Here is a 576716-nt window from a genome sequence, read left to right as displayed (position 1 = left end):
CAAGTTAGAAAATATAAACCTTTATTTTGGATTTATATAGTAAACCAAATGCAAATTTTTACTTTTCCTCATTTTCAGTTACCTCTGGCTATTTAATAAATTCTCCACTAATTCTCCTCTGGTTATTGGTCTGCAATTTAGTCTACATCATGAAAATCATTTAGTTAATAGCACTTTAAACTTATCTATAAACAGCTTTTGATGGCTAATATACATTTTTCTGTTCCTGCAGTAAATTTGTTTCAAGCAAAAGGAGACTGTTTGGAAACAACGCATTAAATTTTCTGATAAATCAACTACTTAATATTTAATTTCAAATCATACTGGCAAGTCAAATTAATTTTTTCTCAGGCTAACATCTGGAGGGATAGAAGTAAGATAGCTGCAGAAATATAGAATTGGCATTATTCTTCTATGGAATATGTCTTCTTATGCCATAAGGAGAATAATTTTGTACATGTTGTTTATATTTTTCTATATTGAAAGATAGCCACTTTAGATTAATTTAATTTGAATTCCTACATGGCCTCTGCAAATAAAAAGACTGAATAACCAAATGGAAAATGCTTTTGCTTATTCCCTACTCTGAAAGTGATTCATTATTTAAAATATTACCATTAAAAATGAACCATTTCCACATATATGATGAAACAGATAATTTTTTTACAGGCATCCTTGCAACTCTGGAAAATGTGAATATCTGTTTACTGCAAGGTTTTGAGAGGTATCTTTAGTAGTATACACACCAAGAGACATCACAGTTGTCTTCTGTCCTACATTTTTTATGCCACTGTCACATTAAATGGCATTAGACCTTATCATACCTTTTTTTTAAGATTCTTCTTTTTGTGCTATATCCAGTGCCAACTTGCATCTGCAGTTAAAACCAAACTAGCTCCCAGGTTTCACCATTGCTTCTCCTATTCTGTGTTATAAGACAGTGCTGCTACCAATGATTGCAACAAATGTGGGTAGAGCCCTTCCCAAATCTTCATTCTCGAAGCCTAACCATGATGACTACCAATGATACTGGATTTACACTGCTGCCCAGCCCTGCCCAAGGACAAAGTTTATAAGTGCCCTATTCAGCCTCATAAAAAGCAATCCAGCCCACAGAGCTGTTTTTTGTTACTGTCAGTGGCTCTGTCATTGGTATAATCTTATGTGACTGCCTGCATTGGACCTGAGGAAAACATTTTCAAGGAGTAACAAACATGATCTTGGGCAGAAGCTCAAGGATAAGAAGTTCTGTCAAACCAAAATATTATTTCCTCACCTGTCCACAAGCGTAAAGCCTGTGATTAGAGAGGATTCCTGATGCAGGTGAAAAGATGCAAGTATGATTGGCATCCAGGAGAAGCAGCACTCCCAAACACCACTGTTTAGGTAGTTTGGCTGATCATTTGCCTCTCCAAGTTTTCTCATAATTCTTGAGATCTCTGTTTTAGCTAAAACACACAGCAGAGAACCGTATTAGCTAAAATAGTTCTTGAAGGATGCAAGAAACTAAAGTGAAATGAGGACTGAGAGATTAACATGAATATTTTCAAGAGGTAATGATTCAGCTCAGTCTTGCCACAATTCTGTTGCAAACTCAAACTTTCACAGTTGTTTCTGCTAACTCCACAAAAAAGATTTTGCTACTAAAATTGAATTGTATTTTCTGATGCAGGTCCTTACTTGGTGCTAGTTAGGCTTCTATGCCAGTGGAATTACAGGGTTGTCTATGCTGCTGTGAGTATATTAGGAAAGGTACAAGAAATTTATTCCTCAAAAAGTTAACAGATCAGCTCAAAATGAAGTTATCTATTAACCCCACTGGATTCAACCCCAACATTAGTACCATATATGGTGGCATGTGCTTTGTGCCATTTGATGGGGCTGGTTTTATTGCTTTATAATGCTTTCCTAGCACAGATCTTCTACCTCTACCTCTGCCAACTAACAGTTGATAATCCTTGCAGCATTTTTTCATTTATATATGCAAGACTACCATACACAGAAGCCTAAAACATTCTGTTGATAATTTTAAAGAAAAAACCCTTTCCTTGAAAGTCAGTCAGTACTCCGAGCTGTTTTGGCACTCTAGTTAAATGTTGAGATACATGTAGTATTTTTAGCTTTCAGGCCAACTCATTCTAAGTCTTATTCATTCTAAGAGGCAGTCCGTGCTCTTCACTATGAAGTACATGTGATTCATGGCTTTAGTCCACTTGGGCTCCTTTATAATAATATCTAATGCAGAGGAGCATAGTTTCTTGGTGTAATGAATTTCACCCCTTTCGGTAGTCTGATTTGACTGGCATAGCTGCTGGGCTTTCTGTTTAGCCAAATACAAGTATGGAACATGAATTTTAGTAATTTGGAACATTTTTAACTTAGATATGGACTCTTTTGAGAAGCGCAAACCAAGTTATTATTGAGGTAAATAGTACATGGGGGAAAAATGTAATATTTTTAGTTTACAAGCTGAAATTGATGAGAAGGTGAAGTTTTCCAGCTTATTTGCAGAGCTGCACTGACTGGTTTGTCAGAGTTCAATCAGTAAAGTCACCCACATCCCAACAACAATGTTCCTATTCTCATTCATAGTTTTACCCCATCCTCTCCTGATAAATTAAAAGACGGTTCTAAAGGGCCCTGTTTATCAGCAGGACTTGTTTTAACTAAGAAAGGGGCATTTTTACTAGCCCAAGCAATAATGTTCCTTCTTGCAGTCTACAGTTATATGTAGACTTCCTTATCAGTCAATAAGAAAAAGAAGTGTCAACATTATTTCTTTCTGCAACTTTGAAAAATTTGTTTCTTTGTGCAAAATAGGTGATGCTGTCATAGTCTGTCACATTCTGGGCAATATCCAAAACATCTGACAGGTTAACTCTGGTCAATAGTCTGCCCTCTCATAGTATTTTCCTTTAGCTTTTGTCAAAGTAACTCAAGACCATCCCCTTAAGCATTTTTTTTTTAAAGTGAATAAAACTGCATGATAGTCAGGGACTACAGAGTATGTAACTTCGAATATTTCTTAATAGTCCCGTTCTTCTTCAGTAGCTCCTATTAAGGCATGAAGTTATTTGACAACAGGAAATAATCTGTGAAAACATCATTCTTGATTATTGCTACACTTCAGTGATACAGTTGTTAAGATTGCTTCAGAAAGAAAACCACCTCTGGGGAGTTCAGAGTCAATCAGCTGCCAATCACATCTTACAGTAATTTAGGCCATAGAGTTAGTTCCTCTTAAAGGCATATTTCATACTGGTGTTTCTTTCAATTAAATGTATCCATTCAAAATGAATACTTGTCAGTTATTCAGTTGCTGAAAAGTAAGTGTAATGCAGATCATATTTCTTTTCAAATTAACATGGTTCAATACTTGCAGTATTTTGTGATCAGATTATAGAGAGAGCTGGAGGAGCTTATACCAGAATGCTTTCAGCTTTAGTTCTTTGGTATAGTTTCTTCAATGACATAATTTTAATTTACTTTAGTTAGTAATAATATTACCATATGATGCTGTGTTAAATGTTGGGCTTGATCTCCTTTATCATTACAAATGCATAAACGTAAAGCACAGAAAATGTAAGAAAGGTGTAAAAGGACGTAATAGTTCACAAATTATCAAGGTTTTAAGACTGGTTAGCTGTTTTACTGTGCAGCCTACTCATCCCCAGTGCAAAGCTCCTAAGTAGCATCTGCTTTTTGACACAAAGACATTGGTCTAAGTTATGCAAAGACTTCAGCCTATGTATGGGTATTCTGCAAGCATGAAATGACTTCTGAAACACTGTTACTATTAAGTTGCACATTTTCTGTATTGCGCTTTGTATGTTGATAGTGGAGACTTTTTGCATCACCACCTCACCTTTACTGTGAGAAGCCAGTCAGTAGTGCAACTCTCTTGTGCCAAGACTTCTCCTGATCTTATGCATTTCCACTAGACCACGTACCCAGAAAGCTCTGAAGAATTGCAACCTTATCTGGTATTCAGAGGGCAAGTCTTAAGTATCATTACTTTAATCAGTTAGAATAAAATTTTTGTGTCTTATGTTCCTCCATCCTATTTTCTGTCTCTGTGGAGAAGGAAATAGCAGCAGCAGGAGGCTGGCAGCCTGACTCTGCCGCTGGGGCAGAGCTGTTCCTTTCCGCACCCACCATAGATGCTGCAATCTGCTCCTCACAAGAGAACACATTTTATAGCCTGTGTTTCTCCATGCCTTGTCTCAGGCAAAATTGTATGAGGATTTCTTTTCACAAAAAAAAAAAATGTTTGCTTACGTTCAAAAGGACTGAAAAAATTCTTCCATGATTCTTGGTTCTGCCATGGAATTCAGCCTTGTTTCACAGTGGTGCCTATACAATGACAGTATTACATATAACCCCATGAACTCATTTAGGGAACATCTTGTTGAATGTGCTGGGATGTTTCTTTCATTCTCTGCTCCAAGCCACTCAGAATAAATCCTATTAAAAGCAATACACATTGTGGTCATTAAGAAGATAATCTTGTTTGGTCTACATAGAGTTCACATTTTTCTCCAGCAAAATATTAGAGATTCTTGGCTTGTTCATCACGCAGCATATAGACTATACCACTGGTGCTGAAAAATAACACAGTATCTTCTTTTTTTTTTGTACCCATTGTATCATGCAAACCAACTGTAAACCCTGGAGCTAACCTAGCAGAATGCATAGGTGAGAGTTACCTAAAGCAGGAATCACTGGTATTCTGTGCATGTGATCTAACACTGACCTGGTTAAATTGTACCTTTCATTATACCTCACAGTACCCGACACTAATAATATGTTAATTCTAGTAATATGTCATACTGCATATCATACTGTCATTCATACTGAGATCTTGTTCATGGGGAAATGACAGAAGATCCCATGACAAAAGAGATTTAGCTTCTAAAACAATGATTATGTGGAAGACAGCACAGTCTGTCTAAATGAAATCTGAAAGAATGGCATCCCATAAACTCAATTCACAGTCCTAAAAATATTGTACTGTCCTTTCTGGAAGTAACATAAACCATCACATTACCTCACTTTGAAAATTCTAATGAAGGGTTTCGCCTGGAGATGGAAGAGATTGAGCAGGTAGATTGACTGCAAGTTCTTCAAACATCAGTTTTATTCAGAAACAGGATTTCAGCTGATGCTCAACGCACACTATTAAATGAAAAGTTGAAAGATTACTTTAAATGACATGCATGTGATTCAGGAGAGTTTCGTACACATTCTTCCTTCAGAGTACCCAGACTCGAGTACCTCGAAATTCAACTTATATGGCATTAGCTAAAAATTTTATGTCAAAAGAACAACTTGAATTCAACATAATATATAGTATTTCTATGTATGAATGGAAGTATAATGCCTTTTCAATTGTTTATTAATATCTTAAAGTCTGTCTAATTACAGCAATGCTAATAGTAACTGTCAAACTTGTTTACTAATTCTTTCATTCTCTTCAGGCTAAAACAAGTCTCTTCTTAGGAAAATATCTGAGCTACTGGCCCCAGGCATTTTTAGAACAAAGGGACTATTAAAATTCCCTGTCATAACAGTGAAGGAAGGACTGCAAGAGAGAGCACATCAACAAAGTCAAACATAGATTCACAAACAGGAGGTCAAGCTTGACTAACATGATGTCCTTCTAAGATGAAATGACTGGCTTGGTAGATAAGGGGACAGCAGTCAATATTTTCCACCTGGACTTCAGTAAGGCTGTCTTCCATGGGTTCGATGAGCAGTCAGTCAGATGGATTTAAAACCATCCATACAGCTGGGACCAGGGGGTGGAGATCTGCACTACAAAGTCTTGGGGGCCAGTAACTATCACTGTACCCAAGGGGGTAATACTGTGTGCAGTTCTGTTCAATGTGATCAGGATGATGGAGCACAGTGTACCCTCAGCAAGTTTGCTGATTATACAAAACTGGAGGGAGTGGCTGATACAACAAGGGGTCATGCTGCCATCCAGAGGGATCTTGACAGACTGGAGAAATTGGCTAACAGGGACCTCCTGAAGTTCAACAAGGGGAAGTACAAAGTCCTACACCTGGGGTAGAACAAGGCACCACTACTTGATGGGAACTGACAAGCTGGAAAGCAGAATAGGACATGAGTGTCCTGCTGGAGACCACGTTGACCATGAGGCAATAATGGGCCATTGTGCCAAAGACTAATGGTATCCTAGGCTGCATTAGGAGGAGTGTAGCCAGCAGATTAAAGGAGGTAGTCTTCCCCTCTACTCAGCACTGGTAGGGCCACACCTGAAGTACTGTGTCCAGTTCGGGTCTCCTTGGTATGAGAGAGACATAGACATAATGGAGAGAGTCCAATGAAGGACCACGAAGAGGATTAAGGAACTGCATCATGTCTCCTATAAGAAAAGGCTGAGAGAGCTGGAACTGTTAAGCCTGGAGAAGTGATGGCTTGGGGGGACCTCATCAACATATATAAAATAGCTGAAGGGAGGATTCAAAACCAGAGCCAGGCTCTTCTTAGTGGTATCCAGCAACAGAACCAGAGTCGATGGGTGCAAACTAAAACACGGGAGATGCAGGCTGACCATCACCTCGTGTGAAGGTGACTGAGGCTCAGCAGAGGTTGTGCAGGAAAGCTGAGCAGTTTCCGTATTCAAAAACCATCTGGACACAATACTTTGCAATATGCTCTGTATAGCCCTGCTTAAGGAGGGAGTTTGGACACGATGAACTGCAGAGGTCTCTTTGAACATCAACCATTCTGTCATCTGGTGATTCTGTGTATTATTATGGTCAAAGATAGCCAAGGGAAGAGTTGTAACATCTTCTGCAAAGACTAAGTATTTTCCCTAGTGACTGTGATGCTGACAATGTTGCACTTCTTACTAGCTGTACTGAAGCAGTACCAGAAGCAGCAGGAAGCTCAGATTCATGTGTACAGCCTCCTAATAAAGCCTACACTGTCCAGACACTAGTACATACCTCAGCCAAAAGGCCAAGTAAAAATTTTTACTTGAGAGTCATTTATTTATAAAAGTGTGATAAAAATTTGAGGATAATAGACACAGATTCATTAGCTTTCCATGCCATAATGTGTATTTCTTTAATGATGTCAGTTGTTAGAAATATCAGTTTTCTTGTTTTCCTCACATTTATTTATTTAACGGATGGTCACATCTTAAAGATCTGATCTTAAATGTTCCCTCCTATAGATGTAACTTCCATCATCATAGTCTTTCAGTTGGTTTTCAGACTTGAGATCTGTTCTTATGAGGTATTGCATATTTTTTTGTTATATTTTAGAAAGACAGAAAAAAATAAGGTTTTTTTCACAGCTGGTAATAATCTGTCATTATGGCAGATTTCAATGCATCTTGCCAGTGTTTCCTACTTATTTCAAGTGTCTAAAGGGATAACTCACCATTAAAAGATCTTTGACATTATTCCATATCTACACCATTAAAGTAGTATTTATTTTCATCAAAGAATATTTCTACTTCCATTTTCCTTTTCAGTTACCTCAGAGATATAAGAGAAAGTACGAAGTCCCATTTCCATTCAAGATTGCAGTAATATCATTTCCTATAGCAAGGTTCTTTGTCATTTCATTACTTAAAAAAAGCCATTTAAAACAAATAAACAGTAATGAAGAAGTCTCTATAAAAATTAATAACTCACAACAAATTTATTTCTGGATATACTACATCAGAATATTAATTTGCATATTTTCTGTGAACTGCCCTTTGCAAATCCCTAGGATGGTTTTAATCCAACTGTGATCATAACAAACCTTTCCATCTGTGTATTTTTCTGTGAGAAATCTTCATCAGAATTGTCCCCCAAAGGCCAATGGGCTCAAAAATCTCAACATAGTTCCATCATTCTCATAGGAAAAGTCATAAGGAATTTAAGAAAAAGTTATCATTTTCTTAGGTTTCTCAGCCATTCCAGTGAGTAGATTAACTATATTTTTCCTTTGAAAACACTATTGTTATCAATACTATTTTATTAAGTCCTAGGTTCTAAAATATGTTTTCTAACACACAGTTTATGTGGAATATTTGTCACTTCAAATCTACTAAATTCCATGCAACTTTTTAAACAGGGACAATTATTCTGAAAAAATAATAATTCTGCATTTCTATATGATTTCTGTAATATTTTCTGGAGACTCCAAAAGTTCTCCCCAGAGAGTGGCAAATTAAACATATCAGTGTTCCAGAAATACTGGAATACTGATGTGGGTAAAATGAGGCCATAAGAAAGCCTGCTGTTTCCTAAGGTATTTCTTGCTCCTGGAAATAGTGGCCAGTGGTGCTGGATATGAACATACTTGACAAATGATTTATAACAAAGTCCCGGAGAAAATTCTTGTTAGAATGAGAAAAAGATCTAGATATACTAAATCTCAATTCTGTTTTAACCTTAAAATGATCATTTTACTTTTATTGGTGGAATGGGAGCAGCTATAGTATATCACAACAAATTTTTTGTATAAAGGAAAGATGTTACAGTTTCTTGAAACCAAATTCTTAGTTAAATAAAATTCAAGAAAGCACTTCAGTGCACATCTCAACCCATCCTTTTCTACAGAAGTGATTCACAAAAGTGAGGTTTTGGGGTTTTGCACTTCAATACACAATTCTCCTCTATTCCAGAAACTTGTGAGTAAAGAGGTAAACGGAACTTAAGGAATGAGAATCTTTCCAAGAAACAGGAGGAGTGAGGAAGGGAGTAAGGATTATCTGAAAAATGCGTCATGGCTTCTTTTAAAATAAACCATCTTTTAAAGTAGGCCATCTAATAAAAATGTGCATTTTCCTACTTTCAGACTGAAATAAACACATCAAAAGAAAAACATTTAAGAAAGTTTTAAACTTTAAGAGTGTGCCTAAGTGACGTACTGAATAAAAAAATTGCAGAATCAAAGCATGATAGAGGTAGGGGATTGCTTTTTCAGGAAGTAGGGCTTTGTTGGAAGATTGCAAGGACAGGCCATGTGCCCTGAACAAGCCAGAGATCAGACTTAATACTTTATTTTCTATTAAGTCAGCCAAGCAAAGGTTTTCATATCAGATGTACCTTGCAAACCCAGTAAGACACATTTCTCGTGTGAGGCACTTTGCTAGCAATGGAGCATGAAGTACTCTGTCCTATATCTAAGAGGTAAAGGAGATGCTATACCAGCTGACATCGACAGGCACCAGTATCACAGGAGAAGGACATCAAGGAATTAGTCACTGTAGAAGAAAAACTTTTCAGACACCATAGCACACAAGCAGCATCTAGCCACGTTGGCCAATGCTCTCCTAGGACCAGAAACACACCCTTAATTTAATGGGAGATGCTGTCATTTTTGCCATGTGATAGAGGCCCATCTATCTAGTCATGTGTTGATGAAGGGGCTGTGGAAAGAGGGAATGAAGGAAGCAAGGAACACATCACTGATTTGCAAAACCGCAAATTCAGCCATCATCCCGCTCCTTGCTCATGCCTGTGAGTGCTTAGAAAAGAGACAGCAGGAAGAGGTTGGGGGCTAGGAAAACTGTTAGACAGGCTGTATCCATATGATGGGTCATACTTTGGGCTAACTTATCAAACAGTTTTAAAGAAACCAATTGAGAAGCCTGCAGGTGTTGCAGAGAAGTTATACTTTTTTACATTGCAGCTCATGGGAGAGAATACAGAAGCACCTCCTTGTTCTAATAGGATAGACTGTATTAAAGTTGTGTGTTCAAGACAGCACTAAAATAAATCAATAAATTAGAGGGAAACTAATCACATGGGACAGAATGAATTTGCAGTGAAACTCAAAAGGATATTAAGATAGATGGTCTTACCCCTGTACTGGGACACGGAAATCTGAGTTCTCAGCCCTCGCACTGATCTCCTGGCTGATTTTGAGACAGTCATTTCCCATCCTTCTGTTTCTCCAGCTCAAAACTCTGATAAAAATAATTGTCTCACTTGTTAAGTGCTTTTGAGATCTGATTTTATAGATAAAAATCAAGGTGAATTCTTAACAGGAGATGTAAGCAGAGGTATCTAATCTGTTGCTAAAATCTTTATTGAAGGATTAGATAAAACAAGTGTTTTATTGCACTTTTAAGTAGATATTCAAAGGATGAACCCAAAAAACACAGATTAATAAAATTTAATCCAATTCAAGGTCATTCTAAATGCAAGAAATAATTAAAACCAAAACAACCCAACTACAGTTGTGAAAGCACAGCTGCGTCCTTAAAAAAATCCACCAAAACACAAATAAACAAAATCACATCTCTTAAATCTATTAGAATTATTTAATTTACAGATAAAATAAAGGAGAGATTGTTTAAATTTATGTATTTACTAGTTTTCTTGTAGTTTTGGACTATTGAACCTGTGAGAAAGAGTTGGATTTTGAAAGTTCAAGGCACTTTCAGCTGAATACTCTGTAACACAAAAGCACAACGATGGATTCTAGATTATCTGGAACCATACAAAAGAAATCTCTAGGCATTCTGTTAAAACTATGAGGTTTGGAGAGCTGAAAAAAAAACCAAAAACCAAGGTAGATTTCATTTTAAAAGGTTTAGCAAATAACCAACAATATTCCTAATCCACATCCTTGGCTAACCCTCACAAAATAGTTAGTGAGATTAGGAGGATCAGAAACACAAGGACTATTGGGAGAGAGGGGATGACGGGTCCTGTCCAGAGGGTCTTACAGAGAGAAAGGGTCTGGGACAAACTTCACCTCTGCATGCATAAAAACACCTTGCATGCTGCTAAATTATAGTCCTTCAATTTAGATAGCCTGAAGACCATATTGATGAACAACAACACTGAGAGTGCTGTAATGTCATCACAGGCATTATTGTCACAATTTCGCCTTGAACATTGTTATAGACCTCATCAGTAAAGCAGTTTAATTTCCAATTTATTTTATTTTATTTTTATTTTTATTTAGGAATTTTTGTGATCAGTCTGTAGGAAGAAGTACCTTTTAACACTCAAATTTTCATATTGCCGCAATAAATAGGCTACAATTTTCTTTCAAAAGCTCATTTAATTATTTGTAGAATTACAAACGGTGCTATGACAATGAAATTTGGTAAGGTACAGGTTTTATTCCTGGAAGAAATGTTTTAGGAGATTTTGCAAATACATTTCTAAGAACTGTGATTTGATTTAAAAGATATTTTACAGAGAGTGGGATGGGGGAGTGTGTTGAATGTGATGAAAAATATGGAGAAAAAATCATATCACTGCACCAAAATGCAGTGGATTCCAAAGTGGAAGGTGATCCTCTATAATCTATTTTATAGAAATCCTGTAGTTAACTAAAACTTTTTCTGATGCCTGGGGTAGTGCAGCAAGTAAACAAGACTGTAAATTTGAAATTTACTCAAAAATTATATGAGGGTTTGTGCACTGTGATACAAAGCAAGGAAAGATTTGATTTGTGATTTTATATTGATAGATCACAAATTCACAGAGCACCTATGAGCAAGAAACCATGATGATTACCAGCTCCTAATGAATGCCTGAACTTTCTTTAATGTACAGGTTTTTGTTTCCTTGATAGAAATGTTGTCAGACTAGGTTTCATTAACCATGTTTGCTTTTTAGATATTTTTGCTCATTAAAAGAGGAGTTAATTAAATGAGTCCCAAATAATAAAAAAATATTTTATCTAAAACAACAAAAAAATTTTTGGTTGGAAGTCTCCTAATTAGACAAGATATTGGCAATGGAAAAGAAAATCCTGTTCCTGTGCAAGACTTTAAAAAGCATTTTTAAGGATAGCTTAATATTGCATTAAATAAAACAAAGAGAGCAGCAGGCAAGCTCTTTGCTATGGTATTTTTTTAATAGCAGAATTTACCATAATTTTGAGACAGTCAGGTTTCTCAAATTTCCCAAATTCAGAAAAGGGCATGAATGTTTTCGGCCTTATCTTTGTGAGGTTCAGTACTCTGCCACAAAGCACTGGTCTGTATCATTAAGATAGTTCTCAGCAAGTGACAGAAATATTTCTATAAATACATCAGCAACAAAAGGTGGGCCAAGGAGAATCTCCAGCCTTTATTGGATATTGGGGGGAAAGATAACATCATGACAAAGAATGAGGACAACAATAAGGTACTTAATGCTCTCTTTGCCTCAGTCTTTAATGGTTAGACCATTAAAGTACCCAGCCCTCTGAGCTGGAAGACAGGGACAGGGAACATAATGAAGGCCCCATGATGCAAGGGAAAATGGTCATCAACCTGCTACACCACTTATACACACACAGATCTATGAGGCCGGATGGGATCCATCCAAGTGTACTGAGGGACCTGGCAGAATAGCTCACCAAACCACTTCACCAACAGCCCTGGTTAACTGGGAAGGTCACAGTTGACTGGAGGCTGGACAGTGTGACACCCACCTACAAGAAGAGCTAAAAGAAGTATCCAGGGAACTATATGTCTGTCAGCCTGACCTTGGTGTCAGGGAAGATCATGTTGCAGATCATCTTGAGTGCCATCACATGGCACATGCAGGACAACCAGCGGATCAGGCCCAGCCAGCATGGGTTTAGAAAAGGCAGGTCCTGCTTGACCTGCTTGACCAACCTTCTGTAACAAGGTGACCCACTTAATGGATGAGGAAAAGGTTGTGGATATGTCTACCTGGACTTTAGCAAAGCCTTTGACACTGTGTCCCACAGCATTATCCTGGCGTAGCTGCCCATGGCTTGGACAGGTGCACTCTTCACTGGGTAAAATCTGTCTGGACAGCCAGGTCCAGAGAGTGGAGTTGAGTGGTGCTACATCCAGCTGGAAGCTGATCACTAGTGGGGTTCCCCAAGTATTGGGGCCAGGCCTGTTTAATGTCTTTATCAATGATCTGGATGAGGGGTTTGAGTGCACTCTCAATCAGTTTGCAGGCAATACTAAGTTGGGCAGGAGTGTTTATCTGCTGGGGGGGCAGGAAGGCTCTACAGAGGGATCTGGAGGGCTGAATCAATGCTTCAAGACCAGTTGTATGAGGTTCAATAAGGAGAAATGCCAGGTTCTGCACTTGGGTCACAACTCCATGCAGTGCTACAGGCTTAGGAAGAGTGGCTGGAAAGCTGACTAGTGGAAAAAGACCTGGGGGTGCTGGTTGACAGACAGTTGAATGTGAGCCATCAGTGTGCCCAATCCTGTCTTGTATCATCAACAGTGTGGCCAACAGGACCAGGGCAATGATCATCCCCCTGTACTTGGCACTGCTGAGGCTGTACCTCAAATCCTGTGTCCAGTTCTGGGCCCCTCACTACAGGAAAGACATTGAGGTGCCAGAGAAGGGCAAAGAAACTGTTGAATTGTCTGGAGTACGAGTCTTATGAGGAGCAGCTGAGGCAGCTGGAGTTGTTCAACCTGGAAAAAAGGAGACTGAAGAGCGACCTCTACAACCACCTGAAAGGAGGTTGTAGCCAGGTGGGGATCAGTCCTTTCTCCCAAGTAATAAGCAACAGGATGAGAGGAAATGGCCTCAAATTGCACCAGGAGATGTTTAGATTGGATATTAGGAACAATTTATTCACTGAAAGGGTTGTCAAGCGTTGGAACATGCTGCCTAGGGAAGTGGTTGAGTCACCATTCCTGGAGGTATTTAAAAATCATGTGGATGGGGCACTTGGGGACAGGGTTTAATAGTGAACTTGTCAGTGCTGGGTTAGCAGTTGGACTCAAGGATCTTAAAGGTCTTTTCCAACCTAAACAGTTCTATAGTTCCATGATTCTGTGAAATAACAGCTGTCTTTCTCACAGTAAAAGTTCCTGAAGTACAGCCATAATTTCCTAAACTCTTCTAAAATGCCTTTAAAATAAATATATATGCTTATTTACTTCCAATGTACCAAAAAAAATTATGGCCATTTTCTCTTATGTTTTTAGAAGTAGTAGCATTCCAGGATGCCATGGCTAAAGCACACTGATGCTGTCAGAAATTATAACATCAGTAACTTAAAGATGTCAAAAAGTATCTCTTAACTGAAGAGAAAGGAATTTAGTGTGAGACATTTTCAAGACAGCAAAGGACCACCTTTTTCTTAAATGAAAAAATGCCGTTAACTTAGGAATCCTCAATTAAATTAGAAGCTTATGGTAACATAGCAGAAAGATGGGCTACAGACAGATCCCTTTGTCAAATAGATTTTATTCATACACATTGTGCCATGTAGGAGAATGACACAAGGGAGGACCTTGTTAAGATTTATTTTACATAATGGCAATTTACCCATGGGATCAGTGCTTATATGCAAATTGCATCCCCATGCCAGCCAGTCTCCTTTGTGGGGCATCAGTTCTCCCACTGATGGCAGGCAGTGGTTGTGTCACTATCCTCTGTGGGCCACCACTGTGGGGCAAAAGCTGTATTTTATTCAGGTTGTGTAGGAACCCTGCCAATAACACAGAGCATCTCCCAACCTCAGTTCCTCCTAAAATGGATAGTTCCCAGTAGAGAAGAAGATAGAAAATGCAGACAGTGCTCTTAGTGGCCAAGATTTGTAACTCTCATTAGTGCTTTCATCCACAGCAGACCTTTTTGTCTTTCTCTAGACTAATTCAGATTCATATTATTTATTCTGTCATCCTCATTTGAGAAAAATAATAGAAGCTAATCTTTTCCAAAAATTCACATCAGTCTCACATGCAAGTGGTGTCTTATATTTCTTTCATTAAAACTGAGGCCTCTATTAAAAGTGTGTTGGTATTAAATTATAACAGTGCTCCTATGGAGGTACATACATTCATTTGAGCATGGAACTACATGATTAATGTGATTTCAACCAATGACAAGGTAATGTAAAATGAATATCACACTCTCATATGTTATTTTTAGAGTATCTACAGCAGTAGCAAAAACAGCATGGAGAACTGGGCACAACTTTTACAAACACAGTATAAGATGTGAAATCTAAAAAGAATAAATTAAGTTACTGGCATCTGTTTTTCAAGAAATAGAATCATCTTACAGTATACTCTGTATAGAGAAGGAAAACACACACGGTTGAAAATGAGTCAACATTTTCAGAAAAAGACACTAATTCTGAGTGTGTCATATTCTGGTTGCTCAGTGCAGATACATGAGGGCTGGTTTGTTCCTTGAACCTCTTTCCACATTTTCAGTCCTCTGTCCATATGTTTTCTCTCACATTTAAAGTGGAAAGCGTGGTCTCACATACTTGGAGGTCCCAGACACCAGATCCCATCTATTTCCTTCCCTGCTTACTATCTGCCCACTACTGAAAGAAAGTAACCATTTTCAAATATGTTGATTTTAACCATTAATTTCTCTTAAATTTTAAGGGGAGGGACCAACCTTCATTTCACTCAATAAGACTCCTATGAAGTGATACTTAAGACCTGTAAAATTGCCTAGGTTGTTGAAAGTCAAGTTACCTTAGAGATCATAGAAAAAATACTAGCATGATCTCCAGAAATTGCAACTACAGTGACAAAATAAGTATATGTTAGTATTCACTGTATTTTTCTCTTAATGTTCACTAAAATTTTCAGATAAAAAACTCTTGTATCATAGGGTAGAATACAGCTGGCAAAATCTCAGGAAAATCCTGTTCTCTTTTTTCATTTTCAAAGTAAATTAACTTTCTACAGAAAAGTACTTTGTCAAGATGTTAATGCCAACAATTTACCAACCTCCACATTACATGACAGTATGAAGTTATAAAATATATGAAAAAGAGTAAAGGGCGTATTTCATGATATTTTCAAAGGGCATATTTCTTTAGTTCATGTTCCTGAAACTCTTTTTAAAAGCTCTGTGTGCGTGCACTACTGCTGCTATTAACAATATTAATTTATTTGCATTTAAGCTGAAAAAGAAGAAATTATGCATAACATTGGTTATGTAGAATAAGTATTACAGGTGTATACTTGTCTTATTTGCTTGATAATATTTGTCATGAAAATTTAGCTAAAATTCTGATAGCAGCACATTCCTGTAGCTTGGCTTGCATCTTCCCTCACACACTTCTTGTCAGTTCCTGCCCAGGAAAGCATCAATGTGATAAATTCTGTTGGACTCAACAGGATGCAAACTCAAGCTGAAATTAAAGCACATGTATGAGTGTTTGCTTAAAAAGAGATGGATTTGTGCATCTTTTTATATAGTTTTTCAAGAAAAAGTTGCATCTATTGCATTAGTCTTACACCTTGTACTGCTACCTGCTGTAGAAATAACTGTGTAGGGTCATGATACCTGTGCTTGGTGGGACTCTGGAAAAGCGTGAAGATAAGTTGGTAAGCTGAAGTTCAATTGTAAGTATATTGTGATGAAAGCTGTAAGTAAAATCACAATTTTGCCAAAGATAAGATGAATTTTACTGTTTGTCTTTGCACCATATTATGTTTCATCCTTTCACTCTGAATGAAATTCATTCCTGACTAAGGACAGCATGTGGATACTGTTCTGGAGCAAACATTAATGAGAGCATGTTATTTCATAAAGACTGTCCCATTTTCAGTGTCAGTGGGGATGGTTTTTGTCATTGATAAGGGCTATCAAACCCGTAAGACTGTGTAAATAAGGGACCAAGAGAAACAAGTGATAATACAGCCAACTGAAGTGATTCTGAAAACTTTAGGAATGTAATGGACTATGATAAATCATTCAAAATTCCACACAGTTGGTTAAAAAAAAGTCTGTAGGTATGCTCCAAATTAAAGTCTGTAGAACTTGACCATTAGGAGTGGAGCTTGTTGTATCTGCAGAATGTTTTAACTGCTGTCTGTTAACTTCAACAGAATATCGAAAAAAGCAAGGTAACCCTGTTATTTTGAGGCAATTTTTTGTGTATCTCTTCTCTATATGATTATATATAACTGTTAACCTATTTTCTGGGCAGAGTTATACCTGTGAAACTTATTCTAGCAATTTTCTCCAGCTTCAAGTAAGTACCTCATGTTTGAGACCAAATCATGTTGCATGGTTTTTTCAGTTTGGTTTTCCTGATTGTTCCAGATCATTGTTGATTGGTTCCTAGGACACAACCAGAAGTACTGGAACATAATTTCAAAATACTCATTTCTGCTCCTCAATGAGAAATACTTGTGAGAGGTGGCTCAGAAGGACACCCGTGCAGGTGCATATGGAGTGCAGAGTCTTCTCAGAAGCCCAAAAAACCAAAATGGAATAGGTTTTCATTCAATCCTCCATAAGGTAAAAGACGTGTTAATGAAGAACTTTACCTCAGTTTTCCTCTGAGATGGTTCCTGGAAGAGTTTTTGATGATGCAAGGTAAGACAGCAAACTTCAGTCATGCTCAAATTACGGAAGAGTCAAACTGGTCCCAGAATTTGGTTTCTGTTATAATTTATTATTATTAATGCTCTTCCATTAAGTGTAATTGAACAAGTAAAAACTGCAGATTAATTCACAAATTGATTCCCAAACCGCAACCAGTTAAAACTTGCTACAGATTTTTTGCTTATATTACGCTCACATGCAAATCCTTAGATTCATATCAAGTAATTAAAACTATGTGAACAATGAAAGACTGTGTCTCACAATGCCTTTAGACCTCCATTTTACTAATCAAACATGTCATCTGTAAGATTCATTTGTGACCCACAATTTTTCCATATGAAATGTCAGCCTTATTGTTAAACTAGGAAATGGATGGATGGATGGATGGATGGATGGACAGACATAGTTTTATTTCTACAAATCCTTATTCCAAAAATATCAGAGTTTCATCATGTAAAATGTCTGGCATCAGCTATAAAGTTGGGGGCTCATCCTTGAATAAGTCTAATCCTTTCTGGAAGGTGCTCTGCCAAGTCAGTCTCTTTCAATTACATGTAGAAAGGAGTGCCACAGATTTTGCACGATCGAAAACTCTTCAAACAGCAGTTTGAGCAATTGAAATGGCCAAGGGAACGAGGAAGGGGAGGGAAGCTGACTTGTGCACGTTCATCTGCTCCTCAACAAGGCAAAGAGGCAGTGATTACAGATTTGCTCTAGGAAAATACTTTCTTTTCCCTTATCTCAAAACTAAGGAATACATTTCTCTCCAGCTGGTAAGAGACAAGCACCTTCATGTTAAGTATTCTTTCAAGAACAATGTTAGAATGAGATCTCCAATCACTCATTGTGAATTGCATCATAATAAACTCAGTTTTGCTGTCCTTTCTCAGGCCTTAGTAAGATAAATTCTCATGTTTTCTTTTTTGAGTAATCATATTTTAAACATATTTTAAACTTCTAATATATTTTTTAAAACCACGGTCATCACTTTTCTCATGTCAGAGAAAGTAAAGTGTGAAATTGATTGTCAGGTTCGTCTGACCTACTAACCCTGGGAATGTTTGTGTTAAAAGCTTTGAAACATTTTATACCCTTATGAAAATAACCTTCAGAAACTGTAACCTCAAACTCTAAGTCCATTTTTATGGTCACTGCTAAAAGTAAATGAAAACCTAATGCATTTTCCATGTCTGCTACACTTCCATTCATGTTGTGAATGAAATTTGAGACAATAGATGATTTGTCATTGATTCACTTAGATCACAAATTCTTTGGACTTTTTGCAGCTCCAGTGGCTGTTTATTAGTTGCCTGGTTATAATGGTAAATTCATATTAAGTCCACACATATATTAAAAATAAGAGTTTTCTTACAATAAAATTTTGACCAAACTTCTGCAATTATTCACTATTTGTTTGTGTTTTTACATAGCCATGTACTCAGGTGTCTTATGAATTCTATTGCCACTGACATAGCATTTCTGAAAATTGGAAAAATTGAACACTTCCTGTCTTCCATAGCAAATACTAAATATTTTAAAAGATTTTGTTGTTCTTGTATCAGATTTTTAACCAAACACTTTTTTAGCTATTGTAATTTAATGACCAAGCTACTGATATCTCAGTAAACTTTACAACTATGAGTAAGGAAATAGTGTCATTCCTGTTTCACAGATAGGTAAAACCTTTACATTCTAACCTCCCATATTTTCAGGCCATTTAGTTCCATTTAGTGACTCCCAGACTGAGCAGAACAACTCATGGTCTGAAAAGAAAACTAGAAAGTTTTTCAGCTTTGTTTCAAAAGTAATAAAAAGGATGATCTGAAGCAGAAATGATGAGCTGTCATATGGGAAGATTATGGTGGAGCTGAAAATTGAGCTTGGTTCTCCTGGGTCTCACACTAACCATGCTAACATCTTACCCTCTGATCCACTCTGCCCAGGGCAGCTTATAACAAAAGAAGGGTGAAACTTCTCTGAGATTTTAAGCCATATTAGAGCTCATTAAATGTTGCTAACTAAATGCCACCTTGGCAAGCTTAGAAATTTGCAAAAGAATTATTCAAGCTGAACTCCTGCCAAAACTCACCTAAATGCAAGTGGTCTAATGGGCTTTTCCCATGGATTATTTACTGGATGATACACCAGAGGCAGTCAGAGGTGTAGGTTCCTGGTGACTGTAAAAACTGGGTCATTTGTAAAATTTTTACTCAGGGGTCCTGTTTTTTGACATCTGACTTTGCAAATATAGCCTTGTGCCTCTCTTCATTTGCAAAATGTGTAGGAAGATTAGGCTTGCAACTAATCTTATGCCAAGACACAATTCTGGCATTCACCAAGTTGTTCCATTCCTGAAAAAATTTTTCTGCAGGGGGGATGTAATCCCAAACACCCATCTACTCTCCAAGCAAACCAGTGCAGAAGCATTATGTGTGGGAGTTAGCAATTTACATCAGATTGCCACAACTACTGCATGTGGTGATCCCCAAAGAGCACAGCATTTGGTGAATATCTGAGAGGGCATGAGAAGTTTACTCATGGTGTAGTCTGTCTTTGTAGATCAAAGAGCAAACTTGTTTGGCTTGCCCTGAAACACACACAGTCTAAAAATCAAAATTTTCTCAGGAAATTAAAAGGATTATATATTTGTATGAGAAAGCTATTTCAGTCTTAACCTTTATATTCCATCAGCGGGATGTCTTCATAATTTTTCTCCATTTTGTTTTGTCTCCATTTTGTTTGTTAAAATATTTCGTGCATCCAGCTGAGGAATGTGGCAGAGCAATGGGGAACTCTGCAAGAGGAAAAGAGAATAAGTTTTTCCTTCAAATACCACTTCGTTTTAACTGCTTCCATGCTCCCTTCCTCCATAACAGCAGGATACTTGGCTGTTCACAACTATGCATAGGGCTCCCCTATCCCATTTTCTGCCCTTTGTGAAGTTTGAACTGTGTTCATAGTAAATGGTATAGTACAGTGTATATTTTATATAAGATAATCCAGCAGCTGTGTGACAGGGGAAAATATCACAGATGGTGAGGTGGAACCAGAGGAAGGGAGGGAAAGATGGAAAGAAACTGCCCTTTCCTCGAATGCAGCTGTGCTTGCTCAGTTGGAAGAAGCATTGGGTTTGCAGGATGGGGCAGGTAGGAGGGAGTCAGCACAATCCAGGAGAAGCTTGAAAGGAGGAGGGTACAGAAACAATGTCAACCTCAAGAGTGTTAAAAGGCAGGAAGCTTCTTAGGGAACTCAGAGAAGCCCCTACAAAGGGAGCTTCCTCTACAAAGGGAGCTTCCCCTACAAAGGGAGAAGTTGCTGGACTGGAAAGAAAAGACTTGTTCTGCAAATTCACTGGGAGATTTGTTTTCAAATCCTGGTATTTAATGACTCTTCCAGTTGGCTTCTTAGACAGTTAATTGGCTGCAACTTATTAGCCTGTGTTATGCCAAAGCTGGGAGCCTTCTGATGTGTTGGTGTGTCCACCTCAAGAAAATGTTTATCAATTCAACTCCCAGATGTTGTTAATTGGGGTTCTGTCATATTCTTTATTCCTAATGTGGTCAACAAGCTCTTTCTGGGTTTCCAGCTCTTGCTATATGACACTATCTATGGAAAGGGTTTTGTTCTTTGCACTTAGAAGTGCACCACTATTTTCTCTTTATTTTTTGTTTGCTTGTTTGTTTCTTGAAACAAATAAAGCCTTGCGAATCTATACTGTAGACTACACTGGAACTCCAGATATTTGGCACTTGCTCTTATTTTTCCATTTATTTTTATATCCCTTCAGTGATGGGTTGACCCTGGCTGGACACCAGGTGCCCACCGAAGGTGCTCTATTGCTCCCTTCCTCAGCTGAACAGGGGAGAGAAAGTAGAAGGAAAGGCTTATGGGTTGGGATAAGGACCGGGAGAGATCACTGACCAGTTACTGTTGCAGGCAAAACAGGCTTGGCTTGGGGAAATTATTTTAATTTATTAATCAAAACAGTGTAAAATAATAAGAAATAAAACCAAATCTTAAAAACACTTTTCCCCCACCCCTCCCTTCTTCCTGGGCTTAACTTTACTCCCACCTCACCCCCAATGGCACAGGGGGACATGGAATGGGGACTGCAGTCAGTTCATCCCATGTTGTCTCTGCTGCTCCTTTGTCCTCAGAGAGAGAGCTCCTCACACAGTTCTCCTGCTCCATCGTGGCATCCCTCCCACAGGAGACAGTCCTCATGAGCTTTTACAATGTGATTCTTCCCACAGGCTGCAGTTCTTCACTGACTGCTTCAGCATGGGTCCCCTTCAGGGTCACAAGGCCAGAAAATCTGCTCCAGTGTGGGTTCCTCTCTCCACAGGTCCACAGGTCCTGCCAGGAGCGTGAACTTCCCACAGGGTCACAGCCTTCTTCAGGCATCCACCTACTCCAGTATGGGGTCCTCCACATCCTGCAGGTGGATCTCTGCTCCATGATGGATCTCCATGGGCTGCAGGGGCATAGCTGCCTCACCAGGGTCTGCACCAGGGGCTGAAGGGGAATCTCTGCTCTGGCACCTGGAGCACCTCCTCTTCCTCCTTATTCTGACCTGGGTGGCTGCAGAGCTGTTCCTCTCGCATTTTCTCACTCTTCTCTCCATCTGGAATTTTACAGGGGTTTTTCCCCCCCCTTTTTAAACACCATGTCCTGGAGGTGCTACCACTGTCACTGATGGGCTTAGACTTGGCCAGTGGCAGGTCTTTCTTGGACACAGCTGCCTTTGGCTTTGCCAGACATGGCAGCTTCTCACAGAGCAACCTCTGTAGCCCCTACTACCAATACCTGGCCATGCAAACCCAATACAGCCTCATAACTCTTGGGACAAAGCTTCTTTCACAGGTAAAGGCAAATTTCTGAATTTCTGCTGCACTGGGACCAAATCACTTGAATTTCATTTTGTAAACAAATGCAGTTTCACGGCTCATTGCTCAGACAATACACAGCAGAGAGGACACAAAACAAACAAAGGTAAGAAATGTAGCCCTTGGTAAAACTGGTGGTACCTAACCAGAAAAGGATTTTCATTCCGAGTAGGGATAGCAATTTCCCTCATATGAAGCCCTCAAGTTGTGCAAAGTGATGTTGCCACTTCAATTTGGCAAATAGACACATGGTCCTTTTACTTCCTTAAGCCACCAAGAATAGATTTAGGTTTGTAAAACTCTGTCCTGTAATTTTTGCACGTAAACAGATGCAAGGCAAATTAAAACAGCTGAGACTATCTAGACTCACTTCAGGCTTTCCACAAGGTGATTACATAGCAACTGAATAAGGTAATTTATAAAGAGCATGAGGTGATCTGCATTTATCTACATTCAGGAAATAACTACACAAAATGAACCGAATTGTTTTCGCAGTTCTGTCCCATTTGCAGTATGATTTCTCCTTTGAGCACCCTGAACAAGAATCAAATGCATGATTTCACACAGCAGCGATGAATCCAAATAAGCTGGTCTGCCTTTCAACAGTGATGAAAATGGGCACACTATTTTGGAGCATCCTATGCAGCTGCCATATATGTATTATATGTCCATATGGCTTCAGTCAGAATAAGGGAAGGTATTACAGCAGATGGTGCTTGAGAGATACATAAATTGTACCAGGTATGCAAGCCCATTTCCCGCTCCCTCGCCAGGCCAGAAATTACACAGGGATGCCTGAGCAGGTCCAACCTGCCCTTCTATTAGCTACTTCTCACAGGATGTGGGATCCAGGTGAGCTTTTCTCAGGGGTGACAGCAGCATTTCAGTGCAGCAGCTTAGAGTCTTGAGGAAGTCACCAGCATTCTATGGGTGTCTGCATACCCCAAAAGACCTGCTAGAATTGGGAGTGGTTCCTGTGGATGTTCGGAGCTGCACAAAATCCAGTTCCTATAGGAAACACCAACAGCGAATGCCTTAAAAGCATCTTTATGGAGATTTTTTTTCAGGTAGTCTTTTGGGTAGAAATGCTTCTGAAATACAGCAGAGGCTTTTCTTGCAAAAAATATTCAACATACTGGTATTCGCCTCATTGCCTGCAGGAACTGCTCTTTAGTATCCAAGAGCTGTGCATGCATGGATCTGTGACTGTGTTCCTATCTTCTCCTGTAAGCATTCATATCTTTTCTCAGCTGTTAACATCTTGGTTAATTTTCCAAGGAGATTAGAAGCAAGGCCTTAAGAATGATAAATGCTACTGCAAATAAAAGGGGAGAATTAAGAAGACAGGCCCAACAGACAATATCTATTTTGCTGGGATTTGGTTCTGCTGAGGAATACTTTCTTGTGGATAAGAATAACAAGTCATTGCCTTTTCCAGATGATAGGAACACATAATAGCTGCACTCTTCCTAGTCTCTTCTGAGTATCTGCTCTTTACTTTTTTCCAAATGAGTTCCTTGTAAAAATGTCACATTGCAGTGCTTCTCAAAGGCTACTTAATATTCTTCTTTTCTTGAAAGAGCTGTGTATTCCCTGATATCTGTTTTTTTCAATCAGCTCTGAAAATGGCTTGTCTTCCACATTGTTTGTCTTACTGAATTAGAGGAAACACACAAAAAAACCCCTAATCTGTGTATTTCTTATTTGACTTGGGAAAATAACTAGCTTTGGGAGCAACACTTTAATTTCTGAGTTTCTTCTATTACCTAAAATATTAATAAAGATAAAGGATTTCTCCTAGTCATTATTAAGAAGTCCTTAAAAAATGAAGCATTTTACAGAATCTGACTCACTATCTGCAAGCTTAGAAGGCACCAAGCATGTCATTATGAACTTCTTGGTCATGATATGGAACATTATCAGGTTTGAACTGGTGGCATTTTTCAAGCAAATAAAATAGAACCTCTTAGAAAACAGAATGTGTAGTTCAGTGGAAAATGTAATATTTCACAGTGTTTCACTCCAAAGAGGGATGTAAAACCAGAATTGTATTTATTCTGAAGTAGTATAATTTTTTAATATTGGAACACTTACTATTTCGTATAAAGACATTAGAAAATATTGATATGAAAAATATCATATTAAAATAGATACCCTGGCATTAAAGTTTACAGTGATTCAAAATTGTAGTTGAACTAAGAATTTTATTTCATAAAGATGAGCCATTTTCCTTCACTTATACTTAATTAAACTTAATTTAAATAAATTATCTGTTAAAAATGTTGAAACATTTTACTAACACTTAAAAATTAATAAAACAATAGTCAGAGGTTGTTTAACTAAAAATATTTCTGATCAATTTTAAAGTAAAATAATCCTCTAAATACCTGCTCAGCTGCAACTTTCAACATGTGTTTTGAACCTGTAAAATTGAAACTGGACACAGTTTTGTATGTGGACAATTTAAAATGGTATGAACCTACTTCATTTCCAAAGGTGCAGGTAAGGACAATAACTGTATTTAACACTGTTTTATGGAGCTACATAAGCACTGTTGATTGTGTTGAATTAATTCTAAGTGTTTGAAAAAAAAAGTTATTTTCCTTCCCTCCACAAGTGTATCTATCTTCTAGAGCTCTGGAAGGCACAACACTGCAGTTCATTACATATGTCCTATAAAAGCCCACAAAAACTCTAAGCAGAGGAGCTGTGATGTATAGATACGTCCCATGACAGTTTGTTGGAGCAAAGCACAAAAAGCTATAGGATAAAGAAGAATGTACCAGAGGATCACGAATCTTTGCAGATTCTGCTATTCTCCAGTACAAAATGCAAAAAAAGCAACACCTATGAAATTTGCTTGAGTTATATGATCAACAGCAAACTAGAATCACTACTACTACTGCAAACTGTGATGAAATTCCCTCCATGGGTCCTTACAAGAAATTCTATGTTCCCTCCCCAGAAAAATTAATGAGGATGGTATCAATAGTCTCAAATATTAACAATAACTTAGTTAAGCCAAATTATAAATTCCATTTTAATTTTTATTCTTATCTTTAATTATTTTTAAACTTTTCTGCAAGTGTGAAAGTTGTAAAAATAAAAATCTTAAAAATAATTTTTCCTTAATTGCTATATCTGTGTTTATGAACAGGCAGCATTCTGTATGTGCCATAACTTAAGGAGTTACTTGATTGCTACCAGAACAGCTCCATTCTGCTAGGTATGAAAGGGAAAACAGAAAGCAAGATACTCATGCTTTATTTTAGTCTTTACAAGTTCTAGATCTCAAATTTCTTGTAAGTTTAAGGGAAAAGGATGATGGAAATTGCAAAGATCATAAGATGTTTGGCCTGTAGAATGAAAATGTCAGAATTCCCAAAAGGCAGGAAATCTTAAGCTTATAAAGAATTCACCCACAGTGGAAAAGAGGAATACTTAAAGACTCAGCAGCACCTCTTCTGTGACATACTCTAGCCTTAAAATTAACTTTGGCAGAGAGCTGCAGAAAAACTGTGTAAGTGCTACAGAGGAGGAGCAGTGAGTAGAAGGGGGAATAGGCAGCAAGTTGGGAAAATCAGAGGTATTTATACATATCATATTTGTTATGTATATCTAAGATAACCTAATTCCACCCTACACCTGCCCCAAAGAACGGTGGGGGATCTGTGGGCACCCTCTGGGTTTGAAATTGCTGTTTTCCTTTTATTTGAGTTCTCTTTAATTTAAGTTCTTTTTCAGTCTGCTGTTTCTTCAATTTCTGATACACAATGCTTAACCCTGTGCAGCGATTGGAACCTGGGTTTTAATGAGTGATGAATAGTTTCCTAAAATTTTATTAGTTTTGTTACTTCAGGGAGGGGTGTACACACATTTCCAAGTTAAAGCATGTATCAAAAGTATCAAGAATTAAAGTGTAGCACATAAGACCAAAGAAGGAACTAAATGGACAAACTTCTTTAAAGGACTTCTTTTTCTTCTGCTAAGCATCAGATCGTATCAGCTTCTGTTGCCTGTTGTAAACCATATTGGCAGTGTAAAGGACTTCAGTATTATTTGAATAGATTCCTTACCTCTTTAAACATTGGATTTAGTCAAAAGAATAATTGTACACAACAATGATGTATTTCTTCTGCCCTCTACTCATCTCCAGAGCCAAGTGTTTGTTGCATGATGCTCTGTAGCTGTCTGCTTTCAGCAATGCAGAGCCATTTCAGCAATCAGATGTAATCTGCTTTATCACCAGGAAAGCTGTTGCCAGAAAAATTTCAGATTACCACGTTTAGCCAAAAGCCAAACTTTCAAGCTGATTTTCATTGCATGTTGAATTGGTAGAAAATTAGCTGTGGCCAGAGAAAACTTTGATCGTTGAGCCTTATGGCTGAAATTTCTAATGACCTTTCCTGTGCCAAACAACCCCTTTTACTGTATTCCCATGACTCCCTCTGGTGGCAAACCACTCCATACCAGCTGTGGGAGAGCATTTTCCCTTGGCTTTTTACTGATGTTTCACATGGATTAAAGGCATCCTAGTGGATTCTCAGCACATTCAGGCAGTGGAAGTCCAGTTAAAAAATAATATTTCTTGTTTGCAGACTTCCCTTTCACATATCCCACCACTACATATACATATCAGAAATGGTGTTGATTTGTCTCAGGCCAGGCTGCTAAGGCCGAGAGCAGCACCACAAACGTGGAAATAGGGAGTTGCAGTTCCCAGTCATGCCAGGAAAATTGAACCTGGATTCTCTTCTTACCTGGGGAAACTTACAGCACTCAGTTATATAAAGGAACTTTAATGCCTAGTTATATAAAGGAATTTTAATGCCTACTAACTCACTTTTACTTCCAAGGTTTTTCTTTTCCCAACATTGGAGACAGCACTTTCTACCTGCTGCGGCCCTTGCAGACCATCCCTCCCTATCTGCTGCACAGACACATACCAGTGGAGCCTGATGGTCTCTGCGTATAAGAAATCCTAGCAAACATAGTAGGAACTTGATGACAGAAGACCCATTGTGGCCTAGTCACCCAAGTTCATGAAAACTGATTTGGTTCCAAAATTATCTTATGTAATTAAGTCACTTTAATGATGGCTAAATTCATTTGTAAACACTGCTCTTTTTTTCACTTACGACTTGCCCTTTCTTGTGTCCAGCTGACCTCACTTTCATCAAGCAATGCCAATGGCCAAAATATTAAGAGAAATTACAGATTTTAAAGAAAAAGTGATCATCCTCAAACTCACAAGCTGAAAAGGAGATGAAAATACTTCTGTTTATGCTGCTGTCAAATCAACTGTGTTTAATTTGTTACATTACAGAGATCAGTAACGGGTTTTTACAAGGGCACTGTGTTGGCAAGTCACACTCCATATCCACAATGAACATGTAATTCCTCCTCTCACCATGAATAAATCGTCTTAGCTGAGTACATAAGGATGATGTGCAAAAACATCATGACTGGCCTAAAAGGCAGAATGATATGGTGTTATGTCTGAGGAGTGAAAGGAGAATGAGATATGAAGCACTGTAATGCAGGATGATGATGTACTGGTGATCAAAATAGAGCAGTCTGCCATTAAACAATAGTGTGCATTACTGGGAGACAAAGGAGGTCTCTTTATGTCGCCTCTGCTAAACAGGAGCCTACTACTTTTAACATTTTAATTCAGGTTATAATTCAGATCTCTCTTTTAGACACACATGCGTCCCTGCCAATTTATACATACACAACATATGTGACATAATTTTCCATTGCCTAAAATGGAAATTTTTATTCAGTAATTTCTTATTCCAAGGCTGTTCCTCTGAAGAAAGGTAGTTCCAGTTATGTGATCCTAGGGAATTCATTATGACTAAGACTCTGGTTTTTATCCTATAAGTATCTATGCATGAGATTTTTATGTTTGAATTTTATTTTTCTAGATGAATCATACCTATTGCAGCTCCCATGAAGCAGAGGTATGCCCACCCCAATGATGTGGAGTCAGAATAATTGTGCAAATGGAACCTGAACACATCAGTCCTGTCCCTTTCGGACAGAATAAAGTAAACCCTTGCGACATATTTTGTCCTCTTAAGTTTGCCCTGTATTATAACTTCCTAAAATAGATTGACAATGATAATACAAAAGCATGAGGACTGTGAACTACAAAAATAAATATCAACATCAGAAACCATTCCCAGAGGCCATTCCCATTCCAATGCCATAACCATTTGATTGCATTTTTCCATCCTGTGGTGTTTTTTCACTCTGTCCAAGTGGATCTTTTTTTTCTAGCTGCAGAGTGATTCAACTACAGCTGAATGCAGATCTAGCTAAACCAGCTGAAAAACAGAGCATTCTCTTAGTACAGGGACAGCATGGATCCAACATCTTCAAACTCAGGAATGGGTAGAAATCGTAGTGTCCTGGGTAAGTGCTTCCAAATGTCAGATATGACCATGTCAATTAACTGTTTAAACAGCGATATCGCCTGCAAAGCCTCTGGGTTTTGTCTCCAAGATTCCATGCTGGGGAGCCCTTAAAGGAGCTGCCCTGTGTAGTGTTAAGTTATTGGCATCACACTCTGTGAATGATGTGAACCAAACAGAGAAAACACAGTAACAATGAGAATGATGTAAAGGCTAAAATCCCGAACTTATGAGGAAGGTTGTGAAAGAGGTGGAGGTCATGATCAGAAATTTGGGTATCTCGAAGACTGACTGCTGTTAAGTAAGTAGGATCTGTTATCCATATCTGTGGTGACAAGACAATAGTAGCCTTTAATCAAAGAATGGATGGTTAAGCTGGGTAAAAAGGCAAATTTCCTTACCCAAGAAGTACATGTGTAGAACTCAGGTTTAAACATGGTATGATTAAGACAAAAACTCTTTCCATACCTGAGTAAGGCATAGCATTCATAGCCTATTTGTTCTGCTTTTTCTTCCTGCTCTGCTTCTTCAGTAACGAGTCCAGCATTTACCCTGAGTGCTTCAGAGGCAGCTCCTCTTTTAGATTCCTCCTGAGTTCAATTGTCTGAACAAACAGAAACCATAATTGTCTACTGTTCATATCATGACCTCCTTGAATATCCCCATTTTTAAGTGCACACATTGATGGTGCATCCTTAGATAAAACTACAGTGTCAGGATTACATACACTTAAACAGTCATCAAAGGATAGTGTAAGCATAGATTCATGGTCCAATACATTCAGATTTTTATCTACACAACTCCCTGAGCCATTAGCTGTTGATGCACTCTTGGGTAAAAGTGGATCTTATTAGTGCATCTAATTTTTTATACTGTTGTGGTTTAGGAATGGTATTCCACCATTTAGAGCTCCTACTGAAACCATGCTGCCACTCAGTCCCCCTTCCCGCTTATATTGAAAGCACAAAAGGCAAAGATCCCAAGTCGAGATAAGAACAATTTACTGGAAACAGCAATGAGATAAGAAAACAAACAGTAACTGCAACAATACTAATAACAAACGTGTACAAAGAGAGGGTGATTTACATGCAACATGCTCACTGGGCCCAGGACAATAAAACAATGGCAGATGGCTTCCTTCTGCCCACGATGATGGTTTCGTTCCCCCAGAAAACCCACATCATTCTTTTTTGAAAACCAGAATATCCCATTCCACCACCCTTGGCATGAGGTGAGATAGTACCAAATTACATTTGGGTCTTGGCCACATTCACACTGCTCCAAGATCTGCCCCCTCACAGTTACTGCAAAAAATTACTCTGTACTTGGCCAGAACCAGGACACGTACAAGAACACATATATCAGTGGCACCATACAGCTAACTGTAATGAAGAAACACAGAATATCATTTGGATGATACCCTTGTTCTTCTGTGATTTTATTCATAAAAAAGTCACATGGAATAGACATAATTAACATTGCTCGAGTATTTTATTTCTCCCTGGGATTAAAGCACTAACACCATCACATTACATCCCAGCCACTATTTCTAGGCTCAAGCCTGTCTTTTCACCCCCACATTCCTTCTCCTTCCTGTTCCTTGCTGCTCCCTCAGCCACAAGCTGCAGCCCAGCCAGAGAGAGACAGCAGCAGGCCAGGGGGAAGGGTTTCACTGTAGGTTTGCTGGCAGTGGGTGCAAGGTTACTTAGTAAGGCTCTGGCTTTGTTCAGTTCCTTTTGCCAAGAGCTTGGTCTCTGACCATGGCGCATCATGGTACCAGATGCTGTTTTCCTTTTCACTGATGAGTTTTTAACTTCACAAGTTGCTGCTTGTCCTGCACCCATGGCTGTGGGTTGCAGTCACTGTGCATGAATGCTGAAGTGCTAGGGCAGAACAAATCTCATTAAAATCTGTGGTCATTCCTACTAATGCAACAATGTTACTGAGACACTTGGAGAATGGTGATTTATTAACATATTGCAAAAGCATATACTTTTGCTAACAGGTAGTTAAACTATTAAACAAAGTGTTTGCATTTCTGTAAATGTGCTCGTTGGCTTAGTCTGGGAGAAACAATGAGTATAGGGAGGAAAAGGTTTCAACAATCTTTTTTTTTTTTTTTATAAGGTCCTATAATTAGTTTCCCAAGGGTGAAGGATCATATTTATGTACAGATTGGTTCTGGGAATAGGCTTTGGTTGGTTTTGTGGTCAGATAGGAGCAAAAACTACTTCCCATAGGTATATTTTTCTCTCTACCAGTGTAACTTCTTTCCCTATGTTACTTCTGAATTATCATTCTTTCATCATCTTCTTTTGTCTTATTTTTCTCCAGTAACTGGATATTTTATTTTTCACTTACTGCAACATTTTTCATGTACATTTTGAATCTACTTCTTCTTAAACTCCTCGGTGATTTAATGAAATTCATATATCTTTGATTTCTTTCCAGAATCAGAGTCTAAAACATATTTCCTATCCTCTCTTTGATGTTTTCCTTTAGGGAAATGTTCTTTAGATGGACTGCTCTTAAATGACACCCTCTTTGGAGACTCTATTCCTTTCTGTAAGTATATTTTAAGCTCCTTCTTAATAGTGCACTCTAGTATTCATGTTTAATATCACCCTGCTTATCACATCAAAGTAATGTTTGTCTATAGTGCTTCACTGAGGTGTAATGAACAGTATATCTGACAAATGTCTGATGATGTGCATGTGAGTATGCTTCAGTGTGGTATCTCCCAAAATCACACCCTGTTTGAAACAGAGCTGACTACTCTTCTTAACAAATAAGCAAATCTGTCTCCAAGCTGAAATAACAGGATCACTTACCAAATTTCTATCAAGAGGATTAAAACTCTTCAGAGCACCCTGTGGGGAGCCTGGGGAGAACTGAGCTCCTCTAAGGACTTGTAGACTGTCTCCTGGGTGGGAATGGCAGGGTGGAGCAGCTCTGTTAGTCAACACTGCTTCTCCAAGCACAGGTCATACAGGCCCCTGTGCTGCTACCCATGTGGTTACTGTCCTCTCCACTGGTGTCTCACTATTCCTGAATCATAGGAAGGTCAGATATTTCAGATCAGAATCTCGCTAAAGATGACTAAGTGTTTTCATAACATATGCATCCCTCAGTAGCCTGCTACCACTGTAATTCAGGCTGTTCAAGCCCTAAAGACTGATTCTGAAATAGTCTCTTCCCCAGGCAAACACCTCCCCAGTTGAAGAGTTCAGAGCACCCAGGCAAGGGCAGAGCACCGAGTGCTGCTCCAAAGGCACCTTCAGGGCTAATGTGTTTGACATTGTTTTGCTTATGTTTTCTGCTGCAAATCAAGATGACACTTAGGAAATTAATATATAAAACCCCTTTATTGAACCACTACATCCCGTTAGCAGCTCAGAGACCAGCTGTGAACACTTGCTTGCCAAAGCTTCCTATTGACATCATAAAAGCATGGAGCTCCTTGTCAGATCATACAGAGACAGTTTTTAATCTTTTTTTCCCCACACTTCTGCACTTTTCCCTTCCCAGTGTTGCCGGCCTTGGCTTTTTGTAACCCAGCAGAGATGCAGTCTTAGAAGCAACTGACAAATCCATCAAATTCTAATGCTCTGCCTCATTTGAAACTGTTCAAAAAACAGCACACATGAAATGAGGGTTTGCATTGTGATTTTCAGTGATTAAATATATAGCAGAAGGATATCACAGGGGCACTGCACTAAAAATTTTGTGTTTGGAGGGGGACGTATATATGTATGTTCTTTAACAAAATATTTTCTCTGCACTTTGACCAGAATACACTTATTGGCAAAGATATTTTTTCAAAAATAATTACTATTGGAGCTGTTTATAATATTAGTTTTCATAAATTCATCCAGTTATGATTAATATGTGCTTTTCAAGGACCTAACAGGGAAGGCATTCAATATTTTTTGTCTCTAATTTTAGTATGATCTGATTTTCCTCTGGTTGCCTTTCCAAACACCTGGGGCCAGCCATACGAGTAAATTAGATTGTGCTAAAATGCATATTAATGAAGCTCAAGCAATGATTCCCTAAAGGGACAGTAAAACTATATATAGCTCCTTTTTTCCCCCCTCTCTTGGCTAACGTGCCTTTCAACACATTTAGATCCAAGTAAAACTATGCCATTATGGAATAACCAAAAAACAACAACAACAAAAAAAGAAACTGTTAAAACAAAAACTGAGAAGCACGTTTATATGAAGTGTCTAAACGATCACTCCTTTTAGTACTTGCATTTTAAAATTGTTTCTTATTAAAAATGGATTTTCTATTAATTGATTTATTCTATGAGAAAAAATAATATCAAGATATTTGGGGTAGTAAGAAGTGGCATATTTGTTAATTGCCTATGGCAATCTCTGCATTCTCTTCTCCATAAAAAACCCTTGATGGCTCATTATAGTGAATAGCAGTGGAGGGCAACAACCAATTATCATGTGTGACTCTGAGTATACAGAATCAAAAGGAAGAGTTTTGGAAAAGGAAACTGTAGTAAATTCCAGTTCCTCAGTCATTCCTGTGGTGTTATCAGGGATCGTCTACAACAGCATTTCAGTCTGGACCAGACGGGTGTTTTTTAAGGGGATCACTGCTGACCAAGCCTTGTTCACACCACAGAGTGGTCATAGAACACCTGAACCTGATTCATCCAGGAGAAACTAAACTGGAAGATAATCTCAAGAGGCACATTTAAAGTGCACTAACTGCTAATGGGCATTCAGTTCACAGAAAGAGACTAGACAAACTCCAAAATGGAAACCTCCTAAATGTGTGGGCACTGGATCCTCAGTACCACCCACCACTTTTAAGCCAGGTGGATGCAGAGGAAACTGCTTGGATGACTAGGGCAGCTCAGGTTATCATACCAGAAAAAATTGCTTTGGTAATTAGAACAAAGGCTTAGAGAGGATGTGACTCAGTGATAAACAACAGGAAGGGAATAGAACTACCGAGTCACAAAAAAACCTGACACAAAAACAAGCGAGTATGAGCTGCTTGCATCCCAGAAATTAGAAGGAAGATCTAAACACAGATCAAAGGATTAGAAAGATCTAAACAAAACTGAACTTTTGTAAAAACTTTTCAACTGGAATATCATGATTTAAGAGAGCTCCAAATGTGTTTCAAATGCATGTTATAGAAGGAATTTTATAATATTTTTGTTATTTAAGTGTTTAAGTGTAGGGGTAGAATATGAGACTTTAATCTGTTTGAATGTGATGATTCATTTCTAAGCATTTTCAAAGCACTGATCTAAGTTCTCCATATTGCTGTAATCAAGCCACTTTTTAAACAAGTTCAAGTACTTTTAAATGCCTTCCAATGTAAGAAGAGGGGTAAAATATAGAGATGACTAATCACTGTAAAAAAAATGAGCAGATCTTTAGGATGAAGAATAATGTATCTGTTAAATTGGATGGAAGTATTCATAGTGGCATATTTGTTAATTGCCTACAGTGATCTCTTTATTTAACTCTTTATAAATATTGTTGTGCTCATTATAGTGGATAACAATTTCAAACAGTGTCTTTACAAGCAGTGTTTTTACAAACAGGTCATGCAATTGCAGGTTATGGATCTGCATGTCAGTCAGCTGTCCTGTCCCGTTATGTATTTATTTTTATTGCACTGTGTAAGGCATATCAGAAGAGGCAATCAAGAACAGAGGTACTCAGATTCAGTGGCTATTTCTCCAGGCATTGCCTGTCAGCTAGGGGCTTTGCCATGCATGATTTTCAATTAGAAAGAGGTGATTCAAGAAGAATTCACATAATTCAAGAGATGTGTATTCAAGAAGTTATTCAGGTTTTCATTTTCTTCTGAGCACCTCTTCAGAGTAAACAATTGAAAATACAGGATAAAAGCTCTCTCTGTATTTATTGAAATTTACTTCTTTCATTTTACCCTTTTCTCCTAGTGAAATGAAATTTTTAAGCATGCCAAAGCCTTACTTGTAACTTTAGGAACAGCATTCGATTTTACAACTATAGAATTTTCATTTTGAATGTTTTACTATTCTTATTATTTGCTTTTTTTCCCCGCTGTCTATGCTGTTTCCTTCTCTCCCCTGAAATACCCACACTCTTGTTCTTCTCTTTGAAGACAATCCCAGCTTCCCTTTACCACCATGGGTAACGTTTGGAGCCTATTAGTTTGCATCGTTGAGAACTGCAGGAATCTGCCTCGCCTCTTCTTCCTCACTACTACTCATCTCTAGAAGCAGGCAAAATGTGTCTGACTTCTCCTGAGGCTGAGCAACTATTCTTGAGGTAGGGTATCCTGGTAGGAATTGATCATTTGTTTCCACTGATTGCTCTGGACACCCAGGACATTGGCAAAGTTTGACTCGCTTATGTGCTATCCATCCTTGATGTGAGTAAAACTGAAACTAACACTGTCCCCTTCAAGAAGTAATGATTTTGTGAAGGTCTTGGGATCACTCGTGATGAAATGGGCAGCCAGTTGGGTGGGCGAAGTTCACTCAGATGCAGGTACACCGACAAAGGATTCTCTCATTCAGAAGCAATCCATGGACACTGTGAAGAAAGATCTGCAATTTCAGTATGTTCTCCTAGGAATGAAACATTAAATTAGAGCTCCCACAGAGTTTCCTGAGACCTCTGCTTTTATTCTATAACCATAGGATCATTCAATTAGGCTCTGAGAAATTAAAATGCCAAAAATAAATTAGTGCATATATTAATAAATGCAGAATTAAAAACTGAAGAGAGAATGGTGAGAAAGCTAGATTTGGCTAAGATATTTTGACTACATCTGACAGTGTCTTTCTATAAAAGTAATTCCAGGTCGGTTAAATTGCTCTTGGAAAAATTAAATCTTTTGCATAAAATATGCAAGACCTTTAACTTCTCATCTTCTATGTTTTAATTGTATGGCAAAACATTTTGCTAAAATAATTTTGTGCATTTAACTTTGAAGTAGTTTTAAAAAGTCAATGATATGGTTTTAAAATATAGCGCATGAAACGATATTTCCATCAACATGCAGCAGTTGCCATAAACAGCCTTAATTTCCAGTCTAAATTACTGATCTAAATATATTCAGACAAATTAATGCAATGGAAAATTATAGAACCCAAACTGTATATTTATTTATTGCAACATGTTTCACTTGCATCTTATCTGCCATTCATACAAAGTTACTTCAAATTTAGCAACTTTTCCACTTTTCATGCTCAAATTGAGAGGAAAACATGTCTTCAAATGTTCATAACTGAGTTGAAAAACTTATTTTGGACTTATCTGTTCACTAATCAGGAATATTATTTTCTATATATCATACATTATAGCTTCATTTAAACTATTACAACTATGTTCAGTTGTTTAAGATTTTAAGTAAGTGAACAATAAGTAAAATTGGCCTTTCAGTTTATATCTGGGCTGTTTTTGAAGAAGCCAGCCCTATAAAGTGACCCAAGATTCAGAGAATCACCAGTATATGCACGGGGGTTTTCCGCAGTCTGTCTCCCAATAAGAACTTTGTAATTGCTTTTAGAGTGACACATGGCACAGGCAGTCTGAACTGGGACACTGCTGAGACTGGCTTCATTGAGAAAGGGTTGTATTCCTTGAGGACAGGATTTATAATAGCAAAAAACCTCTTAGATAATGATATTTACTGATCATCTCAGGTTGGGACATTAGAAAGTAGATTACCTCCCCCAGCAAGTGCTAATGCTGAAAATCAAAAGCAGTGAGTGGTGAAATTTATTTCACAGTCCTCAAGAAGAAAAGGTTTCTACTTTACTACAAATTAAGACCTGGTTTCTATGAGGCAGCATACTGCCTGTCCTCTCACTCTCCAGACTATTTTAAAATTGAGTCTTTTTCTCTTCTTTTAGACATTGTAGCTTATTATGAACAAAAAACCTTAATTGTTCAGTGTGCCACCCGTTTAGCAAGAGGAAACAGGGAATAATCCTCCACATGGATTTAACGTGCAGACGGGGAAAGACAATAAGACATTGAGTTTTTTCTATAAGGGGAAATGAAACCATTTATGAGCACCAGAATAAATGACTGTCTTTGATTTTTTTGTTTTGTTTTGTTTTGTTTAATGTCTCACAATTGAATTGCGTTAGCTTCATCTTCTTTCTAGTATTTCTTAAATCTTTCGCTTGTCACACTTTGATATGGTGTGGGGAGCTGGGGGTGGGAAAGGGTACCAACAGACTGAGGATCATCTTTTCCTGCATGTCCCTGTGAGCCAAAGAGAACTGCTCTGCTCATCCCAGGAAGGAGAAGGCTTTTGAGCAACACCTGTTTATGCTGGTCCCTTATAGAAGCTCCTTAAACATCATTAAATTAATTGCATTGCCAGGTGTGGCTAATGCTGGTCCAACAGATCATAAGCGAGTCATGGGGAGCTGAAGTAAACACAAAGCATCATATGAAATTAATTACAAATACAGTTGAGTCAGTGCAAAATCTGCTGGCTCTTCCACATCACCTCTGTCCCTTCTTCCATTCACTTCATGACCCCTCCACCTGATTAAAATACTCACTTTGTGTCATATCTGACATCATGTAGGAAGAATTTGGAAACTCCTACCCAGGACTTTTTAGGACCAGGTGCCTCCAAACATCCAGATTTGCCCCAGACACAAACTGGATTTTGTTGTTTTCAAAAAGACAGAAAGCTTGTGGTGAATGACTTCAAGTTGGGAAATCAAGGGCTGACTTTCTCCAATCTCTTGCAGCAGCGAATTTATAGCAAATAAATAGCTGCTGTCTTGCAACATTGATAATATTATTCAGTCTGGGAAGTCCCTATTGATTGTGCAATTTATCATAAAAACTTGGAAGAGCCACTACTGCCAGTACACAGGTCAACCATGGGCACAGAAAAGCTATTTGTAGGGGCAGCATAGGGTCAGCCAGCTCCAGATGTACAGAAGCTCCTTTTCCAGATGTCTTATACAACTGCAAAAGCACAGAGAAAGCTATATCCCATATGTTTTTCATCAGTGCATGAAATTAAAACATGTAGTAGAGGATCTTACCTTTTCTTTGATATATGACAACTCTAGCAGCAGCTCTGCTGCCTTGCAGGTCCTTCCAAACCAGTGCTTAGAGCCTGGACCTTGCAGCCATGGATATTGAGGTGAAAGACCCACAAGGAGCAACATAGTGTCAAGAAGGTCTGAGCAAGACACACTGAATCACTCCACACACCTCTCCTTAGGGTTACCCTTGGTTTGGCCAGCAGCAGTAGCTGGGGATAGGCAGGATAGGGGTTCATGCCCATGGAGAGGTCTAGTGTTCACCAAATCCAGGATAGGAAAGCCCCTGACAAGAGCTAGAGCAGCACACTTGTTCTGTGCTTCACATGTGCTTTTGGAGGTGGCAGCCTCCTAAAGACAAGCTTTGGAAAATGAACATCCAGGGGACATTTGAACCACCAACCGTGGCAGTGGAGACAGCAATGAATGTGTTTCAGTTGAATTTCCTTGGAAAGTAAAGTTGGCCATGGAGAAAAATGAAACTGGAAAAAACAGTTTAAAAAATGTTTCTCTTCAGGGTTTGCAAAAAGTCATAAAAGTAGGTACAGAAGCAATGTACAGCAGCTTCCAGCAGCATGCCATCCTAGATAAAGTGCTCCAGAATAGTTTTTCCTCTTTGGAAGGTAAAACAAATATACCAGCAACTCTCAAACACAAAAGAGATGTGCTCTAAAGCTTCATAATGAAAAGAAGCTTGAAAATGTTCCTCAGATGGAACTCTGCTGAAGTACAGCACTGTGGTCATGCCCAGGTGCCCAGCAAAGCCAGTTTATCAGTCTCCTCTTCAGCTGGACAGGGGAGAAATAATAGATCAAAAGGCTGATGGGTTGGGATAAGGAGAGGGAGACATTACTCACCAATTACTGTCAGGGGCAAAATGACTCAGCTTGGGGAAATTAGTTTAATTTATTGCCAATCAAATCAAAGTAGGATAATGAGAAATAAAACCTAATCTCAAAAACACCTTTCCCCCATCCCTCCCTTCTTCCTGGGCCTAACTTCACTTCCAATTTTCTCTTCTTCCTCCTCCTCCACAGCAGCACAGGGGGACAGGGCATGGGTATTGTGGTCAGTTGATCACACATTCTTTCTGCTGCTCCTTCCTCCTCAGGGGGAGGACTCTTCACACTCTTCCCTTGCTCCAGGGTGGGGTCTCTCCCATGGGAGACGGTCCTCATGAACTTCTGCAGTGTGGGTCCTTCCCATGGGGTGCAGTCCTTCAGGACAGACTGTTTCAATGTGGGTCCCCAATGGGGTCAGAAGTCCTGCCAATAAACATGCTCCAGTGTGGGTTTCCCATGAGGTCACATCCCTCTGCTCCAACATGGGGTGCTCCATGGGCTGCAGGTGAATCTCTGCTCCATCTTGGATTTCCATGGGCTGCAGGGGGACAGGTGCCTCACCATGGTCTTCCCCATGGGCTAGAGGAGAATCTCTGCTCTGGTGCAATTGCTGTTTGGGCAGCCTTTTTCCCCCTTAAATATGTTACCACATAGGCGCTATGACCATCACTGATGGGCTCAGCCTTGGCCAACAACAGGTCTGTCTTGGAGCCAGCTGGCTCTGTTAGACACAGGTGAAGCTTCTGGCAGCTTCTCTCAGAAGCCACACCTGTAGGCCCCTGCTACTGAAACCTTACCGTCTATACCAAATACAAGCATCATTCCTGCCTCTCTCCTCCCTGTCTCCCTACCTTGCCCAAAAACAATGTCCTGGGAAAATGAATAGTTCCTATAGTTCCTCTTGAAGACTGTTCAAGTTCTGATAAAGTAAGGCAGAAGACATTAGAACCACTGCATATTTGAATTAATCTCAGCAGGTCAACTACTACAAAGATTTTCTGCTCTAGTTGCTTGCAGAGAAATGTGCACTTCTTAAAATCCTAGCTATTTTCTGTTTAATTTATTTGCAAAGCAAGACATAAGAGCGTAAAAAAATCAATTGAACACAACGATTTTATTGGAGTTCACATGCTACAACAAAGTGTACGAGCACAAGGCTTCTAACAAGACAAGCAAGCAATCCTGTAGCTGCTTTCAAAGTTATCTGCTGATTGCAGCAATGTAGGGTAAGCACACCATCAGTTTAACAGGTTTCCACCTTGATCAAGCTTTTCCTTTTATTATAATTCCTTGATTTAGCTTTTCCTTTTATTTTCCTGAAAGTTTGGGGTTTGGTTTTTGGGTTTTTTCTGTTTAGTACAATCGTTACCTTTAACAAAGGGTGCATCCCTGTACTTCTGCACATTTGAGTTTAGAGCACTATAAATCCCTACTTTCATATCTCTGTTTCAGTAGTTCTTCTCTATGTCTAGTAGTCTGGGGAAGGATGGCAGGGGAAGAACAAGAAGTCAATAGAAGTTCCAGCAGATCAAGGAATAGGCTATGTTAGGTCTCCACTGCCTCCACATCCAATATTGTGTTACAGTCCCCAGGGGCCAAAGCAAAATCTACCATAAGAGAATTTGTACCAAAGAAGTTCCAGAATACAAATAAATGGATGAAAGCCAAATAAAGTCTGTAGGCTTTGGGTTCACAGGAATAAAGGGAGAATTAACATCATTATATGCAACCACAGTTGCTGTATTAAAAAAAGTATGTAGAAAAGAAGATATCTGAGGAAAATTAGCTAAAACTGCACTGTAATCTTTACTAGAAAAATAGATCCTTTAAAAAAATTCCTTCCAGAAATCTTGTACTTTTATTCAAACACTTTAAATATACTTTAGATGCAATTGATATTTAATGTTGTTCAGTCCTGACAAGGCTCAGTGGACAGAAGCAATTCAATCAGGAATAAAGAATGATGTGAAAAGCAGATAGGGAGTGTGTCTTCATTCAGTGGACAGAAAAATTAATATCCACAGGACAGCTGCTAAATAGAGCAGATTTTTTTTCATTGCTACAGTAGTAAAGCCACACTGATTTTGTACCAAGCAAGCGTTATATGCGCGAGAAAGATGGGTGACAGAACTGAAATTTGCTAGGAAGAGGCAGGGGAGAAACTGCTCTATTTATTTGTAATGGTGAATACCACAGTAAACCACTAACCAGCTGTTACTTTACTCACATTAATGATTTCTACTTTCTTAACAAAAAAAACAAACAAACAAAAAACCAACCAATCAAACAAACAAACAAAAAAAACCACCCAAACGGATTTTGGCAGTAAATCAAAACTCCTCGTGTCACACTTGAAAAGTAGACAGCATTGAGTAAGACGTAATAATTAGTCAAACTTATCAGTTTATATCCCTGGTTAGAAGGAAATTAGCTTATCATTAATGATCAACTATTACATAAATAGCCCAGAAATCACCTTCCTTAAAGACCTCAGGGCCAACAATAGTGGAGGGAATCCGGATGAGCACAGTAACAGAAGAGGCATGTGCACCCTGTAGGAGCTGCAAGTCCCCAGGAGCCCCCAGAACCAAACCCGGTGCAGGCAGTGCACAGGTGCCAAGAGGGTGGGGGGAGGACACAAGTCACCTGCCTTGAGTCACTTCCTGGTTCAGGATGGCTCCTCTAAACTCAGCACAGCCAAGTCTGGGATTAAAGTACCAGACAATTACATGACACTCTGCTTTGTGTCAGAGGTATGAAACCAGGCGTTATAACAACTAAAGCTCGAAAGTAGAAACAGGAGAAGCCCCAGGCTGGAAAGGGCCTTTCCAACATGCTGAGGTCTGGTCAAAGCAAATAGCTCCTTTACAACCCTGAATGGTGAGAAATATCTGAAACCTAAAGCTATTCAAATAGTTACATCTTCTGATACATTGCCATAACATACCTCATTCTCAACAGGAAGGTTCTGCATAATGACACCAGCTTTAGCTCCTTAATACAACTGTCTGAAAAGGTAATTTAAAAGTACAGGCTAGGAAAAATCCTCTCCACAGCTCCAAGGCAGACTGGAGATAAATCCACCTTTTTCCCCATGGGTCCTGAAGCTTCTTGTAACATCGAGGTCACATAACAACCTATGCAACACCACATCTAATCTCTCCTCCCTCAAAGGGAAGACCACATTTTTAGTATGTTATAACAAGAAGTTTTATAATTAGTTTGAACTGGGAGGAGAAAGATGGCCTATGGTTTCTCATTATTTAATCAATGCTTCTGCTAGTTCAGGGCATTAAAATTGTAATGTATTTGCCTAGTACTTGCATCAAAATATGAGGAAGACATCAGCAGAAAAAAAACTTATATTCTTCAAAATTCTCCGTACAACACTAGAGCAAATTTCCTGTAGTATAGAAGAAGAATCCATATTTACACAAAATTCACAGTAATGCAATAAATAAGTTAAAAAATGGATGCTCCTCCCAAACCTAGAATGAAAAAATGGAAAAGAGGGCAGGTGGAGGAAGCTGGAAAGGAACATTTACATCAAGTACTTTTTCTCAGAACAGTGACAGAAATTTAAAATTATATTTGAAATTCTACTCTTAGAGTTGCACTTCAGTTTCTCACAGATTTTGACATTCTAATTATAGAAAGACAAGGTATTTTAATTTAAGCTTGCATATGAAGAGTCCTATAAAATATACAGATGTAACACTGATGAGTTACACTGGTTTATAGGATGGCTGGCTTTGTGTACAGTGATGTCATCATATATGGCATTAATATTCTATTAAAGTGGTTGGTAGTAATAATAAAGCCTATATATATCCTCAGTTTTAAGATTGTTTGATAACATAAGTTGTTTTAAAAACTTTATAATGAATCTACATAGAGATAGTATGCTGCCAAAGAAAAATGGATATGAGTTTCTTCTGTATCAGCACTATGAAATTAGGTCACCTTTTAAATCCTATTTCTGGACCACGTAAGTTTAACCTTTTTACTTGCTTACTGGTCCTTGAAAATGACAGTTTCTGCTTTTCATTTTGTTACTGTGGGGATATAAAAACAGGAAAAAAACTTTTCTTAAGTGCATTGTGCACACCATTTTAAGGATGTATGTATTCTTAGTTATGAATATACAGTGCTGATATTAATTCTAATAAGTTCTGTGTATCTTTCTTAGTCTTCTACTAGACATTTGTTTCCAAGAACAAGTAATTACTGTAAAATTTTCATTTATTTCATGTTTCCTAACCAGGTTGTGGAAGAATGCAGCCATACAACCACCTATTAATTTGCAGTGGAAGTAGAAAAACATACGTGTTGCAATTTTTAACAGTTAAGAAAAAAAACAAACAAACAAATCCACAAAACCATGTTCACATAAAATCCCAAATGCACCTTCAACACCATGAAAGCACTAGCCTTTTCTGACAGTTTAATGCCTGAAACACAAGTGAGGAAAGAGAATATGACACCTACAAGTAAGCAAGGGAAGATAATGTAAGGAAAGATAGCTGATCATTACCTTGTAATCATGGCTGGCAAAAAAGATACAGATTTCATATGCAGATTTCTGTGGACTAAAAGACTCAGGGAAGGCTCATTTAACTTTAATTTGTGAGATAAACTTATAGTTTTACTTAATTTGCAAAAAAACCCTCCAAGCCCTTTCACAAGATTTCTGGAATGAGTATCTAAAAAAAAAACCCAATAATTCTACTGTTCTAATATCATGTCTCTTATGTGTTACACACACAGGTTATCTGTGGATAATTTTTATGTAAGTTAAATGGAACCAGCTATATTCATATAGCAAAACTTTGATGTATCCCTTTTGAGTTTCACATTACCGTTTCTTATAAACTGGGAGAAGTTAGAAACAAGGTTGTGTCCTTTTTAGAACAAGGATCAGGAGATTTATTATCACTGAAAAGGAGTATTCAAAGGGCCTATTACCCACAATATAACACTTAATTTCTATAAAAATACACATGGTTACTTAAGTGCATTAAAAAACAGACACAGGTGTGGGAGAGGTCTGAGGCAAAGATGTGCATGAGTATTTGTTTAATAACTTCTGAGAAAACAGAACTATGAAACTCCAGTTACCTCAGATTTCTATGCCAACAAAACCAACCCAGACTGTAAACCAGACAAGTTCAGTTCAAGCTTGAGAATAGTAAAGTACTGAAATTCCAAAAACTGATTTCAGAAAAGTTTACTATTAGATGGATGATGGCTAAAAAAAAAATAAATAAACTTTCGAAGGAAAGTCTGAATGAGCAGTCTTCTCCTGGTTACTTTCAGCTAGCAAGACACTCAGGCAAACTGGTGGCCACTAGAATCAGATGCAAAATATGTTAATTCTAAAATTATTTTTCTATGCAAGCTGAGGGGAATCTAAGGTGTAAAATAAATGTTATACCTTTTATCAACAGGTCAATCTTATTAGGGCACAAAGCAATTTAAGTGATAGGCTGAAAATTGGCCAGGGAAGAATGCAGACAAGACCCAATTAATACAAAAACCAATTTGAGTTTACTGAATAATCTATAAGAGCAAATAACAAATTATAAGAGCTAGAGAAAATTACAAGTAGGTTTGGCTTTCAGTGCACAATTAGAAGTACTGAAAAAAAAACACAAAAAAACCAAAACATTACCAAATAATCAGAATAGGGTTACTTCACATTCAGTCTTCAGTAGTGAAGGATAGAAAAGGTATTAGGAATTTGAATAGATTTCTGCATTAAACCAGCTAATTTTTGTTAAACAGAGGAGAGCTAGGGTTCTGGGGTACTGAATCCACAAAAAGACACAGAAGATAACACCTGTTTTTTAGATTCTGGGTCACAAGTTGGATTTCTTGCTCTGTTAATGTCCCTACAGTTGGTGCCCAGATGCTCTGCAGGTGGGCAAAGTTAGGCTGCAGTTTACTAGTCAAGCTGCCTTAAGGATTTTAATGCCAAGTCAAAATGCATGAAATGACTTAAACCCAGGACGTCAGCCAAAAGAACTTACAGAGTTTGTGCCAGCAGGCCTCCTGACTGAGGAGACAATAAATTTATCAATGTGAAGACAGGAATTCACTACTGTGTTTCACCAATATTTTGCGATATTCAGTTAATCTCCATTTTGGCAATCGCTTCTACTAGCTAACTTCATTGCTAGCCCTGCAGAATGCAACCACCAAAACACTATCAAAATAGGCTACCTGAGTTTCTTTAACAAATGGGATAGCTGAAGTGTCAACCAATCCTTATTCACTGTAGAGTAGAATTAACTTTTTTTGTTGATTTTTTCTCACATTCATTTACGTGAAATTCATGGAGGTACCAGTGAAGGTATCACTTTCTGTTTGTACAAGTTACTACACAGTGACTGCATTGGTAGAGAAGGCAATACAAGGTTTCTCCACTTGCAGACCAGAGAAGTGTTATCAAAAGCAGAGTGGGGCTTTACAACTAAAGCTTCAGTGACAAATAATGTAACTCAACAGAAACAGGAACTCCCCAAGAGCAGCATATTCCATAAAATCATGTTTAGTTTCTTTACTTTTATACACGTAACTTCTAGAGAGCTGAGCTGTGCTGTGCTGTCCTGGCTTTTCTTCAGAAGGAAGGAGGGAGCTGCAGTACTTCACCTTCTCTGCTACCATGGCTTCCAAGAACCCATTAAGGACACAGAGTTCTGCTTTGATGCCATTGTCTCATTCTTGAAGCTGAGTAGACAATGGTCTGCCCTCTAGGTCATACAAGCAGAGTCCCTCTGGATCACAAAGACAGACCTGCCCTATGCCAAACTCTGGGAAATTGAACTCTGCAGCTTCTATTATAAATTGCAATTTTGCTCCATATAAAGTCACTGCTACCTCACTGAAACAAGTGTCAGCATCTCAAAAGTCACTTCAGATACCAAAAGACTTACCAGGCTAAGTGGATGCACTGCCCACACAGGAGCTGTTTACAGGGCTGACAAACACAAATCCAAAATGTACCACGAGATTAATTTTTGGCTGCAGTTTTTATAACTTCAGAGTTACCAGTTTCCATGCTCCAGCAGTCATTCAAAACACTTTTATCTCTCTTATTTAAGAAGTTTAGGAAAAAAGAAATTAAAAAAAACGTAATAGGAACTTGATTAATATTTAATTGATTTGGGGTTTTTTTTGCATTATCACAAACGTCTGGGGCCAGCCGTTCAGTCCTGAAGATCTAATAATCTTCATGTGCGAAAGGAGGGTTGACACATTTTAGTAGTCCTCCTTGTAACTATGTAATACTCTGTACTTCAGGTCGATTGTGAGCTGAAGTTCACAAAGATGAACTGGATGGGGTGTTGTAACAAAAATTCTGTGTAACATTTCTGTTATGGTTGCTAGAAGAGGGTTCATCTCTGCTCAATAGAGAGCTATGAAGCAAAAAACAATCTTTCTGTCCTTACTGTTTCTTTCTGGTGAGTTGTTTTCTTTTTCTGTTACTCTTTGTACCAGAAAACAGCAGCTAGGTTTTGAAAGATCTGAACACTGATGTCACACCATGCTGTAACACAAATTACAGCTGTTCTTCTGCAGAAGAGGGTGTCTCCCATTCATCACCCAGCACCTCATTGTGAAAAAGCAGAGCTGCAGCTTGGATTTCAGCTTCTCATGACATGGCTATGCCAGTCCTTCCGCAGGCTGCAAAGACCTGACTTTTCAAAAGTAAAAATAGTAAACTAAATTCCCTGGACAGAGAACACAGCTAGAATTTGAGGCAGGAGGATATTTACCTTGTTTTTCTATCAATTAAATAGATTCCTTAGACTACATATGCCCTTCAAACTCTCTTAAATTAATAACATTAAAATCTTAATTGGTAACCAGCCCTTTCTACTTCCCCCAGGCAATTACAACAACAGAATTAGATTCAGGTAACTCAATTAGACATCAGCCTAACCCAGCGCTCTCCAAGAGGTCTCTAAGCAAAACTCTCCACTAGCTTGATGAAAACAGCATTAGGATTGCTTTGCTGAGGTCAAATAGCATACGCTTACAATAATCAAGAGTTAAACATTCTCCTCAAGGGCAACACAGTGCCTCCTTGTTTATTCCATAAACCTCTCCACTCTGCACTTGAACGCCTCATCCATTCTGACCCAGAAATTCTGCCGATCTGCTTGGTGCAGTATGAAGTTGACTTTGTTCTTGGTTTTTTTCCCTTCAGTCCTGCCTTTTCCCCAGACACTGTGCTTCAGACACATACGTGAAGCACAAGAGGTCAGGTAGCAGCAGTCCCAAGCTGTGTTTCAGCAATCTGCACTGTTTCTTCTTCTGCACATCCCCTCTTTGCTGCTTGAAAGCAGAAGCAGGGCTTTACCTTACATATGAAAACACAGCATCAACACAGAGGAGGTGTAAAAAAAAGGGCAGCTCCAAAAATCTGCATAGACAAGGCCTTGGACCTCAGTCTAAGTACACTTGGTGATGTGTTAAAATGAATCCTTAGCCATTGCCTCTAACAGGAGCCCAGGATAAGGCACAGAGGCATCAGTGCAGTACACGGGGAGAGGCAGGTGTCTCCAGAAAGCCATCCTGTTGCCTGAAAACTTGATATGTTGCATTTTGGTTTACATTTTGGTTGCATTTTGTTACATTCACTAGCTGAAACCCTGTGACTTTGCTATGGACAAACATGAATTTCCTTGCTCTGGGGAAACACCCTATCTCTAACTTACCACCCTAGACTCTCACCTATGTGCTCTACAAACATGTCATGACTGTGGGCCTTGCTCCCTGGTATCCTACATCTGCAGAAGGGGCAAGAGGTGCCTCCTCTGGTGAAACAGGCAGTTACCAGTGCAATTTTCCAGGCTAAGGAAGCTGATGGCCTGGGCTTGCTCCCCTGCACTGGGCAACTGTTTCATCTGCTCATCTGTAGCTGCAGAAAGTGGAAGGCACAACCAGAAGGCAAGGCTTCTAAAGTTATGTGGGTTTGCAGACATTCAAAAATGGGTTGGAGCTCTTGACACAGATTCACAACCTGTTTTTTTCAGTCTAGACATTAAAACTCCATAAAGGAGCAAATGATCAGATATGACCCTCTACTCAACATTCCCCATCACTAACTCAGAGGAGATTCCTTTTGCACAAGGGCTGGTTCAGGGTCCCTGTCAGGCACTTAATTCTTTCCATTGTCTGTACAGGGAGCCTGTATGCTTTACTGTATGATTGTAATTTACTCCAAGCTTAGAATTACTTACTCCCCACTTACTCCATTACTTAGAATTCAGGCACTGGAACACCTAATTCATGGGTTCTAAGCCCTTTATTATATCTGCTCTCCAACAGTAGCTTACTGACACAAGCAAAATTGATATACACAAGTGTTAAAAGGATTAACGGAAATGAACATTAGAGATTCGCACCAGATGAACCAGACTGATTTTTAAATCCACTTGATTAAATGGGTGTACTTTTCCAAGACTGATTCATTTAGCAATTTCTTCCTTAAAGGTTTCACTGATATTTCGCATATAGTGACTAATTACTTTTCAGAACACTGTGTACTTGTTCTCTGCTTCTATGGACTTTAGTGACTTCTGTACAGTCTCTACATCTGGGTAAAGTGGATATAAAGTGATATTCTGCTTGACAGTATTTCATAGCACTCTGCAGGGATGTATGAGGGATCAAAAAAGGGGCACAGCATTCAAGCACACACAAGAGAAGGCTGGTGTCCCTAAGCCTCCCCAAGCCAGACTGCTCATTTCAGAGCTGACCTTTGGGGTCCAGCTACTCTCCTGCTTTGGAGCTGCTAGAAATGACAACACTCACTTCAAGCATGTTCACGGATATTCTCATAATGTTCTGGACTTAACAGACACGAAGTTCTCTAGAAAATTCATTTTAGTTTTCTTCCATGTACCCATGCAGGGCTGGAAGGCCAGTTTATGGCTACAACTCCCCTGCTTCTTAGAGGCAGCTTGAAACCTATTTTGAAATTTCCAGGGCTGTTAGTACCATCACATGCTTCCTGCTAAAGCTGCAGGAGTGACTTGCAAATGTACGTGACCTCTGTGACCAGTACACGGCTCAGTCTAAAGGAATAAACACTAATAGTTCAATGAGGGAGAGTGCATGCCAAGCCCAGCTTCAACTGGACTCTGCTGCTGATTGAAGGAATGGAAGTCCTGTCCCAGGGTCCTCAGCTACAGAGCAAGATATCTGCCCACACTGGGCTGATGTAATACTTACAGCACAGTGTAAGAATGTAAACCCCTGTCCTACCCTAATAACTGACTTTAACATTAATGGATAAGGTGTGAATCATAATGGAAAATAGTTAAGCATTTCTAAATTGTTACACTGTGCAGTGGAAATAAAGGCAAGAAAGGTCATGCCTGACCTCAAAGGGGCGATGCTACAGAGACAAGGGCCTTTCAAGGTAGTGTAGCTTACAGTGGATAGGAAAGACAAAACCACAAAGGGGACAAGGAAAGAGAAAGTATGAAAATTCAACTAAGAAAGGGGAAAAAAGCCAAGAAAAGTAAAGCCTTTTTAGAGGCGAAATGACACATTTTAAAAAAAGACAACAGGTTGAAGAAAAACAACACACTTGAATTAAAAACAAACAAACAAACAAAACAAAACAAAAACCCAAACCAAACAAAAACCCAAAAATAAACCCAAACCAACACAAGTAAAACTAACAGAAATCAAAAGCTCCCCGAACACTTGCAAGAAGTTTTACCACAACATTACTCTTGATTCTTCCTGTTAACACTTTTTGTGCATTCCTAATGTAATTTTAAAATCACAATACATGTTTAATCAAATATGGGTATATCTTCCTTGCTAAAAAGCCCAGGAAAAATACAATGTAAGTTCTAGAATAGGACTGATATCTGCTTTTCCCATTAGTCCTACAAATTTGAAGACTAAATAAATATGATTTCAATACAAAATGATTTTATTCTCTTATTCCCAACTAATCATCCATTAGAATCCCTTTTGTCAGACACCATTCTTTATGAGTTGACAACATCTGATAAAAGAAGACAGTCGTAACATTTCAATAATCAGAGTGACATTAATCTCAATTTGAGGTTATTCTCCTTTACAACTGACAAGGTTAGCACTTCCACGGTCCCTCCTCTTTGTTCGTAGTCTGATTGGGCTAAATACTTTGACAAGACGTAGATTTTTTTTGTCCTACTTTCTTCTTTAGATAGTAATTTACCTCTTCCTCTAACAATTAAGATATATCTTGGAAAATTACTAAACTATACACTACACTGAACATAAGTCAAAACAATTTTCAGTTCAGTTTGCAGGCCCCAGATGAAACAGCTAGCATGTGCATATTGCACCCTCTATAAATGAGTCCATGAATTATACATCAACATTATACATCTCAATTCTTTTTACATTATGACTTGTTTATAGAGTACATTAAGATTATGCAGGATTTAGCATGCAAAGTCACCCAAAGCCTGTCTTGCTGAGTGCATAATAAAGGTACCAGATCACATATCGTTATACCATTTACAAAAATAGAAACAATGTAAAGCTTCAAAAAGCAAAATACAAGGAGTTCACATTCATATCAGAAAAGCTTCAAGGCTCCACTGACAGACAATCAACAGAAACCAGTAAACATAACTGTACCATCATAGGCCTTAAGTGCATGAGTGACTATCCAGTCTAGTCTACTAAAACATCTAAACCTCACATCTTTCCCTGGAAATCTGTGAAAGTTAGCAGTAGATGTGGATTCTCCAACTGTATGTTTTTTCTGATCATGAGTTGAAGCTAGCATAAAGCTTCAAGGGACTAAATCACACAGGTTTCAATTTTATGATCCTGAAATCAAAAATTTGAAGCATGGGAGAATCCACCTTTCTGAAGAACTAATCCCAATGATCACAGTTTTCTTGGCATAACATGAAAAGATCTGTTTTCAGAATGTAAACAGCTATTTTCCAAGGAATGAATTTCTGGGACTTCAGAAAGAGCAAGAACATCAAAGAAAGGAATCCATGTTAGCAATGCTGGGCAAATGTGTAAGAGGATTATGAAGAACTTTATCAAATACATATATGAAAAAACACTAGGTCAAGGACTGGGGTAGAAATGAACAATGATTCAAAAATTACTACAATACTGAACACAGTCTGGAAGCCTAAGCATGTGTTAAGAGAAGATGAGCCACTAATGTAAGTAGACAAATGCAAGTAAAGGAATACTTTCACATTTAAATAAAGTGCTGGGAAAAGAGCATTAGACCACTTTCTGCACTGGTCTGTATTTGGGGAGAGCAAACACGGAAAGGAGGAATCAGAAAATAAATCCCCCTCAAAAAAAAAGGTTTTGAAAATTAATATCAGATGGAAAAAGACACTTTCAAGCTATCCCCTAAAGTCTATTTTTAGTATTCATAAGAAAGGCTGCCACTAATTTACCAACACCATTAAAGTAAATGAATATACTAAACACTAGACATAAAAGACATTTTTAGAGATCAGGAATTATGTGAGGAAAGGCAAAACTTGAAAGAATTACAACTGGGTTGAATTAAGTGAAAAGTTTTAATGATTTTTTAATTAAAAGAAGTGTCATTCCAAAATTACAGTTTCCTTCCCAATCGGAATGATACATTTAACATGGAGTAAATCCAAACAATTTTAAAACTGCTATGTATTCTTGCCCCACAACAATATCCATTACTCTGGAAAGTACCTTTTATTCAAGGGCAGGAGTAGTTAAATATTCCCATGTGTGATGACACCTGAAACAGAAACTCCTACCCAAGGTTAAAGTCAGTATGGTAAGCAGTTAAGCCAGTTCAGTCAAAAGGCTTCTCTGATTTCTCAGTTGATTGCAAGGTAATGGGTAGAGGCATAGATGTTTTGAGCTCTGCATTATTAAGTGCTGAAAGAAACCAAAGCACTTAGAGGAACCTAGCAGACAGCACAAGTTGTGTTCATTGGGAGCAAATGCAGGGCTTGGTGTTTTACAGAACCAGTTGGAAAGTCCAACTTGGCTAACGTAGGTTAAAAAGTTGGTTGTGGAGGTCTATTTATATACTGTGTTAGAGGAATTAAGCTAACAAAGTTGCAATGAATAAATACCAAGGATTATCAAATTCTGCTAGTGACAGAAAGAAGCCAGAAGAGCCTCCAAATATCGGCATATTATTTGTGTCAAAGGACAAGGAATTACTATGAGGCAATGTTCAGAAAAAAATCCATATGAAAAGGCATAAACCCAAAGAAACAGATCCTTGTGGTCCTCATCCAAACTTGCCTCCCAAGACACAAGGACCTCAGGAAAATGAATAGTGAAGGAGGAGAAAGATACGTCCACGTACGTAGATGATATTTATACATACGTATGTAAGAATAAAAACCTTACTTCTGCCTTGGACCAGGCCTCTGGAAAAAGACAATTTGCATTAACAGCAGCCCTGGCTATGCAGCACCATTCAGGTTTCCATGCCATTTTTCGTGCCATGCTTTCAAATCTTAACAGAGCAAGGAAGAGAAAAAAACCACAACCCGCAGCATCTGTCATGAAGTTCTATATGCATTCCTTCATCATCAAGTCCATGAGCTTTTATACATGAAGGCAGGCCTCAAGTTCCTCATCTATCTGGTACGCAGAGTAATGAGATCGGAAGTGATCCTGAATCAGTCTCCAGGAAAGTGCTGCCTCATCCCCTGACTTTTCTGTTGTGATAGTCAGATTCATTGTACCTGAGCTGACAGCTGCTGTCTTAACCCAGATGCATATCATAAAATGTCTTTAAGGGCCTTATAAAAGAGGAAGGTGATCTTGAACTTAATGTATTTATTTGGGGGAGAGAAGTAAAACTGTGAAGGCAAGACCAGTCACGTGCTCATGGAAATTTCTGTACTTTATGAGATGTACTTGTGACAGCACTGAAGAAGTCAGGAGAACAACCCCCCTATCTGGGATTCAGCCATCAGCAGGTATGCATAGGCAACTCAAGGGCACGAAAACATCAAGGAGCAACAACACTTACTTTCTGCAAGCTCCCACTCATAACATCAGAAACAGATCTTTCACAGTATTATCCCTGGCTTTCCTGTAGCTTGTGTGTAATAGAGGAAATGCTGGAAAAAGGATGGCAGCAGAGCTTGAATGCATCTGACATAAATGTTACTTCTCTCTCTAAATAAAATTAAAGAAAGCTTATGATTGATTATGTTCATAAATATTTTTTCCCTAGGGAAAAATATCCTCCTCAAAAGGAGCAGTTAGTAACTGAAACTTTGTTCAGCTTTTCAACTTTGTCCTTTTCTTATGTAGAGACTACTTATAAAAATAGTGTCTTTTATTTCTCTCATTTGATATGATATGATGGATATTTAATAAGAGATGATTTTTTACTAACTATTTAGGCCTAGAAGAAAAGATTTTTCACTTCCAGTTATCAATTTTTTTCAGGTTCTCCTAGTTTGGAGCAAAACTGGGTTACAACAGCATGCAATTTAAAGACTATATGCTTTTCTTGGAATTAGCCATGCCGACTCTACTCGTACATTAAAGCAGCATCAAAATGTACCAGGCATCCTGTTGGTATTTGACACCCATGATGTTTCTATCTCCAGAAGATGCATTAGAGATGTGATCCATGGATGGAGATCGCACTAGGTAAGGCTCTGCTTTTCCCAAATGACTTGTAAAGCAGTTGGGCAGCTATAGAGCTTGGACTTTTTTTTTTTTTTGGCCTTATGTTATAGACACATCCAGTATTTTTATGCATTAGATACTAAAACTACAGTAAACAAACAGCCTATGGAAACTTTGAAGCTGTTTGGAGTTGGTAGATGCATTCAGTCTGGCAACTCCTAGTTACATCATCAGCTGTTTGCCTGTTTTTAATTGAGGATGTTAACATCTTCCTATCCTAAGCCAATGGTTACATACCTCGAGCTAGCAAACATTGGTCTTTAGAAATCTGCCAATCTACTAATACTCATTTCTAGACCCATGTTTTTAGATAAAGCACATTTCATGATTGAAATATACTGATATCTCTGTGCATGGCTATACATGGAAAGAAATCTGCATTCTTCATTTATGTTTGCTCAGAAGTAGTAACTCACATGTAAAATTATGGAAAAGAATAACTTGTATTTTAAGACATGCTGGCAGACAAGCTGATACGGGGGAGTTTAGTGCCTACCACTATCCTCGTTCTGATGCATCTGACAATTTTCAGTGATGCAGGAAATGCTTCACTGGCCTAAAAATGTATATGAAGCCACTCTTGAAAGAGGGCAAATCACCAAAGCTCATTTCGAATTGAATAGTGGGACAGTTATTTTGATTTCAGGACATTCCCTTTGTTTTACATCAGCAATTGTCTTACATGACTGAAATATCATAGGTTATTCCAGGACAAGGAACAGAGTGTAGCCTCAGCTTTTTCTTTTTAGACTTAAATTCCCTTTTAATTCCATGGGAATGATTCCCCAAAACCTTAGGATTACTGTCAGCTGTCCAGGATTCCATCACATTTCCAAAATATTTTTAAGCCTGAACATAGCATTTGCAAGTGTAAGCAAAGCTGCATGAAGCAGAATTATTTTCCAGTCCTTAAAAGTCATATCCTATTTATGTATCTGGTACAATACTAATTTTTTGCAACTTCATCACATTGTGAACTCCTGTCTCATTTGCTCTCCATCACCCTCAGGTCTTCCTCTGCATTTCTGCAACATGATTAGGGAACTAGCCTTAAGTAAAAATAACCAACTCAATCAACCCTTACTCAGAATTTTGTGAATTCAGACAATCCAATGGAATATTCCCCTACTCTCCCAACTCCATCTTCTCTAGTCACACTGCAAATAAGCACATTTACTGCCACCACACAGTAATCCTGTTATAATTACTTCTCAGAAAACCTTTGCTGTGCGTTGAGAGGAAATGGAGAAGAACATAAAATAACTGTGCCAGAGGCTCCAGTCCTATCAGGGAGAGGTAAGCATTCCTTCAAGTACCTGCTGCAAGCCTACCACTATTTACAACTTAGGGTAGAAATAAGAACTGCTGCTTTATGATCCTTTGCTCCTATTCATTAACAACACCTGTTGAAGCATTTCACTACCATCTCTGGATTCCCTCAAAGCCCCACACAGCTGGAAAATTCCTGCTTGGTCACAGGTGAGCATTTTCTTCTGCTTTGTGAAAGGGCAGTATTAAATTTGAAATATGCTGAAGCTACATTTTACACTACATTTCTGCAATCAATACCATTACAAACTTACACATAAAGCAGAGTAAGATGACATTCTTAGTTGATATGATTCTAAAAGTTGATGCTTCATGAGAATCAAGACGTAACAACATAAACCACTTTACAGCATGATTTACTTTGTATCAACAAGGTTAACTGTTGCAAATTTAGTTTCCTGATTTGAAAAACAAGTTACTCCTCTGCTGATTGTATTCCTACTAAGCAGAAAACTTGTGGAAAAGGAAAGACTATGTTCAGCTTCTGTTTCTACTCATGTTACACTGCACATGCTGAGAAAGGCAAAGGGACCCTCATCCCTGGAATTTTTCCAGACTTGGCTAGGCAAGGTCACGGCTGATCTGATACAGTTCCAGGACAAGTTCTGCTTCAAGCAGGAGATGGGGTAGATGGCATCCACAGGTTCCTTCCAAACACTTCTGGGGATCTAGTCTATCTGTGAAAGCAGTAAAAAAGTCAGTTTTATCCCAGTGCTTTATAGATGTCAAATACTGAATAAAGCAAGAGGAGGAAATGCATCTAAAAATAAAAACAGAGTCAAAGGATGCCTTGTTTTTCCTGTCTCACAACAGCAACAAGAACCAGGAGCAGGCAGAAAATACAAAGGATCTTTTTCTCTCTGGCAGCTTGGGTGGGTGACTCACAGCAAGTAATGAACTCTCTGCATACTGCTCCTGTCAGCGCTGAGCAAATTCGCCTTTGAGCCCTGACCCGGGACATGCAACTGCGGACAGAAGGAGGGAGCTTGGCTGCTTCCTAGCAGTTTTGTCAATAAGACATAATGCCAAGGACAGCTGAGGACAGCAATCACCAAAACTTAGACTTTGCAAAGCAGCTAAAAAACAAGTGACAGGAAAGCAGGTTGAGAAAATCCCAGCATTCTCACATCCCACAGCTGCTCTGAATTGCAGTATTTTGAGCCTTTCCCAAGACTTTTCTTCCCAGAACTCAGAGTACCTTCCGATCCCTTTACACCTACATACTGCCAGCCAGAAAAATGTGTGTCCTTGTACTTCTGTTCCCCACCAAAATTTGTAGCTTTCCTTGTGACTTCTAACTTACAAACCAAACCTAAAGATTAAACAAAGGCAGCTTTTGCTTGTGGGGAGCAGGAAACAGGATTTGAGTATGATTTTATAATTAACTAATTTTTGTCCTATACATTGTAATTGCACACAATTCCTGAGGCATTGATGGCACATTTCACCATGCATTTTCACAGCTTATATACCCAGAGAAGGCTATTCACAATCATGCCCTTCCAGACTAATAGGAAGACAAAGCCTTGCAGTAAAGATTTGGGTTTAAATTTTCACTTCTGTTTTGCAAAATTGATACATTTGTGTATCAGCTTAACTTACTATTATATTTACTAGACCCAAACAGTTGAATTGTATTTCATTTGACCTTCATCAATGAATGCTAGCTTTTAGTTTCCATAGCTCAGACACCATCATATTAGTGTCTTGCTTCTCCATGTAAATAGGATTTTTCATATACACCTAAAGGCAATGAGTAGTATGGCTTTGACATCTGCTGCAAATGCAGCTGTGGCTCCAGCTGGTTTTCTTCCCTGGGGTAAATGAACAGCACAATATTTAGATTCTGAGGGGTTTAGTTTACTGTAGACAATATCGTCATAATCACCAGTAATATCAGTTATTCTTTTTGAAATAAGTTGTTTTACAAGAATTATGATTTAAGAAGCATTCCCCAAATTTCTCAAGTGTAAGAATGACAAATCTGGCTTTTCTTGTCTTTACTGTACACAATGTGTTACTGCTTGCACACCAGGCAGAATAAGGGCATCTTATGCCTGCTTTGTACAGCTCGAGGCTAAAAAGAACCATCTCCACGTTGCACGAGCTTTATGACTGGAAGTTTTCCCTGTTGAATTCACCAACACGAGGGCCAAAGTGACCATTAACATTCAATGCAGGGCTGGTGGAATCTTTCAGGTTCATACCTTGGAATGGATCCTTCTTTCCCACATTCTGAAAATAGCTTGGAAAGTGGCAGTGCACTTTCCTCTTTCCTGAGGACTTGCTTCTTTATTTTAAAGAATAAAATCCTTTGATACTGCAAGACACACTTTTATTCCATGCTGAAACAGTCTTTCCTAAGAAGTCTCTTCCTCCTTTATGCTTTCTGACCTTCTACTTCAAGTTCAGTTCAGTTTTAAGAGCAGCAAACTTTGAGTTGCACACAAAGTAAGATGATCTATAGATTCTGAGAAGAACACACATATCACAGGATCTCCTGAGACTGTGGTGGATCAGTCCTAGTAAATGCGGTGACTCCTTTCACCACTCCTAAAACAACCCGCAGATGCCACTGGTGATCCAGCTGCCACACAGGTATTTGCCCATTAGGAACCGCCCCTGACAGATAAGAAGCTACTGAAAAGCAGTCATAAGAAATTAATTATTTTTAATTCCAATTAAGATAGATCTGAATCTGTGACTTCAGGGTGAAGGAGAATGAGTTCTATGAACCAGTCTCCTACTATGGGAAGTTCTAAGGAAAACTATGTGATATCAGCAGTCGACTCCTTTCTGAAAGCCAGTCTCTTCTCAAGGTCAGGTAAGGACAAAATAGGTGAATGCAAAAGTAATTATTTAGGGAAAAAAGGAGGCAAAACCAACAAGATTTGGAATTTCAACTGATGTGAAAGGAGGTTATGCTTACCTTAAAGATGCAAATGTTGTTTTCATTTGAAGATAGAACCATTGATCTGTTCGCCCTTGCTATGTTGTCTAATTGATCATCTAACTGGTTGACTGAATTTAATTGTGTTCCTGGCATGTGATCTTTCCTCCTCTTAGTTTCTATTTCTCAAATTTTTAAAGCATATAGAAAATCAGTTTGCAATTATTTTTCTGATTGCAGACTACCCTTACTGTATGTTTTCTTATTTTAAACAATACAGAAAAATGTTGTATTACTCTGTTATGTTCTCTGTATCTAAGTGTTGTATTTATGCAATCACTTTCCATCTACAGGTAAGAAATGTACACTTTTTACTTACAGAAAATCTGCAAGTACTATAATTCAGCTTCACCAGTAAAAGTCAAAAAAATCTTTGTGAAACTGCAGTCTCATAAGTATTATATTCACTCAGTCTATAAACTTAAAATCCATCTAGTGAAACCTAGAAAGACAAATATTTATTTTAAGCTTTAATTTTTGCTTTTCTTCTGTGGTCCATTATGTCACCTCCAATCATGTACAACAAATATTGCAAATTTTTTTAAAAATAAATAATATTTGGCTCTGTTATGATCAGGTTCTTTAAATTATTAGAGAGAGATGCCTCTACCTGAATTAAGGTTCAAACAAGACCCTATGCCAAAGTCAATAGTACAAATTTTTATTTAACAGTAAATGTGAGGTAGAAAGAAATAGGGAAAAGAAACATGGTGAGGGAGAGAAAGAGAGTGACAGAGAGACAGATTAAATAGGAAAAAGGTCACCATTCTATGGATTCCAATGGCATCCCGTTGATCCTCCTCTTGTGGTCTACTTGGTGGTGAGAGTCCCAGTCTCATCAAAGTGATGGTTGCAGTCTGGAACTGTTGAGGGAAACCAGGGCAATGAGGGAAGAAGTCTGTGGTGGTAAGGGAAGTCCTGAGTGGTAAGGGAAGAAACCTGTGTAGGGAGGGAAGAAGCCGGGTGGTGAGAGAATGAGTCTGTAGGTGAGGGAAGGAGTCTGTATCTTTTACTGGGCTTAGGCTAGGTGGGAACACCCCCAATAACTCCCCTGGGACAGAGAGTTTTACAATGGATAATGTAGTACTGGTTCACGGGACATTTCGTGAGTCTGTGACACCTTCTAAGATGTTACAGCTGCCTGTTACATCAGGACAGTTGAGTTCATTGCAGCCCATTATGACCCGTCAGCAGAGATGAATACCTTGAACATGTGAATGTTCCCTACTTCCCCGGAAGGGAGTAATCACAGCTGAGTAATTTGTGTAAGGCCAGAGAAAAACTACCTACCTTGTAGGATTTGTCTCTTTCCTTTTCTTGTTCAACACCCAGCTTGTAGCCCGGGGTGATGGGTGTGCATGCCCTGTGCACTTGGGCGATTACTCTGTTCATCATCAGCTTGCACCTTGATTGTCTGAGCCATTGGCATTCCAGTCTTTCACACTTGTGGGTACATTCTTCTGGGATAATTAGACAATAGTACCACCTTTATCTTATCTCAGGTTCCCACCCCAGTCCAAATTAGCAGGCATATTCAGAGAGGAATGGGCTTTGGTGGAAATCTGCTTCTTCGCAGTTTTCTACAGTGGACAAAAGTCTTTCAGTGATTTTAACAATGTTTAAGCCATTAATTAATTTCAGCCTCTCACAGTTACCATTTCAAAGTATGTACCCTTCAATAATGAAGTACTATTTTGCAATTAAAATACTGAATTGGGAGTCAGAAATCATACCAAAAACCTGACTTATGGCTCAGTTCTTCATTTTGAATTCATCTTGTCCATCACTTTGGGATCCATCTGTTATGGTGGTCACTTGAGACAGGAGAAGTGGTGTATTGCTTGGAGTTACCGGAAACCAAAGCCAGCTCAGGTCAGGTCACTGCTGCACTGCAACTGCTTCCTGTAAGGCTTCTCTTCCATTGGTTTGGGTGGTAGTAATTCCTGAAACATACAACTCAAATCATGGCTTACAACAATTGAAAGGCACATCCATTATGATCCCCATCCCTGGTCCTTTTGTGCAGATTATCTGTTTCAACATTTTGATGTACTCTCTCCTTGTTCCCAGCTTGCCTAGTAACAAGGAGTTCCTGTTAGAGGCTACCATTAGTATAATCCACATCATAGTTCTCCACGGGCTGCAGAGGGACAGTCTGCTTCACCATGGTCTTCACCATGGGCTGCAAGGGAATCTTTGTTTCCCCTGCTCTAGCATGGGGTCCCATCCACAGGAGACTGTTGTCCTTGAACTTCTCTAGTGTGGGTCCTTCCCACAGGCTGCAGTTCTTCACAAACTGCTCCAGCATGGGTCCCCCACGGGGTAACAAGTCCTGCCAGCAAACCTGCTCCAGAGTAGGCATCTCATAGGGTCACATGTCACATCCTCCTTCAGCAATCCTGCTCCAGCTTGAGGTCCTCCATGGGCTGCATGTGGATCTCTCCTCCATCACGGACTCAGTATGTCACAGTCCCTTCAACTTAATTTCACAGTGGAGTTCCAGCCTGTCCAGTACAGCAGCACAAAAAACAGCAGCAATACCCTGGCCATCTGCCAGCCCGAGTCCATTACCATGGCTGTTATCAAAATGTTCCCAGGCACAATACAGTAAGGTGATAAACAGTATAGTACTAGAGCAAACAGGGAAAGTGAAAAGCAGCCACTAATGAGAACTAGACTCCAATATGCAGTCGGGGAAAAAGAGCCCCATGGCAAGCAGAGAAGCCTGCTCATTACTAGCTAAACACCACTAAGAGATTTATATTCAGTCTAGCAAATCCAAATCAAATCTGTCATTATTTCAAACTCTTCGTGCCCCACAGGGGGTGACAAAAAGGACTGTCATGGTTTAACCCCAGCCAGCAAACAAGCCCCATGGAGCCGCTTGCTCACTCTCGCACCAGCAGGATCAGAAAGAGAATTAGAAGGATAAAAGCTGGAAAACTCATGGCTTGAGATAAAGACAGTTTAATAGGGAAAGCAAAAGCCACACACACAAGCAAAGAAAAACAAATAATTAATTCACTGCTTCCCATGGGCAGGCAGGTGTTCAACCACCTCCTGGAGAGCAGGGCTCCATCACACAACGGTGACTTAGAAAGACGAACACCCATCACTCCAAACCGTTCCTTCCTCCTTCTTCCCCCAGCTTTCTATATTGAGCATGATGTCATATGGTCTAGAATATGCCTTTGGTCAGCTTGGGTCACCTGTCCTGGCTGTGTCTCCTCTCAACCCCCCATGCACCCCCAACCCCCTCGCCAGCTTGACAGGACAAAAAGAAAAGGCCTTGGCCCTGTGGAAGCACTGCTCAGCAATAGCAAAAACATTTCTTTATTATCAACCCTGTGTTCAGCATAAATCAAAAACATAGCCCCTTACCAGCCACTGTGAAGGCAATTAATTCTACCCCAGCCAAAACCAGCACACCTTGCTTTGACTTAAGAGTCAATTGGCAGGTAGCAACTTCTTTCTCAGCTATTCAAAGAGGGATGGCTCAAAACTTGCAGTGTAGGTTAGGCCCCTTTGTTAATTCTGGAGAGTGTCCTGGAAATTACAAGATTTCTGTGGCACTCTAGCAGAGGTGACCCTGTGCCAAAACAGCTGACAAACGAGTGTCTTTACATCATCTCCACATTGAAACCAGGTGGCATAAACAACTTGAGAACTTAATAAATAATTGTCTGAGATAGTAGGTCTAACACCCTATATAATGCAAAGGGTCATTTTTTTCTTAGCATGTAATCTGTACACAAGTGATTACAAAAAGTGTGTGATTTGATAAGAAACAGATTACTTCTCTTGATTTATAAAACATGATGGAACTGGACTCAGTTCCCCCCTTATTACTGTTAAAGAAATCTCCTTTCTTAAAAGTAATATTCTGATCTGCACTACCTTGAGGCATAGGTTCTACAGGGATAATTTACCTATGGCTTGTGAGATGATGCATTTGCATCAACATCTCTTAATTTTTTTAGAATATATAATCTGAAATACAGTCCTACTCCTTGTTAGGAAATTCCTCAAAGTCTGGACCAGATGGAATTAATGATCTCCTTTTTGCCTGGAAATAATCTCAGTACTGAAGTGGAGAACTGCACTTGATCTAGGGCTGAAGTGTATCTAGAGCCCAGTTTGTTCTAATCCTGCTACAGTTGTAAATCTCAATTTATTCATGGACCTGTCAGATTTTCTAGATTGTGCGTGACCTTCACTTAATAGGTCTTTGCCTCATGCTTCCTTGCATTGGTGTCTAAATGTCATTAATCTACAGTACAATGCTTTCCTTCTGTGCTGGTAAACTCCATACTAGACAGAGCTGTGATTGCTGTGCCAGCATTAAGAGGTGGTGGTGCCAGAGAGGACCCATAGTGCGGTGACAGTCATCCTTCAGTGAGGCCAAAACCAGAGAATACTTCCTACACACCAGGAATTCTCCACACCATATGATCGTGAATATGGTGGGGTCTTGCACATTGGATAAGATGCCCATTTTGAGACTTGCAAGTAGCTCTTATGGCATTCATGACGACATTCAACACAGGGATGGTAAAAACAGCACAATGTGCCAATTAATTTTTATATAAGATTGTAGACCTGTTTATTTGGGTTTTTTTGTTTACAAATCTCTTTGGTTGCAATCTCTTCTGGTCTTCTTATTTAAGGTCTCAAGTCTACAAGTATGTTTATAAAGAAATTTACATCAGACTTCTATTTACATAAAATTATAAAACCACACAAGAAACAGCAAAGGCCTGAAGTGAAAACACACGTCCTCTGAGTACACTGACTAGTATTCCTGCAGTCAGAATTACAGGCTGTTCCAAAACTGTGCAGCTATTTTGCCTATTTACCAATCAAGATTTGTAAGTTTACACACCAGATGCCTACATGTGATCCAATGGCCATTACCATTTTTGTGTTAGAGAAAAGACAGATTACACTAGCCTAGAGCCAACTGCTTGTAAAACTATTGTAAAAAGAGTATATGCAAAGGAATAGTGATCACAAATCACTTACTAAACATATTGATGCAAGTCTTGCCACTAAGTTTAAGAGATTAAAATTTAGACCTGATAAGCACCTGCTGTCAGAAGTGGTAGCTGCTTATGTCAGTCATTTCCAAGACCCAGCAAGCACATGTGAATTCAGCAATCTCCAGTAGCAAAAGTAGACTTCAGACTATAGCCATTTGCTTGTCACCTTCATTTAAGTGCCAGGTTCTTCAGGAAAAGTAGTCTCAAAAACATCCACAGATGACCTGGTAACTTGATATATCAGAACAACAAGTATTGTAGTCACTGAGCATATACTCCAGAGAGGAGAGAATTTAGAAGATGATTTGTTTAAAATGAAATTCCAGTAAAAGCATGACTCACAGAGGATTAGGTAAGTCTTTTGGAAGTCTCTTATGCCATAGCAATAACACAGGCATTTTGGAAAGCCCCTCTCTTCACAGTTTCAAAAATCTCACCAAGTTGCTCAGATTGCAAAACGAAATCCTAGCACTTCTATAGACATCTCAGAAATGGAGAGCTTTAAAAGTTCACCTTTGTGTTGGCATTTCTCTTATTCAGGATAAAAGAGGCAATTATGCTGGAGTACAATTCAAAATAACAGGATCAACCTCTGTATTCTTTCTCAACATCCCAAAGATTACGCGTTCCCATTACGTTTGAGGTGTGTTAGAAAAATCTCTAGTGTGTAATTTCCAGCTAACCTTCTTCAGAAAGAAGTCTAGTTCCTGTCCTCCAAAGGCCTTAAGTGATGTAACTTAAAGAACATCAAGTGTAGGAGATTCACAGGCAAGGGCGATTCGCATCACAGAAACATATATGTAGTACTCTTAACTGCTAAGGTAGGAAGACCCATTCAATCCCCAGGAGCACAAATTTCTTCCAGCAAAAGAAAATTGTCTAGGGTCCCATTTGTGTCCACGTGCATCTAGAAGCTATTGCAAAACAAACAAGTCAAGTGTGAATTTAAAGTACAATAGCCATTTGTCTTGTTTCTCTTACCACTCTGGCTCCAGCAGGTTACACTGGGGTGGCTACAGAAGCTGCTGTTCCCAGCTGGACATATTGCCCCTCATTCAGAGGTTTCTGCCTCCATTATTCATAATGCAACTGCTGGGCCACAACAAATTGCATGCTCAAATTAAGGAAAAACATCAGGCACAAATCATGACTAAGAACGCATACTTGTCCTAGGTAATCCTAGGCATCCTAAGCATTGTCAAGGCCATAGAATACAAAATATTTGTATGTAGCCTGAAAAAAATAAGTCAACAAGGATTCATAGAATGTCTTGTGCTGTATCTGTGAACAGGGTGAAAATCCATGTGCCCTCAGGAGCTCTCGATCTAAATATAACCAATGTCCATACCAAAAACAATGTCTTTCATACCATCTAATTTGAGATACTTCTTTCATAAATTAGCCTTCACAGGCCAATGGGATTCTATTTGTCCGACACGGGCAACTTCTTTTGAAATAGCTAATTACGTAAAAATAACTACACACATGGACAACTCTCCAACGACTGTAAGGACAGACAGAACTTTTGATATATCTATGAGTCTTTAGACTTTAGTCTGAATGGTAAAAAAAATGGAGGTGGCCTCTTACCAAAGGGAAGTACAACCTGAAATACTTTTAAACCAAAAACATCTTCCCACCTTCTCATACAGGTTTCAGTACCAGTAAATAATAAGTAAATAAAAAAATAAAAATAAGTTGTTTATGCATTTAGTTCTGGTTTGGGGACCTTTAAGTAATGATGGATAAGATTCACCTTTATTGAGTACAAATACAGATAGAAAGGTCACACATTATTTCAGGTAATTGGCCAGAATTACTTTTTTTGATGCTTCAGAATTATTTCTATGTCTCCTAAGAAAATACTGTTTCTATTTATGTAGAAAAGCCTTCAGGAGACCATTCTAACTTCTGAAAAGGCAAGGACAGCAATACTTCTCATACCTGTCAGGCTGTGTGACAAGCCTCATGCTGACCACATTGGGCTCCAAAAGAGGCAAATATTATAACTTTATAATATGAAGTTGTGTTCCTGTTGAGCATATGACCTGACAGCTGAAAGCCATTTCCCCTGGATTTAAAGGAGCCATTCAGCAAAAATCCACCTGTCATGTTTCAGCAAGCAGGAGCTCTGTCTCTGGTTCTTACAATCTTATACATAACCTCCTACGTTATAATTTTACCTTTTTTTTAGTATGTTGTCATTATGGCTTCCAAAACAATGTCTTCTCCTGGATGACCAGTGCAGAGAAGGGAATAGCCTAAAGAGACATTTTTATTAGTCAAGCATTCTTAATATCGTCTCTCTGTAATGAAGTCATCGGCATTATAAGGAGCGTTTGGACCGGTTTGAAAATGTTTCTGACACATCACATGCAATGTGTGTCAAGGAACATGTTGAAATGGCAAATGTGAGGACTTCAATACTGGATCCCCAGCAAAATTTAGCCTCTTTTGAAAAACAGAACACATTGTCTGTAAAGATAAAGGGGTTCACTTGACAACCACAAATTTGAAGGAATTAAGTTACTGCCCGGGAAGAGTTGAAAAAAATGTGTAGATATGGTGCTTAGAGACATCTTTAAGTGGTGGACTTGGCAGTGCTGGGTTAATAGTTGAACTTGATGATATTATAGGTATTTTCCAATGCTAATGATTCTATGATTTTAAGTATTTGCAGTTAGCTCTTCCTTTTTTTTTTTTTTTTTTTTAATTAATGAAAAAGACATGGCATTTGTAGGGGTTCAAAAATATGTTGTGATTGTAATTACAGAGTCATTCAGGTCATACAGTTGGGATTCTGCGAAAGCCAGATGAAGGTGCAGGCTGCTATGTGGTTTGGAGGTGCTTCTTCCTGCTCCTGTTAAGATGCCAGTGAGATCACAGTCATACTCCAAAATGCTTTGAAGCTGCCCAGGGAGAAAGCACAGAAGTGCTGTACGTCTCAGACTCCCACGGTCCATGCTTTGTAGTGGCAACCTTGTCTTTGTGTACGTCTTCACACATATCTCCTGCATGGTTTGCTGGACATGTCTCTCAGCCTGCATTTCCCCATCACCCCAACCTCCCTGGATAAATTGTCAGCACTGTCAGCTCTCCCGATAGCAGTAGTTCAAACCTTGCTATGAGACAGATGTCACCTCTTCCTCACGTGTTTCCTCCTTCATCAACCACCTTCCATTTTGGACAAATGAGTTTACAGCCATTTCACCTCCAAGTTTCTCTGCATGGCTGCAAGGCCAGGCTGCAGCAGCAATGCTGCCCTCCATTGCTTTTAGTGAGACTGAAGTTGTGCCCAGTGACAAAGTGATGGGAATTGTGGAAATCCTAGACACAAGCAAGAAAACGAGATGGTAGTGAGTGCCTGAGGGGGGATTTGGCATGGGAAGGATGGAGTCCTGGCACAGCATTGCCATCACATAGGCTCAGGTGGAGAAGATGGTAGGAGCCATGCACAATCTTCTAGGAGAGGGAAAACATGGCAGAACAGCAAAAAACTCTGCATGACAGCCCCTGGTCTCACAGAGGACTGGGGCAGAGGTGCTGCTATGGCCACTGTGTGTGAAAAGTCACATAGAACTGAATGAAGGATGTTGGAAGATAGATATTTACTTCCTTGTAGTTCAACTATTTTATTTTTTAACCTGCATTTAATTTAATAGGTGTAGCTCAAATAATTACTCAAAAATTATTTTAAAAAATTAATTAAAAAATTTACTTAAATTATTACTGAAATGTTTTCAGCATGTGAAAATTCATTAGTTTAACAAGACTTAATACTCCAACCAGAATTATAGCCCTCAATAAAGGAAGCTTTCCAGACTAAAGTTTTTCTAGGAGTTAACAAGATGGTTAATGTTCAAGAACACCTTTACACATAAAGAGAGGTTACAGATAATTTTATTAGCCAGAAATATGAAAGACTTAAAGCCTTAACTGAAAGCCGTACGTCAGTATGAAATGTATCTCCATTAACTGCTACAGTATCTTTCTGTTCTATTTCCTACCATTTTTAACACAATGGGCTATCAGCATATCCTCAACAAATTGAAATGGTTATTTAATTTTATCACAACTCTACCTATCTTCAAATAAGCATTTCAGAACTGCCTTATTCTTCTGCAGTCTGTAGTCTCATTCATACCTCAGGGCAGCTGCTATCAGATCATTCTTAATCCATAGTAATAGGAGACAAAATTTTAACAAAATCTAGTATGGAGAATGCTCACTTCATGGTATTTGTGTTACAGTTGTTTTATTAGATTTTCTGGAGAAGTAAAGAGAAACCATTCTTCTAGCAGTAGAAAATATTTATCTGTGGTGCTTGTATGGGAAAACTATTGTGAACATTTTTGTACTTACTGTCAAAATTTCTGAAACAACATTAATATTCATGGTTTCATTTTTCCTTCGACCATTCTTTAGGCTCCTAAATTCTGATCCTTAAAAAGGATTAAGAGAATACCAACCCTTTAAATTTTATTGATAACATCTTAGGCATTAGCGTCACTGAGGCCAGACTTAACCAAACCTAAAACACGATCTGTGAATAAGCGGAATACCACATGTGTAAGGTAAGCTTTGGCACTCCTTGGTCTTCTTGAAGTATATTACACCACCTGCAATGTGTTGTCCTGAAGACAGAGCTCTGTTTGATGTTGTATGAATAGACTTTTTTGCTGTTCTTAGCTGGAAGTTTGACTTGAATTTTGGTAGAGTCCCAAATAAACCACATGACAGTATTCAAGAGGCAGAAAAGATTAAAAGGAGTTGGCCAATCTTTGGAACAGACAAGAATACTTTGTGCATTCTAGAGATGTATTTCCTGTATGGGTTATATCTAATGATACCAAAAATATCTTCACCCACACCCTCCCAGGACTTAGGAGAAGAAAGAAAGAGAAAAGTGAAATGACACAGCATACCCTGATCTATCCATGGCATCACAGAAAAATCCCTGTAAAATTATTTTGTATCCTGTCTTAAAAATTCACATGTAGCTTAGTCGTTCTCTGGGTACTTTTTAGCACATGCCAACTCCAATCAGACTGTCAGGTCATCTTTGTTTATGAGTCAGGTTATCATACCTGCGATACAAGATTACAGGATACTGCACTATTTCCCAAGTTGAAAATGACCTACTATATAGCTACATTGCTATTGAGCTGTACTGGAATTATATACACCTGACCCATACAGGAAGACTGGAATTTGCATCCCAGGAATTGAGAACATCTTTCGGACTATCAGGTTCCACACATGCATAAATAATCAAACCCAAAACTTTTCCTACTAGCACTAAACTTTCTTAAAGTTACTGTGTCTGAATTGATTACTCAGCAAGTTTATGCACAGCTGCTGACAGAAACATGAATCAGTGTTAAAACCACACACTATTTTGACTGACATTGGAAGAAAACCAGTTAGACCTGCTGGATGTTTTGACATCTCTTGCTAAATCAAAGTGATTTTATGAGATAATCTTTTATGGCAGCAAGAAATCAGCTGAGAAGAAACTCAATCTAGAAAGAGTAGCTAGTAGTCTTTGTTAAAGCAATCACAACATTCACTCTGTTCATTTAGTAATTCCAAATAACAGGGGAACGAGCTCAGACTAAAATCTATTTTAAAAAACAACCAGATTTTTAAGGGAATTCAGGATTACTTTTCATTAAGTTACGTTTATATTTAATGATCTCTGTTAACAGAGTATTAAGTATGTTTGCAATGCTCATGTTGCAAAGAAGTTGTACAATGAATATAGAAGTTATTAAAAAATGCACTGTCTGTTCTCAGCATTAAAGGTTTGCTTTACTTCCTACAGATGTACATAATATCTTGAAGAACTTACGTATAAAGTACTCTGCTGGTTTTTCAGTAAATATTTCAGTAGTTTCATGAAGTTTAATTCCCACTTTACTATTACACAAGTGATAGTCTGAAAGTGTTAACAAATTCTTAACTTTTTTTCCTGTGTCAAAAGAAACAGCTCCTTTCCATGGACAGACATAGGTGGTATATGCTGGCCACAATGGAGGCAGAGAATTTATTGCTTATCAGAAATGCCATTAAAATTATTCCTGCCATTTTGCAACACAAGCTAGCAATTAAAAGACACGATTTCAATAAATAAAATCTCTTATCAGTATCTAATTCTCATGGTCTTGAGGATACTTAATTAGACTCTACAATGAGCCCCTATTTTAAGCCTTCTCGAAGCTGTGTGCCTCTACCTACTTGAGGAGCAACTTTAACTGGTCCTTCAGTAGAAAAATCTGCTTTCCAGAAGCAAAATGTTTATTTATGTAAATATTGTGACTTCAGATGCAAACCAAAGTCAATAGAAAACCTATTTTTTTCCTCTAAAATACACAGGGGACTAAGTAAAGGGACTGCTGGTGTAAACATACTTTTAGAGGTGTCAGTCTCCAGATATGGAATCCAGGATCTGTAGTTATACAATTATCGTTATGGGGTAGCAGTTTTAACTACTATGTAATTTTAATTACTAAATTACTGAAGTGTGTTTGGAGAATGTAATAATGGACCAGCTCTCCTACTTTTTAAGTCACATTATCTTATTTCCATGGCTTATAAGACTCCACAGTTACTGAAGAAGAAAAATCTTCAGTAATTTCATTTAATATTCCATTGCTGCCTGTTTTTCTGCCCATTGGATACATGTAGCAAAAACATTTCCACATCTAACAAAGAATGTTTTATTCCTTTTAAATTACCGCAGTGTTTCAGTATTCCATTAAAATCAAAACATGCTTTCAGTAATATTTTTGCAGATTACATTACATTAGAGAATCTTATGATGATGTCTTCACACTGGAGAGATTGTTGTCTAGAAAGGTTTATTCTCTTTGACATCAATTTTTTTGGACACTTTTCAAACAAGCATCTGTAAGATAGAAGGGATGAAGAGGCTGAGGAGACTTGATTGTCAAAACTACCAGTGAAAGAGATGGAAGCAAAGCACTGCTGATTTGTACAACTCAGAAAATTTTTATGTTGCTTTTCTTCCACAGTTTCCATGGGGAGAAAGACTGAAAATACAGGCTGCTGTCACCCTACCTTGAGGAAGGAAGAGCACTTCCACTTTATATAATCTCATAGTAAAGATGTGGGTTCAGATGCCCTCGGGCAGAGCAGGGATGTGAACTGGTTTTCCCACATCTTCAGTGAATGTTCCAGCCACCCGAGTACTGGAAAGTGCTGGGATTATTCTTCCTTCCAGCCTGTGAAATGAGACTTTTGATTCTAATGCTACTCACAAAAAGTGATGGGCACTAAAATATTGCAGAAATGTCAAAAGAAGCTGTTCTAGTCTGCCCTAAATTGGCCTTTTTAGTTTATTTATTTATTTATTTAGAAAGTAACTAATACACAGAGAATCATTCATCCATTCATCCATTTTCTACATTCAAGGTAGTAAGACCAGCTGCTACAAACTATTCTTTTTCAGATAGTCAAACTCCATCATCCCTATCAGGATGCAGGCATTGTTTTATATTTATATTTATATATTGTCTTTATCACCTTGGATATCCTTATTGATCATTCTACTCTCGTGCCTTAGGGACAAACACAAGATTTATGTTCATCTTCATTTTCCTGTACCATGTTCAAGAAATGTATAGATCACGCATGTTTTTTCTCCAGCTTGACAGAGCACTGGAACATCAGTTCCATCTGGCCTGACAGAACTGGTCCTGCTTTAATGGCCCATTCCATCACCCACTGATATCTCCATACAGCACTTAGGCAAAGCACCTCCTTCAGTCACTTTGCATTTTGGGACCCAACTTCCACCACGTATTCTGAGGAAAGTATCTGTGTATCCTGTGAGCATAAAGCCTCTTCCTCAGGTATTCTTTCATTTTCATTCTCGTAAAGAGAATGAAAATGCTTATTGAAACTAAACTTGCTTATTGAAAGTAAACTTCTAAGTTAGTTTTTTAAGAAGGGAGAATAAATTTTTATCTTGGTCTATTTTCATATAAAACCACTTATGCTAAAAATTAGATACTTCTCTACTTCCTATTTTTTAATAATAGCTTGTATCCCTACATATGAAAGCGGTCTGTGCAGGCACAGAGTTGAATTCTTTCATTTGTTGACATATTTCTAAAATATCAGAAAATAATCAAAATATTGAAACTATAAAATAACATATTAAAAAGGGATAGTCACACAAAATTGTACACTGAAAAATCACAGTAACAAAGTATGCCTAATATTAATACTATAAATTTTGAAATAATTGTGATTCATTAAAGCTACTTTGTATTTAAAACCACTTTGTTAGTTTTAGAAAGAACTCCTGAGAACTGAAAAACCACAATGATAACCTCATTCAAATAGTAACTTATTATTCTGAGAGAGAATAATTCACATAAGTACAATTTGCCCCCCAACTCTTCAGTTCTACAATTAGATTTCTGATTTTCCAAACCACAGACACACTCATATTTTGACTGGATAACCTACATTTCCAAGTCTGGAGGCTCATGACTGGGGGTGTAAATGCCACAGCAGTATCTGTCAGGCATCCTCCAAATGCCTCCATCTCTTTTCTGTCGCTCTGGTACCCCTACTCTTCTGAGAAGCCTCCCTCAGTGCTCTCCCAAGTATCATGCCACATGCAGAAGACTGGCTCATGCATTTCCTCTTCATTCTCTGCTTTCTCAAATCCTACATAACGTAAAAATGTAAAGAACATTAACCATCGTGTAGGCTCCCCAATAACTGAAATGTTCCTAGTGACTATCATTGTAATCTCTTTTTACACCATCTTAATCCTTCTTATGTGGGCTCACATATAAAACTAGAAATAAAAATATTTCAGAAAGCTATCATTAACCCCAGCACCAAGCTTTATTTCCAATTCAGATTTAACTTCCTGAACTAGTTTGGTGAATACGGAATACAATGATCCATATCAGAAGATGACTTTTGGATGTTTTCCATGTCAAAGTAGAATCAATATATACTGATATTTTTTTCATTACCATCAGTTATTTCATCATCAGTTATTTCTGTTTCAAAACTAAAAGAAAAATGTAGCTAAAGAATAACTCAAACAGTACACTGAACTTTTCTTTCTTAATGCTGATGTCAGTAGCAAAAATTTAAATTCTCCTTCCATCATTGCCCTGTATTTTGAGTAAACAAACAAACAAACAAACAAAACAACAAAAACCCAAACCAAACCAAATGGAAATACTCTGACAATAAAATACATAATAACATGTATACATAAGGATGGAAGATTCAAACTACGCTGAAGTTTTTTAAGCACTTTCTGAGAAATATAAGCACTGAAAATGTTGGATCTTCGAGCATTACATGGGCACTTCAGGGTGATGGATGAGATGCAGTATCTGCCTACCTAGCTCAGAGTCAGGTGACAAGGGGATGGTTTTGCAGTCAATAACAATGAAAAACTTTTCTTTGGACATTAGTGTTTTGCCTTGACAATTCCACCTTGAACAGAATTTCATCAGAAAAGCAGAAAACCACCATGCTCTGTGATTAGCTGTAAAATCTTTTGGGCAGGACTATCTGATGCGGACCTGATATACACCCCATTGCATAAAATTGTACGTGCCACTGACTTCTCATCAGGGTGAAATCTTAACCCGACTCACGTCAGATTTGTGACAGATTTCATTGTAGCCGCAATTACCTCCTTCATATTTTTTAACATCTTCAGAAAAGACAATTAGCTGCTTCTGGCCAAAGCAAACAAGGAAGCACCTTCATGGCAGATTTCACTGCCATGAGTTGTGACGAATGATTTTGTCTATCCTATTTCCAATAATGACAGAGAGAACTGAAGTACTTCGGGTTTGGGGAAAGGTTGAAGCTGGGCACAGAGATCTGTAGACAAAGGTTTTCCCCTGTAAGGTGCAGTTTTGCTGGTTGCAGGTGTTGGTCCTGCTCCAGCAGCGTATTTCCACCAAAATAAATGTCACAAACTGTGCTCTGCTGAAAAACGGGCCCAGCAGCTCCATGAAGACATAAAAAAGCCTGTACAAAACTGCGCTCTTCAAGTGCCCGCACCCACACCACGAACATCAACCTGCTCAGGTTTGCGTGAGGGTATTTTGAATTCAGTTTTTTTCCACAAAGTCTTTTGTAAGTGGGGAATAGGTTTTGCCCCCCTGTGTCAGAGGAACCCACAGACGGATCTGCTACGGGGGCCTCTTGGGAAGGATGCGAACTGGGGTAATGCACGGAGGGGAGGGGGGGAAGTTGCATTGCCCCTGGCCCCTTAGGGTATTTTCTCCCTCATTTCTCCCGCTGGTTTGCCGATCACCGCAGTGACTCGCTCCAGATGTGGAGCGTGGGAAGTTTCGCTGGCAATAACCCAGCCCACACCTGGGGGTCTGGCCAGCCCCGTGCCTTCCAGGACGAGGGACCGCAAGCAGCCCGAGGATGCGGCCGGCGGCTGCGGCGGGAGCATCACCCGTCGGACTCGCTGTCCCGGCAGGCCGAGCGGCGGGCGGCGCGCATGCCCGGCCGGCACAGCCCGGCACAGCTCACGCCCCCTCGGCCGGGCCGTGCGCGGCGGAGCAGCGGGAACACCATGGAGGCCGTTCCGCAGCCCCGGCCCCGGCCCGGCGGGGCCGCCGCCGCTCCGCCGCCGCCCCCGGAGCAGGAGCGGAAGCTGGAGCAGGAGAAGCTGTCCGGGGTGGTGAAGAGCGTCCACCGGCGGCTGCGCAAGAAGTACCGAGAAGGTAACGCGGGGGAGGGGCCGCCCCGGCCGGGCCCCCGCTGCCCCCGCCGGCGGCAGATCCGGGCGTCCCCCCGCGGGCGGGGGCCGGCGGGCCGGCCCGGTACCCCTGGCGCTGCCGAGAGGGTGTGTCGGGGGAGGGTGGCCGGAGCAGCGGCCGGGAGCAGCTCCGCGCTCGCTTCCTGCTCCTCACCGGCAGAGCGGGGTCGCCGCTGCCATTGGCTGCCCGCAGCCCCGCCGAGGGCACCTGGCTGGGGCTGCCGGGGCTGTGCCGCTCTCCTGGAGCTGCTGGCAGCGGAGCCTCCTTCCTGGCTGGGGTGGGAGCGTCCCAGTCGAATAGCAGTTTTCCAAACTGAGGATCTGCAAGAGAGAGGACAGTAGGTCATGAATGCCAAGAGAGATTGAACGGTGATCTGGAAAGGCACAGGTCTTTGTGAATTGTTTGTGCCTCCTGTCCTTCAGTCGTAGAGCAGTAGTTCGGTATGGAGCACTAAGCGAAAGGGTTGGGGTAAAGCTGTTGTGAAATAAATTACTCGGAGTCCTTGAAAAGTCTACTTTGTCATCAGTATTAATGCCCTTGTGCAAGGTTCCTGTGGGGGTATTGGAATGCTTTAAAACCTCTCTGAAATGCTAGCACAGATTGCAGAACATTCATCTATTCATTCTTGCAGTGTCCACAGCTCTTTGGTGCATACCTCTAGAAGAACACACATAAAATGGGAGCTCTTCCTGTTGTAGGCAGCAGTTCTTGCCTCTTTCTATATCTGCATATGACACTTAGTTGAAGAAACAAGATCATACTGCCTTCTGGACTTCCAAAGTCTCCCCTGGAGCCAGTTCATGGGATTTGGGCACAAATACCTACCTATCTAGACACTGATTGAATGTTGCTGTTTGTTTTGGCCTTGGTGAGTCAAAACTGAAGGATCTCCCTTCTTTGCTCGGATGTTGGGAGAATGAACCTAATATATATAAATATTGAAATTCTGGGAAAGGAGTCCAGCTTTTAGCAGTACACATTTCTCTGTCATTCCAGAGTGCCTGCAGATTAAGACAGAAAAATGTTGGCACTACTAACTTTTTTTTTAAGTGAGCAGTCTTTGTAACAACTGAATTTTTTTACATGAGAGCCTAAATTACATGGAAGTCATTGTAAGCCTACTTCTCAACAAAGAACAAGTTTGTGTGCAAGAGTAGGTTGTGTGTAACTGGTTAAGCAAAAGACAGAATAGCACCCTCATTTACTTCGTATGTCCTGTAAATCATGCATTAGTGAAAACTTTAGAGTGATTTTTCTAGTCCCTCTAAATTAGCAACGTGACATGTCATTTCACTGAGAGTTCAAACCAACCGTTCATCACATCTGTACAACAAGGAGAGCTCCACCTACTCATCCAATAACAGGTGATCCTTACAAGTTAATAGTGGTTAGTGGTCAGTTGTACTTCATATGTTAGGTTCTTTTAACTTAAGAATTTTATTTTTGGTGTCTTTTCTCCCTACATCTCTATGCTTCTAAAAGCAGATCTGAGAATCTCCTTCTTAAAAGCCCTTAGTGCCATTCTGAAATTGTAATACTAGGACATGCTTGACCTCTGAAGGATCTTTTCTTGGATTTTTTTTTTCTGTAATACTCGGTGACACTGACTGGCAAGTAACTGAGCTTGAAAAAATCAAAGATGGCAGTTTGCTAAAGCAAAGTAAAAAATCAACAAATAATCTGTAATTTCTCAGTACAGTTTGAATTATAACTTGGATATGAAAAAGCAAAGAGAAAACACCCACATCCTTGCTTATGTGCTTACAGCTCATTACACAAGGAAAGTGTCTTGACTCCACAGTGCAGTGCACTCACCTCTATATGAAGCAAAAGCATTTTTATGTATTATTCCAGAATCTTGTATTGTCTTCTTTTTTCCTTTTTTTTTTTTAACTCTCTCTGCCTCTTCTTACATTTACTAGAGTTCTGTGAGCTAGTTTCCATTTTGTCTAGATAAGCAAACATGCAAAATTGCTGTTGCATGGACTTCAGTTGTTTGTAGGAACTAAAGTAGAATCGCGTATTAATTTTGTTGGTAGATGAAAAAGCATGTTGAGTATCCTTCTGAAAGCTACATTATTATTTTGCACAGGATAGATATGTCTAAGAAAGCCCTTGATATTGTAATATGATCTTAAGTTATTGTCTTCTCTTAGAAGTGTTGCATTAGATGCGTCCTTGAGACACTGAGATGTGTGTTAATAGAAGTTATACAGGCTTGATTTTAATAAGCTGATTTCTTTGAGAATTCATTTGCCTTGCTGATGTTAGCAAGGTTTGTGTTTTAATGGACAATTGTAAAAGGTAAGCTAGTGTATTATCTGAGTTGCTTATAACTCACCATTGCTATAATTTTGTTTCATTTCTGCATTGGTTCACCTCTTTTTTGAAGATGAGCCAGTGGAAAAGCAACAATGTGGTCCAAAACTGCAAGCTAACATGTTTTTGAAGAAGTTGCATACTTGTCAAAGTGCAAGAGCAATATTTCTTAACTAGGGATGCATCACAGCAATTTTTTTGCTGTTACTAAGGGATTGCTACAGTTTAGTCAGCATCATGTCATCTAAAGGGTTTGATTTTTTTTTTTAAAATTTGTTTTTTCTGGTTAAAAACTAACTCTTGAGATTGATCAAAACTGAACCTTGGCTTGTTTTTTAATTTCTGCACTTGTTGAATTGCTTCTACTAGTAAGTATCGTGTGTTTTTTATGTACTTCTGTACTGTGACTCATGTCACATAGTCCCAGAGCATGCCAGTGTATTTGGGACAAGCATTTACCATCTTTGGAATGGTGAAGCTGAAATGCTTTTAAGTTTGCATTGAAGTGCATGTTTTTGTTTTCTTAAACAATTTTAGTTTTTCTACTGTGTGACTAGTACTTTAGTCTCTTGAACTTGGTTCTGTTGCTTTGTATCACTGACCCCAAATTTTACAGTTTTCCTCTATGCATCTTTTGGGCACCTGTAGCCATGGGCTGGAGCATGTTGTGTTGGTTGCACAAATGCATGGATGTTTCATGTATTGCCTGTAGGCTGATGTCTGTCGAGCCTGACAGATAGACAGTAAAAGCAGATTTAATGGTTCATAAGGAACTACACGAGATCTACTGAACATCTGCTGTGTGATGTATGTTTGTTTCCAATTGCTTGCAGTAGCCAAGTAGGTTTAATTTTTACTGGGATAAAAATCCCTTCTCCTGATATAGAGGCATCCTGTTTTTCTCTTAGTTGTTTATTACCTTAGTCATGCAGAGCTGTATTTATCAAGTAACATTTTCTCTGCAACATGACCCTCAGTTATAGATGGTTTTGTGTGTAGTCTGAAAGATGATTTCTTCAGTACTGTACTGTACTGTACTTCTCCCTCAAAATCCCATGTTGAGTCCAAGTGGAAAAAATTGCGGAGGTGTCTGTAAAGGTATTTTATGACATATTTTCCTGTATGTTCACCAAAACAGTTCATTTCTCCTTACATGCACCTGTTAAGGCTGTTAAGGCTTAAAGAATCACACAGAATTGGTGTTTGTCGTTTTACTAGTTACGATATCACAGAAACTAGCAGAAGCATTTCTAGATAGTAGTTTGATTTCTTAAAAGAAAGATTTGTTGAAACTCATCGAAGTGGATAACAACTTTCTTAAAGGTTTTTCAAATTCAGAAAATAAGGAAGAATTTAAGGACCCTGCCTGATGATAATATGTAGCCTGAATAGATGTGGTTTAGACATTTAGACAGAAGAGTTGGTCTGAAGTCAGTTGCTTCATGGAGCCTTCGTCTCTTGTATTTTTCATGAAAAACCTTGAGAGAGCTTAAGTTCTTCTCTATGTGAAAGATTCTGAAATGGTGTCATTTTTGACAGGACAGGAAAACTTTATCACTGAACTCTACAGGATAAGTTTACAGTTGTTAGTCCTTTTTGCTAAATATAACTGCATTACAGTAGAAATAAACCTATGTTTTCAAGATCTCAAGTTGTGTTTCCTCATTTGCATTAATTTCTTGGAAGAAGAAGAAGACATTTTGTAATACTAACTGTTCCATTTTCAACTAATAGAAACTAAATTTTATTTAATTAAAATGAAAATTGATATAATTTTATGACATGAGGTTCGATTGCCTTTAAAGTTTGCACACCACAGTTTTGCATGGAAGCTTTCATTAGAAATCCCATAATATTTTACTTTTTGCAGGATTTAATTATTGCTATCATTTAGTTAGCCCATAAATTTGAAAAAGCACTGGCTGCAACACAAGCTTGCACCCATTGAACAAATAGGTATATGTCACCTTCTTCCCTGCTCCTTTATTGCCCTAGTAGGGAAGTTTGTGTTCCTGTTGCAGCATCAGCATAATGAAATCTGTACCTATGCATCAACTGCTTCCAGTTTTTGCTCCTGCATTTGTACAAATTACCAAATTCAGTAGTTTCTGTTAAAAGTGTTCATCTCCACGTTGGTGGTGTTATGGTGAGCTCATATTCCATCCCACAAAGTCAGGCCTGGGGAAGAGGAGAGTGAAGTTTCCAGCAGAGCAGATCCAACACCTGGGGGCAGTAATTGCTTAAAATATAACAAACAAGCTCCTCAGCGTTTGTGTGACAGCCATCAGAGACTTGTAGCAGATCAGAGACACAGATCAGTCTTCAAGGTGATCTGAGCTGACCCCCGTAGATGCTGAAATATCAGATGAATTGCGCCCTCTGAGTCTGTTCGACGTAAACAGATGGATAGGAGGTTTATCTAACAGGTCAAATGTAAAAATCCACGTTTGGTCAAATGAATCCTTTCTATGTAAGTAGAAGGAAGGACCATTGATACTGAGACAGAGAAAATTAGATTCTTACACTTCAGGTTTTTTAAATATTTTATTCTGAAGTATTTCAGGTAAATCCTGAGAAATACGAAACAAATACTACTCAGACAAGAGAAGGAAAATATTAGCTCTGATTGCTTGAACTTTGTCCAAGTTGAAGTTCATATTCTGTACATAGATGTGTAAAACTGGAAAACACTGAAGCCAAAAATGCCTAATGTCTTTCACAAGGAATGCTGGATATGCTTTTAGTTTATCTTGTATATACTGAAAATTATGAAGGTATAATTGCTGATACTCTTCATATAATTAATTTTTCTTATCATTGCCACTGCATCCATACATTAGTAGTACAGCTAAATTTCAACTGACAAGGTTAATGAGGAAGTTTTATCAGATATTCATAGAAAGTTAATTTCAGCTTTAGCCTAATGAACAGTGTAAGATTGCTTTTCCCATTTACTGTTTAATATGTTGTAGAAGCTAGTTTACTGTTTCCAGCAAGTGAGAGGTGGTCTTAAGAGACTGAAAATGAGATGGATTTTTTCGTTCTGCAGTGCATTGCCATCAACAACTAAAAAGAAAACTCAGATATTTTGCTAGGCATTGCTATGGCCAGCAGCCTGTCATCCAGTTATCTAGAAGGTATCCAGTATTGTCGTGGACACGTGTTAGTTTTGTGATAGGTTTGCTTTTTTACAATGAGCAAGATATATTTTTATTAATTTATTATTAACATTAATAACTATTATACAGATATTAACATGTCAGTTTTGCTTCTGTCTTTCATTGGTAGTCAATGTATTGACCTTATTTTCTCTTCTACCAGAGCCTTCAAAGCTCTGGTAGAGAAGAAAATAGGATGGCAATTTGCTGTAAATGGAAGTATTGAAAAAGGAATGGATTGAATCTGGTTTTTTACATTATTTGTATTTGCCAAGGCTTCAGACCCTTAAACCCTTGTTTGGTCTCTTTTTTTTTTTTTTTTTTGACTCAATTACAGCTACCTTGAATTCAGAACATTTTAGTTTTCCAAAAGGAAATAGTGGCAGTTCTAATCCCATTTTTTCTCAAGTGCTAAAGTAATGTTTCTTTTGGAGGAAGTTGTTGCTTAATATCTAAACCTGCACTGTGTGTACATGAAGGCTTAAATGCACAGTGTCAGTTAAATTTTGGGATGCGAAGTTTATTTGGTGATGAATGAACTATTTTGTGCTTAGTTTTGAGATTTTCAGAGATGGCAGCACTGTTTTTTGAAGAGTACCAATGAAATTAAGGAAAATAGTAGTTATACATCTCTTCTTGTGGGTGCAGATAATACTTTTATAACTGTATATGACAACTATTTTATTGCTCGATAAAACAGAATTATTCAGATTAGTTGTTTGGGGTTTTATCCCATTCCAAAATGAAAAATACTGACTTTAACAAAACTGAACTCTATGTCCTTTACGTTACAGAGGGTTGTGTTTTGTTAAAAATGCCAACTGATATGATTTGTTCTGTCAGAAGTTGGAGAATAATGGACTAATTAATTTTTCTGTTAACTTCATAAGCATACCTTAAATGACAGTTCAGTTTAACACTCTACAAATAAGTGTCTTTTAAAAATAATTTTTTTAAAAAATGGGATGGAAGAAAAATGTATTTTTTGTTCTTGATAATAGACTTCCTGGAGGGAAGAATTATGGTGTAGGATTATCCCATCAAGAATGGTCTTCTCACATTGTTCTAGGGAGCTTTGATGAGACCTTGTAAATAAATGTGGAATGAGGCGAGTTCTTACCAATCTTGTATGATTCTTCTCTATTAGAAATGTTTTCAGTTGCTGAAGCTTACAGCTAACGTTAGGTCTCTGTTGCTGTTACCCACAATTAAAATTATCTCATAATTGAAAAATAACTTCTATGTGCCTGACCTGTTCTCTTTGTGACAGTATTCAACAACTGCTGATTACTCTGTGGGAGAGTTCAGGGTTATGACTTGGCTATTCTGCAGGCAATATTAATGTGGGTGGAAATTACTTAGATGGATTCATCTGTTCTAGGTAAATAGTATTAGATTTTTGTTACTGCCTTAGAAAAGGGTGTGCTAGAGAGAACAAGTTGGTCAGTCAGTTGTTCACTGACAGAATTCTTGGAAGCGGTGGGCTTTGGCCTTTCTTGTTTTTAAAGGAATAGTTCATCTTCAAGGTGAAAAGTAGGTAATTTATTTATTTTCTAGGTAATTCTGGATAAAGTTGAGCAAATATTAAATAACTTTAGAATAACGTCACTGTAGTGATTTGAGTTTGTGAAACTCCTGTTATGAGCTAGGTTTGCCAAACAAACTTTTCAGTTGAACACTGGCATATGTGGTTCCTTGATGGAGATCTGAGCTGTATGAAGATCTCTGAAAATTCAGTGCTCAAAAGAGGTTTTAAATTACCTAAAAGGTGATCTCTAGGTGCACAATAAGAGTGTTGAGTTGCCTTTATATTATGATATGGTCATGAGTATGTGAGATGAAAAAATTAATACACAAAATCAAGTATTAACTTTAAGATGTGATCAGCGATGCAAGACTTTTTATTCCATTACAGTAGCCTACCACAAATTGCTGTTTTATTTGCAGTGTTACTGATTGCTTAACAGAAGATTTTATTTATCTTATTTTTCTAGTAACTGTTAGTTTTGTAGTGAAACCTTCCTGTTTATTTTACTGCCTTTTTGGTTATACAAGCAAGAATTTATTGATTCATAAATAACTGTTTAACTCTAGTAGAGTTAATGCAGTATTTGCACATGGATTATAATGTATTGCTGTAAAAATTAATACACAGTGCATTATAATGTATTGATTAAAAAAGTCAATACATAGCTTTTATGTGTTCTAGGTATCAGTTTGAAATTGGATGCTGCAAGACCTATTGTAGTCACTTAAAATCTCAAGAGATAGGAAGGATTATTTGCATTTTCAACTCAGTAATGGAGCATGATTCTGGATTTAAGGCTTCTGTGAATCTTATATGCCCGTTTGTGTCTTCTCAAAGCTCACTCTGGAAAATAATGGGGACAAAAAACCCAAACCAAACAATCCACTGCCATTCTGCTTGCTCAAGGGAAGCTTGACTTCAGACTCTTTTTGAAAGTCCCTGCACAATGGTGCCAGTGTTTTAAGATAACCCTTTTATCTGCAGTTGTTTTGGAGCTTCTCTTCATGAAAGGGCAGAGAAATGGGCATTATATAAGTCAGTATTGACAGTGGGTCGGCAGCAGATGCTTAGGCAAGAGTAAGTGAGAAGTGCTGCTGGATTATCACTGCGTGCTTGCTTACCATTCTATCTTTGAGTGATTTCATGGTCTAGGAGGTCCTGAGGTAGAAATTGCATCTTCAATATGGAGTTTGTCATGGATTTTCTTCTCATAGTTTGCACAGCTGCATGGACTTTAAACTCAATTATACATTTTATGAGGAAATAAATTTTTTTTTTTTTTGCTTTTAAGCTGCTCTTTCTGAATGTCTCCTACTCTTAGAACAACCAGACAGTTGCTCCATATTTACATTTCCTGTCAGCTGTGATCTTGTGGAGGTCTGTCCTCTCCTGCTTTCACCTATATTCTTCTTTCTTCTATTTAAGTGTTCCTTATACAAAAGTTGTGCCGTATCTGTCTCACGTAGCCATTTTCTGTATCTCTGTGTTGGTAAATGAAGACAAACCAGAAGTGCACACAGAATTGACTTGATATAGGATGTGTGATGAGATTACTTCGTGATGAATTTTTCAATTTTGTTCTGCATCTCTCTCCTAAATCATTCTACTCTATATCCTATGTCATTCATATAATTCAGTTTTATTTTCTTGTCAGCCCAGAGCCAAGAAGCTGTTACTGTCGTAGGCAGCTCTATTGTAACCCAAAGATCATGTCCCAGCCTGCTGTCTGTCAGCTTTGGGTCTGTTGCTGTATATCTAAATTTAAGATCTTTTATCTGTGGATGCTTTTGACCCTTGTCTGACTTTGAGGGAGAGGTGCAAATCTATGCCTTGTTCAGAAGGAAGTAAGAGCTGCTATGAGAGCAGGATTCAGTGTTACAAGACATCACTACTTTGCTGTAAGTAAGGACTGGCTAGTTAAGAACATCTGGTTTTTGCATATTTCTTCTTTCCCATCTGTCTTATTTTTTAATGTTAAGGAAAAGGGGTATTTGGCAATAGAATAATCGCTTAAGAATAGACTAGATGACGTACTGAACAGTATTAAACTTTGGATTCTGTATTTGTGGTATTTTCCTTCAATAAGTCTTCATTCATTTACATTTTACTTTCTAATTAGCCATGTATTCTTCAAACAAATCTTTAGCAGGTGCAGATCATTCAAGCATTTCACAATTATCTGGAGCATTCAATAAGATTCAGAGTATTGTGTCAAAGAAACTATGACACTATCTAACTTGCACCAGAATTAATTGGCTATGGAGAATTACTTTGAACTTGGCTAGTGCTTTCTGGCTTGGTGCTGTATAGATTCTGCACTTCGATGACACGAGAAATACAGATTAATACAGATTCCTCAGAGTTGTGCTTGTTTTGCCTCCTTTGCTGGTAGGCCATTGTCTCTGCTATTTTCTGCTCTCTTTTCTCAGTACAGTATGTTCTGTTCTGCATGATTGTTTGTACATAAGACTCTCCTGAAAGCTCTGGAAAAGCGGCCCTCAGGTTTTAGCAGAAACTGCTGTGGGGGCCTGCCTGTGACGTGAGCGTTTTCTCTGCTCTGGTGGTCAGCTTGCTGGTGCCTTTTCGTATAAAGCATATCTCTCTGAACTTGGATCATTTGGGAAATAATGAGGGATGCTATTCAGTATTATACCTTTTTTTTTTTTTGTCCATTGCAATAACTGTCTTGTATATGCTTGTGAATAGAAGGCAGAGTACGTGATTTCTTGCATAGCTTCCCTGTTTTGATAAAACTAAATCGTAACCACTCCCTTCCATCTCAACTGCCATCTCACACAAGGGAATATAAACACATAATTTTAAACTTGACTCATTTTGATTATACAAGTGTGCTGTATGATTATTTTTTAAGAGAAAATTGCTATGACATCCCTAAATCAAACTTAAATAGGGAGTAACCTAGATGATTGGTTTTAATCTTTTAAGTAATACGTCTATACTTGTCCATCATAGCCAGTCTTTCTGTAAGTGGAGGACAGATGAGGTGAGGTTTGTTACTGCTTTGGATGGGGGGGGGGGAAATAAAAGGGTTGTCACTGGAAGAAATTCATTAGTTACTGCTAATTGAAACAAAGCACATCAAAGAAACTACCATAAGTGGGTTAGAAACAGAAATCTCTTGCTGATATGAGGACAGGTCCTACCGTAAGCTACTTTCAGGCTTTAACAGACATGAATTGTTAGTTTATGGCTGATACACTTTCAAAGTATTACCTTCTAATATAAAGGTGCTACAAAAACTGGTTCCGGAACCGTGTTGTGAAAAGTGTGTTGGTTGTCCACATCAAAGCTTAACGTACAGTTGTACTCTTGAAGACTTATTTTCAACTGTATTAGCTTGTAGGTGCAAAATCGATACATAATTCTTATTCTACAGATTGACATAAATTCTAGATGTGTGCACACGTTTATGATTAAGAAACACAAAACAAATTAGTGAACATCATACTAGCGAACATGTATTTTTCTTTCTTAGAGCAGGAACATGCTTTTAGTAAGGTACACCAAGAGTTTACATGCTGTAGAAAGCACAATAAGAATTGTGGCTAGCCACTACCAGCATTTGTCTTGTTTTTGTTTAGCAGTACATTATGTAGAGCAGGCTAGAAGTGGATACTTAGCAGCAAAAGAAGGAAAATCATCATGTTTGATTACTTTAAAGTGCCAGAACTTATTCTGCAAGACTTCTTTTCAACATGTGAACGAGCATGGAAATAAATCTGTCCCTAGAGATCTGCAGATGAGTTTGTCTGTGATTTCCTGGTCATAGTTTTTGGTTCTTCAGTATTGTCCCCTAGAAGCTATTTCACTGGGCCTGGCTTGATTAGACAGAAATCAATGAAGGCTTGAATTTCTTTTCCAGTGTATCCAAAGAAATATGTACTCTGGGTTAAACTTTATTTTTTGTGACTTTTTCATGTAATATCATCCACAGTATTTGCCATGGGCATGAATGTTAGTAAAAAACCTTTCAGTCGTTTATTTCTAAAATGTTTGTCATGTTAATGCTCATGCACAGAAACCTGAAAGCGAAACTTCCCAGGGACTTTAATTTCAGAGAACAAGCTGAACAAAATCTGTGTACTGATAATATTTCTAGTTTCCCAAGTACCCGATAGCCCCTTCCTGCTCCAAAACTTGGAATTTTGTATTTGACTAGAGAAAGAGGACCTTGTTTTTTGTTATGAGCAGGTAAACTAATCTCTTGGTGCATTATGTAAGTTTTTAACTGGAAGATGGGGATTTTGCCAAGGAGATAATGAGAGACTTTGTATCTGATGTGCATTTTTTTTTGTTTTGTTTTGTTTAGTGGGAGACTTTGATAAGATCTGGCGTGAACACTGTGAGGATGAGGAAACTCTGTGTGAATATGCTGTGGCAATGAAAAACCTTGCAGATAATCACTGGGCAAAAACTTGTGAAGGGGAAGGCCGAATTGAATGGTGTTGCAGGTAAATCTTAATGTATTTGAAACACACAATTGCACTCTTCTACTTGCAATTATTTATAATACAAAACTTAAGTGTTTTTTACTTTTTTGCCAGTATTTTAGATTTGTTCTATAACATGTTCATTATTTATTTCTTCCTAAAACAAATACCTTCTCAGTGTTCCAACTTGCTAAGGAAATAGCTTATGAAGTGTTCTGTTATGAGGTGATCTTTTTTGCAATATTTTCAACAAACAGTTTTTTTTTCCTGACGTACTGAAGCTGTTTGCAAGTAATCCTGTGAGTTAATTTTCCATGCTTTTCAACCTAAACTGAGTAAATGCGTTGAGTGTAGCTCAAGTTTAATTTTCAGGGTTTTGGTTTGATATAATAGGTGCATATAATAGTGCTTGATCTCTAGATGTAAATCTCTGGTACTTAGTTTTCGATTCTTAATCTCCTGCAACAGACTTTAACCACCATGAAACTTGTTTCAAATGTATTTAAAACTTCAAAATTCCTATTAGTCACAAGCATCTAATTTTTGTTGGGCTATCCGAATTGTGAAGTAATGAAATGAGAAGGTAAACTATTTCAATCCTTGAGGAAAATAAATTCTTAAAAGAGGAGAAATGTTAGTCATTCAGAATTGCTGGCATCCAAGATGTCATATAGAATCTGTACAGCAGAATAAAACAAAATGCTGTTGAAATTTTAATAGGAAGAGAATTTATCAGTGGTCCCGCCTTTGCAAATGACTTCAGAAAAGGGAAAAGTAATCTTGCGTGCCAGTCTGTAGGTCCTGCAGGTGAGTGTTTCAAAGTGCTGAGTAAAAGGCAGCAAAGAATAGCAAATGTGATATCATTAAATTTAAATTCCCTTGAGCCCATAAAACAGAAAGGAGAGGTGATTGACTGTGAAACAGTTGATCTAGAGTACACCTTGGTGGCAACTTGAGCTGTTCTGTGGCTTCTGGAAATGGAGCAAGTAATAACAAGCTAGGGGATTTTTTTCCTGCCATAGACTCTTACATGTTTGAAAACCATTCCTGTACTTACTTTCATCCTTTAGCTTGGATATAACCCACCACAGATAAGTGTTTCTTTATAGAGCCCTTTCTGGACATGCTTTATGTATCTTTATCCCAATTACAAGAGAGGTGATTCGGTTATAAAGAACTATACCTAAAAATGGACAGAGCATTTCAATGGCCTTGTCAGGGATAAATAAAATAAACAGATTTTACTGATGATGTAATAAACTCTTGTTTATGCTGTTGATCTTGTTTGGTGGGATTTTGGTATTTTTGTTGGTGGTGTTTTGGGTTCTGTTTGCTTGTTTTGTTTGGGTTTTTTTTAGTTGGCAGGGCATTGATTTATGATCACTTGTGATCCCCAACTGCCTGTTTCTGTTGCAGGCTTCCTCAGTTGCTAGTTGTTTTTTTGTATTTGTGCTATTCATTACTTCTGTGGAAATGCTGATACTTGTATTTCTCTTTTTTACATTACACTTTCTTGAATCATACTGAATTCTAGTACTGTAATTTGTTGCAGTGTTTTCCCCACACCCTGCCCTGGTTTAGCGTCATTCTCAGATCCCTTAAGGAACTGGAACTGACCCGCAGTTCAGGTTATCTGTGAAAAAACTAGTTGTACTGGACCCAGGGCAGATTCTGTGGAATATTGCTTGATATTTTCTTGCAATTTGGTTGTCATGTAATGTGTGAAACTTTTTTCAATAGGGCTGCGTGCACTTAAATTTCAGCTAAGCAGTGTTCCCTCAGCATGTGGCAAACTTGTCAGTTACCCTGTAGGACAGGATAATGTTCTTTGTGGACAGAGGAGGACAGCTGATGGCCTGTGTATTGCAGGTTTTGGGCTCTCACTTGGTTTCTGTTATAGATCATTTACAAAGTAAACATTTAAATAAGTGTCCAGTTTGGGCCTTGCAGCCTGAGCTTGTATAAAGAAGAGAATTCACCCATTAAGAGACACTAAAATGCTCTGTTTTAGTATAAAACTTCAGATAAAGCGTGTAACTTCAGTTTGCGAAGTCAAGGGGTCAGTAGTTTTTACATCAGCAGAAAGAGAGGGGTATTTTTCATTTCTGTCTCAGGATAAACCGAGGCCTGGGTTGCTAAATACCAGAACATACCAGATTGACTTAGTGTTCTGCAATATTTTGTTCCTTCTCACAGGGCCAAGAGGTGTGCCAGACAGGTGGCAGGTCCCCTTGTTGTTACTCTTCCTTGTGCCTGATTGCATAATTGCACGCAAAAGAACTTACATGAGACTTCAGTGAAAGCTTTTGCTCAATGCTTATTACTGTGTCACCATGACAGCATGACAGCAGGAAGATAGCTGTTTTATATTAGATGAATTTTAATTTGGGACTGAAATGCTGAAAATAATTTGGAACCACCAGTGTATCTGTGCTGAAGAAAGGAGAGACTTGAGTTTTGTTTTAATTTGAAGGAATATCTTTTCAGAGATCTGAAACTGAGAAGTGGGAAAAAAAAAAAAGAAAGAGCACAAAAGACTGTGGTTTTTTTTCTTTCCTTCATTTTCCTTATATTCTCTTAGCATCTGATAAAATAAATCAGAGAGGACAGAATAACAACTAGAGAAGCTATGTGTACTTCTCAGGATCAAGAATAACAGTTTTGTTGCCGAGTTCTCCTTTCAAAAGTCTTTCTAGCTATTTAGTTGAAGATACTAGAAAAATTATGACATTACTTCTTTAACCAGATGACATAAAACTTATTATTTTACCTCTTTAGTTTTGGTTTAAAGAAGCACATATCCAGGCTCTAGGAACTGTAAAAGATGGAAAGCAGTACATTATAGACTGTGCTGGTGGCCATATGCTGAGTGGTATGGGGCCAGTTTTATTTGTTTCAAGGCAACATTATAGAACTGTGAACTGGGGAGGGAGACAGCAGAAGAGCGATTAAAACTTCATCCACTTCCAGATCCAGGTTAATGATCCCCTCAGCAGTGGTGTAAAAAGCCTGAGCAACACTCAACTGTTCTTTCCTTTCTTTCTTTTTATATATTTAGAAAATTGCAAATAGCAAATGGTATTTGCAAATTAACACTTCTGATGCTCTTTCATTTGTATTACAACACAAAATGAAGAAAAGGGTAAGATGGTGCTTACCCTAACTAATTGTCCTAACTCTTAATTTTTGCTGGCATAGGTAGGCTGATGAACATTTGTGTGGACAGTGAATGCCAGCCTATTCTGGTTCTAGTTAGAACAAAATGAGCTAGACCAGCAGGTTTGTTTCTTTCTGTTGCTTTTGCATCAGTGTGAAGACTTGTGTTGACTTGACTGTTTTTTTAAATAGTTAGAAGTGCAGATTTTATTTTTTGCTATCATGACAAAACATTGTCTAGACCTATATTTTTTCAAAAAACTCTTTTGACTGTTTTGTGAGCAAAGAAATATGGTTCTGTTGAAATTAGTGTCAGGTGAATGCAGAACTGTTAGGAAGAATTTGCAGAGAACAGATATGAGGAGCTTATTTTAAAATGTGATTTACTGAGAAGGAGTCTGCTAGTGTCTGCTCTGTATCCATAACTAATCAATACTTTTATTAGAAGTCTACTAGAATAAAGTTTATTTATTAAATTTGTAAATTTGCAAAGAGAAAGGAATTGTCACTCTAAGAGCAGAATTAAAATTCACACTGTTGTTTAGTATACTAAATGTTATCAACTATATTAAACATTATCAACTGTAGAAATACAGGCCAGGGAATAATTGGTTGTGTCAGTCTTTTGAAAAGCTATTTGGATTCTGTAACAGGCCACAAACTGAATATGAAGCACTCATGGGATGCTTTTGCAATAAAGGCAAATATCATACTGGAGGGTATGGATGAGATTGTCAACAGGATATGTAAAGTATTGCTCTGACTTTATTTAGCTTTGCTCTTAGACAAAATATCACCTTGGCTACTGCATTTAAAAAACAACAAACAGCAGCTCAACTCCAAGAATGATAAAGAAATTATGAAAAATCTTCTAATTTTTTCCACAAAAGCCTTAGGTTCTTTTCTAGAAACTGGACCTGTCTAGTCAAAAGAAGGGGGGAAGGCTAAGTAATCTCAGAAGGGGGGAAGACTACGTAATCTCATACAGGATCTTTGAGAATAACAGGTCTCTGCTAGGAAAGCTGATCATCTTTGGTTTGGAAGATTGAATGAATGAATGTTTGCCTGCCCCTTAAACGCTGTTTTGCAGGTTTTTTGATGAATGCAGTTATTCAAGCAATTCACTTTTAGGAGAATAGAATTAAGAGGGAGGTGGCATAAACAGGAGGAGGGAAACCATTTAAAATAGGAAAAGACAGCATTCAGTGTTCACATTTGTATGACAATCTTAATTTTTGCTGTGAAACACATTGTTTGCCAGTGACACTGTAGTGTACAGATACAGTGTACAGATACTAAATTGGGAGGAGGTGTTGACTCCCTTGAAGGAAGAGAGGCCCTTCAGAGAGACTACGACAATTAGAGGGCTGGGAAATCACCAACTCTATGAGGTTTAACAAAGACAAGTGCTGGATTCTGCACCTGGGGTGGGGCAATCCTAGATGTTTGTACAGACTGGGGAACGAGAGACTGGAGAGCAGCACTGCAGAAAGGGATCTGGGGGTCCTGGTCAGTGTCAAGTTGAAGATGAGTCAGCAGTGCCCTGGCAGTCAGGAGGGCCAACCGTGTCCTGGGCGACATCAGGCAAAGCATCACCAGCCAGTCAAGGGAAGAGATTGTCCTGCTCTGCTCTGCACTGGTGCGGCCTCACCTTGAATATTGTGTGCATTTTTGGGAGCCACAATACAGGAAAGATATAAAGCTATTGGAGAGCATCCAAAGGAGGTCAATGAAGATGGTGAAAGGCCCTGAGGGAAGTGGATGAGGAGCAGCTGAGGTCACTTGGTCTGTTCAGCCTGGAGGAGAAGAGACTGAAGGGAGACTTCATGGCAGTCTACAACTTCTTTGTGAAGGGAAGAGGAGAGACAGGCACTGATCTCTGTGATGACCAGTGACAGGACCTGAGGGAATGTCATGAAGCTGTGTCAGGGGAGATTTAGGTTGGATATTAGGAAAAGATTTTTCACACAGAGGGTGGTTGGGCACTAGAACAGGCTCCCTAGGAAGTGGTCACAACCCCAAGCCTGCCATAGTTCAAGAGGCTTTTGGACGATACTCTCAGGCACATGGTGTAGTTCTTGGGGCTGTCCTGTGCTGGGCCAAGAGTTGGACTTAAGTGATCCTTATGGATGCCTTCCAAGTTAGGATATTCTATGACTGCTTTGTTCTGACAAAACCGTATCTATTTGTTGAACACTAGATCTAATTAGAGCAATGATCATATGATAACTGCTGGCTATTTTCAAATGCTTTGAATCCTCTCATAATAAAAGATACTTCCTCCAGAAACTGGCTTGGGGTGGACACATCACCAGAGAAACATCTGATTACAGATGTAGTTGCATTTCTCAAAAAGAAAATGTCTCAAAACCCTAGAACTGAGACCAAATATCAAAAACAAAATGGAAAAATGTATTGTATACAAGTTTCTCAACTTGAAGTTTAAAAAAATATAATTATACTGATAAAAAATTATAACACTTTACATTGAGAAACCTACTGCTCTCACCTGTGCTGAATACTGAATTTCCTTAGCCTGAAGCTGGGTGTGCATGACAATCGCAAAATATTTTCCAGTCCAAAGGAAACTTCTGCTCTTATAGGTATGATTAATGTGTACAAGGGCAATTGACACTCCCTTCTTTCACTTTGGATGTTGGGAGGTGGATGGGTTAAACCTGTAGAAGCATTTACAATTTTATTTTTTTCGTGCTAGCAGCTCTGACAGTTGACATTTATAAATTTGTTCCTCAGCATGTGGGAGGAGGGGAGAAATGTTTTGCTGGCAGAAACCATGATGGGAAGTCCAGACTTCCCTTCAGCTCTGAAGGGAAGTTTGTTATTTCTCTGTGTCCTCACTGAAAGTCATCTTCAGTGTTAGGTTTTGGTTAGTAAATATTGTAAGGAACATGAGTCAAGCTCTCCTTTTCCTCATTATAAAGCAGAAGGAAAGAGATGGACTGTGTCAGTCAGCCAGTAAAACTGAGTGCTTGAAATCTTCAAGCATTGATTACAGCTATCAGAAACTGCCTTTTGCCATGATAAAAGTTGACCACGCCATTTAATTTAGTTTAATTTAATTCACCAATTCTGTCACGGCTTTTAAATTTCATATAGTGTTTTTTGGAAATGGCACCCTCATTTTTTTCTTTACATATTCTATTGAAATGCTTAGGTTTGGTCATCACTCTTTTTGAAAACTAAGCTTCTCTTTTCTTGCTGGAGAGTATTAACACAATATTAAGTATTTATATTGGCTTTTACTGAGACCTCCTTTACGTGTCCAACCCACATGGCAGAGCAGGGGGCTCAGCTTGAACAGGTTATTTACCATTTGAGATTTGAACTACTGAAAACAAGTTTCATTGAGGAAATACACAGGTTTGGGTTTTTTGTTTCTTTTTTAAAGCAACAACATGAACTGCACACTTCACCCAGAAACCCGACCTGAATCTCTGCCAGCAAATTTAAAACAGTTTAGACCTGAAATACTTTTTTCACATTTTGTGTGAACTGTAGCAAGTGTCAGCTCAGGTAGCATTTACATTGCACAATTCTTCACAAGCAGGTATGTTAATTGTAGACCTAATATTGTGTCATTAAAGACCGAATGTTTAAATGTCAGTTAAAAATGGAGCCACATCAGTTCTCAGAATTATAAAATAGATTCCTTAATTTTCTCTTTGTGGATAATTGAGATGCTGTGTTCATTACTTGAGACAGTTGTTAAATGCAGAATCTTATATAACTGCATACTCAAAACCAGTGACCAATGACAGCTTTTAAAGGCCATGAAGTTAAACATGTGACTACATCAACAAGTTACTGTGGGGTAACTACAGAGTGCATTACTTCTGGTTAGCTACTAGCACAGTGCCTGCCCACATGCTCACTGTTACCCCACAGTGGGTGTGTGGTTCAGTTCCACAGGGGGAGTACATAGGCAGCTCCTCTGAAGGCTCAGGAGCCAAAAGGGCAACATGCAGTAATTGTGCCAGAATCACTGTGCCTTCAGAAAAACATAAAAGGGAGTTAACCCTCAGTGGTTATGAAGTGCATTATGACCTGGGTTTTTTTTTGTTTGGATAGGTGGATTTGGCTGGAGGTTTTTTTGTACTTCATGGTACTGCACTGGTATGCAGACTAGGATCTGAACATGAAGAATTTTATCCATTCTTGGGCCTTCCTGTGGCTCTTACCCTCTGTCCACCAGGGAAAACCAAGGAGTAGAAGATGCTTCTCCTTGTGGTTGATTCTGGTAGTGTCTTATGTGCAGATGAGGAAGATCAGTTGAGAAGAATACAGAATTATGAGAACTCAGTTGACATGATGGACAGGGATAGAAGGATGGAAAAAGTACTGATTTGCATCAGTACCAAAAATGAGGAAACAATGCCTTGTCAGTGACAAGAGGAATTTATACTGTACTTTATGAGTAGGTGGTTCTCCTGTGCAACAGCTCACTAAGAGTTAAGCTGGGCAGTTTACCAGCTTCTAGGGAATTAATTGATAACATGAATAGTGGAGGAAAAAAACAATACACTCTCCCAAGGTTGTGAACTGTGTTGTGGCTTATATGTCAGCGTCAATGGCAGTATAACACTATTTAAACTGCCATTGATTCTGGATGTTTTAAGAGATGTAATAAGGAAAAGACTTAGAATAAAAATAAAGAGACTAGAAGGTGCTAACGAAGTGGTACCAATAGCTGACAAATTGAGGAAAAAAATTTTTCTTTCCAAGTTTCATTTTTTTTACTAAATGACACATAGAACTAAATAGTTCTAAATTGATCACATGCTTATAAATAAATAATCCAATATAGTGTAAAATACACTTTAATTAGCATACCAACAGTAATTCAAGTGTTTTTCTTTGGTTCTCTTTTGCTTATTGATTTTTTTTTAACTCTCTTTCCTGCCAAGTTAAGTGACTGACTCCTTCTGCTTTAACTTTGTTGATTTTAGAATTGTTGTCTTTCCATATGTGCAATCTGTAATGGATGGAGTTGGTATGGTTTTACAGTCTATATGTCTGGTAGTATTGCAACCTGAACTGGAGCATCTCTCTTTTGAGGAAAGGCTGAGGGAGCTGGGCCTGTTCAGCCTTGAGAAGAGACGACTGAGATGGGACCTCATCAGTGTGTTTATCTGAAGGGAGGGATGGAGCCAGGCTCTTGTCGGTGGGGCTGAGCAATAGGACAAGAGGCAATGGACAGAAACTGACACACAGGAAGTTCCACCTGAATATGAGGAAGAACTTCTTTCCTGTGGGAGTGACTGTGCTGCCCAGAGAGGTCATGGAGTCTCCCTCACTGGAGATATTCAGGAACTGTCTGGACACAATCCTGTGCAATGTGCTCTAGGATGATCCTACTTGAGCAGGGATGTAGGACTACATGACTCACTGCGGTCCCTTCCAACCTTACTGATTCTGTGGTTATACATTTCTGATTCAAGGTGCTTCTTTCCTACCTGTCTTGGAGTAACGTGACTTCTGTCTGTACCTGTCTGACTGTGTATGTTTCCATAAGAAACGTAACGCAACTCCACTCCAATGACTTTTTTTTTTTATCCTTCACATCTTATATGGTGTATATTTGGTGCCTAAAATACCATAAAAAGTTTGGATAAGGCACGTGTATTCCAAGTCCTTGTTGCAATTTGTGATTTAAATGCAGCATTATACCAACATGTCCATTCCTGAATTTATTATCTGAAATACCATTATCTTGAATCTGCTTTGTATAAGATATTACTATACTACGCTTGAATTTATGTTTTCTGGAATGTTTCCTTCAAACCTCTACAGCTTTGTTAGAGGAAAATGGAATGAATTTCAAGAAAGCATCACAAAAGTGGGTTGTTCAGAAAACATTATTCAAACAAGTACTATTTCTGTTAAACTTTCCATGCAAATACTTGGCTGGTACATCTAATTAAAAATACTGCATAACTGGTGAATGTAAGTCAGCCCATAACCCTGGATTGTGTTTCTTTTCTCTCATATTATGTGCCTGACAAGACACAGATGTTTCAAAATCCTCTGTGTTTACGGGGAGCTACTTAATAACTCTTCGCACCATAGTGGAGAACTGTGGTGCTCAGGTGACAGCTGCAGTTTACCCTCTGGTGATGTTCTGACAAGACTTCTGCTGTCTTGCTTAAAGGTCTATCCAGATAAAACTGTCTTGAATCTGTTTACTCAACTGTGACTTACGGCCTAATTTGAGGGGAAAAAAAAATACAAAACCCCACCACTGGACTTCAAATGTGTTGTTGGGCGTATCACATCCTTTCTAAAGCTGGTTTACCAAAGTTGCAGTAAAACCGAGATTTGTTTAAAAGCTGACAGCACTCGTATCTCTCAAACCTTTGGTTTGTGTCTTACTTATAATAATGACCAAAAAGAGCATTCAGTTTTCCTGGGGAATTTTTCTTTCTGTTTTTTCAGTGTATGCCGAGAATATTTTCAGAATGGTGGAAAAAGAAAAGCACTTGAGAAAGATGAAAAAAGAGCCCTTCTTGCTTCTAAGACCACTCCAGTTTTAAATGTTCCTCAGACTCCCAAGATTGAAGATCCTTTGCCAAACTTTGGCTTGACGAATCATGAAACTATGACGGAAGAGTAAGTTTTATTTGTTTTCCTGACTTTTTCCCCCTTTGTGAGTTTTAGAATTTACGCTGACATTTTTCCCCATAACTCATTAGATCAGTCTGATGTGTTTTTAATAGTTAAGAAAGGGCATTTTCATATGAATATATACATTTCAAGAACTACTTATGTTGTAGTATATTTTGGTGGATGCCATAAAAAAATTGCTTGAGAATGACAACTTAGTCATCTTCATTTAAGTGCTAGAGCAGTTTCACTTTAGTATGTCATTGGTATGCAATGCAATTTATATTAAACCTTGAGGTGAAATAAGGGAGATGTTAATTAAGTTAGAATCTAATGGCTGTTCAGCACTGTTGAAAAGTCAATTGCTTATGTAAGTATTAAGTGCCAAATGTAAATATCAGAGTACTTAAAACTTTCTCTTCATAAATAATTGCAGAGAAACTCTTGATTCCAATTATATACTTCAAAAGCAATTTTGAATTACAACCGTTAACTTTTAATGTGCTAGCTTTCCGATGACTGGCTCTGCAAAAGTTGTAGTATCCTTGAGGTATTTTCCTAACAACAGTTTTAATTTTGTTTATGACCTTCACTCAAGTAAGAATTTTATTTTTGGTGTTCAGGACTAACTATATTATTTCAGTGAAGTCTCACCCTCTGTTTCTTTTTCCTAAATAATATGGGTCATGTTTTTGGCTATTCTGTGTGTGATGGGAAAAAAAAATCATATTTTGCAAATACAATGAAATAATGAAAGCATAAGCATAGAGTCTGTATATGCTACACTTATGACTTGTTTTATATTCTTTATAGACCAGTTCTTAGAACTGCCCACAGTACTGGGTTTTTGTTCTGTTGTGTAAAGAGATTTTTTTTTTCTCATTATTGTAGCACGTCTTCTGTGATCAGCACTTACTTGAAGTTAGATGTAGTATCAGCTAGGAAAAGAATGAACAAGTTGCTGATGTTATTATAAGCACATGTTTGTCCTTAGGAACTGGTATTTTTTGTGTCTCTCATGTTTGTTTAAATCAATAGGTTCGATGATCATACACTACTTAAAGCTCGTTTGTCTTCCAGTGGGAGGCATTGTCAAAAAGCATTAACGCTGTCTTTGCATGCACTCTGTCTTCATACTTTGTACAGTTAATAGTGGCTGTTGCAGAGCTAACTTCACCGGAATTACTTCTTGCTTCAAGTAGTCTGTAGCCTTCCCTTTTGTTCTGACTAGCGTGTATAGAAAGTAGTTATTGAGAAATTTTATAACTTATTTTAAAAGTATTTGTTAATATAGTGAGTGATGATTATTTTTATTTTCATTCTCAAAACTTTAAAAATGTATACACCCATAAAGACATTCTTGGCAAAGGCAAGTTTTATAATACTTACCTGAGTAAGCTACAAATGATAGTAAGGTTTTTAGTAGCTGTACAGACCTTAAATCAACAAGGTATAAGTGGTCTAATCTACATTCCAATCATGTAGTATTACAATTAGGAGTTGTGAGTTTGTCTATAGTTATGACTAAGTCTGTGACTCTTCTGTTTTACTCTGGTAAGTGTAAAGACAATAATTTTTTTCTTTCCATATATAATCCTCTCTCAAGTAGTATTAAAACCAGGTAAGAACTCTTCCTGAACTTACCTGTACTGGCAAATTATTATAGAGAGACTGTCCTGTGCTTGGTAAGGAGCAAAGGTAGTTTGGTAATAAATGGTAATGAAATTTCACCATCTAGTAAAAAAGATGCTGGGAGAAGTGGAGAGAAGTAGGCACTCGGGCACTCAGCTCTTAAAGGTGATGGTGGGAAATATTGTAGGAACCAGAAGCGCAAAGTTTGCTGCAGATCAGAAAGTCAGCTACTTTGATGAACCCAGTTCCAGTTGCTCATGTTGCTCACCTCTTTGCCAGAATAAAATTGATGAGTTCTCTCAGAAATAACTAATGTGGCAGTCTTTTTTTGACTTTCGTCTATATGAAAAGTAAGGTATTGTCCACAGTACTTCCTTCCATCCCAGAATGAGTTCTCTACATGTGATTAGAGACATTTTAATGTCTCTAACATTACAACTGCATCTGTTGTGAAGCTGAGCATCAAAGTGACTCAATCTTGCAAGATAAAAGTGACTGTTATTTGCTGGTTAACAGCTCCTCCCTTCAATAAATCAGGCCCTCCTTTGTTTTCTTTCTGAGTATTGTTTCTCTTCTTTTTCTGTCAAATTGAGCAGTCTTACTTTTTAGTATGGATTCTTCTCAGATGCTGATTTGATCTCTGACAGTACATTCCTTCTTTCATGTGTGTCTCAGCAAGACAGACCTTCCCATTGGATATCTTTATATGTGGATGTTATGAAAGATTTGAGGCCTCCCAGTGTTACCACTCAGAACCCTATGTATATCTTGGTTCTGCTCTTCTGGCAGCGGCATAGGGCTTCTGAACTGTTTCCCCATCCCATCCTTGATAAATAGTAGAGTAACTTAAAACTGTAAACTGGGACATCAGCACTTGAAGTGAATTATGTCAGAGATTAGGTGACTTTTCTTATGGTCATGCCATTGTTCTCTTTTTATCTACTTCCAAGAGAAAATGTTACTTACCTGTACATAGCACTTAGTTGAATAATAGATGTATTTTTAAGTGGGCTAATAATCAAGAGCTGCTGTCCATTCAATCAAGTTAGAATATAGATCTGTTTGATTTGGAAGGGACCTTAAAGATCATCTAGTTCCCATCACCCTGCCATGGGCAGGGACAAGTTTTTAAACTGAACAAGTGTGGGATGTTTTTAAAATGCACTGATTTTCCAGGTTGTGTTTCCTTCTTTACCAGTTTCTGATGTTTAACTGTTTGCATTTTGGTTTTCTACCTGCACATTACTACCTACATTAAAGAACTTAGGATTCAAGATATGCTTGGAGATTGCTTGTAGTGGCAAAGTACTTCCCATGTTTTTAATGTTACCTTGACTGAAAATCATTAGGAAACAGGACATTGAAGGGTGATTAACAATTAATTCAGCAAGAGTACATTTCTAACAAAATCAGTGACTTATGGGGTCAGTGATCGTCACATAGATTACAGTTACAGTTTCACTGAGGAATCTGACTTAAGAGTTAAAGTTCTGAAAAGTAGGTATCTGAACTGGTGATCTTCAGACCACCGGAATCAGTGGTCCTTGCTCTTTGTGTATGTTTGGTAACAGAATCTAAGTGCTTCTTAACAGTTTCAAAATTATTTTAAGCACCTAATTAGTATCCTGCTCCTACTGATAACTGGCAATCTGAGGATTGCTACTAAGTGATTCATTGTACCAGGATTCCAAAAGGCAGCAAAACCTGACAAGCAACAGGAAGTCAAGACACAAGTGAGCATCTGAATCTGCTACTTTTGTGGTTTCAAAGTATATTTATATATTGAACATAGACTACAGGACTCCTTAGATGTGACACACTTATCAGAGTGAATTTGCCCTGTGTCAAATCTCTTAGTTGTGCATTAGTGTAGATGGGAGGTTCTTGCTTCTGCTTAGTTCAGAATACAGAGTTGTAGGTTTCCAGAAATGTGCTCCAATGCTGTAGCAGTGTGAAGTAGTGTCCCCCTTTAAGCAGTCAAAAATAACGCTGCAGCAAAGAATACAGGTTTTGTAAATAGGAAGACAGAATAAATACATCATCGTGATTTTCTTCACTCTACCATAGGTGAAGTGGGCTCTTCTGGAAATTAGGTGATTCTGGGTTGTGCGGCTTAATTTTGTTCTATTTCATTGAACACTTTAAAGGAAAATGTTTAGATCTCTAGAGTCTGTCTCTCTTTTTTATGGGAAGTTTTCTCTGCACGGTAGAGCCATGTTCCCTCTCGTTATGTTTGCTGTGGTCTCATGTGTCTGTTGATTTGTTGTTACCGTATTGGACTCTCATATGGAGCACAAGCATATAAAGACATACATTTTTGTGTTTGAATGGGTGAGAATCTGCCATTAGTGTCTCCATCTGATAGACAAGGAGATATGCTGGTCTGAGAAATCTCATACTACCCTTATATGGGAAAAGACACTACTTGACCTCAGTCCACATTTGTGATTTATGGCCACCAGGATCTGCCTCAACACTATGCAAATTCCTGTTGCACAGATTATAGTGTTATTGTTATCGAAGCTTGGAAACATTGTTGCTGTCATCTTCATTCTGAAATCGCACTGGGTACTGACTTACGGAGTAGTTTGGTAATATTTTCAGTTTTAACTAAAAGATAATTTTTGCATTGTTTGCCTTGGTCGTGGTGGTATTTTGAGAGAAGTAAGTCCTGGATGTCTTCTCTTCCATATAGAAGCAAAATACTTAAACTTGGCATTATTATTCTGCCAAATGCAACAAGATGTTTTCTCTTGCTTCTCCAACATCCTCTCTCTGGGAGGTGACTGGGAGTCTGGAAAGAGCCCAGAGAGCCTAGGTCTCTTTATTGTTGCCTAAAGGCTTTTTTTTTCTGCAGTATTCCTTACTGCTTTGTTGTTGCTATGAGTACCGCCATGGCTTGGTTGGACTCCACTGGCCCTGCAGATCTGTTTCTGAAAGTTTTTTGAAGTTATCTATCTCTCTAGGGCTGACTCTTTCCCAGAAACATGACAAGTGATATTTTGGAGATCACAATTGGTTTTGGCTATAGAAACTTGAAGCAAAAAACAAAATTTGCTTACTGGAAGGTTTATTACCGTTCTCTTCTCCGCGAAGTCCCTGTGAAAGCTGTGACTTTGTTTGCCTCTATTAATGGAGTTTGGATGTTCTAATATGTTACAAATCATCATGGAAATATTTTAGATGCAGCCCTGTAAATGATCTAATAGAAAGAGCTCAAACTGTTGGGTGGTGGTAGTAGTGCTGTATATATTCTTCTTTTTTTTCTTTTTTTTTTTTTAATTATGTGGATGCAGTCATCAAGTTATGCTTTATAGAACAGGTGAGTGTAGAGTCTGTACACGTGGGCTGCAACAGAATTGTTTAACTCCAGCATTTACTGGTTTTTTGCAATTGCAAAGAAAGAATAAGCAGCAGGGGTCTCTAAATTCAGAATGCAAGGAAAATAAAAAATGTGTCTTTGATTGTAGGATATGTAACAGCTGAGTCCTTAATATTCATGATAACTGAGTGCAACATTCTAATTGTAATTCTTTCAAGAGTGCAGCATATCAGGTTAGATAAGTATCAGGACAAGGCAAAACCTTTAAACAATGACAAGACAGCTGATTGCCAGTACTTCTGTACAGGTGCATTGGTGTTACCTGATGCTACATTATATATGGTAGTAACTGCCTTAGTCATGAAAAAAATGCCTGTTGTTGCAAACTTGAAGACCACGAATGTTACTCTGGGCCTTGGTAAAGGAGGCTATCCTTTAGAAGGTAAGAATGCTTTCAGAGGTAAGTCAGCAGTCACTGTCCTCAAAAGTTGCCACACATCTTTTTTTTTTTCCTTAAACTATGTATTTAGCTTCAAGAAAAGAACAATGGTGTCTTTTATCTTCATAAAGGCATTTCAGATTGGTTTTCCATTTGGTCATAGGTGACATCAGAGCTTCCAAAGAAAAGGCAAATCTCATTTGCCAGCCTGTAGCATATCTTCTGCTGTGCTGTAATGGAGACTTCTACCAGACAGTACAAGAATGTCCTCTTTTTCTTTCTTCAGTCTGCTGTTTTCTTTCTGATCACCTTTCTGTTTTTTTAACTCAGTAAGTTTTGGAATCTGTTTGAGAAGATGATGGGCCAGTTATTCAGTGTGGGGTTTTTGTTTGTTGTTTCTCATTTCCCATGAAGTTTTGAAAGGGTATGTGTGCATCTCTGTAGCATTCTGGAACACCATTGTCTATTAAAGTGTCTTCTTTCTATCAGTCTAAGGAGTAAGTAATGAAGTCATGATTTCTCAAGTTAATCCCTCCTCCCCTTTTTTTTTACCTTTGTTGTTTGATAGCATATTTAAGTGTTTAGCATTACAGACATTGGCCTTCTTATTTATAATTTCACCTTGAATAGGGTTATCACACAGTGGCAGATGTTCCCCAGAATTCTTACAGGATAAATCTTCATTTTAGAGTAGTTCAGAAATACTCTGATTTAGGACCCTCTTTCCTAAACTAGATGGCTGGTTTTGACTGTTTCTCATTAAAAACCTTTTGGATTCTCAAAAAGAAAATTGAATGCATGGCATGGAATAGACTTTTTTCCCCCCTAGTAGTTTTGAGGAGATACTTCATTTCATTTAAATGTTTAGAATAACTTCCCTACAACTTGAACAGCTAGTTTTTATGTTTGTGGCTCTGCATGGACTGATTTAGCTCTTTCACAGCATCCATTGGGAACAGAATTGGAGTGAACCTCCAGCAGTCATCTGTTAAAAATTAGCTAACATAAAGCAAATAAAATATTGTTTTAAATTTGCAAGGAATAACTAAATGCTTTCATTTATAGTTGCTGGGGTTTTTACCTTGGAATGTGTTTTCTTGTCTTCATTAAACCAATTATGCCACTTGACTTCAGATGTCCTTTAAAATGAAATTGTCAACTACACAGTTCATAGTGTTGCCAGTTTCCCTTTTCAACTCCTGCAGTTTTAACTCTGATGTCTAGTATGACTTCAACACCAATAAATACCACAAAAAAGGTAAGTGAGAAACACAAAGCAATAAGAGAAAACCTGTCTAGTGGACACGCAATTTGCCTTTTTATTTACTTACTACAAGTACACAAGTTAATAATATTACAGCTGCTCTGAACAAGACTCTTCTGATTGAGCACCAACTGCTTTTACCGAAGGAGCTTGGTTCTTTAGGTATCTCAGCAACTGAAGTAAGACATTCATTTCTATTAGTCACTACTATGGTGTTCTGTGAGAATTTTTTGCATTAGCTATCTGAAATTGTAATTGAGAATATAGTTTTAAAAATAACATTTGATAAAACTGAATTCTTGCTGCTTCTTAGGTTCCTTCACTCCTTGGGAAAGATCAGATTACTTGATGTTGGTAGCTGCTTTAATCCATTTCTGAAGTTTGAAGAATTTCTGACAGTTGGCATAGACATTGTTCCAGCTGTTGAGGTATGTAATGTTTGCTGAATTTAATATAAAGTTGATTCTCAGATTTTTAGAATGTCTCAAAATTACTATGAAAAAAGTATATTTAATACTTAAGTATGTTTTCAAAATATCTGTGCTATAATAGGAATTGTGGCACTCCTACTACTTCCTTTCCCATGAACAGGCTCTAAACCCTAGTTGTATTTTCTTTTAAAAATATATTTTTCAAGAACTATGCCTTTATAATGGCGTTATTAATCTTAAAATTGGAAAATTTTAGTAGCCGTCTTTTTTTTTAATGGTATTTCAGATAAATCCTTGCATTTTAAAAGGCATAAATAAAACTTAAGTAGGCTTATGCTTAGGCAAGAACCTCTCAGAAGCTGCATTCGCTGACGGAAGGAAATGATCAGTGACTGCAGTTGGTGAGTTTTTCTGGGGAGCTTTAGTAATCAGAAGTGCATTATAAGGGAGCATTTCTATTTATTGCTAGTAATATTATTGAACTTTCACAATCCAGAGGACAAATTTATCAGCACATATGGAGTAAGTTGCTTCATTTTCTCTAGGCAGTAAGGTTCTCAAATGCATTAATTCTACTGTAATCATATGTTCTTTCTGTCTTCTGCTCTTGACCCAACTTTTGTCAGCGCTAATCACATTTATCAACCAAGCAAAATGATGAAGTGGAATAAAAATGAAAAAGACACAGATATACATTTCTGACAGAAACCAGAAAAGCCTTTGACTATACACACCTTGACCACTTACAGTTTAAAATCAGACTCTATTAAAATCTGTGGCCTAAGGTAATCCTCCTTAGAAGTGGAGAGGTGAGAAGAAGTGTACAAGTAAAATAACACAGTTACTTTGAAAGCCGTGTTCTCTTATTTGCTGCAGTGTGGTTTACATGTGTAATGTGTGGTATTTTGTTGTGGCTACCACGTTTAGTCCACTAACACCTAATTTGTATTTTGTGTATATGCTTAAAGATACTGAAAGATGTTATTTAAAAATCTGAGTCTGATTAATTGCTTTTAAAAGCAGTTCAATATTAATTTCATGTAAAACACAAACTTCAAGTGGACACCATCTTGCCTAATTTGAAAAATAGGCATCAGTTGCCCAAATGTTCTTGCCTTCCACCACTTCAGAGGCTGTAGGACATCTGCATAGGGCTGTTGGGCATGGCACAGCATGTACAAGAGACACAGGCCACTGAAATGGCCACCACTAGCATCCAAAATGGTAATACATGGCAAGTGAATTTCCAGCTAAGATACATAGATCCTCAGTGTCTACATCTCAAGTTCTAAGTTCTTATTACAGTTAGTGGAGATCTATTAAAAATAGTGAAAGCTAAATGTCTGCTGTTTGATGGTGAGATTAATTGGATTTTGTATTGACTAGTTCTCCAGTGACTGTAATGGGAGCCTCAGCACCTAAAGTTATATCGTTTGAACCTAACCATTAATTTTTGGGTATGCATAGTTAATATTTTTCTATCTAGTCTATCATTCTGTTTTCATAAGAAAGCTGGATTGTTGGAAAAGCCTCAGGAAGGTAACTTCTGTAGAGTTAGTGGAGGAACATACACAATTTCTGTTCACTAACCAGTTCTTTAGACTCTCTCTCAGTACAAGGGAGTGATAATTGATTTCTTGTCATCTGACATAGTACCATAGCTTCATGATAGGAGCTTCCCAGAGTGTGACTGTACATGTAGCTACACACATATTTACTGTGAGGCCTCTCTCTGGCTGACTTAACTTACTCCATTCTTTTGGGTACTTTGGCATGTTCAGGGCACCTTGAAACCTAGTAGAAAGTGTTCTTGGAGTGACATGGAGTACAGTTTGCACAGTCAAATGCATGTGCTAGAATAAGCTTAGGCCTACCTCCAAAACAGAATTAATAAGGCCTGATGTTTTGAAGATGACTCTGCTATGAGCTGTATCGGCACCATAACCTCCTGAATAAATTTATCTTTAGGCCAGCAGTTGCGTGGACTGATTTAAGATTTTTTAAATAATAGCTAGAGGTTTGCTACGGTAGTTAATATCATCTTCTGACCTGAAAAATTGATCTGATAACTTGTGGTAGAAGCTTAGAACTGGTAACATTTTCTGATTTTGCAGATCTCTTAGGCAAGATGCCAAAGTACTCTTTGAAACATAAGTTTAAGTACAGAGTCTTCTTACAGAGTCAGTGTCTTGAATAAAGTTTTGTAGAGGGTTAAATAATTCCTTTAATAAAAGTAGATTAATCCACTTTCTGCATATAGAAATGCTTTGGATATAGACTAAGTAATTGAGTAAAATAATTCAGTTATTTTGAGGAATAAGAAGGATATAATTGTGGAAATACTAGGAGAGGAACTGGAATGTTAGTTATGTAACAAATGGATTAATGTCTTCAAAATGTTAGCATCTCTTTTGTGTACAAAGAATGTAAACTGTAGGTATATGAATATGGAAATGTATTTCCATTAAAAGGTTTTGAGTTTTGAGAGAGAGCAGGGAACAGCACCAAGAAAAGATTAATATTTCCTTTAGCTAGGCAGTGTGTACCCATTTCCAGTGTCTTGGTGTAAGGTACACTGAGGGAAACATGCAGTATTAGAAACTAGGAGGAGGGAAACTAAGGCTGGGGTAATCTGACACAACCTAGAGTCTTTCTTGGCTATTCCTTCAAACATTTTGCCTAAAGCACAGATAGTCCAGAATCAGTGGTTGTTTTCTTAGAGGAGTTTAATTTGTCTACAAAAAAAAAAAAAGAAAAGATTGAAATGAAGGGAGAATCTTCACTTTGGGAAAATCCAAGTAAAATTTCATACTGCTGCAAAACATGCTGAATATGCAGCAGATGTTGTATTGGAGTAAATACAGTCAGACCAAAAAAAAGAGTTTGGAAGCGTACTGGAATTAAAAATTAGAATATGTATCTCAATGATCCTTGAGGGTCCCTTCCAACTCAGAATATTTTGTGAAATATCTGTGAAAATTATTCACATAAGTAGGATTGTGTTCCTAAATGTCAGCAGATGCACTGAGATATGACTGGTGTTTCAGTATCTGTGAGGACTTTAACATCAGTTCAAGACTTCCCTATCTAGAGTTTAGTAGCAAACTCCAGTTTAGCAGCATTTTTGTCCTAAAACTGCCTACAGAATTCCGAGTCCACTCGAAACATACTTTAGTCCTGAAACTGTCTAACATTATTTCTGCATAACTGCTTTGTATTTTTCCACTACTCAGAAATACTTGCAGTCTAAATTGTTTTTTCAACTGTATTTGTGTAACCACTAACTTTTTAAGTCTTTTAAGTTTTGAAGTTCTAAGTAAAGTTGGTATGTCACTCTGAACAATTAGTTTTCAAATGCTTCTTTTAAAACTTAAAAGAGGATATCATGAAATTGCTACTGTTAATTTCCTATTCTAAGTATTACAAGAAAACATAATACAGCCCTGCAAGTATAATGATTGCAATTAAAATTTCTTGGCTGTAGCCACATAATGCAAATATTTTTCTTGATTTTTACATATTGAAGGCCAAGATTAAAGCTAATGAAAAATAAATCTCAGATTTTTTTTAACATTGATTACTTTTTCTAATTTTCTGCTGACTCTCAGGAGAGATTGTGATTTTATATAACCAAATTACATTTTTTCTTTACGTATATAAAGAAATTACATTATCTTGTACTTGGAAACAATTGTGCATATCAGTTCCTTAATGAACACCTCTGCAATAGTGTTCTAGTAATCTTTTTTTAATATTGTTTCATAAAACACATTACAAATATTTTCATGGTATTAAAATGCAGCAGGTGTAACTTTTCAGATGTGCTCCACAGAGTGTTTTGTGTCTGCTTTGACATTCACTTACCTGTTTAGTGTCATTCACTGCACGTTCTCTAGGCATTAATTAAATTTTTTTTTGCTATCAGATCAAAACTTTATATCTTAATACATTTTAATACATATTTATGAAAAGTCAGTCCCAGGTTTTGATGATATAAAGTAAGTCAAAACTTAAATTCATTAAATAGCATGCTTTGTGATTAAGGATGCTAAGAATTTTCTCTTCTGTATGTTGTATTGTGCTGTCATTTCCTGTCTTTGACAGCTTGAGTGTACAATGATTTGTAGTCCTTACCTTATTTTGATAATTGCCCAAATGTTGACCACTACATTTTGCATTTACAGCAAAGTTAAAACATGTACCTATATCACTGCTGCAAAGCAGTCAGTGTTCTGTAACTTTATAATGGATATTGCCTCACCATTCTTTATTCCTGTACTAGTAAAGAATGACACTTTTTTCCCAAGTGACCAAACTACTAAGTTCCTTGGATTCTTTTTAAAGAACTGGTAGAAAATACTGAGGTCTCAAATTTAGTTTCTAATTACTCATTTCCTGCAAAAGGCTTTCAGCACCTGGAAAAAAAAAAGCAGTGTAGGCTTATCTGAGTTCTTAAATCATTTTTGAGATAGCTGAATTTATACTTTTTCTATTTGAGCTAAATATTTTTTTTATATTAACAGTTCTCAGCTATCGGATCTCTAGTAAAATACTGCACATCTAAAATTTTGCATGTGTGCTAAATTTATCTTTTAGATTGCTTGATTTAATAGTAAGAGGAATGTTCAGCAGGCTTGACATTTCCTCAAGGGAACTGAGAGGTCATTGATTTTAATGTGGGTCTTGGTTGTATTTGCTCTTTAAACTAACCTTGGTGCTTGGTTTTCTGTTTTTGTTATTCCACCAGAGCGTATACAAATGTGACTTCCTAAATCTTCAAATTCAGCAACCTCTCCAACTGGCACAAGATGCTATAGATGCCTTTCTTAAACAACTGAAAAATCCCATTGATTCTCTACCTGGAGAACTGTTCCATGTCGTCGTTTTCTCACTCCTCCTTTCTTACTTTCCATCACCCTACCAACGATGGATATGCTGCAAGAAGGCACATGAACTTCTCGTATTAAATGGCTTATTGCTTGTAATAACTCCTGATTCATCTCACCAGAATCGCCGGGCTATGATGATGAAAAGCTGGAAAATTGCCATAGAGTCCTTGGGTTTTAAACGCTTCAAGTATTCTAAGTTTTCTCACATGCACCTGATGGCATTTAGAAAAACTTCCCTGCAAACAACCAGTGACTTAGTTAGCAGGAACTACCCAGGAATGTTGTATATCCCACAGGATTTCAACAGTATAGAGGATGAGGAGTATTCCAACACTTCCTGCTATGTTCGATCAGATACAGAAGACGAACAGCTAGCTTACGGTTTTATGGAGCTGCCTGATGCTCCTTATGACTCAGACTCTGGAGAAAGCCAGTCTAGTTCAATTCCTTTCTATGAGCTAGAAGATCCTATATTGCTTCTAAGTTAATGTAGTTGTTGAAATGCCCTTTCAAACCTCTTGCTTAACTAATTTTGCTATACTAACATGGGCTCAACACACAAAAATGGTTTGCATAAAGAAAATGCAAAGGTTTACAGAGTTTGCTATTTTTTTCTACTTTTGAATTTTAAAATTTATTCTTGTATGAAAGTGAAAAAAATACAAGTTTTATGCAAATGACTCATGTCATAGCATAAATTGCTGTTACTTTCTTTAGATTTGTGTCACTAATTTTTTTCCAGAAAGGTACCATTCTTTTCTTTAGTGCTGTGAAGTGTGAATTCTATTTAATTTGTTAAATGTTGTTTCAGTATTTTAACTCAGTGTGGTTGAGCTTAAGGCACTGGAGTTGGTGGGCTTTGAGAAGTATATGTAGGAAGAAATAATTTGCACTTTAATTAAATGTGCAGATAGGTTAAGACACTTGGTTACAAATGTCCCTTCTCTAATCATGGAACAAAACTTTTTTTCCAAAATTTGTTTCACTCTGGTTAAGCCTGGGCTGGAGAAACTATAATGCTTGCACATTTGATTTTATGTTTATTGCAGCCCTCTTGAGATAACACCAAAATACTGGAATATATTCATTCCGTAATTATACATGTGTAATTTCACTGCATAAATAGCAGTTAGACATGAGATTTCTGAAGAGGCTTTTCCCCCCAGAGAAGTATGGTACGTCTAGACAATTATGTTTCACTTCAGAGCTGGAATACGTTTTTGCAATTTTATGAGTGTACAAGCACTAACATATATCAGTATTTCCCCAATTACGGTGTTCTGTATTCACTTCCAACTGTGTTTTTTGGGGAGACGGGGTGGGTTTTGTCATGTTTTAAAGTAAATTATTTATGCATTTAAAAACAAACAACTTTTTCTTGAATTGTACTTGTTTGTAGACCTCCTCTAAGTTTTCTGGTAACTACAGACTGATTTTGTAAAAAGGAACATAATCATACAAGTTTTTCAAGGATATACATATTTACATAAAGCAAAATACATTTAAGACCACACATGTGAAGTTAACATACACCATTTGTTTGCTTATTAGGACCCAAAAATCTTCTGTTCAGTTAAATAAAAACTCCATAGCTGACTGAGAACTGGTCTGCACTGGAAGGAGATGGAACATCTATTTTTACATCTGTTACATCTATTTTTACATCTGTTTTAACTTGTGTAATGAATCTCTGGGTTTTTGCAAGAAAAACCAGTTCTGTTCAGTGGTTAAAATAAAGGAGGATTCATTATGAGTTTAGCTTAGATTTCCCTCCATTTAAAAATAGTGGCCAGAATGTTCAGATTTGAATGTTAGGCTGTTAAATTTATATGTAAGTGCCTAATAAATGAATTGAACTAGGTGCCATGTCATGGTTTTAAGTCCAACTTCAGCAAATTGGTAAAAAATACTAATATAGTTTCACAGGTGGTTGTGAGGAAATACACCATATTAACCTGACATTTTGTAGTTATAATACAGAAGTTACCAGATAAACTGAAGTTGTAGTGTGGATTTTACAGTGGTTGCTATGAAAATGAAACTTACTCCTTCCACTGAATTTTGCACTGAAACTTTCACACTTTAACCTACCTGTTTTTCTTTTATACTATTTCCTGCATAGAGTAATCAGCAGTGGTCTAGCTTACACTCAAATGTGGTCTGGACTATGGTGCTGTATTTTCTAACATAAGCTTTTTGTGTCTCTTCTTGAATTTAAAGCATTCCCAAATACCTGATTCAAATTTGTCATTCAATCTAAATGATATGGTAATACAAACCAAACAATTATATTTTGATGAGAAAAAGAATTATGTTTAGACATACAAGAGTCCCGATTCACAAAACATATATGTTGGCATTGATTAATGTAAATTGGTTTGTGATTAATACAAAAAAAAAAAGGCAATTCAGATTAAGATTTATCCCCCCCAAAATGGTTTAAAATACTAACATTCAAACTTCAAACCTTTTTGACAGGTTTGTGACAACATTGTGGGTTAAGGACCTGAGATTCATAACAGCTTAGTTTTCTTGACTATCATTCTAAATACCCAAAGTGAGTTCATTGGTGGTTTGGTTTTGTGGTTTGTTTGTTTGGGGTTTTTTCCTTTTTTGTTTTGGTTTGTATTATTTTTTTTCACAAGGGACAGTAGATTGTGGTGGAGGAAGAAAGTGGGATTTACATAAATACTTATACCTCCCTGAACAATAAAGTGGAGGTATCAGGAGTTATTGTATATTTGGCTTTGGTTCAAGAAGAATATTTCTAGGTTATGAAATATTTGAAAATTATGCATGTGCAAGAGATCTCTCATTCTTAAGGTGCTGGAGAGGAAAATGAAGAAAATGTGTATTTGCATTTCTGTTGTCTTTTATGTCACTACTTTTTCAGAACAAAGCACATTTATTAAAAAACATCTGAAAAACTGAAAACATTTTAAAAAATTCTTTGGGGTGGAGATATTGTCTTTTCTTTCTGGAAAATCTGCTTATGCTGAAATCCAGTGAAATCAATGCAGAGTTATTTTCCTTATCATCAAGAAAATAGTTGTCGTGTAGAGATGTTAAATTTGGTACTTCAGTTTCAGCTTCTACATCTCAGTTGAAGTTTTTGCTTTTTAGAAGGGCTTTTGGAGTTCCTCCAGTTGATCCTGTATCATGTTTCTTTGCTTACCCACTTAGGATGTGACTGATCTCTTTCTATTTCAGTTACTTTCATCTCTCACTACATGTTCTTAATTTCTTCTCTATCTCTCTGAAATATTTTTGTAGCACCTGTTGTAGGTTGCCCCTTTGAGGTCATTGCTGTACTTTTCTACATCTCGATTCTGAGTACTGGAGGTGTTGAGAAAAGGATGGCAATGGCAAAAGAAAGCCACTGAAAATTCAAGGCTCCTTCTCAGATCCAGACTGTGGGAAGATTCAATTTCAGCAGATCTGAAGTGTGTCCCCAGCACGGCAGAGCCTCACTAGTATATTCTGGTCTTCTACTTGACAGTGAATCAGTAAATAGTATCTCACAGCTGTGCTCAGTACTGCTTCCTGCAGAACCTTTCTGTCCTTTTCTGCTTCAGGGAGTCTTGCTGACATGCTTTAAAAGTGTGATCATTCTAAGGCTTTTAATCATATCTCCATGAATCAGCAGCAGGTTTTCTGCTTGTTTTTCTTTGTTTCCTCATTTTTTCTCAATTGTTTTGGACCTGTAGAATAGCAAGAAGATTTTTTAGAAAGGTTTGATTTCACAGAAACTTTGCTGAGTTTTTTTACTTTCTAAGTAAAATATTCACCAAGAAGTGTCAATAGTTGCCTGAAGAGTATTCCTAAATCACAGTTGGATAGATACAGTACTAATGAAATACTGTCTATGAATGATGGTAAAGCATCTGAAGCATGTGACCTTCCCTAAGCAACTGAGAGTTCCACTGTTCTGTTTGTTAAAGGGAAACAGCTTGTGGATTTTTTGTTTTGTTGGGTTGGTTGGTTGGGAAGGTTAGAGTTTTTATGGCTGTTATTGTTTTTGTCATTTTTTAACCCATATAACTTTTAGGCCTGTTGGCCTATTCTATTTAAAATTTGAAGAGTAGTAATGATTCTGGAGACAGCTGACATTCCTGTGAATCAGTTGTCTGAATGATTGAGGCAGGAAAGACAGGCGGTCACATTCAGATGTTTAAGGGTGTCAGCCCTAGTACTCTTTGACTAGAGGCAGAAGAGGCTAGTTGTGATGAATCACAGAATGGTTAAGGTTGGAAGGGACCATAGTGGGTCATCTATTCCAACCTCCCTGCTCAAGCAGGGTCATCCTTGAGCATGTTGCACAGGACTATGTCCAGACAGTTCTTGAGTATCGCCAGTGAGGGAGACTCCACAACCTTGCTGGGCAACCTGTTCCAGTGTGCATTAACATGCACAGTGAAGAAGTTCTTCCTCATATTCAGGTGGAACTTCCTGTTCATCAGTGGTTGGTACCTCCACAGGGAGCCCCTTGGAGGTCCCTCCTCTTGGCACCCTCCCCTTTAGATATTTATACACGTTGATGAGGTCACTTCTCAGTCATCTCTTTTTGAGGCTGAACCGGCCCAGCTCCCACAGCCTGTCCTTGTAAGGGAGGTACTCCATCCCGTAGTCATTCATTGTTGTCCTCTGCTGGACCCACTCCAGGAGCTCCATGTCACTTCCTCTGAGGAGCCCAGAACTGGGCACAGTAAGGGATGAAGCAATTACAGCAACACAGAATGTATCTCCCCAGCAGCCCAGCCCACTTGCAGTTCACAGAGCCACTGTACAGCATTTGTCTGAGCTGCTTTCAGACTCCCCTTGGTTTGCCTCGCTAAGCCGTGGAGCTATTAAGATCCAGAACTTCCCGCTATTTGCCCGCCTGCCTGCAAGGGCCAATTCAAAACGTGCATTTCCGCCGTACAGTGTAAGGAAACACAGGTGGTCGAGTCACCCGCGTGCCAGAGGATGGAGAGGGCTCACTTGGCCTTGCAGTCGTAATTCAAACACAGTTTTCCCGCTTCCGTACCTAAGCACTACTTGACGGTGTTATAGGTTTGGTTGGGGGTTTTGGTGGTTTGTTGCTTGGGTTTTTTTCAAATACTTCTGTCCGGCCGCGCCCGGGCGCCGCGGCGGCATTTGAGCCTCGGCGCGGCCCGTAGCGGGAGCGCCGCGCTCGGCTCGACATGGCGGCGTCCGGCGCGGGGGGCGGGAAGGCCCCGGGCCGCCTGTGGAGGTGAGAGCGGAGCGGGCCGGGCCGGGAGCTGGGCGGGACCGGCACCGAGCGCGGCTCGGCCCGGCAGACACCTGCCGGCACACAGCGGCGTCCCGGGGCGGCCCCCTGCGGGACCCGCGGCGCGGAGCCCGGTGCCGGCACTGACCTGCTCCGGCCGAGCCGGCCCCGCAGATGGAGCACTGCCGGGAGCGCTCCCCGCGCCCGGCACCGGCGATCCCGCTGTGGGCGCGGTGTGAACCTCTGTAAACTAACGGAGTTATTCATCGGGGGGTTAAGGCTGCTGTGTTGATATATTAGCTAAATACGGCTTTTTGTTTAAAAAAAAAAGTCTTACAGAATTGCGTTAAAAAAAAAAAGTGCTAAAATGGAAGAATAAAGCTGTAGGTAACTGGGTTTAGTACTTCAGGTGGGCCTCACCTGGACCTAAAGTCAGCCGAAGATAAACTATTAAACCAACTTTGGGTTTTGGTACTTTTTTCAACTTTCTTAGACAAATTAGGGTAAAAACTTTACATATTGGAAAGGGTTTAGATAATTTAATCTCTAAATCTGTACTGAGACTCCAGGTTTTGCTTAAAATTGCAAAAGTTGATAAATACTTAAAAGTGGGCGTCCACATTTTGTTTGGAATTTAAATGTGATTTGCTGAGATATGTAGCTCGTGTTCAACCCAAAACTTTAAGGCCATTAGTTTAAAACGAAACAAACACCACCACTCCTCATGTCTTTGTGTAAACAGCCAAAGTATTAATTGAAATTACTAACAAGTAGCTGTGTTTGAGAGAATAAATCAGTTACTGAAACATCTCTTTAAAATTGAATTGCTGTCTTCTGTGTGTTTGGTAATAGCTGCGTGATGGGATGCGTTAATCATGAAAATGCACCTTTTCCTCTTCACCAAAAAGTTGACCGTGTATTTTGGTTAGAAAAATGCTAATGATTAATAGCATGGTTTAGGTCTGGACATTTTTGCTAATTGTTTAGAAGGTGGAGCCAGGAAGAGGAGATTGCATTCACAGTCCAAGCTGTCATTTTGCAAATACGTTATGCTCAAGCAGCATTTGTGTCTTTCCTCAAGGAACAGATGTGTTGCCCAGCCCCGGCACCGAACGCAGCAGGGGAGCTTCTCTGTCGTATTTCTCATGGTGTGATGGCAGCAAAAATCCGCCTGGCAGTTTTCTGTCACAGTAGCTGCTTGCCTGCAAGGGAGTTTGCTCGTGTTACCTATCCCACCAGAAAATAATTTATTGATCACAGCAAAATTTTAAGTCAGGTGTTAGATGGGATCTTCCGCCCTTTGCATATGAGAAAGGGCTCATTTCTGCTTGCTTCTGTGGGGCTGTTGTCCAAATGAATGCATATAGTGTGAGCCCCTTGACTTGGAGGGGTTCCAGAAAGGCTCAGGAATCAAGATAAACAGGATGGCATGGCAGATGTTCTTCAGCATAGCAATAATCACGTCAGTGCTGTGGGTTGGAAGGAGATGGGACATTGTTCCTCTATGTTCGTAGTTTGAACAAGAGAGAATTGGAGGCAGGGCATGTGTAGCAGTTGAAGTAAATGGTTTGAGTTGTCCATAAAACAAATGTTGATTGTAGTGCAAGAGACAGTGAGGCTGCAGACAGGGCTGCGAAACCTAAAGTATCATGACCTGGAATATGATAGCTAACAGGTCTGTGTTACCTATATAATGTAAAAACAGATTAAAGGTTGAGAGGAACAGTAGGTAAAAGTAAGGGGAGAAACACTGTGAGATCTTGAAACCAGACAAGTCAGAATTAAGTTAATATTGATAAAATGCTAATAATAATGAAAACTGTAAAAATACACAGTTGAGATCCAAAGAACTTTTAATTTGCAATAACTTCAGGTAATAACCATTTGCTTTAAGTATATGGTATGTATTTTGTTTCAAGTAAACAGATTTTTAATGTATAGTTCTTCCAAGTAGTATCTTTAGTGTTGTTTAATGTTGTTTAATTAGATGTTTAATGTAATTTGAAAATATGCGTTACCAAATAAATAATTTAAGCAATAGAATGCCTTAGGCCTAGTCTGTCTTTATACCAATTATTTAAGCTGGATTTACACTAAGTGCCAGTCTTCCAATATGCCAAAACTTACAAGCAAATCAGTCAATTCACTTCATCATTTGTTGTTTGCTGGTTTAAAAAATGAGAATTTAAAAATGAAGAGAGAATAAAGTCTAAGTTTTGAATTTCAGTTCCCCCAGATTTATAGATACAGATAGTGAGCACTGAGTGTTCTTGGCCCGTTGGTTGCTCTGTCATGCCAGTAACTTCAGAAGTATCTGTAAAATGGAGAATTAGTTAATTACTTAAAATTGATAGAGGCTCCATTTTAAGTCTTCTTATGTGTTGAAGACTGTGACCATAACATTACATAATTCCCATTAAAAATACTACTGTCTGTTCCTATACTATATTAATAAGAAAATCATGTCAGTTAAATGGATCTGAGTAGGAGGTGCTTCTGTTGTAAATGTAATATTGATCCTGATAATTTTTTTTTGCTTGCTTTTGGGGGAGGGGAAGAAGTGGCTTGAATAGGTGAAAATTAATGCTTTGATTTTACATTAGGAAAAATCTGAAAATCATGCCAGATCAGTTAATACATCTGTGTGTCCAGTTCCTTTTTGTGAAACAGAGATAAATGCTAATAACCTTTTCGTTATTTACTGTGGGTTAAGCTCATTAACTGAGCATGAAGTTCTTTTTGTAAATCCTGTAGTTATTTGACTGTTAAGAGGAAGTCTTGCAAAGCATACTGAAAATATTTAGTATAAAGCGAGAACTTACTGAATGTAACGGTGAAAGAAAACAGTGTTTTAGAACAATACTGAACTATTCTAGAAGGTAATGGCTATCATAGCAATATTTTGGATATCCACGGATATCTCATATAGGTACCTAATGGATGAGTTTTGTGGAAAACTGCACAGGTGAGGTTTGTTTTCTACTCATTCAACTTATGAAGCAAGATTTATGCAGAACCCATTTTATATTGGTTTTAATAATGACCCCAGTTTGCATGACCTTTAACAACACACTTGCTTGATCATTTTATGTGTTAATTTAGATGTTTAACTCCTTGGTGAGAAAGGGCGTGTCATGTTTATGCTCTATGTTTTAATTATATTAAAAGGGATTATTTACCACTAAAACTTTTTTTAATTCTCTTCCAGGACTTTGAGGATTCTGGACCACTGTTACTGAAATGATACTACAGAAGGCAGCAATTGCATTGTATTTGTTGAATGAAACCCGAATATTTACTTTCAGTCAAGTGGGTGAAACCCCCTAACTGCAGTTTACATGTGTAGGTCACTGCGTTACTGTGTTAGTCATTGTCTCTATGCAGCAATGACAAGGCTAGAAGAAGCAAACAGGGAAGTGAACATGCACTCATCAGTCAGATACCTTGGCTATCTTGCCAGAATCAACCTGCTGGTTGCCATTTGCATGGGCCTTTATGTCAGATGGGAAAAAACTGCGGATGCACTGATTTTGGTAATCTTTATTCTGGGGCTCTTTGTTCTTGGAATTGCCAGCATACTGTACTACTATTTTTCAATGGAAACAGCAAGTTTGAGTCTCTCCAATCTTTGGTTTGGTTTTTTGCTTGGCCTTCTCTGTTTTCTTAATAATTCTGCCTTCAAAACGGATGTGAAAGAAGAAGCTACTAAATATCTGCTCCTCTCTGCCATTGTTTTAAGGATATTATGTGCTTTGGTTGAGAGGATTTGTGGCTGTGTCCATCATCGACCGACTCTACTGACAACAGTTGAATTTTTAGAGCTAGTTGGATTTGCCATTGCCAGCACAACTATGCTGGTAGAAAAATCTATGAGTATTATTCTGTTGGTCATGGCTTTGGCCATGTTGATTATCGACTTACGTATGAAGTCTTTTTTGGCAATTCCAAATTTGGCAATTTTTGGAGCCATTGCATCCCTACTCTTTTTTCCATCACTGCAAATTCCCACAAACCCTTTTGCCTTGGCGTGTTTCTTCAGCTGCCTGATTTCTGATCCCCTTCTCGACGTTTACTTCAGCGGACTTTCAGTTACTGAACGGTGGAAGCCCTACCTGTACCGTGGCAAAATTTGCAGAAGGCTTTCTGTCCTCTCAGTTGGAGTTATTGAACTCACCTTTTTCATTCTTGCAGCCTTTAAACTACGTGATTTGGATCTCTGGTATTTTGTGATACCTGGTTTTTCTATTTTTGGAATTTTCTGGATGATCTGTCATGTGATTTTTTTTATAACTCTTTGGGGATTTCACACGAAACTAAATGACTGTCACAAGGTATACTACACCCACCGTGCAGAAAACAACAGCTTGGACAGAGTTATGGCATCTAAAGGAATGCGTCACTTCTGTTTGATTTCGGAACAGCTGGTGTTCTTCAGCCTGGTTGCGACTGCTGTTTTGGGGGCCGTCTCTTGGCAGGTAAGTAATTATCTTGATCTTCCTCTTGAGAATATTCCTGAGAATTGTCGGCTCCCTAAAATTTCTAAAATTTGATGGTGTGCCATGGCTCAGCAATTCAAAATTTGAACTCTTGGTTTCACCAGCGTGCACTTCAAATTTAACACTGTGTGCTGCCTTGACTGTGACCTGTTAAGGCAAGTGGAAGAGTTAATGCTTCCAGGGGAGAAGAAGTGTGCAAAGTATCTTGCATTTAACTACTTATGAAATTATTTTGCTTTTGAATACGTTGTGCCATAAAATTTGTTTTCAGAGTAAAAACAAATGTGTTAAACCCTAATAATGCTCACTACATCAAGAGCTTTTGTTGCAGACTATTTTAATTAGATTGAGTTGTATTAAATAATGTCTTTTTCAATACTTTTGCTTTTTGTTTAACCAATTATGTGGAGTCAGAGATCACCTGATAAACTGGTACATTGTTGGTGTAAGTGTGCTGTAATTGTCTCACTTTCAAGTCTGATTATATACCACAGGATATGTCATCTGAAATACCAGTTCTTAAAATCACAGGGTCCTTTGACTTTTCTTTCCATGTATGAATTAAGGATGTTATCTTTTCTTTAGCAGAAAACATATGTTTTGTTAAAAATATTTGTTCAGTACCCAAGTTGAGACACATTGTGTGTTGTCATAGTTGCAGCAGGGTGTTTGGAGTCTGTTTAAACCAAGACAACAATGATTTTTGTACCTATGTGTCTCTTATATGCATTACAAACATATAATAATGTATAAAAATATCATTTACAGTAGATCCAATTTACAGAAATGTCTCTACAGTGTTTCCAAAACAATTTCCTGCCCATTCCTGCAGAATTTCTAGTCCTGCAGATTTTCTTAGATTAAATAACTTTGTGGATGAAAGGTGTTAAAGAAATTGGTGGAAGATGAAATTGACAGTTATTTTGTGAGGTTTTTTGTGTTGGTTTTTGGTTTGCTTTGGGGTTTAGTTTTTGCATGAAGAGCATTAGAGGTTAACAGACAAACCTGCAAGGAACGCTGGGTAGTTTTGCTTTTTCTTTAGAAAAGTATCAGCACTCATAGCTGTGGTGTGTGGACTTGCAGAAAGGACAGAAGGAAATAGAACCAAAAAAGAAGAGAAAAAAAATCCCCAAAATGTACTTACAGAAAGTAAAGGTGCTGATGCACCTAAAGAAATGGGAAAGCGGTTTGGGAGACAGAAACAAAGATGGACTACTAGCATGCTGATGTTGCTAACTTCCATACTTTTTCTTCTGACAATTATGTGATTTTATCAAAATGCTAGACTTTAATTTTTATATGCTAGTTGACTACTTTTCAGTAAAAATATTTTTTGCCATATTTATCAGATAGTCTTATTAATTTTTCTATTCTTGCCCTTGGATGGAGTCACTCCACCTAGTTACACCTAACAAAGCAGTCAGAATAAATCAAGGGCTTAAGTTGTCCAGATAGTCTCTGGAAAGAGGCAGTTTCTCTTGGTGGTGCCCGGAGCCTGACTGCAGGGAGTTAGGTTTGGGCAGGATCTCCAGCTGTAACCCTTCGTGGGAAGGGCCCCCTCTCCCCCTGCCATCTGTTTAAAGCACACAGGTGCTTCCTTTAGAACTGCCTCATTGCTGCAAGCTGTTGGGGTAACCCAGGAGGATTGGATTCATACCCATCTTGTTAGTTTTTTCTTTTTTGGAGTGGTTGATAATTTATCGTAATTTTTTTTCTGCCTCTGTTCTCTGACCCAGAATAACTGCAACTGTTATTACTGTCTGATAATTTTTAGTTCTCTCTAATTCTGAAGAAGCGCAGTTGTGCTGTGGAATTACTTGTGCATTACTTGTACAGTACCCAAGAAACAAACTGGTAATCCACCTAAAAATGTAGTGTTTGTTATTGGCTAATTTCAGTTTATAGCATCCTGTGTGTAAGTAAGATAAGCTCATCACCCTTGTTGAGAGGTTATGCATTTGCCTATTCAGTAAGAGAAGGAGTAATTGTAGCGGTGAAAGTGCAAATACTTTCATTTGTCAGGAAATCCAGTTTTTTATTATAATAGCTTAATTTTAGTAGATAATTGCATTTATCTTACTGTATTTGTATTTCTTTCACTGCGTATTTTTAGTAATGAATTAGCCTAAGATTATGAATGCAGTTGCCCCAACTAAAAGCATTTCTACTTTAAAAGATGTTGTGATGTTCACCTTGCGGTGAACACCTTGTGTCTATTTCATCTGTTACTGGAAAATGAAATATTTTGTCAGATCTGCGCAGAACATAATTTAATAAATAGGTGTATCATTTTCTGTATTTTGCTGGACAGTGTCAGATTGCAAAATAATTAGAAATAAGAAAGCAATGATACATAAGCACACAATTTATCCTCTTACAGGGCATTTCCTTTTTTTTCTAGAGGTTTAACAAAACTAGGGTTTTTTTTCCTCTTTCTAGGGGGAATTCAAGGCCTTAAAACTCCAGAATCCTTTGCTGGATTTTTGAGTCTCCTATTTTAGGAGGTCTAACAGGCTCAACAGTAATGCAGCAAACAAGCTTCTCCGGTGAATATATACTTTTCTAATGGTGATTTATATGTATTGTAATAATTAAGAGACAAATCAGACTGTTAGAGATAAATCTCTGCCTTTTCTATTGAAAAAATTAATAGTTATTGCTGAATTCCTAATGGATTGGGATTTCAGGGTTTTGTTTGGTTTTGTTCTGTTTTTAAGAAAAATTGGCCGCAAGAAAAAACCTGCTAGCATCACTATGTGGTAGAAAGAGATCTTAGATTCATTTCCATGAAAACATCAGCCTAATGTTTATTAGTGATCAAAAAAGCAAATTAAATATTGAGAATTATTAGGAAAGGACTGGAGGTATCATTATGCCACTGTATAAATCCGTAGCTTTCATATTTTGAATGAGTGTGCAGTTCTTACTTGCTTTCCTATAGATAAGAAAACAAGCAAAGGTTGTTGAAGGGTGATGAAATTCATTATAGACATGAAAGAGTTTACATGAGAGAAATGGATAAATAAGGATGCTTCTGTCAGAAGAAAGCAGAACTAAGTGAGAATATGATGAACATATAAAACAGGTTTGATGTTGTAGAAGGTAAATAGTAAGAGACAATAAATTATCAATTTCAGTGCAAATGTTGAGGGGAGTCAGGTTGGCAAGAGGCAGGTTGGGGGAAATAGTTCCTCGTTCCGTGCTGAGTGAGCTCTGCCTCTGTGTATCTGTGTGTGGCCAGTGGCTACAGAGGCTCAGGAGAAAGCTGGACAAGCTCATGGAAGTAAATTAACTGAGGTTTGTGTACTATTTGAAAACCACATCTGGCTCAGGAAGTCCTTGAGCCACCAGTGGTTAGAGTGCTTGGGAAACATGCTTGGTCTGTTCTTACAGTCTTTTCTAGGGGTCCATTTGACCTCCTTGGAGACCAGAGATTCTTGTAGCTGAACCTTTGGTGCAGACTAATACAGCCACTCTTGCATTCTTGTATTAAGGAAATTCTTCTAACTTACATTTTCATCGTATTTTTTCCTTAGAGTTTCTTAGGAATGCCAGTGATTCCTCAAGTTACCAGTTTTTGAAAATGTGTTTGTTCTTTTAAAAATTGTTTAAAGCATTTTTTTGTATAAGTAAGATTAACGATTTTCAGTCTTTGCAACATCAGTTTGGGATTTATGTATTATATTTGGAATCTGTTAAATATTACCTGGAAGGTGAAGCATTTTTTATTTATACCTTTCCTCACTCTGAAGATGTACTGAATAGTTGTTTTATGATACTGCATTTGATAAGAGAGATGGCTTGAAATCACTTCATGGTCTGCCGTTTGACCTCCTATATAATTAATAGAATTGGCTGAAAACCTGAGCCTTGGAAAGGTGCTTCCTAGCAGTCAGCTTTAAATAATTAGCAAAAGCATATTAAAAAAAAAAAAAATCTAAGTGAACCGTGTGTGTTAGGTTACAGCCGGAAATGAAGTGGTGGAGAGGAGGGGTTCTCTTTCATGGAAAACTTTGTTACAAGCACATTATATATGCCCTCTTAACATTTCTAATAACTGTAATATCTGTGCTTCATATAACTCTCAAGTATATGAAAGGTCAAGACCTAAAGAGCCAGTTGTCTGCTAATTGGTGCCTAGAAGTATTCTATTTGATTAAAATTGCCAGAAAAATATCAAATCTGCTTTCGTGGAAAGGTTTTTAAAGTGAGGTCAATTAACTCACTGTAGCACAGACTGGTTTTCTGACTGATGCAGAGCTGTTAAGGCTGAAAGTCCTGTTAACCAAGGATCTTTCTTTAAGGGGAACATAGCTCTTGTAATGAGACAAGGGTTGAAAGTGTCTGTTCCTGGTGCTTTGGCATGAGCTTGGGAAGAACTCTAAAAGTAATTTGTCAAAGTTGGTTGCAATAAAAAGTGGAGTAACAGCTTATCTTTCAGTGGGATGTGTTTCAGGTGGGGCATGATCTGCTTCTGATAATAATCCCTGCTCTAGCTGCAGAGGAAAGAGACCTTGCAATCTTGGTAGAAATACATGGACACTTTCCTTGCAAAATCTGCAGGAAGCGTTCAGCACCTGCCTTTACATTTGTGTGAGTAATTGCAGTCAAATCAATAGACTCTAGAGCGCCAACTTATTACAGCAATTAGTCATGTGCCTGTTCATAATTAGGCCCTTGGATGGGACAAGATCCAGCAGAAGTCATGCAAATGACTCAGACATTAGTTCTTTCAGAAGCCAGTAAAATGATGAAAAATTTGTAATGAAGATCTCGAAATTTGCAGGCAAAGGTCTTGGAAAGATTTGGGGCACTCTTTTTCTCAGAAACTTATAATCAGATTTTGTTAAGTGCTCTAACTACAGGTTTTCTGAATTACTGACCAAAGAAAATTATTATCCCTGGAAGACTTGTATTTAATATCATCAAGAGAAAAATGAACTATGACAGGTAATGTAATGTAATGAAGTACTTTCAGTACATTACTCTTGGTTTTAGTGAATTTTATGAGTTAAATGACTAATTATTTTATGAGTAAAATAATAGTATTCATTATATGCTTGAATACTTAAATGGACAGTACCATTTAACTCTTAATTATTTATGGGAGATAAATTAGTTTATTGTATGTAGGAGTACTCTCATGTTTTGGGGAGAGTTAGTGATTTTGTATTCTTTATTCTGGTGTGGTTGCCTGGTGTTTCTTAAAAGCTAAATTTACAGTGCCTTAATAAAATTTGAAGATGGGGATTTTTTGGAACTTCTCTAAAAACAAGATTATTTTCTGAATAGTAAGAAGTTTTCTCAGAGACATCTATATTTACTTGTACATATTTTTGTTAACATCACAGGTTAAATAACTTTTTAAATGCAAATCATACCCAGTCTTTCTTCTTCTTCTTTTTATCCCTGCTTTTCTTCCTTGTATTTTTAATCCAGTCCTCCTCAGACTTTGCTTATTTGGGGGGGGAGGTTGTTGGTTTGTTTGGTTTTTTTACCTACAGAGGTCCTGCTGCATCCTCTGACCTCTTTCCAGATTTTCTCAAATAGCCATGCCACTCCTGTTTTTTTTTCCTCTCTGTCTGTCTGGTCATCTTTAGTTCCCCTCTTTCTTTTCATCACTGACAGTTTCTCCCCTCCTTGCCGATTTGACTGTGCTTTGCTGTTTCTTTATAGACTCATCTTTTCAGTTTCTTTTATAGTACCTTTATTCCCTCTTTCCCTACTGTTCGTAGGGATCCTAGCTGGATCCTAAGTTCCCCTTGCTCACTGCTTATCACTTCTTCTCAAACTCACCCTCTATCCTGTTAATTTTTGCTGCCTGTCTTCCACTCTGCGATTTGGGCTCAGCCCTCTTTATGTCTCTCTCTCTCTCCAGTCCTGTCCCGAGGGCTCCCTCAGGTTACCTGCTCACATCTACAGTGACAGCACACTTTGGGGCAGTCACCACCACTTCCAGAGGCCCTCTGTGCTGAAGGGGGTCTCTGGTGACAAGAGAAAGAATGTATTAATTGTTAGTCTAAAGAGTCTGATCTATATATTAAGCTTGCTGTAAAAATCTCATTAATTTCAGGATCCACATTTTTGTATTTAAAAAAGCAGAAGTGCATTTAGTATGTTTTTAAACTGACAACCACTTGAGGTTTTGCTGGGACAAATGCACATAGATTAAAGCACAGGCTTCCCCATGTTAGAACAGGAGTCAGAGATGGAAAACAACACATTAAATCCATCTGCCAGTGAATGTGACAACTATTTTCTGCAAGCTGTTTTCTAGATTTTCCCACTGCTGTTTTAACAGTCAGAAGTAATTGTTTATTTATTGCTCTCCAGAGACTGTTCTCCCATTCAGTAACTTGTTATAAGACTGTTTCATCTGGTAGCTGATCTACTTTGTAGCTTTACAAATTTTGTCTTTGCACTTCTTTTTACCTGTAATATACACATCTTGTCCTCATTTGAAATAAGCTATCCATCAAATATTTGTAGATTAGTTACCACGTTACTCTTTTTTCTCCTGAGCCTCCTCTGTCATAGAGTGTGTACTTCTTCAGTTTGTTTGGAAGGGTTTTTCTGTGTGTGTATAAAAACAGGTAAATATTATTCAGCTTGGATAATGGAAAGCAGAGCAGTATTTTTGCTTGGAAATGCACAAGGACATTTTTGTAAGCCTTCTCAGTTGTTGGTCTGTCAGACATAATCCCAGGCAGCCTGCTGTAGGTCACCCTGCTTGAGTACCGTGTCGCACCAGACAATTTCCAGAGGCCCCTTCTAACCTCATCCATTCGGTGATTCTGTGATCATCTTAGTTGACATATGTTTACTGATTTATTTCTATTTTAAACAGAAGGGCTCTTCTATAGGTCTTGGTAACTGACTTCCAATTTAAATTAATGTGTTTTTTGGTTTTATTTGCTTTTTTCTTACCTATTTTTTTACACGTCCAGAATTACATACAGTTCCAGAGTTGTACTTCAAACAGTGGTTACTCTTTGGCATGGGAGTTGTTGTATCCATGAATGTAAAATTAATATCATAGCTGTAAAATACCTCTAAATTCTTGTGGTGTTTTAACAGTTACACTTAGCATTAAGCATTGCTCAAAAAACTAGAGAAAGTGGAAAGATAATACTACTAGTGAATCTCACCAATCTTTTATTCTTTGTCATTTCAGTCGTTAGAGGCAAGAAGTAGATTTTTTTCTTTTACCTTTTCTACATTATTTGAAATGAGACTACACTGTGTATTTATTTCTCTCAGAAGACAGACAAGAAAACCCCTAAGACTAAGAGAAGAAATGATTTCTCATGTTTTTCTAGTGGGATTGCCTAGATGGTCCCTATCTTCTGTTTGCTTTTTGAGCTGTCTGTCTTGAATCAATGGGCACTTAGAGTACAGGGATGTACTGCAGGCTCAGATTGCCAGTGCAATCAAAAACGGAATGAAAATGCGTTGAATAGATGAAAGAACAAAATCCCTTTTTGGCTCCATTTATGCATCCGTGGCCATCTGCTCCATTAAGGACCAGTCTTCAAATCTTTGGGATTTAATAAAGCATTGAGAGTCTCCACCTGGCATTTTAGCTCTTTGTCTTAAAGGAGTAACCTATCTTCAGTTTTACTGTAATTACTAAATTAGATATTATTTTTGTATTTGAAGTTCTTATAGTTCAGGTATTTTAAAATGCCACCAGTCATTTTTTTTGCAGCACTGAATTAAAATATTTTATTATCCTATTATAGAGATGTTCTATTCATCATTAGTCATTTTTATACTTGTTAGTGACGTATTTTTTCAAAATCAAACTGTTGAAAAAGTGCTGACAGCAAGTGCCAGCATCTTTACATTAGATAGATGTCTATAAATGTAAAATATCTATACTAACAACATCTTCCTACTCCGTAGCATAAGATGGCCACTGAAAAACTACAAAGCTGAAACCTCAAATGGAGCCGAGTTGATTCATAACACTATAGAGCTTATTTCCCATTCCTGTTTAATATTTGGTACAAAGTCAAAGCAGGACACAGAGAAAGATGGATCACTGAGATGATCCATAGAGTTTCTGTGTGAGATCCTTATCCCATAAGTCCTCGGGAACTCTCTTGCCAGTATCTTTGTATTAGTAGGAGTACTTTCGATGATTAACTGTAAATATTTTTTAGTAGTCAGACACAGAGTGAGTTTTTGTGATAATTTCAAGTTATGTTATGGTAGAACACTGTAAGTTTAATAACTTGCATGTGTTGAGGGAATTGGGGAAATACAGAGAGTGTTTAAAACAACATACCATGCTGTAAGAGAACTTCTACAATCAAATTCATATAAAGTAATAATATAATAGTATTATTTAGGATATTATGATTGCTCTAGTTTTTATCAGCAGTTGCGTTGTTTTGTAATATGTTCACCATGATCAAAACAATAATGCAATGTAAGAGCAGTTTGCTGTAGCAAGATCCAAGAAAAGATATGTTTATATATGCTAGAAAAGCTGAATTTGTCATAAAAATGTATTATAATACTTCCTGGTCCAAAGCTTAGAAAATTCTCTAACTAACTGATCATGAATAGGAAGGTTTTCCAGAGAAACCCTTCAATTTCTGGAGCACCCAAGCCTTCCCTTTTTTTTGGTAACTTCCAGAAAATTACCCTTTTAGTATCTACAAGTAGAAAAGTAAGTCTCCAAGTCTTGAAACTAATTTAGCTACTGAGCTCCCCTGTTTCATCAGTGTTATTTCTTACAAGGTTTCTGCAGTATAAAATCTAACCAAATCTTTCTAAGTTTTTATTGCTGCTGCTCCTAGTCTTTTTCTTTTTCGAAGTGCATTTGGGAGATAGCAATGAAAAAGAGCGCTCGCTGCTGAAAAATTTGAAACAAAAAATACATTCTCTTAGTTAGAGGGTTTTTTTTTTCTCCTTATTGACAAGAAAACGTTGAGGTTGCACCCTAATTATTACAGCGATTTGAGCTTTTCTGTCTTCTGGTTATTTCAGATAATTGTGTGCATTGGGAGGAAGTCAGTGCTATCCGTTAATAATGCTATCAATTATCATTTAGTATAAGACTAAATTTGTGGTTAGAAGTATTGCTGTCACCATTTCAAGGACACATAGGGGAGGTCCTTTCATCCGAAATATGATGGGACACTTTTTAAAACCAGGACAGGTAGCAAATGGTATTCTTCCTTAGCCAGGAAGCACATTAGATGGGTAGTGCTGTTCTTTCAGGCTGAGACGTTGTGTGTTTAAAAACTGAATGTAGTTGAATTAGTGCCATGTGCCAACAAGAACTGAGTTGGTTTAGGTGTCATTTTTTTCAGTATTATTCACTTTCCAAATTATTAATAGCTTTGACTATGTATTGAGTTGAACTACCAGTCCCTGTCTAATCACTGAGTGTTAAACAATAAGGCAATATCCAGATTTTTTAAAAACATTAATATTGTAAATTTATGCAAAGAGGGTGAATAAAACATAGAGAGGGTCAGAGACCACAGGACTCTTCTCAAGACAGAAATCCGTAGCTATGAATTTATTTCCTTTGCTGCATAACAAACATTAATATTTAACAAATGCATCATGAATATTTAAGTTCTTAGTTAATTATATATTATAATACTGTTTCTACCTTTCCTAAAATATTTAATGCTTCATTAACCCATTCACATCATACTAAAATAATTAAAATTAATCTGTATCTGCTCTGCCTCTCAGTGACATCTGGCATTTTTTTGTACACAAGTCAGCTACGTATCAGTAAGAGTAATCTTTTCCAAAACTGCTTTTTCCCTACAAAACAGGAAAACTCCATGTAGGTTATTAGCTCTATGAATGCTATGAAGTCCTGTAGTGGATGTTCCTTCTCCTCTGGTATTTATGTAACTGATAATGGTCTTTTTAATTGAAATAATGTTCATGAATGTTCTCAGAAGTCATCTTTTGTGTGATACATAGTGTTCCAGAAAGAATATTTTGAAAACTCATTGGTGTTAAAAAGCAAGAATATTTGAATGTATATTTTCAATGAACACAGAATCATAGAATGGTTTAGGTTGGAGAAGCCCTCTAAGATCATCGAGGCCAGCTGTTAACCCAGACTGCCGAGTCCACCACTAAACCATGTCCTTAAGTGCCACATCTACATGTCTTTTGAATACCTCTAGGGATGGATGCAATATAGTGTGCTGTAATCTGATTCTAGGTACATAATATTGTGTGTTGTACCTTACTGATTAAGGCCTGACTCTGCAGATGTCTACAGATATACTTATTTTATGCATATAAATAGTTTTGTGGCATTTGATTTTCTTGCCTGAATGGGTAAAACTAAGCTGTGATCACAGCTTTTACAGCTAAGTCTTGTGCTGTCAGTGTTTTCAAATGCATTCCTTTCAGAAGAGTGATCCCTGCTTACCAACCACTTTTTCCCCAAGTCTTTTGTTTGTCTTTAGCGTACTTCACCATGTAATATGTGGAAAAATAAGTATACATTACAAATAATATTTTGCATGTTTCAGGACCCAATTATGTGTGATCAAACACAGGGAACTATGGTTCATAAAACCATAACCAACAGACAGGAAGGATTTTTTGTAAAGTGCCTAAATCTCTTTATTTTCTTTTTAGCCAGCCAATGGGATCTTCATGAGTGCGTTTCTCATTGTTTTACCTCTGGAGTCCATGGCTCATGGGCTTTTCCATGAGCTGGGAAACTGCTTAGGAGGAACGTGTGTTGGGTATGCTGTTGTGATTCCCACCAACTTTTGCAGGTATAGTTACCATGTATTTCAACTGCAGAGTATTGTAAGTGTACTGTTAAGTTGTGGAGGCAATGCAGTAATGTGGCTTGTATTTTTCAATAATTAAAAACAAATTTAAATAATAGGGAGATTTTCTGTTTTTCTCATCTTCTGGAATGAGTAACTCCAACTCCCAAGTTTTTATATCTAATTAATTTGTTTTTAGAAAGCCTGTGAATGCTCTTCAGACCAGTTGTGCATGGGCAGATTCCATAGCCCATGTCTCATGCAAAGGAGAATCAGGGCATCTGAGTGAGTGCAGATATTTTACATGAGGAGATTTAATAAACCAAACAGATTAGTTCAAAACAATTTTGAATTCTGTTAAATGTGATGCCATCTACATTTAAAGGGCAATGAAATTAGATTTGTGAGTGAACTACATGTCAGGTCTTGGTATTGAGAATTTACAGCTGATTTTTATTCCAACGTAAATGTTACTGTGTGAGAAATGCTTGGGGGTGGAGGGATTGTACCATTATTATTTGCCATTTTGTGTGTTTTTCTTATAAGCTTTAAACTTGCAAATGCTTCTTTAGCCATATAATTAAAATTGGTGTGGGCCCATTTGTTTTGTAAATGATAAAGAAGAGCTATGCAAATCATCTGTTTAAGTTACAAGAGAAACAGAGTAGTCAGTTGAAACAAGAGGCTTAAAAATAGAACTGCCCAATTTATGAAAACTGCCCAGTTTGAGTATGTAGTGGATTGGGAAAAAAATTACAGGCAGAGAAACCGAAGCTACTGTGCTAATCTTAGATCACTGTATCTTAAATAGTGTAAAAACCAAATTTTCTGAGCTTCTGATCTACAGCTGTGCACCCTTAAAAGAATCCATGAAGTCAGTTATTGTTAGGGATTAAAAAAATAAATGTTCAAAATTTGCATTACAATAAAAATAAAGTATTTTTGTTTCCATGGCAACAATATAATTATCTCATTGTATTATATTGTTCTGGCTCTGGCAGTTACCTCTAATTTTGCATGAATGAGATACTCTTGAGCAACTGTTTAGGACTTGACAGAACTAAACTTCCTTATTAATAAAGCTTGCCTCTTTCAGTGATGGGCTCAGTCTTCACTTGCTGAGACAAACAGTAATGATGAGGTATTCAATGTAGCTGTAGTAGTGGAACATTAACTGTCATAAAAGCACTAGGCAGGTAGGAGGTGCAAAATTGAATTAGCTAGACTAATGAAGAAACCAGGTGGCTTTACAAACTGGATTGCAAACAGAATGCGTGAAGAATACATACATACATACATACATACATACATACATACATATATAGAAAAAAAACCCCCATAAGTCATGTTTTGTATTATTAGAGTAAGATCGTATTTTCAGCCACAAAACCTCTTGTCTAACTGAGCATAAATCAGGCCACTTTGGCACAGCTGTCAGTCATGCTCCTTATCAATACCCTTATTACATTGGCTGAAGAGCGATGAATGCATTTCTTTTTATGAAAATACATTCCAAAAAGCGCTCCCATAATTGGGTGTCTTGGAAGGCCAAATCTCTTATTGTAACGATTAATGAATAACTGTGTAGACCTAAAAAAAGTGTGTGTATTTTCACTATATATTTTATTCTATATTTTACGTACTATAAGTATTTGATTTTATATTTTATATATTTATCTATATTTTATATAGAATATACATATATTAATAGAAATAAAATGCATTTTGGAACCAAGGACTCTTTCTTCTCTTCTTATATATGCATATTCATAGGTATAGAGACACACACGCACATACATGGTTTGTTCCAGGTCTAATTTTTAACTGTCTTAAAACTTTGATTTTCTAATCTGTGAACACTGTTATCTGAAACGCATTTCTTATGGTAAAAGAGCAGCATCTGAACAGCACACACAAGGAATAATTACTGTATATGTGCAAGTTCCATATTTCAAAATGTCTGAGCAAAATGTGTATTTGGATTTCTCTTTAGTCTGTTATTGGAAACTAGTTTGCATTTGATGTTTTGTGCAGATTAGCACTCATTCTCCCTGTGCTTTTTTCCAGATGTAAGTGCTTTCGCATAGACAGTGCTTCTCAGTGGGGCTTTATGAAATTGCTGGAACTTCCCCAGCATGTTCACATTGCAGCTCCTCTCTCTCCCTCTGTCTCTCAGCTGCAGGAATAGCACAGGGCTTAGTAAGGACTATGCTTTGAAGTGAAGTGTGACAGAAGGGAGATAGTGGTCCCTTACACAAATACAGTAATTTAGGTTGTTTATAAACTGTGCATTTAAAGTCAGTTTAAATTTAGAACAGTGCTACTTCATAGCAGAGAAAATATGCACAGGGGAGAAAAATCACCAATTGCTAAAAGCCCACTAAGCATGAAATAATTATAAACCATAATCACAGCTGTTTTCTTTCTCTTTAGTCCTGATGGCCAACCAACTCTTCTTCCACCTGAGCACGTACAAGAGTTAAATCTGAGGTCTACTGGCATGCTTAATGCCATCCAAAGATTTTTTGCATATCACATGATTGAGACATATGGTTGTGACTACTCTACAAGCGGACTGACCTTTGATACTCTTCACTCCAAGATCAAGTCTTTTCTTGAACTTCGGACAGCAGATGGACCCAGACACGATACCTACATTCTGTATTACAGTGGTCACTCACATGGCACTGGCGAATGGGCACTGGCAGGTAACTGGTTTGGGGATTTTTTAATTAATAGTTTTGGTATTGATAGACTTTCCAAATCCATTCATTCTGTAAAAAATCATACTTTATTGCAAAACTTTGATGTTTTGGTCATACTTATTATTGCATTGTCATTATTGCATTGTCCAGAATGGCAAAGAACCATTAGTGTTCAGAGAACAGGTTTATATACAAGCTCCTGGCAGGGAAGGAAGAAAGAAAGGGGTAATACTACAGAGCATGACTGTTAAGAGACTAAGGGGCAAAAAGGAGTTGAAAAAACTGGACAGGTTGTGGGCTGACTGATAGTGGAGAGAATGGAGAGATGCAGGCACCCCTTTTGTATGCAGTTGTTGAAAAGAAGCAGTTCTTTCCTTGCCTTGCTTTGTATGACAGCCAGGTATGTTACTTCATGAACTTTGTCATTTTAGTATTCTTTCACTTTAATAAAAATCCTTTTGCAGCTAACTAATCTTTCACTTGTTCTCAAAATTGTCTAAATATTGTTGACCCCAAAGGTATTCTTACAGATTTAAACATGGTTTCATATTCTCCTGATTTTCATCCACATGATTTTCATATTCAACAAGTTAACTTTAAAGATCTGTTCCCCCCCCCATAAAATTTAAAGTGGAAATAACCTCCTGCTCCAAGGGCAGATTTTTCCCTGTATTTCAAGAATATTTATTCACTGTAATGAAAAGCACGATCTTTTCTCATTCCTTGGACATGGCAGAATGTATTATGTAGTGTTCTGTGTCACTGTGTTAGTTAGTCATGAAGTCCTTAAGATGTGCTTTGGGTTTTTTTGTAAAAGATAGAATCAGTAACAGAAATAGGAGGCAGTTATACAGTCCACACCAGAAAAACAGGTCTTCAAACATATTTGCAAACCTTGTATTGTAAAAACAGCTATGATTTGCTGGTGTTCTAGACCTTGGGAGTGACTGTGGGCACAGGCCTTAAGACTATAAACCCTTATATAAAGGGCCAGTTCAATGCCCCATCATATGCTTGGCATAGACTTCACCATTTTCCATTTTCTTGGCCCATTTTTTATCTCTTTTTAATGGCCAGTTTTGTCTCAGCTCTGTTCTTTGGTAAGCATACTGAAGTTCTTGAATCATTGCAAGGTTTAGCCTTGCTCTGCTGCTGTAGGGAACTGAGCTTCTGAGGTCACTGTGTGCAAAAAGTGAATCTCATAGTAAATCCAGTGAAAATTTGCAACTGGGATAGAATTAATGCTCCTGGATAGCACTCTGCCTGTGAGCTCGTGGCTGTCAGCAGTGTCTCTCCAGGTGCATGTGCTCTTCAACAGGTTAGACAGATATTAGTTTTGTGTGTGGTCATGCTGAGGTAGGTGTCCAGGCACAGGTCACTTTCCATCTGGAGGCTCTGTACCTGTTTTGGTAAAGCTCCACAGCTGAACCATTTGTTCTGCTGAACAGCAATGTCTACTTTTTTCTCAAAGGCTTCATCCGTATCAGATATTTTAAAAAGCCACGGTTGTACTGTGAGCCTAGCATGAGTGGTGAAGTGCAGTGTATGCTAGGTGGCTGAATTACTTCTCTGGGAATAGGGTAGTTTGTCCATAAGAGCAGCTGCCACCCGGTGCAATTGCTGAGCGTGGAGCAGGATAAGCAGCAAAACTCCAACTCCCACCTATGCTCCAGCCAGCAGCTTTCTAGCATATATAGAGCCAAACATTTCTGCAAAATTTGGCAAGCTTCCAACCCAGTCCTGGGTTATGTCTTGCCAGCCTGGAGTATGACAAGGTTGCTCAGGTGTCTCTGTACCTGTGTAGGTAGCTGTAACCTATATTGAAATCTGTCTTCACTTTTAGGATGAGGGCCAAGGGGGCTGTTAAAAAGAAAGTTTCAGTACTAAAAGATAGAGTGTAAATGCAGCGATGTTCAGGTTTCTTACAAAGCTCCTTTTCAGTTCTCTGTCCAAGCACATCTTCAGCTTCTACATAAAGGAGAGAACAGGCAGCTGTCACAGGTCTTGCATGCCTTTTTTGTGATTAATTTTAGTTAAATTGTGGAGTATAACGTGATCTTCCTCAGATAGCACTACTCCTGCGCATAATTTGGAATATAAACTGAAAAGATGAAGACTGCTTGACTCTGTAATTGTGCCCCATGTATTGGACAGTAACATTTTGTGACAGATGGAACATTGGTCATCAGCTCCAGTACTGTGTACTATCCTCTGACCTGTGAAGAGGAGGAGTAGAGATGGCAACAATTAAATAAAACATTCATATTTAAATGAAAAAGTAGTTTCTCACTGCCGCCCTATACCATGATACTGCACAGCAGTAGCAGTGTACTCTTTGCTTTGTAATGACATCTTTCAAAGGAGGCTTACTGAATTTATTAATTCACTAATTATGTTTCTCTGTTGTTGAAAGCTGAGATGCAACATAGTGGTGTATAAAAGAAACTGTTAACTAGTCATGCATAAAGTATGAGCAGTAAAACGACCTGGGAGGTCATGTTCTCTGAGTGAAGGCAAAGGCATGAGCTGGGCTAATGAAGCTTTGTCTCTGTTGCTGGACCTGTCAGCTTAACTGTCAGCCAGCAGAACCTGCCAGAGAGCCAGAAGTGGCCAGAAGCCTGGATTCCTTACACAGCTTGCTGCTTAAATCTTGCCCTGGCTGATAGGTCCATGTGTCTGAGGTCAGTAGGGTTAGAAGCTGAGCATGTGTTTGCCTCTGTCTGTGAAGGATGAGATGGTTTTCTTTGGGTGATTCTATCCAGTGCTGTATTGAAATCACCTGCACTCCTGCATAGTTACACTAAAATAAAGTTTATTTATAAGCCTTTGAAATGTGAACAAATAAAGAAACTTTTACAGATAATTGATACAGAAGGTGGACCTAGAAAAGGGGAACTGCTTCTGTAAGTCTCTGCTGTAAGTAATTACAGCAATTTGGGGATCATGTGCCAAGACAAACTGTAGGTTTGTATATTAGAGATTTTCTTTGGTACTAAGTTTTCCAGGTTTGCACTTGTTTGGAGACAATTGCAGCCCTGTAATTTTGCTTTTGCTTTAACTGAAATATCATGCACAATGCTTTAATTCTGAGCTATTAATTTGAAGCACGTTTTTTCACCCTTTACAGGTAGAAATGTAAGTGCTGAAATATGCAGTTAACAATGTTTAAACATTGCTTAATTATATTCCACAGTGAAAATCACTCTGGAATTAAAATACAGTTATTCTAGATCACGGTTTTATATCTTTCTTCTTTTTCATTGTTTTTAAGTTGACATTTTCAAACTAGAGTATTTTTGTTGTAAATCTCCCACTGACCAAAACCTAGGCATACCAGTTCTTCACATTTAATATCACTGTGGAGCTAATGGAGATTTATTCATTTGTTTGCAAGATATTGTCCTTAGACACTTCAATAAATAGTCTGCTTTTCAAAGCTACATAGATCCTACAACGTCCATTACACTTTAGCAGAAGGACTCCCACTATAGGTTACTTGTTTTAATTACAATCTCCTCTGTCAAAGCACTGTTGGAGCAACAGCTGAGATGGAACATGAGAAGTTGGACACTTTAGTTGCAAGGATCTTCTGGGCTGATAGGAAATAAATATTGTGGGAAAATTTCTGTGAGGTTTGTTTCACCGAGTTGTAAATCCATACCAATTTTCTTGAAGCTCTGAAAACAACTGTGTCTATAGAGAGAATCTCTTCATTTCTGGTCATGTGAATTTTTGGTCATGTGAATTTTTGTGCCTGTAGGTGACTTTCTCATTGACATTCTTTCTTGAAACTGTTAGCCTGTGTTTTGTTCTAAAGTTATCTCTTAGAGGAGCCTTTTTTTAGTTTCATAAAGACATCTTAAAAGAGTCCTTGTTCCTAAAATTATAAAGATTTAATACAAAATAAACTTCATTTCAGGTTTTCTTTCTTTGTTTATCTATTTCCAGATTTCTTCAGTAGACTGTGTTTTTTTTCACACTATGAGGGAGTTGCTTCCCCCCCCCCCCCCCCCCCCCCCCGGTGTTTGTTTTTTTTCTAATCAAGGGTGAGCTCATGGTTTTATCTACCATGGCAAGTCAGATGGAAGCAGTTCACACTTCTCTAGAGATCTGCAACATTTACAACCAGAGAGGATCACTTGAAAGCGTGTTCTTATCTGTCCAAGTTGTTAAAGTAAGGAATTCGTAGAACCAGTCGAACAGTAAAAATTCTTCAGAGGTTTCTGTTTCTTTATCCTAATATTAAAGCTTTTTGTCCTTTTGCCAGGGGGTGATGCTTTACGACTTGACACGCTCTTGGAGTGGTGGAGAGAAAAGAACGGCACTTTTTGTTCTCGGCTGATCATCGTTTTAGACTGTGAGAACTCTCAGCCTTGGGTTAAAGAAGTAAGAAAAGTAAATGACCAGTATGTTGCCGTGCAAGGAGCAGAAATGGCCAGAGTTGTAGACATTGAGGAAGCAGACCCTCCACAGCTTGGTGACTTCACCAGGCAATGGGTTGAGTACAACTGTAACCCCGACAGCAACATCAGCTGGTCTGAAAAGGGACGTACTGTGAAAGCAGTGTACGGTGTGTCAAAGCACTGGAGCGACTACACTTTGCATTTGCCAACGGGAAGTGATGTTGCCAAACACTGGATGATATACTTCCCACGCATTACCTATCCACTAGTACATTTGGCAAACTGGTTTTGTGGTCTCAATCTGTTCTGGGTCTGTAAAGCGTGCTTTAGGTGCTTGAAAAGACTGAAAATGAGTTGGTTTCTTCCCACGGTGCTGGACACAGGACAGGGTTTCAAACTTGTCAAATCCTAATTAACAACCAAAGAGGAAATGAAGTGAGAGCTCTGGGAACTTTCTCACTGTACCATACTTAAAATTTTTTATCTTACTCTTTTTCTCTGAAAAAGTCTGCTACATTCACCTAATTCAGCTCTTTGAGCAGCTATACTATATGCAAGTTAGAAACTGCAATCTTAAACAGAAGATTATGATATTTTGAGTTTTGTTACAGGTCTGTATGTACATATATGAGACTTATTTAATATGACCATGCATTCTGGAGACAGATCGCATGTTCCTATGGGTTTCTTAGAGTAGGCTTTGTTCAGAGACACAGTTTGATGGACAAGAGCTCCTGGGAATGTTACAGCACACTCATCTGTCATTCTGTCCACTATATAGTTCAAATATAGGAAAGGAGCCAAGCTAGTACTCCAGTCAATTTACATATCCTTGAAATTATGTGGGGGTATCAAGAGTATTACAAAACAGCACTGAGCCAAAAAGAAAAAAAAATAGCTACCATAGAAGAATAGCTTAGTGTAGGTAAGTAGCTACCAAGAATGTTTAGTTTTACTTGCTTTTATATCTTCAGCCCAGCCTCAGTTCTCTACTGCCATCAGTGGAAATTTGCCATAGAAAACAGGGAAATCAGACAACCCTCTGATGTTCTGGTGCTGCTCATTGTTTGCTGAAGTGAGTTTTAAAAACATTCAGTGTTACTTCCAATATTCAATATCTTTGCTGCTGATCTTTGGATATATATTTGCAGTAGTTAATTCATATATGGAATAAAAACTGCACTGAGCATTTTTCCCTCACCTGTTAGGGTGGTTTGATCTTTTCCAGGCTCTTACTAGTCTGTACTTTGAAAAGCTACCCTGAGGAAAACAAAACAAAATAAAATCCAAGGAATTTAACAAAGAAAATAATCCATAGATAAAAAATGGAAATACAAGTGTTGCCTTGCTTCTGTGTTTATCTGAAGTCTTTGCTGTGCCTAAGACCATGATAATGTAAAATACTGAGTACAGGGTTGGACCAATGAGTTCATTAACTATTAAAACCACAAGCAAAGTTTGTTGGAAGGAATGCATTATTCCCTTAGGACAGAAGGGAATCCTGAGTATTCCTTAAGTCTGTTCTCTGACCCATAAGGTCATAGTTTTAATCCTTCCACTTACAGAGCTGGATGGGACTCCAGAAATCCTGTCCTGGCCTTTCCTTCAGTTAGAGAAGCTGCATAGCTTTCTGATCTCATCTCTCAAGTACAGAACATAAGAAGTGAAACAACTAAGTGGCTGAAACAGTAATATTTGTGGGTTTTTATTTGCATATGTGTGTGCAATTTACTAGACCTAGAGTTTACTTTTTTCTGTTTTCATTGGTATTTTAATAAAAATGTTAGGTACTAGCTGATACTTGTCTTAAATGTAACTTTTTTTAAATTTAAATACATGCAAATAGTATAATAGCTCTTTAAGTCTTTGCCATCATGACTTTTTCTAATGCCATGTGAACGTTTTACCTAGCTAAGCTAGAGAATCTGGTAACACTGATACCCATCGTTAACTCCCAAAATAAATAATGAGATCTACAATAGCCAAAGCAATTTGCACCCACCAACTTCAAAATGGTGATTTTTTCAGAGTTACAAATGACAGCCACTAAGTTTCTTCATTACTCCATATTGCACGATGTTCTTTAGCAAGACACCACCCCACCATCCCTTTCCCTTTTTCCATCCCCTTCCATAATGTAAAAAGGGGATCTAGAAATGAGAGAGAAGAGATATCCTGTGAAGACTTAATGCCTTTGTGTCTTGTCTAATTAAGTGCTGTGATTGCAGTTCATAAGAGGTGGCTGTTCTCAGTAAGGACAGAGGGTACTTACACCATCTAACTTCAGGTATCCAACTTAAGTTCCTAATGTGGGAGTCTGAGGTAGGAGTCATCGCATTTAATTTCAGGTGTCCAAAAGCCAGACATCTGAATCCATGCTAGTGACCTGAAATGCTGCACTGCTCATTAACAAAGAGAAGTAAATATTTCCAGAGGACCGATCTGATCTCTGTTTTAGGATGAATTTTCCTGTGATTATGCACATTACATTTGTTTTGGTTTCATGCACAGACAAATCCCATATGTCTGTTGAATAACTTTAGGGCACCTCTGTTCTAAGCTGTCCTGTGGAGCCTGGGCTGGGTACATAAGCTCCTAATTCAAGCGCGTGAGTTGGATACAAGAATCTGTTGGGTTGCAGAAAAGCAGCACTGCCTCTTCCATTTTTGCTCAACAACCCTTGAGTACAGATGCATAAAGGCAGTCATTTGGTTTGTAAAATCTCCATTATTTTGACTGCTCTTTCAGTAAAAGTTCATCTGATTGCATTATAAACCATTACAACTTGAACCTTAGAAATTTTTAATTAAGTCCCCATAAAGCAACATCCAATAGTCACCTTTTGAACATTTGAAGTCAAGAAGTTAGTCCTTTCTGTTTTGGACAAGCTTTGAATATCAACCATAACTCTCCCTACTAATTATAATGGACAGATCTTAATGGGTAAATCTCTACTTGCTACTGTTACATTTTCATGGACATCATCTGTATCTTTCTTCTGTACAACTAGGAGAACAGGAATGGTGTGGGACTGAGACTGTGAGTAGGATCCACTATGCAGTGTAGTGATGGGCTTAGCTTTGGGCAGAATAAACACAACAATTGGTGTTGCTCTTTTGCCTCTGGTTATTAAATGGTTTCCATCTTACTTATCAAACTGTTAGATTTTTTTCTAGGATAAACTGGGTGATCTTCATCTGTTTGCTGAAAGTTAGATAAAGAGCCAGCTAAAAATGTGGCAAACATATTATTTGCAAAACTAATCATGTCTTTGCAGACTTGTTGCAGGTTTTGCAGTTAAAGACCTCTGATTTTCTGAATATGAAATAGTTGTAACATGAGCTAATGTATTTCTACTTTTGATTTTGTTATTTTTTTAAACAACAAAGGCATGGTGAAAATGCTGATTTAAACTAAAAGAAATGTTTACAGCTATTTGAATTATGACACCGTTTTGTACAAAGAGACTGTCATGTATTTCAAAACACAGTAAAACCAGGGCTGTGGATGATGAGGAATTCAACCACATTAGTTCTTCACTTCTGCGCTGACTTACATCAAGGAATCCTACCATGACCAACATTCCCAGATGGAGCTTTTCTCCAGCTCCTCGTTCTTGTGCCTCTGCAGGTCTCTGCCCAGCCTGGGTGTGTGCCTGTAGGACAAACACCAGGAGCTCCTGTAATCTATGTGAGGAGTTATCCCTCTTCTCTTCCTTGTATAAAAGACAGGGGCAATGCCTGAAAGAGAAATTTAAATTTAATTCCAAAGAATGTTCCATATTCTCTCAGTTACGTACAAGTTGTTTAGCGGTAGCGTGTACAAATTTCTGGGTAGAGAAAAATCTGAACCTTTTTTCAAGAGGTTTGTCTCTCTATTGTATATTCAGACATTTTGTTATAAAGCTTGTTATAAATTTGTGTCACATTAGTAATTTTATGTTGACTTTGTTTCATTTACCTCCTCTGTATCAGCCTTGCCGAAACATGCAAATGTACTGAGTCCCATAGATTTAAGTCTTTTACAGGAACTCAAATTGCATATTCACAGTAATATTTTTCTCTGAACAAGTATTGGGGGGAAAAAAGCCATTGTTCTTTGTTTTTGCACTACTAGAGTTATGTATTTGCAGTTCCTTATGCTTTGTATGCCTTGTAGTTGTTGTCATCTAGTCTCCAGTTGAAGTTTTTCCCAGAAATAATGTTGTTTATTTTGTAAAGGCATAGTTAACACTATGCTGGCTGTAAAGCACCTTTGTTGCAAGCAGTAGACAATGAAACTGTGTTAATTTTCTTGTTTATAAATACTTTTTTGTGGGACGATTTTTACTGGATATACAGTTTTTAGATCTGTAAATAGATTTTTGAGTGTATTTGTGATATTACTTAAATATATTTTGCTGGTTTGGATGCTCATTTCCATTTCATGTTTTTGTTTATGTCTTGATCACTTCCCAAATTTCTGTGCACCCTCCTGAATTCCATGAGGTTTTTCTATACAGCTTGTTTTAGGGGCAGGATATTTTTAGCTAGAAATTGCAACAGAGTTTATTGAAAATACTCTAAGGATTATTTGTAGTTTACTGATTTAATAGAAATGAGAAATACTACTTGCAGTTATTAATACGTTTCACCTTGTCATTTTTTTAATCACTTATTCAACAAGCTAGTAAAAATACTGTTTATACTTTGACATTATTTTATAGAGTCATAATTGAAGTCTACATTTTACATGAGTATTTGTATTTAGTCAAAGTCGTCTCCAGTAAGATCAAGGTTAGATCAAGGAGGGTTCCTGTGTGAGTGGGATCAAACCTGGGAGATAAAGCAGAAGGAAGGTGTTGCTGCAGAATGGTGAGGAGGACAAATCTGCACATCTGCTCCTCACAGAAATTGCTGAGGAGGTTCTTGCACTCCATCCTCACGAAACAGTTCCAGCATTACTCTTAACAAGCCGGGACTTGTTAAGTGAAGGCTTTGGTGGGAAGTGGACAAGCATTTACTGTGATGAGAGGTTGCAGGTGTGTCGGTGGCAATCCAGTGTCCAGAGCTGCAGAGAAGGGCAGTGACCACGGGCAGAGCTTTTAGCACAATGACTAGCAAAGTACAATGATGATTTAGTGGCACTTTTTTGTTGTTGTTTTTTTAAACGGAAGGAATTTAATTTTGACTCTTTCTAATTCATGATTGAATCCATTAATTTTGCAGCTTAACAATCAGTGTTCTTTTCTTATTAAACTTCTTTAGGTCCTTTTCTGCTCAATTTCAAATTCAGAGGTAGCCCTGTACAGCAGCACAGCTCACCCTCAGTGCTGCCCTGCAGCTATTCTAAGTCTCTGTAGAGTCAGACAACCCAAAAAAGCATTTCTCCATCTGTGGCACTAAGTTTGGGATTTGGGGTAAACTTTTTTGGTTACCTAGAAAATAAAAGTCAGTTAAAATAGCCCTGTGAATGTTGAGAGAATGTTTCAGCTTGGATGCTATTACACATACATTATTGTTGGAAAACAAGTGTAGCAAAAATTTCAAGCACGTTGATTTGGAGCAAGAAGGGCATTGATCAATGTTCAGCTGGTTCCCATCGACTCTTGGACACATTGCCCACTACCAGTGTGGAGTGAAAAAACAAATACACTGTTACTGCTGGATTATACTGGAGACTGAAAAGCTGGATCCAATAGCAGTCCTCAGTATTACAGAGCTCACCTTTAGAGACTCAGACCCAGAGTGAGTACAACTTCCTTGCACAACCAGATGTGCACACCTTAGGTGTTTGTGAAGGGCTGGTCACCCTGCAGGCAGCAGTTGAACTATTTGGGATACTGAGTAGGAAGCTATTTCCTACAGGTCCCTGCAGCATCCAGCTGCTTACAACTGGTGACATGGAAATGTAAAATTTTACTCCTCAGCAGCACTAAATTATTTTCTTTATGTAGTAATTATATAGTCACTTCAAGGTGTCGTGAAACATTCTGGGCTCTGAACTCTGATACCGCTCTGCATGGAGCTAAGGAACTGCCAGTGCTGGTGTTGATGGAGAAATACAGCCAGCTCTGCTCAGTACAGACAATTCTATAGTTAATAGATGCTAAAATCACAGTGAACCTGACTTTGCTATCCCACAAATGCAAAGCCAGGCTACTCTAAGACAGTCTGTGTTGGGAATATAAAACAGAGAACTTGGCTTCCTTTGCAAATCGAAGAGAACAGCCTGATTTGGAGATTGGCAAGAGCCAGAAGAGAAGTAGAAACTTTTTGCAAAAAAAGTTTGCTTTATAAATAGTGTATAACGTCCCTAGATACCATAGTACTGACTACATTATAAATGCATAAGAGATCCATTAAGAGAGATGGGGAGGGGGAAAAAAACCTGACAAATTAGGTTTTTATAGCTGAAAGCCCTAAAGATTCCTTCTGCATTGCAAAAGAGTAAAAAGATTTTTATCCTTAGACAAAGGTTACTTCTTTTCTCAGGAAAGAAAGGGCAGAAAAAAAGGAAGAAAACAATGAAGGAAAAAAATGCCAAGAGGAAAAGTAATATTATGAGATATGTCAGATGCAGCACTGTGGCCAGGGGAATGGGAATCGCAGACCGAGAACTAGAGAGAGGCTTCAGAACTGGTCAGTTTTGTTTCTTATGGAGGCAACCTGTGTGTAACCTCAGGCCAGAAGTGTGCTGTGGCCCATCCTAACAAAGGATGGCCTGACAAGGTAGGCAAGTTTCCATTCTGGGCATATGACCTGGCACCATCTAACGTTCTAAAGACGGCTTCTAAAAGTATATGATTATATTTTGAATACAGTGCCTGAAACCAGGTGATGCTGCACAGCTACAACTGGCTGAGTAGTGGGGCTTTATTAGTAGGAAGACAATAGTGTATGTTACCTCCCCTCAGGCACATTCTCACCATGGTGTTTGTGCATGCAATGCGTGCTGCAGCACTGAAGAAGGTTCCCTGTCTGCTGCCATTGCTGGTGAGGAAGATGGCTGTTTCATTTTTACTCTTGGGTGAGTCTTCACATGCTTCTCTGGATGAGGAAACATGGTACCTTCCAGGCTGAATTTGAAGCAGGTTTCTGATATCTAAAATAGCTCAGTGAAATAAATTGTTTAAAGATCGAATATAAGAGGTTTGATGAATAAAGACAGAATACAGTCCTGACATACACAAAGGAGGTATGTGAACTAGAGAAGAACAGAAAGGGAGACTGGAAAGGGAGCAAGAAGCCCTATAAAGGAACCACATCCTGAATGTCTTGCAACCAGATGTACCACAAGATTGCTTGATTTAGGGCAGGAAGTCAAATATTTTGTAATTCCTGCTTGTTTGGCTTAGGTGTATAAAAATAGTAAAACTAAGATAAGTACCAGGAAGGATTCAGATGATGGACCTGCAGCCTACCTCAAGTACAAATACAGAAAGGGCACAATGGGCCAGAGCCAGCATTCAGGAGTTTGCCTTTATCTTAACAAGCCAGAACAGACTGGTTCTACCCACAGACAAGAGGAAGTAAGCTTCTGGATCAGCCTGCTCTCAATGCACAAAAATGTCTACATAAACATCAGAATTAGCCTGTTGGAGACTGGTGATAGATGTCTACGTCCTTCAAGCATTTCAAGTTCTGGGGCAAGCAGTTTGTCCTGCTGAGGACACCAGGCTTAAACTCAGTAAGTGTGGGGCTCCTGGAAATCTACTCCAAGGCTTCTATGGCATATTACAAAATTGTATTACTTAGAGAAATTTCTCTGAAGGGGTCAAAAAATACCAGAACCCAACCATCTGAAAAACTAGTACTTTTCTAAAATTCACTACTATGCGTCAGGTGCCCTGTGGCTCTTTTGTGGGCACTGGAGAGAAGGTTTGTTGGTCATTGCATGATGCTGGAGTACTGTTACTATAGTGCCTTTTCCAATTTTCTCTCCAGTTCTTCACTAAATTATCTTAATAGAGAGTTAAGCTACAAGTCCTGCCAAAAGGTATTGCAGATGCTTCTATGGATTCAAGAGATCTAGGACCAGTTTACTGGAGACAGCTGCACCATGGGCTCTGAGACACAAAGCTAGTAGCCTAAGTTCGGGTCTGTTTGACCCCTTCTTAAGGCTCATCCCATTTTTGGCCACTCTAAGAAACATGGTGTCAGACTGGATGGGGATCTGACCAGATCCAATGCAGCTGCTCTCATTTTACATCCTGCTTCCCCAGAAAGCCTGCAGCCCTCGTGTCTATGCAGCAAGCAAAGTGTGGAACGACCCCCAAGACCAGCACATTTGCTTGGTGGCTGCAAATGGTGTCTGCTGTGTGTCACCTCATGGCTGACAGGGCATGAGACAACTGGCAGGGATCTGTTTGAAGATTCCAGGGTCTTAAGGATCAGTCAGTAAAATACCCCAGAACCATAAACTGTGAAACTATTTTCATCTCTAGGTCAATATTAGATTGTAAGACAATCACTGTGTGACCCTACATACCCAAAATTTGTCAATGCTGATTGGATCTGTAATGTCAAAACTGAAGTAAGTACCCAAAAATAGCACTTGAAGAAGAGAACTCATTCCCTTCTCAGTGTCTCTTTTCTTCTAGTTAGTGACTGCTCTTTATATTTCCAGCAATCCAAGGATGGTTTCAGTTGTGTTAGTTACAGTTTTGACGTCTTCAGAATTTATTAAGCAGTCAGCTGTAGACCACAAAAAGAAAATAAGTCAAAACCAGTCACAAAGCTGTCAGTTCACAGCTCATTCCGGTTCATCTGTCTTTCACTTTTCGTTTATGTGGTAGTATTTCCCACAGCAGAAATCCGCAGTCTGAGTGTAAAGCTCAAATACATCTATTCATCAGATTTACCCCAAACCCCACTCAGACTAAACCATTGTGAGAACAGCACCACCAGAGTAACTACTGAGCTTGCAGGCAGCAGAGTGAAAACATCCCAGTGTTCTCATGGGAGCATCCTGTATATGTACAGCTCTGGACACCCACATCAATGCTTCTGCCAATGTGTATATCCTGCAGTTTAAGAAACATTGGTTTATCTACTGACGAGTCAAAAGGAGATGTAACATACCTCAAACACTCCTGCTTTTGTGAGATACATAGTTGGACCCAGCTGGCACTTTTCAACCCAACATTATCCTGCCACCCAAAGAAATTCAGCTTGGCTTTTAGCCCTCTGTTCAGCTTTCCTTGACATACAGCAACATCTCTGTCCCTCACCTGAGCTGTGTTCAGCCTCGCATGCATTGCACAGCAGACCTGCACCTTCAGATGTGTGCAGGGCTAGAGAAGAGCTGCCCTCCTGAGAAATCATGTTGGCCATTTTCCTCCCTCCAGGAGAATGGGGGACCTGCCTCAGAGACTCCACCTACTATTGGTGCGTGGTGTGAGGGTGCAGTGCTGCCCCACACCCAGGGTTTCAAGCCCTCATCTACTGAAGGCAAGGCATGCAAGAAAGCCTCCCAGGCCACCAGTACGGCAGGACGAGATCAATGAACTCTGAATAACACCAGCTGAAAGTCCAGATGGGGATGAGTATGCAACTTGGGACTAGGAACTGTGAAGTAGTCAGTTCTGGAGTTAAACTTTCAAGTTGATTTCTGGAGTCCTATTTGTCCATTAAAATGGTTTTTAAAACCATACTGAGGGAAAGAGAAGGCAGGGGCAGCAAGAAGCCCAGCTGGCACTACCGGCAGTAGGGCTGTTGGTTGGCACAAGGGTCATGGTCAGAGCAGTTTGCAGTGAATGGGTGCAAGGTTTAGATCACTGAGATGATTTCAGAGCTTGTACCTCATCTTCCCAGAGCTCCATCTGAACTCTGCAGAAGAAGGGTGGGGTGAGGGGAAGGTATTTTTAAGTTTTGAGTTTATTTCTCATTATCCTACTCTGATTTGATTGGTAATAATTTTTCCTGAGTCTGTTTTACCCATGGTGGTAATGGGTGAGTGACCTCTCCCTGTCCTTAACCCAACCCTTGAGCCTTTTGTTCTGTTTTCTCTCCCTCATCCAGCCAAGGAGGGGAGTGATAGAGTGACTTCTGGTGGGCATCTGGCCTCCAGCTAGTCAGCCAACCACGATCTCCATGTAGAGCTTGACCACGTGGGTATGATCAGACAAGACCTCCAAACACGTGCCCTAAACAAGAGCTGGTAAGAGAGGAAAGAGATTTTCCTGTTTAACTTAATGATGGGTTCCAGTACTCACTGAGGACATCGGAAACTGGCCTTGATGGCCAACACTTAAGCTACTTTAAACAGTATTTAAAGATACTTGGGATTAGGTTTCCCCACTCAGGAGAGTGTGATACTCCTGAGTACAGCACATCATCACCTCTGAAGCAGCCCAACACACTATGTGAAGTGAAACACTTCTGCAATGAGGACTGCTCCCCCAAAGACTACTCTAACACTGGGTGGGAGGTGCTGTTCTCAGTGAGCAGCCACAGGAAGTGAACTGTGACCACCCACGCCATGGGGGAATAGCTGAAAATACCAAGTTTTGGGTAAATAAGAAAATTCCTGACTCCTTGCCAAACAGCTGTGATTTACTAGGGCAAGGGGGTGTAGGGTTCCAGAAGCAGCTTGTCCCTGAGTACAGCAAAATCCAATTCTGTGCAATTGTGGTGTTTGCAGGAAAACCAGCAGTGAGTATTTATTTACCACCCTTCATCTCAGGAAACCACGCATGAATGCAAGCACAGGAGCTGCATTTTAAATGCCAAAATATGCTTTAAAAGATTCTATCAGCTATGCTTTTCCAAGCTAGAAAAATAGCAACAGCTTCAGGAATAATACAATGCAAGAAGAAGTTCAATTATATTTTTTTTTCTTCCCTTCATAAACCACACTCTCCTGAAGTCAAGCACTATTATATTAAAATATTTTTCACCAGTGGCATTTTGCACATCAGAAAGAGCTCATAATTTTATTTTGAATTAGCATTTGCATATTCAGTTAGTCAAATCCATTTCCTCTCATGATTAAGCATGCTGTATAATTGATATTCTTCTTCCCTGTAGTGTGACACAGCATGTGACTCAAAACTTGCCTTCATAAAGATGCTCATGAATGCTAAAGCACCACACATGCAGAAAAGCGTGTTGCATTCCTGTGTGCTTGGGCTGGAGGAAAATAGATGTAGTGCTCCACAACCTAGCTTGCTTCAGAGGACTGGGTGGTGTTTTTGATCTGAGAGAGAAGTACTTGCCAGGAAATACCAAAAAAGCTCTGTCCACTTGTAATTTTGTGAGTTTGAGGTATATTGAAGGAAATGAGCTGATCATACTGAGAATGTATCCATTTCTTATAAAGAGGACACCTACTCCAAAGACTGGTTTAGGGGTTTTTTTCACTTTTTTTGTTTTTATGTTTTTTTATTGGTGGTGGTTTTTAAATATTGAATTTGCTTTAGGAAGTGAGCCAAATTTATACTTAGTGAGTTACTCTGAAAATGCAAAACAATCCCCATGGGGGTTTTGCCCCATACAGAGTATGGGCAGCCAGAACAGAGCCCTCTGCTTCATCAAACATTTAGAGAGGCATCACATGGCCAACCACCATCTCCCTGTATTTAAAACTTTCTTCCACTCTACCCTAGACTTTTCAAACTTGTCCTAATTGAAAAGTAAGCCCCTGGCAAGTATAAAATTTTAATGTTAAGCCACCTGAGACGTCCAGTGAAGAAGAAAAGTTTTTAAAGGAATTGAACCTGAGGAAAAGATAATCATCAAAGCAGCCACTGGAGTAGCTGAAAACTTTTGCAGACCAAGGCCCAGGTGCTGAGCTCAGGCTTGGAAGCAGTGCAGTGCTGCCATGCCGGGACAGCGTGCAATCCATCCTTCATAGGTTTGTGTGTACCAGCCCTCAACGTCAGCTCTACATGTTTCTCCACTTCTTAAAAGGCCTTAATTTCTTATTCAGATCAATGTTTCTAATACTAAAATGATTCATAATACCAGGTAATGTCATTATATTAGAAGACAGCCTGATTTGCAAGTTCATTCCATGCCAAGAGCAGAGCAGCAGAATTGCTAATTGTAAATAAGATCTACTTTATGCCAAATATCCTTGCCAGAGCCCTCTAATGGGCTGGCACCAAATGGCTTTCACAGGAACATCCTACTGTCAGCAGTGTTTTCCAGGCATTACTGGCACCTTACGCTCACCCTTTTTTCTTTCCCCATGTCAGTTTTTTCTACTCTTCACCAAGTAGTAAGCATGAAAATTTCCTCTCTCAGCCACAACACACTAAAAAAGCAGGTCACTTCAGTATATTGTACTTCAACTCTGTCATGTCTGGAAATATTAAACATTACTATTAAATATTTATGTACTGAAGCAGTTCTGTCACTGATAGAGAAAGCAGTCAGTGTTGGAGTCTGAATCACAAGTGCCAACAGTACACCTCTTACTCGTACATAGGCAGGAGAAAAACTTTGTGTGAGATTCGATTGCTTCAAGTGCTTACATGAATTATCCTGAAGAATTTTTTCAAATGTTCTTTTTCAGTGAAAAAGCTGAAGGTTTCATTTACTGGCCTACTGGGAACAGAGGAGAATACTTAAAGGCCTCTCTTGACAAATAAGTATGTTCTTCTAAGGAGGAACCAAGAAAATTAGATCAAACCACTGCTTTCTCCCTAATAATTTAATCATCACGAGCCAAATTCTAAGCTAGTTTCTTACAAACTGCCATTAGAAGAAACTTTCCCTTAGAAGTAACTGAATAAACTCCAGAAGAAATCCCAATGTCTCTCCCCATTGCCCAGCACATACAACACATCCCTGCAGTAGCAAAATGTACTGTCCCAGTGTTTTAGTGTTACAGGTAGAGTATTTGTTACTCATGAGTAGTTGCACGCATTAATTGATATGTTTTGTACTGTATTGCTATCCATAGGCATTAACAGCTGAGTATAGCAAAACATTTAAAAAATAAAAATAAAAAGTAAAAAAAAAGGATAACACCTTCTTACCTGAGAGCTTACCTACGTAAAGGTCTAGTTAGCATCAAAGTGTGGTTTCCAAAAGCTGCTAACACATTTCCATTACCTCTCTCCATCTGAGGTAGCCCATCATCTCCAGGTCATTAGCAGATTGTGTGTCAGACACAGGGATCCACTCCACAGCCCTGTAGACACCCACACAGTTTTGTAGAGCTACACTTGGCAACCAGTTCCTTATAGCCTCCACTCCTCTTGTCAACATGAAGCAGCTTTGCTAACAGCTCCAGCAGATCATAGATGAGGAGCCATGGACCTGTGTGCAGTAGCAAGTTTTCCTGAATGCCCTTGATGCAGCATAAAAAGGTTTCAGGGCTCAAGAAGGCAGAAATCGTTTCTTTGGATGGGGGGGGAGATGTTTCCTCACACTTCCTCACATTGAAGAACCTCCTCATGAGGCAGATCATGTCTCTAGAGACACAACAGAGAACCAGCAAAGCTAGAGAAGCAGCACACTAATACCAGATTCCTAATCTCTGCAAAAGCCAGTCACCAGCCCCACCCAGAAACCTACTACCTCTGCTCATCTGCCAGCAGTTAGGCCTAAGCAGGTTACCTCTGGCTGGGGATGGGATTGTGCTCTGCTGATGTAAAGAAGGTGCAGCTGGTGCAGATAGGACGTGATATGTTTTCAACAGGGTGGAAGTTGTTAAAGAACCTTAGCTACTCCTCCTTGCTGTTACATTATGTATCTGTCTTTATTAGTGGAGTCCCTTACTCCAAAGCGTTGTTTTGCACAGTGACACATTTATCAGCATTAATGCTCCATGCTGTAAAGCATCTACTTCTTCCCACAGCTACTGTAATTGGTGTAATTGATGATCTTCCCTCTGAAGGCGCACCTTATCCTCTGCTTCCCTGATCAACAAAGCTTTGTCCCCAATGGCTGCTGAACTAATCATAGAATCATAGAATTATAGAATCGGACGGGTTGGAAAGGACCTCCAAGATCATCAAGTCCAACCCTCGATCCACTACCACTGTGGTTACTAGACCATGGCACTAAGTGCCACATCCAGTCTCATCTTAAAAACCTCCAGGTATGGAGAATCCACCACTTCCCTGGGCAGCCCATTCCAATGCCTGATTACCCTCTCTGTAAAGAATTTCTTCCTAATATCCAGCCTAAACCTCCCCTGACACAGCTTAAGACCATGCCCTCTTGTCTTACTGATACCTGCCTGGGAAAAGAGACCAATCCCCACCTGGCTACAACCTCCTTTCAGGGAGTTGTAGAGAGTGATGAGGTCTCCCCTGAGCCTCCTCTTCTCCAGGCTGAACAACTCCAGCTCCTTCAGCCTCTCCTCATAGGACTTGTGCTCCAGTCCCTTCACCAGCCTCATTGTTCTTCTCTGGACCTGCTCCAGCACCTCAATGTCCTTCCTGAACTGAGGGGCCCCAGAACTGGACACAGTACTCCAGGTGTGGCCTCACCAGCGCTGAGTACAGGGGAAGAATCACTTCCCTGGACGTGTTGGCCACACTCTTCCTGATCCAGGCCAGGATGCCATTGGCCTTCTTGGCTACCTGGGCACACTGCTGGCTCATGTTCAGCTTCCTGTCAATCCACACTCCCAGGTCCCTTTCTGCCTGGCTGCTCTCCAGCCACTCTGTCCCCAGCCTGTAGCGCTGCCTGGGGTTGTTGTGGCCAAAGTGCAGGACCCGGCACTTGGCCTTGTTGAACCTCATCCCATTGGAATCAGCCCAACTCTCCAGTCTGCCCAGGTCCCTCTGCAGAGCCCTCCTGCCTTCCAGCTGATCGACACTCCCCCCAGCTTGGTGTCATCTGCAAATTTGCTTATGGTACACTCAATCCCCTCATCCAGATCATCAGTAAAGATATTAAACAGGACTGGGCCCAACACTGATCCCTGGGGGACACCACCAGTGACCGGCTGCCAACTGGATGCAGCCCCATTCCCCACCACTCTCCGGGCCCAGCCCTCCAACCAGTTCCTAACCCAGCACAGAGTACCCCTGTCCAAGCCGTGGGCTGCCAGCTTTTCCAGCAGTATGCTATGGGAAATGGTGTCAAAGGCTTTGCTGAAGTCCAGATAGACCACAGCCTTCCCCTCAGCTGCAAGGTAAGGATGAAGTATGAATTTGGAAAACTGAAAGGCACATTGCAAGGCTGGAGACTTCCATTTAACAGACGTTAGTGTTAAGATTATGGACTTGAAGGCACAGAGGCAGAAATTATGAGCAATTGGAGAGCCACTCTCTCCAAAGAACACTATGCTATCTCTGATGGAGGCTGTCAGAGCAGCATTCCTGCTACAACAGGAGGGGGCTACTTTTTATTATTAATAATTTAAAGTGAATTTCAGTGAAGCTGCAGCAGTGCTGTCTTCATACTTTGTGTAATTCTGAATGGCCAGCCTATGAACGGCTGGTGAGAATTTAAGACCTATTTTGTGAGTCTACTATGAAACATTGCTTGACTTGCTTTAATGAAATATAAGAAAAATGAAGGAAGATGTCTGTTCTCTTACAAGGTGGAAGAGAGTTTATATTCCTGTGATTTATTAAGCTTGTGGCTGTGATGGGGTTTTTTATGCTTTGTTTAATATTGTATGCACATTGCTATTAAATGTCATGAATATTGCTATGAAACTTAATGAATATTGTAAAATATGAGGTCTGAACAATTCATGAAATACAATGTACAATTTCATGAAAACTGGGCCTGTGTTGTCTTGGAGTATGCCCAACTTACAATTTCAATGAAATCATAATTATTTTCTTTATACACTTACATCTATATTTCATGAAAATATCAGGGAGTCTTTTTAAAATACTTTAGATATTTCATGAAAATTGCTGAATATGAGAGCAGAACCTCTTTGGCTGAAAGTTATGCTTTTATAGAACTTTTTTCAATTATACAGATGGAAAATAATTCTTCATTTAAGAAAATGAAGAAATGCTACTCATCCTTGTTTTCCCAAGTTGTCTTGTTTATGGTGAGATTTTCTTCAGTTATAACATTGCTAAGCTCTCATCTTTCTCTTTCCAACCTTGTGAGATACTGAAAACAGCCTTGAAAACACTTGCTGTCGGCATCTTAGAATCATAGAGTGGTTTGGGTTGGAAGGGATCTTAAAGATCATCTAGTTCCAACCCCTCTACCATGGACAGGGACACCTCTCACTAGACCAGCTTGCTCAATGATCCATCTAGCCTGGCCTTGAACACTGCCAGGGTTGGGGCATCCACAACTTCTCTGGCAACCTCTTCCAGTGTCTCACCACCCTCACAGCAAAGAATTTGTTATGTATAGCTAACCTAAATTTCCCCTCTTTCAGTTTGTATCCATTACTCTTTGTCCTGTCACTACAGTTCTGGATGAAGAGTCCCTCTCCACCTTCCCTGTAGGCCCCCTTCAGATACTGGAAGGTTGCTATGAGGACTCCACACAACCTTCTCTTCTCCAGACTAAACAACCCCAAATCTCCCAACCTGCCTTCATAGGAGAGTTGTCCTAGTCCCTTTGTCAACTTTGTGGCCCTCCTCTGGTCTTGAACTACTACATGTTGTTCAAGCACTTCCTCCTTTGACTCTTCTCTCCTTCTTGTTCAGAATTGCAAAGGAGGAAATTGTCCTTGACAGCACTAATGGCTCATGTTGCATTACTGTGAAAAGCAGGCAGACTAACATGTTCTTACTTGGATGACTAAAAAGGTGCAGTGTCCCACACCCTTCAGTTAAGAGATGCTTGCATCTTCCCTAGACTGGAGACAAAATTTGTTTCCCCACCTTGTTTTCCTCAAGTATGATGTCGTGTGGTCAAGACTCCTCCCTCTATCCTCCCGTGACATGTGGCCAGTGGGGGCACGTGGGTGACTTTTTTGTTGTGGACCATTGATCGAGAAGAGCTGACTGTCAGCAGCAACAGTTCCCATCAGTGTAGCGGGAAAGGGAAGGAATGCTTTCAGAGGATGTTGGCAGGGAAATGCTTGGGAAAGCCATGGAAGAAATGTCATGCTTTGAATGCCTGCAGGAAGTAAACTAACAATTGTTCCACTTCCAAACTCTATGGAGTATTAAAATGCACAGATGTACTTGTTTAAGAAGGTAAGCGGAAACTCAGCAAGACACAGGCAGATTGATTCCCTCACAAAATGCTGCTGGCATGTAAGGGTATATCGTGATGTAGTGGAGCAGATGAGAAGGGAGTGCTGCCTGGCAGTGTTACAGCTGTACTTTCAGTGTATCCTGCAGATAGGTACGAAGTTCAATCACCGGGTATAATAACCCCTGTAGGATTCCCTTGTAGAATTGCCTTGTTAGGCAATTAAATGCTCTATCACCATGACATAATTCTGAGTCATCTGTCATAAGTGTCATCTCAACAACCTAATGATAAAACTGAAACAAACTGCTTTAAATGATGCTTTGCTTCTAGGTGGATCCATAAAATTACTTCACTGTAAGGTTTTATAACCCTAACTTTAGTAAGTGGCACACTAAAAACACTGCCAATGTAGACAGGTTGGCTGCTGATGCCAGAGAGATGCTCTTGTACCTCTCCCTTGTCAGCCCTGTGAAAAGGAAGTTGTTCTCAACTCTAACGGCCTGGCTTTATCAGCAGCCAAGAGAGGCCCACTGTGGGCTGCTCTCTGATGAAGTGCCACCCAGCTTTTCCAAACAAATACAATAAAAGTACTGCTAGATGTCTGAGGTTTGGCAAGTTTCCTATGGAGATGACACTTACTAACTTTGTATGCATGAGTATGTTCTTGGTAATCAATATAAAACTTGTTTAATGTCATGTTATAGATGTTAGGTTCCTACAGATTTTGCAAAAGCATGCAGAGGAGATGGAGAGGGACATTCCATAGGCATCCCTCTTGAATGAATGGCTGAACCCACTTCAGGTGCTAGTTACCACATAGAGGAGTGAGTACATCCTGAATGTCCTTATTGCCGTAGCATAAAACATGGGTAGTGTCATTAAATACCACAGCACCCAGCTATGAGATTTAAATCCACAGGTAACTCATTTCTTTTGTTTTTTGCTACTCATGAAACCTGCTGTTTTTTCTTTGGATCTTCTAGAATTTGCTTTTACCTCACTGTGTTAATAAAATGGGCTAGCCCAGATGCCTCCTGGTTCAGGTACCCCTTCAGGGGATACTTCACAAGCCCATCCTGAACTTTTACTTCTTCCCCAAAGGCACAGAGATCTGTCCTGTGCTGGCTGACACAGCACTGGAGTACCACTGCCGTGTTCTGCTGCTGCTGAAGCCGGGGATGTGCAGGTAAAAATGCCCACAGTTTTCTCCACAGCTGGATAAGGCCTGAAGGCAAAAGGACTACTTGGTCCTGGTGTGAAACACAACAGAAGGGCTGCCATACATTAAAAGCTTCCCTTTTGTCTGTACTACATCAATAAGCAGTGAACTGAGAGAACCTTCAAAACAAACCAAAGAACAAACACTGTCTTGGCAGTCAGTACACTCTAATTGGTTTGCATTGTTAGTTTGCTGCAGCTTCTTTTATGAACAGTAGCTAAACTTAATGTGAAATAAATACCCTTGTGAAGATACATCTTTAGGTTTGGATTTGTCATCTTATCTATTTCAGTGTCACAGGAAAATAGCTATTTTTAAGCATTCATTCTCTATACCACTTTCTTGAAGTCGTTTGTAAAGTAATCTTCAAGACATGTTTGTAGGGCAGGTAATGGTATCCAGTGAAATGACATAGCCAAAACAAAATCAGTAGCCTCAGATGAGGACTTTTCACAAAGTGGGTATTGCAGTATCACAGTCCAAACTGAGGAGAGTCCAGAACAGCCCCGGTAACTCAGCAGCAGCCACCTGCCCTCTGCCCTCCCAGCTGGCTGTCTGCTTTTGTGCTGAGCACCTGCAAAGGAAGCAGGAAGCCAGAGCCTGCCAGCATTATTCTTCACTGACAAAACAAAAAGTGGCTGGCAAAAGTTGAAGGTTGCTTTGCATTGTCTAATGCCCTTCTCAGCTTGCTGGAGATGGAACTTGGGACCTGGAGATCGAGATGATCACCCAGGGTAAGTGGCTCTCCCAGCTTCTAAGATAAAAGGCCTAATTTCAGGTCTTGCAGAAGGACCCCACGTTCACAGGCTTGTGATAGATGGGTTTCTCCAAGATCTTGGTATGTGGTAAGAAGCAACAGACCTCTATCAAACAAACCTATTTCCTCCTATTTCTTCAGTTTTACACACTTGGCCATTCTCCCCAGAGTTGTCCCAACACTTCGCTTTTTCATAATTTGCTTTTGTCTTCATTGCAACCCCAAATTTTTTCCTCCTCAACTTTTCATCCTGTAGTCTCTGCCCCCGCAAACATTCACATGTAGTTTTTTTCCAAACTATCTGACTTGTAACTCATGTAAATCAGATCATTTCATATTTCCTTTAAATAATGATAAACACTTCTCAAATAAAAAAGAAGTTTCCTCGAACAGTCCTTTCTAAATTCAACGCTTTCAATTGACATTTCTGTCGATGGCAAGTATGAATGTTACATAAACTAGATGGTGTTGCAGTTCAGTGACTGCAGTATGTCCCCACCAAAATAATTGTCAAATGGCAACTTCACACAGCCACAGTTTATTGACCCATGTGGCCCCCCACAGCCTCCCTAAAGAGAGAATTAAGCTCTCCACGCAGGTCCCTTAGAAGTGCAAAAGGTGCTTTGCTCTGGCTAGGATAAGTGTTGAGTAACTAACATTTGATATATAAATAGATTCTTGATTTGCAAGTTCCATCTTCCCAAAAGATGGGACCTTCTCTTGCTAGCACTTAAAAAGCCATTTTATGAAGTGGAAAATGAATCTCCAGACCACTGCCTGACTGTAAGTCACAAGTGCTATTCCACATCAGCACAGGACATGCTAGATTTCAAGGTAATCTTGAGTACATGTATGTAATTTAGACTTCCAAAACAGCCACTCTTTACATTTGAAGGGCATATCAACTTCACTCTAGCAGTCAGCACTGTAATGTGATTCCCACATCAAGTTGAAGGCTATAATTCATGAATGCACAGAGATTACCTAGGAACTGTGATGACCTTAACCTCTTGGAAAGTCCTACCTCTGCTTTAGGTGTGCCTCTACTCTTCATGCAACAGCTGCTAAAATGTCAAAATTTAAAAAGATTACTCACAAAATCCAATTGCTCAGTTGCTGGAACAAACACATCTAAGACCACAATAAAAATGGAAGAAGCAAGGCAGAAAGCGGGAGCATGACAGTTCCTCTGCATTACAGCAACAAACTGGATTATACTGGGGAAAGGGATGCATGCATTTCTAAGAGATCTGCTTGGGTCTACGGAATCTCTGAAAACGAGGCCACATGTTTCAGTGAGTAAATCTAATACCATCAGTTTAACTTAAATTAGGCATGAAATTTTACTTTCCTGTACTTAACAAACCTAGCAGAGACCTGTTGTGTTAAGACCTTCTCTGGCTGCATTTTCTGAGTTCAGACACTCAGAATTCTGTTCAAAATTGCTACAATGTAGTTTAAAGTTTCCCATCTGTATTTCTGAGGTCCTCTCTGGAACAGGTAATTCTGAGTAGGAGGTTGTGCTTGCACCTTCAGAATATATAATAGTAGAACCCTTAAGCATTAACCAACACATGCAGGAAGGCAGCTAGACTTACTTCATATTGTGATACCCAAGACCTCTCATAGAGTTAGGCCTTTGTCCTCCTGATCTCACCAAATTAGACTATAATGTGCAAAACAGAAAAAAAAATACTTCACGCCTACCATTTTGTTTTATTGATTGAAATGAAAATTAATCTGCTGGTTTGATTTTCTCCATCCAGTACTGAATAGAGTAGTTCTATCTGCAGCAAAATTCAGATGTGCTGCTTCCATATGTTAAAAGCTACAAAACCTGTGTGTTATGAACTCTCTGTTGTGTGTGCAATCCTAATAGTATCAATTTTACTTTCTGGAGTTGTTTTTTAAAATCAGAACTGGCATGCTTCAGGACAGGAAATTGGAAACCAGATCTTCTCCTTATGAGAAAATCAATAACAGAAAAAGTTATGCAGGGAGTTAGGTTAGAAAATTACTTCTCCTTATGTTGGCTGCAGAGATATAAAAGAGGAAAATTAAAGACTTGAGGGAGTGAAAATAAATGCCAGAGCTGGATTCTAAACCTTCAGATGAGAGGTTTAAAGGACATGCTTTCTCAAGGAGAAAAACCATCTTGATTGTCAAAAGAGTCCGGGTCTACGTCAAATCCCCCCAAAACACTCAAAAGGAAATCAAGTGCTTAAATTTTACTGTTTTGCATAAGTCTGGGTGTTCTTTCTTGCTTAAGTAAGAATACAGAGTAACTTTTAGAAAACTCAGCATAAAGTCCCTCTTATTTCTCTTGCCTGAAGGGCTTCAAAATTTCTGCATCAAGCTCCAGTACCCAGTGTAGCTGTTGCCCAGATACCTCACTGTCCAAGACACTGTAAAACCTGAGTTGAAGTAGGGAAACACTAAAGGGAAGGACAGCAACCCTGCAGAACCACGAGGACTTCCTGGATTTGTTGGCTAGATCTGGGTAACGTGTACATTGTCTGGGAAGCCAAGGCTTGTGGCAGGTCCGAACAGGTCCAATGCCATGTGATTTGTACCAGAAGCCAGTGATCCAGGGAACCAAGGCAGCAAAGCTGCCAGGAAAGGGGGCAGAGTGAAGCCGTGTAATCAGATGCTGTGCCAAGACCTGCAGAAGTAGTGCAATGTCTCAGTCTGAAGCAATTAGCTTTTCTGAGAAGGCTCAGTAATGTACTGCTATGCAATTGCTCAAAGCCGTGCATCTGGTCAAATGCTTCTTCCTACTTCTACTGCTATTTATATACTCCCAGACTGAAAGCTGGCATACAGACACTAGTTGGCCCGAGAGGTGACTCTGCTTTGTTTTCATTTAGAATGAGCTTATGTTCACCTCAAGAACTGTGAAAACTTCCTAGACTAATAGATCTGAAAAAAACTGTAATTTTGGGCTTTCTGGGCACTACAACTATCAAGCAATGTTGAGAATCAGGCCATATATTCAGTATCCTTCTTTTAAATAAACATAGTTTAAAAATAATCCCCAGAACCTTGGCATTAGTATGTCAGACCATTAAAAGATTAAAAGGAACTTCAATGCAAACTAAAAATATATTTTGAGAAAGTTTTTAAAATACAATATTATGATGTTACAAGTTAGATTAAAGCCTGAAACCTAAAAATAATACTAAGATAAAATCCTTTTACTATAAAGTTTTACTATGTACTATTGCTTTAAAAGAAGCTAAATACTTGAAATGGCTCAAAGTGATACAATAGGTCTGCTATTTTTTTAAGTATTCACAAGAGCATGGAAAAGATAACTATACAAATATTCAATGTAACCTTTGTTTCTTTTTTTCATTTGCTACAGGTTTGCCACATAAACAAACCTGGTTTCTAATCTGTGCAAAAAAGACAGCAGGAGCTTTATAATATATAGGTGAAAGCCATGTAAGCACAGCTGCAGAAACTATTCCACCTGGAGAAGAGACAGTAAGAGAGCTCTCCAGAGCAAGAGCAGGGAGAGTATAGAAAGCAGTCACTGTGTAGTCACCGTAGTTATCTGAGTTATTTACACTGCGAAAGTGAAAATCAAATGCTCCAGTGCTACAATAATGTCTCTTTTTAGCAAGCTTAAATAGCCACTAAGAATGTGATAGATTGACAAGAAAATACAAAAAGAACTTACTTTATGGATATAGCCTTGCTAAATTTGTTTTCTTTACATTATTTGTTCTCTGAATGAACTGAGGATCACCTCCAGATTTTGCTGCAGGATCATAATGATGCCAGTTAAAAACAAAGTATGTGCAAGTAGGCTTGGATAAAAATAAGTGACTGAGATGGTTTTCTTGATTAGTATCATCAGAGATGGACATGCTGTCACAGGAACTGTTAAATGTAGTTAAACGTTCTGGGGGGTTTTGTTAAAAATCTTCCATTTTCTACCAAAAAAGGAAATTTGTAAAGATTCTATTTTTTTTTTTTTAAATTAGCAGCAATTCTAAATACTGTAACAGTGCCACACAGAGAACTGATATAAAAGGACAAAATTATAATGTTTTAATGCTTTGAATTAAATGAGTATAATGCTTTTAAGAGACCTGTTTTTCAGGTCTTCTCATCCTCATCTTCCCCAAGTTCTCTATGAATCAATAGCCTCCTTAGGAAGATAGGCCCCACAAATACAGTCTGGGAATACTGTAAAGCACTAGCACCTCCCAGAGGATGCTGACTGCTACCAGCTCTGTAGCACCCCAAATAGTCTTCTCCCAGTTAGTATTCTCATTTTAGGGGTGCAAATTCTGATACAGGTGTGAGTTAAGATGTTAAGTATCTTGCAAGTACTACACAGGAAGACCTCAGGGGAAGCCCTCACACAAGATACAGTCACACTGCCTTCAATTGCAGCCAGTGAATAATTTTCTGGTGAAACGGAGATCTTCCTTCTCCCTGAAGGAACAAGGTTTAAGAGCAGTAGAAAGAGGGAATTCGGCTCATGTTGAATCAAAGCAAACAGCTTCACTTTCTAAATGGAAAATGTTTTAAAGCAAATTTCACTAGAACTCTAGAAATACAGATTTTGTATTTAATGGGAACAAAGACTTGTTGAAATCTCAGCATTCTCAGAAATTCTCAGATTTTATAGACCACTTAATTGTAGTAGTATTGGCTCTGCAGACCGAGACTGCAGTACTGGACAATAATACATCACAACAGGACTCTCTGCGCAAGGAGCAGACAGAAAAGTATGCTGAGATACATCTGCATCACACAGCAACATACTTGTGCTTTTGACCTGAAAGCTATCATCCATTCTTGTGAAACCTGATTCATTCTCCATTGAAATTAGAAGAGAAAGACTTTTTAGTAGCAGCTGGAGGGGCTCTCTTGTCTACAGAGCCATCACTGGCACAGAGAAAGTAAAAGAAGTACCAATGGAATTATTACGCTTTCCTCTTTTGTAAGAGAGAATGTAATAAAAGATTTCCAGTCATACAAAAATCAAAGGGAGGAACAAATTCCAACTTCCTGGACAGAAGTGTTTCCTGAATAAACACAAGGAATGTCATTGGTAAAAAAATTCTATACAGAGAATAAAAAATTAGAGAATATTTTAAAAATATTCAGAGAATCAGAGAATATTTTAAAAAATAGGAATACTTTAGTATGGTCCTTAGTCAAACATATTGTATTAGATCAAACAGAAAAGTATAATTTAGGCTTCAATGACTTAAAAGTAAATTAAAGAAAAATAATGTAAAAGAATGCATTCCTCCATCCTACTATGTTTATGATAAAATTATGCAAGAAGTATAGGAAAATATTATTTTGAAAATCCATTACACTAAACCTCTTGTCAATTATTTCAAAGTGACTTGAGACAAACACAATCTTTTTGACACCTTAGTGAAAAAAACCTGTATTTAGAGAAACTTACCATGATGATAAATTTTCACTGAAGTGGTTTTGGCTTCCTCAAAAATTAAAAAACACTGACACTGATGCTCTGATGGTTGACACCAAGCCTTAACACCAAGAGCTGTGAGTACAAGTTCATCTTTAGCAAGGATAAATCCTATCTTAAGTCAGGAAGCCTGGTCCCTCAGTGCAAGAGCACATGCTAGTAATTCCAATTCTGCATTCCAATTCCATACTGAGAAATTTCAGAGGAATTTTTGACATTCCACCTCACTTCAGTTATAGTTCAGACCATTACTTTTGCAAGAGTATGAATGTGTCTGAAGCTAAATCTTCAAATTCTGAAGGAACAAGTTTAATTAAATTGCTTTTCAAACTGATATGTGACTAAGCATAAAATAATCTCAAGTCCAGAACTAAAATTGATACATATTACTGTAGGAAACTTATTTTATTTTCCTAGTAATGACTAGGCTAAAAATAGCAAAGTGTAATTATTTGTAATCCTGCAATTCCACAATATTAAAAAATCATCATCAGATTATCCATGCCAATAATTCAGAAACTGGTTCTTTTAAAAAGCTGTGTGACCATCTTACTTTAGCTGACTTCTGTCACTGTTCCACACCCATGTCAACATATGGACCTAAATGAAAACGTAGACTTGATGAGGTTAATGGAGTATTACCTAACCCTGAACCACAGGAAGCATATTCCATAGTTAGATAACAAGGACTTCCTGTCAGAGGATGATAGTTCCTATGAGTTAAATCTACTCACCTTTGAACAAATACTCTGATAATAGCTTTGAAAGCCAGCAAACCCCAAACAATTCAAAGGAGTTCAAGGAACTCCTCCTTTAATGTTAGAGAAACAAATTTCTCTTAATTCAAACAAAACATGCAAACATTCCTATTCCTACAACCACTGATTTAAATAGAAATAAGAGTGCAAACCTGAAATACGAGATGTTCATATGCTGAAAGGATGTGAGTTCACAAGAGCTTTCTCAAACCTGAAGTAAGAGAATCAAAATATCTAATGCTAATTAATCAAATCACACGCTTGAGCTAAATGGAAAAACAATATAAGTTTATAAATAGCCCCAAAGATCATACATGTGTGCAATTGCAGAATTTAGGTACCTTCACTATGTGTCTTCAGTGTCAAGGCCCAAAATTTGTTCAACTTGTTCCCTGTGTCAGGAGGCATTTAACTCCAGTTTCATAGAAGGATGTAGGTGTCTAAAGTGGAATTTAAACACATGCACTTAAATCCAGCAGTGCCAGTCAAAACAACAGACCCCCCACATTTCTACCAGTACAGGAGATACACACAGTTCTTCTTGATGGAAAATACTGAAACAAAGAAATCCAAAGTCTTGCTTTATAATACACATTCCCTCTTTATGGCCCAAAGAATGTTTAAGTATTCCATTTTAAAGTGGAGCAATTTCTAGTGGAGTTTGAGGGCACTCTCTCACTAAGCAAAAATTGTCTGTTTCAGGAGTTAAATCCTGTGAGCTCACATCCTCTTTGGGGAAAGGGAGGAACTGAAACAGTTCTCCAACATCCAAAGTGAGCAGCCTAAGTCATGAAATAAAATATTTGACATTTTCAAAAAGTATGATTGTCTCGATGTATTTCTAAGAGTATTCTCAAATGTATCAGTTTCTTACTTTCACAGAAAAATACCTTGTTAAGTAAATGTAAAGTTACAAGCATTTATCAGTGCCCAAAATGTATATTGTCTTGGAAAAAACAGTTTTTCAACTGAGCCAATTAAGCATAAGCGTGCTTCCTACAGAAACATTAAACCTACTTTAAAGTAAGAGCCACAGCCTTCATTTCATCTAAACAGAAAAAGGCTGAATGAAATCTCATGCTAGTGCAGGTCAACGGCAGGAGGCCCAGAGGTCTTGAGAGTCTAAGTCTGTATGTCAAACAGATGTCACTGAGCATTGGCAAACACAAGGTAATGTGTGTAGAAAGGAACAGTGTGTTGAGTTCTATACTAACTTTACATCTCATCAGAGAAAAGGTCTTGAAATTAAAACCACAGTTCAATGTGCTGTGACAGATAACAATGCAAACAGTGTTAGAAACAATAAAGATTCTGAGAGAAAATAAGAGTGTGTTTCAACATTTTTTGTCTATCACTGACATATTCTCCTACAGTACTATTCTCACTAAGAGAAATGAATCACTAAGTGAAAAACACATAAAGGACAAACATATGCAAAGGCAGTCAGGAGAACAGTTGGAAAACAAGGTTGGGAAAGACATCCATATGGGAAGACAACGAAAGGACTGTAACACTTTCAATCAGAGAAGAATAAAAATACTACTGAGGGACAAGAAATAATGATACAAAAGAGAAAATTGAATGCTTCTACTCATTTGTCCTTAAATATACAAGAAATAAGATATAATATTTTTTAACAAATATCATCTACAAGGTTTTTCATTCAAGTGTAATATACCCCAAATGCTTGTCATATTTTCTTTGGTTTGCAGCAGTCATGAGGAACCTCAGCTGCATTGTGAATGCCCTTATGCCTCATGTCCTGGAAAGCTGTTCTGACTGCGGAATCCATATTCACAACACAATTGGAATCATAATCATTTCTCTAAAGTGAATACTTATTCCTCCCTTTTCAAGTGAGTTCCTTCACGGATAATAAGATCAGCAGACAGCAGCTACAAGACTGCTATTCAGGTTAGAGATTTGTGGAAAAAAATCTAAAGTTTTGCTTATATTAGTGAAGATACAGAAGCAGCTCAAGTTATAATGGAATGGGGTTGTCTCAAAATAGTATCTACCACAGTGAGATATACATTTAAATAGTATTAAATATAAAAATCTTGACCTCTAAGCCATTTATAACAGGTCACAAAAGCAAAGTGAGCTCCAAAGGGTTCTGTCCTGTCCCTGTTGTCTTAAAGATCCCTCATCATGTCACTGGTTAGAAACTCAGCGTTTTTTTGGTCAAACTGAACTTGGTCAAAGAAAAATTAGAAAGTTAATGAACAGTGAAAGTAAAGCTTAAAGAGTGTCTTTGGTGACATGTGAAAATGTGAAATTGGTGAGGAAGAGTCTGTTTTGCAACTAGCAATGTCATTTTCCCATAAAGTTATATTAATTACCATTATATTTTCCTCCTTTAACTATATATTAATAAATACTTAATAAACAACATCTCTCATTTTGTCTCAGACTAATGTCAGAGAAGTCTTCATTGCTCTATAGAATATTCCAACTAATAAAATAATTAACAAATGTTACCTATACCTATACCTATAAACCTTCATTTTCTTTCAACCTCAGACTACCACTACCAGCTACATGTCACTATTACTAGATAACTCACTGCCTACAAAATATGTCATTATGTTTAAAGAATATAAAGTTATACAGTCAGAAATACAAAGGATCTTGGTCAAGCAACCAGCAACCAGGCAGTGTTTGTCAACGCAGCTTCTGAACTCTGCAGTACCTCTGCTGAAAAAGATGTGTTGAAGTAATAAGAGAGAACATGTTTTTACTTTTAGATGTTTTGTAACTACAAAAAATAATAATTGGATTACATAGTAAAGATTTACAGGACTTATTTCATACAAAAGATACTTGAATTAGCTGCCAGCTCTTTCACTAGTGCTGGAAAGTTGCAGGCCCATTGTTACTTGGTTCTATTAAAAGTGGTACACAAGCAGGTAAACCCAGATGACCAAGTAACAGCTAAGGTATTAAGGAAAAGTTTATTCTGAAGTCAGAAACACTGGATACACAGCTAAGATCATGCAGCAGGCAAAAGAGCAGCCCCAGTTGTTGTGTTCCAATGCTTTTATAACAACACCTTTTGCATACACATAACTTCATAGTGATAATCTCCTCTGTGCTTTATGGTTTCTTTCTCTCCCAAGAGGCCTCTGACACGTGTGAGAACTTTTATCTCTTATTGCAACAGCAGAGTTAACTTTTCAAAACACACAGGCAAAAACAGGTAGTACTGCTCATGTGAAAGGATTTTCTCCCATGTTGGGTTTTTCCTAGCCCTAGTTTTCCCAGCAGCAAAAACCTCCTTGAGCAAAACTGTTTTTTCCTCCTCAAATAGTGTTTGTACCTGGACAACAGTTTAGAAAGAAAATTCAGTTTGAGCTTCTGGTGTACATTTTTTCATATAAATCTGTCCCAGTGATGTACTAAACTGGAATGCTTCTTACTCAGTTTTCCAAAACACTAACTTCATAGTCATAGAATCACAGAATGGTTTGGGTTGGAAGGGACCTTAAAGATTATCTAGTTTTAAGCCCTCTGCCAAGGGCAGAGGCACCTTCCACTAGACCAGGTTACTCAAAGCCCCATTCAATCTGGCCTTGAACACTTCCAGGGCTGTGGCACCCACAGCTTCTCTGGGCAACCTGTAACAGTGCCTCACCATCCTCACATTAAAGAATTTCTTCCTAACATATTATCTAAACCTGTCCTTCTTCAGCTTAAGGCCATCCCCCCTCGTCCTATCACTACATGCACCTGCAAAAAGTCCCTCTCCATCTCTGTTTTTGACTCCCTTTTTATACTAAGTTCTCTCTGGAGCCTTCTCTTCTACAGGCTGAACAACTCAACTTTCTCAGATGGTCTTCGTAGGAGAGGTAAAGTGCTCCAGCCCTCTAATCATCTTTGTGGTCCTCCTCTGGACTTGCTCCAACAGGTGCACATCCTTTTTATGTTGAGGGCCCCAGAGCTGAAATCAGTATTCCAGGTGGGGTCTTACCATGGTGGAGTAGAGGGGTAGGACACCCTCCCTCGACCTGTTGGCCACGCTGCTTTTGATGCAGCTCAGGAGATATTTGGCTTTCTGAGCTGCAAGTGCACATTGCTGGCTCATGTCCAGCCTCTCACCCACCAACACCCCAAGTCCTTCTTGCAAGGCTGCTCCATCCATTCTCTACCCAGCCTGCATTTACGCTTGGGATTGCCTTGACCTCTGTGCATGCTGATTGAACTTCATGAGCTTCTCGCAGGCCCACCTTTCAAGCATGTCAAGGATGGCATCACTCCTCTTAACACCTGTGTTTTAAGCAAATCTCATCTGTATTTATAGTCTTAGTCTAAAGCATAGTGAGCTCTAAGTACAGTGCCTCTGGACATGTTAGGATTGCATCAACAGCTCTGAAAGTCACTTGCCTTTACCACTAGCCTAGGTATGGTCTGACAGCTCTGAATCAGTGCCAACACAGGTACATTAAAGCTATTTTGAATTTTGTCTGGGTTTCCAGAAATGATCCCAATTATCTACAGAGCTGTCTGTTGGTCTGAAAATACTGACATGGATTAGTATGGCCCAAATCTTCACTTTCTTTCATATTTCATGATGGCAAAATGCGGAGGAAACATTGAGAATGGAATTGTATAGAACTGCTTATGTCAACACTGCTATTTTATCTTTTGCAATAACAAATTTGGATGAAGCTATTTTAGCCTCATGAAAACATAAATCTCATCTTACCTCCACATTAGTGCTTAGACAAACAAATAATCTAAAACAAATTACAGAGAAACAACATCCAGAAATGAGTTTACATTAGCACTTCAATTAGTTTAAACTTTTTTTCTGTTATTTCACCTTTTGACCTACACATGCAAATATAATCCATATTTGAAAAAAAAAGTCTGCTTTCAACCTTCTCTGAGGTTATAATACTTCTTTCTCCTGTCTTTAGCTAAAAGGTGTTACTATTTTTTAACTCTCTTTATTCAGTTTAATCAATTTGACACATTCAAGGAAAAAAAATCCTTCTCTGCAATTCTCTGCTTCTTGAACTTAAGAAGAAAAAACTCCACCCCTCCTAATTAGCAACTCAGTATTACTGGCAAGTGTCACTGAAAAGCATTAAGGCCATCCCCCCTCGTCCAGAAACTAAAACTGGAAGTCTAAAACTTCCAGATTTTAGAAGTCATAATTTGGTAATTTGCCTGCAGTTATTTTAGTTGCAAAGTTGTACATATATTATATTTTAGAGATTAATCAGCAAATGTCATCTACCTGTCTTCAAACTCACATTTCTTACCTGTCCATTCTTTCTCTATTTTCAATTAAAAAAAAAAAATAAATAAAAAAATCCCAGCCCACAGTTCGTTTAGGGACAAAGTAGAACTCTGCTTTATGTTCCATAAAAACATTATATACTTCTCTATTTCCATAGAAATGCCTCTCAATAAAAACAAGAAAACAGGACTTTCTAGAGGAAGAGAAATAGGCCTTTGGCATAGATTTCAAGTCAATAAGATATAATATTACCTTCTGATGTTGCATCCGGTTCCTTCATTGTCTCCACACCTGATAGCCTCCTTAAAACGGCAGTGTTGTCTGGATATCTAGTCAGAGTACCATACTTAAAAGACTGCACTTTTTAATATGGAAGTAATTAAATTGTATGCTTTTACCTTAGTGTTGCACTGAAAAAAAACAGGCTTTCTCTCAAAAAAAAAATAAATTAGAAGAGCAAGTTTGATGTGTCAGAAACATGTTTCTTGAAAAAGTATGTAATAAAATCTTTAATGTATTCAGAACAATGGTGTTGTTGCACAAATGGAGCAACTTGTTTTGTAAGCTGTGCATCCCTAAGCCTAGGATGGGGGCATAGAAACTAGCTCTGCTACATCAATGGAATAAAAGCAAATGACAGAATTACTTATATAAGTCAAAGTTATTAATCAGTAAGGAGCATTTCAATTTTAACAATAGTTGAGAACATAAACACACTGATACATATGGAAAATGTTAATTACTATAAAAATACTGGTATTTTATAATAGCATACGTCTACCTCTCTCTAAGCACTCCTGAAGGCTGCCCAACCACCAGAGCTGCCTGTGACCCAGCTTTGATATAGCCAGTTGTGTAACCTTAGCTCTAACCACTACACAAATTGCAATGTGAGAAAGAGCAGTGAGAGGATCTGCAGAGTGAAGCCAGGCAAGATGAGAAAGGTAGAACTGCAAATAGAGGATTACTGACACAAGAAGGAGTTTAAAGGAGAAAGAAAAACAACATATAAAGGTATAAAAACTTTCAGGAAAAAAACAGAATCAGAAGATGACAATTCAGCATCGAGGATCTGTTCTAAGGAGGAACAGAAGTCAACCTTTTCCTTCCCTGTCTGGCCAGCAAATAATCTTGAGGGGTCTTATTGGGGTGGGGAGCATACCAATGCTTAGCTGAGTAGCTCATTAATCCTAGTGATCTTATGTATGTTTTAGCCAATAAGAAACTGATTTCTGCATTTGACTTGGATGTGTTCTGTTAGCAGTATTCTTAGTGCATGGTGAAAGGTTCCCTAACAAATTGACCCCTCTGCAGTCACGGGGTGGAGATAACTTACACAATAAGGGGCGTACAAGTTCAGTGCACAGCCTAGTTGCAATAGAAATAAAGGGGTCTTGCTAGACACAGTAGAAATATCTGAATTTAAAATAGTGAAGGGGTATTCTCTAGAGAAAAAATGGAGTTTTACCCTCAAGGAAAAGAATATAGTCTTCTTCAAAATAAAAATAATAAAAATTTGTATTTTGAGGCCTGTAAAAATATTTAGACAACCCAAAATTTACATGACATGGATATTTGGAATTGCAAGGATCCTGATTCAATGACCCAAGATGTCCCCTTCTAGTCTGAAGTTCTTTTTTTTAGTTATTTTATATGGGTCTGTTGCATGGTCAAACACGAAAAAAACCCAAGCTTTGTAAAATCAGTGCAACTTACTCCTCTAAACTTTATAGTATCAGATGTTAAGAATTGTAAGGCATGCATAGAAATTTTTGTCTTGGGATTGAAATTTGTCTGCACAAAAAGGACCTAAAAAGGCAAGTCAAGAAAGGGTTATTAATAACTGTTGCTTTTTTTGAAAGGAATACTTTGATGCTTTAAGCCCCTAGTGGTTTTTTTATTTTTCTAATACTTGTAAGTTTTATAAATAGTGGAAGTAGACTCTAAAAGCAGCATCCCTCACTCCCTCCCTTGTCCCTTTCCCTCTAACACCCTTAGTTTACACATTCCTTAACCCTCTTACCCCATTCTATGCTCCCTATATCACTCCTACCCCCAAATACAGCAGAAATGTTTAGTCTTTTGTCAAGGCAAGGCCCAGATTGTTTGGCAGAACAGCATATCAGGGCCTAAACCACAGAATACACTCAAGAATTAGGTAACTATGTACCCTTTGTGCTCTGAAGATGGTGAAGATGATGAAGTAAAAGCCCCCAGACCCATTTCTCAAGGGGTGGACCTGGGGCGGTCCAGAGTAAAGGTCACAGGGTGGACACATCTGGGATTGGATGGATGGTATTATAAAATGTAACATCTCAGGCACAGCCGGTGTGTCTTGTAACATCTTTGCCTTGGCATAATAAACCCTTTCTTATCTCACCCCTAATTAACTGCTCCTGGAGATTTTTTCAGCACCTAACTCCCACAGCAACACTTGCACAACTTCTGCAACTTTTTTTGTAAGCTGTGCATCCCTAAGCCTAGGATGGGGGCATAGAAACTAGCTCTGTTACATCAATGGAATAAAAGCAAATGACAGAATGACTTATATAACTCAAAGTTATTAATCAGTAAGGAGCATTTCATTATTTTAAGTAATAACAGCACTGAAAGAATTAGGAAAAAAAGGGTCTGATCCAGTCCATCTTTGTGTTATTCATAATCAGTATCTTATAGTGAGGTCTGAGTGCAGACATAAACTTAATTCTCAGGCAGCACCCTCCAACTAACAGAAAACCTCAAAAGCTGTGTCTTCTATGCTAAAGACTTACACAGAACAGTCTCAAGCTCCATCTTGCAGTTTTTATGCTGTTTAACATATATATTTAACTTTTAGCATGCTCTTTTAATGTGGCTTTGCTGTGTAAGTCACCACTCCCTCAAGTTATGCCATATTGCTGGGACAGTGTGGGCCAGGCACTTACTCCTGAGTGCACACAGAGAGTGTGATATGGCCACAGTGTTTGATGTAGATAAGGATGAGACAGGTTGGTAATATGAATGTAAGTTGTAATGTGACACTTGCTTTAAGAGTCAGAGAACAGGTTCAGAGACAGCTTGTTGAGAATTGTGTAAGTATCGTGTTTCCCCAGAGCCGACTGTAGAACTTTAGAGATTAATATCCTCCAGAATTCCTAAGTTTCAGTCAGGGTAATAGAAAGGTAGGCTTTCCATAGGGAAAGGAATTTTTAACTCTCCTTACAGACATAGTGTTTGTAGGAGAAAACAATTTTATTGCATTATTGGCCATAAGTCATTATAATGATCTATATTAAAAGAAATATTGCTGATGAAAATATGGTTCCTGTTGAAGGTTTTATCTAAACAACGACCAAAAAAAGTATCATTGTAAATACATTGTTAAATTAATAAATCTCCACTACAGTGTAAGTAAAGAAAATTCACATCACGTGCCAGTGTTGACACAGTCTTTTTCCTCCAGAAGAAATTTTATAATGTCTATGGAACCTATAATCCAGGATTATAACCTGCTGTAAACATGGAATTAAACTGAATTCAGTATATTTGGAGATACTTTGGGGCAAGGAAATTAGTATTTGAGTTGCCTAAAAATATACAACATTTCATATTATGCTAAGCATTTCATTTATTCTAGGCAGACAAGGGCAAAATACAGAAGGTAGTGAACTGAAATAAAGCCTTTAAGAATTCTTGTGAAAGAATGATGACTCTGGTATGAATGACTGTCCAGTTAAAAATAAAAAACAATAAATACTGTCCAGCCAAGAAACTGATTTCCACAGTTGTGTGATGTACACTTACCAGGCACAGAGAAAAAGAAAAGCCATTGAAACATTTCTTGTTATTATGAGGATTCTTTAGACAAGTTTTCCTAAACAAAATGATTCTTTTTACTACAGCCCAATCCATTCTTTAAAAATAATTTGATCTTTCTTCTTCAAAGAAGTATTACTGTAAGAAAATAAAAATTAATCTTATTTGGTATTAACAAATATTTTTATTTTATTTTCATTCGATAAATGGTTTCCTTTTGAAAGCCATCAGGACTAATGAGGTTTGCACTGATGTCAATGCACACTAAGCAAGAAGTGGTCTGGGCTGGATAAGAATATTTCTAGTTTTCATGAGCCTTTCATAGAATCATAGAATCAGCTGGGTTGGAAGGGACCTCCGAGATAATCAAGTCCAACCCTTGATCCACTACCGCTGCAGTTACTAGACCATGGCCATGTATGAACATGCTGTATCACTGTTTGGATCCGTACAACAGTGTATCCAACAACTGTAAATTTTTAAATGCCTTAAATGACAGCATTATGATCCAGACATTAAAATTTCAATGCCAATATTTTTAAATGTTTCAATACTGATAACTTTTAGCAACTGTCTAATTATTGTTGGGAATTGCACAAACAGTTTCTTACTGCCACCTACCCAGGAAGCAAAAACTATTCCCAGCCTACCTGACAAGCCTTCAGCTATGGCTGATAACAACATTACTACAGCTACTCATTTTCAATATAAAGTCTACAGTATGTCAGAAACCTCAAGACACATAGACCCTGATAAACTGATTCAAACTAAGTGTGAAAACAGAAGATGAGGCCCATGTGGATATGTTTCCATGCTTAATTCAATAGCTAAATTGTTCAGAATGACCTATTGCTGAGTATTTCTCCAGCAGCAACTAAAAATGCATCTGAAGCACCTATAACATAAGTACTAAAGTGATGCCATGAAGATCATGAAGAACATGTCTGACAACATGCATTGGCCCTGAAGATAAATGTTAATGAAAACACCCTTGACGTGCTATTTCCTTAATGCGGCACTGCATATTTTCTGCTGTTGCGTGTATCTTAACCTGGTACTTGCAAAAATCAGGCAGTTGAAGCCAATGGGTAAATTAATTTTTATTATAGCTGAGAATCTCAGGGTTTCCATGGCTATTAAATGGAAAAGTGCATTAGCGTGGCCTTTAGAAAACACAGAGAAAATGCTCCCTTAGAGATACCCCCTCTCAGTATGAATAACATTATTACAAGGACGCAGAATCAAATTTCCTTTTGAAAGCCATCAGGACTGATGAGGTTTGCACTGATGTCGATGCATGCTAAGCAAGAAGTGGTCTGGGCTGACTAATGGATTTCAATTGAATTAGGCATTTCGGTGGAATTCCTATGAGATCCTACAGAGGACCTACATAACTGCTTCCTGGGTCAGAATGCCTCTAGCCTTACTCTAGAAGCCATCTTGAGACACTGACCAAGGTAGAGGAATGAAAATACTTGATTTCATCTGCATCTACAGCTAGGCAATGCCAGAGAACAGTCAATAAATCTGGCTGAGACTTGATCTTCTAACGGTAAGATCTGGGCAATCTAAATCTGCCCCCAAACTTTGAATTCAAAGAAACTAGGAGATTCTTCTCTAAGTGTGTAAAGACCCATAATTTACTGGAGATGTCACCAAGTAAAGATGTGTTACCTACAAGTTCAAATTCAAGAATAATGACAGAGCTATCTGAGGTACTATGCCAAGAAATAATGACCACACCATCCAGGAATAATGAGCAACCCTTTATTTCCAAGTTGCAGAATACATTTTATTAATGGAAAAAACAAATTTGTACCATAACTAATAAAATAATTCGATGATAAACCACAGGATCGACACCCAGCTACTAGAGATTTTTCACATATTGGTATAGCTAAATTGTAAAAGAGGAATATTTTAGTTTCTGATATTTACCATAAGATATTTTGCAAAATCCTCTATGAACTGTATGTTGATGACAGTTTTATTTAGCCCAAAAGTGGTACTCATGTTGCGCTCTTTTTTTTTCCCCAGAAGACCATTGTTGGTGGTGACTCGCTACACATCATTTATAAGATCTTCTCGAGTATGGGGAGAGAAACAAGCATACTTATTTAGGTCAACACTAGAGCCACAGAATACTTATTCCTCTTTTAGCTGTATTGTAATTGTTCACAATCTTGCCATAGTTTCCAAAAAAATGGTAGCCATAGCAACTACATATCATGTATCAGGTACAAATCAGTATCAAATCTACCCACAATATACAAAAATTTTAGGACAGAGACAGAAATAAGAGAATATTCATGCATCGAATCTGTCATAGTGAGAAAATAAATTCATGTACATTACCTCAGCAGATCATCGGTCCTTAAACCATGTCCCAAAGTGCTACATCCACACATCCTTTAAATGCCTCCGGGGGTGGTGACTCAACCACTTCCCTGGGCAGCCTGTTTCAATGCTTGACAACCATTTTGGTGAAGAAACTTTCTCTAATGTCCAATCTAATTCCCCCCGGCACAATTTAGGGCCATTTTCTCTTGTCCTATCATTTGTTATTTTGGAGAATAGACTGATCTCCACCTCACTAGAACATCCTTTCATGTTTTATATATAAGGAACGATTGGAATATGTTGCTCTGATGATCAAACTTCAGACCTGAGAACAATTCTGAACAATTAACAGGTAACAGCTCAGCTACAGAGCTTTCCTTCAGGACAAAACAGTATCTGCCTCCAACAAGTGAAAATATTACTAAAAAATAATCTTACTTATGTAAAAGTACTGTCAAATATACATGAAGCAAGACATACTAGTTCAACCTCACCGCAGCTATATATATTAAAAAAAATTGGTTTACCTTCTTCTATTCTCAATAAATAAGAGCTACAAGACTGTTCTGAGGGCACAAAAGGACAGTATTTTTACCTAGCTTTATAAAATTACTTTTTATTAGTTTCTGTCATAAGTTTAATTGATTTCTGTCAAAAGTTTAATTGATTCTTAAACTTTGCTAGTGTAACAGCCTGGTCTGTCTTTCTTTCATAATACTTTTCCATGGGACATCCCTTCCAACTTAGCATATTCCATGATTCTGTGATCAGAACTATTCACAGTTTATTTTTGCAGCCTCACTTACGGCCTTTTAACACAGCAGAGAGATTACAGGAGTTTTAATAATCAATCCCTTACTAAACTTTCAATTAAAGGTACTGATTAAGCAGCTTTTAAGCTGCTTGTTCTCAAAGAAATACTGCACTTTACCCAGTTAACCAGTTATAAAAATCCCATCTCTAAATCAGGAGGGACTCTGAAAAACTGAAAGACTGCAATAACTTAAGATTTCTCACAGTCTTATTTTGCCACTCACTACATTTGTTTATCTAATGGTCAGACAGGAACTAGTGAAATGCACAGTGCAGGTACACTGAAAAAGCAGCAGGCTATTATCAGACCAGCAATTTAGTTTTTCTCATCATTCTTTTTTGTGTTCATTTCTCATCACAATGAACGTATGTGATGGGTCAAATTCTGTAAAAATCAAACTAAAATATCAAGTCAACGTACATCTCAATCTGGCAACATTAATGTTTGAAAAGTTAATCACATCAGATCTCAACTGGTAAGTTCAAATGAAAGCTTTTATAATTTAATACATTAGTTTCTTATCATGACATCAAAGACAGGGGGGTTTAATTCAGTTACTGATTATAGCATGTATTTTCACATCTTTGGAGTCAAATCAGATTGCGACTAGTACTTTTCAGAAAGCTTTGGAAAAATATGCTGACATAAAGCCAAACTTATTTTAGTATACTACTAATTTCAGAGGTGACATTAATCTTTTTCAGGGATAGAAGAAATTTTGTGTGTCAGCTCAGCAGTAATTAATAAAATACCCATTTCCACTCGAGTTGATGATGGTCATATAGAACAAAGTTTCTACTCCTTGGATTCACTACTTCATCATTAGTATCTACCTGTTCTCAGAAGGAATTTTAGACAACCTGTTTTGCTAAAATTTCAAAAGGTAAACTTCCTCTGTGTCAACTTTCCCAATATTTTTGCTGTATCAGTGCAATTTTATTACTTTATTCCTCTCATCTAATTCAAAAGACACTATCACAAGAGGACTGACATACAGATCATTCTTTTTTGAGGGGAAATGTTTACCCAAAAAAAGCAATATGGCCCACGAGTCTGCATATTCTTTGGGTTTTGTTAGGGGCCTGCTCAGTTAGTATTATCCCTTCTCCTGCATTCAGTAAAAGGCCATAATTTTTCCTCATTATTCCTTCCTTCTTAGCTCTTTTTATAGGGGAACTTCCATGATAAAGGAAGATATATAAATAAGCAAAGGGCAAATTGTCTTCTTTTGAAAAAAGAAAGACATTTCTTCATTTGAAAACAGCATGTAGTACCCAAGTCACATTCTTTGTCTCCCCTCCATTATATTCTTAGTCCTTGATTATCCACTGCAGGATCTGCATTGGAGAACAGTGGTGCTATAAATTCCTGCACTGGAAAGAGTTATCTACATGTAGAGCCTGGGGTAACCCATAGGTGATTCTACTATTACAATCCCATCCTGTGGCTACTGGGAGAAAAAACAAAACAAAACAAAAAAAAGTCCCCAAATGCCAAAACTGGAATAACCAGGGCTCTTACTGCCAAAAAGCAAAACCATAATAGATCAAAGCTTGCTCTAACTGTTCATTTCAAATAAGCTCTTCACTGAACAATCAAATGAGTTCTCACTTATCACAGAAATATGCCATTTTAAGACTACAGGACTTGTCCTCATCAAAAAAAATGGTAAATATTCTTGGACAGTTGAAAGGTTTGTTAAGGAAAAGAATTGAAATTTTTTCTAGGTTATCAACAGTATAGTATTAAAGGTATAAAAACATAGTGATGACTCCTTGAGTAAGCTTGAGCATGTGGAGAAGCTATAGATACCAGATTCCAAAAAGGGATCCCGATTCCTTGAGGGATTAATGACAAGAAAAAGGTGTCCACCTGGCCAAAATTAGTACACATGATGTCACTGGTGATTAAGAATCACTTAACGTGTGAAGACTAGCCAGTTGCCTGAGCAAATCTTACAATCTCAGTCAAGGAGTCCTCATACTACACTGGCACTATGAGTCTCAACTGTCCAACTAAAAAGCTACTTATGGGTGGACCTTACATTTCCACATCTTTTGTCTCCAGAGCAAGGACAAAGCATATTGGAAAGGTATTTTGTAGAAGGCAGAATACATGCTCACTATGCTACATCTATTCTGTGAAATAACGGAGGATTTTCTATAAAATTTCTCTGCTTTCATAGAGCACTAGAAGTAAAGTGTCTATTTACTAACTGCACATTAATTACCAGAGTACTTGCAACACAATCTTATACTGCAATCAGCAGCATATTAAAATTGCAAGCTATCTAGCAAATGAACTTGAAATACTCCAGATGTATGTGTTAAAGTCTGACTCCAAAGATCGGAGTTAAAACATTGGTTCCAGGAGCCATATAATTAATTTTAAGTCAAACAGAATTTTACAGAATTTGTTTTGTATTTAAAATTAAGCGTATTCTTTATACTACTCCTTCACAGCTTTATATCTAATCATCCACTTTGCTTGGTGAGATCCTGAAATCATAGCTTCAATACCCAACCAGCAAAGTGATTTCATTCCTTCAGCTTTAAAGAGTGATTAATTAAATTTCAGATACTTTGTCATCACTGACCATGTCGGTAACAGAGAAACTAATGTTTTGTCTGTGCAGTGTAGATGTTAACAACCTCTCAAAAATGAATGGAATTGAAAAGGTTTATCTTGCTGGTGGAATGCCATGATCTATCTTCTAAGATCTGCTTGTAAGGACTATTCCAAAAATCACTTATTCATGTAGTGAAAGAAGTGTATTCTTCTGTAAAGTAGCTTGTAGTTTTCCCGAGGGACTTTCCAAATTTTCATTTAGTGTGTTTCACATAGATGCAACTTGAATTCCTCAACAGCAAAAATCTTTCTGACATTATAATATTGTCCCATGCCAAGTAATTTGCAAATAATACAGAGTTGAAAATACCTACAGGTTTTTCTTAAAACACAAAAGAAGGGGAGAAAAAAAAAACAATAAAGACTGATCCTAGTTTACTTCAAAATGTACTTTCTTTACTGAGCCTCAGTTGTGTCAGGAGGTTGATGAACCTAACCTGAGTTTGATAGTTTTTGGATCAAGCCTTTAACTCTGAACTAAAGCGTTGTCTAAAATTGCTCCAGTGAAGCTGTGTTATTCTGTGTGCATATGCACTACTCAGTAACCATAAATCTTCATGTTTCTTAATAGTGTTAATTTTTACCTTAATGATAGTGTTCCATCTACCCGTAATTCCTTGTTCTCCTTAAAATCAAAATAATGTAGCTAGTCATGCTGCCAAAACAGAAGACACTCCCAATTCTTTGGCAGTTTCAATTTCTTTCCATCCTACTTTTGCCAGTATTCTTTCAGTCAAGTCTAAATTTCAGCTTTAGAAAATACTGTGTGCCACAGAATGACAATTCTTTAATCACTGTTATTATCTCAACTTTCCAGAGGTTAATCAGCTCAAATTTGAATGCCTGATCACATCAGTACATCCTGGGAAATCACTCTAAGCTTTCTGTTGGCTTGAAACTATAATGATGGTTGCCTTGATCCCTGTAAAGGGCCACATCTACTGCAAAGTCTCCACTAGTATCTCACCTCTGAAGGACAACTGTTTTCAGAGGATGCCTGTGGTAACAGAAAAACATCTATGAAACAGGCATGTTACAGCAAACAAAATGGAGTTCAGAAAGCAGATATTGATGGTCAAGTCAGCTAATTCAGTACAGCCCTTCATCAGATGTTATATATTGCCTTTTTGTTGTTCTTGTATTCCATGTGTATTTTTATACCACATTTATCACGGTAGTATCTGAATGCCTTCCAGTAGTACGTGTAGCAATGTGACTAGTATCTATCACACATCGGTTTTTCCCTTATCTTCTCCCTAGAGAAAACTGTATGGGTTGAGGAGCATTCTGCTTTGGTAAGGTTTGATGTTTTTTAACCAAGCATTACTAGTTACTGCAGAAAGGATGTGAAATTGTAACTGAAAGGCGATCCAGAAGCAAAGCTTTTAGTTAAACACTACACAATATGAGAAGATTAGATCAAATCAGATCAAAACTCAAGAACCAAAAATATTTGAGGTCCATTTCAGCTTTGCAGGTGCTTAAACTAAAGCCTAATTTGACCTCTTTTTTTTTTTAAACAGAGCATGAGAAGCAAAACAAACTAAAATTTCTATACATTTTCATGGTCTTCATAAACATAGTTTTTACCATGATTACTTAGAGGGTTTGCAGGATCCAATTAGTCTTATTAGCATCACCTATTGCTTCTTTCCAATCTTCTACTATCAATGCAGTATAAGTGACAGAAAGCAACAAATAAAACTGTGGACATTTTTCTTACGAATAGGTGTTTTTCATGCTTCATCAGAGCATTTAATATATACAGTATAAGCATACAATATTGGGATTTTTAAAACATTTCCTTGATAGTTTCTAAAGGTCACCTTCTAAAAACCAGAAGTTTGCTTTACTTTGATGAAAACTACTAGTCTTTTTCCTGTGCAGCCATTATATCTCAGCATCTGTCTATTCCAAGTGCCTCCTCTGAGACACTCCCAGGTAACGTCTAACACAACCCTTTCACGTGACATTTCCTCACTCAAACAAGAAATTGTACAATACATTCCAAAGGACTTAACAGCTTGCTGCTGCCAAGAAGCAAGGTTCCATTTTTGTTATGTTCTCCCACTACCATGCCTGGTCTCCAGTTAACCCGTCTCTTGTAACATGCTGATTTTTTAACTAAAGCATACTAAGTCCACTGAATGAGTTTAATCCATATAAGAGATGACAGGCAGATATCAGGAAGACATTCTTTACTGTGAGGGTGATAGAGGTACTGACACAGGTTGATGCCCAATCCCTGGAAGTGTTCAAGGACACTTCCACATTGGATGGGGCTCTGAACAACCTGGTCTAGTGGAAGGTGTCCCTGTCCATGGAAGGGAAGCTGGAGCTAGACGATCTTTAAGGTCCCTTCCAACCCAAACCAGTTGGATCAGAAGTCCCAGACCGAGAAGTGATATTAAAAATGCAGGAAATACAACGTATCTCATCTTTCATCTTCTCATTTACCTGGCTTTAACAGGTACTATTGTCATTATTGGTTGTAGATTTTAAAAATACTGCACTGAAGTCCCTGATGTCAGAAGTATTTCCCCCAGAAACTTTTACACCTTGTACTGATAGCACTTGGATCACTGAAAAGTAATGTGTATCTATACGTGCAGCACATAAATCTGTGTAATAGACTGCACAAGTCTAATCTTGTTCCAAAATTGGTTCAGAAATTAATAAAAGAGGTAATATAATTTTTAAAAAAAATCTCTTCTAAAGGTTTGGCTGTGCTTATGCAATGAAAATTTTGCATTTATTTTTGCATAAATAGAGAGTGCTTTCAATTGCACAAGTTGCTTTACATGTAAGTCCCCTAGCATCTATGGTCAGAAACAGAAACAAGGAGAAAAATTATTCCTATTAGCATATTTTGCACCTGGAGTTTCAACATTTTTTGACTAAATATAACCAATATTCTAGAGAATCTCACATTTCACATGTGCATATGCTTTTCAATGAAGCGAGGGTGTTTGGAGGACAGATGTGGAAACACAGCCAACCTTAAATAGTCTCTGAAGAGATGAGACAGGATCATGAACTATAAAGTTATGATTTAAGCAGCAGTATTTCACTATATGGAGTATCATTACACCAAGTAAACAATGACATTACAAACTTAATGATATTCTTGAGACATCCACATTAGCACTATTGGTCTTTTATTTATTTCAAATTACTGTTCTTATTTACCTCAGCAGGGGTCTATATAATTACTCCCCAGACTGCTCAGATTCCTATGGGGATGATTCATATTGTCATTCCAATATAATGTTTCCCATAATTGTATTGTGTTTAAAAAACATTAGAACCCAAGGGGCCAGATGAGAAATTATGATATTAACAGCATGATCATATAAATCGATTTACTCCCTTGGAGGGAAAAAAATGAAAAAAAGAAGTTAATAAGATTACAGAAGTACAAAGGCAATGCAAACCTACCACTTGAAGTGTGTTTAATCAATAACTGTAAATGCATCACAGATAACTTCTGGAAATGAAAACATAAGCAGGAAGCTGTTTCCACATTTGTAGTATTATGTTATTGACATCAGTAAACAGATTACAAAAAGTAGGGAAAACATCATTTAACGGAAAAGATTCAATCCCAGAAAGTAGTGAGCAACCCCAGTGCTGTAAATGTACAATATTTTTAGGAGCTCTCAGATTCTTGTAAGATCAGCCTGACATTAGAGACAGAAATGGTTTCATAACTGCATAATTTAAAAAATTATGAGTATACTGAGGGTATCAAGAGGTAACTCGTGATTTCAAAAACACTGACCATTAAGATTAAAATCTAATGATAAGCCTTACATGGGTAAAAAAACAGGGGACTTTGGCCTCTCTTTTCCATTACTCACTAAAATATTTCATTTTAAAAAATCTCACAGGTCAATTTTTAATATACTTAATGCAATGAGCAAGCATAGGATAACTTAATATGTTCAGAAGATGGATTACTTGCAGCTCAGTCTGATCGGAGCCTCTAGATGCAGTATTGTTTATTATATTTACTGATCTAATTTTGCTGTACTGTAGCTATATTTTAAGATGCAGCTGCCAATCCCTTTATAGCAAATTGAGTGTAATAAAAAACTACAAGACTGAAACAAGACAACAAATATTAAAAAACACTTTTCTGATATACTCCGTGATTGAAAATGTAGCAGCTCACTAAACCCAGGATATTCTTCACACAAAAGAAGAGGTTATTATGCAAGAAACATACCGTAAATCCTACTGTAGATATAGATGTACCTTTAAGACAGAGGAAAGTTCTACTGCTTTAGTGAGTTCATCCAAAGTCTCTTTATGGTGATTCCATTTTTGCGAGGCTACAGCTAAATGATCGGAATCACAAATATTTTTGCAGGTTTAATCTTGCTTAAGTTTGCTTTACCCTAACAAAAACTACGTTTTAATCTTTTTCCTGTGCAGCCATTATGTAAGTATCTGTCTACTTCAAACACCTCCTCTAAGATACTTCCAGGTAGTGTCTGTCTTAGGATAGATTCCTAGTTTCTGTGAAGAACTCTGCTTTACAGGATTAAATGGAAATATGCTGCTTCACAGCAGCTGAAAATCTAACCCTTCACTTATTAACCAGAACAATGAAACTTGCTGCTGGTGCAGGAACTATATCACATTAAAAAGCCTTAATTAAAAAGGAGATGACTCATAAATCTGACAAATTAATTTTAAATGCTGTAAACTTATCATAGCACTAAGTCACAAAAAAAAAATAATTATTTATTTCAGGTTTGTAAAAAAACCCCAGAAACATTAAACAACAAATTAGCATTGAACAGCACTAGAAGTGACCACTGAAGGGGTAATCCTGCACCTAATGCAAGAGATAAATGGAGGCAACACTAGAGCAGCATCAGGCAGAAGGGAGCAAATTCATGACTTGTCCACTGGGTGTCAGTTGGTATCAGCCAGTACTGCGGGAAACTGGAGTTTCTTCCTTCTGCACAACTGCCACTCTGAAGTCAGGTTAAATATCTAGCTTGAATAAGGGTGTCCTTCTGAACAGCACTGAGATCTGTGCCTATTTCAGATGGGCATTGTCCCATCTTGAGAAAAATGAAACCACAGCACATGACTAATAATGGTCATCCAAAGAGAATCATGCACACATTGATCGGTTGACTACATTACATTTGTTAGGAAGAAACCAGGTAAATCAGATGAATTGAATAGATATGATGTTTATCCCACTCTTATCATATCAGGATTTCAATTTTTTCCCAAACCAGTTTTAAAAGTCAAATCCATTTAAAAGCATAGCCCCATTCCTTGGAAAACAGAGTTGCTCAGTGTTATCCGTGCATTTTTCTGATTTCTGGCTTCTGGTTTTCATTAAAAAAAGTAAAGAGCACATTTTAGTATGAAGACACATAACAGATAATTTAAATGTCTGGATAATTAAAAGGACACAGATTATATTTAATAGTTTTAGATTGCTACAGTGGATTACATTTGGTCATTCATAAACACCTCAGAATTATTCTCTATTTTATTTTTAAAATATTTCTCTAAAAGTATTTCTCTACAATCAGGATGCCAAGAGGTTAGAAGGATATAAAGAAATACCATTTTTTCCATCTTTTTTTGTAACTTATTTTGTCCTTCATTACAGGAGTGTTATATGGTTAAGCATCAGGCTGCCATGGATTTCCCAAGTGCAGCTGCACACTCCTACAACAAAGAGCTGCCACATTAAAAAAACAACAAAACAAGTCATACTAGAGAAATGATTGCTATTCATTCATTGCTCACATATTCATTAGTTTTAAGTCATGAATGTATTGGGTCTCTTGCCCTTGTACATATTTAAGCTCTCTCAATGTGCTGTATCCGAAGTGCATCAGAGCTGCTCCAGAGACTATGACACAACTAGGTGTGTCAGTGGTTTTCAAAACTAACCAGCTTGTGTAAGTTATCTGGATAACGCAAGAGGTTCTGCACTTTCTCATTAAATATATGACTGGTGCATTTGTCTCTAGCCTGGATAGTTAAAATTAGAGTTTGGCATGTCAGAAATGTAATTCAGCATCCCATATGCACAAAAGAGCAGTTTGGGATACATTGAAGGTATCTAATGTCTACTTGATGCCAAAAGAGGTAGTCCCACTGCCTTTCCCAGACTGAGCAGTCAAGCCTCTCATTTGACCCAAAGCTGTCACTTAGCTGACGCCATGCTAAAGAAGTTCATGGACCCAACTTGCCAAAAAGTTGGAACCATTTCTCTGCAGGACCAGATGTCAACACAAGAGAGACAACTGTAGCACATAGATCAGAGAAGGGAGCAGAGGTGGAAAAACAGAGCTGTCTGGGTTTGCAGCATCTGCTTCAGTTTAGCCATGCCACCCTGCAAACAACAGAGGTGTTGACAGGAAAGATCAAATGCAGATTAGGAATTCCAAAATCCTATTACCTCTGCAGAGTTTAAGTTCCTGAACTAGTTTTCATCCACAGAGAAAGCAGAGGCTAAAGCATTCTCCCAGGAACTGGTACTTACAAATGCTATTACCAAGAACAGAGCAAGACTTTTTTTTTAATCACAGTGAGATATATTTATTAGTGAAAGCAGGCTGGTAGTATGTGGGAGACCAATATGGAAACCCCTTTTAAACATGGAGAGGTTCAGACCACATCTTCCATTTTCTAAAATAGTACCCTCTCCATCAGGCCCTATTGAGAGCACAATAGCAGATCAGCATCTACAGCTCACAATTTGCAGTGAATTGCAGGCCCTAATCACAAGTACAAGAAAAATTTCATTTTCTTCAGCTGGCCAGAGCAGTAACCATAACACTCAACAAGCCAGTTTGAAACTATTAGCCCATCTAGGTTCAGAATCATAGCATTGAAATGACAAAATACAAATCCTTTTAAATTCATGCCGTAGTATACGTGAAAGTCTAACTCATAAAAAAATACCATTGTACAAAAAATAACCTTCATCATAGCTGTAATTTTGCTGTCAATAGGTGCTAGAATTACTCACAAAAGAGGTAGTTCAAATAGTGTTAATAAAAAGTGAACAGTTTCTTATAACACCTACCTTTAAAGATTAAAATCCTTTTGCCTTTACCAAAGACAGGATCTGTAGAAGAGTCACCTTTCCCCAAATTACAATGTAGATCTTGGGAGCACAGAAACAGGTTACTGTAAAACATGGAAGCAATTTGCCTTGGAGCAAAAAAGGTAGCCAGTAATGACAGTCCATTTTATGGCCCTGTGACTGAAAAGGTCATTAAGCTAAAAAAAAAAAAAGTTATAGTACAATTAACAGAGGCTCTGAGACCTGGATTATACTTCAGGATACTAAAAAAAAAGCTATTGTTAGGTTATTTGAATTATCCTTTCTGTACTCCATTCATATTGTTCCCACGGAGAACAAAGGGGAAAAAGCAAGTCAACATTCTATGTTTTCTGCTATATTCTGTGGTCAATGCTTGCAGTACCTAAGTAAAGATGTGGCTTGAACTCTCATTTCTAAGCAAAGAGAAGCAACATTAGACATATATTTTACTCCAAGAACAGAAGTTTGGCTGGGGGGGAATCAGTTACTTTATATAAACAAGGAGAAAATTTTGATTGTTCCAGTTCTGAATTATGGACAGTTGATGAATCTATAAGTATATTTTTAATAGAAATTATCTGGTGAGATTTCAGGTAAATACAGAAAAATAATATGGGCACTGAAGCCCATGTGACAAGGGCAGTGGCAGAAGTGCTGTTTTCACCATCCATTATTCCTCTTGAACCAGTGTAAACATGCAACAAATTCGCGAAACCAACACTGGAGGAGATGGGATGAGCATAAGTCTGCAACTGATGATTAGCAAAGTCATTTTGGAAGGAGAGCGCACTGCAACTAAAGCTCCTATGTATTTTATATCACATAATTTGATATAAGCAAAGAACCCTAGGTGCAGAGACAAAGAATCTGAGCATCATCTGTCTGGAGAAGGTCTCTTAACTTTGGAGCTTTTCCTACATTTGCACCTATGTGATTACTCAGGGACTTTGAATTTTTGTCCAGAGGATTGCAGTTTTGATGAACAAAACAGAGCCACATGCAGTGGCCTGCAAGCAACTGCACTTGTTTTTGGAGATGGGAGATAAATTTTTAACATCTTTCATGCCTCAGTTTGGAGGGAGACACGGAATGGGTCTCTACTGCTAAACGCACAATACCTGTGCTTCAAAATACAGTCACGCTCAGCTTCTTGTGCACTAAGTGCTGTATTACAGAACCTTCTGGAATCAGACTGTCTTGACAACAGAGGCAGATGAGACAGTTTCTGGCTTCTGTTTAGGCTAAGGCTAAAGTCATTCAAGGAACTACAATACCTGCATGGGTCTGACCACCTCTGCAGGCATGCAACAGTTCCAGGTGCAGGAATCCTCTTTCAGAAACACAAATGTGCTTAAGTGCCTAAACTCTTCCTGAGACTTAGTTCCAGCCCCTAATTCCTCTCTCTGATCTAGCAGCCTGTGCTACAAAGATATACAGTTATTAACACAGTTATCACAAAAACAAGCATATTTTTATTAAACCAAGAGTTATTACATAAGTTGTTTTTTAAAACTAAAAAATCATTCCAAAAATTATAGAATGCTTTTATTTACAAATTCAAGTATTTAGAGTCCTACAGTTGATCCTACAATTCAGCTAAAGTTTGAGCATCTCTGATTGGTTGTATGCAGTATTCTCTCTCTTCCCCTCCAAGAAGAATTAAGAAAATTGGTCCTTGGACACTGAGTCCAGAGAACACACAATCTACCAGAAAAAAATAAGATCATTCATATTTTACCTGAAAACCAGCCTAATAAGGTCTTTTGTTCCTCTCTATGGATCAGCATGTTCTCCTTTTAAATCTTAATAAATTGAATATTGCTTCTGTCATATAAAATGTACTAAAAAATTACAACTCATAGTGGGGAGAGTAGACAGGTAATTTAAAAAACTGAAAAATAGTACTTACATCATTTTGAGATATGTGGTTCTATACAATCCAATATTAAGCATTACATGCTTTTTCTTTAGAAAATATAAACACCTTCCACCTCTGCATGATGTGATTTGGTATGCTTCCTTGTCAGCATTCAAAATAGATTTACATCGCATGTTGCATTGATTTATAGAAGTCTGGTCTGAGTCTGGAGTGTGGTGAACATGATATTTAGCCTATTTTTAGTATGAATTATAAATGCAAGTGGAGGGAAAATGCTATCACAGCTCTCATCAAAAAATGCAGAATAAAAGTTTAATTCATTCACTTTCTATGTTGAAATAAACAAATAAATAAAATTACAGGAGAGTTTTTGGATTGCCATTAGCCACATAGACCTTGGAAATGCTGCCAGGGACCTTGTGTTCCCACACAGCTGCTCTGAACATACTTTCTTAATCAGAATTACAGGACACTGGAGGTGCTGTTGTAGGTTCTAGGCTTCCTTGCCTTATAAAAAAGGAATTGCATAAAAGGATAGGGAAAACATTTATACCTCATCCCATCCCAAGTAGCAAAAGCCTAGTGCTGAACTAATAAACCTTTTTCACCACCATTAATTATCACTGGATGCTCTTATTTTGCTGTCCTAAGTGGAATGGACATCTATTAATGAGGGAAAGCGTCAGGTTGCAAATTTGAGAGCCCATTGCAGAAAATTTTCAGCTGGCAGCTTTTTGTGGTTTTAAACAGCTAGTTTTAAACACTGTTAGTGCTCTCACTGTCCCAGCCATTCCTGGAGTTGCATCAGAAAAAATCCCAAGCTGACTCAGGAGTTTTTCAGGTCAAAGCCGATGTCTCAAACTGCATGGTGAAATAATTGTTGTATGCTCCTGGAAAAAATTACACTGCTCCTTTCTCCACAGCATCACTTTCTTTTTCAAGACAGCACAGTAAACAGTGTATCACAAACCAGTATCTAATATAGGAGTTACGCACCTACATCCTCCTCCAAAACAAATATTCATGGCTTACTGGGCAGCAGAAACAGAAAAATCCTGTGTAAAACCTGCCATGTTTAGCTAAGAGCAGTAAGCAATATGCACTTTCCATAAATTAGAACTTTAATCACAGTTGTCAATCACACATCTTTAAAACAAGAGGTAACGTTTTCCATGTCTTCCAGCAGGTCTCCTCAACCTCTTACCATCGCCTCAGTCTATAGCACTGAACTGCATCCATCTGTTTTCCAGCTCTGTCCTGGTAAAAAACACATGGCAGGTAAAATGGTGAACAGCACCATTAATATAATGCCTTCCGAAGAAAACATTAACCACCCACTTTCAGTACTGGTTACCTTCTCCAATGAAAAATGGAAAAATAGCTGTTTCAGCCACAAATACTGCAGTGGTTATTAGAGTCTGAAAAGAGTTCAGCACAATTAGCTCATGAAATTTGCAGAAAATGTACAAAACTATTGATTAGACAGTTAGGAAAGAAAATATACTGGTTGGCATTGCTTTCCAGTCAAAAAGTCATTAGGAAACATTAGGATAGCAATTGTCTCCTGCTATGCCTCTTTCCTTTCAGGTCAGTTTTTAGTATTGGAGAATTTTTTTTTTTCTTCTTGAAGCGTGTAAGATGGGTAAACCATAGATCAAATTTTTAACAGATAGAATTTCATAACATTATATTGTAAAAAGCTGTCATCTCTCCAACGCATTGGTATCTAATTAGATGTAGATGAGATCAGATTACTTCTAGATTAGATTCCAAAGCATTAAATACTCAAAATTCAGATCAAGGGTAATGATCCACTTCTCTATTTTTTATGAGAAACCCTATCCTTTCAGACTGCAACCATCTCAATGCACTACAGAGAAATATCAAACTTGGATTGGCCACGAGCTCATGAGTGCACTCATAGTCCTAAATACTTATTCTTCCTTGCTTCCAGGTGCCGTCTGCAGGTAAATATTTAGTTATATACAACATTCTTTCTTCATTACACTTATCTACTATGATTGTCTCAAGGACATTGGATCACAAGATTGTCTCTCGTCAAATCAATCTTCACCTCAACATTTTGAGAACCCCTGCTTGGTCATTTTTGATCATCTGTATTGCAACCTAGATTAACAAGGCTCAAACAGAAAGATGCCTCTCAGAAATTTAAGTACTCAGAAAACTTCTTGAAGATGTAATGTCTTCCTAAGGAAGATTATCTCTAATAGACTTTCTCAGAAAGCATTTAATCTGAGAGGAAATTCTGCAATGATGCACAGCACTTTTCTCTTAGTACCCTGACTGCCCCTTTGTCCCTCCTGTCTCCTGCTTGTTCCATTAAAATTTTGAAGATGGCAGAATTCCATTCCTGAAGACCAGCCTATCCTTTAGTAGGTAAGGGAATCTAAATAAAACACCACAAAAAAATATGTGAGTTAGCCAAGCCATAATTCATTGTTGACAAGCATAAAGAAGCAAAATAATTTCAATTCCAACCTACTGTGTGGAATGTCTGCTTGTTTATAGCACACAGCAATTTTGAAAAAGATCTGTGTAAGTATAAAGATCAATGCACAAGTCTTATGGAGGCAATGCTGTGAAAAGGGTAGAAAGTCAATCACATGCTTCTACAGAAGATCAGTCTGTCCACCTGGGAACTAAAGTGCTATGCAGTTTTAATCCCTGGAGGTATAAATCAGAGGAGAAGATGCATTCTTTAAAGAGAGTTGTGTTCTTGTTCTGGCACACAAAAAGAAAAATAAGCATTCAGCCAACAGCAGCAGTAGCAACAAATATTCAGCATTCTAATATCTAATTCCTAAGTATTTATAATCTAAAACACTGGGTTTACCAACAAGCTGTTTTGGCACAGTCCCAGTTTTCATTACTGACATCCAATTTCAGATGAACCATCAGAAAACCAAATAATATATTTCTTCTGGCATTATGTCTTTGTCATTATCAAAAAATAATTGTTGTCCTTCACCATGTATAAACTAATTTTCTAAATGTTTAAATGTTGGACAGGAATTATCCCAAATTCTCCATGCTAATTCCTTTTTTATTTTTTTCTCCTTAGAAAACACCAGTTTAATTTCTATCTTTGCAATCTTCTGATTTGGAGCAGCTCCCAGGTAGCATGTAAAGTGGTTAAAGCAAATGACCTGAGGGCCTGGGGGCACCACTGCAGAAACACTCATCGTGCAATGCTTGCATGATTCTTCCGAAGGACCATTCTCATGACTGTTTTGCCAGTATGTTTAGATGAACCACAGTGGAATTACTTGGTCTACAAGTACACATAAATTGCTATCTTGCTAAGAGACGTGGTTATCGTGATTCCTGAGTCATTCTCACACCAGTCCATATTTTCCCTAGTGTATGTCATTAGTTCCACTGAAGTCCCGCACAGACCCATGGTGTGAACAGTGTCCTTGAGGACTGAAGGGTAGCCCAAGTCGTAGGCTTCTACCTTTCACAACATACCTCCTGTAAAGCACCCAGTGTTATGGTTAGAGATGTGTAATTCTACTTATACACACAAGTAACATACAGTGCTAGTACATGAGCTGTCACACTCTCACATGCATACATTGTTAATCTACAAGAATTTCAGGACTGGAAAGCTGTAAGAAATCAGCCACAATTTTTTAATAGATATTAAATCAAATAATTGTATCCACAAAAGCATAATTCTACAAAACCACAAAGTAAAGAAGAAATTTCCCCCCTCTAACCTACAGTAGCCTAAGCAACAAGGAAAGCACCAGTGTCTGTGAGGCATTGGACAGAAAAGCCAATGGCAATGGGGGTTTACAATTTATAAATTATTATAAAAGCAGATTACTACCAGATGTCTGTACATTTCATATGAAGCTATCCTTGCAGTAGAAAAATGACTGAGATAATGAAAAAAAAAAGGCTATAAGTGAAAGAAACAAATGGGAGGCTTCACCAAAAATATGAAAACAGAACCAAAATGGAAAAAAAAATGATGGAAACTTAGCTATTTACATTCAGAACTGTATCTTAAACGAAAGCGGGTAGAGAGGAATTAGAATTGAACACAGGAGAAGAAAGATGCAACAGACAATTCACACCACAATAATGTACAAACTGAGGCATTTCAGAAATGTGACCAATCTGAAGCTACATTGCACTGCATAAGGCATTCTGGTCACAAATACTACTTCCTGTCCAATTCCAAGCCCTACTTAACACTGATGCAAAGCCTGGCCAGAGAACAGTTTGCCAAAATTCTTTTTGATTTAGTGGAACAACTCTTCCTTTTGTCTCATTCTCAGAAACAGCTGAGACTTTAAAGAACAGACCACAGGTCTTTCTGTGGACCACAGAAAGAGAAAATCCTGTGTGAATCAGGCAACGAGTATGAAAATTTTTCGCACAGCATCCTTGGGCAAAATTACACCAAAGTTTGGAACTTAACCTTGAAAGTGTCACATAGTTATATCCAGTGGCACACTGCTTAATTTGGCGCATCATATCTTTCCATCAATGTTAATTATAGTATTCCAAAATTATGATTTGTTCAAGCAGATGCCACTTACTACCGAAAAAGGCCACATAAAGGTTTTTTTCTTTCTCTCTCACATAATCTCTCCCTCCTCTCTTCATGTGACATGAGAGGGGTAACACTCAGGCCTAGCTAAAATCTAAACAAGGTAATTTTACACCCGCTATCCCTGTTGTTTTAAGAAACCTATTCTCCCAAGAGAAAAAAGCACTCTATCATTTCAGCATACTCACAATTCCTGCTGCAATTAGCTGATCATTATCATTGTTGTTTTCAGCAGTGGGGTTATGTTTATAGGTCTGCTTTCATTGAATCATTTTCTTCTCATAGATCATTTAACCTCTTGCCAAGATGCAAAATCACACTTGAGCTGTACAACAGAAAAGTAGATGCATGCTTTGCAATCAGCAAACCAGACATTTAGAGCTCTGTATGCTCTTCCATGAGTAGTCAACACATAACCTAATTTCATAATTTAAAAAATGTTAGTTTTCTCCTTTTATACTTCCTGCTTTTAAATGCACAAAGTTTCATATTTTTAGTCCTTCAAAATTATTTAAAATAAAGTCAAACCCACAGATATCATTGTGTATAAGCAAAAGTATCCCAGAAAAACATTTTAAGCAGCATATAGTGTCTCTTTAAATATATGTATTTATGGGACGAGTAAGAAATTATCAAAATGCTGGGTAGGCTGCATGTCTCCTTGCAGATACTGACTGGTATATATACTTATGAAGACTCTCTGGCTATTTCTCATATCTCTTTCCAGGCAGAATTTGAGGTATCTCTCACTGAACAATTTTAATTATTCCAGAACAAGAACCAGCAACACTTTAATGAATTGTATAGTAACCTGCAAAAAGACACCATGCTAAGAACTAAATAGAAATTGTGCTCTCACAAAACCTGTGGCCTTGTACTGAACATAGAAGAACATTTAGATAATAAGTTTTATAGAAGGAATGCAAATAGTAAAGCTACCAAAAAAGGCTCAAAGCACTTCTGTGAATCAGAAAAATGGTAACTTTATTGATTGTATTATTTTCATGTTGTCATTTCTTAATCAGAAAAGAGTAAGCTATAAAGGCTGCTATCCTTGTTGACAGATACATCAAACAGAAATTATTTTTTACTCTAGAAGAGTCAAGTTTAGAATTTGCATTAGACAATTATCAGAATTAGAAGGTCTTTATTAAAATAAGAACAATAATACTTAGCCTTGATAAAAATTAAATCCCAGGAAGTGTCTTAAAATGATCATATACAGTGGAACCTCACTATTCTGACCATTTTGGACTAGTATAATCTGTGTTTTTCTAATTTTTTTAAAATAGAATGTAACAATTTTGACATAAGATAAAACAAGCCATAGCTTTAATATATATGTACTAAGTGCATACAAGCGTGGGGCCAGATTAGCAGCAGAGGCAGCACCAAGCTAATGCTCAGAGAAGATTCAAAATGTAGTTTCTATGATGCATTCTAAAAACTATCAGAAAGAAAACAAAGGGAATTTCTCTCTTGCAGTTATGTAGCATGAATAGGTGTTAGGAAGAAAAAAGAAGTAACATAGTTAAAAGGTAAACATGGCCCGAATCAATGTATTTAACCTTTCTCTGCACTGACCATCTCAGAGTCCACAGCATTATTCATGAATGTTGCCTCATTGACAATTCTGCTACAGACTCAGGAACCTGATTCTGTTCTCATTTGGAGATAAAAGCCGTTTTTTGTTAAATCATGTAGAACTTTCCTGAAGTCAATAGATTTAAAACAGTGTAAAACTGGGATGAGGGAGAGAAGTCTTACATCTTTCAGCTGCATAGGAAAACCATTTCCATGATATATTCTATAAATTTGTAGGAAGCTTACATAAAATTTTCCATTTAGGCAATTTCCTGTAGCATAGCTAATTACTACCATCTAACTAAGGGGAAACATGTAATTGCAATATGACTCACTAAAACATTAAAGTACTCAACAGAAGATATAGTTTGCATAAACAATCTCAGCAGCAAATTAATCTTTGAACAATACTGTTCACTATGTATTTCAATATTTTTCAGAGATGTTTAAAAACAACAAAACTGCTCTATGGGAAAGGTTCAAGATCAGGAGAATGTGTGATGACCTTCTCACAGTGTTGCTGTAAAGTTGCCATAGTAGGCATAAGATCATAAGCACAAAGTTTTCTACAGTAATGTCTCCTGAATACTTCAATGTCTGTTTCTGAGTAGGCTGAGACGTCTTAATTTTGATAGAGCTCAGAAGTTCCCACCTTTTGGGGACCCTGAGATGAACATTTGTTCTATGCTGTTCATAGAACGACTTGGTGAATGTTTTTGACCAAAATTGCCAAGTCAACACAAGGTAGAAGATAGATTACTAATGGGTTAGGCACACTCATAGGATGTGGGACACCTACTTAGTCTTCTCCATATCATGAAGAGAATGTCAGTGCATAGGTCCAGGATTAAGTTCTTCTCTGTGTAGTTTAAAAGTGTAGGAGGGCATTACTCTAAAGCCTGTTAGTGGGTACTTGTTTTTTCTCAAAGGTTAAGTCACCTCTCGCTGTTGAAATTCCCTCAGATCAGCACTCAGACCTTTTTAGATTCAGTTGTGACACTCTCAGCTATATTGACAGTATCTGGTCTTTGATAAAAGATGTCACCTTTCCCTGCAATTTTTGCCTACCTTACATGCCTAGTTTTCCTGGCTGGAACAGTACTACTATTGTGGTGGGGTATGTGGGGACCAGAGGAGCACAAGACTGCAGAGCCTCCTAGGTGGAAAAGCACTTGAAAAGTTTGGTGAAAGTCAGATAGATACAGTCAGAATATTAATGAAGTTCACAGGCAAAAATTCCCCTCAATACTGGAAGGGAATATATTGTCCTTTAGAGTTGTTGGATTCATTTTGATGCAGTGCACAGGCTTTGCGAATTAAAACCGTTAACACGGCTCTGTCACAATATGAAATTCAGTAGTTGCTTATAGTCTGTCAGTGCTGGTACTGAGGCCTGCTTACTGTCGACTACCATTAAAAATCTTTTGTTCTCTTTATCAAAGGCATGGACAGTGAAGGGGAAAAATGAAAGCACTAGCAACTGAAAGTATTAAGCATTAATTATGTACTTTCTTTTCAGTTACCTTTCAGAGGGCAGTGGTTGTCCTATTCAATGGGTAAAAAGGAGAAGTTACAGGGATTGCAGCTGCTGCTATTGCTATAGAACTCTAATTTTGTTTTGTGACGATAAACCAAAACAAGCACGTACAAAACAGGATAGAAAAGCTAAGACAACCTGCAGCTTTTCATTCTGGTATTGACTGGTTTTCAGTGCTTGAGCACTTGGTCTTAAGAACTTTTCTTTAATTCTAGATTGATCTTCTGATAATAGTTTCTGTCTGCAGCCTCTTCCAATATTTGAAGACAAATGCTGCTTCCTAACTCTACTTTCTGAACTTCCCAGGTGTGTATGGATCCTCATCTTCTGGATGAAGAACAGAAGCATCCAACTTTGCCTTATGCTTTATACTGAAGCTCTAACCATAAGGCATCACCCCTGCGCTCTCCTTCCTTAAATCAGCGTCCAGAAGGCCACAAGTAACTCAGACAAAGCCAGATAAAATAAACTCAGAAAGAGTTTCAGTTGGTAGAAGAATGTCCTACAAGTCCTTGGGTTAAAGGGCAATCTGCCAGTGCAAGTGGCCAAACAGACAAATAACTTTTGTCTTAAGCAGGGGAACTAAAATTATATTTGTGAACAACTTGGATCAGTATCCAAAAAGGCCCAGCAAAGGAAGGAACTTCTGAAACTGTTGTGTTGGACCAAGAAGGAGATTCAGCTTTACTTCACCATCCTGGGAAGCTGAGCTGGGACAACTGGACTGTATCTTTTCCAGCATAGTAGATACTTCTTTTGTAGTAGAACTGGTAGAGCAAAACAGAAGAGGTTCTTGAGGCACTACTGTAAAATAATGTTGCCAGAGTCTTCTGGTTTTTTGGGTTCAATGACATGCCAGATACGTGTCATTGGACACTTAAATTTACAGTTGTGGCTAAGAAGGCTAGAATACTCTGCTATCCAACTTGGATGGTCATGAATTTTGATGGATTTCCTAATGTGATTAAACACTGAAGACCTCTAGCAGAAAAATATCAGATTTGTATTTTTTTTCTGAATATCCCTGTCCTTTGAATAGAAGTATATAAAGGACACTGGGAAATGACCAGGGACAAGCTCCTAAGATTACTGGTTAAGTGCCTAATAAAATTCAGAAAACAATATGAAGTGTTGTATTCTATTCTCCTTGCTTACAAAAATGGGATTCAGTCAATGGTTTCCTGGGAAAGAATGACAAAACTGAACCTCAAACACATGTATTGTAATATGAAGATGTTTCCTTTATTATAGGATCTTCCCTTCTCCCTAGCTCATAGGTAGTTTACATTACTCACATTATCCTTTCCACCTCAGCATTTCCCAAGGTGACCTGCATGCTGTGAGCATAAAATAGTAACAACTCCAAGTGGTAATGCTCAACATCCATTTGTACTGGCCAAGTGACTACAGATTATGCAGGGCAGTGAAGAATAGACAACATTTTGTATTATACATAATTATGCCCTTCCCAAATTATCTAGAGTAAAAAGAAACACAACACTTAATAGACAGAGATCTCTTTCGGCTATAGCCTCTCTGTCCAAATCCGGTCTTCCCACAGACACTAAAACTACAATGCCCAGTTCACACCTGTTACTTTTTTTCAGTGCAACTCCAGTAATTCCTCACATAAAAGTGGACACTGATGCTGCAAAGGGAATAGAGCCCATTATTTTATAAGATGCAACAGGTTGTTTCAGCTGCTTTGTGTTGCTGGGATTACACATCATCAGGGAACCCTACTTAATTCATAGCTGATATCTGTTTCATCTTCCCAAAGTGGGAGTTTCCATGGATGTAACATCCTTCATCTGGCAAAATCCCCAGGAACTCCATAGGCATCTCCATGGTTGCTCTGAGCAAACGGTACTCAATGAAACTATTTGAGGAAGAACAATTTTGGTCTGGACATTTGCCACCTAATTGCCACTGAAGTCAGAAAATACATCAAAAAGGAAGCAGCTTTGGTATGTAAGGACAGCTTTTCCTCACAACATTTGTCAGGAAGCGGGAAGTGATACCAAAAATGGAATTTCCATTAAATTGTGACATTTGCATCCAGCCTGAGGTTGCTCAGGATGTTAGATATGCATGACCTTTGCAGATCCTTCAACCTGCCAGATTAGAAGTAATTGGCATGGAGAAATAATAAAAATATAAAACTGAATCAGCTCTTTTCATTTGTTTGTTGTTTAAAATTCAAAAGGCATTCCTAGGCTTACAGTGATTGAACTGTTTAGTTATTTCTACACAAAAAGACATAGATGGAAAAACATTGTAAAGTGATAACCTGCAGCTAAGTTGACCTTAATATACCCATTTTCCCTTTTTTTAGCAGCTCACATACTGTGACTAACTCAACGTCCTATTCTAATATAAATACACTTTATCATTTTTAGGCAATAATGTATAATGCAGTTTTGGATAAAAATCCCATAATACTAAAATAGCTTTTTATTTAAAGTAGATTTGAAAAACTAGAAGCAATCTCAGCCTACCTTGATTTTTTTTTTTTTTTCAGATTTGACTAACAGTACTTTATACAATTTCCAGGACTTTCAATATATAACTCATTCACATTCATATATAAAGCTGGATATTTCAACCTTTTAAAAATCTTTATGAAATAATTTCTGGCAAGATATCAATAAAATGTAAGCCTGAAACTACACTCCCAAGTGAGATTTTAGAATGCTAAAATATTCTCTATAACACTGAACATTTCAATATATTTTTAACAGTCTCTGGATTTCAAAACAGCAGAAAAAGGGGCAAAGGTTCAAGCTTCAGATTGGAAGAATGATTTTCTTTATAAAATCAAAATATTTTTCATTGTTAAAACTTTTCCCAAAATCACATCAAATGTGATTGGAGGTCTTCCAGGACTTGAAGCCTTTGCAAAATGTTTTTAATAGATGAACAGGTGCATCGAGAAAGTACTGTAAAGTTTGGTTTAAGTCTGTTCACATGATGAAACCTCCTGCTTATCCCGGTTTTCTTCTAAAGAGTGAATGATGCTAATATCCCACACGAGAGCTGACAATGCATAAAACAATTTGGGCTACACTGCAATTGCTCTGCTCCTGTTTCTCATGCCTGTCCCAGTGATATTCTTCATATCACCTTTTCTGTTGGACCCATTTTCTTTCTCTCTTTCACTCTAACAATGTTCTTTTTTTATAGTCCTCACGCCATAGGCTGCCTTAAGAAACTGTAAATGTCAGCCAAGGGCAGTGATCCAGAATACTATTCATACTTCCCCTGAGCAGCTCTGAAACCAGAGTTTTATGGGGTGACCCTAGAAACCTTACTCCCTGCTGCTGCTGCAGGTCCCAGGGAAGCTGACACTGGGCAGTCCACTCAACCTGTCTCCAGTCCCCAAGGCAGCAGGACTCTCCCTGCAGCTGCCTCTGCACTCCTCAGGGAGCAAGAAGCGGGGCAGGCAAATCCAAATTAAGCTCTTTGGCTTCATAGTGCCAGAAACCCACACACAACTGAGCGCTGTCTCCACAGGGCTACAAGTAATCTGAGCAAAGGAACATTCTAAGTCCTTTTTGTGAAGCTGGATACTGCACACTAAGAGGGAATATTTTATGACTCAAATACAAGTTCATAATACAAGATGGAAAAGAACATATACAACAAGCAACCTAGAACATTGCTAACAGGATACAGCAGATTCAGCTCCTCTACAAGACTTTTCATGTACCTTTCCTCAACTGACATTTTCATATACCATTTAGGCAGTAAATCAGGAGCAGTAATTAGGCAGTAATTCCCAGGAGCCACAGGGAGATAGATCCAGCTTCAGTCACTGGGCAAGTTTCCAAGAGCCTCCATGGTCTAGAGGTACCTAGATCTAGACATAACTGGTGGAAATTTCTGAAGCCAGTGGCAAAATTCCCATTGTATCCACAAGGGAAAAATATTATCTGAAGGAAGCAATGTGCTCAGATGAGTAGAAGTTTTCACTAACTCAGATGTAAGGAAGAAAAAAATTAGTTCTCACCACCACATAAATCTACAGAAAGCTTGATGTAATCTTGCACTCCCCATTTAAGTAACTGATAGCAGCAGTCATGTCTGTTTTAGCTTTGCATGTTGGTTGGTGGCTATGATCTTATACACGATAGCAATGTATACAAAAAAGTTTCAAATTATTGTTGGTATTTGTTGAGAATTCATAGAACAAGACAGAAAATCCATTGACTTACCAGCAAATAGGCTAAAGTACCCTCACCATCTGTGGGTACCAGTGTGTCTCTTCATTTGCATGGTGAAATTAAGATCAGGAGGATATTAACTTGAAAAAAAAAATTGAAATCAGTTTCATTGTAAAAAGAAAACAGGTAGAAATTGGAAGAGGAGCTATTTTCAGTACAAGAGCAGATGAAACCATTCCTTTTAATTGTAAATTTAGGAAGCTTGATAAGACATTTATGTGATTCTGAACCTTGAAATATAAGAAAATTTTTCCTATAACATATTCAGTCTGCAATTTCCCATCATTTCAGTGTCAGACATAACACTTAACTCTTGGAGTTTGTCTGATGTTTACCAAACAATCTTTCAGACAAATGTAAAATTGCCCCCATTGGATAGAAACATTTTTTAATCAAAAGGAAATACGATCACTTTTCCTAAAAAAGTGCATTAAAATTAAATGTTACATCCATAAGACCCGACACTTCTGGATTATTTAATCTGTTTTTGCAACTGCATCTGTAAAAGCATTTTGGAGGAGCAATAACTTCTTAAAAAATGTTTTATGTGCTTAAATGTGTGTGAATTCAATATAGTTGTCGTGTGTGCATTTGGGCATGTCCATACACATGCATCTGTCTTGTGTGTAATATAAAAAACTTATGGCAAAAGAATATTTGAGTTGCTATTTCAGAAATCAGAAAATGCTAGAAGGGAAGCTGTCAGTGCACCAGCATTGGCTCCCTTATCCAGAAGTAAGAGTACAATAGATACTTTTTCACTGTTTAAATGTTATTTCTGTATCTTCCAAAGCATCACAATGCTCTACACAGATTACTAGTAATTCTACTTAGGCATAAGCCAACTCCTGTCAGCCTATCAGAAAACACAGGCACACACACAAATGATACAATTGTATTTTTACTATTACCATTGATCCATTTCATAGTTTTACCTTCCATTCCATATTCATACTCTTATTTAAACTGGTGTCACTATTTTCTGTTTCACACACGGATAGCCATTTAAAATATAGGAATTGGGAGAGTACAATTATTCCTCCATCAAGTTTCCCTCTCACTTTTTACCTATCCTTTGATTGTCTCCCCACTTCACAGCTTGGAAGTGAAATTCATCTTTTACCATAGTAGCATTTATTAAAAAAATCACAGTTCTGAAGCAGCCAGCCAGAGTGATTGGCTTATAGTACTCTAATATATGAAGTGCTCTGTCCTCCAGGAATCTTACTTACCTTGCTCTCTTTCTCCTTCTTGCACTAAGGGAATTGCAACATCTTCCAGTTACCACTAAAACACAGATGTGTTGTACATCTTCCTGACTTGATCATTTGTTAGGTTTATTATGATACCTAAACCATCTGAATTTGAATTTGCTTTGTTCGAGTCAAAATACAATCACAACAAAAAAACCCCAGCACCTCTCGCAAAGAGCTAACACTAAAAATAGACACAAGAAAAGGGAAGGTATGTACCACCTGGGAGTTACTTGCTTGAGCCACTACTTTACGTAGGGAGCTACCTAATCACATCAAACAAGCAAGAAGGGACAAAAATCCAATTTCTTCAGATTGCTGCTGTGCTTCTTTCTCTTCAGAGTTACAATGCTGTGCTAGAGGAATCCCTAAAAAGACTTTCCAACAAGTCATCTGATATCATGTTGCATTCAATGATGACACTGTGATCCACAATATCCTGGGAATCTTTCATCCTGGCAAACTGACCTTGGACCACCAGAGTTACTGCACCTCTCAGTGGTTCATCAAACCGAAGACTACTTCGCTGAAAACCTATCTTGTGATACATGTAGAATTTAATAATGTCAACAAACGCAAACAAACAAAATCACAGAATAACTAGGATTGGTAGAGGCCTCAGGAGGTCTATAGTCCAAACTTCTGCTCAAAGCAGGATCACCTGTGAGCTCAGACCAAGTTCTTTAAGGATTTAGTGTCAGTTCTTGACAAACTCCAAGGCTGAGACAGTACCTTTCTAAGCAGCCCGTTCTAGTGTCTGACTGTCCTCATGAAAAAAATGTACCTTATATTCAGTCAGAACCTCTCTTGTTTCAGTTTATGCTCTTTATCTTTCATCGTCCTGCCATGCACTGCTTTGTAGAGTCTGGCTCAGTCTCCTTGATACATTCCCCACAGATATTAGCAAGGCACTGTTAGATGCCCCCAAAGCAATCTCTCCTCCAGGCCAAAGAAGCCCCCTTCCTTTTATAAGATCCTTGTATTTGGAGGGCCTAACACTGGATGTGCTATCTAAATGTGGTCTAATAAGTGCTGAGAAGTTATAGGGAGAAGTTATATAATAAAGGTTGCAAATATTTTCACATATGCTCACTGATCTACAAAAGAAACTGTAAGCTGTGGAGGTTTAATTCCATTACCTGGAACTGAGTTTGCCCTGAACCCTGAGATTATAATCACATTGTGGCATATTATTGTCATAGGCTCTGACACTTGTCTCTTCTGCAGACAAATTTCTGCAGCAAAGCTGTGTGAACTCCAACTTAAAAATAACTAGTGTGGCTCCTCAGAGAAACATAGATATTACACTACAACATCCAGCATCAGCTTGCCCCTGTGCTACTTACTGTCTTGGGTGAGCACTACAATCTGAGATAGATGTTGCTGCAAGTGTATCCTAGCCAGCTGAGTTAAGAGAATTTAATATTGATATATTCCATTTTCATGATAGGAAGCATTTGCAAATGAAGCAGTATTTTACCAGGACTGTTAAAAGGCAAATAAAGTTGAAGAAAAGTACTGTTAACTTCTGCATTTTAATAATATTGTCCTGGTTGGAAGTCTCTGCATAGAGAAGAAATGGTTTGGATTGCTAATGTGAGTCTGTCTAATAGAGGCTTCTAAAATAACCTTTTTGTAAGTGATACTACATTTTTGGGGGTGAAGGATAACATTGCAAAATGGGAGACCTAAAATTAAGTGTAGCATTTAATGAATAATGGATTTCTGGAAATTATTAGACAGTATCTGTGGAATGCAGAAATTCTACGCCTTATATTTAGACAGAATAGAAAAAGAGGCCATTTTGAGTTCTTCAAACAAGTTTTTGAATGACACTCCAGAAACATAAAAAAAAGGGAATATCCATCTCCTTTGTTAGCATTTTCAACACAATATTATTTGCTATGGTTATCAGCGGTCTATAAAAAACACTCTGGGAAAAAAAAACCAAAAACTTTTAATTAATAGGAGAAAAGTAATCTAGTTATGACTATACCTATATAAGTAGCTAACTTGAGATTTTCTGTCACTCATCACTATAGCACTACATTTCAGTTTTTACCTGGACTTACCATTGCAGCGTATATGTAACCAGCATACTTGTTTGGTTAGATCTAAGTCAAGCAGCAACAAATATTTATCTCAAAAAAAAAACAAAAACAACAAAAACAAAAACAAAACTCCCAGGAAAAGTATATCAGCTTCAGTAGCCACCTGAGTACGTGAATGATTATTTCACAGAAGAGTATTTTACACTATTTATAGAATAACCACTGTATGCTCCATTAATTTTTGGCAATTCAGTTGAAACTGTAGCCAGGTATCCTGGTATAATCATTTTATCCAGGGAAAGGAGAGGTGATATCAAGGGTTCTTAAAGCAAATAGGATTGAACAAGTCCTTTTCTAGTTACCTCTACCACTACCAATGTTGGAGTTCATGGTCACGCTCTAGAAAGGTGCTACCATGTTTTGTTTTCTACAGTGATGAGGATGAGGGTTCATTCAGTGTGGAGGTGTCACCAGGGTTAAGTCAGCCTATGCTCTGCATCAAAACTGCTTCCATAAGAAAAAAAAAGACAGGTCACTGTCATAGGAAACTCCCTGATGAAGGGAACAGAAGGCTCACTATGCCAACCAGACTCATTTCTTGGGGAAGTCTGATGCCTGGGGCCTGGGTTAAAGGTGTGATGAGAAAGCTTTCTACTCTGGCACAGTCCTCAGTTAATTATCCATTATTGATTTTTCAGGTAGGCACTGATGAAGTTCCAGCCTAAGTCTGTGGGAGATCAATAGAGACTTCACAGCCTTAAGATAACTGGTTAAGGAATAAGGACCACGGGCTTTCCAGCTGCAGGGAATAATCAGAGAAGTAAAAGGAAGAGCCAGCAGATCAATACCTGGCTCTGAGCCCAGAGTCACTGGAAGAATTCAGAAGTTTTGATCATGGATCAGTCATCATAACCCCAGGCCTGCTAGTGACAGATGGGGTACACCTGTCTCAAAGGAGGAAAAGGATCTTTGCACAAGAGTTAGCAGGACTCTGAGACAGCTTTAAACTAGATTTGAAGGGGGAAAGGGATAAAATCAGGCTGACAAGATATAAGCCTGGGGCAGCACATCAGTGTGTGGACAGAAGAGCTGGCAGTCTCTGCCTACAAGGTTAGTGGATATGAAGCCAACCTACTTCTGCACAGCCGCCCTGCTTACAACATTGCTGCATAACCACAGTCAGAAATCACTGCTCGACTGTAGGAGTAAAGGAGAGCAGTAGATAAGAACAGTGCAAAGACTGGTATTTCTGAGGATGGCAGGGAAAACATGGTTGAGCATACTTAGGAGTGCAGGATCTCTTCAGTGGTAAGAGTGAGAATCATAGTTATTGCACAAATCAGTGGGGTACCCATGCAATATGCAAGCTGCTCAGAGATTAGACAGGCAGGCCAAGGAGAGAGATCAAATGGCGAAATCATATTCCCTGACAATGATATGGAGGAGTAGAGTTGGTGTGACCCTCATTGACTGGACCAAAAGAGCACTGATCAGCTGCATCTCAGTAGCTGAAGGTATTTCGTCATCTATTTTTTTCCCCCAAAATGGTGTGTTGATGACTTTACCTCTGGGATATGCTACTGAGGTAAGAGCCATGAATTTCAGTGAAAACAGTAGGTCCTCAATACCTTTGAAAACTGTGTCCATGATAGTTGCTTTCATCTTAAAACATGAATCGTATATCAGGTATGGCTTGGGAGTATCTTTGAAGGATAATAAGTGGAAAAAAGTCAGCAGTGGTTGTTTGTTGGTTCTGTACTAGAAGAATTTGCAAATCCTTGCTCCTTCTGTGATGTTAGCACCAGAGCATGTGCTTTGTCTCTGCTGCTCCACCCAAGAATTATACCAAGAACAAGAGAAAATTGTGTCCTTTTCAAATCTGTTGTTGTTAAATAATTGATCACTTTACTGCCACCATGAGGACACCTTTAGAAACAATGCCTACATGGCAGAGAGTCTTGGGTTGTGGGAGACCTATGAAGCATGTTAATTAAAATGACTAATTTAAAAAATATATTTTGGCAGTTGAAGATAAATAAATGCATGAGAGATTTGTTTCCTGAGTTCCCATGGTCTGAAATTACAGATGACAGTCCTTCTGTAGAGGGTGAGAGAATTCATTTGGATTAAATTATCCTTTCATTTCCTTTTCTAAAACATCAGAAAACCTCCCTAACTGACATTTTTGCCTTTGTGTCAGGGATAGCATTAAGAATAATTTTCTATGATTGTCTCTTCGACAGGCAGAGAACTCATTTTAATCGATACATCATAAGCTGTTATTACAGCTATTTTCTATCTTAATTCAGCCTGCCCTTCATAATTATGTGGTTTTTTCCTGTTTTTTAAAAGCTGTGAATGGTGGCAGATTTCCACCACCTAGTGGAAAAAGTATGTACTGTCTCCTAAAAAGCTTTGCTCAGATTTCTCTTTAGTGTGTGTTTTAAACCTTCCCATCACCAACTCCCTTTTACCAGCACTTATTACCAAAGTATCTTTCTTTTTTTTTTCATGAACTAGTTAATGTGCTCAGGTGTATACAACTCTCTTTGAAGGTGTCAGACATTATATATTCCACAAAAAATATGTCTCAAAATATAGGAATTGTATCTCTATGTTTTCAATTTAATGTGAAAGTTTTCAACTTGTAATGTGAAAGGGAAACTGAAAAGCTTGAAAACTTGAGCAGGATCTGCCAATGAATGGCACTGCTTCCCTTCCTCTCCTTCACCAGGAGCCCTGATCCCCACTAAGGTGCAAACTCAAGTGCAAACTGTGCCAAAACCCACTGTACTTGTTCAAGAAGTGTTCTGTGTCAGGATGCTCTGCATTTTGAGTGCCAAGACCAAAATGTCAAATCAAGTCAGGGAAAATTTCCAGCGAGGAGAAGGTTAAAGAAATGCAAATGCAACTGGTGCCATTATCACCTCTTCCTATTGCTGCCAGGAAAGTCTCTACCCCTTGCACACCTAAGGAGCATCCTATCCCTTCCCACCTATTCAACACTGAGCAAGATGCTTCCTTTGGCCTTAGAAGAAATTAGTTTTCAATCCATCTTTGATCAGCAGTACGAGTAATAGAGTTAAGAATCTTTCCCCCTTTCACATCATACAGGTAGAATAATGACTCAGAAAAATCATGTTCCATTTGAATCAAGCAGGATTTTTCCTATTGTTTTTCATGGGGGGGAAAACAAACAACAACAAAACCCAACAAAAACCCAAATAAAAACAAACAAACAAATAACCAACTAAAAAACCTCACCACAAAACCAAACCAAAAAAAGATACCATTATCTGGTTCTTATCACCAGATCCTTGCAGTATTTAGCTTGCCCTCATAATGACTCTGAATGACAAAAAAGTTACTACCACATAGTTTTTTCCAGCACCTTATTTCCAGCTCACTGTCACTTCATTCATCTGTGCTCGAAACTGAGATCTTCAAAACTCCAGCTAATTTGCCATGTAACTTTGGAAGCATGCAAACACACCTATGCAACAAAATATTTTCCTGAGCATTTAAATACCCTCTCCTGGCAATACTGATCATTTAGCATCTAGTTCACAACTAAGGTCTGCCAGGATTCAGAAATGAGCTGTTTGCACATCTCTCTCTCCTACAGTATGCAATCTGCTCAGTTTTTTAGAGCTCTTATGATGAATCATAGTCTACACAGGACAAGAAAGGCAATGGTAGTGTTATTGTCCCCTCCCCTACTTTGTCTACTAGCTCAAGGAGAGGCTGCTCAGCTATCCTATTGTAGGCATAAGGAGATTTCAGTTATTACTCACTATTTCCTAGGTAAAGGCTACAGCTCTTAAATTAGTGGGTGTTTAAATGTACCTTTCAGTGACACTTTTTAAACTTGTACCATTTACATGTAAAAAAATACATTTGAGAAAGAAAAGGTTTCAAGTAAAAGTGTCTGCACCTGGGGAAGAATAACCCTGTGCACCAGTACAGGCTGGGGGATGACCTACTGGAAAGCAGATCTGTGGAGAAGGATCCGGGGGTCCTGATGGACAACAAAGTGTCCATGAGCCAGCAGTGTGCCCTGGTGGCCAAGGAGGCCAATGGTATCCTGGGGTGCATTAGGAACAGCCTTGCCAGGAGGTTGAGGGAGGTCATCCTGTCCCTCTGCTCAGTCCTAGTGAGGCCACATCTGGAGTGCTGTGTCCAGTTCTGGGCTCCTCAGTACAAGAGAGACATGGAGCTCCTGGAGCAGGTCCAGCAGAGGGCAACAAAGATCCTTTAAGGGACTGGAGCATCTCTCTTATGTGGAAAGGCTGAGGGAGCTGGACCTGTTCATCCACAAGAAGAGTCAACTGAGAAGGGACCTCATCAATGTCTATAAATATCTGAAGGGAGGGTGTCAAGAGAATGGAGCCAGGCTCTTCTTGGTGGTGCCAAGCAATAGGACAAGAGGCAACAGACAGAAACTGATGCACAGAAAGTTCCACCTGAACATGAGGAAGAACTTCTTTGTGCAGGTGACCACACAGTGGAACAAATTGCCCAGAGAGGTTGTGGAGTCTCCCTCAATGGAGATATTCAAGAGCCTTTTGGATGCAATTCTGTGCCATATGCTCTGGGATGACCCTGCTTGAGCAGGGAGGTTGGATTAGATGACCCACTGTGGTCCCTTCCAACCTGACTCATTCTGTGATTCTGTGACTTTCATATGAAGTTGATGCTTTTGTAGGAGGAACAAGAAAATACAGTGCATGACTAGCTGGCAAGAAATTAACAGCAGATGAGAAGTACAGTCTGTGGTACTCATAAAAAGAAATCCCCCAAAGAGGCAACTTAATTAAAAATTAGCAACTCCATTGCTTTTTTAGATATCTAACAAAGAACTAGAACTAAGCTATGCAACACAAATTGTTGGAAATTACCATAAAGACTTTTTCCTTGTCAAGGACACTTGGAGCTGGTGAGGTGAACCTGGATGGAAAGTTTTCCAAATAGTTCATTACATGCCAAGTAATGGTATTTATACTTGTTATTCCTAAGTAAAGTACAGGAGATTATATCAACAGTTTTGGAAGGGTGAGTTTCCCTTCCAATTAGACTGTGTAATACTTTTGTGGTTGCAAAATATGGAGCCTGCTGTCCTTTAAACGGAAACAGAATGTTGCACTGAGGTGCACAGAACTATGATGTATCTGTTACAAATAAGATGCTTCACTTCCCACCAAGATGGATAGCTAAACTGACTATAAATACCAGTCAAAATTCCTTATATACTAGAATGACAAATTATTGCTTGTCACCTTAAAGCTATGTTGAGCTGTTTTAAGCTGCAACAGGTTACGATCGCTCAGGACAGAGAAATCAGATAGCAGCTATCTGATCAGGACTGAGCCCAGGCCAGAGGTCCTCCAGAAGGAAATCTGTATAGAGAGGAAAATGTAGTCTCTCAGTAATGAGGGGACTGACCCATTTTGAGTAGACCCAGCTCTGTCTGTAGTATTTACCTGCAGAAAGAGGTAGTTTGTTGACTACTTTGGGGTGGCAGGTATAACATCATATTGGGACAGCTAGTGTGGCTATTTCAGTAGGATGACAGAAATTCAAACTACAAATCCCAGATTCTTACAGAAAGGGAAATGCTGGTTCATAAAACATAATGGGGGGCATTTATTGAAATAATTGAGTTCATCTTTACTAGCTTTGCAGTGTATTGGGAAGGGTTCTTTAAGTGGCATAAGAATTTCTCCATCTCGAAATGAGTGAATAGATCATGGATATAAAGTTGCCCCTTGCACTACAATCATTTTCCAGAGGGCCTGGAAAAATTAATCTCCCCCAAATTAATGCCAAATCCTTGCCAAAGTGTATGCCTCCATGTCAATGATTGTCTAACAGGCTTAGCAGTAAATTCTCCATCAGTGTGTGAATGGCCATTCTAGTCACTGGCAAAATGTCATTTTATAACAGATCTAAGGAAAGAAAATATGATGCTGAACAGACAAGTGCAGATCCAAGTTAACCACCCCTCAGAAAACAGTACCCCAGCTACCAGGCCTGGATAATGCCACCTGCTGAGCCAAGGACTCTTGCCCATCTGCCCCCAGGCAGAGCTGCATTTCATATATCCACGGAGGCCACCACAGACCTTCTCCCACACAACATGCTTCACTTCCCCCCAAAAGGAAAGCATACAACATGCTTCACTTCCCCCCATAATTACCATCCTCACCTCCAAGATGGGCTGAGGATACTCCTAAGACAGTCCCTACCCCAGGTGTCTCACATATATCAGCAAAGCAGATATTTGAGAGGTCCAGGTTTTCTGAGATTGTCAGACACCATCCCTCTGTTCATCTTCATCTTCCAGTACAGACCTCACCTGCCTGCTCGCTCCTTGCTTTCTGTGAGGGGGAGTGCTGAACAGCTCTCACACGTCTCAAAAGATATTTACATTGCTTAATTCCTTCCTTTTGAGACTTGATTTGATCATGACCCCCTGGTGTACTGTTGTAGTGCACAGCAGAGTAGTTTCACAGACCTCAGGTAGTGGAGTCAGCAGTGACTGGTGTGCAAACACTAAAGGGAAGACTTAAACTAGTACATGTTTATGTTACACATTTACACATATCTCTCTTTTCAAGGTAATGTGTTTGATCAGCTGCATTTTCACCAAGCCTCCTTGCTCTTTCTCTATCTGTAAGCCTGGCAAGTACATGCTCGACAATTTCCATCAAAATAATAGGCACCGAAAAACTCAATAAAAAAGGCATTACTGCTGGGGGAGGAGGAGGGAAGAAAATAAAAAAGCGAAAGCTATTGGAGAAAACCAGGCTCTTCTGACAGCAGACTCAACACCAGCACCCTCCGGGCTGGAGCGCACAGAGGCAACTCATTTACTCTCGCAGCCCCCCCGCGCCACGCCCATCCCTGAGCCACCCCCTCCACACCCCCTCCCCATCCCAGTGGGCCCCGCCACGCTCCTTCCAGCTGCACCGCTTTCCCACGGTAGTGCCTCGGGTCCCCCCGGCTCCTCCCGCATCCCTCCGCTGCCCCGGCGGCAGCCAGGGATGGCCCTTGGCCGCCCAGAGACCCTTCTCAGCCCTCCCTGGGCACTGCTGACACAGGAATGGGACAATGACGTGTTCCCAACACGCCTGCCAGGAAATGCCTGACGTGGCCAGTGGCTGCCGCTCCCCTCTGCCCAGGTGCCTCAATAAAAGGCCCCGAAGCAGCTGCGCCAGCTGTAGGTGGCTCTTCGGGGAAGACACAAAAGCCATGAACAGAGTTAGGGAAGAGCTTTCAAACTCGGGCTGTTTCCTCTTTTATCAGCTTATCTCGATGTCTTGTCAGTACCACCGTTCCTTAAGGAGGAGGCCTTAAGCGAGGCCATCAGTATTTATTTATAGATGCTGAATCAGTTCACTGGATTTCATTCACTCCCTGTGCACTTCAGCAAGCTGACTCACTTGCTGTCCATAGCTGGGGACCCTCCAGCTGCAGATTTTGTACAAAGCTGAATGTAGTTCAAGCCAGAACCTGAACACTATGACCACAGGGAGCTGTAGTATTGACTCATCATATTCATCTCAAGCAAGAAGTGCAATCCAAAAGCTGCTTGGGATCAAAGTAGCAGCTCTGGTACACCAATCTGAACAAAATCTTACTAGTGAGCATCTACGAGATGCATTTCTAAGAAAACTTGGCTTATACTCCATGATAAGCTGAACAGACAAGTTGTTTCTTTGGGGGTTTTTTGGGGGTTTTGTTTGTTTTTAACCAAAAAACTACACCTAAAATTCTATTAAAATTAGTATCATTAGTTTCTGGGTTTGTTATTACTGGTTCACAGGTAGCAAACTTGTCCTCCATTGTCTAGTTTTAAAGCTTGCTCCAGGAGGCAGGCAGGCAGGCAGTCACTGATGATGCACAAAAAGAAACAGAATCCATATACCTTCTGTTAAAAAAAAATCAATAAAAATATTGTTGTTATCACCTACATATAGAATCATGGAATCATAGCATGGTTTGGGTTGGAAGGCACTTTATAGATCATCTAGTTCCAACCCCCTGCCAGGGACACCTTCCACTGGAACAGATGGCTCTATGCCCCATCCAACCTAGCCTTAAACACTGCCAGGGATGGGGCATCCATAATCTCTCTGGCAACCTGTCCCAATGCCTCACCACCCCCACAGTAAAGAATTTTTTCCATATATTTAACCTAAATTTCCCTTTTTTAGTTTGAACCGATTACTCCTTGTTCTATGTCTTGGTCTGAGATAATTTGGAGGGGCAGAGAACTTGGACAAAAGTTTCCTCCCTCGGATTCTCTACCCCTGGTTTCTCCAATGCAGAGAGAGACTAAATATGCCCAGATGAAAGTGAAAAAATAACTCTTTACCAAGAAGAAATGCTAACAACAATATTGATAAAACTGGGTTAAACCTACCAATAAGGAGAAAGTCCCCAAGCCCTGCCCACCAGACCAAATCAGATGGCAGCCGGCCTCCCCCACCTGGAAAAAACACAGAGAGCAGAAGCCACAGAGAGCAGAAGGCCACCCTTCCACATGGTTCCCCTCCCCCACACCTGAAAAACAGGAAGAACGGTGGGAGAGTCAGTGCTGGCAGGAAACAGTGGATAGATGGGATTCAATACCGGCAGACACTTCTGTGGCACTGGAATGAGATTGCAGTGCTGGTACAGGCAGTTGGAGAAGGGCTGCAGACCCCCCAGGTGACTGGAAGGACCTGTAAGACACCTGTTAGATCCAGTGATGAGACTTAGTTGTTGCAATTTCCATGTTTGTTGGTTGAAGTGGTGATCACAATTCAGATCTGAGGTGGTGGTAGAAGTCCAGGGTAGTCTGGGAAACCCTAAAACTCAGGCTCAGATGGGAAGGCCTCTGATACCTCCCCTGCAGTGGGGAGTTTTATGCCTGATGATGTAATACTGTGAGTCACAGGATACTTCAGGAGTCTTTGACACTTTCTAAGATGTTGCAGCTCTCTCTTACGTCCATTATGAGCTCATTATGGTCCATTATGACTCATCATAGAATCATAGAATCGACCGGGTTGGAAAGGACCTCCAAGATCATCAAGTCCAACCCTTGATCCAACACCGTGGTTACCAGACTGTGGCACAAAGTGCCACATCCAGTCTCATCTTAAAAACCTTGAGGGACAGAGAATCCACCACTTCCCTGAGCAGACCATTCCAATGTCTGATTACTCTCTCTATAAATAATTTCTTCCTAATATCCAACCTAAACCTCTCCTGGCAGAGCTTAAGATCATGTCCTCTTGTCCTACTGCTGGTTGCCTGGGAGAAGAGACTGATGCCCACCTGGCTACAACCTCCTTTCAGGGAGTTGTAGAGAGTGATGAGGTCTCCCCTGAGCCTCTTCTTCTCCAGGCCTAACAACCCCAGCTCCCTCAGCCTCTCCTCACAGGACTTGTGCTCCAGTCCCTTCACCAGCCTCGTTGCTCTTCTCTGGACCTGCTCCAGCACCTCAATATCCTTCCTGAACTGAGGGGCCCAAAACTGGACAGAGTACTCCAGGTGTGGCCTCACCAGCACTGAGTACAGGGGAAGAATCACTTCCCTGGACCTGCTGGCCACACTGTTCCTGATCCAGGCCAGGATGCCATTGGCCTTCTTGGCCACCTGGGCACACTGCTGGCTCATGTTCAGCTTCCTGTCAATCCAAACTCCCAGGTCCCTTTCTGCCTGGCTGCTCTCCAGCCACTCTGTCCCCAGCCTGTAGCGCTGCCTGGGGTTGTTGTGGCCAAAGTGCAGGACCCGGCACTTGGCCTTGTTGGACCTCATCTCGTTGGAATCAGCCCAACTCTCCAGTCTGTCCAGGTCCCTCTGCACAGCCCTCCTGCCTTCCAGCTGATCGACACTTCCCCCCAACTTTGTGTCATCTGCAAATTTGCTGATGATGGACTGAATCCCCTCATCTAAATTATTGATAGATATTAAACAGAACATCAATAAGAGATAAACCTTCAGGCTTAGTGTGAATGTCCCAGGGAATTACCACAACTGAATCATCTGTGTAAGAAAAAAGAAACACTACCCCATCTTGCAGGGTTTGCCCCTTTCCTTACCTTGTTTAACACCCAGCTTGTAGCCTGAGGTGTCAAATGTGCACATCTGCAGCCCCTGGCCTGGTGTCCACTCTGCACATTGTTACAAAGCACACTGCTGATTAACCCATCAGCACCAATAGCCCAGTCTCTTACAGCCCCTGGGCTGTCACCGCAGGTGGTCCAAAGTTTGAGTCATTAATCACTAGCATTCAGTCTCTCTAAAGGCGGCAAAGCACCAAAACACCAAAAAGGCATATTTGGGGAAAAGGTGGATACCAGAATTTCTGTGTAACCCAGAACATCCTATCACTACAGCTCCTGGTGAATATCCACCTATGTAATTTTGAGTACTCAGAGAGAAGTCTTCTGAAGAAAATGCTTCAGTGTTGCTTTAAGAAAAAAACGAAAGCTTTTAAAAAAAGAACACCCTAAAAATGGGAAGTTAATGAATTATCCATGAGCTTTTGCATAAGAGCACAGGGTGTCTGTGACTTTAAACGTTTTATATCACCTTGTAGACAAACACTGTTTTCCAAAGTCGGTTATGTGGTGAAGAAGATATTAAGATTAAATGAGCAGTGCAGAGCTCAAAAAGCAAACCCATAATTATTAATAGATATTCAAATTGTCAGGCAATCGATTTTTAAATTGTCCTTTCACCGTTGTGTGTAATGTGGTTTGCCTCAAAGTGATAAATTAGCAGTAGCACTGTGCTGTGACTGTTTCTACTAGAAAGTTCTCATTACCATTCAGAGGTTTTGCTGGCTTGTCAGTGAATCGTGGATAGCATTTTGATTGCTGAAGTGCGGCCCAGAAACCAGAAAAAGGATCGGAAACAGAGTCTGTAAAAGCCTTTTCTTGAATTCTAAGATTGATTGAGTTCTTGAATAGGACTAACTTCTTTGGCCTTAGTGTTACTATTTCTCATGAATCTCAGAGGAATTGATAGAACATTCACCCCCCCTCCACTCCTCTCTTTAAATCGTAGTATTCTTGTTAATCTGTCAGGAAAATAAGAACATTAACATGTAATGGACCAAATGTGCCTTTTTTTCCTTAATTGAAAAGAGTGTTCCTCTTAATCCCACTAGCACAAGGCTGCAATCTAAGGTAACATGACCCCAAGGAAGGCAAGCAAATGTCTGCACCAGCCAACCCTCTATTTAGTACTGTATAGTCTCCCCACATTTAGTTTCACATAGTCAGATACTGTCTGATGGTTTGAGGTTAACAAGAACGTGGACTGTTGTGGATGTCTGGAACAAAGGAATGAATTTCTCAGCAAGCTAACCAGGGGAAGAAAGTATTTTGTCTGTTGATGCTACCCAGCCACCTAAAGATTCAGCCAACACTTCAGGGACTGGCATGATGATGCCTTTGATGGAAGCTGGAGGTATTTTCTTGGTTAAGTCTTCTAAGTGTTTATCTTTGCTTACCAGCATTTCTCTACTACTGTCCAGGTTTATTCAGCAGAAAATTTCCTGAAACCATGTTGTCATTTCAGCAGTGATAGTACTTGCAGCACATGAGTGTCAGTGGCACGTTATTAAATCTATCTGAACCCTCTGTGCACCCTTTTCATTTGCAGTGGACTAAGAGAAATACTAAAAGGCAAATCACTCTGTGTAGATACCTCTACAGGCTGCAAATAAGAGAAAAAGGAAAGAAGCAGTACTATCGAGGACAACAATTGTGACTATTGTAAGATGAAGCTGTTACTGTCAGATCGTCTTCCTCCTGTTCGTGGTTGTAATACCAGACATGGCAAAGGTTCTTGAGATGTGCAGCCATACAAGAACAGAGATCTTACCCATGTCTGCAGGAGACATTGTAACATCCGTATACAGCACAGTGGTTATGCAGTTGGAGCTTGGAGTTCACTAGTCACTTAGCTGTTTATTCAAGATGAATTATGGGGCTCTAGAATGAGCTGAAATTCACTTCAGGGTCAAGTTTGTAAAAGATTTTAAAGGTCCAGTATTGGTTGGTTTGGGACTACTTCACTGCCAGTAGATTAGAAAGAAATGTTCCCCTAAAGGAGCCACTACTTGTTTCCGCTTAGGGGGTACTCCAGAAAGTGTTGATGGAGGGATTGTGGTACCCTGCTGTCAAGGCAGCCATCTGAACCCTGATATAGAAGCAGTTCTGACTGTGAATGGGTATTGGTTACTTGATCTGAGAAGCCATAAGCAGCTGTAAGCTGTGCTGCCCCATGTCTTCCTTGACTGCAAGTGTATCCAACAACTGTGTTTCAGCAGCACGAACAGGATGAGCCTTGGACCTTTGCACTTTTTCAGTCACTGATCTCAGTTGCTGATCACTGCAAGCAAAGAAGCAATTAAATATGAAAAGGTTGATCTGGGGTGTCAGTCCTGTATGATACTGAGCATGCCTGTACATTGTTATGCCCCAGCTGGTCATAGTTGAGGGCACTCAGCATCTTGGAGGATCAAACCATGGAGTGAAAAAAACCCCAACACTTTTAATCAATAACAGAGACAGAAAGAGTGGATTTATTATGAGTACTGATTGAACAACCATGTTAAGAGTAATTGAGGACAAGATCAGAGAGATGAGGAAACTTTCATTTCTTGGGGGCTGTTGCTCTAGGACACGTTTTATTTACAGTCTCCTGCCAGAAAAAGAATCTATTGGCTCTTGGTATGTTTCTGTTTGACCACACAGACTGCTCTGATAGCTGCAGTGGAAATGAGGGTGAAATCCATGTATTTGAGATTGCCACTGAGTGCCAAATACTGGAGTTGTTTCTCCCTGGCTCACAGATATGTGTGCATATCTGTGCCAAAAGGCAGATTTGGTCCATTACATGTTAATGTTCTTATTTTCCTGACAGATTAACAAGAATACTACGATTTAAAGAGAGTGGTGGAGGGGGGTGAATGTTCTATCAATTCCTCTGTACAAGGCAGGAACTTGAGAGCAGTTGCAGTAGCTACAATGTGAGTGGGAGAGATGAGAACTTAGTACTGTCACTAAAAAGCAGGTGACAGCTCAGATAAGAACAGAGAAGCAACACTACAAGTGTCATGTTTTTAGTCTTAAGATAGTGTTTCTTTTGTCATTTAACAGCATTTACAGAAAGATATTCCTTACAACTTTTCTACATCATTTTTATCATTCTCTGGTAGCTATATTTGAGTCATCTTTATAAAAACTATTTGAGGTGCCTAGAGGAGATAATTACAACTACAGCTGTGAATTAAAAGGAGTAATAAACTCTTAAAATGGAACTTCATGGTTTTCATGTGAATAATTTGACAGTAATACATCAGGAAAATGAAAGAAGATGATGTAAAACATAGGTGTAAAGCAAAGCCCTCCTAATAAAAGGAAAAGAATTGCTGGGCAAATCCAAGTAGAGTGATACCACAAAAGTCTCCTGGACTGAGTTCTTCACTCTGTTGTAAACAATGAAATAGTCATCACAGAAAGGACTGTCATTCATTCTGGAAAAGGAGACTGCAGTGCAAGCTGTTGACTTTGGTGAATTATTTTGTAAAATTGTCCAGAAGAGATAAGAAAGAATTGGATGAGAAGAAGAACTCAAACTAAAAGAAAAGATGTTGGACATATTCCATAGTGTCAGCTGCCATCACACCGTCATGATGGGAGTAACCAATTTATTTATTGATATTGGAGGTGCCTTCATAATGTATGTTCCAGTAGCAGGTTCTGAATACTAAAATGACAAAGCACCAGTCTCTTATGGGTTCACACTTTCAGATGTTGGTCTCCACAACTGTGTAAATTCAGAGTGAGAAAGTGTTGGCTCCTTTCACCCTCTGAGGTATTGCTCCACTTTAAAACCATGAAGGTTCCGACCACATTTCACCTGGCCCTTCTCTGATAGTGGCCAACAGCAAGTATAGGGAAGAATACAAGAACATGTAGCATTTTTCCCACATAACTTCATAAAAACACTTGGCCTTCACCCAGAAACTTCCCTCAGATTGCAAGTACAGCATATTAGCATTGCTGTGAGATGGGTTTGCTATGATGATGTTATGAAATTAACAGCCTGAGTCCTCTAAACCCATTTTTCATGTATGACACCCACTCAGTCAATTTTGGGCTGAATATGGCATGTTATGAAAGGGTTTGTTATTATTCCAGTTTAGAGGTTTTCCACAAAAAGAGTAGTAAGTCAGGGTATTTAAATGGTCAGAAAGGAAAACCACGGAGCTCTATGGCAGAAATGAATTTATTTATAAGTTATGAAATCCAAAGTTATCCTTAAATACAAATAACATTAAAGTAAACACAAAACTTGTACCAAAGAAACAGGAGAATGATTAAATGAACAAGGTCATGCTGGAATCATGTGAATAGAAATCATGATTTTCTGTAATTATTCACTTACATTTAAAGTAAAACTAGGCCCTTACCCCTGCAATTTACAATACACAAGGAATCCAGAACTCTTGCCCCAAATTGTTGACAATCTGTTGTTTATTGTGACTCCTATGGGCTTAGTTTTAAAAATCTACGTCCAAATAAACCAGGATAAAATATTATTTTCTAATATTTTTCATTCAGTTGGCTTTTCCAATGCTCCGGTGACCATATCAGAATGTTTAAGCAACCTGTGTGACATATGTAAAAATATCTGAGTCATGAATATGCTAAATTTCATTCCAAAGAAAATCTATTCTCCAGGGACTTTGAGTTCAGCGTGGGTTAATAGGTAATCATGAAGATCAGAAGACTTATCCTTAATTCCTGATTGATTTAGATGCTTTAATAAAATATTGTTAATTTTCTTCAGCTCTTCTATGTTCTTCTTTTCAGATAGTAGTCTGCTTGATATTTGGTCCATCTTGTTTCTAGTTTGAACTTGAAAAGGAAAATGTACCACATTAAATTGGTAACATTTAAGTCAAGAGCATCACTACCCTCACTTGCATTCCTGTGAGAGTTTGTAGGGAATTATGGTGAACAAAAATATTAACCAGGAAAACAACTGCAGAACCTAATGATAAGAAGTTATATATTTGATAGGTTTACCTGCTCACTACATTCTTTAATTGTTTATTTTCTGTTTTGGGGTTTTTTTCACTTTAGTGCAGTGTAATAAAATAAACTATGGCTCAGATAATTCTGCAGTCTTCAGGAGCATATCTATTCCATTAGTTTCCCCAGGAAAATGTCTTATTTAGGAGCTCCAAGATCCTATTTGTGGTCAGTATGTGCATGCATTTCTCTAAAAGTACAATTACTGCACTAATTGTATCACAGGAGCAAAAAAAAAAAGCAAAGCAAACTACAGCCACATCACTGGATTTCTTAATCTTTTAAATTAAAGGAAAATTCTTGCAAGGACTGGCATTTGGAGGCCAGCCTCCTCAGCAAACAAATGTGCCAGAGCTATTTTTGTTTAGGCCTTCTGAAGTTAACAGAATTTACCCATGGGTTTTGCAGCTTAAGTCTAATAGTGTCAACGCTAAATGAATCTATGTATGTGGATTGCAAACATAATCTCAGATTATACAACATAACATATATAAACTGAAACACCACTGGAAATCAGTTTCAAAAACCACAGGCCTCCACCAACCTGAGCCCAAGCAAAGTGCTTTAATTCCTGTAAGAAGGCTTTTCACTGTTACTTTATCATTCTTTTACTAGAGTAGCACGTTACTCATTTTTCTACACCAGGGCTCTACTTCAGGCAGCTCCCTATTAAATAAATCTGAAATTCAAGTATAAGGTATTTCAGTTAGGATTTTACAATCACGTCACTTAAAATCTACTTTGCGTTCTTTACTTGTCTTATATTCCATTCTTTGAGTGCCTGTAAGAAAATTTAGTTAGCGTTAGAATTTCCCGTTCAAAAAGGAAAATTATGATTTTTGCTGTGTTCCAGTAAATTCCCCACTACAGGATATAAGAAATCTTGGTTTTGCATGGATTCCAATTCATACAAAATAGACTTTTAAATCAAAATAATGCACCTCATATTCTGTTCAATACTATTACTCAGAAAGCCCCATGATGACAAGGGCTCCATAAACCATATTCACTTGCAGCCATGTGTTTCGCTAAGCCCACCCGATCAGTCCTAACGAAGTGGAACAGTAATGATGTCTACAGGCTCAATTCTACATGCAAATCTTCATATACGTTATCTAATTTTTTTTTCCTTATTTTTGAGATTTTCTTAGTTCCAAACAAACTTCCAGTCAGTACTTAGATGACAACCCTCAGGACCTCCTTCAGGTAGCCTGATTTAAGTGTTACTCTGAGTGTAATTCCAGTTTCAGTGGAATGACACCAATACTGAGTTTTATCTGTAAAGGAGTGAAAGGCACATTGTCAAAGTACCTCACTGCCATACAATCACCTTTAAATTTAAATTTCATTTCAAGTCAGCATTTTTAGCAACACAGTATAAGCCCCCTGATCTAAAGTCTTCACAGCTGCTGAAGAATAAAATTGTGCCTTTTAGCTCAGAGAGTGAGTTGTTTGCCTGTGCTTGTGCCCCCAGGACCAGGACCCACTGCCCATAAGCAGCCAAAGCCTTTGACCATGCAAATACAGCAGTAGCATGTCATAAGGTGGCATGACATGTATCATCAAAGTTCTTTTTCCCATTGGCTCTACATTTTTAAGAACCAGTCTTTGGTTTACTTACTTATGAAGAATATTACAAATGAAACAAGTGCCAAACTGATGATCAAAGTAAGAATAAAAGTGATGAAGAACAAACACTGATTTCCTGTGTTGCTCCCTGCCATGTTTTCTCCAGTGCCACCAGCGTTCTCCTCCTCATCTGTTAAGAGATGACAAATCGTTTGGTGATAAAGTTTGCTAAGGTTGGTTAAGATAAACATGACAAAATGCTTCTGGCTTCATGAAATGATGCAGAATACATTATAATTTTGGCCAACAGATTTTATTTCCAGTGATATTGCATGAGAAGGAAAGAAACCAACTTTATGTATTCATCTTGAATTTGGAAATATAAAAACTAATACATCTGTTATAACTGCTAGAACATATTCAAGAAAAATATTTCTGTTGATGAAATACACTGTTTTGTTGAAGTTGACCTGTTTTATGGTTCAGAGTTTTACAGCTGTTTTACATGTACAAAGGCTGCAATGAAGTTTCTATCCAAAGGCTTTCTAAGGGCTTGAATGGACTTAACCTTTTCAGAAGAGATGAGAGAAAAATTCATATTGAAAACCAAGGTATGGATTCATCCTACACATTCATCCTCTAGATTTGCTTCTTTTTCTCTTTGATAATAGAAGTATATCTGGGATGATTAATCTTCCAAACTAAGCACCTCAGTTAAGCTCCTGATGTTGGATAGGATAAATGTAGGTCTTGACTGTCTTTAGGATTTGTTGCTTTCTTTCCAGTAAATAATGAGGTACCTATTCTCCCAGTTGCCAAGAATTGAACAGACTTTCATATGGAATACATATGTCATCCTTTAAGCATGGGAAGAATGAGGGGAAAATAGGAAAAGCAGCTGCAATGGTGCCCTCAAATCAGCTCGACAAGCCAGTTTATTGCTATTTAAAGAACATGTTGTGTATAGGGAAAGTAAGTAGTTTCTCTCATAGAAACAGTTGCAATCAAATGTGAGTTGGCAATAAAGCCCAAAGATAACAAGTGAACACCATGTGGAAATTCATGTGAATATAAAAATTTTATACTTGAGATAGATTCATTTAATGTCAAGTTTACATACTACTGTAACTACTTACTAAGATTTAGTTTTATTTTCTGTTTGGGGGGAGGAGAAAGCTAATGGAATTTCATTTTCATGTCAGTCTCATATATGCTAAAATTACATGCAAAATACTATAATTTATCCTCCTGTAATTGCTGTCTTCTGAAAGGGAGAATAGCATGTGCATCTGTGAAAAATATATTTCTAAATTGTGTACTTGTTTATTTGTGGTGGAAGTCTCTGAGGTCTTTGCAACTGAGCCTGTAGCAATAGAACTGAGGGAAGGTTGCATATGCCATTATGGCACTATAATAATGACCCAACCTGAGGCTGAGCAATCCACTGAGCTAGTAGAAGATCTCTGGGAGTATCTCTAATTTTCTGTATTGTGTTTAACACACTCCTGCCTCTGAGTAAGCTGGAATGTTTTCATATTTGGGTTTTGAGGTTCTATTGTTATTCCCTTAGCATTCATAACAAATGCACCATATAGTAAGTGCCTGCACCAATATTGCTTTCTAATCAGAATAATAAGGAAGGGTGGGGCCTGCTACTGCTGCTTGTCAAGCATATTAAGCTATCAATAGAGGTCTCAAAAATGGTCTAAGCTCCGCCTAATGAGTGCTTCTTACTATTTCATCAGGCTGAACATCCCAGACTGCAGTGTTGTGTGGAATTGGTGAACACACATTCTTGCCAAACAGCAAACAGTGGGAACATTTAATCATCTAAAACATAAAGACATTACTGTTTTGCTCTTACTGATGCAGTCAAAATGTATATACAGTTTAAATAGCTTTTTACATCTCTCTGTTTTTCTGGCAAGAGAACCAGAATTTTATGCTGCTGAATAAGACAGGTAAGGACTGTGAAAAAGTGATTTTATGTATTTAATTGTTGAGATAAGATATCTACAGAATCTCCAAGCTTAAAAAGTATTTTAAAAGAATAATCCTAGAAGGAACCAAAGCACTTTACAAATTTATGAATAAAATACATATTAGGCTACCTTTATTTACTGCTGAAATATAGGGAGGAGCATGCATGCAATTATTCCAGAGAACCATATATGATTCCACAGAACCTTGTATATTTACCTGAAAAGTAAACAATACTGTCCAATAAAAATTGCAAAAGAGAGTGAAACAGTTACACCAAAAGGAGTTTCTTTGACATTAAAACCAAGGTATGCCATTGTCTCATTTTTTACTTACAGAGTGTCAATATCAAGATAATCTGCATATGAGAATTAAGTAGTTTATGTCTAACATAGTTGCATTAAATGCAGAAACCAACACCTAATGCAACCTAGTTGCATTAGGAAAATATAGAGGACTTGGAAACAGATGTAAGGAGAAGGCATTTAAGTCCCATACCAAGAAGCATGATTAAGTTATGGCCATTTGAAACTAATTTCATAGTTGTTGATCTCTAGATTTCTTCAGCCAAATTTGCCATTATAATAAGGGAAATAAAAGCAGATTCAAATATTGTTATGTGGAATGCTGCTGAAGAGCTCCAGGTTTTAAGATATTTTCAGGTCACAAAGAACTGAAATATATTGTAGTTATCACGAGTAAAAATATTCTTGTTAATTAATTTAATAAATAATATTAAACCAGTAGAAGTGTAGGAGCCATACCTGAAACTGTAAGTAAAGAAAGTCTGTGAAGTAAAATGCTTAAAAGTGTCATGGGATATTTCAGATAACTGGTCTGAGTCTCTAGGAGATGTGTCTTAAAGGAATGAACAGAAATTCTCTGGTACTTCTATTGCCATGTGTGAATTTTAGTGCTTGGAAAGAGTTACAATGCTATTTATCTAGTAGGTGTATGTTGAGCATTACTAGAGACATTATCCTGCAAGGGATCACCTCATAAACCCCAGTGGAGATGGAAAATAAGTTCAGGCTTGACAGTGAATCCCTAGCAAAATGCAAGGATTTTCAAGAACCTAATAACTTAAATACTCAGCAGGGAATCATTATCTGATCTGTCTAAATTAGGCCATTTTCAATCTTTTTCTTACATTATTTTCAGTAAAGAGCTTGACATACGTATTGGCCTGTTGTAATCAGTGACACATAATGTGGATTGTGTATATGGAAAACCATAGAGCATAACCTATCATACCTACCTAGTGAATGCTGGGATTCATCTGGACAAACATTTAGCTTGTTTAGGTTGTTTAAGGAATCAACTACATAAAGCTTTCCTTCTTCATGCGTATCAGGCAGGTTAATTTCCAAGGAAGGCCTCTCCATTGTACCTAAGGTAAAATAATTTAAAAGGTAATTTAACACATGGATATGGGAAATAACTGGTAACAGCTGGTGTCCTGTTCTAAGGAAACACTGAGCAGCCTAAACAACCCTTAAAATAAAGGAATTTGAAGGACCAGCACACTTACTTGAAGGCAAGGATAACTCAGTACATAGCACTTGTTTATTCTTGGAGATCTTTGATGAATATAGCATTTAATTTCTACACTGTGCTTGTGCACATGTGTATACTTATGCATACATACACATATGCATGTGTGTGGGGAAAGAGAGAGAAAAATCAGCCTGATTGGCTCCAGCATTGATTTGAATGGTACTCACTCAGTTGTATAACCCTTTGGTTTGGTGAGGTAAGAGGTAGGGTGAGATTCTGACAACAGTGAAAGACAAACCTTCACTGACAGGAAGGATGTCACTCAGGTCCTCTGCTTTCAGCATCAAATAATTTAGAGATAAGACAGAGAAATCAGGTATGGGTATACGAGATAAGCAGCAAGAATATCTGTCTGCTTATACACCTTAGAATAATATTGTGAAGTTATTATTTGTGAAAAATGGAACAGAAAAATTAGTCTTCTAAACTGGACAAATTCTGGACAAAGGTTGATGGCAAAGCCTTTTCTTCAGACTAATACTCCTTGTTTTAAAAAAAGCACTGGATGAGGCCCAAACTGCAAAAACAGTTTCTCTGTAGAGTCTGGGTGCATGAACTCAGTGAATGATTTTTTACACAAATACAGTTTAAAGGAATAATATATATAGAAAAGAAGCAATACCTAAGGAGGCTCCTCTGTGAATTGCACATTATTCCTTATCAGCCTTTTGGTTTTCTTTATGCAACTCTGATTCCAAAAATGCCTCCTAGAAACAAACAACAGTTCTAGCCATAAGGAGATGCAGATGCTCTAAGTAGGCAGGTTTGACTACACTTGTCACTGAAAACTCCCTCTGTAATTATTGAAGAAAAATACATTCCTCCAGGTAATATTCCTCTTATTCTAAGATACATCTTTTTGAACTTAGAATTGCAGCCTAAATGTATCTTTTTCTTGCCAGTGAATGTAAGGGGGGGAGCTCACAGAGACTAGTTTAGATTTGTAGTAGAATACATCTTACCATTTAGTATTTTATCAAAGCTCCCAAGTTCAGTTTTACCTGCCAACATAAATCAGCACTTCACGGGATGCAAACCTCTTATTGATGAAGGCTGTTAAGCACCTAAGGGTGATTTCTGAATCCTAGATGGGTTGAACTGCCCTCCTGATGTGCTTGAGCTTTCTTTCCTTCTCCGAACAGTACAGAACACAGTGTGACCAGATTCCTAATATAGCACTTAAATTAAAAACCTAAATTCTGAGAAATAAAGCCCTGAGTGTTTGCCTCAATAAGTCTGAAGACTAAGCACTTAAAGCACTCTTGACAATGGGGTTTGTTCTTCTGCTAGTGGAGGTTGACAGGACTACATGGATACTTTCATATTTCTGTTTAATAGCATGTAAGAACAGATTACAGTTTATTTTTTTACTCTGTTCAGACCTGTTGCTTCAAAATATAAAGAAAAGGTAGAAAAGCTGGCATAGTAGGGGTTAGCCTTACCTAGCATATGACGTTTAGGTGTGCAGCAGTAACTTCAGGACAGATGGCTGTGTCCACTGTCCTTCCTCTGGAAAATTACGTGGTGCCAGGCAGCACAGTCTGTGAACCACGTTCCCCCCAGCACTGGCTCTGCTCTGCTCTCTCCCCACGTGCACATCCGTAGCCAACTGCAATCACTACGGAGCCCTGCATTTGAACAGCATGCTGGAAGTTACCACCCTGTGCACAAAGGCTTTCGGTTATTTTTAGCTTCTGAAGAGCAGTTGTTTCTCTTGGGTATTTTGATTAGTACCTCCCTGCAACTTCAGGGAAGACTCTTCTTAACAACTTGAGCTGTAATAAGATTCATTAGTGGTACGAATTATATGTTTCTGCATTTACTGTTGATTTTTAAGCATTTGTGCATGTAACCACAGGGAAGATAACCATTATTAATGCAACAAAGTTTATACTAGATTTGTTTGATTCCATTGACATGACAAACAAAGGAGAAAGGATACATACATCAGTGTCACTGGCCAAAAGTATTGATTATTTTCCCAACAAACTAATGTAAACACTGAGGTTTTGAGATTCACTTTATCTTGTACTTAAAGACTTTTTCTCCAATCCAACTTTTAAATTTCTTTTTAAGCTGTTGTGGTAAAATTAGAACGCAGAATGAGAACACACTGAAAATGCTTCACAGAAAAAAAAATAAAATCTAAAAGGTTAAAAACTAGCAGAATGAAACATTACTTACAACATAATTATATTCAGTTAATGTGCCAGTATGGAAGAAATCAGCCAGTGAAAATCACATGAAGAAAACTTGTTCTGCAGTTCTTCTCTCTACTTTTAGACCCATAGGAACCTGTTGAGTCCTGCAGGACCCATAAAGACAGCTATGAAACAGACTGCCCCTTTCAGTCTATATTTAGCATTCAACTTGGCTAAGTGTACTGACTTCACAATATAGAACTGCTAAAAAAGAAATCAGCACATACACAGCTCTTTTTTATTATATTGGAGTCATGATAATATCCTATCATGGAGAATGAGGTTTGTTACTAATGATCAATATTTCACTGACCTTTCGGTTAGTGCCAAACCTTTTAGGTTTAATGCCTGTTTAAAACTCATTTGCTATGCAGAAGAGTCATATCTATGACACTAGCTATGAGCAACCAGTTTGCTATGCAGAAGAGTCATATCTACAGTATTGTAGTCATGAGTATTTTAAAGGCATATACTAGAAAAACCAAGGTCTTTTCCTCCTTCTCCCATATGCCTTACAAATTCAAGTGGGACATTATCACGGAGTGGACTAATTTATATGCCATCCTTAGTTGTTTAGAGATTAAATTCTGAGGAAGTGTTGGTGAGTACTGTAATTGCTCCTTTGCCAACAGTTCTTTTGATCACTTTTTTCCTTGCTGATGTTGCAGAAGGTAATGTTACAGCATGCTGCACTGACAGGCAGCTGATGCTTACACAGAGGGACTGCAGCTCAAAATAATAAATCCTTTCTAAAGCCATTCTATGTCTAAAATTCTGAACTCCTTTAAACTGACAATAAACACATCTGTGGGAGTCTCCAAGAAGTCCTTCCTCTAAATAAGGATCTGCAAGCCAGAAAAAAACCCCCTCACTTCCATTCCCAAAAGAGTCCTGACACCAACATAACTGTAAGACAAGGACCCAGGCCTCTCCAGTTTTAAGCTTGAAAAGGTCTACAAACCCATCCGATCTCTGCAGGGCAGCAAAACAGCCTGTCTTTCCTCCAACATCTCCTGGAAGCCATCCTGGTCGCTATGGTTGGCAGCTACTGTGTAACAGGGGAAAGGGCAAGCACATGCTTGGCCACCTGCCAGGAACTGCTGTAGAAATACTGGACAGGAAACTATCTAAAGTGTTCCTTTACATGGGCAAAGGATGCCAAAGGTGACTACCCAGAAGCCACAGGAGAGGCCAGGGAACAGTTTAACTCAAAGGGGACAGACTTGGTCTGGGCACACACAAGCAGACAGCTGCTTCTAGTTCAAGGATCAGAAGTTTCTTCTTCACTTGTGTGACACTGACAACACTTGTTCATCATACTGCAGATTTCAGTTGAAGACCTTGATTTGGAGTCAGTGATCAGTTTTGTAAGCCAAGCAAGTTGTTACATAATTGATTATTTGAGGGGAAAAAAGGATAACTTAGAAGGTAAAACTCATTTGTCTATATAAATTTTCTGGAATAGGTTCTGCTGTAACCAGAAACTTGAAGGAGGGAGGACAAACAAACAAAAAAAACCAAACCCCCCTGAAGAAAACAAACCCAAAACCAACCAACTAACCAACAAACCACCCCACCCCAAACCAAACTTTCCCTTATCAGAGCAAGCAGCAGTTCTCAGGGGCTGGTGAGGTTTTTTGATGCAAGGTTTACTTCCTCTGCTGATAGCCTGACCTACCATTTTGAGAATGTAGTAGAGGAACAGCTTTCAACATTACAAACACAGGGGAGCTGGAAGGGCCTCCTGTAAGATAAGGGACGAGGTCTTTTGCAACACCAGAACTAGAAAACATTTGGCTATTACAAAAACAGTGACAAATGAGGAGTAGGCTGTTGTGCAAGACCACATGCAAGTAAGATACACCTTTGAAACACAGCAAGAAAGACCGTCATGTAGCATCTACTAAACCTCTGAGACTAACACAACCACGTCTGAATGGGCAAAAAACCAAAGCCATCTGTTTCAGCCTTTAGGTTTTGCTGTTGTTGCAGCTTTTCAATCATGAAATAATCACTTTTACACAGAGCGCAACCAGTGAGAAACATCTTTATTGCAAAAATTAAATATCCAATTTCAGAACACAAAAATCTTGCTTTTGTTTTAAATTGAGGCAAGTATTTGTCATTCACTACTTGTCTGTCAGTAGAGGTTATTAAACTTCATAGTCCCTGTCAGGATAAAATCATAGAAACATAAAAATTTCTTTGTCCATCTGCCATTGAAGAGTTAAAAAGTTACTCAATTTCACACAAATATGGTTATCTTTTCATATTAGCACATTCTTACCAAAACACTTGATCCATAAAGTAATTTACCTTTATATGAAGAATCCAATCTGACTACAGTTATCCACCCCATTTAACATTTCAGTTAAAATATATTCAACCTTTGGAGCAACTGGTGGCTAATGCAAATGATATAATGTATCCCTGCTCCAAATGTTACATCAATATATATACAGTGTATATGCAATGAAGCAACAACATGCATTATTATATTTACAGACTTTACATAACATCCTTGTGCACAAGTGCAAACTATGACTACAGAAGTTAAAAATTCATTTAAATGTTACAAATTTATTTTACTTATGAAAATTGAACCCCATTGAAAATGAGATCTAGAAAAATTCCCCCACATCTGCTCTTTTATCACGACATTTACTTCTAGCCTTTGTCCGAGCCTTGAATGCTGCAGAGTTGTACAAGTGCTACAAAATAAAAAAAGAAAAATTTATTACAGATGTTCATAAGGCTTATGCTCTTCAGAGATTTTTCATGTTACAAAACAGATGAAAATATCTTTTTATTAATTTTTGAAGTAAATTGGTAGACTTTCAGAAATTTATAGCATACTACCCTTGAACCAAAGGCTGATTCATTTTCATACATATATATACACATTTAAAAGAAACTTGGTTTGTATAAGAAAGGCTGAGCTACAAGCAATTCTGGAAGCCTGCCAGTTTTGAACATCATACAGATACAATGTAGGTTAAATTCACCCCTAGATTAAACCTGGTAGCACCATTGCTCAAATTATATGCAGGATGAGTACATTCACAAGCAATAGACCAAAGTCATCCTCCTAGTGCCCATTTTACACCGCAGAGTTTGGGATACTGTCTTTATAAAGACTCTGTTTCCATGGTTTCCTGTAGGTCCCTCCCTGAAAACCTGCAGCTGTCAAAAGAGACCAAGTTTCACATGTGTGGAGTGTGAATCTGGTACCAATCAGCAACCATGTGAACCTTCAGACCCTTGGGAGAAGCAGTAGCAGACACATGCCCAGTGGAAAACCTAACTAAGAGCTCAAAGGCACATACAAACAAGGTTGGGTTTCATTCAGGACAATGAGGCATTGATAGAACTAAAGCAACAAGTTTAACGACAACAGCTTCTGAAGTGCAGCAGAAATGTATCAGTGCATGAAGCAAAGAAAATTCATTAAGGTGCAATAACCTACCCTTTCAAAACGGGATATCTTCATTGTTTTAAGAGTGGCAGCATCTAGCATTACTGGTGGACCGAGCTCAAACACATTCCGAAGGAAGTCATTTGACTAAACAAGAAACACAAACAATCAATTTCTCCTCTAATTATCAAGTCTCCAAAGTTGACTACTGTTAAATATGAAGTATTCCAGTAAGAAATAGTAGGATTTGTGTCAACTTGCTGCTGTTTTTTGCAATTACGTCAAGAGCACTTCCTCTTTCAATCAGAATAAGGTTAAGAACAAAAACTGCCCCCTTGAGAAGGCAGAGAGAACTCCCCCTGCCTCTATTGATTTTTTTGTCCCAGCAAATGAGGCAACTGTTCTGTTCTACACCAGATCAGGCAGCTGAACACTGATCCATATGTTTTTGCAACACAGCAGTTTTAAAATAAAAGTAGTATTTGAAAAAACTGAAAAAGGTGCTACATGCCTGCTGCAAGTCCCATAAAAATGCAAGTGACACTGGACCAAGAACTTTAACCCCATGATTATCAGAGCAATTTGGGAGCATATATTACTAAGGTATATACGTAGCAGAAACAGGAACTGTAAACAGATGACTAGTAAACAAGCAGTTCCCAGAACAGAGATAAGGACTTATCTCTTCTCTTCTGGAATGCTCTCATCATTGGGGTGCAAATTGTGTTCACTATTTTTGACTGAAACTTTGCCTTCCTTCTACAGGCTCAAAAGGGAAGGGTGGAGGCATGCAGCTTTATAGCAGCCAGATGACCACACCACTCTGCTGAAAGAAAGCATAAGGATTCAGCAAAAACTCTGAAGCTAAAAAGATATCCAGCTTAAATCTCTTACTTCTTGGAGAAGTCAACTGCTAACCCAGCTACAACTCCGAAGCAGCTCACCCAGACAGTTCTGGCTCACCACAGTTATTTCTTTAAATGCTATCTTTTAACACTCCAAATGCAAAGCTCATCATTTCACTAAGTTCTACTCAGGATTTTGTAGTTCAGTCTGAATTACATCAAAGAAGCCAGATAGTAAAGAAGAGTCTGAGCATGTGTCCAAGACCAGCTCACCTGCAAATGATATTGCATTCCCGACCCCAGGATCTCCTTGAATGTATCGTAAGTTTGTTTTTTAACCCAGCAATCAATATACATGCGCTCAGGTCCAAACTTAACCATCTCTGTAGGAAAGTCACGCTCCTATCCAAAAATCAAAGGAAACAACACATATAATTTTAATTTAAACATTGTTTTTTACTAGGAATTTTATAGATCTCAGGGAACTTTATTTTCATTGATAAATTGGGCACACTAAAAAACTTTCCACACAACATAATATGCATATACTAAAGATTGTATTTGTTCATAAAAATGGAAGCACACCTGAAGTTAAATCTCATGTAAAACTTGAAGCTGATATTCTTCAAGTTAGAAAGCATTTTTTAAAAGAAAACCCCTTAACTTTCAACTTTAAAATTACTTTAAGAATTAAGACCTATCTCCAGAAAAAACAGTTCTGAGTGCAGCAGTCACCTTTAAGTCAGTCTGTAAGCCTCATTTAGTCCCCATCTTACAAGTATGAGGAGCTACATTTGGGACAACGGAATGTAACAAGTGCTAACAGATGACTCAGATTCCTCTACAGGCAGAATCTTAAATGTGACTTCAAATCCTGCCAAGCATTCTCCTTCGCTATCAAGTTGTCTAACTATTCTGAATATCAACTAATATTTATTTGCTCTTACCCATACAGAAGTGAAATAATTATCTGACAAGCAAAAATAAAAATCAAGTTCCAGAGGTGTAAGATAACAAGATAACTAACCATGACAGCAAGTTTTAGAGTTGTCTTAGAGGCTTACTCAGTTATGTCACTAATTAAGTATTTTTAGCATCTTGCTTTGTGTGTTATTCGCATAATCTGGATATGCAAACACAGAAGATTATGGTACTACACTTAGGACAGCAACTCCCCCTCTCATTCACGAACGCTTCTATGGCCCCTGACAGGTATCACTTGTGATATACCTTACTAAGTTACTTTTTGTCTATTAAGCACAACAGTCAGTAAGATTTTACAATAGATCTTTTCACAGAATTCAGGACACTATTTGGATGTCATACAAAGTTTTCTATGAAAAAAATTCTGCTCGTGGTGTAAAATAAAAGAGAATTTAGTATTTACAGTGCAATGTTTAGCCTTCTTTAAAGAAAAAGAGACCTTCTCTATATGAAAGTCAAGGCTGGAGCAAAACGATTACTTTTTGTTCTAATATTCCTAAAAAAAAGCAGTTCTATTTCACACAAGTGATCAGAATTTGAAATCTCATTTCAAATTTTCCCTCTTGTTTTCTGAAATAGTAATACTGTTTGATAATAAAACTTTTTCCCTAAATTGTATTGCCATACTACATACTGGACTGTAACTAAAACAAAAGAATCACCTCAACGGCCCGTAGAACGTCTCTGAAGACAGATCGCTGCTTTCTTTTATCCACTTTGGCCCGGTGCTTGTTTCCATCAGTAGCCAGAGCTCTTAGTTTCTCTGTTAGAAGGTCCATATCTTCATAAAAGAAATCCTAGTTTAAAAAAAAAAAAAAAAAAAGGTGGTTTTTTTTTGGTTGGTTGGTTTTGATTTTATTTTGGTTTGGTTTAGGGTTTTTTTTTGTGGTTTTTTTTTTTAGTTTCTAGCTTAAACCTCTTCCTCTGCAAATAAGAAAATGGATCTCCAAATTTTGGGCACGTAGATCTCTACAGCCTCTTACTTTGTTATTTCAAGGGACAGAAATGGCACTCCTGTAGTTCCATTTGCAGTGTTTAAGCCAGTAAGAACAAAGTCACAGCACCCAGTTTACCAAGAAGGGCACTAACGAAGTCAACGTTGGTAGTCAGAGCCACATGAAACTGTGCAGCTCCTTCACTGTGCGTATACACCTGTAAATCTGTTCTGCTCCATAATTCCAAGACACTCAAACTGAACCTGCCTGCCACTCCTGACAAGCTGAGGGCACTTCAATATTATTAGCACACAATTCATGCTGCTGGAGACAGATTGTGAAATACCATTAGACTGATGGTAAGGAGTATTTAGCTATAAGTCTTGTATGGAATGGGAAATTAGAAGCAGGTTTTTTTTAGAAAATGCTTAACAAAACATTTGAAGTAAACGGTAATAAATTAGTGTTATTCATTATATTTAGTATTTAATATGTAGTTTACACATATAAAGAAATATTTTCTTTCCCCTATTTACTAATTTAGCAGTAGTTCAAATAGATTAACAAGAATGTATGTAAACTTATTTAAAAACAAGTTTTTGCCTTTTTTTTTTTAAATCTGAGTGTTTTGTCATGTCAACTAAATAGGGCAAGTTTACTGTATGCTTTTTGAAAGGAACTGGTCAAAGGCAAAACACAGTAAGCATTTTTAACCTGCGCTGACTGTTAAGGATCCAATGAGAAAAATTTGTAATGATTAAAGGGGCATTTCCTCAATGGAACAGAAGTAGTTTGTAGTGAATAGGCTCGTTTGTTAGTGCATTTAAAGATTTTAGTTACTTGCAGTCAGCTTGACCAAATAAAGGATCAAGTTGCAATCTCCCTTTAGTTTTCTTTCAGAGTTGACTTCCATAGCCAAGAGACTCAAATCCCCACTGTCTGCAGTTACACAAAAGCCTCAACGTATTGTTTTGGATTATGCAGTGCTAGGTTTGCCATGATTCCTATCTCAATTGGAGTTATCTTTTCACTTTAGACAGTGTTCTGGCAAAGCACAGCAGCCTTGATCAAGTTAGGAGCCATTAGGCAGCTCTCCCAAGCTGTGCCATGACTAAGTGGAAGGAGGCTGTTTCCTTCAGAGCTGTCAAGAAAACAGTTTGGAAATTAATGAGGCATATGGAAGAATGCAAAGGCAAGTTTAGCTGTGTATGAGGAAATATCAAGCAGCTTTCATCTAATCCAACTCAAAAGCAAACCCCAAGAAATCTCAGATGTATTAATATTGGTATCTGTGCAAAATTTGTGCAAATCTTTTTAAAGTCCCCCCTCTTAAAATGACTGCCTAGTCTTTAATTGACTAAAATAGTCACAAACGCTGTGAAACCATCCAGAAATACTAGTTTTCTTCTCAAGTTACCTAAATAAGGATACTGAAAAAACAATACTGAAGTCAACACGTCTTCCACCTAATGACAGAATTTTAGCTGTGAGAACAGAATTGTGCAGGTTGTCAATTACTTGAATGTGTCTGCACAAGCATCTGGTGAGTGTTCCCACTACAGTAAACAATACTGTTTTATTCTGAAATCTCTCTTGGGATTTCTTAATGTTTTAAAAGCTCGTATTGAATTTACATTTTAAATCTTGCACTCCACATTTCTAGTTGCTATTCAGTACTATTTGATGTGTTTTGTTTCACTGGCCCTGTTTTGCAACATAGAAGTTAGTGTAAAAATGACAGCTGAATTGCTGTGAATCAGTGCTATACCCACTTAGATTGGGGCAGACTCACTTAAAAGAACAAACCAGGGAATTGTCTGCCACTTGTGGAGATCCAGGGTGCTATGTAACACAGGTTAAATATTATGTCTCGTCATCATCCCAATGCAAGAACATTTAGCTGCTGACATCTACTTACAGCATCTGTTTCACGTGCCAGTTCAAACAGAAGGGCTAATGTTTCTCCAGCAGCTATTCTCATGTTGAGATCATCACAAGACAGCAGACTTGGAAGTTTATGCAAGTGCCTAAGGAGTAAGTCATATTCCATTAAGGTGTAAATTTTGTTAACACCATTTCATTGCATATAAACAGTATTACAAATTCTGTTTTCCAAGAAAGATACTCACATTTCAATTTTCTTCTTCACTTCATTCATCGGACAGATAGTCAACAACAGTGTCCATGCTAAGAGAGCACTGATGTGAAGCACAGTATTATGGGTACTTGATACACCATTAGTATCTCTATCTCGCTGATAGGCCTTTGTGAAGATGTTTTCTAGGCATTCCATAGTAGAGTACAGTTCCTGAACAAGGGAAAAATATAATGGAAGTGGCTTAAGATTCACACATTTTCATCTTGTCAACTTAATGAATTAAAAAAGTGTATTTATCCTCACCGTTATGTCATCGGTGACAATGAAACAGCAAATCCCTAAGCAGGTTGCACACTAGACACAAAAGAAAAAAGTGTCAGTATTTGACGTAAGTGTTACAATGGACAAAACCTTCAAACTTGGACCTTTGAAATTTAACATCTGGAATAATGTAAACTTGAGATTAAGACTTTAGCAGAGTATAAAAGCCTGCAACTCTGTTTAATTCAGTTGCTTTGTAATACTTATCTCCCAATTCCCATCTACACTCAGGATGATTTTATAGCTGTTACTCTAACAAGCTTTCACTTTTCATGTATTATTATTTAATATAGCTTCCAAAGCCCCTGAAAGAGCTATACATAGCACTGCTTTCACCAAATTATTTTAAATCTCACTAGGATTCATTACTAGAAAGTATGATGATAAACAGTAATGGACATATATTTATTCACAGCTGTGGGAAATATTTTCCCTTCCTGACAACTATTACAATCAAATGGTATGAAAACTCTGAACTGCAAGAGCCTTTCCTTGAACTTTGCAACTTCTACTGCAAGGTCCTACTCATCTCTTCCCTATCCTCAATATTCTACTCCAATTCCTCTTGCAAAGAGTATGGAAAAAAATGTTCGAAGGTCATGTTTACACTAACCACAAAGGACTCAAAATGACATTTAAACAGGACAAGCTTTAATAGCTTTTGTTTGTTTGTAGAACTAATTGCTGTTGAACCAGTTCTACCTCCTCTTGCAGTTGACAGGATCTATTGAAACATAGATTGAGTACAATAGAGTAGCCACCCATTTAATGATAAAGGCAAGTTGGAGAATACTAGTTAAATCTCTGAAGTTTTTAAAAGACTCAGCTCTTGACAGGAGCTTTAGACTGTCTTCACTAAACATTTCAAGCATACCACTGATGTATGGATGAGATGACTGGGCAAAAAACTCAAAATACTTTTGGTAGTACAGTACAAATGTACAAGTGTATTACGTATGTAGTCCCAGCTGTGTTATATGTGATTTTATCAAAAATAAATATAATTGCTTAAGTATTATTCCTGGGCTGTTAAAGAATAAAATTAAACTTTAAGAATAAAATAAAAATAATACAGGAAGGATACATTAATCAGTGGGTAAACTTAAATTTTTTTTTTCCTATAGGACCTCAACATCAGCCCTCAAGAACTGCAGAAAGGAGACTACAATACAGTGAGTTCAGACACTTGTCAAAGTAGTACACTGAACAGCTTTTTAAGAAGGTAACCAAGCTGAAGAAGAGAATCATGTTCAACCTTTAGGTGGGACTTTTTAAGTCAGTGAAAACCGCTACATATCATTCAGAGCATATGTCAACACTGTGAGTACACACTAGTGTGGTAACCTTTAGTTCTGGATTACACAACAGTGAGCTGGTCAAAAGCAGCCCTCTGTCCCTGCCTGGCAAATAAACATTTCATACTTACAGCCTGTCTGGCTTGGATACTGGCTGTTCCGTCACAGACAATCTTCTTCAGAACTGGACCAAGAGTCTTAAAAATCTCCTCACTTTCAATTCCTGACCCCATCTGCACACACAGAAGACAGGCCAGTCCGGCAGCTGCACACTGTTCGTCACTCTTACCTGGAGATTAACACACTATAATGAGCAATCACCTTCTGCGTTGCTTTCTTCCTTTAACATTTAAAGATCGTAGCATGAAAGCTTGCAAGTGGAAATTCAGAGACTAATAGTTACAAGATAATTTCAGTTCATTTTCTAGGACAGTTAAAATATGACACCTAAATTTCAAAAAGGAATGTTAACTAAATTATTAAGCACTCTATAAAGTACTAGAGAAGCCTCACAGTCTAAATTCCTTTTAAGCAATGTGCTATTTCATAAGGATTATTGCTTTCTATAGCAAGCACGTTCATTACCTTTCTTTATGCAGCGCTCAATGCTATCAGTTAGAGTCATTCTCCTTTCCATGATAAATTCATAGAGTATTTTAGAAGAAAAAGCACTTTTCAGACTTTCAAGGGCTGCTTGTCTTGTCTTTGCACTGTTAGAAGAGAAAAGGAAGACTTCCTGAAATCAGCACACATCAGTTAAACCTTGCCTTTGTTTTATGGCAGTTTATATTTGTCTGCTCCAAACAGCAGAGAAACCCACACAAGTACAATGACGTAGGAAATGCTACAAGTTGCCTCCTTACTCAAGGACAGCAAAACTTAGTTTGGAGACAGAGTTCACAGCAGCACACCAGGCTAGAAATAAAGTCACTCTACTTCAAGCTATTAGGAAAGTCTAACTCATCCAAAAACTCCATGGAGGGAAAAAGGTCTTTTCAGATCCAGAAGTCCTCACCAGCATGAAATAATCCTAACCTCAGTAAGCATGTAAAAACATTTGATGTGTATTTCCCTTATTAAATCAGAGGAAGCCAGCAAACAATTTATGAAAGCGTTTCTTCAAAGCAGATTATACCTCTTGTCCAATGTAAGATCAATAAATCCCTTCAATTTATATTCTAAGTCCTCTTGAGTGGCTTCTTCATCAACTTCAGGCCCTAATCCAGAAGAAATAATTTCATTAGCCGGCACAGTAGTTCCAACACAATGTTTTTAACACTGAGAAACCAGTTTAACACAGACAACAGCTACATAATTGCTCAGTATTATGGAAGCTCAATGGTATTAATCCTACTACATCAAACCGCCACCCAAAATACTTTTATAAAGACTGCCTTGTAAGGAGCAGACAGAGAAACAGCACAGATGTATCAACATGTGCCAAGAATGTATGGCAAAAAGAGTCAGATCTTACAAAAATTTGCTCCAGCTCATGACCATCAGTCAATCCTGTCAGCAACATGTTTTCCTCCAGTCCACTACACCTACTCCCGGAGTACAGTGGCGTGCCCACTGCTGATGCAGTGAGTATTGTCAAAGCAGCCTGTCCTATATGGCATCGCTTTAGAAGCCTCTGTGACATGAGCTCAGCTAAGAGTGGCAAGTATTCCCAGGGAAGGCTCCCTGCCTTATCTCTCTGTATCAGGCTTTCAGGTCTCCTCCTCCCAGGAAAAGGACATTAGAGCAGTCCCGGTTGCAGAGGGGGTAAAAGAGACAATGCACAAATCTAGTTCACAACAGGCAAACGTGACTGTTCCCATCCTAAACTCTTCTGCAGTTCCTACTGCCTCGACTTTTATGAAAATCAATGTCTTATAATGCACCTTAAAATTCTTATTGTCTCTATGCCAGAACTGTATAATACTAATAGAAAGGAGCCTCGTGAAACCTGGAGTATATTTTTACAAAACAAAAACAAACTAGACTAACAATCACACAATGTTAATGGAATGTCACTATTTTGCTACTGCTATTTACAGTCTAGTACTTAAACCACTAAGTCAACTCAGGTTTTATATTTTTACAAAGATGGATAAATGAAAGAATTTACCATCCTCAGTGAAGCTAGCAGGATCACTGAAGCCACTGCAGTGACTCATAGTTTCAATTGAAGCATCTTCATCACTAAAAGGCTGCACATTTCTGGGCTGACCACCTTAAGGAAAGATGAATACAATAGTTTGGTCATTTTTCATACGGAAAAGAAAGATCTGAACACCAAATGTAGAACAGAACTCTCCCAGCAGATTCACTCTCCCTGATCCAATCACAGAAACAACACTTCTGTCCTCTGCTGATTCCCTTACTCTCACCTATTCTGAAGGCTAAGTTGGGTGTGTTCTGGAAGACCAGTTGTGAATGGTGGGGAAGGACCCACTTAGTACCGATCCAATTCCAGATATAGGTCCAATTCCCACTCTAGATTTAGCATCTTTCTACAATCAATTTCAAGGTAATGCAATTTACTGTGACAGTGCTTTAAAAATAGGTCTATATTAATTCAACTGTCAGGACAAGCTACTTAAAAAACTGCCACACAATCTTCAGTTTTTAATTTTGAGGAACTTCAAGACAGTAGAAGTTAAACATTTAGGCAATCATACATTACCAGGTTCAATGCAGGATTTATGGGACTAAGTTTAGTATGTGCAGCATCAGCAACGTGCAACTTCTTTAATACTGAATTACAAATACAAGCCAGAACATCAAATGCTTCAACAAGGGATAAAAGTTTTCCCTTTTGGGACCAAGAAGGTCTCGGTGTGGTATCTTCAAACTTTTTGAAGAAAGTAGTATTATTTTTACCAGTAGTCATCCCTACAACTTTTTATATCTGTTATTTGTCCAACAGCTACCAAAAGTCATTTACTCTGAACTCCATTCTTCTAGCTATTTTTCTGTGGCACAACTGATTCTAAATTATTTAAGAAGGCAGCATCACAGAGCTTGCCACCTTCAGGACTACCAAGACCCCAAAAAACTATTTTTATACTTTTTGGTTGGATCAGTGTCCAAGCACTCTCAAATTAAATCACACACCAAATGTTTTGCTGCTTTTAGCCATATCCACCTGTATCACTGACCATAACCCAAGAGAAAAACACCAGTCAATGCATGAACGAAGAAATTTGGAAGCTCACAGTTCCAGCACGGCCACCTTCTTGTTTGATGTCTACTGATATCAACTGATATCTACTGATATCAAACAGGGAAGTTCAGTGGGAGAAGTGGCAAGAATGACAGCAAGCCCATCACAGACTAAAATAAAAGGAGCTGCAGAAACACCCTGTGAATAGCACTGGATACTAGAGATTGATGCTGCTCACGGCTATGGTAGCCCGAAGTAAAATTTCTCACCACTCCATAAAACCTCCATTCTGCCCCGGCAGCAGCACCTCCGCTACGCACATTCCCAATCTGCACGAAGATCGTTTATTTTACAATATCCTATTTTAAGCTAAGAACAAGGAGGGGGGGTTGGAGATACAGCAGCGTTTCGGGGCACAACGGCACGGTCTCCCCGCGCTGCGCCGCGGGCCCTGAGGCCGCTGCTCGGGGCGCTCTCGCCGCCGCCGGCGCCAGGGCGGCCGCGCCCGCTGTCCCCCCGGCGCATGCGCACGGTGGCGTGAGGTGGCGGTTTCGGGGCCGGCTCCTGTCACCCGCCCGGCCCGGCCGCAGCTCCGCGGCGGCCCCCGCCCGTCCTGCTGCTCACCCACCGCCCACAGGGAGCCGGGACGCCACCAGACAGGGCGGAACCGTATAGCCACGGGAAACGCCGGCTGGACCCCGCGCCCCTGCCCGCCCGGCAACGCTCACCGGCTCCGCGCTGGTGGTTGCTCCCTCGCTTCTTAGGCTTGGGCATGGTCGCAGCGGCGCTCGGCTCGGCTTGGCTCCCGCGGCCCCTCTCCGGGTCTCGGACTCTCTGCTCCCCCCCGCCCGGGAATGAGCGACAATCAGCCGATGGAAGAGCAGGAGCGCTTTTTACTCCAACGCCTCTGCGAGGCCGACTTCGCGGTCCGGGGCAGCGGGGGTGATTGGCGAGAGCAGGCGGAGGGAGAACCGGCGGCGAAGGCAGAAATCCCCGTGGAGGCCCGTGAGCGGAGTCGATGCATCTTTCTCCTCTCAGACACCCGGGGCTAAAGGCGCGGAGGAGGCGCCGGAGCCACTTTTATAGCGCCGCCGCCTGCGGGGGCGGTGCCGGGCGCCGCCGCAGCCAATGGCCGGGCGCTGCGACGGCGCGCGGGTGACTCAGCCGCGCGAGCTCGTGACGTGCGCGCGCTGCTGCCCAGTGGCTGGGCCGGGACGTCAGCGGCGCCTCGCGCGCCACGCCGCGGTGCACGCCGGGAGCGGCGGGCCGGGCGCAGCTCGGGCCGGGGGGGTGCGGGGCCGTGTGGGGGCGCGGCGGGCGGGGACAGCGCGGGGCTATCCCGGGGTCGTCGGGATACGCGTCCCGCACGGAGACTTGAGGGCCGCTGGCAACGGGAAGTGTGCTGTGCGGGGCCGTGGCCGGCACTGCTCTTCGTGTAGGGCTGACGGCGAACGCCGGAAGGGTTCACAGAATCACGGAACAGTTCGGGTTGGAAGTAATCTCTAGAGATCATCCGGTCCAAGCCTTCTGCCAAGGCAGGGTCACCTCGAGCAGGTTACACAGGGACGCGTCCAAGTGGGGTTGGAATGTCCCTGGAGAGGGAGACTCCATGACCTCCCTGGGCAGCCTGTTCAGTGCTCTACCACCTTCAGTGTAAAGTTCTCATGTTGAGATGAAACTTAGAAGCTGTGTTTTGAAGCTGTGTTTTAGTTTATTGCCGTTGCTCCTCATGCTGTTGCTGGGCACCACTGAAAAGAGTCTGGCACCCACGTTTGAAATATTTGTGTGCATTAATGAGATCCCCTCTCAGTCTTCTCCAGGCTAAACAAGGCCCAGCTCCTGCAGTCTCCCTATTAAGAGAGATGCTTCAGACCCATATTCATCTTTGTGGCCTCTGCTGGGCTTGCACCAGTAGCTCCTTCTCTTTCTTGTACTGAGGAGCCCAGAACCACTGTGTAATTTTCACTTAAAAACAGATATGCAGGATAGATGCCTTACTTCTTCACAACAGATTTCCTCCCACATACAGAAATGGGTTTTGTCACATAGCTTCCAATTTAGAGACTTGTATTTTATATCATTGTTAATCCAAAATTGATTTTTTTAATGTTCTCTGCTAAACTTCAAATAAATAAATAATAGGATAATAAATAAAGAAAATAGGATAGCATTCCTATCCACCAAAAGGAGGTTGGTTTCCAATGTTTCTGAGCTGTGAATGTTAGTGAATGCTCACTGGTGGGCCGTATCAGAACTGCACTGTTTGAGGGACTGGAGGCATTTTTGCAAAATGTGCTGAAAAGTTACATAAGACACAATAGCAATTACACCGTTTGAATTCCTTTGTGTACAAAATGTATTTACACTGACTTCCAGAAAGGTAAACTTCCATAACAATTCTCCATACATGTTACATGACAAACAAAGGATTTAGTGACCCATTTGTGCATGCTGGGTCAGGAAATGCTGGAAGTGTCTATTTCTAGAAAACGGCAGCTGGCTCTGCCTGAGCCTGATGTTTTGCATTGCTGTGCAGCGTGAGCCTCCTGGTGAGCGATTCCTGAGCATTCCGGTGAACGTTTCCTTGGGCATAGGAAGGTCAAATTTCTGAAAAGGTTTAGGCAGACCTGTTTAAGAAGAGCAGAGAGGAGACAGAAGTCAGTATGTACTGCATGTGTGCAGGACAACATGTGAATGTCTCAGGGGCACTACTTTTGATCCTTCAGGGTGAAATGCTAGAGCAAAGGAAGCTTTCCAGGTAAGTTGACAGAGGAGTTGCAATTAGATGCGGAAGGCATAACTGTACCCTTGGGTACACAAGATTTAATATTAGAACAAGAGAGCAGCGCTGGACATGCTACAACACCCAGCAGCAGCGAAGCAAACTTGTATGGTGGGAATGTTTGAGCTGCAAGGTGCCAATACCGTTTGAGCGAGGCCAGTCATGTCCTGATTTCCTGTGTGTTCACCCTCTTTCTTGATACACAGATGCATCTCGGGGTGCAGTCTGACTGGCCTCGACTGAACTGAAGTCGCTACCTTCCTGCTGGTAGCCCCATCTCACAACAGTGCTGGAATGGATTGGATTTAGTGCTGAGTTCCCTGCAGGTGTGACAATCTGAACAAGGTGCCGAGCTGTGCGTGTCCCTGCGGCAGCCCAGGTGTCCTGCAGTGGGCAGGCACAACACCAGCAGTACCTCATGGTGGAGTTGGGAGAATAAAGTGTCATAGCCCTTTTATCTTTGAAGTCTCCCCAGCACAGATGGAGGTGATACCCTGGAGAGGGAGAGAACAGAATATTGCAGCTGAGGTGGGAAAAGCAACTGCTGAGGTACAAAAAGCTGTTGCCAGATTTGGACAATTAAAATAAATTACAAAAGGTGACAAAAACAAAGAACTCGTGACTACTTTGGGTATGTGACCACTTTGCATTTTACTTGGGCTTCTGAAACACACAGACTCCAGGTTACTGAGATTCCCAGGTTATCTGACCCTGTTCATTGAGGTCACATAAGAGGAGTTGTGTATCACTGCTTAGTTTTGCCATCTGTCTGTGACAAAACAGATTCTTTGTCTCGATTGCTGACTTCTTGCCCACTATCCTGATTTATCCTATTAGCAGAAGCACATGGCGCCAATAGGCTGGCTCAAGAGAGATTTCTAACAAAAATCTTTGGCTAAAAGGAGAGTCACATGCTGTCGGCAATCTGTACACCTATTGTCTGGCTTGTGCAGCAGCTACTGGTGTCAGGGGTGTCACAGTCCCATGGGCAACAATGATACCAGTGGTGGGTGAGAGGTGGCATCTTTTGGAGAAATGCATTTTATGAAGCAGCAAGACAAGCTGGGAGCAGAGGGTGACAATAAGGCAGGCATGGCAGTGGCTTCACTACCAAGCAGAAGCAGCACCCAAACAAGAATAACGAAGCAAATCTGGTGGTGGCTACAAGTTTCAGCTGAGAGTACAGATCCAAGGGAATGTAGTGACAAGGAGGTCTGAGTTCGACCTAGAAAGCCGAGTCAGTGATTCAGGGGCAGAATCAGGTTCAGTGACAGTAGCCAGGGCCAGCCAGCCACTAGTCTTGTCATCATCAGACAAGCCTGCAGTGACAGGAAGGATCCAAGATCAGCCCAGGTGGGTCAGGGTCTGGATCAGTCCATATGTGGCCAGACATAGTCATATCTATAGCAGCTCAGGCAAGGACCAAGGGAGAGTCCTTCCATGTAAGCAAAGCTCCTGAGCAAAAGTGAGTGTCCCTTACTTCTTTCAGCTCTTTCTCATGCAGCAATCTGATCCAAGGTCACTCAGCCACACCATGAAAGAAAAGGTCTAATTAAGAACTGCAGCCCAGCTGAGGGATGTGACTGAGTCAGTACAACTGACTCAGTTTATGTGTCTTAGTAAGTGTTTATGTGCCAGAGTTTATTTTAAAGACATGTAAACCATCATAATTTATGAACAATTGAAGGCATGGTCAGACAAACTCTGTGTACACCATTAAATGCTGTAAAGAAGTCACAAGTGAGGGAAATCACATGGATCCTTAATTCATATGTGTGTTTTCCTCCTCTTTTGACACAATGCTTTTGTTATCTTTGCAGACAAAACCCTTTGGATTTTCTTTTTCCTTTCTGCTGGTCCTTAGGATACAACTATCTTTGGACCCAGAAGAGAATCCCAGGCTTGTACTGGTTGCCCTGTATTGCACAGTCAACTTTCTCACAGTCTTAAAATGTCTCAGAGCCAAGAAAAGAGTCCAGACCTGGAAAATGGACCATGCTGAGACATTCCCTGGGTGAATACTGCAAAATACCTGTGTTTCTAGTGACTTATGAGGACTGACAGGCCTTCAGAGTATGAATCTGTTAGAAGTGCCACAGTCCTCACTCTGGAACACTTAATGCTCCAAATGCTGTCATCACTGACATGTAGCCACACTGCCCAAAATAAATTGCCAATGATAAATTACAGCCACAGCCCCTCTCAACTTTGGCTGCAGTTGCTACAGTGGTATCCTTGCTTGGGGGCTTACTTGACTCTGCAGGAAAAAGCAGCTCATTCATTTCCTTTATATAGGTAGGACACCCAGTCTTGTGTCCTGGGAGAAAGATTAAGACTCAGAAGGGAAAGCTGATGTCAGGTCTTTACTGAGAAGGTGCTCAGATGAATGCATGTACTCCCAGGTATACACACAAGATGATTCTGATCAGTTCTCACAGAACTCCTCTTATTTCTGAGATAGTGATTGCAAGTGACAGGAATTTTTAATGACAGCAGTAAGATACCAACTTCAAATAAAAAGACAGAGAGGGAAAGCCAAGAACTGCAGCTTTTTTTCTGTTTGAATGCTGGAATGTATATTGGAGGGCTAGGCAGTTATAATATTTCAGGGGTATTCCATTGCAGCAAAATATATACAGCATCCAAGTTGGAGGTCCTTTCAGATTTCTTATACCATTTACCTCTCATCTTCTTATTTGTATTTTGGAAGCCTAACCCATTGTGGTCCAAGTACATCCAAGAACCCCAAGTCCAGAATAAAATTAAATGTGATGGCAGGCTCATTACTGGAGTTCCTATTACTAGTTTCTGATGGAGGTTTTGGTCTTAGCTGAAGGAGTGTCTTCAGACACTGAGGGAAGCTCATGATATCTATAGGTGGCTAAAGTCCAGAGCTGTAAGGTGATGCAAGACCAGCCCCTACTTTTTTCCCTAATTTCAGCAGCCCTGCGTATATGGACACATAGAGGACATTTTGAAGGGAAAAGAAAGCAATCAGAAAAGAAGTTCAATTATTTATGGATTTAGCAAGCCTGCCTGCTGATACAGAGGCATGACTTTGCAAATCAGGTAAGTGCTTAGTGGTCACTGATAAGTCCTCTCACAGCGTTGGTGGTGTTTATGTTATATAAACAGTGCTAGAGGCATATATTGCACTCTGTGTATAAAGAGAAAGGTGGCTCATGCCCTTTCAAATTTACAATCCTTTTTAAATTAACAATTTGTGCAGTACATTATATGTGAACTTTATGAAACGCTGTGTATTTATGCAGCTGAGCACATCCTCAGTGGCACACTACCCCGACTTTCCACGGCAGGGGGTTTCAGCTGCATTCATACTCCAGATATTTTGTCTGATTTTATCTAGATTATACTGAGCCTTCCCTCCTTTTCCTGAGGCACATCCTTCACTCCATATTTATGATTTATTCATGCCAAGCTTTCTTGGATCTCAGTACATATGCCATTATTAATTTCATGTCTAAATTTGGCTGCCTGAGCTTCAACTATCACTGCCAATAGCAACTGACCACAAATATTATCCCTAACAGCGTTACAGAGCAACTGTGACCCCACAGAAAAAGAAAGATAAGACTTTGTGAATTGTAAAGCCCTTGCAAACATTTTGCAATAGCTTACAAGATTTTGTTACGATGAGGATTAACACATTCTCTTTAACAAAAAATATACGTGACTCTATATTTGTCTCTAGTTTATTGTTTCTCGTGGGGCAAGCTTTAGCGAACAAATAACTTTGAATAAATAATGTAATTGTTATTGTAAAACTGTGTTGTAAAATCATGTATTTCATGACTCTTAAGGCCTTGTATGTTGTCAGTTTGTGTCTTGCTTCACTTAGTCCTCTGCCTGTTTTGCAAAATTTTGTGTTTCCTAATATCAACCACTAAGTTAATGCTAAGTATTACCCAGGAAAATCAGCAATTTTCTGCTGTTCTGAAATGAAGTATTATATATATATACATATATGTGTATACATTCATATATATATATGTGTATGTATATATGCATGTATATTTAGACATAGGTTCAAGTTGAAACCTAAAATTCATAATGACTTCCATCCTTCCAAATTAATTTCAAAGTATCAGGTTTGCATAGAATGAGGGGACTGACACAGCCTTTCCCCAGCATGCAATACAATAAGCAGGAGTATACATCTTGTTCCTCTTAGCACGTGTTTCTATTGCATTATGTGCTGTTGACCCAACTGGTTAGCCAATACTCAGTGTCATTTATAGGGGAATCAGATATTTTTCTGTTTCTGCCCCATTATTTTTTGGCAATGTGTAATAGAGGCTCATTCCACTGAAAATTATGAAGGATTAAATAGCAGGAGACAATACTCCAAGTGTCATTTCTGCCAGTGCTCCTGCCGAACCCCCTCCATGCTCACATTCCTATATCCTCTTCTAGCTGTTTGCCAGGCACTTGGCTGTGCTCTTCCACCCCATTTGGCAATTCACAGCTGCAATCAATAGTTTGTGTTTGTATTTGCTGGGACAGTTTTAACTGTGTGCCCCAAGCACTTCATGTTTGTATGTGGGGCTGGCCCATGGGCAATGATTTTCTGTTACTGCAACAACCATAAAGTAGAAAGACACTGACTTGGCCTAACTTCCCATCAGTTGTATACCCTACCACTACATGTGCCAGTGACAGCTGGAAGCATGTTGACAGCATTTCTGTTCCTTCTAAACCTTGCCATGCAATTGCCCATCGCTTAAGAGATTTGGCCTCTCTTGCCGTGGGCAGCACAAGCACTTTACTAATTTGCTGGGATATACAACACAAGGGTAGATCAGATGCTCAGCTGTAGTTGTTCTTGGTTTCGTTCTTGAGCAATCCTGCTCTCACGAAATAGAGTTTTCAGTCCTTCCCCTTGATGAAAATGTACAACGACAGGCCAGTGGCACCTTCCAATAGTTCTTTTTCAAAATACAGGTGATTTTACAAGATGTCCCTTTTGATGACAATATAAAGGATCAACCCTGTTTGTATTCAGTAACAAAAAATCTAAATAAAACAGCATAACACCAAGGATCAGAAAGGACTTTTTTGTATCTGTCAGTCCAAATGTTTACTCTTTCAGATGTGTTTATCACATAACCTCTTAAACTAACTCATTTAGTTTCTTATTCCCTCATCTGCATCTGGAAAACTGCTTCCAAAGATCAGCCTTCTGTTTATCAGAACAATTTATTTGTGCCCAGTATGTATCAGTTTGTCCTGCTGACAAACCTCACCTTCACCTCTTCTGTGGTGTTTACACTGCTAGGAGCAGCTGGTTTCTTTCTGACTCTCTGTTTTTTGGGGCACCACGCAAATTCCCTAGAGCAATATGCTTCCTTTGTAGCTTAAAGTATTTAAATAAATCATCTAATTTAGAAGCCAAGTCAGAACTTAGGTAGGCTGAATGACTGGAGGTGCCCATCTCTTTCCATTGACTACAGGAGTTCCTGGTGACTGTGCTCCTAATTTATGTGTCTTTGTGAAGTGCCTGAAGTTGGGCAGCATGAATCTGGGCTTCAGTGGGGTTGGTTTTTGTCTCCTGACAAGTCTTGAACTCTTTCTCTGCACTAGTTCCCATGGCAATTTATCTTTCTTGAACATAGATGACCAGCATTCCAGGTGAAGTTTCATCAGTGTCATTGATAGCTTTCCTGCCTCTGTCAAACTACTTCCTGTCTGAAATAGTTTACCATCACATTTACTTTAAACAGGCCTGAATTCTGTATTGTATTTCCTTTCTCCCTGAGGTGTACAGCTCATTAACTCCCTAGCTGAGACCTGAAATTCATTTTAGTCCTGAAATCCATGATTTTTCAGCATGGATTATTAATTTTTACTTTATTTCTGTCAGCTCTTCCTAGGCAATATTTAAAACCTCCTTTATAAAGGCATCGCCTTCCACTTTGCATGACAATTTTAAGTTCCATTAGCAACCCCTTGTTTCTGGTGTCCTGGTAATTAGTGGGAACATTAGGCTACTTCCTTTCAAGAACAAGAAATTCCTGTCAGAAGTCTGCATTTTTGTGTTGAATACTCATCCACTTGTTCCTTGTACACTTGCCAGGCTGCCCAAATAGTGAATACTGAAACGTGTTGTTTCTTAATAACAATTTTTTCTTGAAATGGACTGAAATATAACAATAAAGCTACTATTGTCTATCATGTAATTGCAGCCCTTTTCCCATTCCATCAGTGGAAACTGCTGCTTATTTGAAAGATTATTATTTAATTGTTGCTTGTATGAAAGGTGATTTCTCACTGCAAGTCATACTGAAGCTGCTGGGGCCTGCAAAAGCTCATGCTCTACAATCAGAATGATATGCAGACTTCATACCTCTCTTTATACTGGAAATCGAAAATACAAAGAGTGGTTGAATGTTGGAGGGGAAAGATTGTTTCAGCTGCTGGCTTACAAGAGCTGGTTAAGCAAGATGGGGAGAGAAGTGGCAGGGGTCATTTGCAAGGAAGGGAGAGTTGGTCTTTTTCTGTGGTATCAAGAGAGCCAATAGGTACATGGCTTTTATTCTACCTAACTCAAAGCATGGAAGTACTAGGCTGTACGCTTTCTGGTACCTTAAGGTCAAAGTCCTGGCACATCTCAGATAATTCTGCATTCCTGCCTTCCTCTTCCCCACAGGATGACTGTGTGAGTCCCTTCCCATCTCTCTATTCATTGTCTCCAAGAGGGCTTCTATGCCACCCATATCTGGGTCTACCTTTCCTCCCCTGAGTGGTTCGGTGTCCTTCATTTCCTTTTCCCTCACCACAGTCACCATGATTCTCCTCTCTCTCATCCTTCTGCCCTTCTCTTTCACAGACTTATTTGAACACTTTAGACTTACATGGAGAATATCTGAGATATTCTCAATGATTTGATCAACTTATTTTCTCAGAGGTGGGCTGTTCCAACTGCTGTCAGAAGTGCTGGACATGCTAACTAGAGGCTCCAACCACTGCTTTCTGGTTGATTGGCCTCCAAATCAGGCAATTTCTGTCCAAGGACGTCTGTAACTTTCTTAAAATGTTATGGAAATCATTGAATGCAAAGTTATACAGTTACCCTATTACAGGCAAATATAAATAAGCAGACAAGTGTATGAAGGCTTTTGTGGGCCCTGGGTTCAGCTCCCAAAGGTTGAAATCATTCCTAGATGCAAAAGCTACATTACCATTTCAAGCACTGATGTATAAAATTAACAGAACCAAATTGCCAGTGCTAAGTAGTCATCATTTGCTCAATAAGAAACTACACAGAAGTGCTTTTGCACCAAGGAGAGGAAAATATGTGTCCGGCAGGAGTCAGAGAGCCCTCTCCAGCAAAAAAAAGAATGCTCTCAGATGCAAATAGAGAAAAGAGGGTATGAACCGGGCAGAAATAGGATGCAACCCATATAAAAACCTCCTGTGCAATCTATGGACAGGGTATGTACGGGGCAATAGTGTTTAGATTTTCCAGTTGCTGTCAATGCTAGCCAAAAATAATTACTCATTCAAATATGCTTAAGAGCTGCCTTTTGAAATTAAGAATCTGGACAGACAGGAACTGGCATGGAAATGTACACAACAGTTTGTTTAAATAGTGTCTTTCACAACCAGCCACCGAATGACACCTGACAAACCACAGTACTTTTGCCACGTCAGTAATCTATGCCACGTGTCCCAGCTTTGTCACCTTTGTCTGTGTCCATGCTTGGCACCCCCATTGCACTGACCTGTCTATCTGCCACACAACTCTTGTCTGCTCTCAATCATGTTTTAGACCTGAGGAGGCAGAATTGCAACTCTTAGTCTTATTTGTCACCTGCTCTCCCCCTCCTTTCAAGGTTTTCCTATGGTGAGCAATTTTTTCAGGATGCTTGAAAAAGCAGAATTTTACCATGAGAAGTGTCATGCAAATATCCATCCCCAAGAGAAACTGTTGGAAAATACACACATGCTTGCTGTCAGAAATACCAAATTTCATTTGAGTTGAGGTCTGGGGGTGAAAACAGGCTGTCTTCCTTTTATTCGAGCATTCCCAGCAAAAGGATCTTAACAAAGAAATAGGGAGAAGAAACTATGTTAAAGAAAAAAAAAGACGAAAAAAGAAGAAGATGTGGAAAATATGTGTCCCTGCATCAGGTTCATATTGAGTACTTGGATGTGTGTGACTCCACATGAGAGATCTCTGCCTCCAGCAGCTTGCTTTCTCATATAAGAGAGAAAAATACTGAAAAAGTGCCTGCTGGACAGTCATCATGCACTGAGGAACACAGATGTGGCATCTCCCAAATGGATGATGTGTCTGCAGATTCAGAGATTCCCCTGTGGCCTCCATGCCATCACCTCTGATGGCTGTCCCTGCAGGCAGCAGCATGGAGGGATTGCACTCCTATCCCTGAGGGGTTCAAAATGACCTATAATGAGAATGTTGTGAATATTGTAGCAGAGACACAGTGGAAATATCCAGAGATGTGGTGCCTCGTGATTTGGCTCATTAAGGTGATAATCACAATGTGTAGCACTGGCAGCATTCCTCTGCCTTGAGGTCAGCATCCTAAACTAGTCAGACTGATGCCAGCTCCTCCACACACCTGCCAGTCATGTCATTAAAACCCAAATCTTCATCTCTATTAAGTCAGCACCTAAGCCTTGTTCAGTCCTTTACTGCCTTTTTGCAGCCCTAGTCCCAGCCATCAGGCACCTCCAGGGGGATGGGGAGGGGCCAAGTCCAGGCTGGGACATCAAACCTGCATGTGTAGCAGGGTCAGGATCAGGCCTGGTGAGGGGTATCCTTGCATTTAGCAGCTCCACTCCATTAGTCTCCCTGATGTTTCTAGCCCAGAGACAGTGGGCTCAGGATAGAAAACAGTATAAGCAAGGCCATAACGGAAAAGATAAGATAATGCAAGATAGAATACAATGCAATGCAGTATTGTATTGTGTAAGATATTACTGCTGTGGTTATGAGAGCTCTAGGTTGATCAAGTGACAGGGCAGAGCAAGGTGATTCTACCAGTTTGTTTTCCATTTGTGTCATTTTTGGTGGGTTTTGTGGGTTTTTTGGTGGCCTATTTTGGTTTGGGGATTTTTTTTTGTTAGATTTCACTACTAAATCTAGAGAAAGCTGCCTTTTGTCTGTTGACACTGGCGAGAGCAAATCATTATTCCAGCCTGTATAATAAATCTGCTTCTAAATTCAGATGTTTCAGAGGGCATTTTGTTTTTAAAGGAGGCTCACAGTAAAGCTCTGTGCTGCAATTTGAAAAGGCAGCCAGCACCCACCCTGCAGCAGGGAGAGGGATGGAGCTCACAAGCCTTCAGTTGCACTTTCCTCCTCCTGCAGGACAAAGCCTATGAAGCAAAAAAGACAGGGCAGGCCTCTCACGGATGCTGCTGCCCAGGACCTCCACACTTCTGTGTGATACCACACCTCTGTGCACCCTTTTTGCCAGCATTAAGAAAATCTGCTCAGAGGGCAGTTAGCCACTCTTTTCCTCTTCTTGCATCACAGAATTTTTCTATTTCTAATTGCACCTAGGTTTATAAAAATATCTTTAAATCTCTCCAGTCTATTTATATGTTACACAAATAGGGCTGGATGAATGAGGCATACCCTATAGATAAACAACACACCTCTGCAGGTACCTTCCCTTCCATTTTTTATTTAAAAACATCTCAGGACCAGTAGGATAACATGCTGAAAATATAAATCATGTTGCCTTTTGATGTACTTGAGGTACTAGAAATAAGGAAAAGAAACAGATTTACGTATTAGAGTATTATAGACCCATGTAGGATGAATACTCAGTGTAGCTTGTAACAAATTTTAACAGAGGTAGTAATAGGACATAATTGCATTTGAGGTGTTTAAGAGAGGGAACGTTTCATACAGACTAACCACAGGAACAATTAGAGGTGCAAAAGTCCATTTTCCTCATGTGCTCTCAGTTACAGGGTATATTAAATTATGAACAAACCCAGAGGTTGCAATCTTTTGTTCTGAAAATTAACTAACCTCATAATCACAGGTTTTTATGTAACTAAAGCAAGCTTCTTTTGATCTGCACTTCTTTTAGATCATGTTGTTTTTACATCAAAATAATCACTGACCTGGTTTGCACAGGAGATATCTCTGAGCAGTATAAGTGAGATTTTTTTGCAATAAACCTCATTACACCCTGAGGGTTGTGGTTCTTTAATTTTCACAAGGCAAAATTGCTTGGAAGTCTCTACTATGATTGAAGTGGCTTGTAGCTACAAAACCCATGTATTCCCCCTGGCAATATCAGCCTTTTTAACTCAGGCAAGCCACGTAAAACCTCAGAACATCATTTGTTTCCAGTAGTCACAACTAATTTCTCACTAATGGAAAGAGTGCGATGCAGGAAAGATTGATTTCCATAAACATGATTTACTTTGTTATCTGTCTCATTAAAATAAGCAATTAGCCAAAGCTTTAAGTGTTAAAGACTTTTCTATGAGGATACATTGATGATGAAAGCAGATGTTCCTCCAGGATGGGAGTTCTTGTTCATTCACAGAGGTAGCAAGACAACTTACAGCCACAAATTCAATAAGAAACATGGCAAGGGGCTCTGTCTTTTCTCACCCACTCTCTTTCAGGAGAGCACATAACCAGCAACGTTTGTCACCTAACCCTTAGTGGGGACATGTGCCCAGGGTTGCCCTAACTGTGCTGAAACACCTGGACCAGTGCAGCACTGGGACTTTACCACAGCCCTCAGCTTCACTGCTTCTTCTGCTCAGTGGCACACAAACATTACCTGACGCTGGGGAAGCTCATTTCCCCCCATGCTCTTAATTTTGGGCAATAAATAAATAATATTCTTGGAGCAAAAGCTTGTAACTGAGACGGTTTTGCATTTATCATGCACGATAAATCCTGGCTGTAACACAAGCATCCATGTCAGTAAATTTAGCAGCTGTATTGCCCTGAAGACTGGTCCATATTTAGAAGGGTAAATAAGATTCTTTTTTACCTCAGCGGTTGCTGACAAAGCTTGTAACAGGTCTAATAATGCTTGTGTCCTGTGGGAAATATGTATGGTAATTTACCTGTGTAAGCACTCATTCCTCCTAAGGAGGTGCTCTGCCTAGCTCTATGTGTTCCTTTACACATTTTGTAAGAACAGTTAAATAAACAGCTTACTCCCTGTGCCTCTTCTCACCAAATCAGTGACATGAGTAGAAGTCCAGCAGCCTCAAAACCCATCTCCAATCTTTAGATTGGAGAGTCTCCCCAATCCTCTTCTGCTCCAGACTCAAATGCTTTTTGTTCTGTGCCTTGAAGATCAAATGAATTAAGGCTACTTTAGAATTTTTTGGTCATGTAGCCTGGGAAAATCTTGCCTTCTGACCGTTTTATATACTGACATCTCTGTCCCTGGTCTTTGCAACTTAGGCATTATAAAAATGACCTCCAGATCCTGGGAAGGGAGCACATAGCTCTTTCCATGTTTCACAGCTTTTTTATTTATTTTTTTTTAATCTTTCAGTGTCTACAGCTGCAAAGACTGCTTATCTTGGATTTTCAAAACAATTTTTACATGTTGATTGCTATCATATAACTGATCGTCACTCAGCGTGAAAGATCATTTATGAATGGAGGGCACAAAGTGGTTTCCATTGCCGCCATCTCCTGGCACAGTTAATGAACTTCACGTGGCAATAACAAAGACACATTAACATGGAAGAGAAATTAAACAAACTAAAGTAGTATATAAATTTTCCTGAAGGCAGCTGGTAGATGCCAGGAAAGCGTCTTAAAAGATAATACACACCAGAAGGACCATTGCCAGCTGAAAATTTCAATGCTCCCTGGAACTGCCTTACTCATTGCTGTAGTACTGATGTAACACCCATGATGATATTAGAAAACATAAGAAAAAATTATATTTCTCTGTGTTTTGGAGAGCATTTGATATAGCAGCTCTGCAGTCAGTTTTATGGCTTTGCTGAAGTCGTTTCCCTTCTGTTTCAATGGCTCTTTCAGAGGGGGAAAATACAGAACATTTTGGCTTTTAAGCAGGTAAATGTGAAACAATGAAAATTTTAGCCATAAAAGTTCAAGGAGAGGTGCAAGGTTACAAATTAATTACAATTTTTTTAACTGATCAGCTGACAATGTCCTATAGTTACTGTTGTTGAGTAACTGTGGTAAATGAAAGAAAAATTAATAGATCTCCTAGAGTTCAATAAAGGCAAAAGAAGACATGCAGTGACCTGAGAAATAAATAAATATCTTTAGGTGCTATTTTTGCTGCACATCACAATGCATTTCAGAGCAAAAAATAGGCTTTGCTGTGCTCTGCACAGAGAGCAACTCTGTAAGGTGCACAGCTGAATCCAGTGGGAATCCATCACACCAATACAAAATATATTGAATTTCTGCCCTCATTTTGTGTAAAAAACCTCACAGTATTCTGTCCGTATTCCTTTCATTCATGCCAAATTTCAGATTCTTTAGGGTTTTGTCATTGTATTGTCTTGCCTATGAGCTCAAATTAATGTTTAATGATTTAAGAATCAAAAAATTGCTCAATATTTCCTGAAATCACATCTATATACTTGAACTGCAAGCTTCACTAATCCTCAGAAATTCATATTGCTGCCATTAGGGGGGATGATGGAACACTCGACAGCTTTTTGATCTCTTCCACAATCGTTACTCCATTCATCAGCCAGCCAGCTGGCTGCATCAGCTCCCTTTGGAGTCCCTTTCCCTGACTAAGCAGTGCTGCCATAAAACTGCATTGTATCCCCGTGCTCTGCCCTTCCTCCACAGATGTTACTGTTTCAATGGGCATACACAGTCCCTCAGCAAAGCTAAAATACTGCTCTGCCAAGTTCCTCTTGGCCAAGACACTTCCTGATGCTGATTTTTTTTTTTTTAAGAGCTTGTGTGAACTGTGTACCTTTCCCACCCCAAGGACAGAATGTCTTTGGTTCACCCTGGCTGGCAGCCTGCCCATATGGCATCCAGGTTTCTGGAGTTCGACATGGTTTCTATATGATCAGATTAAATTATTTTGGGATAATAAATTATTTGGCAGTGCACAGCACTCTCTGGAGCATAACCATTTATGCTTAACAAATATTTTGCATACATAAATGAAAGTAAATCCCAAAAATGTAAAACCTAACCTTTTAGCAGAGCTCTTTCCTTTGCATTGTGGAGTAAAGTAATAGTCTTCAATCAAATGTTCTGCAGGAAGATCTATCCCATGCAATGAACTAATTTTTACCAGCCAATCTCTATTTTTTTAATCCCACTATCAATTGCCATGTGAAATACAACTGGCTATCATGGAATGGCTCAAGAATAACCACGATTAGAATTTGGACTTACTTTGTATATCATAACACTGCTATTCAAAATAAGCTAACAAAAGATGCACTCCTCTTTGCTCTTCTTATGGCTTTCCTAGTTCATGTGTCACATTAAGATAGTGTGCACAAGAAAAAGAATTAGCACTGATTAGAGACAACTGTGACCTAGTGAGGAATTCATAGGCAACAGTAAGATGAGCAGGGACTGCTCATGTCATGGTGACAGCCGTGGTGGGGGGCAGGTGTCTGGTATGATTCAAGGCTGCTCAGAGCAATAAACATCGGACTTATTGCTTCCTCTAAGAATGGGTGAGAATAAAGTTGCAGTGAGAATATAAAATATTTATGATTTATTTGTCATTTCATAACCGCTATATATAGCAGACGTACCTGTGGGAAAGCTCCCCTTACCTTTGGCAGAGGCAGATGCCCTGAAGCATTAACAGGTAGATCATGGCCTGAATGAAGCATATCAGGGAGCTGTGTGTGTGCACGTGGAGCAGGAGGAATGCTGGAAACACACATATTTGTGTGTAGTGCCTCTGCAAGTGAAGCTCAGAGCACTTCACTTACTGCTGCTCTTACACTGCTCAACAGTTTTAGCATTGACTCCAAGAGGAAAATGGGATATAGGCTTGGTGAACGACAACTCACCTCCCCTTGAAGGTATTTCTTACTAAAACGGGAGATGTGGATTTGCTGTTGATTCTGTTATGCCTCTCCTCGACCTAAATAAGGGACCAGGGTTGCCATGTTGTCCAGACCAGCAGTTTTCCCAGGTATGCAGTTACATTACATGCACAAGAGTTAATTCCAAGTGGTTGTTCTGTGGAAAAAGTCTAGTTCCTTACAGATCATTTCAAGTGTCCCCACGCGTCCTCCCACTAATGATCATCCTGGTCACCTCCTCACCATCTCAGCACCTGCTCTCATGTAGCACTGACCAGATTTCCACCGTCTCCCTTACTCTTTCCCTCATTTCTGTACATCATGTTTTCACTAATTCCTCACTGCAGTGCTTCATCTTCCTCTCATGCCTCTCTATTTTTGGCAGCTCAAGAGGCAACATATGCTCTGTCAGGTTCAGAGCTACGCATGTGCTGCCTGGCTTGCCAGTGTGCACATGCTGTTAAAGCAGTGGAGCGATGCCTCCTGCAGTGGAGGAGGGCAGAGCTACCCTTTCCTCTCCTCCTTTGGGGCATTCTCTTGGCCCTCTTACTCAACCAGTCACCTGCATTTTGTGATCTTTGTAGGAGTTAAATATCTTTGAGACTTCTACTTCTTTGACAGATTTGATAAAAATAGCCTGATAGCTTCAGGATACTTTTTGGGATGGGGAGGCAGACAGGAGGACAGGCAGTCACTGCAATTGCACAACTCCAATTCCTTCTAAAATGGAGATAAAAATTAATTATATTGGAAAATGGATCCTAAGGAATTGGACTCAGTACATCCCCTTTTGTCTGTCTACCAGGCTTCATTTTGTCTCTCATTCTGAATTTATATCACAAGGTCCATGAGGCAAGAAAGGTATTTTTGCTTTCTGTTTTCTCCATTAGAGTAAATAAAAAGTAGTAACAGATAGCAATACAAATATTTTGACCAGTTTCCTTCTCCATGGCAATTGCTTCTCACAAAATTGTTTTAAAAGCCCCAGCACATAGAGCCAATGAACTCAAACTGCAATATGATTGAAAGTGCTGCAAGATGCCCCTTGATCTCTTCCCCAGCTGCTCTTTTTCCTCCCCAATTACAATTTTTTTTTTTGCTGCTGTGACCTTCTGGCACTCAGCATGCCAGGTCTCCATCCCAAATATGTTGTCATGGAAATTTGGACCAGCACTCCTGAGGGATGGTGTGCCTCTCTCAGCCATTCCAATGACAAGTCCTGAGCAAACCTGGAGTATGGTCCCCAGTAAGGTCTGCCTGCCACAAGAAGCCTGCCAGCAACAGCAGGGCAGCACCTGGTGAGTGCAATGCAAGAAAACAAACTCTGAATTCTTAAGAACATCAGAGTTTGTCCAGATTTCCCTGCAAATCTGCAAGCTAATCACAGGAGGTCACACTGGTTGGCTGCACTGCTAACAGCATTAAGAGTTATAGCAAAATAATAAAGCAAGAAAGGCTGTGTACATAAAAATAACATCTCTAGGGGGGGTCTGAAGAGGATGAATTGGTTAAAACTTTGCCTTGATATTCAATGTTGAGGGTGCAGGGGTAAAGGACATCATAAAATAATGAGTCAGTGCAACAGAATTAAATATTCAATTTGAACAGTAGGATAAGTGATTGATATTCATACATGTTACCAGGAGGCCAGAAAGATGGAGATTAGCTCACACAGAAAGAAAAGACAATATTAAATATCTGAACAAGGTGAATAAATGGAAAACACTGAAAATGGATAGGAATAAGCCTGTTCTCAGTGGTTTGAAATATGGCAATATTTATGACCACTGTCTTGCAGGACATACATCAAATTTGCCTGTCTCAGGTAGCTTGTCAAATAAAAATTAAGATTTCTCTTTTCCAAAAGTAGTAGGCAAGAGCCGTGATGCTGGATCACCATTTCCAGTCTTCTGTCTCTGTGTTGAAGGTCTTGTCTGCTCTTTGCATGTTAAATCTATTCCTCAAATGCACCAAGCTCATTATGCTCTGCCTGTAATCCAGTCCCCAGGCAACAGAAAATATTGCTGAAATTTCTCACCTGCTAAAGCAGAAGTGAACTGGAACTGGGGAGTTTCCTAGAAGCTTTGTTTCTGTTTTTATGTACTGTGGATACCTGTTGTTACCCTTAGTTTGAACCCCATAAATATGATGTTTGGTGAGGGGACAGAAACAGATACACAAGAAAGGGGCCAAGGGTCAGCCATCTGACTGCACGGTATTAGTTGGTGTTGGGCTTTGTAAAGTTATCTGTCAAGACACTTTGAATACCAAAGCTGCCCCAGGGGTAGCTTGAAGCCCCTGAGCAAAGTCTCATCTCCTACGTGTGAGCCCAGCAGGGTGGCAATGCTCTGCCTCAAGCTAGCTCCTGGTGTGGGAAGATGTAAAGTCGTGTCTGGCTGCTGATTACAGGGGGTGGGGGGAGCTAGTGTGCTCTTTGTTCAGTGCGGATCTTGTCCTTGTCAAGAGACTTTCCAGGTGTGCTTAACTTTCACTGCAGAGGCTGCAGGCAGAGTGCCCCGGCAGTGCCCCGGCAGGCAGCTAAGGGCTGTGAAGGCACAGCAGAGCACGCATGAAAATCGTGCTGGTTGCTGTGGGCTGGGCCTGGCAGCGATGGTTGGTTTTGTTTTCTCCACCCAACTGCGAGGCCAGCTGGTGCCTGCTGGATACAGGCAGGAGGAGAAGGTTCCTGCCATGCCCCTTGGGGTACTGACTGGGAGGAAGACTCTGTGTTTCTGTCACTTTGCAAGTCTAGTGATCCAAGGGACCATTCCCTTGGGGAGATGGAGAGGTGTAGGTTTGTATTAGGATGGTGTGGGTGCTCAGCATCCCCCAGGGCTGCCTAGAGGCACTGGTGTGTTGTGCAGACCCAGCTGCCTGCTCTCCTCCTACACCTGTCCGCCTGTCAGTCCCCACTTCAGCACATGGCCAGCCCTGCAGTATCCAGTGGCTTTAACCCAGTGCTGTTTGTACAGGTGGGCTGTTGAGAGGCTTTATTTCTGGGGCTGCAGGCTGACCTGTGCCTTCCTGCTTTTCTGTGTGGCTGCGGTGCACAAATGAACCTCACCATGGGTTGCTGTTCCTCACACTGATTTTGCTTTCCTCCCTCTGCAGATCAAGGTGGGTTGATTCTGAAGGCTACTCCAACATCTGTGGCCCTCTTGCTACTCTGGCTTTCTTTGTGTATTGCTAGCAATGTTCCCAAGTGAGTTGCTGTCTGTGAAGCCAGGGCTGGTGTGGGTGTTTGGCTCTCACCTCTTTGCCTCTTGTCTGGGGCAGTGGCAGCTTTTTTTCACTGTGTGACAAATGGCTGCTGGGATAAAGCTGTCTCCTGCAGGGAGCTACATGAAAGCTCCAGAGAAAATGAGAGCAAGAAAATGCTGAGGTTTCTCGTAGAAATTAGTAATTAAACATGCAGTAATTAAATAGGCATGGCTCCTGCTCCTATGCATGTGTTAAGCTCTGTCGGCTTTTGGAGAATGGCAGATCACGGCTGCTGACATAAATACTTTCCTGGCTGGTTTAAATTCTGTAAAGCTGCTCAGTCCGAGGGCTGCTTTGCATTCAAAGGTGCAGAGAGAAGCAACTGAGTTGTACCAGTAGGAACCCTACCTGGAATGCAACAGCCAAGGAAAATCTGAGCTCCAGCAAGGTGTGCCTGGGCACCAGTGACAGATGCAGCCACAAAGGTGCAGAGGCAGGCAGACAGGTAGGCATGAAGGCAGGCATGAAGGAAGGAAGGAAGGAAGAAAGGGAGAGAGAGAGGGAGGGAGAGAGGGAGGAAGGAAGGAAGGAAGGAAAGGACCGTGTTATAAATTCAGAAACCAAAAGGTGCTCCTGACTTAATCGATTAACAATCTCCATGCCCCCCAAATGTGTAACCTAAATGGTTTACAATGTTAGCTGTGGGAAAAGCTGCCATAGGATACCTGAAAACCCTGCTTAGGCGTCAATGGCAATGAGTATTGAGTGGTGGATATGCCCTTATACCATCCTACCTCACTCTATCCCATCCCTCTTTTCTTATGTAGCAGTTCATCTTTGATTTAGTCTTATGCATTAATTAAGTCACAGCAGATGCTTGCAAATCGTGTAGTTAAGTGAGAAGCAGGTACTTGGGTGGTCAGGCATGTACAGCTTGTACTGCACCCCAATTTAAATTCCGGGGAAGTAATGAGACAGAGTCACTGAAACTTGTGTCTTAAGGATCAAAAAACCCAAACAATCCTGTCTTCAGGTCATTTTTTTTATTGTTTCAGTGCAGCAGATTTAAAATACCACTGTCAACAACTATTAAAAGACTGTGATTTCCCCAAATGAACATCCTAAAACCCATTTCCTTTAGGTACTAGTCCAGAAGCAACTGTAACCAGCTGCTTGTCTTTGGCCCTTGTTTCTACTCTGTTTAGCCTTCAGGTAAGTCATTCAGGCCAAGACTGATTGAAGAAAAGACCAAGCAAGACCAGGAGCTCTCTGTAGGTGGGAGGGTGGGCAGTAGCATGGGAGCAAGCAAGGATGTAACAACCACTCTCTGATCTCTATAATGACTGTTAAGTCCCCACCAAGCAGGCAGTGGCACAACACAGATAACCAGTAGGACTGGACTGGGAAAGAGCTGTTAAGACCAATGACATACATGGAGTTACAATCTTGTGTGAACGCTGAATCAGTGGCTCAACAGGATGAGTTACTTTGCAAACTGCTTTGTCAAAGACTGCCCAATGAGCACACACTGTTTCCTGATTCAGCTGTGAAACAGTGCTAATGGCATAGGAGCATATGACCAAATGATCAGAATCACAGAATATTCCATGTTGGAAGGGACCCACAATGATCATTGAGCCCAACTCCTGGCCCTGCACAGGACCATTCCCAAGAATCACACCATGTGCTTGAGAGTGTTGTCCAAATGCTTCTTGAACACAGGCTTGGTGCCTTGACCACTTCCCTGGGGAGCCTGTTCCAGTGCCCAATCACCCTCTGGGTGAAGAACATCTTTTTATTATCCAACCTAAACCTCACCTGACACAACTTCAGGCCATTCCCTCAGATCCTGTCACTGGTCACCACAGAGAAGAGATCAGTGTCTGCCCCTCTTCTTCCCTTCATGAGGAAGCTGTGCACTGCAATGAGGTCTCCCTTCAGTCTCCTCTTCTCTAGGCTGAACAGACCAAGTGACCTCAGCCACTCCTCATACAGCTTCACCTCAAGACCCTTCACCGTCTTCATTGCCCTTCTTTTTGCTGTACAATAGCTTAATATCTTTCTTATATTGCAGTGCCCAAAACTGCACACAATATTCAAGGTGAGGCTGCACCAGCGCAGAGCAGGTCTCTCTGCTGAGGTCTCTCTGCAGGGCCTCTCTGCCTTCAAGGGAGTCAACAGCTCCTCCCAGTTTTGTGGCATCTGCAGATTTGCTTAGTATCCCTTCCAGTCCTGCATCCAAGTTATTTATGAAGATGTTAAAGAGCACAGGGCCCAAGATGGAGCCCTGTGGAACCCCACTAGTGACAGGTCACCAGTTTGATGTTACTCCATTTGCTATTATCCTCTGTTCTCTGCCCATGAGCCAATTGCTCACCCGCCACCTGATGTGTTTGTCCAGCTGTGTGCTGGACAGTTTGTCCAGAAGGATCCTGTGAGAGACAGTATTGAAAGCTTTACTGAAATCCAAAAAGATTTCATCAACTGGATTCCCTTGGTCAGCTAGGTGGGTTAACTTGTCGTAAAAGGAAATCGGGTTTGATAAGCAGGGTACAACGGCAAGGCTTCTCTGCAGAGAATCTGAGGATCTGCCTCTGAACCTCTCTACTTGGCTTCTTTTGTAAGAGGTGATGCTCCTAATTCTGCTGTCTACTTCATGATGGTACTCTAACCCTGTTTAGACGTTGCCTCCTACAGCCTGCCAGTCCCTTGACACTTGTGTCCTTTGCCTTGGCCACCACCCAGGATGCCTGCTTTTTCCCCTCTGCTGGAAGGGCACTTTGATGTCATCTTTCTGAGTTAAAATGAGTTCAGTAGCTATGTACTCAGGAAATAGGACTGAATCAGGCACATTCTTCATCACCTTTTCTGGAATCTGAGTTTTGGCACCAGGTTACCAAAATGTCATTCAGGTTATCCTGAACTCACTCCTTTGTAGACATCCAAATCATGTGAGTCAGACTTTTGAGTCACTCTTTTCTAATGATTTAAAACATTCTTCTTGCTTCCATACAAGTAGCATGAAAACCTGCTTCCCTTTTCCTTGCTTGCTCGTTATTTTTTCTGTTACTTCCACCCACTGACTAGTGAGTGAGAACACTTTAATTGCAGCTGCTTTTCTAACACAACTTTTTCTTCTCACCTTTGTAGGTAACACTGTCTCTGCAAGGATATGTGTTTCTTTCTCTTTCTTTCCCACCTGTCTCCATATTGCATTTGGAACCAGCTTGGCTGAAATAAAGGTTTAATAAAAAGGAAATTGCCTCACATTTTACCGAGAATGCAACTGGGCTTTCATAACACCACAGACCAACAGGGTGCAGTACCGCACTGCTCCTCGCGGACACAGCGCACACATTGGCTTGATACATGGGCAAAAAATAATTTTCCAGTTACAAAACATGAAATTCATTTGGTTTTCCACGGCTTAACACCTATTTCTCAAGCACATGCTAGCATTCTTACCTAAATGAATTTGAGTTGTGCACAAATAAGAGAGGGCAGATGCAAAAATGGCTTTTTTTGTAAAGTTACTTAAACATTTTTTACCTGTTCAGCTGAAAACCTCTCAACAATTATGCGCAGTGTATTTCCCTGGTTTTGGAGCCTCAACAAATAGGTGAGAATCTTCAGATGAGATGCACACATGCTGACTGCAAAGGGGATTTGAAGTGATCTCTTATAAATACTTAATATGGTGTAAATGGAGTATAAAGGAAAAGAATTGCTAAGCTGGAGAAAGAGAATGGTGTCTTACTTACGCATGGCACTCAAAGTCAGTCCGAATGCTTTTTCTCTAACACAGTACACTAATTTCACTCATGACTTGCCATTTCAATCTTCCAGCTCAGCTAATATGGCTGCCTGAGAATTAGGGAAGCTGCAAGTCCATGTCTCTCATTTGCATCACAAGGTGCTGGGGAGCAGGGACTTTGGCAACTGTGAAATGGCATGGGTCCACTGAACAGCAAAGAAAACCTGTCCTGTAAAACAAGACACTGCTCTCTGTTTATGGTCACTTTATAACGTGCTTGGATGGCTGGATTCTTTAGTTTTCAATCTGAGGGTATTTCAGATTCCCTTGACAATGAGAGCAAACAGTGCAGAGAGACTCCATGAGAGCTACTAGAATCTAATTCACATGATTTTTTTTCATCTTCCAAACTCTAGGATTTTGGAGGTTTAATTTTTAAGAGGAACACTTGTTATTTCTCGGGCAAGCAGAGAGCCCTGCAATGGTGAGGGCAGCGAGGCTGGCACACACTGCCTGCTGCCTCTCTGAGCAGAACTCCTGGCCACAGAGCCCTTGTGGAAGAGATCTTCCTCCACTGTTTTATCAGCAGCTGGTGCATTTGGGTTGTGTACAGATGCTGAAGTTCAGCCCTCACCTTGCACAACTCACTTCTGTGCCTGCTCACACATGCAGAGGCTAGCCAGCAGTGGGATGCAGCCGTGCAGGTACCACCATAGTCAAAGCAAGCTGCAGGAACCGAGTCCTGAGCAAAATGTCCTAAGTCTATGGCTTTAGGCCTGGTTTCGTCAGAGTCTGAAATGCACTTTGTGTGGAGTCAATCCTAGCTGAGTGACTGCTCTAAGATGAGTACCTGTTGCTACTTTGAAACAACCCCAAGAACCCAACCTTCCTCAAATATGTCCTTAATTTTTAGGTTATGCTGGGGAGATACTGTTAAAAACCTCTTAACAGAGAAGGAAAACAGTGATTGCTACTAGCATTCTCAAATATTTGAAAATAACATTATCTCCCTAAAATTGTTTTGCTCTGTTTCCTTCCTGGCTTCTGAGTGACAACATTGGTAACAAGCAGAAGACAAAGGACAAGGAAGTGAGAGTCCAGTTCTTTAGATATGAGATCATCCCAAAGGAGAAGTGGCCTTTATTTTTTTCATCTGGTTTCCTTTTCTCCTCTAACTTATCTTCAGCTGCCCATTTGCCCAGTCACTGTGTGCTGCCTGAAGCAGAAAGAAGTCTTATAGAAGAGTCAGTGTTGCCTCCTCCCATATCTCCTGTGGTCCCTGACCTTTCCTACTATTTTTTGCTCTACTGTTAACATAGACTACAGTCAGCAAAACTTGCTGTGGGATCAAAAGGGGAAACAAAAGCATTTTTGAAAAAAAGATGTTAGACACTTCTGTGTTGGCAGTATTCAGAAGGTTTTTTATCAAATTTATTGTGGATAGTGCAGGTGCAGATAGCAGTGAACATCGGCCAGACAGATACCAAAAGGGAGAATGAGTGGGGAGGTCAAAATCTACAGGACTTATGGGGAGTTCTGATGACTGAAAAAGCTAAAACAAACAGAAACCAAGCCTGTTGCTCATACCTCTCTCCCCTGCTGAGCAAACCCACAGGATTTGGCAGAGAAATCTGCCCGGAGATATGGGCAAGACTATGGTGGTTTTGGGAAGAAGTGCCACAGAATGCTCCTGAAAGCATCTTTGAGGCTGAGGAAGTATTTAATTGAGGAAGATTGTCCGAACACAAAAGTAGGATTAAAAGGCTTTGAAGACCTTCTGAAAGCCTTTGTGCTGTTTCTGAAACATGTTGTGCCTTTTATCTTCTGTCAAACCAACCCTTCAAAAGATATAGCCATGGAATAGAAATGGATTAAAATGCTACTTAAAATCCATTCTGTTTTCTGTTAATTTGTGCCTCATTTCTGTCTTATTTGGGTGCATCCATGTTATACTTTCTTGCTTTTGCTCCTCAACACTGAGTGTAAAGTTACTCTTGCAAAAAAAAAAGAAGACTGGTTTGGGCTTTTTTTATTGCAAAAAGCTGCAACATTCAGAAATTAGTGGAATATTATGAAACTTGTGTTAAAGCCATGGAAGTTCATGTTGCCTTATCCTTTACCATAATGCATATGTGCCTACACTGGTGTCAGCTCCCTTTTTGCCAGTGACAGGAGGGAAGGCTGGCGGAGCAGGGAGCTGGCACTAAGGTTTGCTGTACCCATGTGAGCAAGTGCTTCCCCTGCCCCCTTGGCTTTTAACCCAGCACACATAACTGTATTCCCCAGAAAGACTATGCCTTGCAGCTTACTCATTTCTCCCTAACAGTGCACTGAATTTCAAGATGAGACACAGATGCTGGCAAATGTCAGTTTTAAAATGCAGTTACATTTTCTTCATTACTTGTGTTGCTTTTTGTGCCTTGCAACCAGACACTGGCTTTTTTAAAGTAGAAGACAGCTCTGACAGTGCTGTACTTCCAGGAAGCCCTGGTAGGTGTTTCCTGCCACTGTGGGCTGCCCTGCAAGCCACTCTGGTTTCCCTCTTTTTTTGCAGGATTCTGCTCAAAAACTATAAAAATGTGAACGGGACTTTCAGGCCATTAACAGCAGAGAGTGACTGTAGAAGACATACAAATGATTAGGGAAGGCAGGACGAAATACAAAATACCACTGAGGTACCAAGTTGAAATATGCTGCCTCCTTTTTTTTTTTTTTAAATATATTTTTCGCTATGGTTACCTGTAAGAAATTCATCCTTTTGTATTGCTTAGCCTTTGACTCCAGTCCAGTAGTTCTTCAAGGAGATGCTTCCTTGATGTAAACTTAACCTGTGTACAAACAGTGCCTGCAGCACTGAATTCTCCAGCCTTAAGGTTTGTAATGCAGGAACCTCTAATTCATGAGACATTATACTGTATTCATTAATTCTTGCCTGTGTCAAGGTATGTTACTCATGCTACATACTGAGTAACCTGGATAAAACATGGAATATTTCTTGTCTTGAAAGCTATTTGCACTGGAAATAAAATGCATGACACTAACATGAGCTTGTCACAGTGATGAATTCTGCAGTATTCTGGATTTCCTGCAAGAATCATTTTGTGTGTCTGCGTGTTTCTCTTTTGATGATGACTCAGCAGAGCAGAAGGAATGAGTTGCACATATTTAAAGCTGCTTTGAATTTTGCTCTGGATTTCCATCAGCTTGTGCAGTGTAGTTATTCAAGTGACAGTGGTTTACATGGAGGATTAGACTTTTTCTTTGATTTTAAGATTTCTCAAACAGCCCATCCAGCATAAGGTAATATTCGTGACAGGAGAGAAATGGAGAGATTATGGTCTCTTGGTTTATTCTAATGGTAATTCTGCGGTGACGGAATGATGTTGCACACATGAAAACTATGATCTGTTGTCTGTGTGACACTGTCTATGACCATGGTTAAAATATCTAATTTTACAAACAAACTGGACCACCTGGAAGGGCAGAACAGACAGGAAGGAACCATATTGTTAAATATATTATAGTAGATTATTAGATCCATCTTGTAATTGCTCACCCAAAGGGAAAATAGTTTGAAACCACCCCTGCAGACATACAGCCATGTTTATAACAGCTAGCACTGTCCTGAAGTTTATACCAAGGAACAGAAATGAGATTGGCCTCTCTCTTGCTGCAGCCTGAGCAGATTGTTGATTTAGTACACCTAAAGCAGAGCTACTGCCTCTGAATCTCTGTAGTTGTGATGTGTTTTTTTTTTTTTTTGATTGTCCATGTATTTTTTCTGCCAGATTTCCAAAGCAATATTTGTTATACAGGGAAGTTCTCAGCAGCCTCAGTCATGGCACCTTGGGCAGGCTGCCTTGTGCACTACCTTGTGTGTGCAGCCTTCTGTCCTGAGATTCATCTCTGAACTGATGAAGCTGCTGGGCCAGTGGTCTCTCCTTGACCATTAAAGAGCATGTTCTCCTCCTCATCTTCACAAAGCTATCCCCCAGACATCAGATCCTGTGATTGCTGCCTCTGTTGGGAGATCTTGGTTTTCCACCCACCACCGCTCATGGCAGTTGTAGTATCTTCTACTTTCCATGCAGTTTTCAATTTCTGAAAATGTGCTACAAAATACATACTAATTCCAAAGAAGTACACTTCTTGGGGTGTAGAGTCTATTAAAGGTGTATAGTCTTATTTTAATATTAGATATCTGAAAACACAAGCAGCTTAGCACACAGCCATGGCTCCAGACAACCAGATTCAGATGATGCATCTTCCACAGTGCTAGCTGGGAAGTGTCAGACTCCACTTCTGGAGAAAACAAAGGAAAACTCAAAGCTAGGCTTGGCTTTGGGACAGCCCTGGGCAAGGATTTTTGTACTCTGCATGGAAAAGCCCCTGACAGGAATTGGGATGGTGCCCAGCCTTTGGTGCTGCAAGGAGGATGACCTGGCTCAGGAAGCTGCTGGTGACAGGTGTTAGCGCCAGGCAGAGCTGTTTGGGCTAGCCAGCAGCACGGTGTGGTGGTGTCCAGAACCGGATTTGGCTAAGGAAAGGTTTCGATTCCCTTTTCTTTTCCTGGTGTGCATGTACAGCCTGAGATACGACATTGCCCTCCAAATGGGCCATGTGGGTTGCAGGACAAAGCTTAATTATAATTACGTCCAAGAAAAAAAACGTGCCTCCTTCTAACACTAATGCAGGCACTTGACTGCTCTGAGCTGTTACCTGAAGCATGCATGGGCAAGGTTAGACTGTATAGCACTGCTATACATTACCATGTTTTTCCAGCAGCTCACCTGATTAATATTCCAGATTCAAGTTTCTGTAACTGCCTGTAGAGGATCTAATTTGGGCTTATCTATTTCAACAAGCTCAGCAAGTGTTTCAGAGGTTTCTCAGGCATTATCAAGCTGGGGTCCTACTTTTTTAAGAAAAAAAGAGTCTCTGTCATTTCAAGGAAATTAGGTCCCAATTGCTACATAAGTTTCCAAGTAATTTCCTTCTCTTGCAGAAGTGGATGATGCCCTAATAATACCTCTTACACTCAAAGAAACTGGGAACTGGCAAACCCACTGCTGCCACCAGGGACTGGCGCTGTAAGGGGTTTGAATGTGTGAGGAGTCTGAAACAAATGAAGTGAGAGGCCAGAACTCTGGATGCTGGAGCTACAAATGCTTTTTTTTTTTGCTGGTGCTCCCATGGCTCTGCTCCCCTGTGAAGGAAGAACACAATGTTCAAAGGAAAAAAAAAGTCTTCAAAAGAGTCAGAGGTAGACAGTGGACCCAAACCTGTAAGGAAAACATCTTGGAAAAGCTGGCATGGAGCCTGTTTCCAACAGAAGTGTTTCACAAGCAGTCATTCAGGCTGCCCCTCTTGTTTTCCTGACTTGCTTCTAGCTTTGCAGAACCTGATTTGCAAAACAGCAGTCTGCAAAAGGCTGTGTCTGATAGCTGGAAATGCCAGATTTTCAGGGTATTCATAGTCATTGAGGATTTAACTGAGCCCTGCTTTTGCATATGAACTTTTAAGTGCAGCTCTGGGCAGATGTCAGGGCTTTTTCTCATGTCTGTGGATTATTTTGTGTCTCCAACCATAGCAGGCTGCTCAATGGGATTAATATATGAATGATTCTTTCAAAGGACTTGACGAGTTAAGCTTTAACCTCTGCCACCCTGTCTGTAGGCAGAGATCTGAGGTGGTATTTTTGGACTGGCCCTAGCACACCCTCTTACTGTGAAGGAGGATTTAAAGCAAGGATGCTTAGTTGGCACAAATGTATAGCAGACCGTACCTTATCCCCTCCCTAACATGGAAAGCTTTTTAATGGACAACCCAGTTTTAACAATCTTTATAACATACAGGGACCATGGAAAAATTGGCACAGTATGGGGAATGTCTGCAAGACAATAGCATACCCCATAGGCCTTATGTGGAGGTGACCCAGTGTTTCTTTACAGAATTGCCTCATGCCAGAAATGTGTAGTCTTGTGAGTTTTGAGTTGGAAAGGTTTCCAAATTAAACTCAAAGCAGACCTGGGTCAAGTCAGAAAAAATGTTTCTCTAAAGACCCCAAAAATACAGCCACGGTTGCACAGCTCTCCTAGCAGAATAACACAATTATGGGAGAGTAGCAAAGATTTTCCCTGCACAGATAATAGAAGCTTCATATAAGATCTCGTGCGTTTCAATGAAATAGAAATTCTGGAGAGAAGATAAGAAATAATTCCTCACTCCCACTGGGTAACCATGGGTTTGCATTCAAATTCCTTTGCTCCTACTGAGCAATACCTCTATTTGGAAAAGGAAGAGGCTATTCAGCATCCAGTTTGAAATAATGGCAGAGCATTGTCCCATCTGAATGCAAATGAATGTGTATTGGAAACAGAAATTGGTTTTCAGTATAATATCCTAAAAACAATCACTGCAGGCAGACACATATTGAGCAAAAATGGCATGCAGGTGTTGCCTGATCCTGAAGGTCCACCTGGGATTCTCTCAATTCCCTTTGCCCAAAGCTGATTACCATATACCTATGGTATATATTACTTTGCTGGCACTATATTTGAGTATTTTAGCTTATTTAATTCAAAGATCTCAAAAAATGCAATGTAATAATTAGAAAAATGCCTTTCATCCTCACAACTAGCACAGTTGTCTCACCTGTTTCAGAGCCAACAGGAATACCACAGACATGGTATTAGTTCTCAGGCAACTGCAAGAGAAGTGTAGGGAACAGAATAAAGGTCTCTATGTAACCTTTGTTGACCTCACCAAGGCTTTCAATACTGTGAGCAGAAAAGGTCTATGTCAGATTTTGGAATGTTTAGGATGTCTCCGCAAGTTCCTTAAAATGATCATCTCACTTCATGAGGATCAGTGCAGCCAAGTCAGATATGACAATGCACTTTCTGAGCCCTTTCTAATTACCAATGGTGTGAAACAAGGTTGCGTTCTTGCTCCTACCCTATTCACCGTCTTCTTTAGCATGATGCTCCAAAGGGCCACAGCAGACCTCGATGATCAGGACGGTATCTACATTCGATATCGTACTGATGGAAGCCTTTTCAACCTAAGGCGACTGAAGGCCCACACCAAGACCTTAAACCATTTTGTCCAGGAGCTGCTTTATGCTGATGATGTCGCCCTTGTCGCCCACACAGAAGCAGCTCTGCAATGTTTAACATCCTGCTTTGCAGATGCTGCTGAGCTCTTTGGGCTGGAAGTCAGCTTAAAGAAGACAGAAGTTCTCTATCAACCTGCACCTCAGGAAGTCTTCCATCATCCCCACATCACCATTGGCCAATCAGAGCTCAAATCAGTCCAGCAGTTTAATTACCTAGGTAGCCTCATCTCCTCGGATGGTAAGATTGACAGGGAGATAGACAACAGGTTAGCAAAGGCATATAGTGCTTTCGGAAGACTCCATAAAAGAGTATGGCATAATAAACACTTGAAGAAAAGTACAAAGATCAGTGTTTACAAAGCCATTGTGCTGTCTACTCTTTTATATGGTTCCAAATCATGGGTCATCTACCGCCACCACCTGCATCTCCTAGAACGCTTCCATCAACGCTGTCTCCGTACAATCCTAAACATCCACTGGTCAGATTATGTGACCAATACATCTGTTCTAGAACAAGCAGCAGTCACAAGTATTGAGGCCATGTTGCTGAGAACACAGCTGTGCTGGGCAGGACACGCCTCAAGGATGAAGGACCACTGCCTCCCTAAGATCCTGCTCTATGGTGAACTTGCCACCGGCTGCCGCATGAGAGGAGCCCCGAAGAAAAGATACAAGGACTCCCCGAAACAACATCTCAGCCTTGGCCATATTGATCACCGTAACTGGTCTACTCTGGCCTCCAATCGGGAGGTCTGGAGACACACCATCTATAACGCTGCTGCTTCCTTTGAGAACGCACACAGGGTCACTCTCGAGGAGAAAAGACAATGCAGAAAGAACCATGTTTTGCAGAATATACCACCTAAGGAGTCTTTCTGCTGTGCCTTTTGCAATTGGATATGTCTATCTCGTGTGCTTGTAACAAATATGGATAGAGCCTTTCCCAAATCTTTGTTCGTGAAGCCTAGCCATGAAATGAAATGAAAAGTATTTTCCCCAATACCTGTTTCTTCATAAACAAATAGTCCTATAAATAAATTCATCTTTTTTGCCTTCAAGTGTAGAAAAAAGGCTATCATTAATCTTCTTTTCCAACACTTGAAATACAATCAGTGAGCTCTCTAGAGAAGAGAACTTATTATTTGTTCTTTATGTTTGTTGGCTAATTTATCCCTTAATATAAAATACTGGTGAAGTTGGACATATGGAAAACCTGGTTAGAACAGGATAAGCTTCTTTGTATTAAAAGAGACCGCTGAACACCATTTATACAAAAAGGCATTTTTGTAAGATGTCACTAGATTAGACTGATGAGTAGATTTTGTACTTCTGAAACTCTCAAAATTTGCTATGCAAGAAAATTTGCTTGGCAAATTGTTGCAATGCATGAAGAACAGTCATAATGATACATACAGACACTAAGTTGGACGAGGGACTTAATTTCAGCATTTTCCTGTAAACTGGCCAGCAAAGACAAGTGTTACTCTATAACATTGTGTTAGGCTGCTTTTGCCCTTCTTTTTGCAGTTTGGTCTAATGCAACTGCATTTCTGTCTTCCTTCGCCCCTCCCCAGTCCTTTCACTACAAACCCCCAGATGCTAAAACAGAAGTTGTAGGTGGCAAGCTTCTGAGGCTGGAATAGACTGCCTTTCTGATGCAAAGGCACAAAGATCATCAGAAATTGTCAATTCCCTTCAATTTCCCAGAGCAGCAAATGCAGCTGCTCAGCCTTGTATGCTCTTCTTAGATTGCCTGACCTGGGTTAAATTGCATTATGCTCAAGCAAGTTGGAGAGAGACTGTCTGATGAATGTCCTCACAAAAATGAGATGAGTGGTCCATAAGGCTGTTGAAGGAAAAAGAATTACCAGCTGATAACATATGTGCTTGATTTACTAGTCAGAAGAAAAATACAAATATTCAAAAAAAGCATTCTTAAACCTTCAAATCAACTGACTGCTTTTAAGAAAAGATTTTGGACAGAGTCAGAGAGACTAGAATTTATTATCAGGAAATTAATTAATTACAAAACATAGAAGTGCTTGATACTAAAAGGAGCTTGGCTGATGGCACAAGCTCCAAACACCTCCCCCCGCTAAACCTACACTTGTGGTGAACCCCTATATGCTTTCTCTGCACTCATTGCCTGCAGAAACCACCAGAGTAGGGGGCAGTTCAGATTCCAATCTTACCTTTAGGATGTTGGTAGATCATTGAAAACCAGCGAATGTGCACAGTGATTAAGGTTCTGAAATTAATCTCCTGGAAGCCAGGGGATGCCTCCAGACCAACTGTCAGATGTTACAAACTTTTAGCTCCTGAATGCAATTGAACTCCCTTCAAGAAAATGAGCAAAATATACAATCAATAAGGCACAAAAAATAATGAAGATCATCAGATGCATCAGTGATTAAAAAATCACTTGAGCTCTTCTTCAATATTACTGGACAGAACTGCTTGCAGAATGATTTAAGTTCAGTGACCCAGATTCATATTTCTATGAACATTTACTTTATTAAAAAAAAAAAAAGGCAATGTAGCAGGGATGGTGAGATGAAGCACTGCACAGCTGGGTACAGGGGCTTTCAGCCCCACAGCCCTTCCTGTCCTTTCAGCTCAACCATCAATCTATTGTAGTCTATACATAACTTTTATGTGGCAGAACATTTCCTTTCATAAAACCTGGTAACTCCTACTAACCAGAAATTGGTACACAGCCCCTTCCTTTCTTCTGGAAGTCCTAAATCTATGGTTTCCAACCAGGTGCTCCAGTGGCTGCCTCCAAAGTGACTTCCAAAAAAAAGCAGATGTGTATCTGGCATGTGTGACTCTGTGTGTGCCACAAGTTTCTGAGATGTCTGTGCCTCCTGAGAAAACCAGGGTTGAATATTCCTCCTCTGTGCTCTTCCTGAAATCCCAGAAGTTGCCACATTTCAGTCTTTCTACTTCAGTGATAGTGGTTTTGCCCATCTCAGGTAGAACTTGCCCAGCATGCTAAACAATGACTGCTGTCAAAATGTCACATCTGATTTCTTCATAGGAAGTTTGTAGCATGTTGTATGGAACCAGTAGTTGTTTCTACATTTCTTGCAATGTATTAAGTGACAGTAATGGATGCAGAGCCTAAAGCGGTCAACTTTCTAAAGGTGAGGTAGTTTGCAATCTGTCACTAGTGACAAAACCAATTTCGAGTAGGAACATAAATGCTGCACAGAAAAGGACAGAAGGCACCTCAGCAGTTTGTTAATCTAATAATGGCAAACTTGTGGCAGTTGTGTGCTTTTTACTTCTGTAGCAATTACCTGCAGGACTTGAGGAACTTAAACAGTATAGACACCAAAAAGCTGTCCCAAGACCCAGACTGAGGCTTATTATCTCACCGTAGTAGTGACGTGCCATAACCAAGCTAGTGCTAAAGACAGCCCTGGGCACTTCTCTGTGCTGCAGCTTCTCCGCACTGACGTACCTTTCTTCCAGCCTATGCATGTGTAGAGACTGCAGGGGTCTTCAAGCTCAGACACTGTGTAGCAACTCTTAGGTATCTGCCCTTGCCATGAAATACACAGAACACGAGCTTCTATCTGCATTCCATGCCTAGTCCATAGGGACAAGCACACAAAAACAATGCCCAAAGCAGTCAGCATAGGAATCAAGGAGCCAGGAGAAAAAGTGTTTGCATATATACTGCATATAATTGCCTGAACGAAAGCTGCAGAAATTCCATCTAGATGAGATATGGCGCTCACAGTCTCCCTTCGAGGTTGTTTTCATCTGGTTTTAAATTAATGAAAGGTGTTCATTAATTAAAGGTGTTCATTGCTTGCTTTCGTGCTGTGGGAGGAATTGCTGTGTTAGTACAAATGCCCAAGGAGTGGGGATTTGGTCTGGCACCTTCCTCTGCCTAAAACTGTTTTAAGTATCTATTGTACATGCAGCCTCGTCTTAAACATTTTTAAGTCTCATGGATGTTTTGCCACAGAAGAGAAAGGCCAGTGCGAGAACGTGACACCAAAACAGGCACAGGTCTAAAGCCCCATGCTAAGGGCAGTCAGCCTGGAGAGGCAATCCCTGCTTCGGAGAATAGCATAAAATTCACAGACAAACAGTCACTGGAGCAAAACCTGATCGTTTGAACTGGGACCATTCTGCTTAACTCAGTTTTAAATCACCCAAGTCCTTAATTGGATATAACCATAAAATTCAGAGAATTCACTGAAAATTAATCTGTAGACTTGTATGAACTACCATATCATCAGTCATTGGCAAAGAAAATTCAGTAAGTAGTGCTCTGGTTGTGTTTTTAGTGGGCACATTAGCTATTGCCCTCAAGGGAAAGGAAGGATTAAAGAAATCTGCGGCCTGACAGTGAACCATCTGCCTGCAACCTCCTATGTGACCTGATGAGGCAGGGATAAAAGTGTGTGTTCTGCCTCAAAGCAGAGTAGGGTGAATATAAAGTGTTCTTTTGGAAGAAGAACTCCAGAGGGTTTTTCATTGCTGTGGTTCTCCTTGGATGATGGGGAAGTCATAACCTTCTACCAGCACATGAAAAGGAGAATTTTGGATCAGGCAAGTTGCCAGTTGGCTGCAGAGCAGGAGGACAGAAGCGGCGTCACCCACCTGCTGGAGACGGGAGGGGAGGAAATGGCGTCTTTCCCTTCCTTGGTGACTTTGAAAGCACTTATCTTGCTCTTTGTCATAAAAACGGGCACTGCTAACTAGAAAAATATATTATAGTGTGACTTATTTGCAGTTCCTGGTTGCAGCAGTGAGCAACAGGAGTGAATATATCGGGTGACTGAATCTCAAAGATACACCTGGGAACTCCCATTGAAGTCAGGGGGAACCAAGGGTCCTCAATATCTTTCAGGAGGTTTGAGACAGCAGGACTCATTGGAGGGCAGGAGGTGAAGGAAAATCTCTAGGAAGGATTCAGCAGAGCTGGGTAGTTTTTTATGTTGATCCTTGGTATTTGAGTGTAAACAAGTTACACCTACTTTGTAAATATGCCTTCTAATAATTTCTGTGTGACAAGTATTCTTAGTGTATCCCATTCCTGAAAACTAAATTTTAATTTCAGAAAACAAATAAAAAATTAAATTCAGATTTTTGCAAGATTTCTGATTATTCTGGAAAAAATGCATTTATTGGTATGCCTTTGACATTTTCAGAAATCCTGCATCTCAAACTGTACCACCATTTCATGGCTTTTGCCTTTTCTTAATTTCAGTTTCCAGGTTTTACGCCTCCTATCTTCCACACAATGTGAGACAAAAATAAAGTAAATGAAAAATAATTAATAAAACAAATGAATAGAATGAAAGGAGCTAAGAGGTATTTTAATTCAGTCGCTGAAAATGAGACTTACTGGATCCCTTTTTAAACAGATGGCTGCCTTATCACCATGTGTCTCAATTAAGACCAATTGGTATCTAAATTCAGAGGGGCAAGCAGTGATCACTCTAAACACGTTGGCAAAAAGATCAAATTTCTTGAATGGCTATAGTCTTCTCACAGGCAGACATAAAAATTCTGTAAATAAAAGGAAGAAAATACTAATTGGTTCTTTGAAATTAGAAAAAAATTTCCAGCTTTCCTTTACTATTTATAGCCACCAGAACATTAGTTCACAGCCTGCACAACAGATGACACCAGTCATCTGTTTATATTATGCTCAAATATTGCTATGTCCAGTAGATTAGTACAGATTTTATCATTATTGATTTAATAAAAGCCCTTTTGCAAGACAAGTAGTGTTAACTACTGCTTTTTATAGATTTTCCCATATACATGCAGAAAACATGTTCTTGCCTTTTACTTCATGACTAGAGAACACCAACAACATTTAACAGGCTCATTTAACATTTAACTAGCTTCCCATAACTCTGCAAAGCCCTTAGTCTGGCTAGGAGGTGTTCTGCACATGTAGTATACTCTACTAAATCCTTAGCTTAAATAATATTGGAATAATATTTAGTCTAGCTTTCAGATGATGTACTGGTATCTCATTCAGTTACATGGCTTCATCTGCAACTGTCCTGTCCACTTGGATGGCAGTTCGGTGCTTTGGTTTTCTCAGCTCTAATTTTGGCCAACGTTGCCCTGATATGTTGAGCTTATTATCTTTATTAGAATAGAAAATTCTTGGTAGCATTCTTCTCATCTTTCCTAATTTTTCCTTTCCAGCCTTTGCTGTCACTCTGGAAGTCAGTGCAACTTTCCACTTAATGATCTGGGAGAGTTCCCCGCCCCTCTTGTGATTTCTCCACAGCTTATTATCCAATTTTATTTTTCCTTTTAGTCTTATTTTTAAGGTAGTACTTGGGGCATAATTTTTACAGCTTCCCTTCTCTTAGTCCCAAAGCCTTTTACTTCTTTTCAGGTTGCCTTTCAGCTGCTGACTTTGTCATCCCATAGGAGGAGAACCGAGTCTGAGCTTACTCTGCAGATGGCTCTTTTAAGTCTCCAATATAAATCTGACTGAAGAGTGGCAGGTGGCCAGGGGTGATGGGAAGGATGGTGGTGGAGGAAGAGATGAGGAATAAAACAGTGGGAATAAGAGAGGGCAGAGTCTAGGACTGGACTATTTTTAACCAGCACCAAGCCCAAAAGAAATTTAGTGGATAAACACTGTCATAAATGTTAAGGAATTATTTTTTTCAGGCAGAAACAAAACTAAATAGCAGAAAATCTTTGCCTGACAGGATGGTAACATTCATTTTAGATATTGATTGGAATCCTATATAACTGGTTTCAAACCAGTCATTAGGGGCATTTAGACAACTTTCCCAGTGTCACCAGAGTCTACTTGGAGGCAGCAGGAACTCCATCTCCTTGATCTTTAAAGATCCCTAGGGACAATCCAACATGATTGGAGAAATGGTCCACACTGTTCCATTGAAGCATGGATCCCAGCATCATGCTGCAGGTTGTAAGTGCTGCTTTCAGCTGTCTCTCTACCACACTTAGAGGGTGAAGGGGCACTGAGAGCACTCTGGGACTGCTGCAGATGTAAACTGCCACCTGATGAAAAACCAAATATAACAGGTCATACAGAAGATATCAGGGTTTCTTTTATTAAAGATTCTTCAATGGATCCCCAATACTCTGTGCAAGAAAAAGAGAAATAAATTAAGGATCAGGCTCCAACTTGGGTGTTGTTTTTTTTTTTTTCCCATATTTTATGTCTACAGAAACAATATCAACCTTACTAAGTGATCAGTCCTTTCACAGATTTCTTACCTAAAATGTAGGCTGTTTGTCAGAGTGCCTCAATACAAATTAAAAAAACCTCAGGCCTCTGATTAAGATGAGAATATGAACAAAAGTACCATGGCAGTAATTTTTGAGAAGAAAAATCTCACCCAAGTATCAGCTCTAAGAGCAAAAAAAAGTCCTGTCTTAAAAAGAAACTTTCCTCCAGTGAAGGAAAGGCAAGGTACATGCAATACCACAATCTTAGGGAATACTGAGAAATCTTATCTACCTCACGTGTATACTGCATGAGGAAAATATTAAACCTTCACTTGAAAAGTCCTTAGAGAGCTAGGATTTTAACTAGAGACCATTTATAAAGCAATGGAACAACTAAATGAATTAAGGGATGCACAGTATTTTGCAATATATTTTTTTCATCTCAGCAAACTCATGGGTTTATATGTTTCAAGGCTAGAACAGACTAGCATGAACTTCTCTAATCTGTGTGAACCATGGCTACTCTATGCTACGCAGAGGTTTTTTTTACAGAAAAACAATTTTCCTTAGTATGCAACTGAACACTTGGAAGATCTGTAATGTGACCGAAAGCAGAAGATCTTTTACAATTAATTTCCTACTTGAAAACCTCAGGTTAGGGCAAATCAGATGTATTCTGAAAACCTGATTCAGAAGTTAATTCTTCTTTTTAAAAAATGTAAATTTCAAAATATTTAACTTTTGTTTCCTTATGGGAATGTAACACCAAAATTAAGTTTCTTCTTGCATGAGTAACTCTTTTGACTGTGATTGATCCAGTCACCTTTTGAACTAAGTATTTTAAATATGAAAGCCTGACTAATGCAGATAAGCTGTATGCATACATTGGAATCCTATCTTCTATGCAACTTTTTTTTCTGGCAGTTGTTATTATATAATCACAGTCTTGCTGTTTAGGAAACTGAGGCAGAAGGAAGTAGCAATATTTGCCAAAGGATACATGGCAAGTCAGTGTCTGTAAAACTATAGAAGGCTGACATTGTCACACATTCATGATCCTTCTTCACAAACGCTCTATCCTTGCTTATTTTCTCTTTATTTCACCTAGATTCAAACAAAAATATCAGTTTATTAAAACAGGTCAAATATTTATGAAGATTTATAGCAATATTTCCATAAGTGAAGACAGATATGCAAAAGAAAATAATGAAACTACCTCAATACAATTGGAAGTTTAAAGCTAAAACCCCCTAAAGGTTAAAGCAGTGCTCACCTCTGCCAAGCTGTGCAGGCAGTTTACAAAGACAGACTCTAATGAGCAATTAGAGCAATTCCTGCATTATTTATTCCTATATTGTTCTGGTATTTCCAGAGACCATCGAAATAAAAAGTCTCCTACCACTCAATGAAGCTGTGGCTGATGGCTGTGCCAGAAGTCTGCCTGTAATTATTCTGAGGGAGTTCACTACATTCTCATGTGATGTGATGTGACATACAAATGGATTGCACGACCCCCTCAGAATTTGAAATTTTGAGACATTTGTTCATAGTAAAGAATCACATTTGCAGCTTTCCACTGTTCAGGTGCTCAGCAGTAATACTAATGGTCTGGCACGGGCAATTCTTTAGGGTGAGCTGAACGACTCGAGGATCCATAGACTAGGAAGGTTAGACATTAGATTCATATGTAATCTACACATAGTCAGCTTTTTGGTCTCAGGATGGTAAAACAGATGGAGAGAACTTTGTTCCACGTAATATTTGTGGAAGAAAAATACTTTTATTTCTATCTAAATTTGTTAAAACACAACTGATGTATTTTTAGTTGTAAATATCCTAAATTCCCCTGCTCTTCTTATGGACAGAGTGAATTTATCAGGGATGTAAAATATAAAATGTGACTTCAACTAAGAGATTATGTAGTAATCTTTAAAACAGGTACCTTGTCTGTATCTTCATGAGCAAGAATTTTGGCAAAAGATGCAAAATCAAATTCAAGAAGCAACTAAAAATTTTACTGGAGAAAGAAGTCAAATTGAGCATGGCTTAGTAGCAGAAAATTTCCAAAAGAAAGGAAAAAAACCCACTAGGAAGAACAGCACATTCAGTGCTCATGGAGAAAAGGAATTAATTTTACATGCAACCACTGCTGCATGTAGTATTTCTATAGCAGCCGATTTTAATGAATATCACATGGAAGCAGTAATTCATTCTAGGGTTACAAATGACCTGTTCCATGTGACAGTTGTTATCTAACCAAATTTGACACACCTGGCAGAGATAGACAAGGGCATAATTTGACCAGTAGACACTGCAGTTGTTGTATTGTAGCTAAGTCTCAGAAAGCACTGTGACTTAACAAACTCTCTTTGTGAAAACAAAGTATTATTCATGTTGCCTCTGTGAAATACAGCTTTTTGCTAGGGATATTTGATTCTCTCTGGTCCCTATATAGGTGTAAGTAAAATGCAAATAATGCAAGAACATTTAATACAGTATCAAGTCCGGAGCAGAGCTGTGAAATTTGCTGCTGTTCATTGGCAGTGGACAATAGATGCTGCCAAGGCATATGTCCAACGTCTTCTCCGCTTGAATTTGAGCGTGGATACTGGTAACCTTGTGTACTTTTGCTTACAGTTCAGTTTCTTGTGTCAGATTTAGGTCAACCACTCTGTAAAATGGAAGAAAGACAGGGAGGCTGTACCAAACACCTCACTCACTAGTAGAGATCTGACTGGAATTCAGACACAGTGATGGCACTGAGAAATGACAACAGCAGAGAGACTCTTCAGAGACTTAATTTGGTGTTTGGCACATCAGTTACCATTTAACCAGCTGAAAGCAGCCACTGACAGCTCTCACAGCATGCCAGGCAAATGTATACAGAAACTGAAAACAGTAAGAGTCTTAAATAAAAGTTATCAACCATTAACTCCTTAAGTCAGATTCTGCACAGAATTGCCAGACTAAATTGAGTGTGGAGAAATACTAAAGACATTATTAAGAAATTTATAAAAGTCACCGGGACACAAGCGTTTTTCCTTCTTTAACCCAGGTCCTTCTAAACATGGGGATGGCTTTAGATACAGCAAAGTGAGTGTGTATAAGGAGTCAAGGTCTAGGCTAGGAGGAAATATTATTTTAAGAAATGTGCATTGGACTTAAAACAGTGTAGATTTTTTCATACCAATTAGCAGCACCCGTTCTTCTGATCTGATTCTCCCAAGAGCCTTTGCCAACCCCAACTCTGTCCACTCCATGACTTATGGTATTATTATATTATTTTTGTTGTAATGCTACCAAAAATGCTCTTTTGTTAGAAGACCATATTTGCTCACATAACAGCTGAACCTATACACTGTATGAAGTCATTACCAGGTCCCCTACTTGTGATAAAAAGATAATTTCAGTTTTAAAACAGATAAGAGGACAAGAATGCCTAGGAAAAATTGTGGGTATTACATAAACAAATAAGTATGCTCCAGCAAAATGTCAATTAGAAGCATCATTGTGCTAAATGAAAATGCTTCATTTTGCTGTAGAAACCATACCCAATCTTCTCTGTGAACCCACAAAGACTTAAATCTACTTTGTTGCCTGCTGTTCATATCTGAAGTAACAAGCTCTACCCTAATCTGATTCCTCATGTTCCTTATATTTTCAATGAACAGTTATACACTGCTGATAAATTTTTCCTAAGTCTCTTTTTCTGTTAACTCAAAACAGACAACCATTCCATGTTATTCATACAATTTCTCTTTAGATATTCTCTTAATTCTATATGGAAAAAATGCTATTTCAAATTTCTCTTAGTACCAGGAACAGCAATTGTTTCATATTGCTGATATTGTTTTCATTTTGTAGAGATGTGACTCAGCATCACATTCTTTACCATTAGGAAATGTTTTGTAATTTCACTTTATGATATATCAGTAAAATTTTATCTTTCCCTTATTCTGCCCCTCTGAGATTGGCTTGCCATAAAACTCATTCGTGCGCTGCTGCCATAGTGTTGCGCTGACTTTTCCACTGCCCAACACACTTATCATTAATATAAACCCCATTAACTCTTACTCCCATCTCAGCTAAGAATCTGACTGAAAAGCAAAGACTGAAATCAATTTCTAAGTTAAGGAGAAAATAAATGCTTGGGCAAAAATTACCTTGGAGGGGGAAAAAAAAGCAGCAACAGCTGTTGCAATTATTGTATGAAATTAAGAGTATTACAAATGCAAGAAGTACAGACTACAGCTTCTTTAAGATGGTCAGACATTCTAGTTCAAAAATATTGGGGTTGTTCCTCCTAAATTTTTGTACCAATGCGAATGTATGACTACACGTGTCACCTTTCTTTTTGTCTGTATTCTCAGCAGCTGCTGAACTACTTCTATCCCATTCCCTAATGACAGAGTCAGATATTGCTTCTGTTTCTCTTTCACTGTATAGTTATGTGGCTGATCTGTATTAGTACATTTGCAGCATCTTGTTGTTCTTATCTCCAGAGCACCTGGGCCCAAGAGAAAATAAGAAAGAGGAAGCAAAGAGTGGTGCTAGAGGGTGACGTGTAATGGCAGGAGAAAACTAGTTCAGCGCGACTGAGAAGAAACTGATGCACACAGATTGCAGGGTGAATTAGGCTGGATATGGAAGCTTAGCAGAACACGGGTAAAGATTTTCACTTTAGCCCCTCTCCCAGGGACTGCTTTATAATTCTCAATCACCATATAAAGACAACAACAACTCTTATTGACAGCAATGCATTTCAGGTAAAGAGAGCTGTGCAAAGGCAAAGCTACGGCTTTGAATCTTCTCCGTCAGGGAAGGGCACTGAGCTGAGACTCCCATATTTTCAGCAAGTGCTCTAACACTGACCTACAGAAGAAAAAAGAATGTACTCCAGTTTTGAAAGCGGTTATATATATTATGGAAAACTAAACCTGAATTCTGCAACTACTTAAGATTTCAGAGGCAAGAGGCAGGAATGCTTAGTTTGGATTATCCTAGCAGGATCTATGCTCTGAGCAGCTTTGCCCTGTCAAGTCTGAGGTGCTTTCTGGACATGCTGAAGATCTTCTGTTACTTTGGAAACTTTAAAGTTCAGTATTAAGGGAAATATGGTAACTTTTCTGGACTTGAAATTTTGAGGATTTAATTTGGATTTATGTGTCTGCTATCCCCCAAGTCATCCTTTTACATCTCAGTTCACAACCATACACAAGAGGTAAACTTAAAATTGTTTGGATTTTTGATGCAAACGATATTGCAACTGTTCCTATGCTTTTTTAGGCTTCAGACTGGCAGCTTTCCATGCAATCAGATATCCATGGGTCAGGCAGAGCTTTAGTGGTGTTTCTGAGCTAGTTTTCAGAACAGGCACCATATATCTTATATATTGATGATAAATAATTGAGATATACAGATCTGCTTTCACTTTGCAGGAGGTCTAGGGTTAAAATAGCAAAATTTGCTTATGTAATAAACCAAGAAATTTTCCATTTGCTCTCTAACAGCAATAACACATAGAAGATTCACTCATTGGCACATGTATCAAGATACATAGAACTCCAATTTTGATTTATTCAGAAAAAAATAAAAAAAGATGAAAAATTTGTAAATAATACTAACAGTATTTGAAAAGCCAGCATTCAATTTTAAAGCTAAAATTTAAAGGAAGACAAACCAATAAAGTTAACACTTAAATTTTATTTAGCATTCACTTTCTATATTTGTCCTGTAATAATAGCTATGAGTTAAACTGTATTTCGATATTAGTGAAAGAATAGATTTTTTTTTTGTCTTGCAGAAGAAGCACTGAAGGTCAGCAACTGTACTTCAAAATTTCTCCCAACTCTTGTTCTCTTTACACAGGAGCTGGTTTAAGACACTGCTCTGTTTGAGAGCTTTTAGACTGGATATATCTTCGCTTACAACAGGGACTTCTTCACTTTGATCCTCAGTTATCACATCTTCACTGACAGCGTGCACAGGAGTGTATCATTTTCATAGGTAGGAAAATAATACCTGAAAGTAACAAGACGTAATTACTAGATAGTCACATATTTTGTTCGAGAGGCTGAGATGACATTTTTTAATGAGATTAGATTTTTAAAAAAGGAAAAATGAGCTAGTCTGGTTGTCTGGAATGACAGTACGCAGAACACCCAAAAAATCAACTGGTAAGGAGTCCTTCTGCTGTGCCTTTTGCAACTGGACTTGTCTATCTCGTACTGGCCTTTTTAGCCACCAGTGCGCTTGTAACAAATGTGGGTACAGCCCTTCCCAAATCTTCATCCGCGAAGCCCAGCCATGATGATGTACGATGTATCAGTCATAGAGAAGAGCTGACAACTGACAAGCCTTTCCCCTCTTTCTTCACCCATATGTTGTCATAACTGAGACAGCAGATACAGATTTGTCCCACAACAAATGCTGAACTGAGGTGTTTGAGTTAGAACACTCCCTGTGCTCTACTATCCAGTACAGCATCATCCCCTGGACCTATATAGCCTACTTAGAGCCTGAACCAGTGTTTTGTTACATGCTATCTCTATTTTCTGTGGAAAAAATTATGGGTAAACAATCAACTTGTTTTGATGCCTAAAGTTAGGTAGACATCATGAATACATCTACACTAGACACGCAAAAGAAGTGGTTTGATGTGGTTCTAGAACAATTTTGCAACAACAGACTTCTCTAGTATACTGACTTTAAAATGCAGATCCCATATATGGCGACAGCGCATCCTGAATGCAACTAGAAGAGCATTATCTCACATTCATTTTAGCTTCAGACTGTAGAGATTTCTAATTCCGAGTAGTTTTGAGAATACTTATTATTTTATCTGGACCAGTAGAGCTGGGGACCTCAGGGCACTGTTGTATTGGCAACACTCAGAACTTTTGACTTACTGTTTCACAGATATTATCAAGTAAAAGTATAAATGCCGAAAGAAATATGTTTGCCCTTACTGTGGTTGATCCCATGTAGATCTGGCTGGCAGGAATGCAATGTGTTTGGTCTCTTCCATATGACTTATCAATACCTCTTTGGACTGAAATTTCTCCTGGCAGTTGTAACAACGACAGTGATGGATTTCTCTTCTGATGAAATTCACTAGCTTTACTTGCTGATAAAAGTTCAGACCTGGGAGAGATGGTAGCAAACAAACACTTAGAAAATGTAAAACTTAATCTAAAAATGCTTTCTTGGATTAAGCATAAAGATTGATAAGAGTTTATTGAAGACCAGCACTGCCTGAATGCTGTAACTTAGCAAATTAACTGAACAAATGCTTTTTTCTACTGCAGGGAAACTAACTCTTCTTTCAATGTAAAATCTGCAAACACTTTGCTTCTTCTCAGTCTAAGTCTCTAAGTCTAGTGACAGAGCTCCAGGGGGAGGCAAGTAGGTTGAGGAATATCAGGGAATGAGAAAGAGACTGACTACTGGAATTGCATCCTGCCTGTCCCCTGGGACAGGCCCAAGGGGCAGACAGGATACATGATATGGAGGATTTCCTGTCTCCCTCCGCCTGCCTGAGCACAGCGACTTAAGGGACAGAGGATAATGGCAACAAGTCCCTGCCCTGTGAGGCAGGCATGTCTTCTCTGTGAGTGCCCCACCTGCCCAGGTTCCCCAGAGTAACAGGTATGAGCCTCTGCAAGTGGAACCCAACAGTGATGAGGACAACAGTTCATCCAGCATGAAACTGTCACTGGGGTTAAGTCAGCCTATGCCCTGGATGAAAATCACTTCCATAAAGAAAAAAAGACACAGCATTGTCATACGAGACTCCCTTTTGGAGGGAACAGAAGGCCCAATATGCCAACCAGACTCACTTCCTGGGGAAGTCTGCTGCCTCCTTAGTGCCCGGGTTAAAGGTGTGATGAGAAAGCTTACTACCCTCATGGGTAATTATCCATTATTGATTTTTCAGGTGAGCAGTGATGAAGTTGCAATAAGAAGTCCGAAGGCAATCAAGAGAGACTTCAGGAGCACAGACACTATTCTCCTCTGTGCTTCCAGTTCCAGGAAATAACGAGGGAAGAAACAGGAAGAGCCAGCAGATTATTATCTGGCTCTGAGCCCACTGTCACTGGAAGAATTTGGGAGTTTTGATCATGGATCGGTCAACATGATCCCACGCCTGCTGGCAACAGACAGGGTACACCTGTCTCAAAGGGGGAAAAGGATCTTTGCACAGGAGTTAGCAGGACTCATTGAGACAGCTTTAAACTAGATTTGAAGGGGGAAAGGGATAAAACCAGACTCGCTAGAGACGAGCCTGGGGCAGGATGCCAGTGTGTGACATTCAACAATGAGAAGTGCCGAGTCCTGCACTTGAGACACACAACCCCATGCAGTGTCACAGGCTTGGGGAAGCTTCCTGATGGAAAAAGAGATGGAGGCATTGGTTGACAGCCAGCTGAACATGAGCCAGCAGTGTGTCAAGGTGGCCAAGAAGACCAATGGCATCCTGGCTTGTATCAGAAATAGCGTGGCCAGCAAGACCAGGGCAATGACTGACCCCCTGCTTCACCTGAAGAAAAGGAGACTCAGGGGTGACCTTATCACTCTCTAGGTCTACTTGAAAGAAGGTTGTAGCCAGGTGGGGGTTGTCTCTTCTGCCAGGTAACAAGCAATAAGGGGGAGGTTAAAGTTCGATATTAGGACAAATTTCTTCACTGAAAGGCTTGTCAAGCATTGGAACAGGCTGCTCAGAGAAGTGGTTGAGTCACCATCCCTGGATATATTGGAAAGACATGTGGATGTGGCACTTATAGGGACATAGTTTAGTGGTGAACTTGGCAGTGCTGCTTCAACGGTTGGACTAGATGATCTTAAAGGTCTTTCCCAACCTAAATGATTCTGTTCTACAGCAGAAAGCAACACTGGTCAAACAAAGCTTAGAGTACAGCCTTCTAAGTTGCAAGCAAGTATTAATAGGCATAATAACAGTACTACTTCCAGGGCTCCAGCAGCCAGACCTGGGACTCAGAGAGCAGGTATCTGTAGAAGCCACTCTGTGAAAGAATCCAATGGTTCTAAAGAAAACAGCACACATCCTTGGCACTAACAACAGTTCCATAAAAATAAAGTGTCCTTGGCTTGCTTTAGTAAGCTGGCAGAAACAGTTTCCATAATGGAAAAGTTAAATGTTCATGCAAAAATAAAACTGATAAAGTTGTTTTCCTCTATTCTTATGATGTGGTTTTCTCCACACTAGTGGCAAACGCTGACAATTACAACACCTCTTACTCACCATGCTCTGACTTTATTTTAGGAAAGTCAAATCCATGTGATTTCTGGAGGAAAAAAAAAAAAAGAAAAAATCTATTTCCACTACTTCTACTATTTCAAGTTAAAAACAGCTTAGCTTTTCATAGACTGACACAGACATACTCATATAGAGATACAAACATTAATACATGAAACAAAACCCCAAAGTTTTGTTTCATCAGAAACTTTCACATTTTGTTAAACTGTAATGCTCCTGTTAACCAGTTTATTAAAACTGAAACACAGATGCTAACCATTAAATACATTTAATCATCAAACCACTATGATATTAAAGATGCTACTTCTTTAGTGTCTGTAACAGTCTGTACACTCATAAATAACAGCTAATCATACTCTTAATGTAAAACTTGACTCCTCTGCATATTTTAGAGAACAGATGCTGGAGACACATGCAGTACTTTAGTTCTGTACTGAAGAGGGCATTGTAATGCAGCAGCTGATTTGATCTTAACAAAGACATTACAAACTCAATTTTTAATTCCAAAGTGATGAAAAAACTGTTATTTAAAACAAGTCTTACCTGCATGTGAAGATACAGTTTTTCTGTGGTGTCTGCTTGTTGTTCACAGAACAGGCAAACTGCACATACAGGATGCTCTTCCCAGTCAGACCAGTCTCTTATGAATAAAAGTCAAAAAGATTCATTTAATTGTGGAGAAGAGAAGACACATTTTGTGAAAGGGCCCTTCAGACTCTGCAGTTACAGGACTAGAAATAAATACAGGGAAACTGAGTACTTTAAAGGGGGCAAGAGACAGTGTGGATTTATAGCTGGATATATGATTACAAGTCTAAAAAATATTACAAATTCGAGAATAACTGAGCAGTTACTGCTGGGTAATTCCTGTGTAGACAGGCATTAAGTCCTACTTGAAACTGTTTGCACTAACAAACAGGATATTAACTTCAATTTCTATCCAGTTTGACAAGTCATCAAATATTGCTTTCACTATATATTTTTATAAAGTCTTTTAAAATTATATTATACCTTTCTAATATTTCAATACCCCAGCCAAAGTCATAATCAGGCAGAGCTTACTCTGTTATTTACTTATTAAATATTAATTATTTCTAAAACACTAATTAATGCTACATTTAGACATGCACACAGAGAATACTTTACCAACAAATCCATTTAAAACCCTAGTACTGCTGAGAAATAGAAATATTCCTGCAACCAGGTATAACTAAGTAAAATAAAGTTTAAGTCACAGAGAGAACCAGGAAGATCAGGGATCCTGATACCCATTTACTTCCTGCTTATTCCATTTCCTACAGCCAAGGAAATCACCTCTGCAGTGATCTGAGGGCCTGGACCACAAAAGAACACAGATGAGATGGATGTTACCCTCAATCAGCACTGCTGAGAAGCTTCATTTGAAATCCTGCTTTAATCTCTAGTTATTACCTTTTTATCAGATTTTTTCCTACAATTTCTTTCTCATGCTGACATTTTTGATGCTTACTCCTGATACTTATATTTGAGCAAAAGCTGTTCAGCTGGTTTTTGGTACAAAAGTAAAAAAAAAAAAAAAATCCATTTTGTCTACATCATTACAAACCCAGAAGGCACTTGTTTGAGCCCAAGCCAAATGAAAAATAGGCTTGTGGTTGAAATATGAAGCTTACAGCCCTCATTGCTGAGATGTGGTTTTAATGAGAACAATTTGGAATTGATTTGATTGGCTTAGATGAATTTTAACTGCGTCCTAACTATGCACAGCATTTTCCCTGTAACTACTTTCAAAAATAATGGTCTTGCAAGCCTTTGTAATGGGCACATAAGTAACTCTTACTCTTCTAGGTTATCTAGTAATTCCCGGTCGTCCTCTGACTGCACTTCCTCCCAGGACTTTCCAAATTCCTGGGGAAAAAAAGGAAAGAAAACAATAAAACATTTCCTGATTCACATCACAATTTGTCAATCAACTGAATGAGCATCTCAGAAATCACAATAACTTATTTTGGATCACTTCAGTATTTCTGTGAGTTAAAGGCAGTCATACAACACTGCTTTAGCAATAATTTTAAAAATAATAATTATTTTTGTCTTTTAATAGGGCATTCCCCACCCTATGTCTTCGAAGAAGATGATTTGGCACAGAGTTCTCAAGAACAGTAGAGTATTGCAAGACTACGAGATGTTCCTCAGGTGGGTAAGTTATCCCTGTCTCAAGTTTGCCCTCACACTTCCTCAATCCAATCTGTCTACCTTGCTCTTCATGCAGCATATGCTGCTTAATGCAGCTGTCACACCTGAGACTTTTGTTGGCATAGCTACACCAGCCAGTGCTTGTTCCTTGTTCAAGGCTATGTCAGTAAAAACACATGGTAAACTTAGCTTCAGAGTACTCCAAAAAGACAGTGTGAGCCAGGACATAGACCTCTCAGCTAGATTCCAGTCTGTCTTCCATCCTCTCCTTGTGAATGTGAGCACATCTATTCATGGTGTTCTGTTCTTCCTTTTACTTTTTGTGTTGTTTATTTATATCTTCAAGACCTTCAGCACAAAGTATATCACAATACCTTTGTGCAGCATTCAGCACAATAGCAAGGACTCTCAGCATGACTGAGATATAAATAACAGGCAATAAAGAGCTGAAGCGCTCTACTGAAATACCAGCAATGATCTTCAGCTAGTGTTTTTCTTTTCTTGGATTTTTCTTGTCTTTAAAAATAAACCCAAGCAAACTAACCAGTAATCAGAATAGTATTTTTGAACTCATATTTATGATGACTGTGAAGGACTCACAAAGATCATCATAGTTGAGGATCTTTTCCCCATTAAAAAAAAAGGTAGCTAATAAAAATATAATACTTTAATTAATTTTATTCAAATATTCTTTGTAATAAATATATTTAATAACATCCCAGGTAACAAGTATTATTATTGCCTTTATGGTTGTTTGAAAAAAGAAGGAAAAGATTTAATCATCTAACAATTTTATGAGAATTTTTAAGGTTGTTAGTGTCTATCAGGAAAATGATAAACAATTGTCTCTAGACAGCTCTAAACCTAATGTCATCAAATATTACAAAATGAAAATTCAGTAATTAATTCAGTGATGCTACATGGTAGTGTGTAAACTGTCTGAGTTAGAGAGGAGACTCATTAATGTCACCATTACTGTGAGATAACATGAAGCCATTAACACCTCTCACCACATGTTCTCCCAGCTGCACACCAGTTTCCTGTGTCTGCTAATGTTAACACCTTAATGAGCGGATAGTGGCTCACAACCACTGCAAAATGAAGACAAATGCTCACAATTTTTCCCCTTACCAGCTTGAAGTATATGAGCACAAAAGACTATGTTCAAAACAACGGCCAATATTAAGTTTCACCTTTTAATTAAAGGTGAAAGGGAAAAACCATGCACAAACTTTATTATTGCTGCTGTTTCTTTATGGTGTTTCTGTGAAGAAGGCAAAGAGGAATCTTGTAAGAGATCTGTTTCCCTCCTTTATTTATATTCAGAGGAGAAAAAAAAAGAGGAAAAAGGAAAAAGCTAACCAGGTCTTGTATCACTGGAAAATTGCACGGTGAATGGATAACTAGGGACACTGTGCAAAGAGACTGAAGCTGAGCAATTGGGTGGAAAAAAGTTCTTTGAAACATTCTTAAAACTCTTTCAGTGGTTTTTTTTTGGTTGGTTGGTTGGTTTTTTTGTTTGTTTGGTTTTGGTTTTTTTTGTTGTTTTTGGTTTTTTTAATTTTTCATAGTTTTTTTTTAAAAACCCTTTTTCAGTTGCTTGATGGGATCAAGGATGCTTTTGTTAAGCATTCAACTTTCTTTGCTCATTCAACTTTCTTTGCTCTTTCATCCAAGATGCAGGAGTTCCCAGCAATCATCTCTTGAGATTCCCAAGAAATTCTTAACAAAACCAGAGAAAAAATGAGACTTGACTATTGTTAATAGTTCAAACAGTAGAAAATGCATAATTAAAAAACTGAAGGCCTTGCAATATATCCAAGAAAAAACAATTTTTTACTGTGTATCTCACAGAGAAGATGGTCCTATAGGAAAGTAAGGAGAACATGCAAATGTATGCATGCATTGATTATTTTCTGTTTCAAAATGAAGTCTAAATGCACAGAGATGAAATGCCTCACTGACAATTTACCTTCTCAACTTGTGTGCAATTTTAAAGGTTCTACAGGGAGAAAGTCTGTGTGCCTCACTGAGGCAACAACACACCTCAGCTTGAAAAGAAGTGCTGAGATGGGAGAATCCAGAAACAGCAGCTGGTATCTCAAGCAGTTTTCCCTAAAGACCAGTTGCTGAACTACATGCAAATAGAGTTCCAGGCCTGTGGACCTCAGAAACTCCAAACAGATGCTGCTTTACTACATGTAATTTATCCTACTGCTAACCTGCAAGCAACAGAATATGTCAATGATATGGAGGTAAACAAATAAACGATATGGAAATAGATCATGATAGAAGTCATAGGAAGTTACAGAATATCAAAATATTTACAAAGGAATATGCACTTATGTTACTCACTGCTATGCGAAATCAGAAATTTAGGGGAGAAAACTGCCAACAAATAGACAGAAAAGGTAACTTATGTTATGAAAACAGATCCTCACATCTGCACTACAAAAACAAATGAAGTCAAAAGCAGAATGGACGGAAAGGTAGAAGGCAGGCAAGACTACTGCTCTAAATGAAATCAATGGGAGCTCTGCCACCAGTTTAAAAGACAAGTAAGAACTGGCCAAAAGATCATGAGGCAATTCAGCAGACATTCTCGGGCCATCTGAACAAAAAGTCCTTAAAACTTCTTGGTACAAAAGCCACAAAATAAAGGAAACTGCCAGTTCCAGCTTAATAAGACTATTTTATGCAGTGCTTGGTGAAGACAATATGTCATGGAAAATTATAAAAAAAGGACAATAATGTCTGTAAGATGGTTGCAATAAAGAACTATCAATTTAAATAACTTAAGATCAATTGCTGATGGAAAAGCTCTATGGTGCACAGCCTAAAGGTAAAGTGTATAAGACTGTGACAATATTGATTTTTATCACTGGAGACCTACCTAGTTTTACAGTCTCTTTCTGATGAAAAAAAACCTTGATCAAACTGGAATATAGAAAGATCAAAATTAAAACTTCTGTGAAAAACATACAAAAAAATAGCTAAATTGTATGCCTACATCTTTAGGTTAAGGTGAATTCAGTAGCAAATTTTGAAACACTATATCTATCATTGCAGATAAGTTATGTAAACCATGTCTGTGTCTGTGAAATCGTATAATTCCCCTGGACATTAGGAGCAATGGGAAACACAGATCTTTAAAACTCATTGGTAAGTCAGTAAAGCTTCACAGCACACATTAAAAAAAAATATCCTCTAGTGAGCTGTGAGGTGCTAAGGGAGAGGAAGCAAAATCACTCTATCAAGTAATTACAGAAAGCAGACCCTGTGTAACATCTAGAATTTAATGAATATAGATTCAGCTTCAAAAAAACATCCTATCACATTTAATATAATCTACTCTAGACCATATATGTGCAGTATGGAATGTTTTCTCCTTACTATGTAAAGGCCAATCTACTGAACTCTTATGAACAAACTGAGGTTTTTCCTTTTAATCTTCTTCAATTAAAGAAGGGGGTTATCAAAAGCTATTTGGAAAGCAAACACTTTCCACTACATAAGAACATTCCTAAAAATCTGCTGTGTGCAAATACACATTTTATAGTGAACTACCTTGTAAGTGTTTAAGACCAAGCTTTTAGACTGTTTTCAATCCTTATTTTTAAATAAAATCCTTTCTTTAAAAGATGTCAGCACTTCTGAAGTGGGTACAGTTCAAAGGATTACAAAGACTGAGTGGAAACAGTCCACTGAGTAGATTGTAGTGAACGACAACTGAAAATGTGTGGAAAGAAAATACTGCTGTAGCAAAGCATATAGAGCCAGACGTAGAATTGTGATTATCCGAAGCATCTCCCAGAAGATGCTCTGGAAGCACACTGGTACAAATCTTGCGCATGAAGACCTCCTTGCCCAAATATGCGTCTCTGAGTGACTAAGACACCCCGCAAAGTCCTGGCCAGAATACCAGGCAAAGAGGATCAAGGCCCTGACTGTTAAACTGTTTACATGTTCTGTGGCCATGTTAGCAGCATGACCCAGACCATGCTTAGATGTGGTTCAGGAAGCATACAGGCCCTTGAGATCATTGTCAGCAAACAGGATGGACAAGGCCACCAGTTTTGGAGCAACTGGAGAGAGTGGGAAAAGAGGTTAGGTATATGAATATTAGCCTTGCTGTTTTATTTACTTTGGCATATCTGCTTATTAACATGACACAGCCACTGTGTCTGTACTAATGTTATGACCTCCCTGTATGTCTCTCAAATTTTTCACATAGTACTTCATGGTTCTCTGTGCTTCTGGGCAGTCATCTCAATCCTAATTTCCTAATCTAAAATGGGAGAGATTAAAATCTGAGTAACGCCTATTTATAACCTGGATGTTAGCACATGTAGAAGGCACAAAGACTACTTCAGGTGAACTACAGTTATTTCTGGGACAGAACATAGCAGCTTTTGAAGCAGTTCCTATATTCACAAGTTGAAGGCAGCAAGTGAAAATCTGCTACACACACATGTACACACTCTCAGAGGTCTGAGATACAAAACTATTTAGCAACATACACCTACCTGGAGGCTAAAAACTAACAGTTTTTCTTTCATCTATGTATCTTTCATTTTCTTCCTCTTTGCATTATTTTATACTCTGAAGAGCACTTCCAGCTTAAGGTTTGTAGAAAACAAGCTCAAAGCAAATAGCATTCAAGCTACACCTCCATCTACTTCATTGCTCGATCTCATTTTCCCTTCTAGTTATTAAGGTAGAGATTGAGCACTAATGACATGATGATTAGTGTCTCTTCAAGCTACATTCTTGCATTTCTCAAAATCAATTCTCAACAACAAACGTTTACTAATGCTTACTTTGAAATTATCCAGAATATCATACCATAAATGAGCATATTTCTTAAGAGTACTTCACTTGATTTTTGACCTTTATACTAATTGCTAGTTTGGAATTACTCACTTTTAACTAGATATTGTCTGTATCTTTTTAGTCAATTTACTAATTATTCCTAGAACTACTTACCAAGTAATTAATGATATAAAATTTGTCATATTCTTTGTTTTTGGCATTGATTCTGCGATGCTGCTTCTTTCTCATGTGATCTTTAAGTGTGTTTTTGTCTCTGAAGACTTTTTCACAATATAAACACTGCAAACTAAAATAAAAAGGTAAACAGGTCAGCATATTAAAAGGAAAACAGTACAACATAATAACCTTTAATAAGCTGGAGTTACGTATAGTAAGATTAATCCTAAGCATGTGAAAGTAAGCTAAATAAAAAAGTTATTTGAAAAAAACACCAAAACAAGGTAAGCTTAGATCACAGTAGAATCAAACACAGAAATAACAACGACATAAAATGAAATTATAGATAATAAAATGTTACCTGTTGGCCCTCTATGCAAAGTGGGAGAAAAGTCTGAATACCCAAAATTGGCCTGGGAAGGCCATTGATTGGTCAACATGTGAACTCTTTAACTCAGCATACACTTACACTGGCATCCAACCCATCTGTAACTGTTTCTTTGTAATTCAGAGTGAAAAAAACACAATCTCCTGAACACACTACTTCTCTTTTGAAACAATTTAACTTAGCTAAAGAGAAAGTTTTTATGATTCTATCTCAAAAGAGAGGTTAAATGAAAGTTTGCCAGGGTGATCAAGGGGTTTTGAAATCCTGAGAAATAAAATTCAGTAAGTAAATTCATATACACATGCATACATACATAAATATATATATAAACTTCATATATATGGGTATACATACATACACATAAGTATATGCATATATGTACATACATATGTACATAGACATGAAGTATTATATATATGTGTGCATAAACACATTACTTGACAAGGCGAAAACATTCATTAACAAATGAGAATTTTACCACAGTATGTCTTCCAGATCAATTCAAACAAAACAGAAGTATATGCACTGCCTTACATTGTCTCTTACAGTCAGCATAATAGAACTGTTCTGGTTCCAGATTCCCTTCAGCTCTTCTGTGTGGAGCGGCAATTCAGGATTCTCAGTATCTTTTTGCCTTCCAAGACATTTAAGAAGTTTTGATTTGTCCTTGTGCTTTCAGGCTTCAAATCAGTATTGCCTTGTTGGTGAATCATAGGTCCAATGGCAGAATACATCTGTGAATTTTAATATCTGCTTTGCTTTAACTGCTAACAGCAAAGCGTTTGCTCTACTTGAGAAAGGCATTCCCAGGAAGAGCGTGTAATGCTTTTCCTCAGCATACATAATGTCATCATATTTGCCTGAAACAAGATTTTTCTCCTCTTAATGATTTATTTTCAGGTACTATTCTACTAGCACAGCTACTAAGTCTATTCTTACAGGTAGGAGGAGTGGCCTTTCACTACTCTGACACAATTTCAGCATGTATGTAATAACTGTAGGGAGGATTAGCTTTGAGGAAACTCTATTTAACTGAAAGCCTCAGGTCCTACTGATAAATAGGAAAGATGCAAATTATCAGTGAGTGTGGTAATTCAGTGCATTAGGTAAGACCAATGATAAAAGAAAAGGCATTGTTAATACATCTTCATTCCTAGAAAAAGTTGACAAGTATCTATCCCTCTGGGATGTACTCTGTAAGCAGTACAGAAGGGAGAAACCACATATCCCACATTCATGATACATAGAGGCAAATGAACATTGGCACAAGAACTCTGTATTCAGTGATTAAAGAGACATTTAGTAAAAAGATTGTTATGATGAGAAGGAACATTAACAGTTATGATAAAAAGGCATGTGCTGTTATTGATGGAAATTGTGCAATGCATAACAACTGAAGAACCGCACATGACTTTTTCCAGCAAACACATAGTATGAATTGTTATGAATTAATTTTCAATAAGTCAAAAAAAAGACTAAGAGGACTCACAATAAACTTACATGCTGTCTTTGTTTCTTCTTAACTAACCATGAACGTTGAATTCATTTTAACCTAACCTATTTCCAAGGTTAAAATAAATATGACCCATGTTTATTGAAAAAATAAACAAACAAAACACTACTTACTTGTCAAGCTTCCCCTGTAATACAGCCAAAAACTCATAGCAATTCACAATATTATCTGGCAGTCCAATGTTAAAAGCATGCTCTCTTGCCATATGATTGAGAAGGACAGATCTAGAAACGATATTCAAATAGAACATTACATATTTTTGGATAAATATGAGACTTATTCAATTAGTGATTTCAAATACACCAATTGCTCTAAAAATGCATAAAAGCCAACATTAAATAAACAATAATAGTCTTGCTGCCACTCCTAGGAAAAAAGAATGCAACTTTATTGAAACAGGAAGTTATCATTTTCAGCTCCGCTGCATTCAGTAACATTTCAGCCGCTCAGTCTGCATACACGAAGTATACTACTTTAAATGAAAATTATAGTACAGTTTATTTTGACTCTCGCTGTTAGGAAAGCTCATTTATTAACTTGTACAAGCAAATCACATTTCAAACAACCCTCTTGAGAAACATTTTAAAAAGCCATTTGTCAGTTTTCTCTATGCTGGTTAGAAGAGCAGAAATTCTTGGATGTGATATGCTTTTACACCAATATTGCTTCATACAGCACTCAAAAGTACACACAACAGCACTCAAAAGTACACACAAACAAACATAATGGATGTTCAAATAAGCTATTTTTCTAATAAAGATATACTGGTTAACTCCTTAGGTGCTCAACCTCTCTATATGCCTCAGCTTCTGCTTTTGGAGACTAAAGAAACATGTGAGTGTTGATATTTACTTTTACCACAGTCCAGCACTTTTTTAAATCCATGCATTCTATGTGTCAGACCCAAGAGTAATCAGAGGATGAAGTTCCTGTGGGATGAATGATGTGAACTTCACCAAACAGCGAAGAGAAGAGGACATTCACACAACACTGGGACAACCTGCAGGCATATGACCCCAGGTTCTCCTACCCTTCCAGAGTACCAGACCTAACCATGCAGACTCAGTTTCTCCAGCTGAAACTGATTTACTGTGTACAAACAAAGTATATTGGGTCTGGCTGCGATGGAGTTCATTTCCCCATAGCAGCCCTCACAGTGCTCTGCTTTGCATTGGTAGCTAGAAAGGTGTTGATAACACACCAGTGTTCTGGCTACTGCTGGGCAGTGATGGCACAGCATCAGCGCTGTCCCTCAACCTTCCCCCTGCAACAAGGGACTGGAGGTGGGCAAGATCCTGGGAGGGGACACAACCAGGACAGCTGACCGAAATTAACCAAAGAGATATTCCATAGCATATGACATCAGCTCAGATACAGAAGCTAAGGAAAGGAGGAGGAAGGAGTGGGGCATTCATTATATTTCCTTCTGGAGCAGGTGCTACATGTGTTGAAGCACTGCTACCCGGGAAGTGGCTGAACATTGCTTGCTGATGGGAAGTAGAGAGTAAACCTAATTTTTTTTTCTCTTTGCTTGTGTGTGAGCAAACTTTTGCTTCTGCTTTAATAAGCTGCCTTATCTTGGTCTATGAGTTTTTCTCCATCTTATTTTCTCTCCCTTGTCTGGCTGGGGAGTGATAGAGTGGCTAGGTGAGTACCTGGAGTCCAGACAAGGTAAACCCACCACACAAAGTTTCCTTAGAGCAAGCATCTCAATGCAATCCTTGCTCCTCCTTGACTGATGCTGCAAAGTGCTCCATTCTCACTCTAATTTTTCTCTCCTCTTTTTCATTTGATATTCAAATTCACACTGGTTTGGCGAGGTTTAAATAGGAAAATGTACAACTGCATAGAAATATTTTTTAACAGTTATACTGGCTTAAGCAGGTCCCCTTGCCACTAAAACAACTGCCAAAAAACCTGTCTCTCTTTAAAACAGCTGGTTCCCAACTCCAGCTTACTGTGTAGTACAAAAAGTTGTTTTGGAATGACAGGGTCTATTTAAAGTGGCACTGCAGTTGAAAAAAATACTCAAACTATACCTTAAAATTAATTCTATCTTCTGAGTCCTACCATTACGCAGTAACTGGTTTGATGACACTAAAACCATAAAGAAAGGTGCTGAGTAGATATGAAAAAAATACACCAAAAGTAAATAGGGCAATAAACAAACCTGTTTCCTGTGAATTCTTGATCGCAGAACATACACATACTATGAAAACTTGTGTCACATCTCTCTTGTTGTTGCTGTTCTAGAATTTCTCTCTATGAAAAGAAACAGATACAGTTATTCAGATAAAACCATAATCATAAAATCATTGCATCACATAAGCTTATTATACGTCTTTACCTTTACTGGTAAAAATGAACATATAAAATTCAAATGTGCTGCTGACACAAACCAGATGTTAGTATTTTTTGAGTGTAGGTTCTCACAAAAAGTTTTTTCAAAAGCAGTTTGTGCTCCAGTCAAGTTCTAGTAAAATTGTCCTAACATTATATGCGTGGTGCCTGGAAAGCAATACAATCCACAGTAATGCAGCAGTTTTAAATAATTCTGTATAAAATATAACAGTTTATGATTCATATTTACCTCTGGTATCAGTGAGCAAGTTTATGGATAGTCACCTAACACCCAGTGGAATGACAGACTCAGTTCTATGTGGCTAATTGCTGGCAACCTAGAGGGCTTTTTCATAATATGGGACCATGACAACAGCCCTGGCAGTTTCTGTAAGAAGTCATGGCACATATCAAACCCCAGGAAAAGGAGAAGGTGATTGCCTTCACCCTGGTTCTGTTTAAAGCAGTGCAACAGGCTAGGCTGGACACTTTACAAAACTTGATGCACTTTTCCTAACAACAATAAAACCAAGCAGCAGATGATTTTTCTCTGGTGCTGTAACAGGAACAATGTTTTTATACTTGGAATTATTATGCACTTCAGATAGAAAGGTCATAATCAGCTGGGATATGGGAGAATTTGGATTAAAACTTAGCGTATTTTCAGCCTAGAAGCATACTAATCCGTAGCTGTGTTTTAAGTACAGAGAACCGGGAAAGGATTTAATTTCTGTGCAACTTAGAGGTGCTTCTGCCTGCTTTCTGACATTCAGGATCCTGACTGAATTTCTTAAGGGATTTTCTCAAACTCTTTATCTCCTTAGAGCCTGCAGTGGAACTTTGTGTTTCTCACCTGCCTCTTCAGTAACTCTTTTATGTGGATTAAGACCCAAATTTGTCTGTAGTCTACATCTAAGTTATATTCAACTACACCTGTTGGATAAGCTCCATAGATGTCAAAAAAGAAGGAAAAGAAACAAGAAAGGAAAGACACACCCCCTCAGCCCTAAAAGAGGAAGGCTTTAGCTATTGTCAATAAGGGCCCAAATGTGTCCTGCAGTGTGGATGGGTTGGTGTGGGATGTACCATGCCACATCCCATTGCCCACTGAGGGATGGCAGGAGGCTGACATTAAGCAAATAAATGTGCTGTTTCTCTTCCACAAGAGCAGCATGCTGCACCCAGCGAGGGGCAGTGGGGCGATAAGGATGCCTGTCAAGAGCACAGGAGTGTGTGGCACCCGACATACACCTGGCCTGGGGCCTGTGGCTGCCAGGGCAAATGGGGCACCATGCCACAGACCCTTCCAGGGCCCGTATTCAACCACACTACTTGGGAGTTGTAGCTGTTGCACATCAGCTAAGAGTCTGTTACCCTGAAAATACAGATGCTGGGGCTTGGTTTTTGTACTACATGGTGTACATTTTATGTTGGAATCATGCCCACCAGCACCTACTCACATTTTAGGCCATATCCACTCATGTCCTGCTATGTTATGCTAAACATCAAATAAAAGAAATATGTATTCCTATTTTTCAGGGCTGACTCTGGAAGGTGATAAACAGAGCGTAACACACCTTGTCAGAGCCCTTCAGCAGAGATGCAATTAAGCAAGACTATCTGTTTGCTCCATGCGGGCAGCAAACATCCCACAGCATGTCAGTGCTTTCTCTGGTACATGTAGCTGCCACTCTCACCACTCAACAGCATGCTTGACCCTGTTGGGCTAACCTTGGATTTGAAAGCATCTTCGTGTTTCTATGCTTTGTAGAACACATTGGAAACAATCTAAGCAGATGTGTACAATTCAAATATAAAGATAGCAAGGGTTTAAACACTCCCAACCTTTCATTAATGACATTACAGTGTAGCTTCCTGATTTTAATTTACTAGGAGGGAAAAAAAGTGTTCTGCAATATTTGGCTGCCTAACTCCAGATTACCGAAGCCCTCATGAGCAGCTGCTCTCAGGTATGTTTGAGGAGGAAGGAGAAGTGTACTGTGTTCTCCACACAGACAAAGCTACTGCTCCACTCCCTCATCCTTCCCATTTCCCTCTCCACCAGCATGCTTGGCAGCTGGGAAGCTTTGACTAACCCTGCAGTATTTTCCAGAGTAGACATTACTTTTACCTAATATTGGCATTTTTTATTGCTAGCGGAAACTTTCCAAGCCAGAAAGGAATTCTGATACTTGCACAGGTGAGGAATTAAAAGCACTGGTTTGAGTCAAATACAGCAAAAGCAACAGGGCTGCTCTTCTTCCCTACAGACATTTCCAACCCTCTACTTCATTGCTGGGAGCAGCAATTACAATAACTTACATAAAACTTCTGAGATTTTTTCTGAGCAGAGACATTCAGCCCATAATGAAAGTCAAGCAAAAACTGAAGTTATGAGGCAGGAAACTAGTAATTTACTTAAATTCTTGCACCAGCTTCCAACTCCTTCAAATTTTTGGGGAGGTCAGCAGTAATGCATTGCTGATACTAAGACAAAATACCCAAAACATTTCAGCCATGAAAATTTCCCAAAACTTTTTTAGGATTCTGAGTCATATCAAAGTGTCAGAGAATGAGAAGATGAAGTCATTTGAGGAAAAAGCACATATATGATTTTCCATAACGAATAAAAGAATTAAGCAGGATAATCATCTTTAAATATACCAGCACACTAAACTGCTATTTTAAAAGCAATTTGATAATTTGCTTCACAATTTGTAACTTGGATTTCAGAAAAATGTCCCACACATTCATAATGCTTAGTTTGAGGTTGTGAGGAGGAGCTGACTTTCTCCTAGGAGGGGGGAATTTTAAAAGTGCCTGTTCCTCTCCTGGGAAGCAATATTTTGGAAGAAATTATCTGCTTTTTATCCAGAAACACTTAAGTACTATGCATCAGTAAGAATTCACACTGATAATCCGTAGAAGATGAAAAAGGCACACTTGCAGCTAGTAAGAACTTTTCCCTAAACGATTACTTCATCTCTGGTCTATAGCTCAAGAGATATTCAAGACATACAAAATGCCTTCAAAAGGTAAGACTAACAATTCCACTGAATGCCAAAAGCTATGGACTTAGGACAGCTGGTTTTATGGCACATAAGACTCTTCTGATATTGTAATTGCTATTACCCTTCTTTCCAACAGACGCTATATCCCAGGTGCTAAATTATCTTTATTTCTGTTAGATCACTGGTTCTTTTGTGTGCCATAAGCTTCTTTACTAACAAGGCCCTCTTAAATAATTTATGTAGCTATTTAAATGCATGGCTTGAATCATTGACATAGAACAACCATTCACAGCTAGTAATCAGCACAAGTTTTGCTGCTTTTGATTCCAAACAGAAGAATTTGTTGTCAAAATTTTGCCTGTTTTTTTCCAGCTACATCAGTTGTCTGACAAAAAAAGGTATTTCTTTTCCCAAAATCTGTCTCTTTTATAATCATAGCACTTATGAGAGAAAAGAAATTAAGGCAGAAAGTAGTTCTCTAGTTCTAAAAAAGCAGCAGATTGCACTATGCAATTTGGGACAAGATTGCACAGCGAATTTCTGACTACAGTAAGATCTGAGCTTATTCCTCAGTACAGGAACCTGCTTGTGCAGTGGAGAATGGATTCTGGAGGTTAGTCTGTAAAACAGAGCTAACAGCAGTATGTGTCTTCTTCTTTTTTAAAGATTTCTGCCATAAGCACTAAATTTGTGCCATATGCCCTAACAAGGCAAAGTGCAAAATTTCTATTCCAAAGGCATAAGCATACAAGTAGTCTCAATTTTAAGTACTGTGTTTCAGCACTGCTGGCTTGTGGCAAGAACATTTTGTAGTTTGGGGTTCTTTTTGGCATCCATCTTGTTAGCTCTGGTCCTTTGCTCTCTCCCCTCTCTAGTCAAACAACTACAAAGACAGCCTGTTATACAAATGATCACTTGTGAGAAGGTCCATTGAAAACTTTTTATAAATGGTGCTATACCCTCTGAGGAGGTATTTTGCCTGAAGATGTTCTTTTGACAAGGAAACTTCACAACTGTTACAGTGTGAAGGACTCAAACATCTGAGCACTCAGTCACACTGTTGTGAAGAGTGCACAATCACAGGTCACATTACTTCTGTTATGATAGCAGACTCATTAATACTACTAAAATTGGAGTGTCTGTCTGGGAAATAACCTACTACCAGAGATAGCAATATTGGTGAGAATTTGGATCTAAATAATATAAGACAGAGACTTCACAATATGACCATGTATTTCTATCAAGCTCTCCTAGGTGATCTCTCAAACACACAGTGTGTATCTACAGTTTCTTCCAATTTAAATAAGAGATACATTTCCCTGCTAAATGCTCACAGAAACTAGCTAATGTTGTACGCAAAGAAAGCAAGTGAAATAGATTCTGGTTTAAGAACAAAACAGAACAAAAAATCATGCTGACAGATCACAAGAATAAGCTGTTTATACACTGGCAATAAAACAAACCAGCACAGTACACTCAGACAAAGATTAGGATTGGTGACACCTGAGATGCACTACTGTCTCTAAAACCTTGCCAACCAAATTATTCAACAAATATATACACAATTATATATATATTTATTAAGATGAAGTACTTTTGGAGTAAGACAATTTGGTTTTGTGTCTACAGTTTTCTCAAAGATTGACTGATAAACTTTAGATAGTGCTTGTAGCTGCTAAATAGGAAAAATAGTCATGAACAGTCATGGTATCAGAAACTTCATGTCCTTGTAAAGACCTGCAATCTTATCTGTATATCAATAACTTTCTCCTAATGTCTTATTCAGCTTCTCTTCTTACTGATCACTATATTCAGCTCTCTCACTTCAAACAGTATTCTCCTGCCTCTTGTGTACAGAAAAAACCCCAACTTTAATTCTGTAATCATTATCATGTCCTCTCATATGTTATTTCAAGAAGAATGCCTTTTCTTTAATATTATCAAAATGTCTGCTGGAGAAGTCCTTCATGAAAGAAGCTAAGCTGTAAGGTGCAGGGAAATACTAAGAATTCATCAGAATAAGACATCCAGTCTGGAGGACACTCAGCACTTTTGAAGCCAGATGTCACACCATGCAATGTACATGTGTCTCCTGACTACTTTGTGCACATTTTCCTCTCCTCCGGCGAATATGAAAAGCCATACATAGTTTAGGAATATTATAAATGAAGACCTGATGGCTACACAGACAGATCACCAGCATGCCCAAGATTAGTCATTAAGCAATGAAGGATGATGGCATTAGAGGCCCACTTCTAGGACAAAGAAGAGCGGAAAGCAGTGGGGCAGTAACCTGCTGCCATCCAAGTGATATTGCCTAGCTGGTGATGAAACTGAGTACATGCTGATCACCCAAAAGGGCATTCCTGGATTTTTACTAATTATTTAGGCAAGATGTAACCATAAAACTTTGTCAACAAGAATGAAGTAGGAAAAGGAATGAGTAGCATCTTCCCCATTCTTTCTGGTTGGGTTCAAAGCACAGGCATAGATCAGCATGTTCTGGAGAGGAATATATTGCTATGGAAACAATGCCAACACAGAGAGTATTTAAGAATAACATCATATGGCTGGCAAAGAAAAGGCTACCTAAATGAGCCCCCTGACAAAGATAAGAAAGAGCATCTTAAGACATCAGCTTGTCAGCTAAGAGGGGATACTTTAAACTAGGTTTCAAAGGACAGCAACAAAAAACCTATAGAGAAATAGGAGTTGTGGCTGACTGGAAAAAAAGGAAGTTGTGAAGAAAAGGGCTGGGAGCAGTTAGAGGATGTAAGAAGGAAACCAAGATGAACCACAGATCCTAGACAGACTGAATAAGTAAAAAGACCAAACTATAACTTAACTGGCATTATAATAAATTAGCAAAAATCTCAGAATTGTAATACAAGTGTTATAAATTTACTGTGAAACATTTGAAGTCCATTTTCCCAACTCTTGTTTTGTATGGCAAGTTGCCTCTTAGGAATATGGAAAATGTGTTGTTTTTTTTTTTCTTCTTTTTTTTTCTGTACCTTATCCTTGATTCTAACCTATTCCACAGAGTGTGGGTTCAAAATGAATGTGGGAATTACTAACTGGGATGGCTATAAGGGATTGTTCCCCCCTTAGTGGTATGTCCCACTTGCTCTTCTTCTCGTCCCTACTGCTCCTCTTCTTGAGCTGACTCAGCTACTGAAGTGATACAGGCTAGAAACTGCACCTGAAAAGGTTGTAATCAATGACAGGTCAGATGACTGCACTCTGAAGGATACTGTGACACTGATGTAGAAGACATTCTTACAGCTTGTTCAGGAAGATGAGTCATTTAAAAAAAGGGAGAAAGTGTTTCATGATATGATTGAAAACTAACTGTGTGAAGATGTATGAAAAGAAAAAGAGGGCTGAAATTACAGTAGACACGTACCACAGGCTGCCAAGCTGAAGCAGAAAGGCGAAGTTTGTTTGAACTAAGACAATGAAAAGAAGATGGAGAGGCTAACACAGTAAAATAAAATAGCAAAAAAATACCTCTCCCCACCCCCAAATACATTAGAAATGAACAGTAAAGAAAAGCAAAGGTCCAATGTAGGAAGAAACCAAACACAGACAAAGAAGAATGTTTGCAATATTCAGGGCTTCAGTCTTTGTAGGAAGGTTAATTACATCACAACTGTTCATAAAATGCATTTAAAACAAAAGAAACAGAGAACCAAGATCAGCAAAGGGTAAGAAGGAATTAAAAGCTAGATGTTATACATATTCAGATCTGACAGAATTTACCCAACAGTCATTATGGAATTAGATAAAACTATTTCTGACCTTCAGCGTGACAAGTCTTCATAAATCCATAAAGGATGGGCCAGATTCCACAGTGTTAGAGAAAAGCAATTAGATACCAAACAGAGGCAAAGAAGGACCTATAGAATGTCAGAAGGAGGTATTAACACTCTGACATTACTAGCTACTTCTGATGTAAGCACTTCTGATGTTGCATTAAACTAAATCAGGCTAACATCTCCATCCCATCCAGTGCACAGCCTCAAACTCAACCTTGTCTCAGCTTAAGATGGTGACAAACTTGGGACCATATGAACAGGCCTTCCCAAGAAGACTGTATAGCTTGCAGTCTTGGTGAAGACTCCTCTTCAGGGTCTTTATTTACTGGGAGGAGGAGTAGCCTCTTCACCTAAAACTACCAGTCAGATGACAGGTAAATGTGACAGAAAGACATGGTCAGTGCTGTTGTAGGAAGTGTTATTTTCAAAAAAATGGGTTTGGGGGTTTTACCTTTTTAAGACAAATCTTAACAAAAAGCCCAAGTGGCTTATACTGACACTGCCCCTCCAAGTATCTCAAGTTTTGCTGCCAGGACTTCCTTGCCTGGTACTGCTTCACAACTATGAATTCTTTGTCAAGACTGTGTTTTTTTTCGAAAAGACTGTGTCTGTTTTGTACTACATAGCCTTGTCAGCTATTTCAGCAAGCTGCGCTCTCTAACCTAGTTCAGGCTCATTCCTTGGACTCTCTCAATACATCACAGTCACCATAATGTCTCTGCATGACATCCACCTTGGCTAGCTCCCCTGCTGCAATACAGCCTGAAATATTCCTAAAGTGGAGTTTCAAAACTGCAAAATGAAATGCTTCAGCCAGCACATTTTAAAGACAACATTTGTCCTTGTTTGGGCTTACTGTTGGAGACAGCAGTAAGGATTCAAAGGCTGCAGAAAAATCACCAAAAGTAGTTCTGGTCTTTATTCTATGAAACACACAAGCCCATTTGCCAGCTCACTCTTAATTGCTGGACTTGTCTGGAGGTAAAAGGCTTTGCAAAGCAAAATAACTATTTAACTTGCAAGTCAACGCTCAGATTGCAGCAAAAGGAAATGAAAAAATAGACTTTATTGCTGTAACTAAAGTAATGACTCCATTAGCCCCAACTACAGCTGCAGCTTGATTTCACAAAATCCTTCTGTAAAAACAGAATTCCGATATTGAAAACAGTGATAACTGCAAACTATTTCACACCATAATAAGAATGCATATCTCTTTCTTTTCTAACTTAATTACTCTGTAAACAAAACCAGCACTTGCTTTGGGCTAAATCCTCCACTCTTTCCTGAGTTTGAGGAGAGTCAAAGTTTATTTGCAGAGGAGATGAGATTGCTCACCAGCCAACAGACTCCACACACCCATGACAATAGCAGTGGAGAGAAGGCCTAGTCGAAACAGGCCTTCATAAATCAAAGTGGTGCATTAGAACTGCAGAGCACAAAACACCACAAAATCAGAAACAAATGCCTTTTTTTTAAAAAAAAAAGTACAGTCCAATTTGTAGCAGCCAGGAGCTATTATTATAATAGACAGTTTTATGAAAACATCAGCTGCATGCTCAATCACAACCCTTTTTCCTTCCTCAAAGCCACAAACAACACGATATATGCTTGGGAAATGAACATCATTATGACACTGCATGCCCACATACAATATTCAAGATGTCTCTCATAAACCCAAAGTTTCCTGTGGGAAACTGGAAAAGATACAGAGAAGTGCAACAATGAGGCATAATGAAGAACCACCAAATAGACAGCATCCTCAACCTCAAATCACCAAATCACTGAGATTGCAAAGGACCTCATGAGAGCAACAAGTGCAAGCCCCATGTCCAAACAAGGTCAACTTCAGCTTTTAACCCAGGAATGTGTTTTGACTCTCTCCACAGATGAAGAGTCTACAACCTCTCAGGGCATTTTGTTCTAGTATTTGACCACCCTGACAGTAAAAAAGTGGGTTTTTTTTGTTTTCAGAGGGAATTTCCTGATTTTTAATTCATGCTCATTGCCTCTTGTCCTGTTGGTGGGCATTACTGAGAAGAATCTGACTCTCTCTTCTTTGTTCCCATCAAGTATTTATATACATCACTAAGTTCCCCCCTGAGCTTTGTCTTGCAGACTTAACAGTTCAAGTTCTCTCAGACTCTCCTTGTATGAAGGATGTGGCAGTCCCTTAAGAGTCTTTGTGACCCTACACTGGAGTTGCTCAACTAAGTCCATATCTTTCCTGTGCTGGGGAGCCCTGCACTGGACCCAGCACTCCAGTTGTGGTCTCAGTAGTGCTGAGTAAAAGGGAAGGATCATCTCCCTTGACTGGATGGCTACACTCATCGTATTAGAGCCCAGGTTGTTGTTGTCCTTCTTTGCCATAAGTGTGCACTCCAGCACAGGATTAATTAAAGACATTATGTGAGGTAAGTAGATCAGGAGACAAATCAGGAATGGTTTGGATGAGACTAAGGACAAACTGTTCACTACCTCTTCTCATACAAAAACCAGCCAGGTGTGACATGACAGGTTCAAAAGGACTGAACAGACGGTTCTCTCCCACTGTGTAGTTAAGCCATGCAACTCACTACTGCAGGTAGCTGGGAATCCTGGAAGTTCGTGTGGGTTCAGAGTTCGTTCATGTTGCTGAATTAGGAAATTCTTGAGCTGTCAATTGCAGGAGCCTAGGTGAATATTTTGGGAAAGAATCACCACTAGATCAGAAGAGGGCAAATACTACAGACACTTAGCTGTTGTCATGGATAAGATACTGATAAACCTTTTTTACTGATCCTGGATGGCACCTCTCAGGATAAACTGGAAGAGAAGCATGGTAGGCATGACTGCCTCAGCTGTTTTCCACGCCAATACAACAAACCTACACAGGAATGCAAATTTCAGCTAAGGCAACTCCAACTCCATGGGAAATCCCTGGTGGCAGAACTACCACATTTCTTCTTTGCAGGAGCTGGGATCCTATGGAAAGCTGTGTAAGACTTATACATATTCCTCCAGTTCTGGGGATTCACTAGTCATGTGTAGTGAGCTGAAGAATATTACTTTAGCCAGCAAACTGAAGTAACACTCTCAGAATAGTTGAACTGACTGGATTTTTGCCTGCCAATCTCAACTTTCCTGAGGACTAGAATTCGGGTTTTGTAAGCTTCTCCTTCATTCTCAATGCTTATCATTTAAGGTGTCTTTAGTTGCATGCTGCGTATATAAAAAATTGTAATATACCAGAAGAAACAGCATAATGAAGGGTTAAAAGGCCTGTGTTACCAATTCTCAGGACATAGCTGCCAGTAGTAAACTGAGGAATTTATTTATGTAAAGACTATAAGGCCTGCACTCTAACACCTCACAGTACACATGACTTGCCAGCAGAAGACCCTGCATCCTAACACAGGGAGACTGTCAACAAGGCTGCTATGTATCACATAACATTGATTTTTAAATTAGCCCAACAGCAAAATCAGACTCCAGATGTGTATTTCAAACAAACAAACAAACAAACAAACAAACAAACAAAAAACCCACTGGTCAACAACCTGGACTAAGATTCCTGGAAGCTGGTTGGCAAGAGCTTAACTTGAAGGACCATCTATTCAGAACTGACAACGCCTAAAAGTTAAGGAACGTCTGTCCAAAGTACTGGGTTTCCATCACTGGGCAAGAAGGACCAGAGTGGTTCATGTGGGCTCAACAGCTGGCATTTCTTGTCCTTTGCATCTTACAGAAACAATACTGCCAGGCTTCCTCCACTCATCCACTATGGTGCTTGTGAGTATGAGAGTGTGAATTAATGAACTCTGGGAAAGAGAATGTGAATGCACATGAAAAACTTGCTTGAAGATTTTGTAAATATGTATCACTTTCCTTTTTCACAGTATTGCACACTGAGTTTTATTTTGCTAATTTCCCCAGATGTATACTATTATACGACAGATAGTGTCGATTGCAGATCCTTGCAAGAAGAAAAATGTTCAGCACACTCAGACTTTTTCAGCACTGGGCTTATTTTCCAGTTGTGTGAAATACTGATACACAACCTGTAAATTTATTCCAAGGAAAAATCTATAAACGGGGGTTTCTGTATATTTGCGCAACAGCTGGGGAAATGAGCTTAAAAAAAATCAGAATTTTGTAGTCTAGTAAAAAATGATTTCACTTTAAAATGCCTACTAAGTTACCATATATTACTCTATTGGACCGTTTACCTTAAAAAATGAAACAACAGTAATTTCTTACCAGTCTTTTTTGCTGAAGTTGTTCTCTAAGTAGCCTGTCTTCTGGTAAAACATCACATAAAAGAAAATAATTGTCCTGTTCTTCTGTTAAGAGATTAGAAAGTCTAAGTAAGGAATGGGAAGTTGCAGCTGCTTTGAATATTTCTGACACATAATTTGCTAAACCTCTGGAGGGGTTTGCTAAACCTCTGGAATGTGTTAAGCATGTAAGACTATGATTTTTAATCTAGAAAAGTCAGTTATTTTGATTTCATAATTTAATGAAACATGCTTAAATATTTCTATATACATATTTATATTGCAGTATAAAGATAAAAGTCTTGTATAGCTTTTCTCCACTAACAGCTTTATTAATTTTTATGTTGGTTCTTCTGGAGATATAAAACAATTATCATTTATATTGATTACAGATTAAAGTCAGCATGAAAGAAACACCTCTTGAAATGACCTTTAATTTTATCTTGCATGTGAGATTTTCAGTTATTTCCCTAAGTAATTGCCAGTTTTCAGTAGCTATCATTATTTGGTTTATCCTCCCCTTGCTCTGACCTATTACATTACTTTTTACCATCGGATCTTTCTACACCTACAGATACGCACTACAACTGTTTAGTAACATGCATTGAGACTTGCCTAATTTACCTTTCTACTTATATGTTTTATACATATTTTATGTTTACTGATCTTTTTACTATTTATGGTCATATCCAATTTAATAAGACAACAAGTCTGATTCAAATGAATTACATTAAAGTGACTCAGTATGTAAGAAAATACAAAAAAGTACAAAACCAATTTGCATTTGAAAGTTACTCATTTATTAATCAAAGGGTGTCATAGCCACACTAAAAGAAAACCATGCCACCACTCTCTTCTTTCCCCTTCCAGCTGGAGGCACAAAAGGCAAAGATCATGGGTTGAGATAAGAACAACCTACTGGAAACAGCAACTAGATAAGAAAACCAACAGTAACAACAACAATATTAGTAGCAAAAGGTATAAGACAAAGAAACAATTCTAGATGGAAAGCCCCTGACACAGTACCAAACAGCTCTTCCCACTACCCCACACTTTCCCCCGACCGAAAAGGAACACCCTTCTTCTTAGAAGTGAGAGAGCGAGTCCCTTTTTCCCAGTCCCTGGCAATGACATAAGGTGGTATTGAATAACATAATGTCTTGGACACGCCCCTTCCCACTGATCTGGGCCAGAACCAGGACAAAGAGTTAAGTGGTTGGTGAACTGAAGCCTCCATTATTTAGTCTTTTATAATTTTAAGCTTGACAGAATTTTATCCTTTCCCATCTTTTCATACAGAAAGCCTGTTTGAAGTAAGACAAACACCCTGATTTCTAAGCTATCAAATTTGAAGGAGGTGTCCACTAAAATTAACAAATCTGTTAACAAACAAATAACGAAGTATTCTCATTGTTCTCTGGAAGGGTCACGGATATTTTATAGTTCTGGTGTTCAGGTGCTTGATTTGCAATTTTCAAACTGAGTGGTAATTATTAAAATTTCAGAAGCAAAAACATACATACTTAAGAGAAACAGAATTATGATTTTTTGAGTGATTTTCATGTTTTGTAGGACTACTTCTCTTAAAATTATTTTGACTAATTAAAAAAAAAAATTACTTTCAGCCATTTTGTACTCAGTTTTCACCTCCCACGCATCTTGGACACCAGTTGCATGCCTTGCTTCCTCTCTTTTGAGGTCACCATGGAGAATGAAAGAAGCAGAAAAGCCCTGATATTCTCGTTTGCTTTTAGGTAAACTATATTAATCTGTTAGAAAAGGGAAGACAAAGTAATGCATCAACTACTTCTGAGAGAAACACTTCCTTCATACAGTCAACACTGTCTTCATGATGGAATGTTCCACCATGCCAACAGAGCAGAATGATGAAGTATGGTCTTTGGTCTTGTATTGGAGCCCAGAGAATTGCAGTTTTTGTACCCCTTCCATGAAGATATTGTCTCCTAATACCCTCAGGGCAGTAAGCACCATGGCAGGGGAAGGGAAGGGTGACTGTGGCCCCGATGTCCAGGAAGAGTTAGCAGCATCAGTGGGGATGGTGGACAGGGCAAAGTCAGAAAAGGCACTGGGAATGTTTCTCATAATTTCTGGAAGGACTGTCACCAATTATTTATGCAGTGGGTACTGACACTTCCCCAGTCATGATGTAAGTGGCACTACTTCTATGCCTTGACATGCAGTGGGCCCCAAGGCACAGTGCTCTTAGGCATGTATTGAGCTCATCCTCACTTAGCATAGTGCTGAAGCACATGCTATAATCCTTGGTAAAGGTAAGTTTAGATACGTGGTTAAGAGTTAAACATTACTTCTGTGGTTTTCTGACCTAGTGTCAGACACACTTGGCTCATCAAAGCAGCAGTATATGCCAGAAATTATCACATGATCTGGCCATCAGAAAGCAAGCAAGCAGTACACTTACCTAATGGTGCTTTTGAATTTGTTCTTATCACACTACAAAAGTCTGTGACGGGCTGTTCTGCAAACCTTCTCTTCCAGTACAAGATGTAGCTTTAAAAATAAGAGGGAGATGATCAGTGAAAAAGGAAACACCAAAATGTTCAATAAACAGTTGATGAGCTCTTGTTTTTTCCATTCTCTAAATTCCTAAGGGTTTTGTGATTATTTTTTTAACCTTGCCTCTGTTTTTGCTTCCTTTATATTAGTTTTCAATTTTATGAAATTAATTCGGTTTCCCTTAAACCACGCTGTCAGAGTGAAGAACTCAATAAGCAGATTTGCACCAAGCTTTGCATAAACACTGTGACCTAGTCACATCTTTAGACACAAGTGCAACTCAGATGCATCTTTACTGAAAAGATATACTACAGAGTACTGTCAAATTCCCAAAATATTGTGCTCTGCGTTATGCAAGATACAGTCAGGAATCTGAAACTCAGTAAAAACACCAACTTGACAAAAGTGAGGTTTTGGCAGGTCTCCTGTGGAGTTACACTGAAAGCTGTAGCTTGGCAGACAACTAGAAAGACAGAAAAATGAAGTCCCTGAACACCTGGGGGTGGGATGGCAGACAGAATAAGAAAAGCCCTAAACACATCTTGAAGGTTTAACCCATCAACTACAGTTGTTTAAAAACATTCTGTACTACCATTGTTTGTATGACAGCTGCACCAACAGACCCCAACTGAGATTAGATTTCCACTGAACTAGGAAGCTACTGTATAACCAAGAAGAAATCATTGCTTCACTCACATGAGATGAAGGGAACGAAGCAATCCTTGTGCTAATTATTTGGAATTTTACTATTAAAAATAATCTGAAAATGCTTCAGTACTTGCTTATATTTATACTTATGACTCATGTATGATATAAATCATGGGAGAGCTGGTAAGGTAAAGGCTAATTATTCTATGATAGCTTCTTATTATGTGCCATCAAATTACAAAAAGAATAATTCAAAAATCAGATATTATTATTATGAGGGCATTTCTAAATAGTTGCAGCTTCTAATACTTGTACAATCTATAAGTTCACTTGCCACAGCTATCACATTCCATGATGGCTCACATTACCTCTATTTATCATCTATTTTAATATATGAGGACTTCAACCGCAGCAGCCAAGGAATCAGCACATACTTGTTTCTGCTAATTGTGCCACTGAGAGGACTAACCTCTGGTACAGCAGACAGCTAAGCACACTGAAGCCAGAATGCGTGGCTGAAGCTCATTCAGCAGCATCATTAAATGTCAGTAACTGAGAGGTGAGTGTTTTGTTGTTCCCCTGCCCACTCCACTGTTTATAATGCACATTGAAACAGTCTTGCTGCTACACAGAACAGTAAGTCTTCCAGAATAAGTCATCCTCGAGCTTTTAGGACTTAAATGTGCAAATGAAGAGATTTCAAGAGCTCATTTACTAAATGTCTGTCCCCTGCACTGAGAGAAATGAACACTGGTACAAACTCACCTAACCATAACTGCCTGTGCCAAGAAAATTACTGTTAAGGGATTTCACATCATAAGACTTAATCCAAATAATCAATGACCAAATAAAACCAATGCCTTGTCATACTTCCAGGGAGACAGAATGAGTGATCATGTTTAGTCATGCAGCAGAAGCTTATTCCCCTTATCTCTTCCCCTTGCCCTTGTGCCAACTTCTCTTTATTCTTCAAGTCAAAAAAAAAAAAAAGAAAGAAGTTTTCCATTAGTACTGGTCTTTTCTGGATCATCCACTTCTTGCAGTTGTGTCAAGAAATGTGTTCCTAAGACTGGCTGTAACTCATTGCTAGGTATAAAAATAATATTATGTTTTACGAGTTGATTCCCTGTATTTTCCACACCTCAGTTCAACACTTCAGAATATACTCGCTTTTTGTGCATAGTATTAGACTATTTTACTGACACAGCAAATCAGAGAAAGCACAGTTCAGAGTAACAACACATCCTGGGGCCCCTTACTATAAGATCTGGCTACCTTCCAATTGCGTTAGCAGAAAAAGAATCTAAATGGGCATTTTCTTGAAGATGATTTTAAAATACATTTCTATTAATGCAAAATAATTCCCTCAAGCACACTTAGACTGACTGTGCATGACTGAGCTACTCTGATTCCTTTATTTACCTGAAGATATTACTATTATCTCCAAAGAACAGTACATTCTTCTTCTGTCTGCTTTCAGCACAAAAGCGAACAAAAACAACTATCAGTTTTCAATTTTAAGCAATGTTAAGCTCAAACATGTGATTACAGATTTATAAGGCTTACATTTCTCTTCCTAAATTACATTGTATTGTTTCTTTTTTCTGCGTCTTGATAGACACAAGTTACTGGCTTTGACTGAGTAACTAATGACAGACAACCTACTAGAAAACTCATTTTAGTTGAGAAATTATCCAGCTAGCATTTAAACACTGCAACAGAACTAGCTACAGACTGGTAGGTACTGTCTAGCCTTCCTTACTGTGGGTGAAAGCAAAATGTCAAGCAAGTGTCTGGTCTCTGAAGTTACAAGCCAGCTGGGGCCATGCCAGCTACTGGAGGAAGTTAAGAGAGAGAAAGCCAAATGTGACCCTGCTGAGATGATCAATGACACAGCTGTAGAAGGAGTCACAGTTGTATGTAGATCACAGTACTGTAAAGTTAAGGATTAAATGTGATTTCAATGGCAAAATACTGGCAACCTTAAAATACCACAAATTAATTTCACCCCAGAATGTGAAAGATCCTGTACCGAGCAGCTTCTGTGTACAACACACAGCTTTAAGACATTAAACAGTGGTAGAAATAGTCTTGTCCTGTACAAATAAAACTCCAAATCAGAAGAACTGATTGTCTGGATTGAGTTTTACTAAAAAGACAGCTTTCTAGTTTGCACACAACTTGTTGATTAGTGATAGGACCTGAGAAGTCTGTAGGATACATCAAAGAATGTCTAACAAAGGAATTGCCATGCATTCTAAAATTGAGTCTTCTAGTTCCAGAAACATCTAAGGGCTGGGGACTGGGAAGGTAATGGGAAAACAACCTTACAGCCCAGTAGCAAAGAGCTTATAAAAAAAGGTAACAGATATCTTCTCACAATGTCTTTTAAAAAAGATGATCTCTACTTTTCCAAAGCTTTCCATAACATCTGCACACATACACACTCATTTTAAATGATATAACACTTACCTTCTAAAATCTGCAACCAGTTTCACGTCTGCTATGACGAGCTTGTGTTCAATAATCATGTGCTTCAGGAGCTGGTTTTGTTCTGCTAAAAGATAGCACTCTTTGCAGAAAATGCAAGGCACGCAGGGAGAACTTTCTACAGCATCAACACCACCTGGACTTTCTGGCAGAGACAGAGGCTCCAAAATACACTCAGTATCTAAAATAAATGAAAGGAATAATTAGTTTTGACTAAGTGAATAAAGCTACATCACTTAAAGTACTTTCAGGCAGTACTTTTTTTGAGTCTCAATTCTGTTGCATGGATCACTCCACCAAAGAGAAGCTTGGAAGCCACTTGGCAGGTTGACTGCATTGTTTCCAAGAAGGACAGTGGGAGGCTAGCACAGGACAGTTCTCAAGTACCTGCCCCAACTGAAACTCCCAGCTGACACCAAGTCACAAGTACTCTGCTTACTATCAAAGGAAGTTTCTTCCTCTCCCTACCTAGTTTACCTGTTGATATGACTCAAGCTACTCCCTTTGCAACACTGCTCAGAGTATCAGGAAGGCTTTAGACTATATAGCACAAACTGTTTTGCATGTTAATTTTCCTAATTATAGTTTTATTTACTGCACAATGCTTCTATAATTTTCTGACTGACTCTTGAATGTCTGTATGTGTTTGTCTTGCCTTTTTTCCCCCCATTTGCATCTCACTTCCTGGTCTATGACAAAAGAAAAGACTATTCTTGATAAAGATTACTACCACACAGAAGCTTAGGCCATTGAAACACTTTCTAACTGTACAGATGTTGAGAAGGGGTCAGCCATGCCCCATGTGGAAAGTTCAATGGCCCATGTTTGTACTATACTGTACCAGTCAGACATAGGTTGCTCAATTGACAGCACACAGAGATGAGTCACCGCTGTATGTTCTCCAAGTTTGCTGTTGTTGTAGTTCAGGCATTGCACATGACTGCGAGAATGATCAACTCCCAGTTGACATTGAAATTGTGCGGGATCTGCTGTTCTAGCTGAATCCCTACAAATCTATGGGGCCTGAAGGGATTCATCCCAGAATCCTCAAAGAGCTGGCTGATGTCATCACAAAACATCTCTCAATGATTTTTGAGCAGTCCTGGGAATCCTAAGAGGTCCCAGCTGACTGGAAGCTGGTGAACGTTGTCCTGATTTTCAAGAAGGGCAAGAAGGACCATGGAAACCACAGGCCTGTCAGTCTCACTTCAGTGCATGTAAAGTTATAGAGAAGATTATCCTGGGAAGTACTGAAAAACACCTGAAAGACCATGCAGTCATTGGTCACAGCCAAAACAGCTTCATGAGAGGAAAACTCAGCTTATCAAACCTGATTTCATTTTATGACAACACAACCCACCTAGCTGATCAAGGAAAGCCAGCTGATGTAATCTTTTTGGATTTCAGTAAAGCTTTCGATACTGTTTCTCACAGGATCATTCTGGACAAAATGTCCAGCACACAGCTGGATAAACACATCATGTGATGGGTGAGCAATTGGCTCATGGGTCGAGCACAGAGGGTAATAGTGAATGGGGGAATATCAGACTGGTGACCTGTCACTAGTGAGGTTCCACAGGGCTCCATCTTGGGCCCTGTGCTCTTCAACATCTTCATAAATGACTTGGATGCAGGACTGGAAGGGATACTGAGCAAGTCTGCAGATGCCACAAAACCGGGAGGAGCTGTTGACTCCCTCAAAGGCAGGGAGGCCCTGCAGAGAGACCTCAACAAATTAGAGGACTGGGCAATCACCAACCATATGAAATTCAACAAGGGAAAGTGCCGGATTCTGCACCTGGGATGGGGCAACCCTGGATGTTCATACAGACTGGGGAATGAGATGCTGGAAAGCAGTGCCATGGAAAGGGACCTGAGGGTCCTGGTGGATGGCAAGTTTAATATGAGTCAGCAGTGCCCTGGCAGCCAGGAGGGCCAACTGTGTCCTGGGAGGCATCAGGCAAAGCATCACCAGCCAGTTGAGGGAGGGGATTGTCCTGTCCTGCTCTGCACTAGTGTGCAGTTTTGGGAAAGATATTTAAGCTATTAGAGAACATCCAAAGAAGGGCAATGAAGATGGTGAAGGGCCCTGAGAAGAAGCCATATGAGGAGCAGCTGAGGCCACTTGGTCTGTTCAGCCTGGAGGAGACTGAGGGGAGACGACATTGCAGTCTAAAACTTCCTCATGAGAGGAAGAGGAGGGGCAGGTACTGATCTCTTCTCTGTGGTGACCAGTGGCAGGATGCCAGGGAATGGCCTGAAGTTGTGTCAGGGGAGTTTTAGGTTGGGTATTAGAAAAAAGTTCTTCACCCAGAGGGTGATTGGGCACTGGAACAGGCTCCCCAGGGAAGTGGTCACAGCACCAAGCCTGACGGAGTTCAAGAAGCAGTATTGGAAACAAGCAGACTGACCCAGAGTATATGTGTATGTTCCCCATTTAAATAACAGTGGTGTAAATTCATAAGCTCTTCCACTGGCATAAATTAGTGGAGTTCATTAAGAAACATGGTGTGACCAACAGATTTCAACAACTGGCCCCATTAACCTAACCAAATTCTAGCTGTCCAGAAATAAACTGTGGTATTCATTTTCCAAACTAATCATACCTCAGTCTCTGGTAAGAGTTTATCTTGGAAGCAAATGACAATTTCAATTTGTATCTTCAATTTTAGCTACATCAATTTTGCACAGCAAAAGGAGACTAAAAGCAAACAGAAAAAAGCTCCCCAATGTTCCTGCACTCTTGAGGATGAAAACTGAAAACATCATTGGTGTCCTTGACTCTTGTGATGTGAAGTTAGCTTGTGCAGCAGGAGAATAAACTATCTCTGAATTCCTGCAATGACATGAACATCTCTGTAGAAAAATGAAATTTCACAGAACCACAGAACGGATGAGATCCGCAGGGACCTCTGGAAGTCATCTGGTCAAGCAGGGCCCTCAAGCAGGCCCACTTAGAGCTGGTTGCCTGGGACCATGTCCAGATGGCTTTTCAGTATCTCCACAACCTCCCTAGGCAACCTATGCCAGTATTCACAGTGAAAAAGCATTTCCTGATATTTAGAGGGAACCTCCTGGGTTTCAGTTTCTAAAGATACCTAAAGAATTAAGCAAAAGGCCTTCTCTCAAGTCTATTATTGTGTCACACACAAATTTTTAAATGTGTATGGTTAAATGAAGCTTAATTAAAAATATTCACCAGATAGAACAGAAGAAGCAATGTCAACTTTCACCCCATGAAAATCACATATATATGTTATACATTGGCAAGTACAATAAACCTGATAATCTGATAACTTGCCCACGTGGAAAACATGGAAAATAATTGAAAAAATCATAGTAATTTATCTTTTTTCCTAGGAAAATATGCTAATGGAGCAGTGCTGTATCCCACCCTCTACCAAGACTCTGAAATAACCAAAGAAGGGCTGGAGTTTCAGAGATGGGCCTGGGAACTTCCTAATAGTTCTGTGACAAATCTCTGTTCAAGTAAAAGAGGCATGGAGAGGGGAACGAGGCTCTGATCCATCAGTGGCTGGCCTGCCAGTGTGGACATGCAGTGCTCCAAAGCAGCCACAGCACGAACTGATGGCTCCTGATGAGGGTACTCATCTGGGAAACTGGGGGTAAGATGGGGCTACTGGAGCCACATGTGGGAAAGGGTACAAAACCAAAGGAAACGCAGCTTCATCAATTCTATGCTGCTCCTGAAACAACATATATCCCCTCCACAACTGTAGAGGCTTCTCTTTAGGACTTTTGAAAAACATAACTGCCTGGAAAGGCAGTGACTTGACTGAAGACTGATGGCTGGGTTACACTGAATTCAGTTTATCCCATAAAACTAAACAGTGTGGAAAGATGGCAGCACACAGAGCATGGCATTACCTGTAGCAATACAACTGCTGTGCACAATCTGACACTCCTCTCGCAATTTTACTTGCATTTCTGCCCATTCCTTTCCCACAGACACTTCTTTATTAAAACTGGCATTGCAGAAATTGTTCCATTTGTCCTATTTTAAGAACAGCAGGTCCTATACTATGTGCTAGAGCAATCCTCGTGAAAGGGTTAGCTGTCCCACGCAAAACTGATGTCACCTGCAAGAGTCTGGGTTTGTCCATTCTTACAGTCAGTATTAGTTTGTAGCCTGCAGAATCATTAAAACTTACTGAGAAAAGTAGAACAACTTAATTTCCTCTGCAATTGCTGATGCCAAGTGAACTAAGAAGATACTCTGTCAGCCAGTTCAGCTGTGACCAGTAAGCAGCTACATTGCTTTTTGTTCATTTATAGTTTAGGTCTCTTGCAATGACCTATTTAGAAGTCCATTAGTCCAAACATTTAGAAGTTCAAATAAACAAGTGCCTATCTGCCTCAATAAACCAACTTTCAACAGATAGGTGTGTAGGGTAGGAACTGCTACTCAGAATAGACAAGAAGTTAATACAGTTATTCAAAATGAGTACTTGTGAATAGCAATTACTTGGGCTGGAAGAACAGAGCTGTTAGCCTTCAACTGTAGTGGGGAGTTGCTGAAAGGAATAAACTGCGGTGAAGATTTTTTTTGCTGCCCAAAGAAAGTAGTTAAAAGAGAATAACTTTAGACTTACTGTGCCAGTGTGGCAACTGCAGAAGCTTATGCAATTTCTTTCAAAGACACTTGGAGGAGGGGAGGGAAAAAAGAATCCATGGAAATATCTTTGTACTCATCTGCTACAAAAAACACTGAACAAGAAAATAAATTAACAGAGCTGAACAAAGATGCACAGCCTTTAGCATAGCACTTACTGGACTAACGTAGCACAAACATCAAAACAGTACAAATAAAGCTAAGTGTGTATTGAAAGCTCTGCAAAACCAGCTAACTTTGTTCCTATATTTGGAGCAGAGTGGCCACAGGTACTGAAGAAGAGCTGTTAACTGAACCACAGCTCAGGGCTAAGAGAGAAATAAAAACACTCAGATCCAGTTCTCAAACTCCAAGACTCCCACATGCAGAGACTCTTGAAAACGAGGAAAAAGTAGGAAGCTTTTCTCTTAGAATTTACTGCAACAAAAATTACTTCACAGGGACAGAACTAAACATCCCTTTAGTGCACGTGCCCTAGCTGACAAGGGCAAGAAGTAATTCCCTAGAAGTGTATAAAAATAAGGCAAACAAACAGTAATCACAGAAATAGCACAGTCTTCCAGAAATCTGAGGGTGGAGAGTTTAAGTCAAAGGCTATATGAGTCTTTGTTAAACCAGTTAAACAACTTTTTTTTTTTTTTCTCCATGGATTTGTTTTTGCACTGTTTACAATTGTTGGTCTTTCAACACCTACTATAAAACCTCCAGCAACATTTCATGTTCTCCTAATGGTCCTTCATTCCTTGTTGTCCTGGTTCAACTCTTGGCTGGTTCTAGTCCACTCTTCTTCAGGTGCTGTGGTAAGAGGTGGCTTGAAAATGACCAAGAGTGGAAAAAAAAAAAAAGATTTCTAAATCAGGACAGTTTTTTCTCAATCTCTTCTCTATTTACTTTTTATTTATGGTATTTTGCTTGCTTTTAGGATCACTGAATTAACCACTGAATTGTCTTCAGTGATTCAAAGTCTCGTAAGTTGTGAATCAGTTTTTAATGTACAAGACAGTGGACATATTCTTTGTGTTCACTCCTGTGTGTTACTCTGCATTTGCTAATATCAAATAGCACTTTTTTGGTCCAGTTCACTCAAAGAACATGTGATTCCCTGTAACACTTCAGTTGGCCCTCCTGCTTATCACTTGGGAGAACAAATGTGTATTAACAGCTAACAGTGATAAAATTTATCACCTAACCCCCTTCCTATTCGTGTCTGTGATGAACAGCATAGTACTTAGCTACCTATAAGAAGAAAGTTACCCCAAAGGCTTCACAGAAAGCCTACAAAACGCAGGAACTATGAAAATCCCTCCCTCATTCACAGAACTGACAGTTGACACCATGTTGTTCAACCTTTAATAGAACAGATAAAATTATGGTCTTTTATAGCCAATTCAGAGATAAAAAATGTAGATTAGTAGAAAGAAGAGAATAAAGGAATATATTCTTTGAAAACAAAGACAAAGTTGTATACCCACACACTTATAACACAGACCATAGCAGAACAGGCAATGTACTCTACCTGCACAATCACATATGTAATTATCACAAAACAATATTCCATATGATTTTATGGCCAATACAACAGACATATCAGAAAGAAAAGGAAGGAAAGATTCGGCATTTGAATGGGAGTTGTGAAAGGCAAAGTCCTCAGAGATGCTTTTAACAGTGTAAGAGGTTGCTGCTACCACGAAGTACAATGATGTCATCTTATCCTGTCTTTCTCCACCTTATCCTACCACTCCTAACTGTTTTACTACTGCCCTTCTGCTTGTGCTGGCTCCTTGGCTTGCCAAATGCTTTGATGAGTCAATTCAACTCTTTACCAGACAGAACCATTTACTCCTTTCTTTCTGCTCAATAACATTGAAAATGGTGACAGAGGAGTCCACCAAGTGCAAGACCAAACTAAGGAGCACATGGTGAGAAACAGCAAGGTGAAACAGCATCTTCCTCTTCTCATCTCAGCTTCCTCCTCTCTTCTCAGCTTTACAGCCTCAGCTGTTTCATACAATTTAAACAAGCATGCCTTATAAAGTGTGAAAGGTTTCTTCAAAGGCACTACACACAAAGGAAAAGAAATCACTAAGATTTTACCACCGTGCTTTTTAACAGGGACACCCAGCACTGGCTTCAGTTCATAAAACCCACTGTTGTCAGCGTAGGCACATGCAGCTCACTAAATGCAGTATGAGCTCTTGTGCTCAATTCTTCTTGGTTGCATATCTGAACTATGTGCTCTGACTACATCTGGGGACAAATTGAACACTGCTGTATAAATTACATTCTCTCAACTAGAAAGTGGAGGTTCTGGGGTTCAGATAAAGGAATTAACTTCACTGTTAGAACTCCTACCTCACATGGCTTGGCCCTGGGGAGTAACCTCCAATGCCAGAGCTCAGGGAGTGGTAGACCCTTCCAATAGGCAACCAGTAAGCTGAGGGAGGAAGTCCCTACACTAGTCTGCAGGGAACACTGAGGAGAGGGGCACACATAGCCTTCTTTTTGAAGCTTTGCTACTAGATAAAAAGGAATGACAGTCACAAGACCAGAAGGAAAGGAGATAAGTCCAAAGACAAGGGTTTTTAACTAGGGAAGAAGAAATCTATCTCATTTAAAACAGATTAATCAATTTATTATTAGATGAAGAATACTCTGGCAATTGAAGACTTCACATAGTCTGAGAACTGAAATGATGAAAAAGGAATTAATACAAATTTGCTTAAGACATTTACAGGTTTCATGTCATTTTTTGTAGTCTATGGCATAACAACAAGGCTCTAGGTTGAAGAGTTTATAATGTAAATATAGACAGGATATAAGCCCACTGTTGGTAACACAAGGATAATAAAATAAAATAAAAACATCTGCTGGAATGTTAAGTGTCTTTCTAATTAAATTCAGTAGTTGAATGAATCAATTCATTACCAGCAAGTCTGGTTTATTATCTCATTAATACAGCTGGTTAATATTATGAGGAGATCAGCATAAGAACTTGACATGATCCTAAAACAAAAATGAACACAACAAAGACAAACAGGTGAATAAAGGAGTCCAAATAATGAGCAAAAGAGGGGGTTTCAGACATGCAAAGAAAAGGGGGGAAAGAATGACAGGAATACAAGGGACACCTAGCAAACCTGGCACTCCACACTAAAAGCACAACAGATGCCAGCTGGAAAACAGAAAGGCTGAGCACCCTCCCCCAAGTTCACAATGATTACCCGGCAAAACCATTTAGTTATCAAAATGACCAAACCCCCAGATACGGTACATTGAAGAAATCAACCTGGATTCCTATAGACAATTCTGCAGAAAATGATGCTGCATTTAAAACTCTTTAGGAAATGAGTAGTTTTAAACCTTTGTCTCGTAATCCATTTTTTTTGAGCTACAATGGAAGACTATCATGAAGGATCAGCTTGACACTCAAAATACACACATGACAGCCTCCTTGTTTTGCAGCCTTGGCACTGCAGCATCTATTTGTTGGCACAGCAGCATTCCCTAATTTGTGGTCATATTCTTGGAAGTGATTTTATACTGATTACAGGATTTTTCCTTTGTTTTCTAGAGTATAAAAGATGGATGACTAATGACTTGCTAGATAAACAGTATTCAAAACAAAAACTCAGAATAATGGAAATAAAACACCCTGTTATTGTCCTCACAAATACTACATGCTGTGGTGGGTCTGGCTGAGCCCGAATTTATTTCCCCATAGTAGCCCTCACAGTGCCGTGCTCCGCATTGGTAGCTAGAGAAGTGTTGATAACACACCCACGTTTTGGCTACTGCTGAGGATAGCACTGTAACATTCCTTCTTCAATCCAGGACAAGATCCTGGGAGGGGACACAAGTCGGCCAGCTGACCCACACTGACCAAGGGGATATTCCAGACCATATGACATCAACCCAGATATAAAAGCTGAGGCATGGAGCAGGACTGGAGGCACTCATTGTCTCTGATGGCTGCCTGCTGACAACCATACATGTGCTGGAGCCCTGCTTCTCAGAGAAGTGGCTGCCCATCGCTGCTTATGGGAAGTAGAGATTAACTGCTGGCTTTTGCTTTGTGCGTGTGCACACTGCTCTTGCTTTCTTTTTTTGCATAAATATAAACTGCCTTATCGCAACCCACTATTTGTGTTGTTTTCTTTTCCCGCCTTACTCTCTCCCCTGTCCGGCTGGGAAGGGGAGGGATAGAGTGGCTGCGTGGGCACCTGGCGTTCAGCCAAGGTGAACCCACCACACATGCAAATATATTTCTTAGTGAAAGAAGAATCAATGTACATAATCATCTCCCTACCTTGATATATACTAAAATGCTCAAATACTTTTATAAAGTTGAATTGAGTCTGAGTTCACGAGGAATTATTTAGCTATTACTTCTGCTTGTTAACACAGTATGAATGATATTTAGTTAAAATGTCCATGTGCTCTAGGAGACAACACATCCTGTAGCTTCTTCAAAGATCAATCAGTCTCAACCCTGCCTGTTTTTTCATTGAATGCAAATGAGCACTTCAAAAGAATACTTAATACCACAGCTAAACCTTGTCAGTTTTACAGAAACCGTACCATCCGCTGTCTGGGAATACGTGAATTTTATTCCAGTCAAATGACAGCTTTAAGAAAAGCTGTGAGTTACCAAACCCTAATAACTCAGGACACAGTTTCTATAGAGCAGGTGTCTGCTGGGAGCTGGAACTAACAGAAATACAACTGTGCTTAATAGCCATATTTAACAGGGCTGCTCTGTTGGGGAGCTTAGGATGTTGCAGTTTCATTAGCATTAACAAGTGTTGCTATGGGTACCAGAGCACAGGCATCAGAACACAAGTGAATAGAAGGAGTGGGAAAGTGATTAATAAGAACGAGAAGTGTTAGAATTTTAATAAAACAAAACCAATGTGCTTGCCAATAAGATCATGTTTAAATAATAGACTACATTATTGCCCAGTTCACCAACAGATTCATGCCACTGCTTGTCATCTTGCTGCTCGAGCGCAGACAAACCTCTACACCGATAAAGACCAGAACAAACCCACTGTTCTCACATAGAGATGGACACACATGCCCACACACACAAATGAAAGTGACTCTAATAAGTATTCATAATAATATTTAAGTGCTGAGGTTAATATGCAATTTATAAATACTTAACACACTACGCAGGTTTTATTGCAAGCTCAGAGCCACATAATGCTTATTCCTGGGTAAATGGCACAGACTTACATTAGTGTAACTAAATGCAGGGTTTGATATCTTGGTTACAAATATGAAACAATATTTATCTACTTCAGAATTATATTCTGAATAATTTTATTAGACTTTTTAGAGCTTCTCTGATTTCTTACAACTGCTGTTAAGCAAAATTTCTGTTTACATTTCCCTGTTTAGTTTGATCACATGACATGGTAGACATGGAGAGCTGAGATCCACATTATGTACTAAAATCAGGGACAGAAGCAACGATTGAACCTTACCCTATTATCTGGAAAGATTAACAATGCAATTATGTAGCCTGAAACTCAAAATGTTTAGTTACAAAGAAGAGGAAGAAAGCATTCAACACAAGAACTTGAAATGGAAGGACAAAAGTAACCATCTAGGTTCTTCTTTTGTACTTATCACCTAAATCTAATTAATAAAAATCAGTTTAACTTGCTCTTTAGTACAAAGGCATATCAAAGACACCATAATAAAGCATAAGCAATGCTGGTTTAAATTTGAGGAATAAATATTAAATTACTGCTATTTTCACATGAAAACTAACTACTTAAAAAAAAAAAAGCGTATAATTTTGCGCCAAGCTGATCCAGACTGCAATTTTAAAACTTTAAAAAATACATACTGGAAGTAAAGATGTGTATGCAAATGTAGTACTTGGGTGTGTTACCACTGCCACTGAATCCTCTGCAAACACTAGCAAGCTGGAAATAGGCATGCCTTAGTTTCTACTTACTGCGACTGTGACCTCAGCTCCCTCAGAAAGAAGGGGTCTTAACAACATCTGTAATAAGGGTAGTAATACTTCATTGTTACAAGTTATCTTTTTGATGTCTTTAGCATCTACCATACTAAGCCTAGTAACTTTTATGCCAACATTGCTATGCAAAACAGGTTAATGAGTTTACTCTCTACTTCTTGTCATTGTGATTTAGTAGCAATCAATAACTCTTTATTACAAAGATTTTCCTTGTCACCTGTCCTTTTCCTCTAACAGGATTTAATTCTCAAGCACGTTTATCCTCTTGATGTTAAAAGAATTGCCTCTTGGTCTTTTTAAACAATTGCTTTACACTCTGTAGCTAAAGAAACCTACAGCCCTCTTTAGCAGTTCCTGTAGGAACCCCGTGTCATTATGATGGGAATTTTTATCATGCTCTTAACTAAAATATTTGCATCATAGGGTTTATAACTTTTCCACTGGTAGACTTTCCTTGGAAAAGGCAACTATTTGAGAATAACAACTAAAAATAGCATGGAATTTTTACTTTAAATGTCACTTTAATTTTTTTCAGACTCATATAAACTAGAACTAACCTCGAAGTGCATGCTGAGAGGTGTCATTTCTGGGATCCTGGTGTATGTGGGTTTCAAACTGACAGAAGAGGCTGAAATTTCTCTCAGGTACTCTGACTAGTTTCCTGATCCTCAGAACACCTTCAAGACTGAATTAAGAGAATTTTGTACTTGAAGAATCAGTACAAGGAAGAGCTCCTGTGATGCTAGAAGCTCTGTGGTCTGTTGCTGCTATCTCAGTGAACTGGAGCTTTTCCAGATGGAGAGTAGCAAAATAAGTTGTTTCTACTTTTAGAATCAAACCTCCATAAACAAGTAGTCAAACTGAAAAAACCAGCGGCTCAAAAGGAAAGTTCATTATAGCGTGCAGTGATGTCCATCAACATAGCTCAGCCTAATTGATAGCTTGGTTCAGGAAACAAAGCTTTGACTGTATTTCAAATAATCCACTATTTGTACCCTTTATACATAAATCTTTCAAAATTATTTTCAGAGGAAAGTATTTTTAAGTCAGAGCTCAAATACTTATGTCTTACAGATCCCTGGGACATCTCACAGCAGGCCATATAAAATTTCTGTGAGCATATTCTGAATGTGTACCGGAGTTTGAAATAAATATTTCTATGATACTGGATTTATTTCTCATCCTCCATGCATTTATTAAACATATGACATAGATCTTGACTCTTAAGTATGATATATGCTTACTGATACTGCTAATGTAGCTCATTGACATGGATGATAAAATAATTGAAGTTAATTTCCTCAAGAAACAGAATTAGAATGTTAGAATTAGTAATACAAGTTGCTTATGTTTTTCAGGCATTATTTTGCTAACTCTGTAAATACATGCAGGCTCCTGAATATTAAATTAGTACAGTAATAACACGGGCTGCATGTTTTCATCCCATATAAGAGAAAATCAATTAAAACCTCCAGCAGGATGTTTTCTGTTACAGAAAACATTCTCTGTTTTCAGAGAAAAAGCTCTATCTCATTTATTCATGCATTACTGAGTCATAATAACATTCAGTGCTGGCACACTGGTCAAGACTAGCAAAATGCTCTGCAGTATCACTTATAACTGCATGGACTTGTTCCCTAGCCATTGCTGTTTTCATATTGTGAGCCTTGGGCACTCCCACTGTGGGACTGCTGGGCCTGACCTGGGGCACGCACTGTGAACTTTGGCAGTGGTCCTGAGTGGCAGGGTGCTGCGCCATGCTCCCCTACACTGCCCACCAGCTCTGTCCCCCTTTTCCTATCTCAGCACAGCTTTGACCCACACAGGAGTCTTGCAGTCCCTGATCATCCTCCAGCTGCTTTGTGCATTGGTTTAGAGATCAGTCTGGGGGCACGTGAACTAGATTCCTCTGGAGTCCAGATACATACAAAACACATCCCAACCCTTAGCAGAGACACCTGGGTTTAAACCAAGGCTACATGGTGTGGGAAGACTGACTACATGTAATTCTAAGCAAAAATATCAAACCATGCAATATAGTTGTAGGGAATGTGGTACCAACTGCCTTTATCTACTGTGCCTTATTATTTGTTCAGGTGGACAGAGCCAGACCATACCACACCAACTTGTGAGGGTGAAACAGATGGCATATCCAGTTATAAAGCTTCTATACCAGGGGGATAAAGAGAAGGCTTTTAACCTGCTACAACTACACAGGGCAAGTAGCTACTCCTCTGGGACAGAAACATCCTTGACAAATGGGAGGATGACATATCAATGAGCAAGAATCAAACAGAAGCAGCTGGGCCATTTCACACTGGTCTGTGAGTCATAAAAATCAGAGAAAAATACACAAAAGTAAAGAAAAAAAAAGAAGATCATTTGGAAGACACTGTCCAATGAAAACATGAGGCAAAAAATCAAAAGGAAAGTTTCAAGAAACCCAGTTGAAACACACTACAAAGGACAGGTGGGATACTGAAGCCACTGGCAAAACACCTACTACAATTTCTCTTTTACAGGTCTACTATAGCAAAATATTAGGACAGAATGGCAAACAAGCAGTGATCATGGGAATACCTGGTGGGACACCAGGCCTTGAGATCAATCATCAGACATCAGACTTGCAACTAAACCATTTCCTATAGCGCTGAAACATTACAAGTTAACACATACTATTGTATACTGATGATCTAAAATACTTTATGATCATAGAAAAAACTCAAGTCAAACACAATACCCTTTAAATTTATTTCATATTTTTGTTGGCAGTCATTTGACTCTCATAATATGTAAGATGTTTTGAAAAATCAACAGACTCCAGGTGAGTACTTCTGACTCCATACCATAATGAAGGCATCGAATATGGGTACTCTTTCCGCATGAAGTAGTTCGAGCACTCCACATCTGTATAGCAAAAAAAGAGTTATTGCTTATACTACAGGGCACCAAGTGGGGCAGAAAAACTCCTTAACATGAAACTGTATTGCATAAATAGCTACACACACTACATTTGTACTCTTATGTAGTATCTGGCATCTTCTTTTTGAGGAAAACTGCTTGCACACCCCCAAATTACCTAACCCTACTGTGTAGCAGCTTGGTATCTTTCAAAAACTTGCACATTACATTGCAATCTAAGCAGAATCACAGAATGGTTTGAATTGGAAGGGACCTAAAAGATCATCTAATTCCAATTCCCCTGCCATGGACAGGGATTCCACAGCACAGTTTCAGTCTGGTTATATGGTTTTAATGGTCCTGACCAATACATAATTTAATAGAACAATTATCGTGTCATCGAACACTGGACTTTTTCCACTCAAATGACCATAATTAACTACTGATTGAGTCGAGACAACAACTCACCAAGCAAAGAACCTGCACTTTCATGAACATATTTCCCTTACTTCAAAGAGACACTGGTCAGGATTACATGCCCAGCTCTTCACAGGCACAGGCCTGCTTCAAGGTTGCACAAAACCTAGCTCATTTTCTCCCTCCCCGTTATTCAATGCCATGTTCTTTCCCGCATTGTGTGAGGCTTTTAAAGATGCAATATTTAAAGCTAGTTTAAAAGGCCCATAGAAAGACATTCAAATGCTTTCAGGCTTTTCTCCCGGTTTCAGCCTGCTGGGAGTTTGTGGATGAGAATGTGAAGCAAAAACCTCACAGTCTGGGAACAACTGCAGTTTTAGGATGCAGATGTTCACAGAAAGATGCAGAGCTCTTGCAGAGGTTTCAAGACAGAACACAGTGGAAGAAAGCACATAGGGTGCTTTATAAGGTTATGAAGGCTGTTTGTACAGAAAAGAATTTAACCTATACTGAAGTTAAAATACTTAATGCTTGTAATTTCATAATATCTAAGTTCTTTTCTTCCTTTCCTACTGTTCACTTTTCTCATAACCTATGCTAGTTTAAATCCCACACCCCTTCATCAAGAAAGCTGGCTAGTCTTCAAGGGTGAGAAACTATCACCTGTTTATATGACAGGCACACCTTGTGGCAGGCATCACTGTAGGCAAGAATCTACAATTCAGTGCTCTTACAGAAAACAAGTACTCCCCAGGAAAAACACAGCAGTGAACAAGCTATAGCAAACTATCCTGGCATGTGTGTTACACTCAGAACATTCAAAAAATTTACAACACCCCCCTAGTCCACACCTCTACATCTAAATAAAGCATGTCCACATTTATTATTTGTTCCAGCAATGAGAAAGCCTTTTTGGGTAAGAATCAGGTATTTGCCAATACAGAAACAGTTTAAAGGTCTGAGGACTGATGAACCACCACTCACTGTTGCTCCACGTCAGCTAACAGAAGGCATGAGCAGAGGCTTCAAACAAAGTCTTTAACACGCGAACGAGTTATCATGTTTAAGCTGTGTATGTGTTCAGGAGGTAGCCTGAAGCATCTTACTTCTAAATGAGTTTCTGTTAGTATATAGAGCAGCTGATACTTGGTAGTTCGTTCATGTATCAAAGCCTTTAACTGCTACTGAGCAGGCAAGAATTGGCCTAGACTGCTGGAATGAAATACCAAGATAAAGGCCATCCATCTTTGCTTTTAAGCTATGAAAGTTTTCTGGATTCAGAGAAAACCAAACAGCAAGTTTTTATTGCATAATTTTGGAGAATACAACATATCCTATGGCTTGTGCTAACAGGAGTTATTGTATTCATGCCGAGGTGCGGGGACATCCCTTTGTCTTCAGAAAAATACAGTGCATATTTGCAACAAAGTTATTTGTAAAATTATGGCAGGATCACAGGCAGCTCAGATCTGTATTACCAAGCAATACAATCTCTCACTTACTTTATTAATCCATTACTACTCATTTATTGAAATATTTAGTTTCACTTGTATTTTGTCCCATCACCAGTTTTTAAAGAAATGTGCTGTTAAGGCTAAAAACACTAAAATATTATTGCAACAATTACATGAAAGAATTTTGCCCTTTTACTTTTCAAACAGAGAAGCACATAAAAGGTGATTTTACCGACAATAACTTATTAATTTCCAGTCCTCCGCAAGACACATTTGCTTATCAGGTAAAAGCTGAGATTGCATTTTTAATTAAAAATCACAAGAAAGGCTCTTAAAACACTTTAAAATAATACTACTTTAGGAGATCCATTCTTGTAATCATATTAAAATAAACTGCATTGCACTTCCAGAATTAATTAGTGAACCTGTCCTCCAGGTGTAATTGCTAATTGTTCAGTTCACAAAGACTAATCTGCATCAAACCAAGACCCTCTACAGAGTTTATAATGCCTACTGGTAAAAGGAATCTCTTCTCTCTCTCTCTTTCCAAAATCTGTGGTATAGTAGAAGCTTCAGGTCTTGAAATCCTCTATTGCACACAAAGATTTAACCTGAGAAACAGATCACCAGTGGTACTCTAGATGCTTGAATGTGCCCTGTGGGGTAACAACTGAGGATGCAACTATGTGTGTGATCATTTGGAACTGGCGGGGGGGTTAAGGGAGGTATTAAGCAGAATACCAGCCTCTAAAACCATGAAACAGAAACAGGCAGAACTAACATGTGAACAAACAGATGAGAAGAGGCAGCTGTATGCTGGGGGCAATGGCTGCTGTATCACCTTGCTGGGGTTTTCAATGAGCAGCTAGCAGCTCTCTGTTCACAACCATGCCTGCTGTGGTTACTTGGAGAGGAAGCAGGTAATGCACTCAGTAATATCTGAGTAGGAGGAGTAGTATAAGGAAGGGTGGGATGGGAAGGCAGCTAGTTCACTACTTTATTTGGTTAAAGACTATTCAGTATAAAATAAACAACAAAACCCAAGGAAAGTGGTAGATTACACAAAAATAAACATTAATGAGCAGGTGATAACAGGGAGAAAAAGTCGTCTTTGGTCACTACAGGAATTAATGCCATTAAAGGAACTACACACAGCCTTGAACAGGTTCAATATGAATTTTGTCATTGATAAGAAAGGGGAAATGTGTGATTATCATATGTATAATGGTATTTCTGAGGGTGTTTGTAGATGGGATATCAAAAGGCATTTGTGGGATTTTGTATCATTTATAGGAAATTTAGAAGAGGGGACAAAGGCAGAGAAAGGGAAGGATGGGGGAAACAAACATCAGATAATGGAGGCAGGGAGTGGGGGGAATCAAAAATGGGTAAGTTGCATTTAAACAGACTACTGGTGGGTATGCTTCTCTGATCACACCCTGCACTTGGATCACATAATTTCCTTCTTACTAAATCCTTTTCTTAACTACTTTTTTGTATAATTCACCCTCTGTCCTATGTGTGATACTGCTGCAAGGTCTAAGTGCCAGCAACTGCAAAAATACTGCAACTCCCGAGACCTGCAGGTCCAGGAACTAGCAACTGGAGGAATCATGGTGTATCTATTGTTTTCCTAGTGAACTTAACGCTGTATGCATGTGTGCACATGTGTAATTTGCTAGCAAGGTACAAACTTGAGTAGCCAGTGAGTAGAAGGAGACCTGTATCCATAAAGACGCAAGGTCTGAGTCAGGGGATAGGCAAGGGGCCTGGGGTCTAGCCATGGACAGAGTCGATGCCCAGCAAGGAAGTCCAGCTAATGAACTAGGAGATTCTGCTAGTATTTGAGGGATCTATGACTGTGGGATATGTGAGACAAGCTCTCATAGCATCCTTAACAGAACTTCAGAGTTGAGCAAAAGAAGTGGTGGTTCTACTATCAAGAACGAAACAATTCTCACTAAAGTATCCTCTAGGTAGCAATGAAATAAGGTAGACATGTACAAGACCAACCAAACTTTAGTTTTCCACACTAAATGGAATATTCTTAATAATGGGACACAAGACATGGCAGGAATAAGAATAACATGCTGTGCTCTGGCATGGTACACCCCAGTAGCATGCATTCAAAAGCACATAAAGACCTTGAGTAGAAAACTGTAACTGTCAGACTGATGATGAAACAATGAAAGACACAATTCCAGAAAAAAACTAATTTTAAAATCCATTGGCAGATGCTGTAGGAAGTGTTGATATGTAGCATAATTAATGTAGTCTGAACAAATTGTACTGTGGACAGTGATATGTTTATTAAAAGCCACTTGGTGAAGGCTGCTGGAGGGAACCAACTAGAAAGCCACACAGTCCTGGATTAGAACATAAAAGCACAGGCTCTCCTGTAAATAGATAACAGCAAGACAGGAAAAAATATGTTATTTAATTTTCCTATATTCTGCCTCCACCCTTTCAGGTGTACCTAGAAGTACAAGATGTTGCCAGAAGGAACAGCTTTGTAGAACCGAAACCTCTGAATGAATAAGGATTTTGTTCAGAGCAGGGAAACGATAAATATTATGGGTAAGGTACTTCTTTGCCCACAGATAATGTGATTTATACTCTAAGATCTGTTGACCTGAAGAGGCTCTGCTCCAAATCAATAATTCTGAAAAGGCTATTTCAGCTATAGCGTCGTCTTGTCTTTGTCCAAGGGAAGACTGTTTATGCTGAAGTCTGTCATGGTTAACATGACAGACAGCAGTTACAAGGCTGGGGCAGAATTTTATGACTCCCAGCCAGCATGTTGGCAGATCTGTCTTCCGGAGACAGGGAGAGCCTGGATGTAAATGGAAGTTTATAGGCTGATTTGAAAGTTAATTTAGCCTGGCACCTATTATTTTGATTTTCAATAGTGACTTTCAGTCATTTCATCACCTAGAGACTCCAAACAATTTGTCACGGGATGTAAAGTGAGCTGTGGAGCAAAACCACTTAAAGTTCACTAATCCCTTCAATAAGTGTTCGTGCTCAGTAACAGGAAAACAGCATAGGCGTATGAATTCCCATGGAACAAACTTTTTTTTTGGACTGGTACCAATACCTTTACAAGAGTTACCTGGAAAAACCTCAGGGTAATCTCATCACCTCTAATAGTCCACAGACCTGTACATGGTTTCACACAGAAGACTTGCACAGACAAAAGCTCGTGTCCTTTTCAACAGTTAAAACAGCATAGCTTTGCCTTGGGGTACAATTACACCAGTCTAGAAGGGCTCTAGAAAAGTCTGGCTTTTCATGGTACGAGAGGCTCATGCCAAATCACTGCAACACAGAAATAAAGTAAGAATACTGCTTTAACTATTAGCATAAATATAGAGATACTACTTTCACGTACAGAAGAAGGGCAGATGCTAGAGAAACAATACAAATGTAACTTAAAAGACCACTTATTATCAAAGTTTGACAACTAGAAGAGCCAAGCATGAAATAAATGCACACTAAAGGTTTGAAACTGCCTGCGTGCACATGACTTCTTTTTGTTGTGTCCTTCACACTATTAGTGACTTAAAAATGCAACATAACTTGACAGTAGAGGTTAAAAGCCAACCTGAACTGAAAAAAAACCCACAAAACCAAGCCATTTTCTTTTCTTAAATATACAAACATTAAACTCTATTTTTTTGTTCAGATCAAACCAAATCATCCCATAAGATCTCTATCTACCACTTCAGAGTCACGATTTGATTGGAGAACACTTTTTAAAAATCAGACATAGTCATCTTAGAGACAACTTGTACCTGGTAAAGCCTGCAGAGCAGCATCCTATCACTGTAGTTTTCCCCCTTTTTTCTGCCTGTGCCTTCCCACAGGACCAGAAGATGTAACCCAGGCTCTTCCTCCTGCCTCGTAACACCCGGGTTTCTCTCACAAGGACCAGTTCAGCCTGAGGATTTGTTGCAATTTCTGTATTATGAGCTCTAGCTAAGCTGCTTCTAGAAGGCCACAGACATACAGGCTTCTCAACTGGGATGCAAACCCTGCTGTTCTTGCTGCTTACGATGCCTGGCTTATCCCTGCAGCCATCCCCCACAGTCCATTTGTGCTCCTCGCTGTGCACCACCTGCTTTGCTTTATCCCTGTGTATGTTTGTGCTGACAAACGGATTTATGTGAGAAGTCAAAAAGCCCCCCAGAGCATCAGCTCCACGTCCCACCGCCCTGGCACACTGCCGGCACCAACTCCATCTCCAGTTCGACTCTCTGTTGGAAACTCTCCCTGTCCACACAGCTCCGCGTGCCAAACGCGGGGCTGTGCTACGGGAAGGACTGGCACTAGCAGGACGAGAAGAAGGAGTCACGTCCCTGCAACCAGCGGGCGCACCCCGGAATCCCGCTCCGACGGGCGACCAGGCGAGCCCGCACCGCGCCGGGCCCGGCGCTCCCGGCTGCCCCACACGTGTCCGCCGCTCCCTGTCCCCGGGCGCGGCGTCAGCCCCCTCCCACCCTCCGAGCCGGGACCGCGGAGCCGCGGAGAGGTCGGGGGAGCGGAGCGGGCCGCCCCACGTCTCCCGCAGCGCACTCACCTCCCCGCGCCGGCCCCGCGCCCCCCCGGCACGCTGCCATTCCGCCGCCGCGCCGCCCCGCCCGTCCGGGCGTGAGGCGGCCCCGGGAGCCGCGCTCCGCCCCGCTCCGCCCCGCCGGGGAGCGCGGGGCCAGACGGGGCTCGTAGTCTCTCCTTCGGCCGCGGGCGGCGAGGGGCGCGGCCGTGCCGAGGCACTACGTTCCCCGGCGTGCAGCGGGACGGGGAATATAAGTGGCTGGCGGCGAGCGCGCCTCAGTCGGTCCGCCCGCCCGAACAATGCTTTCGCCGCTGGGGCCGGGTAGCCGCGGCTGAGCGCGGCGGGAGCAGCGGACGCGCTTGCCGGCCACCGCCGCTCCCAGCGAAGGGGCTGGCGGGGGGACGGTCGCTCGCACGCCGCGAGCATGTGGATACCCACGGAGCACGAGAAGTACGGCGTGGGTGAGTGAGAGAGAGGGCGAGCGGGGCAGCGCGGGGGCGAGGAGCAGCGCTGCCGGCGGGGAGCGCATCCCGGGCGGAGCGGGCTCGCCCCGCGGGGGGCTGCTGCCGTCCCCCGCGGGAGCGAGGGCAGCGCCCCGTGCCTGTGAGTGGCTGCGATGGGGGTCGGAGGTCCCGTCGCTGGGCGGGGGCAGCGGCCCCTTCCCCGGGGGCGCAACAAAGGACGGCCAATGCCCGAGTCGCGGCTCCGGCGTCTCCCGCCGCTGCCAGGGGATGGGGCAGGGGCCGGTTCCTCGTCTCCGAGGCGGGCGCTCGGCTGTCTCCGCCGGTGCTGGGTGGAAAGGCTGGCGTTCCACAGGAAACAAAGCAGCCTTAAAACATATCGCTGGGAGCGGCGACCCGACTGGAGACGGTGTCCGGTGGCGGCCCGGGGAGGAACAGGAGCGGGGCCGCGGGCATTGTTCGCGCGTCGGGGGTTTTGTCGCTGCTTCGGTGGAAATCAGACAAAGTGTCGCTTATGGGAGTCGCGCTTCCTCGCCTGGTTGTTCCCCTCTGCCCGGTGCAGGGCTCTGAAACCCGCGGGTTTGACTTGGGAAGTGATCGGAGAGACTTACGGTGATTTTATTTTTCTTGGCACCTCCTATTACAGCCGGCAACACCCGATGAGTGCTGGCGGCTCGTCCCGGACAATAGCCCCCTCTGACACGGGTGTAGCTGAACTGTTGTACAGACCTGCCAGCCTAGTAGGCAGCTCTCCGTGTGTTTACGTCGCGTTTGAACGCGGAGTTGTTCATATTGGAGAAAAGCGGGAGGAGCGCGGAGCCCTCCTTTGTGTGTGTGTGTGTTTGTAGCAGCGCTGCGTCCAGCCTTCAGCGCGGGGCCGCTTCGTCCCATCTGGAGCTGAGACCAGATGTTGCTGTCCTCCGAACGCTAAATTATAGGGACCATCGATGTATGATGATCCTTCTTTTCTTGAATTCTTTATTTGCCAGGTCACAGATGGGTTGCAAGATATTGATTAGTCCTGCCACCCGCCTTTCTTTACGAGGATGGGCAAGAGGCTTAAAAACCACTCCGGGACTCCCTGAGAATGGCATGCTGGATCTTAGCAGTCAAGTATTTCAAGCTGCAGCCCTCCTCTCCATCTATTTGTTGTTCATTTTTATTTTTGAGCATAGTATGCTATTTCACAGCTGAAGCATTTCCCCCTTTGATTTATTAGCTAAAAATCAGTATGGAGCATCTTTCCTAATACTGAAAACAAGGAGCCAAAAACTGTTCCCCCTATTTGAATAACTACTTCCTCCTTGCTAAATAATTAAGTGATGTCCCCTAAAGAAGCTTTTCTATGTTTAGTAACTGTTTTCAGGTAATTACAGGTGAATCACTCTCCAGCTCTGCCTTATCTTACCAGGGCTGGTGTCATTGAAATCTTGCTCCTGATAAAGAGACACAGTTGCAATTTCTCAATAGTGAGGTTCCTCTGCCTCAACCAGAAAATGTAGTCCACCACAAAGATCCTCTTTGTGTAAATATAATATAGTCACAAAAAATATGCTTATTCTTATTTAAATTCATTCCATGATTTTCTGTGATTTGGCTTCCAAAGGCTATTCAAGATGGTAACAAAAAGCCTCTATTCAGTTTGGGTCCTCTGTACTCCTAGGATGGGAGTGATATTTTAGTTCATATGATCACTGCAAAATATTGAAATACTAACCTCAAGTAATTTAATTTTTTTATTGGACAGCTTTTTATGCTGTGTTTTTATGCTCACTCACCTGCATGATGAGTGCTGTCTGCAAAATCTTCACACCCAATTACTGTATAAGCTATTGTACTGTATAGCGGTGATCAGGGAGGCAGGAGAAAAGGTCGTATCTTGCTATATAACTATTTAAACTTTACGTGAAGTGACTCATAAATCAAACTTGCGTTTTGCACCACAGACCAGCTTATGGATATTCTTTTTTAGTGATGGGATTATTATGTTTCTAAACAACTATTTTAATTCTGATGTGTAAAATGGTTGCATTAGAGAACCCCTTTGAGAGTCCTGATTAGTTGTACTGAGCATACGTATCCTTTGTATAAAGAGCTCAGGGCTTGCATCAAAATCAGATCTCATCTGCATTTTTAGTCTGAATTTTGCAGCACATGCTGTGTACCACACATTTCTCCTGTGACATGCCAAAGTGGATGAATAACCAGTCAACAGCCACCTGGTTACACTGAAGGGTTACTGGTAACCAGGTGGCTGTTGCTGACTTGGAATAAGTCAGTCTGTGCCACTTCGAGGGATAATGAGTTACAATCTTGTCTTCTTCAAATTTTTAAACTTCTGCCTGCTAGTCACTGGTAATATCTAACTGATTTTTACTGAGCAGGTTGCTTAACTCTGAGGTCATTTACTAGTGGGCAGACACACTGCTAGTTTATTTCGTGGTAGACATTCATGCTACTATAAGGAGAACATTATTACAGTTACATGACACCTTTTATACTACAGTAGTATGTGTTATGTAGTACAGTTATGTGTTTTTGTTTCTAAGGCTATAGCTGTTGTCAGTTATGTTGTATTATCCCTCAGGATGCTAAAAGTGAAATAAGCACTGGAATATTTTTGGTTATGAGAAAATTTGCTTTGTCTGGGTTTTGAGATTTGTATTTTCAGAACAGAAGGTTAAACTTCTATGTTTCACTTTGAAATTCCACGTTTTGAATCATACCTTCAGCTGTTGTATCTAACTAGTGATGGCATTGTGTAAAGGATCTAATGGTCAGTTATGTGGAGTACTTAGCATGAAGTATGCTGATGAAAGGGTAGGAGACGTAAGATTATTTTTTGCTGTTAATGGTATTTAAATCTGGTAGATGTCAAATGGAGTTGACTTACATAAATGCTGTATGCTGATCTATGTGATTAAGAACCTAAGAGAATCACAGATTCATTCAGGTTGGAAAAAACCTCCAAAATTAGTCATTTAAGACTACATAGCTTGGGATGCTCTGCAGGCAGCAAACTGATAAGTGTAGAAGTGACTATTACTGGTTGGTGCAAAGTGGTAACTTTTATCTGTAATAAATAAATCACAGGACTACATAATACTGCTTTGACTCTACATTCAGGCAATCTCTTTTTCTTTTTGTCTCACCAGTTCTTCATACTACCATATAATCTGATTTCTTTGATTTACCTGAATCTGTATGGATGCAGTTATGTTTTCTGGAATGTGGGTGATTCACCCTTTTTTCCTGAGCACAAAGCATTTCTCTGGAAGGCATTTTTTGGATTAGGGTGCAAAGATAAATTAAGGAGATGAATTAAAAAGCAGTTGCTGAATGCATCATCTAATTGATAAGCAGAACGGTATTCCAGATGCTGAAGTCATTCTGTACAGCAAAATACACTGGTTTAACTCAGACAAGTTTAAATAGTGCTTGATATTTTTAGTGTGGTTAACACACATAAATGTGCCTAAGGGGGGCATGAAGTTTGGCTGTCTCCTAGTTTATAGATGGAGAAATGTGAGGATCAAATGAATTTGTGCTGTAAGCTGAGGTTTATAGGAAGAAAAAGACGAGGGTGTATTAGTTGATCACAAGAGCAGTATTGACTTGCACATAGACAGAAGCTGAATCAATTGGGGGTTGTGTCCTGTTCTGAGTTGCAGCCAGACTAGTCTTTCTAGCAGTCCTGTTGAAAGATAGCTAACATATCCTTATCTTCATGCTGCAATACTTTTTTTCATTGCAAACTAATTTTACTGTAAATGAACTTGGTTTGTTTAGCTCAACAGTATCTCTCTGTCAATAACACGCTAGACTTCTAATATAATGTGTTTTGTTTAACACAAACACTTCGTCAGCCTTTCTTGTGTGCCTCTCCAAACAGTAAAAATGAAGCCTTCAATCAAGCCTTATTTCCTCTATTCTCCTACATTAATCTTGCTGCACATTTCTATGTGGAATTCACTTTGTATTTTTGTCTTAGACTAAATGTCAGTACTAATGAGCTATACCAGAACTTCTGTCAAGCTATCTAAATAACTGTTTAGAGGTGAGACAAGACAAAACATAAGGTATTTGTGCATTCCTTTGGATAAAGGACAGTTGGAGGGGAATGTTTGCTTTCTATTTGTAGCTTGTAACTGTTTGTGGGGCTGGTCACCTGGAAGCAGGTGAAGGTGAAGTACCATGGGGCACGAGAGTGAGGTTGGCAGTATACCAATGCTCCCTTTGCCTCACTGGGGCAATGGGAGTCCATTCTCATGGTATGAAATACTCCCTGAGTTTTAGCTATCTGAGGTAGCAAAGACCCACACACTTTCTATAGGAGCATTTTTGACACATGATGTGTTTGTCATGGAGGCTTTTATATCGATTTAGGATGTCAGTCAATTAAAGATGATATTTTTCTAGTCTGTTATATAAGCAGTAAGTTTCAATATCTTTCAAAAATGGAATTATCTCAACTCACAGCTTTTGGACAAAAAAAAAATCACTGACTATCGTCTGTTGGAAAACAGAATATTAAGTTTGAGATTTTTAAGTAATTTTTGGTTGTAAGACTAGTCTTAAGATAAACAAGTGTTGTTAAAATGGTGAAATTTTCTTAAAAGAAGACTAAATCAAGATTTTAAAGTGTTTTTTAAACAACTACCTCCAAAAATCTGAAGTTTTCAGTACAGATATGTGATATTTCGAGTGTCTTGATCTCCTAAGGACAGCTCAGAGTTGCCTGGCTCATTAACACCTTATACAATGCCCTTCAGAGATCTCATTTTCCCCATTCACTACCTGCCTGGGGAAGATTTCGAAGGCTGATGTTATTTCATGGTTAGCAGTATACTGATGACACTGTTTTTTCTTCCTCTTACACTGTATTGAGGGTTTTTTACCACCATTCTCAGTATTGGCTTGTGAGACTACTAGCTGGTCTGAATTTATCCAAAAGGTGATGGAGCAATGGTGAATCAAATGACATAAGGTGTGAAGGTGAGAAAGCATTCTTCCTTTCTGCAGTGAGAACACATTTTCTGTTGTCTAACATAGGCTAATGTAATCTGTGGTTGCTTCTGGGAGCTCAGGCAGCATGTGATGGAGTCACTAACTTCTCTGTCAAGGAAGCTATAATTGGTTATTTGACTACTACCATGCAGATGTCAGCAACTTTTTACACTGCTGCAAGAGTGTCTGCCATTGACTCATCTCTTTCCTTCCCTAACCTGCACCCCAGAAAGGAAACTACAGAATAAAATATAGTTTCATGTTTACAGGCTGGTTCAATGTTGTCTGTGATGTTCCATAGTTTCCAGTTCATTTCTGAGTGTAATTCACTGTGTAGGTTTTGGTCTATAAAGTTCTCTGTAATTTGAGTCTTGGGATCTGGGAAAATCCGGAGGAGAGCATTTTGACTGCTTGGATCATTTGTGACAGTTGAATGTATTCAGCAACTGAGACAAGGCACTTTCAGCACAAAGTTCGCACCCTTGGGAGACGTGTTACTTCATTTCTTCAGTTTTGAGAGACTTTTAGTGTTGTGCGTGGATGTTGTGTGGTTTTTTGGTTTTGTTTTGGTTTTTTTTTCCCGCTACTGGATTTCTAGTTGGTTCTTTGAAGGTATAGAGGAACAAACTAGATAACCCCTCAAAGTCCCTTCAAGCCTGTCTTTGTGGTTCTGCACAGAAGGGTTGAAATGGGAAGGTTTTGCTTCATTCTCAGTCTGGAATTTTGTTACTGTGAGATTTTTTTTTTTTTTGCATGTAACTATATAGATCATTGAGTAACCTTTTGTTTTGCTTCTCTTAATTTTCTTGCTATCTGTCTGTTTGTGAGGAGCTGGGCAGAATGCCTTTGAGGTGACTATTGTCCCCTTCCCAGTGATTTGGAAGCCAGGTGACTAAAAAGGAACATCACCCTCCAGGTTATTTATTAGTCACATGCATTTAATGTGTCTAAAATGTCTCTAACATTATATAATATCAAGGGTTGATTTTTTTTCCCCCTGAAGATGATCAGTAGAAATATAGAAAAATGTTTAGAAAGGGTTTTGAGAGATTTAATCTGTACTGGTTTCTCAAGGCCAAGTCAACTTTAGCTCTTATTTCAGAAGGATATTTGCCAACATGTTTTTAAAATGCTGATAACAGAATATCTGCAACTTCTGTAGTCAGTGCTTAGCAATCTCACTACTATAAGTGTTTAGCACTGGAGTAGTTTTCCTCTTGAATATATCATTATGTGTATATGAAGACTTGCCAAGATTGTCTCCTTTTCCTTGTATGAAATAGCTCCAGTTATTTCATCCTTTCCTTGTAGATGTTATGTTCTTGTTTTTGATCAGTTGGTCTATGTTCAAAACTGGACAGGAAAGCTTTATCACGTAAAGCAGGAGAATCTTACCATGTGGTTTAGGCAATGTGTCTTGTCTACTTGACATTCTTCGTGTGATGTTTGTTCCTTTTGCAATAGCATTGCATTGACTCGTGCTAAGTTGGGAACTGCTAATCAATCCTTCAGATCATTTTCTAGAATAGGGTTGTCTAGACAGTCGTTCTTCCATCCTGTATTTGTCAGCTGAAGATTTCTGCTTATGTGACCTTAGTGAATGGCACCTCTCTTGGATATTATTTATTCCTGTTTGTCAGCCACACTGACTCCCAAATTTCCTTTCTCACATACGCCTGTTGGAAACACCTTGTCTGACAGCTTTGAGAGATGCAGTTTAGAAACTGTACTTGCCAGCAGAAGCAGAGCTTGTTAAGAAAAACAGCACATGATCAGCAACCAAAGACACTTGGATGCCACAATGATTTGCCATTAGTTTGCATGTTTAAAGGAATGTATTTTTCAGATCTTTACAATGACAAGAGACTGAAGTGATAGCTACTTGCAGTTTCTCTTCATAATGCATGCTTCTAGTTACTAGAATTTATGTTCCCAGTTATGTAGTTTAAAGATGATATGATAACTTGTCAACTTTGCATTTTTGGACACCTGAAATGTTTAGTTATAAAATAATGCTGATCACAGTTCCAGATGCTCAGGGGTGAATAGGAGAGCTGCAAACAGTGCAGCTCTGAAAGTCACCTGTGCCATAGGGACAAAGAAAGAAGCTTGGACTTTGCAATCTGTCACACATTGTGCTTGCTGGTTTTTGTTGGTTTGAGTAAGAAAATAGGATAAAATCTAATCAGTTTTGCAGTATTAAAAACACAACAGTCTTATTGTGGGATGAAGCAAAAAAAAAAAGTGCTTGTGTGATCTGGTGCTAATATAAGGAAAAAAATCCTTGCTGATATTGACTGCACCCTTCATCTTCCTCCAGTTAAGGAGCCAAATAAATTTATTTTTTCAGATTCGTATGCAGTTATTTGTCTACTTTAATAGTAACAGCTGACGTTATTAACACTGAAAGTGAACAAAATCTGTTTACTCAGGTCTCTAGTACACAGAGTTTTGTTTTGATAGTTTGTGTGTAGAAAAACACAAATCACAGTAAGGTCTTTGAGGAATAACTTAAATTTGTTTCAGTTTTTCTTTCTATGTTACTGGATTTCAAATGTGTGTTTTTGTCCTTTCAGGGTTCTGGAAGAAGGGGGTGGCTGGTCTTACACAGTTGGTAGCTAAATGATGTGCTTGTTCAATTCTTTCTGCAGCAGAGAAGAAATTCAGTGCCCTTTTGAAATCCATTGCTTGGGGTTTCTTGATAATTGTTTGCACTGAACTTAGGATTTCTGAGTTTTATTTAGAAGTGAAAAATGTGTTCTTGACTAAAAAGGTGTATACTGGTACATTTTCATGAATCATTGTTATAATGAGTGGAAATCTATATATGCTATGGATAAGAGGTGAGCACTAACTGCACAATAGGGGCTGTTCTGTAATGGAAATTACAGAATTCTGTTTAGAATTACTTTTAGAACAAGGCATTTTCTTTTACTATCATAAATCATTTACCACATAATAGGACTATGTTTTATTTTTTTGAAACTCTTTGAAATTACAGATTACAGTGCAGAAAGGAAATGATTATGCCATAAAGCCTTATTTTAACTTTTCTCCAGTATAGTGTAGTGAGGTAAATACGTATGAGATGTTGGGTGAGTTGGGACAGGACACACCAGTACTTCTGATGCTTCATTTTGTTGAGCTAAATGCAAGGTGACTGCAGAATTTGTATTATTTCATTATTGTATTATAGAAACAGCAATGGGTAACAGCTTGATCCTTAATCAAGCAAGAGATATGTTATAGACTATATAAGTCTGCAATAGTTGTATTTATATGAAGAAGCATTCATGCTTCCATAGATAATGTTGCCCATAAAATAAAGAACATTTTTTTTTCTAAGGAAGAGCCTTGTATAAAAATGGCTATTGGGTTTTAAGTATACTGTTTTATCTTTTGGAGAAAAATAGAGCGTTGGGTAACTTAAATGTCATCAGAGGTAACATTATGAACCACTGAACCCATAGGTACAACTACAAGAAACACTCCGTCTTTAGGTACAACTGTGAGGTACACTGCCTGAAACTAAGTGGTAGAGAGATGGCCACAGGTTGTAAATAATTTTTTTTTTTTGCTAAGTGATAGTGGTAGTTTTGATAAGAAATAAAGTTGGGTAATATTTTGTACCTTGAAGGAATATGCCTCTTTTGCTAGACTGCATGGTTCCTGTCTTCACATTTGTACTAGGCTTGTTTGTGCAGAGAGGATACAGAGCTTGATACACAGTTTGTCTTTGCATGGGATTTAGAAGCGCTCCTTCTGCTGTTAAGATTGTTTCCCCTCTTACTTATGATAAAGAAGAAATCTGAGCACATATTTTTGAAACAATTTCATGGACAACAGTTGGCAGAGCTGCTCTATTATTCATGGTTAATAGTGGAAACTTCTTAAACCTTCTTCACTTAGATCTGTCTCTTCCCTATTCATCTGCATTCTCCCCCTGCCCCCAGCTTCCTTCCTTTTTTTTCCGTCTGTAAAACAGGACAAAAAAAGAGGAAATCCTAAGGTGGAAAACAGAAGATCCCTGTTCTGTTTCAGTGTAAGAGAGCACGTGTTAGTTCTGTACAGGGTTCATTACCTCTCTTCCTCCATCCACCCCTAGCAGAAAAGAAAAAAGACTGACTAATTATAACTCAAGCCAAAATGATATTAGTTCATTCCATTTGGAATAACAAGACCTAACAGCTTTTTTTGATTGGACCAGATGTAGTTCTGAGTGCTCAGCTGTGTTGAACAAATGGGATTATTCCTATTGCTTGCCAGGTTAAGTAGGTAAAGTAAGGATAGAGGTATCTGCCTGCACATATTTTGCCATTATATTAGTCTTGGTAAAATATGTCAGTGATAATAGCAAGCATCTCAAGTTTCAGATTCTTTAGTTGCTTCTATTACTGGAAAGCTAAATTTAATCACTTAAAAAGTGTTTTTGTTCTTTCTTTTTGCAAATTGGATTGGAAGACTAAAGATTTGTATGTGGAAAAGACAACAGACAAGTTATGCTTTTTACAATGATTTAATTATTCTAAGACTTTAAACATTTTCTTTCCACTGATTAATTGAAAAAGCATAGTAAGATGCTGAAATAAGTAAAATATCAGAATAATGTGTTTTTCCAGGAAAGTGTGTGGTGTTCTTGTATGTGGGACAGCTTTTGGTTTTACAGTTTAATCATCTTTGGAGATAGTGTTTGGAGATGTAAATATGGTAAGCAATATTCAGAGGAATCTGACATAATGGAATCTCCAGTTTCACAGACAGGGTGATGTGGAAATCACTTATTCCGTAGTGATCTGCAGCGTTATTTCTTTTAAGCTGCTGTCAGTGGTGGCTTCTGGAAAATACAATTTATTTTTTTTCAATATATGAATAGTAGCTTTATCTTAACCTGAGCAATTACAAGAAGTAATGTTTAAAACTTGTTCCCTTGATGAAAAGCATTGGCTTCCTGATGGCATGAAGGATGAGTGGTGTCAGTCTTGCTGCTGCTACCTGTCTGTTGTTCAGTCTTGAACTGCATCAGCTGCTTTTGTGTCTAAGCTTAAGTGTGGTCTTGCTTGTTTACATTCAGAAAATTCCCAAGGAAGCCTTTAAGACTGAAAATCTTTGGCTTTAATGTATTTGCATGCAAAGGAAAGTTTCTTTGTTTCATTTCTGCAAAGACTCCATTCTACCAAATTGAATAACAATGCCTCTAAAAATTTATGTTTAATAGGCATATTAAATAAAAACAGTTTTAAAGATGACTGAGATAAAGTGCAGAGGTTAGGTGTCTATTAAGCAGGCACAAATTATGTGGTTCCCTCTTTTCCCAATCTAATCTGAAAAATGTAACCTAGTAAATAGGAAAAGTGCAGCTGTGATATTACAGAAATTGCACTGGTTTTCATCATGATTCTTACAAGGATATGTTTGGATTTATATTGATAAATATTGCTTCTGGATCTCTTTTTGAGCAGCCTGTTAACAGCATCATAATTGAGATGTAAATGTGGTTTTATAGCTGGTAGACATCTGAGGTCTTTATCAGGGTGCTTTGCCTCTTTTTGAGTTTCTCAGCAAAATAATGACCAAGTAGAAAGGGACAGGACTGATGCAGAGGTGCCTGCTTTTATAGAAGCAAAGTCCGGAATAAGCTTATTTAGCTGATTGGTGTTGAATGGACTCTTAAACCGGCAAGTTAAGATCTTTTGGTTAGTATATGAAGTGGATTTATTGTTTGCAGAACTGCCATAAGTTTGGCTTTTCAATGACCCCTGCAAAATGCTATTTATGTGTTTACATGCCTTATGCAAAACCTCAAAAGCACTCTGCAGACTACAAATAGCAGCTTTTATGGGGTTTTGTGTAGGATAGGAATATGCACAGCTACAGTACCATATGTTAAAGTAATCCAGGAAACTCAGAATAGCATATTGTCTTCAGTGTATGTGTGTGGGAAAACTTGGGTGAGCAGAGTATAATTGTCTGGGGACCAGCATGACCATGTTCGGGCCAGGCCCGCTCTGGTGCTTGCCCCATGTGCTTCCCTCTACTCCATTTTAACAGCTTCTGTGATGAACAGTTGAGAAGAGCTGATATGGCTCTTAACTAATCACTTTTTTGGCAGGGAGGGATTTCTACTGGATCAGCACCTCTAGCTGGGTTTGGGTTGTCTGCCAAAGTACGTGTACCAGCATGGGGGAGGTGAGGGAGAGTGCAGCTGGGAGTACATGGGAGCTGGGAGAACATGGCAGGACCCCAGGGCTCTGCTGAGCCTGCAGGCACCTTAGATGAGGTGTAATAGAAAGCTACAGCCTGATGAGAAATTTAGTTGGCCTGTCAAGAATATGACTGTTTTCACGGGGCAGGAACAAATAACAAACTGAAATAGATAGTTTAATTGTATATCTTCTTATCCAGCTGTTAGGTCTGGATTCATGTGTGTTTTGTTTTCTGAACCCACTGCTAGTTTTAAATTACAAAACTCTTACAAGTGCTCAAATTAGGATTGTATCTAAATAGCACTAGCAAGTAGGAGTAAGTGCTTTGCTGTTCCAGAGGCTGCTTAGTAAACAATTACCTGTCTTTGCAATGTCAAACTTTTGTCTTCATATGCAACAAGCAGAACTGCCCAAGCACACATTTTTGGACATTAAGTTGGGGTTGATTTTTGTCAACTCTTAGCAGGCTACTAAAATAGTGTCACAAAACTAGAAACTAAAAACTTTAAAGGTGTAATTTCAGTTCTGTGGATGTAAAATTTGTCAAATTTTGCCATGGAGCAAAACTTTTGGGAAAAAAAGTAGAACAGTGATAGAACCAAGAGTTGGTAAATGTAGAGCAGGAATCTAGTGATATGTAAATAACAAAATAAAATGGGCACAGATGCCATACCTCAAACATCCTTATGAGAGGTCTGTGTTATAGTGCTACATCCAGAACTTAAACAATTAAATTTGTCTTTTCAATATCTTAATATAGGAAAGAAAAAAACCCACTTCTCCCTGATATAATCAAAATACATATTTGATAATGATGACATATAATAATGTAGTTGATATGAGAACCTGAATACCCTCAGATTGAGAACTGTTGCTTCTAATAAAATGATGGCTCTTAAACATTACCATTACCTCTTCAGACAGGATAATTCTGGGGATAAATCTGAGGAAAAAACCTTGACAGTTTTGCCTTCCAACTATCTCTACTAGTCTTCTCCCATTTCTTCTTTGTTGTGGATGTGTCTGTGGATGGCTTCCAGCTCTTCTGGAAGACATCAGTGGAATGTGTGGGCATTCTGCACCGCCACAGTCATGTTCTCTTTTGGCTCTTGTGCGTTGTCACCCAACTCCTTTATCTCACTTCTGTCTGTCAATTTTTAAGGTCTGAAAACTTCAAACTTACAGAAAGTACTCTTTTGTTAATCATGCACTGTTTGTTTTGTACCAAAATAAATGTTGGATACATAACATGCACCTTCAGCATAGGAAGAATTGTTTGATTTGCTTGTGATCTGTGGAGATACCAGACTTCTTAATATCTGTTAAATGTGAAACAGCATCCTTACTACTTCTCTGATATGATAGCTATAAAGATAGAGCATCACATAAATAATGTCATATTGGAGGCATTTTCTTGGATGTCTTCTCCCCTTCTAAATTAGACTGACTTCTAAATTATGAACTGTTACTGTGTTCAGAGCATTTTTTAAATCTAAAACACTCCCTGGGAGAGTGTGGTGGGTGTGCTTGATGTACAGAAATGTATGAGAATAGGAACTGGAATGCAATACATAATCTGTGCATGTATTTTTTCCCAAATTTCCTCAAGTTGGCAGTTGCCTTGCTTGTGATGCTGCAATTACTAAGTATCTTTTCAACCAGTTTTCACACAAGTTTGTGAATTTGTGTGTCCCTGTATTTCAGGTTTGTGTGGCCAGGTTTTGGCAGTGGGGGGGTTACAGGGGTGACTTTTGTGAGAAGCTACCAGAAGCTCCCCCCATGTCCTGCAGAGCCAGTGCCAGCTGGCTCCAGGATGGACCTGCTGCTGGCCAAGCTGAAATCAGTCAGGAATGATAGCAGTGCCTCTGTGATAACATATTTAAGAAGGAAAAAGAGAAGGTTATTGCGCAGATGTAATTGCAGCCAGAGAAGAGTAGAGTGACAATATGTGAGAGGAGCAACTCTACAGGCACCAAGGTCAGCAGAGAAGGAGGGTGCTCCAGGTGCCAGAGCTGAGGTTCCCTTGCAGCCTGTGGTGAAGACCATGGTGGAGCAGCTGTGCCCTTGCAGCCCATGTAGGATCACGGTGGTGCAGAGATCGACCTGCAGCACAGGGAGGAGCCCATGCTGGAGCAGATGGATGCCTGAGTGAGGGCTGTGAACCTGTGGGAAACTCATGTTGGAGCAGGCTCCTGGCAGGACCTGTGGACCCATGGAAAGAGGAACCCATGCTGGAGCAGGTTTTCCTGGTAGGACTTGTGGCCCCGTGGGGGACCCATGTTGGAGTAGCCTGTGCCTGAAGGACTGCACCCTGTGGAAGAGTGACCCACATTGCAGCAGCTCAGGGAGAACTGCTGCCCATGGGATGGACTCATGTTGGAGAAGTTTGTGAAGAACTGTCTCCCATGGGAGGGACCTCATGCTGGAGTAGCTGCAGAAACACCATGTGATGAACTGACCGTAACCCCCATTCCCTGCTTCCCTGTGCTGCTGAGGGGAAGGAGGTAGAGACTTGAAAGGAGGGAGGGGTGGGGAGAGGATGTTTTTAAGATTTATTTAACTTCTCATTATCCTGCTCTGATTTTGTTAGTAATAAATTCAGTTAATATCCTCGATTCGAGTCTGTTTTGCATGTGATGGTATTTGCTGAGTGACCTCTTCCAGTCCTTATCTCAATCCATGAGCCCTTTGTTATATTTTCTCTTCCCTGTCCAGTTGCAGAGGGGAGTGATAGAGTGGCTTTGGTGGGTACCTGGCATCCAGCCAGGGTCAACCCACTACACCCTTCTGTTCTGGCCTACCACAATGACCTGGGAGTTGAAGGGGAGGAAAAAGAGCTATTGTGTCTGCTAATCGTTGGGATGGCTCAGTCTAAGATTCTGTTTATAAAGAGTTCTCAAAACTGATCTTAAAATATATAACTTGTCTGAAAATGTCAGTATTTACTTTTCCCCTGAAATCTTGATTCATTGAAGTACCTTTAAAATTTAAGGGGCAAATAATTATCAGGCATCAGTATTCCTGTTGCTTTGGCAAAGATAGTTTAGATAACCCTTAGCCTTCACATCTGTATACATGCTAATTGGGATTTTGATGTGTGTGGTTTTTGTTTTTTTTTAAACAAATCTGCAATATCAGTTTGCAAAAGGAGGTGTTTGAGTGATATCTGATATGAAAGGCTAGATAGGAAGTCAATTTAATGATAAAATACAAAAGTGATTTGAAAAAGAATAGTTTAGTCTCCTCAGATCTAATATTTAATGGAAAGCTGTTTAGGCATGTCTGGCCTTTTAGTTCCAAAGATTGGATACTAGGTAATTCCATCATGCAATTCTTCCTCTGTAGAGGACTTCAGCTCCAGAAATTCATCAGTTCAGCCATAAAATACTTTAACTTTTTCCTGGTTATAGTTATTATGTACTAAGTACAAAGAAATTTGTGTTCTCTATGGATGCTGACTTAATGAGTGAAGGCGTGCCTGCAGCCTGTGGCATGTTGTGCGGGCCCTAGGGAGGCCAGTGGAATGCTGCGGCTTCAGGTATTGCACTGAAACCCTGACACTGCTGGTGTAAAATGTTGCAGCACGCAAACAGTGTAGCATACCTGATTTAAATACCTCAAATTCCCCAAGCTAGAGATGGAGCAGGAGTTCATAGAATTTGCTTTGTAATCTCGTGTCAAGCTCTCTTCAAGGCAGCATTATACACTCGTGTGTGAGTGGGTGAATAGCACTTGGCAGGCTTTTCTGGCACTTGGCTCTTTTAGCATCTCCTGCAATAATGACTTAGAACCAGAGCTTCTGCCCTACCCCCTGCTTAAATTACCCATGTGCTTCTCCCAAATAACACGGTGCCTTCTGTACTTTCTGTACAACATTAGTTTCAGGCTAAATTAGCTTATTTTTCTGATAATATGAAAGAAATTTATCTGTACAGCTGTGTGAAGATACATATGAAGGTCTTATGCTAGTTGTTTTGTGGTCCTTACAAATTGTTTTTTACCTAGAAACTATTTGCATATTAATCTTGCAAAGATGAACTGTTGTAACTCATGTAGTGTGTGAACTGAAAATACTTGCATTAAGCATGTACTTTATTTGTATTTTTCAGAGGAGCTTTTTTTGAAAATATGGAAGCTTGTATGTTGTTGCAGCAGTTTCAGTTGGATATTGAGACTTGGACAAAATTAGGCTTGGGAGACCCAGTAAAGAACAGTTGGTACTGGGTTTGGGAAAAGACTGGATGAAGGATTATGGAGGCAGGGGTAGAGGGGTCAGAACTGTCATGAGGTTTTATCAGGGTTTACTGATGAACTTATAGAGGAAAAGCTGGTAGTCAGGCATGGAGAGCGAGGAGCAGTTATGACTGTAGTGAAAGGCAGGGAAATATATAGAAGTATGGGAAACTTTGAAAGAAACTTTCTTTAAACTCTACTGATGTCCTCTTTTGTGGCATCTGCTGCCTGCCTTTCCAGTAGGGAAGTTGTAATTAAGGTTCGCTGCAAAACTTGAAGAATAAAGACAGCAGGGGAAGCAGATCTAGGCAGGTTTTCTGAATTATATGCTGTTAGAGTTTATGGTTTGGAAAGCATACATAAAATTACTTCTGGTGCTAACTGGATCTTATTAAAGCACACTTCAGAAACAAGACCATGTCAAGATTTTGCAATGTTTGATTCAGCTTAAATTTTCATGTTATCTTGTTTAGTTGTGTGGTTTTACGTAAGGACCTCAGATTTGAGCTTTCTATAATCAGTTGTATTTATCTTAGTTTGTAGGTCATGCAGGTTTTAGTTCGCTAGATAACGACTCTGAGAGATTCTTGAATGTTGCTAATGAGCTTTGGGCTAATCAAAAGTCCTTGTCCTCTGGCTTGGGGCTTGCTGCTGTCTGAATGATCTGTTCCTGGAAATATGATTTCTCACTTCCAGAAGGCTTCTTGGAAACTTTTGCCTCAATACTTAATTGTGACCAAAGAAGTGTTCTTGAATTAATAGCTCATGGGGTAATGCTGTTTCCTGTATTATGTGCCCTAGCCACTGAGGTCCTAGTGAATTTGCTAGGAATAGGCAAGATTTAGCTGCAACTTCAGGACTTTGCCACTTACGTGGCCTACAGATGACAGATGGTGGTCAGTGTTGAGAGAATTAGACGCTACAGATCTTACCTGTAAGATATTATTGTTAATGATGTTTCATCAAGGTAGTAGATTCTGCTAGTGTCCTGTAGCTGCTGGGAATCAAGTTTGAATTAATTTGTAAGTAAACTTTCAAGTGGTAAAACCAGTCTTGATTAAATGACGTGTTCACTTGGCTTTAAAAGAAATGTGTTGTTTACTGTACAATACATTAACATTCCCTGTATTGTCTGTGTCACCTCATTTCACCTTGGTGAAAGACAGACTAGTAGAATTGTGTACCAAAACCCACTATTTATTAAATAAAATGAGGAGTATGTATTTGTTCAGAAGTGTGGAAAGTAATGAGCGACTGTGAGTTTTGTTGAACTAAGGTTGATTGCACACTGCAGAACTCCTTTTTTTTTATTTTCAGGGTTTTTTTATTTTAATAGGCTTCTGCTTAGAGTGAGCCTTCAGGCTGGTGGCAGGCACTCTTAGAAATCAGGGGGTGTGTGTGAGTATGTGTGTACTAGTACTGCTCAAAATGCCATCACAAAGGGCTGTTGCAGTGAGTGATAGCAGTTGAACCTGTATTGTCATGAACTGTGCAGCAGAAGTATGATGAATGCACATAATGTTTGTGTGGCGGCCTTTTTATAGATGATAATAAATGTTTTATAACAAAATAGTAATTATATTTAAAAGTTTTAAATGCCTATACTCTTACATAGTTCACTTCTGAAATCTAAAATATGTGTTTGAAAGTGCTTTCTGTTTTCTTATCACAAATATGATTTAAGTTTTCAAGTAATGCAGCTGTGTGTGTTGTGGAAGACACTGGTGACCTTACTAAAGACTGAATTCAGGCCATTCGGCTACCATCCAAATGCTCTGCCAGCTTAGCTACTTGACCACCTGCTTCTGTTTTTCCATTCCCTTTGCAAATGTAGGTTTTGTTCATTTTCTGGCATCCAAGCATTGCTTTTCATAAAAAGAAATTAAATCGTGTGGGTAAGGTCTGTACTGTAGACTGCTTGGGTGTCTTTGTGATTCTTGTAGTCATTTGAATTTTCATCAGCCATTCAAGCATGGCCTTGTTGGAAAAGAACAGGGGATGATGGCTTCTGCACTTCCACGCTTGCTTTTCCCAACCAGGCTCATACACTTGGGATTGCAAGACACAAAGGCAGCCGTGTGGTTCTGTTCAGTCACACCGTAGCTTTCCTGCTCTACCTAAGCTTGGTGATTATCCTCAGTGGGAAACATCCAGGTAGTACTGATGTTCTGTTGGAATGTGACAGTATTCCTTAAACTGTCAAAATATGCAGCTTAAGTTCTTTGTCTTTGTTCATATCTTTTCAACATGAAATATTTAAGAAGAAACACAGATCATAAATAGGACTTGGAGACTTAATGGTAAATGATTTTGAGTATGAATCCCTTAATAGCCCAATGTGGCTGGAGTGTGGAACGGCGAGTCTTCATAATGAGTTACATTTTCACATCTACTACTGATCTGCTCATTGACTCTGTCAAGATTGCATGACCTCAATGCCTGGTTTGTAAAGCAGCATGCTGAAAAGCAAGCTATCGCTGCTGACTGAAAGCTTGTGTACTTGTATCCTCTGACATAGCTGAGATAGTTCAGGAGTTACGTCTGTGGTTGGTGGATGGAAACTAAAGGAAAAATGTATGTCTGTTCTGCCACTTCTCACTGTGTTAAATGCTGCTGTTAGTTTCTAAGGTTTGTCCCATTTTTGTCAACAGATATAACCATGATGCAGTGATTTGGGTGCACATGGATATTAAGGCACTAAATTTTAAACTAGAAAAATCATAAATTACTTCTAGTTTCAGTATGAATGCCAATGGATTGTTTTTATTTTGTACTTGAAAAAAAGTATCAGTTGTGGAAAAAGTTGTCTTCTGCTTTTTTCCATTGCATCTGAAGACTGCCCTGGAGAAGTAGCTGGACTACTGGACCCATGAGACCATGGCACACTTCCAGGCCGTTCTGACAGTACCCATGTTGCACTGAGTGCTGATAGCATCAGTTTTGTGAAGCTACTTTGCACCTCTGCAAATGCACAGTGGTATCATGCTGCTCAACATGCATCTCTACATGGCAATGCCATCTATATACACAAGTGGAGTGTAGAGGTAACTCACCACCTCATAGCAAAAGAGAGTCTCAGCTTTTACCACTTGGCAGTCTCTGAACACTACTGTATGCATTTGGTGTTCCCACAGGCTATCTGAGAGGATAAGATGGAATAGGGAGATACTGCAGAAGCTGTGCAAATGCTTGAAGAATTCTCACTTTTATTTTGGTGTTTGCATTGCATTCTATAATATCTGCAATAAATAGCACTTTTCTAAAGGCAGCTTTACTACCTGGACTGTCTTCTGCTGGTAATCTAGGCAAGAGAAGAAAGTGGACCAAGCAGGCACTAGCTATGCATCTGATCTAAATATAGTCAGCTGTGCGCATACTTGCAGCATTGACTGGATGAGTGTGATGTTGTGATCTGACTGTATTTCTTTTTAGACAGATTAGTGGCTTGGCAGTGCTGAAGTGGGAACTTCAGCCTGTCAAGCACATAGTCTATTAAGAGGGTTGAAAACCTACATGTTCAAGCATTTGAAGAAGTATCTGTTGTGTTAAGACGATGGGATCTGGCATCAAGATGTGGTTGTTGTGCAGTCACCACTGTGAGATGCTGGGGGGCCTGCATGAGATCTGTGTAGGCGCGGGGTTCAGAATTTTGCTGCGTTGCCACCATGGTGTCTGGAGGTCCCTCTGATATCCTAGAGAGTTGTCATGAGGCTCCCAGTTAAAGGTGAGTCAGTGTTAAGTTGTCAAGAAACAACTTCCTCTAAGCTATCATGCTATGGAGGCTTCAACAGAAATATTATGAATTCTTTAAGTGTAGCTTACTGGTTTTGATAATTTATTTAAGAGAATTGGAATAGTTGAGCTCCCACTCTTAAGCTTTCTACAGTAAATATTTATGTTCTCTTTTGATTTTCATTGTTTGGGTACCAAAGATGATCTTTAGAGACAGTGTTTCTTCACTCACTTCTTTGTTTTCCTCCCCTGCTTTGTAAAAGAATCTACCACAGAACAAGCCCACAAAGCAAGATGATAAAACTTTGTTAAGAAAACCAAAGGAAAACCAAACCAAAACTCCACAAAAGATTTCTAAAACAAAATACAAACCAGTCCAACTTCTACCAATTAGTATCTCATATTCTGCTTTCAGCATGTTAGAAAGACAGTGCAATTAAACAATACACATGAGAACAATTTCTTTAGTTACTTATGAACATTCAGAGTTAGGTGTGGAGATAAATGTCGGGCTTCTTGTCATCTGATATAGGGGAAGATTTCTGCTGTTGTGTCCTTTTTATAGAGTTTGCTTCCCAAGTGGTAAGATAGTGTATATTATAAAGATCAGTTAAGGAAAACATTACTTCTTTGAACCACTTGCTGTTATTGCCTTGTGTAAATCATATGCTGTCAACTGGTATTTTTTTGTGTGTCAAATGGATATTATTTTTTTTTGTTTACAATGCTGTTCAGAGAAATAGTGGATTGCTATATGCCAGCAGTGTGCCACTGCAAGTTTGAAGTAGTAGTATCTGGATTAAGATAACAACTAACAGCTTCTCTTGAAATGTCCTAAAGAGAGCATTGTTAGAGCATCCAAGCTCTCTAGAGATTTACTTACTTTCTTTTTTAACTGACTGTGTACTCAGCATACCCAGGCTTTAGCCTGGACAGATTTTGACACATATCTGCTGGGGAGAGTTTAAAAAGGTGATGAGGAGAGCTAGTGTTTTGTTTTCAATTTGTAAGTGATCAGCATAAAGCCCACTTATGTTTTGTGGCTAAATTTAAGGCCTTATTTCTCAAAATAAATGCATAAAACTGGAAGTTCTGTGATGCCATGTACAATTTTCTTTTAACCTTTTCAGTCTTAGGCATTTGGACAAGAGATGCTATCAATGTCAAAAGCATTTAGGGGTAGTAACAGTTGGGTTGAGAATTGACCATTTGCATGCCCTACCTTGTTAGGGTATTGAAAGAAGAAACAGAGTCAATATTCGCTTTGCTATTCTCCAGACACTGACACTGGAGAAAGACTGAAACTTATCCTGGCCTAAAGGTTTGACAGCTGACTTTGTTATGCCACATTAAACATGATGTGAACACACTATACATGAGCTATTGATTATTTTTGTGTAGTCTGGAGTGAGAGTGGTCTTGGTTCTCAAGCTGTTGTCCCTGGTAAAGTCTTAAGTGCATGAATTAATTTTGCTGTGACAAACTGTATTCGGTGTGAATGTTGTGAGGAGGGGGGTGTGGTGGATTGGGTTTGTGTGGTCAGGTTCTCATAGCAAGGGGGCTTGCTGAGAAACTGCCAGGAGCTTCCCCTGTGTCTGACAGATCCAATGCCAGCCAGCTCCAAGACAGACCCATCACTGGCCAAGGCTGTGCCAGAGCAGATTCCCCTGCAGCCTGTGGTGCAGACCATGGTGAGGCAGCTGTGCCTCTGCAGCCCATGGAGCTCCACGAAGGAGCAGAGACCCACCTGCAGCCTGTGAAGGACCCCACACCGAAGCAGGGGGTTGCCCAAAGAAGGCTGTGACCCCATGAAAAGCCTGTGCTGGACCAGGCTCCTGGGAGGACCTGTGACCACAACAAGAGAGGAGTCTATGGTGGAGCAGGTTTTCTGGCAGGACCTGTGACCCTGTGGGGGGACCCATGGTGGAGGAGTCTATTCCTGAAGGACTGCACCCTGTGGACCCAAGCTGGAGCAGTTTGTGAAGAGCTGCAGCCCGTGGGAAGGACTCAGAGAAGTTTGTGAAGGACTGTCTCCCATGGGAGGGACCCCATTCTGGAACAGGGGAAGTGTGTGAGGAGTCCTCCCACTGAGGAGGACGGAGCAGCAGAGACAATGCTTGATAACTGATTGCAGCCCTCATTCCCAGTCCCCTGAGCTGCTAGGGAGGCTGGATAGAGAATATCAGGAGTGAAATTGAGCATGGGAAGATTGGGGGGAAGGTGTTATTAAGGTTTGTGTTTGTTTTTCATTATCCTACTCTGATTTGATTGGTAATTAAATTAGTTTTTCCCCTTGTCAAGTCTGTTTTGCCCATGACAGTAAGCAGTGAGTGATCTCTTCCTGTCCTTATCCTGACCCCCAAGTCATTTGTTCTATTTTCTTTCCCCTGTCCAGAGGAGAAGGGGAGCAATAGAGCAGTTTTGGTGGGTGCTTGGCCTTCAGCCAGGGTCAACCCATCACAGAGGGGAGTGGGGGCTGATGAGAGGTGTTTAGATATACTTGCTGCAAGAAAAAGGAAATGATGCCGTCAGATCATTTAATTTGGGTCAGTATTTAAGCTTCTTTATAGTGTGGACCTAGAAAGGCCTTGTTAACAAAAGCAGGCTTCATGACAAACGGATCTGTAGTACCTAAAAGAAAGCAAACTTTGATTACCCATTTCTGCCAATCAGACTAGAATCTTGTCAGCTGCTGGGAGAGGAGCAAACAGAAGGTAAGGGGAAATGGCCAAGGTAAAATTGGAATTTCTTCAAAAATGTCCTGTTATCCTGAGGTATTTATTGAAATGCTTTTATTTCCTGTTTATATTTTTGCTAGATATGACAATTTTGGTGGTATCAATAATGCAGGATTGGGATTAACATTTTCAGGAAGAGCAGAATATTTTTTCTGACAACAATACTTGATATATTTCTAGATTTGTTACAATAAGCCTAGAAAACTTGCTTTATAGACTCAAGCATGTATATATCTTCTGTAGAAACAGCTGCTTTTATAAGAGTAATAGTTTGTCTGAAATATTTATTTTTAAATTGCTTATTTTCCTCATGTTTTGATGTGCTAACACTATCTGATGTTTCAGAAACCATTGGGATTCCCTGTGTCCTTAAGAGTTTATATGAATAACGTGTTAGCTCTCCCATTTGACTTGAAAATTAGAAGGTTTTCTCTGTAGTTATAGGAACACAAAAGGCCTGTTGGTATTGAGCAACACTTGACAATTATTTCTAACATTAAACAGTTATTTCTGATGGTGATGTATCAGATAAAAGGAGACCTTGAAAGCCTCCACTGTTCAAGTTCAGGTGTTGCACATCCATTGAAACTTCTTTATTAGCTACATCTGTGACTTATTTGTACTCTGCACATAGTTTGGAGATACAAAACAGGAACAGACTAGAAGAGGAATGTGGTGGAAAAAAACCCTGAATTTGATAAGATGAAACCAGAGAGAAGACTTGTAGGAGTGGGAGCTTTAAATTGTCAGGGGAAGTATTTGAGAGAGAAGACTTGGGGGGCAACAGAAGCAGGATTTGTGAGGAAGGACTATAGGGGAGTGTGGCAGTTTGGAGCTGGCTCCCTGCCAAGTCCCCAACACCACAGCAAAAGCTTCCCCCCAAAAAACCAAGGGAAAAGAGAAAAAAACCCAAGAGAACAGAAATAAGAGAGCCAAAACAATATATAAATATATTTACACTTATATTACATTTATATACAATTACAAAGACTATATACACATAAGAAAGAAACTGCAACACCTGAAAACAGAAAAAAAACCCCAAAACACAGATATACCCAACTAATAAAGGACTATCAAGCGAAATCTCAATACTTTCCTTGAGAGAACAGAAACGTCTCAGTCCACTCTACAATCACTGCATCTCCCTCTGAACTCGGAAGGAAGGCAGCGGCCTTTCGACAAACCACAGGCCTCACACCCCCACGGCTGGAGGAGCCGCAGGGAGCTGCTTCCTTCAAGTCCACCGGAGGACAAGAAGAAAAGACCCGCCTCTCTCTTTCTTATTTATACTCTTGCTTACGTAAAAAACCAGGATGGAACACTGGGAATGGCCACTTCCCTGGTTCTGACCTGGTTACCAGGAAGGCCTAAAAAACCAAACCACTACAGGAAGCTTTCAGTCTTTGGCTGTTGTCAAAGTCTGCTTAAGCCCTTGAGTGTGGGAAGATAATTGAATCAGGAATGTCATCTTCTATCTGTAGTTTATCAGCTGCCTCATTATTAGCTAGTATAAAGTACTGGACAGTAGGTATGAGATTATTTCCCCCTTTTCACAGGGGGAATTAACATTCAGTCTTTCCAGCTGGCACTGCGTGACTGAGAATGCAGGTGCTCTGGTTTGTGCTCTGTGCAGGCACTTGGTGTATTGCTGATGTCCTGGGCTACCACTGCCTCTTGCAGCCTGAGCTAAGCAGGTGTGCTCAGCCCTTTTGTGACATCTTCCTCAGTTAATCCCCAGGTTATGTCCTTCTTTCTGACAATCCTCTTCAAGTCCTTTCTGTGTGCCTTGCAGCAGGTCACTATGGAGAGTATTGGTGACAAGAAGTCAGTGAGACCAATTTGAGGAAGTCAAAGCTTGGAGTTGTAAAAGTGGAAGCATCTTGAGCAGAAGCTGCAGGAGGGGAAGTGAGAACAGACTGATGATTAACAGGCAGATGCCTGTCCAGAACTCCTTGTGCTAACTTGTTTGGGTTTCTTTTGTTCATGTACTCTCATCCCTCTGGTGCATGTACGAGAGCTCAGGTCTAATGCAGAAAGACTCCTGTTGCTCCTGTTAAGTCTTTGGTTGCCTGGCAAGTGCTGAGGTATTCATGTGCTTGTCTTCTCTCAGACCCCTCTTGGTACCAGCTTGGAAGATGATGGAAAGGAGCTGCAAAGACAGTTTTTCCTAATACCTGCTTGTACCAAGAAAAGCATTTGCAATATTCTTTGATTCAAAAATGGGGAAACATTCAAATTATTAACTCAAGTATAGCATATTATTTTCATGTAATAGTTTTTAGAGTTCCTAGAGGACATAGATAGTGGTGGCTTAAAAGCTATCATTAAATTTATTTAGTACCCAGCATGCTTGAGTCCTGAGGTCTTCAGGTTCTGTTGTAATAGAAATAATGGTCTCTATTGCGGTCTAGAGATCTCCACCCTTCTCCGTACCCAATATATGTGTCTTAAACTGATAACATGTCTTAAGTTCTTTGTACCTGCAGTCACAAAACATTAGTGGATTGTTGTAAAGTATACTTTGAGAGCTCTGTCAGTTTTTTCCATCCACAAATGGCAGTGTGAATAGTCTGACCTGAGGCTGTATCAGGTAATTCCTGAGATTGTTTAGAAATATAAACCATCCAAGTCATGATATGAGAGAACTCTGGACTTGAACTTGAGAATACTTGGATATGTCATCGAAGCACTTGTATAAACTCCATGTAATTAATTCTAAACTAACATTCACTGCATACTTGACTAGACAATCTAATACATGTGTATATGGACTAAGGTTTGTGTGTCATGCAGTGTAAAGGCTGGGAAACTGCTATACTGGGCTAGGTGGGAATTCAGTAGGTTGCCCTGGTCAAACCGCAAGGCTGTCCTGACACATGAGAAAACAAGATTTACAGGAGCTATCTCACCCTGGTGAGAAGTGGTCATTCTTCCAGGTTTCATAATGCAAAAGACTGTTAGAATTTTCAGCTAGTCTAAATGAATTTGGAGCGGACACAATGGAGTGAATATTGTTCTTTAATGTCAGTCTGAAGTAATATAACTGAAGATACTTGACTTTACCTAAACCAGAGAAAAAGGGGGAAGAACTTGTCTTTTTACCATAGAAACAAACCCATGTAACTCTATTTTCATAAATGGTTGATATTTATTTTTAATAATTCATAGAAATAAATGTATGATCTTTGGAAAAAAATTTACTGGTGTTACTTCAAGTAGATTTATTATTTTAACAAGTAATTTTAATGAAGTGTTATAATTTAATTGGCAGCTTCTTTGGTAATTAGCAGACAATTTCTTTCCTGCTTAAATAGATTTTTTTTTTTTTTTATATTAATGAATGTAATGTTAATCAAAAACACTTTAACTCATAAAAGCAAGCTAGTGAAAAGAAATAATTACTGAGAGCTACAAAGATTCAGGAAAATACTGTGGCTTCTCAGTTAATTTTAATGACTGCTTCTAAAACTCCTAGAAAAAGAGCTTTGAGACTTGTTTTTAAAATTAAACTGTGTCTGCATTTCTCTCCGTACAGAGAATAAACTGCTATGTGATAGTTTTCAGAACCAGTTGCAGTGAATTTTTTTCCAATGGATCTAACATTCCTTGTGTGTCAATGTACATAAAGTACTGTCATTTCTCTTGTACTGGACTTGTTTGTGCCTATGATGATTCAAATGATTGACAAAATGAAGTAGAGTCTGTGTTTTAGAAAGAATAATTGTGATAGAGATGAGCCCTGTTAGAGATCTTTCTTTTCTGGGTTTATTAGTCCGTGCCAATATTTCTGTAACTTGTGAGAGAGCCTTTATCTTATGGAGGAATAAATACCAGTCGCTTTTTTACACATTCTTTGCAGAGAAAAATTGTTTTGTTACAGTAGACAGTGCTCAATGTAATAATCTAAAACACTTCTTATGAAACATGGAAGCTGTCTCAAATTTTTGAGCTACTTCAGAAGCAAAGTGATGTGTGCTTGCTTTCTTTCCAGAACCATAGTAGAACTTAAATGTTTAAAGTATCCATTTACTCCAGCAAATACATAGGATATCCTTTAAGAAACATTACGGCCCTGTATAGACCAAGAGAAGAAGTCATTCAGAGCAACCTTACAGAGAAGGACTTGGGTTCTTGTGGCTGAAAAGCTGGAGATGGGCCAACAATGTGTGCTTGCATTCTAGAAGGCCAAGTGCATCCTGGGCTGCATCAAAAACAGCATGGATAGCAGGTTGAGGGAGGTGATTCTGATACTCTACTCTGCTCAGGTGAGACCCCTCCTGAAATACTGCATTCATCTCTGGGATCCTCAACACAAGACTGATACGCACCTGTTAGAGTGGGTCCAGAGGAGGACCATGAATACAGTTGGAGGGATGGAGCACCTCTCTTATGAAGACAGGCAGAAAGAGCTGGGGTTGTTCAGCGTGGAGAAGAGAGGACTGCCTAAAGGGAGCTTATAAAAAAGAGGGAGAGTGACTTTTGACACAGGCAGACAGTGATAGGACAAGGGGGAATGGCTAAAAGTGGTGAAAGATGGAGATTACATGTTTAAATAAATTCTTTACTTGGAGGGTGGTGAGGCACTGGAACAGGTTGCCCAGAAAAATTGAGGATTCTCCATCCCTAGAAGTGTTCAAGGCCAGGTTGGATGGGGCTTTGAGGAACCTGGTCTAGTGGGTGGCATCCCTGCCTATGGTGGAGGGGTTGGAACTAAATGATATTGAAGGTCCCTTTCAACTCGAGTAAGTTGATGATTCTACTTGTATTGTCCTAATTTTTCCCTCCTACCACTTTCTGCAAAGAATTGCCAGCATAAGTTAGACTTCAATGGACTTTTCATTTTCTTTCCTTTACTGCATGTCATATAAAGCTTTATGCTCAGTGAATGTTGACAAGCATTTAATTATGTAAGGCTGTTAAAACATGAACTTAGTACACCTTTTTTGCCAACATTTTTGCAGCAAGTTTTCTTCAACTCTTCATTGCAGCCACTTCATCATCTTCGTGACCCTTTGTTGGACTTTCTCCAATATGTTCATGTCTCTTACCCTGTACAGTTCCATCTGTTTTATTCCCCCAGTGCCGAATAGAGGATCACCACTCTTGCTGGCAATACTTTGCAGCCCAGGGTACCATTGGCCTTCCTGGCCACAAGGGCACATGGCTGGCTCATGTTCAACTTGGTGTCCACTGAGACCCACAGGTACTTTTCTGCCAAACAGCTTTTCAGATAGTTGTGACCCCCCCCTCCTTGCATATACTGGTGTCTGGGGTTGTTCTTCCCCAGGTGCAGGACTTTGCAATTCCCCTTGCTGGATTTCAGGATGTTCCTGTCAGCCTATTTCTTCAACCTGTCCAAGTTCCCCCCAGATGGCTGCAAGACTGCTGATGAGTACAGCAAATTGCTGAGAGTACACTCTGCCCATGTTGAACAGGATTGTATGTAGTGTTGACTCCTGGGATACAGTGCTACTGGCATCCAGCAGGACTTTTTGCCAGTAGTCACCACTGTCTGATCCTCACCCTCTGGGCCTGGCCTTTCAGCCTCCTTGCTACCTGCTCATCCTGGCTGTACTTCTTCTCTGGGACAATCTTACAAGAGACAGTATCAAAGACCTTACTGAAGTCCAGGTAGACACCACCCACTACTCTCCCCTTGTCTACCAGGTGGGTACTGTACTGCATTGTAGAATGATATTGTGTACATGTTTGTACAGATGTGTGTTTGTTTTACTTGAAACTCTTGGGGCATTGCTCTGACTAGGTTTATTTCAGACTCTGTATTATTTAGACCATAAATCTCTTCCTAGGCTTCCACACTTGAAGCTATTAACTCTTCTGGGTAAGAAAAATGACTAATGCTATGCTGAATGAAAATAAATATATTTTATTAATTGTGGAATGTCTTAATGATAGATTTCAAGCTTTGGAATGTCTTTATTTCAAATTATTTTTTAAAAGATATTTCATGAAAAGTAACTAAGGAGTGATCTGCCATAGCTAGCCCTGCTTAGTCTCATATGTCATTAAGCTTATTTTAACAAGCTTTATACTATTCAATTAAAAGGTAAAATTACAAGAAATCCTACTGCAGTTTTCTGCCTTAAGGCTTAATATAAACGACTCTGAAATGAAGCTTAAGCTTGAGAATGATATTGTAATTTTTTCCCCTTCTGTTAAAAAAAAATAACCTCCCCCCCAAAGCATCTCACAATTGCTAGGTTGCCATGGAAACAAACTTCCTACTGTAGTGTTTCAGAAATGGATGCATTTAATGTACACACTTCAAGTGATTCAACTGCAGCAAAAGTAATGATAAATATACCATGTGAATGTAACCTTAAACCTCTTGCTTAAGCACTTTTTGTGTAAATCTTTACAAAAAGAGAGTTTGTGTAATGACAGTTTACATTGCATTTCTGTTGTCAAATAGGACAAGAGTTTCTGCTCTGGTGACTGGCTACCTGCTTTTCCTGAAGTTATAGAAATGAATGACAAAAAAAAAAAAGTCCAAAGTCCTTTTGGGTGAGATTGTACCACATTCAGTAGTGCTATCACTGAATTTTCTTCTGTCACTTCATGTTATGGGCTTTATTTGAGAGGGTTTGTGTGTCTCTTAACTGAATTTGTAGAAATAAAACTAAGGAGAACTTGGTAAACTAGGTACTTTTAGCTTAAAATGTTCCAGGTCAGGTATCTTCACTTAGCCACAGCAGTGAGCTACTGAATTTATAAATAAGTTGAAGGACATGTGAGGCATGACTGAGAGATATAGGTAATCTGGAATATTTACATTACTATATAGAAATAAATGCCTTTTACAATTGTAGGTGAATTTGCCAAACTGTAGATAATGGTCTGTGACACAGTTATATTGCCACAGCAGAGATAAAGAACCTCTCTGAAGTTACACCTATCTGAGCTTGGACCTAAGAGGTGGTAATCAGGCACATGGGGGTATCCAGTTTACCTCTCACCACAGTGTCTTATCCTTAGGCTTTGAGCATGTCCTTGGAAGATCATGTATGCATCACTGAACATTTAGTATTCCTGATTACATAGATGGAAATAAAGACCAAATTTTTACTCAAGTCACTGACTAATTTCAATGCCCTTGTCTCTGACACTCAGAAATAATATAATCTTAATACAGAAAAGAAGCTGTCCTTTGTAGCATCAAATGCAGAAGGGAACAAACACTTTTCATAACTATAAACAATGATTTAAATTTTTTTTTCATGCTGAAGGGGATATCATAATGTCTTCAGTATGTGCTGCAACCCAGGAATCACAGTGCAGAAGAGGCACTGGGTCAATGCTTTCTTCAGTTCTGCTTTAGCTGATGTTACTTGGCTCTCAGGAGTGCCCTGGCCAGCTTGCTCCTTCCAGAGTCCTTATATCTAGTCTTTACATGCTAAGAGCATGACTTCATTTTATATCCATTCGCAAAACTCCTAAAGAACAGATCTGAGGAACAGATTTGAGCAGGATCATGTAAGACATCATTATGGTGAAACAAAGGTACAGGAAGGATGGGTGTTGGTATGCCTGTATCAAAGTATCTGTACATTATTTAATATGCAGGTTTTGGAGGGGTTTGAAGTATTTCTGCTTTACAAACGGAAAATATTTGTACAGGATTGATGTGGGGGAAATATTTATAGTTGCTTTGGGACTCCTGATAACTGTAGATCAAGTACAGAATCAGATAATTTATGATTAATATTTAAACCTTAAAGCCCTTATCACAGGCTTCTTGTTTCAATATTTAATGGAGGCAAAAACTCTAGTTACCTTTTCAATTTTGACGAAACCTAAATAAATTTCTTTAGGGATTGAAAAAGGTATTTTAGGGACTTCAGCTGTGGGATTTGCATTGTTCATTTTTGTCCTTTAATTACTGTCTGGCTGCTGTCAGCCACAAATTGCTTGCAGTATAGTTTTAACCATAGTAATTATGCAATTAATGTACAGGACCTGGGCTGAGAATAAGGAAACTGTGTTCTAATTCTCTGTTCCTCAGTTTTGTTTTATGACATACAGCAAATTGCCAGATCTCTTTGTATGTTAACTTGTAAACCTAGGAAAAAAATTCTATTCTTACGTTTGTGAAATATTTGAAGATGCTCCAGACAATTAATTGACATGTACTGTGTGTACTTTTTACTATTTCAAAATATCTTTGTTTATAATAAAGTTCAGAGGAAAGTAATAAATTAAACTCTAAATTTGTATACTTTTATGTAAAAGAGAGTTTCTGAGTTACAGGATACAGTGGTTGAGATAAAGTGCAAATAACATATAGAATGAAGATTTGGAATCTAATTGTGTGGGAAAGTATCTGTGCTTGCTAAATAATCAAAATAGTAAAGAGTGTTTGGTACCTATTAATTCTGTTCTTCTCTTCCCTTTTTACCATATAGAAGTAAAAAAAGTTTATCCCGGTATTAAGTTTAACTCTATGTGCTCACATCCATGTGCTCTGGTTGTTTTTGGAATAGCTGGAAACAGTATGCCTCTAAAAAAAATGAAATGTGAAAACTTGTTATCATAATTAAAAAAATATATTTGACAAAATATGTTGTATTCCCAAGGTTAGTTATAATTCTTTGGAGATAAACTGCTAAGTCTAGGGCTTTCTCTATATTTTAAATTAATTTTAGATTCTAAGATACTTGGGAAAAATGGAAGGAGAAAAAAGAGTGAATAACTTTGTTATTTGGACCTGCTTTAAGTGTAGTTAGTCACTTCAGTGCAAGGCTTTAATTTGACTTTTGCTCAGACGAAATTGAATTATTTTGGTCAGAACAAGAGGAGAAGATTTCTTGTGATGCCATGGAACCTGACTCACAGGGAAGAGCTGTCTTCTGCCAAAAGTACTTGATCACTGCTAAGAATACACCATATTAATGTTTACCTAGGGAGTCTATAATTTTGAGATGATTGCCACGAGTAGACCCCAGCTGTATGTTGATAGCAAGAAGTAATTGTATTTACATGTATTTACATGCCTGCTATATGCAGGCATAGTTCCATTAACTTGAGCTTTTCCTGTGGTAAACTTTCCTTTTATGATAAAAATTTATGACTGTAAGGCTTTCTGTTTTCTTAAAAGGATTAAGCATGGACATTGAAGCTTCTTAGCACAGAACTGGGAATTTTCTTTCTTATTTGAATGTATTTGATCAATGTTTAAATGGAGTGGTGGGGAAAATTCTTAATGTGGTCACTTATGTCACAGGTAAAACTCTTTTAAATTTATTAGTTGAATACATTTTGCCTGACCTAGTCAGTCTTCACTGCCAGCCTCCATTTTAATGTGGTACCCTTAAATGTGAGGAAGAATTAGACCATTTTCTCAGTACTCAGTAGCTTTTTTGTCTTTTCTGAGTCCTCCACAAGAAGTAGAATTGAGGGGAACATGCATCTCTGAATTGGAACTAATAGTATATGTGACTTGACTGAGTGACAAATCCGTATCTCCTCAAATGGTGGGTGAAGGCTGGACAATACTTCCCCTGGCTCCACAAAGGTGAAACAGCTGTTTCAGCAAAAGAGTTGAGGGTTGGTGGCTAAATTCTGAACAGTGACTTAATGTTTATTCGTGTTAAAACAAAGGCATTTTAGTAGACTATGAAACCAGGCACTTATACCTGAAGAAAGCAGGGAGGGAAAGAAGAATAAATAGTTCATTTTTGTTGAATTATGTGCTATTAAATGTTTAAAAACTTCACTAGATCTGATGAATCAGCATGTAGAACTTATAATGTACAGTTTAAAAGTATATCTCCACTCTCTATACCTGCTTCTGCTAGGAGAGCAGAATGAGACACAGGACAGATGATGGATTTTTTTAAAAGACTTTATAACTTCAGATGATGATACTTAAACTTTTCAACAAACTTCCCTTTTTTTTGTTTGTTTGTTTGTTCTTGGGTTTTTTTGGGTTTTTTTTGTTGTGCCTGGTTTTATTCTTTGAGCAAAGCAGTTCTTGAATCATTATTTCATAATACTTTGGGGAAAAAAAAGTCAAGGGTTTGACTAAATTTGAATAGACTTATACTGGGACTATTCCTGTCTGGAAAAAAAGAGCAGTAGTAATTGTCAAGTGATAAGAACAACACAGGAAATCTCACAATTAAATTTCCCCTTAGTTAGATGTGTTGGGAGCAATTTTCTTATTTCTGTAATGAATCAATGATATTCAGCAGAATTTTAGTTTTTCAAGTGAGTTACATAGATCAGGATGTCAGTAGGTTGATATCAGTTGAATTGCTTAATATAACTTCCACAACTGAATTTTTAATTAGATTAGGAAGAAACGCATTGTGTTATTTTCCTGTGGTTTGTACTTTAAAGAATCTTTATGTGCTACTTGGGCACAAATAAATGGTGTTTTACCTAGCCATTTAGGTTTCTTTTGTCCTTTGACAATGAGAAATGTCTTTTTTCAAAGAAGGAGTTGGTTTCAAATGTTGAACTTACCAAACTTACCATTTAGGTTAAAATTTACTGGGGTTTGTAACATATACCAAATTGTTGTAGAACATTAAGACTTCCCTTTGAATTATAGAAATCGTGTGTGTGTTTTTTATGGTATGGTCTTAGAGATGTGTTGTCCTCTTTGTAACATTAAGTGATGTCTGATGGTGATAATGAGTTGAGCATGTATGTGAATGGAAGTATTATCCCTTGGTGATTTTTCTTTTTTTTTTTAAATTACTGTGGCAGACTTTGTTCTTGGAAGGAAGATATTTTCAGGTTTTGTCACTGAGCAGTTTCTAGGATGTTGAGTAAGAGTAGAAGAAAACATTGGATCTTTTGCCATGTCATAATGCAAAGAAAAAGGATACCAAAATGGAAGGAAAGACTAAAAGTAGACTTAAATACCCAATTTCATGCCAAGTATGTGAATTAGAATGCACTTTTTCAAAAGCTGCCAAACCTAATTAAAAGAAGTGACTTAGCAGACTAAGGCTCTCTGAAAGTAATGCATCATCTTATTCACTGGTTTTTCTTTTATGACTGTCCTGGGTGAAACTTTACTCGATTGCCCTCTCATTAAGCTTATGTATCCATGATTAAGCAATCACTTAATATGCAACTACTTTAATTTACGTTGGCTTTTGCATTCATACACACTAGTCACGAGGAGAAAAACCCGAATACCAAAGTTTATAAACAGTAGCAGGAAGTTGAGAAGGGATATACAACTGCAAAGTTGAATTAATTAAAGGTTGTTGCTATCTGGAATACTGGTTCTCAAATAAACAAGTATTTCCCCTTTTTCCAGCTCAGGAAAGAAAAAAAAAAAAGAAACACAAAATAAGCACACTTGCAGGTTGGAACTACTATTCCAGCAAGGGAATAGCTAAATGACTTTAACTGCTTACAAAAATTCACAAAGGTTGGGCAGTTGAATGTCCTAACTCTACCCCATTACTATGATGTCTGCTTTCAGTTCCCTGGAGGAACTGAGCTTATTTCTGTCTTGTATGAGCTGTGGCAGAGCTTGGTAGGAAGTGTGTGGCCACTCAAGTTTTGGTTTCACGCACAGCTTAAGGAAATAAACGTCAAATAAACGTCTAAAGGCTTTGATGCATGAACAAACTACCTTGAGAAACATTCCTAAGGACAAGTGCAGGTGAGATATTAAGACATTTACTTGGAGATGAACCAGACTGCTTTACAGAAGGACCTGTTTGTTTTCATGGATTAGAAAGGAAATCTGACGTATAAGTGGTAAGATAGAATCTATTCCATGCATTTTTGGCAAAGTATAACATGTAAAACCTCAGTTTATAACCATACAAGTGACATCCTTTTGTGCTTTTCTTTGCATATGGTTCTAGCAGTATAGGCCTGCTGCTTCTGTGTTTTGCTAGAGTCAGATGGAATAGGCTGAATGAGGAGTTGGAGGGTGGTAGTGTGTGCTCTGAGGGACTGCTTTCAGGAGCGCTTTTCATGTGACTTAAGTTTAGAAGCCCTACTATCCTGTTGAGTGAGACATTTCCAGGATCTCTATGCAGAATTATCAAAATACTCACTCTCTCAAAAACAAATAAAAAAAAACCCCCACAAAACAGAAATTCTTCCTTCCTGCCAACAAGCTAGAGAGTTTCAAGTCCCCCAAACAGCAGTGGTTGGATGTTTTAGAGGCCTTGCTGTTCTAGTTCTCTATCAAATTGCACAGTCCCCATGGCAAACTGAGCAAATTCAAACTCTGAATTCTGCAGTAATGAGAGATATTCTCAATGGCACTTCTCAAGATAGAAAATTCTCTGAATTATTAGGTAACCTGGGAACTATGGGGCTATTTATACTATTTATGATGTAGAAGCTACAGAGCTAGTGTCCATGAGGATGAAACTTTTGAGTGAGGGCAGAATTTTCTTTTTACTTTCTCTGCAGTTTTTCCTGAGTGTCTGTTTTTGAATTTAGCTCTTCTAGTATTCATTATTTCTCATGACATTGGGTGTGTTTAAGGTATAAAAACAAACATTAAAAAAACACTTTTCAAGGTGATGAAGACCAAACCAGAAAATAAAAATATAAGGACTGAACACTGTGGAATAGATTGCTGGTATTATTCTTGGTGTGTGGGGTATAGGAAGTGAGAAATTCATGTTATGAATTTGGATGGGACTGATAACCATGACAACAGTGGCTAATACAGACTGGACTGCAATATAATATATGGTAAAATGTACTGAGGAGGTGGTTTTCTGGAGGTTTATTTCAAATTTTACCAGTATACAGTTGGAATTGTGTCACATGAGATATGTAATTCTGGGGTTTATGAAAATGATAACTTAGTATAAGGCATAATAAATGAATCTCAGCACATGACTCTCCCAAAGTAATTTATCTTTTTTTTTTTTAACAACATTTCTGCTGCTCAGTTGAATATCTTTCAACTGTTTTTCAGTTTTTCTGTTTGATAAATGACTTAACTTGACCTTTTGCAACAATCCCTTTCCATTACCTTCCTGCAGGTAAGTAAAGTGTTTAAACTGTTCCCCGTAACATCTTTGTGTGCTGTTCTTGGGATAAAGGTTTGGCTATTGGAACAGTAGTAAATTGCCTTAAATCATCCAAAATCAGGAATGATCAAGCGGGGTTTAGCAGGAGTTCAGGAAAATAATTATGCATCCATGTTTTATGGACAGATTGCTTCACTTCTAAATGGTAACGTTTACTGTTTTCTAAACAGTAAATGCTTACATTTGTGACCAAAACTCCAAGTGTATAAGGCTGAAAGTTTAGAAGGATTGACTTGTTCAACTATATTTATTCTTTTTTTTTTTATTCTTATATTTATTCTTTATTCTCATCCTCCCTGAAAGTTTGATTAATAAAATACACAGGTATGGCAATGTTCACTTTCTATTAAATGAAGATAAATGGAATAGCCAGCAACTATTTTTTTTGTAGTGACCCCAAAAACCCCACCCCCAATTTAATAATCTGTAATTTGATAATTATTAGATTTTTTCTCAGTAGCCATAAAATAATTTCTTATGAGGTGCTGATAAGAAATGAAAATCGAGAAGTTGATGTCGAATGTGTATGTAACAATATTCTGCATTACTGATAATACTGTTATTGACTATAAATAAATTGGGCTGGAATAGAACTACCTGTATTTCAGAAATGCTTAAAAACAAATGAACTTTTTTCTTTTTTCATGCAACAGAATTTTAAAATGGAAAATTATTTCTTACAGATGGATCATGTAGCCTTTCTTGTAAGAATATGGAAACTGCATTTTTAATTGAAAGAATGATTAATTTCCAAGAGGCCAGTCTGTTTCAGTGGGAGGTGTGAAGAGAGCTCCTTGGGAGACAGAGAACCTGCCATGGGGAAAGGCTCTTCTCTGCTGCAGGTTAATGGTTATCACTTAAAGCCTGCGGGTTTGTCTCCTTTCAAAATACTTCTTCTTTTAAATATTATATTTTATTGTGTTGAGTACTCTTGCTCCTTTTTTTTCTTGTTAGTTTTACTAAGCACTTGCCTTCTGTTTCTTTTAATTAGACAGAGTAATTACTGTATAAACAAGTATTTCTACATAAAAAGTTTTTTCTGTTACCAATTTTAATTTAGGTGCATTGTCTACTTGTAATTTAATGAGAAATGTTGAATAAATGCTCCTGACCTACTTTCTCTGTGCTGTTCATTATACTGTATATCTCTACCGTGTTACCTCTTTAGGGACTTTATTTTTCAAGGGGAACAACTCCTTCTGTTATCCCTTCATTAGGATGCATTTCTACTGCTCTAATCTAAAATTTGCTTTGGCAAAACTAAGAAGCTGTGGTCTTCATATTGTCAGTCCTCAAAGAGAACAATTTTTTTCCCTTTTCAGATATTAGTAAGAAAGCTTTTGCAAGGAGCTATTTGCCCCAGGGAAATATTCTCTTCTGCCTTTTTCATAATTCACTGACAGAACATGCTGCTGTTATGAGAGGGGAGTACCATGCTGTAGGTGGATTCTCTTACTTCCAGATACTTTACCACTGTTTCTCTCACCCTCTGGCGAGATAAAGATTTTTCCAGGACAGAGGAATGAGCTTTCCTGTATTTAGATACTAAATTACATGTGTGCAATTGTCTTTCTGCCCTCAAGGTAAGATCAGTCATAGCTAAAAAAATCACAGCATGCTCTGACTTTATAACTGTTTTCCTTATTTCATGAGTTTACTGCAGTAGAAGCCCTAAGGAAGTGTGAACTTTTTTCTGCTTCTTCAGAGAGCTGAAGGAAAATGGGCATTTAGATTAGTCCTAAGCAATGTCTAATGTTGAATTTGGGGGTTCATCCAGAGCAACTACTTACTAGGCTATTTCAACTGCTACTTCAGTTCTCTAGAGAAACTATTTTTTGATAACGGCTGTCTGAGCTGTGGACCTACAAAGCTGGTTGAAAAATGACTTTCTCTTTCCTGCAGGTGGGTTAGCATATATCAATTATTTTCATTTATTGACTAATTCTAATTTAAGGCACTGTTTCAGTGGATGTTTATTAGGTATCTCAAATTCTCGTGATTATTTCTGTTACTTCTTTGTGGTAGACAGTAGTTACTCTTTGCCACACATAACTTAGTGGGGACTTGTTGGAGGAGAAAAGCTTTGACAAGTGTGGGATTTCTTTGGCTTTTGTGCAAATTCACTGTTCAAGATAAAATTTACTTATGTTCATAGGAATAGGCAGGGATAAAGTTAGGAAAAGGGACTTCTCCGTTTGTTTCCACAGGTATGGGAAACTGTAAGCTAATCTTTGCCTAATAATGGATTGGACCTGCTATTCTCTTATCTCGAATTTTTAAGAAGTAGGTATGAGAGAGTATAGATCTTTAAAATGTGTTAAAAATTCAAAAATGGAATTTATGTATGAAATCAAGCTTCTTGCTTTCCAAAAGGCAGTTCATAAACAGGGAAAAATGGGGTTTACTTGCATATTCAGAAAACATTTAGAGAAGTTTACCTTTGTTTAACTCCTTATTTATATTCTGCCTGGCTGCGTGTGTGAAATAAAATCAAGAGACGCACAAGGAAATAGACAAAGAAATATTTCAAAAATACCATCTCCCTAGAGTGCTTTCCAGGAAACTCTGGGTAAGCTATTAATGGGGAAATGGCTTCTAGTCATAAGGTAGTTTTATTTTCCCAAAACCAAAGTCTGGGATCGAGAAGAATATTAAGCTGTTTAGAATTGCTGCCTGGAAGAGGTATTCTGAGATGGCAACATGTGTGTAAATAAAGGAACTGCAGCCACTGCACTGCTTGGAAGTCAGCAAAGCATGAGACAGTACAACAAGGGCAGGGACTCAGCAAGATGTGTCTGCATGTCTGCCTGTGTTCGTGTTAGCTACTGCCTTGGGCTCCTCTAGCCTGTAGTTACAGCCATACCTATGGAGAGAGGCAGAGAGAACGTAGGTCCCTTCAAGACCTTTCCTGTCTGCTGGTGCTGCACTTGTGTCAATGTATGGCAAAATTGATCTGGAAGCAACTGTTTGGAGTTGCTTTAGGAACACAGTAATTATGAGCCCTGGAAAAAGTACCTTGCTAACAACTTCTGAGTAGCAGATGTGTTCTTTGCGCCAGTTCATACATGAGCCTGTATATTAATAGGTCTAGTAAGTAGTTTTGGGGTATTGGGCCTTTGCTGAAAGGTAATGGTAAGCAACTCACCTCAGGAGGAGAGAAGTAGACATAGTAGAAACCTCTTATGATATGTGAGATTGCAAAGCAATATAAGTTGTTTGCCATGTAATCATGATGGGATGCTCAGAAATGGGATGTCATATTGCAAAGATCTAGTCTGAAATCAGGTGAAATGTGAATTTCATGATGTAGAAAACACAACTATATGGCTGTCATTTCAATGTAGTTCCACAGGAGAGCAGAGAAGTTGGGGATGCAGCTTAATCCCCAGCTGTAATGAGCTTCTGTAATGGTTATGAAATAATTCTTCTGTCTTCCTACTCCCTCACAGGGAGTGATACTGACAGTGCTGGTTCCTTTCTTTCCATCATGCCACATTTTGAAACCAAGGTATTTTTAGAAACCATTTTTCTGTTGCATTCTTTGTGAATATAGCCTATCCCTTTTGAAACATATAACTGCATTTTTATGCAGTGGAGTCCTTTGGTTTTTTTTAAAGGGCTGTGGAAAATAAACTTATAACGGGTGGAAGTAGAAAGCAAATGGGTCATTTTAAATTGTAAAAAAAATTAAAACTGTCTTCATTTTGTTTCCTGCAGAAGACAGCCTCTGAAATCTGAAAAAGCTACTGTCTGTTGGGACAGAACTCATTCTACCACTACCAGGGTTGCTTTTTACAATAAGGTTTTCATGAATATACGAATTCAGAATAATTGTGCTTATAAAGAAGAAACAAGGCAAATGTAAAGAGTGTGTAGATAAGCACAAAATCACTCAACTGACTTGGAAGTCAGTCCACAACTTCAGTCAGTGATTAGTCTGAAGAAAACCTCTGAAAAATGCTGTTACTCACTCCTTCCATGTAGAGTCAGCCTGGAAGCACAGGAAATAACAAGGTTCTCCAAGTTCATTATGCCTATGATACAACCTCTCTGTCCTCCTTAGTGCGAATTTTCTCATTTAATATGGAGTTCCCAAAGTAGTCCTAGTATTCACCAAATGAATGCTAGTAAGACTTAAAATACAGAATGTCTGTTCACTTTCTGTCTGTTTAGAATGTACCAGTCTCATTTGTGAAACAGGTTTTCTGTGTCTTCTGAGATGTGTTGGTGATGAGCTGTGTATTTGAGTGTCAGTGGCCTTGTTGATGTGCCAATTGCTGAGCATTCGAAACTGTGTGCAGTTCAAAGCAGTTCTGAACATTGTGCAAGGGTCAACACTGACACAGTCTGAGAAATCTGTTTGAATGTTCTCTGACATACTTGGTTTCAGCCTCTGACTTTTTGTTTTTTTTTTTTCTCCTTGGGTAGTAATTGCATCTCAAGTATTTCAGAAGTTACAGTCCTTTTGGACCAAACAGTTTCTGCAAATTCAGAAAGGGGGGAAAGGCAAAACTAGTTATTGGCAAATGCAAATTGAATTAAGATTGCTAATGTGGCTAACTCGAGACATGAGACTTAGACATGAAAATATTTATAAAAATTACTCCTGAGAAGAATTAAGAAATTTGATTCAAAGAATTGATGAGATACAGACAGAACTTTGACATGAAGTCAAGTGTTTCTTACAGCACTTGAGCTAAATAAAAATGCAAAGAAAGGACACTTCATCTGATGTGGGAAGAGAATAAGGGTTTTGGAAAGGAAAAACCCACAAACTATTGGAGTTATTTACAAACATTGAAGTGCTGAATGAGATCTATGAGGAACTTCTACTTTTTTTACAAAGAAATGTCAAAGTTATCAGTTATGTTCTAAAAATAAAAAGAAGACTACCTAAGGTTGACAAATACCAGAATGATTTTCCCCAGAGCTTAAGGTTTCATTTGAAAAAGAAAATTAGGATACAAGTCGCACACTACTGCATACTTGATGACGTCAACTATAATTAAGTGGAAGATGATCTAAACAGAAACTGCTGTTGTAGAAAAGGAGGAACAGAAAAAGAGCAACCATGCAACAGCACTCCCTATGACGAATGCTTATTGCAATTCACTGTTTTTCAGAGTTTTCCCCAATGTTTCTAGAATTTTGTTTTGAAATAGACTGCAGGATCTTATGCTGATCTTTGTTTTTTGCCTGCCTGAGGAAGATTATGTGTGTGCATCAAGAACATCATATCTACACAGCTACTTCTAAAAGGTTAAGGAATTGCCTCAATGTTATTGCTTTGAATCAATTTCTTCAGTAAGCAATGATTTTGATCCCCACTTGAAGTTCTTACTACACCAAAAATAGTTGTTTTGGAAATGCAAACAGCCATTGGTGGAAAATATCTACTCTGTTGTAAATGTGAACTAAATGTTGTTACAAGCTTGATACCTGGCTATCCAAAAGCACCTCCTCCATTTTCTGTCACAGTATAAATATTATGAAAAAATTACATACTTCTTAGATTGATTAATTATAAAGAAATTTGTTTCAATGAAGATTGAAAAGATCTTCCTGCTGTCCAGCTAGATTAAGGAATGAAATATTAGAGGTGCATTGGAAGGAAACTTGGCAGAAATTTAATAAATAAAGGAAACATTAAGCCACTCCCTTTTCCTTCTGCAAATGCTACACCTTATATAGAGGAAAATTCATTCCCTTTCTGCAGTTTGCCTTTCTAACTGAAACAACCTTCTCTACAAGTATTTTCTGTGGCTTGATGATGTATGAATGCACATGTACCTAGAATCCTTGTTTCCCTGTCTCTTCTGCCTTTGACTAGAAATATGGTTGTCTAGGTAAACCCAGAGGAAAATGCTGGCCAGATTATAGCAGAGTAAAGGCCAAAAAGCACTTGGTGTAAAGGATTACTGAGACATTGAAAACGATCATTACAGAGATGAAATGAGTCTCTGACTGTACTGGTGGGTGTGTGTGAAAGAAAAGATTTGGTCTTTGAGAAAGTTCTGTACCAGTTTGAGCTAAAAGGAGTTAAATGAATATTTAGCCATGGTTAACTTTTCTAGACTGACTGTTCAACATAATTTCCATAATGGAGAAAGAATTCAAGAAAAAATAAAGTAAGTGACTCCTCCAAGTATATTAGGCATACACTAAGTTCTGTAAAAAAGTTGAATGGTGGATGCTTTGAGACATTTACATGAAGTACCAATGTAACCTGTAACCCTGAATAGTGCTTTCTATCACATTATTTAAGTCAGATGTCCATTACAATTAAAAAATTATTCTCTGCAGTGGGAAAATATTAGCGAAATTTTAGTTGTTCCATGTATATAGCAGATGGAAGCAGCTAATAACTGGTTCAGGTAGATCATACAGAGGAATTAGGATTTCAAGAATACTGGTATTTATGACCTTTTGGTGTGATGGATTGACCTTGGATGGCTGCTAGATGCCCACCCAGCTGCTCTCTCACCCTCCTTGCCTCAAGCGGGCTCTGGTGAATGTAAGACACAAAAGCTTGTGGATGGAGGCAAAGACAGAGATCACAACTCCTGCCTGCTGCTCCTTCCAAATTTCCTCTGCTCCAATGTGGGTCCCTCCCAGTATACAGTCCTTCAAGAACTGCTCCAACGTGGATCCTTGCCCCAGACTACAGAAAACCTGCTCCTGTCTGGGCTCTCTATGGGTAGAAGCTTCCTTCAGGACTTGTCTGCCTGCTCCAGTGTGGGAGTTCTCCATGGGCTGCAGGGGTACAGCCTGCCTCACCATGGTCTTCTGCACAGTCTGCAGAGGAATATCTGCTCTGGTGTCTGAAGCACCTCCTTCCATTCCTTCACTGACTGGGGTGCTTCTTTCACTGCTTTTTGTTCCCCTCTCCTCTTTGTGTCAGGCATTTTGCCCCCTTTTTTAGATCTGTTTCTCTGAAGCACCACCACCATTGTACCCAAGGGGCTTGGCTGTACCTACCCTGTGGAGGTTGGAAATGACCATGTCCATCCTGGGCAGCCAAGGCCTTTCCTCACAGAGGCTACCCTACAGCCAGTGCGTCACCACAGACACCCTGGCAACTGGATGTGTCAGATGTCTCAAAAGTTACTGTCAAATTATTGAAAAAAGCAAAAAATAAACGGCTATCTTTGGTATATTAAACCAGTGTTTGACAAATCCTACAGGTTTCCTGCTGGGGGGTTTTAAGACACCTTGCTGGGCAGACAGGGCAGCTCCAGATTAAGGAACAGTGAAATCTGGGTATGGAACCTGTCGGTGCATATATGGATTCGAAACTCAGTGTGCTTAATGTTCCTCATCTAGCTTTTTCAACTTTTATGAAAAAACTTGCTTAATAAATAATAATTTCAGAGAGACCTTGCACAAGCGTGAAATATTTATGACCATATCCTTGATTTCTTGTGGATATAAACATCTCCAGGCTCTTACTCAGCCTTTCCCAAGCAGACTGCAGTTATATGTCTCGCCCTAATGAAATGTACATAAGACATTAAACACCAAGAGAAGGAATTAACCGACCCTCTGCCTCCACCTTAAAAACCTGTTAAATTCTGTACTCTTACCTTCACCCAAAATAGGATTTGGACTTTAGAGTTTGCTTAGAGAGTCATTAAATTTGGCATCTTGATCAAAAATGACATTAATTCAGGGTCAGATTTTCTGTGGAAAAAGGCCTGTGAACAGCCTATGTGCACACGCTTCTGAGCGAGTACTTCAGCTTGAGCAGCTCCGCTGAGCGTGTCTTTTGCAGAGGCAGATGGAGAAAGTCCTAGATTTCGTTTTGAATGCCAACATTTTATGCTTTTTATGTTAGTCATATTTGGGAATAGAAATGGAGAGCCAGAAAGTGGTATGTGCTTCACATGTACACTTTCAGTCTCATTAGTGAAATTATAAATTGTTAAAGCGTGCTTGCTGAGAGCAAACCCTTGGGAGGGGAAACTTTCTCTTTTCCCTAGTACCTGAATGCCAGTCAGGTTTAGGTCTAGAAATATGCAGAGGTTTCAGCAGTTTGGACAACATACAGCTATACAATGTAGGAACCTGGAGAAATATTTTTAAAAAAATAAAAAATGTTAAGGGCTTCTGTAGATTTCACCTTATTTAGAAACTTGATGAAATGCATTGTGTACAGTTACAATGATATCTGAGTGAGACACATAAAAATATATACTGTAATACTAAATGGCTAATCAAAAACAGAATGAATTTTGGAAACAGCCAGTATAGGATAAATGCAACGTGCTTCCATGAAAACCTGCAGGCTTTAGCAGAAACTTTCTTGTGAGATAATGAGCATGTAAGCCAGTTCACTTGATGGACCGTAAAGAGCATATTTTTCTTTTATCCTAAGATAGATGCCTGGATGCAGATGGGGAATTGTGCACCCCATGTTTATTGCAAGCATTCAGTGCCTGAATTCTTTTGCAGAACTCTCTCTGATTTGAGGCTGAAGAAATTGAGCTAACACACACAAAAAAAAAGTAGGATTTTTTTTCCATTTTAAAGTAAAATATAGATTCATGGCAGGTACTTTAAAATGCCGGGTCCTCCAAGAAAGACCATGTAACTGCAACTACTTAAATTTCTGTCTGAATTAGCTTTCCAGCAATCCGTGTACATGATATCCCTTTCCCCTCTTAAATATTAGTGCATGTGCTGGTTTAAAGGTAAACCGGCAGGGGAAACGAACCCAACTCAAAAGAGATTATAAATCAGAATAACAATTTAATAATAATAATAATACAATAAATACAATTACACAGACAAACAATTGGTTTTAACCCACAAAACCCAGATGTATAACCCAGCACCCTGGGGAATGAACAGAGTGGTGTTCTTTGGGCCCCCCTCCCTGTGCTGAGCCCTACGTGGTCCCCCTGAGTCCAAAAGTAAAAGGAGAGGGAAAATCTGTTGGTGAGAGTGCTGGTTGCAGTCTGGTTGAGGGTGGTGATTGTAGTCCGGTTGAGAGTGGTGGTCTCAGTCTAGTCCAAGTTCCAGTCCTCTGGGTCCCAGGAATGGTACAGAGGTCCCAAGATTATATATCCTCAGGTTCAGGCAGGAATGCCAAGTACCTCTCTCAGGGTGGGGAGTTCCACAATGGGTATGAGGACAGGAGCATCCTCCTATCTCGCAGGTCTCTTAACACCCAGCTTATAGCCTGAGGGGTCAGGTGTGCTCTGGGCAGTTGCTGTAAATGGTCTATTGATGACAGTTTCTGGGAACTGGCATGGAACGGTATAGAATACACAGTTTTGGGCTACACCTACACAGTGATGAGCTGATCCCAGCTGTTCTAACTAGGACAGCGCAAGACTTGGTGGATGTGTTAGTTTAAAATATTCTAGAGTGCTCTATGTTGGAAGCTACCTCAAATAATTATTGCTATTTATCATTCCTCATATAAATATTTTGAACTATGGAAGAAGTAGAAACTTATGGTGGAAAACCCACTTTTTTTTTTTTTTCCCAAAGCCGAGTCTCTCTATGCTTTCAGACATCCAGATTGTTGTTTCTGTATGGTTAACTGTTGAGTTTCTTATATACATCCTGTGTTAAATCAATGCTTCAACTTGTGGCTTTATTGTTGCATAGTAGTATATTCCTACAGTAGACTGCTTTAATGGGAGCGCAAAAGCTATTGGAGAAATATTTCCCTGAATGCTTATGTATTACTTACATTCTCATTATTTGCATAATCATCTTTGTTGATGTGTAAATCTGGAGCAGATGTTACAGTATGCTTATATAGATATAGACTAATGGAGCCTAATTCTGCCTAGGCCTTTTGGACATTAATTCCTTTGGTGTTCACATCTACAGCTGATAGGAAAAGCTTGAAAAGGAAAGTTCTTATACTTTTAATATATTGGCTTTGAAAAATAAAATCATATTAAGTTTCTCTTTATAGCTGAAACTTCTAATATGAATCTCAGACATGTCTTGATGAAGACACATTTTCTTAATGTCAGATGAAGTTTTTGACTGCGTTTGTAAATAATAATTAAAAGAAACCCCAAACCCAATTTGTTAATATGTTAAAGTTTGCTCTTTAAACTTCTTCCTTCACTTAATCTTTCAGCAGGCAGTGTGTTGTAGCCTGTGGCCATGTGAACAAGGAATAAGGAGTTTGCTGAACAGCAGTAATTGTTACACCTTGAGGGCAGGCTGTGAAATGTCTTGAGCTAATTAGGTGTGACTTCAGATGAAGGATGCCACTTTCAGGAGACTAACCCTGGATCTTGCATTGAAATAGCATTGTTCCCTCTTAAGTAAAGACTGAAAAAAATGTTTCTGGACCTGTTTATTTTAAGTAGAGTCAGTAAAATGAGTATACCCCAAAGAAGGTAAGAACCTAGGGAATGCTAGGAACATGGTACAGGAACACTTAAATGCCTCTGCCATGTTTGCCTTGTGTTTAGCAGGATTTATTCGTCTCATCTAAGTATTAACCATGTGGGACCTGAAATGACTCTCAAATCAGACAAGTGTTGTTGCAGTGCTCAAGGTTCTGCATGGGAGCAGCAGGGACCTGGTGAACAAAGGTGTACTGAAACTTATGCGCTTCGGAGTTCACAATCCTTGGGTAGATCATGAGAACTGGGGGATTCTGAGGCATGTAGTCCATAGGGGTTACAATTCAAGGATTGTGTTCTTAATACATCTGAGCTGGTACTGGAAGTGATACAGCTGTTAAGCTAGATCTGTGATCATTCTTCTCTCTGCCTCCCTCACCATTATTGCTTTGTAACAGGGAAACTTCACTTGGATGCTTGAAAGCTGACTTTGTCTTTGGAAACATTCCTTAGCCTTTTCCTTGACTTTCTTCTAAAATTTAAGAAGAAAAAGTTGAAATCATAAATGACTCAGCTTGCTATTTAGTTCTACACAATGAATCTTAAATTGCTTAGCCTTATTTTTTCTGATTTGCTTACTAATTTTCTTCTTTAAAAGAATTGTTTGCACTTGTCTTAAAATCTGAGAAAATTAGAATTGCTTTCTGTATGTTCTGTAAATGGCTGTTCTGCCATGAGAACCTGTTATAGCTTCCCTCTATATCCGTGGAATTTCAACTTGACTTTAAAACAGGAAGCTTCCCCTGTCCTGAATTCAGAGTAAAATATAAATTAAAGCTTTAAACTAACACTTTTGTTGTGCCATTCTCCATGTGTTGAAATCTCAATTATTAAATAACCATACTAATAAACAGCAAAGGCAATAAATTTCAAGTATTAAAAAAAAATAAATCTTTCCTTCATACTTAGTGTTTAAATAAAAACCAAAACAACCCAAACAAATGCAAAAGCAGACCAGTAAGAAGTTGTCAGTGGTTCTACTGCCTGTTTTTTTCTTTTCCTTGCCTCTTCTCTCCCTGTTTTCCAATCACACCTTGTTGGTTCACAAAGTATTTCATTCTGTAGACCATCAGACTATCACAAGCACTCATGTAGACCAAATTCTACTTCCCTACAGCCTGATCATATTCTATCAGATCTCAACATTTAAGGGTGTCTGTTTTTTATAATTAGTTATGCAAGTTGTGTGGATTGTACCCCTTTCATCCCTAATTGAAGCTTTTAGAGATGTGATTTGGAACAATATTTAAATAGTACTTGTACTCTTAAGGGCTTTGCTGAATTTTGACATGGAACAGAAACCACAAATGCAAGTGAATGGGAGAGAAAAGCAGCAATCTAACCCTTGAAACATAGGTAGATAACAAGGAAAATTACTAGTCTGTTTTATGTTCCCTGCAAAAAGCCCTTTTTTTGGTGAGAGATGACTTTGCAGGGATTTAAGCACATAGGATACAACTGTACTAGATGTGGTGGTCTTTTTTTTTTCACTTACCAGCTGCCTCTGTTTATTTTGAAGGTACACTTTTGACACTAAAAGATTCTTTTTAGACATGTAAGAAGCTTCATGAGTGCAATCTGCCTCTTTAAAACCACTTCTTCCATTATAGTAATCTGTTCAAAAGCTATCTAGTCTTCAGCTACAGTTCTAAATAAACAGGCTTTTCAGTTTCTTCTAAGACAAATTGCAGTCTCATCAATATGTATTTGCATGTTTTCCCTTTCTCAATTATGTGAGAGCCGGAGGACTAGCCTCTGCCATCATCAATTCTTTGTTAGAAATGAATAAGCAGTTGTTGTAGTATCTTGGGTGTAATTCCAACTTTTTTATGGTAACACTTGTGCTACTGTCTCATTGGCAGTAAAATATGTGACTCTATTGCCATTATTTATATATTGGAGAAAGGAGTAAAAAAAATACCAACATGTAAAGTATGTTAATTCTTTTAAGAATTGGTCTTGTTTTCTATGATCACAACTGTAGCTGGGGTGTTTTCCCTGCTTGCAATGATGCAGATAAAAACAAATCTTGTGGCATATTATAAACCACTATGAAACATTTTGAGAAAGTCATCTGGATCTCATTTCCTTGTGGAATCATTCTAGTCTGCAGTCCCTACTGTGAACTTCACTACTGTGAAGATGAATAAGAAGCTGAATAGTAAACTGTATGTCATCTAGAAGGAACACGAAAAACCATCAGACCAAATGCTTTAACTATCTTTCACATTCTGCTGATATAAAAACCCTGAGGAATTTGCTATAAGTTACAGTTAGGAGTCTCAATATAGTGATTTGTTGTATTTCTGTGAAGACATGCTGTGGTATCTGCATTAGCTGATGTACTTAGCATGTGTTTCATGTTCAGAAGACTCATGTTAAATTATTTTACTGTTTTCTTGGGTAAATAGGAACTTAATATTTGATTCATCTCCTTTTTATTGCATTTCTTATATATGAATTTATACTTGATGCAGCTTAGAAATGTTTGAAGACTGAAAGATTTCAGTAAAAACACTAGATATTAAAATTTCCTAATTCCTTAATAGCACGTTCAGGACATGCGGGTTATGTTTTTTATTCTTTGGGAAGTTTTAGCAAGTCTGACAGCATAAGCTGAATTGAAGGGTTAAGGTTAAATTGGTTGTAAAAGGTAGAAATGTTAATCAACATGGACGTCTGATTTGGTAGTTCATGCTTTCCTAGAATTAGATGGGTTTTATTAAATAGCTGTACTGCTTTAATTCAGTCTAGAGGAGCTTTAATAACGTTAACAAAATTATTTAGAATAAATACAGTTTCAGAAGCTACTGCTATAAAGCATTGTATTTTTTCTGGTTGTGTTTTTGTGTGCTGAAGACTTTTGAACCACTACTGCAGTCTCTTATTTTGAGATCTGGCCAGGTTGGTTTAAAATATGACAAATCTGCTTTTAGCTGTCTCTTGAAAGCACTTGAGCCTAATTTTACAATTATGCTTACGAGAGTTCATAGGAAACAGAATTATTTGTGTTCCATCTAAAGCTTATGTAAATGTCTTGATGTCACATATTATTTTTGGGTGACTGGTGGTTAAACAGCATGGCTGGGACTAGTATATTTTATATAATAAATATCATATGTTGATATAATTTCTGCGAAGTTAAAACTTTTAAGATGTTGAGCTAGCAGTAGAGGACAAGTTTCTGAGTTATTAAAACAAAAATTTCACAGGAATTAAATCCCTGTTTTTATTTCAGTATTTTGAATTTTATCATAGAATGCTTTTGATACCTGGCCACACCTTCGCTTGGAATTGTTATTAGAATTGCAATCAGAAATTTTCAGCACTGCTCTCTCTGGCTCTTCAACTGTTCAAAGCCTGCTGGCGTTAATGAGATTGAGACTATTGTTTCCTCTCTAGTAATTTCAACTTCAGTTTCACCAGTCTAAGGGAAAATGATCAGTTCTCCTTAAATAACATCAGAGCCTGCATTTGTGATAACATTTGGTTCAAAGCACTTTTAAAAAATTCTAAGTTGGTTATGTGTACCAGTCTCTATTAGTTATGCTCTGCCCTGGGCTTTTACTGTTTTCATCTTCTGAGTTGTCCTTTTCTATTATACCTCCAGAAATCCTTCAAGTTCAATTCTCATGAAGTATGCAGAATTTACTTTCTCTTCTCCAACTCCCTGCTCACCCTGCCCTTACGAATTCCATTAATGCTTGATATAACACTTCAGGATTTATAAACTGAATAAAATGCTTCCCATTTTAGTACAAAATGAACTTGGTAAAATTACCATTGAGGAACATTGGCTTTAAACTTGCTAGTGGCTGCACTGCTGTTGTAGAGATTTTGTGTGGACGACTTCAAGTCAGCCTTATTGGATGCAATGAGCAACCGCAGTAATGGTTCATTAAAGTTTTGTTTTCATCAATGCCAACAGTAAGTAAACTTGTGTTTAGCCAAGATTGTAAGGAGGTTCTACTAAAACATCTTTAAATACTAGATAAAACCTGTGTTTGAAACTGGATATCATAACTTTGATCTGGCTGCCCATAAACACAAACACACACACATGTAATTTAAACAGCTCGTGGGAGGGTTTTGCATTTATTCAATTTGGAACATCATCAAAATTCTTAAGACTTAATTATATCTACCTGTAACTTAGTTTCTGCCCCTACTTTAAAGACCATTCTAACTGATTCAACATGCTGCATCTTCTCTATATAAAGGAAGAAAAATGCACATATGGAAAAAGGGTATTTTCTGCTAAGCAAAACACAGTAGTATAAATAATTCTATTGCCTTCTTTGAATTAGTCTTTAAAAGAAAAAAAAAATTAAACTAGTACCCCCTGACTTCTTTAAAAGCTTTCATATGAATTTTGTTGGCTTCTCTAAGTTGCCAGTCTAATTTGAAGCTCTGCGTGACTGGGTTTTTTTTCTCTAGGGTTGCAGAGGGAGATGTAAGACTGAGCTGTACAGGTGCAGTAGGTTAGCTATAACATGACTGCTCTGTTCTCCTCTTGGGTCTTGGAGCAGCACAGTGTTTTCCAATCTTTGCCAGTTCCTCTCAGTAAGGCTTACCAAGAAAATTATTTCACCTTGCTGACTTCCGTTCTTTCTTGTCACATTCCTAGAGAAGAAATGTTCCTTTGTTCTATATCGCTTGGACCCAGACTGGATGTAGCAAAACCGAGGAGCTCAGATCCCTGTGTCCAACGAATACTTCGCTTCCCTTAGTGACCTCAAAGACAGTGTAGCTAAGTACAATAGTACTCTGCTTTAGTCCTGATGGAGGCTGAAGCTGGGATCACGGTAAATAAAAGATTATTAAAAGATCATGCTTGCTACTGTAGAAGATCTTTTAGCACAAAAGAGCATAAAGAGTGCTACAGTTCAGATTTGTAGCGGAGTGGTACAATGGTACGGTTGGTGGGGGAGACTTCTATTTTGTGTGATGTCTTGGTGTACCAAAATTTGTCGTGGATATGCTTGTATACTGACCTAAATTTTGTTTTTAATTGTTTTTTTAGAACATGCTTGTATGATGTCAAGTCATCAACAGGTATGAGAATGTGCTCCCATCTCTCCCAGGCTGAAGCACGATATGTAATAGTACTTTTGCCTCTGGTCCACAGCAATGAAAGCAAGTCAGTTCTGGATTGCTCTGCAGCATGTGACTGCAGTCATATGCAGACACTTGTGTCTGGATGGCTTCTGGGGCAATAATGGGACTTACTGTTCCCCATTTACTAGAAGTGGACCTTTTTCTGGAAAAACTTTTTTTTTTTTTCATATTCCTATATTTTCTTAAACATCAATAAATATATAAATCTGATTTGATATAATTTAATTTGTTGCAAATACTTGCAAAATAAATGTGATGGGGTATTTTTTAACATATGATGTTTTGTATTTTGAAATTAGTTTTCATTTTCCGCAGAAGACAACTCCACAGTTACAACTTTCAATCTCCAGCTTTCCTATTTACTATGACATTGGAACACACATTGCTGCTGCTGTGTTTGAGAAACTCTCTGGTGTTTTAAAGCTTAGAATTAGAAGTTGCTCTTATGTTAAATTTCTTTTGTGCATCCCAGACTAATTAAGAATCCATTAACATGAACTGCTTTGCCACTTTTTATTGGTGATAGGCCTAGAGGTGTAGAATAAAAATCCTTGAAATGTATTTCACCTTCTAAATAGAGTCTTTAGAGAATAATAATTTCTGAAGTATTTTTCCAATGATGGTAGTTCAGCACTCGGAGATTGGATACACACACATTTCAATATATTGTAATGTGTGGAAGCTTCGAACTCTGCATTAATGTGTTTACTTCTACTTTGATCCCACACTGTGTGTGTGTATACTTCTATAAAAGCTTTCTCAGACTGGGTGTGACTTTCACTTGTTCTTTTTGCAATTAAATATCCGGAAACAAAAGTTTCTTGATGGTTTTTAGTCCTCAATGCTTTAAAGGAAAAAAGAAACTCTGGTATAGCCCTGCAAGTTCCATGTGGAAAATACCCGTAAATATCACCTAATTACCATACTCCACAAGATATTTAAAAATATGTCTGTAACATAATGAATTGGAAAAAGTATGGTAGAAGGTGTACTTGTTGTCTTTCCTACTGCTATTAAAGTAATGCTCAGCATTCCTGTCCTTACTACATTGTATATATATGTAGAGACCCCATAGCCTTATGAGGCTTTTCGGCCAGTGTGGATTTGCAGAACAGTGTAGATAGGGGATTTCTTTAGCGTCAGACTGAAAAACCCATAAAATCCATGAAGAAAACAAATCTACTTCATTAATTTTTCCTATTTTTTGACATTAAGCAATTGAGATAGATATCAGACATGAGATCAGAGAACTGCTACTGCTGTTATACAGTCAGTGTGTCATTTCAACAGTGTATCATTTCACTTCAGGAAAGGTGAAATCAGCTCAGTTCTTACAGTCCTTCAGGCTTTTTAGTGACACTTGAGGACAGGCTTCTTTCTTCCTCTTGGGTGCTTCCTGCTATAGTAGAAGACATTCTGTTGTTCTGTTACACTTCCAGGAACACAGAGCAGCTGTAAGGACTGGATGCTCTTCTGTAGCTAAACTAAACACCACCACCCCTCCCACCAAACAAACAAACAAAGCCCACTCTCAAAAAAAAACCCCAACAAACCCCCCACAACATGAAGTAATTTCAGCTTTTAAGTAACTTTCAGTAACTTCAGCTTTTAAGAAGCTGAAGTAACATCTGCAATATAGGAATCATTCAAGAAATGTTTAGATACTCATAATAAATTTAGTTTCTGGAAATCATCCATTGATTGTAATTGAGCATAATAGGACATACTTTCCAATGGCCTTCTCATCTCCTATTTTTAGATTACTTTCCATAAAGTGGATACATTTTTTCCTTGCCTGAGGTGTAGTTGGTATATCTTCAGTTATTGAATTTAATAGTATTGTGTGTGGGTAAAAGATGGATTATGGATTGAAAGGTTCCCAGAGTTGCGGGGTAAAGGCAACTTTACTCCCCAACCTTTGCTCAGGAATGCAACCTTTACTCGGGATGGCTTTGCTCCCCAACCAATCTGATCATGGTCAGTGGGAAAAGAGAGGATGCTCTGTTTTCCCTGGGGTGCCTCAGTTCATACCTGAGTCTGCGCAGTAAAGTGCTGTGGGGACCTTGTCCTATGAAGTACACCAGGTCCTCTCAAGGGAGCCCCCTCACTCTCCCAGGACTTAGTGAAACTTTTGCGTTTGCCTCATATTTGATGCTCCGAGACACTGTAGATTTTTTTTTTTTTTGCCAGCTGAGACAGACTTCTATGGATGGGGGAGGAAACTTGAAAAGGAGGCTTGCAGTAACCACATGACCTGTGACTCGTTGCTAATATCAATCAGGCCTCTTGGTAGGCTGTCCTTTGGAAGTCTGCAGTAGCTCACAGCAGTGCTTCAGAAACTGGTGGGTGCTCTCAGGGGTATTCAGTGTCCCTTTTTGTTATACTTGTGGTTTCTTGTTTTTCTTTAATAAAAAATCACGACAAGCCACACCCACCAAAAATTCTTTGATTCCACTGACCTTATTTTCCCGCCCCTTCCATTAATTTGCATATATTCACTACCTCTTCTATTTTTCACTCATTTACTCTCTGGCTCTGCGGTTGTGTCTTATTTTGCCTTCCCGGTAGAGCTTTGAATTTTATAGAGTCTGGAGCTACCCTTGCTGTGGACTCCTGGTGAGAAAAGGCAAAAGGAGATTGCTGCCATGGCCACAGCTGCTACTGCTGCTGTCATGATCATTTAATTGCTGCAGCCACTCTTACTGCTAATTATTATGGGAATAATTAACACTGATCAAAAATGTGAAGTGCATCCCCTACTTTACGTATCTCTATGAACAAGCAATAAATCAAAATGAGAACTCAGCAGAATTATACAAAAGCAACTTGCTGCTCTTGGCTTAGTACTTGGAATGGCAAACCTGAGTGTTTTGTTTTTTTTATTTTCCCCAAACGTTAATTGATAATTGAAAGCATAGAAGAATTTACTATAGATGTAAATTATTAATGTAAACAAAGTCTCTGCTGCTTGTAAAGCATGTGTCATATAAAACTGTGCTGTTGGCCCTCAAGGCCAGTGAAGGCACATTAATTCTACAACAAATTACTCTAATTTATAGAACTGTTGTATTATATCAAAAGTCCAATTGGAAGCCATCATTGCCCTCTAACTCAGTGTTAATATATCTGTTTTTCCAGTAATTGCATAATGACTGTTAACTTTTATTGTACAACAGATCAATGGTAGTGAACTAAGGAGTATGTTATTTCTATTGAGAAGTGAGTGGGGTATTTGAACTAGCTTAGTGTTCTGTTGAAAAGGACAGCAATTGATTGATGTGGAAAAAATGAATGTGAGAGTAGCACTGCAAAACGTGCAAGTTTTTCTACTTTTTCTGTGATTTTCTGATTCTTCATTAAAGTTGTGGGCATTATGTCTGTAGCATTCATGCAGATTTCCATGAAATCATCCCCGACAATCTACAAAAATTAGATGCTGTTTGGTATTTTTTAAAAGTGTGCCATTTCCTCTGCCCAACTCATCTGACCAACTCCTCCCTTGTCCTATGTGGAAAAAAATGTCATAATTATCTTCCTGTGACTTAAAATGCCAAATAGCAAAAAGTGAGATGAAAAATCCATCAGTTGTTTGTGCAGCCTGTTGACAGGTTTAGTTTCAGGTCCTTAGAAATCTTATTTTTTTTTCTTTCCCGTAAATTTTTTTTTTAATGAACCCTCAGCACTAAGAATGCAAACAGTCTGAGATATTTAGGCATGAGATTTAATGACTGCTACCAAAAGAGCTGTAGCTGATATGTCCACTTCCTTCTTCTGTCAAAAGGTTACTATTGTTTTGCATTTGAAAATTAAAATTACTTTCTAATGTATTATCAACTAGGAATTTTGATAAGGGGAGGTAGAAGAATGCAACATTGTTTTGACCAGTGTTGCTATAGTAGTTGTTTCTTCTTACATTTTATCTTTCTTTTTGTAAATGACTTAAACATTGAAGGAACACAAATGGGTACCACTTTGAGAAAGCAGAAGGAATATATAGTATATAGGCCATGACTGAAATGTTTTGCTCTTGGATTTTATAAAAACCTATAATGAATGTTTGTGGGAAACCTGATGCTCTTTGAATATTTTTCAAATGTATATGTAAAAGGAGTACCAGAGTCTTACACTATACTCATTTTCAGTAAGGTAATAGTCTTTAAAACTGTTGGAAAGGATACATGCTTTGTTCTCAGAATTCACTGATCGTCAAATCTTATTGCTAAATTAGGCTCTTTTATCATTTAGACGTTGATGTAAGACAAACAACTTTTTTTTTACTGTTAGAAAGATCTTTGAGAGTTCTGGAAACTAATAAATGTCATTGGCTGTATAGGGAGCATCTAATATCTTCAGCTGATTAAGATTTGCTATCACTCATTAATAGGCAGTGGAAGCTGGTGCTAAAAAGACTTTCAAAATGAAGATGCATCACACTACAATAGATTCATTTAACAAATGGGTTTGATGTTAACTTAAAGAAGAGAAAGATTAAGCTTCCACCAACTTCTATTTGCTTATTCAGAATACTTGCTTTTATTCTCCTTTGCCTTTCTGCCTTAATGTCATAAGAAAGAGCTTGCTTTCTTTCACAGCTTTCTGTGAAAAGTTTCTCAAAACAATTGGTTGGATCTTTATAGTGTGTCATGTCATGTCATGGCTGGGCTTCACGAACGAAGATTTGGGAAGGCTCCATCCACATTTGCTACAGGCACACTGGTGGCTTATGAGGCCAATACGTGACAGACATGTCCGATTGCAAAAGGCACAGCAGAAAGACTCCTTAGGTGGTATATTCTGCAATACACGGTTCTTTCTGCGTTGCCTTTTCTCCTCGAGAGTGATCCTGCGTATGTTCTTAAAGGAGACAGCAGCGTTATAGATGGTGTGTCTCCAGGCCTCCCGATTTGAGGCCAGAGTAGACCAGTTATGATGATCAATATGTCCAAGGCTGAGATGTTGTTTCAGGGAGTCCTTGTATCTTTTCTTCAGGGCTCCTCTCATGCGGCAGCCGGTGGCAAGTTCACCATAAAGCAAGATCTTAGGGAGGCGGTGGTCCTTCATCCTTGAGACGTGCCCTGCCCAGCGCAGCTGTGTTCTCAGTAACATGGCCTCTATACTTTATAGTGTAGTAGGCTTAGAAAAGCCTCTATGATATCCCATCCACAGTCAATAGGAACATTCCTTGGCTATTTCTGACTTGGTTTTCTGTCCTTTTGAAACACTTAGCAGAGGACCAAGCCTATTCAGGACAAAAGAAGAGATCTTGCAGCACTGTCTCACTTTCTTTGCAGCAGCGTAGTTGAATTTATACTTGTTTTGTGAATTAGTTAATCACATGCTTCCTTTGGTCAAGAAGTTTTCCTGATAACCAAAACTGAGACTGGGCGGCTGTTCTGTTTGTCTCAAAAGTATCCTTTATTAGAAGTTGGGTTTGTTCCAATCTTGAAACTGTGATAGCTGTACATTCTAGGGTGGTTACTACTTAAGGTTAATAGACCTTAAGTCAACAGACAGAGATCATCTTTCCCTAGCTAGGTCTCTGACTGGATCAAAAGAATGACATCCTTAGAAGACACCATGCAGGGAATGCTGTAGCTTTGACCTGGATTCTTGTTACGACATGATTAAATAAAATTGTGGCCTGCCATTTCCTTTCATTATCTATTATTCATTTCTCTCATAGCAAAGTCACTCGTTTATCTGGTTTTTGTCTGCCTTTGGATGGGTATACAATTTGGTAAAAGGAGCCCATTTGTACAGAAGTTCATAGCCTTCTGACTTCTAGTTGTGCTTTCTTCAAAGACCACAGAATCATAGGAAAGCTTAGGCTGGGAGACACCTCTGGAGATCATCTAGTCCAATCCCTCTGCTCAAAGGAGGGTCAACTATAGCATGTTGCTCAGGACTGCAGGTTGTTGGGTTTTGAAAGCATCAATACTAATTGACTCAAAGCTTACTGTTACAATAAACATGAAAAAATACCAATGTAAAAATTTACTATTTTAACAGTTTCCACAAACATCTTCAGTTTGCTTTGTATGTATTTGTCTTCTGTTGTTTGACTATGTTATAATTATAAATCTTAATGAATATGTTTCAAAAAATTGTCAAAATTTTCAAGACTAATCAGAGAATTTTGAGTGTTACTCTGAAACTTTTAAAGACTATTAGCCTTGTATATCAGCACTTAGTGAAAATCAAAACTCCCTATGGATGTCCCATTCTTTGTTGAAAATCTGGATGTATAATGCAAGGAAAGATATGGAAATAAGTGCATAGACAGGCAGAACAGCATGTAGATTAACTTATCAAAAGTTTTTTGACTGATAAACTACTATCAGCACTCAAAATTTTTACTGACTAATGAAAATCTCTTTTTTTTTTTTTGTGATGCTTTGATATGGGACCTGTAATGGTCTTCTCTTTCATCACTGGTATGCAGACCACAGTTTGTGAATGACAGATAGGAAACTGAGAGGTGGTTAGTGTGTGTTAGTGATGTCCATAAGCCTTACTTATAAACTCTTGTCAAATATTTCCATCCATTCCTTACTTGAAAATAAACTTCTGTCTTACTTTTGATGTATCAAAACCATTAAATTATTAAATATGCCATGAATTATGATATCACCAGTCAAGCTTTGTTGTTTATGTCATGTCTTTTACTTTGAGAATACTTTATAAGTACTGTATGCTGCTCATGGAGAAAACGTTAGGGGTTTTTCTGTAGAATAGATAATTGTAAAGAGTAAGACTCATGCTATCTGCACCTGATAGTAAAAAGTGGTGTAACAAATATTTTTAGCTTTCTGCTTAGATCAGGTAGTTTGCCAGTCTGATCTTTCCTAGGCCATGTATTAATGAAAAGAAGGTATATGCAGTTGTTTAGATTATTAAATAGAGAAGTGACCACCTAAAGCCTGACAAATATACTGTACCACTAATTAATTGTTTTTAAGCTTATATCTTTCTACATTAAAGGCCAAGGTTTTAACTGGATACTTATGCTTAACCCATGTGGGACATTTTACAGCTATTCAGGGTCTGTAACAGCCCTGTATTTACTAAAATCTGCCATAGGTCTCTACTATTAGTAGAAAATAGCAGGCCTACTGTATATACTGCAGCTGTTTCCATTTTCCTAGGATTAGGAAACTTATTTCTCTTATTAGAAAGACTCAAATGTTGTGTGACATGAAGTACTTCATGTCTTATTCCTATCTATAGAGATAGATGTAAACAGATGCAGATTGGTTTGTTTGTGAGCAGAATTGTAAACTGAATTTCAGTCTGGGTGAGATTTGAAGATTGATTGAAGACAGAGCATTAACGCTCACACAACCTGCATGTAATGCTGTACCTGCTTGCTATCACCAGTACCTTGTGAGGGGTGACACTTCATCAGCATTCCAAGAGTTTACAGTTTTCTACTGCAATAAAAGCTTTCTGATAATAGAAACATATTTCTAGATTTTAAAATAAATAATTTCTCTTTTTGTCTCTGAAATATATTTATTTTAATGATTTATAAAAAATAAATACATTTAGTGCAACTAGGTCTTTCCCACTGGCATTACATGTTACTGCTCTTGGTTAGGAGGATACTTAATAATGCTTTTCAAATATTCTCATAAAATGGTAGCAATATCAGCCATAGTGTTAAAATTACTAAATTTTATATAAGTAATTTCTATAACTTATGGAATTTTGGCTTGGCCGTTAAATGCTGAAGACAGGTGAGGACCACTGTGTGTGCCAAGCAGTCTCCCCAAAAGGGCCTGGTGGTTGGCTGGCAGCTGAGCTAACCTACTTCAGCTGGAAAGTGGGACAGAGTTCAGTCGTGCAGATCATTTCTCACACTGAGTTATTGACTGCATTTGCCTCCTCTTCTCTGAGAAATTTCTCATTAAACAGAATCAAGTGTGTTTGCAATGTCCAAGGCCCATTTACCAAATCAGAAAATACCTGAGGTCTCAAAGTTTTGTTTAATATTGAGAGATATAGTGGTAACCATATCATTTCAGTACTAGATTTCCTGTACTCATTTTGATTTCCATTCTTCAACATGCAGGAAACAATCTAATGTCTACTAGAAAGAGTCATAATTGCTTTTCATTATTTGCAATATTAGAAGTGTATTCAGCAATATGGGTCATAGTTTTTAAATTGTGTTCTTAGATTCTTCAGTTGAATGCTTCATAGTTTTTTAAAATGAACTACAGATTTTCATGTTTAAATCTTACTAATCAATGCATTTATTTGCTGTGCTATACCAATTTATCTGTTTACTGTTTTCATAGGCATTCTGCAAGTCTATCCCTTTCTGTTTTCTGGAGACTGAAATAACTGAACATTTTATTTAATTTCCACAGTGCAAGTAAATTACTCCCTCTGTTATGCAGGCCTTCATGCTAGACTTGTCTGACATGGGAAAGCTCCCTGAGAATGCAGAGAGCTTACTTGATCTGCATATGCTTAGCGGCTGAAAACAGAATTTCTTAGTGACACACACTCTCCTCTAAACACTGAAGAAATCTGTGTTACTAAGATTTTGATATTACAGGGATAGAAAGGGACTCTGTCCAGAGAGGCACTGATTTATTTTTCTTTGACCTACCATTTCAAGAAATTACTTTTGGTAGACTTTGTATTTCTTCTGAGAGAAAACTTTTTCCATCAAATTTGTCCACATGAGGACGTGAAGTTAGAGGTAAGAGCGCTTTTTCTTTTTAGTTTAGGCCAGGTAGACTAGATAGTCCAAAAATAAATGTCTCTAATACTAGAAACCTATTTTGTTTGTGGTGATTGTTCAGACAGGACCAAGAGGAATAGGAGTGCTTTTATGACTTTCAGTATTAGTGTTATATTAGCAGTTAAAGATGTGAGTTCTATTCAGCTAAATGCTGTAACAGCACACAGAAATATATAACTGCAGTAAGTAATCTCTTTCCTCTCCACACTCTCGTCTTTTTTATTTCTTTTCTATGAGATAATGTCTGGTAACGTAAGACTTGCAATATTGTGAAGCAATTGTAATTGGGACATTGGGGTTTACTGCACTAGGAAAATGAAATAAAAATGATTTACTACACAGATATTAATGTTAGCTATGAAAACCCTCTCCGCAGAAGTGTCTCTAAGGCGGGTGGCCATTAATAATGCTGAGTTTCATGATGATTTGAAGAGGCCTTTCTCTTTGCCTGCCAGGGAAGACAGCATGAGGATTAAAGCATAAGTTTCATAGCTTTTCTCCCTCAGATTTTATGCAAACTCGATAATGGATCAATTTGCATATTCCCCAGTTTGCCTGTCTTGTTTAAACTGTGTGGGTTTGTTCTGAAGGTTAATCTTAGTAAATTAGGTTTATTGTTTTACTGTAAGATAGAGATGGGACAAGTCTACTACTCTGCTTATGCCTCACCTTGATCTCAAGGGCATGGACTCTTTTTTGAGCAAGCTGACAATTTGGGTTTTTGTTATCTGGTTTATTTTTTACAATTTTGCTAAGCACTAGATGCTGCAGGGAGTTTGTGCAGTGACAATCATCTCTGAAATCCATTTGCTCAGGAGGTACCACCAAGCACATAACTGAAGTAAACACTATTGCTCATAACACACTGATGTGTGGGGGCCTGCAATAAATGTTCAGTTGAAAGCAGTGACGTTACAGGAATAAAAATGCAAGTTAAAATTGTGGTTTACCTTCTCTGTCAACTGGGTTGAAGGCAGAGTCTACTGTGGGTCTGGAGCTTGTGGCTTGACAGATACCTTTGATTTATGGTGAAGAGCAGTCTGATGAAAACCTAGCACAGCCACATAACTTTTGATGTGCAGGTAATGTAAGCCTGTGAGTTGAAGGTATGGAGAAGATTTAAGTAGGATTTAGCTGAGCTATATTTACATGAGCCTTTTCAGGATTTGTTATGAACTTTGTCTGTAAACCCTATTTTATTTTATCATCTAGTCTTTTCTTTCTTGTGAGGGCTCCTGAGCTATTTGTTATTTCAGTTTCTCATCCTATTTTCTCCCCATAAATGCTTGTAATTGGTATTACCAGTCTCTCCCAAGACTTCTGAGTCCCATGAAATGATGGCCTCTAGAATCTCCTCTTGCTTTGGATTATCTGCATTGAATCAATAATGGATAGAGCTGCTGTAGTGGAAAGTGCTGCATGAACTGTGCAGCTTTTACCAGCCCTGTCTCAGGATACATTGTGTGAGGAAAAAAAAATGGAGGGAGGGAATTTCACCTGAGGGACTGTGAAGGTTGCTGGAAGATGGCTGGCAGCATGAAACAAGAAGAAACATCTAAGGTACTACAAAGATGAAAACTCACTGATGAGAGTTTTTCCCTGTCACTGATGTCTAGAAATTAAATACAGAATATTTGGATTAAACAGCACAGCTCTTTCCAAAGAGATATATGCAATCAATCATCCCTGGAAAGTGCTATTGACTGGTATCTTAACTAGACTGAATAAAACACTGTTGTGTACTACAAGATATAATTTTTCATGATAGACAAATTCACTAATGACCCACTAGATAGCTTTTTTTCCTAACTATTGTTCACTTAAAATGCAGACATAGAAAGTAAATTTTTCACAGAGGATTAATTTGGGTAAAAGAGAAAGCAAGAATTGCCTTTTTTTCCCCCAACTTGGCTGCTGGGCTCTGTAACAGCTCACTCTTTGTAGAACTGTGTTAGTAGGGATTTAAAATATACAGGTTTTTGTATGCGAACAAACAGGTTCAGCTCCTCGATATCCAGCTCTTTGGTAAATATCTTCCTACTATCCTTGGTTTTGGGGTTTTTTTGGTATGTTTTCATAGATACAGCTTTGTGTGATGGTGGTGGTGGGGTTGTTGGAGATTGGAGTGGTTTTCTTTTTTAAAATTTTTTTTTTAATGTTTCTGTTTTGTTTTGGTTTTAAAGAAAGTTAAACTTGAGTCAAAAGTATCAGTAAATGGGCCTATTTTTTCTTGGTCTCCTAGTGAATGGGTTTGTTGCCTTAATCTCTCAATTTCCCAGACTCAGCCCATTGCCAAAATAATACAAATATTTACATGTAGCTTATAAGAGCAAAAGTGAAGGACCTTCTGCCTTTTGTGCATTGTATATATTTGATACTTCTGTTCTGTTGATGGTTTTTAAGTGATAGGCGTTCTTTTAATGTGTTTTCTCCTATCCTCCCCTTAAGGTAATAGATGAAGTCTCTCCTTTTGTTACTTTCATTTTAGTGCACTTTTAACTATAACACAGTGAGGTTGTCATGCAAAACTGAAATCTGGGGTCCAGGTGTTTGGTTTTAGCTCTACTTGTCAGAATTTGTCATTCTACTTTCAATACAGCAGTGATTTTATCCACCCTCCTGATTTTTAGGGACTACTTTTTTCCATAATATGGTTGTACTTATGGTTGTTTTATGCTAATGCAGGATGTACCCATACTTTCTAGAAACTTTTACTTCTACTTATGCTTATCTTTAAATGCATCTTAAAGATTTTTCTGGAGACATCGATTATTTGGTTTTTTACCTGTTGTCTATCCTACTGCGTTTCAGTTGACAAATGTGTTTGTCATTATTTATTATTATAATTTTTATTTATGTCTTCCTAATTTGTTGTGTAATGTATGTCTATATTTTGTTGCAGTATGTGCAGATCCAAATAGCTTGTACTTCATCTTGAACATTTTTCCTTCACAGAATACCTTTCTACCATTTATATTTTGATTTTACTAGAGAGCGTGTGTGTGTGTGTGTGTGTGTGTATTGTTTTGGGCATTATGATTTCCTAGGTAGCATTCAGTTTTTAGACTGTTGTTATATCTTTGTGATTTTGGATACCAATACTGCCACCAACGGTGGTGTGTACAACTCAGGTAGATGTAATTGAGCAAGATGTGGGAATGCTGTTGATTCTAGTGGTTCATCAGAAATCCCCCTTTTTCCCTCTGAGAGTAGGGCTCAGGCAAAGGACTCTGTTCTGAAGAACACAAGAGCTTCAGGCTTTATCTAGACAAGTCTGTCTTCATTTAAATGCAGGCTATATTCACTGTAGTCTCATCTGAGCTGGGTACAAAATGTATGATTACATAGCTTTTAAAGGAAACAGGATTTTATGGGAATACTGAATAATAATTTTTTCTTCCTTCCTTGAAGATCTAACAGATTATGCATAATGTTGCTTCTGAACATGACAACAGGCAGGAAGGCTGTAAACATAGTAAAAGAGTTCTTCAGAATTTACTTGCTAGTTTGTTTTTTGATTTCTTTTATCCTTTTCATGCATGATTCAGAACTGTAGTCGCAAACTCAGCTTGAGAACTCACAATAAATCACAGCATATTCAGGGTGGAAGGGACCTACTTGAATCAGGGTCAGTTGTGATAGGAGACCAGGTTACTCAGCACTTTATCTGGTTGGTAGTCTTAAAAACTTGTAGTTTGGGAGACTGCACAACCTTCCTGAGCATCCTCTTTCACTGTTGGACTGTCTTATGGTGACAGTTTTTCCTTATAACCTCTCAGAAGCCAGATACAAAAAGTCTAGGATGTCAGAAGGAAGTAGGAATCTGTCTCATTTCCTACCTCCATTCTTCTCATTTGTAACCTTTCCCCTCTTTAGCTTCTATTTTAACCTCCTCTCTCCTGCCACTCCAAGTGTCACTGATGTGATGTATCCATATCCTTTGAATTTCGTACAAGCACTACTCTTTAAAAATTTGTGATGATGATGACAAAAGTAACCACAACAGGAAACTAAGGCAAAGAATGCTTTACTAGTAGCATTATATTTAAAAACATATTGGCCTTTGGCACTCAAAGGCTGATACTAATGATAAACAAAGAACTACCCTATGGTTATTTTGTAGTTTTCCTTTTCTGTTTAAGAATAGCATAACATGAGTTAGAAGTGTATTAGAAAGATTATGCTACCAGAAACTACAGTGTAATAAACGGGTTTTTTTCCAGTAATGTTAAAATATGATATTCTATTAAATTCTTCAGTTGGAAAACTCTAGAAACATGCATACAGTTATTTCTGATTTTTTTTTCAATTTTGGTTGATTAATGTTTTCGTAAGTTAAGTTTTGGTTAAAATGTATTTTTTTTCTTCTAATATCTCAGACTAGAACCTTGGTTTTGCACCTAGAGGATATTTCATGAAATTAATAACAACTATAATGTTTCTTGTTAGAATAATTATAAAATTAGGAATCAATCTAATGAGAAATACCAAAGCAAGCTGAAGGAGGTTTCGAAAGATGATTACATGGAATCCAGTGGGTTATTTGAATATTAAAAGATTAAGATCTACCTTGAAAGACTTGAAAAAATTGCCTATGGATTTTATGTCTAAAATGTAATGAATTTAAAAAACAATTGTATGGTATAAGGAGCGAATTCCTTTGGACATAAAGTCAATATGTTGATATCTCAAGGGAACAATGCTGCAGTCAGTGTTACTACAAGCTTTCATCTATGATGTAGTGAAAGGCTGTATGAGTAAGGTGATATGGCCCTACGCAGAGGCAGCTCCTTGCTATTCACGTGGATAAAAACACAGTGAAGCACTAATGCCAGAGTCTCAGACCAGTAGAGCCAGGCAGAAAATGCATAAATTACCTTGCACTGGTCAGATATATGAAGAAAAAAAACAACTTCTGCACTGTTTTGATTTACGGATTCTTCATTTGGAGACTGGGAGAATGATATTAGCAGATTTTGTCAGTTTAGTGACAGCATATTCTATTCAAAAGGGGAATCTAAAGCAAATAGAGTTCTTCCACTGTTTTGAAAAAGGTAGGAAAAAATGTGGAAAAAATATCCATTGACATGGTGATTTGCCTTCAGCCAGAGTAGTGCTCAATTCTAACGTCACAACTAAAACTGAAGCAGGGTAGATTAGTGAATCTAAACTGTTCTGGGTCAGAAATCAAGCTAAAATGGTTGCTTACAGTTTTATTGTTAGGGCAATATGAAATGATAGAGAAGCCAAGAACTAATTGAGAACTGAAAGGCAGTTTCATTACCCAGATGTTTAGATGGTGCTTTGGATAAGATACTTGATCATCATGTTGTCCAACTTGAAATTCAGAGATTATCCAGAAATCTAAAAAAAATATTGGAAACCAGTTCATGCAATCTCATTCATCTCTGGAAATAACTTGAATTTCTTGCAACAAATGATGGAAAGAATTAAAAGATTTTAGAAGTCCTTCAAAACAAATCAGCTCCCAGGTGACTTAATACAATTTAATACACTGGGGAAATCATTGTATCTGGTTTTGTAAAAGGCAAATGTAGTAAGTTACCTGCAGTCTTCCTCATAGTGTCATATGAATAAGTTTGCTATATGAATATAATTTTTTCTTTTCTACTTTTTTCTTTCCTGCAAATCTGTCAGCATAAAGAATAGCTACATTCAAGCTCTTTTATCCTGAGCAAAGGCCATTTCTAGGAATGAGTGTGCTTTTCTTGATAACTGTGACCTACAAAAAGTGAATGAGAGCTCCAGGCTTTTTTTTTGTGTAATAATATTTAAAACATATAAAAATCTTTATTCTGACAATGTATAAGTTATTAAAATTGGAGTAACCATAGATTTTTCTTGTCATCTGGAATATGCAAATTAAATGCACTGTGGCAGTTAAATTTTAGTTACATAAATTATCAAAGTTGGAATTGAAACTTAAATTTTCTAGCTGAGGAAAAAGGAACCAGAAAATTCTGCATCTAAAATGCTGTGCCTGTACCTTTTACAAAAACAAACCCAAACGATAATGGGTTGCTGGAAACCAGTGGATGGTTCAGGAAAACTGTCTTATGAAGAAGAGAATGAAAAGTTAAATTTTACTGTATTTATGTGCGGAGAGAAGCATACTTAATCTCATTCAAGGGAACATGCCAAATGAATGCCCAAAACTTTGTAAAAATGCTTGTTGTTCTCAACTGGAAACTGTATAAATGATACCATTTCTTAACAATATCTAATTGTTGTGCATTAGGATGTCTTGCTTAGTTGTTTGAAGCTAAAAAAGAAAATAAAACTTTTTCTTAATATGAAGATAGTTTTGGAATTAACTTTGAAAATTTTTAATTTCATGAATCACCTGAGCTAGGCAGCTTTGCAGAAGAATATGAAACAGACATCTTCAACTTCACTGATGCTTAGCATATGAAGTATATATAGTCATCCTTTTCTCACAGTTTTTCACACAAAAATTTATGCTCAAGATATCTCAGAGATAACATTGCATGATTAGAAATGTTCGATATATTTAAGAAGTAAAAAGTACTGAATTCTAGAATAGCAAAAATTTGCCATCAGAATGCCAGAGTGGTAAGTGGAGAACATGCCTTATCAATACTAGACATACTTAATAAAACCAGAGAGGAGGTGTCAAGATGTTTAAAGAGAAATCTTTTGTTCGAGGCTGATAGTTGTGTGTTTAAGCTGTAGATAAACATTTGCTGCTCTGTATTTCTAGTTTTGTAACAGATTGTGCTGTGTTTGCAGTGATTTCTGAGGTTTGAGCTAATATGCTTATCCTCATTGCTATTTTGCAGAAACCTTTAATAAATTTTAAGAAGTGAAGAAAGTCCCTTTGTACTTTGTTGTACTTTTGGGTTTTGAATAGGCAATGTGTGCTTTTGTTCCCTTGTTAATTGTTCATAATAGTTGCACAGTCTGATCTTCCACTTGTTGAACTCTTGCTTTCTACCTCTCAGTTATATCTTTTTGCTGGTATTAAAGGTATGTTCAGTACTGAAGGTGTGTTTAATAGGTGTTTGTTCTAGGTGTTTGTGTAGGTCTTGCTATAATGAAGATTAGCGTGTGTAATGAAGTGTGTGGTTTACAGGATACATCATTGTTGTTCGTTTCTATAAAACTATGATGCTTCTGAGTGACTCTTAATAGAGTTCTCTTGCTAGACCTCAAATCTCTGTCTGTTTTCTTGGAGAAGTTGGGAGATTTCGAGACCTGAGAAGATAGATACATTGAAATAGTTCAGGTTTCTATCCATGTTTGATTTCTTGGTACTTTGTTATACAGTGGAGGAACTGTGTGTTTCATGAGGGACTCCCCATTTCTTTGGTCCTGAGACCATTAAATGGATTGTTACCTCAGTAACTACACCCTCATTTACTAGTTAACTAGAGGGTATGTGAGGTATTTGAAGCAGGAACTTGCCAGGAATACTCATGTCAATTTAGCAAGGAAGAATAAAAAGCAGCTTTTTTTAACTTGCAGTTTATGGAAGCTTTACTTCTGCAACATGTCAGCACCAGTGGCTGCAATGCCAAGTGTGCAGAGCAAGTGAATAATGCAGTTGGGCCTTTTAGAGGGAACGGCCTGTGTTCTGTATTCAGATTCCCATCTTCAACATGCACAAAGTTGAAGAGAAGTCCATCTGCATTCTTATATTTAATACCTATTGTTTATACACTGTGAGATACAAAGTGTGGAATCCACTTGTGTTTTTGTTGAAGGATATGCCCTGGTTTAACCCCAGCTGACATCTCAGCCCCACATAGCCTTTGTTCACTCCCCCTGATGGGATAGGGGAGAGAACTGGAAGAGTAAAAGTGAGAGAACTCATGGGTTGAGGTAATGACAGTTTAACAGGTAAAGCAGAAACCACACACACAAGCAAAGCAAAACAAGGAATTCATTCACCACTTCCCATGGGAAGGCATGTGTTCAACCATTCCCAGGAAAGCAGACCTCCATCACGTGTAGTGGTTTCTTGGAAAGACAAATGCCATCATCTCTGAACATCCTTCCTTCTTCTTCCTCCAGCTTTATAGGCTGACCATGATGACATATGGTCTGGGGCATGACCCCTTCTTTTGTCAGTTGGGGTCTGCTGTCCCAGCTGTGTCACCTCCCAGCTCCTTGTGCACTCCCAACCTCCTCACTGGTGGGGTGGAATGAAATGCAGAAAAGGCTTTGACTCTGTAAGCTCTGTTCAGCAATAGTTAAAACATCCCTGTGTTATCCACACACTTTTCAGCACCAATCCAAAACACAGCCCCATACCAGCTGCTGTGAAGAAATCAACTTTGTCCCAGTCAAAAGCAACATGAGATATAAGCAAGGAACTTGCAAACTTCTCTTTATTTGTGTGTAGGCTCACTATCCATATTTCATTTGAGTCTCCAGACTTGGAAGATTGGTCCTGGGTATGGTATCAAAATTAAATTGAGAGACTGACAATATGCCAAAGCTGGAAATTTGGAAGCAAAATCACTCATTTTCCTATGATATCTTCATGTTTCTGTCTCTTACATGAAATTATTTGGCAAACTCCCAGAACATTTTTCAAAAGTAATATAACTGAGTGAAAAACTGTAGCCACCAACATCATGTATACTTAAGTGGTAGTTATAGCAAAACATACTGGTAAACTAATTTAAAGATGTTAAATGCTTTATTCATTTGCTACTTTCTGAAGAATCCTTAGGGTTCTCCTTCAAGAAGAACAAGGACTGGTTTGATGAAAACAATCAAGAGATCCAGGAATTGTTGAGGAAGAAGAGAACTCACCAAGCACACCTTGCACTGCCATCCTGTCATGTAAGAAAAACAGCCTTTTGTCTCGCATGCAGCAAGCTCCAACAGAAACTCTGTGACATCCAGAACAAGTGGTGGATCAATCTAGCTGAAAAAACTCAATTATGCACAGACACGGGTGATCACAGAGGATTCTATGAGGCCCTGAAGACAGCATACGGGCCTACATACCAGGTACAAAGCCCTCTACTCAGCGCAGATGGTCAAATGCTTCTGACAGATAAAACCTCCATTCTGAATCGATGGTCTGAACACTTTCAGACTCTCTTCAGTACCAGCCGTGTAGTTCAAGACTCAACGATTCAGTCCATCACACAATGACCGAAGAATGAATTGGATTCTGCCCCCACTTTGGGAGAAACTCTTAAGGCCATACGGCAGGTGAAAATCGGCAAGGCAGTGGGGGTTGATGGAATTCCACCTGAAATCTGGAAACATGGGGGCCAAGCACTCCATGCTAAATTTCATGAGTTTGTGGTGTGCTGTTGGGAACTAGGTAAACTACCATCAGACCTTTGTGATGCAGTCATCATCACATTGTATAAGAAGAAAGGAGTTAAATCAGACTGTTCAAATTACCGTGGTATTACTCTGCTCTCCATTGCTGGCAAAATCCTGTCAAGAATACTTTTGAACAGACTAATACCCGCTATAGCAGAAGGAATTCTACCTGAAAGCCAGTGTGGTTTCAGAGCCAACAGGAGTACCACAGACATGGTATTTGTTCTCAGACAACTGCAAGAGAAGTGTAGGGAACAGAATAAAGGTCTCTGTGTAACCTTTGTTGACCTCACCAAGGCTTTTGATACTGTGAGCAGAAAAGGTCTGTGGCAGATTTTGGAACGCTTAGGTTGTCCCCCCAAGTTCCTTAAAATGATCATCTCACTCCATGAGGATCAACACGGCCAAGTCAGATATGGCAACACACTTTCTGAACCCTTTCTAATAACTAATGGTATGAAACAAGGCTGCGTTCTCGCACGAACTCTATTCACAGTCTTTTTCAGCATGATGCTCCAAAGGGCCATGGCAGACCTCTATGATCAGGATGGTATCTACATTCGATATTGTACTGATGGAAGTCTATTCAACCTAAGGCAACTAAAGGCCCACACTAAGACCTTAAATCATCTTGTCCAGGAGCTGCTTTATGCTGATGACGCCGCCCTTGTCGCCCACACAGAAGCAGCTCTGCAACATTTAACATCCTGCTTTGCAGATGCTGCTGAGCTTTTTGGGCTGGAAGTCAGCTTAAAGAAGACAGGAGCTCTCTATCAACCTGCACCTCAGGAAGTCTTCCATCATCCCCATATCACCATTGGCCAATCAGAGCTCAAATCAGTCCAGCAGTTTAATTACCTAGGTAGCATCATCTCCTCGGATGGTAAGATTGACGGAGAGATAGACAACAGGTTAGCAAAGGCATATAGTGCTTTTGGAAAACTCCATAAAAGAGTATGGTGTAATAAACACTTGAAGAAAAGTACAAAGATCAGTGTTTACAGAGCCATTGTGCTGTCTACTCTTTTATATTATATTTATATTATTTCCAAATCATGGGTCATCTACCGCCACCACCTGCATCTCTTAGAACACTTCCATCAACGCTGTCTCCGTACAATCCTAAACATCCACTGGTCAGATTATGTGACCAATACATCTGTTCTAGAACAAGCAGCAGTCACAAGCATTGAGGCCATTTTACTGAGAACACAGCTGCACTGGGCAGGGCACGTCTCCAGGATGAAGGACCACTGCCTCCCTAAGATCCTGCTCTATGGTGAACTTGCCACTGGCTGCCGCATGAGAGGAGCCCTGAAGAAAAGATACAAGGACTCCCTGAAACAACATCTCAGCCTTGGCCATATTGATCAACATAACTGGTCTACTCTGGCCTCCAATTGGGAAACTTGGAGACACACCATCTATAACGCCGCTGCTTCCTTTGAGAAAGCACGCAGGATCACTCTCGAGGAGAAAAGACAACCGTGTCTTGCAGAAAGAACTGTGTCTTGCAGAATATACCACGTAAGGAGTCTTTCTGCTGTGCCTTTTGCAGTCGGACATGTCTGTTTCATATTGGCCTTATTAGCCACCAGTGTGCTTGTAGCAAATGTGGATAGAGCCTTTCCCAAATCTTCATTCGTGAAACCTAGCCATCATGATGATGATGACTTTTAGCAGTAAGATCTCACAAAGGCTGCTTTGACTGTGGACATGAATTCCATCAGTAGTGACCATGCCTTTTGTTTATTTCAGGTATAGTAACTAAGACTGATGCTTTGTTGCAGGTCTGTCAGATGAATGAAAAAAAATACTAATTTTAGAGGCTTCCATTTTTGCCTAGCTGTTCAAACACTGGATTTCAGGTTAAGCAAACACCTTGAGCTCAATTTAAGTTAATGGGCAGCCAGGCCTGAGTTTGATTCAGATTCCTCCTTTTCCTTCCTGAACTTTTAAAGCTGTTCAGGTATATTTTTGTAAACAGAAAACTCTTTTGACTCCTGTGCTATGCATATTGAGGTATTGACTAGGGCCTTCTAGATGTTAGAACCATTTCTTTGTGCTTGTCTTAACTAAAGGCTTAGTGGTAATAAATATCTTTGTACATACTAGTTGATGTGCTTTAGTCCCTTAAAATGAAGTAGTTAATTATTTTGTAATTGCTGTTTTGGATGTTGCTGGAATATTTATTCTGGGCTATAGATAGTTGTGATTTACTCTGGCATGTCTAGCCTGATCCCTAGGGTAAGTTGCAATTTTTTTTTAGCTTGAAAAAAAAGCAGTTTGGAATTGCCTAGCTAACTTTGACAGTTCTATTTATGGCAGCATAATTGGTTCAGTCATCTTGAGTTTAAAATATAGTATAATGTGACAAACTTACTTAACACTTGCTTAGAAAAGGGTATGGGGGAGGTAACTGAAGAAATACATTGTCATCCTTTGGGACTGAGATACTGATGCAAATCTTGTGGGGAGAGTTGTGTTGATTGCTGCGTTTTGGTGGTGGGGTTTGGGGGGGTTTGTTTTTGGGTTTTTTTTGGGTTTTGTGTATGTGGTGGGTTTTGGGGTTTTTTTGTTTGTTTTGGTTTTTTGTTTGTTTGGTTTTTTGTGGGTTTTGTTTGAGTTTTTTTGTTTGGTTGGTTTTGTGTATTTGTTTTTTCCCTCTATATATCCTAAAACTATGTAACAGCTTGTTACATTACAGTTACCTTGGCTGTCTTTCTGGAATTCTTGATTTGCCTTGGTTTTATAATTGCCTATTCTGAAGGGAGATGACCAAGTCCCACCAGTACTGTTAGAGCAGGACACACTGAAGTGTTGTCCCCTCTCCAGCTGTTGGCTCGGATGTGCTAAGAAGCAGTACTTCACAGGAGTTAGCAAGCACTTTCTTGCTTATGGGGAAGAGAATCTCAGGTACAGCCTTTCTTCAGGCTGAAGAACAGAAGACCACATTTGTCATAGAATCTGTATGGTTTTCTCCAAATAACACTTTTATTACAGCCAGAGGATGAGTCTTTGGGGATTTGGGGATTAGTCCTTTGTGGGATTTGTGCCCATAGCAACACGCAGTGGCAGCTGTGAGACTGCAGTGCCACTGCTGCTCAGCCCTCTGCACTATGGTGTCTCTCGACATACTGACCTAGAATAGTGCCCTAGATCTATTTCAGAGGATTTCTTTAATTTTCCCCTTCTACTTTGTCAGAAACCCCCTCAGGATGTTAAATTGGTTGGTAGTTGCAGTTTGATAAATTAGCTGCTAATTAGTTTTCTTCTAGAAACATTATTTCTTACATTTTAAATATTTTTTTCTTCCCTGCACTTGTCCTGACACTTTACTTTTCCTGACACATCATAACGTTAATTACTCTTCTTAATTCATCTATTTGTGTAAATACAGATAATTTAGGCCACTGTGTTTTTTCCTATTAAATTTTAACTTTGTACAACTGTAAACTTACAAATTCATTGACTATCAGCAGTTACAAACATTTGTGGTGGCCCTCCATCCCCAATTTTTTGTTTATTGCAGTGCTTTTGTTGTGATAAATTACAACACTGAGGCTTTCATGCACAGTAATTCGTATAAAGTCACTTCATACTGATGTCTGTAGCTGTCAAATATGAAATGCTGACTGTATTTTTTTTGGCCTGTGCCTAAATAGGAGACATAAATAATGCTTTAAAAATGGAAGCAATGCTGATGGCTAGTCAGAAAGGGCTTTCACCTTTGTAATAGTCGGTGTAATCCAGAAATCATAGCAATCTGCTTCTTGTTTAATGGCTCACATGGAATGATTCTTCTGGTCTTAGTTCCATTCTCTGAGAACAAATGACCACATCATAAAAAAACCCCAAACCCAACATTAACACTTCCTGATTTCCTCTGAAGAAAGAAGTCTGAGAAGCTAAAAACTGAATTTTTTTGGTCAGCATCTCTGAATTCAGCACCTCTCCTTTCTTTTTAGATTTAAAGTTCTTTGTAGTTTCCTTCATGGCAGCAGTTAACCTTCTGTCTGGATATTATCAAAATCCAACTCTGTGAGAGCTGCTAGGCTTGTGTTAGCATTATTGTGTGTCACTTCAGAATGATAGCCTTAGAATTTCTTAGGTTATGGTAGACTCATCCAGTGTTTCAGCTGCACTTGCCTAGTGTGGGTTATCTGCATGCTGCCCTTGCCTTAAGTCGGGATTGGCACTGAATGTTTACAGTTACCTGTCTAGGTAAATGTCCTATTAAAAGGATACTAAAAATATTTAAGAATATAGATGTTTCTGAGAATTCTCCACCTAACTGCTCCATTTCTCACAGGTGAAATATTTCTATACTTCCTCCCTGCCTCAGTTTTCTAACTTCTCTGGTGCTTGCTTTCTTTTGCCTACTTTGGAGTCTTTGAAAGCCTCATTCTTATAAGCTTCCATCTTTCTCTCTTCTGCAGAACCTTTCTGCAGCTTCCTCAGATTCCTCAATTCTTTCATTTCCTTTTGCTGCTTCTTCCAAATCTCTCCACCTCCACCCACCCGAGACCAAGATTTAGAAGAATATCCATTAATAATTGACAAAAATTATTGTTTTTTTTTTTCTCTTTACAATAGACATAATCTGGTTTTCACAGAGAGAAGTCATTAAAGTTCAATGATCCTTGATTCTCACTCCCTACCCAAAGGCCAGTTGGCTGACACACATCACCAACTCTTAGCAGTAGAGAAAGCACATGTGATATAACCTGGGCGTGGATAGACAGATACTCTAAACTGTTGCAGTTGATTTACCGAATATGTAAAATCTCATTACATGGTGTTATGAAGTTCTGTTCTGGCACCTTAAGGAAGATTTGAGTTTGGAAGATTTCCTTACATACATCTATCTTGATTACAGACATTTGAAAAAATAACTGTATATTGTCAATAAATGTGAATATAGTACTGGGGCTCCTAAAATATAGAGAACAAACCACAAATATTTAACACAGAGGTTTCACCTCATCACTGTATTGTATCTAGTATAATTTTCCTACCATAACCATTTTTGTAGGCTTTGTAGTCTACAGTACTAAAGTCTGAAAATGTTGTTTTTAAAACAGGGTGTAAAGAAATAAAAGAACAAAAAAGCGCTGTTTAGCACGAATTAGTTAGATTATTTCCTTTGTATAGTAATCTAGAATAAGATTAATATATGCTATGTTGAGTGTGATGTTGGTGCAGTAGCATTTTGCTTTTAACTGATAGTATCATGAGTGCAGTGCTTTATTCCCAGGGTGAAATCTGAAACTTGGAGCTGGAAACAAAATCTCTAGCTACAATAGCTATCTATCAGAATATGCCTTTCAGATTTAAGAATGTGATTTGGAAGCCTCTTATAAGAATTTTACTTAGAGTGAAGAATTTTATCCTCAAGTCTTGACTTTTCCAGGGGCAAAACAAGACTGTTTCAACGTTCTGATATTCTAAATGCCCAAACTGATGTATTGAATATAGGGAAGAGACAAATTTCACTTAATTATTTAACTTACTAAGTGTTAAGCATATTAAGTACTGAAAGTCACAATTACAGTTTGTAGGATAAGTCAGAGACTTTGCAGACATTTTTCATTCTTGGTGATTTTTTCTTTGTTTTACCAATAAACATAATTTTCAGGATGTGCTGAACATCCTGAAACAAAGTAAACAAAGTTTACTTACAAATGTTGCTCACAAAGAAATAACTGTTGTATTTTCCTCTTTACTTTTCACAAGAACGTAATTTAATTGAATTTTGTTCTAAATGCTTCTGTGCAAAAGTTAGATTAAATACTCCTGAGTTGTGAAAGTATGATTTGGAAAAAAAAAGGTGTTTATAATTATATGGATATTTTGAACTAGGATTGCTAAATGATGTATTTGGTTTATTTATACCTTCTAATCATAGCATTTAAGGTAATACTGACCAAATGTAAATCGCTAATTAAGAAAAAATAATTACTGAAGGAATTCTAGATCAATTAGGCATGGTCTAAAAGCACATGGTTTGTCACTAAATATGTATTTTTAAAGGTGTGACATAAATATTTCTCCGTTTGCAGAGACAATGGATCCTTTTGTGTTTGGGGCTTTGTCAAAATCAAGGGGGGAGGGGGAAGAAGTATCAACTTTGTAAGTAAGGTGATTTGCATACTATTACCCCTTAGTCTTTGCTTTCTGTCAAATTTTAAGCTTGCTGTGACCTACTTTGGAGTCTTATGATGAGATTAAGAATTTCAGTGAATTCTCCGTTGCAGGCTACAGTAGTTTCAGCACTTGTGTTTACATTATCACTTTGTTTTACTGGGAATAATGCACAGTTGTCATCATAAGCCTTTGGTGAATTCCTTGATTCCTTTTTTTCTATTGATTCTTATTTTTTTCTTTATTTGTTTATTGTTGTTTGTGGGTTGTTTATTCTTTATTTTTAATGTTTATTATTTAAGAGAATACTGTCTTGTTTTCATGGTTTCAAGTTTCTCAGTTATATCAGGCAGAATGTAGCAGCTGCAGGTTTGTACCATCCATCCCAGCATCAGCTTTATCTTATGAATTCCATGGCAAACTCAACTGGAAACATTTGTCCAAAATGTTGTAAGTCATTCCCAGAGTATTCTTTTTGTCACCACAGCTATGTCAACATCTGGTAATGTTTTTATTTATCCCATCTCAGTTATACTAGAAATACGAGCAAAGGAAAACCTGCACACGTGAACTCTAGTCTCTCTGACACTGGGATATTCGTGGCTTTATGGCACAATGTAGTGTCTTACAGAGACACCAAAGTGACCCTGAAAGACCTCTCTTGGGTACCAAAACTAAGATTAGATACCTTTCTGTGATGAGTAGGCAGGAGTTAAATAGTCTGCTGAAAAACGAATATAGTATAGTGTAGTATAGTATAGTATAGTATAGTATGGTATAGTGTAATGGAGGTGTTTTGTGGTTGGATTAGATCCTAAGGGTGCCTTCCAACCTACAATTGTAGTAGTGGGTATTTTGCCACTAGTGCTGCTATTTCAAGCTACTTCAATAGAAATCAGAATATGTAGTTCTACTTGGGTCATGTGTTGTGTTTTATGAATAATTCATAGTTTTGATAAGCATAAATTACCAGTTCCTGTTCATTAGTAATTTTATAGTTTAAATTTTATAGTTTAAAAAAATAGAATTAAGTATGACGTTCTAAATTGCAAAAGATATGCTTCCAAAATTGTAAAGAAGGTTTTTAATAAGGGAGGAGACAAAACTGGAAAGCTTCTTTCTCATTTACTACTACCCTAAATTCATGAGGCATGAGATAAAATGCATCTATCTGAATTGTCCCAGTTTTTGTTCTACTATAGTTTGTATTAGCTTTAATGTTGCTAAAATGAGAGACCTTTTATTTTTCAATAATTTGGGAATAAATCAAATATATTTTAAGAATTATTAAAGGAAAAAAACCTACCCCAAACCAGAAATGTCAGAATACCATTGTCCTTTCACCTAATTCCACTTCCCAGTCCTAGATGTACAAGTTTTAAATGGGACTAACATTGATGAAACCAAGTCAACCCTGAATATTTAATGTATATCCCTAGTCCTGATGTTCAAAACCTGGGCAAAGCAAGTTGTGAGGTTGAATCATTAAGATGATATTGTAGTCTTGATTTGGCATGTATTTGCCCTACATTACAATACTTCCATTGATCAATTTAGTATTTGTAATGGCAGCCAATCTTCACACTAAATGTCAAGCCCTTTCTATGTTCTGGGTACTGCTGCGTTGCTTTTGCAAAGGCACAAATTAAACATCTCTTCAGTTTAATCTTTAATTCTAATTTGTCTATCACTATTTGAACACTCCTTTCACTGATTGTTGCTTGCTATGTGTCAATGTTGGCAGTTGTTTCAGTCCTTAAAATGACAAAAGGGGGGTAAGGAATTCAAACAGTAAAATAGAAATGACAGAGCAGATAAAAATAAACACATTTAATTTCATAATTAGTACATCTGCCTTTTTTTTTTTTTTCCAGAAAAGTTGAAGTGTTGGTAGGGGTATTTCCAAATAAAAATCATAGTTTGTCTCTCCTCATGTCTAATCCAGTGGAAATGTAAAGACCACAAACTCCACAAGATGTACTTGAGCACAAAAATTCTGTTTTGGCTCACTTGACATCTCCAGTTCTGTTTGGAGACTGGAAGTGTTAAATCATCTAATTTCTATACATTTTAGAAAACAAATATGAAAAGTCATAACACTTTACTGATTTTGCTTATATATAATTTCCTTTCTGTGACACTTCTGTGGTTTATATGCAAGCCTTCAAAGATTAGGTAGGATTATGTTGGTCACATAATGTTATCTCTTTCTGGCACAACAAGTAACCAAACCACCAATGAGTGTAATTATCATAGTCATTAACATTACTGCTGATTGAAACTAATGAATTTCAGTTCAAGCCCAGCAGTGGTTGGCTGACCTTTCAAGCAATCCTAGTGAAGTGGAAAACGGATTCCTTTTAATTTGGATGGTAATTTTAGAGTTAATAAACAGCATATTTTTAATAAGTGAGTTGAAATTGTTTAAGAAAGTTAGAAGCAAATGGCAAGCCTTAGTGTGTCTCTTACTTTACTCCTCCTCAGTGCAAACACTTTCCTAATCTTTCTACTCTTACTTTTTTCTGCAAAGAAAAATTACATTTTTTTCTTTGATTTGGTCCCTTCAATTTGCTGTTAGGAAGAATAAACCTATTACAGGCTAAGTGTTTTACTGATTATTTACACACCTGTAATTGTTTTAATTAGTGATTAGGATTATGATACGGATCAAAACCTGCTGCTGAAGCAAATCCAAACCAGGGTTTGTTCATGTATGGTGCTCCCGGGGATTCTATATTTAATTGAATCATAGAATATTAAGGCGTTAAAATGGACCTTAAAGATCATCTAGTCCCAACTCCCCCTGCCATGGTCAGGGACATCTCCCATTAGACCATGTCGCTTAAGGCCTTATCCAACCTGGCCTTGAACACTGCAAGGGTTGGAGCATCCACAGCCTCCCTGGGCAACCTGTTCCAGTGTCTCACAACCCTCACAGTAAAAAATTTCTTCCTAATATCTAACCTAAATTTCTCCTCTTCCAATTTATACCCATTATTCCTTGTCCTGTCACTACAGTTCCTGACAAAGTGTCCCTCTCTGGCTTCCCTGTAGGCCCCCTTCAGATACTAGAAGGTTGCTATGAGGTCTCCACACAGCCTTGTCTTCTCCAGGCTCAACAGCCTCAACTTTCTCAATCTGTCTTCATAGGGGATGTGTTCCAGTCCTCTTAGCAACTTCATGGCCCTCCTCTGGACTTGCTCCAACAGTCTCACAAGAGAAGAGTAGAGGGGGAGAATCACCTCCTTTGACCTGCTGGCCACATGTCTTTTGATGCAGCCCAGGATTCAGTCAGCTTTATGGGCTATGACCCCACACTGCTGGCTCATGTTGATCCCCAAGTCTTTCCCCACAGGGCTGCTCCCAATCACTTCACCCAACCTGTAGGTGTGTCTGGGATTGCCATGACCCAGGTCAGCATTTTGCTTTGTTGAACTTCATGAGGTTCACAAAGGCCCACCCTTAACACCATTAAGATCTCTCTGGATGGCATCCCTTCCTTCCAGTGTGTGTGTCTACTGCCCCACACAGCTTGGTGTCATCAGCAAATGTACTGAGGGTGCACTTGGTCCCACTGTCCGTGTCGCTGACAAAGATGTTGAACAGCATCAGCCCCTGTACCAACCCCTGAGGGACACCACCTGTCACTGGTCTCCAGGTAGACAATGAGCTGTTGACCACAACTCTTTGCATGTGGCTATCCAGCCAGTTCTTTATCCACCAAGTGGCCCATCCATCAAATCCGTGTCTCTCCAATTTGGAGACAAGGATGTTGTGTTGGGACAGTATCAAATGCTTTGCACAAGTCCAGGTAGATGACAACAGTTGCTCTGCCCCTATCCACTAATACTGTAGCCGAGTCATAGGAGGTCACCAGATTTGTCAGACATGATTTCCCCTTTGTAAAGCCATGTTGGCAGTTACCAATCACCTCTTTGTTTTCCATGTGCCTTAGCATAGTTTCCAGGAGAGCTTGTTCCATGATCTTGCCTGGCACAGAGGTGAGACTGCTGGTCTGTAAGTCCCTGAGTCTTCCGCTTCTCCTTTTTAAAAATGGGGGTAATATTTTTTCCAGTCATCAGGGACTTCATCGGACTGCCACAATTTTTTAAAATTGATGGATAGCGGCTTAGCAACTTTGTTTGCCAGCTCCCTCAGGACCCAGGGATGAATCTCATCGGGTCCCATGGACTCATGCACATGCAGGTGCACAAGTCCATATGTATTTGAGTCTATATATTTGAGTCTCATTCTCTCTCTCTGTCTCTCTCAACTACTTAAATTCAGAGTTCTCCAGCAAAAGATTTTTTGAGAGAGGGGAAGCAACTAATGCAGAAATGCTAAATCATAGAGTTGTTCTAAAGTCAGATATATCTAAGGAAAGTTACTGTTTCTAAAGTATGTTTGTGCTTAACCATCTTCAGTTTTGCCATTTGGTTGGGCAGTCAGCAGCTGATTTTTATTTCAGTGGCTTTGTGTGCTGGTTTAAAGGTAAACTAGCAGGGGAAATGAACTCAACTCAAAAGAGAGATTATAAGTCAGAATAACAATTTAATAAAATAATACAATAAGTATGATTATACAGACAAACAATTGGTTTTAACCCACAAAACCCAAATATATAACCCAGCACCCTGGGGCATGAACAAAGTGGTGTTCTTTGGGCCCCCTGAGTCCAAAAGAAAAGGAGAGGGGAAAACCTGTTTGTGAGAGTGCTCTTGCAGTCTGGTCAAGAGTGGTGATTGCAATCTGGTCGAGAGTGATGGTTGCAGTCTGGTTGAAAAGTGGTGGTTGCAGTCCAGTCGAGAGTGGTGGTCTGCAGTCTGGTTGAGAGCGGTGATCTGCAGTCTTCCTCTGGATCCCACAAGTGGTTAAAAAGGTCCCAAGACTCCAAGATTATATATCCTCCAGTTCAGGCAGGAATGCTCAGTACCTCCCCCAGGGCGGGGGCTTTCCTTAATGGGTGTGAGGACAAGAGCAACTCCTATCTCTTAGCACCTAGTTTATAGCCTGAGGAGCCAGGCTCTATGTGCAGATAGTGTAAATGGTTCATTGATAACAGTTTCTGGGAAATGGCTTGGAAGGCTATAGAATACACAGTTTTGGGTTACACCCATCCAGTGATAAACAGGTCTCAGCTGTCCTAACTAGGACACTTTGACAGTATTTTGTTTAAAAAGAAGAAATCTCTGTATAGTAGACATGCCACATGATGTTCATCTTATCAGTTCTAAGGGCTTGTTTCACTCAGGTTTAAAAACAATCTTGATTTTCAACATCTAGAGTTGTGATCAGAAACTGCTTGGTGGATTACAAGAACTGAACAACAGTCAAGCTGAATCAAGCCACAGATGTCTCTACTTGAGCTTCATATTCTTGTTTCAGAAGGTCTTTTCAAGCATGGGAGAAAAATACAACTTCGTTCTTTCCTTGCTCCAACTGCTGCATAAATCCTGGGAGGCCTTTGTTATTCTATCTGGATCCCCCGAAGGCTATTAGTTGTAGAGAAAAAACACCCACAGTATTTAAGAAAATGAATTATTTTAAATTAGCATAATAATTCTGTCAGCTGTGTCTGATGTGGTGTGATGGCTCTCTTGATGAACTGTGGCACTGTGGCCAAGGGGAGTTCTGGAGTTGCAGTTTGTTTGCTGTTCCTCCTTGGGAGTGATCCCTTCCAGGGCAGCAGCCTCTTTGGAGGAGGCTTTGCACTTCTTTGCTGCAGGTTTTGCCTTGACTTCCACTTACCGTCATTCCCAGTCTTGTTCATGCCCCATTTAAGTGAAGTTTGGCAGCATCTGTTCCTTTAACCCTGTGAGTTTTGAATCTTGGTTTAGTGCAAAACAAGCACATGGCACGTGGCTTAATGGCATGGATGGTGGCCAAGTGGATAGATTGCAAATCTGCTTAACTTGTGTTACCTTATTTCAGTGTTGTTCCTGATCTGCTGGCAGACACTGGGCTGACACAAAAGTCCTTTTACCTGTCTCTGCTAATTTTATTTATGTATAAAATAGAGTTTTTGTTTTTAAGAGTATCAGGAAAGAGTCCTGTAGGTTCTTTCAGCTGGAGAAGGATTGGAAAACTCCTTAATACTAGAAGTCCCCATGTCTGGTTTGCCTGGCACTGTGCATTTGCTTGTCAAATCCCTACTAGTTTCACTCAGGAAGTATTTTATGGTGCCAGATGATAATGTGTGTCTCCCAGTACTAATTTCTTAGAACTACATCAGTGTTTTTCATGTTTTCCTGGACCCATGGCATCTGAAATGTATTCCTAGGCTTCTGTGCCAAATCTAGAGGAGGGGGTAAGGAGAGAACTGTTACAACACCAGTTGTGTCCAAGTGGTTAAGGAGGCTGCCTGCTGAATCCCTTGTGCTCTGCAAGTGCGAGTTCAAATCCCACCCTTGGCATGAAAGAAGACTTTGGCACTGACTTCTTTTTTAGCATCCAAAGGAAAGCAATGAAGATAGTGAAGGGCCTTGAGGGGAAAACCGTATGAAGGAGCAGGTGAGATCACTTGATCTGTTCAGCCTGGACTGACGGGAGACCGTATTGCAGTCTACAACTTCCTCGTGAGGGGAAGAGGAGACGCAGGCACTGATCTCTTCTCTGTGGTGACCAGTGGCAGGACCTGAGGGAATGACCTGAAGTTGTGTCAGGGAAGGTTTAGGCTGGATATTAGGAAAAGTTTCTTAATCCAGAGGGTGGTTAGGTACTTGAACAGGCTCCCCAGGGAAGTGGTCATGGCAGCAAGCCTGACAGAGTTCAAGAAGTGTTTGGATGATACTCTCAGGCACTCTTAGGGATGGTCCTGCGCAGGGCTAAGAATTGGACTTGATGATCCTTTGGGTCCCTTCCAACTCAGCTTATTCTGTGATTCTGTGGTTTTTAATGACTCTTCCAGGATGTTAAAAACCAAAAGAATCATCTTGTCTGTTGAAGTACTCTTACATAAAAAGATAAAGATTCAGATGCAGCAATGAATTCTAACAAACATTTAAAAAGGTAAAGAGGACCGTTTGCTCATACACTTCCTTCCGCCCATGACATCAAACAAAACAGTTGCCCCCTTGTCAGCAATCTTTATTGTCTTAATTGGTTGCCTATACTTTGCAGATACATTTTTCTCATGCTCTTTTATGCTTTTATAGACAGTCACCAACCGAACCTAAACTCTCTTCACTCTTGATTTTGGGGTAACAGGCACTGTTCTTAAGCAAGCATGAGCAGAATGTGAAGATTCTGATTTTTCAAGAAGATCCTACACTTGCATTTCTGAAAGTGCACCGTACCACAGAAACACTATTAAAAGTATACATGCAGGTAGTTTTGGGTTTTTTTATTTTTCAGAGAGCTGATCAGAAACAAAAAGTGTATGCACTTGTTACATTTCTAATTGGTCATACATTTTAAGGTAATTGTGGGATTTCATTAAATATCCTTGAAGTTTTAACTTTATGGAGATTATGGATTAATGATGAAACCCTTCAGGGCTAAATACATTGAATTCTGCTGGCACAACTATTCAAATCAGGCTGAAAAGTGCAGTGGTTATTTCTAACCATTAAACCTAATAAACCAGCTTAAAGCCAGAGTGAGATGTTTAAACTTGCATTCAGCCATCTCTAAGGATTTTGTCAGGAGGAAGTAGTTTTGCTTTGCTAGTCCTGATAGCTGTATTGCAGTGTATTTGAAATGCCTCTCAGTTACATTAGATCAAGAAAATCCTGAGTCATTTAAGGTAAAAAAACCCCACGTGTCAGGATACTTGTTAGTGATTTATAAGGATTGTCTTCCTTAGCTGTGCTTAATTCCACACCTTGTCTTGAAAGACAACTGTCCTGTCTTTCAAGAGGTTTTCTGATACTACGTTTGTATCTCAGAGAATTGGCCAATCTGTGAGACAGGCTTCAGAAGCTCACAATTGCAATTTTTTTTTCACATTCGCTGAATTGCAAAATTTGCTTATTGCATAAGTTGGTAGGGTTTTTCTTTCATTTCTGAAAAATGCCATATTGCAGTAATTTTTGATGTGCAGCAAAAAATTGACATTTAATAAATGTTCTTTGTACGAAGCAATGTGGTTTAGGCTCATAGCTTACAAAAGCAGAATAATTTATTGAGTTACAAAATGCTATAGAGAACATTGGAGAAAGGTTAAAGTCAAAGTAAACAGAACTCTTATTGGTAAAATGAAAATACTTAAAATAAATTTATAATGAAATGGTTGAATATCTGAGAAATATAGATTACCAGGAGACTAAAACTCATCTGAAATATAGTGATACCAGACAAGTTGAAAAGCAATGGCACTGAAAATTGCAAATGTGTTGATTTTTTAATTTATGTTTTCTGTTTTGCTTTGTCTGTGTGCGTTTGAATTCTACTGGTTTTCCGGGGGGTTTTTTTAATCATCTTCCACTGCTGGCAGGTCAAACACAGAATTAAACCTTGCTCTTCCAAAGGAAATACAAGAAAAGTGGGCAGTGTTTCATTTATATGGTCAATTGATGGACCTGACTTTGCTCTGGAAGAAGGGTATTCTGTCTCTTTTGTATTAGTGAGGAAAATTTATATTCTGCTTTTCTTGTCTTCCTTGAATGCTATTTATTAATTAAAGATAGCAAACAGTGCAATATTAAGGGGAAACCAGTCTCATTTACCAAAGTCTTTGATACTAACACATGGAGTTTTTGAGCAACTGCACTGTTGTCTAACTCTGTTCCCCCTGCCTCTCATAGTTGCTGAAGTGCAGTGCTTTCAGCTTGCATGGTGGTTGTCTTTTCTTCGCAGTCCACAAGACTGCAGCTCTTCTGAGCTTGGATTTGCAAGGTGCTGCTTACAGTTTGTTAAAGGCTGTGAAATTATGCTCACTGAGTTCAGAGAAGCATGTTGTGTTATAATGCCTTTGGGGAGGAAAAAGGAGAACAGGGAATGTGTGGTTATGAGACTGTGGACCATACCCAGTGTTCTGACATTAAGTCAGCATGAAATTGTAAGAGTGTTCTCATGTATTCAAGGCCATCTTTCAAATAATTGTTGTTCTATTATTCTGGAAAAATTTAAGTGCTTTCTGGAAGATAGCTCCTGTGTCTATAATTGTGTGAGGCTTTTAATTTTCTCCTTTAGTTTCTGCTGGCTTTGTAGGAATATGACATGTAGCTAACAAACTTTCTGACATATATAAAATTACACCATGGCTCCAGATTTGAAATAATGTAGAACTTTGTTTCTCCTAAGTTTAAGGTTTTGGAGGTTTTGATGAGCATCATCTCATGCTTTAATGAGGTACAAAATGCACTGAAAAGTGGGCATGAGATCTGGCATCTGTGGCTTTTTTGGCTTTGTACTGTGCATACATTACAGAATCATAGAATCATTTATCTTGGAAAAGACCCCTAAGATCATTGAGTCCAACCTTTTATTGATCACTAGATCAACTAGATCGTAGCACTAATTGCTGCGTCCAGTCGTTTCCTGAACACCTCCAGGGATGGTGACTCCACCACCTCTCTGGGCAGCCTGTTCCAGTGTTCAACAACCCTTTCCATGAAGAAATTCCTCCTAATGTCCAACCTGAACCTCCTCTGGCACAGCTTGAGGCTGTGTCCTCTCATCCTTGATACTTTATGATACTTGACATTTACAGGAAATTACAAAACCCCCTGTTGGTTTATTTGATTTTAATCAGAGTCTTTGTTTCCTCAAAGGCTATGAATGAAACATAAATACTTTTTCAAGTTAAATAGCAGTAACTATTTTCCTTGATCATGTTATTAAAAATTAAGGCAATTACTTAACAAAGATTGAAAATTATTAGAACTTTGGAAACTGTTTTAATAAAAGCCATAGTTATTTTTAACTAAAAGAACTTGTTCTTACAGATAACGTAATCTAAATATAATATACTTTTTTCACTTACTCTTTCTACTAATTGGATTTTTAAGTTGTTGCTGTTTCCAAGTAATGACGGAAAATCCATACTTAATCCACACTTCCTGTTCAACATGGCAGTTTTAGTGCATTGATATTGCATCTGTATCTCTACATTAAAGAATTAAAGTGAGACTGGGTTGAACTGGGTGCAGATTAGTTTCTTTATTATAATTTATTTGAATGCATGACATCTATACCTGTTTGTACTGAATCTGCCTCACCTTCTACCATGATACCTCTTATGGTATTACATTGACAGTCCTTTACTGTAGAGGAGACTCCTGAGCAAATTCATGGGGAAGAGCTGTTTCATCTTTTCATAGACTCTAAGGTATACTCGATTTTCTACTTATAAAGACCTTTTTGGTTCATTTTCTTTTTACTTTGAAATTCCTTGTTTCAGAACTAATGTAAATCAAGAAATTTCTCTTCACAGCGACAAGATATAGACATAAAAAGTTTCAGTAGGAGTTCCAGAAATATAAAGAGCTTAAGTAGCTATTTCATAGAAGAAATTATTCCAGTTTTGGTGTTCTAGATAGGCAGCCATTCTCAACGTCAAATAGGCACTATCATCACAAGTTACTTTTAGTGCTCTATTCTAAGATATAGTGCCTAATAGCTAAGATACCCAAAGAAATAAGTTAACAAAAATGTTTGTAGATATTGGGAGAACTGATCAGGCTGTTACCAAAGAGATGATAACATTCCTGGCTGTAACAGAGATGCAGGATGAAGAGAGCTTGACAAACGTTCAGACATTCACACTAAACTGATTATCTATGTTAGAATTGTCCTGTGGTTTTTGGCAGCATTGTAATCAGGGATTTGAAAGTGATTACCTTGCTGAATTCAAATGTTGAGCTGAGCACAGGAGAGAATACAGTCTGCTGCAGCTCTGTGTTCTTTGTGCATTTCAGACTTGGCCTTTGCCTTATCTGTATAGGTAGCTGGTGCTATTAGAAGTAGGAATTCCAGATGTGTTTCTTTTACAGACAAGTGAATAGTTTTCTATATGTATGCTACTTTATATAGTATTTTCAAAGCTTGGACATTGATACAAACTTTTTTGATGATTTTTGATGTGCCTTGAGGTATTTTCACAAATAGCTGTTCAGTAAATATTCTTGTTAGGAAAATTCCATACGAGCACTCATGTCTTAAGAACAACTGACTGCTGCACATGAGCAGCACTTGAGATATTCAAAAGCCACATGTGGCTCAGTTCTGAGCTGTCATCATCTGAGCTATGTGTTTGATCCTTTTACTGGTAGTGTACATATACAGGCGAGAGAACCCACATTCTTTTATTCCAGTATAAATTTGAGAGTGTTTATCCTCAGTAATCTGCAGGAGATTTAAGGATCACTTCTGTTGTTGAAACTAACATTTGTATATGTTGTGTTTACAGAATAGATTGATTCCCCACCCCACCCCCTCTCTGCTTTTCTCTTGCTGTCTTCATTAGCTTGTTGTTGGTTTGCAGCAAGCCTCCTGGGGTATCTGTAGGCAGCACAATGCATTATGAACAGATGCCTGAATTAGCTTAGAAGCATGAGCATGTAGCTGTGCTATCATGCCCTCCATCCAGATCAATTCGTATGTAAAAGCCCACCACAGCTACAGTAAAATCTAGCCATTCTGCATTAGCAAAGTTGTATCCCTCTGTGTGTTTATGTTACTAATAATTCTGCCTATTTACAAACCAGAATAGGTTCTTCAGCTTCTTTTAAGAAGAAAAAACTTCATCCTAGAGAAGGTACAGCTAATGTGCAGAGAGGGTGACAAGACATTGCTTATTCAATTTTCCCTACAAAACAGGGAGACATGAAATGAAATTTTAAGTGGCATTGTGAAACAAAAGGAAGACTTCTTTCTTCCATGGAGCGTATTTAAACTAGAAAGCTTACTGGCAGTTTGTGGACACTGACATTATGATGCATATAAAGCCTACTTAGGCAAATTCATAGAATTATCATACATCAATGGTTGTTGAACACAGAAATGCCATGTCTGGCTCAGGAGATCCCTGTGCCACAGAATGCTGAGAGCTGTACCACTGGATGCTGCATCGCTTGCCAGTGGTCGGTAGCTTCAAACTTGAGTTTCCAAACAATGTCCTAGTTAGAGTTACTAATTGAATTTTTTATTTTTTTATTTTTTTGAAAGTAATGATTGTCCTGGTGATCTGCTTTCTCTGATGTAGCATTTTCTGCAGCTGTTTACAGTGCCAGATTTCTGTTGTATTTACTGTGCATAAGGCCATACCAAAAGATAGTTTTTTACATTTCTGCAGCAAAGACCACTGAATCGGAGCCTTCCTCAGAGGTAACATATACACATTATTACTCATCAACTAAAAACTGCATAAAACCAAGTTCAGTTTTTCATTACAAAGGCAAAATACAAAAGTAATGATTGTTTTAACTAATATGACTTTTTAATGTTTGAAGCATCCTGATTTTATTTATTACAGCTTTTTTTGATTATTTTTTCAACTATTGAATAGAAGCAAAATCCCTTGAAATAGTCTCAATCTGTTGAAATAACAGCACTTTAAGTCCCAAATAAAAGCTTTAAAAATTACTTTTGTCACTGAGAGAACCTGATTTCAATTATAGCAGATAATATCTGGAATCAATGATAGCTTCTGGTTATCTGTTAGGAGGAAAAGAACAACAATGTCTGCCTCATTAGTTCTTATATGCAGATCTCCAGTTATTTCAGGCATAAAAATTTTAAGAATATAACCCCAAGCAAAACTTTGAAATGGGCCAGCCACTCTTGTTACCAGCTAATCAATTCCTTTTCTGTCAGAGCATCTTGTTCCCTTCAAAAGCAGTCCCCCTGACATGGTGTTTCCACCTTTCAAATCTGATTTTCTAGTGTGTACTTAGTGCATTTCTGTGTGGTTCATATGTCACCTCTGGTAGTTGGGGAATCATGACTTAGGGTATTAAACTGGAGTCTATTTTTTTACTCAAGTATTTCGCATGTGGAATATGGCCAAACAATAACTAATTGTTAAAGTAATTTGCGTTCTTTTATCTCGCATCCTATGCCCGCTCCTCTGTCTTCAGTTGCAGTACTGATTTTTATTATGTGGAAACCAAGTCTACTTTTGTGATAAAAATGCTTATTTTTGAACTTTGAGTAGTTGCTATAGGTATTACTTCTATTGATCACTTTATATATGGGAGTATATGTCCTACTACTCAACTAGAACTGCATGTACTGTGTGTCTCCTTTTGTAGTGTTGACCTTAATTTTTAACTTGAGACAAGGGCATCTTGACAACCATGTCACAATGCACCGTTTATGGGGAGATATTTTCATCTTATGCACAAAAAGTCAAACCAGTTGTGAAACCAGCTTGCTCTTGGTGAGGCTCAAATTATCTTTGTAATACTAACTCTCAGGTAATGCTTGAATTCACTAGGTGGAAGTTGAAAAATATTTTGGTTTAGTTTTTAGAACAACAATGCTATCTGTGCTCTGGGTGAGCAGAAGGTGAGTTCCTGCACCAAAAAACCCACTTAGCTTAGGCTTTAATTAAGACCTTGGGCTTGGATGGATCTTTTTATAAACCAGTCACTTTCATATGTAAAACTCTCCAACAGTGAGCACATACAGCCAGAGATTTGAATGAGAGCACAAAGATGAATTTTCTTTTGATAAGCTCAACTTAGGAGCAAAGCAAACCAAAACCAAAGTTGCTTTAATATTGTGTGTCACTGTACTGTTTACCATGTGATTTCACTTTCTGTGTAGATTAGGTTTTTGTGTCCTGTGTTGTTGTCTTGCTTTCCTATTCTCTGACTACCCTTTGGCAAAAAGAAAATATTTAATAATGCTGGCTGGCTGCAGTATTTGAACTCAGTTTCTAAAATATTTCTGAGAACATATCCTGCTGCAAACTTTTATTGTGGAGTTCCATATTTCTCCTGTGGCTGAGAGATGATTGAAGAGGACATCAATCATTATTCCTGTGCTTGAAAAGGATATTTATATGACCTTCAGGTACTACAATAACAAAAAATGTATCTAGATGTAAGTCTTTTGATACTTAGCTTCGTGGGGACATGCACGTATACAGTGCATCTGCAAAGAGTGGAGGTATTGGTAGATAATCTGTGTTCTGAGTGGATTTCTTCTGTCCATCTTCCTTTTCTAAGGTCCCTGGAATCCAGTTGCAATGGAAGAGAAAGAAAGTGATAATCACAACAGTTATTTTGTTGAAGAAATTGTAGAATTACCGTGGTGCATATATGATGCATATGGGTCAATGAATGCTGTATATATAAAAAGTCCAGTTCTATGAGTATGATAAATATGTACTGCTTTCAAGGTAGGTTGAGAACACCTTCAACCACAGTCACCACAGAGTGATTAATTATGTACTCAATTACTACTAGAAAAAAGAACTCAGGAGCATCTGCAAAGTGTTGTAGAATAATATGGTCATTGGAGAAAAGGGCGAGAGGTTCAGTACATGAAATCTATATCATGGCTTGGTTAAGAACCCTGTGTCCTAGCTGAACCACTGATCCCTAGGACCTTCTCTGGTGGAACTCCCACCATGACTTTCTCATTATCCTCCCTGTAGTCTACTTATGTATATACACCACAGATAAACCAAAAAAGGCATGAATCACAGAATGTCTTCACAGAAGGGACCTTAAAGATCATCTAGTTCCACCCCTCCTGCTGTGGTTAGGGACACCTTCCACTAGACCAGGTTGCTCAGAGCTCCATCCAACCTGACCTTAAACGCTTTCAGGGATGGAGCATCCACAGCTTCTCTGGGCAACCAGTTCCAATGCCTCACCATGCTCACAGTAAAGAATTTTTTCCTAATATTTAATCTAAATCTACCCTCCTTCAATTTGAAGCCATTCCCCCTTGTCCTAACACTATATGCCCTTGTGAATAGTCTATTACTACATCAGCCAATTCCCTCAGGACTCTGGAATGCACCTCATAAGGTCTGATAGACATTCAGGTTCCTCAGGTGCTCATGGATGTGGTCTTTACTTACTGTTGGAGTCCCAGTCGTCATGTTCCCCCAGTCCTCATGCTCCTGTCCATTCACTCAAGAGCTATGGGAAGAGAGGTTGCCATTGAAGACTGAGGCAAAAAAGTTGTTGAGTCCCTCAGCTTTCTCATCCGCTGCTACCAGTTGCTATAATAGTTGCTATAATGGCCACCTTCTGTCTGGGTCCCAGTTCTGTAGCATGATTTGATAAGTAGAAAGTTAGCTGTGTGGTATAAGTTTATCTGTGGGTTTCTGGTGTTTTGCATTAGATTCTCTGGTGCTCTGCAGTGCTCTTGATTTTACTTTGAGTGACGTTGCTAAGGCCCACAGACTACCTGTTTTGAACCTGACCTTACTGCAAGGCCTCTGCCTTGGGTTTTTCAAGTGTATCAGATGAATGTGCTGGCGGAGATGTACAGCTGATGCCCTCATTTCTTTCTTTCTTTTTTTGGTACTCTGCAGGCCAGCCTTCTAGAAGATATTTCAAGGTATAATTTTGTTCTTCTATACATGTTCTAAAATAATTGCTATCTATTTTTTGCACTGTGTCAGCTTTCAAACTTCTTTTTGTCCTAAAAATATTTTTTAAACTTTTCTTTAAAAAAAGAAGAGAAAAGATTTTTAACAGCTTTTCTAACTACGTAATAAAAATTGAATGTCACAACAAAGTCAGATCATAACAATATGACAGGATATATTGGCTCTTAAGAAGAAAATTACTGTATTTTTTATTTCATGCAGTTTAGAAATAAGACATTTCACAAATATAATATACTTTGGGTTTGGTTTGGTTTTACATGCTTCTTCAGTTAATTCATTAATTTTATTTCAGTGGCTCTAGGTGCTATTTTGGCAAGTTTCATAATCCAGTTTTGCTGCTTGCAAGCTAGAAAGGTGACTATAATGACTCCTGGCATTCCAGTGTCACAGGGGAATTGAGATATACAATGTATTGATATTTGGGGACTTTTGTTTTTATTTTCAGCTGTTCTTACTTAATAAACTCTTTTAATTTTCAGATCTTTGTATAAGAATTCATTGAAAATTTCTTGGTTTTCAAGAAATTAGACAAACTCTAACAATGTACAAATGCTGTCTTGCAACTAACCTGCTTAAAATGTATATCTGGTTATGGTGTTGGAACCAAAGTAGCTCTTTTTATTTCATTGTACTTATTTCAGGGTATTCAGTTTCGTGTAAATAACTTGGACAGCGAGAGGAGCACCAAAATTAATAGAAATTGATTCAATACACGTGCTTGACGAGGGAAGAGCCTCAATGCTGTACACACTGCTCACACATTTTATCAGACTCTTAGGGACTAGTCAGGCACATGATCCCATAGCTTTTTTTCAAAGGGATAAAGACCATGGGTTAAACAAAGTGATGATTTACTGATGGTTGAAGTGATGATTACATTCATAGAGTTTTGAAGTCTTCAGAAAGATTTGTCAATAATGTACTTTTTGTACATTTTTATACGTACCATCCTGTAGTATAAACCATATCCTGTTGGTTTACTCTTAAAATCTTGAACTTTCTGAGAAAGATTCACAAATGAATTTTCAGTTTTTGTGGTTGCTGACAACTGACTTTGGCGAACACAGACAGTGGATGACAGGTTATGTTGTGTTTGAGTGTAATCTCTGCCTATGGCAGAGTAGACCTCTGACAGCAGGCAAGAGCATATATGTGCTGTTGCATATGTAGAGTCACAGAATATTCTGAATTGGAAGGGATCCACAAGGATCATATCCTTTTCACTTTTACATGTGAAGTTTTGTTGTCATACCTCTGAGTTGGTGTTTTTTTTCACTTTGCTATGAGATTTGGGTTTTCCTATCTGGATAGGTAGATATTTGACAGCTAAGACTGCTGTCAGGCCACAAAGTAGTTCTGTGCATCATGCCCTGCTGATATTGGTAGAAGGCTGCTTTCCACTTCGGCTTTAAAATTAAACTCCAAAAGTACATTACAATACAGAGGATCGAAAACACTATTGCTTGGTCTCATGGCCTGAATTAGATGATATTTTAGTTCAATATTTGAAATACAGTAAGCACAGGGTTGAATAGCTGAATTTCTATCTGGCATGTTGTATAGGGTTTGTGTGGCCAGGTTTTGGTCGCAGTAGGGCTGCAGGGGTGCCTTCTGTGAGAAGCTGCCTGAAGCTTCCCCTATGTCCTGCAGAGCCAATGCCAGCCAACTCCATGATGGACCTGCCACTGGCCAAGGCTGAGCCCATCAGGGATGACAACGTCTCTGTGATAACATATTTGAGAAGGAAAAAAAAGTTATTGCACAGATGAAATTGCAGCCAAAGAAGAGCAGAGTGAGAGAATATGTGAACAACTTTGGAGACATCAAGGTCAGAGGGGGTGGAGGTGCTCCAGGTATGGGAGCTGAGGCTCCCCTGAAGCCCTTGGTGAAGACCATGGTAAGGCAGCTGTGCCCCTGCAGCCCATGGAGGGTTCACAGGGATACAGAGATCCACCTGCAGCCTGTGAGGGAGACCCACGCTGAAGCAGGTGGATGCCCAAAAGAGGCTGTGAGCCCATGAGGGGCCCATGATGGAGCAGGGTCCTGGCAGGGACCTGCAGACCCATGGAGAGAGAAGCCCCCACTAGAGCGGGTTTCCTGGTAGAACTTGAGGCCCTGTGGGGGACGCACGATGGAGCAGCTGTGCCTGAAGGACTGCACCCCGTGGAAAAGTGACCGATGTTGCATCAGTTTGTGGAGACCTATTGCCCGTGGGGAGGACTCTCATTGCAGAAGTTTGTGAAGGACTGTCTCCCATGGGAGGGACCCCACTCTGGAGGAGGGGAAGGACTCCTCTCCCTGAGCAGTGGCAAAAACAAGCTATGATGAACTGACCGTAATCCCCCTTTCCCCATCTCCCTGTGCAACTGTGGGGGAGGAGGTAGAACTTGGGAAGGAGGGAGAGGTGGGGGGAAGGTGTTTTTAAGATTTATTTCTCATTATCCTGCTCTGATTCTGTTCATAATAAATTTAATTAATATCCCCACTTCAAGTCTGTTTTGCCTACGATGGTAATTGGTGAGTGATGTCTCTGGGTCCTTATGTCAGTCCATGAATCCTTTGTTGTATTTTCTCTCCCCTGCCCAGCTGCAGAGGGGAGTGAGAGAGCAGCTGTGGTGGGTGTCTGGAGTCCAAGTATGTGCTTGTAGTCTCAGCTGCTGGGGGTGCTGAGCCCGATGGATGGCTTGAGTACAGGAGTTCTGGGCTGCAGGCCATGATGCTCAGTGGGCATTCAAGCTAAGGGCAACATCAGTCTGGTAACCCACAGGACACCAGGTTGGCTAAGGAGGGGTAAACTGACCCAAGTTGGAGATGGAGTAGATCAAAGCTCCCATGGCAGTCAGTAGCAGGATCATGCCTGTGAACAGGCCCTGCAGTGTAGCCTGGGCCACACAGAGACGTGAGCTCCTTAGGTTGTGTTGGGTCTGGCTGAGCTGAAGTTCATTTCCCCATAGCAGCCCTTACAGTGCTGTGCTTTGCATTGGTAGCTAGAAAAGTGTTGATAACGCACCAGTGTTTTGGCTACTGCTGAGCAGTGATGGCACAGCATCAGCACTGTTTCTCAACATTCCTCCCCCCCTGATTGAGGGCAAGATCCTGGGAGGAGACACAAGTAAACCAGCTGACCCAAACTAACCAGAGTGATATTCCATACCACATGATGTCAGATCAGAAATAGAAGCTAAGTAAAGGAGGAGAAAGGGGGGCATTAGTTGTTTGCAATGTTTGTCTTCTGAGGAACTGCTGAAGCCCTACATCTCAGGAAGTGGCCAAACATCACTTGCTAATGGGAAGTAGAGAATAAACTTAATAATTTTCGTCTTCACTTGTGCATGCACAAACTTTTGCTTTTGTTTTAGTAAACTGCCTTATCTCAACCTATGAGTCATTTTCGATTTTATTCTCTCTCCCTAGTCCAGCTGGGAAGGGGAGTGATAGAACAGCTTGGTGGGCACCTGGTGTCTAGCCAAGGTCAACCCACCGCACATGTTAATGGATTTTTAGCATTTGTAGGAGTGAGCATTTCGAGTGGTTTTTGAGTATTCTATTTTGATGCTGAGTGAAAAAAAAGCTGGCTATTGTTTTAACACTAACAATATAAGACTTGATATTTGGGAACATCACCGCTCTGATGGATGTTTTGTTTCTGAAGCATGTTTCATCTCCAGCAAAGGAAGCCCATTTCTGTAGCTCTTGTCCCAGCCTGAGCTCATGACCTTCCTTCACTGGCTTTGGCGAGGCTGGAGGGGAAACTGTGTGTGCACTTAACGTTTTGGAGTGAACGACACGCTTTACTGGTCTCCACTCCCTAACTATTTCCTCACATTTGGTACTGTATGGAGTGCTGGGTCTATAGCATCTGTTAAGTGAATATGAAATAAGATTTTTCCTATCATGGCTTGTGAGTGATATAGATGGCAACAAAAATATTGGCACATATTGGCACTTTCAGCTTGCAAAATTCTGAGGTCTGACATGTGTTAGTGTGAGCATTTGGAATAAAACACTTTGTGTCCTTTGGGATTCTTATGGTCTAGCTAATAGTGTTCTCCGGTATAAGCTTTCCATTCATGTGTGGTAGGGCCGTAAGTGTTTAGGTTTTTTCCCAAGTCCTGAATTTTAAATTTTCTGCTCATAAAGGTGGCTTAACCTCTGTTTCTTTCCACAGCTTATTAAATTTTAGTAAGCTTGTTTGTTCTAACATGTAACTTTCCCTAGTAATATACTATTTTTGTTAACAATAGGAATAATAATCTATATTTTAATTTTGTGAATAATTGAAACTTATAATCTTTTTCAGTAATAGCTGGTTTTCGAGGGACAGTCCCACATGGCCTATCACTGGAGATTGGAGACACCGTTCAAATATTAGAGAAGTGCGATGGTGAGTTCACAGGCTGGAATTCTAGGGATAATTAAGTTTGATATGGTGGTTTGAACCCCATTACTATTAATTTATTTTCTTAAATTAACACATTTTAAAAGTCAATAATGCAGCACATTTTGGGCTCTTATTTTTTTTTCACAATTCCAGTTAGCTCTAATCTCTATAATAATTAATTTGCAGTTCATTCATTTTTATTTAATCTCTCTGTTTAATAAACTTATATAGAGGGTAAGAGTTATAACAGCAAGGAGTTCTCATTGTGATTCTTCTGCTTTCTTGGTATTTCTGAGAGAAGCCTGGCTGTCATTAAGACACTATCAAATTAAATCAAAGTCACAAGTTTAAATCTTAAAGCAGTGGAAACATTCTCTTTTGCATCTGTTCTGAGGTAGAGAATGCAAATATAATTTTAGCAAATGTCTGTTTCTAGTGTAAGAGAAATAAAGTTGCATTTTTTTTCATGCCTCCTTAACACATAAGGCTTGTCTGTCATTTTGATTTTTTTTATCATTTGGGATTATATAGGGTTTTTTTTGTTTCATACCAGGACTATTTATGGTTAATCTTGTAAGAAATGTTCTTTTAGAAGGCATAGGATCTATTGTTTTGAATAAGGTGTATTATAAATTTTGTATAGTAATGTGGTTGATAAATTTAGAACATGAAGTCCAAAAATGGTTTCTAAATGTTTACAGCTAGTAAGAAACCATTTTGGTTTTGACTGGTATGGTGTCCAATGCAGAATATACCTGGGTTACATTGTTAGAAACATTTAGGCATACAGAGTAAAAGAGTAATTCCTGAAATGGTGTGAATGAAGTCATCCGAATATGAGCTGGTTTAAATGAAATACCTTTCACTGTATGGAAAGTCTTTTAGATGAGTGCGGTCTGACAGCACTGTGGAATTGTCACGTCTGTTCAAAAGGGAAAGATGAAATCTGTTTTACATATGGAATTGATTTGTGTACTCTAAAAAACAAAATGTTCTTTCTTCTCAGGGTGGTACAGAGGATTTGCCTTAAAAAACCCGAACGTTAAGGTAAAGGTCAATTGCAGCTTTGCATTCTTTGGCAAAAATGTATATTTACTTTTTAAGAGTTTATAGTCTGCATGTAAGTATATGATATTTACTCTTAAGAGAAAACTAGGACTTAGTGTTAAGTGTATTATTGATATTGCTTTAATTAGATTTGGATGTGGATTACCCTTCTGAAATGCTTCTGTGAATGATACACTTTACAAGTCCAGGGTTCTGATGAATTTTCTTTCATTTCTGAATTTTAGATTTTCAACTCAAAGGAAGTTAAGTTGAAGGGAAAAGACTACTGAAAATAGAAATTGTAAATACTGTTGGAGAAGTTGGTTAAATTGTGCCTGTTTTTCTTAATTCTGAATTAATTTAGAGCAGCCAGTGGAGACAGCTAGTTTGTAGGAGCCACGTGTAGAGTATCAATTGAATAAAAGATATGTGTTGTCATGTAAAATGTATGGTTCATTTTATTTTCTTTTGAGGTGTAGTTTTTGATTTCCATAGTAGTATAGCTGATAGTACTTCAAACCAGATTTCACTGAGTTATTTTTCTGCATTCAGACATGGAAAGTTATGAAATTTGTATTTCAGTGTCCGTTTGTGTTGAATGAGTTTTAAGCTTTATCGTCTTATTTGTCTTTGTATTTTCTTAATCTGTCCTGTTGTCTTACCTCTGGGACTGTAAAGATTTTGTTTTTCATGGGAAAGAAAGATCTTATATCATCTATTGATCCTTTAACTTGCACTGTAAGCTTTGTTCTTCTTTTTCTCTCTTCATTTCCAAGACTCTTCAGCAAAATAAGGCACATATACTTTAATTTCAGAAGTATCTCGGGGCTCATGTCAAGCCATTGGCCTTTTGTGCTAAGACCTGCAGTCTGTGCTCACGTAAATTTCCTTGCTTTTATATGGAAGGTCGATGTGAAAAATAAATTTAACCAGAGAGCCTAATCTGATGTTTACTACTTTGACCTCATTGATATATATTACAATTTGATTTATAAAGCATGAGCAGTTGTGGTTTGTTATTGCATCTTCTGTGTCTTTTGTTGCAATTCTTACCACATGCTTGCTGTCAGTCTTGCTTTGTGGTCTGTCAAATGTGTGATAGAAGTTATGAATAGGTTCTCTAAACATGACTTGATGTGTGAAGAGATGAGATGTATATTTTCTGCTTTCCCAGTGTGAATGCAAACAGTTTTCTGAGTTGGATTTTTGAAGGGAGTCTCTCCGAAAGTAAAATAATAAGAGCACCTTGTAACTCCTTGTTATTGGTACTTCTCTGTCAAGATTCCTGCCTTGTTATTCTGCCAGCTTTGACGCTCAAAAAAATTATCTGTGGCAGCTGGGCTGCAGTAAGTGTGCATATGCAGCCATCCTGTTTTCTGGCATATTGTTACACCTGCAAGGCTGTATGTCTTACTGTCCTTGGGAGATGCTCTCCTGAACTGCTTTGCATTACAGAGGAGTAAGAGCATTTACAAGGGTAGTTGCCTCTACATAGTAGATGTGTTTTTGTCGAAGATCTAATGGCTATGTTAAAAGAAAATGGGACTCCATCATCACAAAGGAAAGCCGAATGCAGCTGTGCTTATTATGAAGAGAACATATATGTATTTTCCCTCACTGCATGAGCTGTAGTGTATTATGTTCCCAGCCAGAAGCTTGAAGCTGACTTGCTTTATTTTGCTTATTTTGATTTATGAAGGTTAGTGTGCTGTAAGAGCAGTATGACCATTGCAGCAACGCTGCCTGTTCAAGAGAACAGTGGACAGCCCTTAAACAACTAGAAAGGACTGCTCCTGCCTGGACACTGGGGCTCTTTGATAGGCGTCTACTACAACTTTTCTGTGCACTGCAGGGCACAGTAGCCACAAAATAAAACTTTATTTTGACTTCCTATATTACCCTATCTTTATTTTTATTGAACTTCATTAACTTTATTTGTTTTGCTTTATTTTGAAAATCTCTGTCAGAAACCCCCTTTTTTTAAGGCATGGTTGGTAAGATGTTATCCCCAGCAGCTGTCTGTTTCTTGTCAAGATGGGAATAATGAATAAAACCATTTATTCATGGGATAATGAATACCCTTCACTAAGGGAGCTCTCAAACAGTCTTCTACATATTCTACATGTGTTTATCTTCTAATATTCTGAAGTGTTGAAGGACTCTCTGCTGGGTTAAGAGCTGTCTGGGTGGCTGGACCCAGAGAGTGGTGGTGAACAGTGCTGCATCCAGGTGGCAGCTGGTCACTAGTGGTGTCCCCCAGGGATCAGTGTTGGGCCCAGTCGTGTTTAATATCTTTATTGATGATCTGGATGAGGGGATTGAGTGTACCATTAGCAAATTTGCAGATGACACCAAGCCAAGGGGGAGTGTTGATCTGCTGGAAGGCAGGAGGGCTCTGCAGAGGGACCTGGACAAGCAGGAGAGATGGGCTGATTCCAACAGGATGAGGTTCAACAAGGCCAAGTGCCGGGTCCTGCACTTTGACCACAACAACCCCCTGCAGCGCTACAGGCTGGGGACAGAGTGGCTGGAGAGCAGCCAGGCAGAAAGGGACCTGGGAGTTTGGATTGACAGGAAGCTGAACATGAGCCAGCAGTGTGCCCAGGTGACCAAGAAGGCCAATGGCATCCTGGCCTGGATCAGGAACAGTGTGGCCAGCAGGTCCAGGGAAGTGATTCTTCCCCTGTACTCAGCACTGGAGAGGCCACACCTGGAGTACTGTGTCCAGTTCTGGGCCCCTCAGTTCAGGAAGGATATTGAGGTGCTGGAGTAGGTCCAGAGAAGAGCAATGAAGCTGGTGAAGGGACTGGAGCACAAGTCTTATGAGGAGAGGCTGAGAGAGGTTGTTCAGCCTGGAGAAGAGGAGGCTCAGGGGAGACCTCATCACTCTCTACAACTCCCTGAAAGGAGGTTGTAGCCAGGTGGGGGTTGGTCTCTTCTCCCAGGCAACCAGCAGTAGGACAAGGGGGCACGATCTTAAGCTCTGCCAGGGGAGGATTAGGTTGGATATTAGGAAGAAATTTTTTAGAGAGAGAGTAATCAGACATTGGAATGGGCTGCCCAGGGAAGTGGTGGATTCTCTGTCCCTCAAGGTTTTTAAGATGAGACTGGATGTGGCACTTAGTACCATGGTCTAGTAACCATGGCAGTGTTGGATCAAGGGTTGGACTTGATGATCTCAGAGGTCCTTTCCAACCCAGCTGATTCTATGATTCTATGATTTAAACTCTACTGCATATGACATTTTAGTTTCTGTTAGAGCTATACGGAGTATTTATTGCATTCTTTCCTTGTGTGTGTTTTTTGTTACTTATTTGGAGGACTTTTCAATTCAGCATGCATTTGCATATTGAATGGTACAAAATGGTATGCTGAACTCATGTAATGGGACTTCTTTTACCTAAATGGTTTTATTTTTCAGGGCATATTTCCATCTAACTACATTCATTTGAAGAATGCGTGTGTTAAGAACAAAGGGTAGGTGACATGTTCTGATTTCACATATTTAGATGTGATCAGTTACTTGTATCAAAGATCTTTTGATTACAAAGAAATGATATCTTAACTTCAGCTTACTGCCACAGGACTTGAAATGGTTGTCCTTAGATAACCTGATACTCCTTCATGGTCAGAAAATTGGAGTGATGTATTCTGAAAAGGCAAAAATAATGTATCAGTTTAATGGCAAAAGATTTCACTAAAACTGTAAAATAGAGATGTTTTTTCCTATACTTCTTTTCTTTGGATGATAAAAAGCCAATATTTATTTTTGACAAAAACTGATGTCATTTTTAGAAGAGTTGATAAAAAACAGAATAATTGGTTAAGATGAGTTTTAAAATTTTGTTTTGGAAATCAAATGCTCTGACTGAAAGAAATTTTTTTTTTTAAGTGTAATACTTACTTTGATGGTATCAATTTTAAAAAACTTTTATCAGTGATCTTAGCTCAACAGTTTTTTCCAAAGTTTTACTTAATTTGTGAGTGTTCACATTGTATCCTTTATTTGGACTTATTAATAGGGAACTGGTACAAAACAGTTTAAAACCTGTTTATGTAAAGACATTTCTCATAATAAATGGATGCCTGAATATTAATTGTATGTGACCTTTATTTTGGGAACATGAGTGAATGAGTAGAAGGTCTTTTTTTTTGTAATGGGCAGAAATAATCATGAAGATTGTAATAATATTTTAAAAAGTCTCATTTCCACAGGTGAAAATGTCCCTACATTACTGTTAAACTCACTCTTGTTTGCTATGGAGTTCAGGCCACATGCGGTTTGTCATGCCTTAGGATGCTTTCTTCTTACAAAGTGGTTGTAGCTAAAACTGAAGGTTCAGTGAAATAAAATTGTAAACCATCACAATAAAATAAAGCTTAAAGGAGAAATAATTTTTGTTAGTGGACACCATGACAGTACTTGCAGGGAGTTCAGTCTTTGTTGCCTCTATTTTCTTTGTTAGTTTATATTTCCCATTCAGGCCATACACCCTACCACACATCACGGCCAGGAGCTGTCACATTGTTATGTTAATTTCCTAAGAGAGACAAGATATCATGAAAAAAGTAATCCAGGCATGAAAAGCTAGTGGCAACAATTGGAAACAATGGGAATTATTATGCTGTGAAAGTTGTTTTTGACATGATTATCTCATAGCAAAAAAACTCACCTTAACTTCTCTAGGACCAAACCTTGCATGGGGATTAAACTATTTTCACCCCAAGTTTTTTCATGGGGATGAAATTAATATACAAATTGAAAGTGTCATGGTCTGAAGGAGCACCCATGTACGTTGATAGACACCACTGTTGGCAGGACGAAGTCTACATATCAGTAACTTCAATGGCATTAATAATGCTTGTGTAATATCATGTGTTTTTCTGTTACAGACAATTTGAAATGGTTATTCCAACAGAAGATTCTGTTATTACAGAAATGACATCAACTTTAAGAGACTGGGGAACAATGTGGAAACAACTCTATGTGGCAAGTACCCTGAATAATATCTCTTTGATTTAATGCCATCTCAAAAGACATGCTGTTGTTTAAATGCTCTAGCTTAGTTGAAGTATATATTTCAGAAAAAAAGTCAGTTTGTTTTTTAACCTGAAAATTTTATTTTGAGCTTCATGCTGTTCTTAAACATTAGCATGTCTCCTGTATTCACATGAATAATTTACTTCAGTAGAGCTTATTGTTAGATACCAAGACCAAAGATGCACCTGAATTACTATTTATTCAATTTTTCTTAACTGTAGAAATGAAATGTCTGTATGCTAGTGTCTGATGGAAAATTGTGAAAATGTACTGTGTGTCTAGTTATCTGTAATGTTCCTACAAAGTTCTTTCTGTCTGTTTCTTCTAATTCAAGGGCTCTTTGTAGGACCTTTTTTCTTTGGTTTTCTGTTACTTATAATGTTCGTATTTCCCTCCTGTTCTTACTGCATGTGGCAGTTGTTTCTTTTTTTGGCAGCATTTTTCTTCACTGCTGTTATTGCACATTCAAAATACCCTGGCTTGCTTTCTTTCCAGAGAGAAAGCCAAGGCAAACAATAAATTAATGCCCATTTTAGTGAGCTTATGAAGTGAATGAATGTGAAATAAAGAGTAGATTTATCAAATGGCAATTTGTCAGAGCCCTTGGAATATAAAAGTTATTGATGGAGAGTAATGGTCCTTCTAAGTGAATTTGAGCTTTTCATAGCAATAATGCAGGAGAAGGAGTTGAGCTTTGTTTTTAATGCCTTTTATTCTTAGGAACAAGGAAAAGGCATATGGGCTTAGAGTTTATTGCAAGAATTAACAGAACAAATCTGAATAGGAGTGTTTTTTCAACTTTGTGTGATGCATCACATAAATGGAGGTTGTAATAATTTCCTCAAGCTGAAGGTTCTCGGAAAAACTATATCAAGTAAAATTAGAATTGGTGAAGGAAGAGTTACAGATTCTTCCCAAACAGAAGTTCTTTTATGGGAAATTGTTTATGCCCTTTGCTGGTATATAATTAGAGTAGGAGGATGTGGTTTTAAAGCAATTATATTCACGTAATTTCTTGTACTTGACAGTTAGATGAAGAAGGACTGTCTGGACAAGATTCTATCTGCATGATCCTATTTATTTAGCGTTAGATGGTAGTGTGTACAGTTATATCAGTGCAAGAAAAAGCTAAAAGAACTTTAACAGTCTATGGTTCAGAGCTGAATGCTCAGAGCTATTGCCTTTTCTACCCTTTAGGTGCATGAGTTCAAATAGTCTTTAATTACAGATCATATATTCAGTTTGGATGACACAGCAGCGCAGAATGAACATGCTCTGGGAATAAACAACTGAAACAACTTTTTTGTTGAATTTTTGTCATATCTGTCTTGTACATTAGACTCTGTTAACATGAGACATAAGGAGTTGGAGTGAAATGCTGGAATGAGTGTGGTGCAGAGACAGGGTGTGCGGTAAGCTCTGAAATGATTTTATGTGGACACACACAAATGTGCTGGTAAAATGGTCACAGTACTGTAGGGGAAAAAAGACTAAGTAGGGGGAAGAAAGGGTTTTCTTCATTTCCTTACCATATCTGTATTTATTAGGATTGTCACCTTAGACAGGTGATGTAGAGGCAATTATATTTTTGTCTCACAGAGGAATGAGGGGGATCTCTTTCACCGACTGTGGCATATAATGAATGAAATCCTAGACCTGCGAAGGCAGGTCCTTGTTGGCCACCTCACCCATGATCGAATGAAGGATGTCAAGCGACACATCACTGCTCGACTGGATTGGGGCAATGAGTGAGTAAATATAACAATAAATTAAAATAATGTAATAAGATTTTTAAGGCCATCGCTTGAGGCTGATTTATAGAATGCTGAAATAAGGAACAATTCTAACACGTGTTACCTTTCTTTTAATGGACTTTGATTATTTTTCTGTCCACTATGTTTTAACAGTGAAAAATAATTAATTGTTTTATTTTACTTTTTTTTATATCAGTGTAGTTTACATAGCAGTGATACTGTCTATAAGAGAATTGCATTGGAATATCTGCAGCAGCCTTTTAAATCATTTTAAAACACACTTGGCTGTTGGCCTGTATGATGCATTTAGCAAAGTGCTGTGCCTTAACTAATACTATATTGGCTGACATGGCTTCTTTTTTAACTTGTGTCACACAGTTTCATTCCTGCTTGGGTATCTCTGACATATGTCATGCTACTATGCTCTACATCTTTCTTTTATCTGAATAACTAATACAAGCTAACACAAATGGTATTATCTTACTCCTTTCTCCTTTTTTTTTTTTTTTTTAAGCAAGGAAACACCTTTTGGCATTTAGGTGCTGTTTCCAAAGTCTTTTCTTTAGCCTGTATTTATACAATTAAACCATGGAGAAATGTAATAATATTCAATAGTAGAATATTGTTAGATTAGTAGAATTTCAGGGGATGTTATGCCTGTCTGACACCTAATACTTAACATAGTGAAAAGGTTGTGACTAAATGTGAATGATTACCTGTCTGCTTAGAATTTTGTGCTAACTGACTGGAATTGTGAAGGTTTTTGAAGTGGTCAGTTCCTGCTCTCTAAAACATATTTTTGAAAAACTTTCTAATATTTCAAATTTTTCTAAATTCAGCATGACTGCCTCTTATGCGTTCTTAATATTTATTGCTTGCTGCTGTGCTGAAAATAAATTTTATTCCTGTTGATTCAAGCTCATTTCCTTATTTTGTTCAGAGGATAGAGGCAAGCATCTTTGGTACCATTCAGTCCAAATTAAGAATAAGCTGGTGTTTTGGCATTTGATGGATTTTCTTTTTATCTTCTTTTCCTTGGTTGTCATTCAAATTGATGGTACTAGTGCATTCATATTGTACAGTGTTCACTATAGTACAAAGGAAATATCCATTGTACATCGTCCACAATGTAAAACAGATTTATATTCCATTAGTGTTGCAAAGTGGAGAAAGGGTGAATGGTAAATACAACCAAAATACATGAAACCAAAACCAAAGTCAACTGTAGAGTACCAATTAACATGAACATTGTTTATTGAAATAAAAAATAATCAGAAGCAGAGTTAATTTGTTTCTCTTGAATGTAGAAATTACTTACTGCTATTCCATTTCTCATACAGACAGCTGGGACTTGACTTAGTTCCAAGAAAAGAATATGCTATGGTGGATCCTGAAGAGATCAGCATTACTGAGCTCTACAGGCTGGTATGTGAATGTAACACTCAGTACTTTTGCTATTAAATTACATACTCTTGGTTTGATGGCAGCTCTCTACTTAACCAGAAGTACCTTTTCTGATCCAATGAACTCGTGATTCATAACGTAATGAGTTCTACTGTGAGGAAAGAAATATTTTTTGAATGCCTATGTCATCTCTACATCTATATGAGATGCTTTGATTCAGTATCAAATTTGTGTGGGCACATGTGCTTATTTTACATGTTATTTGTTAAAAGTTTTGTTTCCTGATATATCATTAAAATTGAGACTCTTAACATGAATTTAATCATCAATAAAAGCTTATGAGATTCTTTTTCATTAGAGCTTTACCTGGCCCATGAGTCCGTTTAGACAAGATTTGTGGAAATATAATAATATTCTCGTGGTACGAGTATTGTCACAATTAATCACACTGGGCTCTTGGTCTTTTCTAATATATTAATGTAAATAGCAGTTAAATTACATAGGAAAGCCCTCCTTTGGGTATGAAAGCCCATCTTGATTTACTAAAACCAGCACTGATATTTCTTATTCTGATTAAATCTCCAGTGAGATCTAAGAAAACTTGCCAATTCATTTATGTAGGCTTTGGCTCATATTTAAGTGCTGCAGCTGTTACAGATACACATTTCAGAGCCTTATGTGCTTAAGACTTAAGCTTTCATTTAAACTAAATTGTATTTATGATAACTTTTGTATTTAAGTAGAAAAAACCCCCTGAAGTATCATTGTCACATATTTTTTTTGCGGAGCTGAAATGATAATATTTTTTTTAAACTTTTAACTACTTGTGTTGATAAGTTGTAATGTCAAGCCTAATAATAAAATCTACATGCTAGAATCAGTATACCTTTGAGTAGTTTCAAAGTCATATGCAATATTATGGAATCCTGTTGAAGCACTAGATGAAATACAGTGCGGAACCATTAAACATAAGAAGAAACCTACAGAGGACAAATAACCCAGAACACTAATAATGGAACTCATGGAGTGTACTTCGAAAAATAAAAAAGGGGGGAAAAGATAACCTTGGTATTAATGCTAAGTAGCTTAGAAACAATGCAGTTTAAAATTATTTTTGGTATGATGTAAGAGAGAAATAGTACAACTTACTATTTTCCTGCTCTTAATGGGTGATTAAAATGCTGAAGGTATGAACTATGAAGTCAAATCAAAATAATTTATTAGCTTCTATTTAGCAGTTTGCCAAAGGTTGTAAAATATGACTGTGATTACTTTTTCCATTTTAAAATACTGGTATTTAGTCTTCTGCAAAAGCATTTTTTATGTGTTTGAAAACTAGAATATCAGATCATTAACTGTTTAAACCAGCTATGAAATACTATATTGTTACAGCACAAAGCTTTAAAGTGTCTGAGAATTTTCAGAGTAGAAAAAAGGTAAACTTCTAGAGGTTACTGTTTTTCTCCTAGAGATAACTATGATGTGGTGCAACACTGAGAAAGTAACTTCCTTGTGTTCTTCTTCTCAGATTAAAAAAAAAACCAAAAACCTATTACAAATAAATACTGAATAAAAAAATAATAATTTCGATTAAGAAAGTAGCTCTATATTACATTTCTTACCCCTTTTTGTTTTGAGATTTTAATTCAAAATGGCCTCTGTGTTTGTGGTATTTTTAGATGGAACATCGTCATCGGAAAAAAGACACACCAGTACCTGCTAGCAGCCATCATCTTTTTGTTCAGATGAAGAGTTTAATGTGCTCCAATCTGGGAGAGGAACTGGAAGTAATCTTCTCACTCTTTGACAGTAAAGAAAATCGACCTATCAGGTACCATATGGTTTTTACTCAAATACTGATTTTACATAAGTTTTACAATATATACTGTATGTTTTGACCCAGGTACCAAATTGCACATTAAGAAATAATAAGAAGATATTCTTGATTTAAGAGAATTTTTTGCTTCTTTCTGAAATTCAGTTGTTATGTGTAATAATTTTAGGTTTAAAGAAATGTATATTTTGCTGTCTTGTTTATCTATTTCAGTTTTCAGTTGGTTTTGTTTATATAGGAATATATATACATGTATGCATACAGAATAAATGTTAGTGCTGGGACCTAAAGGTCATTTTTTGGTATCTATTTTCCTCTCTTCTAGTTAGTGCACATTCAGAACTTTGAACTGTTACTTGCTCTGTCATATTTGTGAGATGAAGTTTCACCCAATATCACATCCACTTCGGGTTTGTTTGGCCAATTTTTTCAGCTGGGAGCTGAACCATTCTTTTTCTGTTAGTCCTAGAGCTCAAATTCTGTGAGAGTCTTGATAACCTTTGATTTTTTAAATATTTAGTATTTATTTCTACTTTCAACAGAAGATTGGCCAAGAGAGAAAACAGAAAACATGGGAGTGATCAGTAGTGAAACTGCTATGCACTTAATAAATAAGAGCACAGGAGGAGAGCACAGTTAATGCAAGAACCTAATAAGTTCTGTTTGAGGAATATGCCAGGAAGTCTGAACCATTAAGTGGTTGTGCAGGGGTGATGGGTGTGGTAGGTTGACCCTGATCTCCAGCCAACCACAACTGTTACGTGACTCCCCTCCTCAACTGGACAGGGGAGAGAAAATAGAACAAAAGGCTCATGGGTGAAGATAAGGACAGAAAGAGATCACTCACTAATTACTATCACAGGCAAAACAGACTTTACTAGGGGAAAATTAATATTACCAATCATATCAGTGGGGATAATGAGAAATAAACCCCAAACTTAAAAGATCTTTCTCCCCACCCCTCCCTTCTTTCTGTGCTCAACTTCATTCCTGGTTATCTCTCCATCACCCACCCCCACAGCAGTGCAGGGGAACAGGGAATGGGGGCTGCAGTCAGTTCATCACATGTTGTCTCTGCTGCTCCTTCCTGCTCAGGGGGAGGACTCCTCACATTCCTCCCCTGCTCCAGGGTGGGGTCCCTCCCACAGGAGACAGTTCTCTATGAAATTCTCCCATGTGAGTCCTTCCCACAGGTTGTTGTCTTACATATGGCAATAGGAATCTGGGGACCCATGTGGAAGTTGGGCTGAATTTGACAAGGTTCTGTCTGTGCTTTGCAGCGCAGGCAAGATAACTAACCAGTGCTTTGAAGGAAGGGTGTACTGAGTACATTAATTTTTACTGTTAGTGAGATCATATATATGCAGCTATTGTTACAGTGTTAGCTGCTAAATACTGATATTTCATTCTGGCCTGTAATTTAGACAGTAGTCACCAAAATGCAGTTTATTGTCGTTTCTGAAGATTAAATGTGCATCAAGACGCATCATTTGTGTTCACTCCAGTGAATGCCACAGCAGGTGATAGATTTAGGAGAGAGCTGCAGACTTTGACAGAAAACAATTTGGGGTGATATGGATTGCTGAGAACAAGGTTAAGGCAGAAGTGGTGGTATGAAAGCAAATGGATTGGATTTCATGTTACATGAAAGCACAAATTCTAGAGCTGTTTCTCACATTCTTGCTGTGATCTGACCTTTAGTTATTGATTCCTGACTCCAGTGCCTGTTTGCAGCTGCTTACTGTGTGAACTTCCTCATCCCATTACTGGCAAACCTTGAAGAAGCGTGTTGTTACAAATCCGAACTGCCTTCTAGGCATGGGTGGAATGACAGGATAAGCTTTGTGATGGTAGTTTGCAAATGTGCAAATGAAACAAAGATAGAACCCCACAACAAAAAACCCTTCAAAGAAACAAACAGAAACCTCTCAACATATTGAAAAAGCTGAACCCAAGAGTAACAAATGAACTAATTTGTTACAGGAACAAATTAAATGCAAGGTATACCTGTATCACAGAATGAACTGTGGAATTCAGAGGTGTCCACGCTGGAGATTTACATGGTCTGTCTGGTCTAGACCTAGAATTGACTTAACAAGTTTATCATGGTGTTAAACCAAAGCTAGTTGGTCTTGGTGCACAACAGTATGGTACAATGTATAATTTTTGTTAGTACATATGGATACAATCGAAATAGCAGCTTTAAAAGATTGTTGGAGGACTAGAAGCAACATTACCTGATTTTTTTTAAATGATTGGATATCTTTTTTTACAGCCTTTTGTTTTTTTGGGTTTTGGTTTTGTGTTTTGGTTTTTTTTTTTTGTTTGTTTGTTTAGTTAGTTGGTTTTTTTTGTTGTGGTTTTGTTTTATCAGTTTCATGCACTCCACTGTTTGAACAGAAATATTTGTTCAGGTATCGCAGTTTAACTGAGTTGCAATTGTAGATGCTGAGTTGGGGCAAGTATCTACAAAAGAGGTAGTAGTTGCATCTCCAGACTAGTGCTAGAAAAAGCATTCTCTGGGTAGGATCCTCTGATCCAAAATGATTCAGAAGGAAACATAGTATGTTTGAGCTCACAGTTCACCTGGCTTCTTCAGGGTACTGGCCTGCAAGAAGCACAGTGTATAAAGGATATTTTGTGGTATTTTTCTTAGTGACATTTTTTTTTCAATGTATTTGCATAAATCTATCTGTATATTGTTACAGAGTTTATACAGAATATGCTCATTAAATTTTGAGTATTTATACATTAGTGATGAGAGGATGTAATTTTTACTAGCATGCAGAAAATAATTTCATTCTGGGATAGCGACTTGGCAGATTTGCAGTTTCTGATTTTTCTGATCAACTAGTGTCAAATACTTTGAAAGGGTTTGATGTTGCTCTTCCTTTGTTTTGAAAATATCTGTTATTTTCAGTTATGAAAATACCTTGTGGAAAAGTCTGTGCTTTGGAAAAACAAGGAGAAAAGAAGGTATTTCATAACATAGGGAATGTATTGTCTAATAGCTGAAATTTTTGTTAAAGTGCAAGAATAGGATTGTCCTTAGGCCATTGTAAAACTGTAGTTTTCTCAAGAACTAATTGGACTAAGAGAACAGTCACTGAGCAATGAAAGCTAGTGAAACTTTTTGTTGTTATTGTACAGTTACAGATTCTCTCTGAAAAAAATGTGCCATAGTAGTTGAGACAAACCAAGTTATGAGCAGAAAACACAGTGTGTTAACAGTTCTTGCATTTGACTTAGTGGGACTAGAATTGAGTGTCTAATAAGAAAATATAACATCATTACATGCCAAGAACAGATTAAAGGAATATAGGTGTATAGAGTAGAAAAAAAATTAGATACCTAATTGAAAACTGTGACCATGAATGTCAGCCCAAAACTTGTCTCTAATACTTGTGACCCATATGTTTTGCCACAAGAACTAAGTTCAGTAAGTATTCTTGGCAGGACTGGATTCTAACATGATGCAATGTTAGCCATGGTTTGTCTTTGTAAAGACAACCGGAGGAGGAAAAGGAGAATAGTAGTAATTTTTGTTCTTTTTACACTTTATACAATGAAGATTGCTGTTGCTTAGGAGACAGTCCCAGATTCTTTGGAAGATAGAAAATGTAAGTTTAAATATTCAAAGGCAGAGTGAGAAATTGGTCATGGATCTTTGTTTTCTTAAAGAAAATCCCAACCTACTAATATAAATCTGTTCTTCAATTGTACTGCACTCTTGTTCCTCTTTATTTAAAAAATAAATAAAAAAAAAAAATTCAAAATGCTTTGTATTTAAATTTAGCATTTCCTCCTCTTCATCATCTTTTGTTTCTCTGTGTAGTTATTAGACAAGAATTAGTCCTGAAAGAAAATACAAGTATGTCTTCAGGTGGGTGGCAGAAGGAGGAGTGGACATGTCATCAGCTCTGGAATCTGTGTAGATGGAGGTATCTTTCTGCGGCGAGGAGTAAGATGCCAGGATTAAGACATATGCTAATGCTTAGCCTTTCCTTTTTGTCTAATTTTAGAAGGTTTCGTGGTGAATCAATGGACTTTAGGATTGGAATCCAGCTCCAAAGACATCTAAACTTAAGGTCTTTGTGTGAATTGCATCTCTAGGCTCCTGTTACTGTCTACAGACACCTAGTTATAGTCAGCAAAACCTAGAAAGCAGTTCAGCTGATGATATGTCTGCATCTTCTTTAGGGCATTTTGGATGGCTCCTTAGAATCCATAGATTGTATTGATTAAAGAGCTGCTCAGCATACCCTGAAGCAATTTTGATCTGAATCCATCCTATTTCTTTTTTGTTTTCTGTTTCACTACTTTAGATCTTAATAAAGTTTAAGACTTCAAGTTCAGAAAGAGTTGGTACCAAAGTCATAAAGGTTATAAATTCTCAGTGTTAGTTATCTGACTTTTTGACAGTAGCCCTTAAGAGTAAAATCCATAAGAAAAAGCACTCTGAATTTGCTCTTAAAATATTTGTAAGGGTAGATGGATCAAAAGTAATAAATATATGTACAAATTTACTATTGTTGCTTCAGTATATACTGATTTTTTTTTGTTAAAATAGAATACATGGTGTGTTATCTCTTTTGTTATTGTGTTGTAGTAGGCAACGTATATGTTTAAGGAGTATTCTTCTAATTTAACATATAAATTGGTGTTCTCACTGTGTGACCTACCAGTGCATTTCTAGGATAGCACTTTTTAAAATAAGTAAGAGATGGAAATTAAAGCCATAAAAGCATTAAACAATTATTCTGGTTTTGATAATGTGTCTTAGTATTCTTTTAGTGTTTTGAATAGATCATCACTATATTCAAAATTAAATAATTTTTCATCTTTATCACACGTATAAATGCTCTTAATTTTTCCAACATGTACTGAGAATTAGATAATAATGTGTTTTCTAGTGAGATGCGAAAAACTGATGTTGAAATACATTTCACAGTGACTTTCACAGAGAAGAAATCTGATGTCAGATAGTGACAAAACCAGTGATGCTTAGGGTTCTTTTCAACCTTCAGACTTCCTAGCTAAAGATTTCTCTGGATTGGTAGCAGCTTGCACCTGACTCAGTGTGACCAGCACCCACTTTGGCAATAGGGATGTTTTTCTATCAACTTTACTAAGCTAGAGGTAAATACTCTTTTAGGATCACTTTCCATTTTGAGGGCATAGTATGGGACTGTACTTTTCTGCAGACTTCTTTTTGTTACTGGAAATTGCTGTTAAAAATAACTGTTTCTAAATGTGTTGGTGTCCACAATGACATCGGTTCTGTTGTACTAAGTTAGAGGTAATAATAAAATACAGGTTTATTTCTGACTTTATTATTGTTGTTAATAAACAGTAATAATAAATACTGGTTTTCAGACCATTTCTATATTGATATGGCTGTCCAATATGTCTCTTCACACTTTAAAAGTCTTTTTTTGAACACGAATATTCTACTTGTATGGAAGCAAGAAAACTAATAGTATTTAAATCAAGTATTTAAATCTGAGTGATGACATGCTTGTGCACTTGATGCATTAAGACTACAGTTGCAAGTAATTCATTTTCTACTTAACTGGTGCATGCTAATTTCACATGATATGTATGCATATGTATATATCCATATTTTCTGGCTAAACTAGCTGCCAGGAATGATTTTTACTATCACTTAAATTAACAATAAACAGCTGAAGTCAGCCCCTGATGATTCCTAGAGTTTTCCCTGGTGTGTTCTGGTATCATGTTCCCTTTGCCTCCCCCTCCTTCTGCTCTGCGGTTTCCTTTCCTAGAACAGTAATAACCCCTAAGTGGAGTGTAGAGCAAGTTGTGAATGGCACTGCTTTAACATGATACAGCCATATGACTTGTCCCAATAAAATTCTTTGTTTTATGTCTTTGAGCCTTACATTCCTCTTCTTCTCTTATTTCCGTTAAGGTCACAAGTCCTGTTTGTGTATTCCTTGGTTTTTTTGTTCTTTAGGAAAATAAAAAGCTATCTTGATGATACTTTTAATTTTTAGAACTAATTTCACTATTAGAATCCTGATGGAAATATTTTAGCACACACAATTTTAAAATGGTGTTATTACTGTAGCTGGAAAATGAAAGAGGTCCATGATCACATCTCTTGAGGCTTGTTTGTCTTTCAGTTCAGTCCTGTTTTCCTGGCTATGGCTGAGCTTTTACTGTCTACTTAGGGTTGTACAACATCCTAGTTTGTTCCTAAAGTATGTGAGCTCAGACATACCCTGTATGGATCCAGACTTTGTGTTGTTAAATGCTTTTATAAAATCTGTTCCTGGAATTTGGCATGCTCAGCAAGTGTTTGAGAAAAGCAAAATCATAAAGACTTACCAATTTAGTATAGAGCTTTGCAAATTTGTTTTTATATCATCTGATTTAGTTGTAAGTAGATGAATAGTTTGAAAGTCTGAGTGCCATCTCCTTAGGCAAGTACTGCCAGCCAGTAGGAGTGGATTTGTAGAGCAGCAGTTCATGCTGGATCCAATGTTAACCTGTGTAAATGTTTTAAGGATTTTACTGTGGACTGAATGTGTGGTTGTGTGGACCGAGTGGCAAGAACATATGTTCTAGTTTGGTTTCATGCGGAAGAAAGTCAGTTCACTAGCTTAGACTGTTCTGGGTTGTGAATCAAAATGTGACGAAGATCAAAAGATTTTCTTCAAAAGCACTTGATTCAAACTGACCTGATGATGTAGATGAGGTAAGATAGTGTATGTAAGATGGATATTACAGAGTCATAGTTTGAAGGGGAGAAAATCCTGTAAGCATAGAGTAACTCTGCTGTACTTTACTTTGGGAGTTAACTGGGTTTTTTTAGCCACTACAATCACATTACAAAACCTATTTCAGAGTTAGAAGGGATTATAGACACCTGAATGCAGTTGATTTAATGTGAGATGCATTTAATGAGAAAATAGCTAAGTTTAAACTTTAGGTGAGAGATAGGCTGTTGTTACAGCTCCAAAGGAAGACTAGAAATGTGTGTTTGCAACACTTGAGCACAATGCAACAATCCTGTATTCTGATGCTCTTTATTAGCTGCTTTATAAATCAGTTGTTGTGTGTGCTCATTTATCAGATTTGTGAAGTTTTTGAGATTTTTCTGTTCCTTGGAATATAAAGATGCTTAGATTCCCAATATTTAGAGTACTGAAGTGTGTGAATGTGGTGATGATTGCTGGCTTTGGGGATATTATTTTCTCTTACCAGCACACAAGTTAATGAAACAAACTTCTCTTTCTGCAGTTGTATCACACTTAAAAAGCCAGTAATAGATAGTTCAAGAGATTACACAGTTACCAGTTTTGTAGTGGCAGATTTTCAGAGAAATAAAGGTGAGATTACGTGCTTTCCCTCCACAGATACTAATATCATTTACCCAATATAGCAGTGTGTTGCAACAGTGATGACCTTAGTATAGCCAGGGGGCCCATTTACAATGGAGCTCTAAGAACACCAATCCTTTAATCAAAAATGTATTGATTTTTTTTTTTATCAGATCCTGGAAAGATCTCACTTATTAGCTTTTAATAGAATTCGTTTAACAAGTTGCAAGGGACAAAGTAACAGCTTAGCTATTTTCCAGACAGTGTGCATTATTCACTGAGGCTGTGTTAACTTTATTTCTTGCTGTAAGAATACTCTGCTGCTACAAAAAAAAAAAAAGAAAATAAAAAAATCTCGAAGAAAACATTTACCAGATGACTGTGTTAAAAAAATCATGTTATCCCAACGTCCTTGGAAATGCCTACCTTTCCAGTGTAGATCCTGTAGACTATTGATATTTGTAGCACAAGTCTAGAGATCTTGACTGTTTTTTAAGAGAATATTGAAAACACTAGCAACACTGGGTAGTGTGTTATGAAAAATGGAATGGAGGATATTAGGTTGCTACCTACATGTGTTTAATTCAGATTGCAGACTGTTCTTGGCATTGATGAGTTTGTGTAAGAATGCTGCATCATCTTCTGCTCACAGTCCCAGTTGCTCTGCTGACCTTTACATTTATGTAGACTTTGTGCATCTGTGTTATGCCAACATACTGCTATAGAAATTCTTAAATCTGCAATATAACAAACAGTTTGTATGTAGCATTGTCTTTTCTAAACCAATTTTTTAAAGTTATATTTTTTTTCCATGTAACAGTGCTATTAATGGGAAAATTTCAAGGCAATGCTTCAGAAAGATAGAGTGTGTTAAGATTTCCTTTCATTGATATACACTTTGTGTCTGTGTCAATATGATATGAGCATCTTATCAGAAATGATTGATGCCTCTGGCCCCTTTTGTCTGAGGAATGGAGATAAGTTGGCATGCTAATCCTCCTTTTTCTGTCACCTTGAACAACCTTGTTTGTAACTATTATATGGCTCTCAAATGAGCACAGATTCTTAAACAGCAAAAGAGGAATAGGCTGTTTATCCAAGGCCAGTGAAAACCAACTGCATTTTCTTTTCTGTGAGCTTTTAGTTATATCCTTAATGATTGTGTAAACTCAAGACCATATCAAGGAATAAAAATATTACCCTTCCTTTGCTGTACTCTCAGTCTTACCTGTTTAGTGATGTACACATCATCAATCTTTTAATGCGTTTCTTCTTTCAGTTTTGCTGTTAATTTAATTCAGTTAAATCTTTTGCCCAAAGCTGAAATCCACATTTTGTTCATCAAAATATTTACTACTCAGTGTTCTAATTTTTAAATATTTGAAAAAAACATACTGTTTTTGTCCCTTTAAGGAACAAGTACTCCCTCCCTCCCTTATTCTACAACAATCTTAAAGGATTTTGGTATAGTAAGTGAACGTTTAAATACATGTTTTTGCAACCTCCATCGGCATCTTTAAACCTGAGACCTGCTCTGTTCTATCACAGCTCAAAAAACCCGACTTTTAGTCATCCCTCTGATGAAAGTTTACCCAAGTGACTATTGCTGTTAACAGCAGCAAGGAAGGGCTTGGATGTCTCTTGAATCAAGCTGATAATACATTTCCTCTATACAGAAGTTTCACTGCTGACAATACAAAATGTCTTTCTACAAAGATATCCTTATGGCCTCTCTTGAGCAAGATCTCAAAGGTTCAATATTATTTTAAATATGTGAGTGGGTTACACTTGAGTTTTAGTATCTGGTTTACTTAGGATCAATACTCCAGACATCAGCACTCTAAAAGCAGGAGGCTTGAATAGTTAAATTCTTTGTTGCTTCCAAGTCATGCTGATCACTAGACCCCAAAGGAGATGGAGAATATATTTGTGAAGCTGTAGGGTGTATACTCAGTGCAAGGCTACAGAAGTTATTAAAAAGGTACAGGAGAAGAACCCTGGCCATCTGGCTCATGAAGAATAAGTCACATGTTGCTGTTTATTAATTATAGTCATTTGAAACTTCAGGGCAAGTAAACAAGTGGTAAAATTTTGCATCATGGCAGTGACTAACTTGCAGAGGTGGAAAATGGAAAAGAATGTTGTTAAGAACCATATTTCCATAAACACCCAAATGACCCAGCTGTATATCTGTGCTGCCTTTATGTGGTACTTACACATAACCACAAAATCATGGAATGGTTGAGGCTGAAAGCGAAGTCCAGCAGTCATCTGGTCTAACCCGTCTAGAGCTGGTTTCCTGCAATCATGTCCAGATCGCTTTTAAGTTTCTGTGGTAGTTTGGTCTGGGCCTTCCTTGGTGACCAGTTTGTAACCAAGGAAGGGCCCAGATTTGCCCAGTATTCCCTACGATTTTTACGTAAACCAGGCTATAAGAAGAAAGGAGAAAAGGCCTTCGTTTTTTTTCCTTCCGGCAGCTTGGAGGTGCAGGTTCCCTGCTGTTGGGTCTGTTGTGTTGGGGAGCGAGGCCTGGTAAGACACTCTCAGTAAAAAATTTGTTTCCTGATGCTTAGGGGGAACCTCCTGTGCTTCAGGTTATGTCCTTGCCTCACAGGGCACCACTGAAAAGTGCCTGACTGTCCTCTTTGCACCATCCCTTCAGATATATTCAGATATATTAATAAGATCCCCTCTGAGCCTTCTCCAAGCTAAAGTTCCAGCTTTCACAGCCTTTCTATCTAGTTCCTTAGTCATGTTCAGGTGTGGTATAACCAGTGCTGAGTAGAGAGGAAAAGGATCACTTCCCTCATCCTGCTGGCAATACTATGCCTAGCGCACCCCAGGATAACATTGGCCTCCTGTGCCACAAAGGCACATTTCTGGCTCATGTTCAACTTGGTGTCCACCGGCACACCCAGGTCTACAATGTGTGAATCTGTTGTTCCTTTCCATCTTCTTTTCAGACACTTAATTCTTTATTTTATTCTAACATCAGAGAAGAGAACAAATTAGGTTTGGGAAATGATGGGGAGGGCACTTGAAATCCAGTTTTGGAAATAATTTTAGATGGTGCAATGTATCCCAAATACAGAAGCTGGAGAAAGAGGGAGAAATAATTTATCATAAGTGAATATACTTGCATGAGCACATTAGCTGATATTCAGATCTTCTGTTCCTGTATATGATTTCTTCTTCTATATCTGATTTTCTGATGTTTAAGTTTTGTGTTTCTGAATGTCATGGAAATTCAGAACCTCTATTAATAATTAACCCTTCATAAAAAGAGGGGTTTGTTTCTACCATTATCTATAAGAATTGATATCATTCTGGGGACAAAAGTGGATGTGGCATTTTCCAGTTGTTGAAGGATATGTTTGAAGTGTGTGTCAGACACAGGTACCTGGGACCAAGAGCACAGAACTGGGGGGTTTGAACACTGACTAGAGAGGCAGAGTTCAGACTGGACTTTGTTGTACTTTTCCAGCAATGTAACTTTTTTTCTGTATAAAAATTCATGTACATGAATGTGTGCCCATTACAATGCCATATCGTATGCTACATAAACACACCATCAAGGTGCTCCTTATAACTTTTAATCTATCATTAGGTGATAGGCTACTCTGCCTTTTGCCCTTAAAATAATACTTTTAGCCTGTGTAACCTTCACTTTGCTAATATTATTCCTTGAAAATTATTGGTCAGATACCTCCACATTATCCATGGATGCTTTTTGTTTTGAAGTATTCTTGGGTCCTGACTTTCTCCTGCCTACTAAGCAGGACAGGATTTCTGGTAGAGGGAACAACCCCTGGGAACCAGAAGCAATGAACTAGCTCAGGGCTACTTTTCTATTATAGTATTTCCACAAAAGCATAACTGCACTTTTACTGGATCACAGCATAGAGTAGCTCAATGTTATTTTCAATTTCCTGTGCAGTGTCTACAAAAATATCTAATCTTGAACTGTATTAAAACTGTGCTACAGTGCATGTATGTATCTATACCTCATAGATGCAGGAGAGATGAAGCATCTTGTTTTTTCTTGCTAGCAGACTCTTAAAGGAGTCCTCCATTCTAGTTTAGCCACTTATTACTCAGGTTTGTCCCTCCTCAGAAGCAAGATAAAACAAAGCCAGCCTGGTTTTATTTACTTCTTACTCATTCAAGAGATAGTCCTGATTTTAGCAGGAGGGTTGACACATCTCAAAGGAAATGTAAGGGCCACTTTGGCAAGAGAGCTGCTCTTTTACCACTGCTCTTTATGCATACGGAATAAAAATACCCCTTTAGATGGCTAACTTGGTATGTGCATTTGTGAATGTGGTTGCTAATTTAAAAAAAAATAATCCTGCATATTGGGATATATATATATATATATGTACACACACTCAATATATAAGCAGGCTTAATTATTTCATTGTTGGCTTTGTTTAAGACACGTGGTAATTTACCCTTGTGGACAAGAATGTATTTGACGTGTAGATACAGGCTTATAAAAAGCAGCTTAAAAGAGAAACCTGAAGTTCCAGAAACTTCCAAAACTTCCCTTCAGAAAATGTGCGTAATTTTTTCCAATTACTCATTGTGAGCAGAAAGATTCCTATGTGCAGAAATATAGTTGGGGCATACATGGTCAGTCAGCCTTTTCTTGGCAGGAGTAGTGTAGTAGTAAAAGTCTCTCTACTTGAATCCTAGATGCGGAGAAATTTTGACATAGGAATTATTAGTGGAGATTAGCTAAAGACTGTTTCTTGGTCCCAGTCAAACTGGGATGTGAAGGATTTGTCTCAAGTGAATAGTACTTTTTGCTTGAGGATAGTGTCTTGAACTGCCTGCTGTGGAGTTCTTCCATGTCAGTGGCAAGAACCTTGAAGTGCTGGCCCAGTCAGTCAATGTACCCTATTCGTTGCATTGTCTTAGGTACCCCATGGGTATTCAAGCTGCTTACCTTATTGTGTGAGGGTTTTTTTTTTTCTTTTCTTTCCCTGAGTCTGGTTTTGACCTGAAAACTGCTTTGTGTTTAGAAACTTTTGACAGGAACATACCAGGACCAATGGGAAATGTCAAAATCAGTGAGTTAGCATGCTAGGTTTCTACAGATCTATCCTGTTTCTCCTTTGTACCTGTTAATGTTTTTAATTTTTTTAGCTTTCAATAGAATCATGGAATGGGTTGGGTTAGAAGAAGTCCAAAAACATCATCTAGTTCCATTCACCTTCCAGTGGGCAGGGATATCAATATCAATATATTAATAGCAAATATATATCTTATTTATCCCTCACAATTAACTAATTCAATTTGTGGCTCAGTTTTACATACTCATCAACAACAGTAATATAAACAGATATGATTCATGTAAAGGGAAGAATGTATGAAAGGGGTGTTTGGCACAGCTGTATCCTCCTACCAAATGTTTTGGCCTCGTGGTAGTTTCTGTAAGATCTTTTCTACAAATTTATATTACCCTTCATTGCCAGGTGATCAAAAAGCTTTGTCCTGCCTTTAAGAGGTTTAGTTGTTTTAATAATATATCTTTTTTGTGTTGATTTTGGCTGAGTCATTGTTCATTTTCTGTACAGTAGCTGGTATGGTGCCGTGTTTTGGATTGGTTCTGAGGACAGGATTGGTAATGCCAGACTATTGCTAAGCAGAGCTTACACAGGGTTAAATCCTTTTCTGCCTCTCAGCAAGGAGACTGGGGGTGCACAAGGTGTTGGGAGGGGACACAGCCGGGACAGGTGATCCCAACTGACCTCAGAGATATCCCAGACCATATGACATCATTCTCAGCATATAAAGCTGGGGGAAGAAAAAGAAGGAAGAGGGGTATTTCTGGAGTGATGGCATTTGTCTTCTCCAGTCACCATTACCTGTGACAAAACCCTGCTTTCCTGGGGATGGCTGAACACCTACCTGCCCATGGCAAGTGGTGAATGAATTCCTTATTTTCCTTTGCTTGTGTGTGTGGCTTCTGCTTTACTTCTTAAACTGTCTTTATCTTAACCCATGAGTTTTCTGACTTTTAAGCTTCTGATTCTCTGCCCCAACCCACTGTGGAGGAGTGAGTGGGTGGCTGTGTGGGGGCTGAGCTACTGGCTGGGGTTAAACCATAGTGTTTTTACAAGTCATTTGTTTTATCTGACTGTGCAATTCTGTGTAATTCACTGTCATTAGTGAGACAGTTTTGATAAATTGCTCCTTCTATTCTTGAATTGCAAGAAAATAACATTTTCCTTCAGGCTAATGTTACAAGTATTTTTTGAGAGGTTGGCATTCCAGCAAGCATATTTGCTTCAGCTTGATTCCCTAGACTATCCTATTCAGCAGGTATCTGGGAGATGCTGCATGGGATTTTGCAACAAAAGAATTGCATCTGTGAATAAGTAAAATGAGGTAGATATGGTAGGTAGGAATGAGTTTCTAAAAAGAGGCACAGCTGTAGTCTAGCAAGCAAATGCTTTTGGAAAGGTCTGATTTTGTATTTTATGGGTAGACTGAGCCTGCTTTTAATTATATTTTTCATAAGCCCTTGTGGTGGGTTGACCCTGGCTGGATGTCAGGTGCCCACCCAGCCGCTCTATCACTCCCCTTCCCAGCGGACAGGGGAGAGACTAAGGTGGAAACAACTCCTGAGTTGGGTTAAGGCAGTTTAAAGCAGAAGCAAAAAGCTTGTGCACGCAAAAGTGAAGTGAAAGATAACACAGTTTATTCTCTACTTCCCATGAGCAGCGATGGTTGACACTCCCAAGCAGCAGGGCTTCAGCACGTGTAACAGTTCCTCAGCAGGCAGCCATTGGAGACAATGAATGCCTGCCTTGCTGCTCCTTGCCTTAGCTTTTATGGCTGAGCTGATGTTATATGGTATGGAATATCCCTTTGATTAGGTTGGCTGGCCTACTTGTGTCCCCTCCCAGGATCTTGCCCTCAATTGAGGAAGGAATGTTACAACACTGATGCTGTGCTCAGTAGTAGCCAAAACTGGTTTGTTATCAACACCCTTCTGGCTACCAATGCAAAGCACAGCATTGTGAAGGCTGCTATGGGGAGATGAACTCCAGCTCAGCCAGACCCAATACAGCCCTCAAACCAACAAGTTATAAAAGTGTTATTCTCAGGTGTGAGGGTGTACTCAAAATTAGTTGTATTTCATGATGTAGCTCAGTTCCTCTCAGGAAGAGCCATATTCATTGAAACAAATGTACCTACCTATCTACTGTTCTAAGATTCTTTCTTGAATACCTTCTGTTTGCTGTGGTTGGAGTAAGGGTGCTAACTTATACAGATCTTTGATCTGTATAGATATATATATGCAAATCTTTGATCTGCATTTATCTGTAGATAGATGCCATTTTAAAACAGACAAATCAACCCAAGCAAGAGAAACCTGTGGTATCGATTATATCTCTCATGATCATCATGGCTGGGCTTCGCGAACGAAGATCTGGGAAGGCTCTATCCACATTTGCTACAGGCACGCTGGTGGCTTATGAGGCCAATACGTGACAGACATATCCGATTACATAAGGCACAGCAGAAAGACTCCTTAGATGGTGTATTCTGCAATACATGGTTCTTTCTGCGTTGCCTTTTCTCCTCGAGAGTGATCCTGCGTGTGTTCTCAAAGGAGACAGCTGCGTTATAGATGGTGTGTCTCCAGGCCTATCGATTTGAGGCCAGAGTAGACCAGTTATGGTGATCAATATGGCCAAAATATGGCCCAAATATATCTCTCATATACATTAACAAATAACCCTCTTACTGATTGTATTGTAAAAACTGAAAACTGTCAGGAGAAATAATTGGTTTTAAATGCAATGATGAAAAAACTGGAACAGTTGACCTGTCATGTGGCTGGTAGAGCTTAAACAATTAGTTACATTCAGAAATGAATGTGTTAGAATAGTATATGCACCAGCCATGGCATGCTTGAGCCAGATTTAGGTAACCATGGGATATATTGAACACCAGTGGTATTATGATTGGTTTACAGATCATCTCACTAAGAACATGTTACAGTTGCCCTGACTACCAGCAAAAGGCATGTTAGAGTTGGTACAAAAATACAGACTTGCTGCTTGTAAATCCCCAAATGATGATGAAAACATAGGGAGCAAGGTGGTGTTGGAAGGAGGGGAATTTTCTTAAATGTTATTGTTTTCCTTCACTTTACCCATTCCTCCCCTTCTCTTTAGGTTTAATTTCCATCTTTGGAGAAAGATACTGCAAATCTTCTTGTATCCATGCTGTTACCTCAGTCAGGGACTAGGATAATAATCAAGACTGTAATTCAGCTTAAAGGATCTGTAGGTCTGCGCACTGGTAATGCTATGCTGCAAAATGTTTATCTGTGGTGGCAGACTAAGCTCACTGAAAGCTCCAGCCTCTGGTGTATGTTTTTTCTTTAGTTGTAAATACTTGCTGATAGATTCCGGTATTCTGTTTTTTAACCTGCATCGTCTTCCTCTGGCTCCTGGTCTCTTATGAAAAACAATTTAAAATTACTGCTTCCTAAATCTTTTTGAGAAATGTGTGATGCCCTCTTTTAGTTAAAATACAAGTGGAAATATCTAAATAATGTAGGGTGTGTTCTTAAAAACTGTAATAGAAATTAATTTCTCAAGGCTGTCTTCAGTTAATAAAGAGGTAAAACAATATGAGAGGAGGAGTTTGATTCAGCTACATAAGTCTGTTTTTCTTTTCCTCCAGTCTCCCTTTCTGCTTTCTCTTTTCCTTTTTTTCCTTGTTAGCTGTACAGCTAAGCAGTGAAAATTGGGTTCCACTGCATAAAGCTAGCACTTGAATATTTTTTACTTCTTCTTCTCCGATGTTGTCAGCATGGCTAGGGGACAGGAAGATAAGCTTTGATTGTTTTATTTATTTTTTTTACTGTTAATGCTTTGATCTTTATCTGAAATTGGCTGACATCTTATGTTTGTAGTACTCATTCTTCCTTTTCTGTCCCCCTTTGCTCTTTGCCTTGCATTTTACAGTTAGAAATATGGGTATGGTTTTTTAAGTGCATAACAGGTAAAATACAGGGACTGACTTACTGTGGATTAGCTGGTACTGCTAAGTTGCGCTGGTACATTTATCATTCAGTTATTCTCTAATTAAGGATATATTTTAAGGCTTTATGATCTTTCAGTAATTTATGATATGTTGTACCACATTTCTCTGGATTTCACCACTAACTATGAGGGTAACATTTTGTATCTGATCTGGGTTTTATGAAGTCACTGAGCCTTTAGCTGTAAATGAAGTCAGTTCAGACTCAAGTTCCTAATGAACATCCATTAACAGTGTTCTGGAATGTGATAAACTTGAGCTGGTAAATTATGAGCAGTATTCTCATATTGCCTCTCATTATTTACTTTAGAAATCACTTTTAAGCCATATTTAAGTAGAGAGCATCTATAAAGATGTCTGAAAGTAGAACTATACTGAGAACTATGACTATTTGATGTCATAGTTTGGCACAAGGATATGCCATGTGGTATAAATCTGGCTGGTTCTTTTTTGATGTGTGTTTATAAATCATAGAGCAAGCGATCTGTCTAGACTGGTACCATGTGACTGGTAATATTTTCCTGCTAATACTAAGGAAATAGGGGTCACATATGAAAACAGAACAATTTTTAGCTGTGTTTCTTTAAAATGCGTCTGTTAAGCCTGCAGATTTGGAACACATTGTTAGTCTGCTAATACACAGGAAGTTATAGTACAAAAATCTCTTGCTGACCTTCTTAAATTAATCTCTCCAACATTAGTTATTTCCTTATTTTCAGTGGGAAGACAGCTGAGTTTAGATGTGTACAGCATGTTTAAATGGTGAGATTGGTGCTCATAAAAAATTCATTAAAATCTAAACTAGAATCAAATCGTTTTAATACAAAGGAGAGGTATTTCTGGTTTGGGGTACTGCTGTGTGTATTTGCTGTATCTATGTATGTGTAGCTGACTGTTGAGAAAACTGCTGTGCCATAAGATACTAGGTCTAGATTTAACTCTCTGAGGTTTTTGCTGCTGTTTGAAGTCAAACTTTCAGATCTTGGGAATTGTGTCTTTATTTTGTTTTATGAAGACTGTTTACTTTCCTTAGCACTTTTTCTAACCAGTTTGTCTCTATATAAATCCTTTGAAATAGCATATAAATGCACATGCTCTGGGTACTTAGATATAACATTGCCGTTTCTGTCTTGTAATCTTGCAAGTCTAACTGCTTGCATTTGCTCTCTGGAAATGTTCAAAGATAACCATTTTAATCTGAGCTGTAACTGGTACTGTCATATGTTTCTAGTAAAAAGAGGTATTATAAAGCATCAAACAAGGATTAAGATTTCTTTTCCTTGTTGTTTTCAGTTTGCTTTTTTATCACCACTGGGTCCTGTGATTCAGTGAAACAAAATTTCAAATTCAAATGAGGAAATTAGATTTACATAACTATTACATATATTTTGCAATCAGTATATTTCTTTGTGGCATCACAAAAGTCTTTGGCTTTTCACTGTGTTGTGAATCATAATCTCATGGTCTGTGAGTATAAGCAGAGCTTGAAAATTTCGTATTGTAGTGGATAGTGAGTAGGAAGCTTTCAAAAGATGTACCTCTGTGCAGAATGTAAGCTTCATTAAATATAGAATACACTCCCAATTAAATTTCCTATTTGCCAGTTAATAGGTATACTATGAAGATAGCTTATGAATGGTATTTTTCTTTGAACCAACAAATCTATCGTTTCAAGACAAAAATGTAGTGAAGTTTGGTGTGTGTGTATGTATGTATGTCTTACTTTTAAATTGTTCTACAGACTGAAGATAAAGTGGTGAAATTCAGAATCACCTTGTATAGGCCAAATTTGTATTGATGCATACCAATGCACTTCAGGCTTCAGCGCTCAGAAGCTGTATTGTTACTGCTGGAACAGAGACTTTTTTATTTTTATTCAATTTTGCATGGTGCCACACATAATGGGGTCCTAAATCTTTAACTGCTTTGATAATATAATTAATAATTCTTGCTCAATGTACAATAACTTTGTATGAGACCTGTAAACAAAGCTGTGCACCTTTGTTACTGTCTTTTCCAGTATTGCAAATGAACTAAATCCAGATGAAAGGGCAGAATTATTTTTAAAAACCTTTTTAAATCAACAGCAGAATACCAACTTGCTTTTCTGTAAAAATACACTCACATGAACAGTCTTCAAAACTGAAATTTAAAGTTTTCATGGAGACCTAAGCTACAGAAGTTCACTGTATCATAAAACATGAATGAGAAAAATACCATTTTCTGAGGACATAACATTTTCATGCACTTCAAGGGTGTTTCTTAGGTTCTACCTTTTATGATGTCTGACATAAAAGCTGTACAGCTGAGAATTGCACAAAAGTTTTCAAGTAGTCACAATGAAAAAGTCTTAAGTGTTTGCAAGTTCAGCCTGGATAGCTGGCACATAAAAACATAAAGCAGTCTCCAGACATAGTTCTTAAGAAATATGCTCTTGAGAGTAACAGCATACTAGGTTGTGTCAACAAGAACACAGCCAGTTGCTTATGGGAAGCGATTGTTCCCTGCTCAGCATTGGTTATACAATGAAAATTTTGGGTCCTTCAGTACAAGACCAATGTTAATGAGCTGAAGTGAGCTCAGCAGAACAACTCACATTGTTTGTGGACAGGAGCTCCTGTCCTGGGAGGTCAGTTTGAGGCAGTGAGGCTTGTCCAGGCTGGAGAAGCAGTTTTGAGGGGAGTTAAACCATAGAATCATAGATTCGTGGAATGGTTTGGGTCAGAAGGGACCATTTAAAGGTCATCTGTTTCAACCCCTCTTCAGTGAGCTGGGACATGATTATAGAATCATTAAGATTGGAAAAGACCTCCAAGATCATAGAGTCTTGGAGTCTTGCTGGTCAGAACCCTGTCCAAACTGACTGTGAATGTTTCCAGGGGTGGAGCATCTATCACCTCACTGGGAAACCACTGTCATTGTAAATGTCTTTCTTATATGTAGTCTGAATAGACCCTCTTTCAGTTCATAACCATTATTCCTGGTCCTATTGCAACAGGCCCTGCTAAAAAGTTTGTCCCTATTTACCTACAAGATCAATAACATTAACAGTGCATGGTGGGACAATGAAAGACAAGGGATATAGACTTTAACAAGAGAATGTTCATTTGGATGTAAAGAAAAAACTGAGTTCAGCCAGACACTGAAACGGGTTTTTCAGAGTGGCTCCATAGCTATGGTCTCCACAGCTTAAGGATTTCATGACCCGACTGTCTAAAGCTCTGAGCAAGCTAATATGACCTGATAGCTGACTCTACTTTGAGCAGGAGGTTGAATGTAGATGCCCTTTGAGGTCCCTTTCAATGTGAATGACTGATTCTGTGAATGATCAATGCAGATTTCCTACAAAGCAAATACTGGTGCAATAAAGATTTAATTAGTCTCTATTGAGTTGGATCTTGTCCAGCATGTTCCTAATGATTTTCCAGCTGCATTTTGAAAACCTATGTATGACATAGAGCAGTAGTAAACTGTGTTTAGCCTCTAGAATAATCAGAAGATGTGGATGCAACCAAGAAAAAAACTAGTTGCACCTGAGTAATTTTATTTCTGATTTGAGCATTACCGGACATCCAGACTCTTGTGTCTGGCCAGCTGGGGCTGGGGGTGAGAGGGTGAAGGGAAATAAAATGCTTCTGCCTTCTTTTGTTTTTTCCATCTTCCACTTCTCTCACTACAGAAATATGATTGTTACATTTCCTATGAGGCTGTGTCTTGGAGAAAATTATCCAAAGCATGGAAAGTTTGCTTTTTCATAATCTTCCCATGTATGAATCGCCAAGTTTGCTCAGAGTTTATCCATAATGGACCTACTATCAAATGGGAATGTTTCGAAAAATAATTTCTCTTTCAGTAGGGTCTTGTGCCCTCTTCTATTTGGAAATAAGAATTCTCTGTATCTCCCTACTAGTAGTATAGTACTTATATCAGCTTCAGTATTTAACACCCCACAGTGGATTGCAAAACAGGATTTAAAAAAATAAAATTGGCCCTGTTGGATCTTCCAAGACTCTTACAAGACTGCTAAAATCAATGTGCTCTAGTGAGAGATTTTGATAGAGTTAAGTAGGAAAATTGTTCCCTACCATCATCTTCCTATTTGTGAAAAAGAATATTGTTTGAATACAAGCATGGCAATGTTGACATTTGTTTAGCAAGAATCAATACCAACTACTACACATCTAATTTTAGTTCTAGGATGAATGGATTTTATTGCTAGTGTTTCTCTGTGTACTAGGATGTACAATATCATTCTTCCAAATGACAATCAGTTGTCTATTTTGTATTGAATTTTTTGTAATTTTGTTAGATGATTAGGTTAATCACCACCCTTCACTAGTGTGGTGATCATGATTTTTATTGATACAGCTGAGACTTTCAGAAAGAAATTATTTCATTCATTTGTATCTTGAGAAAGGTCGCATGTGGAAATAAGAATAAGAAAAAAGTGAGATCTACTTTTGCTGTAGTGTTATTCAACATATCTGTCATATTTGTTTTCTTATAGTGAAAGATTTTTTTTAAGACTGAATAGAAATGGTTTGCCAAAATGTCCAGAAAAGCCTGAAAGACACTGTTCTCTGTTTGTGGTGAGTTCTTCCTATTCTCAGTCTTTTTTTTGTGCTTTTTTTGTGGGTATTGAAAATAGAAGTTGGATTAAATTGTTATTCTGTGGTTGACTCAGAATTGCTCCCTAAGCTTGTACATTGTTATGAACATCAGCTCTAAAGGCTGGATTGAGGGGTTGCAGGGTATTGCCGAACTTCTAATTTGAATATTTTCTGGCGGTGTGTGGACACTCATCTAAACTTCCACGTAGGCATATGTACCAGTCTTTGTCCCTGCAACAAGGACCAGTTATTTTTCCTCCTTGTGCTTTTTACATCCAAACAATTGTTTGTGCAGCACTCTCTGTACTTTTGGAATATTTGGAATTGCAGAAATGTGTCACTGCTGTTCAAAGCACACAGCAAGTCTCTTGTGCCCTTCTACTGATTTTGCTGTATTACAGCAAATTCTAACCATGATATTTTAGGACAGTCATTTTGAGTGCATGACCACCAATTTAAAGTGTTGAAGGGATAATTTGTTAATGCTGTATAAATGAACTCACTGTTCATTTATCACTTTCACTGGCAGTGAAAGCAGTGTGTACAGATCTCTTTAAATGTCGCATTTTAATTGGGAGTCAGAAATAATGAGGTTCTGATCTTGTGCAGGATTTGGGTAGCAGTGAACTCAGGAAGGACATCTATATCACTGTGCACATTATCCGAATAGGTAGGTATAATCTTATATTTGTTAGACATATGACAGTAAATAGAAGAAAACTGCTTGGAGTCAGCTTTGGGATTTGTTATATTAGCTAGACCTTTGAATAATTTTTTGGAAAAGAAAATGCCTGGGTTTTGATAGAAAAATTGCTTTAGATTTCTCAGCATTGTCTTATAGTATTTATAAAGTGTACTCAGTGCTAATTGAGTTTAGAGGCAGGATACTTTGTTACTATCACAAAACAAAATTAAAGTGTCAAATATGAATTGTGTTAAGATGATGGACTTGTCATTGAATCCATTCTTGTTCCCAAGTGTAATTTCAAGCATCCTTTGTTCAAAGAAAAATTTACCCGGACGTTTAATGTACCTAATTAGTATATAGTAGCTGATGTAAATCTGACACGGTTCAGATGAATTTTATCTTCTCCCTGACCTCTTTCAAAAGGAGGAGAGGGAAAGAAATGGACAATGTTTCATAATAATTTTAATCCCTGATGCTATAGACAGATATCAAGTCCTCTAGAACAAAGTGAAGGAGAAGAAAAGTGTATATTTGTGTTAGGTATTTATTTTAGGAAGTTATCCTCTGGGCTGTACTGATGTGAAACAATAATCTTCAGGTCTACTTCTGACCTCTTAGATATATTGTTTTCTTTGTAAACTGTCTGTAGTGCATCAGGGCAGTACTATATATAACTTCTCTTCCTATTTTTGAAAGATATTTTGGTTTGAAATATAGGTCACTAACTTGTGCTGAGTTCAGAAACAACTTGTTACAAAGTTAATGTTATTTTACAGCTTTGAGGAATAATTTTTCCTTGAATGTTCATACTGGTTTGCTATTTCTTAAAAATATTGTGTTTCATTTTTATTGGCAAGGATTCAAAAAAGATATGCTAAACTCTGATGTAAGTATATTTGTGAAGAATAAATGTTTTAAAAAAACAATAATGAGTAGAATTTTTCCAGTTGTATAATATTCAAATATATTCTCAGTCAATTTTATAAATGAATGACTGAAATATTAAAAAATTAAAATCACATTTATATGCTGCATGGTGTGAAAATGAACAATTGCTCTCCAAGCTGCTCTGATGCATAGGAATATTTGGAGGAGACATTGCCCTGCAGCAACTGCAACCATAGGGTTTTTTTGTCAGAAATTAGGACTTGGTGGGAAAGATACATAGCTGGCAGTGCACAATTGAATAAAATGTCTAGAAAGATGGCAGTTTCAAATGCCAGGAACACATTGAGGAGATTGATCAAATGTATTTATATCAAATAGAAAAGGCTAGGAAAAATATTTTTTTCAAATCTCTTTCCCTTGACTGCCTTCTTTCTTTCTTTATCATAATTTGTTCTTCAGCCCTTTGTCATCTTTTCTCCCTGTATTTCATCTCTACTTGATTTTTCTTCAACTGGTCAATTATCCCATTGCTTGCTAGTTGCCTATCTGGAAACAGCATTTGATTACTAATTTGTAATGGCTCAATCACAATACCTCTCACATGTAACAACAATCATAGCAAAATAATTCTTCCCAGACAGCAAATGTTGAACAGTCTGTCATGTCCAAATTCTACATTTAATTTGGTAGTGTCATGAGCTTGCTATCACTGGGTATCACAAAGTATTGTTTGTTGAGTGGAGGTCATGAGAGGATGAGCAGAACCTCTGGTCTAAGACCATGCAAGATCACCACATATGTAGTGGACTTCCGCGACCATTTGTTGTCTGAATGCAGTTTAAAGATGGACCAGGTTCCCAATGATTACCCTTGGCATTGGCTGCTTAGATGCTGAACTGGATTGCTTGCTGCCTCCCTTCTGTGGTTTGAAGAGAGACAGTTCTGTGGATTGCGCATCAAATATGTGTTTTGTTTGGCAGGACGAATGGGAGCTGGAGAAAAGAAAAATGCCTGCAATGTACAATATAGACGGCCCTTTGGCTGTGCAGTCCTCAGTATTGCAGATTTACTGGCAGGAGATTCAAAGGATGACCTTGTCTTGAAAGTCTATATGTAAGTAGTGCTTTTTTCTTAATTTTTGGAAGTACCTTAGAGTCAGTCTGCAGCAGAAGCAGTGGTGTTAAGTGCAGTGTGAGTAAATAGCTATAGCTCCTTTCTGTTCCAAAAAAAGATGTAGTAGTAGCTAATTTTTTTTTGGTCACAGTGTGGAAATTTTGGCTAGTTCTACAGATGTGTTTATAAAGTGGGATAATATTAAAGATAAAGGTTACATCTTTTTAGATATTTGTGTATGTTTCAGCATTTTTCACATCCTTCTGGAGCTCTCTTTTTTATGGTAACATAAAGTGCTTTTAGGACTTATTTAAATGCCTTGTGCTTCCTAGGCAGCTAGTGGAAGTACTTTTTAACTACAGAAAAAAGCAGGCAGAGTATCTTTTTGTGAAATGAAGCAATTATATAATAGGAATAACAAAGGTATAAAAGACATTTAGTGCTGGAGAATGAAAAATCAAAAGTAGATTTAAAAATGAATGGTTGGTTAAATAGTGGATTTTGGCTATAGTAATTGGAAGAAAGTTCAATTTTCTAGTAGCAACATAATGCATGTAATTTCCTGATGATCTTGGACATTATAATAAGAACTGTTTTGTGAAGTGGTCTATTCTAAGTACGTATACCTGGGACACATATTGTCATGCACATGAGAAAGTTCTGCCCCTCGCAGGGTTAGCACTCAAATCTCAAAGGCTTGGAATTCTTTCAGGCAGCCTTTCTCCTTTCCTCTGTATCTGTATTGAATTAGAACTGCTGGAATCAGTGTTGCAGAAAAGCAATATAGTGTAAAATGTGGGCTGGCTCTTATTTAGACTCCCAGGACATTGAAGTCAGATAAATGTTCGCTGTTGGTTAAAAAATTGTTAGGTTTGTCTACTTATTATATTGATGGTGTTTTGTTGTTGTTTTTTTTTTTTTTTTAATTTTACCTGTTTGTTTTGAAATAACAAAAACAGTGGAAGAAATATCACTCAAGATCATATTTGGTGCTAAGGCTAACTTCAGTCTAGACTTTGAAGAGTGAGCATTAGAACATCGAGTATTCATTAGAACATTAGAGTGTTCATTAGATCATTGTCAAATTTTCCTTATGGAAAACCAGCTATTTCCTAAATGTATACTGAAATGTAAATTGCTCTTTCAATGACTACCTCCTGAAGATTACATCCTATTTTGAATAACTTTGAAGTGTTTAGCACAGTTTTCTAAGATCAGCTCTGAGTCCTGTTTCCCCCTGAGTGTCACAAGATAGATTTCTGTATGGTTTAGTGCTAAAGGATAGATCTATACAGCAATGAACTTGGTCATGACTGAATTGCTTAGCATAATTGCTCCTGTCTTTCTCCCATCCTTATATGAAGCAAGTATTTCATGGTGCCTTTCTCAAATGATAAGAGCACTTATTCCTGCCATTGGGACAGGCAGTTTCATGGGGCTTTGTTAACTCCTATTCCATTTTTGTTTCATGAATTAAAGAGGATTTTTTAAGGAATATGTTGTGAAGCTGATCTGATAAACATATGTTCCCATTTCAGAATTAAGAAAGTTATAATTTTTCTAGGTGCAACACAGAGAGTGACTGGTATCAGATCCATGAAAATATCATTAAAAAGCTGAATGCACGTTACAATTTGACAGGCTCCAATGCAGGTGAGTAATTAGCCACCTTTCTGTTTGCATTCTTTGGGGTTTCTTAGTTTGCAAATGAAGTAGCTCTGTTTTGGAAGGACGAATGTGTAAGAAACATAAAATAGTCAGGTGAAAATGTACAATACTGCTGTTCATGTGCACATGTAAGAAAAAAAGTCACTGAATTTTCTTCAAGGAACTATGTAATATAAACTATGCTTATTCTGTGCTGAGGAGCTACAGCTTGCTGTTCACGTGGGGCTGATCAAACTATTGATCCATATTGCTTAACATTTCTGCTTCACATTTTCATCAGGAATGAAATTTACCGGTGACATTATTGTCATGGTTTAGGAATGGTATTTAGTACTCCCACTAAAAAGAAAACCACAGGCCACTCCCCTCCTCCAGTGAGAGAGACAAAAGGCGGAGATTACAGGTTGAGATAAGAACAATTTACTGGAAACAGCAATAAGATATGGGAAATAAACAGTAAAAGCAAGAATATAAATAACTAAAGTGTACAAAAGAGGGTGTCGCCAAGGACCCCAGATGACAATGGCTGATGGGTTTCCCCATCCCACTCCGACCCAAAGCCATACCTTCCCTCATGGAAGTGAGAGTCCCTTACTTGTGACATGAGGTAGTATAGAATAACAACCTGTACATGCCCACACTTCTCCAGACCCCACCCCCTTACGGCTACTGCAGAGAAATTAATTCTGTCCTGGCCAAACCCAGGACAATTAAAATTAAATATTAAACTTAAAAAAAAAATTAATTGGGAGCTATCATTATGATCTGCATTCCTTCTGGTAGCTCTGCATTCCAGCTGAGCAAGATATAGGTTGTTATTTAGGAACTTACAGTAGTCTTCCACAGTCAGCTCTATGTTACTGGAACTGTCATTGAAATAAATTTGTGTGTGAGACTTGAGGGATGGGAGACAACTGACCTTTGCTATTATGAGATGGTGGTTTGGCCCATAGGAGATGTTGAATTTACAGTTTTTCTTGTTTTCTTTTTCAATATCAACTTGCTAACTTTTTCTCAATTCTGTCATCCAAACATGTAGTCAAACTAGAAAAGAAACCTGAAATGGAGGCTTATAAGTCTATTGTACTTGTATTCAAATATTGTTTTGTCCCTGTGAAGTGTTAATTAGTTGAAATATGAGTATAGAAAAATCTCATCTTCCAGGTTCCAGTATGCTGTAATCCCTTTCATGTAGTAGACTTCATGTTTCTTTAACTTGATTTCATGCATAACGTTAGTCTTGAAAATGTATGTTTAACAGTCTTTAGTGGATAACCAAGAAGCACATAAAAGCTCATGTTATTTATCAAGACTGAAGTTATGTATTTAACCACTTCTGATCCTATATATATATATATATATATACACACACACACATATATTTATGTTTTAGAATATCGTGAATCTTATTGGACAATAAATATAAAAATCATGTAGTGAAAATAAAAGGGCACATTACCGAGTAAGTATAATATTGGGCTTCTTAAAAATGTTATTCATAGTAATGAAGAACAAACTTCCTCTTGGATCATTCTGACTGTCCATGCAATACGTACTTACACTGTGATACATTACTTATCCTATTTTTCTCTCATAACAATGTTCAACATAAAAGACCTGTGGGGCATGATTTTTTTTCCAGATTGCAGAGGGCTGGAAACTAAACCTAGCAAATGGAAGATCAGTAACATTCTGAAAAGGGCTGTCAGGGTGAGGGAAGAGCAGCACAGAATTCCAGTAGTGCATTTGAAGATTGGAGAGGGAAAGAGGAAGTGAGTGGTAATGTCACTTTGAGTACTGAGCAACTAAAAGATGAACTATGAAAGGTTATTTTTATTGCACACATGAAATTCATTCTTCTGCGACTCCTTAGCAGCTTGAAAAAGCTCTGCAAGGCTTTAGCAATATGTTCAGATACTTCTGCTGACACCTCATGGAAAATATTGTTGTTACACTACTTTTTATTTTTCATTTGCTGTCTTTTTTTGTAATAGCATTGAGTGACTGGTTCTGAAGCCTCATTAGCTTTGTTTACCACCTTGTCAGAAAAGGAGAAAACCTTGCATTACAGGAGACATGTCTTTTCTCTCCCTTAGGAACTGTTGTAGGTATGAGCGAAATGTAGGAAAACTTGAATTTTTGGCTTGTATCACACTGCCCTTTTAAAATCACCTTGAAAAGACTTAGGAAAGGAAATGCAGTAAACAAACAACAGCAAAGATGCTTCAGACTATTTTCTATCCTCTAGGCTTCTTCCCTCTTCATATTCTGTCCTGTACAGTTTCTTTTCAACTCAAGAGATTTTACACCAAGTCTTTAGTTTCCACAAATTGTTGTTTCACTACTGAAATAGTTTATCAGATAGTTCATAATATTCTTCAGGAAAAAAAATTCTTCCAGTTTTCTATGTCAAACTAAAAAGGAACTCAAAACATACTTTGAGTGTCTTGCATGTAAAACACATAGTGACAGACTATAGCATCTGTATTTAGCACTCAAACCTCTGCTGCTCAAAAACTACTTTTCTACTTCAACCCATGACAGTTCTTAAGTACAGAATCCGCTTGGATCTTATTCTCAGCTTGTGTCTAAAAAGGATCAAATAAAGGCAAATCACTGTCATTTCCTACTAAAGCCCAGAAAGGAGCACTGGACAGATGTTTGTCCCCTTTTTTCAGTGGTGCAGGAATGGAAGGGACTCAGTCTCATGGATGATTTACTATTCTTTGCTGAGGTGGGAACTGGAATGCGTTTTCCGCATGAGTTTCCAATCTAACAGAGACTGGAGTAGCAGGGAGTGGATGCAATTACCATTCACTACTAGTCTTTGCAGCTGGTGTGAGGTATTGGCTTACTGGAAAACACCTGGTTGCCTGGTGTAGGAGATCAAACTGTTACTGCAAAGGCCAAATTGTACAGTTTTTGCTGCATTTATTAGCACTGTTATTTCTTTCACTGAGTTTGTAGGATTTGTAGACTAAATACTACTAGATCTAGGTGACTTTGTAATTATTAAACAAACCAGGTTTCAGTAATATATGGAGCAGAGCTGGCTGTAAAATGTACTTTTCCTATAATATTTTTTTCTTAGAATTAGAAGCTAGTTGCTTTGTTTTAAAATGCAAAAAGCAGTGGAAAAATTAATATTCCTGCATAGACATCACACCTAATTGCATCAGTCTTGTGAGGAAAATAGCACATTTCTATTTTTGTATCTCTAGGACCAGAGATTCTGATTTGGAAAAGAATTTTCAGTCTGTCTCGCATATCCCAGAGGAGCATGCTAATTGCTTGACTTCTCTGACTTCCCTTCAGGAACTATTCAACTTTGTATATGATCTGAAAATATTCATTATACCATGGGGAATGTTAAAGTGCTCTAAAGCCTGCCAAGTAGTCTGTGATTTTTTTAAGTGTGATCTGTATTCATGTCCTCTTAGCAAATCCTATAGAGGAGGGATTTAAACCTGAGTCTCATGTTACATGTGAATATTCCCCCCACTGAGTTACCTTATAAAAATCATATTTAAAAATCAATGAAAAATGCACAGCAAATTTCTTTTGCTTCACATTCCTTTGAGAAGGACTGTAGCTTAGTTTCAGGGGGATGCAAGACATACCGTTTTTCTCTGCTTTTTACTTTAGGCTCCTAATGGTCTCATGTGTAAGCTTCAATTTAGATTTCCTTATCACAAATCTTGAAAAGCTGCATCTGCCTGATGCAGTAATTCTTGAGAACTGATACAAGGATACATGTGCTTTTTGGTTGTTACTGCAAAGGAGGTGAAAATCCTTTCAAATCTTATAGAGATTAAATTACTCATGTAAGAAGTTATAAACATATCTAGCTGCTATGTAGCTTTGAACTCTTGTGTGGATTCCACAAAAATAGCTAAGGTAGTGGGAAAGTCTTTTCCTGTGCCATTATCTTGGAATGTTCTGATGAACTGGACAGGAATAATGTGACCTAATTGCATGTTTACTGAACCTCTCAGTGTGGTGTATCCTCTGATAGCAATGCCAGACTTACTTTACAACTCCGCTGGAACCACTGTTAATTACACATTAATTGATGGAAGTGCCTAAAACTTTAGAAGAAACACATTCAAAATGTTGGGATTTCTCTTCCCACTCTTGGCTCCAGCATGATTTCTTCCTTTTTTTTTTTTTTTTGAATACAGCAGCATTAATTTTTTAGCTGTTGCGTAAAGGGTCAAAATACATCTCTTGAAAAATCTACATAAATCCTCATGTATTCAGTTTGGGTCTTAAAAAGAATGAAGTTGGAAATTACTGTATTGTATCTACAAGTTGTCAGGAACATGAATGTTTAAATATGGTGAAGGCAAGACCTGAATTGGGAGGCTATTTTTAAGACAAATCCAGGTTGTGGTTTGATTTGTAAAAGATTGTCTTAAGTCTGTCAGCCACAAATTGTTCATTTCTTTCTTTAGAAGAGAAAGATGCACAATTTACTTTTTCAAATTAATAGTTTACTGTCTGCATTAAATTCAAACTTATTTCCGTGTACCTGTGCAAAAATCAGCAGGCAGAGGGTTATCCAAGGTGATGCTGCCTAACAAAAGGAGACTGGTCAATAAATGGGCAACAGCACAGTACCCTGATTGAAGCATGGGGGACTTGAATCCCATGTGTTGACAGATGTTTGCTAAGAATACTGTCATGAGGTAAGACAATCTGTGATCTTAAGGTGGAAAGTTATTCATCAGATCATGCGGTAAGTTAGGCTGGAAGGGTCCTCAGGAGGTTACGTGGTCCAACACCAGCTCAAAGAGGAACCAACTTCAAAGTGAGATCTAACTTTTTTGAAGTTCAGTGAGGTTGCTCACTCAAAGGCAAATTTCATTACACTGCTGTCATTTTAATTCAACAAATCCAAAGTAAGGTAGACCAGCCCAGTGCATGAACTCATCTGACAAGATTCGAGTTCTGAGACAAGTGTGGCAATGGAGGCAGTTGGATAGAAACAGTGGTATGTGCTTTGGGGCATTATATGCCTTCTCATGCCTATTTACCTTCAGCAGCTGTTTGGTGCTCTAATAATATAATTTCTCCATGGTTACTGTTGAACACTGAGAAATTTAAAGAAAGATATACTTTGATCTCCTATTTCAAAGTGAGCTTTGGCTTACAAATTCCTTGATTTGAAGGAGGAAACCTGTTAGGGTCATTATTTACCTTGCAGTAGAGAAACTACAGAGGCCCCTTAACCAAGTAGCATAATTTTTTCACACTTGGTAAGATGAAAAACGCAAGAGATCAAATACAGCAGGGAATTGGTAGCTCAGTATAAGTTTACAGAGTACAATATTTCTCGGAATAGAGCTATGGTAACTTTAAAGTATTTTCTAGATACCAGAAGTAGCGTAACTGTGCTTGCATGACACTATCCCAGCAGGTCACAGCATTACCACTCAGAGTTCTTGCAAGGAGAGCTTTTTTTTCTGTGAATCAGTGCAAGAAATGTTGGATGGGAAGCAAAATGTGCATTCCCTGCTGGGAGCAGCTATGGGTTTTAGCCACAAAAAGGAAGCATAGGCTCACAGTGGACAATTGACTGGAGCAATGACTGGGAAAAAATGAGGAGGAATGATAGCAGGAGTGGTAACATATACTTGACAGAAGATAAAACAGAATGAAGTACCTAACTTTCAGGTTACTCCTGAGCGTATAATTAATCACAGAAAAGTTTTCTGATGTTTGTATTTTATCAGCAGGGTTCTCAGATGTCAGCAGTGCTTTGAAATGTGTTTTTTATCTGCACATCACTAACATTTAAACAGGAAGTGCAGTTGTTTAATTACTGTAGTTCTAGGACAATTTATAAATCTGTCAATTTTAATCTTTGTTACGTTTTGTGACAAGGAGATTATGTGTATTCCAGTTTGATATGTTTAAGAATTAGTTGTCACTGAAGGCTGCTATTTGAAATACATTTAAAATAAGAATAGTGCTTATATATGCTTCACTAAGTACACAAGGAATTAAGGCATTCCTTTTTGTTCCCAACAAATGCTAAAGCTGGAAGATTAAACATGTAGAGAATTTTGCACATAAATTGTTGTTCTGAGATCGTTTGTCCCTGAATGACAACTTCAACATATAAAAAAGCTTGTTTTAGAACAGGTTTTTAGACAAGGATTTGTAGAATTTTACTTTTTCATGTACTTTTTACAAGATGGATGATGTTCAGCCATCTTCCCTAAAACCCTTTTCCCAAAATCATGGGTAGCCTAATCTAGCATGTAATATTAATTATGGAAGTTTTGGGAAAATATATTAATCCTTAAAGGTGGCGGACTTATAGACCAGTCAGACGTAATTTTGTACATTTTTATGGCAGTTTTAGCTTTTGTTGTTGCTTGTGAATGTTCTGACTTTGCAATAAGGACTTCAAAAGCAAGTTGAAGGTAGATTTTTAGTGCAGTTATCTTCAAGTATTCTTCATAAAGCATGGCTTGTAGTCTGTGCTGGAGATAAGGGCTCCAATAAAATTAAATTCATATTGTTCTCTTGGGTATTGCTAAAAGGTTTGTTTTTAGAGAAGAATGAAAAACGTGCCATTGTGACACTGTCAGAGAGATCTTATATCCAGTAAAAGCTATGATTTGTTGTTCATCTCAGTACTGCGATTAGAGAATCATAGAATCATTTAGGTTGGGAAAGACCTGTAAGATCATTGAGACCAACTGTTAACCCAGCACTGCCAAGTCCACCACTAAACCCTGCCCCTAAGTGCCACATCTCTGGGTCTTTTAGATATCTCCAGGGATGGTGACTCAACCACTTCTCTGGGCAGCCCTTTCTAATGCTTGACAACCCTTTCCATGAAGATTTTTTTCTTAATATCCAATCTAAGCCTCCCCTGGTAGAACTGGAGGCAGTTTGCTCTTATCACTTATAACCTTGAGAGTAGACACCCTCTCCCACCTCATTGCAACCTCCTTTCTGGTAGTTGTAGAGAGTGATAAGGTCTCCTCTGAGCTTCCTTGTCTCCAGACTAAACAACCCCAACTCCCTCAGCTGGTCTTAGTAAAACTTTAGCTCCAGACCCTTCACCAGTTTTGTTGCCCTTCTCTGGACATGCTCCAGCACCTCAATGTATTTCTTGTAGTGAGGAGCCCAAAACTGAACACAGGATTTAAGGTGCAGCCCCACCAGTGCTGAATACCGGGGCTGGATCCCTGCCCTGGTCCTGCTGGCCATGCTGTTTCTGTGCGTGATTGAAATGACACTCGATTTAAACCCAGAAATTCCTAGGTAAGGCTACATAATGACAATAGCTGGGTCATATTTTCATCTTGGAGTTGGATTATGTTTTAGTATTGAGGTTTTTATAAGCCCTTTCCAAAAATTCATTCTGCTTGTTACTGTTGGATAATGTTGACTTCATTTTATGTACTAAAAGAATAAAAAGTCATAACACTATTTCAAATAATAAATTATAGACCATATATGCATGATTTTAGCTCCTTCAAGAGTTGTATTTACAAATGCTTTACAATTTTCACCTAGGTTTTTATGATTTGCTTTTTAACATTTTGTTTAGGTACCAGTTAAACATTGTCTGTTTCTTTATTTGAAGTAAGAGACATAATTGGAATGCAAGTAGCTAAATTTCTGATACAGTTCTGTTTGCATGACAGAGCTACACTTCATGAAGGAGAAAATAACGAGTGCTTCCCTGGAACCTTTTGTCTGTTATTTGCACTAGAAGCAATATAAAACACTTATAATTGTAAAAATGTGTATTTTGTGGACTCCTTAATATTCTAGCTAACAGAACAGTTTGCAAAAATGTAATTTTAAGAATTTTTGAACAAGATGATTCGCCTTTGCAATCTAACAATGTAATATGGAAATGGGTGTTAACATGCCATGTATATTGTTAATAGTAAAGGGCAGCAATGGGCTTAATAAGGTAAGAATGGAAGCAATTATTTCTCAAACCTTTATTGTCTGTATATGGAGGTTAGACTAGGTGCTTATAACAGTAATTTAGCCTTTTGGTCCTTTATCCTTCATCCTGTGGTGATTCTGGCAAGAAATACTTGAGGCACTACCATCTACCCTGTAAAGAAATTCCAAGCCAGTTTTTATGTGACAGTTAAATGTCATTTGCATTTAAGTGTTTATGTTCTATTTGAAGAAGAAAAAAAAAACAACAACCTACTTTCCACACTTGAGGGCATTTCTGTCAAAAGTCTTGGGTACAGGAACTCCAAGAAACTTGTCAAAATGTTGCAATTTGTGCATTCTTTTTTTACTGAGCTAAAATACAGAATTTAGAGCTGAGGAAAAGAGGAGTTTGGAGTTTCCTTTGATAATCCAAAGTAATCAAAATGAAGTCTTCAAAAAGGCTGTCAAGGATTGAATCTGCCTCTCCTTTTATAACTCTTTTATTCCCAGACTGTAATTTGTGGGATTTACTACATAGATTTTGCTGTGGCCAAGATTTATGCAATTGTTTGTCCCAGATCACATTAAATCAATAAATCATTTTTTGCCAATAGCATTGATTGCTTTTACCTTTTACTTTTACCTTTTTACCTGTGCACTTTAAACACTACCAGAAATGGGAACACCTATATGCCCTCAGAATACTTTTAACACCCTTAAGCAGCTTTATTTGGTCAGATGCCTTATTTTATTACCTTTCCTAAAATACAAACAGCGCTGAATAACATTCTGTTTGAGGGTTGGGGCATTTTTTTATCAGTTTCCTGAGCAGCTGCTAGGCATTTTCTTCTTAATATGATCTAGGATTCTCTGCTGCCAGTAGATAGAAGCCAAATGTAAATGCTTTCCCTTCCCCCCAGAAGGTCAAATGCAAATAAAGGGTCTATAAGCATAATGAACAGTTGCTTTTTGTTACAACTAAATACAGAAATCAATAATGCAGTACAAAAACTGTTTGAAGGTAAAATGACAAATCTAACAAAAATCTAGGATGTTTATTTAGCAGTTCGTCAATTTTCTGCATTCTTTTTCATCTGATTGATAAAAATAATCTGTGTTGAACTTTAGTACAAGTTAATAGTGAGAAATTTCATTAGCTTGCAAAAGAAATAAAAGCAGATCTTTTTGCAGTTTCATACAGAGTACTGTAGTAGTATTTTCAGAACTGGGGTAAATAAAGAGTAATAGCTAACACAAGAGGTTTTAATTACCACTAGGGAGGTAATTAAAATTTTTTCCGAGGGGACAAAGCTACACTATGTACCTAATTAAAGAAAATGTGCCAGTCCTTCAGAGACTGGATAATCATTTTCATTGTTATGTTTTAGCCCCCACTATTCTAGAAATGGAAAATGTATAGTTATGAAGTTTATGATACTTAGGGTTTATCCAAGATGCTGTAATGATCCTATCAACCACAGTCAGATGCAGTGTATGGTGGCATGTTGCAGTTCTCTATTTTGCTTTGTCCATCACAAAATGCTCTAATTTTGTCTACGACTGATCATTTTATTGTGTGTATGAAAAGAGATGAGAAAGAACTGATGTTGACATACATCATCAAAGTGGAATAAATTAAAACTATAGGGTATTACCTTTGTTAAATGACAGAAAAGATAGTCATGTTTCCATAAGAGAATTGTTAATGAATTATTTTCTGTCTCCGTGTACAAAAAGAGTATCTCTGCATTCTTTTGATTGTATTCATTTTCTGTGAGTGTCTTCTCCATCTCTCCCAGACTGGCTGCTTACCAAATTCTTTGGAAGCCTTCTCTGCCTTGACCCTGTCTCATTACTGTCTGGTGATTAAGCCTCCTTTCTAGAAGCAGTCATATTTCCCCTCCACCCCTTTCTTCTTCACAGCAATAGCTTTAATCACTTTGTAAATTGAGTTCAGTGACCTTCTGCCTGTTATGGTATGCAAAATTCTGGTAATATTTTGATGAAGAATCATGGAATCATAGAATGGGTTGGGTCGGAAGGGACTTTAAAGGTCATCTCGTTCCAGCCCCCTACCATTGGCAGGCATGCAACCCACTTGATCAGATTGTTCAGGGCCCCACGCACCTTGGTTTTGAACACTACCAGGAATGGGACATCCACAATTTCTCTAGGCAGCTTGTTCCAGTGCCTTACTACCCTCACAGTAAAGAGTTTCTTCCTAACATTTAATCTAGATCTCCCCTCTTTTAGTTTAATGGTGATGCCTTTCAACTTGTCAGTTCTTCATTCCTCTTTGTTTTGCAATGTGTCTGAGGGAATCCCTCTTCAGCTGAATCTGCAACCTTCTGAAAATCTGAATTGTTCTGTGATCTGTCAGTATGTTTTAAACTATATTAGTTAACTTCTATTGATAGTCTGGTGGCTCACTTTATTATAAGGATGCAAACTGTAGTCCCTTGTAAAATGTGAATTATTCCATCTTTTTAAAGTGTCTCTCCCTCATGACTTTTACTGCAAATGTATGTTTCCTTGGTCATGACAGGTGTCTACTTTCTTAGGCAAGTATATTGTATTTTTATAGACCCATAAATATGGGACTGCTGTGGCTTGCAACTGGCCACAGACTTTATGTTTAGCTGACAGCAAGGTCCACATTACGTATCTGGCTTTGGCTTGCTGGACTTGTCTTAGGCTGCCTGGAGATTTGGTCTGACTTGTAAAAGCATATATCTAATGAAAAAATAATAAATTCTGTCTGCTTTATTATAGCTCTTTGTATATCTTAACTTTCTGCAATTGTGTGGTGTAACCCACCTTGGTAGATATGCTTTGTATTTAACAAATAGTTATAATACGTAGTTACTCTGTGTAGAGTTAACTATCTATAACCCTAGACTAAAATGGAACATAGAAGAGTAAAGACGTGACCATAACTGACACCTTGAAAGTACTGGCATGCCATGATACTAGAGGCCCCAGACCTATGAACAGCTCACCAGTGGCCAATTATTGGCCATCAAATACTGTGACCTTGAGAGCAGAATAAAACCAGTTTTAAGGGAAAAGAAGAGAAGAAATAACAGATATGTGGCATATATAGAAGCCATCATATATGATCAGTTAGGATGTAATGTGGAGTTGTAGACTAGTGAAGAAATAACAAGATGTAAAGCACATTAACAAGCATAAAAATTAGTCCAAGAGGAGCCTAGAAAGAGAGAAGGAAGAAACAGGCAACATCTTACTTCTCATGGCAAAGGATTTGGGATGCTGATAACTCAGTCACCATACCACACCTATGCAGGTTGAAACCATTCAACCTAGAGGGTCATTGGAAGGGTGAGCAAGAGGTAGATACTGGAAAGATTGTGTGTATATTTGTCATTTTAGCAGTATTTGGAGTGTGTTAGTACCATTGTTAATGGAGTAATGGTAAACTCTTTGATTAGACTGTTATAGCTTTCATTAGGACTATAAAAAGTTCCTGACTTTTCATATACAATATGTACCTTTTGCCTATCTCAGCATACTGAATGTGACAAATCATTGGAAATTCAAACAACCTGTTCTGTAACTTGGCTATCACAGCTCAGTAACAGTATGTGTCTTATGGTTTTACGTCCTTAGTGTAGGGGAGCCTGGTTTCCTTGCAAAATTAGTGGAGCTCTGAGAGAGTAATCCGAATGCTGAATTGGGAGTCGTCTTCTTTTCGTTGATTATGTAAAGTCTATGTGCTCCTTACATTAGCACTCTTACCAGATTTATCAGTTTCACTTCCCTTCTTGGCAATTCCCTTTTGTTTGGTAACTGGATCCTCAGTGTCAAAATTGTTAACTTGAAGCCTTCGCAGTTTCTTCAGACTTCCTTTCCTGTGCATTTTTTCCCTGCTTCCATTCTGGTTTATTTTTACTCTTTCCTATTTACTGCTCTCATTACAGCATATCACATTTTTAAGTAATTTTGCTCTCGTAATCCAGTGTTCTTCATCATTCTGAAGAGCTGGGGAATGCATACCATTTATACTCCAAAGATGTATTTAAACTATAGGTAAAATGACTAACCCATGTTTCAAGTGTATTCACTGAGAGATTTTCTTGATGCTTTTGGATGCATAGAGATGACTCTTCATTTTCTAACAATGAATGCCATGAAGTACAGAGTTCTACTATCTTTTCTTGCCTTGCATGAGCAAGTACTTGAAATCTTGACAGTTTTTTTTTCTCAAGTTAAAAGTTTTGCCACTGATGAGTTTTTTTGACATCCTGTTTTTGAGCTAAATAAAATTCTTCAAGGAAATTTGTGAAATTTATACTTAAATAAAATTTGATTTGAGGTCTTCAACTTTTGTAGAAAACACAATAACTTTGCTCAACACCAGGCGGTGTACAATATCTGATTAATGCTGTTGTGGTTGATGTGATCTGCAGCAGGAGTTTTTTTAGGTTTCCAAGGAAACAGTGCAATAGGGGCATATGGGGGTATGATTATACATATGTATGTATAGCAGTTTCTTAAAATATAAAAGAAGCAAGATTGGAGGTGGGCTAAATATCCGTATTTATAGCTGAACTATACCCAGCCTAGATCTTCCCATACAGCAGTGAAAAACCTTTCACCTGGTCTAACAGAGCCTGAACTGTGCCTGTATGACTTTGTACCGAGCTCGTGTACCACCAGGTAGCCGCAGTGCAGTTTGGTTTCTCACCTACACCAATAATAATTTTCACTACTTTCTAAAAGTTGTTCACTGGATAACCACAGAACAAATTCTTCTACAAGAATAATTAATGTCCATGGCATCAAATACAGTCCATAAAATAGAATAGACTTCACTGAAGGTTTCGGCTTGTAAGATTTGTTTATGTACCCAGTTGGATATGTGTAGGCGAGCTGTTTTTGATGAAAAGGAAAGTTTGCTCAGAGTATCATGTTCTTTGGAGTTGCCAAAATAATAGAATGTAAGTGTAGGTAAGAAGAAAAATATAAAAGTTGTCATGGTAATCAGATATCTGATCTGCAGTAGCCTGAGCTGACAGTACTTAGTACAGATTTTTAAAGCTCTGATTTTAGGAACCATCAAACTTCAAGTAAATTTATTCAGTTAAATAGTAACATGGTTGAAGGAGAAACTTCTTTCAAAGCTGAAAGGACTGATGACCTTGTTGTTCAGTCTGTGCATGCATGTTATTTGCTTTAGCTTAATCTCAAGTTCGTTATGACTCTTCCGAGTTGTCTGTTTATCTCCAGTTGTTCAGCGTAAATGAAGACTTTGCTCTTATCTTCTGCTTGATCTGCATGTTGATACGTGATATGCTGCAGTATTGTTGAAGGTCAGGGAAGACGCCTCAGTGATAATATTTGAAATAACCAAAAGGCATGCCTGTTGTTTTTGTTAATCTGAACTGTAATGAAGAATGCTCTTTGCAATTTATTTGTATACCACAGATGTAGTAGATGAAGTTATACTTCCTTGGTTCTAGAAGAATAAATGCTGGAAAATTATATGACCACCCTTGCATTTTGCATGTTTTTTCTAGCAAACATAAGAAAGAGTGTGATTGATTAAATCTGATGAATACTGAAAAAAGATTGTAATTTCAGTCATTATAAAAGTACTGTTCCTGAGTAAAAAATACTGATTACCCTACATTGGTTTATTAGAATTTGTTTCTTCAGATTTTGGATGAATAAATTGTATAACTTTGTATCAGGTTAATTGATGCACTGTAATGACAGTTCTGCATTTCACTCATAGTTTGGGACCATTGTATGTGCACTTTTTCTTGCATATCAGTGAAGGCAGGATTGTGTTGAAGAATGTCAAAAATTGAAATGGTATTCAATATTACGGATTGAAATTTCTCTAAATTTACCTTTTTGTAGTTCTTTTTTTAGTTAAGGCCTCAGTCCATCCCTATTGAGATAATTTTGATACATGTTGTCATAGCTCAGTTACACATCAGTAATAATTTGCTAATGCTTTTTCATGGGTAGTTGTTTTCAAGTCTTTATTGATTTTTGGATGTTGGAGCCTTTCCCAAATACATTTAAAAATTGAAGTGTGTTGGCTGGGTATAATCGAAGTTCCTCTGAATTTTCTGTTTTCTCAGGAATGCATATATACTTGTAAGTACATGTAATTTTTAAATAGTAGTGATGTCCATAATCTGTTTGAGTGTCTTATCTTTCATTGGTTTTCTCTTCATTTTCAGGTCTGGCAGTTTCTCTTCAGTTACTTCATGGAGACATAGAACAAATTAGGAGAGAGTATACATCCAGATTTACCCATGGAGTATCGATAACAAGGAAATTAGGTTTTTCCAATATCATAATGCCTGGTAAGAGAAAAATATATCAATAATTACTTGATTTTCAGCTGTTTTCCAAATAACTACTGTATTCTGAAGCTTCTTAAATAGTTCTAGGGACTTTTATGTTAGTATTTTTTCATAAAGTTAGAAGAAAACTGTGTCCCAGTGGCCACATTATATTATACATTGTATAGTTGCTATGCCAATGTCAAATGGGCGTACGACCATAGTAGCCTATTTTGAGAGATGGAACCTCACTATATAGAAGTGAAGATGACTGAATACAAGACTGCTGAGCTTTATGCAGGGAAAAAGATAACCAGCAGAACATTATGTTCTTAGGAGGTGGTAGCTTTCTAAATAAAGACTCAGAGAATTTCACTGGTACTGTACAGCTTCTGTTTTCACAAGGTTTGTGCCTCCAGTACTGGAAAACGACTGGAAATGGATAAAAATACAGATGCAGAGACCTCATTTTGCTTATTTGTATGACAAAATATGCAAATACTTAAGCAGATGCTAAGGAAGGTATAAAGACTGTGTCAGTATGAATGTGAAGAAGCAAATACAGGAAGAAGATTGTAGAATTATTTATAGCTCCATTCCTGAAATGAAATTTTTAAAAAGTTTAATGGGTTTGTGGAAATTAAAAGACAAATATCTCTTTAAAGGAAGAGCATACTTGCAAGCAGACCAATTTGGCATGATTATGGTGTTATGTTGTTGCTGACAAATGTTGCAGGGAGGAGCTCACATCTCGGTTTCAGCTGAGTCTACACACAGAGTCTTGACTCTCTCAAATCATCCTCATGACTTGTGGATTTTTAACAGAGACTGTCTTCTTCGTATAAAGCTCTGTCTTTGCATTCCTGTGGACCTAAATCAGAAGTAAACTAAGGTTCTGAGGCAAGAATAAATAAACTTCAATACTTCGCTAGTCGAGGAGGTCTTAAATAGGCATTTCAAACTCAGTAATGAGACTCAGCTTTAGCTACGAACATGTATTTCTCTTGAACTTCTGCCTGAAATTTGACAACGGAGAATTCACTGTTGTGTTCTTTCTGCCAATTAAACGTCTGTCCTTCTGCGTCCTTGATCAGCACCACTTGATCACTTAAAATATGCACATAACACAGGTTAATAAAACAGTTTTAGAATTACTATGAAAATACTATGCTGATGGGACTGCAATATTTAGAACAATAAAATGCATGAGTCGGGTGTCACTTAATTTGGTTTATATATGTATGCTTAGTGGAAGCATTCAGTTGAAATTTTATGGCTTATTAGCTTGGGTTTGTTTGTTGTATTACAGTTGGATTTGTAATTTGAATCAAATGGGTGTTGTAGATAATGTGGCTGATAACAGTGGAAGCAGCTTTACTGAGCACACTATAACTCCCATTAAGAATCCTTTCTCCATTTATCTATGATTTAGTCACCTCCTGCTCTGTGTTATCATATTTTCTAAGTTCTGTAAATAGCTCTCGTGTCCCCTCACTTTCTAGTTGAGAAATAATGTATTAAACTGAGAAAAACATGTTATACCAGAGTACTGTGCTGGTGGAGGAGTTTCTCGACTCAGTTTCAAAGAGTTGTGCAGGCTCATTCAGTCCCATTTTTAGTTAAAAAAATAATATATGGGTTCTGGTATGCTTCTTTCTCAGTCCAATTGTATGCATACCTCAGTTTAAATAATGTTCAACTTCTATTCCATGTTTACTGGCATAGAAGGGATTTCTCCTGAAGAGAAATAATCATCTCACTCTTGCAATGATGACTTTCAAGGGCTAACCAGAGCAGTATGCCCTAGGCACTGAAATGCCTGCAGGAACCTAGCCTTTGAAATGCTTTTTTACTTTAAAGCTCCTCTTTAATTTTGTTTCTTTTCTAGTGTCTTTTTTTTTCCTGAGATAAATTAGAGAACTTCATCTTTTGCCACTAGAAATGGTCATTAATTAGATCTTATTTTATATTTTTGTTGAAAGTAAGTGTGTTGCTGTGTCTAATTAGCACTTAGGTTAGTGTTCTGAACCAGACTCTCTTGAATTATTCAATAAGAAATACTTCATGCTGCTAAACTGCAGTATCTCTTTTATAAATGCCATATTTTAAGTTTCTCTTCTATTCTGATTTATTTAAACTCTCTCTGACCTTCATTTTTTGTCGTATCAATCCTTTTCTCTGTGGAGGTTATGCTGTTAAAAGTAAAAATGATCAGCATACATGCCAAACCGGAATTTTGTTGACAATAATAATGCGTGTTTTTATAGAGTAATGCTTTTTGTGTCACTACAGCCTGACAGGGGGAAGCCACAGAATGCACTATCCAGGACCCCTGGAATTTTTTAATGAAGAACTCCAAGTGTTTTAGGAAATGAAGTAAATGACTGGAAAAAAAGTAGATGGCAATGATTCAAAAAGGCTGTGAAATAGGTAACTCACTTTATTCTAGCCAACAGAAGGAGGACAGGAAGTGAAAGTGTCATCTTCTGTATGCATTTTCTGAGTTTGACCAGGATTTCAGGGCAGACTTTATATGATCACTAGTAAACTCCATTCCAACATTCTGGTGTGGTAGTCTGCAGATACATAAGCCAATATTCTCAGAAAGCTTTGTACAACACTGAAGGACAGCTGTGCTTGCACACTGAGTTTCTGTGTTCACCATTTCCTAAAAGATCAGACAGTCACATCATTACTTAGTATATAAAATTTAGCATTTGATATTCACAAATGTATTATACTTTTGAGGAACACTTTACATTAACATATGTAATAGGAATGAAATGTAAAAGCTTTTTTTTTTTTTTTTTTTGCTTTTTGGCTATTTTATGTAGTGCACTCTTATGGAATCTATTTCCAAATTCAACTTTGAGCATCTATATCAGCACGTAGCTTCAATGCTGCAAATGTTCACGTGTTCTAGAACGCATGCACGTACATATTCTTTTGCATCTTTGTGGAAGATGTCTGATTCCATAATTAAGCCTGATCACTAGTTTGTGTTGTCTGGGGTTTTTAGGATTGGAATAAACCCTTGCACAGCTGTATGGGGACTTAACCAGAGGAGCCATAGCTCCCTGCCATGCCCACCAGTTGCAAACAAACTCTAAACTATTGTGTGGTAAGCTATACTGTTCTTAATAATGCTAAGTCTTTTACTGGTAGTTTACTGGTAGACGTCATCTTAACTACTTGGTACATTCAAAGCCAAAATCCATTCAGTGTGAGACACTAGCACATAAAGTAAAGTACTTTCATGTTTTCCTGTAGAATACTTTTTCCACTAAGTAATTCAATTAGGTCCAAGCCTTACTTCCTGGAACTTTATCTACAAACTTTCTCTATGCATGTCTATAGTAATAAAATAAGATAGTTCTTATTTAAAACAACCATAGATTTGATTTTGAAAGACTCTGTGTCTTATAGACAACAGCAGCTTGACTAAAAATATCTTAGTCCATAAAATGTCCTGCAGTGTATAAACAATTGGCCTGTTGGCCAACTTCTCAAAGACTTGCATAGGTGTATATTACTTAGTTATATCTCAAAGACTTGCATAGGTGTATATTACTTAGTTATAGCCATGATTTTTACAGCTTATGATCAGAACTGGTGCCATTACCACTGCTGAGATCTGATTACCACGTGCTTTGAGTTAAAGATAAGAGTTTATATTTGTTTCTGTCAATCAAAATGATTAAACTCTTATGATATTAGAAGAAGTTAAAGAATTGGCAAGTCACTGCAATGGTTTTACATTAGCCATTGTTTACATTGTAGAGTGTCATTGTAGAGCTTAGAGTGTCTCTAATACTGGTGTCTATAGCTGCGCTAGTCAGTCCTGACTGGAAAAGTCTTGGCTTGTAATCCTTTGCCCAGAATTTTATGGTTCTTTTCTAATTCTGTCATTAATTTTCACGCGTAGCATTGCTGAAGACTCTACATGAAACTGCGGTATTAATTTCTGTAGTGGAATTTTCATTCTTTCAAGCTTATTTGTCCAAGATTAAAAATCGTATTTTGTTTCTCAATATTCTATCTTTTTGTTTGGTTGGTTTTTTTACAATTTCTGCTCATTCAGCAGATAGAATGAGGTGCCTGGGATGTTGTTACGCTTTAAGTTTCCCACATTAAGCTTTCATATGCTTAATTTAAGAAAAGTAACTGAAGTTTTTTGCCATCACATTTGCATTGCTTTACATTTGTCACCTTTTAACTTTTTAGATATCCTTAAGCTGTCCAGTTAAATCTCATTAGAATCTTGTCTTTCAAAGCTACTGAATATACTATTTACTCCTTCATCTGAATTATTAAAAGGTCTTTTATTCTTTTAATGTACAGGTACACACTCACCTTTCTTACTATTTTCAGAAGCTTTTAAAATGAAGGTAGAACTAGAATCTTTTTCTTTTTATATAAATGATCTCACAAAATACTATCTTTGTGATAACATGCATTTTTCAATTATATGATTTTTGACTAGAGGCGTATTCATTCTTTGAAAGCATAGAATAAGTGTCTGGAGGGCAAAAATGTAAAGAAGACTGTGGAATATGTTCTCTTCATTGTGGTGTCTGTATCTGCAAGTGAGCTTGGACTTAGTGAAGAGCTGTTGATTCTAGGAGAAGAAATATATGTCTAACGCACTTAAGCATTTTTTCTCCCTTGAGCAGCAGAATGAATTTTTCCAAACTTCTTTATCCTCTGTGAAGTACAAACTGTCTAAATTTAACACCTGCCACTGTTTGCTCTTCTGATTTCAAGAACCCAGAAATACGTATTTTTAATTACTGAAAGTAATATTGCCTGGATATATTAGTTACACAAAATATGTTCAAGCAATATTGTGGAGTAAATACACCCTGAATTTTGACCTTTCACAAAACTGTAGTACACTATGGGGAATACCCTCTGCTTTTCAAATCCTATTTTAATACTTTTTAAATGCTTTGATCAAAGGAATTATCATTTCTACAAGTCACTGGAGAAAACAAAAATACTAATATGTGACTACATATTTGGTAAGACAATTTCAAGGAACTTGTATATTGTTTTCCTTTTTCCTTTCCATCTCCTCTGTCTTATTTTCTTGGTTCCTTAGGAACTGAAGGAAAAAAGTAGAAGAAAACTATGGAAGGGAAGACAAACCAGAATTTAACTAGACTTCCCTTAATTTAAAATCTCTGGAAGTGGAGAATGGGGAGAAGGGTCTTCTGCAGTTTACAGTATTTGGAAGAATAAGCTGGCTTTCTGTTGAGTATAGAATAAATAGCAGTGATGCATGGGAAGTGTATATAAGGATAGTTATGGCTTGGAAGTCTTTATTCAATAAACCTGGTAAGGAGCACTGGCAAACTAACAAGTGAATGCTTTAGCTCTGTAAAAATAACGGGTCTTTCAAAATTCTATTGGAAATATTTTTTATTTTATAGCTATACAAAGTCAACAGGTCAAAGTTTTCCATTAAAAAGGCTTTTAAGTCTTTTATTCCCCACTTGTTCAAAACAACTTCTTTTACATCTCCTTGTTAAAAAGAAGAGAAAAATAAGTCACAGAGCAATTGGCTGTTATATGATAGATCTATAATCCAATTGACAACTGAAAGTACTGCAGTTTGAGAATCCCTCATAAAGAGCATTTCATTTGCTGTGTTCTGGTGAGTGTTTCTTAGGGTTTGTTGAAAGTTTCTGTAATAAAGCCGAAAATGCAGTTAATGTTCTATTAAAAAATGAAACTAGAGTAACTGAGAAAAGTTATCAACAGAATCATTTATTAATCTTTTTCCCTTGATTTAAATGCTTGAGCTTACTTAATCCAACAACAAAAAGGCAATAGTGTTACTAAAGTCACCAGTGCCCAAAATCCTAACACAGGCAGAATTGTTTTAATGTTTGCCATATATAAACAAGAATAGCAAAGATAATACATAAACTAGCTACCAGTATATAAATAACAGAAACGGTCTTATTTTTTCCTGCCCATCCCCTGTCATATACTTAAATGCAAACACATACTCTGCCCCAATCAGTTTTTATCAAGTATCACCCAGAAGGTCCCAGTCTCAGACCTTTTCTTTGTATGTATTTATTTAAGCAGCAAGTACAGCATTTTCTCATTCTTGAGTTGTGTGTGAATATTACCCATAAACAGTAAATATTGTGAGTCTGTGTAAAATTTTCTTGCAAATAAGACAGTTGTTCTTTACCACAATAATGGAGAAGTCAACGTATTGCTCCATGGGGAGAAAGCAGTGAAGGGACAGCTGACTGGTGGTTGTCAGGGTCTTTAAATTTCAAACACTTTTACTGGCAGCTTCAAGCATGTCAATGAGACTTGCCTCTTTTTTTAAAAGTGCTGAATATATTCCCTGATAAGCAGCCAGTCAGTCTTTCAGTATCTTCTAAAATGCAAAACAAAAAGGAAATCGTTTCAGTAATGGGATTTCACTTCCTACATTCTTTGTGAAATGCAGCATGCATGTGTCTTCATGAGCTGCTCTCCTTAAGAACGCCCTTCTCACAGATAACAGCCTTCTGTATTACAATTGTCACAAATGATCTCAGATTGCTTAACTTGAATTTTTTAAAATGAATTTTTGTTTTTTAAATTAAATAAAATGTTTAAGAAATGAGAAAGGGAAGGCAAGAGAATGGTATGGCTGAGTAAAGACATGCTGGTCACACTAAAGTGCAAGAGGGAAATACACAGGCAGTGAAAGTAAGGACAGGTGTCCTCGGAAGAGTATAAGGATGTTGTTCAGTTGTGTAGTCAGGAAGTTGTCCTGTGATGGGTTCAGGAAGGCCAAGGCAATTGGCAGGTGATGCAAAGAATAAGAAGGTATTTCAGCCAGAAAAGAGAGGTCAAGAAAAGCATAATCCCTGTGATGAACACAACTGGTAAACTGGTCTCAGTGGATGAGAAGGAAAGAAGGCTGAGATACTCAACAACATTTTTACCTCAGTCTTCATTGTCAGTCTCTCTTCCCACACCTGTCAAGTGGATGAACCTCAAGTCAGGGACTGGATGGAGCAAAGTTCCTCCCACTGAAAGAGAAACCACCTGAGGAATCTGAACATATATAAGTCTATAGGGCCTGATGAGATGCATCCTAAGGTCCTGAGGAAATTCTGATGTAGTTGCCAGGCCACTCTCCATGATATTTGAAATATCATGGCAGGTGAAGTACCCAGTGACTGTAAAAAGGGAAATATTGCACTCATTTTTAAAAAAGGGTAGAAACACTGGGACAGGTTGCCAAGAGAGGGTGTGGATGTCCCATCCCTGGCAACGTTTAAGATCAGATTGGATGGGGCTCTGAGCAACCTGATCTAGTTGAATATATCCCAGCTCATTGCACAGAAGTTGGACTAGATGACCTTTAAAGTTCTCTTCCAATCCAAATCATTCTATGAACCTATGAAATCATCAAGGTCAACTGCCAGAAAGGGATTAGCAAGAGTTTAGTATTTCTATAGTATTCCAGGATTTAATCTTTTCTTCCCAGACCCACCCCCAAATATATTTATTAATAAACACATGTATTTTTATATTTAGAGGATTTGCAACCTCCAGGTTGTGACTACTGCAAATATCATCAGCTTGTAATGTAGCTTGTTGAAATTTAGACTATATTCTGGTGCTGCATCAGCCAGACATAGGGCCACCTGCTTTTGAATTGAGCTCTTCTGTCCTGTTCCCTGTACTTCTGTGAACTCCTTGCTCCTACTGAAACTTAAGCTATGCCAGTTCTGAGTTTACTGGGCTAAAAAGGGAGTGGAAGATTTCCTGTCCTTGTCTTTTATCTTCCAGTTTTGCTTGTTATTGTCGATATATCAGATGGATGTCACAGAACATCCTAGCTGCTAAAAGGCTTGAAGGGTTTGGATTGACTTGAAGGGTAGGCAGCAAGGTGTACTAGTGTTCCTTAGTCCTCTCCTCTAGTTAAAATCACCTTCTGCTTGGTTTTTTTTTAGATCTTCCCACTGGCAGTTGCTACATAGCTCTTTTCCCATTCTACAAAGTATTTTAAGGATCTTTTCTTGAAAATGTTTTACATCCACAAGATTTATAGCCTGGGTAATACCATTTTGTCTATGCCACATCCAGAGATTTTCAGTCCCTACAACTGAAATTGTTTTAAGATCTGCTCAAGTCATTTTAGAATATAAAACAAAGCATCTCATTAGCTTGCATCTCATTTACTGAGATGTAAATGAACAGGAACTTTCTCTAAACAAAATAATTTTTTTCTCTTTTTCAATTCATGGTTCTAAAGGACCTATAATTCTGAGCAAAGCTTTCAAAAAAGCAGTTCCTAACAAGAGCTCCTAGTGAGTTCTGTGTAATTATTTTTAAATTAGTGACTGCTGTCAGGACAGCTATAACTATCAGAGATGCTTGTTCAAATACAGTCATTCTGTGTTTTTTTACACGACTAAATAATCAAATTGAAATTTATTTCACGAGAAAGCTTTTTGAGGCTAGCTGACAAACTAAACTCTTTTCTTTTAACAGACAACTACCTTTGATCTTTGACAGCTATCTTCAGCTTGAAACCCTGTTCCATATTAATATGCTACAAGAGATTCTACAGTTCTAAATGTATTTGGAATATGAGAAAAGTCTTGCTCTAATATTTATGTTGCAGTTGCAACTCACAGCTTCCTCAGTGTAAGTTTAAAAACAGTTTTGTGATGAAGGATCATTACTTTGATGCTTAGGTTAGGTACAAGTGTTTCTAAAAAAATAAAAGTACAAATGATACATTCATACAAATATTCTTCTGACACTTGTACTGATCTGACTGTCTCCTTACTAGTGATCACCTGTGTTGTTCCTGTCACCTGAGGTTTGGTGGTAGCATTCAAACCTCTCTGAGCTGGGGGCAGCTTACATTCAGGTCCCATAGCTGGGGTCCACTTGTGAGCAGCAGCAGATCAGTGTTTGTACATAGGTCCTCAATAGTGATGATGCGGCCTTCGACCTATGAAGGAAATGGAGTCTACAGAGCCATCCCGTAATGAAACTGTGTGGTGGACATAACAGGACCCCTGAGCATGCACTGTTATCTCCAGCTTGGAAATTATTTCTGGCTCTTTTCTCTTTACTGGTTATTTAAAATTTGTGATTTATAGTTGGCAGGTTTGGGAAGGCTGACCTCCATTAACTAAGTGTGTCCTCCAGCAGTCTGTCTCGTGGCTGTTTTTCAACTTTAATTGGCTTTTCGTCCTGTTCCTTATAATAGACTTTTGCATGTAATGATGATGATTAGGTCTCTGTCCCCCACTCCCAGTCAGTCCTCAAACAATTCATTACTAGTTGGATTGAAGTCATGAAGCTTCTGCTTCTTCATAGGTCAGAAACCTTGATCTGTAATGTAGCTGGTTAGCACCTACAGCTGGGACAAGAAGGGTTTGGAATTTTTCCTCTACCAGCCCATGAAAAGTGCTTTCAAGATATGTTTACCAGCTCAAAGCTGCAATGTATGGGCAGGACTATATGAAAAGGCAGGTACTGCCAGTGCTGTACTGTACACATTTTGATTTAGCAAACCAGACATTTCAATTCAGCACCTTTCACTTTCAGTTAAATTCACATACCAGAGTAAATGTCCCTGCAGAATGTGCACTGAAAACTTGAGCTGTATTGGAAAGTTCAGACTGTGTGATCATCCACATCACTGCAGCTTTACTTTTTTTTTTACGTTCTATGGAATTTCAGTTTCCATACAGCTTTAGCCTTCACTTCATATTAGAAACCCTTGTAGGAGTTCGTCAGTCTACTTTTGATTAGCCAGATAGGTGAAATAACAGGATGCTAACTAAGTAGGGCCAAAGCATTGGGGTTATTGCATCACTTCTGTAATTAGGACAGAATATCTTTTTCAACACGTTGCATTATTGTCAGAAGTAAGAATAAGCAGCTTCCCTAGATGCAGTTCTGTTTTTCCAAGAGACACCTTGTTTGATTTCTTCTGGCAACTAAAAAGGTAAAACAGAACAGGTTTGGATTTTTAAAAAAACTTAAAATGCAATGAAACACTATTTTTAAAAGCCTACTTAACTTCTCTGAAACTCCAGTTACTTTTTTTAAAAATGCTCTTATTTTTTGCATAGAATCATAGACTGATTTGAGTTGGAAGGGACCTTTAATCATCATCCCTGCCACCCCCATGGGCAGGAACATCTTTCACTAGGTAAGGTTGCTCAAAGCCATTTCCAATCTGACTTTGAACACTTCCAGTGATAGGACATCCCATTCCACTGTCATTTTCATTTGCATTTAAATCCTGTACAGTTTACTCTGTTTAAAAAGGAAAAATTATAGTTTTCACTGAGTTTCATCTGGGGTAGGTCATTAAATTTGTGGTGGAAATGGTTATTCAGTTATGACCCAATGGAAAATTGAAATAAATCAATGCTGATAATTGAAAATAATAACTGAATGTAGCACAAATGCATGTAGAATTCAAGTTCAGGTTTTAAAGAGAAATTACTGTAACTACAAGTTGTTTGCTAAAATCAGCTTTATAACAAAGCTTCTTTTTTTTGATTGTTGTGTGTAGTCATTTTTTCTGAATGTAAAACACTTGCAAGTGACCAACAGCCAGCACTAACTAGAACCAAGCCTAGTATAAGCATATGCTAAGCAAGGACCCAATACGCTGTAAGCTCTTTGGTAACCGTACTGTATTAGCTTCTAAAATCTTTATAGTCAAATATTACTGCAATGTAGGAGTAAACAGAATCTAGTAGTTTTAAGGGTAATTTTGTGACTTGAATAAGCATAAGAACAGCTTTACAGATTCAGATCAAGGGCCCATCTAGCTGAATGTTGTAAGCAGACACCTAAGGAAGAGTAAAATCTGCGTATGGATATATGCATGTATGGTAATTATCCCCTGATGCTCTCCCAGCCTCCAGCTATTTACAACTCTAGGGATTTCCTGAGTGCTTATGATCACCTGTTTCATATCCTATGGTTGATCTTTATTTCACGATTTCGACATCCTTTCCTTTCATGTATACATTTCTTACATTCACAACATCCTTTGGGAAAGTTTTGGCTTGTGTTTGGTTTTTGCTTTGATTTTGCTTTTGTGGTTTTTTTTGGTTGTTTGGTTGTTTTGGTTTGTTTGTTATGTTTTTTTTTAAAAGTCTTGCCGTTCATTACCTGAATAGCCACCACCTTTTGTTCATTTTGAACCTGTTTCCCACCAGGAACCAGAGATTGATTCAGTGGTTGCACACAGTTACTAGTAATTCAGCTCTTTCATCCATGCCTTCACACAAAACTCTTAAGTGAATACCACCTGGTATTTTTTCTGTTGATTCTGTCTAGCTGTGTTCTAGCCTTGGTCCATAGTTGTTTCAGAAGGTAACTGATAATAAGCTAATACAATAGCAGATTTCTACCCCTTTTTTGTGGGCATGGGTCTCGAGGGCTTGACAATATAGCAGTTTCTTCTTTTATTTTTTTATTGTTTGGATTGTGCTTTGGAGGAACCATTTAATTACTTTGAACACAGTGATGGAATAATGTTATAAAATAGTAGAAGACTACAGAAAAATCATTGTTTCTGGTACTTAAAAATCACTGAAGAGTTGTATGCAGTAAAATAAATGGAAGGAATGTGAAACATGAGAGTACCATGAAAAGTTCAAGCAAGTCAAATTCTGCTTGCAAATTAAAATGAAGCTGCAAATTAAAGATGCACTAATTATTTATAAGTTACGTATCTTTTAATTAATTTTACCAGCAGTACAAATACCCATCTCATGGTTGCCTTCTAAGTGGCACATCTATAAATATACTAAACTATCATACTTGATTTCTTTTCACCAGTGCTGAGTGAAAATCTGCTTTGTTAAAAGATGATATTCTCTTTTCACTAGGCTTCCATTCTCTATATGAAAGCATATATTCTTAATTTTTCTTTCTACCAAATCCAGAAATAGGAATTTTAGGAGATGCTCCTAATTATTATGCTGTTCATCCTTCCTTATTCTGCATTTCACTGAGAAAGTCCGATTGTTTCAAAGTAGTTCTGGTAATGTTTGTCCAGAGCTAGATTAGTTTTAGAAACAGATTTAGCATCTTCAAACAGAAAAGGGACTTCCCTACCATGGCGCTCCAGTCACAACCAGTACTGCTTTTCCCCCTGTCCTATTCTCCCTGCAACCACTCTTTCTTCCTTTTGTCAAATATAAACTTTGCAGTTTGTGTCAGCTGAAATTAAAATTACCATTGATCTCATCCAGAAGACCTGTTTATGTTCTGACAAAATGTTTAGCATGATATTGCATAAATGTGCAAAGAATTTCAATTCAAATATGCTAGCAGTATTTAATAACTTGTACGTACCATGTAGCACTTAGGTAGTGCCTGTATTGGATTTATAGTTTGATGAAGATTTTAATTTCTCAAAAGCCTTTTCAATAAGTGAAAAATAAGCTAACTAAGCTAACTTTTTGCTAGTAAGCTTTGGAACACTCTATCAATGTAAAATATGTTGATCTTTCGTGTTACAAAGACAAGTTTGGATGCTCACAATCTGGGAAGACTGCCCTTCTATTGGAAAGATCACCAACCTCTTGGTTTTTCCTTTTCAAAATAATACACTTTCTTTTGTGGTTAGGTGGAAAAAAATCGTAATCAGTTAAACAGAGAACTGTAATGATTACAAATGAAAGAAAGTACGTTAATATTATCTTAGATTAAAAGAAGAATTAAATGAGGTGGAGCTAGACACCAGCTTCGGTATAGCTGGACATGCCACCGTAAAGACCAAACAGACCTTATAGATGAGTAAAAGCCCCTAGAATTGGTTTAGAAAGGCAGATAATCTTTGGGTTTTGAGAGGGATGAAGATATGTTGGCTTTCTTAGTTTCTGAAACCAATTATCTAAAATCCAAAAATACTGGTAAATTGTGGGTGTGATTATAAGATGAAAATCTACTTAAGTACTAAAAGCAAGAAGTAAGCAAATTGAAATGACTTTTGGACACCTTGTGTTTTGTTTGGTTTTTTTTGATAGGTGAAATGAGGAATGATTTATATATTACTGTAGAAAGAGGAGAATTTGAGAAAGGAGGGAAAAGTGTGGCCAGAAATGTGGAAGTGACAATGCATGTGGTGGACAGCAGTGGACAAATATTAAAGGTATCATTGTTGTATGTTCTTCCTTACTGTAGTTAATTTTTATACACTTTTTCAGATGTAATTTTTGTGGCGATGATTGAAAAATAAAAAAATGCTTTGGAAAGGACGTGTTTATCTTCTGCTGTCTTTAGGTATGCAGAGTGTTTCCACTTTGCTTAAAACCTTTATAAACCTTTATAAATGTTTATTTCTGTGATCAATTATGTTGTTGAGATAAATGCCTGTAATTGCCAACCAAATAACTAATGATTCCATTAAGATGCTGGAAAATTTTGAAGCAAGATCAAGTTTTGGAGAATTATTTCATAATAATTCTTCTTAGTAGGAATGCAATTCCTTATGTTACACAGAACAATGTATTTTGATAATTTTAAATTTTGTGTCTGATTTTAATAAATTAGGGATCCTTGATGCATAAATCACCACCTTTCCTACAGAGAATTAATAGGTATCCACAGGTCAGGAATTAGACAAATTGATTTGTCTACCTTGCTATGGAGAAACCATCATGGGTGTTGCAAAGGCAACGAACACTTTGCTTCTTTCTGATCACGGAATCCAGATTTATTTTTTAATGGTGGGAGATGTCACTGATGATGGCAGGGTTACAGGCTTATTTCGGAGGACTGAAGATCTTGAGCCTGGGCTGTTCTGGTCTCAATTCCAATCTTTTTTTTTGCTTGGACATAACACTGGCTAGACCTTGAGGTGTCATGGGACTCCACAACACATTATTGCTTAAGCCTCCCTGATCACACAGGTATCCCCTGTTGAACAGTTCGATTCTGATTGATGCGAATGATTCTTGCTATTTCTAAAAATTTTCTAATTGGCAAATATCAAGCAAATGCTACTGTTTTTGAGGGTTTTATGATACTGAACATTGTACCACATTTGGCATTTATGATACGAATGTAAATATTAATAGTCTTCCTTGAAAGACCAGTCCTTGATGACATTTTACCAATGCACTAATCTATCTTTAATCGTACTTTTTCTTCATTAGGATTTTATCTCATTTGGCTCTGGAGAGCCACCAGCCAGCGAGTACCATTCTTTTGTGCTTTATCATAACAATGGTCCCAGATGGGCTGAGCTGCTGAAACTTCCTATTCCTGTGGATAAATTCAGAGGAGCTCACATCCGCTGTGAATTCCGGCACTGTTCCAGTAAGTGCTGTTCATGACTTCTGCTAGTCCTCTCTGTTACAGCTGCAGTAAGCACACGAGTTTCTATAACACCTCAGGAAAAAGACAGCTGCATGAACTTACTCTGTAGTGCTTTTTTTTAATTCCAACTTTTTTAAACATTCTGAAAAATTTTAGCGATGATTTTGAGGTAAAAATTGATGACTGGATGCAGATTCTGAATTCCAGGGTATGAGAGACAGCTTTCATAGGGGTGGATAAACTTCTATATGTTGCTAAGTTTCATATTTTGTGGCTTGCATTATGTTGTTAATAAATACTAAATCATTCCAGAATACTCCTTTCTGATTTAAAGTGAGATTAAAAAAAAGTTACAGAAGACAATGTGCAAATCGGAACAGAAATTCAAGATAATCTTCATCCGATTAGCTGCAAATAGCTTCCAGTATACTTTCTTATGTTATATTAAATAAATTTACTTGGTCTAAAATGTATACTATTAACTTTAAGTGCTGCTATTCATATACGCATTTCAGCAAAAGAAAAGGGTGAGAAGAAGTTGTTTGGCTTTTCTTTCGTGCCCCTGATGCAGGAAAATGGGAGAACTCTGCCAGATGGCACCCATGAACTCATTGTACACAAGGTAATTTGAATTAGCAGTCATTAACTGTAATGATTCCTCTGGAACATAATTTAAATGTCCAGAGATGTGAAGTTGAGAAAGTCTTTATTGATGAGTCATAATCTTGTCATCATTAAAATATCCATTGCTGATTCTTTAATATTAACCTTCTATACAAACTGCAGTTGAATCTAGGTGTGTGTTTCAGTGCACTGCTTTTCCTAAGTCTTACTATTACATCACATTGTGTTTATAGTGGATTTCACAAAGGTAAGTTCAATTAAAACACACAAAGTGAACCCTGTTACTGAATTCCTCAAGCTGGAAAATCAGACAAGCTCATTTATCTACTCAATGTTATAATTTTTAGAGATATTTCAGCTTTGTGGAATTTTTGTTTCTATATTTAAGAGTTGTCTCTTCATTCAGAGGATTTGATATGCTCACAGATAAATTTTAGATTTTAACGCAAAAATTTGTAGCTATTCATTTGACAAAACCAGTGCAAATTTGTTAGGTTTCAATGTCAATATATGAAGCTGTGACCTAAAACCAAAGTTTGCAACAGGCATGGTGAAAATTCTTCAGTTTCTGGCAGAGAAATAATAATGATTCAGGGTTTTTGTGCCATTCAGTTGTTTTAACTGGTTTGTTTTCACAGTGTGAAGAAAACACAAACCTTCAGGACTCTGGTCGCTACCTCAAACTCCCCTTTTCAAAGGGAATATCCCTAGGAAACAACAGCCAAGCAGTAAAAACCACTAAAGAGTCCTTCTGGATTACATCCTTTCTCTGTTCCACTAAACTCACACAAAATGGTAGGATATGTTGATTATTTAAAACATGATGAGTTCAAATGAGTGTGATACTAGCCTTTTCCATGTCAAGCAATCGTGGATGTACTCAAAAAAGCTTGCTTCTATCTATTTTATAAACTGCTTTTTTTCATAATATTTTTATATCCAGATGGAAACAAGTGCAGCATGATAAACCACTATTTTTAAGTAGTTCAAGAATGCTTTTTAGATTAACATGATATTGGAATCAAATTCAGCACTTTTGGAATCAACTGTCAAAACCCAGCTGCTTTAGAAAACTTCTTAATGTGTTTGTTGTAAAGTTTTTATGAAATACTTTTTGTCAGCTTTAGGCTGTAGCAGTTTGTTTCTAATTAGACATATATTGCTTTTTTTGGTGTATTTTTTCTCTTACTTTAAACCAACACACATTTACTACTACTTAAAGCAATCTTATACACTGGATATAAGGAGAAGCAGATAGAAATACATATGTTTACACTTTTTACCAGTGCTCTGTATAAAATTCTTAAGGTTCTTGTTTACTTGCCATATTAATTACAGTTTGTAACTAAAACAAAAAACTGTTCGTGAAACATTTTTCCACAAATTTCTAAATATTGTGTATTTGCTTGGTAATATGTTTCTGACCATTCTTTGATATACCCACAATTTTATATTATTTTTTTCTAGGATGTTTATCACAGTTTTAAGATCTTGCTTAGCTCTCTCTTGTGTGGGAATATCCGTGACTTTACCCTTCTTCTGTGTATGATGATAAAATTGCTAATTGTGAGCAAATTGATTATAGGTGTTTAACAAAACTAGAGAAGCTTTTTAAATTGAAATAATCATCTTTATTTTTACTGTTTAATAGCAAGTGTCCAAAATAGAACTGTGTGCAACAATGTTTTGTTTCCTTGTGCACATCCATTTTGTATTGTTATAGCAATTACCTTCAAAATAATCAGTTACCCAATAAAAGATTTTCCCAAAGGTTGCTAATAGGGAATCAGAGACTAAATTTGCTTCAGTTAAAGGCCTTGATTTAGGAAATCACATGAATCTACTGATACTTACACATGCTTGAAAGTGCTGCCCAGAACTTGTCTCTCTGATAAATAGTTGCCTTATTGTCTGGGGTTATAATACTATTTCTTGTTCACAGTGCAGAAGTTATTTTGTACTTAATATAAATATAAGTGTGACATAGGGCATAAAATTTCCTCCTTTTTCTTTTTTTAACCACATTCTGAGTAAGAGAGTGTAGAATATCTGAATAATATTGATCCCCTTTTCAGCTCTGAAAGAGTTAACAATTATTTCAGCAGTACTTCAGAGGGTGGAAATATTTTCAATAGACAGGCTCATATTTTCTCCAAGGATCTTCTTTGGGAAGTTCATCTTGGTGAGTTTCCAAATCCCCATTCTTTTAAACAAAAATTTGCCAAAGTCTATTGCATGCTCAGAAAATTAACATAGAGCAAAGCATGTGGATATTTGGTCATGTGAGCATTACTTCAGTTATCCCTGAGAGAATGTAGCATATGTATTTAAAAATACAGGATTAAAAGATCTATGTGTTTAATTTTTTAAATAAACATTTGTATTGGTATTTTTGAAAATTGCTGATTATTTTTTACTCTGTTTTTAAGTTTGGAGATTTTTATGATCTTCTCAGAGATTCGCCTGTGTTTACAAACAACAATGTCCAGCCTGAAAATGAATTGAAAATTATGTTGTTGTCTGGCAATGGGGTGGGGGAGGAGCCCAAACCCAGACTTGTAAAGGGTGTGACTGAATTAGGCCACAGCTTTACTGGCTTGCTGGGAAATTTTACTCAGCTATCATTCTCTCATTGATTGTTCCCACATGCCATCAGCTCTCATGCATATTAGGATTATGGGGAGTGGGGGAAGGAGGTTGACTCTTAGTTTTTGGGATCCATAACTTCATTACCCTTGATACTTTGGAGGGGTAATTAGGATTATTTTCAAACAATTTCTAGAGACCTTCTAACCAGGGGAGTCTGTGCATTCGTCAGCATATTCCTAAGAAGGTGTCCTTATCTAATCTGTCAGCCAGTTAGGTTTTCCTTTGCTTTTCCCTTTGGTCATGAAGAGTTAATGAGTTAATGTTAGCAAAAAAGCATACCAGCTTTTATATGTTATATTCTTAGCTGGGCTGTTATATTTCATTATCCTAAAAAACCCCAAAACAGCAAGAGAGAATATCATATTTTTCTACTGAGTAGTTGTCAAAACAACTTAGTTGTTTTTTCTTACTTAGTTTTATTTAGTTTTTGACATATAGGAGGGATCTCTTCCTGCAAGAGACTCAGGATTCTTCCAACAAGTCAGAATATTTTAGCAAGTTGGCATCCACTTGTTTCTCAGCACTGATCAGCACATCCCTGGTCAGCAGCTGTTCAGCTGCAGAGCAACATGCCATACAGCATGGCAGTTGTAAGGCAGAGGTGTAATCCATCTAACTGCATTTTAAAAAAGCCAAACCAGTAATCAATAAAACAAAAGTAATACTGGGAAGCTTTCCAGAGTGACCCCAGTTTGGAGGGAGTGTTGGCAATGACAAAAGCAGCCTTTTGGAAAGAGGCGTGCTGACTGCCAGTTCTGGAATTTGGATTTTTCCTCTTGGAATGCAGTAGTGTTACAACAAGCCAATTTCTGATGTCTCAAGATTTATATGAGAGAGATGGAAAAACATTCCCAACCACTTTTTAAACACATAATTCTAAACCTTTTATTAAACCTAGTGCTTTGGATTTAAATTGCGTACTTTGAGAAGGGGTGTGTTTTGTTTGGTAGGAATGGTAAGTCATGTGTAGCCTATTTTAAATATACAGACCTTGATTATTATTAAGAAACTGCATTGAAAATATTTTTCTTCTTCAGCAAATTAATCAGCAGCAATGACTTTTTCCCTTTTCCAAAACTGTGTCTTCCTAGTGGGCCTATTTCTGGGGACAATTTTATATTCTCATTTCTCTTAATAGATAACACGTTGCTATCTGTTCCCCTTGTGATTCACATGTCAGATTTTCTACTCGTGTCATTTATTCTTGGGCTATTCACTAATGTTATCTCAGCAATGTCTTTTCTCCTTAGCACTTCTCTTGAAATAAGTCCTTTGAAGTGAGTGTCTTTTGCTTTCTCTTTATTTTTTAATCCCCCAATAAATCCCTAATATTGAGTGTCAGCTATCTTCCACCAAGTTCTTCCAGCAAACGTGTAAAGATATGTTTTTTCCTGCTATGAACTGACAGTTTCAGCTCGTCTTGCTGCTCAGCTTGAGCTGAGGCTTAAACAGAATAAAGTGGAGAAGTACATTTAATTATCCAAAAGACAAATGCAGTTCACTGGATTTGTAATTCTTGTTTCTTAAAAATTCCAGAAAGAATAATAAGACCTATCATTTGTCCTTGATCTTTGAGATGTGCCTCTGATGCATGTGTGGGACCCTTCATCACTCTTAGCACAACTCAAGTATCTCTTTTTTTCTATGCTAGCACAGCATTGAAGCAAAGTAAAAAGTAACATATAAATATATCAAAACAATTTGTGCCTATCAAAAACACTTAAGGTAGCAAAATATTTGTGGAATCTTATGTAGATTGTTTGCCATTAACACCCCTGGCAAGATTTGAATATAGGGGAGATTTATTTAATGCTAATAAAGTCAAAAATATTACTTCATTTCTTGTGGGAGAGAGGAACTTCCCTGGAGCAAACCGTGAAAGAGGTGACACAAAGATAGGTTTTGCTCAAATATTACTTGAGTGTGAAAACAGTCTGTGGTAGAAAGCACCCAAAGAAATGCTGAACCAAAAGGAAAACTTGCTATTAACATTTTAGTTTGATAAGTACTGAGAACACTTCAGAAGCACTGGATGCTTCTAAGACAGTGCTGGGCAGTTATTAACTAGATTATAGTTCAGCTTAAACTGATGGAAGGGTTGGATGGTGATTAAGGTTTTCTGCTTCAAACAACCAGGCATTAGGAATTTCTGAAAAGCTGGTTAGTGAAACGTGGAAGTAGTAAACTTGAATATAAAGGGGCTTTGGGATTTATTTAATTCAACGGCTCAAAAATATGTGTAACTTTTACTGAATACAAATTGAAAGGACGGACCACTGCCAACGTGTCTGTTTGGGGGAGAAATTGCTGAAAAGCCAAGCCAAGTCTGCAAAACTATTTTAGGATATTGAATGGTATGGAATATGAAATTCAGAATCTTAGAGTAAGGGTTTTTTTTAGTACATCTCTGAAGCTGAAAACAGTAACGTGTTCAAACACTATTAAATTTAGAACTTGCATTTAAGACAGGTGGAAGGGCAGATATGTTAACTGGGCCATCACCCCTTGATGAATTTTATGCAAGTATTTACAAGAAATCTTGGATAAAAATATCAACTGGAATGTGCTGTAAGATGAGTTTATCAAAGACATATCATGCCAGAATAAACTTCTTAATCTTTCTTTTCAAAGGTTTTTTAGTTATTATGCAGAGGAAATGTAGCAGTTTGATAACACACCACATGGGAAATTAGAAATGATACAGATTAAATCAAGAATTTTAAAACTGGCAAATAAAAGTTAGAAGGGAATGGGCAGGTTGCACTGTAGTAGAATGAATTTTCTTCCTAAGCAGAAGGAAAATACTACTAGATCTGAAGAAATCTCTGGGATTGATCTCTGATTTAAAGGAGCAGAAGGGGTTGGGGATGAGAGTTACTTCACTAAAATCTGAGACAATTTGCTGCTAATACATCATGGAAAGGTCTCATCAGTTAAGAGACACAAAATCAAAATATGATACAGCAAAGCAAGGTAACTTTGATTTAAATAAATAATAAGAAAAAGTAGAAATTAGAATGAATCTAATGGTAGAAAAGTCAGGATCATACACTGGTGGAGACTCCTGCAGATTCTGCTACACCCAGGAAGCTGAACAGTATTAAACAGGAGAAGACATATTTGTGTCACCAATATGGTATATCTAAAAGGCTCTCAAATTCTAGAACGTAGATGTCAGGTGTTTAGAGTGGACTTCTTATCTTGCTAATGATATAAAAAGCAGTGATGTAGTATTATCTGTAATGTAGTTATCATTTTGGTCAAGAAAGGAAAAGGAGAACGAATTAAAACTGGAGGAAGTTTGAAGACACTCGGTTATCTTTTAGCTCAGAATAGTTTATTTTCCAGAAAGGATTGTGTTGCTTTTTAATAAAGCAGGATCTTAGAGGCATTGTGTTTGTTCTCTAAAAGGACATAGGAAGGTTCAAAATAGTAATTAGGAGACTATTTCTAGCTGTCAGAGGACAATTCTAGAAGGCATCCTTCAATGGGATAAGAGAGAGCAAAATAATTGCTTTGCTTAAGATGGTAGTTGAAAAATATCTGAACAAGATTGCATGATACAGTTGCCACAAGCAACTGATTTTAGGGACCCAGTACCATGTTCTTATGTTTGTTGGTGGAGCAATTATGGAATGGAATGGAAATGTGTTGTTGGGAAGATCATATAACAGCAAATCTGAAGATGTTTTCTTTGGTTTAATAATGCCAAATTTTGCTGAGTGGACTGTAATAGTCAAATTTAAAATCTGAAATGCTTTGCTTCCAACTTTAATCTTGGCTTTTGTATTTGCAGGAGATATGCTTGACCTGCTGAAATGGAGAACCCACCCAGACAAAATTGCAGGTTGCCTCTCAAAATTAAAAGAAATCGATGGTTCAGAAATAGTGAAGGTATATACTTTTCTATACTTTTAGATAATATGAGGGAAATAATGTATTTCCATGTCACAGAAATATCTATTTAATAACAAACTGTCTCTTATTCTCTCCCATCAGTTTCTTCAAGATACATTAGACACTTTATTTGGGATTTTAGATGAAAACTCTCAAAAATATGGATCAAAAGTATTTGATTGTTTGGTAAGTTTCATTTTATGATAATGCTTGACACTACTTAAGAACTAAATAAAACAAAAAAAAAGGTTTTGTTTTTTTTCTTTTTCTCTCACATTTAGGTTCACATAATAAATTTGCTGCAGGACAGCAAGTTTCACCACTTTAAGCCAGTAATGGACACTTACATTGAAAGTCATTTTGCAGGAGCACTTGCATACAGGTGAAGTCTGTGCTTTTTCTGATTTGAATACTGACATTTATTACTAAACTAAGCAGAATCAATCATTATGTTAAAGAAATGGTGTATCTCTGTTTAAAATAATTCTACTGCATATTACAGCTAGCATTATCCCTGGTTCATTAGAGATCTACTAAGTGGCCTTCAGGAGATGAAAAACTAAATGTAATATTGGACCTGTAGTGATCAGTGAAATCTAATCATATATTTTTTATTTTGTCAGTGTTTCTCATATGACAGCTATTGGTGTGGATTCTATGTGCAAAATTAACCCTTTTCCCACTTTGGTGTTATAATACTTTTTGATGTGCTATTCTAGAGATCTTATAAAAGTACTCAAGTGGCATATTGATCGAGTCACTGAGGTGGAGCTTCATGAGCACATACAGGAAGTCCTAAAGGTAATAAGAATCATTGAAGACAATTGCATATTTGAATGATGTATACATCATGATGTATACTGTATACAGTACCAACAGGTTTAACTTAGGAAATGAAGCAGATTCTACATAAATGATGGAATAGTAGTTCTAATTCTAGGGAGCTGCAGACTTTTTCAGTGCAGGGAGTTTTTTCATTGTTCTCTTTTGTCAGTACATGGATCATTAAATCTTACCACCACTAGGCTCTGGAGTTCTATGTTGCTTACTGTATGAGGCAAAGGATTCAAATATAGATTGCATTGGTGGTGTTAACATCCATCACATAACTGAATCTAAATGGCAGACATGCGTGCTGACTTAATTGTTCAGTTCTGACACCAGGGAATTCTACTGAAAGGTGGTGGGTTTGGTTGCTCTTGCTGCTCTGGCTTGTATCATCAACAGCACCCAGCATGCCGTCAGGCAGAGTTATACAACAGAATAATCCCATTTGGGACAGGTGCTACAGGCTGGAAAGAAAATATCAGTGTGGTACCCTTCTGTATTTTAGCATGCTGCTGTGAACTTTGGTGCCTTGCTGATAAGGAAGGGCTGTATTTTTAATTTGCAATCTGATATTTTTTTTTGTAGGTGGGGATGTTGTTTTGTTGTTTGGTTGGTTTGGTGTTTTGGTTTTTTTTGTATTATCTGGTTAAAAAATAGCGTTCCCTGATTTGTAGAGATTATGAAAGGCAAGGGAAGAGCAGCTCTGAGTATGTGCTTTTGAAATGTTGCTAGTATTTCAATAGAAAGATTTGCCAAAATTAAGTGACGTGGTGTCCTGTTTCAGACCCTTGTCTTTATTTGAATTATATAAGCATTGTGTGTGTTCTGTTTAAAGAGGAGTGTCTTAATTTTTATGATTTATCTCTTATTTTGGCATTTATAGGCACAGGAATATATCTTCAAATACATAGTTCAGTCTCGAAGGTTATTCTCTATTGCTACTGGTGGACAAAATGAGGAGGAATTTCGCTGCTGTATTCAAGAGCTTCTTATGTCAGTACGCTTCTTTCTTTCCCAAGAGAGCAAAGGAGCTAGTGCTTTATCCCAACTACAAGTAAGTTTTCAAGTGTGCCTTGCTTATTGGCATTTTCCATATCCAGTATAAAATATATAGGCCTGTCCAGAAAAGAAGACGTGTTTTTGCTAGAGCAAAGTGGCATTTTCAGCTTTTTATCCTACAGTGTGAAATTTTCATACCAGCGGCTTCTAAATATGCTTGGAATACATAATCCTAAATGCGATATTTCATTTTGAATTATAATAATTATATCGATGATACAAATAAAGTAATTTCTCTGGTTTGGGCATTTTATATCTTAGTCTAACCACATTGAATTTGAGCTATACAAAAGACTACTATCAGGGTTTTCATGCTTACCAGAAAACTTTTAAGTCTTGATGAACTATATAAGCTGATATCTTTATTTCAGTTGAGGTTAATAAAATTGTCTAGTGCTAAAGTGCAGAGGCAAAACACACAGGAGACAGCTCTCTGCATTAAGTGCCAGAGATTTACCAACTCCTATAGCTCATAAATGTACTGTCCTCTTCCCATATTTCTGTAACTGAAAGTGTTTAAGATCCTGTTAAGAATCATTAATTTCTAAGCTCTGTAGAAAACTGTTCTGCCAAGAAAATGGCAAATTAGAGAAAACAGAGTAGAGAGGTAATGCTTCCATCTCCTGTCATGTAAGCAGCTGGAGTGAAAAGACAATAGTAAAATAAAATAAACAGCTACATTTAGGATTATTCTTCAGTATTTTTAACCTTTGTCATCTGTTCTGCCACCACTGTGAAGAAGAGCCCAGGTATAAGTAGCTTTTCTCAATCAGGGAGATTTGGAGAGGAAGAAAATGTCAGTTCTAGCTTCTTTTCTCTGACATTGTCCTTCTTACTTTGATGGTGTTTTGTTTTTCTATTTATCCATGAATTTCTAATCCAATTTTAGGATTCTTGAAGTGAACCAAGACTACCAATGCTGTCTCACTCCAAAATAAAAATGTTAATTATTTGAAAAATGGAATATATGGAGGCTTTTATATTACTTATCTTAAAGCAAACTCCACACAAATATTTTTGATATCATATCAGCTTTTAAAAATTTTGTCGCACACAGAGATAAGTGTGTTTAAAGTGTAAATATTTTTGTTCTTAGTTGAACATTTTACTTTCACTTTGTCCTGGGAAAAAGTAACAGTTTTTAGATAATGCTTAAGGGAAATAGTCACACTTATAAGCCCGTTAATGAATGTGAGGATATTTCTCATGAAAATATGACCATTTTTAAAGCTACTACCTACCCTTGAAATATAAAACCAGGTGTTTTTCTGCAGTTACTTTATTTTCTATAGATATTTAAATTCTATAAATGTCAAAACTATTCTGCAATATCTGACTGTCCATTTTTACCCTGTTCCTCCAGGCTGTGTTTCTCAGCTCATTCCCATCGGTGTACTCTGAACTTTTGAAGCTCTTTGATGTAAGAGAAGTGGCAAATTTGGTTCACGATGCTCTGGGCAGCTTACCAACAGTCATGCATGGGGATGAGTCCCTTCAAGCTGTTAAACTGCAGAGTATTGGGAAAACTGTAGAAAGTCATCTGTACACTAACCCGGGTAAGGTTATCCTAAGCTGCCTACAGATAAGGAACTCAAATTGTGTGCTTGGTACATGGACCAACAGGTGCTGAAGGAAATAGTTTTCCTAAGGAACAGTTCTTGAAGTACTGCTCCATAGAAGCTGCTCATTTACAGGAATGCAGTTATTTTAATTTAGAGGTTTGTTTTTCAGAGGCAGAGTCTTAAAATATAGGTTTTTTTGATCTACTGCTAGAAATATGTCTGTGAAAAAAGTTTACCTTATACTTTTTAAGTAATTATAAGGAAAAAGCTTTGCTAAAATTATTTTCGTCCTTTCTTTTTTTTTCTTTGGGGGCTGTTCATTTGTGGGCAGTTCATCAAACAGGTTTTCACTTATCCATTAAGTCTTATTTGTGTAACTCTTGCTAGTTCTACACTTTTGATCCTCTGTTTCTTAATGTAGTATAAAAATGCTACGCAAATGCAAGTGATGCTTGGTGCACCAACAACATAGTTATTTGCTGTGCAGAAGAAAAACTGTTGAATGGTAATTAGCATGATATTCTTGTTTCCATTCTAAATGAAACTCATAGAATAACTAAGTATTAAATTTGAGATTAAGTAACTTTGAAATAAAATAATTAAAATAGAAGATATTTTAAGAATTATAGTAAGTGTTTATTTACTCACCAATAGCCCTGAGAGCTGTTTGGGTATTGGCTGATGGAATTTAGTAGAAGTGGTAACTCTTGCCATGTAAAGCATTCAAGATAAACACATTGCAATGATGAAAGCCCTGCAAAAACTACCAGGATATGCATAAATACTTTGAGATGCTGAAAAATAAAGGAAGAGTTCTTTGAGCATATTTTTTTTAAATGCTTTCAGTGGTTCTACTTTATAAGTATGAGCTCAAAGAAATGGGTAAGAAGTACTGCATCCTGGATACTTCACTTCATTCTGGCTGGAATAACAGCTTACACTTGTTAAACTCCCACGGTAATTCCTTCCAGAATAGTTAGTTAGCTCTGCCTACAGCTGACTAATCAGACCTTTGGTACACTGACATATTCATGGAGCAATATTAAGAATACTCTAGCTTATGTTTTTCATCTCACCAAGTATTTAGGGACCAGGTAGTGTCATGGCCATTTTCCTCCCATTCTCAGTTAGGTCAGCCTAACCAGACAATCCAAATATATGAATGTAATTAGAGTTACTTAATGCCATGTGACGGACTCCTGGGGACTTTCTTGGGAAGGTTGGGAGGGTCTGGAGCACAAGTCCTATGAGGAGCAGCTGAGGGAGCTGGGGTTGTTTAGCTGGGAGTAGAGGAGGCTCAGGGGGGACTTTATCACTCTCTACAACTACCTGAAAGGAGATTGGAGCGAGATGGGGGTCAGTCTCTTCTCCCGGGCAACTAGTGACAGGACGAGGGGGCACAGTCTTAAGCTGCGCCAGGGTAGATTTAGGTTGGACATTAGGAAGTTCTTCACAGGAGTGATTGGGCATTGGAATGGGTTACCCAGGGAGGTGGTGGAGTCACAGTCCCTGGAGGTATTTAAGGAAGTCCTTTTAAAATTCTCTTGGGGAAAATAAATATTGCACTAGACTATGCTAATGTGGAGAGTAAACTGTACATCCTAGTGTGGAGTTGAGGCTGGGTGCTGATAAAATAATTGATTTCTGTCTCCCAGATGAAGATGGTGAATGCTGCAAGCTGCAGTGCTAGCTAACACACTGGAAGTAGATGAAACATAGGAATAACTATTTATTCAAACATCTGAAAATGAGGAGGGTACTTCTTAGATAACATAATCTGTTATCTGGACCTTGCTTGGAAACAAGTGAGAGTAGTTCAGCATGTAAGTCTTACACATTCTGTGCTGGAAGGGCCTGAACAACTAACACCTTAGCTCCCAGTGCTGCAAAAAATCAGCTGACACTAAAGCTACTCTTTCACTAAAATTAAGAGATATATTTGATACATTGTTGAAAACAGAAGCATCAGGCATGCAGAGGTTGATTTAAGGTACCCACACACAGATGTTTAGTACCATTTCAGATATATTTGATGCATCTGATCCCTGCCTGCTACTCTGGAGGATGCAGGTTATATATTGTATTTACTGATCATATGTAGATAGGACATTTGTATTGAGGTTTTGGTATAGCTTGCTTTGACCCTTTTTCTATTTCAAAGATTTTAAATTTCAGCTCTTTCTATAGGTAACAGCTACAGAGTTGTTAAAAAGTGTCAATAGTAATTATCTGCCTTGCTCCTGTAAGGAGTTAGTGGATGTTAAAGTCTTACTTCACTTCTGTTTTTCTATATTTACCTCTGCATCTTTGTTGTACAATTCACTGTCTGTCTAAAAAGAAACAGATTACAATTTTCCTGCTTATAAAGATGACCAGTATTTTCTTCCTCTTGGCCTTTCTTCCAGTCTCCTGGTTATTTTGGTCTTTGAACTCATTCCTCTTGATACTTGTAGAATGGTCAAACTGATATCTGTAACCAGAATTTCTACCTTTGTTATTTTCAATACATCAGTAGTCTAGCACTCTTGTTTGTTTTCTTTTTTGCATTAAATATTATTATAGCTTCCTTTGAGAAAGAGTTAAATCTGTTTTGCTGTGAAGAGTTAAGGCCAATAATAGAGAAACATATCTTGAACCATGTCTTTCTTGACATAGTTAAATGGGAATTAGCAGAACACCAGTCTTTTTTGTTCTTCTTTGAGCTTGAAAATTCAATAGTTATGAAAACATGAGATGCGTAAGTAAGGAACATCTAGGTTTTGTCCTCCAAAGGGGGTGAGTTTTCTTAGAATCACCACTGATACTACATACCAATCACCAGAAGAGAGATTACGTTAGTAGGTAAAATCCTAAAAAAAAAGAAACCCACATATTGATAAAACCTGTATCTTAGCCCAGTTATAACCAGTGGTGCAGCTCTTGATCAAATGGAAATTATTCTTACATGGCAAGAAACTTTGTGTTTTTCCCAAAATATGAGGGTTTGGAGCTCTGAAAGAGTAGCTGGGTAGGACTCTTCCTTTTAGTGATGCAAACTGTTCAAAGCAAATAGAAGAGAGGTTTAATTCTATGACCATTTACACCATATAGTTATATCATATGTATATTATGAAAACTATGAAAAATTCTGAGTTGATGCTTGATTTCATATGTAAGGTTTAATGTGTTTATTCTATATATAACTTACTCTTTTTTTTAATTGTTTTCCTTAATTACACTGAATCTGAAAATTAATAGATAAGAAAAGTGATAATTACCTATTTGTTTTCTTTCTGAGATTGACTGCTTCCCTTAATCTGTCTTTGTGAATGAATTCATCTAAAAATTGTATCCTGTATATTACAGGAGAATGTACTTGTTGGAAGCTATAAGTTTCAGTAATCATTCAGCGACAAATATCTGACACAATCAGTAAGAATAATTCAATATCTTTGAACTGCCTTGTGTAAAGTATGTTAGACTTCCCATGGGAATGAAAAAAAAGTCATTAGCAAGGTTGGGAGAAGATGCCATTAACTCATAAAGTGGCTTAATTCTAGAAACTAGGTATTATGCTTTGCCTCTTATTCCATTGTTTTTTCAAAAGACTCAAATCTTCTCATTAATAAGATTTATATCTCAGTAATCACTGCAAGCTAATTGATTGCTATCACAATGCAAAGAGCCTGTAATTATTTAAATTATATTAAATACAAATCCTGAATTCAATGTAGTTAAAATACATTAAACTTTATGAACATAGATTTGGGGGAAAAAAAAGAAAAAGAATAAATTTTTTTCAAAACATAGAAGTTTTACACATTGATCCATACTTCTGTTTTGAAGAACTCCACAATCTTTTTCAGATTAATTAGTTTTACTTAATTTGTCTTCCACAGCAATATACTATTCTTTGGAGTTGTTTGTGCTTCTATACACACCTGTGGGGGGATAAATGGATGTATGTTGAATACAAAAATTCAACCTTTATTAGAACCTCTGTAGTGGAGAGCAGAAATATGGATTATGCTTCTTATCTGTGGCTTATTTTTAAGCCAGGGGAGGACTTTCTGAGCTGTGCCTGTGTTTTCCTTCTGCATTACAGGCAATTTTTTTCTTACAGCTGAAGACAGTTCCTTGCTACAAGTTTTGAAACTGGCTGTTCTGAGAGCAGTGACATGTCCGTAGAGTCACAGAATAGACATATATGTTTGGTTTTGAAATTGCAGTGACGACTGTTTTGTTGGCTTAAGCATTTTCTTCTCCTACCATTCTTTCATCCAAACAAGGGAGCATAAATTGGAAAGGTCCAAGAAAAACTATCAAAACCAAGAGCAACTTCCTTGTTTCTTACTGTTCAAGGAGAATGATGTTTGTTTGAAATGTTCAATTACACTAATTTTTTTTTTCCAAGCAGGCTGAAGTTTTGACCATCTGTTCGGATACAGTAGTTGAAATGAATATCATCTTTCTGAAAGTAATCTTTAAAATACAATAGAGTAAAGAAAGTGATGTATGTCTCTTCAGATGTTTTACCGCTATCTGGAAAATGAGGAGGAAAGTTGTAATGTGTTAAATATTAAATATTAATGTTACACAGGAAAGTCTCAAGGATTGCCCAGAGTCTAAGATTACCCTCTTTCTAATTATACCAAACGTGTATTTGAAAAGCTTTGTGTTGTGATTTTTTTCCTTTTCTTTCTGTATAATGTTTGTAAAGGGCAGGTATTAGCATTTTAAACAGTCAGCTAATTTAACTTCCTGCACAGAAGAAAAATTAGGACAGTGACTGATGACTAGGAGTTATTATTATTGTACCATTCCTTGAGCTCATTAATTTTTCTATATCCAGGGGCTGACATTGCAGATGACAATTATTAAGAAAAAGAGTAACCTGAGACAAATGTTGTATACTGTGTTCTCCAAACTTTCTCACCTAGTCCTTGGTTTGCCTCAGAGGTGAATGAGCCAGCTCTCCTCTTCTGTGATACCACTACATCTCTCCACCTAAAGAGATCAAGACAGAGGGGTATTTAGATTCTGGGCTTTTAAGGACTATATCTAAAGCTGTTATATGTGGTGGCCATCTCAGTAACTGGCAGTGTTGCCTCCTATGTATAGTTGCAAGTCATTGTAAGATGCTTTTTACTAATCCATTTGGTCTTGGTAAAGCAAAGTTATGAAGCTTTTGCAAAAACGGGATATTTGAAACAGTTGAATGAGGATGCTTGGTTTTGCCTGAGATGCTTCAGGCTACATCATGTGTAAGAACTGGCTATTTACAAGTCAAGTGTTACTACATGTAGATTCTCTGGTCTTCAAAATGGAATTCATGATGCTGTACTTTTATGTAAGCAGTGCACAGAGTACTGGGCACCTCAGGTAAGGCACCAAATGCTGTGTGGGCTCATCAGGAAGCTGCCTAGAGTTAACCAAGAAAGAACACCTTGGCACAGGGCTGCTCCTAGTTTCTTCTCACCTTCTGGGTTGAGGGATTTGAGTTGTAGCTGCAAGAGAGGACCTGCTGTCCTTAGAAGACTTATGGTCCAAACGATAATGCTTATACCAGTAATGTGTGAAAGAGCTACTATAACTGCTCTGTGATAGCTGTGGGGTTCAGTAGTGATTTAATATTTGCCTGGGAATGGAAGACCAGATTCAGTGCTCTGTAAGCCTGGATTCAGCTTCCTATGGCCTGCCTGCTAGGAAAGTACCCCAACCAGAGAAACACAGGCTGATTTACACAGTGAACCCTTCATCTTGTCTCTCAGTGATGGATTACAGATAGTCGAGAATTCAATACATGTTAGGCTTAACAGAAAGCAGGGAAGAGGAGTCGTCTCCTGTAACCTAGAGGTTGAAGTCTTTTTGATAGGAATGGAGAGTCCTGCTTTATTGCTTCAGCTGAAGGCATTGGCTCTGTTTTTTCATCCAGCAGGAATCAATAAGCAGATTTAGAACTGGGGATCAGAAGGTGGCATTTCCTAACCATGGGTCGGCACATTGGCCATTTCCCTGTCTTGTATTATACAGATGACTAGACAATGAAAACAAGACAATAATAGAACAAAACAAGATTAGTGCTTTATTTCAGTGAGTAAAAGAAGTATTAAACAAAATCTCATAATAAATCTATCTTTTTCTCCCTCATATTAAAAAATAGGGGAAATAGTTGAGGGGAAAAAAAGTGTTTATAGAAAGAGTAATCTACAAACAATGCCTGGTTGGCAAAATTATTTCAAAGGGGTAATTTTCCAGCAAGATAACTCAGTTTTTAGGATATAATTGCAGTAATGAACAAAGAAACTCTGTAGACAAATATATTTATATAATGAAGTATATAATCATCATCATCATTAACACTTCAATAGAGGAAATTATTTAAATACATTTCTATGAAAATATAAATTCTCAGTTATGGAAAAGATCTAAAAAAAACAACAACAAAATGAAAACAGGTAACACCCTTTCCATTTATCAAGTTCTATATAGGTATTTAAAGTGTTATCACAAGTGTAGGTATTAGGGTTCTTCCCATTTAATATTGTCTTTAATTGTAAGAAAAAGAAGCAGGATAAAGTAGCATGTTAATGACATTCTTGCATAATTTTCAGAGAATTCAAGACTGAAAATAGCACCAAAGAGCTGTGTTTAGAAAATGAGATAGTGGAAAAGCAAATCATTTTATGTAGTCACCAGTAGTCTAAATTGCTCATACTCAGTAGGAGTGAGGAATCTGGAAAAGTGAAAATTCTGAATGTACTGCTTCTCTGTAAAATAGAACTCATCTGTAGAATAACATAAGTTCCAGATGAAGTCTGTTGTGACCTGGGCTTGTAAATGGGTCCTGTCACATGGCAGGAATACTAGAGCATAATTTCACATTGTTTTGAATACAAGCATTACTGTGCTGCTTTTTTTTGCATGACAGTTCAATAAAAGCTAGAAAATTTCTGTTATATATAGTATATTCCACACAGTGGTGTTTTTCTCCATCCATGACTTTCAGCATATTGTTTATTCTTCAGACATTTGCTTTAAGATATTATGATTATGAAGTAAAAGCTTCTACTTATCAAAAATGTTGGTTAAAGCAAGCAAAAGCTTCTGCTCATCAGAAGTACTGTTTTGGACCAAAGGCGCATTTTATGTCTGTATTAAAATTTAGTGATTATATGAGAGGCTCCTACTCATAAAATATTTAATTTTTTCCAGATTCTCGATGCATTCTTCTTCCGGTAGTTTTGCATCATCTCCACATGCATTTACAAGAACAGAAGGACCTTATAATGTGTGCCCGTATCCTTAGCAACATATTTTGCCTCATCAAGAAGAACAGCTCAGTGAGTAAACACCATATCACATCCATTTGAACTTCCTTTTATGGCTCAGTGACTTTTAATGACACAGACTGGACCTTGCCCCAGAGCATTTTAAAGAGTTGTCTCTGTAATGAATCTGCATAAATATGTGATTTTGATTTCTCATGACTCTTTTCTTTCCATGCAAGAGTATTTTAATTGTAGCATGTAGTGTTTTGTCAAGCTTTGACTCTTTTTGAGTGTTGTGCTGTAAGGAAAGAAATGTCCACTTTCTTTTAGGGGCATTTTTCTATTGTGGGCTGTTTAGTCTTGGGGTACACAGGTTCAATATAGGTAAATAGATCAATATGAGTATTGCAAGGGGAAATGCACTTGCTTGTTAGTTGATAAACTTTTTAGCCAATTTTTGATGTTTGTGTTTGCAAATTAATCTGTGAAAGCTCCATATGAGAGCTAGCTTAGACAGATGTATTGCAAATGTGATGATGATGATAGGTTCTGGCAGGCAACAAGATATAAGACAGTTAAAACCAAACATTGCCTGTAGTTAGAGCAGTACACGCATGTCAAGGGCAGCATACATTACCTTGTAATGCATTAGTGAGAACTGGTTTAGATTACTCCATCCAATTAAAGTTGCTCCATCAGTGATTTGATATAGGTGTGTCTTGCACCTTTGACACTGTAATAATGTTTTTGTTGCAGCTTCTCCTGGATTAGTATAAAACCTCATCACAAGATGAAGTGATAGATGCTAAAGCAGAGCTGTGGTTTTGGATTGAGACAAAGGCTTATATGTCCGGTCTTAGTTGCAGCAGATCTTCCATTTGGAGTCATTAAGCCAGAGATGTACACATTAACAAGTGGATGTCTACATAGAACTCTCCAATGTTCAGAATATGCAGCTAATAATTTTAGTAGTCTTTGAGTCATTGGGAGTATGAACAATTTGGTGAATTTGACATGATTTTTGTGGATTGGTTCAGAACTTCATTCCTTCCATGGTACTCAAGATAGTTTAGAGGTTGAGGGAACAAGAGAATTTGCAGTAAGGCAGGTTTGAAAATTATGGTTGTTGGCCATTCCAGTAGTAGTTTGTGCATGGATCCTCACAGTTAATACAGTTCCTAAATATGCTGTATACTGTCTGCTTTCATAAGTAACCGTTAGCAGTTGTTTGATGCTAGATGAAGTGACAAAGAACATGAAGGTGACACTAGATTCAACTTAAGTCAGAACAGGAATTTTGAGGGTTTTTACAAATCATGTGCTTTTGGTGTCTAGGAAGCAAAATAAAACAAACAAACAAAAAACCAAAACCAAACAACAACACCTCCCAAAAAATCCAAATCACTCCTATGCATTATTCAGCAAAGTTGAACAATTTGTTTGACAGCTAAGTTTTAGTTTAGTTGTATGCATTTGATTATGAAGTGTTTGTTTCTGTAAAGAAGTGTCATCTTAAATTGTGGATAAAATCGCTTCAATTAAGATGGTGGTGTCTGTTGCAGTGGAGACACAAAACAGTGTTGAAACAGGGAAAACATATGTCCATCTGAATTAAAAAGGAGAAGTAACTACGACTTGACTTTATCAAGTATTTTCATGCATGTAACTAAGGTCTCTTTCAGCAGTGAACACTTTGGTTTCTTTGTATTGATGTTGTGCACAACAATTGATGTTGTGTTGTAGGCTTACATAAATGACTAATTTGTTTGTGCTACTCAGTTGATGGGAAGTCATGTTGCTGGTCCTTACTGATGAAGCAGGTCTTGAAGGTTGAGTACCATCTGCTTGTTTCTGGTTTCAAAGTGTGAAAATAGAATTCTGCTTTTTGGAATTTAAACCTTTCTTGGCAATTTCCCCAGAAAATATATGAGTGTTACCTATAAAAATCTTGCCCGAAAAGTTCTTATTTACTGCTTTCTTCTAAACGTCAATTAAAAAAAGAGACATGCCAATTTGATGAATGTTTACATATTCAAAGTTATCCCCATAACTATCCTCTGTATTTAAGTACAATGTAATTAATTGAAAACTGTTCGGAAAAATCAATAGAATTAAACAATATCTGAATTAGAGAATAGTTCTTGTCTCTTGAATGTATCATTCATAATAAAACTACATCAAAGGAAATGTGTCTGTGGTCATCTTTCTATTTTAAAATCTTAAATGTTTTATTTATTATTTAAGGAAAAATCAGTCCTGGAAGAAATTGATGTGATTGTAAACAGTCTGCTAGATATTCTGTTAAGGACCATACTAGAGATCACCAGCCGACCACAACCATCAGGCTCTGCTCTGCGCCTCCAGTTTCAAGATGTGACTGTAAGTTTCTTAAAATTAAATAGCTCACAATTGTCACTGGTAGGACTACTAGATTTGTGATGTTATTGTCTTTGTATTCACAGTGTTAAGATTTTGTGTATAAAACAGACAGTGAGAACTACAAAAAGCTTTCCTGCATTTTACTCATTTTTAGTGGAAATAGTGATTTTTTTGAAATTAAATCTATTGATAAATTGTCACCAAAAAAGCAAAAAAACAAAAAACCAAGCCCAAAAGATAAAATTTCCTTTAAGACTCTTTCAGGTTAGTAATTATTTCAGTATGTTTCTTTTGTTGGCAAATGTAATTGCTTTCTGGAACTCTCTTTAAGTTTGAATTCCTGAAAATGGAAGAGTATCAATCCATAACATTTTACTTCCTAAAATGCATGCATCTTTTCATGATGGAACAGCTTTAAAATGTCTGCGGAATCTATGATGCTAACTTGTACAAATCCAGATTTATTAATTGAAAGGCATTTTGTTGTTCTCTTGGCTAAGGATTTGAGCTTTGTTTCTATCACATGAAGTAGAGCATAGAGGATAGATTTAGAAGATTAGCAAATGACGTTTTTGTGAACCTGCAATAACAACTCATGCAAATTAGAAGGTTGAAATGCAGGCATTTACAGAAAAGTCTGTGATGAGCATTGATCAAAGAAAATGAAGTGTTATTTTACTTTGTTTGCAGCAAGGTTTTCACTTTACTTTTCAAGGGCAAATTGGTTCTGATATAGCCAGGGATGTGACCCCAATATGATGTGAGGGGGTAGCATTTTGTGTAGAGAACATACTATGTTGAGTGATTTGCCATCTTGACTAATTAATTGTCCAATATTTACACTGTAACAGTTTTTGTTGAAGAAGAGATGGTTGCTGTTCAAACTAGAATTTCCTCTGAGATCAAATATTTCAAAAGCATTTAATAGCTGTGGAAGAAATGTGTTGTTGGTGGTTTTTTTGTTTGTTTTCTTTTTTACTTTATCCAACGGAGAACAAACTGTATATGGAGTGCTTTATGGAGCTGACCAAGCTCAGTAATAAAATAACACCATGCTTTAATCATTGTGATCCAGCAGCACTATGCATCTAAGAGTTTGGTGTTTTTTTCTTTAAATTCCAAAATTACAAATGTATGCTGTGTGGCATATCAGGCCACCAAAAGAAAATCTAAGCTGAAGAAAGGGGAGTAGTATTTGACACAGTAGCGTAGTAAAGCTCTGAGCTTATTGTTTTTTTATGAGATATCCACTTGCTTGTAGATTAAGTTTTTATTAAACACCGCAACAGCCTAATTCTATTATACCATCAAAAAATTAGACTTGAAAAGTGCTTTCAAGTTGCAAAATTTTCTTTAATGCGTTAGAAAAGCCGTGTCATTGTCACCACAGGCTCTCAAAGAATACTTAATGTGGAAGTGACTCACAACACAGCATAAGGCAATTGTATACATTCATGTAGAATCATCATGCAGTATGGGCTTCTGGCAACACATGGAGGCAGATTCTTGGAACTATTTGTAGAGCAAGTATGATAAAGTACTCAGTGAGAGTACAGCAGTAGAGTCTGTTCCAGTATGTTACCATTATTTCAAACTGCATGTATCACAAAATATTCTTTGTGAGATGTATCATGGCAGCACACTTGATAAAATTCTGTCATAGTTTCAGATCAGATGCAGTCTTCCTTGTGGAAGTAGTCCCAAAGTGTGTAATATTCTGGGCCCATGTATCACTGTTGTTCTTCACAAACAAACAGCATAAAATCAAGCATCATCAGGCTTTGTGCACCATTTCTTTCATCTCAAGTAGTTTTGGTACCTGGATATCATTTAATTTGCAGTGAGCAGTCTTGTTAGATGGTAACCTGCAAGATGAATGTGATGCTTTAAACTGAGCACAAAGAAGACATGGCTTCAGGGTGTCAGTGTTACAGATGTTGCACTGACAAACATGGAATTTAATGCAATGGTGAAGGTGAAGCTTCTGCTTTAGATTGTCAGTGATTTAGACATTTGGATTTCCTTAACAAAAAATGCATTTGTGTATAAAGAGTTGACAGAAAGCAATTTGATTAAAGTGAACTTTTATATTTCAGATTTTGGAAGTTTAGACTCTCAAAACTAAATGAATTGCAATTTAATTGTGAGCTCCATGTATTTTAATAATTGTGCTCCTTAAATAAGACACAAAAAATTACTTAAGGATTCTACTTACGTGATTTTAGTATACTGCTTGGCTTGACGTTTGACACTGGAATTGGATCCTAAATGTTTTTTATCAAGGTTGTTTTATGTGTGGAGTTTGCTTTTGCACGTGATTCAAAAGTTAGTCTGTGGCTAACACTGGCAGAAATCCTACAACATACATTTTTATGTTAAGTTCAACAAATGAAGCTGAATGTTCATTGCTATTTTAAAAACCAGCCTGCGTAGCTACCTACATTCAAATTAAAAACTTAAATTTAGAAGTCAGTTAAGAATTAGCTGAAGTTGGAACTCTTTTAAAGTTAATCTGTCTATCAACTATAATAGTGCATCTCTCTATAATAGACTGTGATTTTTAATATACCACTGTAAGTTGAAATAAATGTGGGAACATAGAAGAAAGGTGACTAGAAAGGATTGCTTAAAATGTCTGATCAGGAAAGGAAGATTCCAAATGTTCACACGCAAATTTTGTCACTCAAGTCAGCAGTCAGGTATACAGAGATTTACAAGATAGTAGCTGTAACCTTTATGTTTATGCACAGAGCATGAGGATGCAGAGATTTTAAAGCCTTAGGATATTGTTTTGAGATTATGATTCTACGTTTCTATGAATGCTATGTTCACTGTAAAACACAGTGGTCTTACAGGTAGGTAATTAATTTGAGATCATTACTTCAGTGTGAAATCTTATTATCAGCAAGACAATTATTACTTTATCACCATGTTGCCAGTGAAAGACATCACCTTGTACACCATTGAGTATACCAGGTATAATCACAAGTGAATTAGGCCTTCCAGTGTTAAATCCAGAACAGCCACTCCTGTGAAAACATACTTCCTTTTCGTCTTATTTTCTGGTTTTAATGAAAGACAGTGGAAAATCTTCCCAAAATTTGACAAACTAATAAAACTAATAAAAGACACCATTTTGAAGTGCTGTTATCATACCTATCTGTTCTGCCAGTCTCATTCTCCATTCCTGGTAGATCCAGGCCAGAAATGTATTTCCCATTTTTTAGCAAGCTTGTAAGATTTCAGAATTGTTCTTTATAAGCGCTGGGATACAAACCAGACCTTCCACTCTGTCCTCATCCACTCTGCAGTCAAACCAGATTGATACCATTCAGTGTTTCTTCCCAATTTGAAAGTGAATAAGAAGAAAGGAAAGAAATATCAGGAAAACATGTTCCTTCCTATAATGTCCTGGTCATTTGATTGCTGGAGATACCCAGTGCGATTTTCTGCTCTTTTAATGAGAAATTCTTCTTAGGCCCAAAGAAACTTCCAACCAAAATATTTTCAGTTTGTTCAGCCCTACAAATGAGTTTTCTTTTTGACAAATTTTGGTTTTTTGAGATGACAAAATGTTTTGAAAATTTCCCAGCTAACTCCATTAATTTCTTCCCTAAATGAAAACAATAACATTCTTCCCAGCATTGTTGCAAAATATTTGTTTATATTTGTTTCAAAACTGAGTTGACTAAAGAGATTGTAATTTTAGCAATCTAAGTAATTTGTTTGAAAACAGATACAAGGGAAACAAATCACAAATTAAAACTTTTACTGGTTTAGCCCTGCTGGAACTATTTAAAATAGATTTTGCTAAGCAAGTAGATTTTGCTAAGCTAAGCATTTGGGGAGGAATATTTCTTTACATGGGAAGGAAGTGCATAGATGAATTGATGTATTTTCACAATATGTGGAGTTGAAGCCTAATTGTAGATTAATTTCCCTTGCATTTGTTAATTATTTTGAAGTGCTTATAATGTAACAGTTTAAGCTCAAGTGCAGAAAATATTATAATATTCCTACTCTTGGTTTATCTGAACAGGGGGAATTTGTCTCTTGTTTGTTGTCACTCTTGCGACAAATGACTGATAGACATTATCAACAGCTTCTTGATAGCTTCAATACAAAGGAAGATCTGAGGGTGAGTAGCAGAATTGTATTTCCATTTGTTTAGGTCTCCTTGACCCTTTTTGATATATTTTTCTTTAAGATATCCCCATGCTTTGATGAATCACTTCAGTATTTAAATGGAATCTGTTTTTCAGATTAGCTAATTATTTCACACATTTTCTTGTGTACTTGAGTCCACTCTTACAGTGGGGCAAGGATTCTGTTGCTTCTACAATGACAGCAGAGAGAATATGGAGGGACTGTGTAATTGCTTTAAAACCATGAACTTTGCCTTCAAACCTGTTTTAAAGATGATGTCAATCTAAGGTTACGCTGCTCTTCTTGATTCTTTCTTTCAGGTGGCTGGGGTTTTTTTGTTTTGTTTATTATTTGCTTATGTTTTTCATTCATTAAATTATATATAGCAATAGCAAACATGCAGCTTGAGAAATGCACATTCAACTAACTCTCCAGTTTTCTCAGCTGTGCAGCAAGTCCATTGACAGGAAGATGTGTCAGGCTTACAGCCTGCCTGCCTAGTTCAATTACGAAAAAAAGTAGCTGCAGAGCTCTTTCAAGGCGGCTTCTACCAGTTTCATTAATTGATTTACTGGGTTTGTAGAGATATAGCATTTTTGATTTCTTTTTTGTAGGAGGGGGTGAATTAAAAAAAAAAAGTTAAGATTTTCTACATAAAGATAGACACTAAGATTTCCACTCTCTTAGACCCTGAAAAGCTTATATAGTACCATATTTGATCCTCACAAAAAATCTTTATGCACATTATTCAGCCAGTAATTATGTCCTAGTGTGATAGTGTATTTTAGATGTTAAATTGCCATTTGATAAACTTAAGTACTGCCTTGAAAAGGGGAGTCCAGTCATGGTGCAGTTTTAGATTTCTTTAAATTCCTGATAGGTGTTTAGCGTTGTTCTGAAGAGAGCATCCCACTTGTGAGTGCCTTTGCTTTAAGTGAGATGGTCACATTGAGCTTGAAAGATAGAAAATGCTGCTAAGAAGTTCTCATGAATCAAGAGCACTACCTAGAAGTTGTATAGGGTGGATGATTTTTATACCAGTATCACAGCATCTGTTTTCACCTAACATAGTTGCTATGCTTAGACAATTTTTAGTATATATTGTGGAACCTAGGCATTTTTTAATGAAAAAAATTTCCCTTTTGTTTGAATTCTGAGCAGGTATTCCTGGAGGTTTCAAGCTTCATTTTTGTTTGATGTATCTGTGAAATACAATGTTGAGTTTATTCAGACTTTTCTTCCTTATAGAATATGAAAAATCTCTAGAATTAATGCTTGAATGGTATTTGATTTGACACATTTGAATTCCCCCCACGCACATACACTACTATTATGCAGAGACATATGGAAAGCAGCTGTAGCCAGTGCCATGAGCTATCAAAATAGAGGTCTTAAGAACTGAAGTCCACACAGTTTGTTATTTCCATTCATATCTCATTGAATCAGCATCAGCTCTACAAGTGACTCAGTGGCAGCAGTCTGATTATCATTAATGCAGCATACCTTGTCTCCTGAATCTTAAATAATATATTGTTTTTTCCTCTCACTTGAAAATATCAAATATCACTGAGAGCAAGACAGAAAGATGAGAGCTAGTGTGTGAGGCTGACACTGCTGTTAATCATAAGGTGACACTGCTGTTAATCATAAGGTAATTTTGTATGTCTTAGGTTATCTAAACCATCTTACTGCTTTATTTTTCTGCTTTGATTGCCAAGTGTAGAACTTCCTTGTATTTTGTTCTGCCTTAAGATATGTGCCTTAGGAAATGATGTCATTACAGCTAAATGAAAATTCAGAAGGCATAAATATCTGTGATAAGAACTTTTTTTTAGAGTCTGAAGTAATAGCCACAGATAATCTTGTGGTTAGTCAGGATTTAAACTTCACTGGCAACTCCTTGAGCTTGCTATAGTTTTGACTCCTCATTTTGCCCCCATTCAAAGATGTGAAAGTGAGTTGGGTGGAAGTTGGGTGAGTTGGTGTGGAAGCTACATTACAAGTTACAGATCTGATACAAGGTTTCCAAGGGACTTATCTCTGTGTAACCTAGGCCTTTGAATTGCTATCTGCTCTGCTTTTTTTCTGTGACTGCCTCTGATTATAATTAACCATCTATACTGAATGATTAGACACTTGCATCACCAGACATTTCATCTTTCCTCCACACTAATTCTAAAGGCAATTATGTCAGATATTTGCATGAATGTATGTTTGCACAGCATTTGTGATACAATTAATAAAAATGCCCCTACCAAAGCACTTCTCCAAACAAAAATTCACTCATGAAAGTACTTGCAAAAAAGGAATGAAGGTTTTATCATCCTATCAAATTATATTTGCAATTCTTAATATTTTTTTTAAACAGCCTATGCCAAAATTACTGAAGGCTGTTTCCACCTTGTTAAACACAGAATAGCAAAATAGAGACTTTGAAGGAATGACATGTACACATTTTTAAATTACATACATCTGAGTGATGCATTAAGCAAGTGGTTACTTATGGAAATATTCCCTCTATTTTGTAAATATATTTATCTTAAGTAATTGACGTGGTGACTGTTTTTGTCAGTTCTTTGAGAGGTTTTTTCTGCATAAAGCAGAAGATAGAAGAAACATTTTATGTTTGAAAACATGCAAACGAAGTAAAAAAGAACTGACAGGGATTTCATGGCTGAGTGGTAGAACCGGGGACTATATTTCACTCACTTTTTGAAATTGAATTTAAAAAGGCAGTAATTTAAATGTTTTCTTTTATCTTTCAATGTTATTTTAAAGATATGTTCTTTGTGCTTACCACATAATACTATCTTCTTCTAGTAAATATATTTTACAGCAATTTATAGAATAGAGGCACCCTTGTAGGCAGTTATTTGCTGCTGTGAAAAAGCTCAAATATAATTTATGACAAAAGGTAACAGTGAAAATTATAAATAGGAGGAGAGAAGTGGGAAAGTGAATGCAAAACCCAGTATATGTTAGCATACTGTAGCTTTGACCACAGCAGTGTGGCTTTGATCGATATGTGTGGAGGTCTTTAATTAATAGATTAAGAGAAGACAAAACAGATAAGCACCTGCCAGAAGGCCTAGTTTTTATTTATTGGCAGTGTACCCTACAAAATATGGCAGAATAGATACAGAGATCTGATAAAAGAAAAGATAATATTTCTTAGGCATGGATGTAAATCTTACTAGATCTCTGATCCCTCTCTTCCAGCCAAAGGAGCTTGAGCAGGGCAAAGGTGGGTGCTGAGCCCTAATACCAAGTGCAATTTATTCCACTGTTCTCTAATGGTCCCTGGGTCACAGTCTGGGACGGAGTTCTGTAGGCACAGGGAATGTTTCTGGTGGAGGGGCTCATTTCTAGCCAACATCCTTCCCCTTCTATGCAGGGACATCCATTCATGTATGGGACTTCTGAAAGGATAAGTGCTGGGGCAGAGGGGTAGTTCTAAAACAAGTATTTGGGTGGCTTCTGATGTAGCTTAAGAAAGAAGTGAAGGAAAGAAGATCTGGGAAAGGAGTTGGCCACAGGATGGTTGAGTTGCCTGGGCAGTGACAGCTCACTGTCAAACCATGCTCTTTCTTGTTGGCAGTTTGGCACTGTGGATGCTCTACAAAATCTTGTAACCAAGTAACCTAGTAACTCTGCAGTGTGAACCAAATCAATGGATGGTCAAGCAAGCAGCTTCAAAGTGGACTGTTGACTCAAATTAAAATTCTATATAGATATACCCTGAGAAATACAGTGAAGAGTCTGACCTGCTTTACAGAGGATTTTACATACAGGGAAATATGCAAGAAATTCCAAGGCACTTTTTGTTAAATTAATAGGTAGTTCTCAGTCTTTCAGAAGGCTGTGCTTCTCACTTAAGTGTAGGTTGAAAATTTCATTGAGCTAACATTACTGCTCAAGGAAAACCAAACTCTGGTATTGTGATATTATTTAATCATAGAATCATAGAATGGCTTGGGTTGGAAGGAACCTTAAAGATCACCTAGTTCCAATACCCTTGCCATGAGCAGAGACACCTTCCACTAGACCAGGTTGCTCAAAGCTCCATCCAGCCTGGCCTTGAACACTTCCAGGGATGGGGCATCCACAACTTCTCTAGACAGCCTATTCCAGTGCCTCACCACCCTCATGGTAAAGAATGTTTTCCTAATATCTAACCTAACCTGCTCTCACTTTGGAGCCATTCCCCCTTGTCCTGTTGCTACATGCCCTTGTAAATAGACTCTCTCCATCTTTCTTGTAGGCTCCCTTCAGGTACTGAAAGGCTGCAATTAGGTCACCCTGAAGCCTTCTCTTTTCCAGGCTAAACAAACTGAATTCTCTTCGCCTTTCCTTGTAGGAGAGGTACTCTATTTCTCTGATCATCTTTGTGGCCTCCTCTGGACTTGCTCCAACAGGTCAGTGTGCTGGAGACTCCAGAACTGGATGCAGTATTCTAGGTGTGGTCTCACCAGAGTGGAGTAAGGGAGCATAATCCTCTCCCTTGACCTGCTGGCCACGCTGCTTTTGATGCAGCCTAGGACACGACTGGCTTTCTAGGCTGCAAGTGCACCTTGCTGGGTCGTGTCCAGCCTCTCATCCACTAGTACCCCCACGTCCTTTTCGGCAGGGCTGCTTATCCCCCAGCCAGGGGTTGCCCCGACCCATGTGCAGCACCTTGCACTTGGTCTTGTTAAACCTTATGAGATTCCCATGGGGCCAATTCTTAGGCTTGTCCAGGTCCTTCTGGGTGGCATTCTGTCCTTCAGGTGTAAGGATGTTTAAGTAGTGTGAGATAGTACTAAAGCTTATAGTACTATTACTATCTTATAGATTGTAATAGAGCTATGTAGGAATATTAAGAGATGGTATTTAGAGTATGTAAAAAGACAAAATTACTTCCTTGTTGTCTCTTAAGATAGAAGGCATATGAGACATTAGTTATATCTGTACTCAACCAACCAAATGTTAGTTCATTTATACTTAGGGCAAAAATGTTTTTTAAATGTTAAAATCTGTTACTAAATCTACATTTTGCACCTAATATCGCTAATCATTAAATTGATGACACAATTTTCTATTTTTTCTGTTAAAATCAGAAATAATTAGCCTGATGTTAATGATTCAAAAATTAATGCCAAAGTCTACATTTTCTTTGTTTTAAAATGTACTTGAAATAAAAGATGTATTCTGTTTTTAGCCTAGTTACCTAAAGAAATTAAGTACATATGATCTTCCCCTCTGTCTGTTATTCTTTTCCTAATGACTTTTGAACAAGCTGCCAAATTTCAGCTGTGGCTCATGAGTCTCAAAGGCACTAAGTTTACACCTCACACAACCTTGGGGTTTAAGTCTTCAAATCACTGCATGGTTTCCCAACAACAGCCATTTGGCTTCTTCAGTTCAGCAGTCAGTTAGTTAGATCTCTAACAGCAGCAACAACATATATCATGTCTGGACAACAGACAGGCTAAAAATGGAATATGGGAGAATTTGGGATGTTATTGTGAGATGACATGCAGCAAACGTTCAAGGCGTTGCCATATTGTTGTGATTATGGGATAGAGCTGCAAGGAAGGGAATTTACCTCTAATAACAAACAAACAGAAAGGCAAGCAGAAGTGTTGACATTTAAGTACAAGGTGCAAAACTATAGAGAAATGATCTGGAATAAATATGTTGCTTGTAGAGATACTTCTTTACCTGTAAAGCTGGTCACCTGCATTCAAACTGTATGTTATCTGCAATAAGTATCGTTTATACTCTTTAATACAGATAATTTTTTGGCAACTTGCTCAGAAAACAGGTTGTCTCTGTTATGTAATCTTCTCTGGTGGGTGGGTGTGGGGATCTCATCTGCCTTTCCCAACGCCTGCATTTGTCCCCCTTTACAGTGATTCTCTAATGAAAGACATCTGTTGTGCCATGCCTGTCATCTACACTTGGATAAATGCACTTCAGAATATATTTTGATGTTCAAAATTGTTTGGTATTCTTTGGCTGTATCTTCCTCTCATCTGTGTTTCAGGCTAACTCTCCACAAGTGTTGTGGGCAGAATCAATAGCAAACATTTCAAGGTCAGGTGCTGCACTGATTCTGTTAGGCGTGTTTATATCACTTGCCTCATGCTCTTTGTGTTGTCAAAAGCTCCATTTTCTTACTAAAAGAATACTAGCAGTGCTATACAGAATCAAGATAGCCCATTAGAATTATTACCCTTGATGTTAGTTTTATTTGTGAAAGGAAAAACTGAAAAAAAACATGCTGAGAGGAATAGGTTTTTTATTTATTAGTGAGTTAAATGACATAGATGATAATGCTAAAAGCTTTCAAGCAGTACTTTCTACATTCAAAGTAGCTCACATGTGTTCACTGTTTTTATAGATTTAGCAAATGAAGCAGAATAGTTAGGTGACCTGCACACAGCCAGCCAGCTGCGATACCAGTTATGAGGCCTGGGCATCACTATTGAAGTCACTGGTCTTTGCCAACTCAGTGATAAAATTGTCCTTACACTCTCTCTCTTTCCCACCAAATAATACCACTTTTAGAATAAATCTTGAAAGTGATGAAAACCTGACATGATTAAGGAGATATTCTGAACTCTGGTGTTTGTAAAATGCTTTTTTGATTTGCAAATTGGTCTCGAGATCGCGTTTGTGGAAGTGTATGGGTGGAAACCAAATGCATCTTTGACATTTATCTTATACATTGCTGTCAATCAAATGGCACATTGTATTATTTTCCTCCTTTTAAGAAGAATGGATTAAATCACTATTTGAAGACTTCTTGGGGAAAAAAAAAGAAAAACATTCAGAGGTGTATCTATGTTGAAAATAAATGAATTAATGCAATTTTGCTATTTCTATAATGATTGTTTTTCTCTCTGATTAAAATATTTTTAAAGCTAACCACTCTTTTTTAAAGCAGCAAAGATATATGACTGCTTCTTTTCCTTCCAAAGGATTTCCTGCTGCAGATTTTCACAGTATTTCGGATACTAATACGACCAGAGATGTTTCCAAAAGACTGGACAGTGATGCGTTTGGTTGCAAACAAGTAAGGCATTTTTAATGTTAATAAAAAATATGGGTAGATGCACAGATCATGGTAAAAATAAAATTATATGATATTTGTAATAAAAATTCAATATATCTTTTATAATGCTGTCTGCGATTTTTCATTTTTTAATTTAAGATTTGAAATCTCTGACTTTTTTTACACTACAAATTTTTATAATTTAATCTGTACCTCTTTCTGTTCTGAATTTTACTAAGCACATATAACTGGAAATTCAGAAACACTTACAGAATGAAGCTGCTAAGCATCAACAGCTTTGTTTTCCAAGTACCAAATGACAAGTCTCAACAGATCTTCATTTCAAATCTGTTTATTGAAATGCTGAGTTGGTAAAGATCTGTTTGCTCTCAAGAAGAAATTATCAGCTGTAATATCATTAACGATGTTTTTGCATGTTTGTTCATTAGCATCAGAAAAATCACAAATTTAAAATCACAAATCAAGAAATGAGGTACAGCACAGACAACATTCAAATAGAGCCCTAAGCACTGCTTATTAAGACTTTCAGATGTAACCTGCCTTTCAGCCATTCTTTTTCCACTCAGGCCTATTTTTAGAGAAACAGGTTCCTGGCATTTCTAAGAAGCAATTACAATGAATCTGAAACTATTGACTTTTAGTTCACCTGTATCACCACCTATCCTTTTTTGCAGTCTTATCTTTTAGATCAGATAAGCCAAGCTGAACAGTCAACACAATTATAGAAACATCAATGCCAGCAGAGGAGGGGGGTTGTGTTGGGCAGACCTAGGAATCCAGAATGTAGTATTGACTTAAACTTTCATGATACATATTGCAATGCCTGATTGAAATTGGGTTTTATTCTGCATTTTGCCTGCTGGCTCCAAGGAGAATTTAAATTCATGGTGCCATACTGACTACTAGTAGCGATATTGTTGGTACAATTAAATTTGACAACACTTGCATTCATGATCTATATTTGTTATGTGTGTGTGTGTGTATATGCAAGCATAATAGTATTTGTCCAAACTTTGTCATGACTTGAAAAAAAATAACATTTTTTGTTAACTTTTATTACCTCAGTGTTGCTAATCTTGCAAAGTTCGCATTCCAGGGGGAAAAAAAGTTAGTAATTAAAGAATTGATATGATAATTTGTTTCTGTGTATGATATTAAACAAGATATGACTGATACCAGCCTGCATCTGGTAATCATGCTTAAGAAATAAATGACGAAACACAGGAAACAGGGAAAAAGCATAGGAACTTTTAGACTAAATATATAATGTAAGAAATTGTTATATATTCCCGAAACAGCTGGCTTGGCAGATAGCTTTGCAACAGCTGACATGTACAGAACTAAGATTTAGGAACGACCTTGGCACATGTTTCTTGGCTGGTGATCTTCAGATATGCTACAGATGATGATACCAAGTTCTGCAAAGGAGTATTTTTCTTCATCAGTATTTTAGTTACTATCACACATCTCCTTTTATGAGTCGATGTCTTGTTGTTTCTGACCGTCTAGAGAGGATCTATGTCCAGTTCTGTCAGGCAAGGAAGACAGGCAGAAGCTGACAATAACTGCTGGTGGGAATTGGCCACAAGAAGCTAACCAGATCGGCTAACTGATCCTGATAACAATTGCATAAGCGCTACTGCCAGCAAGTGGGATGTAATCATACCTTTACCAGTTCAGCTTTCAATGATTGCTTCGCTAGGCATTCATTCCTTTGTGGATGAAGTACTGGTTTGCTACTAAACGGGGGTTGACCAGGTGTGCTTTTATGTGTAGTGAAAACTGAAGCCTCATTATTCCTATGTTCCTACTCTGTTCCTTTTTGAGGCAGCAGAAAGGAAAACCCACTTCTGTTCTTTCTTCATCTGCAAAGCACTAGTTTTTCCAGAGCTGTTTCTGAGTGGGAGCTTCATCCTTTAACTCGTGTCCCCAACTGCAATTGCAGTGGCTGCCTTCCTTCAGCTTCCTCAAGGTGTTCAGAAGCACAGTCAGAGTAGTAGCTTTGCTAGAATAGTCCCAGCCCAGAATCTTTAAGTGCAAAGGAAAGAGCCTAGAGGCAGGGTGCAAAATTAGGGCACTGCCTGCCCCACAGAGAGAAGGGCCTGTGAGCTGTTGTTCCTGACCTTCACTTGCTTCACTTCCAATGATTTTAGACTCTTCAGGACTCTAAGCGAAACTTCTTGAACTCCTTGCTCCATTCATGTGTTAAAGAAAAAGCTAGAAGGTCTAGCCCATCTTTTTAAGAGCAGAATCAAGTAATCCATTAATATTCTGGGTCTTTTCAAACTCCTGCTTCTCAGGAGTAAAACAATTGTCATGTTTCCCATGTCTGATGGCTGCCTTCTCACCTGCCTGGCCTTACACTCAAGAGACTGTCAAGAGACAATCACTCCTGAAGGCAGTGATTGTCTTGAGAGCTTCACCCACTGCTGCAGTCACATCACCAGCAGCACTGTCTTTTCTCTCCCCTGTCCCTAGAGTAGTATAAAAATTCAAACTGTCTGGTATTTACAGGAAGAGAGATTTAGCCTGTCTGAGCTGAGGGAAGAAATGAGTCTTAGCAGGGATATAATCAGGTAATAAGCTTTTCCCGGGAGGGGAGGAGAAATTCTTTTTTTCCTCTTATTTGTATATGCAGAATTGCTATTGCCTGAAAGATTTTTAGATGTCTACAATGCCATAATTTTTACAATATACAATATTTCCATATAAAAATATTGCTGCCCCTTGGCTTCTAGGTTGTTTTTTTCTTTCTCATTGCAGTGTTTTCAGAAATTATGTAGCATCTGGTACTTGGGTGCTGTCTGGGATAAAAAAAAAATCAAAACAGAAGATACTGTGAGCTCAAGAAAGCAAATCTGTAACTATCAAGAAATTAAGATGCTTCATGAAGACACGTGTGATCTATAATCCTGAGTGTTCTGATGCTCAACATGAAAAAGTATTAATGGCTAGCATTATGAACTACCAATTGACTTCTAAAATTTGAGAAATAATGTAACATTTAAAAAGGCAGACTTAGCACTAAAGCAGAGAAATAGATTTTTTGAATTGTGTTCTGTAATGGAAGAAGAACATGCAAAAGATCCTTAATGTATATTAGTATCTAGCAGTCAAGCAATGAGACAAATAACTGTTTAAAGCTTCATAACCATGTAATATCTGTTGTGAGATAATCAGCATACATGCAGCAAAGCAAAATCATTACTTATGGTTATCTGATATCCCTAACCTGGATGTTACTACTGAGTGACAAAATATGGTTTTACATATACTATGGGAAATATAGTTTTAATTTCTTTCACTATGGGGAGAGACTTTCTTTCTACACCAAGTAGGTAGTAAGCTAGCTTGCTGGCCCTGTAAGTAAAGCTTCTACTTGTAACTGCAAAGAAGCACCACATGACATAGGAAGATGTCTGAATCAGTTGCCTAGTACCAGAGATAAATAAAAATATTTATAACAAAATATGCCTGACTGAAATTGAAGTTTCTGGAGAAGGCCTTTGCAGTGTTCCTGTCAATTGGAAATCACTGTGTAATGGTCATTTGCTTCAGTTACCCTAAGGTTAGGAAAAGAATGACTTGTCTAATGCTTCAATTGTCTGGCATCTTTTGAGAGCATCCAACAGACTCAGCTGAACTCCAGGTATATCAATTGAGAAGACAGTTGGAGAGCAAAGGAGTTTCTATTTGTTGCTGAGCAAAGGTTTGATATTCATACATACTATGCCTATGTATTATTGAACAAAGAACTAATTTTCTGCTGCTCTTGGTATGCAAGAAGCTTTAATTTTCAAGATCTCTGTGTAATTAACTATGTCTGTCCTTTAGCATTTTGATGAATGGTAGAGATGCTAGGTCATCCAATCCTTAACTTGAATTTTATAAGCACACAAAATGGATTTATGAATAGTATTATTTGTAGTAAAATGATTGATCTGTAAAATAAGTATGTTGTTACATAGTATGTTGCATTTCAAATGTATATACTGAAAGTTGGGCATAGCAGAGAATCCTTTTGATTCTCAAATTCAGTAATGAGTGAAATACATTATTATTTTTTAAAAAGTAACTGAAATTGAATACACAGTAAAGAAAGACATCGAATTAGCATTAGTTTCACCATTATGGCACCTTTGAAAAATCCTGTTATCTCCCATGGAGTAGGAGTCTGAGACTCCTACAATGAACAAAAATTCTTGCTTTTATGTAATACACACTGTTGCTCACAACATTTTTGCTTTTATGTAACACAAAATGTTGATAACAGCTGAACCTGACATTCAGTCTGTCATGAAAAGCATGCATATAATAGGTATGCATGTATGAATAAGTTTATAAACATACAACAATAGATACATACACTTATACATGACTCAAGGTTTATTTCATTTCTTTATGAAATATGAAAGAAACTTTTTCTGTTCAAACATCTCTGTGTTCAAGAATATTTCACTCTGGATGACTCTTTCCGTCTAGCAAAGGATGGAATGACAAGCTAATGTTATATATTTTTCCCATATCAGCATGAAAAAGGAAAACTTTTGTTTTCTACCGTTGGCTGCCCAGGCAAAAGCCAGGTTGCCAGAGCACAGCCCAGGCAGTAAACAATCATTGAACTTCTGCATGTTTGAAACAGTAGAAAGGTTTGCTCTGAAAATCTGATGGAAAAGCTACTCCATCAACAGTGGTCTGACCAGACCTTGGGTTAGTATCCTGTGTATGAGCTCAGAATAATTTAGCAGCTAAAGGCAGAGGTTTTTCTCCTGCAAAACCGTCAGTGATTCTGAACAAATATGTGGCAGGTGGTAAGAGGAAGAAAAGCAAGTCTTGTCATAAACTCGGTGGTTTATAGTTTAATATGCAAATGGATTTCAAATAAATGTTGTTGTTTGGAAATTGTTGGCTGGGAAGCAACTTGGAATGTGAGTACTGTACCAGATCAGGCAGCTTTCCCTCTGGCTTCTGTCTCTCCTTTGTGCATTTTTGCTTTCTTTTTAATAAAACTAACATTATTGATAGGAAAAGAGGAAAGAGCACCCCAAACCTTAGCTTGTTTTCTGTCCTACCTGATTTTCGATTGTTGTAGATTCAGAATAATGGATTGTGGGTCAAAAACAATGTCATCTTTCTATGTTCAGTCTGATGTTTTGAGGTTTTTTTCTACAACACATACACACTCTCATGCTACAGACCCACATTTTATCAACTAATCCATATTTTATCTTTGGCTTACCAAATAAATAAAACCTGAGCTAAGTTCCCTATAGCAATAAATACTTGCATTGCAATTATTCTGTTATCTCAGGAAAATTCTTCAAAAAATATTCTAAAACTTGCATTTAAGATTTCTACTTTATTCACTTTTTCATAAGAATTGAAGCAGATCTTTCTCTTCAGTTTCACCTGCCATGGAAAGAATTTAGCAAGAAAGGAATTGTCTCAGACATAAATAGAACTATATAATGTAAACTTGGCAGTATGGTTATGGATCTTATGGAATTTTCTCTTGAGTAAAATTTTTCAGGGTTTTATTATTTTGGACTTAGATTGCAGTTTTATGTAGCAATAGTTCTGATGAACTGACCTTTTCTATCAGAACATCTTCCTGAAATATGCAAACTATTTCCATTTTGTGAAACATGTGGGCTGTAAGTTAAATCATACACAACAGCAAGAATGACAGGGCTCTTATCTGTACCTTGATTATTAGCTTTGCTTATATTGCATTTTGCTAATGTTTCACTTTGTCTTCCATGTTGTAACAGTGAGGGCTGTACACAGGCTCTAAGTCCCCACAGGGGAAAAAGTGGGGTAACCTATACAGATGAGTGCTAAACATGGAACATTACTTGGATAGAAAAGCTACAATATAATTATTGAGAAAATAATATGTATGAAAACGACTCGAGCAATGGAATAGGAACAAATGAAAATTGAGACTCCAGCAGTGTTCTAAAAACAGTCTCAGAACTGGCTGTTAAAGGTGTTCAGGCACACCAAACAAGAAGGTAAAGTTTGGCAGGGACAGTAATTTTAAAAGCAGAGAGTCAGAAGCAAACATTTGAACAACTAAAATGCCTAAATTATACATAGCCATTTTTTATTCATAAATGTGAAGAGTGAAAAAGTGCCAGAAGAAAAATATAATTTGTCTCCTAGGTGGGTTGGCTAACATGTAATTCTTCAGTGTTGTGAAGATGAAAACTATGATAGCCTTAAAATATATATTTTGGTGTAATTATATTTAATTTTTTTTTAGTCCTGAATGCATTGCAAAAAACAGTAAAAAAAAGACGTTCAAAGTATGGAAAAGGAAACAAATTTTAGCATTGTAACAGCATACAGGTCAAGAACTATGTTCAAAGGCAAACTAGATGTATTAATAGTAGACAAATGGTAATTAAAAGAAATGTATAGTTATAACCTTTTTCTCAGAAGATCATTAAGCAGTTGATTGTTGTAAAATACATGAGTATAACAACAAAAAGATCATTCTGTGTTTATCTTTTTTTTCTCCTCTGTAAGAATCCACTGCTGACTACTTTCAAAAAGAATTTAATGCTTTATATGGATTTTTGGTCTGACTAAATATGTTAAAAGACAAAAGTGTTACAGGGGTTAGTTTAAGGGTTGAATAACTGAAATGAGGTATACTGAAATAATCTTTAAGGATGTTTTATTTCTGTACATTACCAAAGTTTGTTGCTACAATGAACAAAGCTGTCATTGGTCACTGGTGTCAAGCACTGTTAAAGGATCTTGGTTGTATATATTTATTTAAGATAGATTATTATAATTCAGGAAGGTGTCAATGTAGGGCATTGTATGACTGTTTACAACATACAGCATAGAGATCTTTAGAAGCAGATCTTTCTCTCAGAGCCCATACAGTTTTGCATTTATCTGTTGTCACTAAAAAGACTCTGTCCATAGAGCTGTGGACAAATTGAACTTTGAATACTGGTGATTACCAGATACTTTATATTTATAGTCTATCTGCACACATTTTCAGTACAAAGAAAGCTGAAAGCAAATTGCACAACTATATGTATTAATGCTATTAGGACAAAGTGTGTATTGTCTGATATCAGAATTATTTGCAGAACAAAATTTATTATTTGTCTTGATCAATTATATTCTTCTATATAGAATGTCTGTTTTCAGACAAAAACACACTTTTATTATCTTTTTCTTGATGTGCATGTTCTCTGTCAATAGGTGCTGTTAGTAGTCAGATATTTGTCTATGTTGAAAATGTGGTATTTAATGCTGCCAGACATGCTACATCATTTCTTCACTGGAAAATTGTCTGGCTTTGAGTATTAAATATGAATTTCTACTTATTGAAAACTCCTGTCTTTTTCATTCTTTTCTTCCCAGTGTGATCATTACTACAGTCTTGTACCTTTCGGATGCCCTTCGTAAAAACTTCTTAAATGAAAACTTTGATTACAAGGTATGGTAAATGAGAGATGCAGTAGCTGTTACATCATCCTGTGACTTGGTGGTTATTTAACTTACCTCCAGCATCTAAACAGCTTAAACATGTACTAAATCAGCAATTTCAAGTGCTCAGAGATTAAGTTTTTTCTTAAATACAGGATTGTCTTAAAAATCATGAGTGCTGTGAGGTTTTTTAGTTTCTTTTTATTTTTCATTTTGTTATTTCAGCCTCCATATTAGACTACTTATTCAGGATTTTTGCATAGCAATTTTTTTGATCATTAAATCAAATTTAGTTATTTGTCTGTTATTTTTGCATTATTACAGAAAGAAAAATATTCCATTTTTAACCGATGGAAAATTATCAAAAATGTAGATTTGCATTCTGTAGTTTCTCTCAAGACCAATTAACATGTTGTGAAATTAAAATTAGAAAATTATGACACTTCATGGTGAATGTAGTTTAAGATGTTAGTGAGTGCCTCATATAGTAAAATATGGCACCTGTGCTAAACTGTGAATTACGGATTATGCTTTTAGGATTCAGATGAGAAGATCTAGGAATGTATCTGAAAAGACTCATTCCTATGGAAACCTGAATGAATATTCTGCCCAACTAAGAGAAAGAGACATTGGTCCAATTGCTGCATCATAAAAAGTGCAGTATTTCCTTCCTAGAGAAGACAGTGAGCTCCTGTTGACTTCCAGCAGGGTTGTGGATGCTTCGCTGAAAATCCAGGCTCATGTTAGATAGATTGGCAGGAATGCAGATTTATCTATTTGGCATAACTGGCCATAAGGAACCCTATTCTGTATGAAGTTCCACAAGTTCAGAGACTCATAAAAGAATTGACTATATACAAGACATCTATGTTCCTTAAACTTGCTTAACAATGTTATTACTGTCTGCAGAACTGCAGTGTCTGGAGTAGGGCTTCTTTCTTCCTCCTGTCATGGAGCATCTATAATTGGGTTATAATGATTAGTATTTCACTTCAATTTTATCTCTAAATCTTCTAACTAGAACATTCAACTGCTAATTCATAAAGCATGTGCACAAAACACCTTTATATTTAGAATATGTTAAGAAAACCTGGCTTTGGTTTTGTCCAGTGAAGGCTGCAGCAAGTGAGACTTGCAAATAGTATTATAAAGTGTGATGGACAGAGAATGTCAGTTTTGTTATGTGATAGTTTTGAGGTGTCAGTGTTTTTTGGTTTTTGGACTTAACGTCATAGTAGTTTGATATTTAAATATACCAAATTTAAAAGGTATGGTTTTCTGACTTGAAGGAATGAAAAAACCCAATCTTTAACTCTGAAACCTTTACCTGTAAGAGATTTGGGATATATAAAATAGATGTATTTCTGCTGAACATTTTGGGGTTGGTGAAAAGCATATTTGGATGCAAAGAAATCTAGTCAAAACCAGTCTGAGTAACTGATTAGTTGACACTGAAACAAGTGCTATGATTTGAAAATTTGCATCTTGAATGGTCATAAATTGTGGTACTGAGAAAAGGAAATAACCAAATGCCATATGTTTATTGTAGATATGGGATTCCTACTTTTTTCTTGCTGTCATTTTTATAAACCAGTTATGTTTGCAACTGGAGATGTTCACACCTTCCAAGAAGAAAAAGGTTTTAGAGAAGTAAGTATTGCTGTCAGCTTCTAGAAAACTGTAATATATCAAAAACTTCCCAAAATGTAAGAAGTTGCAGAAGGGCCCACCCTTTTGGGTGATAATGTAACAGTATGTCCATTGACTAGAACGAGAGTTGGTTCTGGCCCTTTCTGTAGGTCTTCACAGCTGATAGCCTTCATACAAGTGCCTAAATTGATTCAGGTACTGGGAGCAAAATAGCCATGTTGCAACAGTGCCAGCACTCATTGCCAGTTCATGCATAAGTCAACTCACATTTGTTCAGGTGTTTCTGCCAGGCACTGCACTGTTGTCTATATGAATTAATCATATTTTGTTAAGGTAGAGCAAAACTATTTGTTCTCAGAGAGACAACTAAAGCATTTTACTGCAGAAGAATAGCTTTTTCTTCACAGCTGTGTTACCGATGTATAGCATAGCATTTTGACAATATTTCAAATAAGCCCAGGTTAGGTGTCTGCCTTTAGCCAGGTACAACAGAAAGAGAAAAAAATTCGAAGAAATCGTCACTCTTAAAGTATTTTTGTATGGACTACAATTGAGACATTTCATTTAACAATGTCACAGAATGGCATATAAAGTTGATTTTCTTGAATCATCTTTCACTGTTTTGCTTTATTTTTTAATAAATTGCAGATATGGTGACATGAGGGTAACAATGGGATGTGAAATCTTCAGTATGTGGCAAAATTTAGGTAAGTAATTAAACACATCATTGGGAGCTCATAAAATAAAGAACAATAACTATTTCCTCACCTATTAAATACACTTCCCAGTGATAGAGGAGTTGTTGATAATTATGTTCACGTGAAGTCTTGATTCAAGTTTATGAAAAAGCTTGTCATCTGTATTTCCCTTCTTTATAGCTAAACCCAACTTTCTAAGCCTTGGTACTGTACCTAAACTATCCCTATTTCTTCACAGAGAACTGAAAAAATACCATCAGAGAAAATTAAGAAAGTACTACTCTTTTTGGGTAGAATTATTATGCCTTGAAATATACTTACGTTCCTAATTTTAGTCCTGTTGCCAAACAATTTAAGGAAAAGACATATATCTTAATTCTGAAGCTCTCCTGAGATGCTGGATTTGCATCAGGTCTTCTCTGAAGCCCTGGTTGCACTAAAATATAAAGGCATAAACAAGTCAGTGACTATGTTTAAATGATACATTGGACAACACTGAAAAAATACATGCTTGGATATATACTCAGTAACATTTTTACATTTTTAAGTAGTAACTGTGCAAACTGTTTGTAAGTATGAGCATCAGAGAAATGCAATTGAATGTTGTTTGGGAAAAAAATCAAAAGTGAGTAGAAGATTTGGACACTATATTTGTCATTTTTATATTTCAATTATTCAGTAGTTCATTAAAGGGCTTATTAAAGATATGGTGACTATCATCTGTGGTTTCTGAGATACTGTCATCTCAATTCTATAAACCTTTTCCCCAGAAAGATATATAGTTGTAAAAAAGTGGTCTTTCTGATGAGCCTGTAGAGAGACATGTTCAAAATAAGAAATATTTGCTTATTCATATCTTGTTAACATTTGATGTGTAGCATATTTTACTTATTTACAGTATTTAGTATTGCTTACTTATTCTAAAGCATCCCTCTAAATTATGTGGATACATGATGGGTATTTCTAAACTGGTATATCAAGGATCCATTGCTGGGTCCCATCTCCTTTCTGCATGCACACCTGCATGCATCATCTCCTCACTCACATTGTTTTCTGCTGAACAGAAACCTGACATGCAGGCAAATGATACCCTTCCATGGGGGTGATTTTTGTGGGGTACAATATGGAGCTCATCTGTAATGTGTCCAATTAAATACTACAGTCAGGATATTTATTATGATTGGTGTTATGCTTGTCAGCATTTTACAGTTCTTGTAGCAGTAGGAGTCATTGAAAGGCTTGATCCTAGTACAGCCACCTTGCTTTCATATGGATATGCATCCTAGGATGTTTCCAGAAAAGGGAATTCTTTTTTTCCTTTGCACAAACACAGACACTGAGCAGAGCAGCAAGCTCTTCCTGAAAAATCAAGAGGTAGGCTGGATGTAAATTAATTCCCCAGCTTGGAAAATCAATGCATCTTGATTCATAATCACTCTATTTTGAAGATATCAGAAATCTTACTTGTGGAAAACTGAAACTGGATTGTCAGTCTTTACTATATGCCATTTCTAGCTTTTCTGACAAGAACTTAGTTTTCTGCTAAGCAGAACATGGTGAGATAATGGAAGATGTTTAGCACTGATTTTAAAAGTACATGTTTTGAGAACAGCTGAGTCATATCTTCCGTTTCCTGCATTTGAAACGTGTATTTCCATTTCTATATTCCCAAAATTAAAGATAGATAAAAATCAAAGTACTTTACTCTTTTTGGTGAGCACAGAATATCGGACAGTTGACCATTTTGTAAACACAAGGATGTAGAGCTTAGGAACCAAACCATTTCTGTGAAATATAAATAAAGTGCCCAGAGAGTACTTTGTCTGTCTTTGATCTCCTTCTGGAGGACTAACGTGGGATACAGCTAACCCACTGTCACTTCTGAACTCAGTATTGCATAATAAAATCTGATAAATTATTTCATTCTTCAGACAGTATTTGGATTGCTTGATAACTCACAGGACACTCAATCCACATTCAAGTTCATGTTCATTTTCATTTTAGGGGAACACAAGCTTCACTTTATTCCAGCATTGATAGGCCCCTTCCTGGAAGTGACCTTGATCCCTCAGCCAGACCTGAGGAATGTAATGATTCCCATTTTCCATGACATGATGGACTGGGAGCAAAGGCGAAGTGGCAACTTTAAACAGGTACTTTGTGTGAAGCTGTTTTTAAAACAGGACTGAAATCCAAGCACTTCAGAGAGTCCTGGGGAACTTGAACCTGGAGTTCCATTGGTAGCTCAGGGTGGAGATGGTAATCGCAACTATACCTGTTGGAGAGGGATTACAAGGGTTTGTGTTTTTAGTCTCTGCAGGACTAGTAAGATTCTCCAATTAATACTATCATGTTAGTAAAGTAAGATGAGGGATAAAATCCATGGCCTGCTGAAGTGAAGAACAAAACTTGAGTTGTTTTCAACAAGGCAGTTGTGGTGGTTTTTCACTTCTGCTTTACAGTAGTACAGACTACTACTGTCAGATAGGATTCAACTAGCTTCCCTTTCAGTTAGTATGAGAGAAGATCAGATATTCCTTCTGAGGAATGTCCTTCTGTAAGGATCCAAGATCCTGTAAGGATTCTTGTTGCTCAAACACTTTCTTAATGGACTAGGAAAGAATGACCAAGCATGCCATCTGCTCCTGCAGCTCCCACTCATTCTTTCAGATTTCCTCAAACCATTTTTCAGTACCCTCCTTCCTGCTGCTTCAAAATGAAGGAAGCAGAAGTATTTTAATTACTCCCAGAGAATCATAATGCTTTGGGTGGGAGCTGTATCTGAAAAAAAACCCAAACTATTAAGAAAGGAGGAGTGCATGCAATGTAAGTAGATAGCTTTTCACTATCAATATATGTTTATCCTTAAAAATTACCATAGAAGTGTTATGAAGAAGTGAGAAGGTAAAAAATCCTCTTTTTCTGCTTCTCTATGTTTTCACCTTGGGTTTAAGTGTAAATTGTAATAGATTTATTCTCTAATAAAATATCATGACAACAGCTTGGTTTCTCCCCTAGATTTGTGGTTGCTAATATATTACTGATAAAAAGGAGGTTTGAAATGTTAACACACAGTGTAGCATCACCTCTATATTTTTTATAATCAATATACTTAAAAATATTCATTGAGGGAGTCATTAACCACCAGATATTTACTGTAAGATTCTTTGATAGCTAATATGTAAGTCCAACAAATTTGATTTCTAACCAAATACACTGGCAGATAGGGAGGGTTGGGAAAGTAAGTCTAAGCTCCCAAAAATTCTGAACAGTATAGACATTTATAAATATTAATTTATAAAGAGTGGGGTGCAGGTCAGAAAAGATTATATTTTTGCTTAAGTCTAAAAAATTAGCTTGTGCTTGCAGCCCTGCGATGAGAATTCAGGCAATTTATTTGGGCTGTGTGCTTTTCCTCTGACTCCATAAATAGATAGCTGCCTTAGCAGCAGCAAATGCTACTCAGCCTGTAGTTTTAAAGTCATGTTGCTCAATTTAAATTAGCTCCCTCCCACAAAAAAAAAAGTCACTGAAAAAAAAAAGAAAGCCTCACAAACCTTGGGAATGATAACAGCTTCAAAGAGATGAAGTGACTTATCACATGATTGACCAATAATTCTAAAATATGCATTTAGCAAAGTCCCTTACATAAAACCAGATCTTCCCTCCATTTTCTCTAATCTCATTAAAGGAAAAAGAAGCTGTTTACACCACACTTATATGTTGCAGGTGGAAGCAAAGCTGATTGACAAACTGGACAGCCTAATGTCAGAAGGTAAAGGTGACGAAACATACCGAGAGCTCTTCAACAGTATGTGAGTAATGTGTTTATCTTACACTAATTCCTTGAGTTCAGTTGGTTTTATCAGATGCTGATGTCATTGTAGAGAAGTAATGCTAAAAACAGTTGTGAATCTCATTTTTTTCCTTTTTTCTTTTTTTTGTTAAAATCTGAAGAATAAAACATTTCATGGTGGTGTATAGCATCTGTAAAGTCTGGCAGTACTTCTTGCATGCAGCTATAATTGGGAAAGGCTAAATCTGTTATATCACTGAACATTACCTACTAATTTTAAAATCAGAAAAGCAAGAAATGCATCGTGATTGCATAGGGCACAGGTGGAGTTTAGATAGAATGTTTTGAAAACTGGGCATGAGAATTCAACAAAAAGCATTTAATTAGCACTTTTCTATTGCCAGAAACTTTTACTCCTCTGAGTAATGTCACTTGTTGGTTTCTTGTTTGATGTAAACAATTTTGTTTATTCCGATAAGATTTTTTTTTTATACATTACTGGTTAAGTTTTTAGTATTTTTTAATAAATGGCATGTCACTTCAATCTAATAGAAAAAGCTAACGATAGTGTTGAAGTCCCTATAACCATGAGTTATCCCAGTGACTGAAATAAATGATTGTCACAGGGTACAGGTACAAAATAACTAACAGAACTCTGTCTCTATTGTTCTTTAGAACTCAATTCCACCAAAGTGCAAGATTTCACTTATTTCTGGTGTGTTTATTTTAGTAGGAGATGTATTGTTCCTCTTCAGGATTCCAACCTGCTGTATTTTCTTCAGTACTATTAAATACATGATGTTTTTCTGTTTATATGGCTTCTTAACCATTGTTTCTTCTTTAAGTATTATTTTTAGCTCTCTTGTCTTTGCTTAAAGAACATTCAGGTTTCGGTGTCTGTGAATAGCAAGCACCTTATAATCTATAATTTTACTGAGTTGAAAAAAAGAGAGTTCCTAAAAATTTATCGTGTACAGAAGCTAAAGTGGGTAGAGAGATTAGGCAGAATATTATGAAATTGAATGAATAATGGCAAGCAACAGTACAGTATGCTGAAGCAGAACTTTCTCAAAATTATTCATGACATTTTCATAATATGAGTAAAGATAAAAGGTATGTTGATTTCATTATTTTAGTGAAACAGTATTCTAGCTGCAAAATTAAGTCATTAAGGGAAAAGCTTAAATTATAAAATGAAGTCTAAATGCATTCTCGTGTGCAAAATACATCAGTTTGTCTATCACTGAAATAACTTAAAATTCTATAAGAAAGCATATTAGTATGAAATATAATTTATAATTTTTTATGGTTTTGAGTTAGATTTAAACTGGTTGATGTTAAACTAGATACAGTGAAAAATGCTGACAGCCTTTTATAAATCTAAATGCTGAAGACATAGACATAATAATTTAAATTGCAAAATGTCTCACAGCATCAGTATACTTGTTGTTTCTGTTGTGATATAGCAGAAGTTAAAACTAAACTCTGGGAAATTTCAGAATAACTGCTCAAGTTCACTCCCAGCTTATGAAAATAGTAGTATTTATCATTAGTTTTTTACTAAGTTTGATTAACTCCTCAAGAACGCTTGTAGAAGATACTAATCTAAAATGGAGGATGACATAGTGTTCTAGGGTATGTGAAGGAAAATTATGAAAATCAGAGGGACAGTTTAGGGAGCTGAATGCAAGAGATGGGGTCAGCCTGAGATTTTGGTTGTTGGGTTTTTTGTATTTCTTCCATGGATAATTTAATCTAAGCAATATTAGAGTAGCCTGTGAAATAGTAATACAGTTTTGCAGCAAGCAGTGGTTTTTGTAGTCTTTAATGGGAGCAAATGCTACAATATTACCTATCTTTCTGAAAATTAGGCATGGTTACTTTTGATATGTACAACTGGGAGCCAAGGGGATGCACATACCTACCTGCTTTAGATACAGTCTGGTCACTGCAGTGGGTGTATGCTTTCAGGTTTTGTTATGCTTTCTGTTTAATTTTTCTGAATTGGAAAATTAATTTAAATTGCTCAACGCCCATGTTAGTTGCTTTTTTTTTTCCTGGAGACAGTTACGGCATTTCTACTATGTTGTTTATCCCTCTTAGTGCTTTGTAGAACATACTAACCTCTTGGCTATGCTTTGAGACCTCTAAGAACAGAGATTCAATTCTTCCTAGAAATAGCCATGAGGAACCCAAGGGGTATATTTGACTAGCTTTTTCATTTTGAGTGTTTGTTCTGTGCGTTCTGGTGGAAGATGTGTGGGGGAGAGAGGGAGGCATGCATCAGAAGGCAAGTCATAAATTTGTTCAACTGACGACATTGATGTCGGTTTGAATAAGTACTTTGAATGTATCTACACAACTCATTGTTAGAAATTGTATGTTTATAATGAATATGCCAATACATATTTAAAGAAAATGCATAAGTCAAATGCAGATGAAAACAATCTTTTTTAAAAGTCATACTTCTGCTGTTTTTCTAGAAGAACTATAGGTCATTATTTTGATGAATTTAGGTTGAAATGTTCCTGTTTAACATAGGGTTGAAAGGAAACAGAAAAGAAAAATCAGTGCAGTAATCAAGGCTTAATAATGTAACAGGCTCTACTCTTATTTCTTGTTAGACGCTAAAACTTGTTTGTAAGGAACGTAAGGTGTTCAAAAGTGAATTAAAGTAGCTGTGTATTCTGTATGAAAAACAGAGATGCTGGCTTCGTGCTTTAGCTTTTTCTGGTTAAGGATGGCCTTGCCATCTGTCTGCTAGCAATGACAGATAGCCAGTCTCTGACTGTGAGGGAAAGACATCTGATTCCCTTCTAAAGAGAAGTGCGTTTAAGATCCATATTAGAATGAAAATCAGTATTTCCTCCTCACTTCCAGTAGAGCACAGCTTCATTTAGGTCAAATTTTTTTGGAGAATTGCATCTGTGACATCCCCAGGTATGTAAGGAGCTGAACAGAACCGGAGTGTATAGCTAGTGCAGTTGGCATGTAGGAGTTACTGGGCACTGTTATATGTTCGGTGAAATTTGGACGTAGGAGTTTTATGGGACTGAGCATGCTCAGTGTAGATGAAGGTCAGTGGAGCTGACAGCTTGCCCACTGCACACAGAAGGTTCGGAGATGCCATTAACGACTCTCTAAAAGCTCGAAGTATATGGATGAGGCAATTTTCAGAGGCTTCCAAATAAACCATACCTGAGGGCATTTTCAGAGAGACTGCTGAAATATTTTCATGGATGTGTCATCCATCTGAGCTCCTCCACCAAAGCTTAAAAGTAACACAGCTCTGTAGATAAATATTTCCATGCTCATTCTTAGAGAGGAAATGTGGGAAATTCATGCCTAAAATGATTAATATTTGATAAACTTCAGCAGTGAAAATCAGAAGCCTGTAACAGAATTATATTAAGAATAATAAACAAAATTATATTAAGTATAGTTTTACTGACAGCTCCACTTACAACACCATTTTGAAAGCTTTTCATTTCAATGTGTGGTCTGTGTTTACATTAGTGTGAGACCTCAACACAACAGTTTTTAATAATCTTATGACACTTTAAGCTAATGGAATTGTACATGTGCATGATAGTATGTTCTCAGAAAGAAATATTAAGTGAAATCCCTCCCCTATTCCTAAATTTCATGCATACTGAAATATTAGAGAGGAGAGGAGGAAAAATCTTCTTTAAAAAAGTTGAGGTCGCATTGAGAAGCTATATTGAACTAATAAATATGATTTTCTAGGAACATCTCTAAATTCCCCATTTTTGATGTGCCAACATGGAATGAATATATAAATTTTATGGAAGAGTTGGGTTAAGTCTTTGGGATATTAATATATTATGAAAATTAGGTACTTGATATATTTTAACCTGATGCAGCTAATATGAAAATCATTTGTTTTGTCAATGCTTCCTGGACTAGAATTCCACTTTTTGGTCCTTATCCTAGGTAAGACATTGTTTGCAAATTGTGCTTCTTGGGAGGGTGTTTGTGAAAAAAAATATAACTGTCAAAGATGTTGCTAAGGTATTAAGGTACTGGTAAAAACAGATAGGTTGTCATAGTGACAGTCAAAAATAAACAGGGAAATTTTTCTGACTTCTTTTTTTTTCAGTCTGCTGAAGAAAATTGAGCGGGAAACATGGAGGGAAAGTGGCGTTTCATTAATCGCCACTGTGACTCGCCTCATGGAGAGGCTACTGGACTACAGGTGAGTGATTATCACAATTTAGAAGTAAGGTTGTCATCTTTGAAATATTAGGAGACAAATATGGCTATCTTGCTCAAACAGTGACTGCACATGCACACATGGGTACATCAACTGTAAGTGCTCAGGATCTCTGGCAGCAGTTGCTCAGTCAAAGCAGTGAGGAAAATGCAACAAGCAGCATGAAAACAACCACAGTCTCCCCATGGTGTAAAAATCCAGTGGTGTGCATGAGTTTCTATCAAGGAATATAGTAACTTTTGGCAGTAGGTTAGTGACTCAAGTCTGTCTGAAAACACAAAGCTCAGTATTAATCACCTGACAGTTGTTTTACACAATATGTAAAATTCTTATCACTATGTCAGTCATGCTTAGTTGTAGTGTCAGCTGGCACAGTAAGCACGTATACAAAGATATGATCTCTGGGTGAACACCTCACATCTGACTGTTCCACAGGAACAAAGGAGAGAGAAATGAGAGGTACTTCTTTCAGGAGTGTGAGACTAATTTTCTCAGTCAGTTGTAAGCCTGTATAGAGACTTCAGATTTCAGCTTATTGCCATCAACTGTAGCATTTTCTAGAGCTTAAATGTAAGGTTTTCTCCCTAATTCCATAGGGACACATGGTGAGACCTAGTACTCCACTTGCTATCATCACTGACAGTTTGAAAGGAAAGCTCTTTCATCAACAAAGAGACTGAACTCTAAATTTCTAGAAGCCTGGCAGTCCTATTCTTCTTCAGGGATCAGTTGCATTACAACCTCCAGGACTCTCAATCTTTCAAAATAATGGTGTGCTGGTAGTTATGAGAATATTTGGGACAATTGTTTAGCTCATGTATACAAGAATTTTTTAAAATTATGTTAAATTTCTTTTAGTGACTACATGGTAATGTCTCCTTGTTATTCTTTTACTTCAGCATGGTTATACTTGCTATTTTTCCCTGTCTAATAATAAACTCTGCATGATTCCATTTTAACTTTTGATTTCAGGGTCAGATCTGTTGTTTCCCCAAACTTTAAATTATATTTATTATAGAAGTTCTACTGAGGAAAATTTGGTGGATCTTGGAGCATTTTACAGAGGAGATCAGTGTCATTCTGCTTTTCCAAAGGAGGACTAATGCTGTGATTCTATGACCACTTTAGGCGTACAATGCCTCTGAAGAAAGAAAACTCATCCCTGCTCATTCACATCACCCTCTTCCATGTGCCAACACAAGTTTTTGTGTTGCACTGCGGTGATCTGAGAGGCATGGACAAAAACTAACCCAGGAAAAGATGCTGCCTAACCTGTATCTCTTCCTGAGGTTTTGCAAGCAGCAGTGCAGGACTGGGAGCAAGTGTCTGAGAGCAGGAAGGGGGCAGGACTGCCTCTTCTGGCAGCCATACTAGCTTCTGCTGGCAGGACTTGAGCACAAGGTATGAAGAAACCAAATAATCTCCAGAAGTCTCCTAGCAAATCAATGACAGAGCTAGAAAAAAACCTGACTTTCTTGAAAATTGAGGTATTCAATGTACTCGAAAAGGAGGCAAGAAATCCCTTACCTACTTGGGTCAGCTGTTCACCTAAATGCCTTTGGGCAGCATAATTTCCGTCAGCTTGCCAAGTCAAAAGTGTCTGCTTTCTGAGGTGTGCTGCACTGTAAGAGGATAAGCATAATTCCTTTTGACTTTCATTACTTTCTGTTTTAGGGACTGCATGAAAATGGGAGAAGTGGATGGCAAAAAGATTGGCTGCACCGTTAGCCTTTTGGTTTGTATAATACTTTTTCCCTTTTTCATTTCAGCTGAGCATTTTCTAGTATACAGATATACTTTGAATAGGAGGTACTTTGCTTCTTATTGCAATCTGAGTAGAATTTTACAGAATAATGCTGCACTTAGGATCACTGTTTGTTTTTTTACAGGGTGAAATTGATATGAGGGGGAGTTAGTCTTCCTTGGCATTTTATAGATGGGTTCCTAGAGGTCTCTGATGCTGCTTTATTAAATTTTAAGTCTCTTTCTACCGGATAAATTTCACCAAAGTTCTTTCCAAGTTTAATTGTTTTCTGAGTTCATAGAAGCAAACATGCCATTCGTCCTTCCCCAAACCCAACAAAACTTATATATTTCTTTTTTTTTCCCAATAACTGACGCAAGTTGATTCTTATAACATATAATATGGGATACTTCTCAATACTGCAGACTAACTATTCTCTTCTCAGTAGAAGAGTCAGAAATGCTGCTCAAGACCTCCTCTTGTCATGCTATTATCATTACAACAAACCAAGAATGCAAATTCATAGTATGAAAAAAGATGTCATTTTTGTTTACAGGTTGCATTTTGATTCTAGGTAGCAGTTATATGTAAGAGAACAAAGAACTTCTTCACTAGAAAAATAATGCTCTAAACAGGGACGATATTTACTATGAAGCCATAGAGAACCAGGCTTTCTATGAAAATATCTGGCATGTTCTGAATTCTGTAAAGCACCTGGATTATTTTCATCCCTGAGGAGTTTTTAATCTATTATTAGCAAATCATCCAAGATTTGTACAAAAAGAAAATTAAAATATTTATAAACCCAAAACCACCATATAAAGTGTTAATGGAATTGTCAATGACTCATACAGGCTAAGATGAATTTCATATCCTAATAATTTTTAAACAAATTTTTAGTACTAGTTGCACACCAGAGAAACAACAAATGCCAAATTTTGAAAAGAAATTTCAATTAAAGAAGTAGCACAAAAACTTTAAGACATTTGCTTGCCAGTTAATGAATGAACTCGTTGTCTTCTCTAGTTGTCATCTACTATGACTGCTTTGAAGGTTTTCTGACTTCCAAAGATAAGAGGAGTGGTTGGCATAAAAAGAGAATTTTTATGTTGCTTTGCCATAGAGGTGTACGCTGTTCTTCCAGAAAATAGAATTGTCCAAGTTAACCAAGTTCTCAGATTAACATTTCATTATGCCACATTATGAAATATGCAGGGAGGGGTATGTATCAGCAGTAATAATTTAGCTGAAAGGAAAAGGAAGGAACTTTTTTCCTACTCTCGTCACCCTCTCTGTCATCTGCAATGGATATCACATTAGTAATGCTTCTTTGGAAAACCTGGTTTAAGAGGTGTCTAATGGAGTTAGTTCCTTATGCATAAGAATCACAAAGTCCAATTTGAAAGCTGTCTGTCATCACAGAGCTGTACAGAAGCATTTTGGTAACTCACTGAGGACTTTTTCTGAGGCATCTCTGGTCCTCAGTGTTTGATATTCAACTGATATTTCACGTTCTATTAATTTAAAATTATATCTTCTTTTTAGAAAGAGGATGTTTTCCTGTTATGGTCTACACTGGGATATGGCATCATACCATTCAAGTAGAACATGTCCACCTGGCCTGTTTGAAATGTTGTTTTCAGTCTGAATTCTTTATTAATTAGGGAAGTCAACATTTTACATCATGTCCCTTTTTGAAGACTACCTCTATTCTATCTTTAAATAGTTTGTTGAAAAATCATAACATTTTTATTAGCATAATGTTTTTCCTCAGCTGTGACTGGGTTGTCTTCTTGCTGTGGTCTGCCTTACAGACAGCTGGACATTGTTAGAACTGAGCTTCAGAGAAAACTAGTTGATTTATATAGTTAAGATTTGTGACATCTAGTCACAGTACTAGAGCCATTTGTTTTTAGGGGTAAGAGTCAAGAGGTCTAGTACGGCAGTTCAGTGCCATATTTTTTCTTAATCTTTGTGCATTATTGCTCACAGTTCTGTTCTGTCGATTTCTTTTTTCAGACAGGTAAATATGAACATACAAATAGATATTTTTTCATTTTTGTTTTCTAAAGAGAAGCATCTGTTCCTGATTTACACCTTGTGGGAGGAAAAGGGAAGTCTTTGGATTATAAAGGCAGATGGGAGCATGTAGTTACAGAGCTGATATGTAGTCATTTTCTCAAATCAGTTTAGAAAATACTTTCTCGATAAAGTTTTTATTTTTATGTTTTCTTAGTGTTCCTCCCACCTTTTTCTTTGATAACTGAATTTAGGAAGAAGTGGCACAGAATAAGAATACTGAACATTAGGAGAAAAACTTGGACTTCAAAATAGTGATTTAAATAAGAGGAAAAAAATTGGTAATTGGTAGCAAGGACCAGTGCTTAGACTGTTCTATCCTATAAATTTTTATTAACCACAGCATTTTATCCTGAACACTGAGCATGGCTAGCAGGAGGACTCTAGCTGCATGTCCATTGTGAGTGTGGCACTACTTGTGAACAGTGCTATGGGGTTGTACTTCTCTTCCTGTAACTTTTTCATACTTTGCTTTAGGGCCTGCAAATAAATAATGAATGCTTTGAACCAAGAATTAAGATGTTGCAGTCCATATTTTATCCATGTAACAACAAATAGCAGTTATATGTCCAGAAATCTTTAGCCACTTCTAGACATTTTGTCCTGGATATCAATTTAGACTGCAACTTGATATATTTCAATGATTACAATGCAGCATCTATGTATCAGTTACCAGTTCCCAGCTTCAGTTAGTGCTGAAGAAATCACAGTTTTATTTCAGGGTTATGCTGTTTACAATACTGAATAGTTCTTCGTAAAGCTACCAAAGTCCTTCTGGCATTTTGCTATACAGGAAGAAGAGCAGACATATCAGACAGTATATATTTTGTTAAAAAATTACTACAAAAGTCAGAGACTGTCAATATTTTATAATCAACATAGAGCTTTCAGCAAGATGTTAAATGGCCTAAGGGTGGATTACTATTCATAAAGAAAGAACTATCAGATTTCAGTTGTATCAGGTTCTTCCTTTTATGTTCTATGAGAATTTTTAAAACATTCAGGAGCATGTTGATTACTGAAAATTTATAATTGTATTTACTATTTCTTACTGTATTACACATCATTACTGTGCAATGACTTTGTACATGTGAAACTTTCAAATCTATGCATGTATTTCTAGAACATTATGTTTGAAGTCTTTTATTTTGTAACCAGTATCATAAATTTATAAACTACTACATTTCATTAAAAAATTCAATTTTATTTCAGAATTTTTACAAGACTGAACTGAACAAAGAAGAAATGTATATTCGCTATATTCATAAGCTCTATGACCTCCATCTGAAAGCACAAAACTTCACAGGTAACTGAGTACAAACTAGAAAAAGATATTTAGGACTGGTCTGTGGTTTGCTGTATCCTCAGCGCAGAACATACCGACCCAGGCAACAGCTGAGTTTCTTTGCCTAATTGATGTCTCTCGAAATATGGCTTTTTTCAGCTCCACAACTCTACTGTTTGCTGTGCCATGTTGAATGTAAATGACTCCTATTGATACGCGCTAGTAATAAATGTGTGACGCAGTCATTTTTCACCCAAAAGGAGTAAAGTTTAGAGGAAGTTTTTATGAGTTCATTTGGTTGTATCTGAGCCTATACAGTTTTTTGTAATGCTGCTGGCTATCTGTTTGGTGTGGTGTTTCTACCCAGCTGTGTTTCAGAACCTAACTTTTAGGTTAAAAAAAAAAAAAAAGAAAGGAAAATCCTTATCGCTTACTAGTGATGAAACAGAGACCCTAAAACCTGTAACAAGTATAGCACTTTCATGTTGTCTTTCTGAATCTTCACATACCACATTTGCAGTACTATTGTCCAGGATTTCTCAATGCTAAATTTGTGCCAGGGCTGGCCGTTATATTTTAAAGGAAGAAACAGGAAGATATTGTGCATAACTGTTGTTTATACAAGTTAAAGTGTGTTTCATTTGGGTAACTACATGCCATCAATAATTGCTGGAGAAGAAAAAATCAGTATCTTTTTAAATCACACAATCTTTTTTTACCAAAATATTTTACTGACCTTATAATACCTCCATCTTTTCCCCAGTGTTTGCAGTTGCAATTGCATATGTTCAGAATCTTTCTATATTTTTTTCTCTTCTTAAAAGCAGATTAGTTGGCTGGGGTCACTAGTAAACAGACTACAGGTACCTACTACCACAGCAAATTTCCTTGTGCTTTTCTGCTATCCATAAGAAAGGTTATTCACCCTGAAGTACCAATATGTTATTTGTTATGCTGGCCATTGCCAGACATAGGATGTTGGGTAAAGGAGCCCTTCAGACTTTTCATCCAATATGGTCATTCTTATTCTTATAAATGCATTTATTAAAATTTAAAAAAAAAATGTTATGACAGACAAAATTCTGTTAAAATGGACTTGGATGCCAAGTTTAAAAAGGAAGGCTCATAGTGAGCTATCCTGACGTGTATTTATATTCTGCTATCTTTTATTTCCTTATGATTTGGAATGGTTTGTTGTTGCCAGCTTCATGGATTTTTAAAATTGGTTTATAAATGTGCTGCATGTTTTAAAAGTACAAAACTGTAGCTTGAAACTATGACAAAGGTTGTTACCAGTCAAGCAGCCTGAAAGCGTGTGATGCCAGAATTAAGATTGTCTGTGCAACTTGAGCGGGTCTCCCTTGCACATATATATCACAGCACAGCATTGTTTTGCAACACTGGGATTCAAAGCACACTCTCCCACAAATATCTGCCACAGTGATGTTTTTCCATCCACAGATTCTTAGTTGGATGTGTAAGAGGAACACTACTGTTAAAAAAACACTGTGGAGTTTGGCTTAAGTCACCTGTGTTATGGGAACTCATATGGCAGAGGCAGAAGTAGGACATGGTTGTCTGGGGAAAACTTACCTTAGCACAAAAAGTACTTTAATATTTTATAGTTATTTTTTGCCTTATGTACAACCTATAAAACCTGCAATAAAATAAGTCCAGTAGGGAACTTCTTCCTCCGGTGCAGTACATCTCCAGAATGTGGCCAATCTTTGTACTGACTCACTCGTGCAAAGTGGTCCTGTGAGTAGAAACATAAACTGTGAACAGTAGCTTGGAAATCAATACATATGCTCAGTTAGTCAAATCGAATTGTCATAGCCAGTAGTAATTCCAATGGTTTGTAATTGGCCAAAATCTGAGTTTCCAATAGAGAGATTTGTTTAGTATTACTTTAGTGTGCTATTTCTGAGGAATTCTTGAAATCAAAGTAAAAATAATAATCATTTTGTTATTCCCAGATGTCTACCAAGCATGATCTAAATATTACTACAAAGCTCTCTGACCAGAAAGCAACAACAGGTTTGATTCCTGCCAAACCAAAAAAATAAATAAAATTTTAAAAATTAGAAAGAGAAAAATATTGCATGTACACTTCTAAATTGCTTCTTATGGCCAACTGTTAAGGCTCAGCTATCAGGGATTTATTTCTCTATGGAAAGAATGAGTTCTATTAAGCACACATCTGCCTCCCTATTTTCCTCACAACCCTGATCTCTTTTGGACTGTGTCCACATTCCTGTCTGTATTCTTTCCTAGTTTCTCTGCTGATGTTTCTCATCCTCCAGTCTTTTTTCCCTTGTTCAGATAGCAGAGTCATTGAGAGTTTCTCCTTAGCAGTAGGGAAGACTGGGGCTAAGCAGGAAATGGTTACTTAATTTCTCTGTCCCCTTTGTTTTGTCAGACTCCAGAAAAACTGTCCCAGTGACTCCAAATAGTGTGTGACAGTTTTAAGTTGAATTTATTATAGCTGTAGATAGTAACTCTGTCCAAAACCAGCACTACCATCTGCCTTATATTTGAAATAAATCAATAACCTTTTAAAAAGGTGCATCTCAAGAAGAGCATTCACATCTCTGTGTACTTTATCTGTCTGTTTTATTTGTTTGGTGTTCATAAGTGCCATGCCATGATTTGTCTTGTAGAGGCTGCCTACACACTCCTGCTGTATGATGAGCTGCTGGAGTGGTCTGACCGACCGCTGAGAGAATTTCTCAACTACCCCATGCAAACAGAGTGGCAACGTAAGGAGTGTCTCCATCTGACCATCATTCAAAACTTTGATAGGGGAAAGGTAAAATAGTCCTGTTTTATTGAGTGCATCTGGGAAGGGTAGTTTACTCATTTTAGGATATTTGTTCCGGGGTGGCAGCCTTGTCTCGTATTGAGGGAAAGTGTTTGTCGTTGCCTGATTAAGCAGTTAGTTAGCAACACAGTGTTTGTATCCTAATCCAGTGTTTGTGTCCTAGAAATCCCACACTTACACGTGAGAATAATTTGCACTTGTGTAGCAGTTCGCTTTGTAACTGTCAAAGCACTTTATAAAAGATGATATAATTTATCCTCTTTTAAAGGTGGTGAAAATGACCCCTATAGACCTAATGAAATTCACTTAGTGACCAAGTGCAGATTACAAAGACTATGTTTACACCTTCAATATCATGTTGTATGTTTTAGAAAATAATAACAAATGTGTTTGGGGGATCACAGTTCATTGCCATCACTGAGAATGCTTATTCTGAATTAAGCGAGAGTAATTATTCTGTAGTCTAAAATTTTACATACACTGAGTGTTCTGAATTGTCTTGCTGATAAACAATTTTGTGTAGCTAGTGTAAAATCTATGTAAGCCTAGTAAATGTAATCAAACAGACATTGATTATCAGGTTTTTCAAACAGTTCTGTAATGATGTTAGAGTTTAATTTACATGGTTAAATATTTTCCAATCTACAAAAATTAAGGAAGATATGTTAAGAATACAATTTTAGACTGTAAAAATCATACTGTGTTGAATCCATCTCATGACATATTGAAAGAGATGTCCATTACTCTTGCAATGACTTATATTTTGTGCATAGTCCAATAAGAATAATTTATTAAGTTCTAAATATATTTTTAATCCTTCAAAGAATTCATCATTATTACTCAGCAGCTGTCATTATGTCTAGTGGACAGGTTGTTCGAATATTTTCAGTTACGAGAAGTATGACAGTATAGATGGAACAGACCACTATTAAGTCACAAATTGTCACACAGTTGCTTTGAATTACTGAATATCTTTTACTTGCTTGCAGTGTTGGGAAAATGGCATTATCTTATGCAGGAAAATTGCAGAACAGTATGAGAGCTACTATGATTACAGAAACCTCAGCAAGATGAGGGTAATGTACCTAAATATTTTTCATTAAACAGGAATCCAAAAGCTTTTTAGTTTGGATTATAAAATATTACTTAGAAAATTTAAATTTGCCACAGAATGGTTCTTAGGTTTGGTTTGCCAATCTTATTTTTTTACCCTGAGGTTTTTTTCTACAGTAGAGATTATAAAAAAAGGAGTGTGAGATTTTTGAAGAAAAGTGGGAAAATCATGGCTTCATAAAATGGTTTTTGTTGGAAGGGGCCTTAAAGATCATCTAATTCCAACCCATCTGCTGTGGGCAGAGACATCTTCCAACAGACCAAGTTTATTTGTTTTATTATAAAATTAATGTTCTTGCAATGTTTTTACCTGTACAGCATACTTTTCATGTGCATGCTTATGCAGAAAAATTATATTACAAATTCTCTCCTTGATTCCCTACAGTTTATCCAGGGAATCTGGTCTATCAGTCCTTCACTAATAGCAGCAGCATATCTTTGCATCAAACAGCTTGCCACAAACAATGTACACCTTTGCAATTTTTTTAATTTACTGCTTAAAGATATGGTCTGTTTAATAATATATAGTGAAAAATAATCTTTCCTGGCACAGTCTTCCTGTTGTCTCTTTCATTTTTCTTAGAACTCTAAGCATTGTTTTTCATTCTTTCAGACACTGTATTTTAAAGATTATTCACTCTACTATTTCCTTATCTGCTTCTGATAGATTCAATTTTGTATTGCATCCTCCCTTTTAAATCTTTTGTACATATAGGATGCTTGCTGTTATGACTGACTCAAGCCCCTTTAATCCAGAGCTGCTTAAAAACAATATGCAAAATTCTCAACACAGGGCTATATGACAGCACTCTCTGTGATCTGCTTATTCCATATGTATTTAGATATGCCACTGGCAGAATTCTATAAGCAAAACCAAAGTGACTATCATCATGTGAATAAATTATTAGCTTATGCATGTTCAATTAATTGTATTTAATGTGTTTTATGTTTGAAATATCCTTCTACTATATCTGTGCCACCTACATTAATCCAAAAATGGAGGGGTGGGGATTTCCCATAGCAATATAATTAGGCAGCTGTTGATATCATATGCATATTAAGTAACTGACTGCATTACCTAAAATAGGGCTAATACTGTGGGGTGTTTTTTTCACAGTATTAAAAACTTTGCTGGAAATACCATCAAAAAAAGGGGACTGACATTAAGATCTCTTTGTGTCAGTGTTTTGAGTGAGATAAAGCAGGATGTATTGATCAAAAATTATGTTAATTGCTATTGTGAGATTTTAAAGGAACTCAGATTTGTTGCTTAAATCATTTGAATGATTTAGACACAACTGTCTGGAATATGGAAATTGGACTTCACTGATTAAACTGACCACATTACTGCCATGTGTTTGGATGATTAGCGGATTACTGGGTAATATGTTTCAAACTGCCTTTCTATTTTACCCCTTTAATATAGGTGCTTCATATTTTAAAGGATTTTTTTTTTTAATTCTTGGAAACTTTCAGGTCATTAAAGAGGTATAATTACTTAATCTGATGCATTCAGAGACTTCGAGATGTCCTTGTTGCTCAGAGATACACTGCAATTCTGGTACTCCAGAGCTGAAAGACACTCCCTTTTGTGATAGCTTATGATAAAAAAGTGTTTTCAAAAAAGACTAATGGCATTTGTTATCAATCTCACACAGATGATGGAAGCATCTTTATATGATAAAATTATGGATCAACAGCGTTTGGAGCCAGAATTTTTCAGAGTTGGATTCTATGGGAAAAAGTTCCCATTCTTCTTGAGAGTAAGTGAATTGAAAATAAACAGAATGGAGTCATTGTGGAAGGCAGATTATGTCATTCATAATCACTTTCTTTATGTGAAAATTTGTTCATACAATATACAAGTTCTTATCCTGTGAGAAATTCTTTACCCTCATTTTTCAGGGTTAAGAAAAGGTCCTTACTAGTGGAAAGAGGAATGGTAGCCTTCTAGAGTCCCCCATAAACTTAATATTCATGTTTATGTTGGAAACCATGCACCTATACTGTTCCACAGACCAATGTCATTTTTTCACGGTAGTTTGTTCCCTTTATCCTGTTCTGTTTCTGGTGGTTGGTGCTCAGAAAAAGGCTGTCAGAAGAAGTATCCCCGGTAATTTAGCATTTAAGTAATTACATTCCCAAGTTCTTTTTTTTTTTTTAATGACTTGGGAGTTCCACATGCTGAGTTTCATTGATTATCAATGTATTAAAACTGATAAGACACATAAAGTTATTACTCTTGTTCATTAATCTGGGATTCTGAAGTTACTGAAATGCCCTTGAAAATGTAAATTGTGTTTACACTGTTCCCCTCGTCCACAGTCTGCAGTGGTTTAGCTGCATTGACTGTCACCTTGGGAAGAGGACAGAATCCCTCTTATTCATGGAGCAGATGCAATCATAATCTAACCTCCTCTTCCTGTGGTTATTGAAATAAATGATGAAGGAACCTCCTCTGTGTGTGGAGGGCTAAAAAGCCTGATTTATCTTGGCCTTAGTGATGGGGAAAATTATGATTTCTAAATGGCAAATATAGAATGGAACTCTCTCCTTTAAAAGCAATTCACAAAAAGAGCCTAATAGGAATATAGTTCTTGATATTACCTAGTGGTCATCTTAGTATAAATTCTGTTATATTTGAATTTCAAGATATTAATTAGAAAGAATTTAATGTTTAGATTGCTGATGGAATAAAAGTACTGGAAGAAGTTAACTTGCATAACAGCGCAGTACTTTCAGACTGCTTATGCATCTTCTTATGCATTTTTCAAGTTAAATGTGCACAGCACAGATTTTTGCTTGCAACACAAACAAGGATAAACTTAATACATTTGATTTAATTTTTTTTTATGGTAAAGCAGTTTGTAAGTCTAGCTATGTTTGCTGTAGAAGGAATAAAGAATAAACTTCATAATAAAGATTTCACATTTTAATTTTAGTTGAACAATAATACTGTTACAGTTGTTTTCTTGTAGCAATTCCCTTGAAAGTTCCCAGAATTCAATGCCAGGAGTATTCTTTTACTTCATATTGCAAAAACTGGGTCATTTTAATTTACCAGGCTGATAATTGATAAACATTTAGAGCATGAGGCAGATTGAATGCCTTCTACCAATTGTCTTATGCAATGTTTTTCTTCAGAACTGTATAACATCAGAGCAAATTTTCTTAGTTCCTCATGGAATGGACTTCCAACCCATTTCAGTGTCTTCACTGTTTGTTGGGTTATATTTCTGTTACATATTTTACATAGTCTGATATGTCATTTTAGTTACATACTTTGTTTCACTAAGAACAATTTCTCCCTTCAGATTTTTATTAAACTTTAAAGTATAGTTACTCCATTTTTCGGGACTTTTGAATAAAACATACCTTATAGGATAAAATTTCTGTCTTCTAATTAACCTATTCTTTCCAGATTCCTTATTTTCATTCTTGCCTTTTTTTTCCTTATTTTTCCCTTCTTAAAATGATGCAAAAGTTGCCTGGAAAGTCTGTATTTAAGAGCGTGTGTTTGGATCTAAATTATTTTCATGTAACTTGCTCTTCATTTCTGTTTTCCTATTCTACTCAGAATAAGGAATTTGTTTGCCGAGGACATGACTATGAAAGGCTGGAGGCCTTCCAGCAGCGCATGTTGAATGAGTTCCCACATGCCATTGCTATGCAACATGCTAATCAGCCAGATGAGACCATCTTTCAGGCAGAAGCACAGTGTATCCACATAATCACAAAGCCATACTCTGCAGTTATATCTTTCATGCTTTTAAAAAATGTAGGGACACCTATAGACAATTTCAGTCACAAATGTGCCTTCCTTGAAATTACCCTGAGAATTACCCTGAATTTTGTCCCCATCACGTTTGGAATTTTTTTTTGTATCTGTTGATTTTATTTAAAAATTCCTTGGTAGGTTATTGACATTCTTTCTTTATTTAAAAATACTTGTAGAACTATCACTGCTGTGATAATGGCATATCAGTTCAAGTTACAGTAATTTAACTTCTTACAGTACATTATGTTAGCATGGCATGACATACTGTGTGTAAGAATATATTTAATTAAATCCCTTTACTCCATGTACTATTCCATGTAAGTAGTTCTATTTCAAAAATAAAGATGAAATTTTCATCAAAACAGTACAAAGAAATCCGAAACGATCAAAAAATCTCTCCTGTTCCTTTCCCAAACCATTAGTAGTCTAGAAGCATTTCACGATACACAGTTTTTAAAGAGTTTTCTGTAGTGCTTCAGAAGTCAATATGCTTTGCTAATTTCAATGAAGTGGGATAGCCTTAACTCTTTACATATAGATCTGCAGATTTATGCAGTGACACCAATTCCAGAAAACCAAGAAGTCTTGCAGAGAGATGGCATTCCTGATAACATCAAGAGCTTTTACAAAGTAAATCACATCTGGCGATTCCGATATGACAGGCCATTTCACAAAGGGACCAAGGACAAGGAAAATGAATTCAAGGTAAAGTATCATACCCTTTCCTGAGCTACTGGACCTATGGATTTATTTATAACATCAGCAACAGCTGTGTTATTGAAACATCGTCTCCTAGTTGTGTTACTCAACTGAGTGTGGAATAACAAATTCTCTAGAGGAGATGTATCTCAGGATTGATTATTTCATTTCTTATTTTGAATAAAATAATATGAAAAATATATAGGAGATGCAAAGGTCTCATTGTGTATGTGAATAGGGGTGAAAAACTTACCCATTTGGTTTTTTGCATCTGCGATATATAGAAGGCAGAACTGGAGAGAGCAGAGTAGTCTCCAGAAGAGTTTCTGAGGCAGATGTGAAAACATTGTTAAGTGCGTAATCTGGGGTATGGATAGGATTGCCTGAAATTATCTCTCCCTAGAGCAAGGGAGAGACAGTTTTGACTAAACTGAGGCATAATGTTCTGTTCCTGTAATATCAAGATGAAAAGCTACCTCTGAACTTAGAGATTGTCTCAGGTAAAAACCATAATTCCTTCCCTAATATGTAAATTCCTTCTGATCCTCCTAATAAAAATGTCACCCTGAAAATTCATCTTTTGGTGTAATTTTAATTCTGACCCACTAGAAACACATCCTGATGCAGAATATATTCTGGTATTCAGACAGACAAAAAGAGTTATCCTGTAATAGTTTTGTTATAAAGTTACAGGAAAGAACAGTAAGGGTAATAAATTAGCTAAATGGAGTCACTGTTGTTTTCTAATTTAAGTTTAGCTTTGTTTTAAATGTACAGCTTTTTGTGTAAGCACTATCCTATGCGTTCATTTGTCGTTTTACAAACCACTTGCATAAAGTGTTTACCAGTAGTACACCTGAGTATACCATCAGCCATGCATTGTGGAATCTCAGAAAGGACTTCATAGAGGAGAGCTGGTCATGCTCTGTGATCTGTAAGTTGTTCTGCTTCTGAACTCTTGCTCTTCTCAGACGTTACCTTGGAAAGGAAATATTAAAATGTTAATTCAGTTGTGAGTGACTTTTGGACATTTGAGAGCAACATATAGTATAGATTAATACCATGCTTAAAAGTAAAGAATCAGCAGAAATTACTGCTTAGTAGTAGGAGCTAGAAAGTAAGAAGAAAAGTGAATGCCATCAGCTTATGGGATAGACATTTCTGTAGGAACTTGGATGTTAGTACTTTTTTTTAATGTGTACTATTACTTAAGTGAAGGTATTCATAAAGAAGCCTGGGAATAATTAAGGGAAATATAGGGGCAAAGCAGGGAAATAAATTCTTTTTGTATATTGTAGAGTCTATGGGTAGAGAGAACCACACTGATCTTGGTGCAGAGTTTACCTGGAATATCTCGTTGGTTTGAAGTGGAAAAACGTGAAGTGGTGAGTATGAGATTTTATCAATACATTTTGTGGATTGGTTTACTTCCTTAGTCAGATGTGGGCTGATTTTATTTGATGAACTACTTTAAGATTTGTTACCGTGTAATTTCGTTGTGCAAGGTCTCAAGCTGGCTACAACAAAATTATTTACGAAGTATTTTGAGTTTTCTGATTTCTCTTGTCTTGAAAAGTATTATTAAGAACGACCCTTATGATTAATTTAAACAGTTGAGGAAAAAAGAAGTTGAGAAAAATAATGGGCGCACCAAGAAAACACATTGTCGGCAAATTACTTTCTTAAAACTCAGAACGATGTAACATTTAATACTTAGAATATCTATAGCTTAATGTATCTGTTAGTATACTTGATAAGGAAACATTTTCCAAGCTCCTGTACTTTAATAAATGCCATGAGCTGCTCAGCAGAACCTGTAGGAATAGCGTCTAATGTAGCAATCTGTTACTGACACATTGTAATTACTTCTCCTTTCTTGTTATTATATTTCCTGGAAAATCCTTAAATACATTCCAATTGTATTCAGAGGAGGGCTTCTCCTATAAAGACTTCCAAATAACTGGTCAATTGTTGAGGCCAGGAGTACAACACCTATAATTATTTTCCTTCTTGTCAAAACCAATTTTACAATAATCCCTTTAAATATATGGATACCATAGTATAAGTGATTTTCTCTAAAACTCAGTTGTATTTTTCTTTCATAATAGCAACAAAATGTCATTCGTTCACCATCCTGATATTATCCTGTAGAAAATCAAAAATGGAGTTTAGTACAAATCAAAAAATTGTGTGTGACATGAGAAATTTTGTTAGTTGACTCTCTGAATCCTTACTAGGTTAATCTGAAGACCCTCAGTTTATTGTCATGTTACCATTATAGTCACCATTTCCTAAAGCTAACTGTAATAATTTTTCCTGGCCATGTACGAGATTATGACTCAGATTTGTGCTTGTATATTTGGGTAAATTAGAGCAGCTGCAGGCCTGTACTCTTCTCATTGTTTAGTTTTTTGTTTCTGCTGCAGTTTGTGCTACCTGTTAGAAAAGCTTTTGTTTCTGCTGCAGTTCAAGCTACTTGTGAGAAAAGCTTCCTCTCCCTCCAGAGACAGGGGGCACATCCTGCTCAAGGACTGCCCTTGACTGTAACTTGATCATCATCTCAGCTTAAAGCTTACATTCAAATTCCTTATTCATAATGTCTAGTTTTTGACTTCATTTTGGGTGGAGAAAGTAGGTCACCAATACTTAAACTCTGCTCTGTGCCCTTAATCTGGTGAAGCTCCCCGATCTCAAGCCCAGTTTAGGTAAAGTTACCAAGGACAGTTTAACCCTGAACTCCAGGATTCCACCACTGGCTGAAAGTAGGTGAATGTTTTGTAGAAAGAGCTGACTCATCTTTCAAGGTCAGATAATGAATATACAGTTGTTTGTTTTGGTCATTGATTACATGATAAAATCAAATCTCTCTGTGCACAGAGCGTATACTCATGGAGTGTAACCCAGGTGAGAAAAATATTCTGTCCTAGTACTCTAGAACATAGAATAACATTGTTTTCTTTTAAGAAATCAAAAATTAACCGTAATATTATTTCATCTTTCACCTGAAGATTAAGTTGTTTGCAGTGTTTCTCACTGTCCTTTCAGGTGGAAATGAGTCCCCTTGAGAATGCTATTGAAGTCTTAGAAAATAAGAACCAGCAGCTGAGAACACTGATTAGTCAGTGTCAAACTCGACAGATGCAGAACATTAACCCTCTCACAATGTGTCTAAATGGGGTCATTGATGCAGCAGTTAATGGTGGAGTTGCTAGATACCAAGAGGTAAGCAATTTATTTTCTGTTTATTAAAAATCCAGTTTCTTTCCTTGTACAGATGCAGCTCCTCTGTATGAAGTAAGGACAGAAAGTACTATATGAATAATAGTTATAATTATACCTATATTGCAGTTTTGGGTTAGGTGATATTAAGGATGTATAGTTTATTGAAACAACTGTTTTGCTGCAGATAGCACCATAAACTTATTCCAACAATGAATCAATTCATGATTACCTTACATTCTTCAGTGATTTGTATGGAGATTTTCAATTAAATAGTTAATTGTAAGTACATTCTTATAGTACATTGCCTATGCTAGGTCAGGAGCTACTTCTGGCCAAGCAGCAAATTTACTTTGTTGTGCTGACATTCTCATTTTTGTATACGTATATATATATAAAAAGTCCTCAATGATAAATTTATTATCTTGAAGAATCGTAATTTTCTAGATCCTTCTTGTTTCTCTTTTCCAAGTTTTAAGGAAAGCTATTTTCTCTGGGGGAAGAAAAATCTAGAAAAAAATTACATATAATTAAGAAATGTCTAACGCTGGATTTGCTCCCAAAAGTTGTTGGTCATTTTTATCGTTTCTGAATAACCTTAGGAGAACCGTAAGTGTTTGGGATGCTGTATTTGCACAAAGTTCTGTGGAATTTTGAAACCACAGTAAAAAGAAAGGATTTTTTTTTTCAGCCCAACTTGATCTTCCTCTTTCTCCATAGTCTGATGAAATACTTAAGTCTGCTGGTTGTTCCTTTGAAGATGTCACATTGAATAACATTCTGTCCACTTGTCTCGAAGGCTGTTCACTCAAAGGTGTTAAATTTGATAAAACTGCATCTAAATTAAACTACAGGAAATTGAATCTGGTATAGTGTTAGAATCTGTCATCAAAACTGCAGTGTTATGAAAATTGTGAGACTAAAGAAAAGCAGTAACATGTTTGATCTTTCCCAACTGCCTTTAAACAACAAAACTGTTTAACATAGTAAAGCACCATGAAGGGAGTCCCTGGAGAAATACAGTCATGTCAGAACTATGTCTGGTTTGAATTAACAGTGTCAGAGCTAGCTTAGTGTCTCTGCATAGCTCTCCATTTTTCACAAGCATGCTGCCTATTCCTTTCTTATTGCTGTTGTTAGCTGCAATTCTTGATCTCCTAGACAGTTTTTATGTCTCAATTCCCTTCTGCCCTCTGCCTCTCACTATATATTTAAAATAGAACTTTTCAGCAATTTGTGTTTTAAACATCAAAAATGCTAGCAATAATTGTGAGGCTTTTTTTTTCCCATTTCATGCTCATTCTTCTCTTTGCATGTCCCTTTTTCAGTCTTTTTATGTTTTCCTGTTGTTTTGCCAGTTCTTATCTTCTTCGGTGCCTGTTATCCTCTCCTCTGTAAATTCTTTTCCCTTCCTATCTGTTTCACTTTGCTTTTTTGTCACAGCATGAAATTTTGGAACTGAATCAGAGGAAGGCATATATTTATCTCCAGTTTTTACTGCTCCCCATATTTACAAATGCTTTTGCATAGCAAAGATTTTAAGAGCTAAAGCTGGATGGAGAACCTAGTAAGAAGTCTATGAGGGAAATGCTAAGACAGGTGCAAAAGGAAAACATAGCCCAGAGCAGCCACTATTATCCTCTCAACTCTATGGATAGAAAGCCACGTGTATGTATGTACAGATATATTTAGAGACACTTTTTGTGACAAATGCATTTTTAAAAGCTTTAGAAATCTTTCAAATGAGCTGCTGGGCGTTTTATTTACAGAATAATGTCAAGAATTGTAAACTTTATATAATCCCCTTGCAGGGTAGAATAGTCATTATGTTAAGAAAGATTCAATCATGAACAAAGAAGGGGAGTGCTATGACCAGACCATTGCTGTTGGGTAAAATGACTTTGGGGTATTATAGGTGGTGCAATTTGAGCACTGGAAATGAACTGGAAAGTCATGTAAGCTCATGAACATATCTGGATGTTGGTCAGATGCTCTTGAAGGGAGACGTATATCTTTTTGACATTAATGCCACTGTGAGTTCTTTAGAACATTATTTATATTGAGTGAATAAGAAGATAATGTCACAGCTCCAATACATATAATAGCATACAATTCCACACTGTTGTTGTCTTTAGATTTAAGAACAAGGAAGCTCACAGTATGAAAAGAGAGGAAAATCAAACTCTTTGTAATTATTTGAAACTTCTGTGTCACAATTATTGGGGAAGAGATATTTGGTTCAGGTAACCTGTGTTTGTCTTCAACTCTGATTTGCAGGTTTCAAAATTTGCTTCAGAATCTGTCCTGGATACTGAACAACTTGTAGCCTCTCTTGAGTGGCATTTATATTTTTTCTACCTATAATCTCCACCAATTAATATGGGATTAATTATTTAACATGTATTATCCATTATCGCAGTAGAAAGGAACTCTGAAAATATTTGAAAATATTATCTAGAAACTTGTTTTAAAAAAAAACCCAAACCCAAAAGAGTTATGTTTTTACTCACTTCGTGTTACTTTGTGATTTTATTCTGCTTAGGCATTCTTCATCAAAGAATACATCTTGAACCATCCAGAGGATGGAGAGAAGATCACACGCTTGAGAGAGCTGATGCTCGAGCAGGTACAGTGGGAAAGGGACTGACTAGGTGGCCTGCTCAGCTGTTTTAAGTAGACAGTAACTTTCTATACAAGCAGGTTTCTGGATCATGTTAATATTTTTTCTCTAGTCCTTTCCATCATCACCTTAATCACTTCAAACTATTCTAAATTAAAGATTGAATGAGAGGCCTGTTCTGTCATGCTCATACACAAATATTTGCACAACATATTTTATCACTACTACAGAATAAACATTATTTCATTGAAACATTTGATGGCTTCAGCAAATATTTCTTTGACATGTTTTACCAATATTACAGAACAAATATTTTCACTACAAGGTTTACCATAAAAGCAAAAAAGCATGAAAAATCTTATTGCAATGAAAGATATCTAACTGTAATTGGCAAAGTAGGTAGGCAGTAAAATAAATGCCAAGTGATTAAATTAAACAGAGAAGTATTATATGCATTATATGATTTTTGCATTATTTCTTCATTCATTTGTAAGACAATGACGTACTAGCCTCAAATATGAAGTATCTCCATTTGAAAATGCTGAAATTTTTTTTTTAATCAAAGATCTTATGAAGTATTTCAGCTTTTTAAACTGACAGGTACCTATCTTTGTTCTATGTAGCATGCTGAAATTTCAAATTTTATTCCTAGTTTAGGAAAAAAAGGTTAGAGTATTGGTATTTGGCAAGATGGGAATTCCACTTTTCATCAGCATTGTGGAATCTTTTTGGTCAGATCAGCTGAATGACAGATCCTCAGACAGTATAAGTCAGAATAGATTCACTGAGCTCACTTTACTTTCATTTAGATAATGTTTGGTAATTTACATTGCAATTTTTTCTTTTCAAGCTATAGTTAATCTCACTAACCTTTACAATGTAAAACTGGAGTTTATAACTTCCTGTAACAAAAATGTGAATTCCAAGCAATAGCAGTTAAAGCCTATCTGGCACCCGCAGATGATTTAATGTGGAGCATTCAGAAGTGCCGGGATGGCTGTGCACGTGGATGGATGTGCTGCAGTCCTGACCTTGGGTCAGTGATTCTGTGCAGCTGCATGCCTACTCACAGGCTGCCTGAAAATGTCAGCTAGTAGCTCTCATCCAAAGATATTACAACATACCGTAGCTATTTTGTTTTTAAGTTTGAGTTTATCTGATTCCTCATGTAACCAATTCAATATTTTGAATGCCTGTGGCCAAATCTGAACAAGATTAGAGTTTCAGTAATGTTATTCTGAAGCCTGTCATGCCTTATGTCAAGAATATACATAAAGCCACCTTTGACAGAGGTCTCTGGGGAGTTGGAATAGGAGAGGGGACCATGGACTTCCTTGCAAATGTATTACAGGTATTACATCTCTGGTAGATGTGGCTATTGCTGTTGTTTCATGCTTTTTACAACTATTCTTGTAGAAAATATAAGGTTTAATGCTGCTCCTTTGTAAAGCTGCTATTTAGCCAGGTTTTTCACTATATTATCCATAGTGATTTTTATATTGGAGTTGAATTTGCATAGGTGAAACTTTTGGGAAAGTTGAATAGTAAGTGGGAAGAGGCGTAAATCCTCTTGTGTATTACTGCTTTTGGTCTTAGGCCTTGTTTGATTACAGGTCTTTCAGGGATTTAGATTGATGCTCTTAAGGCAATGTGCATTTTGTTAGATTTTTTTTATTAGTATCCTAGTTGATGATGAAAGCTCAAAGAAAATGCATCAAAAATATTTTTCCCTCACTGCAGGCCCAGATTCTAGAATTTGGCTTGGCGGTGCATGAGAAGGTGGTGCCACAGGACATGAGGCCGCTACACAAAAAACTGGTGGATCAGTTCTTTGTGATGAAGTCAAGCTTGGGAATACAGGTACATGAGCAGTTGCATGGATAGACCAAGAGACCATTCAGCTGTACTAAGGACTGTTTCATTTTCCCAAGCAACAAACAGTGACATCTTTTGGTTGGTTGTCCACGTTGCAGCTTGTAGCCTTGCAGAATCACAAAGCGAACAGAAACATAAACTGTGCAGAGAAAAGTTGTCACATTTTACTATCAGCAGTGAAAGTTAAAATATTTTTCATCCTAATGATGAAGCTGATCCAAAATGCAGATGTAACTATTGAAATTACTATCTGTATCTCACAAAATGCTTAATGGTATTATGTTCATTTGAATTAATCTTCTTTTAATAACTTGCCAGGAATTTTCTTCCTGTGTACAAGCTAGTCCTGTTCATTTCCCAAATGGAAGTCCTCGTGTGTGCCGGAATTCCATGCCTGTTTCTATGAGCCCTGATGCTGCCAGGGTAATACCACGACGCAGGCAAGTTTAAAATACTAGTAACTGACATATTTTTGTTACTCATGGAAGATGACCCATAAAATACTTCTATTATGTGCATGCTTTCTTGTATAGTCTGCCTGAAGTATCTCCAGCCATGAATAGCTGGTACATATATTGTCTCTCTGTCTCTCTCTCTCCCCCCCCAACCCCCAAATAACTAAAGATTAATAAACATGTGCTGTTTATGCTGTTTTCCCATGAGAAGTTATGATTGACAGTTAGAGTTAACAATTTTGTATTTCCTTATTCTTATAATAGCCCCTTGAGTTACCCAGCTGTCAATCGGTATTCATCCTCATCACTGTCATCCCAAGCTTCTGCTGAAGTCAGCAATATCACTGGGCAGTCAGAAAGCTCAGATGAAGTTTTTAACATGCAGGTACAAATTATTGTCATTCTTCAAGCTATACAGAATATTTCTTACAAGGCTATTTAGTGAAGTAATGCTTCTGTTATTTAATTCAGAAATCTCAAAATTATTGCAGATACTTCTTTTAAAAAACAAGTTTTTAAATGGGCTGTTAACCTCATTAACTAAGAAATAACTTTTTATGTAACTGTTTCCTCTTGTTTAAATAGGAGCATTAATTTTTTACAAATGTAATAAGGAGCAATGAATGGACTATGATACAAAGTCATCTGACCTTACATAGACTTTTCTGTCCAGTTGTCACAGTGGAACGGAATTGTTTCACTGTATTAATTGCATTTATATTTATTTAATGTTTTACTACATTCTGTGTAATTAGTTTAATTCTCTTTATACTGGTTTGCTCTTTTGAAACACTGATAATCTATTTTAAGAAATTACAAGTTCTTTGTTCTAGTGAAAAGTATGCTATAAATTTTTGTTTTCCAAACTAGTAAGTGTGATGTGATAATAACAGCATCTCTTCTGTGTGCAGCCTAGTCCGTCTACCTCAAGCCTGAGTTCTACTCATTCTGCTTCACCTAACGTGACCAGTTCTGCTCCATCCAGTGCCAGAGGTCAGTGCTCATCTCCTGTGGTAAACTATATTAAATTATACTTGATACATTACACAGCTGAATGTCTGCATGATATCACTGGTCAGACATCAAATTTAGCCAATTATTTGAGGAATATGAATTATTGGGGACAGAGGATTTCTTTGTCATAAGCATAGAATTGAAATGTCTGTTTCACTGCATGAATTTAATCACTTGACACATTTATTTCTAGCCTCTCCTCTATTGTCTGACAAACATAAGCATTCCCGAGAAAACTCTTGCCTGTCTCCCAGAGAGAGGCCCTGCAGTGCCATCTACCCTACTCCTTCGGAAACTTCACAGGTAAGAAGTTTGTTGGGAGTCCTCAGAGCACAAATAAATCAGGAGACACATGCTGAACTTCGAGTGGATTCAGTCTCCTCATTGTTTTTAATTTTCAAGGGATTTTTTATGTTTTTATAAGCAAATACTCTAAAATATTTTACATGAAAGAGATGTGAATAGAATACATGATACTTGATCACATTTCTGCTTGATTTCCCTAGGTTTAGATCTGTTTCTATGCATTTACTCAATGCAGTGAGAGAGAGATGCAGAAACTTAGCAGATGACACAGCCTGCTTGTGTGGAACAACAGCATTTGTTCTATTTAGGGAACAAGAAAAAAGAAAGAAAAACTGTTGTTGTGGCAGTTATCCATGTTGACTTCCCCTTTATTTCTTCTGAGAAAGCTAATCCTAGCCACTGTGAGATAATAACCCATTCCATATGGCAATTCCTATTTTTCAATGTAGTTTCAGAAAAAAAGGACAGACATTTTGTTACTCCAGTGAAAAAAATGAATTGTGTTCTTACCTTAAAATACTGTTATATAGGTCTTTATGAAATGCGTTTCTTTTGGGTATTCTGAAATGCAAAATGAGCTTGGCGAGCTGGCTGATATTGAATTCTTATTTCATCTTTTCTTATTAATGGACCTATTTTCCTAAAGTGCTTTCCTTTAACACAGTTGCTGTTTTAATCTCTGCCATCACACAATGCACCTCTTGCTGAAGCTGAGAAAGATGAGAACATAAGTACAGTGTTAAAGGCGCTCCTTTCAACACTCATTTCTACCAGAAGTTTTGCCTCTGATAAAAACCAATTTGCTAGTCCAGGATCCTTTATTTTAGAAATTATTTATTGGTTTCTCATTAGTTCTTTTCTTGTCCCTTGTTTCTTCAATTATTGAATTGGCTCTTGATTTAATTTTTTATTTCTTTTCTGTTTAAGTCCTCATGCTATTATCTGAAGGCTTAAGAAGTAATACCAAAGCTTAGCCAGATTTAAGGACAGTTCTACTTACAGTAGATATATCTACTGGGCACTTTCTCAGTGGTAGTGGAGCCAAAACAGCATACAGGAAAGACCAGGAGATATTCTTTAAATAAAGCGGTTTTACAGTTTGCCGCAAAGAAAAATTATCCCATTTTTGCTCCCAGACTACAAACTCTTGCTTTGCCAAGTGGAATGCGACTTCTATCCCCCATTCTATCCGAGATTCCATAAGGGAGGCTGAGGAGCTCGTAGGCCCAGTCTCCGCTCTCTCTGAGACTCGCCCAGCAGGAAAATCTCCCAATCTGTCTCTACCCTCAGTGTCCCATGAGAGGGTAAGTAGAAATTAACTTGCTCATACAGTGAAGTATGTTTCAAAGGTGAGAAGGTCTGACAGTTTCTTTCTGCCCTTATAACCAGAAATGAAGATATATCTTTCTGGGGAAAGGTGAATTTCTTTCTCTGGTGCTCTGTTCCCATAGCAGTAAAAATGGACTGTGATTAGAAACAAAATCCTGATTCTTTGCCTTCTGATTAAGAATGGGAAAAGAAATCGTCAGGACCATTGTAAGGAGATATCTTAGAGATGCCTGCAACTCTAATTAGAATTTATCTGCTCAAACTGTTCCTCGTCCTTTCTACTTTTATTCTAATACCAGTTAAATTTCAGCTGTCTTGGTTGGAGCTTCACGCTAAGTTAAAGAGGAAAGGACCACCCATTTATGAAAGACTTTGTTACAGCTTAATGAAAGCAATTTTCACATTAGTGTTTCAGCTGGGAAAGATGAGATGCACAGGCAAATTCCTGCACTTGAAGTCCTTTCAGGTCATAGCTACCTTATTTAAGGAAGTTTGATGGACTTCATAGAACAAGACCACAGCAATACTGCATCCACTTCCCTCATTGAAATTGATGCTCAAGGTTATGTACAGCTGTTTTCAGTCAACATCCATTTGTGCTTGCTTTGTGGTCTCTGGCTGAATGATTGTACAGTGTCTCTCCAACTCTTCCCATACTCTGAAGAGGAATGCCTGCTGTCATTGACTGGTCAACAAGCCTCCTTAGTTTTTGCACTATTATTCTTCCTAATGAAGCTTTTAAAATTTCACATTTTTGGGGTTTTCATTTGTATGTCATTAAACATCCTGTGATTGCTCTTGTTCTTTCACATGGTTTTAAATTTCATTCTTTTAGTATGTCCTTGTTTCTCTGTATTTCATTCAGCTTTTGTCTCTTTATCTCCTCCAATTTCAGTTGCTTTTTCAGCCTTTGCTCTTCACAACAGAAAACAGACTTAAACATTTGCGCACCACATCCTAGTGCACTGCAGAGTTGGTAGGGGGTGACAATTCAATCCAGATCAGGCAGTAACGCCTTTTTTGTCACATTAAAGTACATATGTAGTTTCACCACTTCAGTTTAGTGGTAACTTCAGGAAAACAGTTATTTCCTGACCCATTATGACTCTAATATGACATACGGCAAACACAGTGTAGCTCAATGTCTACCAAAGAATTCTCTCTATGAGATGTTTAAAGTCCAGTTGAATTGGGCAACTATTTGTTCCTCACTTTGTAACATGGAGCTAAAACATGTTAGATCAATGAAGATTACTTTGCAGCTGGGTTTGCCATCTTGTGGAACCACAGCATGTTTACCAGTTTTGCATGGTCCTCTGTGAACAGTGGGAAGAGATAAAATACTAGGATTTTATCTGGATTGCAGTGATTTTCTGTTCTTGCTTTTAAGAAAAAAAAAAACAAAACCAAAAAAACCCAAACCAAAACAAAACCCCCAAACAAACAAGTAAGAAAAAAAAGAGTAAAGTTTATCTTGTTCTCATTTCCTCTGGAAAGTACATCTGAATTACTTGTAGGATTGACTGTCTGCTGTTTACATTTGCTATCAAGACAAACCAGTGACTATGGATTATTTGAAAGCTGCCAAAAAAAGTAACTAATGGAATTTTAAAATTGGTTCATAAATTTACTGTGATTTTTTAAATAAATGAATATTCAGAAAAGGAAAGATGAACACACTTTATGGGTCAGCTCTTATCTACTAGAGAAGTAAGAACACTGCTACCAAAAAAGTCAGGGTTGGAAAACAATACACAAAACTTTTCTGAGGTAACAGCCATAACTTGCATATTGTCAAACATTACACCTTATTCAGATCTTGATTCTGTAATGAAATTTTTGCAGATCTGTCCCTCTATTTGTTTCATAATCTGTCAAGATACCACTTGAAGAATGAGCTTTATTTTGGTTTTTGAGGTGCTGGAAACTGTCAGAACTCAGTAGATAATAATCTTCCCTCTGATTTCAGTGTGTACAGTTTTCAGAAAACTAGTCTACTCCCTTTCTGTATACACATACTTTTATTAAACTGTTTAGGTTCTTAGGTCTCATTTATCAATCTACCTCCAAAATAGACCTGTGTAGTAGGGATAATAATAAAAATATATTTGTTTTCTTAAAAGCTACCAAAATACAACAGCAGCTATATGTAAACCATGCTGTTCTCAATTTACAGAGAATGCTGTTCAATCATACTGGAGATGGTGCTTTGCCACGAAGTGATTCCAATCTGCCTGGCCCTGACAAAGGTGAGCGGAAATGCTGCAACATACCAATCTTGGAAGCAACGAAAATTTAATTAACCCCTCACGTTCCTGTAGAATACCAATTCTTTTGAGTACATACTGTCATCTCCACGTGTCAAAACATTCTAACTGACTAAGTAAATTATGCGAACAATCTTTAAGTTTCAATATAGTTTGCCAAAAAGAGGAGAACATGGTGTTTGAATGAAGCGTTGCACTCAAAAGAAGCCCAGAAATTTGCAGGAGTGGGTGATGGAGCAGCAGGTTGCAGCCTGCTGCATGTGAGAGCTGTCTTTTCTGCTTCTCAAGAGAGATAAATGGGGCAATGAGCTAACTTCTGGAGACTGGGGCAGAGAAGCTAAAGAGTTGGGAAGTTGGTACCTGCAAGTCTTCGTTACCAAATATAGATCAGTGTGCTTTTGTTACACTCTCACTGAAAAGAGCAATTTTTGGTTTGTTGATTTTTGGGTATTTTTTCTTTTAATTACAGTAAATGAGAAATGTATACATTTCTGTAGACAAAATATTGCCTTTCATAATTTTGCACATGGGGAAATCCAATATTGTTGGCATAGTTATTGTGCCACGATTTCATTATGAGCTTCACATCCATAATATGCTCCATCATTTCATTATGGAACCTTTGTGGTATGCTGAATAAAGGATACAGTTCAATAGGTATATATTTGAAGAATATACTGTAACAAGAACTGACCAGGAAGCAGATTTTCTTCAATAAGAGCTGATTTTTTAGGTATTTTTGTGTCAAGTTTTTATAAAAGCTCAGGTGGAATTTTTCACAGGACTGAAAATCATATGAAATAATTTAACATGGAAATGACAAAACTTTTCCACTGGCCTATGCAGCCAAATAGATCACAGAATTGTTAAAATATTATCTTCTGGAGGTTTTAGGAGTCCAAAGAACTGACTGCTAAATGACTTAAAAGAAAAAATTGGTTTGTCAAGAGATTCAGGCATTTGAAGTACCTAGGTCTGGTGCCAAGTGGTTTTTAGGATGAGGGCAAAGCCATACTGCTAGGTGACAGCTTACAATAAAAAGCAAAGACTGTATTGAATATTTTGGCAATAAAAAGCAAAATGATCCTCTAGAAAATAGATTATTCTGTGCACTGTTCCCAGGGTCAACTAATGTGCATTTATACTGTAACAATATTGTTACAGATATGTAACCAATATAATTTGTACTATACTTACTGTATTAAGTCTGGTGTATAGTGGGGTTGCAATCCTGAGAGCTCTCAGTGTTGCTATAATAGCAGTAATTGATGCCATCAGTTAGCAATAAAACTTTGCTTTTTGTTTCATCTTTGGAAATAAGCACAGGATCCTTGCATGTGATTCTCTACTCACAACTGAAACAAACAAACTAGAAGGAAACTGTCACAGCAGGGCATGATGTTTGAGGCTTTGAAGATGTTTTTGGGGAGTGAAGGGAGAGGTGAAGGGGGAGGTTTCGAAGCCTTTTTTTTCCCACTTTTTTTTTTTAACAATAAATGTAATGAAAGATGTGTGTTTCAAATGAGCTTTTGTCCTGCCCATGTTAAATGCCCTGTCTATCTATGTGGCTTCTTTCCAATATTGGTGACTTCTTGATAACATGAGATAATCCAGTTCTATCAAGGAAGCTGTTCCAGACGTTATGCGATCATTCAGTTAAAGTCATGGAATTTGGTAAAGCTAAAGCACAAAGAAATACTACAGCCAATTTTATGCATGTCAAGGTGATAGTCAATTTACATGATTAAGCAGAGATCCTTGACCACGGATACAAACAGCGCATAGAAATTTTCTCAGTCTGTGATAATTTCTTAATTTGATTTTTTTTTTCTGTCAGATGCTTTTAATTTCTTCCAATTTTTACTCCCTTCATTTTATGTAGTCTATGCAGGCAACAAAAGACTGTTAGCATGGAAAGTTTTATGAAGAAGATTGATTGGAATTTGGCAAGTTCCTTTGTCTAGTCCCTTCTGTGTATAAAATGAGTTAATGGAAATAGTCTGTTCCCCTTTGCCTGGAAACCTCTAAATAGGAGTCTGGTGCAAAGATAAACTGATTATATTAACAGGCTTCAAGCTTATCTCCCTTTGTGGCTGGATTTGCAGTGCACCAGAATGCTATCTCAGCTGTTGCTGTTGATGGCCCCCAGTGCTGTACAGTCACAAACTGACCTGAGGGCCAGATGCATACATCAGGCAACTAGGAGACTGACAGCTGTTATTTAGGAGCTTTGCAAGTGGTGATGTAATCACTAGGGCTTTTCAGGCATGCTTATTAAGCTGTTTATCATTTTCACTCTGTGTATTCTTACCCTCCTGGATAAAGGCAAGTCAGAGAACTGGAATTGTTGATGCCTGTGACAGCTTTTTCATTCTCTTCCAGCTGTAAACACCACCCCAAGCAGCTGGAGCCTGGATAGTGGGAAGGAAGCCAGAAACACATCAGAAAGTGGAAAGCTTATATCTCCTCCTGTACCACCAAGACCTGCACAGACTGGTGAGTTAATGGACATTTCAGGCAAAGCTCCAGTACTTTAAGGATTCTTTCCACTCTGATTAATGTTTAATTTCTTGGGCAGGTTAGCTTATTATTTGATTTCTTACATGAAAGGCTGTAGAACTGCCTCTGTGGGTATTTTAATCTTGTTAATGTTCTCTGAAGTACTCTGTTTCCAATGCTCTGCCCCTTCACTTAATGACTGAGTAGTTTCAGACAGTTCATGCTAGTACTAGGGAGTATGATCAAATTTAGTCGTTTGATTTTATGATAAATGGAGGTTAGCAATCAGAAATGTTCATTAACCACAAAGAATCTTACTGACCAGAAAATGCACAGCAATCATGCGGGTACATGAGTTCTGTTACTGTAACCGATTTGCCTTTCAAAAGATTAATTTTCATTTAAAGAAAAGGCTGCTTGAGTGATACTAACAATATAATTGTTCTCAAGGGTGTGAATACACTTTTTGCATATTAGACTTATGCCTCAGAGTATGTCCAGGCATGTTTCCAGTATATTTGCAGGTAAATGTTTGATATATTATTTATTGGTTTTTTTCTTATTTGACATATATATACCTAATATATTTCTGAAGAAAAAAGTGAAAAGTTGTAATACTGACTCTTTTTTTTAATTCTTTTATCATTTGTTAGGATATAAACCAATATACAGCAATGTCAAATTTGTCAGAAAAGGCAGATGCAGAAATTTCTTATACTTGGTTGTACTGCAAGATCATCCTGAGAACAAAGTAAAATAAATAAAATCTCCAAAACTATTTACAACCATCAGGAAAGTACCTAGAGGGAACGAGAGATAATGTCTATGTATCAAATGATCTCCTATCCACTTAAAAAGATTTCTTAGTGAAAATTGTAATGCCAAGAGTGCACTGAAATCTTTCTAACTTTACAGCATCACCAGCAAGACACATAGCCTCTGTTTCCCCTTCTCCTGCTGGCAGATCACCAATGAAGGTAATATCTTATTGCAGTGAATTGCCTTTGTGGGACAGATCTTGGGTAGATAGTATATATTTAATGTACCTGATTTGGGATTAAATTATATATTCTTTTTATTATCATATACCTATACAAAAACCATTCACAAGAATAAGTAGCCATAATAATTGCAGCAACTCTGAAGATTTTAAAAAATGCAGGCAAGAAACCTAATCCTCAGAATCTTTAGCCTCTCAATATCAGGCTTCTCACTTACATGGGTAATCAAGCTCACCAGAGTCAGTGGACAGATGAGGGAGTAGGAAATACATGTAAGAGGTGTCCAGTGGTCCACCTACTCCAGAATTCTGTCTCCAACAGTGGAAAAAGGAAAGATGCCAGCTAAGGAGAACCTGTTGTGCAACCCATTCCTCTTATACCTCCAGCATTCCAGGCTGTTAGATTAGAGGGTATGTTAGAGAGTAACCCCTGCTTCAGTCATTTTAGTGTCCATTTCCTCTGTGGAATGATCCAGGGAGGTTGTGTAAGAAGTTGGAAGTACTTTGACATCTGCTAGTAGGATACATTAAGCAATAGGCTGTGAATAAGCATTGGTTGTTCTCTAGCAGTTAAACACCCAAAGCAATTGGAGATCCAGGCTAAACTGAGTAGGTTTACTTTCTATTTCAAGATATTTGAATGTGTCGGTACCCATATATTGGTACCCACTTTTTTGCTGGAAAACTTGACTCAGAAATCTGTGTATTCCACAGCACTGGAGGACATGAACATGCAGTCTGCTTATTCCATGCAAACCCCAATACTGACAGACTGCACATTAGTCTTGGGCATAGCCTTTACCACACCATTGAAGCAGAGATAATTCTGCAGTTAGAAATACTAGAGTCAACAATGTGGAAGGAGAGCAAATAGAAAGGAGCATGACTGGTGCTTCAGGCACTCAGGTGCAAGGGCAGAGGGAGACAGCCCTGCCAAAATGGCCCCTTAGCAACCCAATGCCTAACTAATGCTACAGAGGTACAGATTACCTGAGGAGGAAAGTGGCACCCCAAAATATTTTCTTTCCCCTTGAGGTCCCCAATCACAAGTCCATAGTCATGCTCCTGTTTGTTTTCCCATAAGCCTGTAACATTTCTACTTGTGACTGCACAGTGGTCCAAGGTCAACATGGAGCAGTTGGCCAGCAGAGTGCCCATAGTCCTATTACAATAGTGTCCCTTCTGCTGAAGTGAGCACCAATCCCAGGTTTTGTGCTAACTGCTTACTAGGAAGCTCTTTAGAGCATTAGGATCTGTACAAAGACGTCTGACTTTCTTTTTTGCCTGAATGGACTTGGTTCTGATGATTTTTAGGGATGTTTGAAGTTTGTCCTAGCATTTTCATTCTAGAGGTCTGGACAGAATTTAAGCATTTTACAGACAAAGTCTGGATTGCTGCTTGGGAGAGGAATGCTGGCCCAAAATACTTCTGAGAGCTGCTGGATCTCACTTTGAGCATGAATTTCCAGACTCTATTGGTGTCTAAATTGTTACTTGCTACTGGTGAAAGCAGGCTGTACTGCTGTCAGGAAGCAAGTGCTTACCCCTACCAGCTTTACACATACTTGCTCTTCTTCAGAATGACAAAAGCAAAGGTCCTAAATCTTATCTATGGTCACTTAATCCAAGTGTCAAGTGTTCTTGGAAATTGAGCCAAATATATAATTTACTTGAAAACCTTGACCCTGGATGTTTGTGGGAGTAGGAGCGCAGCTGCAGCCTCCTCACATGCAGAGGAACGGAACATGAAACAAGTAGTTAAACAGGCTCCTCAAAACGACTGAAATGTCTTCACCACGAACTGAGCTTTAAATAAAACTTGCTCTGCTTTGCCATAGCCATATACAGGGCCTTAATTTTTAGCTTGTGTTCCAGCAGTGTGCTTCCAGAGAAGGTCATCCTAGTATACAAAACCCACTGATCTTAATTAAATATTTTTTCCCCATTGATTTCAGTGTTCTGTGGATCCAGTCCTAGATGGATAACTAAAATTATCTCAACAGCATAAAGTCAGTGTAGCCAGCTCTATACACCCCTGCCCCTCTCCTCTTTCCCTACTCCCATCCTTTTTGCATGGCTCACACTCTCACCTTAAGCTGAGCAGCTGAGCACCAACCAGTCTAACAACAACTAGAGTGAGAAATTAAGTCTGGATTGTCTCAGATGACTCCAGTCAAAATTAGATATGTTGCAACAACTTTTCAATTTGGACAGTGGGGGCTAACCTTTTACAATTTTCAGTTGAAGTTGCTTCACTGGAATAGGATTGCTTGATGTTTTTAGGTAGGCCTTTATTGTCCCTGCCTTTTATTTTTTGTCAGCGCTGTTGTTGCTGCTTGGGCCCTCAGCTTCCTTTACCTCACCATCCCCAAGAGGCCTGCGAGGCTGCTGATGCAGCCCCTGGCCACCTTTGCCCTTGTCTCTAAGGTGGTGTGTTGTGTTTGTGTGTCCGAGGAACATCTGGGAGATGGGGGAGAGGAAGGATGGAGAATCTGCAGATAAAAATGCTGTCTGCAGCAGCAGTGATGCCTTCACCTCCTGCCATCCTGCTGCTGCTGCTGAAGGGGAGCAGGAACAGCAGCTGAAGGGGGCTGGCCCCCAGCAGCAGCTCTTACCTTGACACCTGCTTTGGGCTTCCCCTCCAACGTTGATATTATGATGCACTCGGAAATGATGCCACGATGTAAATGCACTTCTCACTGCATGATGATGCACTAAAGCTGTGAGGAAAAGCTTTGGAAACTGAATTTGGGATATGAGAGCCTGTAATAGCAGCAGTGGCTGGGCTGCAAGACCTGCGCTTTGGCATTAGGGGGCAGGACACCCCCGGTATTCCCTATGCCAAGTGATGCATTCCACTTGCAGCTGGGAAAACTAAGAGTGCATTTTAAAGGCTTCCAGATTTTTCCAGTGTACTATGATACTAAGATAACATTTAAATGCAGTTTTACTTCCACTTACATGAATTACTGGCATGACCACTATCTAAGATGTACCCAGGCACTATTGAAATGAGCTTTTTATTTGTTTCTTACTAAATCTTGATTAAACACGGGCACATGTTTATCAAAGCTCAGAGTCCATGCACTGTATCTATGTATGTTTTCAGTCTTAGCACAGAAACGCTCTCTCTCATATACCCCAAGTAAATTCTTCTTCCACCCTTTTTTTGAGCAGGGCTCTGTGCAATCATTCACACCATCTCCAGTGGAGTATCATTCCTCGGGGCTTATATCAAACTCTCCAGCACTGTCAGGGAGTTACAGCAGTGGCATCTCTTCGCTCAGCCGATGTAGCACATCAGAGACATCAGGCTTTGAAAGCCAAGGCAGTGAACCAGCAGTGACTGTCCCAAGCTACAGCGTTTCTGAGGAGCCTGTGAGAAAAGAAAGCAAAACCCCGCCACCCTACAGCGTGTACGAGCGGACTTTGAAACGACCCGTTCCTCTACCTCACAGCCTCTCCATCCCACCCGCCACAGACCCACCAGCACTGCCACCCAAGCCACAGCTGGTTCGGCCAAACAACCTGGAAAACAGCAGCAGGAGGACTGAGCAGGTTCCCCGGCCCAGGCCTCTGCCCCGCAAAGTCTCCCAGCTATGAGAAGCCACTTTTATATTTAATTGCAACCAATTCTTTACTGTTTAAGAAATAATATTTTTTAAAAATGGTAAAACTGGTTTAGTTAGGCACTTTAATATTTTGCCCACCTTTTCTTTTGAGTAATTTTGAAATGCTTATTAATATTATGTTGCACATTTGAAATGAAATTACTAATTTAGGTTGCCAGATATTATAGGAAGCATGAATGAGAGGATTGTTGTTTTTTTTTTTAATTTTATGGTGGTGAATACTGATAAATGCTTTTATTTGTACATTATTTTTATTTAAAAAATTAAATCTAAAACCCTACAACTCTCATCTGAGTGAGCCGAATGCTTCTTACAAAATGCAGAATATACTGACTGGATCTTTACTACTAGAGATAAATGCACGCTTTCTAATAAGGTAGTCCGTAGACTAGGTTGTTTCTGCAAATAGGCTGAAAGTCGTTTCTCTTATGAACAGATTGGTCATTTTAAATGTATGTGGAAAAACTGGGATATAATGCAAGTTATACTGCAGAGAACTGTTGTAAGAATGTGGTTTGGAATTTTTGAACACACTTATGTTATTTTTAAGATGGATAAATACCTTCATTTCATTCAGTGTACAGCACCATTCTGGTGAATCCTAATAAGCTTTTGTGCCATTAATGTATTATTGTACCTGACACATCCTTTTTCTTTTTGAGGTGCAATTTACTTTTATTCTTCCAGTAGATGTACTTTTGTTGTTTTAGTTTTGGGGTTTTTTTAAAGTGAGCAGTTTGCTAGTGGAGGCTCTCTGCTTTTTTTTAAAGTTCACCCTAGAATACAATCTACATATGAAATACGTACCAATGAATTGTTTGTTTAACTTGTGTACAAGAATCAGTACTGACTAGTACCAAGGCAATTCACTAAATGAACAAATTTTTAAAAATACAAATTGCTGGTTATTGATCCATACATTTCAAAAGCTAATTGCAAATATTCTTAATAATTTTGTAAAAATCTGGCAAAAATTCTGAACACTTCTTTCAATGTGTATGTGCCGTTGGAGCCAGGTTTTGGATTTGCTTTTTAGCTTGAGTTCATCACCATGATCTTTATTGTAGCAGAACGGTGTTTGGCCTTAGGTTGTATTTTGGTGACTGGCATCTGAAGAGCTTTAGAAAGCTAATGCCAACATGTAGGAATATGGAGGGGAAGGGAAAAAAAGCACCTTCTGTATGTAGTTTTTGTATCCTCTTTCTTTTACTGACTGTTTAAATGTGCTTGGGAACAGATGTGTGAACTGCATTTTAAATCATGCTGTTAAAAATATTCTCCCTCTTTTGTTGGGAAACTGATGTTGATTTTAGCTGTGTTTGATTTGTTGATAGTTTACTGGAAGAAAGTGACCACTTTTTTATATTCTCTCAATTAAACCTTCAGCAGTTACAAGCTGTTGATGGTAGTAATAGAGGTTTTCTATAATAAATGTTCCAGTATTTTTGTACATAATTGGTAAATTTTAATAAGGAGTGTACCATTATGTGAAAAAGAAGCAAACAGTTGTGTATGCAGTAAGATTGTTATAATTATGCCAAATACTTTATGTATGGAAAAAAGAATATTTGTAAATATGTGCTTTTAACAATAATTCTGCCATATTGACTTTACAATTTTGAATGTCAGAGAAAATAATATATGTTAAAATATTTATGTTTTAGTGAAAGTATTCATAACTTGAAGAGGAACATATGAATTTTAGCTTTTTATCTTGCTGATTTCAAAGTCTGAAATTCCTTGAACTAGCTCTTGCTTTCTTCTATAACAGTTTTGTGTCTGTAACCACATCATAAAAGCTGTAGAAGGCTACATATTTATGCTGATATAAAGAATTAATGCCTGAAATTTAAACAAGGTGTCACAAGTAAGATAACAAAACTACTTTGATTTTTTTTTTCCACCTATGTAGTTTAATAGATTTTGTTGACTAGTGCTTGAGCACAGTATGAATCAGTGTTATCTGCTCCTGAAGCCATTTTTTTTATTTCTGGCAGTAAAGAGAGTTGATGACTTCATCATTTGCGTGTATTACTGGTCAGCTTTGCAGCAAAACATTTCAAAAGTCTCTGTTTACCTAGACACTCATATTGGTTGCTGCGTAATGTTAATATGGAATAAATGAACTTGATTAATCTTTACAGTACTTGTTTTCTGCAGAATGAGAGATTATAGTTGAGTTTGTCACAGAGTGAAAGTTCTGAATCCTTGTCTTGCTAAATCCTTTTTTTTTCTGTTAACCATCTCCTGATGGATTGAGTTTTCTCCCTATTTGGATCCGTAATTGCTTTGTGAGACAAGGTGGAGAGTATTGACCTGCTCTTCTGAACAACCGAAGAACATAAAACTAGGGAGTTCATTGTAAATTAACCTGCATGAGTGCTCTGTTTTTATAACCATGACATCAGGAATACTCTGAACAATAGCAAACAGTGTAAAATTGACAGAGAACTCTAAAACTGAGTTGACACATTTTCTGCTTAGCCAGTTTTGACAAATTGATTTTGTAGATCAGCCTTTCAACCTGATTACTTATAAAAAATGTAGTACAAAATTTTGTTATGTATGTTGCAACACCGAGTGCTTGAAAACCTAATGTAAATAAAGGTCTTGTTTGAATTTTATGTGTTAGTCATAAATACAATTTTAGCACTTTCTGGATGACGATGAGTAATTCAGAAGCTCATCTAGGAGGACTGTGCTGGTTTAAGAGTTAACCAGCAGGGGAAATGAACTCAACTCAGAGGAGAGATTATAAGTCAGAATAACAATTTATTAAAATAATACAGTAAGTACAATCATACAAACAAACAATTGGTCTCAACCCACAAAAACCCAAATGTATAACCCAGTACCCTGGGGCCTGAACAAAGTGGTGTTCCTTGGGCCCTGCTTGAGTCCAAAGTAAAGGGAGAGGGGAAGAACCTGCTGGTGGGAGAGCTGCTGCAGTCTGGCCGGAACTGGTGATCGCAGTCCAGTGGTGGTCTAAGTCTGGTTGAGAGCGATGAGATGCAGCCGTCCTCTGGATCCCACGAGTGGGTTCAAAAATGTTCCAAGACTCCAAGATTATATATCCTCCAGTTCAGGCAGGAATGTTCAGTGCTCCCCTCAGGGTGGGGAGTTCCACAAAGGGTGTGAGGACAGGAGCATCCTCCTATCTCACAGGGCTCTTGACACCTAGTTTATAGCCTGAGGAGTCAGGCTCTATGGACAGAGGGTGCGAATAGTCTATTGACAACAATAGTCTAGTTTCTGGGAAATGACATGGAAGGCTATAGAATACACAGTTTTGGGTTACACCCATACATGATGAACTGATCTCAGCTGTCCTAACTAGGACAAGGACCTATGAGAATAAGTTGCTGTTACTACTCTATACCTTGAATGTTAGCCAATTTATGCATAATAGGTGAGATGATCTTGTATTCAAATACCAGCATCTCAAATATAATATCTTTGAGATGCCACAGAAGCATCCACGAACTCGCCTGGCTGTCTTTACTATGATGCAATTCAGACTGGTTCTCATGATGGGGTAATACCCTTGTAGCGTGAGTGAACTCAATTATGATGTTCCAGGTCAGATCATAGCCAATAGCCTGTGTCCTGAAAGAAGCACAACCTGGTTACCCCTTTGTAGTAGAGGTTTCAGGGTAGTGCAGTTCACACAGAACAGGGTCTAGCTATGTGTAAATCTTCTCTTCTATATGAAAGTGCCCTCCTGCCTGACCGTTCTTCACTGATTGTCCAACAGCACCTGCAAAAAGCACAGCAGCTGAGCAGAAACATACCAATAGGCAGGAGTCAGTGCCTGAGGTATAAATGATGAAAAGCATCTTGTTTTGATGTAACTGTGGTCAGTGAGGCATGTAGCAGCACTGTCTCAGTAACCCCAGGTTACTTACTCCTGTTGGTAGCTGGATTTTCTGCTGATCTGGGCAGAGCCTTGACATATGCTGGCCGAAGGGTAAAGTCCCATCTGGTGTGACAGTGTGGAAGGATGTTTGTCACTGAAGCCCTTGAGATTCTGACCTTGAACCAACTCCTGTAGGAGAATGCCCTTTTCATACTAATTTGTCTTTGCCTTCTCCTTGTCATTTTAATTCAGCTTTTGACATATTTAATATAAGAAATTAGAATGACTAGTTACTTTTGCTAACATTAACAAAAAAATTTTGTGATTAAACACCTAAACTATGCAAGCTTCAGGAACAGGAAAGGTTTAGAGCTGCATACTTCACGTGTGCACAAAGCACCAGGATAGAGTGACTCTTTGTGGGTGGTAAAATAAGGCTGCTGAAGAATAAATATTTTTTAAAAATAGATTGCTCACTAAGGAACTCAGT

General features: G+C 38.2%; 6 protein-coding genes and 2 long non-coding RNA genes across 19 annotated transcripts; 4 read left to right on the top strand and 4 right to left on the bottom strand.

Annotated features, from left to right (window-relative positions):
- Positions 1-28525: 28525 nt before the first annotated feature.
- On the top strand, positions 28526-35122 carry LOC127474599 (uncharacterized). The gene is made up of 3 exons (XR_007905914.1): positions 28526-28585; positions 31087-31149; positions 34711-35122. It is a non-coding gene; the product is annotated as an uncharacterized LOC127474599 (long non-coding RNA).
- Positions 35123-72804: 37682 nt separating this feature from the next.
- On the top strand, positions 72805-109421 carry BMT2 (base methyltransferase of 25S rRNA 2 homolog). The gene is made up of 5 exons (XM_051795529.1): positions 72805-73241; positions 84613-84754; positions 94343-94516; positions 101481-101595; positions 106346-109421. The coding sequence occupies exons 1-5, from the start codon at positions 72839-72841 to the stop codon at positions 106973-106975; spliced, it is 1464 nt and encodes a 487-aa protein (XP_051651489.1). The 5' UTR covers positions 72805-72838; the 3' UTR covers positions 106976-109421.
- A 122-nt stretch (positions 109422-109543) lies between these two features.
- Positions 109544-138505, top strand: TMEM168 (transmembrane protein 168). Of its 2 annotated transcripts, none has more exons than XM_051795458.1 (5): positions 109544-111481; positions 114926-116192; positions 126843-126985; positions 129416-129690; positions 133955-138505. In XM_051795458.1, the coding sequence occupies exons 2-5, from the start codon at positions 115056-115058 to the stop codon at positions 134500-134502; spliced, it is 2103 nt and encodes a 700-aa protein (XP_051651418.1). In that variant the 5' UTR covers positions 109544-111481; positions 114926-115055; the 3' UTR covers positions 134503-138505. The 2 variants fall into 2 exon arrangements, with proteins under 2 accessions (XP_051651418.1, XP_051651419.1); XM_051795459.1 differs by lacking the exon at positions 109544-111481 and adding an exon at positions 111490-111720.
- A 67602-nt stretch (positions 138506-206107) lies between these two features.
- On the bottom strand, positions 206108-207320 carry LOC127474596 (uncharacterized). The gene is made up of 2 exons (XR_007905911.1): positions 207110-207320; positions 206108-206264 (listed from the first exon to the last, which is right to left on the bottom strand). It is a non-coding gene; the product is annotated as an uncharacterized LOC127474596 (long non-coding RNA).
- Positions 207321-212651: 5331 nt separating this feature from the next.
- On the bottom strand, positions 212652-222421 carry LSMEM1 (leucine rich single-pass membrane protein 1). Of its 6 annotated transcripts, none has more exons than XM_051795599.1 (6): positions 221745-222419; positions 220767-220887; positions 220025-220210; positions 218284-218415; positions 215098-215235; positions 212652-213299 (listed from the first exon to the last, which is right to left on the bottom strand). In XM_051795599.1, exons 3-6 carry the CDS (start codon positions 220029-220031, stop codon positions 213112-213114), a joined length of 465 nt encoding a protein of 154 aa, XP_051651559.1. In that variant the 5' UTR covers positions 220032-220210; positions 220767-220887; positions 221745-222419; the 3' UTR covers positions 212652-213111. The 6 variants fall into 6 exon arrangements, with proteins under 6 accessions (XP_051651559.1, XP_051651561.1, XP_051651560.1 ...); XM_051795601.1 differs by lacking the exon at positions 221745-222419 and adding an exon at positions 219210-219289 and having other exon boundaries at positions 218284-218420; positions 220767-221584; XM_051795600.1 differs by lacking the exon at positions 220767-220887.
- A 393-nt stretch (positions 222422-222814) lies between these two features.
- IFRD1 (interferon related developmental regulator 1) lies at positions 222815-234881 on the bottom strand. 2 transcript variants are annotated; one of them, XM_051795543.1, is made up of 12 exons: positions 234553-234881; positions 232787-232891; positions 231812-231893; positions 231262-231386; positions 230808-230965; positions 229364-229414; positions 229092-229270; positions 228881-228989; positions 226690-226824; positions 225317-225445; positions 224250-224345; positions 222815-223494 (listed from the first exon to the last, which is right to left on the bottom strand). In XM_051795543.1, the coding sequence occupies exons 1-12, from the start codon at positions 234596-234598 to the stop codon at positions 223405-223407; spliced, it is 1305 nt and encodes a 434-aa protein (XP_051651503.1). In that variant the 5' UTR covers positions 234599-234881; the 3' UTR covers positions 222815-223404. The 2 variants fall into 2 exon arrangements, with proteins under 2 accessions (XP_051651503.1, XP_051651504.1); XM_051795544.1 differs by lacking the exon at positions 234553-234881 and adding an exon at positions 234094-234302.
- A 42710-nt stretch (positions 234882-277591) lies between these two features.
- On the bottom strand, positions 277592-329385 carry ZNF277 (zinc finger protein 277). The gene is given in 13 exon segments (XM_051795542.1): positions 277592-277875; positions 277878-277924; positions 278872-279046; positions 281166-281208; positions 281724-281820; positions 283000-283067; positions 288342-288474; positions 290359-290469; positions 292416-292507; positions 303651-303733; positions 306108-306196; positions 309323-309521; positions 329314-329385. Coding segments are annotated over 13 exon segments (1317 nt in total). The 5' UTR covers positions 329354-329385; the 3' UTR covers positions 277592-277735.
- A 92-nt stretch (positions 329386-329477) lies between these two features.
- On the top strand, positions 329478-574994 carry DOCK4 (dedicator of cytokinesis 4). 5 transcript variants are annotated; one of them, XM_051795355.1, is made up of 54 exons: positions 329478-329750; positions 424244-424327; positions 425331-425371; positions 428793-428848; positions 430265-430361; positions 432012-432160; positions 433507-433591; positions 435250-435401; positions 456324-456405; positions 457036-457096; positions 458983-459115; positions 460680-460768; positions 474919-475044; positions 488061-488185; positions 489192-489354; positions 489870-489976; positions 490617-490773; positions 496424-496521; positions 496627-496710; positions 496806-496906; positions 497244-497325; positions 498236-498406; positions 499775-499967; positions 507168-507295; positions 509468-509602; positions 513642-513740; positions 520711-520805; positions 528192-528267; positions 529807-529907; positions 530556-530614; positions 532610-532758; positions 534335-534420; positions 538329-538355; positions 538522-538617; positions 540310-540370; positions 543671-543764; positions 546404-546552; positions 547554-547640; positions 549336-549440; positions 551255-551396; positions 551994-552160; positions 553453-553539; positions 555200-555376; positions 557916-557999; positions 559734-559853; positions 560187-560308; positions 560588-560708; positions 561235-561316; positions 561531-561640; positions 562780-562947; positions 565149-565221; positions 567622-567735; positions 568654-568715; positions 571916-574994. In XM_051795355.1, exons 1-54 carry the CDS (start codon positions 329714-329716, stop codon positions 572339-572341), a joined length of 6075 nt encoding a protein of 2024 aa, XP_051651315.1. In that variant the 5' UTR covers positions 329478-329713; the 3' UTR covers positions 572342-574994. The 5 variants fall into 5 exon arrangements, with proteins under 5 accessions (XP_051651315.1, XP_051651316.1, XP_051651317.1 ...); XM_051795356.1 differs by lacking the exon at positions 538329-538355; XM_051795357.1 differs by lacking the exon at positions 562780-562947 and having other exon boundaries at positions 329479-329750.
- Positions 574995-576716: the final 1722 nt, after the last annotated feature.

This window comes from Manacus candei, unplaced genomic scaffold, assembly GCF_025592945.1.
Source record: "Manacus candei isolate 608988 ecotype Guabito, Panama unplaced genomic scaffold, ASM2559294v1 h1tg000043l, whole genome shotgun sequence".
Lineage (NCBI taxonomy): Eukaryota > Metazoa > Chordata > Aves > Passeriformes > Pipridae > Manacus > Manacus candei.
The sequence above is the reverse complement of the archived record's forward strand: the minus strand, read 5'-3'. Positions and strand labels throughout refer to the sequence as shown.

What these genes read in the sequence shown, in the direction of transcription:
- BMT2 (XM_051795529.1), top strand. Translation starts at nt 72,839, where the DNA reads ATGTGGAGCGTGGGAAGTTTCGCTGGCAATAACCCAGCCCACACCTGG. An exon ending in CATGAAACTATGACGGAAGA is followed by an intron (nt 94,517 to 101,480) that starts GTAAGTTTTATT and finishes GCTGCTTCTTAG; the next exon opens with GTTCCTTCACTCCTTGGGAA. An exon ending in ACATTGTTCCAGCTGTTGAG is followed by an intron (nt 101,596 to 106,345) that starts GTATGTAATGTT and finishes TTATTCCACCAG; the next exon opens with AGCGTATACAAATGTGACTT.
- TMEM168 (XM_051795458.1), top strand. Translation starts at nt 115,056, where the DNA reads ATGTGTAGGTCACTGCGTTACTGTGTTAGTCATTGTCTCTATGCAGCA. An exon ending in TGGGGGCCGTCTCTTGGCAG is followed by an intron (nt 116,193 to 126,842) that starts GTAAGTAATTAT and finishes TTTTCTTTTTAG; the next exon opens with CCAGCCAATGGGATCTTCAT. An exon ending in TGGCGAATGGGCACTGGCAG is followed by an intron (nt 129,691 to 133,954) that starts GTAACTGGTTTG and finishes TCCTTTTGCCAG; the next exon opens with GGGGTGATGCTTTACGACTT.
- LSMEM1 (XM_051795597.1), bottom strand. Translation starts at nt 221,793, where the DNA reads ATGTTGGAGGAAAGACAGGCTGTTTTGCTGCCCTGCAGAGATCGGATG. An exon ending in TGAATCCCAGCATTCACTAG is followed by an intron (nt 215,236 to 218,283) that starts GTAGGTATGATA and finishes ATCTCTTAACAG; the next exon opens with ATGAGGAGGAGAACGCTGGT. An exon ending in ATTTGTAATATTCTTCATAA is followed by an intron (nt 213,300 to 215,097) that starts GTAAGTAAACCA and finishes TTCCTTTTCAAG; the next exon opens with TTCAAACTAGAAACAAGATG.
- IFRD1 (XM_051795543.1), bottom strand. Translation starts at nt 234,598, where the DNA reads ATGCCCAAGCCTAAGAAGCGAGGGAGCAACCACCAGCGCGGAGCCG. An exon ending in TGAGCGCTGCATAAAGAAAG is followed by an intron (nt 230,966 to 231,261) that starts GTAATGAACGTG and finishes GTTAATCTCCAG; the next exon opens with GTAAGAGTGACGAACAGTGT. An exon ending in ACGTTCTACGGGCCGTTGAG is followed by an intron (nt 225,446 to 226,689) that starts GTGATTCTTTTG and finishes ATTTTTGGATAG; the next exon opens with GAGCGTGACTTTCCTACAGA.
- DOCK4 (XM_051795355.1), top strand. Translation starts at nt 329,714, where the DNA reads ATGTGGATACCCACGGAGCACGAGAAGTACGGCGTGG. An exon ending in GAAACCTCAGCAAGATGAGG is followed by an intron (nt 547,641 to 549,335) that starts GTAATGTACCTA and finishes AATCTCACACAG; the next exon opens with ATGATGGAAGCATCTTTATA. An exon ending in GAGAGCTGATGCTCGAGCAG is followed by an intron (nt 558,000 to 559,733) that starts GTACAGTGGGAA and finishes CCCTCACTGCAG; the next exon opens with GCCCAGATTCTAGAATTTGG.